This window comes from Antechinus flavipes, chromosome 4 (genome assembly GCF_016432865.1).
Source record: "Antechinus flavipes isolate AdamAnt ecotype Samford, QLD, Australia chromosome 4, AdamAnt_v2, whole genome shotgun sequence".
Taxonomy (NCBI): Eukaryota; Metazoa; Chordata; class Mammalia; order Dasyuromorphia; family Dasyuridae; genus Antechinus; species Antechinus flavipes.
Window position 1 is genome coordinate 9980270 of NC_067401.1, and position 560000 is coordinate 10540269.

Consider the following 560000-nt stretch of genomic DNA (forward strand, 5'->3'; position numbering starts at 1 on the left):
CCCCCTCCCCCCTTTGCCCCTCCTCTTCACCCTGGGGAAAGGAAGGGGAAGCCCCTCCCCCAGCCCAGATGGCAGGGGGAGGAGGAGGGTCCTGAGGGGCCTTGGGCTCTGGTTACTGGGGGAGGGAGGGGCTGGGACAGATGTGAGCCTCCTGCCCCCCCCCAGGGGCAGCCACCAATCAGAGAGGCCGCTGTGCCTTTGAATCTCCTCGGAGCGGCTGGCTCCCCTCTTTGTTCCCAGGTGTCTAAGCTGGGCCCGAGCCTGGCCTGCTCCTCCCCGCCCCCCGCCCGCCTGTCCTGCCGCCTCCAGCCGGAGTCAGGTTCCCTGGCTGGGAAGGGGTGCCCGGGATCCGGGCCCTGCCAGCCCGAGTCTTTGGCTGCCAGGAACCACCTGGGCTGCAGGGGGGGACGGCTGCGGGGAGAGCCCTTGGCTTCCCCAGTGCCAGGCCCTCCCCCTCTGCCAGAGAGCCCCCTGCGTCCCTGGCACCTGCGAGGTGCCCCGTGGGTGCCCATGGCTGCAGGGCCCGGGGCCCCTGCAGCAGAGAGAGGGGCCGGTTCCCGGGGGGACGCACCGGAGCCTCAGCCCAGGAAGCCCCCGCAGCCTGAGACTCAGCCCGAGGCCCCCTGCTCTCAGAGCAGAACCTGGGCCCAGTCTGGGAGCCAGAGCAGGAGCAGTGGGGCCGGGGGCCTTTTGGTACCTCTGGGGACTGGGGAGCCTCTTCTTCCTCACCTGAAAAATGAGGCGGCAGACCCCAATGGCTTCTGAGACCCCTCCCAGCTCTAGGATCCTCTGGTGTTTCTGGGACTCAGTTTCCCCATCTGTCCAGGGGCCTCTGAAGTCCACATACAGCAAGGCTGAGCAAAGGTTCCCCAGACTCTGCCCCAAGGCCTTTCCTTGGCCTTGTCTAGACCAATCGCCTCCTTCCATCCTGGGACAGCTCCCGGGAAGGGGAGTTTTTCTGGAAACCAGGTCAGCATTGGCTTCCCAACAGCCCTCTCCGGTCCCCCAGGAGAGCACTCGCTACCCTGGCTAAGCTCCCAGGTCCGCTGGCCCTGCTTGCTGGGATCTTTCTTCCCTCTTTCACCCCCAGTGACTCTGGGATGTCGGCCCCATTTCTGCTTGAGTGCTTTGGGTCCCCTGCAGCCGGGGCCTCCCTCGGGGGCCTCCCACGAATCCGCCCCCCATAACCGAGGCAAAAGCCACCAAAGCCAGTCTGAGGGGCCACGAGCAGGAGGCCCGGCCTCCATCCTGGCTCCGTCCCTTCCCCTGCCTGGACCTCAATTTCTTGGTCTTTAGGAAAAAAAAGTAGAGGGGGAGGAAAATTCCTGCCATCTCCGTTTGTTTGGGGAGGCCGGGGCCCCAGAGGGAACCGGGCCACACGGTAACACATTCAGGGGGAAGAAGGGGGTGGAAGAAAAGCTGGACACGACTGGCCGAGGCCTGAGGGAGACAGTAGACTGGAGCCCGGAGGGGTGGGGGGATGAGGGGGGTGGGACCACCTGCCCTTCACCCTCCTGGACCTGCAGGGCATGTGGGCTCCGGGACCTTCCCAAATCGCTGCCTCTGGGCCTTGGGAAGTGAGGGCACTGGACTAGGTCGGCTCTGAGAGCTCCCGACTCTTGAGGCCTGGAGTTTATGGGACAGCAGTGGGGGCAGAGGATGGTCCAGCTTCCGTCTAGAACAAAGAGTGTCTGTCCCAGCTGCTTCTGTCTCTGAGCCCACCAGACATTTCTCTCTCTTCCCTCACCCGCTGGGGGATCCACCCTCCTTTCCTCCAGTTGTTGCCTTAAGGCCACAGAAAGATGGGGTCTCTGAACTGCCTTTCTTCATCCTAGCGGGCCCTGAGTAAAAGTACCACGTACCTCGCCCTAGTTCCGGCTCCGGTTGGTGGCCCTGTCCCCGTACTTTGGCTGACGGAAGGGAGCAGGAGCTGATGGAATTCTGAGACCCCCCCCAAGCCTAGACAGCAAAGTGGGGAGATGAGCCGGTTATTGCGTTCCAAGAAAAAGGTGAGGAGGGAGCCTTGGGGAGGCCAGAAGGGGCATAAGAAGGCCCTGGATAGAGCTTGCCTTGGGATCAGAAAGAGCAGAGTTCAAGTCCTACACATCCTAGCTGAGTGACCCCATGCAAGGCAATCGAGGTCTTAGTGCCCCTTGGCCAGCCTCCAGGTGGCTGGTGGAGGGCTTTTCCTTACCTGGAGTTCCCTAGACCAGTGAAATCACAGCTCTGGTGCCCCCTCTATCCCTGGGGCACAGACCCACTGCCTTCCTGCTCCCAATCTCATCAGAGCCCAGAAGCCCACACCAAACCTCCCTTCCACAATGCCTTTGGCTCCTTCTCCAGGTTCGGAACAACCAGCAAGGCCAGTTTTTCCAGACACTGAGCCCACACCTTTATCTTTTTGCAATTTCTACCCACTGCTCCCACTTTCAGTTTGGGCCATTCTTCTGCTGCTGAATGTAAAGATGTAACATAGGATGTGTACAGTAGGTGCTTAATAAATGTCTATTGATTGGTTGATGTAAAGCAAGTGATTCGAAAGCCAAGGATGTCCCCAAGCTTCTGGGTGCCATCTTGCTTTCCCACTGTTTCCTTTGTTAGACTGTAAGCTTCCGGAGGACCAGGACTGTCTTTATTATTTAATTATTAATTAATTGTCATTCATTACAGTCCCAGCACTCAGCATAATTGTCCAATCATTCAGTCCTTTCTGACTCCTCGTGACCCTGTGGAACATACTGTCTGTAGATTTCTACTGGGGTCTTCTTGGTAAAGAAGCTGGAGTAGTTTGCCATCTCCTTCTCCAGTGGAGAGTAAGTGACTTGCCCACAGTCACACAGTGAGTATCTGAGGTGGGATTTGAACTCAGAACTCTGGACCAGCACTTTCTTCCCTGAGCCACTATCCACACCTAGTAGGCTGTTTGCTCTTTCTCCAGATGAGGAAAATGGAGCATTATTGAAGGGACTTGCCCGGGGTCACGAAGCTGGGTAATATCTGAGGCTGGATTTGAACTCTTGAAGTGAAGTCTTCATGATTCCCAGCCCACTGCTCTGTGGATGATTAACGTTTATGGGATCAGATAGGGTGTGCGCCTTTCCTTCTGAGAATAGGAGCAAAGGGAAATCCCAGGGGTCAAGAGGGCGAGGAAGCGGGGGCCCACAGTCCCTTCCTTTTCCACTGATTCGCTTTCTTGGGGTCTAAACTCGGGACTGGCTCAGCCATGGGCCGGGAGCAGGCGTCCACTCCCCTGGCTCTGGGCCTTCTCCAGGACTAAGCTGGGAAGGCAGAGACAGGTGTGAGCAGGTCTTGTTCCCATTCTAAAGGTTGGACAACATGCCAGTGCTCATGGGAGCTTCCCTGCCCCCATTTCCTCTCCCTGCTCAGAGTCTAATCCTTCCCTAAGGCACCACTCTATCGAGGAGAATTTCAGTTATCTGTATTTGGGTCTTCTCCCAGTAGTAAACAGTAAGCCCTGGGGGGAGGGGGGGGAGGTGAAGGGGCAGAAAGGCTTTCTTATCTAATCTCTCCCAGAGTTCAGCGGAGAGTTTTATGTCTAATCTGGTCCAGAGAATGTTTACTCAAATGTGCAAGTCAGATTTGGGGAGGACTCTGAATATCAATCTTAGCACCTGGTGGAATGGCTCAGTGAAGGAGCACTTATTAAGCTCCCACTGTATGCTTCCTCTCTCTCCCAGGGATTGTCCAAACAAATATGAAGCAGTTCCTACTTTCCGGAGACTGGTGGATAAAACCCTGGAGTTGGAGTGACAGGAAGTAAAGTTTGGTAAGGGCTGGAGGGGACCGAAATCCCAATATTGTGGTTTTTATTTGGTCCTAAAAGAATGAACATTTCATAAAACAAAGGACTTCCAAGTATTCCTGATGGAAAGACCAGAACTGAGGACACGTTGAAATACAAACATCGGAGTCAAAAGAAACATTTTTAAAATACTGAATATCAGAAGGGACTATTTAAGGATGAAGTCATAGGGAGCCCCTGGAGCCTATTGAGGAGGGGAGTGAAACTAACCCCCAGTTTAGTGACTTGCCCAAGATGTCATAGGTATTGAATGGCAGAAGCAAGGATTTTCCTTCAAATTCAATAGTATAAACCACCTCCGGAAAAGAATAATCAGACACGGGTTCTATTCCTGCCTCTGTCTCTTACTACCTGACTTTGGCAGTGTTTCTTCCACCTGCAGCAGGTGCTAAATCAAAGATTTCATTTATGACCCTCCCCTGGTCAGATGTTGTCTTTTCCTGTTGGAAGATAAACTCCTGAAAGTCAAGGTCTAGCTCACTTTTCATGTTTGTATCTTTGGTGCTTTTAGAATAGCCTCATGATACACTCATTTCTTCATTCATTCAGACACTTATACGATAGGCCGGGCACTGTGATGGGCCCCAGGAATCCAAAAACACAAATAAAAAACAGTCCCTGTTCTTAAAAAACTTGCATCCTTTCCAGGAGAGGATGGAGTAAATAAGGGGTGTAAATGTAAACGAAAGGTAATCTGAGGAGGAAGAGAGTCCTGACTCTGAGAATCAGAAAAGATTTCCTGGAAGATATGAAACCTGATCTGAGCCTTGAAGGAAGCTAAGGATTATGAGAAGGGCCGATGAAGAGGGAGGGCATCCCAGGCATGGCAGACCGCCTGTCTGAAGTCATCAGGGTGGCCGATGGAAAAGAAAGTTCAGAGAAAAGTAAATAGGTTGTTTTGCCTCAAAAGACTAGGAAATGATCTGGAAATGATTCTGGGAAAGTGGGCTCGAGCGGGATTATGGAGGTCAGGGTGAGGAGTGTACTTTATTCGAGTGGCAGTGGGAACCACGGAAGATTTCTGAGAGGAGTGGCGCATTTGGATCTGTGATTATTATGGCCGCTGAGTGGAGCGGGGTCACGAGAGAATGTATACAGAGAATCTAAATTCGAAGATTTCCAAGAGTACAGATCAGACTCTAAATGGGACTAAAGCAAGATGATTATAGGAGGGTTAGAAAGGAAGGGATGATTTTTCATGATCCAATTTGGAGTTTTCTTGACAAAGATATTAAAGCGGTTTTAATTTCCTTCTCCAGCCCATTTTCCAGGTGAGAAAAACTGAGGCAAACAGGGTTAAGTGATTTGTCTAGGGTGACACAACTAGTAAGTGTCAGGAAAATGAGTCTACTTCTCCAAGCCCTTTGAACCACTAGCTTCCCTAAATGGCCTTTTAAGGTATTTACAAATATCATACTCCAATAAATGTGCCTGAGATTAATTTAATTTTTTTCAGTAATATGTTTCACTGTCGACTAACATTAGACTTGTTATCAAATATAAAATTGCAAACACTTCTGTCTAGTGGAGTCTCTCCATCTCAAACTTGTGCAACTGATTTTTTTTGACCCTAAGTGATCAACTTTTACAAATTCAATCTGGTGAGTTCTAGGCCATCTTCCTAGCCTATGAGCATCTTTCTAGATCACACTGCTGCCGTCTAATACGTTAGTTCTCCCTCCCTTAGCTTCCCATTATTCACAAATTTGATCATCTCCAGTACTTCACCCAAGCCATTGAACAGATACAAGGACTGGGACAGTACCCCGACGACCCAGGAGCCTCTGGGCTGACAGTCATGCATGAATCGTCATTTCTTGGATCTAGTTATCCAACTAGTTATGAGTTCACCTAACTATGCTAGTACCCAGCTCCTATTTTCCTGTTTAATCCCAAGGATTTTTTTAAGGAGGTAAGGAAAGGAAGATCTGGATCTGTTGGGTCACTGTTGGAGGAGACTTCTGGTGATGAGCTTCCCTTCCCCAATGGAGTTCAGCAGCTCTCTTACAGCTTAGAATAGTCCTATAGAATTGCCTGGAGCGCTGATCCCATGGCCAGGAGGTATCTGGGCTGGGCTTGAACTCGGGTCGTCTTCTTGACTCGGAGGCCTTCCTCTTGCTTCCTGTTCACAACAATATAATGAACACTCTTGGCAAGTGTGCAAGGTTAAGGGGTCCCTTCTTGTTCTAGAATTAACGGTCTAGGGAGAAAGACAATGGGGCCCCTCCTCCACCATACTTGCACATCCAGGGACTTTTAAGGAAAAAAATGAGAACATGAGAACAAAAGAACATTCCCCTTCCCAGCCTTGGCCCAGTTTATTGAACGGCACAGAGATGGACGGAGAATGGTCTCTCACCCACGACCAAATCTTGTAATTCACCTTACTTGGAGGTAGAATAGACTTGTCCCATATAGCAAAAAAGCTGGTTTAGTGGAACCATAGACCCCATGAAAGGAGGGGACCTTCAATGCTAAACAGGAGAATACTTTTTTATTCTAAAGGCCGCAGGGAGCCGTTGAAGTTCCTTGAGCAGCAGAGGGACCATAATTGGATGTCTGCTTTAAGAGGATATGTAATCATTTTCCAAATCCGCAGTAAGAGAAACATGGGCTTTCTCTCCTGCTGGTGACTTCAATGGCTTTCTAGCTCCATTAGCTGCGATGGGATTGGCAGGAAAGCATTGGATTATATCTGGCAAATTTCACAGCCCTTTCTCTTTTGGAAAATTTGCTTTTATTTTGATGGCTCCCCCTTGTTGTGTCCCGTTCAGTTATAAAAACGTCCTGCTCCCTCACCAAGCCCTTGCCTCGGAACAAAGGTTTTTCTAAAAAGCGAGGAAGGCGCAATAGCGGAGCCCACACCAGCATCTGCAAATGCACGCCGTCTTCCACCCCCGTGGCCTCCCGCTGCTGCAGCCAAGGAAGGGAGCTGGGTTCCGGCCACCCTTCCCCCGGGCCTCTGGGATGCTGTTCTGGGCTGCCCCAGCTGGCTGGCTTGTCATTGTCTTAGCGAGGAGCTTTTCTAGGGATGCTACGAGACCACAAAGAGCATGTCTCAGAGTCTAAGGAACCAGGAAACCCAAAAGCCAGGGACAAAGTTGGGTGGGAGTGGGGGGGGTATAAGGAGCCTAGAGCGTATTCCTTGGGATAAAGAGAGGCCTGAGAGGGTTCACTAAGAACATCACTGATCCACAGGGAGGTGGGCTGGTCCAGGATTGCCTTGGCGGTTAGTCACTGAATACTAAAGGCTTGAAAAAGGTCCCCAGCCAACTGGGGAGGTGGTCTAGGACCCGAGGGCTGGCACTGGAGAGGACTCTGGGGGTCGTCCTGCCTGGCCCCATGGAGATTGAGAGGGTCCAGGCTGGACAGAACCTTAGGGGTCACCCTGGATGCCCACGGTCAAGGTGGGGGGGGCGGAGGAGCAGGGTCACGGGGCTCCCCATTTCCCATGAAGCCGTGCTGTGAGGAGGGAGAGCCAGGACTTCTCTGGGCCGGGAGGTTGGTTGCCGAGGGACTCCGAGCCTGAGCTCAGCTTTCAAGCCAAGCTCCTGCCAAAGGCTCTCAGGTTCCTGGAGAGAATCTGGGGCCCGAACCAGACACCGAAAGAAATCCCTGGTGCTTATCTCGGGCTTTCTGTATCAGCCCCGTGTGTCCTGGGGACAGGAGCAGGAGCACACACGCGGGTTTGTGTTTCTGGGGGAGGTTTTGGGGTGAAGGGAGAAGAGGCACCTTGTCCCGCCCTCCCCCTTCCTGGAGTGGGATGGAGACTGGGGCAGAGGGCCGGGAAAGACCACTCAGCCTCCTCCCCTCGGGGGAGTCTGGGGCCAGTCCAAGTCTGACCCACTTATTTTACAGATGGGGACACTGAGGCACAGGACTGGGGAGTGGCTTCCTGGGGTTGTTCGAGCCCAGGGCATTCAGCTGGCAATCCCTCCGTCTGAAATGGCCTCTGTGTGTGATACGTGAGTCACGGAGTGCAAAAATCTCAGGGCGAGGCTTCCTCTGCCTGCCCAAGCGCCCTGGGGAGCACAGTCTAGACTCGGCCCGGGACTGCCCCATCTCCACCTGGGGGCCCTTCGGGAAAGGCTGGGGGCCCATGGTTGGGATGGGGCTGTTTTCTCAAGGACGGCTCGCACTGGCCGGTCCCTCGGAAATTCTGGGCCGGGAGATGCCCCCTCCCAGATTCTCCTAATAAAACCGGGCTGCGGCCAGTTTCCCCTCAGAGACAAAGGCCTCGCTGAAGTGCTGGTCCGGCCGCCTGTCCCGGGCCCCGGCTGAAGGTTTTCCGTGAGCCTCCCTGGCCCTCGCTTCCTCCTCTGTTGGATGAAGAGCTTGGACCAGATGGCCCTGAGGCTCCTCCCAGCGCTTGACCTATGATGCTCTAACCCTGGGCATCGAGGACTGAGCCAGATGACCCCTGAGCCTGGGCCCGCCTTTTCCCTTTGAGCCTGGGCCCGCCATTTCCCTCCCTCCCTTGGTCTGTTCTAAGCCTCAAAAACCAGCCATTCACTCCCCGGCTCCAGAATTCCAGTGGGGACCCTCTTCCCCTTTTGAAAAGTGAGGGGGGATTGCCCGGGCCCGGCCCGGAGCGCTGCTCAGCCACAATGCCTTTAACGTGACGAATGGGGCATTTAGCCGCCCTTGTTCTTCTGCTCCGCGGATTTGCCCGTTCGGGCTGGACGCCGTGACCTTCTGTGAGGGCAGGGACGCCCCCCCCCCTCCCCCATCTGGGGTCCAGTCCCTGGGGTCCGTATTCCCTCCGTCCTTTTCGGTGGAAGAGATGGAGCTTAGCTGGAGGCAAGGGCACGTCCTTACGAGCGGCTGTCCAAACCAGGGGTGGGCCAATGGGACAGAGCCCTGGTGATTCTCAAAGAGGGGCTGAGGGTCCCGAGGGGGAGGGGAGAGGAAGCCCCAGAAGCTTGCGGGCTGCAGCCCTCTGCTCTCAGCCGGGGGGAGGGGGGGCGGCTGACCTGTGGGCAAGGGTCTGTTTTCACACTGCGCCGATCAAACCAGGGTGGGCTTTGGAAGAAGATGCCCAGGTGGGGGTGTGAGGAGACTGGGGAGGGGGCTCCAAAGGGCCCGCGCATTTAAGTGGGTCAAATGCACTCATTCAGAAAGGGAAGTGGCCCAGAGGATCTTTGAAGATCAGAGGCCCAAGGTGAGGTCCGAGAAGCCCCGCAGTGCCTGAGGTGGCAGCGCCCACCAGGCCGGACAGTGGCCTTTCCTCACGGCTGTGTGCTCCCCCAGCCCCCTCCCAGCGGCCGCCAGCCCGGACACGTCCCTCCCCGCCGGCGTGTCTGCTGGGACCCGGAGGCCGTGGCATGGGGGGCACTGCTGGAGGAGGGCCTCGGCCGCCCAGAGCCATCCAATGGCACGGGGGTTCCCCGGGTCGCTCCCAAGGCTCTCTGGGACTCTTCCTCCTGATAGAATCACAGCATCAGCCCCAGCCTTTCACAGTGGAGTAAACTGAGGCTCAGAGGGTGAGGGCTTTGCCCCCAGTTACCCAGTCAGTCCGTCATCCCCTTGAGAGCTTATTCCCAAGCCAGCAATCCCTCCCCTGGGCCACACTTCCCTCCTGGTCGGGTCGTTCCAACAAATCAGGGCTCAGTTAAAACAGGGTCTAGTGTGGGGGGCGGACAGGAAACCTGGATCCAAATCCAGCCTCAGACTCTAGCTGGGTGACCCTGGCCTGGTCACTTACCCCAGCCTGCCCATTTCCTTGTCTGCAAAATGAGCTGGAGAAGGCATGGCAAACCACTGCAGCCTTTCTTCTGAGAAAGGCCCCAAATGTGGACACGGCCGAAAAATGAACAAACTCGGTTTCCAATCGGGGTCCAGTGAGTGCAGAGCACGGTGGGAAAATCGCCTCTGGTGCTCTCGGTAGGGTACCCTGGGAGGCTGCCGAATGCCCCTGCCCAGCGTGGGCACCTTCTCCTCCCTTCCCCACCCTCAGCTTGCTTTCTTGAGCTGGCTCCCCCCTAAGAACAGAAGCTCCTGGAGGACCGTCTTTCATTTCGTGTGAAGCACCTCCAGTGCTTAGCACGGTGCCCGGTACTGGCATCAGGGCTTGGGGCCTCCCGGCCATGCCCCCCCGGCTGGTGCTTGAAGTAGCCCTGAGCTCTCTCCACGGCACCACCTCTGGCCCCCACTTCACCTCCTGCTTCCAATAACCTCTAATTTGGCCCTGGAGGACTGCCATCTCCTACTTCAACACATCTGCAACCTGGCAAGCAGCCGGCACTGGCATGGGCACTGGAGGTGGGCCCGGGGAGTTGGCACGTTGGGCAGGGTCCCAGGAGAGAAGTCAATCATCAAGATCCATCCCCCCTCATGGCCTAGTGAGAAACGAGGGAGCGTCCCATGAGACGTCTGCCCCAGCTGGTGTCCTGGGTCCTGGCTGGCAGGCCTCTGGCTCCTTGTTCTTGCTCTCACCACGTCGGCTCGGGTCTCCCACGGTCCAGCTGGGCTCGGCTCCTACACGAAGCCTTCCCAGAGCTCCCCGATTCCGGGGCCTTCTCCATCACCTTCCATCTTGTTTATATCTACTTTGACAGTTTAATATCTACTTTGCGACATAGTAAATAGAGGGAGGAAGACCTGGGGGCCCCGCTGCCTTAAACACTGACTAATTGTGCGATTCTGGGCAAATACTCCATTTCCTCACCTTTAAAATAAAGGCAATAATAGCATTTTCTAGAGGGCTGTTGTGGAAGGAATCAAAGGAGATTATATATACCTTCAATGCTGCATATTTTAAAGTGTATTATTTATTACAATTTATTATATATTTATTGTATTATTTATATATTATCATTAATATATTTTTAATTTATTACAATATATTATATATGTATGTGCTATATATTTATATTATAATTAATATATTATATTTTTATTAGTTATTATAATTTGTTATTATCTATTTTTATATATTATATATTATATATGTATATGCTATATATTTATATTATAATTAATATATTATATTTTTATTAGTTATTATAATTTGTTATTATCTATTTTTATATACCTCTGGGGGTCCAAGCGGTTTCTCCTGGGTAGACTAGAGCCCATCTCACTGAGGTCTTTGTGCACCCAGTGTAGTGGGCAATTAATGAGTGCTTGTGGGTGAATTGGCAGACTGATGACCACGCCAGAGGCTGAGCCTGGTACTGAGTGCCTGGGGTGAGGTCCCTGTGGGGACGTCTGGGGAGAAGCTTCATTTGCCCCAATGCCCTGGGAGGATGGCTGGCACCCTCCCACATTGTTGGCCAAAGTGGCACCCCCCTGTTGGCAGAGCTTGTGCTCTCTGGAAGGCCTCCCAGATTGAGGACCCTTTTGTTCAGCCCTGGCCAGAGAGCAGGCTATTCCTGGGTCTGCAGACCCCCACCCTCCACTAGGTGAAGTGGAGGGCAGGCGGTGACCACCCCAGCCTGAGATACAGGACGGGGCTGGTTTGGGTTTGGGGCCTTGACACCTCTCCGGAGGACTCTGTGAGGGAGTAGGGCCTGTTTGCACAAGCAAGGGCTTCACCTGCGACCTCCTCAGCAGCTTCCTTTGTGTCCCAACTCCTACGAGAAGCACTTCTGCTCTCTCCAACTCATCCTGCCTGGATTGCCTCCCCATTAGACCAGAAACTCCTTGGGGGTAGGGCTTCTGCCTTTCTTTGCATCCCCTGGCATACAGCAGGTGATTAATAAGTGCTAGCTGACTTATGACTCTACCAGAATCATAGAATCTGCGTTGGAAGGAGCCTTGGAGAATATTCAGCCCCAATTCCTCATTTTCACAGATGAGAACTGAGGCTGGCAGAGAGGAAATCCCTTGCCTAGAATCAAATAGCCCCGATTTGAACCCAGGTCTTGGGTAGCGGGATCACAAATTTAGAGATGGAGACGGGGGGAGGACATTTCAGATGCCATCTAATCCACCCCTTTCACGGCTGGGAAAGGGAGACTCGGGGTGAGGAAGGGGCTTGGGCAAAGTCACACAGAGAGTAGGAAGGCCAGGAACGGGGAAGGAATAAGCATTCGTAGAGGGCCTACTATGGGCCAAGCACTGGGCTAAGTGCTTTATTTTCTTTTTCTTTTTTTTTTCTTTAAATTTATTTTTATTTTAAAGACAAAATAAGAAAACAACAACAACCAAAAAAACAAAACAAAACAAAACAAAACATTGTCATGTGCACAGCAGAACATCAGAGAGGATTCAAAATAGAAAGCAATTCATTTCCATTGCAGGAAAGTCCATGTAATGAACAACATCCTCTGTGTTTAGAGCTTTTCTTTGCTTCTCTGCTGGGCACTTTTTGCTTTTTCCTCTTTCTCCCCTTCCCAAGAGTTAAGCAAATATATGTATATGTATGTGTGTGTGTATATAGATGTATATGCATAAGCACATATATGTAAGTATGTATATGTACATGTATGTACCATGCAATACATATATGTGTCCAGACACCCGTGATCACTCACATATATGTGTATATGAATAAATACATATATATTTGTACAAATATATGAACTAAGAGCTTTTAATAAGTATTATCTTGAGAGAACTCAGCTTCCTCCACCTCCTGGATCAGTCTAAAAGCATTTATTAAGCACCAATTATGAACCTGAGCACTGAGACTTCAAAGATAAAAATAATGTCACCCCCCTTTAAATAATTGATCTAGACTACAAGAAATTTCTATTCTATCTTGTACTTTTCTGCGTGTGCATTTATTAATGTACATAGGTATACACATAGATAAGCACATATACAGTCTATGTCCCATAAATACAAGGTCACTGGAGAGAGAGAAGGAGAGCAATCGGGAAAAGAAGGTGGATTCGGAGAAGCAGAGGGGAGATGGTGAGCATTTCAGGCAGAAGGCAAATGCATGGAGATGGAAAAGGCGATGTTCTGGGTGAGGAGCAGCAGGAAGGCCGGTTTGGCTGGACTTGGGTGCTCTTCCACGGGGCAGCCTTCCGGGTTCTTCGAGACAGCTTTTAAATTCTTCCTCCCCACAGTCTCTTCTTCAGGCCAAATTTCCCTGAATCTTTCCCCCTTCTTTCCTGCACCCAGGGAGCTATTTCTAGTGACATAATATTAAAAAAAGAGAAAGGGAGAATGTTGTTTCATCAAAACGACCGAACATACCAATCGAGTCTGAGGGCGGATATGATGTTCCATTCCCATAACCCCTCACCTCTGCAGAGAAAGGGGGGGGATTTCCCCCTCTCTTTTCTAGGAACCGGCACTATAGTGATGATTGTGTTAGGGATAATAAGAGAGAAAGGCAGGAAGGCACATGCCCTTGCTCTCCCTTAGCCCACACCCATAGGTCACACATGAAACCGGCGTGTCTGCATATATGCAACAACTAGGTCAGCCGGGACAAGCTCCCTTAGGGGTCTCCCCTTCCATGTAACAGTGCGTCCTTTTCACGAACCTACCGCTAGCCTGAGCCTCAATTTCCTCCCCTGTCAGATGGTGTGATGACACCTATCCTCGGTTACCTGTGTTAGATATTGGACAGATCAATTCACTTCCCCGATTCTTCCTGAAGTAGGGATAGAAGCCCTTGTGCTGGGAGAGGCTCTGGAGCCATTGACTCGTCCATGTGTTTTTACATGTATGTGCATGTCTATACACGTCTACACACACACATGTACACACAGACAGTCACACACAATTAAGCCAGAATCTCTCTGAGCCTCTGATTGGCTTCTGCAAAATGGAGATAATAATGCTCGTACTAACCGAGGAAGGCAAGCACGGGATTCCAAGGCCACAATGACTGTGAGTTCAAGTCTTCCTTTGGATACTTCTAGCCATGTGACTCTGAGCAAGTTTCCTGATCTCTTGCTTCCCCTCCCCCAAAGCTCCTAAGAAGATAAGTTACAGAATGGCAGGCCCGCAGCACTGGTGCAGGGACTTTCCATACCAGGAAGCCCCCTTCACTATCTCCCCCCAAACATACTACTCCCTACATCAGGAAGCTTGGGGGTGGGGTGGGGGGGTGTTTGAACAGCCCTCCAGAGCCATGATTCTCAGATTGCCCTCGGTCTCTACCAGGATAATTTACTCAGGGTAATTTACTGAAGCCACTCAATGAGCTCAGTAGTCTCAGATCTAGAGTGAGAGTGGGCAGGGACAAATAGGAAGAAGCAGGTTTTGTGTGTACGAGAACAAAACAAGATTGTACTGGAGTGGGAAGGTCTGGATTCAAATCCTGCTTCTCTCGCGGCCTTGCTGAGGATCCGGGCAAATCCCATTTCTTCTCTTCGTTTTGCTTTCCTCTCTTTGTTAAATGAAGGGAGCTGGGAAGCAGAGATCGGCCAAGCTCCCAACTCCAAGAATGGGGATCTGGGTTCAAATCCCATCTTGGCCATTTGCTCCCCCGTGACCCGGCTTCTCCTGGCATCCAGCTGTCCCAGTGGGGAGCTTCGGGGCCCTGGCAGATGGGCAGAGGGAAGTCTAGGGCCAAGGCGCCTTCCCAGGAACCAGTGTGCTTGGAATGTCACCTGGCCAGCCCTCTCGGAGCTAGGTCCCCAAGGTTAAGATGATCCAGCCCGGATAGGATCCTCCACGCTGGCCTTGGACCAAGGACTACCCGGCTCCCACAGGGCCGATCTGGGACCGAGGACTGCCCAGCCCTTCCCAGGGACCCCCAAGCTGAACCAAAGGCAGCCCAGCCCCCACAGGGCTGACCCCTGACCTAGGAACAGCTGTCAGAGGGGAAGGGCTTCCGGAGCGGCTCGTCCTCAGGTGGCCGGGCCACAGGGCTCGGGTTCTAGGCGGGGGCCAGCCTGGCACAGTCCTGCCTCTGCCACAGCCTCCTTATCTGAAAACGAGGGGGTTGGGGCTTGGAAGTGGGACCCACCTCGCGCTAGGTCCCCGTGCCCGGCCCTCCCACGCGAGCATTCTGACAGGCAGGGGGCTCACCCCCACGCCCGGCCGTGCCCCTCGCGGCCCGTGGGCCCATCCCCTCCGGACTGCGGCCAAATCACCCCGCCCACGTGACCTTGAACTTGGTCTCCCTGGGCCTCGGTTTCCCTCTTTGTAAAACGAGCCGGTCCCGATCTCTCCAATCCCAAAAGTGTTGGCTCGGCCCCGTCTGCCCTTTCCTCCGGGGGCTCCCCGGTCCTCCGCAGGCTCCTCGGTCCTCCGCAGGCTCCCCGGTCCTCCAGGGGCTCCCCAGTCCTCCGCAGGCTCCCGGGGAAGCGGGATCCTTCCACGATCCCCCGAGGCTTTCCCATAAAACAGCGCCCTCTGGAGGTCCGAGAGGAGAAGCCTGAGAGGAGAAGCCTGGGAAGCCCGGGGTCCCAGGTCCTGCTCTCGGGACCTGGGCGGCCTCCGCGCGGGAGGCGCTTTTCTGTGTCTGTTCCGGGGGCAAAACCGAAACGGGGCTGGCGCTGCGTTCTGGGGCCTTTCGGTTTCGGTTTTTGTTCCTCAAAAAGCTTCGGGTGCATGGGGGGTGCGCGCATTTACCCGCCCCTCCCCCCATCCCTGTGTGCCTGCTCCCGCCCCCGCTGTGCGCCTGCCTCTCTTTGCGAAGCGCACGCCCCTCCCCAGACCCTCCCCAGTTCTCAGCTCTGCCGGGGGGCAGAGGTCAGGTCCTGCTCCGGGACAGCTGCCTGGGCGGCCACGGAATTCTCTCCTTTTCCTTCTCCCTTCTATCTTCCCCCCCTTGCCTTCTTCAGCGCCGGCCTCCTCTTCCTCCTCCTCCTGGAGAGCTGGGGCGTGTAGTAGCCAGAATCCCAGATCTGGGTTCGAATCCGCCTTGAGACTCCCCAGCGGCGCGCCCGGGACGCCTCCGGGGCTCTCTGTGACCGCGTGCTCAGCCGAGAACCGGGACTGATCGCCCGGAGGAACATCGGGCTCCCAGAGCCCTCGGAAAGCTTCGGACAAGCCTTGAAGCTCGGTAGAAAATGAGCTGTTGAGGAGAATATAATCTGCTTCCGCGGACTGGCCGCGGCGGAGATTCCCATGTTTAACGCACATCGGACTGCTCGCCGGGGGGAGGGGGGGGAGGGAGGGGGGAGGGGGACCTCGAACGCAAGGCTATGCAAGGGTCAGTGGTGAGAAATTATCCGTCCACGTGTTTTTAAAATAAAAAGCTTTAAGAAATTAAAAAAAGAAAGGCGAGCTGTTACTGGTGGAAGCTCCTTGAGGGCAGGGACCATTAGAGCTCTGATCCCCGGCCCTCTGAGCAGTGCCCAGGACTTATCACACGTTTGTCGATTGGCTGATGGAGTCTCTTCTCTTTGTCCTCCCCCCAATATTCCTGCCCCTCCCCCACCTGGGGCAGCTGCCCCCCTCCCCTGGTACCTAGGGCCGGGGCAGTCTTGAGTCTGCCCACTCTCCTCAGGACTGTGGGCCGCCCCCCTGCTCTGCTCCAAGTGAATTAGCAGCCACCGCCAGGGGAATTGGGCTGCAAGGCCCAGCAGCCCTGAGCATCTGCCTGTGATTTATTTCACATGGCATCTCCGGGCCGAGAGCGGGGCTGGGATCCCAGCACCCACCGCCCCCTGGCTGGCTGGCGGGGGAGGCAGACAGACACAATCACGCGCCTATCGGCCTCCCTCTGTGCATCCATCCATCTCACCTTGCTGCAGTTATCTGTCCTGCCATCCCTCCGTCCATCCCTCCATCCATCCCTCCGACCGCCCATCTGTCTATCCATCAATCCGCCCGTCCCTCCCCGCCCATCAGCCATCTGCACTCCTCCATCTGTTTTCAGTCACTTCACTGGTTCTCCACTGTCTTTCTCTTTTTCCTGCCCTTCCTCCCTTCCCCGGCCCTCCCTCTGTCTTCCTCCTTCCTCCATCTCTCTTTGTGTCCCGTTTCCTCTCCGCCTCGGTCTTCGTCTGCTCTTGTCTTTGTTCCACTCAGAGAGCACAGTCACACCGCGGGGCTCACTACCGGACGGGCTCCAGCCACCTGGGCCCAGAGCCTGTGGGACCTGCGTGCCGGGTCTTAGTGGAGAGCGGTGGCCGGAACGTTCCCCTCGGGATTCTGGCCCTGCCCTGTTTCCCCCCTCAGGGCCTGAGTCTGATTTTCTGATCCAACATGAGGACCTGCAAGGGACCTCACAGTCCGTCCAATTTAACCCAAAGACAGGAAAACTGAGACCCAGAGAAATGCAGGGCCCAGGAGAGGCCCCTGGTTTTAACAACAAGGAAATTGAAGCCTCAGGAAGTTAGGAGAATAACCTTGCCCAGAGCCAGCTCCCCCCCCCCCCCCCCAGTAATCCCAGCAGCCCTTGTGTGCCTCTCTTCCTCCCCAGCCCTCATAAACACTCTTTGTGCATCTCTTCTGAGTTCTGTCCAACACCTTCTGCCCTGCAATTCCTTGCCTTGTGTCCTCTGACCATCCACAACTTCCCAGACCCAGCTCTGAGTCAGCCCCACCAGCTCCCTGCTCCTCCTCAGACGGCTGAGCCTTGGCGGGTCCCACTGTGGGACCTTCTCAGCTGGGCTCTCCCTCCTGCACGGCAAGCCTTGGAGTCTGCCCTGACCACAGCTCTGGGGCCTTCTCAGACCATCTCAAATGTTCTCCTCTTTCCTTAAGCCTTCAGCGGCCCCCCTTCTCCCTCCCCTTCTCAGCAAAGACCCCTGATACCTCACTGAGAACATCGGAGCCATCCAACTCTCACTTCTCCCTTTCCCACAATTTCGAAATCCGTCGTCATTGGTCCCCATTTCCTCCTCCTTTGCTTTCATCCTTTCTTCTTGCCAAAGGTGTTCCCTGTCCCCTTCCTTCCTGTGTCTATCCCGCTCCATCCATCCTCACACTCACCTTCACACCCTCCTCGTCTGCTTCCTTTGTGGGTACGGGCAAACCTGCCATCCGCCGTCCTTTAGCAAACCCAGAAAACCCGCCCTTGACCTTGCTGTCACCCGTCAGGGTTCATCTTATTATCTCCTTTCCCTTTCACTGACAAAACCCTAAAAAGGCTCCTCTACTCACTGCTCCAGAACCTCCCTCCCACTCACTGCTCCCAGAACCTCCCTCCCACACTCACTGCTCCCAGAACCTCCCTCCCACACTCACTGCTCCCAGAACCTCCTCCCACTCACTGCTCCCAGAACCTCCCTCCCACTCACTGCTCCCAGAACCTCCCTCCCACACTCACTGCTCCCAGAACCTCCTTCCCACTCACTGCTCAGCCCCCTCAATCTGACTCAGTCCCCCCTTGATTGGAAGAGCTCTGCCCAGGCCACGGAGGATGAATTCACCCTCCACCCACAAGTACGTTCTTGGTTCTCATCTTAGCCGTTCCTGGTCCCAGCCCCACTCCTGGCTCTCCTCCCATCCCTCTGATTGTTCCTCCTCAGTGTCCCTCAAGGCTCAATTCCTGGGCCCCCTTTTCTTCTCTCGCTGTGAGGTTATCCTGAATCCTAAATCCAGCTAACATCTCTCCTGAGCTCACTCATCGTCTAGTGGACGTCTCTACCTGCACGTAACTAGTCCAAAATGGACCCCATTGCTTCCCTCTCCTCCCCCACCTCTTTCCTGAACTTGCCTCTTCCTCTTTAGGCCATTGAGACCCTAGTCAGTGGGGTCCACGACTCTTCCCTGTTCCTCACCCATCTCTGAAGTCTCCAAGGCTCATCCTGCTCCCCAAATGTCTCCCATTTCTGCCTCCTTGTCTGTACTCACGTGAGTCCTCTCCTGGGCTGCTCTCGTGACCGCTTTCCTTGTTTCTGGTCTCCCCCTCTTCCATGCATTCTCCACATCGCTCTCCACATATTTCAGGCAGAAGTCGAATCCAGGTTTCTTATGACTGGAGGCTCCATTAAAACAAGTTGCTATTTCAATGTACCTGTTAGAGGACTTTATTTTAGAATTTTCACTCTTAAATACACAATTTTTACTCTATAAAGTATAATTCAGGGCCTGCTATTTGGTGCAGTGGATAGAGCACCAGCCCTGGAAGACCTGAGTTCAAATCTGGTCTCAGACACAACATGTCCTGGCTGTGTGACCCTGGGCAAGTCACTTAACCCCAATTGCCTCAGAAAGGAAAAACAAAACAAAAAAAGTAGAGTTCCCTATATGGAGTGGGTGTTTAACAAATGTTTGTGGAATGGATCGTTGATTTGTGTGTGTGTGTGTGTGTGTGTGTGTGTGTGTGTGTGTGTGTTATCAGCCCAGCCATTCCACTGGAATGAGGGAAATTCCAGGGAGCCAACTCCCTCTCGCAATGCAAATCAGCACTTGTGGATTTTGCAGGCTCCGAGAACCGCCTGGAGGTTCAGGTTCCAGAGGCAGAGTGACTTTTTGTGGAGAGCTGGGAAGGGACAGGGACAGGATTCCCACTCCAAGGCTGCTTCTCCCACCACCAGCCGAGCAAGCTTCCTCTCATTTATTTGGTTGCTGCTGACCTACAGACACAGCTTTGCCCAGGAGAATACAAGCTCCCTGAGGACTGGGAATTTTTTTTTGGCTCAGTAACCCCAGTATAGAAGGCTCAGCCAATAGAGTTAGAGCTCTAGGCCTGGAATCACGAAGATGCGAGTTCAAATTCAGCCTCAGACACTTACTAGCGAGTCACTTAATTTCTAGAGAAGGAAATGGCAAACCAGTCCAGTAACTTTGCCAAGAAAACCCCATGGATAGGATGCTCCATGAACTGAACTGCAACTGGGCGGCAACAAATCCCCGGAGTAGGACAGTGAGTGTTGTAGTGGACAGGCTACGTCCTTGTTGCCGACTCCGGCCTTGCCCCCGGAAATCCCCACGTGTACTCTGTGACCCTGGGCAGGCTCTTTAGGCTGCATTGATTGGGCGAGTTTCCCATCCCTGGAGTTTTGAACCCTAATAAAAGCAGAGCTACAGGTCCTATTCCTAGTGTTTGGCAGAGCAGCCGGCCCATAAGTGAATAGACTTTGATTGAACGGGCTCCGCTCACTCCTTGCCTACCCAGCCTGGCCGCAGAACTCCTGGGCAGGTGGCGATCTGTCCAGCGGGTCTGGCCCAGTGCCGTCGGCCTTTTCTAACCCTGGGGCAGCTCGGAACGGGGAGAGCCCCGGCCCCCGTGGAGCAATCCTGGGCAAGAGGGCCCAGCCTCCGGGGGACTGCTGCAGCTGATTACAAGGGCTGCTCAGAGGCCCTGCCTGCCAGCAGCTGTTCCCGGAGGACTCCCAGCTGCTGGGGGGAGGAGGGAGAAGCTGAAGTGCTTTGGGGAGGGGGGGGACGACCAGCATGTGATCCAATGACTGGAAGCTTTTATTAGCACTCTCCAGGCCTTCATTCATTTGCTGCCATGGAGACCAAGAGGCCACTCACTGGGTTAGGGTGGGAGGGGTCAGAGGACCTCAGGGGAGGATCTCAAAATCTGGAGAGACCCCAGACTAGCGAGTAACCTTCAACGTCTCTGCTCTCCAAGGCCGGGAAAGACATCATCTCACCGGCAGCAGACCCTCCAGTCTTGGACAGCCCTGGACATTTAGCCTAATTCTACCTCTCTGTTTTCTACCCATGATTCCTAGGGGTGCCCTTCAAGCAGAGCCAAGCCAAGCCATCCTCCCAGCCAGCCTTGCCAATGCTTGAAGATCCTTTCGGCTCCCCTACATCCTTCCTCGCCAGACCGACAATTCCGGCCTCTTTTAGCTTCAGATGTGGGATCTCCCGGGCCCTTATCCCGAGGCCCTTCCGGATTCCCAGCAGCACACTCCCCAATACCTACCAAGATTGTGACCCCCAGAGCTAAACACCTTCTTCAGTCAAGGAATGACTGACCGGGCAGGCCAGAAGACAGCCTCCCTGGTGTGGGATGCTAGGGTCACTAGGCTGGGGTGCCAAGGATGGCCTCAGCGGAACCTGCGGACCACTCAGAATCCCAGCTCGTTTTCACATGAACTTCACCATCTTGGCCCCGTGACATTGATTTGTTTAGGCCTGGGTAGAAGACTTTACATATAGCTTTTAATTCCCTCTCATTCTATTTAGGGGATCTTTCTAACTTGTGAAAAGCTTTGGGGGGCTTTGTCTATTGTCCACCGTCCTAGCAATCCCTCCTGGACTTTCTGAATCCCTCTTCCTGCCTCTAGTGAATATCTCCAAGATATCCTAGAGATATCTTATTTGAACATGGTCCATCTTATCTCCCTAATTAGGCTAGAAGCTCCTTGAGGGCAGGGACTTTGACTTTTCTTTATCTCTTCAGTATTTGGCAAATTGGAGGTGCTTAGTAGGAATGAATGGCTGATTGCTTTACAAGTCTTTGATAAAACTGTATCAACAACGGGAGAGACCCCCGAGTCTCTCCACTAGTGACCTCCCTACAAGACATTGACCCATTCAAGATCACTCTTTGGGTCACGTCATTTAATCAGTCCTGAATCCACCCAAATGTATGGTCATGTCAACATGCTGGGGCCTCTCTCTAGGGCCCCGAAGGATTCTAAATCTGTGACGTTATTTCTTATTTGCATAACTTTCTTTATACTTCTATTTATTTTATTTTGTGCATTAAAATCAGCCCCCAGACTACCAAAGGACTCCGGAGACCCAAAAGGTCGGGAACCTTTGCGCTAGATGCCTTGACATTGGATCCCAATGGAGACTCTAAGGTCTTCCTCATGCTCACTCCGTAACTGGTCCATGTTCTTCTCTGGTGATATCTTCTCTGGTCCCAGTCTTGATCCGTAAGATTCCGAAGCCTTTCCCATCCCCTACATATCCCTCCCTTGCCTTTTCTGGAAATCCCACGGAGTTTTCATTTCTAGGAGTTTGGAGATCCCATCATTCGCAGGCATATTGCATTGCTGGAAGAATATTGACGTTCAAAATATGGTCGGTGGTTCCGGGAGAAGCTTAGGGCCATCGAAAGCACTGAATAATTTCCCAGAGGCAATCCAGCCCAGTCTCCTCCTCCTGTTCAATTCTGGACCCAGCTCATCATTCATCAGAAATGTCTAAACAAGACCCGTGCGATAGCTGTATGCATTCCCACACAGTCTGATCAATAGGCATTTTTCATTCACTTGGTTTGCCTCTTGTGTGAATATTGTTATTTTTCAGTCGGCCCCATTTAGGATTTTCTTGGCCAAGACACTGGAGTAACTTGCCGTTTCCTTTTCCAGGTCATCAGATGAGGAAACCGAGACAAACAAGATGAATTGACCAGTCCAGGGTCCCACAGCTAGTATGTCTGAGGCTGGATTGGAACCCTTTGGTACAAGTCTTCCCGATTCCAAGCCCCAGTGCCCTATCCACCGGGCCATCTCTTTTGAGTAAATTCAGAGCTCGATTTGGGGATTGTGCAGTGTTTCAGGACTGGATACAATCGGCACATCATCCACAAATAGGAACTCTGGGAGGACCTTCCTCCTCGGTTGGACCCTCACTGAGCGTCCTCATGACGATGGCCCATGGCCCACACCTTTGGTGAGCATCTGTCTGCATTTTATGCCTCATTGAACTTTCATGTGAAAAAAATCATCAAAGTTATCCCTACGATTACATCTCTTTGCTCAGAGCAAGAGTATTTATGAAAGAGAAAGAGCAGGGCACACGTTAAAAGTCAAGGTACAGAAAGGGAAAGACCCAAACATCTTGGGTAACTCATCCAAGAGAGGATTCTGGGCCTGGTAGGAAATCATATGAAGAAATGTAAAGAGAAAGAACATTAAAGCCCTAAAGTACCAGAAGCGTGAGTTTTCTTAGGCATTTTATTTTTATTTATTATTAGACATTTGATTTGTATTTATTATTACCTCATTATCAATGTTCTCTAAGTCTGTGTCCTCTCTTCCCCTTGATTCTGTATATATTTCTAGGACAGTGTACCCAAGGTTTATGAGGAAGGGGATGTTTGATAGGTGCTGTTTTTACTACGCCATGTTCACAAACGCCCTTGCTTTGAGCTTTGTGTCTACTGGCTGACTATTAAAGAGAAGCTCTTCGGTAGGGGCTCACAACCTATAGTTTTAGGAAATGGGCTTCACAAAGTCCCTAGAACCATAAGTTTTGGTCACTTCCCTGGGAATCCAAATCACAGCCAAGCTGGGAGTGCTGACTTAGGAAAGTCGCTCCTGGAAGTGGGCCGCACTCATGCCGATTTCTTGTTGCTTCTATTTTGCTGGTACACTGAACACCATTTCTTTCACGGCACAAATTGCGCCGAAATCTGGTAGAGTTTAGAAATGATGGTATTTATCCGTGAATGTTTTGTAAATAAAAAGCTATAAAAAAAAAAAAAAAGAAAAGAAAAGAAAAAGAAATGATGGGAGCTTTGGGGCAGCTTCTTGTCGTCTCTCCCTATTGCCTAAGGAGGATGGAACTCCCAGTAGCCTGGCATTTGAGGCCCTTTACAGGCCGGTTTTGACTTCTAACCATCTCACAGCCTGTCCCTTCACAGATTCTGTGCCTTTCAAACTCAGTTACTCATTCTTCTCTCAACAGAGCCCATGTTTTCCCATTCTCATATCTAGGCCTAGGACGCCACCCTCACCCCTCTTTGTTTGGAATCCTATTCATCCTTAGGAGACAAGATAAAATGCTACCTCATCCGTGAAGACTTCCCTGATTTCACCCTCCCCATCCCCAAAGAACCAGGCTAGCACCCTTTTTTTTAAATTTGAAATATAAATTTCTTCAACATTATTTCTAGCTTGATTTTCTTTTTTATTAATATTATTATAGCTTTTTATTTACAAGTTATATGCAAGGATAATTTTACAGCATGGACAATTGCCAAATCTTTTGTTCCAATTTTCCCCTCCTTCCCCTCACCCTCTCCCTCAGATGGCAGACTGACCAATACATGTTAAATATGTTAAAGTATAAATTAAATATAAAATAAGTATACATGTCCAAACAGTTATTTTGAATCGGACTCTGAAATAGTATACAATTACAGGCTAGCACCCTTTCAAGGAGGTTTTCATTGCACCTTGCTGTGTGACCATGAGATAAGGCCTTGGCTTCTCTGAATCTCCATTTGCTCATCTATAAAATGGGAGAGTTGGATTATGTGACTGCGGGGCTCCCTGCCAACTCTCAATCTCTGATTCTATTCTCTCTCGCTCCTTCTGGAGGATTTCAGCTCATCCCTGTTGAAATCTCCTTGAATCTTGTTTCTGTCGTTGGTGTATCGGCCATTTCTCCCATTTCCTCTCATTCACAAATTTGAAAAGGCGTCTTCTTCTGAATTACTGGCAATGGGAAACATTGAGCAGGACGGGCCGGGAGATCCCAGGGATCTTCAGGGGCAGCTAGCCCAGCTCCCTCAGTCTATAGACGAGGAAAGAGAGACCGGGAGAGGCGACTCGGGGCCCACGTGAGTGGGCAGCACAACCAAGTCCTCTGGTAGCAAATCCAGAGCTCTTCATGTGTTTCCTAGGAAAATGGGGCCGTAAACTCTCCTTCAGGCACTGGACCGGTGGGAGGAAATGGAAACAATGAAAGGCAAGAGAAGGTTGTTTTTAAAAAAAGAAAAACTTCCATGACTGCGGACACAGGAAGCTTCTGTGACGAAGGGAGAGGCTGCCAACTCAGAGAATCCTAAAATGGGACCATGGGGCCCAGAGCCGGGTTTCCTTTCGAGCTTTGGAAGGGCACACGAAACTTGTTGCTGTTCAGTCATGTCTAATCCTCCAAAACCCATTTGGGGTTTTCTTAGCAGAAATGTTGGAGTGCTTTGCCATGACCTTCTCCAGCTCATTTTACAGAGGAGGAAACTGAGGCACACGGGGTTAAATGACTGGCTCAGAGTCACACAGCTAGTAAGTGTCTGAGGCAGGATTTGAACTCAGGAATTGTACCATCTACCTGCTCTTGGGCACAGAGAAAATGGGACCAAATTAACTAGTGGAAAGGATTTGGAGTTGGGGACCTGAATTCAAATCTAACCTCAGATGCTTACCAGCTCTATGACCTTAGGCAAGTCACTTAGTCTTGTTTGCCTCAGTTTCCTCAACTGTAAAACTAGCTGGGGAAGGACATGGCAAACCACTCTGGGAAGAAAACCCCAAATGGGGTCAGGAAGTCAGACAGGATGAAATAACTAAGTTCAAATCCTAGTGTTAGTGCTTGGGTGACCCCCACCCTCTGGGATTCAGTTTTCTCTCTTCAAATGAGGGAATTAAATCCAATGATCTCCAATGCTTCTATGGGAAGTCTCTTGGATTTCTTTCCTCCTTGTTCTCCCCCCCCCCCCATCCTCAATCAATTAGTAAGCACTTATTAGGCACCAAATACTGTGCTCATCCCCGGGGGTTTCACAACCCGCAATGAAGCCTGGCTTCAGGGAGCGTATGTTCTATCAGGGGAAATGGTGAGCGCCTAACAAGCAGCTAAAGCCGAGAGAGGAAACGACCCCAAGGGTGCTCTGGGATACGTGTGTCAGCTGCCGGCTATAACTGCAGTGGCTAAGCCAAGGGCAAGGATCCCAAATTTCCCTCAGGGCAAATGGCTCCGAGGCTGCCCGGCGGTGAGAGGAGGGCCGTGGGAGGCCCAAGCTGGGAGCTTGTCCGATTCTTTCCAATGAGGTGCAGACGGCTGTTGTTTCTACACTAGGAAGGTCTGCCAGTGCCCTCTGAAGTCGGCGCCCTGGGTGAAAGTCCCAGTGCCCTCTCCTGGTTACTCCTCTGGCTGCGGTTCTCAAACGAGGAGGCTCAGAGAGGCAGGACAAATTTTCCTCTCCCCCTCCCCCAGTCTGCTCATCCTTCGGGCTTCCCGATCTGCCAGGTCCCCGGTCCCGGGGCCGTCTCAGCGCTGGCCCGGCAAAGGCCAGGCAGAACCTGCCGCGGGTTCTCGCAGCCCACCCCAAGCTTCCTCTGTTTCCCCGGGCAGGACGTCGCCTGCCCGGCTTTTCAAGGTCTCAGTGTTCCAGGAAAAAACAAAAGACCTCCCCCGGAGGCCGAGCCAACTTTGTACCTCCTCTGGCCCGAAGCGAGGGCTGCAGGGGCTCACGAGGGAGAGGGCCGCCGCGTGAGGAATTCTGGGCCAGAGGAGGCCGCTCCAACCGCTGACGGCCGCTCGGCCTTAGCAGAGCCCCCGTTTGTCTCCGGGCCTCAGTTTCCCCCTTGGGCGAGAAACGTTCCCCGAGTCTTTTCTAGTTTGAAATCTAGGCGGCTCCGTTCCGCCTGAGCCTCGCTTTCCTCCTCCGAGAGGGGCTGGACCCGAGTCTCCCCAGAGCCCTTTTCAGCGACGGCCTGGGCCGGCCGGCACCGCAGAGCCCAAGGAAAGTCCTGGGGGGAGGGGGAGCCTTCAATGGCACCGAGGGGGGCGGGAGGCGGGAGGGCATTTCCATTTCAAAGGGCTCTCTTTGACTAACAAAGCAGAAGCTCCCTCCGCGGTCGCGGCCGGCGGGGTGGGGGAGAGCGCGCTGCCGCTTCTTCCTCTCCCTCAGCCGAGTTAGGGCCCCGGGGCTGGCCCTGCCCACTGGCCCGGCCGGTCTGAGGGGAGCGGGCCGCGCTCCAGGCCAGCGCTGGGTGGGGGTGGGCCTAATTACTCATAACTGGAGTGGCCTGATGGGGCTGGCGCCTGGGCAGCAGCGCGCGCGCGCGCACACACGCGCTCACGCACACAGGCGCGCGCGTACTCACACGCACACATACACACCTGGCAGCCAGGGCCGGCACACGCTCACAGCCATGACAACTGGAGCCCTCTATCCTCATGCTGGGAAATTGCACCAGGTCCCACACGCGCACAAGGCGCGCGGCCGCGCTCGCACACACGCGCACACACACACCTGGCAACCAGGGCTGGCACACGCTCATAGCCGTGACAACTGGAGCCCTCTGTCCTCATGCTGGGAAATTGCACCGAGTCTCACACACACACACACACACACACACACACACACCCATAAATGGCAAGGAAGGCACAGCCAAAGCCCAGAGCCGAGTCGGAGCCGGGCGGACAGAATGGGCGCCGGGGTCGGCTCACGCGCACACGGGCACGCACGCGGGCGCCCAGACCGGCGGCGAGCGGGGGCAGTAGCCCGGGGAAGGAAGCCGGGGGGGGGGGGAGCGCTGGGGGGCGCCGGAAGGACAGAAAGCCCCTCTGCGGGGAGAGGCCCGGCCTAGAGGCTGTCCCCGGTGCTGATCCCCAGGCCGGGCACGTCGGTGCCCCCAGCGAGGAGGGGTCGGGCCCCGCAGCCCCAGCCTCAGTTCCCGTGACCTGGCGGGCCTCCTTTCCCCCGCAGCAGACAGACGCTAATGCGCCCTCAGTCCCTCCTTCCTAGGCTGGGGGGGAGGGGGGAGGAGAGAGAACGAATCTAAAAGGCTGGGCGGACTTCCCACAGCTCCAGAGCTGCCTGGTTTTATTACGAAGGAGTAGGGGACCGCCAGCGGTTATTACAAAGGAGGAAACTGAGGCCCTGGGGAGGGCCAGTTTCCTTTCCAACTCGAGCCCGTTCCTCCGAACGGGCTTCCCGGGTCTCGAGCCGACAACTGGGCAGGAACAGGGCTCCCCGCCTGGCAGAGGCTCCTGGGTCAGGAGCCCAACCCCCTTGTTTTTACCTCGGGGTTAGTGGAGGAATAAGAGACGGAGAGGCCGGCTCTAACCCCCTCGGGGGCCAACTGCGGGGCCGAATTTGAACTCGGGTTCTCTCCGCTGACCCCACGGCGGCGCGATGCCGCCTCACTGCCCCGGAGCCTCTCCCAGCTTCGTTTAGCGCCGATAGATTAATTATGCTCCAGGCTTCGGTCTGGGAAGGAAGCCTCGGGCCTTCTGTGGACTGAATGGGCGCAGTTCGGACTCCGGGTCTCTTTTTCCTAAGGTAGATGTTGTGGGTAATAAAATCGATTCACTTAGTGAATCCGTAGCGTTTTCTTTGTTTTCTTTTAGCTATTTTATAATTACATTATTTATATAATTATATAGTTATTTTTTAAAATAGATTTTAATGATATACACACTTCTCATATATTTCCTCAGTCAAGGGATTCCAACCCAATTTAACAAGCACTTATTAAACACCTACTGTTTGCCTGGTATTATGCTAAGGGCTGGTGATAGAGAGGAAAAAAAAAGAAATGTTTCTGTCCTCGGGGAGTTTATGTTTTTTAGTGGGGGGAGGGGAAAGGAAGGGCAACAGGTGCACGTTTAAGTAAACACAGTCATTTCCGGAAGGGGGGGTGTGGGGCCCCTCCAGCAGGAGGAGATGGTCCTTGAGACCGAAGCTAGGAATTCTAAGAGGTGAGAGAGCGATCCAGACCGGTGGACAATGAAATAATTAAGCATTTATTAATCACCTACTGAGTGCCACACCCTGTGCTGGGCCCCGGGGATACAAAGAAATGGCTTTTATGGGGAACGGCTATCCACTAGTTTAACCGCAGGAGCCAGCCAGTGGAATAAGACCGGAGAGGCAGATGGGAGCCAGACCACTGGAAGGCATTGAATGCCAGGCCGAGGAGTGGGCATTTCAAAGAGGCATTGATTATTAAGTAGGGGACCTGTGGAGTTGGAAGCTGCTGCACCGCTGGGGGAAAGAGCCCCCAGTCTAGAATCAGGCAACATCGATTTAAAAATCGGTTTAAATCCTGCCTGCCATTCGCCCCTGTGTCACCTGGGACACATGGTATTCCCCTGCGGGGCCTGGCAGGGCCAAGTACTCACTGCCCAGAAATGTCTCTTGCAGCGTCAGAGCTCTGCCCTGAGGTCTGGGGAGGTGAGACAGCCAAAGAGGGGAGAGGCCGGATGGCTCAAGAGTTGGTGCCCTTAGCTCCCGGCCAGATTGCCTGCTGGGGGAGAACCTGCAGACACTGGCCAATCCAGGTGAGAGCCCCCTCCCCCAATCCAAAATCCCTCTAGTTACAACCCGAGATGGCCTTCCCCATTGCCAAACGGCTGGATTACTCCAGAAGGAAGAACCACCAATGCATGGTCTCTAACTTCTGCTCCTAATCCCGGGGAGTAGGATTTACTTCAGGGGTTCCAGCTCCATCTTTTGCACCATATTCCCAGAGTGCAATGCCTGGCAAACAGCAGGCGCTTAATAAGTACTTGTTGAAGTGGCCTGCCCTTGATTGTTCCATTCTACCATTGGCCCCCAGCTGATTGCTTCTAATTTTCAAATCCAGGCTCCCCAGACCCACTATTAAGCTGGGGAACAAGGGGACGGATTCTCGAGCTAGAGTGAGAAAGGATCTGCAGGACCCCTCCCCTAACTCTCATTATAGGGAGCAGGGAGAGGGCCGGGGAGATTCAGTGACTTGCCCAAGAGGGTCCCGAGACCAAGCGCTCTTTCCCCACTGCTGTTCAGGAGGGCGGTTCCTGGCACACGCACTCGAGGACTTCTCTCCCGGTGTGGGAGCAAAGAGCCGAGACTTCTGCCTGCCTTCCCCACGCGGGAGGGAGGCAGGATGGGGCCCCTGGCCCAGGAAGGAGCCACGGAGGGGATCCGGGGCCTGTCGTCACATCCAGAAGCAGAGGCTCCTGCAGTGTCCTTGCTGGCCTAAGGGGGGCCCATGTCGGAGCCAGGACTTGAGCCACTCCATTGTCCACTTGCCAGCTGGGGGATTTCAGCCCTTTCTGGACTTAGCTGGGGGTGGGGGTGGGGCAGGATTTCGGGATCTCAATGGGGAGGGACGGTCAGGGGAAGTCCCTCCCCCCAGATACTGAACACGGTGATCACAACTTCACTGGCTTTCCAAATGAGCCACCATCAGTTCTATGGCCTCATTCACTTCCTCCCTACCCAGACCAAACACCGGAGCCCGATCCCGGGTCCTCCCAACTCCAGTTGGAGCGGAAGCTTCTGGAGGGCAGGGACGACTCTGCTCTTGCACTGGGACCCCCAGATCCGGGCCTGCCCGACCCCAATTCATTGCTTAGTAAATGTCTGTGAACTGCTCAGCGAGGGACTTGTTTTTCAATTCAATCCAGTTTGAGGCAGAGGCAGGTGGTGCTGGGGAAGGATGGGCCTGGAGTCCCGGAGGCCTGTTCCCACTGGGGTAGTCTTGCTTTCCTCCCTTCCATGACCTCTGTGGTCTCTTCCAGCTTGAGTCTCTGCTCACATAAACTTTATTTTTTTATTATGGCTTTTTATTGACAGAACATATGCATGGGCAATTTTTCAACATTGACCCTCCATCACTTCTGTTCCAATTTCCCCCTCCTTCCCCCCCCCCCAAGGCAGGCAGTCCCATACATGTTAGACCACATGAGATTTAGCATGATGGAGAGGCGGGGAGGCCTGGGGTCAGATGACCTTGAACAGCTCCCAACTCCCAGTCTTCCCCTCCATGAAGGGAGTGGGGTTGGACCCGCCGGGCTTATTGCTCTAAATCTGTGATCTGAGATACCCGAGCTGCTGTTCTGGAGTTCTTGGAACCCTTTCGCGATGGCCCGGCTTCTAGTTCCCTCCCCGCATCCCAGGATTCCCTGCACATGTTCCCGCAGCCTGTTCACTCATTTCAGACTCCGTCCAGCAAAAGGAAGGTTCCCTCGGGTGAAAGGGTCCCTTGGGCTTTTTAACCAGGACCCGACATAAGCATCGGCTACACCGGCTTTGTGGGCGCTGGCCACCAAGGGACTTAGGGGGACTGCTTTCCCTCTCGGGGAAAAAGAGAAACGGACCTGGGTTCAAGTGCCAGCTGAGACACCTGGGGATCCCTGGGGGAGACCCGTTTTCTCCGCTGTAAAAGTTACCCTGCAAAGTCCCCACTTCTCAGGTTGTTGTAAAGAGCTGGCTCGGGCTATGGAAGCGCAGATGAGCCTTTTTTTTTTTTTTTTTTCCAGGAAAGCGTCTTTTCATACAAAAGAATCCCGGCAAGACAGAGGCGGCCATCAGAGAATGGGCCAGCCATGTAAGGGGCCTAGATTGGAACATAAGGAGCAGTCCTCTGCTGAGTTAGGGCCCCCCGGGCAGGAGAGGCTTTGCACCCGCAGTCTGGGAAAGGAGGACCAAAGGCGGGGAGCTAGTGGATCAGGGATCCACGCCAGGGGGCTGCGAGGGCCGCTGGTTCAACCACCCCCCTCGTCTTACAGAGGGGGAAACTGAGGCCCAGGGAGGCGGGCCACTGGTCCCACTACAAAGAATAAGGGGGCAGCAGAGGGGAGGTAAGGCCCGGCTCCCTTCCCACCCCGGTCTGATCTTCTCGAGATCTGCCTCCGAGCCTGTTCCAAGCTAACCTGCGAACCGGACCCAGGAGGGCTTGGGGGAGGGGCGGGGGTGTCCGAGGAGCGCCCAGGAAGATGCGGTGGTCTGACGGCTGGGCCGGGCGGAGCCCCGCTTCGGCCGAGCGTTGGGATTAGGAAAGGGGCGCCGGGTCTGGGGCCGGCGTCCGCCTCCCACCCCATCCTCTCCCAGCCGCATAAAGGGGGCCCCAGTGTTGGCCAACAAGCCGGGGGAGGGGGGAGGGGGGGGTCGGCGGCAGGCGGCAGAGGTCCCGGGCTGGCAGGAGCTCCACCTCCAGGCTCGGCTCCACCCTCCCCCCTCATTCAAGGACTGGAATAAAGGGAACGGGCAGCGGGAGGTGGCGCAGGAAAACAAAGCTTTCCGACTGGGGCCTCCTAATTACCCCGGGAGCGGGCGGCGGCGGCGCTGCAGTCCCAAACAGGGAGGGGGGGGCGCCGGCGTGAGGGCGTCCCATCCAGGGAGGGGGGGCCGCCGGCGTGAGGGCTGTCCCATATGGGGGGGCGCCGGCGTGAGGGCTGTCCCATATGGGGGGGCGCCGGCGTGAGGGCGTCCCATCCAGGGAGGGGGGCCGCCCGCGTGAGGGCTGTCCCATATGGGGGGGCGCCGGCGTGAGGGCGTCCCATCCAGGGAGGGGGGCCGGAGAGAATTCCTGCTTGCCCAAGGGTCTGAGGAAAAGCCTCTGCACACGGAGGGTCAGGTTTCTAGGGGTCCATTTTGGGGAGGAGTGTGACACATTCGTAGCGGGACCCCGAGGTCACAGAAACCAATCTTATTGAGCAAAGGACGAAACCGAACTTCTAGGGAAGGAGGTGATACGTCAGAAGCAGGTTTCGAATCCAGATCCTCGAACAACAGCGAGGGGGGTGGGGGGAGCAGGTCCCTGGCCCTTAAGCCTCTGTACGCCGCCCCAGTACGATGAATAGAACTCAGGGAGCGAGGGCGACCTGGCAAAGGGGAGGCGGGCGAGGGAGCACGGAAAGAGCCCCGGACTCAGCCACCCTTGTGCCCCTCCCCCCCTCCCGCTCTGTTTTCTGGAGCTGTATTCCCACCTCCTTCCCAACCTGACCCAGGGAAAATGGGGAGAAGATCGGAGCAGCCTTCGGGGGCTACTGTGGAAGGGGAGGGGGGAAAGGACAAAGAGAACCAGGGGGAGAAAGGGGAAAGAGACACAGAGGGGGAGAGAGGGAGAAAAGAGAGGCGGGAGAGCCAGAGAAACAGAGAGGCGGGAGAGAGTGAGAGGGAGGCAGAAAGAGACAAGAGAAAGAGAGAGGGGGAGGGAGGGGAGAAGGAAAGGGAAGAGAGGCGGGAAGAAAGAGAGGGAGGGAGGAAGAAAGAACCAGACGGAAGAGAAAGAGACAGAAGGGGAGAGAGGAGACAGGGAGAGGGTGGGGAGAACGGGAGAAAGAGAGGAGAGAAGAGGGAGGAAGAGACAGGCAGAAGGAAGGGGGAGGGAAAAAGTCACAGAAGGGAGAGAGGAGAGGAGAGTGGAGAGGAAGAAAAAAAGAAGGGGAAGGAGAGCGAGGGTGAAGAGAGAGAGAGAAAGGAAAAAGAGGAGAGGAGGAGGGAGGGAGGGAAAAAGAGAAAGAGACAGACCCAGAGAGAAAGGGAAGAGGGAGAGACAAAGAGACCCAGAGGAGAGACAGCCCTCCCCTTTTCGGCTCCCGCGGGTTGTTCTCCGCCCCTCCCCGCGCCGGTCTTCCGCGCCCCCCACCCTAATCTCATCTATTTCCCGCGCTTAGAGTCCCCCCACCCCACCCCCAACCTTGTTGCTGGGGAAAGAAGTCCGTGGCGGGGTTGCCTCCCGTGGGTGTGGAGCCCTGCCTCTTTCCTCTTTCCCCGCACCTGCCGAAAGAGGACTAACGGGTCTCGTGGGTGCCCGCGTGTGTGTGACAGGACCGAGGGGGTGCCCCGATTGATTGGGTGGGCTGGTCCTCGAGTGGGACCCCTTCCGTGGCTGCCGTGGGAGAGTTGCTATTTGGGTCTGTGCGCAGCTCCACACGTCCGGTGGGTCTGGACTGTGCCCGAGTGGCACACGCACTAGCAGCGTGTCTGTGCACCCGGGTACACTCGTGGGTGCTCGGATTAGGTGTGTGCACACCAGAGAGTAAACGCTCTAGCGTGGGCACCATCTTATCCCTGTGTGCGTGGGGAAGGAGGCGACTTCTCCTCTGGCTTCTGGGGCGGGGAGTTTTCCCTCAGTTTCCACCTTTCTCCCAAGATGTTTACCAGCGCGTTCCTGAGAGGGAAAGTCCCGTTCCCCAAGGGGCCTCAGCGGCCAATGTGCGTGCCCGGCCGGGCGTGGGCTGGGGCTTTGTGTTTGTACGTGGGGGGTAAGTGGGGGTTTGTACGTGTCGAGTGGGGGACGCCTTGGACTAGAATAGCCCCTCTCCTCCGTGTGCACGTGGCGTGGGAGGTGAGGCGAGTTAAAGTGAGGTTACAAGGTTCGAGCCCCAAATGAAATGTGCAGGAGATGACCGCTCCGTGGCCCCATCAGGGCCACTGGAATAATTACTAGTAATCACCCTCATTGCAACGGTCATTAGGGTTACTAGGAGAACACTGGGGGTGAAACACGCCACTCTCGCCATCACGGATCGTTCACTTTCGACCCCTTCCTCCGGCTAGCTCCAGTTTCCGAGTCTTCCTTATTACCAGTTCATGGCCCATGTCTGATGGACATCACAACTAGCCAATTCTAGGGCGCAAAGCGTCAACTCTGTGTTCGCCCGCCAACCTGAACCAATAGATACGGATATCGCAAAAGTCCCGCCTTCCGCGTCGGGCGCCCCCTTCTGGCCGCTTGGGCCGGACCGGCTCGATCGCCATCTTGGATGTGGCATGAATTCCTCTCTGTCTAAGCCTTTGGGAGACCTCGGGACTCCGCCCCGAACCCCGGCCATGGCCCCGATCCTGTCGAGCGGTCTAGGATCCGAGGCGTTCACCTGCTTGGCAAGATCTCGGTACCCCAGGTGGCCTGAGGTCGAAAAGCGCTCGATAACCCAGCTGCCGCCATATTGGGAGTGGCGTCTTCCCGGCTCTCTTCGGCGCCCCCACCACCACCCCCCCGCGTTCGTGGCCGTGGCCGTGACCGTGGGTGTGGGGTCTCTTTAATACAGTCCTCTCAAATTCTATTTCTACAGAGGGGGCTGCCCCTCAAATTCTCGCCCCTCCTACTCGAAGCGGACAAGGGCTTATGAAAATAGGACTAATTAATGTGATAATTACTCATTAGCAAGGAGGCAGCCCCGGAACCAACCTTGGTGGGAAGGGGGAATGGAGAATTAATAAGCCCACGGAGATTGATAGGGGCTCGAGCGTGGAGGGGGCACACGATGGATCCAGACGGGAGTGGGAGTGGGTAAAAGACTCGGGCAGACCCGTCAGCCCCGGTGGGCTCGGTTAGGTCCAGGGTGCTCCAGAGTTTGGGGGGAGGGGCGTGAGAGCCTCTGTTCTCTTGGGCACCCACCCATCGGTGGGATGCACTCAATCTCCTTTGGGGAGGAGTGGCGTGATTACCCCAGCAATTGTCAGCACGAGTGGGCATAAAATCTTAAGTGTGGGTGCTCTGGGACCTTCGTGGGGCCAGAGCTCGGGGAAGGGTCTGGGGGCGGCGCGTTGGAGTATGCCCCAGTGCCCTCTGATGGTGGATGCCCTGCCTCTGCGTGCACTCCTGAGCCTGTGCCCTATAGGACCCGAGGGGAGCTACTTCCCTCCCCCACTCTGTGCTTCAGTCCTCCCCACTCAAAGATGCTTTCTCTCCAAGCCAGCCTCCCTCTTTCTATTCCTCTTTCTTGCTTTTTTCCTCCCCTTTCCTGACTCTCCTCTCTCCTCCCGCTCCCCTCTCTCTTTTCTAATCCCGCTAACTTTCCCTTTTCCTTTCTCTCCCACTCTTTCCCTCCCTCTCTCCCTCCTCCCCTCGGTCCTCCCCCTTCTTGCTCTCTTCTTCCCTTCTCCCTCACTGCTCTCCTCTCCTCCTCTCCCTCCTCTCCTCCCCCTCCTACTCTCTCCTCTCTTCCCCCCTCCCAGCTCCATCCCTCCTCCCCTCCCTCCTCTCTCCTTTTTCCTCTCTCCTCCCTCCCTGCTGTCTCCCTCCTTTCCCTCTCTTTTCTTCCCCTCCCCCTTCCTTCTTTCTCCCTCTCCCCCTCTCCCTCCTCTCTTCCCTCTCTTCTCCCTCCCTTGCCCTATTTCCCTCTCCCTCCTCCCTCTCCTCCTCCTCCTCCTTTCCCGCCCCTCCTCCTCCTTCTTTCCCCCTCCCCCCTCCCCCCCAGAGGCAGGAGCAGTTTTACCGCGTTTTGCCTTTCAGGGGCAGCAGTTAGAGCAAAACAGAGGAGGCAGACACCGCGCATGCGTCCCCTTCCCACCCCCACCCCCCCGGCCCCCCTCCGGCGTAACTCGAATCTCGAATGACAGAGCTGGGAGCGGCTGCGCCCGCACTGGCCGAGGAGCGGTACTGCCGCTTTAAGCACGCTCGCCCATTGTTCGAGCCCGAGCCAATGGCGGAGCGCACGCTCCCCGGGATCGACCAATGGGGCCGGGGCAGAGGAGGCCTCGCCCCGCCCACTCCTCTATATTAAGGGCCTGGCGCCGCGTGAGTCCCCCACTGGCTGCTCTCAAAAGCCATCTTTGCATTGTTCTCGGGCCCCGCGCGCCGGGCATCTCTCCCGCTGCCGCCGCCACTGCCGTCCTCGCCTCATCCCGGCCCCGCTCCGGCTCCGCGCTCCGGCGGCGTGCTTGTGTGTGGGCTGCTTCTCGCGCGTGGGCTCCTCCGGCCCCCTGCGTCCCCGGCCCGCCCGGCCCCTCGAGCATCCTCGCGCCTCTGGCAGCTGCCCCCGCCCCGCCATGTCCGACACCGCCGTGGACACGAGCTCCGAGATCTCCACCAAGGTAAGCACTCCCGCGTGGGTCCGTGTGGATGCGCGGCCCTTTGTCTGGCCGAGCCATGCCCTGCCGGGCGGCGCGAGCGCCGGGTTCCGTGGGGAGCGTGTGCTCCGCCCCCGCGCGGCGCGCCCGGGGGGGAGAGGGCGGCCCACGGGGTTCGGTGAGATCCGCGGAGGGGGTGTCGGTGGCCCTGCCGGCCGAGCGACAGAGGGGACGCTGTCCCGCACTTCTCCTTTGTTCCGTGGGCGCCCACCCGGTGCGCGGGGGAGCGAAGGGAGGGGGCGTCGGAGTCCCCGGGGAAGGCTTGGGGGACAGCTGGGCCCCCGAGGGGCTGCCGGCCCTGGGGGGAGGGGCGGGGTGGGGCGGGGAGACCCACGCGGGCGAGAAAATGTAAGTGCGCGGGGCAACCTCCCGCGTCTGGGTGACGGGAGTATACAAAACTCCCGACGGCGCGGGGTACGGTCCCGGGTGGAGGTCCGGCCCACGCTTGCTGTCTCTCGCAGCGCCGGCGTCCACGCGCGGGTGGCCTTGGCCATCACCTTGACGTCTCCTTAGCCCGCGGCGCCCCCATTCTAGGGCACACTTCTCAGTCTGGAGATGCGCACCGGTCTTGGTTGTTGGTGGGCGCGCGGGGGTTTTGACCGGGCCCACGCGCGCCCCCCTGGCCCGAGACTGGGCGGGAGCCTGGACGGCTCCTCCCGCGGGAGGGGGTGGGCGGCTTTGTTTGCTTGAGAGCGCGACCAGCTGCCGGGGAGAGAGGGGGTACCTGGGACCGAGCTCGTGGTCGTGGGAGGGACCTTGGTGACATGCGATCCCCCGGGAGCCCGGCCCCGGTAGAGCGGGGCCGCGGTGTGGCGTGGGAGCGCCCAGTCTGGAGCGGGAGTGCCTAAGATTGATGACTCCTCACGGGGCGGGAAGAGGGCTGCCTTTGAGGGGGCCAGACGGGTTCCTGGGACTTGAAGGTGCTTCCCGAGGGGGTAGTTGATGACGTGGGCGACCTGAAAGGGCTTCCTGCATTTGGGGGTAGCGGGTGGGGGGCTCCCCAATTGTTGGTGAGTTGAGGGACCCCTGCTGAGGGGAAGGATGGTGGGGGGGGTCAGGTTGTGGTCCTGCGGCTTGCTCTCAGGCACTAGTCTGGCGCGAAACCCGCATCCCGGACTTGCGCCCGTGGGGATCCCTGACCTCCCACGAAGGGTTCCGGGAGTTCGGGGCCACGTGCTCCGCGCGGAGCGCCCGAGGCCCGCGCGCAAAAGCGGCCAGCCCGCCGGGCTGTGTGGAGCCGGCCGGGCCCCCGCGCGCTTGCGCAGCGGGGTTCCTCCCCGCCCCATCCTCCCTCGCGCCCCTCCCCCCACCTGAGAGGCTAGGGGGCGGGAGGGGGGCCTGCGCAGGAGGGAGCTGAGCGCGCCCCATGGTGGCGGAGCAGCAGATCGCAAGTCCTGGGAAGCTGTGTGTGGCTGCATCTGCTATTGTAGCCCGAGACCCCCTGGGGGCGCTCTGCAGGGGAAGGCGGCCCTGCGGAGCCCAGCCGGGGGGCGTCTGCCCTCAGGGGGCTTGCAGCCAGCCCGAGGGAACGTAGAGGGAAGGGTGGGAGGCCCAGGTGAGCCTCAGACCCTGGTGGAGAGCCGGAGCCCGGCGGGCATCATGGAAAGTTACCCGGGTCCCCTCCCCCCCACAGGCCTGCTAACTCACTTAGGAAAGGGAAAAACCCGGCTGGGGGGCGGGCCCTGGGAGGGGCGGGAGGGGCCGACTTCGGGGCGCGGGGCCTGGCGGGCGAGCTCCGGCTGGGGAGGCCGGAGCTGGGGAGCAGGAGCAGGTGCTCTGCCGGGGTGGGCGCGCACACCAGGTGGTCCCTGCAGTTCCCGACCTGCCCCGGGGCAGGGGGGGCCGGTGCGCTGGCTGCAGGGCTGCCCCCCCCACCCCCAGGCTGGCCCTGACGGCCTGTTTCTTTCCCTCCCAAGGACCTGAAAGAGAAGAAGGAAGTGGTGGAGGAGGCGGAGAACGGCCGAGATGCCCCCGCTAACGGGAACGCGGTGAGTGCCCCAGCCCCCGCGGGCGGGTGGGGGGCCGGCCCCTAGGGCGCTCGGGAGGGTTGCTCCAAAGTCTGTGCCCCCTTGTGGGGAGCCGGGGCAGCTGTGCTGAGGGTGCCTTCTTTCCCTCCAGAACGAGGAGAATGGAGAACAGGAGGCTGACAATGAAGTAGATGAAGAGGAAGAAGAGGGTGGAGAAGAAGAGGATGAGGAGGAGGAAGGAGATGGTGAGTGTGCTGGGGCAGGGGGAGCCCAGGGGTCTGAGTGACAGCACACAGCCTTCTGGATCTGGGGCAGCCGGACCGGGGACTCCCGCTTTGCGTCAGGGCTCTTTTGGGCCGGTGGGCTGTGGCCAATCCATCCTGTTCTCGGCCCCCAGATCCCGTAACTAGTCTCTTTCCTGGCTCAGAAATGACTTCACTAACCGGGTTGGGGAGGGGGCGGGGTCTGTGAGGTCCCTGTGGGTACGAGGACAAGCCCTTTGCTGTCTCCTCCAGGTGAGGAAGAAGATGGAGACGAGGATGATGAAGCTGACACAGCTACAGGCAAAAGGGCAGCTGAAGATGATGAGGTGAGCCGCGGGCCAGGGGGAGGGGGGCCGCACCCCAGGGCCGGTGGAGGGGCCCCGGGCTGACCCCCTGCTCTCCTTTTTGTTTGCCAGGAGGAGGACGTGGACACCAAGAAGCAGAAGACCGATGAGGATGACTAGATGGCAGAAACAAGAAAAAAGAAAAAAAAAAGGGAAAAAAATTTAAATTAAAAAAAAGAGAGAGAAAGAAAAGAAAAGGCCACCGTGACCTATTCACCCTCAACTTCCCGTCTCAGAATCTAAACGTGGTCACCTTCGAGTAGAGAGGCCCGGCCCACCGGGGCGCCAGCACCCACGCAGATGACACGCTCCTGACCGACCGCCACCAACCACCAATGAGAATTCCGACAGGGGAGGAAAAAACCAGACCAAAACTTCCAAGGCCCTGCTTTTTTTCTTAAAAGTACTTTAAAAAGGAAAATTTGTTTGTATTTTTATTTACATTTTATATTTTTGTACATATTGTTAGGGGGGTCAGCCATTTTTCCGTGATCTCGGACGACCAAACAGCCTTTGCCGTGTTCTCTGTCCTGCTTCTGACTTTACTTGTGGTGTGACCATGTTCCTTACGATCTCAAAGGAGAAAAAAAACCTTGTAAAAAAAGCAAAAACGACAACAAAAAATACAATCTTATTCCGAGCATTCCAATAACTTTTTTTTGTGTCTGTACTTAGCTGTACAATAAATAGTTGGTTTGTATGAGATGGTTAAAAGGCCAAAGATAAAAGGTATTTCTTTTTTTTTTCCTTTTTTTCTTTGTCTATGAAGTTGCGCTTTTGGGGTTTTATTTTTGTTTTGATTTTTTTGTTGTTTTTTTTCTTTTTTTGTTTAAGAAATTTTTTTTGGCCTGTTTGATGTATGTGTGAAACATGTTGTCCAACAATAAACCGGAATTTTATTTTGCTGAGTTGTTCTAACAAGTGTCTCTGTGCTGTTTTTGGTGTGCTCTGCTCTTGGGAAGGCTGGGGAGGGGAGGGGGCAGCCCCGGCACTCCATGCTCTAACCCCGCCCCCACCCTCCATATTCCTAAACCTAGGGCTGGGGAGGAGCTTGGGGTGGGGGAGGGCTCAGGGGTTCCCAAGTGCCTACAACTGCAGGGGGGGGTATGAAGCCATTCGCAGCCTGGGCTGGCTCACCAAGAAGCAGGATCTGCGATGAGGCGAAATGTCCCTCAGGCCCCCGGGGCCGATCTTGGGGTCCCAGGGCCGCCCTCCCTTCCCAGCTCTGCCCCTCACGAAGGCGGGGCCGCTGGCTTGGGGCCCTTGCGAGGACAAGGCCAGGCCCAGCTCCGAGGGCTGCCCTGCTCCTGGGGGGCCGCTTGGAGCAAATGGGAGCAAGGGAAGGCCTCAGCCCACCAGCATTTATTAAATGCCTACTGGATGCCAGGCCTTTGGAGGGTGGAGCAGGTTCTTGAGGGAAAACCGGCCAACTCCCTCCTGGAGGACGGAAGGCCGGGGCCCAGGTGCCTTTGGAAGAGTCCAGACTCCCTGGGTGGGGGTGGCCTTGGGCAAGGCCCGTTCACCCACATGGGGGGCTGGGCCGGCTCCCACCCCAAGGACTGGGAATGCTGAGCTCCCCCCAGGCCTCCCCGGGAATCCCCGATGAGGGAAGCGGGAGAAGGCAGAGGGGGCCCGGTGCCTCCCTGGCGTGGGCCAGACCCCGGGGCCGGCTCGGAGCCCTGTTCTTGGGGCTGGGCCCCGAGGTCGGCCCGGAAGCCTGGGGGGGGGCCCTGGGGGCTGCAGTTGTGGCTGCTCTGGTAACTGGGGGTCCCGACCCCGTCACCCCCAGCTTGTCAGGAAGACCCTCTGAGATCCAGCCTCGCCCGGACCAAGCTCCCAGAAATCCCTGCAATGAAGTCCGACCGATGCTTCCAAGCCCCTCGGCCCACCTCCGGCCCTCCCCCCCCCCCCCCCCGGGCCTCAGTTTCCTCCTCTGAATGGCCGAGGACTGGGGTCCTGAGGGACGCTGCAGGGGGGTAGGAGGGGCGTCTCACACCCCCAGCCCCACCCCGGGGGCCTTTCTGCAACGGGGGCGCAGGAGGAAGCGTTACCGACTGGAGCCGGGGCCTCTGGGGGGAAAGGCTTCCGGAGAGCGGTCGGCCGGTCAGCAGCTGAAGGCCCCCAAGGTCCCGGGCCTGGAGGCGGGACAAGAGCCCAGGACCCCCCAGCCTTCCCAGGAAGCTCTCTGCCATCGGGCTCGCCCCCAAACCCCTGGCCCCGAGGGGCTGCCAGAGGTCACCGGGAGGAGAAGGATGGGTCCCAGGCGGGCCTCTGACCACTCGGCCTCCTTCGGCCCAGGATGTGGCAGAGCCTGAGTGGGACCGGGGATTCGGGCCACAGGAGCCGCCTGTGGGGGCAGCCGCAGGTACCGGGAGGACTGCTGCGAGCTTCCCCCCCCCCCCGATGCTTTCTTTGGCTCTTCCCCACAGCAAGCCTGGGAGGCAGGGGCTCGTTTTACAGGTGGGGAAACTGAGGCAGAGGGGGTTTAAGTGACTTACCCCGGGGGGGCGCACGGGCAGCAAATATCTCAGGCAGGATCTGAAATCCCAGCTCCAAAGCCCGAGAACTGAGTCCCCCAGAGGCAGCTGGGATCCACGGGGCATACGTGGGCATGGGGGGCTGGGAAATCCCAGGGGGAGCCCCGAGGGTTCTGGGAGGAGGCCCCTGGAGGAAGTGAATCCCTGCTTCTGCCGCCACCTTTGTGCCACAGGCCAATCACGGCACCCTCAGGAGCCTCGGTTTCCCCAGCTGCAAAATGGGAACATTGACCCCTGTTCTGCCAGTCTCATTATTGTCAGGTTCCCCAGAAAGAACGGATGTGAGAGAGGAGGCAGGATGGGGAGGAGGACGGGGCAGCCCAACATGGCACAGAAGCAGCTGAGAGGCCCTCAGGCCGGGCCCTGCCCTGGGATACTGGGCAGAGAAGAGGAGCCTGGGGTCATGGAGTGGGGGCTGGATCTGGCTGCTCTCTCCAAGGGAGCCTCACAGGGCAGAACCCGGTGGGAGGAGGGACTAAGCCCTGCAGGGAGGCAGATGGAGAGTAGTGGGCCAGACCGCCTTGGGGGGGCCAGAGGAGGGGCTGCGTGACCCCCTGGGGGGTTCCAGGGTTTTTCGGTTATGGCTTGGACAGAGATCCCCTTTCTCATGCAAAGTCCCACAGTCCTGCCCAGCGCCTCATCTCTCTGCGCCTCAGTTTCCCCACTGGAGGTTGGAATCCGGTGTCTGTGAAACCGGAGAAGTGACAAAACGTCCCCTTGGACCCCGAGCTCCTCCTCACTCCAGCAGGGCCCCCTCTGGTGAGCCGTGGTCCCTCGCCGTGACTCAATCATTCCCACTCTCCAGGGCCGGGCGGGGTCACTCGGCATGACCCTTCGGCGGGAAGCGAGGGGGTCACGGCCCCATTTTCCGCATGGGTCAGACCCCCGAATGACGAGTCTCTCCTGCCTCAGGGCCTCTGTCCCCCCAGCCCGCAGAGTCCCGTGTCCGACCCCGAGGCTCTGGGTCTTTTCCAGGTATAATTCGCCCTCCCTTCCCTCATGGAATCTCAGTCAGGGACGTCAGCGTCCCCGTTGGGGCCCGTCCGGCCTTGGCCCCGCGACCTCTCTGGCCCTGTCCCGGGAGCCCGGGCCCTCCCGAAGCTGCTTGTGGTCCCAGGTCTGTCAGAGCCTCCGGGCCCGTCCCCAGACCCTCACCCTCCGAGTCACCTTTCGGAGGGTCCTCCCGCACTGGGCGCCCACGGGGGGCAGCTCCCGGGCCTGCACTGGCTTGGGGACCTCCTGGGGGGGGAGCCGTCTTGGGGCCACATCTTGGGGAGGGTCGGGGGCAATGAGAGGTTAAGGATTTGCTTGGGCTTCTCAAGCAGTCAAGGGAGAGACCCTCCCTCAGATCTCCATTTTCCAAACGGGGAAACTGAGTCCTGGAATCCATGAGCTCCAGATCTCCTCAGGCTGCCCCAGGCCCAGCCTGGAGGCACCAAGAGGCAGGGGGGGGCCCCGGCAGAGAGCGGGCGACTCGTTGGGAGACTGCCTCCCCCCATGCCCTGCTCCCCTCGGGGCCCGGTTTTCCAGGCTCCCCCAGCCCCGTTCTCAGTTCTCTCTCCCGGGTCTCAGCCGCCCCCCTCAGGCCCCGAGATGCGTTTTGCGCCGGTTCTTCTCTCAGGTTCTGGATCCATGTAACACGAGGGGGGGGCCCCTCGTGGCTGCGGCCAGAGCTGGGCTGCCCCTGCCTCCGAAGGGCTTTCAGTGCATTGGGGGAGGGGGAGGGGAGGAGAAAGCGGGACAATGTGCCGGTGCTGTTTAAGAAAGGAGAGAAGGGAGGAAAAGGCTTCACGGGGGGGGGGGGGGGGGGGGGGGAGGGGGGCCTGGGCCGCCTGAGGAGGGTCCTGAGAAGCGGACGTGAGGAAGGGCGAGTCCCAGGACGGCCTGTGCAAATGCCCGGAGGCGGGAGCTGAGCCGGGACCAGCACTGGCTCCCCCTGCTCCCGGCCGGAGGTCACCACTTGGAAGCTGATCTTGACCCCAGCGCCAGCGGCGGACATGTTGTCTTCCCCCCAAACCTGCCTCCTGCTCCGCTTCCCCGTCCCTGCCCCGGTCCTGCCCCCCCCCAGGAGCCTGCCCTCCCCTTCCCGTTTTCTGTGGTCCTCACCTTGAATGTGTTGCCCCAAATTGGGTGGGCTGGGAAGGGAAATGGGGAGAGGAAGGGGAGAGGGGTCGGAGGCCGGGGGCGGGGCCTTGCATCTGCGCCCCCACTCTGCCCTCTCTGGGGCCCCGGCTCGGGGACGGGGGTGGGACAGATGACCTCACGCCTCTGGGATCGGGCTCAGTTCTGACAGGGACCTGCTCTGGGTCCCTTTCTGATGTCCCTGATCCCCGCGGGCTGGGCCTGGGGCGGCCTGAGGAGAGCTGGAGTTCAAATGGGGCCTTAAAACCTTAGAGAAAGTGGGGGGGAGACGGGAACCTCAGAACTCAGCGGCCCGTGTCCCCGCTGGAGCCTCTCTGCTCTTCCCCCCAGCCTGAGCCCATGCCTCACAGGGGGGAGAAGCACGTTTCCCCACCGGCCTTTGCGGGGAGCGGTCTCCTAATTTCCCAGAGCTCAGGGTTGGCCCTTTACCGTCCGCTCACGAGCACCCTCCTAGTCCTTGGGCCCCCCCCAGGCCCGTTCCCTTGTGTCAGTGCAGAAGGGTCTCCCTCGGTTCCTTGCGCTGTGACACTTATGGCCGCCTTTTGCCCCACTCGGGGGCCCGTCCGGGCTCGTGGGAGTCTGTTCTAGGCGATGCTTATCCCCGGATCCTCTCAAGCAGGGCCGGCCGAAACCTCGGGCTCTGAGACGTCTCCTCGGCCGTGTCTCAGTCCGGGGGGGCCTTGGTGGCCTGGGCGATTTATTTCCTGCAAGTGAAACCATGGTTCTGAGAAGGTCCCGGGACCCCGGGAGTGGCCAAGAGAAGGGTCCGGGAAGCTCCACAGGGAAGAGCTCCCCCCCTCCCGAGATCCACCTGTTAACCTGAAGCTTCCCTCCCGTTACCTGCTCTCCCCCCTCTTGTTTCTTGACGTGCTTATGGAGACGTAGGCGTAGGTAACCTTAGAGAGTGGGGGCCGGGGGCCGGGAAGAGGGGGGGTGGGGGTGTTCTAGACGGAAGGATGGAAAGGTCAGGCCCCTTCTGGGAGGGGCAGAGTGGGGGGGCGGGGCCAGGGGGGGCAGCCACGGGAGGTCCTTGAATGCCAAACTCGGGGAACAACGCAGAGCCATTGCCTGTCAGGGGGCCCTGAACTGTTCCCGCTTTAGGGAGGTGCATCTGCAGGGGGGATGGGAGCCCGGAACTGCAATGGGAAGCCAGTTTGGAGAGGATGGTCATTAGGGAGCCTCCCGGGGGACGCTGGGGGTGATAGGAACAAAGCTGGACATTAGGGTCCTGATGGGGGGACCAAAGCCCTTGAGGCCGGGGGTGGGGGGGTGACGAAGGGGCTCCTGGGAACAAAGCACGGCTTCCCCCCCTCCATCGCCCGGGCGGCTCCTCTTGGCTTTTCCTGCCCCTCCCTTTGCTCCGGGTACCTGCCGGCGCCATGGGCTGAGCGGATGCTCTGCCATGTTCCTGGACGGCATCGAGGACCGGCCCGACCATCCCCAAGGGAGAGCCACGCGGATGCGGCAGAGCTCGGGGGCCGGGTCCGGCCGGAGAGAAAGACGTGCCCCCTGGGGGCTGGGCAGCGGCTCGGTGAGAGGGGGACTGGTCACCAGTCGCAGAGCCGGGGGAGGCTGGAGCCTTAGGGACCCCGGGCTCCCCCAAAGCCCCCCCTTTTTAAACGCTGATTGTCCCCGGGACGCGGTGGGCTGTCGGCCACTGACTCCCACGTCTCCAAACTGATGATCAACCAAAGGTGCGGGAGAGACTGGGGGATGAGCCCAGGAAATCACCGGGGAAGCTGGGAGGGATCCCGAGGAGCCTGAAGCCCCGCCCATCGCCATCATCCCTCTGGCTTAGGGGAGCACAGAAAAAGGGCCCCAGGGCCCTGCAGGCCGCCCAGCCCCTCATCCGTCAGAGGTAAACTGAGGCCGCAGGGGAGGGGGCCTCCGGCCGGTGCTCTGCAAACTTCAAGCACGAGAGGACTTTCCGTTACTCTTATTAACGTGACTGTTCAGAATGTTCCCGGAGCACTTTCAATCCAACCCACCGGACTTTTAGTAAGGCAGCTAATGGAGAATGGAGTATTGGGTTCAAATCCTACTCAGTCAGATAGTATCCAGAAGACCCTGGGCAAGTCACATAACGTCTCAACCTCAGTTTTCCCACCGGTGAAATGGGCGTAGGGAAAAGTGCCTACGTCCCGGGGCTATCGGGAGCCCAGCTTCGCAAGCCTTCAGACACTTTCTGACGCTCACTGTTGTTCCTGGGGAGCAGCGCTTCCTGGGGTACCGGGCACCCACAGACTCAGGGCCCCACGGCTCCTTCCTCCCTGCTCTCCCCACGGCGGCCCAGGCAGGTGGCAGGAGCTCTAGAACCCCCAGGTCTCTGGCCTCCGGTTCAGATCTAGAACTGCGGAATCTCAAACCCGGAGGGTTCTAGCAGGGTTCTAGCACAACCTGTGTCGGGCAGAAATTCCTGAGGGGTCGTACCTGCAGCGATGGGCGTCTCATCACCTGGAGGCAGAACATCCCATTTTTGGGACATTTCGAAGGGAGAGGCTTTCCCGACCTCCAGCCCCCTGCGGCCCCTCTGGGGTTCTGGCCCATCACTCCTGACCCCTGGGGCTAAGGGGGCCGGGGCTGGCTCCTGCTCCTAGGGAGCCCCTCTCAGGTTCTCACCCAGGCTTCTCCCCTCCAGCCGGGCCAGGAGCCCCGCGCCCAGGCTTCTGCTCTCCCCCGTGGCTCCTCCAGCCGGGTCTGCGGTCCCAGAGGCTCGGACCGCACCAAACCTGGGCAAGTCCTTAACCTTGGAGTGCCTCAGTTTCCTCAACTGTACAATGGGGACAATGCCACTTATTCCCTGGATTTCTGGGACCTCTCTAGGAGGATACAATGACATAATATTTGTAAAACACTCTTGGAAACTTAAAGTGCGACATAAACGCTAGTTATCGGAATAATCATTGTCACTAAAACGGCTCCATTGGAGGAATTACTGCCTAGTCACACCCTTTCTCATTGGCTAATGATTTGTTAATTGCAATTCAAACATAATCAATGTCACTGTACTTGGGCGGTTGATTTTTTGAACCCGAGGCTAGGACTTTACATTTGTTTCTGTGATTGGACCAAAACATCTGGAAGTGGAGGGGACTTAGGGGCGGGAAACTGAGGCCGGGAGCGGGCAGGCGCTCGCGGGTCTGACAGACAGTGGCCGAGCCAGCCCGGTGCCTCCCCTCCCCCCACGCCCCGTGCCGGGCTCTCCGGCCCCAGTCTCGTGTGCAAGATGGGGATGACGAAGTCCGTCCCAGAGCAAGGGGGATCTCGGGAGGCGGCCACAAAGCGCTCGGGGGCCTTAGGGCATCGTGTACATATCATGCCCTCATCCACGCCCGCCCGCCCCCAGCCCCCTCTTCTCTCTGAGCTCCCAGTGCCCTTCATCCATGCAAAGGCTACGGAGCCCACCCTGCGGCTCACCGGCGGTCCGGGGTCCTTGTGCCGAGGGGGAGGGGGAGAGGAGGGAGGGAGGGAGCAGCAGCTGAGGAGGGGGAGAAGGAGGGAGGGAGCAGCAGCTGAGGGGGAGGGGGAGAAGGAGGGAGGGAGCAGCAGCTGAGGGGGAGGGGGAGAAGGAGGGAGGGAGCAGCAGCTGAGGGGGAGGGGGAGAGAGGGAGGGAGCAGCAGCAGCTGAGGGGGAGGGGGAGAAGGAGGGAGGGAGCAGCAGCTGAGGGGGAGGGGGAGAGGAGGGAGGGAGCAGCAGCTGAGGGGGAGGGGGAGAGGGAGGGAGGAGGGAAGGAGGGAGCAGCAGCTGAGGGGGAGAGGAGGGAGGAGGGAGCAGCCTCCAAGAGGGATGGGGAGAGGGAGGGAGGGAGCAGCAGTTGAGGGGGAGGGGGAGAAGGAGGGAGGGAGCAGCAGCTGAGGGGGAGGGGGAGAAGGAGGGAGGGAGGAGCAGATGAGAGGGAGGGGGAGAAGGAGGGAGGGAGGAGCAGATGAGGGGGAGGGGGAGGAGGGAGGGAGCAGCAGCTGAAGGGGAGGGGGAGAAGGAGGGAGGGAGTAGCAGCTGAGGAGGAGGGGGAGAAGGAGGGAGGGAGCGGCAGCTGAGGGGGAGGGGGAGAAGGAGGGAGGGAGGGAGCAGCAGCTGAGGGGGAGGGGGAGAAGGAGGGAGGGAGGGAGCAGCAGCAGCTGAGGAGGAGGGGGAGAAGGAGGGAGGAGGGAAGGAGGGAGCAGCAGCTGAGGGGGAGGGGGAGAAGGAGGGAGGGAGCAGCCTCCAAGAGGGATGGGGAGAGGGAGGGAGGGAGTGGGGAGGGAGGGAGCAGCAGCAGCCACTCATCCCTCAGAGCCTATGGCCGAGTCTTTGGACGCCACAGGCGCGGGGGGAGATTTGTGAAGGAGGCTCGCCCTCTGGTGGCCGCCTGGGGACGTGCAGGGGACGGCTCCCCCTGACCTTTTTAGAGCCTTTTAAAAAAATTGAATTCAGACCCAGACACACAGAGAGCCCCCCTCCCCAAACACACACACTGTGCTTCAAGAGCTGGACCTCCCCCCCCCCCCCCCTCCTCCTGCCACTTCCCCGCAGAGGGGGAGGGGGGAATTTAGGAGCCTCTGGCAGGACGGACAGCGGCTGGGGGACTTGGGGAAGTTTGGCCCCAGAGAACAGGAACTGCAACGGCCCGAGGCCTCCAGAGGGTCAGTTTTCAGGTTGATTTTAGGGGAAAAACCCTAACAGTGAGAGCGGGTGAGGAGGAACTGATCTCCGAGCTTCCTTCTTCCCCTAAATCCTTGGTTCTCTGCTCTGAAAGGATAAATTGGCCTGGCCCTAAACCTCCTCCTCCCCTCTCCTCCCCCTTCCCCCTCCTTCCCTTCCTCCTCCTCTTTCTCCTCCTCCTTCTTCTCCCTCTCCTCCTCCTCTTCCTCTTTCTCCTCCTTCTCTTCTTTCTCCTCTTCCTCCTCCTCCTCCTCCTCCCCCTCCTCCTCCTTTTCCTCTTCCTCCTCCTTCTCCTCTTCCTCCTTTTCTTCCTCCTCCTCCTCCTCCTCCTCCTCAGTGAAAAGTCACTGGTGACTCACCTCCGGTCCCCCAGCCTCTCTGATGATCTGCGCAGCCGTAGCTGTCTCTGTGTGTCTCTGTCCCATTTTCCCACAGCCTTAATTAGGTATTTTGATGTCCAGAGCGAGGTGGATAAAACACATCCTCAAATCATCTCCAGGGGAGGGAGACCGACCCCCCCAAAGCAGGGAACAGTGGCCACTGATGGGGGAAGGGGCTGCCATCAGGGAGGAGCAGAGGAGGCCAGAGAGCTCATCGGGTGCCAATTTTTGCACCCCTAGTTTTCAACACCCTGGGACAGAGTCCCAGTCACCCCACCCTAGTTACAGCTCTGCAGCAGAGCCCAAGGGATGGGAGAGCCTGGGAGATGTTGGCCAAGTCTCGGCCTGTTTCTCTCTGTGGGATCCGGGGGCTGGGCTGGAGGCCTCCCTGCCCCGCTCTCTGTCCTCCGATTAGTCAGTTCCTTCTCCATTTGACCCAAAGGAAACCCCATGTTCTGCCTCCTCTGACTAGATGGAAGGGGCCCCCGGGCGTGATCACTTGGGGCACCTCTGTGACTTTGGGGGACCAGAGATACTCCGGGGAGAAGGCACCCGGATAGGCCTCAGAAACTGGCTACGGAGCAGTTAAAACTTTGACCTTTCAACCTTCACCCCCTCCAAGTAGTGACTATTAGGTAACCAGGGGCGGGCAGGTTAGTGGGTAGAGAGCTGGCGCGCCGGGAAGGCCCGCGTTCAGGGCCCTCCTTTCACACACGGTGTGACTCTGGGCAGATAATGAGCCCCGGCTTGCGTGGTCTCTGTAACCATCGGCCACCAGACACGTTTAGTTCTTAGCAAAGGTGTTTCCTGAGATGCAGCGTTAAGAACTATCCCCAGGGCAGCCAGAGAAAGCACCAGCCCTAAGTCAGGAGGACCTGAGTTCAAATCTAACCCTGGCTGTGGGACCCTGGACAAGTCACTTAACCCCAATTGTCTCAGCAAAAAAAAAAAGAACTACTCCCCCTGTAAACCTGGGGCAAGCCATCCCACAAGGGCGCGCAGCCTCCGGGGCGAGAGGGTTAGAGTTCAGGGCACAGTGATGGTGAGACATTTGTGGGACGGGTCCGCGGCCGTCTCCTCAGAACCCCTTCACCTTTTAGAGTCCTCCCGCAGCCCCCTCTGGGGGTGGCTCATTCCCTCGCCCCCTTCTGCAGCCCGTTAGCTTCAGTTCCTGAAGCTTTTTCTTGCTTTTCTCTGCATCTTCATCTCCCTGGTGACTGCAGTGGCTCCCACTGGCTCATCAGCGTCCTTCAAAGCTGTGATTGATGGGGGGGAGGGGGAGGAGCAGAAAGTGAAAGTGATTCCTTCCTTTCCAGCCGAGGGGTCTCTTCCAGGAGCACCCCCTCCCCCCTTGCAATCCATCCCGCTCTTGAGCTGCTGGCTGCCTGTCTCTGACTGGGGGAGGAGGAAAGAGAAATCCCTTCATCGCCCTCCCCGCCATTTTATGTTCGCCTCCCAAGCGCCCCGTGTAGCGGCCGGCGCACAGTAGGTGCTCGTTATATGTCAGATTCAGATCTGAAGCATCTGACTTAAGGACCCGATGGTGAAAAGCATGGATCCCAGCCTAGATCCTGCTTCTGACTAAGGGAAGGGCCGTGTGGAGGAGAACACGGGGAGGGAGGAGGAGCTACCCACTGGCTTTCGCTTTTTTCCTGGTTTTCCTTGCTCATTGGCTGTTAGACTGTTCTGGGTCGCTGTGGAAAGAGCTCTAAAGTTGGAGCCCAACGTTGTGGGCCTCCCTCCCGGCTCTGCCCCTTCCTCCTTATCTGACCTCGTTTACAGATGGAGGCTGGGGTCCTCAGCTTTTGTAGGCTCCGGCTTGCTTACCTAGAAACGGGGGCGGGGTTGGATGAGGTGAGTCTGGGGTTCTAGAATCTTGGTTCACCCAGGAACCCCCTAAAATTATTGCCCTGCCGCACAGCTCCAGTCACCCTGCCCTAATGACGCTCTGCCTCCAGAGCTGCCGTAAGGGGAGGACTTGGGCAAACCTCTGGTGCTTTATAAACGGGGGCTCTCAGCCCAGCTCCCTCGGGTCCAGGGGCAGCAGCAGGAGGTGGGGGTGGGGTGGGGTCCTGGGATCACCCCTCCTCCCCACCCCCCCTCCTTCCCTCTTCCTCTGCGGGTCTAGGCTGCTTATCAGCCCGGACAGACACCCGGCACTTCCTCGGGGCCATCTTGGGGGGCGATTTCATCTGTCTCCCTAATCTGGGTCTCTGATCGGGCTCCTCCAAGCGCCCCGGATTGCAGGGGGAGAAATGGGACCCTCGGAGGCGTTGCCAGCAGAGAAGGGGCTCGGAGGGACCCGGAGACCAGCCCGCTGAGAAAGTGGAGGCCCAAAGCGGAGGCTGAGGAAGTGGAGGCCCAAAGCGGAGGCTGAGAAAGCGGAGGCTCAAAGCGGAGGCTGAGGAAGCAGAGGCCAAAGCAGAGGCTGAGAAAGTGGAGGCCCAAAGCGGAGGCTGAGAAAGCGGAGGCCTAAAGTGGAGGCTGAGAAAGCGGAGGCCCAAAGCGGAGGCTGAGAAAGCGGAGGCTCAAAGCGGAGGCTGAGGAAGCAGAGGCCCAAAGCAGAGGCTGAGAAAGTGGAGGCCCAAAGCGGAGGCTGAGAAAGCGGAGGCCTAAAGTGGAGGCTGAGAAAGCGGAGGCCCAAAGCGGAGGCTGAGAAAGCGGAGGCCTAAAGTGGAGGCTGAGAAAGTGGAGGCCCAAAGCGGAGGCTGAGGAAGCGGAGGCCCAAAGCGGAGGCTGAGAAAGCGGAGGCCCAAAGCGGAGGCTGAGGGAGCGGAGGCCCAAAGCGGAGGCTGAGGAAGCGGAGGCCCAGGGAGGGGAGGCAGCGGGGAGCAGAGCCAGGACCTGAATCCAGACCCTCTGCTGCACAGCCAGTGCTCGTTTCCTCCTATTAACCTGCCCTCAGCCTGAATCCAACAATAAGCCAGGCCTGGTGTGCCAGGACCTCCTGGGCCAAGTCAGAAGAGTAGCTGGGGCAGAGATGGCAGCCCTCTCTGCCCCTCCCCCCGTGCCCCTGCCCCTCCCCCCTGTTTCTCTATCTTTCCTTCCTTCTCTTTGTCTCCATTGCTCTTTATTCCCTTAATTTAAAAAAAAACTCTGAACTTCAAGATCGAAAAAGGGAGCATTTGCTTAGTGTGTAAGAACACAAAAAGATCCTGAATCTCCATTCAATAATTCATTTTCCTTATGATTCATAATTATATTATTTAAAAATATGTGGGACCCATCGCCCCCGTTACTTTCGATGCCGTCGGGTGGGTCTGTGCTCCCTCCCAGCTCCCGGCCCTTCCCTTCGGGGTCATTTGTAGGGTCTATGCTGAGGCCAGCAGGGGGAGCCCCGGGTCAGCCTCCTGGAGGTGCGCCTGTCCCAAGGGCTGGCCGTCCCTCGCCGAGTTCATTGGTTGAATGAAAATGAATCAACCAGCATTTATTAGACGCCTGCTGTGGGCTCTTCCCACCGCCTAAGTCATTTAGCCTTACTCACCTGTAGGCCCTGAGCCTGGGGGTTCTGCTGCTTCACCGCTGGTTCCCTCTGCAGGCCCCGTCTGCCTGGGGGCCACTCCTTTAGCTCCAAGACCCTTCTCTCTGGGTGTAGCTTGGGCAAAGTACTGCTTCCCTTTGGACCTCAGTTTCCCCACCTGTAAAATGGGAGGATTGAACATGGTGGGTCCCTACCTGCTCCAGATCATCCTCACTGCCGCAGGGCAGGGAAGCCTGCTAACCAATCAGAGCAGGGGAACATCTCCGGGAGTAAAGGTCAGATGGAGGACTGAGGGCTTGGTCTGGAGGGAGCTGGGGAGGGGGCAGCAGAACCCTCCCCACCACACACAGACACTGCTTCTCTCTACTCTCTCTCTGTATTTCTGTCTCTGTTTTTCTCTGTGTCTGTCTTTCTGTCTCTGTTTTTCTCTGTCTGTCTGTCTTTCTTTGTCTCTCTCTATGTCTCTGTCTCTGTCTCTGTCTATCTGTTTTTCTGTCTCTCTTTATCTCTGTCTCTGTCTCTCCATCTCTCTGTTTTTCTGTCTCTCTCTCTTTATCTCTGTCTCTGTCTCTATCTCTGTCTCTTTTTCTGTCTCTCTTTGTCTGTCTCTGTCTCTATCTCTGTCTCTGTTTTTCTGTCTCTCTTTGTCTCTGTCTCTGTCTCTCCATCTCTCTGTTTTTCTGTCTGTCTCTCTTTATCTCTGTCTCTATCTCTGTCTCTCTGTTTTTCTCTGTCTCTGTCTCTATCTCTGTCTCTCTGTTTTTCTGTCTGTCTCTCTTTATCTCTGTCTCTGTCTCTATCTCTGTCTCTGTGTTTTTCTCTGTCTCTGTCTGTCTCTCTTTGTCTGTTTCTCCCCCCCCTTTTCTCTCCTTTCTCTCCTCTCTTTTCTTGGCTCCCCTGTTCCCCTCAGGATTGTGCTCGGCCTTTCAGTCCCTCCCCATGAGGAGCCTGAACATCTCCAGCTCAGAGGTTAGAGCTTAGCTGGGGCTCTCCAGGAGACTTTAGGCCCCAATCCACAGCTGGGAGAAAGCCTGGAGGAGCCGAATCCAAGTCCTCTCATTTTACGACTGAGGAAACTGAGGTCCTCGGTGTCCTGTCCAAGGCTCCCTCGGTGCCAACAGGTCGTCTGTTGGTGGGCGTCCCCTTTGCCCTTCCCGGAGGCCGGGGCTGTGGCCAGGTGGGCGCTGTCTCTCTCAGCTGACTCCGGTAGGTTCCACAATGGGGCGCTGCCCCCCCTACTGGGGAAAAGCCCCGGGCACTTCGCCCTGAACCTCTCCATCCCGCACCCCCAGGTCCCCGGGGCCGTAGAAGGAAGATGTTCATCAAATCTTGGGGGCGCAGAGCTGGGACGGCCCATGGCGGCTCAGGAGCTAACACGCTCTCCAAAGGTTGGAATACCCAGCGAACGTTAATAGTGCTAAGTATGACGTCCCACGTGAGCCCAGAGAGGCCCCGGACGGGCTCCGCTTATTGGACGCCGAGCCGTCTGATGAGAAACAGTAAAGAGAAGCATTGACAGAAGTTCTTCCTGAAGAATAAATCGGGTAAAAGGGGAATCCAAAGTTTTGGATTTGGAGAATAACAGTCACGAGAGCTGTTGGTCAGTCACTTGAGACTCCTTGTGGCCTCCGCCGGGAACGTCTTTCTTTCTTTCCTTTATCATTCTTTTTTTTTCTTTTTTATGAAAGTCTTATTTTTCAGGACACGTGCGTGGACAATTATTCAACCTTCGCCCTCGCAGAACCTCGAGATACTGTGACGAAGACGAGGCCCGGGAGGGGAGGATGATGGGTTTTGCTTGGGACAGGCGGAATTTGGGGTGGCTGCGGGATAGCCGGGGGACCCCGGGGCTCTGGCGCTGGCGAGTAGTGGAATAACCGGGGCTGGGCTCTCCGAGCCGGTCACTGTGATTGTAGAGCCGCGAGTGGGAGCTGATGAGATCCCAAAGGGAAAGCGTAGACAGAGAAAAGGAGCCGTGATCTCGGGGAGCCCGAGGTAAGGGATGGGAGATGGGGGGTGGTCCCGAGGAGGAGGATAATCAGCAGAGCGAAAAGGAGCCAAACTCAGGGATCGAGACGGGAAGTGGGCACCCAGCCAGGGTCGGGGAGGGGGCCCCAGGAGTCATCTGGTGGGAGCAGCCGGGCGGGCGCGGGCCAGCGGCGGGCCAAAGGGCCACCGGCTCTTGAGAAGGGAGGGGCCGCGAGCCGGGGTTCCCCGTGGGCAGCCCTCAGCCACAGGTCCCAGCATCCTCCAGCACAGCTTCTGGGTCTCCTCCCAAATCTCTTCCACCCGAGCTGCACCTCTCCCTCAGGGCAGACCTTCTTCTGGGCCTCTGGGCTACAGAACTTGAGGTTCACCGGCTTCCCTGAAAGACTAATCCCATCTGCTGCTGGCTACCCGCCCGACTGGAAGCTCCCTCGAAGGTTGGGTCCGTGAAATTGAGCTCAACTAATGGGGCTAATTTTCAATCGAGTGAGAGCTCTTGGAGAAGGTGTGTGGGCCTAGGCCTGGGCTCTGGGGATCCGCCTCTCGCTCCAACCCGGAGCTTGGTCAGGCCGGCCCGGAGAGAAAGCCAGATCTTAAGGGCAATGCGGGGCCCTCGCCCTGAACGGCCACTCGGGGGCACCTCGGGGCTCACGGCGCCCAGGCAGGGACCTTGTACAGCAGCCCCCACTGGGTGGGAGACCCCGGTGCCCCCAAGTGCTGAGAACGAGGTGAAACAGAGCCCGCTCCAACGGAGCAGGAATGAACGGAACCAGCTACGCCCAGTGAAAGAACTCTGGGAGATGAGTGTGAACCATTACGTAGAATTCCCGATCCCTCTATTTTGTCCGCCTGTGTTTTGGATTTCCTTCACACGCTAATTGTACATATTTCAAAGTCTAATTCTTTATTCAGCAAAATTTGGACGTGTCCACTTATTTTGTATTTAATTTATACTTTAACATATTTAACATGTATCGGTCAACCTGCCATCTCGGGGAGGGGGAGGGGGAGGGAGAGGGGGAGGGAAAGGAGGGGAACACAAACTCCAAACACAAACAATCAGGCAAAGCCGGGTCTGTCTCCTGCCCAGTCTGAGCCCTGAGCCTTGGTCAGGGGAGGATTCCCCTTGTGTCATCAAACCCTTGGAAATAGTGGCTTTTTGTGCGGACGTCCGTACAACTGGGCTATTGTAGAGATGGAGCTCTTGGTTCTGCTCCCCTGCCTCAGTCCATAGAGGTCTTCCTATATAACTCCATAGTGTTGTGGTTAGATCCTATTTAGGGACCAGAACTTTTTTGTTTGTTTGTTTTTTGCTGAGACAATTGAGGTTAAGTGACTTGCCCAGGGTCACACAGCTAGGGAGTGTTACCTGGCTGAGGTCAGATTTGAACTCGGGTCCTCCTGACTCCAGAGCTGCTGCTCTAGCCACTGCGCCCCCTAGCTGCCCCATAGCATAACTTGTTTTGCCATACTGTGTTCAGTGGGCATCTCCTGAATTTCTAGTTCTTTGTCACCATAAAAAGACCAGCAATAGATGTTTTTGGTAGATAAAATTGTGCACCTTACAATATTTTTGTGTATTTCCTGTTTCTTTTTAAAATTTCCCATTTCTTTGACCTCTCGGACTCACTAGCGGCATAATTTGGCGGAAAAGCATAATTTAGGATCTTTGGGATTATTTTAACATCCATTCCCGAACACTGGCGCTCTGGGGCACTTTTTCACCGGCTGGCGAAAGCTTTGAGTTCTTTCTCCAAAATCCGCCTTTCGGCTTCTATCCTTTGACCATTTAGCAGTCGGGGAAGGCTTCTTATTCTTCGGAGTGCCGGAACATCGGACGTCGAGGAAAATTTATTAAAGAAGAATCTTGGCGCAGGAGGTTCAGCCAGTCGGAGACTCCCGTGGTTGGGAGAACCCCCCGCCGGCAGGTCAGGCCAGAGCAGTCGGGTCCACGATCTGGGCTGCCGCGCCCACTTACTGAGCTGACCTCGCCTAGGAGGGGTTCTCGGCCACGCGGGACCCCGGGGTGCGTGACGAGGGAGGGGGCGCGGTGGGGAGAGCAGGAGGACCCAGGTTCAAATCTGGCCTCAGACACGGAACGCTTCCTGGCTGTGTGACCCTGGGCAGGTCACTTAACCCCAGTTGCCTCAGGAAAAAAAAGAGTCTGAAGGAATCATTTTAACATTGGTTCTCTACTCCTCTTCAGGAAGAGGGAGCCCTGAGCACGGGGGTGGGGGACGCTTTGTACGCGTTAGTTTGGCACGGCGCCCCCTTCAGCGACCAGACCGGACTGCTCCCTGCTGGGTTACAATCTCCCTGACCCGCCACCATATGCTTCTTCCTATGTATAAACACGTTCCCCTCCCTTGTCACGCACCCCGGGGTCCCACATGGCCGAGAACCCTCCTAGGCGAGGTCTGCTGTGTCATACCCAATCAGCTTAGTAAGTGGGCGCCGCTCCTGCCCCTTAGACCCAAGGATCATCCATCCCGAGCCCCTCCTCCCCTCGGCCACTTCCCCTGCTCTCGCCATCTCTGCCTGTGGGTCTGGTGCCCCGGCCTCCCCCCCTTCTCTGTCTCCCCAAACTCCATTAGGCCACCAAGGGACTTCCCTTCCTGCCGGTTTTGCCCAGCGAGCTTCCGTGGCTCCCGACGGCCCCAGGACCAAGCCTACAGGCCGGGCTGGCATTCAGGGCCCTCCTCCCCGCCCCCTCCTGCCTTTCCAGCCTTGGCCCTCACTGGGGCCCAAGTACTCCCGGGCCTCCCGGCTGTTCCTCAGACAAGTCCCTCCTCTCCCACCTCCGGCATTTTCTTTCTGGCTCTCCCCAAACTCTGCCCTCCCTTGCTCCAACCACTGACCTCCTGGGTCCCCCGAGTCTCGCTGAAATCCCACCTTCTAGAGGGAGCCTCCCTGCCAATTCTCTGCCACCCCCCCAGATGTCGGGACAGCCCTTCGCCCGCTGCCATCATACCCGGGCTCCGGGAGCGCTCAGCGGGCACCTGGCGCGCAGTAGGCCCAGATCGAGCCCGGCTCCCTCCGCCCCCTTCCCTGCAGCCTGAGCTTTCAGCGCTTTGGGGAAGTTCTCCCGCCTCTGGCTGGGGGGGGATAGACATTCCCTGTGCCCCTCACCCCTTGGGGGCCTCGGCTCTGGCTGCGCTTTCTGCCTGTGGCCCAAGGTGGGAGCCACTGAGCGCTTCCAGGGCCTGGGGGTCTCCCCTTTGAGGACGCACATGGTCCCGCTGTTCCCCTCCCCCAGTGCCGGGGAGGCCCTAAGGCTCCCATGGCTCAGGCAGACCGGGCTATCCCTCCTCCCTCTCCTGCTTCCCTCCTCCTCTCCAAAGGCTTCTCCGAAATCATCCTGGAAATGGGCTGGATTGGAAGTCCCATGTCCAGGGTTCGAATCCTCTGCGGGGTTTCAGGCCTGACTCTGAATAAGTGCTTTCTCCCTGGGGGGCCTCAGTTTCTACTTCTGTAAAATGGGGGGGTGCCCCAGAGGGCGGCGAGTCTCTGCCCGAGTCTGCCTCTCTGGGCCTGGGACGGCCCTGCTGCCCGAGAGGGCCCGGGCTTAGCCCCGGATGCTGGACGGGCTGAGGAGGCCCCTGGGCTCAGGAGTCAGGGCCATGGGTCAGCAGCAGTCGTCCTTGGCTCTCGTCCGCCACCGTGTGGCCATTCTCAGCACTACACGCCCGTGCCACAGGCTGGTCCCGCACTCCTGCAGCTCTGCCCCTTGCCTGCCATTCAGGGCTCTCCGCCCCTCCCCTCCAGCCTGCTCTCAGACCGCACCCCCCCCCGCCCCTCCCCACACACTTTCCTCCAGCCCATCCAGGCCCTCCCAGGCTGAGCTTTGCCTGCTCAGGTCCCAGCCAGGCTTGGAAGCCCCCCTCCAACACCTCCTCCTCCGGGAAGCCCCCCTGAGATCCCCAGAGTACGTAGAACTGAGAGAAATTTCCAGCCGCAGGGTCAGTCACACTGATTTTCTCCCAAGGAGTTTATCTCTGTGAAATGGACTAGATGGGCCCACAAGCACTTATTAAGCGCCTACTATGTACTGGCTGGTCCTGCTCCAGGGCACTCCAGGGCTCTCTGAGTCTCTGGCTTTGCAGTAGAGAAGGTATCCCCTCATCCCCTCCTCCCTTCCTCCCCTCCTCCCCTCATCCCCTCCTCTCCTCGTCCCTCTTCCTCTCCTCCCTCCTCCCCTCGTCCCCTCCTCAGTTTTCATGCTTCCTCGCCACTCTCCAATCCAAGATGGCTCCCTCTGCGGGATGCTGGGGGAGTGGGGGGGGCACAGTGCCCGGGCCGTGCTCACAGCCTCCAGGAACCCGAGTGTAGGCAGAGACCCGGCCGGCACTGAGCAGGGGAAGGGACGCCGACTCCGTCTGACAATCCGGGTTCAAATTCAGCTGTCTGGGACCTCGCTCCCCCTCTCCGGCCTCAGGTTCCTCAGCTGTAAGATGATGAGACGGTCTCAGTGGTCCCTCCGACCTCCAGGGTCGTGGTCCTCTTCCCCAAAGCCGTTCTCCTTTTCTGGCCTCGGTTTCCTCCTCTGTACAATGGGGGTTAGATCAGATGGCTCCTCGGGCTCCCAGCTGGCCCCTAGGACCCTCAGATTTCTCGCACTTTCTGGTTTCCGTAGCTCCCCATTTTCCAGAACGGAGCAGGAGTAACTAGCCAACATTTCATTCACGTGGGGCTTGGAGAGTTGTAACTGTTGGCGCCCTGCGGCCCCTTACCCTCCTCTGGGAGGCAGGTGCTATAAATGTCCCTGTTAAGAGTTCAAATGTTGGAGTTTGTTCTTCTCAGAGCACAGCCGGTTTAGAGGCTTGGAGCCCTTCGGATGTCTCCAAATCCAAAGGTTCTGTCCTTCAGCCTCTGCCTCTGCTTTCTTCTGCCTCCAACCAAGACAGAGATGGAAGGTCTCTCTTATCTCCTTCTGGGGAGCCCAGCCACCAACTTGACGCGGAGAGAGGGCTTCTGGTGTAGCTCCACTGAAGTCCGTCAAAAGTGTTCTCTGCACAAGAGTCGTTCCTTTCGAGTCCAGCGCGATCAGCCAGCCAAGAGGAAAAAGTGTATTCTGGAATGGCTGTCTCGCCTTATATGTGAACCTTCTGAGAGAATGGGATTATGGGTTTTCTCCCATAGTGCTCTCTGGCCCAAAGAGCTTTAAGGTGTGGACTCCCTTGAGTAAAGGTGGGAACACAAGCCTTGTCTTGATTAGTTCTACTTAGTACCTTGTTTCAGGTTCTGGCCAAAACAACTTCTTGTAAGATTAGATCAACTCTAATTACTTAGCAGTTAGTAAGGATTCCAACATGTCCCCATTTCACTGAAGAATAAACTGAGGTCAAGGCAACCCTTGCTGCTGAGGCAGCCTCCCTGACTGCAGGGCCAGGGCCCGGCAGGGGGCCCCCCTGCTTGTTCCCAGGACCGGCCTGGCACGGGCCCCTCGGTCCAGGGCTGTCCTCGCTAACTCTGTCTTTGATGAGCTGGACAAGCAGGAGTTGGGGACGGAGTCCCCGGGGGATGGGGGCAGCCTATCATGGGGGTGATGGACACCACTGACCCCCAGAGGATGGTCGCGTCCCGTCTCCCACTTCTCCAAGCAGGGACCTTTTCACCGAGCCCTGGAGGAAGGGGTCTGCTGTTCCACCGCCCCCAAGAGCCCGGGAAGCCCTGGTGGCCCCCCCAGATCCCCAGGAGCAGGTTTTTAGGGGAGCAGATGCCTTACCCGTGGCTGTGTGTCCACCTGCCCCCACGAGGGAACTGACCGTGGCGCCTGCAGAAGGTCCGGGCGGCAGGACCCTACCGGGGGTGTCGGGCACCCGGACCTGTCGCCAACCTGCTGCCTCGGGGCCCTCCCGCTCGCCGGGCCGGCTCCTTCCCCTGGGAGTTACCGCCGAAAGTGGGCCCAGGCCGGGACAAGAGCTGGGAGGTCAGGGCCGGGGCCGGGGAGGCTGCACGGGCTGTGGAGCGGGCGTCCCCCACGGCCCCTGGCACAGGAGAGCGCTCAGAACGTTCGTGAAATTGTCCTGACCTGTTAGAGCTGCCGGCAGGAACCCAGAACTGCCCGGAAGAAGGAAGGAAACGAGAATCTCATTTTATTTTAAGGTTTTTATTCTCAAAACAGACACACGCGTCATTTGTCAACACTGACTCTTGCACAGCTCGTGCTTCAGTTTCCCTTCCTTCTCCCCCTCCCCTAGATGGCAAGCCATCCAACATATGCTAAACATGACCAAATATATGTTAAATCCAATATGTGTGAACATGTTTATGCAGTTCTCTTGCTGCACGAGAGAAATCAGATCCAAAAGAGAAAAAATGAGAAAGAAAACAAAATGCAAACGAACAACAAAAAGAGTGAGAATGTTACATTGTGGTCTGCACTCAGTTCCCACAATCCTCTCTCTGGGGCAGACGCTTTCTCCATCGCAAGATCTTTGGAACTGGCCTGAATCGTCTCACTGTGGAAGAGCCGCATCCTCAGAACTGATCCTTATATAATCTTGTTGTTGCCGGGTACAAGGGTCTCCTGGTCCCGCTCACTTCCCTCAGCCCCAGTTCCTGTCGGTCTCTCCGGCCTTTTCTGAGATCCTCCTGCTGGTGGTTTCTTACCCAACAATAATATTCCATAACATCCATAGACCAGAACTTGTTCAGCCGTTCCCCAACTGAGGGGCCTCCTCTCAGGGAAACAAGAAATTTAAAAGCAACACACACACGCAAACACACGCACGCACACACGTGTGTAAGTATATGTATATTCACACACAGAGAGGTCTGTTTTTAAGCTCTTTAAATTCTGAGTTCCAAATTCTCCTCCCGCCCCCTTCCCCACCCACCCAGAAGCCGAGCAAAGTGCCATCAGTTACACGTAAAGTCTTGGGCAATCCGTTTCCGTATCGGGCGTCTTTCGACCAAAACGAAGGAGAACGGGAGGAATTACTTATTCTGCCTCTGAGGTCACGTGCTCTCTCTGGAGGAGGAGGTCGTTCTCCACTGGGAGGGGGCTAGATCCCCCATTGCCAGAGCCAAGTCTTTGCGGGGCGACCCTGACTCCCACACGCTGCGATCTCCCGCTTCTCCCTTCGCTTTGCTTCCGTTCGCAGAAGCTTTGCCGCGCTCTTGCGTCCGTCCCCCCATGACTTCTGATCGCACAATCCTTCCCCCACCATCTCGTACTGCGCTTTGTACAGCCGTCCCGGGGCACGGGCCTCCCCTCCATGTCCAGGCCTTTGCCGGCACAAGAAAAGGGCTTCAAACATCTTTGCACATACGGATTCTTTCCCTGTGATCCCTTTGGTACAGATCTATAGCGGTATTACGGGGTCAAAGGGCATACACAGTTGGATAGCCCCTGGGCACTGCCAGGGTGTTCTCCACCAGCGGTGCATTAGCGCCCCTGAGTTTCCCTCATCCGTTCCAGCATTTGTCACTTCTCATAAGGAGAGGTGGTCCTTGGAAACAAGCACTTATTGAGCCCCTACTGTGTGCTATTGCAATGATGCTTGATTTGGCCTCTGAGAACGTGCTTTCAAACTTCCTTCTCTCCCTTTTTCTCCCCGTGTGATTGTGGAGAAGCGACTTTAATTCTCTGGACTCCGGTGTAGTCATCCGGAAAAAGGGGGCTTCAGATGAGCTCGGCAGTCAGCCCCTTCCAGTCTGCGACCCACGTTCCCAAGAGTCCAGAGCTCCGTGCCTTCCTCACTGGGAGAAGGGCCCAGGCATCTGCTTTTCTCTAACTCCACAAGAGGGAACCCAAGACATGCCATTGCCTACTGAGCCATCCTTGTATGTGGGGCCCAGGAGACCAATCTGTCCTTTGGGTCGCAAACGGCCGAGAACCGTTGGGGAAGGGAACGTTGGCTACAGGGCGAGCTGGGACGTCACGGCCTTTGTTTCTGGAGCTAGAACGTGACTTCTGCCCCCAAAGCCCAGGCCCGGGGTGGTTAGGGGGCAAAAGAGCTGGGACGTACGAGAACACTGGTCCCTCCTCTCGGGGTCCTCCTCACTGAAGATGAGCTCGGAGAGAGGAAGGTCATTTCATGCAATGGCTCCTCATCTCTGGGGCCTTAGCTTTTAGTTCATTTCAGGGCCTCCGGATCCCCATTCATCCCTAAACAAGCACACATGCCCTTTGTAGGGTCACCTCTCTTACACGTGCGGCACCCTTCTTGGTTCCTCACCATTACCCCCGATCCCCCCCCCCCAGGTGGCCGGCAGCGTCCCCAGGGTCATGGCCCATTTTAGCCAGCACTCGAAGGGCTTCCCACCACAGAAAGGTGTAAACAAGTGAAAATGCTGCTTTCGGTTTTAATCACCTTCTTGTCTCATTACCTGTCTCTGGATGTGGGAACTGGCCTGGGGCGGAGTCGACCTATCAGGGGTTTTGTGACCAACTCCCTTCCCCTCACTAACCACCTGGTCCTCATCCCCCACATCTGTTCACTTCCTCTCCCTGCTGGACCATAGGGGGGAAGAACAATGTGAACAAAGCTAAGGATCATGGGGGATGACCCCAAAGGGGTGGAGGAGGGGCTTCCTTTCCTATGGAGAGGGATCCCCAAAGCTGAGCTTTAAAGGAGGCTTTAAGGAGCAGAAGGTGGGCCTGGAGATGGCAGGAAGGAGTCACGCGCAGGCCAGTGGGTAAGAGCCCGAGCTTTGCATTTTACAGATGAAGGAGAGACCCAGAGGGCGCCGGGGAGGGCAACCCAGGCCCAGGACCCAGAGAGCTCCAGGCAAGATGACTTGGGCCCAGGATCTCGCTCTTCTGGCTCCGGTCACTGTTCTTCCTGTCCTGGGGAGAGTGACAGAGAAGGTGGCGAGGCTTACCGGTTTTGGGAGCAGTGCTAACCCTAAATGTGCTTTCAGGTCCTTGGTGAAGGATCTCTAGGCCCCAGGGGAGGGGGTCCAGCTTCCCCACCATGCAGGGCTGGGTCTAAACAGTGCACGGGGTTTCCTCCCACCTCCCACAGTCAGATGCACTTTGCTGTTGGACTAGACCCGTAACTGAGTGAGGGGGACAGTGATGGGCCTGTGGCACCAGGAGGAGCCACTCGCCTCACACTTAATCACTCGCTGCCCTGATCCTTCTGTCCCTAGTCCCCTCTGTTCTCTCCCTGATCCCCTCGTTCTCTCCCTGATCCCCTAGTTCTCTCTCCAGTCCCCTCTGTTCTCTTCCCGGTCCCCTCTTCTGTCCCCGATCCCCTCCATTCTCTCCCCGATCCCCTCGTTCTCTCCCCGATCCCCTCTTCTGTCCCCGATCCCCTCGTTCTCTCCCCGATCCCCTCGTTCTCTCCCCGATCCCCTCTTCTGTCCCCGATCCCCTCGTTCTCTCCCCGATCCCCTCCGTTCTCTCCCCGATCCCCTCCGTTCTCTCCCCGATCCCCTCGTTCTCTCCCCGATCCCCTCTGTTCTCTCCCCGATCCCCTCCGTTCTCTCCCCGATCCCCTCGTTCTCTCCCCGATCCCCTCTGTTCTCTCCCCGATCCCCTCCATTCTGTCCCCGATCCCCTCGTTCTCTCCCCGATCCCCTCTTCTGTCCCCGATCCCCTCTTCTGTCCCCGATCCCCTCGTTCTCTCCCCGATCCCCTCTTCTGTCCCCGATCCCCTCCATTCTGTCCCCGATCCCCTCGTTCTCTCCCCGATCCCCTCTTCTGTCCCCGATCCCCTCGTTCTCTCCCCGATCCCCTCGTTCTCTCCCCGATCCCCTCCATTCTCTCCCCGATCCCCTCGTTCTCTCCCCGATCCCCTCTGTTCTTCCCCCAATCCCCTCCGTTCTCTCCCCGATCCCCTCGTTCTCTCCCCGATCCCCTCCTTCTCTCCCCGATCCCCTCCATTCTCTCCCCGATCCCCTCGTTCTCTCCCCGATCCCCTCTGTTCTTCCCCCAATCCCCTCCGTTCTCTCCCCGATCCCCTCCTTCTCTCCCCGATCCCCTCCATTCTCTCCCCGATCCCCTCGTTCTCTCCCCGATCCCCTCTGTTCTTCCCCCAATCCCCTCCGTTCTCTCCCCGATCCCCTCCTTCTCTCCCTATCCACAGCTTCCCGTATGATGCTCCTGGTCTCAAGCATCCCCCAGATGAATCCCATGGCGAGTACCCTCCCCCCACTGGCTCCTGCCCCAGAAATGGGGGTTCCCCTCAGGACTGTGAGCATCCAGGGGGGGCCAAATTTTAAAGCGCGAAGGGATGTTGGCTCATTTGTGCAGAGGCGACGAGCTGGGGGCTGCCAGGCCCGAGCACCGGTCCCGGAGTCGCCAGGACTCCTCTCCCCGAGTTCAGCTCTGGCCTCAGACGCTCCCCAGCTGGTGACCTCGTGTGCCTCAGTTTGCCTGTCTGTAAAACGAGCTGAAGAAGGGACCCTGCCGAGGAAGCCCCCGCGGGGGTCGGCCGCCACGAACGGCCACCCCACAAACGAAACCGCGCGGTTCTCCTGGCCGCCTCCTCCGTCCCTGGGCCCTAAATGCAGGCTCTGGACAAGCTGAAGAGCGGGAGACCTGATGGGGAGCAGCCGAGACCGCCCGGTGCAGGGACCACGTCCAGCCCGGGGAGGGCTTTGGTGGACCAGGGCTCAGTCTCTGAATGCGGAAAGGCTGCCGTGGGGAAGAAGGGGCTCCCTGTGACCTGCTGACCTCTCCGCCCTCAGTTTCCCTATCTGTAAAGTGCAGCCTGCGCCCATTCGTGACCTCTCCGGGTCTGGTCATTCGGCCCGTGCAGACTCACCCGGCTGGCTTGGTTTCCTGACTCCCTCTGACTTGGGCAGGTCCCCTCCCGCCCCCAACAGCCACCCGGCCCATGGCTTCCGGACCGAGTCCTGCGGCAGAGGGAGCCACTGCTCTGCTGGGCCCAGAGGCCCAACTCCTGGAAGAAAGTCAGGGAGACGCTGGGGCAGCAGCATTTTCCCCAGGAGCTGCTCCAGAAGCCGCCCGACAGCCCTGCCTGGCCACCAGAGGGTGTGCTGGGCATCTCACTGGCCCCTCACTCCTGGCCTGTCAGCAAGCCCACTAGCGGGGCGCCCAGGAGGGGGCAGCAGGCAGCCCGTCCGGGGTCCTGCCCAGGGATTCCACCTCAGGAGCCCATGTGACTTAGTCCTGACACTGAGGAGGCGCCAAGGGCCACAGGACCCTGAGTCCGCCTGCAGCTCCGGGTGGTCTCCCCAGCGGAACGGGGTCCCCGAGGGCAGGGCCAGCTTCTCCTAGACTCCGGGAGCTAAGCATGGCGCTGTGCATACACCAGGCGCTTACTCAATGCTTTATTCATTCCTAGAAATCGCGCCTGTGCTGGGGACCTTTTACCCAGACTCCATCTCTCCTACTGGTGTCCTGGGGTGTGTGTGTGTGTGTCTCCCCACTGCTGACCTGCCAGGCTCCCCCCAGGGCCGGGTTATTGGCCTCCTCAGCTGCGTCCCCCTCCCTCTCCCAACCCGGCTCCTGGGCTGACCGGATGTCCCACCCCTGTCATGGAGGCTCGGGCCAGACCTGGCCACAACATGCTTTGCTCGAGGTCCTGAGAAGGGCATCGTGGCCACCTGCAAGCTCCAGGACGACCCCGAGAAGGGCAAAGACGAGCCACAGCGGGGAAGCTCAGCAGGAGCTCGAGGCACAGCATGGGCGGCCTCCTGGGCCCGTCCTCCCCGGCCTTTGGGGCCACTTCTCCTTTCCTTCCACTTACTGGCCTCTTCCTCTTGAAGTCCCCGGAGGGAAAGGCCGAGGCTTCTCTTTTCTCCCAATGCTGGATTCCATTCATCTGGGAAGCAGAGCAGGGAGTCCCCTTGGGGAGAAGGTGGCACCCCACAAAGTCTAGAACTGACCTCATCATCTCCCCCAGCCCAGAGGAGCATCTCCTTCCTGCGAACTCTCTCAGGTAATGGTGCACTGCCATCCTGCTGCCGCTCAGCAGCTTTTTATCTGTTTTGTCTCTCCCCACTTTGTCTCTCTTGTCTGTCTCCTCCTTCCTGTCTCTCTCCTCCTTCCTCTAACCCTTTCCCTTTCTTTCTCTCTCTGCCTCTTGTCTGTCTCCCCCTTCCCTTTCTTTCTCTCTCTGCCTCTTGTCTGTCTCCCCCTTCCTCTCTGTCCCGTTTCTCTCCCGTTCTGTCCCCCTCTGTCAGTCCTTCTCTCACCTAGTCCCTGTTTGCAAGCTGACATTTGCATTATGGAATTGCGATGACAGAACCATTTTAGCCAGGATTTGGGGGCGGGCAAGTTCCATATTTGGCAGCCCTAAATCAGCCAGGCTTCTCAGGCCCCTGGTGTCTATTAAGGCCTGCTTTTTCCAGCCCCTGTCTCCAAGGAAGCCCCCCTTCCCATTCCCCAGGCTCCCCCCACATGACCACAAGGACTCGTCCCTGACTGGAAGACCTGTTTCTGGTCTCCATCTCTGAGCACGATTCTCGGTAATTTCACATAACTTCGTCCCTCTCCCTCCCCGTGCAACCTGGCGGCCTCCATGCTGGCTCTGTGGGCAGTGCCCTCACTAGCTTCCGGCAATCCCCCGTCCTTCTGGCGTCCCCGACTTGTTGTGGCCAGGGAGCCTCCACCGGAGGCAGGGAGTGCTGGCACATTTAGCCCTGGCCTCCCCAGAAAAAAGACACATGCTCGGGACACACTTTGAGGTTACGGCAGCGTTTTTGGCTTCCTTGGCTAAGTCCAGCCCAGCCAACTGGCGCCGGATCCTCGATGGCTGCTTGTGTCGCCGAGGAGCCGGCTCCAGCGCCCCCTTGAACGCAGTCTCCGCCATGCTCAGAGAGAGCCCTAAACCATCCCTTCTGTCCTTCACTTATGGACTCCCTTTCAGATTCTGAGGGGGCTCATCCAAAAATCTTCGCAGCCCCTCCTACGGCCCCGTCCTTGTTGCCTGCGGTTCTACCTAAGAGCAGCGCCTCGGCCTGGTCCCTCCCTCGTGGCCTCTGCTCCATCAGGCCCCCTCACTCCTTCCCCACCGTCCGGCCCTCCCCGCGTCCAGGTATCCTCCCTTCCTGGGCCTCCCTAGCTGCTGAATCCGCTCTCCCCCAGGCCCTCCCGCCCCCCCACCCCACCCCCGGCTGCCAGATGGGGAAAAGCAGAGAGGAAACACCGGCGTCTGAGGACTAGAGGAATGTTTTAATTCATAAGTTGGTTTTAATTACATTACGTAATAATATCACAGTCTATGTATTTTACAAGTGTATGAAGACATATGAAACCATGGAACTAAACGGAGGGCTGGAAAATGAGCTCTATCCCAAAGCAGGGGCCAAGATGGGGGTGGCGCCCGCGGGGCGGAGGGGAGTGGGAGGATGGCACTGACGAGGCGGCCCCGGTCAGGCTCTCCGCTCCCCTCCTCGTCCTGCTCTGGGGTGGGGGGCTTTGGGCTGGTCGGGGGAGGCTCATCGCAGGAGGGAGACCCCGCCTGGCGCCTCCACAGAGCCGGTCGCTCGGGGACTGCCAGGGGGAGTTAAAGATGGTGGGGCTGAAAAAGGGGCGGGGAGGAAAGTAAAACAGCTCCCTTCCCTCCCCCCACCCCAAAAAACCCAAACCCCAAACCCCAATCCTGGAAATACCGCCCCCCTCACACGTAGAAAAGTCTCACTCTGGATGTGCTGACGAGGAGGTCGTCATCAAAGAACTTGGTCTCTATGATCACATTCCCACTGTGAGAACAAGAGGGAGAGGAGAGAGTGGGAGTTAGGGGGCGGCCAGGCCGGGCCACGGGCGGACACGTTCCTCACCGGATGGGGGAGCCATGCTGGCCGCAGGCCGAAAAGCTGGCTGGCCAGAGGATGGTAACGTGTGCCTGTGGCTGCCCCCAGGCAGGGGCAGGAGGGGCTGCCCCCAGGCGCACACACACGTACACACATGGATCCACTCGGTCCTAAGTCTTTGCACCATTTTAAACTGTAATAGAGAGTGTGTGGGGGGGAGGGGGAGATGGATTTCTGGGCAGTATCAAGCTGTTCTACACCTTCATTATCCAGAGGAATAATGCCTGCTCCTGGGGTGTTGGTGAAATATTGGTGCAAACTGGGTCTTAAAGTACAATGGACTGGGAAGAATTTTAAAAACGATTTCCCAGACTCCTTAGGACCCAACAGGGAATTTGCCAAGGCTTATTCTTGGGGGATTATCTGACCTCCCCTATTGGCTCAGCTGGCTGAATGGCAGCCACTCTGACAGAGAAAGAAACCTTCCTCCGGGTCTTTGAACAACGGGCCGGCCGGCGCCGGTGACCATCCCCAGTATCAAGCCCAAGTCTGTAAACGCTGTAGAACTCAGCAAGGGCTTTGTGAGAATCTGCCACAGGCCCAGGTGGGGTGACTGAGGCTCAGAAAAATCCAAATTATGGTCAAGGAAGGAACACCGAGCTTTTGGCCACCTAAAAAGTAAGTCTGACGGTCCTCGGGCCTCGGCCGGTCTCTCACCCCGCGACCCAGGCTCCCCTTTCTGCCCACTCACGTTAAGACGTTTGCTGGCATCATCTGGGACTCTGGCGCTGCCTCTATCAAGGACTGCCAGGTGTTTGTGGAATTAGGAATCACGAAGCCGAATTCGAAGAACCACTCTGGAGGAGGAAGGAGAAGCCGGGGTGAGCAGTGGGCGGGGACGACCCCCCTCCCCGCCCCGGTTACAGACGCAGAGTGGGCGCTGCGAGGCTGACGGCCCCCAGCAGTGGGTAACGTCCCTGCTTCCTGTATTTTAGACCCGCTCAGAGAATACAGACGCTGCACCCTATTGAAAACGTCCTCTTCAATCATTAAGAATTAAATATTGCTTTGGTGACAAGTGCCAGGGAAAGATGAGCGGGCCCATGGTGTCGAGAGCCCTTTTTGCTTGATGGTCTCAAAGTTCTGGGTTTGTTCTGGCAATTTTCTTTTGGGAGGGAGGGAGGGAAGGAGGAGCGGACAGGACGTCCCGAGTACCCGATCCCATCACAAGGACTTTCATTAACCTTGGTGCGGCTCCCTCATTCTGTGTGCAGATTCTGCCACAAAGAGCCCCCCAGACCTTGTCTGACCAAAGCAGGCTCACAGCCCTGGGGCTGGAAGGGGCCCGAAGAGTTATTCAGGCCAAATCCCCCATTTTACATGAGAGAAAACTGACCCAGAAAGGAGAAGCGACTTTAACGTCAGAAGGGGCAGCTGAGGGTCGAGCTGGGGCTCCGGGGCCCCCCCCCACCGGCCCACCGCCCCCATAAACTGCTCCGGTTCCCGGGGCCCACCCTTTCCCCCACAAGCCAGCCAATGTGAAATACCTTCTAGGCACTGCCCCTTAAAATAAACTTTTTGTTCCAAGCGGAATTTTTCCATCTGCTCTGCTGAAGAAAAATTCAACTCCCGAGACACTGCCTTACACTTGAGGATTTTCTTGGGCACACGGGCTGAAACGAGAACATGAGAACGTGGTCCGAGTCACTCACGACAACATGGGGCATTAGCCCGGCCCCTCTGGCCCTATGGCTGGGCTCCTCTGTGCACAGCTGCCTGACTCCCCAACGAGGCATCGGGCTCCCGGCCCCGAGGCTTCCCGAAGCTGACCGTTCTGCACAGGACAGCGGCCCGGAGGCTGGGGCTTCACTCCACCAAGAGTCACTTGGGCTTCCAATATGCACCACAACCCCCACCTTCTTCTTGGGAGAAAAGCAAGGACCTTTGCAAAGGCAACTTCCAGAGGTTTGGTGCAGGAGCTGTTGCGCTGGCCTCTGGCTGAGGCTGTCGAGCCTTCCCGGGAGGGACGGGCCTGCTGAGGATCGCCCTCACACACACACATCCCTTACTCTCTCCCACCCTCCCTGTAGGACGTATGCTCCTGGAGGGCAGGGACTGTTTTTGCCTTCCTTTGCATTCCTGGACCTCAGTACAATTCCTGGCATACAGTAAGTACTTAATAAAGACCTGCTGACTGAACGTCAGATCCCTATGGAAGAGGCTGAAAACTCCTGGTCTCCAGACTTGGGTAAGTATTCGAACGCGTGGAATGTCACGGACAACCACGACAAGTGAAAGGGTTTTCCTGTGGGGGGTCGGTGGGATGGGAGGGGACGAGAGCAGAGGAAGAAGGAGAAAGGGCAGAGGGTGACCTTCAGAAGCAGCAGATCTAAACGGGGAGGTTTCTATGAGCCAACCCTACACCGACCAGAAGCTCGGATTCCCCCAATCTGGCCTTCCCCATCAGGCTTTGTTACACTGGGCCCAGACACAAGAGTTTGAAATTACCTTCATGCTCCACACCAGGGACAGACAGATCTTCTGTTCCCTGCCAAAGGATCTTCCCTGTCTCAGCATCCCGAAGGTTCATCCAATTTCTGATCGAAGAAGATTAAGGAAAAACAAAGCACTGATCTCCCGCCGGGCTTTTTGGGTCTGCGATTGCTGAGTTCATTACTGGCTACTTTTCCATTAGTTAATCAACCCGTTAGGGTCCCGTGATGGCAGATTCAATTGTGAAGGGAGTTCTAGAGAAAAAAAACTGAATGATATAGCAGAGACCTAGAGATGGATCTGACAGCCATGGAACGCAAGACTTCAGGAGATCCAGAGATGGCGGCCAACTCTGGAGCAACTAAACTCAGGAATAATGACAAAGTAAAATGATTAAATGAAAAATACAACAAGCAAAATGTACGCGAGAAGAAGTCAAATGTGGTCTATGTGGAGAGAGCCGGCCCGACTCAAGCCCCCCGGCTGGGACCTCACCCTCCCCATCCCTTTGGGCACTTTTGTAGAAGAGATCTCAGGCAGGAGGAGTTCTCTACACTGATCCCGTCACAGGTGTGCAAAGAAGGAGGGAAGTACATTCTCCTATCTCTTCTTCAGAAGCAAGTTCAGTCACTAAAATCACACATAAAGTCAATATATACCCGAGACTCCCCTTCCCAAGGCTTCTCCTTCTTCAGGCTCCTTCAAGTAATCTTTATCCACAATGACCTACAAGCCTTAGTGCAGTTACTCAGATCTGCCCTAAGACTTTTGGACAGGGTCCTTTACCCTCGCCCAGTTGTCCTCGGGCAGAAGGCCGCCATCCTGACAATGAAGCAGTCTCCCCCGCCCCTGTCAGAGAGGTGGTGGCCTTAGGACACAGCCAAAGGGAGAATCTGTTTTGATTCACCATGTATGTTTCCTACAGGGATTTTGTCTTTCTTTTCTTTTTCTCTAGTGGTGAGGGAGTTGAAAAAACATAAATTTTTGTTGATTGACAAACAATTTTTAAAATGTTGTCTATTTTTAAAGACGTCTGATCTTTTCTTAGGATTTTAAGGGTGAAAATGCTTGGGATTCACACTGCCAATGATGCCGGGGATAGACAATGTCGATGTTATCTAGGCTTCTTTTGGAGTTCTTCCTCTATCAAAAACAGGGCAGTCCACAAATTCTTGTCTTGCCTTAATGGCATTATTATCTCAAAAAAGATGGAGGAAGCAACAAGTGGAAGAACTGCAAAGCTGAACGAGGCTGCTGGGTAGAAAAAACGAGAATCTTAAGAAAAACTGATCGGTCACTCCCATTTTAAATGACAAAGAAGGAGAAAAAAATGAGCACAGTTACTAGAGATTTTTAAAAACAGTTCAGAAGAAAAACAAGTAGGATCCCAAGGCCTAAAATTCTGTAGGTTAAATCTGCCCAGTAGTAAAAGTTCTCCACAATGAAATCCTGAGATTTCATAAAGAAAATAAGTGAATGAAGAAACACAAAGAGAATTATCTGGAGAGAGATGTGGCTGTACAGGGAATTCAACCATTAACTTGGATGTAAGACAGACATGTCTAGTGGATGAAAGCAATGGTAGGAAAACCAAAGGAAGACTACAAAAGCCTGGCACAGTTCTGTAAGAATAGCATCAGGAAAATCTCAGGATGCTTGATGTTGACAAGGGATAGAAGGAGTATCAGCAAATCCAAAGGAAGACTTGACAAAGGCAAGAGTTATAGCTGTAAAAGAAAATCAACCCATCGATAAACATTTATTGAGTGCCTACTATGTGCCAGGCACTGTGAGGAATCTTTCCTAATTAGAACATTTTCATTCACTGTTCCTTATGGCTGATTAGTCATAGATCCACTTCATCTAAAAAGCTTCACATCTTTGCCTTCACTGTCTATATGAAATCTTTCTAAAGGGTTTAACACAGTGCCTGGCACATAGAAGGTGCTTAATAAATGCTTGTTCCCTTCTCCCCTTTCCTGAACCACCTAGCTGCTAATGTTTTGCCTCAAAAATTAAAACCAAGGCAAATTCCTTGATTTATTGTTTATTTATTCTGGCAGCGTCAATGCTGACCCATGCTAGCAAGTTATTAAACCCACAGAGCTTGAGGTCAGGGTGTAGAGAAGGTGCTGATCTACAACAGTGGCAGGAAGTCCTCCCTGAGAGCGCCCCGCACTCAGGAAATCACAGGTCACCCAACCAAAGCTCCCTATGTTTATTCTGTGTACATGTTGTAAACATGTATGTACACAGTGTCTTCCTGATGGAAAGTAAGCTCAAGGACAGGGGTTGCTACAATATATTCCTAGCGTCTAACTCCCAGCAACAAGTTCCTCTGAGCTAGCAAGACTGAATAGGAGGAGAATTTCTCTTTGTTTCTTCCATTTTTCTGGAGGGGAACACTGTCATCAAAGCAATTCAAGACAGTATTAGTTGTTCTGGTGTGGACAGAGACGAAAACAGCAGCAAATGCTGAGAAAATCGATCACAACTCAAGGCCAGCTGAGTCATGCTGTGATCTGTCCCAAGACTATTCTGGAAATCTATGGCGAACCCTTCAATGACAGCTCTTTCTGCCTCTGCTGATCTTCCCCACCCCTCATTCTTTAGAATGAGGTCTATCTTTCCAGAGTCACGGCTCACAGTCACTCCCCTACAACATCTCGACACCAGATAAAGTTACTGACCTGTATTTCAATCTCCAATTTGTCTTGCTTGCGCCTAATTGCCACATAAGCCCTGTAAATGCACATCTAAAGTCACAGGATTTCTTATCTCCTTTCTGCAAATTGCTAAGGGTCTATTTTTATTCTTCATTCTATACTTTATTTAGCATCTCAGTGGACAGACATGGCAATTTTCTCCCTTTTCTGCTTGAAGTCCTTTTCTTCTGGAATTGCAAAGCTCTAAGCACACATATCTGTCAAGTACTTCATTCCTGGCCAGGAGCCTGTCACTCCTACATTTTTTATGAAAGTTAAAAAATATCAAACTTATTTTCCACTACTATTTTCTTAACTAGCAGCCCTGGGGTCCCTAAGTCTGTTAAGTCTCTTTTTGATTCTTTCTCTCCTAGCTAAGCTTCACATGTCCCTTCAGGCAGTAACATCTACAAATGGATGGAAAACAACCAACCAGAGGCTTCTGATGTCAAGCTCAGAAGATACAAACAGAACTTGACTTTCCTTCTGGAATCCCCAATCACGACCGGACTCCTGGCTGCTTCCCTACGGCCCACAAAGATGCTCCAGTCTCCCTTCTCTTCCACCCCACCTCACCTGGATCCATCCAATCCTCCTCCCACAGTTCTACACCTGTCCCCTCTTTTGTGGCTAAGCCAAGGAAGGAAGGCCATCTACACGCTCCCTCCCACTCTATTTAACTACAGTCTGGCTTCTATTCTCGACATTTTGCTCTCTCTCAAGTTACCAGTGATCTCAACCAACAACTCACTGGACGGCCCCCATTTGGGTCTCATTCTCGGCTTGCTGAAGTGTTGGGCACTTTCAGTCGCCTTCATCTCCCCAGGCTTCCATGAGGCACCTTATTCTGGTTCTCCCACCTGTCTGGCCACTGTTCTGTCTCTCTGGATGATGTTCATTTGGATCACACCTGCTAACACTGGGATTTCCCAAGGCTCTTTCCCAGACACTCGGTTCTCCTTTCCACTACTTATTTCACTTAGTCATCTCAATGGTTCCCAGGAATAAATTCTTGGTTCTGCTTTGTGCAGCCCTAAGCTCTCTCCTGTCCTTTGTTCCTCTAACTGTTTTTCAGACATCTCAAAAAGGATGTGCTGTAGACATTATAGACTCTACATGTTCAAAACTGATCTCATTCATTATCCTTCTCCCCCAAACCTTGTGTTCTTCCTTGCTTCTTTATTACTGGGAAGATCCCATCATCTTCCCAGTGACCCAGGCTGGAAATCTGCATGTCACCCCCAATGCCAAGGGAATGAATCCACTCTCCAGCTCAAGATAGACTGGGGAAAGCTTCAAGAAAGGTCAGTCTCACTGGGGTGAAAATGGTGTTCGGCCCAGTTCAGACAGAATCTGGGAAAGTTGGGGTGAGGGTCTTAGTCACAGCCAATCTGCTGCCCGGGCTTGTTCTTTCTCCCTTTGTAACACCCCCTTAATCTGCCTCTCTCCTCTAGCCCTGAAACCAACTAGGTACAGGCCCTCCTCACCTAGTACCAGACACAAAAAAGCCTGCTGACCAGGGTCTCTCCTCATGTGGCTCTCTTCCTAAAGCTCTGGCCATCTTAACACTCCTAGTTCTTTGTTCACACTGTCCCACCTAGTCCCAAGGCTGTGGTCAGTCAAGAGTTAACAGTGGAGAGTCACTGGCAGTCAATACCAGGAGAGATAAGAAACAGAGATTTGAAGGACAAAGGAACAGTTAAGGCTGGAGAGTTAGAGCAAGAGGCCAGCATCCTGAAGGGTGACATGAAATCAAAGCCAGGAAATGTCACCGCAAAGTCAGAATGCCGCAGCAAACATGGGAAGTTCACTGAGCCAAGGCCAAGCTAAGACAGAAGACGCCGGCGAGGGGGAGCTGGGAGTCCTCAGAGGAACGGCCATTAAACTTAGTGCATGTCCGACTACTTTTCTAACAAAAGAGAAGCCTGCTGTAAAGCAAAACCAAACTAAAACCAGCCAGGTCAACAATGATTCATTAAAGAACCCTGTCTGGGTCTAACGTTTGGCTAAATTTACCTAACTGGTGTTAGAATTTAGCCTCCAGATCTTTGGCTTACCCACAAATAGGTATTATGGAGGACTTGACAAATGCCTTGCTAGGGAATTACTTTGAGCATTACAGCTGCTAGGGTTAGAAGGCATAACTGGGATTAACCTGGGATCACTTGATCTTAATGAACTGACGCTGCCATCCAGTGATTGTCGGTTCCATTTCTGAACGGTGCCCCACTTAAAAATCTGTTCTCAACTTTTTCTTGGTGTTAATATCAAACTTGTCAGTCTATCATCTTTAATTCAACAAACAGAATCCACTTTCTTCCCCCTTTTGGAGATCAGGCCATTTGCCCATATTATCTTGTGCATCACGGCTACTCTAGTACCTCTTCAGAGCTGACCAATACTGCTCGGCAAACCATTCTCAAGTTTTCATCATCTTGAACTAGAAATTCACCCTAGTGACTTGAACTCATTGAGAGCAGTGATTTTACCACAGAATCACTGAATTTTAGAGTTCAATGAGCCATCTAGTTTGGCTTACATCAGAAAGAAACTCCCATCGACACATCCTTCCCTCTCTGCTTGGAGACCTGGGAGAACCATTATAGCCACCCCATTTCATCTGGGGACAGCTGGAATTGTTTAAATGTTTTTCTTGACATCAAACCTAAATTCATTTCTCCCCAGTTTCTATCACTGTCCCTGGTTCTGAGAATAAAAGAGAATAAAAATGAATCTGACCTCGGTTTTCCACGACTGCCCTTCACATACCGATCCCTGAATCTTCACTTTGTTACATACGTTCACTTTTTTCAAACCAATCATCACGATATGACCTCCGAGATTTCCCACCATCCTGCTGACATTCTTCTGGATGCCCTCTAGCTTATCAATGACATTCTGAAGCTGGCACTCCAGAGGAAGTCTGACTAAGAGGGAGTACAGAGAGATTAGATCTCCTCATTCTTGGAACCTCTGCCACTCAAGGCAGCTCAAAGGCATTAGCCATATCATGGTGAGTCACCAGCTTTACAGATTACCAAGACCAACAGATTCTTTTCAAACGGCCTTCTATTTACGTCTCTTTCATCCCACATTTGTGTTAATTCTTGCAACTCAAGTTCAGATGTTAATTTCTGTTAAACTTCACTTATTAAATTCAGGTTGGTGCCCCAGCCTCCCAAGATTCCTTCTTTTTGGACCACATCTCTGCCAAGCAACATATGAACCATCACTCCCAGGTCTGTCAACTACAAATTCGGTAGACGTGCCAACTGTACCTTTATTCAAGCCATTGATAAAAATGTGAACTGGCAAGGGCAAGCAAAGATCCCTAAGGGATACCACTGGAGACGGTCCCAAACAATTAACTATCCTTTGACTTTAGCTGCTCAAACGGTTCCAAATGCATTTATTTGTATGGTTGTCCGCCATCCCTCTATCTCTTCCATGAGAATAGTATTAGATAATGGAAACATGCTTGCCACTCCCCTAATCTCTCCTATTTAAAAAGGGTCATGCTGCTCTTCAGGTAGGACCTGACTCTTTTAGCCAGGCATTGTGCCTTTCTTCAACAATCCATGCTAGGATTTTCCCAGGTACTGAAGTTCACTGGCCTAGAATTTGCAGATTCTGTTCTCTTCCCTGTACTGACATTCACACTTGCCCAGGCCCACAGTGCCTCTCCTGTGTCGCTTGGTTGCCAGTTCTGTTAATATCCAAGCACGAACTCACCTAGGCCAGGTGACCTGAATTCGTTAAAGGCAAATAGGTGCTCTCTCTCATCTCCTCACTTAGCTTGGGTATCAGTTCCCTGTTAGTCATTTTAATTCTGCCATTTCCAGTGCAAAGATCATTCTCCTTGGCAGTGAAGATAGAAACAAATAAGAATGAATTCCTTTGTTTTCTCTTTTTCCAGTTAACACTATCCTCCTCTCCTCAACATGGTATTTGTCTTTCCTTCTCTGATTCTCCTTCCTTCTCTTAGGAGAACTAAGAAGACCTCTGGGTGGGAGGCCTGCACCAGGCTCAGCTCCTTCAGAGGCTCAGCCACTGGGACGTTATGGTTACATGTTGTGCTCTGCTCAGGTATTCACCTTGTTACTTGTCCTTATTTCCATCTCCAGAACATTTCTTTAAAAAAAAATCTGAATGTGAATGAGCTCCTTATGCATCCTTATAGGTCTCTTCAGATACTTCACCCTTTTCTTCCTCCTGTTTCCCAAATCTTCATTTTTTTTTTGTCTTTTATGCATTTGTTTTTTTATAGTATTTGATTTTTGTAAATACTTGCAAAGATAGTTTTCAACATCCATTTTTTTGTAAAATTTTGAGTTCCGAAATGTTCTTCCTCTCTTCCCCTTTCCCCAAGACAGGAAGCAATCCAATATAGGTTAAATATGTGCAATTCTTCTAAACATATTTCCATATTGCTCATGCTGTACACACACACACACACACACACACACACACACACACACACACATCATATGAAAAGGAAAGTAACACAAGGAGGGAAAAACCCAAGTAAACAAATAACAATAAAAAAAAAGGTAAAAATAGTGTGCTTTGATCCACATTCAGTTCCCATAGTTCTCTCTCCAGATGTGGATAGCGCTTTCCATCTCAAGTCATTTGGAATTGCCTTGAATCACTTCATTGCTGAAAAGAGCCACCTCCATCACAGTTGATCATCACACAAATATTATTGCTATGTACTATTGGCTCTGCTCACTTCACTGAGTGTCAGTTCATATAAGACTTTCCAGGCCTCTCTGAAATCATCCTGCTGGTCATTTCTTACAGAACAATAATGTTCCATAACATCCATAGACCATCACTTATTCAGCCATTTTCCAACTGATGGGCACCTCTCCCTGACTCAATAAAGCCTATTCTTTGGTTGCTTCCTTCAAATTCAGGAGGCAGGGAGTGGTCAGTGAAACAAGACCCTTCCTCTCACCCCCCATGTCAGGAAATCAGAAGGCCAGAGCTCTTTGTGGTGGATCTAAAGCTCCCACGACATCATTACAACAACATGGAATAGACTTCAGAAGGCTAAAGATGTCGATTCAGACAAACAACCAAAGGGAAATGATAATAATGACAACTAACATTTACCTAGTGCTTACCAGGAGCCAGATGCAGGGCATAAAAATGATTACAGTGAAGGGTATAAAACAATCATGATGACTAGTCCTAGGAGAATGAAAAATACTGGATTAGGAATGATGCAAGGGAAAGGCAAGAATTTTCTCTGCCTGCTTCAATGACTTATTCTGTTTTTTTTCTTTCTAGTTCTACCACTGCAATTTCTGGTAAGAAAAAGAATCTGGTTTAAGATTTAAAAGGTCAAGTAACCTTCAATCCAGGAGGATTAGGTTGGAGAGGATGGGAGGGAGGGCCGGAAGACTATTTAGAAACACTACCTCCTTGGTCAGCAAAGTCTTATTGTAATTAAAAGCTTCCTTGTGTTTGAAAGCAGCTTGCCTCTCCTAAAGTTTCTTTTTCTACAGAAGGGGAGATTTTCCTAGGGAGTCGCTCATTTGGGATGCAGTAGCCACGAAGAACTACAAATTTCCATCATCAAAAATAATGTATTATTTAAAGTGATAGTAATAACAAATCAAAAGTGAAATTAATAGTTTATGCGCTGCAAGGAAAGAAACACTGGCAAGAACTAGCAAGAGATTTCAGATTAGAATCCATTGTACGAGCGGAAGGAGGTGATCAAATAGGGAAGCAGGAAATAAACTATATCAAGATAATCGGTGAGATGATGGTGACAAGCAGAAGGTAAGAAGTAGCACCAGCTCCTTGAAGGAAAAGACGTGAGAAAAAGCTTCTGGGAAAGCTCCTGCACCTTGAGGGATCCCCGGGCGTTACAAAGTGCCTGCTCTGAAGACCAGGAGTGCAAGCTACCAATGGGGCAGTTGAGGAGTAAGGTGGGCCCTCCATTGGAGAGAAAAAGGAAATGAAGACTCTATCATTCTGCAAATGTAAACAATCACCTGCCCACTCTATGCAATCACTAGGCCAAGGGGTAGGATACAAAGCCCTGAGCAGAAGGGCACCCTCCCTTAAGGACATCAACTCAAAAAACATCAGACAAGATGCACCCAGGGACCAGATACCGAATAAATACAAAGTCCTGGAGAAGGAGCAGGAAAAGCTTTCTATAGAAACAGGGCCTGGAGCTGAATGAGGAAGGAAACCAGTTTCTATGAGGCAAGTGAAAAGAAAATGCATTCCAGGCATGGGGATAACTAGTGCAAAGGCCTAGAGGTGGGAGGAGGAGCCCTGAACGTCATCTGCCCAACAGTAAGTGAGCCAGAGTGGCAACGTTACCAAAGCTGTGGACAAGAGTGGACTGGAAAGGCAACAAGGGGCCTGAGGGAAAAAAATTGCCAATGACAAACCGAGGGTTTCTATCTGATCCCAGAGCTCAGAGGGAGCCGATGAGACTCACTAAGGTGAGGGTGAGTGGGGGAGGAAAGACATCTTTTTTTTTTTTTTTAAATGAGGAAATTTTGCTCTTTGTGAGAAAAATAGAAAATTCTTCTAGGAAACAAAAAAAAAGTTCAACTCAGCTTCTTTTGAAGTTAAAAGGAGAACACAGAAATCATTATTTAAATACAAATAAATGAGTTCAGTAGTTCCCTGTGGATATCCACTCACAAATACATAAATAAGCACAATTCTGTAGACTAAAAAAACCATCTCACATATAGATTATTTTTTAGCTATAAGAGCTAATTTCCAAAATATAAATTCATTGAAAGACATTTTTATTTATGAGTATTGTTGACCTCATAGTAGCTTTTTTGTCATCCCTCCAAAATCAAGTCTAGGCTATGGCCTGATCACCCCAAATCTGGCTGCATGCAGGGTCTGTACTAACACTTACCCCTAAATTTAAATAATGAGGGGTTGAGCATATTCTCTGAACATCATTCACTTCTCTAGCTTCCAAGCCGCCCTCCCCCATTTTTTTTTTTTTTTGCATTGGTCACATCACATCTTACTGCTGATCCTTGGGCCATGAATCTCAGCCCAAAGCGAGACTCAAAGTAAAAGCTGAAATGAACAAATGGTCACCAGAGATTGTCTTACTTTTTCTTTACTATTTTTTAAATTCTCTCCATTCATCTTTGTTGAAAATCTCTTTGAAACACAAATTGTTAATAATCACTTGAACGAATGCTCATCATTAAAGTCAAGGGGATGCAAATGGATGATGGCATTTTCTGCAATAAAAGCTGTGCCGCTAATAAGAAACATCTGTTGATGGCATCTCCCAGGCAGAAATGCCAGTTAGCGATTCTTCCCACTCATTTCAGATACACTCTGTTGTCAAGGTATTTCCACCTCTGCAATTTCCCTCCCCTTTTATCCTCACGTTAGCTCCGGCCTTGGTTATGGACACAGCCTCCTAACTGGTCTGACTCCATTTTTGCCCTCTCTAATCCGTTCTTCACTCCACTGACAAAATAACAGAATTACTCATTTCACTCCTTCCCCTAAAAGCCTCTGATGCCCCTTTACTGCCTACTGAATAAAATGTGGGCTCCTTAGCCCGGCAATCTAGGTTTCCCATCATCTGTCTCCAAACTCCTTTTTTGGTTTTATTTCACATATTTCTGGATAAGAAGGGCAATAGCCCTCTGCACTCGGGCTCCTGAATCTTGTCCTGTTTTCTTTGGTAAACTTTTGGGCACAGGCCATTTCCAGCCTAGCCCTTCATTTCCACCCTATTTTTGTTCTTCTATCAAAGGCCGCCACCCCCACCCCCCTTCAATCAGATAAACTCCTCAGTCTCTCCAGTCACCTCTATCCACTCATTTTAATTTATAAGCTATTTGTGTTAGGTCTTCTCTCAATCTAGATAACTAATTCTTGCTCCTCGAGGACAAGGATTTTCCCCAGTCACAGGCACGGTGCACTGCGCGTAGCAGGTGCTTAGATAATATTTGCTAAGGCTGGAGGCTTAGTTCAAACATCATTCTCACTGGGAGGGAAGCCTCTTCCAAGCTCCCCCCCACTGCCAGTCCCCAGCGGTTGTTTGGTTGTGCGCTGTTTTGTACCGTTCCTTGCTACTTGCCTTTTTGCATGTGTTGTCTCACCACGTAAACAAAATCCTGCCCTTGAAAAGCTTGCCATGACACCGCGCACAGGGCAGATGCACAACTGACTAAATGATGCCTGACAATGGAGGGAAGAGCTGGCCAGGTCAGAGTTCCTCTCGCTCACTGCGCCCATCAGAGGCACTTGGGCATCAGCCCGATCGTTCCTAAAGCCAAATAATTCTTTTTGTGCATCAGGAGCACAGAAATCCTCTACCCAGCAGGGTCGTTAAACTTCGATTCTAAAGGGTGGGAAGACCCACATATTCTTTTGCAATTACATGGCTGCTATTGAAAGAGACTAAAAAAAACCAAAAATGGTAGAATCAAAGGTAAACATTGATGGGTTACTTCAAGGATCTCACGTTCCTTGATTCTCTCATCTTAAAAGTCCACATCCAATACAACCCTATTTTTGTAGCCCTCCTTCTCACTATCTCTCACCTCCACTGGGATAATTGCTTCCTAACCCATTCCCCTTTCCTTCAGTCTCTTCCCCTCTGCAATCCATTGTTTCTTGGCTCTATGGATGTATAGTCTGCTTATTGTGGGCACTTCTTCCAGCAGCACAGGCCACACAAAATTCTGTCGACGGTCTGGGAGGGTTGCTATGGCAGAAGAATTCATCACTGCAGCCAGCGCTGAATCTGCAAGGCTGGTCCCTGGACAAAAGGCGCACTGAGTTCATCACTGGGGCAGTTCAAAGCTTGGAAGAACACACCAGAGCTCGCGCTCCACAGGCCTACCTCTGACATTCACCCAGGCTTGCTTCCTTGCTAGAAGGGCTTTAGCAGAAGGTGAAGAATATTAAACATTTGCAAAATCTGAATAGTTAGAAGATTGCCTCAACTTCTGAATCTTCTCTAAGCTATTTATGCAGTAGAAGACTCCTCTTCCATTATTTAATGTCAAACTGATTTCCTTTTCCCTCATCCTAAAGTTGAAAATCTGATTTCCCCAACTTTTTACACCCTGTTTAATTCTCCATGGCAGTGCCAGCAATGAAACTCTTTCAGTCTGGCCTAGGGAATATCTCTGTCGCCTTGTCACCCAATGTCAAGTGACATGGCCTTCCAGTCTACATGTTTTCCTCTCCCACAGAAACAGAAACAGGACGACTAAAAGTTTTCTTTGAACTAAGTCTCTAGCATCCATTCACAATAGGAAACAGTCACCAAAAAGTCCCTGCTGAACTCTCAGGAACAGAAAATGTTCTATGACAAAGACAAGAATAAAACAGGAAGGAAGTCGCCCCTAGCTAGCGTACAATATGGTTTCTGAAACAGTTTCCTGTACTGCCAGGCTGGCTCGTGATGCTGGAGGTGATGTCAATAGATGTGCTGCAAGAAAACTGCCAAACGAGTGCTAATTACCTGGGGACAGGAAGAGAAGAGAGGGAGGGTCAGAGCAGCCCACTTTGGGGAGCCGAGAGCACAAGGGCCTGCTGCTTGAGGAAAGAGCCTCCGCTAAGGGCCTCCCCGTGCCCCAGCAGCCAAAGCCTATTCTACATGTGACAGCTCCGTGGGTGTGCAAAATGGGTTTCGGTTTCAATCTGCTCTCAAAAATCTCCAAATCCATTTTACTCCAGGGGAAGGTTATTCTAAACTTTTAGACCTCATGCTAAGCATTTGTGGGAACCACTGTCAATCTCCAAAAGCTCTGTAAAAGCAAAAGCACAAATTAGGACTGCAAAGAAGCAGTTTAAAACCATCAAATCCTTACTTTAAAGCATCAATCACCACACAAATATTACTTTTTTTGAATCCTCACAACTCTGGGGGAATCCCATTTTACAGTTGAAGGGACTGTACATTTTACAGTTGAGGCCTATTGAAGTGAAGGGACACAAAGCCGTTTGATGTGGCCATCTTGGTCTTCCTGATCTGAACCATCCCCCCCCCCCCCATACACACACACACACACACACACACATACTGGGCTGAGTAAATATGTTATTTAATGAACAACTGATTGCATTCACAAAATCCCAGAATTCCCAGCTTGGAAGGGACTTCAGGGACCCATCCATCTTTCAAAAAGAACAGCCCCTGTAGTTCTTGTTTAAACCTTCCTGGCAAAAATGACACGGTTTCCAGAAGGACCCTTGCTGTGTTCTGGGCCACCAGAGACCACAGTGGGGATTGAGCCCAGATTTCTGTCATTCAACAAAACAGAGAGAACATTTCCTGGGGCTTTCTCGGGACTCCAGGAGGAACACAGCTCTGGTCCCTAAGGCCCTTTGTGGCAGTACAGCAGGCTGTGGGGAAAAGGACATGAGCGTGGGAGGCCAGAGAGTTAGCCTGGTGTGAATCCTCAGTAAAATGACTGGGTTTTTCTGGGCTTCAGCTTCCTTCTCTGAGAAGGATGGGTATGATCTAGGTCTGGAGTTCTGGATCCCTTTGGCAAACCAGGGACTTCTCCTCAGAATATTATAAGATGAAATACACAGGATTATAGAGGAAACTAATTATATTTAACAACAGTTTTAAATTTTTTTTTAAAGTTCAACTTAAGAACCTCTGGACTCATCTTCTAAAATTCCACTCTATGAATAATCTGATTGAGTTACCAATGATGGACTGAATATAATGTGGCTACAACCCCCCCATCCCCCAATTCCCCAGTCTGGGAGCTTCAAGCTCTAGCTTCAGCTTTTTGTTCTTTGTCCCCTGACTCATACCCTAATTCCATTTATTTACTAAATCTTATGTCTAAATATCTTAATAAGCCCCCAGCTGAATTCAACATCCTTCCCCCCAACTCATCAGCACCATCTTCCGCACCTCAATCCCGACACATTCTAAGGCTCAAAAACCAGACATCATCTTCCCTTTTGGAGCACATGAAGAACTTAATCTTGAAGCTCTCAAGTGAGGAAGAGAGTCAAAGCCAAAGCTGGGACTCCCCACAAGTCACTTACCATGCCTCAAGCAGGCCCTGAGGCCTTCCAAGTCCCAGGCTTAGGGAATTCTCTAAAGCCAAAATCACAATTCTATATGTGAAAAGCATCTAGAGATACCCAAGCACAAAAGGAAACACTCTCCATGTTTAAGAGGTTTAAAGGGAGGAAATAGAATGTCTGCAGAAAAATAATTTAAAAACCCTTGACAGAGGCAGGGGACAGAAGGAGGAGGGCACCCAAAGTGAAGGAATTGAAGGGAAGAGACTGAGCTTAGGAAGGAACATGATCCCAGGCACAGGAGACAACCAGCTAAGGCATAGAGGGACAGAGGAGCTGTGAAGAACCTCACTGCCTCCGGGTTTCAGTTTGGCTGAAAGACTTTTGGTGCCCGGAAGTTTCTAATTCTAATTTAGCCTACAGACAACAGGAAGCCACTGAGAGCTGTGTTCTAGTATTGAGGTGCTGGTGCATATAGCTTGCTCGAAGGATCTTGGGAGCTCACGTGGGTCATCCAAGTTTCCATGTTCTGTTCGATTTCAGAAACGAGAACCATTGCTGTGGGTACATTTTATTTCTAATGTCTTAGCAAGGAGACATTTTATCCAGGAGGCTTTTAGACCCGGATGGAAAGGCTTCAGCTAGCTAAGTACAAACTTATATAGTCAAGATAAATGTAGCTTCAAAAGAGCCAATTTCAAAGGCCAGTGTTCAGAGGAAGGTCCCGCCAGCCTCAGGTCTCACTTCTTACTTATCCCAGAAGCTCTCTCCAGCCCAGAATTCACCAATTAAAAGGCGGGGGTCTCTCCCTCTGACTGGATGGTTCCTCCACATCCCTCCATTTAAGGAAGGTACCCAGTTTAGTCAGGTTTCAGCCTTCTCAAGCTGAGGCAAGGAAGCCCTGGGGCCCCATTTGGGTCTGGCTGGACCACAGTGCTGCTCAAGTCTCAGCCCTCCCACCTCCCTGGATAACAGCTTGCTCATCTTGAAAGGGAGGATCATAGCTTGGAGTTAGAAGGACCTCAGAAACCCTTGAGCATACCATGAGAAAACCAAGGACAAAATGAAACTTAAGTGACTTGCCTAAGATCACACAGATGGCAGGCTAGACCGCATAAAGCCCTCTGAGGAACCGTGTGACTCTGATTCGATGACCATCTTTTTCAGAACCCAATTCCCATCCTAGATAATGCTGCAGAATCTTCCTGATTTAAATTTCTTTTTCCACAGCACTCAGATTAGAAAAGCAAACTTGGAAAATCTGAAAACTGAATTTCTCTTGGAGACAGTAAGTATACCGTGGGACAGTAGCTTTGACTAAATAAAGGCAGTGAAACAAAGGAATGATATTAGGAAAATGAAGATTGGAGACTTTTCCAAGTGGAACAGAGAGGTATGGGTAGCAAAACAGCATTCATTTTTCAAATGGCAATATTATGGGAATTAATAAACCAGTTCATGGCTCTCCCTTTTAGATTATACGACGGGATTTAAGCCATTTAAACCTTAATGACTTCAGATAAGAGTTCTCTATTCTTTTATAACCTGAATGCATATTTGATAGTACTTTGCACATTTTTTTTAACTATCAAAAAGTTAGATCCAGGCTCTCCCAAGCTCTAAGAGTTAAAGGAAATAAACTCGCCAGGTCCAGCTCATTTTCATACTTCAAAACCAGATTTTCTTGGCAAAAATTCTATGTCCAGCCTGGCAGAATGTATGGCCTCATGATATGAGTTCTCTTGATGCCTTGTCTTTGTAAGAAGCTGTGGTTTAAAAAAGTATCTTCCTCTGGCTTGTGGAGTTCCTTAAGATTGGTCTTCAAATGACCGTTACCCCAATGGTCTCTGGGCCTATCCTCAAAAACCTTTCCATCCTGGTATAAAAACCTCCTGGATAAAATGTCTCCTTGCTATCACATTAGAAATAAAATGTCTGTTGTGATGGGTACAAATTAAGTTTTTCCAATTATTTTAAATGCGTCAGGGGAGTTGACTATTTCAAAATATCCTGCCAGTGATTTAAAAGAGAAAAATCCTCTTGTGATGGGGATCTTTATCCTCTGGTCTCCAGAACATGCAATGGTAGGCTAAGGTGTCTAGTGATGGGGGGATTATTAAGGGACTAAAAATTGCATGGCTATCTAATTAAAAGTGTCATAAACTTAGGATTTTTGTATGTTAGAATATTTTAAAATATAGACACATCCACACAAGCAGTTATTCAGGGGAGAGGGGAGTTTATTATGGGAAGTTCAATCTACGGAAGGGAAACTGGTGGTAACTTAACACTAGGAGTTTACACCCAACTCAGCAATCAGATTTCTGATATAGATCTCACCCAAGCTAAAATACGACTACTGTGACATTGCTGGAAGACCATAAAGAAGTGGCCTTGTTTGCCCTTCCTTTATTACATTCACAGAACTTTTTCCTGTCTTTCTGAAACCAAGTTAACCTAGAAACATTTTTAGGGCTACAAGTCACCTTGGGGATTCCCTAGTCCAGCTCCCTCATTGTAGAGAGGAACCGATTCCCAGAAACAGGAAAGGACTTCCCTAAAGTCAAAGGACTAGAACTCCCATCTCCTGACTCTTAGTGGCAACAGAAAGTGAGCTGGCCCTGGAGAGAGTCCTACAAGGCCCCTGCCACTTGGAGAATTGTAAGAACGCTGGATCAGGAGGCTCTTTCTGACTCCAGCTTCCTCTGGACTTCAGCTGTGTCATCTACAAAACTGAGCTGCAGAGGCAAGGGCCTAAGGAAGCTTAGTGCAAGTACTGTCTTTTCAAATTAAATTTCTTTTTTTTCCCCCTTTCAAATGGAGATTAACTTCCTCTCCCTCATATTTCTGCCCACTCCAATTGAAAAAGAAAGAAAAATAAAGTCCCTGGTACAAACTTATTTAGTCAAGACAAATGTAGCTTCAAAAGAGCCAATTTCAAAGGCCAGTGTTCAGAGAAAGGTCCCACCAGCCCCAAGCCCCACTTCTTACTTATCCCAGAGCTCCTTCCAGCCCAGAATTCACCAATTAAAAGGCTCTCCTCCAGCCTGGGGCCTCTCCCTCTGATTGGATGGTTCCTCCCCATCCTTCCATTTAAGGCAGGTACCCAGTTTAATCAAGTTTCAGTCTTCCCAAGCTGTACTCTGGTCCACCAAGCCCCCCAGAGGCTATTTATTTCTCTCTCTCCCCCACTCTTTCTAGCTTCCTTTTATATGTAGTAAGAATGAAGTTAAGTTCCTTGAAGGTTACTATTTTTCCGCCTAGCAATTAGCATAGATAGCTCAGTGGATAGAGCACTGAGCCTAGAGTTAGGAAGATCTGAATTCAAGTAATAAATGGTCGTTGCTGAAAACAAACTCCTAATTTTCTTTTACTTTTTAAAAAACATTTATATAACCAGGCTGTACTATGCATTTCATTGTTACCATCTCATTTAATCCTCACGATAACCCTAGAAGATAGCTACTATTATTATCCCCATTTTACAGAGGAGGAAAGGGAGGCAACTAGAGGCCATGTCCCAAAACAATCATGCTTCAGCCTTCACTCTGAGTCCTTCACCTTTCTATTAAGAGACAGGCAGCATGTTTTGTCATAAGTTCTTTGGATTTTTGCATCAATATTCATTAGGGAAACTGGTCTATACTTTTCTTTCTCTGTTTTGGCCCTTCCTGGCTTGTACCATATCTGTATCACAAAAGGAATTTGAATATTTTTAAAATGCTCTTTTTAACATGGCTTTCTACCAACTACTCCTGGAGCTTGGGTCGTTTTCTACAACACTATCCCTGATAAGCGATAATCTAACTTCACTCTTTGTTTCCTAAAAAGGCCAAAGAAGCGATCTCTGTAATGTGAGCATCCTCTCAGCTGACAGCTTTAAGAGCCGAAATATAGTCCAAGGAACCCATACAATGAGGCCCAAACTGACTCGCAATGCCCATAGTTTCCCAGTTCCCGTCAGCCCTGAACAACCAAAAGCACCACTAATTCCAGTTACACCCCAGGAAGCACTTGCTTCTGCAGAATTTCAGAAATGATTTTTGTCTGCTTGTTTTCAGCTGACAGAACTCACCGTTTCTGTCAGAAGCCACAAGGGAAAGCTCACAATTTACTTTTGGCTTCTTGTAACAACAGCAGAGGATGTGGATCTCCCCTGCACGTCTAACCTGATGCTTTGTCCCTCCCCTAGAAACGCAGGCCAAAAGCCAAGGCAAAGAGAAATCCATGAGACAGAACAAGAGATGCTGAGACCAACACGGCCTCTGGAATCTGCTCCGGGCCTTCTATCGTAGCCATTAGGGACAAGGAAGGAACGAGAAGAAAGCCAACGGAAGGTCCTGCTAGGACAGGCTGCAGGGAGCCCTCCTCTTGCTGGCAGCCAAAGCTCTCATTTCTTACCTGTCGGTGCACACTGTGAGCTGTTGATTCCCTTGCCACTTCACCTGAGCATCCGCTGAGCCACTACAGCAATCGTTGCAAGGCTGATCCCTCTGGGACACGAGATAATAAGCAGCAAACATCAGCTCAGATCTGCCTTGTCACAGTCTTCGACTCCAAGATGGAGAAGTGCTTTGTGGTCTCTGACAACCACCTCCTGCTGCCTCTAGCTGGATTACCTGTAAAACCTGCACCTTGGTTTTTGCCATGGCAAGATCACAATGAAACTCATAGCAACAGGCAGCAAGACGGTCCCTTCATTCCTATAGAGTGAAATAAATAAGGGGGGGGACAATAAAATTCAGCAAGAGACACAGAGCAGCGGCCAGAAAGGGGAGAGAACCAGGAGAGAAGGGTCATAAAAACCTAGATAGAGGTAATGATAACAGCCGCCAGCATTTCTACAGCACTTTCAGGTCTGCACAGTGCTTTCCATATGTTAACTCATCTGATCCTCAGAATAACCCTGTGACTATTATTATCCCAACTTTACAGACAAGGAAACTGAGGCAAACAGTGGTTGTATGACTTGCCGGGGTCACCTGGCTCAAAACTAAGGTAGGATCCAAACAGGTCTTCCTGACTTCAAGGGCCACAGTCTATGCCCTGGGCCACCCTGTATGCCAGTGTGGGTAAGGAGAACAGCACCAAAGCCTGGAAAGAAATCAGCAAGATTGAGGATTAAGGCTGACAGATTTGGTAGCTAAGAGGGCATGGGGAACTTTATAGCTGGATGATGGAGGCCCAAGTCAGACAGCACGGAGAGGGAGAGCAGGAGGGGGGCCCACAGTCTTGGTCCCCAGCAGCACAGCTAGTGGGGATGGGCATGAGAAGGGAGGGCTCTGGAGGAGAGCCCTCAGAGGCAGGGCCACAGGAAAGAAAGAATGACCAAGGATGAGTGGCAGAGGAAGGGAGATAGAAGTGGAAGAGGATCATTTCATTCAAAGTCTTCCAAACTCTTCTCTGCCTCATCTGCACTTCCTTACCTTGACCGTCCATTCCAGACAAATGTCTCCCCACCCTTGTCTTTTTCCCCATTTGAGCTTCCTCTTTCCTCCACTTCTGCAATGCCGGCCCATCCCTTCTCTTCAGCTTCCCCACTCCTTCCAAATCCCCTCCTTTGTAAAGCCTGCTCTAGGCCTCCCCCTCCCTCCATGATCCATTCCCCTTTTGATAACTGTCCCATTTACGGGTTTTATTATTGCATCTGTGATCACGTAGGACATTGTGACGATGCACTCTGCATTATCAGCTACCTTTGTGTGATTTAACTCGGCGCAGTCTAGTTCTTTGTCTCCAGCTTGAGTGACCCAGCCCTTCTTAAGACAGTGTAGATTTCTTTTTCTCCTGCTCCTTGGCAGAGAGATACCAAATAAAAGATGGCAGAATGAGTTTAGGAATTGACTTTGGATTCTGGAACAATTCTTATCGCTGCCTTTTAAAGCTGAGAAGCCCAAGTGAGGCAGCTCCAGCTTTTTCTCTTTCCCAGGAGCCCCCTCAGAAAGAGCTGAAGCGATGTCCCAGAACTAGCTGGAGCATCATTCTCCAAACAGCCTGCCTGCCCTTTCCCCAGTGACTCCTATTCCCTTTTGACATTCAAAAAGCAAGCCCGCAATAAACCTTACAGTCTCGTCAGAATTGGCTCAAAAAGGGAATAATAAACACACTCGTATAGAAATCTAAGTCACCATACAAGAAAGGAAGTAGAAAGGGAAGGAGATAAGAAAAGGAGGGAACGAAGAGCTGATAGAAAGGAAGACAGTTTAGGGGGGAGGGTAAGGCAGAAGCAAAAACACTTTTGAGAACAGATGGTAAAAGGAGAGAGTAAGATAAACAGGGGAGAAAAGGATGGAGGGGAAAACATAGTTGTTAATACTGAAATTATTTTAAAAAATTACTGTAACTCTTATAAAGACTTCGTTTCTTAAACACATAGAAAATGGAGTCAAATTTATTTAAATAAGAGCCATTTCTCAACTGATAAATGGTGAAAGAATATGAACATTCAGTTTTTAGGCACAGGAATCAAAGCTATCTATAGTCATTTAAAAATGCTCTAAATCATGAATGATGAAAGAAATACACATTAAAACAACTCCAAGCTACTACTACCTCACATCTGTCAGATTGGCTAATATGACAGAAAAGGAAAATCACAAATGTTGGAGGGGATGTGGAAAATTAAAACACTATACGTACTATTGGTGAAATTATACACTAATTCAACCATTCTGAGAGCAATTAGGAGCTATACCTCAAAGACTATAAAACCATGCATAATACCCTTTGACCAAGCAATACCATGACTGCGTCTGTATGCCAAAGAGATTAAAAAGAAAAAAAAATACTCGTGTACAAAAGTTTTTATAGCAGCTCTTTTAGTGGTGGCAAAGAAATGGAAAATAAGGGATGTCTATCAGTTGAAGAATGGCTGAACTAGTCGTTGTATATGATTGTGATGGAATCCTATTGTGCCTTAGGAAATGAGCAGAATGCTCCAACGTGCAAAGACTTACATGAACTGGTGCAAAGTGAAATGAGCAAAACCAAGAGAATATTGTATACAACAATAGCAATATTACATGTACAACACATATTTTATGTACATGTATGTACATGTCATATACAATTGTATGTACAATAACATAAATATTCTCAGAAATACGACAGTCCAAGGCAATTCTGAAAGGCTTATGATGAAAGGTGCTGCCCATCCCCAAAGAACTGGTAGAGTCTGAATGTAGATCAAAGAAATTTTCTTTATTTTTTTAAGTCTGTGTTTTCTTTCACAGAATGACTTACATGGAAATGTGTTTTGCATTAAACGCGTCAAATAGCTTGCCTTCTCAATGAAGGGGGAGGAGAAGGAAGGAGAGAATTTGGAACTCAAAATCTGAAAAAGAATGCTGAAATTGTTTCTACATGTATTTGGAAAAAAATAAAATATTAAATAAGAAAAAAAAGTCAAATTCTGTTAGAATTAGAAGGTTGTCCCCAGAATCAGAATTATAACTGATTGAGATCAAATGAGCATCAAAAACCAGAATCAAAACCAAGTTTTCATCATGGTATCCCTTCACTCACACAATGAATCATAAGTGACATGCTTTTGATACCAAGAATCAGGCGTCTTGGTATTGAGAGGCCAACTTTTCCCAAAGGAAACATTAAAAGCGTAAGCCTTGAGAGCCACAATGACGTACCCTAGAGAGCTCAGTGAAGTCAAACCTCACAACTGTGTATTTGTCAGTTGTTGTCAGTATTTTAAAAACCAAACAGAGATACAAATTCTTTTTAAAGGAAACTTTTGGAACAAAGTTTTATCAGCAGCTTTTCAAGACAGGTTAACCAACTGTTCATGTACAGAATTTTCAGTAGAAGTCTATAGGAACCCAAGGCACCCAGAGATCCAAACGATAGGGAAACGTTTTCCAAAGCAAAGCGGGTAACTTCAATTTGGCAATTTCCAAGAGATGTTTTTAAAAATTGTTTTTTATGTTCACATCATCATCAGACTAAGGTAAAAGTTTAAGGAAAACCATCAAGCAAAGTGTAGAATGAGAAGAAAGACCTTCTAATCATTAAATCCCCAAGTGGAACAGGCTGTCTTGGAAAGGAGTCTCCAGACACTGGAAGTGGTATCTAGAGGACAGATAATAAGCATGTGACACAATTATGACAGAAATGTATGCTTGAGATCCCAGGGATTGGGCTAAGTGAGATAATCACTGTAAAGTGCTTATCACCGGGCCTCACATGTTGAATAAATACTGTTCCTCTAAAGGACTTTTCTAGTCCCTCTGAATTTTACAATGCTGTGAATAATAATGATGTTCAAAATATGCCCACCTAATCCGGCAATCCGGCTCTTACTGAGGAACAACCTAGAAGCATCTCTGAGGAGTTTCCTCAGGCTACTACTTTAGGGTCAAAAAGAGCTAAGAAAGTCCCACCACTAATGGGAACATCTCTGCATGATTGGCTTCTGGAACCCTCCTAGGCCTTAATGCTGAGCCTCCTCCCTCACTTGCAGGCTTGTGTGTGAGTACTGAGATGTGAGGATCAGTTCAAAGCAACCGGACGGGAACTCGGAGGTCATGACTGACTGGCCAGTGTCCACGTTTTATAGACAATGGAAGTTCAGGCCTTCGGGCACCATCACACAGGTGCTAAGCTAGAATGTTTCATTAAGCCTTTTGATTTACAAACTATCATGGGATTTCATATTTTTAGCTGTAATTTAGTATTTACTGGACACAAAGTATATTTTAAACTGTTCCAAATCTAAGACTATGTATGTCTTTTTTTTTTTTTTTTTTTTTTTAAAGAAAATTTGCTTCAAACTAAAAAAAAAAAAAACATGATTGAAAGATATAATTTAATCCGGCTGAGGCTAAACCAAAAAGGGCAAAAACCACAGAATAATTTTGTGGTCTAATATTGGACATATTCCACTGCAGGCACAGTTTAACAAATGAACTCAAGGAAGGGGAAGAAGGCAAATCAGGCCAGGTAAATGAACATGAAGCTTCTGATCGGGCGTGCTGTTTCCAGCTCGCCCTCACCAAGGGCTCTCTCCTCTCCAGATGAGTTTGGAATCAGGATAGACAGAGACAACTCAAGAGAAAAGATACTTCTTAGTTTCAAATGGCAGCCCAGAGCAGTGCTTGAGGACTCATCAATGAACTCCCATGGCTCCCTCTTATCTCCCAGATCCAATTTAAAGCTGCGAGTTCCCTCCCTTTCCCATCTTCTTACATTTTATTCCTTTCCAGATCCTTGGCTGTTTGCTGTTCCTTAGACATGACACCGTGTCTCATGCCTCTTTCTGCCTCTCAGAGCGATGCTGGGGTCCCACCTCTTGGGCTTGGGGTGTATTAACTCTTTATCAGCTGAGCTGCTGACTGCCACAATTCTCCTTTGCCAATAATTCAGGGCTCAAACTCCACCTGTTCCATTCTTTCCTTCCTTGACTCAAGACATCCCATCTACATGGTCAGAAACAAACTCCTCCCCGTCATGTTTGCACAATTCTCCCACTTGTGCCCACGCCTCACAGAAGTGCAAGGAATGGGAGCTTCAGGGCACACGCCTCCAAAAACTAAACTGTTCTCAAAAAAAGTAAATCTGAGTTAAAAATCAATTTCTAGCTCTTAGAATTTGAAGCCAAAAAGAGATTTTTTGGGCCCCCTTGAAAAGCAGAAAGATGGACATAAAAGAGATCATGTAACAATGTCACACCACGTGTGGCTGTTCAAGAAATACTTTGTGGCTGAGTCGTTTCAGTTGTGTCCAACTCTTTATGAACACACAGAAAGTGGTGTCCGAGAGTGGATTTGAATTCAGGTCTTCTGACAGCAGGCTAGAGCTTTTCCACTGCACTATTACTGGTAACTGATGAGTGATGTTTTATAGGGGAGACGCCAAAACTTAACTCGTGTGTATTTTGGGACCCAGAGGGTTACTGGAGCAGTCAGGTAGGTGGCCGGCCTGCAGAGATGTAAGCGAGATGTCAGCCTCGTTAAAGCTCTCAATGTTACTGGCTTTCACTGCACATAGGTGCTCACTGATTTGCACGCTGGTAACTAAGGGCAATAAACACTCCTCATCAAGGGCAGAGCCCTAGAGGGCAGGGGCGTCAGACAGACAGACATGGCTCCCTGCCATATTGACTTGGAAAGCCGCGCTCTCTCGGCTGGATCGTATTTTTGTTTTGTTAAACATTGCCTAATATATTCTAATACCATTCAGAGTTTGATACCAGAGCTGACATCTCTGGGGTAGTGGAGACCCAGGAGTCAGAATGACCTGCTTCAGCCCCTCAACGCTGGGCTCTGTGACCCTGGACAAGCCACCTGTCTCCATTTCTCCAGATGTGAAATGAGATTGTTGGACTTGCTGATTTCCCCTTCCAATTCTAAATCTATGATCCCAGGATCCTATTCTGCGGCGATTACAGCGCCAAATGCTCTCAGAAAGTGGACAAGACAGGGCACCTGCCTTCACGGAGCATCTGGTGTAGAGGCAATGTCTGACATGGGCAGTAAAGTACTTTTCAGAGATGATCTCACTGGAGTGAGGTGTACGACTTGAGTGCACAAGGACCACAAACACCCCAGAGAGTGGGAGAACCAGGGAGGATGCTGGGAGGAGAAGCATTGGAGACGAGCTTCCCACCAAGCAAAAAGAAGACAGAAAGACTCTTAGGCCTACAATGCTGTGTAAGCAAAGCCGTGCAGACAAGGTGGCACAGAGTGTGCTCGGAAGGCAGCAAGCGGCCTAACCGGATCAAAGCAAAAATCACCATTAGACCATGGGGAGGACACTGATAATTAGATAAGGCTGGAAAAGTGGGACTGGGCAGCTCTGAGGAGGGCCCCCAATGGCAGGCAGTGAGAAGTCCCTGAAGATTTTGGCCCTTAGTCTGACAATGGGATGAGCGGTGGAATGGTGGAAAGAAATCAAAGACTGTCGAAGAGCCAATCATCGATTACCATTTTCCTCAATAGATACTGATGTCTGCCTTTTCTTGGAGTCTAGCTTTGAGAACAATTTAAGGAGCCTTTTTGTTTCAAACTTTCTTACACTGATTCAGGTAGGGTAAAAACTAGACTGAGCACAAATATGACCAATAAGCCTTTTGTCAAGTTGGTCCTTAAAAGATTCACTGAAAAATCCTTCAACTGCAGTTCTTCTGTTAAAAAATGACCACTTGGCAAGAGGCCTCTCTTCTCACTGGCCCGGTATTACAAGCAGACATTATTTTTGGGAACTTGTGGGATTATATGTACTTCTAGAGGCCGGAGGGAACAGGGAAAGGGGGGGGGCATGCAGTTGGCTTTCCTGCATCATATCAGATAGCAAAGAGGTACCATCACACGATTTTGAAATTTTCAGGACCCTATTTCTTTCTGGTTTGTCCAAACTTAACTCAAAACACCCAAGCCTGTAGGAAGAAACAAGGGAACCCAAAAGGAAGATATCAGCTCTCCTTAAAGTACAACCAACGGGAGATGGCGCAAATTAAGCCCACATCTGTAGCCACTCTAGGCATAAAGATTTGACAACAAGATTTAGAAATCTAGGCTCCTGCCTTAAGACACATGATGCCTTAAAGACACAATAGAAATGGGCTCTCAGAGAGATAAACCAAGTTCAATTTCAAAGATTCAAAAGGTTAAGAAAACACTACTGCTGAAGAGGTACAAAGGCCTCATGTGACCTCATCAAAGGTCTATAGAGAGCGTTCCCATGAACGATTTCTGTCTAATCATGGGTCACCAACTGCCAAACTGCCTAATACTATGCTTCTCATCCCTTAGAACAAGCTCCAAGACTTAAAAAAACGGAATAAATTCTTACGGATTTGGTCATCGTATGTATTTTATTTTGCATCACATTCAACTTAACTGGAAATGAAATCAAGACAAAAATCGCAAAGAGCATTGCGACTGAGCTACAAAACCACAGAATTCTGGCATTGATAGAGCTGTCAATGGGCATCTAATACAACCTGTTCTTGAAAAGAATCTCCTGCACCTGCTGTACCTGCTAAATGCTCCTCTGGTCTTTGCCCATGACCCCTGTAGCCTCTGGAAGAACCTTCTCTACTCTGGAGCTCTCCATGGGGAAGATCTTCCTGACATCCGCCTAACTTCAGTCACTCACAGTGCACCCAGCTGTCTGTGGGGCTCAATGGAACAAGGTCAGGTTCCTCTCTCTCCCTCGAGAGCTCTTCAGATATTTTGAGATAGCCGCCATGTTTTCACAGGGTCTGCACCTTTCCAGTTCTCACAGGACAGCCTGGTTGCTCTCCTCTAAGCAATGTTAGAAATTCATCGCAGCCTTTCTCCATTTGGGGAGCCCTGACTTGCTCGGAAGTCAGAACAAGGGAACAGAGTATTTCTTTCTTGTTTCTCTTCTTTGAGTAGGAGAGAAATCATGTTTTCACGAAAGATTTTTTTTTCATATAAATGATTTCATTTTAAACACTGATTTCTTAGGTAGGGGATGGACAGGCAGAGGATCACAGATGACCCCCAGAGACAAATACATGGTTCAGCATTTGCTTTCTGAGGTAAAATGGGGAAGACAGAAATGAGGAGAGACTGGTAAGTTTCCTTAGCCTTTTTCATTTCATTTAGGCCTTAGTCAAATAGAAAATGCTTTCTTCCAGTCTTGACTTAATATGGTTTCCGCCTCACACAGCCACCGTGTGAAACCACAGATTTTAATGCTGTGGTCAATGGAACACAGACTTACAGCTGAAAGATCTCAGAAGTTATCAGTGTGAGCCACTTCACAGAAGGCAAACTGAGACCCATTGAGGCAAACAGTTGGAGAAACAAAGGATGTTTTAAAGGGGTCCTCAAACTTTTTAAATAGGGGGCCAGTTCATTGTCCCTCAGACTGTTGGAGGGCTGGACTATAGTAAAAACAAAAACTTTGTTTTGTGGGCCTTTAAATAAAGAAACTTCATAGCCTTGGGTGAGGGGGATAAACATCCTCAGCTGCAGCATCTGGCCCGCGGGCATAGTTTCAGGACCCCTGGTTTAAACCAAGGTCTCTTGGCCCCAATCCAGCTACTTTCCCCAACTGTTTCCCCCAAGACTTATAGCAACTTGGGCTTTTTTTTTTTTTTTTTTACTCCAAATGTACAAGTTCACATTTATCCTCATTAAACTTTGTACTGTTAACTTGGATTTGTGACTTTAGCACTTAACACTTTGAATATACAAATGTCTTTTATATCTTCATTAAAGAACAGAGGCTTGTGGCCGGCCCCTAGCAACTGTACTCCAGGAATTAACACGTTGTACAAAGTTGTTCAAACACCTCTGCACCTGCCTAAAGGTGCCATCATTAGGCTTATTATTTCCCCATCTATTCCACAAAGACGCCAAGAAAGATTCTGTAAAATGGGTCACTGTCCAATGTGGGATCTGGACCATGTTACTTAGCTCTTTAGATTCCAGCTTCCTCATTTTTAAAATAAAAGGGTGGACTACTCCACTCTTAAACCGTGGTTTTCAACTCCGTATCTGACTGTGGAGACTGCAAAATTATAATTATAACTATCAATAGATGTTTGATTTACATAGCCATTTTATATACCTATATACCCAGGGTCACAATTTCTTGGGCAAAAAGGGGTCACAAGTAGAAAAAGTTTAAGAAGCCCTGGATTAGAAATTATAGCATTTAGTGACCATCTAACAGACCCACTCATTTACAGAGAAAGAAAAAAGGCACCCTGAGAGGTGGACTAACTTCCCCAAGTTTCCACAGCAATTTATGAGAAATGCTGGGCCTTCATCCTAATGTCCCATCTCCTTTCCCCATTCATTTCTCTGCCCACTCTGTCCCTAGAAATCAGCCCACAAGATGCTTGGGAGCCACAATGCAACTACAGAGCCAAAGTGGTTCCAATGAAGAGCTCCTTTTCATCCATTCCCCAGAAGGGCCCAGGAGGAAATCCCAGAGGAATCGGTCTCCCAGGCACCGCCTGTAGGAGTCAACAACAAGCAACATGTTGCTTCCCTTCAAGCTCAGGAAAAACAAAACCCTGAATTTGAACACTCCCGCATAAACCCTGGCTCTCCTCAGTGCTCAGAGAGCAAAGGCCTCTCTATCATTCTTTATGTTTATAAAATATTAACAAGTTTCCACAAAGATGTCGAGAAAAATGAGAAGGGAAAGGACTTCTGTTTCAAGGACTTCTTTTCTCTGAAAAACTAGATTTTGTATTAGAAAGACTTTTAGAGAAATTAATGGAAAAAATGTCTAAGGCAAATAAAGCATCTAACTCTACTGCTTCTTGACGTGCATTTCTCTGGACACTTCTAGTTTCTGATGTAAAAGCAGAGAGGGGAAGCTCTGGAAGGGCAGAGCCTGCCTTGGTTCCGCCTCAGGAGCCAGGGCACAGCTTTGACATGGGCTCAGCTCCTATGTTAAATATTCCCTATGGAGCAACTGCTTCAGAAGATGTAAGAGTTTCAGCTTACGATCCCAGAAGAACATCAAGTTGAAGACTTCAGAGACAAACAGAAAGAATATTACTAAGCAATTTCTGCTGCTTTGGGTTTTTCGGTTCAGAAATGAAGAAATCTGAATGACACTTTTTCATTAGACACTGATTGAGGGCCGGTGCAGGAGCTGTGTGCCAAGCAGTGTGAGGGTCTCTGCCATCAAGGGAGTGCAAATGGCCGGCAGTTTGATCTGGAGTCAAGAATATTTAGATGGAAATCACACCTTGACCAGCTGTGTGAACCAGTCAGGTTTCTTAACCTCGATTCCCTTATCTGTTATGTGAAAGATTCCTCCCATCTCTATGATCCTTCATGATGAAAAGGCATGGGGATGTGACATTAGAAAAAGCCTTTTAAATGTTAAGAGAGTAGAGTGAGGAGGGCTGGGAGGAGAGCAGACTTTAAATGCTTTTTAATTAAAAAAATAAATATCCAAGAGAGAAAAACAGGCCAGAAAGGAGTACGAGCAGGCCAGCTTTGAAAACTACAGGTTTAAGAACAATAAGCTCTGGTTGTTCGTAACTTTGTGAAAAATCATCCTTTTGTTGAACCCTGCCCACTTGCCGTTTGAGTTCAGAAAGAAAAATAAAATAAAAGCAGAATGAATAAATGCTTTGGGCCACCTTGCGCTGTTTGATGTTCAATTCAGGATTGCTGTCTGCCATTCGACCAGCACTTTCCTTCTGTAACAAGATGACAAAAATTCTGGAGCCATTTTTGATTCCTCCTAATTACTGCCTCCATAAATCCCTTCATTTTTTAAAAGTAAGTCAGAAAAAGATGACGTGTTTGGAAATATAGAAAAGTTACTTGATAGGAATTATATAACGGCCAAATCTAACGCCCTTGCCTCCATTTTCGGCCTTCTTGTCCTTCCCATGTAAGTATTTGGCCCTGCGGTTCACCCTCTCCCGCTGGGCTCTGTCTTCTTGCCTCTCCTCCAAATGGCTGCTTTTGTTCCAGTTTCCTTTGCTCCATCTTCCCCCATGGCATTAGCTGGAGACCCCCAAGGCCTGCCACCCCCTCTTTTCTTTTTCTCCTCCTTATTCCATTTGTGATCTCTCACTGTCTCCCACGGGTCAGAAGCATCACCTCCACACAGATGACTCTCAGATCTCTAGGCCCATGTCCCCAGCTGCTGACAGGATGTTCCAAGCTGGCTCTCCCACCAATCAACTCCCATGGCTCCCTATTATCTCCAGGATGTGATTTAATGCTATAACCACCTGACCCCTTCTTCCCTTCTTCACTCCCATACATGACTCAACCCTTCAGGACTGGCCTGTTTGCCGTTCCTCACCCATGACACCATGTTCCACACCTGGAGCATCCTCCCTCTGCCTCTCAGAGTCCCAGGTCTCCTCCAACAAGGGCTCAAAGCCCTTGCCCTTCCTCAGCTGCCTGATCCACCGTATCTTGCATATACTTGAAAACTTTCTTTATGTCCCCCAGCATTGAGTCCCTGATACCCGCTAACCATTTCAGAAAGATTGGTGACTGAAGACACTGCAAAACCAGAAAGTAACCAGCATGTGAGAAGCTGGAAACCCTTGTTCTTGACCTCAGCATCTCCTCAAACCTCACAATCTTGAAGAGGATAATAAACACAGAGCAGAGGAAACAGAGTCAGGAACTCTTCAGACAAAGGTCAGGGGTCACAAATCTCAAATTAGTCTTGACTCAGTCTTTTTTGTCCCTTTCTGCATTTTTCCCTCACCCCTCCGCCCCCCATCCCGGCTTCATTCCTTTTTAACCAGGCCAGAGGACGGAAGGCAGTGCCCTGCTTTGGTTTACCAAAAGGATGAGTTTCTTTTGTTCATGATTTTGTCTTCTCACAAACTGGCCCCAAACTAAAAGACGGGTTTGATGCAGTTTGGGAGTTTCTGGCTCCCACTGGAAAAACAATTAAAAACACTGAAACACTCTCAGTGAATTGTGAACCATCTGAATAAATGTTTAAATTTAGCAAACCAAATCCTCCATAAGGTCATGTTCCTGCACTAACCAAATGAGTTCATCCCTGCAGACGCAGTGCCTGGGTCCCAGATTTCTCACTTCCACTCCTGCTTTTCTTTCTCTTGGATTCAAACTTTAAAGAACATTTACCTCTCAAGTCTGTTAGTTTGCTGTTGCTAAAAGCCAGTGCCCTGCATGGCCTGGATGCTCTCTGGAGAACGCCACCAGCGTCATTTGAAAGCAGCCTTTGGAGAAGAAGCTTGTGGCCCCCAGCAGCATGGCGCCTCCCGGGAGGGCGGCTCCTCCCCAAGGCAAAGAGCAGAGGGAATACAGGGAGAGATGGGAAAGCCAAGCAAGGGAGGCCCTTTCTGCCAACATGCCCTTGGCATTCGGGCAAGAGAGGAAGAGACGGGCTGTGCGGTCACAGAAGGATCTAAACTCCAACTCCCATTAGTAATTTCCCCAATTCTTTAATGTCTTAATTATCTCAAAGGAGGGAAGGGCCCCCAGTGTGTGCTAGGAGAGGCTAGAGCCACAGAGTCTGAGGGTCCAAGGGCCAGCCCTGCCACTGCCGGCCTCAGGTCCCTCCTCTGTCAAATGGGGAGAGGGGATTAGGAGTCCCAGAAAAGGCAGAGCTGCTCGATCTTTAGTTTGCTTCAGTTCTCTTCTGGGGAAGACCCAACAAAAGTGGCTGCTGAAGTTTTGGGGTCTAAGATCAGCAGAGAAGTAAGAAAGCTCCTCAACTACCTGACCCCCTGGCCCTGGGCCCTCAAAATGGCCAACAGGGTTAGGAAGCATGTCAGGCTCATGGGGAAAGCAAGATGCAGCCCAGGAACAGGGCAGCTTTCCAACAAGGGAAGGGATGGGGCAGCTAGGGGGGCGCAGTGGATAGAGCACCAGCCCTGAAGTCAGGAGGACCCGAGTTCAAATCTGACCTCAGACACTTAACACTTCCAGGCTGTGTGACCCTGGGCAAGTCACTTAACCCCAATTGCCTCGGGGCAGGGGGAGGGAAGGGAGTGAAACTGGCTGAGAGCTTAACTGTGACTCCTAGAAAAGTTCTAGGTCACCAGAGGGACGGTTTATGACTATTTAGAAAAGGGAGCAGTGATCACAAAGAGCTGTTGGGGGGTGGCTGAGATGAACCTGCTTCCTCTCTGGCTGGCCAGCGGACTGAGAGACGCCGGGGACACCCTAGTCGTCACTCACTGAGACTTGAGAGCGGGACCTGACGGAGCCTCTCAGAAGGGGCTTGTAAGCTGAGCAGAGATGGGAGGTAGGAGGCACAACAGGACCAGGAAGGTCTGGGGGGGTCTGCTGGCCCCGGCGCCGGACTGACCTGAGAACTGAGCTCACTTTGGGCTGCTCTGTCTTTGAAAGGAGGGCGACTAGGTGGTGCTGCTGTACCCGGAGCCCCAGATCCAGCCTCAGACAATTACTAGCTAAGTCAGCCCTGCCTACCTCAGTTTCCTTGTCTGTAAAATGGGCTGGAGAAGGAAATGGCAAACCATTCCAGTATCTCTGCCAAGAAAATCCCAAACGGGGTCACAGTGTCAGATATGAGCTTACCAGCTACATGACTATGGTTAGTCTCAGTCTCAGTTTTTTAATCTATGAATTGGGAATAACCAGGCTCAGAGTGCTTGATGAATGCGCTTCCAGCTGCCGTGAGGATCTAGCATTGTGCCATACAGATGCCCGCCATTATAATAATGGCATTATTATAAAAGTGGCTGACGCATTAGAGCAGACGACTCCAAGGTCTCCCTTTTTGCTTTCTTTTCTATTCCTCCGTCCCAGGAGATCACTTCCATCTCACCGTGACCCACTTCCGTGACTGCCATTAAAAATACGTCTCTTTGTTCCTCTCTTCCACCTTTCCACCCATTTTCAAGGTCGCCTTTGACAAATGACTCCTTCAAGTTTCTCATCAAGGCTTGCTTCTTGGGAAAGTTTTTTCTGGATCGGCCTGAAGAGAGCTGAGGAGAGCACGGAGAATTTAATCACCTGGGCTTCCTTGAAGCACTGCCTGCAAGCATATTTTCAGACTCACAGAAGATGAAGGGAGCCTCGGAGGCCACCTAGGCCGAGCCTTCCCTGAAGCACAAAGCCCTTCTTCAACATTTCCAATAAACAGCTGTCTGGCCTTCAGAATTCCTAATTGTAGAGCCAGCCAATTCCACTGTAGCAGCTCCAGGGATTAAGAGTTGCTCCCTATGTTGTCCACGTAGCTGAGAGCACTTCTTATAACTTCTTGCCTTGATTAGGTCCGCTACAAATTTAAATGATCTAATTTCAACCCATCGTTATATGCCTGTGCCTTTTTTTCCCCCCTTTTTCTCACTTTCCTCTCACTTTCTATAGCAGTTACTAAAACCTTCCTTTCCGAAATCCTCTTTTAGCAGATCTCTTCTACATTACTGAGAAAATCAATCCCCTCCCTCTCTCCCTAAGCTTTCTCTCCTCCCTTATTCTGTGTTATTTGTTTGGTGAGGCAGTTGGGTTAAGTGGCTTGGCCAGGGTCACACAGCCAGTGCTTGTTAAGTGTCTGACCCATATTTAAATTCAAGTGCTCCTGACTCTGTCCACTGTACCATCCAGCTGCCCCCTCCTCCCTTTTTCTGGACCTCACAAGTCTGCCATCATTCCTCATCACCTCCCCAGCTCCAGTTTCTCAGGAAAGGATGACTCTTTTCCTTACCAAAGCCAACCTCTCTCATTGTGGCCTCAATCCCACTGCCCTTACCTTCTCTCTTTATTGCCTCCCTCAAATCCTCAACTTCTCCTTGGCCATGGGCTCCTTGGCCACAGCCTTTACACGTGCCCAGGTTTTCTCCCAACTTTAAAAAGCTCTCACTTGACCTCATCACCCCCTCAAATTATTAGTCACTACCACTTCTTCTTTTCGCAGCCAAATTCTTAGAAAAAGCCATCGACACCCAACCTCTCCACTCTCTCTCCTCCTACTCACATCTCACTCTCGGGTAATCTGCTTTCTGGCCCCTAAAACTGCTCTTCAAAGTTCCCAAAGAACAAAATGGTACAATTCAATCAAGTCAAGGATCTATCCAAACATCCAGTTCATTTTCTTTCCTTCGGGCCATCATTTCCACAAAGAGCTTGTTGGATCCAAAAGCTTTCGCTCGGCGCATCGGCTGTCCTCCCAGCTATGCCTCATGGGTACAATTTATCGGCATGCCGTTCATGTTTTAATCCAAGTCCCTGACAAAATCACCGAAGAGATTAGGGCCAAGGACAAAGCCCTATAGAATACCAGCAGAGTTGACACTAATACACTGATTAACATGCTTTGGGCACACTTGATCAGAGTTTCCAAATTTGCTTATTATCCATCCTATGACTCTCAGTGTCATCTATAAAGAAAGTCACCATACAGGTCTAGAGAAATGCCTTACCATAACCTAGACATCTTATGGCTCTGGCCTTTCCTGATGAGACCGTCAGCATATTATTCTAGTAACACTGATAACAGACATTTACATATAACACTGTTCTTTGCACGTATTATTTCACTCAAGTCTCCCAACAATGCTATGGTTTAAGTACTACAATTATGATCATTCTTCCCATTTTATGCATGCAAAAACATGAAATTAGGTTTGGATTTGAACCCTGGTCTTGATCGGAAGGTCAGCACTATTCACCACCCTTCTCTGCCTCCTTATTGAAGGACAAACTTAGGGACAAGAAGGATTCTCAAGTTTATATAGTGCTCAGCTCCACAAGGACAACAAGGCCCCAAGGACACAGACAGAGCTGTGTGGCCCAAGCAAGGATGCCATGTCTGTACTCTCTAACCCATTTAAATTCTGAAACCACCAAGTAAAAACAATTAAGGTTTTCAGAAACAAAGCAAGTTTTCCTGGACTCTTCGGTCAATGGTTTAAAACAGGGACACAGGAACAAAAGATGAACGGGCTGGAAATCGGGCCTTAGAGCGCAACCATTTTGCAGGCTTGAATGTGTTGCAGAACAAAAATGGCCTTTGTTTCCAGACTTCACTATTTTGAAAGAGATCCTTTCTAGAGGCCAGCCTAATTTATCTTTACTTTTCACTGCCTTCTGTGACACCGAGAAGAAAAGGACATTTAAATGATGCCATGGCACCATAATGTTGTCTCTAGCTCATGATCTACAGGGAAAGTTAGGTGGCCCAATGGCTGCAGAGCTAGACCTGTCTGGAGTCAGAAAACCCAAGTTCAAATCTCATCTCACTTAGCAAGTCAGAGGTAAAAAAACCCAAAACCAAAACCAAAACCTGTTCGCCTCAATTTCCTCAATTGTAAAGTGGGGATAATAATAGCCTCTCCCTCTACCCAGGTTGTTAGGAGGATTAAATGAGACACGCTTAGCACAGAGCCTAGCATACAGGAGGAGCCTGGGAGGGACGGCAGCTTGGTGATAATTCTCCGTCAAGGACTCTGATGTTTGACTAACACCGGCAGCAGCTCCCTCCAAAAACGGCAGCATCAGAGGATCCCCGGAAGGGCAGGCAGAAAGCGTTCCTCCCATCTCGTCAGATGCATTAACTCCAACCTCGTCTCCCACGGTCGGCGCTCGGCCGGACCTCCCTCTGCCATCTTATCCTGTTAACTGGGGACAGCTTGAGGAACTACAGATGGCCGGAGCTCTGGGAAACCAGAATTCAGTCCATGTGAAATTTAAGTCCTTATGACAAGTGAATGTAATCTGCTACAGATGCCCTCGCTAAACAGTACTTGGCCAGAGTAAAAATACCAGACTGGGAAAGAACACAATCAATGCTTGATCTAGCCTGGGAAAACAAGTTAAGGCAAATGATTCGTGAAACAGAAAAAGCTCCCTGTTTGAAACATGAGTAGCAATCTTCCCCTCACTGAGAAAACCAAACAGAAAGACATTCTTTATCTAATGGGTTTAATACTCCAGGGACACATTCAGTTGGGCATCAGGGGTCAGGGAGGAACGCTCTGGAATAGACACACCCAGTACGGAGCCCTCAGAAACTGCAGGGGGCTCGGCAATTTTATTTCCCCGGGAAAAGCCACTGGCCTATCCCAGGGGCCAGAACTAGAAGCTCCCCAGAGACCTGGCCACCGATTCCTTCAGATGAAGAAGCAAATCATTTAATTTGGTGGCATATGGAGGCTCCCTTGAGCCGTGTACACTATCCAGATTGAGAGATTTCTAAGGATTCATGATCTGAAAATTACCCGGTTTAAAAAAGAAACATTGAGTTGTGGAAGATGATGAATCTATAAAAAGTCTTCAATTAAGAAAAAAAATAAGCTGAAGACATTTCACTTTAAGGAGGTTCACAGGCTCTGAAATGTCAGTATCTCTGCGCCGCCCTCTCGGGCACAGCTCAGAGCTGTGGTTTGTTCTGGGGCACCTCAGCCTGGAAGTGTCTAAGGGAGCAAACAGCTTCACGAACCACTCCGGAACTTTAGAAAAACCCAGCACTTCCTAAGTGGAAACAGACCCGGCGCTTTCAAACAAGGTCAACAACAACATCTTACGTTGGCGAAGACTTTTTTTTTTTAACTAAAGAAGAAGCTGGCCTAGTGGGCAGGAAGTGAACCTTAAAACCAAGAACTGGGTTCAAGTGCTGGCTGGAGACCCCAGGGCCCTCTGGGAGGCAACCTCTGCAGAGGAAGTCCCCACCTACACTGCGAGGGAGGCCTGCTCACATCAAAGTCTCTCTTCCCCACTGAGGACTCCATTTAATCCTCACAAGGGCCTTCACCCCCATTTTAGTGGGCAGAAGACTGTGATCTCAGTCTCCTCGGGCTCTGCCTCCAATCACACGACAGCTTCTCTCTACCGAGAATCTCGCACCAAATCATCTTCCTAGCGCACAGACCTGGTTCCTTCCCTGTGCAAATCCTTCCATGGTCCCCTATTACTTAGAGGTGAGAAATTCCTCAAGCTGGTGCTGAAGACCCTCCCCCACCTGGCTCCCACCTCCCTTTCCAGTCTTATTTCACATCATCCCAACCCCCAACTCAACTTTCCCATTCAACTGAACTAGGAGGTACTTTTTTTGGTTTGTTTTGTTGAGGCAACTGGGGCCAAGTGACTTGGCCAGGGTCACACAGCTAGGCAGTGTTAAGTGTCTGATATCAGATTAGAACTCAGGTCTAGGAGGTACTCTTTGCCTGCCATCTCCTGCCCCCATGCATTCCTACAGGCCTATGTTCTCTGGAGGCAGCCAGGTGGTGCAGTGGATGGTGCTGAACCTGAAGGCAGGAATACAGTCCTAGCTGTGTGACCCTGCACATGTTCTTTAACCTCCTGGCCTCAGTTTCCCCTTTCTCTGCAGACCCTTCAGAGGATCCAGTAAGAGAACACGTAAAGTGCTTGGCAGACCTTAACTGCTGCACAAATGAGAGCCGCCTTCTCCCTCCCATCCGTCTGAAGCCTGCCCTCTCCAGCTCAGCTCGGGAGCCACATCCTACAGGAATCTCCCTGGGTCAAAGGCTCTCTGTGCACCTCAGGTGAGCCCCTCCTATTTCCCCGCACCACAAGCTAATCAAAAGCAAGGCGCTCTGCACAATCCTTGGGATCTGAAGGACAGACCGCTTCATCCACACTCTACCTGCCTCGACAAGACTCGGACAGAACCAAACCAGGCGTCTCCTAGTGCACCGCACTCTCCCCCAAGACTGTCTGCAGCCCAGCGGGTCACCGCCCACAGTCCCTGGAGGGGCCTCCCCATCCCACCCTTTGCCTGCCTTGCTCCAGGCCCAGAGGCCTCCTTTCCCTCTGGTCTGGTGCCTCCAAGGCCCAGCTGCCTTCTTTGCTGCCGACTCCCTGCGTCCCTTGAGTCACGAGTTCCTCTTCTTCAATCTCCCAAAGCCTCTCTCCCAGGCCCGGACTCCATCACTGCCTGGCCAGCCTCTCTGCAGGCCGCCTCCTCCCTATCCCTGCCCAGAGTCTGGCTCTAAGGGAGCCGTTGAAGTAAAGGACAAGGACGTTTCAGTCCCTTCTGTGTCGCCAGAACTCGTGTCCTTCTCCAGGCCTGGATGGGCTTCCCCCAGAGAAGTGGGGTCGTTACCTCGATGCTAGGGAGGCTTCCCCGACCCCAAAGGAAGGCTAGAACTAGGTTCTCCTGCAGCCAAGCTCTGGCTGGACTTCCTGTGCAGCCACTTCCAGGGAGAGGGGAAAGCTGCTGAAGCATGTGGGTGACCAGCCGCCCCCCTGACAGCACAGCTGGGTCTGACGGGCCGGCCTGGACTCCTCAAGCTCTAACCCTGGTCCTAGGCCTGCCATTGATTGCGACCACCAAATATGAACAGCATGAGTTCATCCCTCCAGCTGCAAGTGCTCCCTCCCCACTCTGACACTGTCCCTCTTTCTTTTCTGGGGCCATCACTCCCTTCCGTACTCTCCCATTCCCCTCAGCCCCTGAAAAGCCTAAGTTTGTTGAGGGCAGGAAGGTCACTGGAGCCCCAGGGCTTGGCCCCTTCCTCCCCCAACCAGCTCATGTTGTTTTTTCCCACCCTGTGATCTCTAGTGAACCACTGGTGACCAGGTACTTCCCTGCAGCTTAGCATCCCTGAAGACCTGAGGGACCAAAGCCCGGATATTTGAAGGGAGGGTCCTTGCCTCTGAGCCCAGCCCAGCCCACTAGGGCCCAGCACACCATGTGCATTTACAAATGTTGGCTGAATTTACTGCATCTGAACTGACTGAAGTGCACTGACTCTCTGGAGGCCAGAGTAGGAAGCCCACCACCAACCCGAGACCCTCTCTTTTTCCTGCCCCTCGGCCTCTGGAGCCAATCTAAGCTTCAGTCCATCTGCCCTTTAACCTCCATCACTTGACAATAACTTTCCAAGGACTCTGTGGGCCACAGTATCCTTGATGGCCCCTTCCTGGCTGCTCACTCCATCCCAGCAAGATAATATAGCTATTTTATTTACTCTCTATGCATTTCAAGGAAAGATTTCGGGCTTCTTCATCTCTTAAAGCAATGGCTTAGAAGCAAACCCAAACCTTTGGGTCCAGGTAATGTTCTCTGCTTTCATTATATTAAATTCTAGAATGCTCAAGCCTTAGGCCCTCTTGCTTTCTCACGAGATATAATCTTTCAATGTTCCCTTTCTCTAACCAAAGAAATCACACTCCATAAGAGGAATGCTCTCTGATTATTTCCTTTTAACTTAATTTCTAATGCCTGAATTCTATATTGGGTATTTTAGTCCTGTTTCCCACATGCTGCTTACACCGGGACTTCTAAACCAAAGGGAAGCAGGTAATCTCCTTATATCTCACATGTACATAAGGAAAGAGCAGGTAAGGACAGGTTTCCTTGACCATCTGGTTGGCAAAAACAACAGATCCTGAGCAGGAGAGATGTTGAAATAATTTTCTTCAATCCCTTTGCTATAGTCCTGAAATTACAGGCTTTTCCCACTTTTCTGCAACTGAATTAATCACTCAGAGATAGCTCCAGCAACATTCAAAGCCTTTTCCATAAGAGCAAAACAAAAGCAGCCCACACTGGGGGGAAAAACAGCATCAAAAATTACTCCAAGCTTTTTCTGAGCTTCAGATGGGATCTTAGGAAGAGGCATTTGACCCCATTTCCTAGAAGACTGGATATATGTATGTTTAAGGCAAAAATTAACCTCCAACCAAGGTCAATTCACCCTCTCAATCTTAAACTATATTTTCTTACTCATAAAGTAATTTTCACAGCTAGCAGACTGACCAAAATCACATGAAAATAAATGGAATCATGTTTTGGGAAAGGACCCAGCCCTCCTTGTTTTTCCCCTAAGGATGATGAACAATCCTACGACCAAGAGTACAGAATTTCATCCAGATGTACAGAATACTTATTTTCTCCTATAGGCACTGAAAGTTTCTGAGCAGGAGAAACAACACAGACCAAATTGGCAGTTGTATAAAGCAATGAGGGGGAAGACAAATAGAACTGGGGACCACTCATCCCTACAGACAACTCTTATAGGCTGCCAATGACTTTAGTTTTCAAATGTAATGTTACCATGTTTTACTATAAGTTTTTATTTCTTTGGTGAACCCCTTCCCAGTTACATTTCATCTGGGAGGCACTGAGAGTGGGGGTACAGACGCATCAGACTCAATACCTTTGCTATAGAGGATGAGAACCAAACTGGGAAGATGGAGAAGCTGTCTATAACCAAATTTTTCCCAACAGGAACAGTGGCAACACATCTGACCACGACTCCCAGGCCTTCCTTGGCTTGCTGTAGCCAGAAGATGTCCTACAGCGAAGATTCAAGGGTCCCTGATCAGGTACATGTAGACAAAGGAAGCTTAGCCCCCTACACGCCTCCTCTTCTGCACTTCACATGACCTCGAGGACAATGGGAAGGGTGGGAAGAGGTTGCAAACTTCCAGCAAAGGGGTTTTCAGACCACTCGGAAGACCTGACTCTACCACAACGTTCCCTGCCCTTCTGCCCTAACATCCTCTTCTGAATGAGGGATCCACTCAAGGAAGTTACCACCTCACCACTAGCCAGGCACCCAAAGCAGCAGCTCCCTTAGGGACCACGCAGAAAACCTGTCCCTGCCCCTCCTCATCTAACCTTGGGCCTCCTCATTACCTCATGGCTGGGGCAGAAACCCTTCAGAGGCTCTGACTCCTAAAAAAGTTTGAATATCACACTAGATAACACAATTTTAAGTATATCGAAGGGTCAATTCTCAAGTATCTGAGAAAAGAGGAGAATCCTAAAAAGTTTGGGGAGAAAATCACAAATCATATTACCCAAAAGAGATCAGACAGTTAATCAACATGAAGTATCCCCTATGCGTCAGACACTGTGCTACACACTGTGGAGACAAAAAGAGACATAAAATGGTCCCTACTCTCAAAAAGTTTACAATCTAACAGCAAACACACACACACACACACACACACACACACACACACACACACACACACACACACTCTCTCTCTCTCTCTCTCTCTCTCTCTCTCTATATATATATATATATACATATATAAGATTAGGAGATAATTTAAAAAGGGAAATACTGAAATTAAAGGGGGTTAAGAAAAAGAGGGAATCAAGAAAATATCAATAACTACAATAATTAAGCGGGGGTGAATTGTCTCTGAGAGTCAAGGAGGAGGAAGAGGACTGAGCAAAGACCCCCTGACCTGGCTCTGAAGAAAGCTGCCCCGTAGGATGAAGCGATGCTCGCATTTCCAGGCCCGGCCCGGGGGTGGCTGCCTGGAGGTTGTGCCTGACTCCGCTTACTTAGTGCAGGGAGGAATCTATGGAATATGCAAGTAATGTTTAAGAAACAATAAAGTATCTTTAAAAGACTTCCCTGGTAGTCTTTGTGAGAATATTTTTGACATTGTGGGATTGCTAGAAACCAAATTACGAGGGAGAGAGGGAAGAAGTCAAAGTGAGGAGGGCAGCAGTGAATGGGAGGAAAGAGCAGATACCTGAACATACAATGAAAAAGATGTCAGGAGCTAGAGAAACCCTCACAGAATTTTGTTAGAAAATCCAGTCTCGTCTCTTAGTGCCTCTCCTGAAAATCATTCATTTTATTTCTTCCTGAAAACCCTGAGGAAGAGTGCACAAGGCACTGGGCAGGGAGTAAGAAAGCCGAGTTCAATTCTAGACTCTTGACACTCACTAGCTGTATAACCTTGGGCGAGTCATTTAACTTGACTGATTTCGTTTTCTCAACTGTAAAATGGGGATCATAAGAGCACCAACCTCACAGAGTTGTGGACCTCTTATGAGATCTTAATTGCAAAGTGCTTAACTTGGCATTGTAAGCACTATTCTTATTTTTTTTCATTGAGGCTTTTCTTATGATAGAAATATATTTAAGAGGAAGTCACCAAGCATATTAATGTAGAAACTTTAGGTGTTCTGACACTGCGGAAGATAAAATGAGATAAGTAATGAACGAGATAGCTTCTTCATAAGAACCAGTAAAGTTCAGAAGTAAAAGCACACACTTCTCAAAGAAAGAAAGCAAAGGGGTAAATTGTCACTTTAGGGAGATTACATCAAATGAAGTTTATGAAAGATATAAAATTTAAAAGATTTTGCATAAACAAAACCAAGACAGCTACTATTAGGGGGGGAAAGTACGTCAATGGGCAAAAAAAAAAAAAAAAAAAAATCTTAATGGCAAATTTCTCTAAGGGCTTTTCTAAGATTTACTTTAAAGATGTGCTTTAAACGTCTAAGATTTAAAGCTATTCTCCAATTGACAAATACTCATAGGATCTAAATAGGTAGAATTAAGAGGAAGAAATCCAAGCTAGCTATAGACAAATGGGAAAAAAATGCACTAAATTACTAATAATTAGAGAGATGAATATTAGAACTCTCAGTTTCCACCAAACACTAATCAGATTGGTAAAGTTGGCCAAAGGAGGAAAAAAGGGAAAATGACAAATGCTGTAAACTGGTTCTGCTATTCTGGAAAGCAATTTGGAACTATGCCCCCAAAGCTAGTAAACTGCTACATATATCATCTGACCCAGCAATACTGTTAATAGATCTATATCCCTAAGAGATTAACGAAAGAAAAAAGAGACATGTACAAAACTATAGCAGTATATATATATATAGATAGATAGATATAGATATAGATATATACATATATCTATATCTATATATATTTTTTTATGTGTGTGTAGTGGGAACTGAGGAGATACCTCAGACAACTTCTACAATGACTTGAGGAATGGCTAAACTGATGGCAGTAAAAGAATGTAATGGAATCAGCTTGAAAAATGGTATTTAAAAGTGGATTGGACTGCCTGAGAAATTGTGAGGTCTTCCATGAGAGGCTGGATGACCACTTGTTAGGTAATTTAGGATGGGGATTTCTTTCATGTTTGGATTGCATTAAGCGACTGTTTCAGTCTCTATGACGTCTTAAATTCTAGGATTCTACTCCTGTGTAATGACTGTATCCTTCCAAAAAAAAGCTGAGGTTTCAATGTTTTGGGGTCCTTCCTGCAAATTTCTTAACAGGTGATTGACAGCAATGAAGCCCACAGGCTGGCCAATAATACCGTTCTCTCTCATTGAGTGGCCAACCCATCCCTTTTCCATTCTTTCATAAGCGCTTCTTCTCGTGCACTATTCTTCACTGGTAACATAGTACAACTGATGTCACACATGCCCTTCTCATGACACTCTACCTTAATTCTTGAGAAACTGCTATATGATTCATGATTGTCACACAGAATCACTGGAAAAATACTATTTAAAAGGATGGTCTTTTGTTTTAGAGACAACCTTGTGGTCAAGAAAAAATATCGCTGTTTCCAAAAGGAAAAAAAGAAAAGAAAACTGCTTTACAAATATTGTCTCATTTGATCCTCACAACAACCTTGGGAGGCAAATATTATTATCCTTATTGAAATAGCGTGAAATGATCAGAACCGAGAGGAATATGGATACAATAACAATATTATTTTATGAATGCTGATCAATGAAATGACCAACCAGGACTCCAGAGATCATCTGACAAAGGAGTACTAGACTAAGGGTACAGAGACACATTTTTTTAAGACAGGGTCAATAGGGAAATTTGTTTTGTCTGGTTATATATGTGCGTAACAGGGATTTTTTCTTACTTTCTCAATAGGGGTAAAGAGAAAGTGGGAGGTGGAAAAATTAGATTTTCACCTAGGGGAAAAATCAATTTATTTATAACCAGGAGACAAGAATTATGTGCAAAAATTAGTTTTCAGGATTATCACAATTCAAGTTTAGCTCATGCTTAAGAAGGGAGAAAAAGAAGGAAAGAGAAATTTAGCTCTATTTGTTTTTCAAAGTACCTATTTTAAAATATTATAAACTGGTGTGTTTTAAGTGTTATAAATTATCAAGGATCATAGGGATTACCAATGTGCACCACATCACAGAAGAAGTTAGATTTGGTTCATTCTAATTCAACAGTATTAATCATCATTTATTTTGTGATGCTATTTCTTTTTTCTCCCACAGTCATTAAATATTGTGTTTCCAGAGGTGGAGATTAGAATTTTGAAGAATCAAGAAAGCATTTCTTATGACAAATGGTTTTTAAAAAGCTAAGAACGGTAAGCTCAGAAAATGAGAAAAAAAAGTTTGGGGGCAGAGAAGGAAATAAAATAACTGTTCTCAAATAGTTGAAGAACTGTCACAGAGAAGAATTGACCAGAATGACACTGTGCACTTCCAGAGAACAAGACGAGAACTAATGGTTCAAGTTCAGAGGATCACATTTTTAATGCTATAAGGGCTCTCAGAGGCCACTGAGTCCAAGCCACTAGTTGGCTGGGAAGATGACACTCGACCTCAGACAGCAGACAGACTTTGTCCAGGGCCCCAGAACCAACAAGTGCCCAAGGAAGGATATGAACATAGGTGTTCCTCTCAACCCAAGTCCAGATCTAGATTTCAGCTGCAAGTAAGAGTTTCTCATGAGTAGAACAAGCTGAAAATGGAACGGGCAGCCTTAGAAAACAGGAATTTTCTTTCAGGGATGTTTGAATAGAGGCTAGATGCCAGAACATTTGTAAGGAAAGTCAGAAGGGATTCATGTTCCAGTAAAGTCGCTGCATGGCTTCTGAAAGTCCTTCCTCCTTCGGGATTCCTGTTTACAACTGGGGGACCTAGAATCAATCTGCTGTTGGGGTGCTAAGCTTGTCAGAAGGCTGGGAGTCAGGCCTACAGATGCAGAATCGAGCCCCATTTATTAATGTTAATTATGTAGTTGGGGGAAAAGATAAAACTTGGTTCTTGTCTTCATACATATATATGCAAATAGATGCAGAGCCACACATAGCCCCGTATAAAACTCGGAATGTGCTAAGAGCCATAATCTACAGGATTCAGAGAAGGAGGGAAGAATGGAATTCAGGAAGTCTTCATGGGCAAGGTACCATTTGGGCTGAACCCTAAAGAATGTCATCATTGTGAACAGAGGAGATGATGGGAAGGGCATTCCAGGAAATGGAATCAAAAGCAGGTAACAAGAGCAATCCAGAGTGAGGAACAAGGAAGGAGAAAAAGGGGACAGAGAAGACTAGAAAGCCAAGTTAAGATCAGTCTGTAAATAGTTTTGACTGTGACACGGAGTAGACCAAACTGTAATCAATTGGCAATGGGGAGCCATAGAGTGCTTTTAAGTGGGAGTGTGCTTAAGTACCAGAGCTATGTTTCAGAAGAACAGTGTCTGCAGGGCCTAAGAAATGGAGGAAGTTATCACCCACTCCAGGTAACTGGAGGTAACTGGGGCTTGGACAGAAATGGAATAGAAAGGAGAATATTAACGGCTCAGATGTATACGGCCTTAAAGGCTTATTGAACACTTGACATTCTCTCATTGGATCCTCCCATAAACTTGTGAAACAGGCTCTCTCATCACCACTACTGTGTAACAGACAAGGTTAAGTGACTTACCCAAGATGGCTTTTGAACGCCAGGCCCAACCCTCCAAGCTCCATGGAGGAGAAGGATCAGGAGAGACGGCAAGGTGAGAGCCCACAGGAGTTGGGAGTGACTGAGCAGAAAGAAGCTCGAGGAAGGGAGGAAGGCTCAGAAGTTTTAAGTCTGGGCAAAAGGGAACAAGACAAGGGGGAACAAGGGAACAAACACTGAGTTTTCAACCATTATTTGAATGAAAAGTGGAAATCCGCGGCTTGGCCATGCCAGATTTCCAGGGTGGGCTCAGGCAGCGGTGACTGCCATATCCTACTCTTTTTATGTCCTCCGGTCCTTCCTCCCCAGGGGCTGCGGTCCCTTCTCTGCCTCATCCCAGCTTCTCTATGCATGCTTGCCTAAGCCACATGCCCCCCCACCTCCTGATCTTGATGGAGCCAACATTACTTATTTAACCCAAGAAGCTTCACTTAACAGAATCCCTGCAATTTGGTTCTGGAAGCACCTGCAGATACCTGAGCATCCCCGAGTGAGGAGCTCTCTGGGGCTGAGCCTTTGCTCGGGGGCGCTCACAGCTCCCTTGGGGACCCTTCTCTTTCTAGGGTAGTAGAGAAAGTACTTTCTTTCACTACTCCTTACAAAGTATGTGCAATTATTTTTTGACAATCCAACTTAAACTCATGAAAACTTCTGTATTTCCCAAACTCCCTCTACACTTAAGTGGACAGACGCATTCCAAAACTAACTGGACTGAAGATATTTAAGGCTATACCTCAGGAAGGAACGGAAAATTTCTTTAAGTTATCCTTTTCTGGACATTCTGGAAAATCTAGACATTAACCTTAAAGGCATTTTTTTTTTTTTTAGTATTTTGAAAATATCATTAAACAATAAGCAATTTGGTGGCCCCGTAGACAAGAGTGCCAAGTCTGGCATCAGGAAGACTCATTTTTTTCCTGAATTCAAATCAGGCCTCCAACCTTCACTAGCTGTGTGACTTTGAGCAAGTCACTTTACCCCATTTACCTTCAATTTCCTCATTTATAAAACAAACTAGAGGAAGAAAAGGCAAACTACTCTAGTCAGTATCTTTGCCAAGAAAACCCCAAATGGGGTGACAAAGAATTGGACACAACTGACAACTGAACAACAACAAACTAAGCAACAAATTGAATGCCTACTTTAAAAAAAAAAAAAGGACATCTTAAGTGGAAGGTTATCTGGTCAAAGACACCATGCTCAGAAGATATAGCAAAATAATTAAATTTAAAATAATTATCTTATAATTTGATTAATTACTAAATTGCTTAATTTTTTATTAATCAAGCATCTATTCTATGCAGGATCCTATGGAGGAAAGGGTTTATTTTTTCAAATAGTTTATCATCTCCTGAGGAGAAGGTGCAACACATACAGGGTAAAGCAACTGTGAAATAAAGACATCATCATTTTAGGAGAGGACCAATTGGGAAAAATCCAAGAAGGGCCATGTGCAGGAAGTAGACCCTAATCTGGTCGTTTTTAAGTGGCACAGAGAGGGGGGCAAACCCTCCGGGCACCAGTGAGAGTCTTAATGGAAGCAGAAGATACAATGTCCTTACCAAGGAAGAAGAACAGCCTGACTGGAAGGAGAGAATGGGCAAAGAGTAATGAGAAGCAGGACCGTCAAGGTAGCTGGCCTTCATATTGGAGGATGCTTTAATACCAGGGAAGAAAGGATTTTTGAATTGTCCTAGAGGCAAGAGGGAATGAGGAGTAAAAGAATGACTTAGGTTAAGTCTATGGTTTCGGAATATCAAATTGTCAACTCTGTGGAGGATGAACTTTAGAGGGAACATTGTAAGCAAGACCACCAATCAGAAGGCCAATAGTACAGGTTAAAGGCGATAAGATTTAAGATGCAAGCTGCACACAGTAAAACTGATGGGATAGATGTTGTGAAAGTAGAATCTATACAACTTGACAACTAACTGGATACAGAGAGGGTAAGAAAGAACTCAGAATGACTGTCCTAAAATCCTTTGACCAGGACATCCTTGATAAGAATCCACTGATAAGAAGAAAATCCCCATATACACCAAAGTATTCATAGCCGCACTTTTTGTGACATTAAAGAATTGGAAATAAGGTACATTGACTGAGGAACAATTAAACAATTTGTGGTATGTGAATGTAAAGGAATAATCTTGTGGTGTAAGAAATGCAGAGAAGCATGGAAAGAGCTTGATGGAAGGATGATGGGAAGATTTATGAACTGATATATATACACACCAGACAGACACAAAATGAAAGTGAATGTATCAAATCAAATCAAGATCAAATATGACTTGAATAAAGAAATAGAAGAGGAAATTCCAAACCCATTTCTTTGTGGAGGTGGGAAGGCCGTAGGTGTTACACGTTATATATATTTTCTGACATTTAAAAAATATATTCATCAGTTATGTGGATTCCACACACCCCTCCCCTTTTGTCTGTTGAAAAAGACTATTTGGTATATGAGATGGCTTTCTGGAAAGCAAAAAGGGATAGTGGGGAAAACTTGGACAATTAAAAAAGCAAAAACAAAAGACATCAATAAACTTTTTTTTAAACGAATAACTACAAGACTAACTCTGAATGACTAGAAAGATATTGGTACCCGCTAAAACGTTAGGAAAGTTTGGAGGGAAACTGGGTTAAGAATTAGTTCCATTTTGAACATTCTAACACGCACTTGGTCATGCTGGGTTTAAATTCAACAGATTAGAACTAGATCTATAGATTAGAGAGTCCTCAGCAAAGAGATGATAATTGAACCCATGGGAGCTGATAAAATCACAAGGGGGAGAAAAGAAAAAAAGGACCCAGGTCAAAGCCCAGAGGGACTCACACAGAGAAGCGGGAGAAAGATGGAGATCTGGCAAAGAAAACTTCAGAAGGAAGAATAAAGGGGGTAGGAGGAGATCCATAGAGGACAGGCTCATGGAAGCCAAGTGTGTGGGAATCCTACATTACCACTGCTCAGAGCCTACAGGGCTGTCATAGCAGATCTCTAAGGAAAGGATACCAAGAGGGCCTGAGGCAGTTTTAACATCAGGTTAACCACACTGACATCTATTCAATCTTTACCTACGAGCAACGGGCCGGGTTTTCGGCCTCAGAGACCGGGCACGCAGAGCTACGAGGTGCGGCCCGCTGGTACCTGTTCCGGACCGGCCCCCTGTGGGTCAGGCTCAGCACGCCCCATACCACGGGCCTCTTGCCTAGAGGCGGCCACAGGTTCGGCCCCTCCCGGCCCCCGCCGCTGGGTCTTAGCTCCTTATTCTTCGCCTTCTCTGAGCAAAGCTGGCACAGAAGCTGCTCTGCTCACAACCACCTGTGACACCCTGGTTGCTGGCCGCAGTGACGGGCTCACCCCCAGCCAGGGCCAAGCTGGTGACGGGGGACCAGGCCCGTGACAGCCAGGAGACCGAGGCCGGGCCGCACCGTCCACCTCACGCTTCTGTCCCTTGGCAGGAAGGCCGTGGTTTTTGGACAATTCCGAGAAAAGCGGAGGCAGGAGCTGGTGAAGCCCCAGCTGGAAGCCTAGGGTGGGGTGGGGGAAGCAGCGCCCGTCTGTGGCCTACCCCACAAAGCCCGGGCACCCCCCCAGGGGAGAAAGGAGCTCTTAGATCCCATACCTAGGCAGGGGCAGCTGGCACCTGTGGAGAACTGCCGGGAGCCCAAGCCAGGGAGACCCAGACACAAGTGAGACGGAGAAGCTCCGTGTGGCGTCCCCCTCCCCCAGCACGGCCAGGCGGGGAGGGCGACACGAGCCCAGCCCAGCCCAAAGCGGGACAGTACCCAGCGCGGGTGCCCGGTACCACACGGGCCTTAGGAGCATTTAAAGGGAAATAAACTTGGGGGCTGAGGAGCCCGGGCTAGAGGGGGGCAGCGTGGCCGCCCAGCCCCCTCCATCTCTCTCTGGGGGAGGAGGCGGCAGGACTATCACTGAGGACAGTACTAGGGCACCCCCATACTATTCAGGGGGAGCTCGAAAGCCCCGCTTCGTCAGACTCAGACTACTTTGGGGGGCACCCGCTCGTGCCGCGGAAACCTCGGGGGGCAGTTTCCCACTCTCCCTCCCCCAACACCCCGGCTCTCTGGGGGAGCCCCCATTTTTTTGCCCAGTCTCCCAGCAGGGACAGCCCGGCGCGGCGAGGAGCCACAGCCCAGGTCCCGGTCCCCCAGCCCAGGGTTCCCCGGCCCCGACCCCCGCGGGCGGATACAGCTTGAAGCCCCTCAGGATCTCCCTGGCCCGCTCGTCCTCGGTGGACATGACGCGGCGCCGGCGGCTCCGGGCGGCGCTGCCCCGGAGCTAGTCACCTGCAGCGGGCAGCGCCGGAGGCGGCAGCGACGACGTTGGCGGAGGCGGCAGCGAGAGAGGAGCCGGAGCCGGGGCCGGGGCCAGGGCCGGGGCCGGGGCCGGGGCCGGAGCGGGATTCTCGGCTGAAGAGGCGGCAGCGACTGAGGCGGCAGCGGTCCCCGCCCCCCTCCCCCCTCCGGCCCGCCCTCCGCCCCTTTGACCAATGGGAAGACTCTATCCGGCTAGGGGCTGACCCCTCTTTGTAGATGGGCATCTTATCCTACCAATAGGAAAAGGAGCGGCTTTAGCGGGGGAAGGAGGAGCCATCCCTCCGGAGGAGCGTCTCTCGGTCGTCATCATCCCCCACCCGGCCTGAGATGGGAGCCTTTTTGGGTCAATCTTTCCCGCTCGCCTTGCGTGCGGGCTGCGGGTGAGGGCCAATAAGAGCAGTTTCTTCAGCAGGTAACCTCGAGGCTCGGCTCGAAGAATTGAGCGTGGAAACTACAAGTCCCAGTATGCCGTGCGCTTTGGAGTCCTCATAGTCCCCCTACCAAGAGGCCCGGGAACTACGAGTCCCATGATGTCCCGCTGACTTATCTCCCCAAGTTAGAACGCCGAGTGGGTGGACTCGCGTGGACTCATTCGTAAACATCCAACCGCGTGGGCCTCCCGGACTATCGAAAGCAGTCTCTGATCTCTCCTTTTTCCTGTCCCTTTCCCCATCCTATCTATCCCTCTGCTTCTCCCTCTCTAACCCTCTCTCTCCTCTTTCTTTCTTTCTCATTTTCTCTTCCTCTTCCATCTCCCTCCCCCCTTTTCTTTTTTTCTCATTCTCTCCCTCCTCCATTTCCTTTCCCCTCTTTTTCTCTCCCTTGCTTTTTCTCCCCTCTTTCTCTATTTCTCCATCTTCTTTCTCCCCCCTTTCTCTCTTTCTCATTATCTTATTTCTCTTTCTCTCCCTCCATCTCCTTTCCCCTCCCTTGCTTTCTCTCTCCTTCCCTTTTCTTTTTCTTCTCTTCCTCCAACTCCTTTCCTCTATCTTTCTCATCTCCCTCACTCTTTCTCTTCCCTTCCCTTGCACCTTTTCTCTCCATTTCCCCAGGCTTGGAATTTTGTAGTCCCTGCAAAATCAGCTGCATTAAGTTTTTTGAGATCCTCGGCCTCATCTATGACTTAGCTGCCTGTCAGATAGAACCCCCATACTCCTTATGACTATGAACTTCAATGGATATTTTCTTTCTGGGTTGTGTGTATCACGTGCAGAGGACCAGCTAGGGGAGTCCATGCCCTGCAGCCCTGTCTGGGGGACCTGGAAGCTGCCGGTGACCAGCAATGCTATTGGCTCTGGGCCCAAGGACCCGGATGTCCTCAGCGGGGAAGACAGAAGTTGAGGTTCTCTTCTTCCTCCTCCCCAAAGGTTCCTTCTTGGGGGTTTCCCTCATGAAGCTGCTGGAGGTTGAAGTCCACAATTCCCGACACAAGCCTCATACACAAAGAGCAAGTTCCTGAAACAGCCCCAGCCTTTTCACTTAGTTTGCCTGGAATGTTAGATCTCTGATTGGCTCAATCAGGGTAACTGCCTAGGCTGACCATCATACAGAAAAATGCACTTATTTAGTCAGTCTTAACTACCACTGTCCTGGTAGGGAAAATTTCTTAAGAAAATAAAGGTCATGAGATTATCTGAGAAAGCTTCACCAGGCAGAACCTTAAAGAATTGTCAGCTAGTCTACCCTGTGTGACCACCAGCAAACTCCTATGATTTATTCAGACTTTAGCTTCCTGGCTGTAAAACCAGGAGGTCGGTGCGTGCAATGTCACATCTCAGGATCTTCCGGCCCAATTCCTACGACCCTATGGAAATAAACTGATTGCCTGCAGTTGTCCAAAAGTGGAATGGGCTTTGAGCTGAGGGGATGAGCTCTTCCTCTCTGGAGGTGTTCGAGGGGAGGCTCATGAGTCTCTTTGGGGGCCATGCCAGGAGATATTGCAGAAAGGGTAGCGAGCTAGGGTCTGGACCCTGCTTAGTTAGTTTAGCAGGATTTGGGGACCCAGGTAGAAGAACTCCAGGAAGCAGAACCACACGTAAGTGGGCAGGGGAACTATGTATGGGGGGAGTCCATGTGCAGAGGGAAATCTGTAGGAGGGAAGCCCGTTGCAGAGAAGGAAAATCTGGGGAGGACCCACGTGCAGAGGAGGTAAATGTGTAAGGGGGGAGCCCATGGGCAGAGGAAGGAAATATGCAGTGTGGGGGGGGGGAATTACAGAGGGAAATCTGCAGGGGGGGAGCCCATATGCAGAGGAGGGAAATCTGCAGGGGGGGAGCCCATATGCAGAGGAGGGAAATCTGCAGGGGGGGGAAGCCCATGTGCAGAGGAGGGAAATCTGCAGGGGGGGGAGCCCATATGCAGAGGAGGGAAATCTGCAGGGGGGGGAAGCCCTTGTGCAGAGGAGGGAAATCTGCAGGGGGGGGAAAAGCCCATGTGCAGAGGAGGGAAATCTGCAGGGGGGGGAGGCCCTTGTGCAGAGGAGGGAAATCTGCAGGGGGGGGAGGCCCTTGTGCAGAGGAGGGAAATCTGCAGGGGGGGGAGGCCCTTGTGCAGAGGAGGGAAATCTGCAGGGGGGGAGGGAGCATATTTGCAAGGCATGGATACCTGCGTGCCAGGGAGTGGGGGTAGTTAGGGCACAGAAGATGAAAAGCACTAAGCAGCGTACATTCTCCATTCACAGCCCAGGGAAGGCTTTTGTCTGGCTTGGGGCGGGGCCACGCACGCGCAAAGCGAGAAGGCCTTTGCCGGCGGAGTCTGCGTACTGATGGCAGAATCCGAGGGAAACCCTCTTGGACCAAGCACGGAAGTCTGCGCGTGCGCCTGCGCGTGCGCAGCTGCTGGAACCCCATGTTGTTACCGGAACTCGTGAGCTCAGGTCTTGCGTTTCCGAGGGGACCTCGGAGAGAGCCGGCCCGGCGGAGGCAGATGAGTGGCGTACCTCTGAGCGATGATGGCCGCCTGACAACCCGCGGGGAGGCGCCGGGAGCGGACGCACGGAGCTGCGGCGGAGGAGACGGAGCCTTGGCTACGGAGGTAGGTGCGATGAGCCTGGGAGGCCCCGGGAGAGCTGGAGGACCCAGGGCTGGAGGGGGCGGTGGGGGCGCTCCCGGGAGGTTGGCCCGCCCCGCCCCCCCTGCCGACCCGCCCCTCCCCCGCCGACCCCCTGGGAAGTGAGGGGAGGAGGGCGAGCCTTGCCCCTGCCGAGGCCTCCCTCCCTCCTCCTTTCTCTCCCCTCCTTCTGTCCCCTCCTCTACACTTTCTCTCTCTCCCCCTCTTCCCACCCTTCTTCCCCATCCCTTACTCCGTCCCTTTCTCCCCTCCCTTTTTCTTGGTCCTCCTCTACTCTCCCCATCCCTTTTTTCCTCTCTCCTCCTCATTCTCTCCCTTCCCTTCTCTTCCCTCCCCTCTTCCTCTCACCTTCCCTTCTTTCTCTCCCTTCCCTTCCCTCCCCTTCCTCTCCCTCCTTTTCCTCCTCCCTTTTTCTCCCCTCCTTTTCCCTTTTCTCTTTCCCTCCCCTCTTCTTCTCTCTCCTCTTCTCTCCCCCTTTCTCCCTTCCCCCTCTCCCTTCCCCCTCTCCCCTCCCTCCTTTTCCCTCTTCACTCTCCTCCCCTTCTCTCCTCACTTTCTCCTCCCCCCTCCCCCTCTCCTTGTCCGTGTGCCCCATCCTCAGGACTCAGGCCCCCCCCACTCCTCTCCCGGGCCCACCTTCTGCGGACTCCCAGGGGCCCTCTCAGCGACATTGGTCCCCAGGGGCAGGGGCTGTCTGAGGGTCGCAGGAGCCCCTGCCTTGGCCCGGTCCCCGGGGGGCTCGGTGGGGGCCACGTTCGGCGCCCCCTGGCTGTGGGACTCTGCCCTGCCCATTGTAACCCCTGGGGAGGAGCGGGCCCGCCTGAAGTGCCCCGGCCACCCCCTGAGGTGCCAGCGCTCGCTCTCCTTCGGACAAGGCCCGAGCCCCGGCCTTTGGCCCAGGTCGGAGGGCCCAGATCGGAGGCCGCAGCAGCCCCTCCTCGTCTGGTTGTGATCCCCCCATTGGGAGTTCACTCCTCGTGACCGTTCCTGGTCCAGTTTGGCAGAAACAGCAGCTCCTCTTCCCCCAGAGGGGCTCGCGCTTCTCTGCGTCCTCGCCGTGGCCACGTGGCCGGGGATCCTGGGGGGGGCGCCCCAGGCCCCTCCCCCGCCGGCCGGGAGCGAGGGGCTTCCTGGGGATGAGTTTCCCTGCTCGGAGTGAAGGTGGCGCTTCCCTCGTAGGCCTGGCCTGTGACGGAGGGGGCCCCATTCCTGGTCTCGGCGGCGGCCGGGTCGGCGTAAGTGGGACCCGGAGGGGCCGGCAGGGACTGACCGCTCCGCTCCTCTGTGCCCCCAGATTTCCAGGCTGTAGAATGGCCGGCGAGCAGAAGCCCTCCTGCAACCTCCTGGAACAGTTTATTCTATTAGCCAAAGGCACCACTGGCTCCGCCCTCACGGCTCTCATAAGTCAGGTCCTGGAGGCCCCTGGAGTCTATGTGTTTGGAGAGTTGCTGGAGCTGTCCAACGTGCAGGAGGTGAGTGCGTCTGGCTGCGGCCCAGGCCCCCCCTCCCCCACGCAGCCCCCGGAGCCCAGAAGCAGCAGCACGGACCCGGGGGCCCATGGGTGGGGGGAGGGGCTGCCGGGTCCCAGGCTCCTGCTGTTCAGTATCGCTGCTGACCTTATGGGCGAAGGCCACCGGGGCTTCCAGGCACTCTGGGAGGTAGGACAAGGCCGGCACTCTGGGAGGTAGGACAAGGCCGGCACTCTGGGAGGTAGGACAAGGCCGGCACTCTGGGAGGTAGGACTAGGCCGGCACTCTGGGAGGTAGGACTAGGCCGGCACTCTGGGAGGTAGGACAAGGCCGGCACTCTGGGAGGTAGGACAAGGCCGGCACTCTGGGAGGTAGGACAAGGCCGGCACTCTGGGAGGTAGGACTAGGCCGGCACTCTGGGAGGTAGGACTAGGCCGGCACTCTGGGAGGTAGGACAAGGCCGGCACTCTGGGAGGTAGGACTAGGCTGGCACTCTGGGAGGTAGGACAAGGCTGGCACTCTGGGAGGTAGGACTAGGCTGGCACTCTGGGAGGTAGGACTAGGCTGGCACTCTGGGAGGTAGGACTAGGCTGGCACTCTGGGAGGTAGGACAAGGCTGGCACTCTGGGAGGTAGGACAAGGCTGGCACTCTGGGAGGTAGGACTAGGCCGGCACTCTGGGAGGTAGGACAAGGCCGGCACTCTGGGAGGTAGGACAAAGCTAGAAAAGCTCCCAGCAAAAACCGTTTTCAGTGGGGATGACGTCCCGTTGATTGGCTGTTGCAGACACAGACTGGGGGACGCTGGCCAGGAGCAGGGTGGGGGAAAGGACCCCCTGGAGGGGCCGGGTAAACCCCCACTGACTGCGCCAAGCGAGCGAAGGGACTGTGGAGGGAGCCCAAGCGGGGCGGGCCGGGCCGGAGGCCCCTCATTAACCCCAGAGCGGTTCGGGGAAGCCCTTGTCAGGGCCACACGTCTTAGTCATGGAAAAAATCTGTCATGGTTTGGTCAGAAAAACAACTGGCGGCAAAGTGAGCGAGGGGTGCGCGGTCCGCTGAAAGCTCCGGGCGGCCTCCGTGGCGCTGCCGGCTGATGTCATGGGGTTTTGGTCCCTCTGCAAAGTGGCTGAGGCTGAGGGGGCTCTGAAAGGGGGAGGCTGCCGTGCTCCCGGCCCAGCCCGCCCCGGCCCGGCCCCCCTGCTGCCCGTGCCTCCCGTGGGATGCATCCCCCCGCAGGAGGCTGACCTGTGGGGAAAGGAGGAGTGTTATGGAGGCGTGGGGAGCCCCCAGTCCGGTCCCTGCTCACCGCGCCGGGGGTCTGCCCCACAGTGCCCCCGCACCTGCAGTCCTGCTCAGGGCCTGGGGCTTGTCCCTACCCCCCCCCAGGTCTAACTGTGTCCGGGCCCACCAGGGGCTGTGATGTGAAAATTGTTTCCCATCCGCCGTCTCATTTAATCTTCCCGGCGCCCCTCCCCCCTCAGCAAGTGGTTGTGGCCAAGCCAGGACGTTGTCAGGGGTCTTCCTGCTCCCCCGGCTCTTCCCTTGGCTCCGGGTGCTTTCGGAGAGCTCACTGCCGGCGGTTTGGCCCCATGCAGGGGAGCGGCGGGCGCTGCGTCCCACCTGTGCGGGAGGGAGCAGGGACAGGCCCTTCCCTCTGGGGGATGCTCCGGCCCTCGGGGAGCAGCCTTAGGTTCCCGGGCCTCTGGCCCCCCGGCCTGCCAGCCAGGCCCCTCCCTCCCACCGGGCTTTTGTGTGGGACTCAGGGTTTCGGAAAGAAGAGGACAAAACGTAGGGTTTCCGTGGCAGCCCGAGAGTCTCAGGAGAGAGCTGGGGAAACCAAGGGCCCCCTGCTGGCCAGGGCACGATGTCGGGCAGCTGGGCCCCATCGCCAGTGGGGCGCCCTGGGGAGGAGCCGTCCTCGTGGCTGGGGGAGGGGACACCCGTCCCACACATCCCTCAGCCGGGAGCCTCCTTGGTCCTGGAGCTGGAGCCGCCCCCTCTGGGGGCAGGGAGGGACAGGCGGGGCCCAGGGCGCTGAAGCTTGGCTGCCGCAGAGCCCCAAGGGCAGGAGGTCCTGGGAGAGGGTCCCGAGCAGCCCCGCGAGCTGATGGCTTGGGGAAAGCTGGGCTTCCCTCCTGCGGGGAGCCTCGGGGCCGACGGCAGGGGCTTCCTCCCCACAAACTGCCCGCTGCAGTCGGAATCCCGCCGGCCGCGGCTTTGCTCTTCCACGCACTCTCTTCTTCCGCAGCTCGCAGAAGGTGCTAATGCTGCTTATTTTCAGCTGCTGAGCCTGTTTGCCTACGGAACGTACCCGGACTATCTAGGTGAGTCCCACAGAGCAGGCCCGGGGGGGCGGGGGTCCCAGACGGAGGGGGGGGGGGCTTCTCGGCCGCCCGCCCGCACCTGCCTCAGCTTCCCAAGAGGGGGATGGGCTGCTCTCCTTCCCTCTCCCAGAGACATGGTGAGTGTCCGTCACCAGGCATTTATGGGGCATCTGTTCTGTGGCTGGCCCCATGGGGGGCACCGGGGAGACCCGGAGGGAAGGTCGCGCTCAGAGGAGACCCCGTGTGCACAATGTGGTGTTCCTGAAACTCGGAGCGAGGGAAAATGGGGGCTCACGTGTTGTTTGTGGCACTGCTGACTGCAGAGCAGAGCCAGGGCCGCGGCGGTGCCCGAGAGGCCCAAGGTCAGGGGGTGGAGCCCTCCGTGAGCCCCGGAAACAGCCTGTGGCCAGGGAGGTCCAGCTGGCCTCTCCCCGTCACCGGCCGGGGCAGCCGAGGGGCCGAGGGCAGGAGAGTGGCCAGCGAGCGGTTGTTGCCCTTATTTGTGTTAGGGAGGGCTGCTTGTGTGCGACTGGGGGGGTGCGCAGGGTCAGTCTAGACATGTCCCTTTGTAGCGTGGGGAGCGCCCTTCGCCAGAGCAGGTCGGTGACTCGTCCATCACCGACTTCGGTCTGAGAGCTCGGCCGTGGGCACCAAGGGGCCCGTGACCCGCGGAGGGGCCTGCAGCCAGGGGGGTCAGCAGCGGGCCGTGAGCCGGGCCTTCCCGGCCCCGGCCCCAGTGTGGTACATCCTCTCGCTTCAAAAGTCTTAACTGTAGATCTTGTTTGGCTTCTTACTGGTTGGTTAGATTTGTGATTAACAGTGTTTTTAAGAAGAAATTAAACATAGCCAGAATGGATCCCTGCAGTGGTTGTGTGGAAAATGTGGTTGGGGGGCTGGGGGACCTGCCCCCCCAAAGGGTCGTCTCACATTTGTGCTTTCTCTTGGTTCGGGACTGGGGGGCCGAGCAGCCAACAAGGACAGCCTGCCGGAGCTCACCCCCGCCCAGAAGAACAAGCTGAAGCATCTGACCATCGTGAGCCTGGCGGCGAGGATGAAGGTACGGGCGGGCGCGCTCTCTGAGAAATGAAGGGCGCGGTCAGGGTCACCCGCGAGGCGCTCTGAGCTGGCTCACTGACGGCTGCAGCAGGGCAGCCCCTGGGCCCCTTCGGGCCAGACCCAGTGTTGAGGGGCGGGCTGCCTGTTGCAGTTGCTCTGCACATGGGTCCCTCCCTCCCTCCCTCCCTCCCTCCTGTTTCCTTTCCTTCCTCCCTCCCTCCCTCTCTTTTCCTTCCCTCCCTGCTTCCCTCCTTCCTTCCTTCATCCCTTTTCTCCCTCTCCTCCACCCCTCCCTTCTCTGCCTCCTGCTGGCAGAGTGACCTGTCCCAGCCTCTGGGCTCCCTGAGTAGCTGACTGTCAGCCTTTCCTCTCCTCTCCTGAGCTCTCAACAGAGCCTCCTGGCTATTTCAATGCCTCTACTGTCCCACCTGTCTCTGCCCCACCTGTCTCTGCCACACACCTGTGTCTGCCCCACCTCTCTCTGCCCTACCTGTCTCTGCTCCACACCTGTCTCTTCCCCATACCTGTGTCTCCGCCCCACCTGTCTCTGTCCTACCTGTCTCTGCCCCATACCTGTGTCTCTGCCCCACCTATCTCTGCCCCACACCTGTCTCTGCCCTACCTGTCTCTGCCCCACACCTGTGTCTCTGCCCTACCTGTCTCTGCCCCACACCTGTCTCTGCCCCACACCTGTGTCTCTGCCCTACCTGTCTCTGCCCCATACCTGTGTCTCTGTCCCATCTGTCTCTGCCACAAAACTGTGTCTCTGCCCCACCCCTGTCTCGTCCCTGTGCCGTTAGTCGTTTTTCAGTGGGCTCTGGCCCTTGGTGGCCCCATGTGGGGTTTTCGTGGCAGAGACGGTGGAGAGGTTTTTGCCGTGACCTCCAGCTCATTGTCCAGATGAGAAAACTGGGGCGAGCGGGGCGAGGCGGCCGCCCAAGGCCACGTGGCCGGGAAGCCCCTGCGGCTGACTCTCCGGCCCTGACCGGCGGCTTTGTTGGCAGTGTATCCCCTACTCGGTGCTGCTGAAGGACCTCGAGATGCGGAACCTTCGGGAGCTGGAAGATCTCATCATCGAGGCCGTCTACACGGACATCATCCAGGGCAAGCTGGACCAGCGCAACCAGCTTCTCGAGGTGGATTTCTGCATCGGCCGAGACATTCAGAAGAAGGACATCAACACCCTCGTCAAGACCTTGCAGGAGTGGTGAGGCGGGGGGGTGCCTGGGGCGGGCACGGACCTCCGGACGGTCGCAGCCGCTGACGGGGTTGGGGTCTCCCCACCTCGGCCCCCAGAACTCCGGCCTCTGGGGCTTTGGGGGCTCCTGGCCCGTCTGCTTTGGCCCTGGGCCTGAGTGCTGAGGAGCTCAGTGTGCTCCAGCCCAAGGCCCTTGACCTCTGGTGCCCCGGGATAGACAGCCGGGGTGGGCTGGGCCTGTGGTCCGCCTTGGACCTCTGCCTTGCTTTATGGCCCTGGAAAATGGTGGGGCTGGTTCTGGGGCCGCCGGGTGTGGGCCCAGGGACATTTCAGTGGGAAAATGGGGGTTTGATGGACCCTGGCTGGCCCTGGTTGACAAGCTTGAAACCGGGCTCTCCAGGGCAGGGGGACAAAGGCTCAGGTGTCTGGTTGCTGAGCCAGGACGCCCCCACATAGACCAGGCTGCCCGCCCTCAGGCACAGGGAGTGAGCTGCCCGCTCTTTTGGAGCCCACTTAAGTCTGAATTTGAGGGGGATCCAGCCGGCTCCGGCCGTATGAGAGAGAGATGGCGGCTGTAAGGAAACCTCTAAGTGACGTGTGGGTGCACACAGATGTACGGGGAGCTTTGGTTTCCCCGTGTGCGTCACATACATGGCCCCAGAGACCTATTTGAAGCGTCCACAGGTGTGATGGGCGGCTCAGCCATTAAAGCACATGCGTTTAATGCCGACAAGGTGCCGGCTCCCGCGGGGGTCGGGCCAGATTACTGCTCAGCAGGGCTGGGCAAGGGGAAAGTGGCCCAGGTTGCCATTGCCCAGAGGCCGGATCCCGCTCGGACTGGGAGGGGCCTCCACCGCTGCTTGGGGAGAGATGAAGGCATGGCGAGCCTCGGGGTGATGGGGAATTGTTCTTTGAGCCTGTTTTAAGCCTCTGACACTGAGATCATCCTCCAGAAAAGAGCCTTGGGGGGGCAGGATCCCCCCATGATTCTCCGGAGGGCTGCACTGCCATCTCCCCTCGGGCCTCCAGCTGACCGGACCGGCCGTTCCCTCTGCAGGTGCGATGGCTGTGAAGCCGTGCTTTTAGGCATCGAGCAGCAGGTGCTGAGAGCCAACCAGTATAAGGAGAACTTCAGCCGGACTCAGCAGCAGGTGGAGGCCGAGGTAGGCGGGCTGGGGCCGGGGGCCTCCGGGGAGGGGCTCTGCTTCTGGAGTCCGGTGAGAACCGGGCCCTGGGGGAGGGTCGGGGGGTGTCCCTGGAGGGCACAAGTCTCAGTGACAGCCCCTGCCAGACCCCAGTGAAGAAGCTCGTGCTGTTCTGTTCCCAAGAACGCAGAAATTCCGACTCATGTAAGGAAAAGACCCAAACAAGCAAGGGAAAAGGTCAGGGCGGGAGATGTGAGCCCCGCACGTGGTCTGACAGCAGCAGCCCTCACAGTGGGGGCCCCGGGGGCCAGCAGGCCTCGAGGTGGGTGTTAGCTCAAGGGCACCAGGGGGGCCAAGGCCTCTGACCTTGGGGTCCCATTCTGGAGAGCCAGACCTTTCGGGGTCCCCTTGTTGTAGAGGTGGGGACCACGGACTGTGGGTGCAAAGGCGAGGAGCTTCCTGCGGAGGGAGCCGCAGGGGGCCCAGATGTGCCCAGAGGAGTGACAGCCGTGCAGGAGCAGCTCCTGCCACGTGAAAAGCTCGAGCATCCTTGCGGCTTCCTGGTCTCGTTGACAGTTACTGTCATTTACTTTACACCTTTTTTTTAACCAGCTTTTGTGAAGATAAACTTTGTCCCCGCCCAAGTCTGTCACCAGGGCTGCGTGAGTCGCTTTGAGCCGCTTTAAACCGCCTAGGCTGGCGGTCCCAGCACGTGTTTCTGGGGAGTTGCCTGTTCTTTGGGGAGGGGGTAAATGACGGACTTTCCTCTTTCAGAGACCTTGGCCCTTGAGGACACCCCGCTTTGTGCCTGGGGCAGGGGGAGGGGGGGGGGGGTGGAAGGCGGCTCAGAAGCCCAAGGACCCGGCCCAGGGCGCTTGGGAAATCTCGGAGATTTTCCTGGTCCAGCTCCCCTGCCCAGCCCCGTACAGAGATACGGCAAACTAGGCAGGTTTGAGTCTTATTCCGTCCACTGGCTTTTGGCTCCCAGGACGATGCGAGGGAGGCCATTGCTCTGGCTGAGCCCATTTGCAGCTTGCGGGGAGCAGAAAGGGCCACCTGCTCCCTGGCCTCGGGGCCCTAATGAGCAAGTATTTGGGGGGCTGTACCACAGTGCCCTGGCGGCGATTCGGGGGAGGAGCGACGTCCACAAGCACACAGTGTGTCTAGCAGAGTCGGCCGTCTGGAGCGGAGGGGCTTTAGCAGGGAAAGGAGAGGCAGAATTGGAAAGGTCTGTGGGGGTTGGATTCTGGGCCATCTCAAAGCTAAGCAGAGGTTCGGGGCTCTCCTCTGGGGCAGGTCCCTGGTCTCGGGACCTTCGGGTGCAGTGGGATGACCTGAGAGAAGTAGGGCTTTAGGAGAATAAAGAACTGAAGGGGGGTAGGGGCAGAACAGGATTTGAACCCATAGCCTCCCCCTCTCTCCTGTGCCTTCTGCCTTCCACATGGCAGCTCTTGAAACTTTCTGGACCCCCGCTCACATCTAGTCTCGCCAAGCCCCGGGCTGGCGGCCGGAGGGCCTGTGTGTGACCTTTGGAGAGGAGAGATCACTTCCGCTTTTTATCAGGAGAAAACCGGCCCGGACACGGGCTTCCCCAGCGGCAGCGACATTTCTCAGCCGTCCGGATCCGTTGGGCCGAGTCTGAGCATCAATGACTCCGCCGGTTCTTTCACAGTTGACCAGAATGCAGGTGGAGGCGGCACTGGGGCTTAATCCGGGGGTTCAGGTTCAGGTTCAGGTGGGCTGCTTGGGGCTGCCCACTGCCACAGGCTGAAGGAAGTGATGGGTCCGGGCCGAGCCCTGCCCCCCTGGGGCTCAGCTCTGGGGGCCCGTGTTGGGGATAGGGAAAGGCTGGAAACTGCCGTGGGATGTTGTGGGGGCAGCAGTCCCCCGGTCAGCAAAGGCAGGACCAGGAGGGGTAGAAGAAAGCTGCTGAGACGCAGAGTTGGGCGTGTGGAATAAGGCTCCGGGGCGCCCGTCCTGAGGCGTTGGGAGGCCTGCGGGGAATCTCCGTTCAGGGCCGGCTTGTCCTGGCTCGGGGCCTCTTCAGCTTCCCCACTCGCGATCCCTTTTGGCCTGATACGTGGGTGTGCAGGTCCGACGTTCACGATCATACGTCCCAGTTTTGTGACCCCCATATCGTTCCATGACCCCCTGTGGGGCACAGCCCACAGTTTAAGCAGCTTTGCGGTGAGTGAGCCGGAGTTGGACCCACTGACCTGCTGGGAGCCTTTGAACGGCCGAGTTGATCATCCGGGACCAAATGACAGAATCACGGAAGAATTTGCTTCTGGGTCAGAGCTAGTGGGGGGGGAGGCCCGTGTGGCTCCTCTGGATCAGGAGACCCACAATAAGAGGGATATGGCGACTGCTGGGGGACTGAAAGGGCTTTTGGTGAGATTCATGTCTGAGGTTTTCAGAAAGGGATCTCTGGGAGAGCGCCATGGCTCTGTCAGCCTGGCTGAGTCCTGGAGGGTAGAGACAGGGCGAGCATCCCAGGCAGGCCCCTGGCCGGAGGAAAGGGCGGCCCAACCAAAGGGCCTGCTCTCAGCTTTCCCCTAGGAGTCGGCTCTGGGAGTCCCGGGGCCCCTGTTCGGAGGAAGGCCCAGTGGGCTGCTGCCCATGCCAAGGAGGCAGCTCCAGTTAGCCAGCATTTGTCAGACTCCTGGACATCAGTATTGAGAACACACAGCCTAGGAGCTTCCTCCAGCTTGTCCACAGCTTGAGCGGCCGCTCAGCAGCTCGGAGGCAGCTGCCTCAGCCCAGGGCTAATGGAGGAAGGGAGCCGCCGTAATCGCCCGGGTGGCAGGAGCGATGCCCCTGGGGGTTGTCACGGGGCCGGGACTGCGCCCCTCAGATGCTCCTTGAGATGGTCTCCCGAGTGTTCACAGGCCCACACATGAGCCACCCTTGTCACCTGGGCCCCGGGCTTCCCCTTTCTTCCTGCCACCTTGTCAGCTAGGAAAGAGCTGGGCCCGTCTTTTGTTTCCTTGACTTGGTTCCCAGCATCTTCCAGGACTTGCCACCCAGGCAGGGCTCGGGATGGGAGGGGGTCTCTGGGTCTTAACAAGGCCAGACCCCCACAGAGCATGGTCGTCTCGTATCTCCCCCAGGTTACGAACATCAAGAAGACCCTCAAGGCGACCGCGTCCTCCTCAGCCCAAGAGATAGAGCAGCAGCTGGCAGAGCGGGAGTGCCCCCCGCATGCCGAGCAGCGGCAGCCCACCAAGAAGATGTCCAAAGTGAAAGGTCTGGTCTCCAGCCGCCACTAGGGCAGGCCGGGGCAGCCAGCGCTCACTGGACAGGAAGGGGGAGGAGCAGGGGCCACACTCCTCCTTTTTGTCTCAGTGGGTTCTGGAGCTGCCCACCAGGAGCCCAAGTCTCCCTCCTCTGACTCCCCTCTCCCACCTGGTACGGTTCTAGCTCACTCACTCTCACTTCCACTCGTCCCCCTGAGACTCGGGGGCTCCAGGATGCCATCGACTAGCATCAGACACTGCCCCGCTCCCCCACTCCTCCCACTCTCCACCCACAAAGGACTCTCCTGCCTCCTAGCCTGTATTCTTTTCTCTCCACTGCTGACATTCTGCCAGACTGGCGGTGGGTCAGAGGAAACTTTGGCCCCCATGCTCCTCCTCCCGAGACAAGGGTCCGCAGAAGGGGGCCCTTCCGGGGAGACCATCCGTCCCTCCTTCCCACAGACACGCGTCTCCACCCGGGACCTCTCCAGCCAGGCGTCAGCACACCGGGTCCTGCTGCCTCCTCCTGGCCAGCAGCCCTGATTCAGGCAGTGGGGGGATGTGCTCTGGGCTGTGTTTACCAAACCCACGGGTTTCTTGCCTCCTAAGCCTAGTTCATGTTCCTCTTCAGCTGGAAAGAACTGGCTGAGCTGCTGCCTGGGAAGGGCCCCGAGCCCCCAGAACGGTGCTGTGCATCTGCCCAGTGTGGTGCTGGTGGCAGAGGCTGCCTCAGGTGACATCCCACCCGCTGGCACCTGCCGCCGCCAACTCTCAGACCTCCTTTGGCTAGCGTAGGGCCGCTGCTGCCCGCTCCCCGGGCCAAGCTTCCGATTCCCAGGGACTCCGTCCTTGGGGGGAGCGGGGCTGGGGGCGTCCATCGGGAGCATCTGCTGCTGTGCCCCGGCCCTCCTGCTTCTCCCCACTCGGCAGTTGGCCCAGAGCCCTTTGGTGGCGGCGTTCTGGCAGGGAATGGACTTGACTAGCATTCTGAACTTGAACTGTTTCAGGTTGTATTTTAATTTTTTTTGTACAGGTTTTGACTCTGAAGACATTTCAACTTTTTTTTTCCTTTGTTGACATTTGTTACAAAGCAACAGCGGGTGATTCACACCTACTTGGAGGGTTTTGTTTTTTCAAAAGTGGGAGGTGGGGATTCTGGCCTGATGCTGAAACAACAGCTCAAATGGAGGAAAAAAAGCACACTTTAGAAAAAAAATAAAAATGCCAATTTAACGTACTCAAGCGTAGAGCAGGACTAGTTCCACTTCTGGCGCTTTGGGATGTGGGAGTCGCGGGGTTCGGCGTCCGCCATTGACAAGTGAGGGCCGTGGCCGGTTTGCACACTCATGTCTCAGTGAGAAAACGTGCTCCAGAATTACCGCGTCCAGCCAATGGTCTCCGTCCCACCAAACCCTCCCGGCCCTGAAAGCTCTTCTGCCATTCTAGAGCAGACTTTAGACCAGGTTCACAAACGTTCATATTCAGCGTTTTGCCTTTGTCCTGGCCTTTTCAAGTCAGGATGGGATCTCTGGCCTGTAGAAAGGCACATTCTGAATCTTGTGCGATAGGAGAAATTCGTGTCTGAACTTTCCAGTGAACTGAAGGCTGCTGCTTGGACTTACAGACTTGCTTGGGAATTAAGGGGTGATGACCTAGTCTCTCATGGTTCTGTTGCTCTTGTTCCCGGAGACGCAAATGAGTTCAGTGCCCCCCTCCCCAATAATGAATTCCTCTATTTCCTTCCTGAATTTCGTTCAGCTACCTTTTTGGTGACTCTAGAGCATGTGGCTGACAGGCTACATCTTCTTCCATAATTCTCCATAAATAATTTCATTAGGTTTTGGGACCAGAATATTAGTCTCAGAAGAGGAAAAGAGAGAAATTTGGGAGTCTTAGCACTTAAGGAACAGTAATGGTCAAAATTAGACATTTTGGTGACTTTGCTTATTAGGGTAGGAAGGCTGGCTCAGGGAATCCATTGATAGTACAAGTGGCTCTCCATGAAAGGCCTCGAGTCCGGTGCCACATGTGGATGTAGCTAGCACTGCAGAGTGTATAAACACTATAAATGTCTACTTTGTGATGGGTATGACTGTCTAATGAAACGCAAGTTGGACTAGATTGGAGCTGTCAAACAGCTTTGGAGACCATGAATTCAGGGGGCACAGAACCATTCCAAGTTCGTCACCCAGGCCCGTGATTGCCGAGCCCCAGAGATCTAAGTGAAGAGAAACATTGCAGTGACCAGGAAGATCAAAATCCAAGGAATTCTGATCAGAATCACGCAGAACTACTCGACAACATGAAAAGGAGGAAACCATTCAAATGGAATTTCTCCAAAAGTACAGGAACGGAGCTTGCACTCATCATATCCTGCAAAGTTGATTGTGATTCTATATTGGAGGCAGGAGGGAATGTTTTTTTTAACAGAATTGAGATCTTTCAAGCTTTATGATAAAATGAGAATTAGAAATACAGAAGAGTGGTCAAAGGGGAAGATAAATAAATTTAGGTTAACTCAAAGGCTTAGGTAGTTTTAGTACTGATAGGCACTTGTAGGACAAAATTTAGAACTTGTATTGTAAAAAGGACACTTAAGGCTTCCATCTTATTTAAAGATCAGAGAAGGAAAGCTCTGGGCCAGAATGTCTAAGAAATAATTTAGAGGAATAAATGAAAAGATGAACTTGGTTTTTCGAGGAATAAATGAAAAGATGAACTTGGTTTTTCTTATAACCAGGAGCCTCTGGGTGATGGGCAAGGGATGGAGAAATTTATGAATCTCATCCTTATGGATGGATTGGAAAATAGGATTATGGTGCTAGAAGCATAATAAAATAAGTAGAGAAAACAGTTGGGATAAAGAGGGCAGTTTTTAAACCAAAGGGTGATAGGGAGTCATGTCAAGCTAAACTAAAATTGGTAGCAAGTCAATTTTTTTTTTAAGTATAAGGAGACCTAGTAATTTATATCTGAGTTGGGAAGAGATTACCTTCTAAAAAATAAACATGTGATCTAAATATAAAAATGGGAAGAACCCAAGATTATATTGCTCACAGGGATCTGATGAAAATTCATAACCAGGTAGAAGAGGTTAAAAATTCTTTGGTTATATAAAACTATAAAGGTTTTGCACAAATTAATGCAGCTAGAATGGATTTCTGACAATCCAAAATTTATAAGGGATTGATTTTTTAAAAATAAATGAAGGCCATTCCACAAAATATGGCTGATCGAAGGATATAAACAATTTTAAAGTACAAACTAGCAGTATCCAAGTGATAAAAATCTTCAATTACTAATCAGAGAAATGTAAGAATATTACTGCTATGTGCCCAGCACTATTTGGGATTTTAGAAGATGAAGAGATTTATACTAAAGGAGGGACTGATATGTTGCTTTGCTACCAGTAGACCTGTGTGTTCATTCTAGAAAATAAATTGAAGTTATACCAAAAAAACTCCAAAGAACTAAATTGATTATACTCTGACCCAGAAATTGTACTACTGTTATCATATCCGGCAGAAAATGCTTGATGGCAAGAAAATCTCTTTTAATAAACCGGAAAGAGAATTATTTACCTAACAATATAGAATGGCTGAAGAGCTTGCAGCATATAGAGCTGTCATAAGAGATATGAAGACTTCTGAGAAGTCTCAAGCGATGCCTGGAGAAGGAAGCAAAGTCAAGGAGTGGCTGACTATACTGCGGTGTATAAATACAGTGGAATGCTCTTGTATAGTCAGAAATGAGGAATATGAGGAATTCCGGGAAACCTGAAGAGATTGACGTGAACTGATGCGTAACCAGTGGACCTCGTGAACAACGTGTGTATTTACTGCAGTTGATCAAAAGCATCAAAAGGTTAAAACTGATTAATAATAACTAGTCACGATCCTAGAGAATGGATAATGAAACCTACCACTCTTAGGAGGGAAATGGGGGCACAGAATAGCGCATTCAATCACAAATATGGTCGCTGCTGTTTTTTCTTAGGCTTTCCTTTGTTCGCTCTACATTCAGTGAGCATTTATTAAGTATTATTGTGTGCCAAGTGCTGTGGTAGTCACTGTGGGGCACAAAGATGGAGACAGAGCCTACATTCAGCGTGACATGTAAACAGATAAGGCAATATCAAAAAATGCTTTTTGGACATTATTAGAACAGGGAAATGAAACGCCAATGAGGAAACTATTGCTACCAGGGCCCGGGTACAGAAAACCTGCCCAGACTCACAGCGCCTGATGGGAACTTAGGTCCTGCTGACCAAGAAGTCGTTCTGTGGTACTGTGGATAAAGCCCTGGGCTTGGGTTCGGGAAGACCACGTTGATGAGGTCAAATGAATTCAGACACCAATAGCTGGGTGACCTGCGCATGTGACTTCTCCCTGGGTGCCTGTTTCCTCATCTGTCAAATGGCCAACCCACATGGGGTCCCGAGAGTCAGACCGAACCCCGAGGCCCAGAAGGTTCCATGATTACTCTATCAGGAGAACTGGCTAGTGGCAGACTGAGGGCAAGGGCCGAGACCCTGGCTGCCTCCCAATAACTGATGACTGTCTTAGGGTCCAAAGAGACCAGACTCTCCTGCAGAGGACTCAACAAGGGAAATACAAAGTTTTTCTGTCTGTCTGTCTGGGGCTGGAGTGGGGACAATGAAGATTTCCCCCGAGAATGGAGCTCCCAGAAGTGGAAGTGAGCAGGGAGTGCATTCCAGGGGTAAAGGGCGGCCCCACCCAAAGGCCCCCGGGCTCCAGGAGGTCGTGTCACCTTCGGGAGAGCTGGAAGCCCCTTTCGGATGCAGAGTTGGTGCCTGACCTTTTGTTTGCAGGTGATTGTGCTCAGTTCAGCCTCTGAAGCAGAGACAGCAAAGGGTCACTCAAAGCTGCTCTTGTGCGAAAACACAGACCCTCCCTCAGCCCACATGTCGTCCATATTGTGGAACCATTGGCTAGGGCAAATGGCACGTTGATAATGCAGGTGACACACAGAGGTCTACAGAGCCTCCTTGTATCTGAGAAACCTGGACAGTACCAGCGCCAGGCCAGGGAACAACCGCTTCCATTTGAATCTTAGGGAGATTCTGACGATCACTTGGCAGAAAAACAAGATACCAAACACTGAGGTCCCTTCTCCAACAGACCTGCCAAGCATTCCAACTCCTGCAGAGAACACAACTCTGGTGGGGGGGCCATGTCGTTCTAATGGCAAACCTATGCTTGCCCAAAAGACTATTTTTTGAGGAACTCACACAGGGCAAGAGCCAATAAGATGGCCAGAAAAAGTGATCCAGGGACACTCTCAAAGTCTCGTTTAAGCACATTGGAATTGATTGTATGACATGGGGGACACTGGCACAGGCTGCCCAGCATGGCGTGCCCTCCTCAGTGAAGAGGCTGGGCTCTGGGAGCAAAGCAGGATTGAATTAGTCCGGAAGAAATGGGCGATGGGCAAAGTTAGAGAAGCCCCCGAGTGCTCATGGGGACTATTTGTGTACGAGCCGTGGCAGAGCGTTCTGAGCTCGTGTTGTCCGATCTGCCGCAGTGGAACTCGATTCTAACATCATGATATCACTTTAGTCCTCTTTGAGAACGAAGGACATCAACTACTAGCAAACCACTGAGTTACTCTGTTAGTTGAGACTCCTGTCAGTTTTTTTTTTTTTTTTTCCCAGCTCAGGATAGCAATTCATCTACTCTCCTGAGCGCAGAAAGTTATAGTCCCTTCAAGGTATGTCTGCGGCATGTGGAGGAACACATTATATCCTTCATCTATTCAGTGGCTCCGCTGTCGTTACATGTTATTCCAGATATGGAGGTAAGTTATCTCCAAATAAGGAGAGAGAGAAAACCGGGGAACTAGATAAGAGAGATGGAGGGATGGAAGAAGGAAAGGAGGGAGGGATGAGAAACAGATAGCCAGACAAGACAGAGATGGAGAGAGAGAAGGAGGGAAGGAGGGAGAGATGAGAGAGAGAGAAACGTATCCAGACAAGAGACAAACAGGTAGTCAGACAAGGAAGGAGGGAAGGAGGGAAAGATGAGAAACAGATAGCCAGATAAGACAGAGAAGGAGAGAGAGAAGGAGGGAAGGAGGGAGAGATGAGAAACAGATAGCCAGACAAGACAGAGATGGAGAGAGAGAAGGAGGGAAGGAGGGAGAGATGAGAGAGAGAGAAACTTATCCAGACAAGGGAGAAACAGGTAGTCAGACAAGACAGAGATGGAGGGAAGGAAGGGAAGGAGGGAGAGATGAGAGAAACTTATCCAGACAAGAGAGATGGAGGGATGGAAGAAGGAACGGAGGGAGAGATGAGAAACAGCCAGATAAAAGATGGAGAGATGGAGGGAGAGATGAGAGAGAGAAGCATAGACACAGGTACACAGACTCCGAGACAGAGGTGCAGGGGCAGGCGCACGTGCTGCCTCCCAGAGTAACCTTACACACAAGCAGCTTCGTCCCCATTCGCTCACACGGTGACTGGGTGGCCTGGGAGGAGCAACAGCTATGGCCTGCTATTTGGTTTTGGGCCACCAGGTGGCGCTCAAAGCATGAACCACACCACTCAATCCCCTCCTCCCCCTTGGAAATTGCTCACCTTTGTAGCTCCAGGTTCAGAACAACTTTCTCCTTCTGCCCTTTAGAGGCGCATCGTTTTCCGAAGGCTTCCCCCTCAGGCACTGGGGTGTTTTTAAAAATAAAGCTGATCACGCTTGTGTGTCTCTCCCTGGTGGTTATGTCCCAGTAGAAGTCTGGTAAGCCCGTGACGGGCCCAAATTGCACCGTATTTGATGGGCCTTCAAATTAGCCCCGAAGAAATGGGCGATGGGCAGAGTTAGAGAAGCCCCCCAGTGCTCGTGGGGACTGTTTGTGGGCGAGCCGTGGCAGAGCGTCCTGATTACTGGTCTGAGCAGCCGCAGTAGGTCACGCTGCGACGCTAACATTGATGTCACTTTGGTTCCCTTCGAGAACGAAGGACAAGAACACGACGAGGAGGCCGCAGGGATCGCTCTGGCTCCCTTCTGTCCCTAACCCAGGCTTTCCAGTCTAGGGGCATTGCAAAGCTGCTGGATTTACCCGGAAAATGATGCCCTGGAGTCTAAGTCTCTGGGGAAGAGCCCGGCCTCCCCAAACGGGATCCGATGCCCCGACAAGTCAGGGAGAAGAGCTGCAGGAGAGTCGGTCCCGTCATGCCATTAGTGGCTTAGGGCTCACTTAGAGCGGGGCACGCCAGCACCATCATGGCATCTGCTCTGCCTTGTCTGGAACGAGGAAGAAGAAGGGGCTGGAGAGGGGTGGTCCACGTCCCAGCGGGAAGAGGAATAAAAGGGCCAGCAAGTCCACTCGCTCCTGTCTGACCTGGGCTTTCTGTTACTGCCACTGATGTCTGAGGGTATCAGAGAGAGGAAAGCGCTACTCCCAGTGTAAGGTTGGGAAGTCAGGCCCCAGAGTCACTTATCATTTCTTAAAACACTTGTGGCCACTGCTGGGTGTGGGGCTCTCTTCTTTTTTATAATATATGATCGTTTTCTCTGGGAGCGGGTTTCTTGGGGAGGTTTTCTGGAGGCAGCCTTAGTTTCGGTTCAAAGTAATAATCACCTCAAACGCAGCCAGGGATTAAAAAGTACAGTCTTGTATTGTCTCTTCCAAAATAGCCGGTTAGCTTTCTTAGAGGCCTCTCTCCCTCCTTGGTTCCAAGAGCTCCTGCAGCTTCTCTTTCAGCTCTTGCAGCTTCTGCCTCCAGCTCAGCTCCCACGCCTGGCTTCTCAATCTCCGACTGACACTCCCCTCTCAATCTTTTCAACTGACTCTCCTGCCTGAGCTCAGGGGTTTTTATGCTCTTTTAGAGGTGTCCACTCAAAGGTTGACTCCTCCTCTGAGAGTGGGATTATGGGAGGTGTGAATTTGGAGATCTCGTACTGAGCCCCGGAATCTCCCAAACGTGTGAACTCTCCAAGGTGTTAACTTAAGCACTGTTTCTATCAATTCCACTGAGTTATCACCTTGTTTCAGGTTCTGGCTCCTAACAGCTAGGGAGGGTCCGGATGAGCCAACATGCTCGTTGGGCAAGATGGCGGATGGGGAGTGGGTCTGGCCGCCACTTGTACGGTCCCTGCCATCTGATGGCGGACCCATGAGCATGAGGAATGGCACTCAGAATCCCGGCCCTTGCTCCCTCTGGGATCCGTGGCTTCTTTCACCAAAGCACTTTCAGGGAGGCGCTGACTCCAGGCATTTTGCCCTTGTCCTCTCTGGGATACTCATCCTCATCCCTCCCTTCTCCCCCAGCTTCCTTCACATCTTAGCTCAACTTCCTCAGGATCCCTGATAACCTGAGGGAATTTTTACCCTAAAATCCAGGGGGAGCCGTAAACTTGGAGGAGGAAAAACTGGAGTTTTATTTTCCTTAACCTGGAATTCAGCATTTCCTTCAATTATTTAAAGCAGGAGAAAGCGCCCACGGTGTCACGAGGGTCCCGGGGTTCTGGCTACCAAAAGACAAAGAGCTGCTAATGTAGACGGCCCCAGAGGCAGTGGGAGCCGGTGAGGAAGCAGGACTGCAGGGAGGGGAGCAGGGGTGGGAGGGCAGAGAGGGTCAGAGGAGGACGGGACAGGAGTGAGTCAGCAGAGCTGATTAGGCACTTCCTGAGACCCATGGTCAGCACTGAGCCCTGGGCCAGGGGAGGGGACTCAGTGAAGACAGATCTGTTCTGATAGGAACGCCATGATGGTGCAGTGCAATTGTGGCCAGCAGGTGGTGCCATAGAGCATAATGCATGGAGCAGAGACCTGGGATCCGGGAGGAGGGAAGAGCGAGGAGGGAACAGGGAGCAGGGAGGAGGGAGGAGAAAGCAGAGAGGAGGGGACTCAGTGAAAGTCCCCTCTGTGAAGGCCCTCTAGGGACACTGTGATGTTGGAGTGCACTTGTGGCCACCAGGTGGTGCCACGGAGCATAATGCATGGAACAGAGAGCTGGGAGCAGGGAGGAGGGAGCAGGGAGCAGGGAGGAGGGAGGAGGGAGCAGGGAGCAGAGGGGCTGGAGTCCAGGAAGACGGCTGAGATCTGACAGCAGACACTTAGCTGGGGGACGCTGGACAAGTTACTTAACCAGGTCTGCGTCAGTTTCCTCACCTGTAGAATGATCTGGAGAAGGAAATGTCCCACAGCGCCATCATCCCTGCCAAGAAAACTCCAAATGGGGTCACCAAGAGTGACTGAACGACTGACCCTCTGTCCCTCCATCTCTCTCTCCCCTCCCTCTCCCCATCTTTTTCTGTCTCTGTGTGTCTCCCTCCCTCCTTCCTCTCTCCATCTCCCCCTCTTTCTCTGTATTTGTCTCTGTCTCTCTATAGCTCTCAATCTGTGTCTCCTCTGTCATTGTCTCTGTCTCTGTGTCTCTGTCACTGTCTGTCTCTGTGTCTCTCTGTCACTGTCTCTGTCTCTCTCAGTCTCTGTTTCTCTCACTGTCTTTGTCTGTGTCTCTGTCACTGTCTCTGTGTCTCTCACTCTGTTCTGTCACTGTCTCTGTCTCTCTCACTGTCTCTGTCTCTGTGTCTCTCTGTCACTCTCTGTCTCTCTCACTGTCTCTGTCTCTGTGTCTCTCTCTCATTGTCTCTCTCTCTCTGTCACTGTCTCTGTGTCTCTCTGTCACGCTCTGTCTCTCTCACCGTCTCTGTCTCTGTGTCTCTCTCTCATTGTCTCTCTCTCTGTCACTGTCTCTGTGTCTCTCTGTCACTCTGTCTCTCTCAGTCTCTGTCTCTCTCACTGTCTTTGTCTTTGTGTCTCTCTGTCACTGTCTCTGTCTCTCTCACTGTCACTGTCTCTGTGTCTCTCTGTCACTCTCTGTCTCTCTCACTGTCTCTGTCTCTGTCTCTCTCTCATTGTCTCTCTCTCTCTGTCACTGTCTCTGTGTCTCTCTGTCACGCTCTGTCTCTCTCACCGTCTCTGTCTCTGTGTCTCTCTCTCATTGTCTCTCTCTCTGTCACTGTCTCTGTGTCTCTCTGTCACTCTGTCTCTCTCAGTCTCTGTCTCTCTCACTGTCTCTGTCTCTGTGTCTCTCTCTCATTGTCTCTCTCTCTCTGTCACTGTCTCTGTGTCTCTCTGTCACGCTCTGTCTCTCTCACCGTCTCTGTCTCTGTGTCTCTCTCTCATTGTCTCTCTCTCTGTCACTGTCTCTGTGTCTCTCTGTCACTCTCTGTCTCTCTCAGTCTCTGTCTCTCTCACTGTCACTGTCTCTGTGTCTCTCTGTCACTGTCTCTGTTCTGTCACCGTCTCTGTCTCTCTGTCTCTGTCTCTGTCACTGTCTCTGTGTCTCTCTGTCACTCTCTGTCTCTCTCACTGTCTCTGTCTCTGTGTCTCTCTCTCATTGTCTCTCTCTCTGTCACTGTCTCTGTGTCTCTCTGTCACTGTCTCTGTCTCTCTCACTGTCTCTGTCTCTGTCACCGTCTCTGTCTCTGTCACTGTCTCTGTGTCTCTGTCACTGTCTCTGTGTCTCTCTCTCACAAACACACACCTATCTGTGCACACGCCCATCTCTACCCACCTAATACCCAGTTGTTGCTACGATCTGTTCTCCCCGGACTCCACGACAGGGACGGGAGGAGAGGGGAGCCGAGGGAGGGGAAAGGGAAGGAGGGGGAGAGATGGGCGGTGGCTGCAGGGGTCCCGCTGACGTCCTGGGCGGGGACGCCCATTCCTTCTGCTGCTCCTTCCGGCCCTCGCCCCTTTCCCCTCTCCTTTTACTGACGCTCTTTTCTTCGGGAAGATTCCACTCTTGCTCCCTCTCCTCCCCTTCTCCCCTCCCCCCCTCCCCCAAAGCCCATGTTGGAAGCCGCAGTCCTGCCCAGAGAGCTCACGAGGCCTGGGCCTGCCCGCGGCCCCTTCCCAGGGATCACCTCTCCGGGGGGAAGCCCAGGGCACCCTCTGTGGGTCAGGACTGGGGCAGCGGCTGGGGGGGCTCTGCCGGCCTCCGGGGTCTCCCCGCGCAGCCCACAGAGCGGCTCCCCTAAAACGCCAGTCTGCTCACGTCACCCCCTCCTCAATAACTGCCCGTGGCTCCCTATGGCTTCCGAGGCCAGATACAGTGTTTTATCGGCACTTCAAGGCCTCCGCAGCCCAGACCCTCCCGCCTTTCCGAGCTCCCAGCCAGCCACGCACCCCTGGGCTCGGCCTTCTGGCTGCCCCAGGCCCGGAACGCCCCACTGCCTCCGCTCCAACTACTGAGCCCCCTCCTCCAGGAAGCCCTCCCGGACCCCTCTGCCCGGGAGTGCCTCTCTCTGGTCATTCTCTGCTACCGATCCCGTACAAGGCCCGCCCTGCGTGCTTGGCGGCTGCGTAAGCTCTCCAGGGTCACGCGGCCCTTTTGCCTCCTTGTGCGTCCCGCCTGCACGTAGTAGGCACTTAATAACTGATTGCCGGGCAGGGGGACAAACGCTAGCATCGCATAGTGTGGCCAGCTCCGCCCCGCCCCCGTCCCCGCCCCCTTCCCTCGCCCCGCCCCGCCCCGCCCCGCCCCCATTCCCACCTCCCCACCTCCCCCGCCCCGGGGCTTAGCAGCAGCCCCTCCCGCGGCCCGATGCGCAAAGACGCGCCGCCGGGGTCCCCTGTGCTGCACTTCTCACGGCCGGCAGAGGGCGGCAGAGCCCCACTCCTGGGCGCGCCGGCGGCGTCTCTGCACCGGCACCTTTAAGCCTAAGCCGCTGCTCTTACCCTGAAGGGCGTTTTGGTTTTTAAGTATTCTTTTAAAATACACAAAAGAAGTTCCTCTGCCTGATCACTGGGATCCTGGGCATTTTGTGCCTGAGAAATGCCGTTCGGAGCGGGGGCCACGGATTCCAGGGGCTCTAGGGCACCATCAAGGGTTCAAGGTCGTCCCGGAGGTCACCAAGGCCCCGCCTCTGCTCCAATCCCGCCCCCTCGGTTTACAGAAGAGGAAACTGAGGTCAGAGAAGACCAAGGCTCAGGGCACCCTTTAATTAACTATTATCGTTATCATTATGTGCTGAGGCAGTTGGGGTTAAGTGACTCGCCCGGGGTCCCACACCCAGGATGTATTTAGTGTCTGAGGCGGGATCTGAACTCAGGTCCTCCTGATTACAGCTGCTCCCTCCAGGAGTGTTTCAGAGGCAGTTTTGCATGCTCCGAGACTACAGACAAGCTCTGGGTTCAAATCCTGCCTTCGCCACAAACACTGTGGGACCCTGGGCAGTCCCTGTATGCGCAGTTTGACCGCCTTTTGGGCACAGATCCCCCCTCCTCCCTTCAGTGCTCCACCTACCTTTTTTTTTTGTTTTATTTTAGAGACAATAGGAAGCCACGGAGGCCTGTTCCACGTATTTGTGACCTAACCTGGGGACGTTTCTATAAACCCAGCTGATCCCCTGTAGTTTACTGCTGATTCCTTCCTTGCATTACGTGAATTTCTAGATGTGGGCATCGCTATTTTCCCTACTTTGTCGCTATATTCTGCAGCCTCAGGGTCATATCGATCCCTGCAACATTAACCAGAACCAAATTAAAATGTAATTGGGAAATAGTTTTAAATGATTTATTTTTGACAATAACTTTTTCAAATTTCAGTTTAAATTCTCTTCCTCTCTCCTGTCCCTTCTTCATTCATGGAGAAGGCAAGCAATGCATTAATGATAGATGAGAAAGCACAAAACAGATGTCCATATTAGCCATTCTCACCTCTGAAAAAACAAACAAACAAACAACAAAAAGAAAGTAAAAGCATCAACTTCAATCAAAAACAATCAACTCAGAATGGATGAGTTCTCTTTCTAAAAGTAAATAGTATTTTTCATCATGAGCCCTTTAGAATTGTCTTGGATCCCTGTCTTGCTGGGAGTAAGTAAATAATTCATACAAAGTTGCGGTTACTGTGTACAATGATCCCTGGTCCTATTTATTTTAGTTTGCATCCGTTCATGTAAGACTTCCCAGGTTTTTCTGAACCCATCTCCTTTGGTGTTTTTTATAGCATAATAGTATTTCAACACAGTCAAAGACCACATCTTGTTCACCATTCCCTAATTGATGGGCTTCCCCTCAATGTAAAAAAAAAAAAAAAAGTAACTGGGGATTTTAACAAAATAAAAATGAATAAAATAAAGCAGATAGTGTGAATTTCTAATATTCTAGGTCGATATGGGAGCTGTAGAAATCATTATGGATGGTTTCATGGACCCTATTTTTATCTGAATCTGAAACTACTAGAGTCTATAGGTTGGTGGACATGCAGAGGTGATTTTCCCTCACTCTTTCTTTTCATTTTAAAGCTCTTTTTGAAATTCGTTTTTCAAGCCGATACATTTTTGTTCGCTCTTATGAAGGGTACCATGGTCCAGAAATACAAACTTCTTAACAGGCTCCTTCTTCTTTTCTAGCCTCTCACTCCCCAAACCGGCTTTTCTCTTCCAACATTGCCTTGGATCAGCAACAAAGATGAAAACAGCACCTGTGTCCCTGAGGGTTTGATTTTCTCGTCCAAGCCATCTGCAGCCTCGGAGATGCTTTTTAGATTCTTATTGGTAGGATCAATGAATCATCAGAAGTGTCGTTAAGAGTCATCAAGTTTGACAGAGTTTAGGAGTTCTGTGATTACCTCCTGTCTCCAGGGAGACAGACACCTTCTCTATTGGGTCTATTGGGGCATTTTGAAGAGATAGAAGAGTTGGCCTTGGACAGGAGGACGCTCAACTCTTCCTGCAAAGCCAGAGGCAAGGGTGAGAGAGGTGTCCAAAAATTCCTCAAGGAGAGCTCTATCTCTAGAACTTGCTGTTTTTTTATTTGTTTGGTTTTTTTTTTTTTTTAGATCCCACTGGCTTCCTCTGACCTCTAGGAGCAAAACAGAGATCTTCTGTTGGTCTTGGCCCCAGCCTTATATTATTATCCGTTAAATGAGCCTTTGTACTGCTCCTCATGCACAACAGCCATTATACCCTTGGTAAATGCTACAATTTAAGGGATCGATTTATTATTTTGTTGATTTTTTTAGACAATGATGGGGACATATTAATAAGTGAGATTAAACAGAAAAGTGCATCTGTACATTTTTTTTCTTGGAGAGCCATTTGTTAAACATTGAACAGAACACTACTAATTGTTGCCATCATCATGCTCATCGTCCTCTTGGTTCCTCTTGTTTCCCTTTGCGTCATTTCATAGAAATCCTCTCATATTTCTCTGATTCCTCATCTCTGCCTTTTCTTACAAGTGCTGAACTGTTCCAGACCTGGAGAGAATCCAAATCCCTCTAGAAAAAATCATGAGAACTCCAGACTTCAAAGTGAACAAAGAACAGCCATTTTTAGGTCCCTTTTCCCAGGGAAGGTGCCCTTTCTTCCTGTGCTAGCATCTGAAAAGAAAATGCCCTCCTTTGCCTCTCCATGCTGGAAGTGACAGTGAGTTGTTTGAAGAGGGACTCCCTTGTAAAGGGGAAGGAGCTGCTGGGGAAACTCCACTCTTATGGCCTGACAGGGGTGAGCTGTTCTGACATGTCTCCCTCCAACAGGGCCTAAGTTCACCTTGCTAGCCAGCCCCGCCTGTTGCTTACATACCTTATGACTGCATTATCAAAGGACAAAACAAAACTTTGTGTGATGGCTTATGGAGAAGGTTGTGCCTGATGGATGAGGAATAGGAAAATATCCATCCATCCATCCGTCCATCCATCCGTCCATCCATCCATCTATCCGTCCGTCCGTCCATCCATCCATCCATCCGTCTGTCCATCCGTCCATCCATTTGTCCATCATAAATCCATTCATCTGTCTATCCTTCTGTCTGTCCATTCATCCATCCATCTGTCCGTCCGTCTGTCCATCCATCCATCTATCCGTCCATCCATCCGTCCATCTGTCCATTCATCAATGGACAAAGCTATCGTGTACAAGGCACTTGGTAAAACACTGAAGATATAATAGTAAAAATGAAAAACCTTCAGTTTCTAGGAAGCATCACATCTGACTGGAATGGATGGAGGATTTACAGGCTTCAAAGCATATAAAGGAGTTCATGGAACCCCTGAATCTTGGTTGGAAGAGATCTCAGAGGCTACTCTACACTTCCCGTGCCTTCCTGAAAGTCCCTCTGAAACATTCTCAACAAGTCAACTTCCAGCCTTTATCTCTGCAGCCTCATCCCTACTTTATTCCCCAGCCTCATCCCTCTCCCACCCCTCCTCCCACTCTCTCTTTTCCAGACTAAAAGCCCCAGCCCTTCCACCTCTACTCGTAGAAGTCTCCGGGCTTGTCACCATCAAGACAACTTTCTGGATGCGTTCTAGCTCAGCCACGTCCTGCCTACCACGTGGCCCCAAGAACCGAACATGTTATTTTGGCTGGTGACTCCCTCGTTCTGGACATATGCGATGAGAAGGAGAGACCCCCAGAGGTATTTCTGAACTGTCTCGAGGGTGAATTTGATGGGGATTATTGAGGAGGAAGAGGGAAAAGTCAAAGAAAGAACATGTGACCTTGAACGAATAGGGATGTCATGGACACTCTAATGAGTAAAGTCAGTAGGAAGGAGGAAGAGAGGAAGGGGCTAACTTGGGGGATGGTTTATAGACGTGGGTTGGAAGATCATCCACTTGATGGACTCATGGAACCTAGCCACCGCCCCTGTCGGATCAGGACACGATGTGGGCTCCGTGGCTGGGCATTCACCGCGACACTCGCTGCCCACCCTCACTCTCCCCCTCCCCGTTTCTTTTCTCATAGCTTCCTGTTCCTAGCCCTGTTTCTGGTACCAAAAAGTGAATGAGCGAGTGCACCCTTTCCAAATCCCCGGGATCAACCGTCTTTCCTTAACACACACAGACTGACTCATTTTTCCTATAGAGCTGTTGAGAATCCCTCCTCCCACTCCATACCTACTCCCGAACTCCCAAGCCAACCATACAAAGACTAGCTTCAACTCAATATAAGCAAACTCCTTCCATCACCACACCCAGCCCGTTTCCAGTTTTCAAAACAATCAACACCAGTCCTGAGGTTACTCCCTGCGCCCTTAATTAGACAAGGGGAGATCTGGCTGTGGGCACGAATAGCCTTAAAGATGCGGTTGTTTCCCCCTTCCCAGATGATCCAGGATATCCTGAACCCTAGCCGCCTGCCCATGAGGCAGATTACTTTCTCCCACACCTTTGTGTTCTCCTTCCCATCTAACGCTGGTATTGCCTGGACTTTGTTGAGAATGGGAGCCTCAGGAAGGTGGCTATGGTGTAGCCAGTACTCCTCCCCTTCAGAGCTACTTCCCAGGCTCGTTATCTAGAAGTATGAGTCAAACATGCTGTGTCAGCGGTATGGTTTCTCCCTAACCTCTCGGCCGCGTCCCTTCCTTTCTGGCCCCGGCATGTTGTTTCAGTCGCTGACCCCCAATCCAGGTCGTAGTTGGACAAACAATTTAATTAGATTAGATAAAAGCTTAGTAAATTTTCAGATCAATAGACACATTCGTCATAAACACTCCACACGGTTCCTTTTCAAATTTTCTAAGGGGAAAATCCCTTTCCACTTGGAGTCCATTTCATCCTTTCAACTGCATCATGGGAGTCTCGAAAACCCAACCCAGAAATTCAGTGCCATCTGGTGGATCTCCTCTCTTGACCTTTTAGATCTACTCGAGGCGGGATGGGGTGAAGATCAAAGTCATCCTAGCCATGCCGGATACCAGGCTGTAGGAAGGGCTTCTTCATAGTCTTATTGTCATTCTATACATTGTTGTCCAGGTTCTGCTCGCTTCAGTCAGAATCGGTTCAAACAAATCTTTCCAGGTTTTTCTGAATCTGTCTCTTATTTTTGTTGTTCAGTCAATTTTCAATCGTGTTCTATTCTTGATGACCTCATTTGGGTTTTCTTGGCAAAGACACTGGAGTGGTTTTCCATTGTCTTCTCCATTTCATTTTACAGATGAGGCAACTGAGGCAAAAAGGGTTAAGTCATTTACCTGGAGGACACAGCCAGAAAGTATCTGAAGCTGAATCTGAACTCAGGTCTTCCTGATTCTAGCTGGGAACTCTTTGCTCTTTGCCACCTCGCTGCCTTCTTTTCTCATAGTCCATTCCATGTGTATGCCTTATTTATTCTACAATTCCCCAACTGATGCTCTTCTTCATACTTTCCAGTTCTCTGTTAGAACAGTGACTCAAACGTATAGATCTATTTATATATGTATAAATGTTAATTTCTAACAAAAGTTATATCACATCCTATGTTACGTATTTCTATGCTAATTGTACTGTCATGTGTAATATGTATATTATATATTAATATCATAATTTTAAAAAATATATATTTACCCATGGGTCTTTTCTCTGTCTTTAATCTTTTCAGGGGTTCACGCCTAGCAGCGCTACAGCAGTTAATGACTTTGTGGCTCGAGTCCCCGGTTACTTTCTAGGACATTTGAATCAATTTGCTGCTCTACCACCAGGGCATTAAGTGTGACTGTTCTCCCACATCCTTTCCAACAGTTGCTATTTTCCATTTTGGGCAGCTTTGCCAAGCTGGCAGGTGTGAATTCCCTTCATTTGCATTCCTCTTTTTGTCAACGACTTGGAAGGTTTCTTCCTGCGCTTGCTGATGGTGATTCTCGAGAGGAAGACATCCCGTTCCAGGACCTCTGGTCAACCATTCTGCCCTGGGCTGCCCCGGCCTATGGACATCTTCATTTCAAGGACTTTGAAATGAGTTGGATGGTAAAGATACAAAAAAAAAAATAAGGAACATTTCCATAGTATCTGAGTTTGTGAAGCTCTCCCAAGAGCACTCATCAAATCTGTCCTTCTCTTCTGGTCCACCATGGGCCGACACCGTGAGCAGTCATACCCCCATTGTCAGTTTCTCACGTTTTGTTATTTGGGGAAACCGCCCCCTAGAGCATGGGCTGTGTTATCACATGTTTCTTAGCACCTTTTCCAAAATCACTCTTCTCTCAATCCTGGTGATGATGGAGGATGGATGGATGAGAGGAAGAGGGGCATTTATGGGCCCATTGAGGCGTAAGACAGAGAGCTGTCCCTGGTATCAGGCAGATCTGTCTGGGCTGCATTTCCTGGCCATTCAATTTCCCAGTGTCCCCACACAGCTCTAGCTTCCAGGGAAAATGATCAGCAGCTTCTTCCTGGGAAGATCATCTCTCTAAACTGATAAAAACCACAGGCCATTTTAGTCAAAACAAAACAAAAAATCCCCTTAGCGAGGCAGTCAGTCAACCAGCATTTATTAAGCACATACTGTGTGCCAGGCACTGTGATAAGGCCTGGAGATTCAGAGAAAGGCAGAAAACAGACCCAATAAAGCCCACGCAGGGTAATTTGGAGCTAAGAAACAGAGGGAAGACAGGAGCATTAAGGGGGATTAGGCAAAGCTTTTTGTGGAAGGTGGAAATTTAACAGACGTGGGGAAAGCCAGGGAAATCAGCTGGTGAGGAGGAGGAGGAGGAGGAGGAAGATTCCAGGAAGGGGAACATCCCGGGGAAGAAGCCTGGGGTTGCAGATGAAGCTGGCCCACGGGATTGGGACGGTGGAATAGTCTGTGTGAGGGTGTGGGGAGGGTTTGAAAAGCCAGCACACCGGAGCTTTGATCCTGGAGGCATCTGGGGTTTATGGAACAGAAAGGTGACATGGTCAAAGATGAGGCTCTCGGGGGCAGGACTGAAGGGATGCCCCCAAACAGCTTCCTTCGCATCCATCCGCAGTGGGGGGGGGCAGGGAGCAGCGGAACCCCAGGGGAGGAGGGCTGGGTTCCACACACTGTCCTTTCTTGGATGGAACCTCCTCGGAAACCCTCTCGCCTTGCCATCCCTTTGGCCATGGCTTGTGGTCTCCACAGGGCTGCCTGCGCCAAGGAAAGGAGCCTGTGGGCAGCAGGAAACATGCTGTGGTTTAGGGAGTGGGGAACCATGGCTGTTTTCCAGAGCTTTCCCCTCTGAAGTTCTTGTCCTCTGCTTTTGGAGAAACCGCTGCCCTGGGTCCCCGATGAGGGCTGTGTGCAGCTTCCTGAGTGCTCCTTTCCGGTCAGGCGGGTGGGAGAGGGGGGGATGGGAGTGGGCAAGGGGGTTGGGGCGCTCCTGCTGAGCCTCATCCACGTGGGAGCAGCTTCTTCCCTTCCCGACGTCCTTCTTAGGGTCTACGGGACCCCCGAGCTCTCATTCTGTTAGCTTTGGAAACCCCCAACAGGTTCTAGGGCCCCAGATCTTGCATATGGCCAGATTTGGGGGTTTAGGGAGCTCCGTGATCCTTCTTTCACCATCGCCAAGTCCAGTGGTTAGTGTAGTGCTTGGAACAAGCTTCCGTTCAAGTCCTGGCTCTGAACCCTGTGAGTTGTGTGACATTGGGCAAGTCACATTTCCTCTCAAGCCTCGGTTTTTTCATCTGCAGAATGGAAATAAGAACTCCTGCCCTACCTGCTTCACAAAATACTGTGAACCCCTAAGGCCCATAGAATGATTTATTATTAGAAATTCCCATTCTTTTTTCTATTTAAAAAATGATTTTAATGACCAGCTTTGTCCTAAAAGAAATGACCCGATGTCTCTCTCTTTCTCCCTTTATTGGAAAAGTAGGGGATGGGATCCTAGGAGCCAATCCTTGGGTCTGGGGTCATTGAGCCCAACGCCCTCTTTTTACAGATGAGGAAACTGAGGCCCCGTATGGGACATCGTATTTGACTAACACGTTGATTCTCTTTCCCTGGATTCTGTGTCTCTTTGCCCGCCTTGTCAGAAAGCAAGCTCCCCGAGAACATTCCCAGACTGCCGCTCTTTGTTTCTGAGCCCCCGGTGCTTAGCGACTGGGCGTAGTGGGGGGCTGCTGATTGACTGATCACGTGGACTGGCAGACTCGGGTAATGTGCCCATTAGTTTTGCTGGACTGATTTCTTTTCCTAAACTTTTTGTTTAGATGATGAGTGAGATGATTCACTGGGTAGGGCTGGAGGGACAAATGAAGAAGATCTCAAAACAAAAGGCTTCCACAGAAATACAGAACAAAACCAAACCCCCAGAGCTCTTCTCTGCTCTCAGCTTCTTCTCCCTCCTCCTTCCCCCCCACAGCAGAACAAACTCATACACTGCTCACCGCCCCCCATGCCTCCTTCTGCCCCAGGGGTCCAACCCCTGCCCTGAGAAACTGAGGCACAGAGTTTCCGGTCATCAGAACTCAGATGATTTCAGTGTGTTTAGTCTTTCACTCCTAACCTGGCTGAGCTTTGTAAAACTCCAGCAGGAGGAGAGTTGGGGCTCTGACCCCAGCTGCTTCCTCAGACATCCCCTCCGTGGAGAATTCAGAGGAAGAGAAGCCCCCTGTGCCCCTCCCCCACTCCCGCATCCAAGGGCTGGATGGGGTCACCCAGATGGGGACAGAGAGCTGGGCCCGGGCCCTTTTTGGAGAACGAGTCTTTGCCTTCTCAGGTTCGTTTCTGGGCAGAGGCGGAGGGGAGCTGTGCTCCTGAGCACAGAGCCCCCAATGACTACAGAATCAAAGACTTAGGGAGCAAGGGGCCTTCCGGAGCGCCTAGTCCCACTGGACAAACAGCCAGGGATTTGTTCAGGGTGTCGTAGCTATTAAATGTGTGAGGTTGGATCTGAACTCCTGACTCCAGACCTGCTGGCTCCACGGCTCTAGGCAAGCCTCTTCACCTCCCTGTGCCTCGGTTTCCCCATCTGTAAAATGTGGAGATTGGGACTCTAAGTTCAAAGGTCTCTTCCACCTCTAAATGTGTGATTCTCTGGTGATTTGAAGCATTTCCATTTTCTGATCCCCCCGCTCAAAAAAAAATCATTCTGTAGGGACTTTTTTGTGCTCTTATTATCTCTCCCCTCCTCCATTCAACATTCATCCATCATCTATTGAGAGCTAAGGCCTGAAGACACGTAGACAACATCCTTGCCCCCAAAGTTTATTTTCTAAAGAGGGTCTGGGCTGGTCTCTGGGCTAGAACACCCAGACGAGAAGTAGACTGAAAGGGCCAAGTTCTGGTGGGGTTACAAATCAGAGGGAGGATTGATGTTGATCCTGGAGGATGGGGCGGGGGGGTGGGGGGAATGCTGGAAAGTCCTGAATAGGGAGGGACACGATCAGATCTGGGCTTAGTCTAGAAGAATCCATTTGGCAGCTGAGTGGGGGCCCAGGGCTTGGGACACTGAACCAAGCAAGAAACCGAGGCAACAGCCTGGGCATGAGGGTGATGAGGGTCTGGTGGGGGGTGGGGCAACGTTAAATGCTTTTTCATCCATCCACCCATTCAAACGTGAGCTAAATCAACTTATCTAGCGCCGTCGGATCTACCAGAGAGGGGGATGGTTTTATCAATGGAAAGGTCTGCTTTCCTTGGCACTTTCTGCCTTGCCATGGATAGTTTCTGGACAGCAGGGTGTTCCACGGGAGCCACCTGACAGCGGCTGCTGGAGATCCGCCCCGGAAGGGATCTCCTCTGTGAGAGGAGGATACAAGGAGACTGAGAGGCCACTGCCGATCTCTGACCTCTCTCCAGAGAGGCCGTTGCCTTGTCTGACCTCTCTCCTCCTCCCTCTGCCTCCAATTTATCTCATTCCCAGTCCGCCACCCCTGTGTCGGCAAAGGCTGCCCCGCAGCTCCTGCCGATGCCGTGACCCACAGCTGGGGAGGCTCTGGGGGAACCGCAGGGCCCACCTCGCTGTTATATCCCCAGCGCTTTGCACATGGTTAGTACTTAACAAACCCTTCAGAGACATTTTATATCTCAGTCAGCACTTATTAGTCTTTTATGTGCCGGATACGGGGCAAGATGCCGAGGATCGAAAGACAGAGAAGAAATTCTTCCCGCAAAGAGAGAATTATGTACACAGCTGCCGTGCGTGTATATGCACACATATGTATTCTATAATCACGTATGCACATCTGTGTACATATGTAAACACATAGAACACACATGTTTATGTGGATACAAAATATAAACAGCCTAACTTCTTGATAGAAACTAGCTAAGGAGGAGTCAGAAAGGCACCTCCTGCAGCGGAATCACACGAGCCCAGCCCTGAAAGGATGGGAAGCGAGGAGGAAAGCCATCCCGGAGATGGAATCTCTCATATTGGGAACAATAAGGAGAATCGAAGAAGGGGGGAAGGTGAAACTAAGCCTGGGAACCGAGGCTGGAGACACATTGGGAAGGGTCTTTGACCAGAATTTGAATTTATTCTAGAGACGGTAGGGAGTCCTTGAAACATCTTGATGAGGGAAGTTACAGGATCAGACTGTGTCTATTGATTTGGCAGTTCCAGTGGATAAGCCTGGATTGGAAAGAGCGAAGGTTAGAGGCAGGGAGCCCGTGAAGAGGCTTCAGGACTGGGCTGGGGTGTGTGCGGGGGAGATCATGAGGCAGTGGAAATGATGTGAGTGGTGGGAAGGGGAGGAAGTTGAGACATGGTGGGGAGCTGGAGAGGGCAGACAACTAAGTGGCTTATAGGGTGTTAGAGAGAGGGAAGAATCAAGAAAGACCCTCAGGTTTCAAAGTAAAATGACCCAAAAGAAGGTGGGACCTTTAGTAGAAAAAAAGCAAAGTAGCAGAGGAGAAGGTTGGGGGACACAGAGCTTAGGGGGAAAGATAATGAGTTCTGTTTTGGACATTATGATTTTGAGATCATCCGGTTCAAGATGTCCACTGGCGATTGGTGACAGAAGAAAGACGAGGGGGGATTTTTTTTTGGGGGGGGGAATCCCATATACTGGGATTTATGAGGGCAAATAAGTGGAAAGGAAGAGGGCCCAGAGCTACCTCTCAGGAATACATGTGAGAGGATGCTAATGTGCTTTAGCTTGTATATAATGAAATAATGTTGGAACATTTTCCTTCCTGGTGCCAGAGAGAGCTGTGGCCGAGAGACCGAACTCCGGACAATGCTTCGGGACAGCTCGATTCTCTCCCAGACCTTCACTATGGAAGGCCGAGTCTATTCAGTATCTGCAGGCAAGTCTTAAGCCATAAACAGAGTTCCTCTGGGCCTCGCAAAGCATTTAAAATTTTTATATCTGACTTTCATTATCTATCATTAGGGGGAAGGAAAGTTGGAATCTGGGGAAACTGAGGTCAGCCCTTTGACATTCGGTTATCAGATATGATCTAGGTAACTCCAAGATTCTTTTGAGGAGAGACCCCATCCCAATGGGTCTTTTATTAACAACCAAGTCAGTTCCTCCTTCTGGGGAAAAATGAATGTATCCCAAAGGAACTACAGAAGCACCTTTTCGAAATAGCGAGAAAGTGGGAGTAAGTCGGATGATTGGGGACCAGAGAGGAGGGTGTGAATATACTGGAATACTATCACTCTCTGAGGAAGGACAAGTGCCAAGAATTCCGAGGGAAATGGGAAGATTTGTATGAACGGATGCAGAGGAAGAAAGTAGAACCAGGTAAACAACACACACACACACACACACACACACACACACGCGCGCATACACACGCACACCCAACTGCAATAATGGAAATGAAGCACCAAAAGGTGGCTGAGTCAGATAGAAAGTCCAGAGGAACTATTCTTTCTTCTCCTCTTTAGAGAAGATGGGGGAAGGGTGATCGGTTGGGATGGACAGGTGCAGAGCGTGACAAACGGGGACTATAGCGCAAATGCCATTGCCCCGTTGGCTGTTTTTCTTTTTCCCAGTGGAAGGTTCTATAGTGGGAAGAGGACAGAAAAGGATCATAAAAAAAGAGAGATAGACCAAGAAGGGAATATATTCATTCAATAAGCATTTATTAAGTTCTTATTATTAGCCAGGCATAGAATTAAGTGCAGAAAATACAAAAACAACAACCAAATAGTTCCTTCCCTCAAGGTAGGAACTTTCTACCTTTGAGGTGATCTAGTTCACCCTTCCCCCACTCCCATTTTACAGATGAGGAAAACTGAGGCCCACAGAGATTCAAGGACTTACTTAAGAATATGACAGAAGAGCCGGGATTTGAATGAGCTGGGGAGGTCACCAAATCCAGTCCTCTTTGTACCATACCATAGTCTAGCAGAAAATGATGGAGACATTAAAAAAATAAGGACATCCATAAAACTTAAAAAATCAAGAACCCGTGGACCGTTCTGCCCTTCCAAAAGAAACACAGAGGTTGAATAAATAAAGACAGCTGTCCAGATATTCACGGGATGCTTTTTACATTTTCCAACTATCGAGGACAAGTACATTACAATGATGGACTCCCTTCATTTAGTTACAGAAATAAATTTTTTTTATAAATATCTCTTTATAAACAATATAAATAGCTTTACAACATAAATACATTTATGCATGACATGAATTTACAAACAGCAAGGTTCGATATATTGCTGGCCTCGTCAGTCACGGAAAAACGATTTCTTGTCTTCGTGTCTCCATAAAGTGGGGGTCAGGGTAAGGGGGTGTTTCATGTATATAATATATATAATTTATAATATATAACTTTTATTTTTGATTTTGAGAAAGATAACAACAACCCATTGACAAGAAGAACATCCCTCCCCAAACAAGAATCAAACAGCTGGTGGTGTGTCCCCATCCCGGAAACAAAAGCCCAAAGGAACGGGAAAGCCACAGTCGTTGGAGATGATTCCAGATGTTTCGGGGCAGGATGCTTTCAGTGAGCTGTGGTCCTGGAACACACAGATTCAAATAATCGTCGATAGGTAATACATACAAAATATAGAAATAAAAATGCAAAACAAAATGTACATGCAAATTTATATATACATACAATAATTCATACAAAAAAAAAAGCCCTCAAGGAGCTTCCTTCCATAAGGAGAGATTGCATCTAAGAAAATAAGTGAATCCGATGGATTCTGAAAGTGATTCATAGTCGTTCCAAGAGGGAGAGAAAATCTAGGAAGAAGGGCAGCTTAGGGGACGATGGCCCGTAGAAAAGCACAGAGAAATATATTCAGAGCCTTCTCCTTACCCCCGCTGGGACCACCCTGACCACCTGGGGAGCCACAGACTTAGCGCCACAAGGGCTCCTTTCATCTGACAGACTGAAGAAATTGAGGCTTCCTAGAGTCACAATTCTGGAGCTGGAAGGGACCTCAGCGGGCATTTAGTTCCCCTTCTTCACTTTACAGAAAAGGAAATTGAGGTTAAGGGAATTGCCCCAAGCCACACAGTTTGTAAGCACCAGAGGCAGAATTCAAACCACATCCTTTGACCCTTTCTCTTTCTATGGCATCATTAGAGTTTACAAAACACTTTCTCACAATCTCCCAGGACAGAGGTACTATTAATCCCTTCTTCGCAGATGATTAAGCCAAGTCCTGGGGCCAAGGTCACTGAGGTCACACAGCTGGTGGGAAATCCTGAGCTCTGTCCAAGAGCCAGCGCTTTTCCCATGACGGAGACTGGATAACCTAGGATGCTTTTCATCCTTCCAGTCCCTGCTGGTGGAGGGCTCTGGGATTTCTGGACACACTGCTCTGAATCCTTGGATACACGGTAAAAAAAAAACCTTTGCTGAGTCTACACATCACTACAGTGGAGGGAGCAGGTATGGGCTCAATCCCTCCCCAAGTTGTGTGACTCTAGGTAAGTCATTTGACCTTTTTTTGGACATCAGTTTATTTATATGTAAAATGCAGGGGTTGAGCTAGAGGACCCATTTCCAGATGGCTGATCCCTTCCTCCTGGGAGCTGTAAAACAGGTAAGAGTTCCCCCTCTCCCTACCTGGGGGAAGTGTTTGGAGGGGCAGAACAGAGTATCCCTCCTGACTCTGGTGACCAGGCAAAGAGTCTGGGACTCACTGCCCCACGTGGAGAGTTCTTTCAACCAGGGCAGAGCCCAAGCCATCCGGGCTTCAGTCATTAGTCTGAGAACTGCCTGGGGGCTCAGAGAGCTAAATCCCTCACACAAGGTCACACAGCTAGGAATGGGCAGAGCTAACCCGGAACCCCGCCTTCCAGCCACACTGTCTTCCTGTTACTGCTGCACTTACCATAAAAACTGTTAAAAAAAAAAAAAGTTAGTTCGTTGAGTTCAAGGACTGTTTTGTCTTTAAAAAGGGATTTTTTCCCCTCAACGAAAACCTAAGCTTTCGAAGAGGGATAGGACCAAAGATCTAGAGTAGAAAGGGATCTTAGAGGCTCTCTAATCCAATCCCAGAAGAGGAAACCAAGGCTGGTAGAATTGAAGTGACTTGCCCAGCATCACACACTTGAGCAATGGGATTTGAACCCAGGTCTTAGGGTTCTGTTCTCAGTGTTCTCTCCCCCAGGGACCATTCAGCCTCACTCAGGATTATCACTCCAACATGGGCAGGCCATGTGATATGAGTGACAGGCCAAGAGTCGCATCGAGAGTCTTAACACACGGGAGGCAGAAGGAGCAACCCGGCTCACAGTCCCCTGGGCACTCTCAGACAGACAAGGCTCTTTCTTTGCAACAATGCTGCTTTCTTCCCATTTTGCAGATGGAGAAACTGAGGCTCAGAGAAATCAAAGAGCTGGGAATTTGTTCGCTGCATGAAGCCCCTGGCGCAAAGCGCTAAGTTTACTGCAACGATGGCCAGAGTCTGGCTGACCTAGATCTCTGTTCGCGCTGGGAGCCTCCTAAGCACCGAAGGAACACTTGGGAGAGTCAATGAGCCAAGAAAGAGATGGATGAGGGGGCTCAGCCATTAGCTAAGCTAGGCTATCTAGGCTAGAAAGCTCAGGCATCAGACCTTGGCTCCTGTGGCAAAGCTCTGAAGGGTGGAACAGGGGGGCTTTGGGCAGTCATTCAATGAGACTTCATGAAGCCCCTTTTCCATGTCAGGCAAATGTCAAGCGCTATTAGATACTATCCCCCTAAATCCCGGGGAGCCGCTTAGTCAGCTCCACGTCCTCGTTTGGGAAAGGAAGGGGGAACAGGGAATAAAGAGGGAAAGCGAGAGGGGTTCCCCTTCGTATCTGGGGAGCCCCTACCCAGATCCGGGGGGGGGGGAGTCTGCACGCTTTGGCTGCGTTGGAAAAAGGGAAGAATTCCAGGCCAAGTGGAAGGAATATCAGGGGTGGGGACGGAGAAGTAGAAAAGAAAAAAGGGGAGCTGTGGCACAGTGCCCGGAGAGCTAGCCTGGGAACCTGCCTGTGGCAACCCTGCCCGCGCCGGCCTGGCCAAGCCGGTCCCGCTGGGCACTCTGGGTAGCTGGGTCATGCTGGAAGCTGCCCAGGGACTGGAGCTGTGGCTCTGGGGCGGGGAGGGGGAGGTGTTTCTAGACTGAAGGGTTGGGGGGGCTCCAACAAATTAAGGAAGGAAGGAAGCACATTTCCTGGGGCAGCTCATCTGCTCTATCGGACCTTGCCTGGAGCTGGGCCGGGGAGAGCAGGGCGGCCGGCACTGCACACACAGAGGATGCGTTAGCATCAGGACCTAGGAGAGGGTCCGGCGGCCGAAAAGGAGGCTGGGGCTGGGTGGCTCCTCTCTAAGCTGCCATCCCAGCCCTGGGAGAAGACCTGAGCTGCTCTGGCTCACGGCTCCACACCCTTGGGCACAGGGGCTTCTGCTCAGGGCTCTCAGCAGGCTTCTGCTTTGCCTGCACAGACACAGGTTATTTAAATTGTGAATAGAAACATATATATATGTATATCTCCTCCCGACCCTTAGGTTATCCAGCTCCCTCTCCCACCAGGGAGAGCTGCCTTCTCTGCCCCAGCCAGGGAGAAGGCAGGGGCTGTATCTGCTGCCAGCAGAAGCCAGAGGGACTCCTTTTCCTTTCTGCCTCGGGATTGTGGGTCTGAAGCCGGGCCGGAGCTGGCTCCTCTGAGCCATGTGCTGGCTCTGCGCCAAAGCTGGCTCCGCGGGGCCCAGAGATCCCTCCCCTACAGCTAAGGGATTGTGGAATGGTGGGGAATCATAGGAATGGCGCACTGGGGCAGCTGGGCCTCCGGGACTGTTGGCCCCGCTTTACAGAAGAGGTGGCTAGCTCTAGGTGCTGGGAAAAGAGCAGCCTCTTTTTCCGCAGGGGGCGAACCCAAGGGGAAGGGATGGAATCTCTGAGTCAGGGTGGAATCTGGCTCTCCTGCTTATCAGCTGTGAGAACTTAGTCAAGTCTCTGCCTTTTAGCTGAGCTTCCTCCCTGGAAAATGAAGAAGCCGGACCAGGTGATCTCCCAGGTGGCTGCGAGTCTCTGTGCTCGCAGGGTGAGGCAATCTGCCTCTGGGGGACCTACCCTCTCTTCCTCAGTTTCCTTCTCTGTAGCATGAGGGGGCTGGAGTGGACAGACCCCCGGCTTCCTGCTGCGACAGTTCCTCCCGGCTCTAACTTACGACCCCATAACCGAGAGAGGAAGACTTCGGAGGGTCTGTGCTCCGGCTCTCTCACCCCGGCTCCTGCCCCTTGCTAGTCCCACCGAAAGGGCTCCGGATCAAAGGACCCTGGCTCTGCAGCTTACGTGCGTAGGATGAGGGCTACAAGGGGTCTAAGAAACTGTCTGAGACAGCGCCTGTTTTACAGATGGGGAAACTGAGGCTCGGGAAGGCAAGAATACCTGGAGCTGGGATTTGGACCTGGGTCTTCAGGTTCCAAAGTAGCCCCGTGTCTTTGACTTGCGTCTTTTAAACCCTGCTTCGCTCTCTGGCCTCAGTTTCGTGATCCATAAAATGGAAAGACTCGGGGATTTGTGTCTCCCGCAGGCACCTGCTCGGGGGAGGGGGAGGGGTCCGAGAGACTCACCGCCGCCAGGGGGCGCCGCCTCAGCATCCCAGGCCACTCATGGAGCCGATGCGGTCTAGCTTGAGGCCGAAGCAGCCCTTGGACCAGGCCTTCCTGGTGACGCCTCGGTACTTGCGCGCGTTCGGGTAGTCGTGCAGCAGACGCGCCCAGGCCGCCTTCGAGCGGGTTTCCACGCGCAAGTCGCGCAGCAGCCGCGCGTTGGCGCCCTTGGCGTTGGCCCCGCCGCCGCCCGCCGCCGCCTTGGCTCCCTTCTTGTCCCCGGCCGCTGCGCCCTGGGGCTCCGCCAGCTCCTCTGCGGGCGCCGGGCTCCGCTGGGGCTGTGGGAGGAGGAGGGAGGAGGGCACGCGGCTCGTGAGCGCCGGACCGGGAACCGCCTTGCCCCTTCTCCAAAGCGCCCCGGGAGTGCGCCCCTGTCCCGGCCGGCGCGGGGGTCCCGCCCCGACCTGCGCCCGCTCTCCCTCTCGGACAAGTACCGTCATTCACCTGCTTTACCATCCACCACCCCTGCCTCCTCTCCAAAGCGCCCCGGGAGTGCGCCCCTGGGACGGTCGGCTCGGGGCTGCCCCCGACCTGTGCCCTCTCTCCCTCTCGGGGAAGCGGCGTCGTTCACCTGCCGTACCAACCGCTGCCTCTGTCCCCTCTCCAAAGCGCCCCGGGAGTGCGCCCCTGGGACAGCCGGCTCGGGGCTCCGGCCCCGACCTGCGCCCTCTCTGCCTCTGCCTCTTCCCCTATCGGGGAAGCAGCGCCGTTCACCTGCTGTGCCCTTCTCCTCTCCAACAGACCCTCTGCTCTGGGACCTCTGGGCACCTCGGCTGCGCCTCCGGGACCCGGGCGCGTTCTAAGCTTGGCCGGGCTCCCGTCCCTACTCCTGCCACCTGGCACAAGGCGCAGGAGGGCTTCCTTCTTCTGCTTTCCAAGTCACCTCCCCTGGGTCCCGGGTATCCCGCGGGGCCGGCAGACTGTCTAGGTGCTCCCCGCGGCCCCGCGGGCCGGACAGATCCGCCCCCTCCCCACCGCGTCTCCCCGGGGAGGGCCGGGCACCCACCTTCTGCTGCGCCGGCTTGGCCTCGGAGCCGAGGGAGAGGAGCGTCAGCAGCAGCGTCCCGATCAGCAGTTGGGAGACGTGCATGGTGCTGGGAGATCCCGGGGCCCACGCAAGGGTACGGGGGTGCACGGGCTGCGCGGAGCGGGGGCGAGCCGGGCTCGGGGCGCTCGGGAGCGAGCGCAGCGCTGCTGAGCCGGGGAGCGGAGCCGAGCTGACCCGCGCTAGGCTGCGCCGCGGTGCAGTGCAGGCGGAGTGCCGCGGAGTGCGAAGCGGACAGGCGCTCGTTGGCGGCGGCTCAGCTGCGCTGGCTGGTAGCGCTCTGAAGCCGGCTTCTCCCCTCCGCGCCTTTATAAGCCCAGCGGCCCACTGATGTCATCCCCCCGCCCACCCGGCCCGGCGCTCCCGACCAATGACGAGCAGCAGCTGCGGTCCCCAGGGCCGGGGAGGGGGGCCCGGGAGGGAAGTTAGGGGGCGGGGGGCGGGGGGGATTCGGTGCTGCCGCCCCGGGCCCAACCCCCGCCCCATGGCCCCCAACCTTGGGCACCGGGCTGCCCGGGCCCCAGCGGGGCGCCTTCTGGGAGCTCTGGAGACTGCCCAGAGCCGGGGGCGGGGGGATTGGGGGGGGAGGTGACCCGTGTCGCACCTGTTTGGGCGCTCTCTAGAGTCCAGTTTGCACTTAGTGGGGCAGGGGAAGGGAGTCGGATGGAAGGAACGGGAGTGGGGGGATGGGAGGGGGCCGAAAGGCCGAAGCCCTTGCCTTACCCCCGATTTTCCCTGGAAGTCAGTTTCCCTGACACATGCACAAGTCTCCTGGAAAGGGGTGTGTGTGTGTGTGTGTGTGTGTGTCTGTGTGAGTGTGTGCTCGCGCGTGCCCGCGTGTGTGCAGGAACCTCAGTGGCCCGGGCTGGAGCTCGCACACCTCGGCCGTGACTCCCTTGGCTCTTTTCCGGGGAAGGGTCGCGGGTCCGGGGCCTCGGTGCTGCCCCGGCCTCGGCCCCCTGAAGGCCGGGAGGATGGGCGCTTTGGCCCCTCCGGAGTTGCCCACGCGGAGCGCGGGTGCTTGTGTGTACATGCGCGCGGGCGTGGGGCAGTCGGGGGGCTGTTCCGCGGTTCCGCTCCTCGGTCCTGGCCGAGGCCCTCTCCCATTCCGGCGGGGACCCCGCGCGCTCCCCGGACTCCCGCACCCCTCCTCCCCCTCCCAGCCTCATTCAGTAAGAGCCGGTCTTTGCGGCGCGCTCAGACTTCCCTTGAGCCCGACCGGAGGCGGGCGCTACAAGTGCCGTTTCCTCCACTTGACCGGCCTGTGGCTCGGGATGGGGTCGTCAGCCAGGCAGCCGGGCATGTGTCTGGGACCGTTGTGGACGCGGCCCTTAATGTCCCTGGGCCCCGACTGCTGAATGAAGGGAGTCCCCCCTCCCTGCGATGCCCTTGGGACTCTACCTCATCGAGGAAGGCCGGGGCCTGTCCTGTGCCTTCGGGGGCGGGAGTCGGAGGGGGCGCTTCCCGGAGCACCCCAAACCTTCTAGAAGCCGCTGGCCAGCCTCTTCTGGTTGGACTCGAGAAAAAGTCAAGTGCAGAGGGAGGGGACCACCGCTTAGCCGCCCCCCCCCCCCAGACTGGGTAGGAGGCTAAAGGATTTCAGACTATTGCAGGGTACTCCCCTTGGGGGCTGTGGGTCTTATTTCCTTGGTGGTCTGGAAGCCCCTTCAGGGGGTGGGGAAAGAGAGAACCCCCATCCTTTCTACTAGGGCTCTCCTCTGAAAATCTCAGATCATTTCAGGGTCAGCTCCGGAGAGCCAGGAGGCCTGTGGGGCTCATTTTAGAGGGAGGAGATCCTAGAAACCTCACAGGAACTGGGGGTATGAGATTGGGGTTAACTGAGAGGACTGGGGTGGGGGGAGCCTCTCGTACCTCTCCCCGCACCCTGGAGATGCTCAGCCTGGACCCAACTCCAGGCTCCAAGGCGAGGCAGGGGGATGTCCAGTCCCCTTTTCCCTGCCTGCAGCTGCTTTCCCGAGGCGCCCTCTCCCCCGCAGCTCGAGTGTTCGCTGGTTCACCTCTTTTTCTTTGGCTCCAGCCTCTCCCGGGACGGCAACTTCCCTTCCCTCCCGCTTTCTCCTTCCCTCTCCAAACTCTGAGAGCAAAGGGATTCAGGGGATCGGATGCTCGCCCAGACTCCTCTTGGAGCTGGAACAACTGGGGGGGGGGGCTCGCCTGGCTCAGGCTTTGTTCCCGGGGTATTTAGGACGCCAGGACCCTGGAGCTTGGAACCCCTGAGGAGGGGAGGGATGCCACACAGCCCTTCATTTTAAAAAGAAGGAAACTGAGGCCCAGGGAAGAGTAATCTGCCCAGAGCCACCCGGCTATGAAGTGTCTGAGGTGAGATTTGGAAGCTGGTTTCCCTGTCCAGTGCCCCAACCATTAAACCATATTGCTTTTTTTTTTTTTTTAATGGTCATTTGCATGGAAAAAAGCCTAAGACTACTTTGGATTTCTTTTTGCTTAGGTTCTGCAGAGAAACTGCTTCGTGGTTGGGGGGGCTCATGGGTAATCTGCGCCTCAGTATCCCCAATTGTATGAGGGAAAAGTCATGCTCTAGCCTTATCTCATAGAGTTGGTGAGAGGTCGAAATTAGAAATGTGTCTAAACTCTAGGGAAAAAGCTCCAGAATCAGCTATCCCAATATTAGGGATTAATGTATAGTCAGGAGCCTTTACTTATCCCTGCCCAGGGAAAGGATTTTTCCTTTTTTTCCATTGGAGAAAGGATCTCTGGCGTTAGAGCTGGAACCAAGCCCTAATTCCCATGAATCCTGCCCCTTATCTACCTTTATCCAGACCACGTTCAGTGTCTAGTTGCACCTCATGCCCTGATCCAGGGCTTCTCCTGAAAATGATAAAAAATAGACTTTGCTTCTGTCTCCATAGAAAAAGAGAAAAAAAGTCTCACCTCCCGTGTGAGCGCTTCGATTGACAATATATAGGATGGATTTTATGACCCCTCCCAAATCCAAACAGAAAAGACACCTGATCTCCCCAATAGCCCAGGCTTCTCTTTCCTTTCCAGCGAGTAAAAGCCCATTTATTGCTACGGGCCGAGCATCATGGTGGGCGCTGGGATACACGAGGAACCCGTGGCGGTCTCTGCTGTCGGGGAGCTCAGAACACACGGGAGGGCGCCGCTGCAGAACAGATGCAGAGGCCCTCGTGGTCCCTAGGGCGCAGCAGCAAGGCAGATGGGAATAGATCTTCCCGAGGGTCGTTCCCACAGATAAAAGCTCTGTTTCGGATTGGGAACCATTGGAGGGTGCCGAGGATTGGGGGGCAGGAACTTGGTTTTCTGGGACTTTGGCAGCCCCGGCTCCTGGAGATGGGCTGTGGGACAGGGGAGAAACTGCAGCACCTGCAGAAGCTGTAGCCGGGACCCATTTTCTCAAGGGTGGTTGGATGGCGGCTGGAGAAGAGGAGGTATGTTACCCCCAAGGTCCCGGGCTCCCTAATCTGAGCTATGGCTTCCCTTCGGGTGACCAGAGTCTGTATTTCTCTCTAGCTGTCTCAATGACAGCTCTCTCTTTATTTGCCAAAGATTTTCCTGAAATGCTGCACTGCTCAATAAACCTCACTGGCTCCCTATTACCTCTGTGGTCAAATGCAGACTCTTCTTTGTTCTAGATTTCTTGTTGTGCGTCCATTCCCCCATGGCACACACTCAGTGCTTCAGCCAAACTAAGCTCTCTGCCTCTCAGGTATCCCACTTAACTCTGCCTTTGGGAATCCCTCTTTCCTTCAGGGTCTATTTTGAGCCACCCTGTGCACCCTGATCCCCAACTTTGTGTTCCCATACATGCTTATAACCTACTCCTCCAACCTTCCCGCAGCAAAAGGTCAGGGACCGATTTGGGGGAGGCCCCTCAGCACCCGGACCTGTGCCATCAACCCGATTCAGTCTGTGGCGCGCTAAGGTCCCGTGTTCAGATTCTGGCTCTGCCAGCGGCCACTGGCTGCGTGTGATGGGGGCATGTCCAGCCCTCTGCTTTCTCCCTGGAAGCAATGACTCAGCTCCCACGAGGGTCGTGTTCTGTGCGACTGCTCTCCCGAAACTGTCACTCGAGCCCCCGCCGGTGGGTTTCCCTCCAGGAGTCAACCAGGTGAAAAAGTCGGCATTTCATGAAATGGCTCCGAAACCGAAGTAGAAAAGTGCCCCTCGGACCGGGGGGCGCTTCCGTAGAGTCAGTGGTAGGAGGGAAGAGGGGGTACATCAGTGGTGAGACTCGGTCACGAGATTACATATATTGCCAAGGCAATGTCACCTCCCGTGACATTGGTCCTTGGGGGGCCATGTCTCTGTGCTCAGGCTCGGCTGAAATCCCGGCCTGAGACGGCCGGGCCCGTGATCTCGGACCCTAATCTCGGCTTTGGGACCCGCGCCCAGGCCCCCTCCCCCTCCCCCTGGGCTTCTCGAGCAGGGTCAGCTCCTTCACCCTCATCATTTCTCTCTTAGTTTCCTAGTTTGTGAGCGGGAGGAGGGGGCCAAACTCATCCTGTTTGACAGTCGTCGGCCATTTCCTGAGTTCCTGGATCTACACTTGGAAGGGCCCCCAGAAGCCTCCTGCCCACTTTATATTTGAGGAAAACTGAGACCCAGAGAAATGAAATGACTTGTTTGTCCAAGGTCACCAAGAGGGAGGGAGGAAGGAAGGAAACAAGTATTGCTTTAAGGGCTACAATGTGTCTGGACCTTTGCAAGTTTATCTTATCTGATCCTCCTGGCAACCCTGGGAGTGAGGGGCTTTTTCTCCCCATTTTAGAGCTGAAGAAACTGAGGCAGAATGAATAACAGGACACACAGCTAGTAAGTGTCAGACAGGATTTGAATACACGTTTTACTGGTTCCGGGTCTGGGGCTCTTATCTGGGGAACCCTCAGGTTGCCTTTTAATCAGCTCCCATTTTCCGGCTCCCCCGCCCCGGAGGCAGCCCCTTCTCTGCTCCCCCTCCTTGCCTCCCTGACCTTTTCATGCACACGTGGGTCAGTGTTTGAGACCGCGGGCTGGAAATTCCGGGACCCCCTCCCCCAAGCCATGGCCTTGTGCCCGGATGAGACCAGGGGTTCTCTCGACCCCGGCCCGGGGCCTTTCGCTGCCCATCTTGGCCCGCCCCCAACTCCTTTATCCGGCACCGGCAAGATGATGTCGTCATTTATTCCTTTACTTTTTTTTTAATTTAAGGGCTAAAAAGGGGAAAGCGTCCTGGTTTGCAAGAGTCTTGCTCTCTCCCCAGGTACTCATCGTGCATTTATTTAGCACCTGCTGAGGCCTCTGCTAAGCGCCGCTGGGAACCACAGAGAGAACCCCGCCCTCTGGGGGGGAGGAACAGGTCCTGGGGAGGGCGGGGGAGCATGTGAGGACATCCAGAGGCCCCGGGTCGGGAGGAGCAGCCAGCTGTTTCAAACACTGAGGGACGAGGAGGACTCGGGCCAGAGAAGGGCCCGTTCCCGGGCGGATAAGGCAGGGGCTGGGCTCCGCTCTGGGGGTGCCTGCTGGCTCTGGGGAACACCCCCCCCCTCGGCCTTCCTGCAGCCCCAAAGCCTCTCCACCCTAAACCAGCCCCGGCGCTAGGAGGCCGTCCTGGAGGCCGGCCTCTCCCCCCCACCCCGGGGGCTCTCGGTCCTGCTCCCCTCTGATGGCCGCAGCGTCCTCGGGCGGGAGAGGCCCCCCAGCCCCCCCAGTGACCCGACGGGCGGCCGCCTTGCCTCTGGCCCCCGGGAGCCCTCCCGTACCAGCCTTCCAAATCAAAAGAGCAGATGTGATAGACAGCGGCTCAGGGAAGCACTGCCATGTTCCAGCGACCACATCCTCGCCAGCCAGCTGGCCCAGCGGGCTCCAGGAGCTCTGCCTGACTGGGAAACTACTTCACCGAGCTCTCGCGCTCCTTGGCTCTCCTCCGCTGGCTCTCCCTCCCTCCCTCCCTCCCTCTCTTTCCTTCTCCCTCCCCCTCTTTCCCTCTTCCTCTCCCTTCTCCTTCCCCTCTCTGTCTCTCCCTGTCCTTTCTCCTTTCCTTTCCTCCATCTCCTTCTCTCTCTCTTTCTCTCTCTCACATATTGTCTCAAGCACAATTTCCCTACCCCCCTTTCCTTCTCCCTCCCCCTCTTTCCTTTTTCTTCTCCCTCTCTCCCCTCCCTGTCTCTCCCTCTTCTTTCTCCTCTTCCTCCCTCTCTCTGTCTCCCTCTTACACACACACACACACACACTCTCTCTCTCTCTCTCTCTCTCTCTCTCTCTCTCTCTCTCTCTCTCTCTCTCTCTCTCTTCCCCACTTTTCTCCCTTCTCTTCTTCCTCTTCCTTCCTGTTTCTTTTCTCTCTCTCCATCTCTGTCTCAGCATCAGAGCATGACTTCCCTCCCCCTCCTGTCTGTAAAATGGGACCAGCATGAGATGATGGCTGTAAAGTGTGCTATAAACCACCGCTTCCGCATGGGGGAGGCCCTGGCGGCCGCCCGTCTTGTCCAGCCCGAGCAGAAGCCTCACCGTCCCATCCTGACACGCGGTCCTTGACCGGCCGTTGCATTCTGGGACAACGCTCCCTGGCAGGCAGAAATACAAAGCCCATCATAAAACTGTGCGTCCCCTTTGATCCAGCAGCGTCCGTGCCGGGCTTATTTCCCAAAGAGACTCCAAAAGGGGGGAAAGACCCACGTGTGCAGAAGTCTTCACGGCGGCCCTTTTTGTGTGGCGAGGACCTGGGAGCTGAGGGGCCGCCCGTCAGCTGGGAACGGCTGACTAAGTTCTGGGATGTGAAGGTTAGGGAATATTATGGTTCTGTAAGAAACGAGCAGCAGGAGGATCTCAGAGAGGCCGGAGGGACTGGCAGGAACCGATGCTGAGGGAAGTGAGCGGGACCCGGGGATCACTGTACACGGTAACAAGACTATACAATGACCGACTGAGAACTTGGTTCTTCTCAGCGTCCAGTGATCCCAGGCGGCCCCAACAGGCTTTGGACAGGAAACGCCACCTGCATCCAGAGGAAGAACCAAGGAGACTGAATATAAATCGAGGCCCGCTGTGCTCACTTCTTTTTTCTGTTTTGTTTTCTTTTCCTCTCCCGTGGTTTTCCCCTTGTTTTTCTCTCCCAACATGATTCATAAAGCGACATGTGCTAAAAAACAAAGAAAGTAGTTAAAAAAGCTCGAGGCTCATCTTCTGGGTGACCTTGGCCCGGTCGCCTGTCCTGGAGGACCCCACTCTCTGCACCAGGCGACCCCCAGCTTTCCAAGGGGATGGGAGCCCGACGTGGGAGGAAGGGGGAGAAGGGATCCCATGGAAAGAAGGAAGGGAGCCCCTGTGGGAGCGCTGGCCCCCCGGAGGACTGAGTCAGGGGGGGAGAAGTGAGGCCCGGGGGAGGGCCTCAGTCCTGAAGGGCAATGAAGGGAGTCCATCAACAAGCGTTTATTAAGCAGTGCTGGCGGGCAACCCTGAAGGTCAGCGTCTCTGGCGAACTTAGAGCCTGGGCCCTGGTGGGCTCTGAGTGCAAATCTTGCTGGGCACAGACGGACCCCCAGTCTCCCTTCTCCCCTTCTCCCCTGACCGTCCATCCATTGCCCATTCTTAGCAGGATTTTATTTCAGAAAGTATCAGCCCTCCAGCCTCATCAGGGCGACCGACCCCCCTCCCTCCCGCCTCCTGTTTTAGAGGCGCACTTGGACTTGGGGCTGGAAGGCCAGAACCTGGGGGGACAGCATGGGAGCCACAGGTCAGGGCCCCCACCCGCCCCTGCTGTGTGCCCGCCTTTAACCTCCCCACCAGGAGCTGGGGGGGTGGGATCCCCAAGACCTGAATGTGACTCCTGCCATCCTCACTGGCCACAGGGTCTGGGCAAGTCCCTAGAGACCCAGTCAGATACGGCCTTGAAGGACCCCCCCTGTGCCCAGGCACTGTGTGAGGTGCCCTCAGAGAGCTTCCAAGTGCGCTGAGTGGGTGCAGGGGGAGGGGGGCGGGAAACATGACTCCCTGCCAGACCTGGACTCTCAGGGGAGGAGCCCCGGAGGCTGAGGAGGCTGGGAAGGCTGGGGAGACTGGGGAGGCTGAGGAAGCTGGGGAGGCTGAGGAGGCTGGGGAGGCTGGGGAGGATGGAGATCACTAAAAAGGCTGGGGAGGCTGGGGAGGCTGGGGAGGCTGGGGAGGCTGAGCTGACCAAAGAGGCTGAGGAAGGCTGGGGAGGCTGGAGAGGCTGAGGAAGCTGGAGAGGCTGGGGAGGCTGAGGAAGCTGGGGAGGCGGGGGAGGCTGGGGAGGCTGAGGAAGCTGGGGAGGCTGAGGAAGCTGGGGAGGCTGACAAGGCTGGGGAGGCTGGGGAGACTGGGGAGGCTGAGGAAGCTGGGGAGGCTGGGGAGGCTGGGGAGACTGGGGAGGCTGAGGAAGCTGGGGAGGCTGGGGAGGCTGGGGAGACTGGGGAGGCTGAGGAAGCTGGAGAGGCTGGGGAGGCTGGAGATCACTAGAAAGGCTGGGGAGGCTGGGGAAGCTGAGGAAGCTGGGGAGGCTGGGGAGGCTGGGGAGACTGGGGAGGCTGAGGAAGCTGGAGAGGCTGGGGAGGCTGGAGATCACTAGAAAGGCTGGGGAGGCTGGGGAAGCTGAGGAAGCTGGGGAGGGCTGAGAAATGTCCTAATTATAGGTAGCGTTTACCCAGCAATTTAAGGTTTACACATATTAGCTCATTTGATCCTCCCCAAAGCTTGTGAAGTAGGCTCTATTACTTTTACCGGTGAGGAAACTGAGGCTGAGAGAGTTTAAGTCACCCTCAGGTGTTCGAGTCCAGATCTTTCTGCCTCTAAGACCAGCACACTATCCAACTGTGTCTCGTATACAACAAGAACTTAAAGGAAAGCTTCAATCATTAGAGTTGTCCAAAAGTCAGTCAAGTCAGTCTTGGGCACTGGTAGGTTTCCCATCATGGAATGACCTCCAGGGAGGCTCCATCGTAGCTCATAAGTCTAGGGTGAAGGGTGAAGGTCACTTAGGCCGCCCCTTCCTAAAGAGACAAGCATTTAGTAAGCGCTTACATGCCGGGAGCTTTCCAAATCAAAAAGAAAGCCAGGAGCTGCCCTCCACGAGCTTGCATTCTAATACGGTCCAGAAGAGGGAGCGGGGCTGGGAGGAGGGATGGGGCAAGGCCGGGAGGAGGGCTGGGAGGAGGGGTGGGGCAAGGCCGGGAGCGGGGCTGGGAGGAGGGATGGGGCAAGGCCGGGAGGAGGGCTGGGAGGAGGGATGGGGCAAGGCCGGGAGGAGGGCTGGGAGGAGGGATGGGGCAAGGCCGGGAGGAGGGCTGGGAGGAGCGAGCATCCAGGAGCAGGAAGTCCGAGGAGGCCCCAGGGATGAAGTGTCCTCTGGGGTGAGAAGACCCTGGGAATTCCTGGTTGGTGGAAAAGTAAAGAACGGAGCCCTGTTTTACAGATGACCGTGTGGCTGGGACGTGGCCGGGACGTGGCCGGGTCTCCCAGCAGCTACTCTGAGTCCCAAACTCTGTGTCACCCGTAGTCCTCGGTCCCAGGGGAGTGCGGGCGGCTCCTCCGGGCCAGCCTCCCATGCTAGGGCCTAGCCAATGCTCCCGGAGCTGGACGAACATTTGCTGGCTAAGGGCAGGGAGAGGCTCTCCCAGGGGCTCCAGGCCCCTCCCCGGAGGGGGCTCCTGCCCCTGTCCTGCCGTGCCCTCGGCCCCTGGGCTTGAACTCTCCTGCCTGGCTGGGCCCGGGCCAGCTTCAGCCTCTGCCCGGGGCTGGCTCAGCAGGTTGTTCAGGCCTCCCCGGCCGGCCCGCGGTGAGTCACGGCGATCAGCTGGGGGGCCGCTGCTGCCCTGGTGGACACCTGCTCCCGGAGCAGCTGCCTCCGACGGGTGCTGACGCCATGGCCGGGCTGGGAGGGGAGCGTGGAGCTGGAGCTTGGCAGGGGCAGTGGAAGCCCCTCTTCGCCTCGAGCCGCCAGCTAACGGCTCCCCCGCTCGCCCGCTGCTTGCCTTTGCCAGGGCGGGGCCCAGCTGTTTCCTCTCTCCTTCCCTGACTCTCCTACCCCTTCTCCTGTTCCCATCCTCCCTGACCAAAACAGCCCCGGGGCATCTGGGAAAAGTCCTGGGGTGTAAGTGCTTGGGAAAGCCCCAGATGGGGCCAGGCCTTTCCCATGGGGCAGGAGACCAGCAGGGCCTGCTGGGAGGGGAGGGGGGGCCCAGAATCGGCTCGGGGCCTCTCGACCGGCTCACCTGTTCCCCAGCGAGGGGCAACCTCCGCTTCTGGAGCCCGCCGGCCCGGCTCTCGGCCCCTCCTGCCCGCCAGGGCTTCTCCGCGGCCGGCCTCCTGACCCAGGCAGCCCAAACTGGAGGCCCGGGCGGGGCCGGGAGGGCCAGGGGGCCACTCGGAGCCTCAGAGCCTAACCGGGATTGATCCCAAGGGCTCCCATTTAGCAGGACCTCCAGGCCCGCCCAGGGCCCTGCATTCAATATTTCACTCAACCCACACCAGGCTCTCCGGTCCACGGAGGAAGAAGGGAGGCCCACGGAAGTTAGCCAGGCTGAGCCCCTGGATCTGGAACAAACTCGTCTGTCTCCGCCTGTCTCTGGGCTCCCCCAGAACACCCCATGGGCTCCCCCAGAGGGCCCCCTTCCCCCCCCATCAGCTCCCCCAGAACACCCCGTGGGCTCCCCGAACTCTGCCCGGGGGTTCTCTCTGAATATGCTCTTAACCCCGCTGGGAGAAGGTGAGCTTCTTGAGGGCAGGGATGGAACGCGCCCTGCATGTTAGGCCACTAGGAGGCGCCATGAGGCTGGGGACTGGGGGAGCCTGAAGAACCGAGTTCAAATCCTTGCCCGGCATCCCTCTCAGCCTCTATTTTCTCCTCCGTAAAATGGGGGTGACAGCAGCCCCTCATCCCAGGGATGGCCCGATGCCTTATCGCCGCTCACGTAGGATGGCTTGGGATGTGGCCCGAGGCTCTGGGGACAGGCCCTGCGGATGCTGGCCTGGGCAGGGCCGGGCCCCTGGTTCTCCTTGCAGGCAGGGACGCCAGCCTTTGCCAGGACCCTGGGGCTGCTGGGAAAACAGAACCGGGAGCTCCTCTGCAAGGGGCCTGGGAAGGAGCTGGTCTTGGGTCCCCCCCCCCTTCCTCCCCCAGGAGGCGGCAAAATCCCAGGCCACCGCCTCTGAGCTCAGCTTCCTGTGCCGGGCCGGGGCTCTGCGACCACTGCGGGGGCCAGAGGGATGGGGGTTTTCTTGAATTGGGGGGGGCCCGGGGCTTTCACATGAGGTCATGCGGATCCGTGGCTCCCTCCCCTCCCCCTCGGCCTCGGCCAGCTCCGGCTGGCTAACAGCTGTTCCCAGATGTGGCCTGGCAGCTCGGGCCCAGGGCTTGCTGCTGATTGGGCGGGATGGGCTCCGCGCCCACCCCCTCTGGCTTTCCCTCCCCCTCCTCCCTCCTTCTAGGATCATAGCCTGGAGGATCTGTGGTCTTGGTGACCCAGGCCAACGGCTCCATTTTACAGAGGAGGAAACTGAGGCTCAGAGAGGTTAACCACCTCTCCCAAAGTCACAAAGGCAGGGTTTGAACCTGGAAGCCGGGTTCTCACCATTGCCTCGCGCTGCCTCGCCCTACTTTTTCCACCAGTCACATGAACTGCGTTGATTCATCTTCTCCTGAGCCGTATTCCCAGGAGATCCAGAACCGGGCCCTCCTTCCTCTGGCTGGGGGCGGGGCCTTAGCGCCCACGTGGCCACGGCCGGGGCCATGTCTCTTGACCAGAGGTTGTAGCTGGGGCTGAGGAAGGAGAGGGAGTGCCAGCACTTATGAAGTACCTACTGTGTGCCAGGAACTGCAAAAGTAGAAATCTCCCCCCTTGGGGGCACTTCCACCCCCCACTTTTGCTGAACCAGACGCAAACTCTGTACCAGTTTTTCCAAGCGAGGCTTTAGTTTGCTACAACGGCCAGAGGGGCGGAAACACAAAGGGGAGACCGAGGGAGAGAGGACGAGGATTCAACGGCGGCTCCTTCCCTCGGTCTGAGGCCCCACCGGGCCCGAGGCCGCAGAAGGACAAGGGAAGCAGAAGTGGCCGAACGGGGCCAAGGAAGAATTCTCGTGGGAAGGGGCTGGCCCCAAACAAGGGGGTCATTCAGCCTCTGGGGTGAGAACCCGAGGGGGCCCGAGGGGAGTTAAGGGTCCTTGGACGGCCCAGAGAGCACAGCCAAAGGGCAGGGGGCAGAGACTCGAGGGACTCAGAGCAGCCAGTCCGGCTGCCATCAAGACCACTCCCCAAACGAATTTTGTGCTGTTGGCTTTGCTGCTCCGAGTCACCAGGGAGTCTTACAGCCGGGCTCCTGTCCACTCCTCCCTCACTCCTGGACTTGGGTGAGATGCGGTCTCCTGGTGGGGCCACTGGAGGGTCCGGCGGATGGAGCACTGGGCCCGGAGACAGGAAGATCCTGCTCCAGGATCCGGCCTCACACGCTTCCTAACTGGGGACTCTGGACAGGCCATTTTAGGTTCTGCTTGCCTCAGTTTTCTCATCTGCAAAACGGGCTGGAGAAGGAAACAGCAAAGGACTTTAGCATCTTTGCCAAGAAAATTCCAAATGGGCTCATGAAGGGTCAGACATCACTGAAAAAACCACTGAACATTCGTCTGGGGTTGGGAAAAGGGTTTGCCTCTACTGTTCTTAAACTCATTTGAATAAATGCCTTTGCCAAAGAACCGTTCTATCGGATTTGCAGGGACACTGGTGGGGGCTCATGGGGGCTCATGAACTGCTGTTCTAGAATACGTCTAGAATCATGGAAGCCCCGGGTGGCGGGAGGAGGCCCACAGACAGAATGACTAGCAGCCCCGCGAACGGAAGGGTTGGGACGGGCCACCTTTAGAAGGCAACACTGGAGCTGGGCTTGGAAGCAGGCGAGGGTGAACTCTCAAGCTGGGAGGGAGGACGGGCCGTTTTCCAGGGATGAGGGACACAGGAAGGGCGGCTCCGTCTGCTGGAACGGAGGTTTTGCTTTCCAGCCTTTTTGGGGTCTGGGTCTCGTCACCCCCACGGTGAATCCTAAAGCTTCAGGAAACACAGAGCCTGGCATCCCGTAGGTGCTTAATACATGCTGATTGATTGTTCCCGGTGCTGAGGTCCAAGGTCCCAGGAGCCCCAAACTGTAGGTTCTGGGCCAGAGGCGCCATTCGGAGCCTTACTTCGTGTGGCAGATCCTGGGGCAGGATTTCCTCCGGGAACCTTGGAATTTGCCTTGGGGGACCCTCGGCTCCCTGGGAGGGCCTGGGGCCAGTGAGACATTCAGTGCGGAGGCCGCCTGCCCTGTGCCTTTTCCTTTCCTCTCAGCCCCTTGGAGAGGGACCAGCACAGCTCGCATCCCTTCGGTCCAGGCTCACTCCGGAGGACGTCGGGCCCTCCTGGGAGGTCGCTGGCCCTGCTGGGGCGGCCCTTCGGCCTTCTTCCCCCTCTTCCTGAGGGTCTCCGTGGCGGCTCCTTCCGCACATCCCTAGGGATGGACACAAACGCCACCAAGGGCGGCCGCGCCGGGACGTTTTTGCCAAGTCCCAGGCTGAGGAAGCCCCTCGGGCCGAGAGCCTGGAGGGGCCCCCGCTCACTCACAGCCGAGGTAACTGAGGCAGGGGGACAGCGCGGCCTCCCACGTGGTCAGTGGGCAGGGGGAGCTTGGGGCGGCTCTGGGAAGGCCCGGAGCTCCGGCCACAAAGGCTTCTGGGAGGGGCGGCTTCCCGCTGTCCCGCCCCCTCGGCTTCGGAGGTCCTGGGGACTTGGGCCCTCGGGCGCCCTCCTCCGGAGCCACTCGGTGCCCCAGGACCTGCCACACGAGGCAAGGCCGCTCTGACCTTGGAGACCCCAAGAGGGCTGGGCCCGGCCCCTCCCTGGGCCTCCTGGGGCCCTCCAGCTCTCCTCGGGAGCCTGGGCGTGAGCCCCGGGGGGAGCCCCAGAAATGAGGATTTCCTGTGTGTCCCAAAGCCTCCTGCTTTTCTCAGGGGCCTTAAAACAGGCCTGGGCCAGCTCTGCAGGGGGCGTGGTGAGGCAGGGCAGGAATGGGGGAGGGGGAGTGCTGGGGCGCTTGTTCTCCCAGCGTGGCCCTCAGGGCTCCCCTGCAAGAGACAGAGTTTGGGTTTGGAGCCAGGAAGACCCGAGTTCAAGTGCTGCCTCACTCGGGCACAGCCCGTGGCTGGCCCCATCATTCCTCCTCTGTTAAATGGGCATAACCTGAGCCCCTCCTTGCCTGGGCCAGGCTTAAACGAGGGGTTGGTGGGCACCAATCACTATCATCCCCAGCCGGGGGGGAGGGGTGGGGGGGAGGGGATGGGAGGAGGGGCTGCAGGAAGAGGGGAGCACTGCAGGGAGGATTCCAGGAATGGGGGAGCCCTGTAGGGGGCACAACAAAGTGACAGCTCTGGTTTCCCTGGCCTTGTCCTTGACACTAATCAGACGCCTGCAGCTTGGGGAGCACCAACCAAGGGGTCCAAGCCCAAGGCAAGTTCAGAATCCGAGGATACCCCGGTGGCACTTGAGTGCATAGAACCGGGGCCTGGAGTCTAGGGACCTAAATTCAGATCCAACCGGTGTCCTCTCTTTGCCTTGGTTTCCCTAACTGTAAAATGGGAATCATCCTAGCGCATCACAGCCAGTATCCCTTCCCTTTCCTGCTCCCCAGGGCAGTGTCTGAGGGTCTCTATCCGGGCGGGGATGTAGTTAATTAAATACAATAGTTAATTAAAAACAATACGAATCTGTTTATTAAGCTCCTACTGCGTGCTGCTCTCGGAGTTTGCTGGCAAGTGGCCACACAATCCCTAGGCGCCCTTGGGTGGGCTGAGTACTGGATGGGCTCCGACGGAGCCTTACAAACTGCCGTCTTCCCCTCCCCCTCTCTCCTTGCACATCTGTAAAGTGGTTTTGCCCTCGGGAGGCGGCCAGTGTGGGAAAGGTCCCGGCCGGCTCGGAGCCTCAGTTTCCCCGCGCACGCTTCGCTCCAGCCCTCTTTTGGTCCTCGCCGGAGCCCGTAGTCGCTTGGCCTGCGACCCGGAAGTGGAATCTCCTTAGCAACCTGGAGCCGGAGCGGCGGCCGGAGCCGGGAGTAGTGGTGAGTGACCGTCGCCCGTCCCGGGAGCCCGGGTTCCGGAGGGAGGATGCTGGGGCTCCCGGGGTCGTCGGAGCCCCAGTCCCTCCGTGCTTCTCCGCCGGCCGCGCTCCGGGCCGCTGGGCCCCGCCCCCGCTGCCCCAGGCGCCTCGGCGCGCAGGGGGCGTCTCCCCTCACGTCCGGCGCCCCCGACCCCGTCGGCGAGGGGCGCGCGCCCTGCGTCCCGCTGCCCCGTGCTCTCGGGGAGGGCTCGCGGCCCCCAGCTATCCGCGCATGCGTCCGGTGGGGGTGGGGTGGGGAGGTGGGAAGAGGCGTCGCCGCGCCCTTCGCGCATGCGCGCCCTCGAGGCCTCCTGTGGTGGCGAGGAGCATGTGGTACCCTCATCGAAGTCTGGTATAAATCGGGAAACTGAGGCCTCGGGAGGTGAAGGTTTCTATTCCAAGTCAAGCAGCAGGGAGGGTTGCTCGGGTCTGGAGCAGAACCCGGAAGGAAGCTCCTCACAGACCCAGAGGTTGGAGAGCCTCGGGTGGGCTGAGAGTCTGGGCTCACGGCCCCGCACTGGACACGGAAGCAGGAGCGTCACGTGGCTGCCGCGTTGTTTCTGTGGTGGCCTCAGCTTCCCCCTCTGTAGGGCTGAACCAGACTATCCCAGAGGTCACGCCCCTCTCCAGGACTTTCCTCCTCCCTGACCCAAGTCCCAGTGGGAGCCCTGGAGACCCCTCTCACTCCCCTCCAGGTGGGGTGGAACCCTGGAAGACTAGACCTGGGGGGTCTCTGCTCTTCCCCCCGGGGCTGTCGCCTTCCCCTTGTCCAGGGTCTCTGGGCCACTTGGGAAGTGTTCCCTGGAAACCTGCCCCTCCCCCTCCCATCTGGGGATGCCCCTCCCCCTCTCCTGCGTGGGTTCGGGCCCTGGCCCTGGCTCCCCTTCTAGGCGGCGTCAGCCCCGGGGCTCCCTCCCTGGTTCCCGGCGGGGTCCCCCTCGGACAGTGGGGGCTGGGTGAGAGCAGGGGCCTTGCCCTCCCTCCTGGTCCCCAGCCCTGACGAGTGCTCGGCCCTCAGCCAGGCCCTGATAACCGCCCCTGGCTTCCCCGGGAAAGCTTCCCCACGGCCTCGAGGGGCCGTTTCTGCCTCCCGTGCAGCCAGGCGTCCCGCAGGTTGTCCGAGAGGCTTGCTTTGGGTCGCTTGGATTTTCGGGGGAAGATTGAGTCACCGCCGCGCCCCCCCCCCCCCCCCAAGTAATCTTGGCTCCCCGGAGCAGAGCGCACGTGCCCCGGGGGGAAGCCGGGCCTCGCGGCTCCAGCTCAGCCCCCTCCCCTTGCCGCGTCAGGCTGCGGTCTCTCTCGGTGAAGTGGGGAGTTAGGCCAGATTCACCCGGCGGGCGCCCCCGGCCCTTTGTGTTTTACTTGGAACGTTCTAAGACTTGCCGAGGGATCCGGCGCCCAGAAAGGGCCGAGAAGTCCCGTCCTCGGGGACCCGCGAAGGCGGTTCCGGCTGTGCCGGTTCTGGAACACGCGGGCCTGTCACCGATCCCTGTCCGCCCCGGGCTCTGGGGGACGACGCGGACATTCCCCTTTGCAGCCCTCATCGCTCCGGCCCAGGATGGGGGTGACCCCGTGGGTCAGCTGGTCCCCCACTGCCCCAGGGCCTTGGTGACCTGTGGGCGGGAGGGAGGGGGCTTCCCCTGCCAGGGAGGAGCCGGCTGCAAACCAACTGCGCACAGTAGGAGAAGTTGTTAAATTCAGGGGCAGCTGGACGGCCCCGTGGCCGGAGCAGCCGGAATCAGGAGGACCTGAGCTCAAATCCGGCCTCAGACACTTAGCACTTCCTGGCTGGGTGACCCTGGGCAAGTCATTTAACCCCAATCACCCCCCCCCCCCAAAAAAAAAAAACACACATTCAGAAGATGGTTTTATTTTTTCTGGCGTCTTTCCTGGTCTGTTTGTGCCGCTTGGGTCAGTTTTAGTGGTTTGGTAGTGAGTAATTCCGTAATAGAGGTCAGAGGGAGAAGGGCCTTGTTGGAAACGCGCTTCGCCTCTGCCCGGCCGTCCGGGGCCACAGTCCGAGGGATCCCTATCACCTGTGGCTTCTAGTCCTGGCAGCCCAGGGGCCCAGGCGTCCTGAGCCCCAGCCTGCCTCCAGCCGGGGACTCCAAGCCTGGAGGGGGCAGACGAAGCCCCTCGGGAGGGAGCCTTCTCCCTGGAAATCAGCTTCCCTCTTCAGGTCCTGGTCTGCGCCCTGGGGCCTGCCCAAGGGAAGCCATCTTGGAGCTGGCGACTCTGGGTTGCGTTTGTTGGCAGTTTGCAGCCCGGAGCCTGAGACCAGAGGGCTGGATTCCGGTCCTGACCCCCTCCTGAAGCAGTCCTGAGCTCAGGCTGGGGCCAGATGTCTCCCGAGGACAAAGCGGGCTCCCCCCAATCCAGTTCTCTTCCGAGAACGGGTGTTCCTGGACCCCAGAGGGCCGGGACAGGGAGAAGGTGTGAGGGGACTGCAACGGTGACCGGGGGCTCGGGGGGTGGGGGAGAAGCCGGGGAGCTTTGACAAAGGACGAGAAGCTGGGGGAGAACTGCGGGGAAGGGAGCGAGTGTGGGCGAGGCAGGGAGGGCAGCTGGGGAGAAATCTGTAGTGAATCCAGTCGGAACGTGCGGGGTTTTCTCCGGATTGGCTCAGTAGTGTGGGTGGGAGCGACCCAAGCAAGAGGGCAGGGAGCTAGGGGACGGTGTGGGCGAGGGGTGAAGGGGGCAACGGAGGAGAGTGGCTGGTGCTGGGAGACGGCCTGGGAAGGAACAGAGGAGGGGCTGAGGGCAGATCTGGGGGAGCCCGTTAGGGAGTGGAAGGTGACCCAGCTTTGTAGCAGATTGTGGCGGTGGGGAGGGGGCTACCCTAGCCAAGGAAGGTCTGCAGGAAGAGGTCACATGGCATAAGTGACCTTTGAGAGAGCAGATGAGTAAAGTGGTGGGGAGAGATTAGAGAGGGAGCCAGGGAGGGGGGAGAAGACCCCTAGAGAGGTGTCTGTGTCCGAGTGGGCCTGTGTGAATGCATGTGTCGGAATGGATGTGTGGGGGAGGCGGTCCGACAGGGAAGGTGAACCGAGACTCAATTTATAAAGGGTGAAATGGGTTCAGCCGGGTTTTGGGGTACTTGTTGGGAAAGAGCCCAATGGCAGTGGAAAGGGGACAGATACTGGTAACCACAGAGGGCATGGGGGTACAGACACACTCAGGGAAATGGGGAAGGCAGGAAGCTGGGGTGAGGGTGGGGCAGAGAGCCTGTCAATCAAGAGAGCGGGCAGCCCTGGCAGCGTGGCCCTGGCGCAGAGGGATGAGGGCTGGCCAGGACAGCAGGTGCCATCTTTGTAGGTTTTGGGGGGAGGGGACCAACCGACTCTTATTTGCGCCACTTTGGAGTTAGTCGTTAACATTTCCAAATCATGTCAAAGTTGTCAGTACGGTGTTAAAACGAGTTTGTCTCCATCATCTCACAGCTAAATCAGGCTTTTTGGGGGATGGCTGGAATTTGTCAGACGCTTACCTCTGTGTGCCTCAGTTTCCTCATCTGTAAAATGAGCTGGAGAAGGAAATGGTGATCACTCACTCAGTGTCTTTTCCAAGAAAATCCCAAATGGGGTCATGAGGAATTGGACCCAGCTACCGCTGCAGCTGCACGGGACCACGTGGCTATCTCCCAGCTCCCCAGGCCCCTCGTCCCATCTCGTCCAGTGTGCTCCCCCAGCCTGGCTCAGGGAAGGATGCGCCAAGAATGGCCAAGACCCTCCCCTTCGAACACAAGAAAGGTCCTGGTTTGCCCGGCATCCGCTGAGGAGACACTGTCCGAGTCTTGTGGCAGCTTCACCGTCATCAGCCAGCTCTTCCTCCTCTGACAACGTGGGGTCCCAGGTCTGGGTCCCCCTGACCACCCAGCCCCCACCAGGCTGTAGCCAGTGCCGGGAGTAAGACTGCAGAGGAACCCGGATGTGGCCATCACAGGGGCATAAGCACGACCATCTATTAATGACAAATCACAGCTCGGCCAGGCGGGCAGTCTGGGCAACCCCCCGGCTCTGCTGCCGAGGCTTCCTGGGTGACAGTGGGTGTGTGCAGGGGGGACCCTGTGGGGGGTGGACACAGGGGTTGAGGGAGGGGGCCTCCATGTTGGTCTTTGATGTCGCCATCTGTGAGGGTGATGATGGCAGGCAAAGATTATGAGTCAGCCGCTCAAGTCATAGAGAAGGGTGGGAGCGTGTCTGGGAGGTCTGGTGGGAACCTCACAGGTGGAGAAGTGGCTGACCCCCGTGATGGCCGAGTGAGGCCCTGCAGTGGCCGGGGGACCCAGAGTGGGCTTCCAGAAATGCGGAGGGAGCCTTGGGAGAAAGGCGGCCTCCATGAATAACATGTGAGGGGAGGAGAGGAGGCAGAAGCGGAACCTGCTCCCAGAGGAGCCTGCTGCAGAGGACGGTGGGGGAGCCTGGGGCTTGGCGGGCGGCTGCGGGGGAGAGGCCGGCCGAGTGGGAGGGAAGGCGGATCGGAGCCCGCCGGTGTCCAGAATGCTGCTGTGGACCAATAGGGAGAACTGCGGGAGCACAAGGAAGAACCTTCCCACAATTCTGATGACCCAGTGGAACAGGCTGGGGGGAGGGGGAGCGTTCCCAGCAGCTCCTGGCCAATCATCTGATGGGGATGGATGGTGTGTGGGCGGCCTTGAAGGTTGCCCTACAGAACTTGGAGTGTTCCAGGACCACGGGCGACCAGTAGCGTGTGTGTGTCCACCTGCATGTGTGAAAGCTGCTAGATGGGCGCCGTCGGTGTACAAAGAAAAGCTGGTTTAGGCCTGGAAAAGTTGTTTGAGTTATAGTAAAGACACATAGTATAGGTATAGTAAAGTATATATACAGTAAAGATCAATTCATTATTTTTTAGCACATGTTGCTTTATGAATCATGTTGGGAGAGAAAAATCAGAGCAGAAGGGGAAAACCATGGGAGAGGAAAAAAAACAGAAAAAAGTGAACTGAGCATGTGCCGGTTTATGTTCGGTGTCCTAGTTCTTTTCTGGAGACGGAGGACATTTTTTGTCCTGATTCCATTGGGATTGCTTTGGATCGCTGAACCATGAGAAGGACCAAGTGTAAAGTGTGATTTAAAAATGAATTTCATTCAGTGAATTACTCTGGAGACATCTCCGGCTCCCCACACTTCAGCTAGAACGCGGCCCTTCTCCAAAGGGATTTTTCCTCAGGACTCCGCCAGCCTTTGAGTCGCCCAGGTTTTCGTTCTTTGAGCCTTGTTCTCCCTTGATCCTCAGATCCAACAAGTGAGCGCTTCTCTTAATGACCTCCTTCCCGACCTGGACTGGTCCCGGCTCTCGCCAGCACTCTTGCAACAACTTCCGATCACACGGACGCTCTGCCTGCTTTGCTCCCATTTTGTGAAGCTGCCCAAATAATCTGAGCACGTGGGACTGCGGCGCTTCCTTCCTTGAGGTCTTCCTGAGGCTCCAGGACAAAACTGGGCATCCGAAGCGCCTCCCATGGGCTCCGGGCTCATCCTGGATCCTCCTTCACACGCCGTTTGAGTCGCACCCCCTGCCGGCGCTTCCCAGATTGAGGCTCCCACCTGGGTCGATACTTAGGCCTGGGGACGGCACGGGAGCTAAGAGATTCTGGACAGAGGGAAGAGCTCCCTTTTAGTGGCCGGAGCAAGAGGCCGCGCATGGCGCTGGACTCCCAGGGTTCCTTCTATTTGCCCTTCAGTTCCATCCAGTTCTCTGCCCCTGTTTGGGGTTTTCTTGGCAGAAATGGTGGAGGCCGTGGCCGTTTCTTTCCGCTCCTTTGACTGGGGGTGGGGTGGGGGTGGGGTGGAGAGCATGCACCCGGGGTGGAGGGCCTTGCCCGGGCTCTCATGGCCGGTAAGTGACTCCAAGGTGGGTGCTCTACCCATCGCTCCTCCCAGCTCTTCTTCCTCGTTCCCTTCCCCCACAAGCCATCCCTTGCAATAAAGAATGAAAAGAAAAGCAGCAGAACTCACCAGTGTGTCAGCCTGGTCTTACTCCAGGAGGCCCCCACCTCGCTTGCTCTCCTGCCCTCTCGTGTGCCAGGCTTGGCCAGCACTACTGGGGGCTTTGGTTTTGTGGTAACCATGGGCATTGTTGCATGAAGGCCCTGACTTGAGTTGTGGACACTTGTGGGCCAGTGTCTAGCAGTGGGAGCTCTGGGTCAGAGCTGGGGGAACCGTCTCCATTTTCAGGTGAGAGAACTTAGACTCATGGATGATGTGACTTGTCAGGCCCTGGGCCCGAGGCTCCAAGGCCTGCCTTCTCTTCATTAAACTCCCCTGACTCTTGATTAGGTTCCTGTTTAGGTTTTTCTGTTTGGAAGCATTTGTTTGAAGTTATTTCCTGTGGTCCTTGGAGACTGAATCCAGCTCCAGTGGTGCTTGTTAGGTGCTTCATATGGACAGATTATTATGCAGGGGAATGGTGGAAAGGCGCCGAGTTTGGGCCTGTCCTGTTTCCTGCCGTCTGACTCAGGCGGCCTTTTCTCTTGTGTGATCCACAAGGGTGTGAGGTCTTGGGAATTGAGTCGATATTAAAGAGGTGTTTTTGTGCTCTTTGTTCCACAAGGTTTTCTGTCTGCATCCATAAGTCCTTGTGTTAATTGCTTATCAGTCCAAATTTAGACTGGACTCCTGAAAGAAGAAGAAAAAATCTTGCTTGCATCCTTCATTTAAACATTTATTAAACACCTACTGTATGCAGGTTCCATACTAGTAGGCACTGAAGAAACTGAGGCTTGTGGAGGCATCCAGTCATTGATGATGAATGTTGGATAGCTCTAGAGCCCGGAGAGAGCTTTGGGGAACTCTTCTAGAGACCTCCTGGCTATTTGTGATTATTCTTCAGGCCCAGCCATTTAAAATTTCAAATCCATGTGAGTGTAATATCATCAAACCAGCCCGTCTCTCTCTCTTCTCCACAAGAAGGGAGCAAGCTATTTTAGCCAGTACTTTACTACAAGCTAGGGCACTTATGTCCGCAGTCTGTTTTACCTTTTGGTCTGGCGTGGCTCATTCACTAGAAAACTGCTGGCTTTTTGTGATTGTGATTTAGCTTTTACGTCGCTTAGGCTGTCCTCAGGTTTGGGCAGCCATCCCCCATAACTAAGAGTTTTTTTTAAAGGGAAAAAGAAGAGGAAAAAAAATATCTCTGACCCGGTGCTCCCTGATCAGACGTCGTGTCAGGTTCCACAGCTTCAGGTCCGCCTGGGCAGAGGAGCCCCGTTGGCAGCCAAGCCTGCGTCTGGGCGCTGGGATCCTACTGTCGGTTTGTGGATGGCCACCGGGCAAGCTCACGGCAGTCTCTCAATGGCTCCCAACTTGTTCCTCACCATGATTCATTTTGCTTCACGATTTCGTTCTTTAGAGTTTCTTGCCCTTTCTGGCCTGTGGAATTTTGTTCCCCGGGAGCTTTCCTATTAATGGCTGTAATCTGTTCTACAATTCAGAGGGTCTGTCTCCCCAGTTCCCAAGGTGTCTTTTCCCTTGGTCCGGCCTAGAGTTTCCTCTCTCGGAGCCTCCAACTTGGAAGGATGACATTGTCATTAAGGCAGGTCCTGAAGCGGTGACCGGCCCCGTGGGGGCCCCGGCTGCCCACTCCATCCCGCCTCTGCCTGCGGGGCAGGATCTCAGATTCTCTCCCCTCTTGTCACGTGGATGTGTGGAAGTATTCTCCTGTCACTGCTGGGGGTCAAAGACCTTCCTCAGTCCCCTCTCCCTCTGCAGCCTTGGGCTTCTCTTTGATGCCCCCTTTTCTCCAGGTTTTCCTCCTGCCTCTGGGGTGGCTCCCTCAGTTGGGTTTGTTGGGGCCTCCCACCCCAGGTGTCCCTCAGACTGGGCCCTCTTCCCTCAGCCCTTGCCCTCATTCTCCTCAGGGCCTGAGGATGCCCCTCTGCAGCACCAGTGCCACTGCCTGGCGCAGCCCCTGAATCATCGTGCCGGCTGCCTGCTCCAAGGCTCTTCCTATCCCAGGGCAGGCTTGTCCGGAAGCGTGGGTGACTCCTGTCACCCCCAGAGGCCTCCCACCATTCTCTGTTTGATGTTTAGGGCTCCCCCTTTGCTCCTTGGTAGGATCTCTGCTCCAGCTTCACCCGCCTCCTGGCTGTTCCACATACCCAGCTTCTCCGCTCGGGGTTCCAGGCCTGTTTCTGGCTGTCTCCCACCCCTGGAGTACTCCCCCTAAGTCCCCCCAAAGCCCCATCTGCTACAGGAAGTCTTCACAGTCCCACGTGGTTCTGGCTCTGTCCTGTGGAGAGCCTATTTGTGCACCTTTGCTTGTCTCCACTCTTCGACTGTGAGATCCTGGAGGATGGGACTGTCTTAGGACAGTGCCGTGTATATTGTGGGCGCTTAATAAATGTTGATTGTCAATTGGATAGCACAGAGTATGCTTCAGAGCACTCCATAGAGGAGGTTGCACAGTGGGGAGAGTGCTGATTTTGGAGTCAGGGAGGCCTCCTTTGCAGCCTCCCTGTGCCACGAGCTGCTTAGTGTCCTCCAACTTCTGCTCCCTGGTTCTACCATGAGGCGAGTGCTAGCACCCGCTTTCCAAGGTACTTAAGGATAAAATGGGATAATAGACCTGCAAATGTTTTCCAAACCTAGAAGAACCCTGTTAAACTGTTTTCCTCCAATGACGATATTACTTCTGTGTCAGTCAGTCCGTAAATAAACATTTATTAAGTATCTACTGTTTGCCAGGTTCTGTACTAAGCTTTGGGGGTACAAAAATAGGCAAAAGATGAAGTTCCTGCCCTTAAGGAGCTCACAGTTAAGTGAGGGAGACAAAGTAGAGATAAATAAAGGGGAAATAGGAGCTGTTTCACAGAGGGATGGCACTAGGAGGAAGCAGAATTGGGGAAGGCTTCCTGTGAAAGGAAGGGCGGCAGCTGAGGTTTGAAGGGAGCCAGAGGGGAAGATGAGGACAGAAGGTGGAAATGAGAGGGCCCGAGAGGGAAGGCCTTGTTTGTGGAGCAGCCAGGAGGTGGGTGGAAGAGTACTTTGGGGGGATGGGAGGAGCCAAAGAAGAAACCGAAGTGGAAAGGTAAGTGTTTGTGTGGGTTAGGTTATAAATGGCTTTATTATGTTTGACCCTGGAGGTGATAGGGAGCCACTGGAGTTTATGAGGGAGACGCCAAGCCTGGATCTGTGCTTAGGACAATGGCTCTGTGACAGAATGAAAGATGGATTGGAGTCGGGAGAGACTTGGGGCAAGACCCTCAGCCCGTGAGCTATTGTAATAATGCCGGGGTGAGGTGATGTGGGCTTGTCCTGGGGGCACAGTCCGGAGAGAGGCAGGTGCATGGGAAGGGCCTGACAACCGAGGGGAGGTGGGTAGGTCAGGGTGACTCCCAGGCTGTGAGGATCGGGGACCGAGAGGAATGGGAAGGTTGAGGGCAAATGAGATGTCGACTTAAAGGCAGTTGGAAATTGGAGGTAAGATCAGAGAAGGATGGGTAGATCTGAGAATCATCAGCATAGAGATGTCTGGTAATTAAATCCATGGGAGCTGATGAAGAAGGTCCGGGCCAGACCCCTGAGTGATACTCTTAGAGGGCAAGAACTTGATGAGGATCTAGCAAAGAAGACTGAAAATACTGGTTGGAGAAGTAGGACAAGAAGCAGGAGAGATGCCCCCAAACCTGGAGAGAGGCGAGGATCTCAGAGAGGGTAGGGAGAATGGGGGCTGAGAAAAGGCCCTTGGATTTGGCAATGAAGGGTCATGGGTTGCTTTGGAGAGGGATTGGGGTGAACAAGGGGGTCACTCTTCACCCAGATCTCCCCATTGCTTCCTTATTTTGGTTCTAGATTTCCTCGAATGAATACACTCATTTCATTTGGAGCTGTGATCTCCTGTCGATGTCAGCTAGTGCTGATTCAACTGAAGCAATCCTCCTTTTGCTGTATAGCCATTAATCGCCTTTTTTTTTGTGAACACAGAGGTCCAAAATCACAGAGGGGGAGGGTCTTTGGGGATCGTTTGACACGGCACCAGAGGAGCACATGGGCATTCGGTTTTGTTCTGCTCTTGACACACGAGTGACCCACCCTTCTTCATCTAACACTATCTTTCCTGCTACTTTGAATAATTTTTGGTTGGTAATATGCTGCGGCTTACTCCAGCTTACCACGTGTCTTTCCATTGCTTGGGTGACCTCTACCTCTCAATGCTTTAAAAAAAAACCGAGAAGTTTTCTTTATGTTTTAAAAAATATTTTGGATATCTTTAGTTTTCATATTGTTTCTCCCTCCCCATTTATTTATTTATAGTATGTGGTCCCTTTCCCTTGGCTCTCTTTTCTGGGGAGTTATAATTCGGAGACCCAAGTTGTAAGAAGCATGTGTGAGACAGCGCGTGCTGTGGTGTGTGTGTAGGCGCGCACCTCTCCACCAAGGGGTGGGCAGAGTCTTCGCTTGTCATACTTCTGGACTCCAAATTAGCCATTGCATCGAGTAGAGTTCCGAAGTCTTTCCAGGTTGATTTTTTTTTTTTTTTATATTCTTGTAGTCACTGTGTACATTGTGCTCTTGGTTCTTCTTATGTGACTGCTAATTTCTGCAGGTTTTCCCAAATTTTCTCTGTATTCTTCATGTTTTGTTTCTTATGTCGTAATATAGTTACATTGCTGTAGCACAGTTTCTTTAGCTATTTTCTGATTGATGAGTTTCCAATTTTTTTTTCAAGGCTCTGGCCCTATCCTTTTTATTTATTTTTTTAAAATAATTTTTTATTGACAGAATACCTGCCAGGGTAATTTTTTACAACATTATCCCTTGCACTCGCTTCTGTTCTGATTTTTCCCCTCCCTCCCTTCACTCCCTCCCCCAGATGGCAAACAGTCCTTTACATGTTGAATAGGTTACAGTATATCCTAGATACAATATATGTGTGCAGAACCGAACAGTTCTCTTGTTGCACAGGGAGAATTGGATTCAGAAGGTAGAAATAACCCAGGAAGAAAAACCAAAATGCAAATACTTCATATTCATTTCCCAGTGTTCTTTCTTTGGGTGTAGCTGCTTCTGTCTATCCTTGATCAATTGAAACTGAACTAGCTCTCTTTATCGAAGAGATCCACTTCCATCAGAATACATCCTCAAACAGTATCATTGTTGAGATATATAATGATCTCCTGGTTCTGCTCATTTCACTGAGCATCAGTTCATGTAAGTCTCACCAGTCTTCTCTGTATTCATCCCGCTGGTCATTCCTTACAGAACAATAATATTCCATAACATTCATATACCACAATTTACTCAACCATTCTCCAATTGATGGGCATCCATTCAGTTTCCGGTTTCTGGCCAGTATGAACAGGGCTGCCACAAAATTTTGGCACATACAGGTCCCTTTCCCTTTTTTAGTATCTCTTTGGGGAATAAGCCCAATAGAAACACTGCTGGATCAAAGGGTATGCACAGTTTTATAACTTTTTGAGCACAGTTCCAAATTGCTCTCCAGAATGGCTGGATGTGTTCACAATTCCACCAACAATGTATCAGTGTCCCTGTTTTCCCGCATCCCCTCCAACATTCCACATTATCTTTCCCTGTCACTCTAGCCAATCTGACAGGTGTGTAGTGGTATCTCAGAGTTGTCTTAATTTGCATTTCTCTGATTAATGATGATTTGGAGCATATTTTCATATGTCCATAAATAGTTTCAATTTCTTCATCTGAGAATTGTCTGTTCATATCCTTTGACCATTTATCCATTGGAGAATGGTTTGATTTCTTTTAAATTAGAGTCAATTCTCTATATATTTTGGAAATGAGGCCTTTATCAGAACCTTTGACTGTAAAAATGTTTTCCCAGTTTATTGCTTCCCTTCTAATCTTGTCTGCATTTGTTTTGTTTGTACAAAAACTTTTCAATTTGATATAATCAAAATTTTCTATTTTGTGGTCAGTAGTGATCTCTAGTTCTTCTTTGGTCATAAATTCCTCCCTCTTCTACAGGTCTGAGAGATAAACTATCCTATGCTCTTCCAATTTATTTATAATCTCATTCTTTATGCCTAGGTCATGAACCCATTTTGACCTTATCTTGGTGTACGGTGTTAAGTGTGGGTCAATGCCTAGTTTCTGCCATACTAATTTCCAATTTTCCCAGCAATTTTTGTCAAATAATGCATTCTTATCCCAAAAAGTGGGGTCTTTGGGTTTGTCAAACACTAGATTATTAAAGTTATTGGCTGTTTTGTCCTTTGAACCTAACCTATTCCATTGATCAACTAGTCCATTTCTTATCCAATACCAGATGGTTTTAGTAACTGCTACTTTATAATATAATTTTAGATCTGGTACAGCTAGGCCACCTTCATTTGATTTTTTTTTTTCATTAATTCCCTTGAAATTCTTGACCTTTTGTTTTTCCATATGAACTTTGTTGTTATTTTTTCTAGTTCATCAAAGTAGTTTTTTGGGAGTCTGATTGGTCAATTTTTTATCATATTTTATTAATTACATCCCCCCTCAATTTTTGACTCTTGGGAGTTTATTTTTAATAGTAGCATCTCTGGATAAAAGGGTATGTAGAATTTGGTGACTTTTCTAATACAGTGTTAAGTTGTTTTCCAGAATGGTTGAACTAGTTCATAGCTCCACCGACAGTGCACCCATGTGTCTGACTTACCGCAGCTCCTTTGTCATTGGTCATTTGATTTATCAGGGACAGTGGTGTGCTGTGCATCTCAGCCGGACGGTGTTACTAGATGAATCTTAGCTTTAAGGGGGAGAAACTTGTCATTAAAGGTACTGCCTCAGTTCCCTAAGCAGCCCGATTCTTCTCCTTTCGGTTTCGGTGCAGTTCACTGCTGGTTGGCACTGCCTGCCTAAGAGCGGTGACTTCCATCCCCTTGTACATCACATGAGAGCCATTCTTCATCCACTTGACTGTTCCAGTGTGAATGTTGGTGAATTGGAGAGTAAGTCTGCAACCTTGAGTACAATAGAGCTTCTTGAAGAGAGCTGGAAACTCCTGAAGGCAGCAGATAACATGAAATCCACTGGAATTTACTATGGGTTGAATTAAAAATACATTTGATTCTGTGGTGCATAGTTCTACTTAAATGAAGTTAGTTCTTTTTTTTCTTTTTTTTATTATAGTTTTTTATTTACAAGATATATTCATGGGTAATTTTTCAGCATTGACAATTGCAAAACCTTCTGTTCCAATTTTTCCCCTCCTTCTCTGCACCCCCTCCCCCAGATGGCAGGCTGACCCATACATGTTAAATATGTTAAAGTATATGTTAAATACAATCTATGTATACATATTTATACAGTTATCATGCTGCACAAGAAAAATCAGATTTAGAAAGAAGGTAAAAATAACCTGGGAAGAAAAACAAAAATGCAAACAAACGATAACAGAAAGATTGGAAATGCTATGTTGTGATCCACATTCATTTCCCAGCATTCTTTCTCTGGGTGTAGCTGGTTCTGTTCATTACCGATCAATTGGAACTGATTTGGATCCTCTCATTGTTGAAGAGAGCCACGGCCATCCGAATTGATCCTAAATGAAATTATTTCTTAAAAGATGGTAAAAAGTTTTAGCTTCTCTCCATCAAAGCTCTGGGGATCATGAGTGTTTGGCAGATCACTCATGGACAGTGAATTATTCCGTTTGATGTATGTATGCAGGGAGTTTTCCTGTTGAGTTTGGGATTCCTATCTCAGGAAGGTAGCAGCATCTCCATGGTTCCTATCAGGTTGAGAGCAGCCTCTGCCATTCTCAGTAGAAAGTCCCCAATCATGACTACTGTGTCTTTGATAGTCTCATGGCACGGCTCTGAATGTGTCCTTCCTCTGTTCCAGAACTTCCCATTGTTCCCTCTTGCCTCCAGGGTAAAATGTGGGCTCCCTAGGTTAGCCTTCCATGTCCTTCACGGTCCTTGGCCCCAGATTCCCTTTTCAGACTGAGTTTACTGGATTCCTCTTACCCCGCTCTAACCTCCATCCACATTGGGCCTCCTGATCAGTATTGATGCCATCCTTTCCATTTCTGCCTCTGTACCCGAGTACAGGCTGGCCTAAAGCCTTTAGCTTGGACTCCTAGTTCCTTTCAAGGGCTGTTTAAGTATTGACTCCTTTAAGAGTCCCTTCTTGATTCCCATCCTAGACTTCCCAAGTTCTCAAGAAATGATTGTATAAAATAGGTCCTGGTTGGAACCATTTCTGAAAATTTCTTTTCTCTTCTTCCTATGGGATATGAGCTGTTCCAGGACAGGGATTATCTCACATCTGTCTTTAAGGCAGACTTGAACCCAGTTTTTTACTCTGAGACTCAATGTTCTGTTATGCTGCCCCACTTCTACCGTACATCCAGCAGATAGTAAGTGCTTAATCAGTGCTTATTGATTGAATGGCTCATATCGCTTGGCCCATAGGATAAGCAGCTGCTTATCCCATGGAGAAGGAACAGTTCAGGATTCATCTTGGCCTTTTTTTCATTCTCCTTTCCATTCTTTCTACCTTCTCCCTTCCCTCTTCCTTCCCCCCAAAGGAATACTTCCTTCATTCTGCCAACCTGGTTAATGGTGAGGCAGTCTACAAGCCCTTTGACCTTCTCTTCTGAACAGACATCCAGCCTTTCTTTAGGACAGAAGTATGAATTTTGTAGTAGTTCTGGGAAAAGTTATCTCTGATCCTTCTTCTTGGACCTGAGCCCACTCTGGCTGGTGGCCCCCCAGATCTAGAGCGCCGTGGCAAGCACTTAGATGTGAAGAAGGAAGACAGTTGAGTTCATATTTTTGTGCCTGATAGTTTGTATTTGGCTACAAAGGGTTCGAACGTGTCAGACCCTGAAAAAGACAAAGTAGCTTTAAGGTTTGGGTCTTTTTCCTTCTTTTCAGCCAGTATGTGAACCATGGGCCGCAGTCCGTTTTTCCAATGACATGTGACCAGTCTGGTCCTATTGACCATGCTTTGGCCGCGTTCTACGTCAAAGATTAATCCAGGGGCACTCCTACGAGAAATCACGTGTTATATTGCTTATCGTTAATACTAGGCATTCAGAGCAGACTTTGACAGAAGTTTTGGAAAATCGCCCTTACTTTAAGACAGTATCGTATCTGTAGGAGTTTGGCTAGATTATCTGAGCCCTAAGAGCTATGATTCCAGTTCTGTTCTGATGTAGTATTCAATTCACTGTTCTTATGTGCTAAAAGTAATTTATTTTTTCTATTTGCCTCACTTTAAAGTTTGGCCATATTCATTGAAGTATGGATCACCTGGGATACGTCCGAAGCGGAATGAGAGCTAGCTCCAGCAAGCTTGCCGGCCCGCAGAAGAACGCCTACGCCCGGCTGGTCCAGCAGCACCGCAGTGGCCGGTTCCGCTCCTATCTAAATCACGTGGCTCAGAAGATGCAGCTGGAGGAGATGGGCTTGAGCGACACTGGGTCCGACGTAGACGTGTCTTTGAAAAAGGGGATGATGCGAGAGGCTGTCACGAGAAACGGGCTGAACGTGCCCGACCCTTCCCCAAATAAAGCCTCGCTCTCGGAAAACCCAGACCGTGTGGAAGCAGAGGAGGAGTCACTTCCGGGTGATGGTCCTGAAGCCTTCAGGAAAGGCCCCACTTGGACAGGTTCAGAGGCACGCCAATCGGGCCCAGGCGAGCTGGAGGAGGCCGGTGGTCCCCACCCTGCAGAGGGGAGCTCGGACGTGGAGAGTCTGGGCTGGGCTCTGAGCAGCTGTAGCTTAGCGCAGAGCCCGAGGCCGAGCCCTTCCGGCCAGAGAGCTGGAGCCTCTCATGAGAAGGATGTGCCCGAGACCGGACATCACCTCCAGGCCAGCCCCAGTGCTAGCCACGTGGAAAGGGCTTGGGAAGTCTCTGCAGCAGAGCAGCAGCCCCCCCTGGACTCCTCTTCCTTGAATTCTGAGAAAGCTGGGCTTCTTACTCCTGATCAGCTGCCAGGTGAGCTCTCGGTGGGGGGTTTGGTGATCAGCCTCGGTGCTGGGGCGCAGACATCCCAAGTGAGGGCGCTCTCCTTTGTACTAGGTAGAGTCTTAGACCCTGGGTATTTTTGCCCATGAAGCCCCGAGAAAATTACACGCTCTGCTGCTGGGGAGCAGGACCCAGGTGTCTTGGCAGGGTTCAGTCCTCGAGGGCCTATTTTGCTTAGGAAGGCTAATGAATTTGGAGTGGATGAGTTACCAGATCGGTAACCTCTATAATCAAAAAATTATTTCTTTTATTATCATTTGGGTCAATACAATGAAACCCAAGACTGTCATCCTCTTAGAAAGATGGGACTTCAGTTCTTGCTCCACTGAAATATCTGGGTGGGAAAAGTCAGTCCTCTAAAGTCAGGTGAGTACAAGGTGGCGTGGCTCTCATGGAAACTACATTTCTTTGGCTCTTAATTTTCTAAGAGCTTTGTTCTTTGTTTGGGGCATATGGAGAGGGAAGTGGGGAAAGAAGGGAAGCCTAAAATGCATTTCAACAAGGATTTTTCTTAAAACACATTCCCATGACTTTTCCACTCTAGAAACGCTAACATTATTTCAAGGTTGAAAGCCTTATCTGACTAGAAGAAAGTCGATCTGTCGTGTCGCATGCATTTATTAAACTTCAGTAAGGGGGGAAAAATTAATTAGCCCCTTTTGAATGATCAGGGCCGACACTGGTGGCAGGTTGGACAGCCTGGCATGCAACCTGCCTGCCGCTGCTCCGGTGACCTGGCCAGCAACTGCTTTTTCTCCATTTAAAATTCTCCACTTTGTGCAGCAGTTTAGCAACGAACGTGGTTAAGAAACAAACTAAGCAATGAAATTGGACATAAAACAGCAAATTCCAAAGCATTGATAGATAAAAAGAAAATATCATAATAAAAGAAAGAAAACTATTGGCAAATGAACATATTTTACAATTTGCAAACAGGTTTACATAGATTATTATTATTTTTTGGATCCTCATAACTATCCCATTTTTTTAGAAGAAGAAACAGACTCTCTGAGATTAACCACTGACTGAATTTCAGAGAAAAGGAGTCAGAAACAACACTGAGATTTTGAGTGTCTTAATACTGGGGGGGTTAAGGGTTGGTCAGAAAGCGTCAGAGTTCTTTCTGTCAAATAAGCTACGGGCTCTTGTGCACGCTCTGCTTCTGTCTCTCTTTGTCTCTGAATCTCTCTGCAGGTGGTTTAGCAAAATTAAATCTTAACTTGTTCTGTGCCCCTTCTGACCTCATCTTTGCCTTGGTCAGATTTTGTTGATGTTTTCATATTCCCGACAATAACCTGACATTTTCACTCTGATTCTGCTCGCCTTGTCTTCCTTGAAGTGAATCTGTAAGTACTAATTTGTATTCTCATTGGCGGTGTTGTGGGAGGCCTCAGTGCCCTTCACTTGGGGAGTTGTTGTAACTGGTGTTTCTGGCCGGCTGTGCCTCCTTCCTGGCCTCCAGCTGGGCCTCCTACTGCGCTTGCAGCCTCCAGGCTCTCCTTCTCTTTCTAATTTTCGGGTGGGGAGGCTCTGAGGAGGGGCAGGAATGGCTGCTTGGGATCCAGGACCCCGCTCTTTCGCATTCCACCCTTTTGTGGTCCTTTCTTCATTGGATCCAAGGGGTCTCTCAGGTCCCTTCCAGCTCTAAATTAGGATCCCATGATCCCACCAAATGTCAGGCCTGCAGCAAGGCCTGTCCATATCTCTCTCCTGCTGCTGACGACCCCGTGTTTTCTCCTGGGGGTCCGGGAGCGCTTTCAGCCCTTTGGGGATTGCCTTTGGGAGCTCTGGGCGGCCTGCCTGAGAAGTGCCTTGCCTGGCTTCTTGCCCGTCACTCTGCTCGTGTGCTGGATTCCGATCATGCTGCCATGCGGGCCGTCGCCAGTGGTTGGGCCTGCTAGCCTCTGGAGCTTAGACTTTCCGGAGGGGACCCACCCTCTCTCTCCTTTGACCCTGTTCCTCTTCCCTCAGGCTCTCCACACCTCTAAGAGGTCTCTCACTTCTTTCCTCTCACAGCCAGCAGTGCGGTCACTCCGCGCCTCCCACACCCTCTGCCCTCACCCATCCTTCCCATGGCTCACAGAGCTCCTAACCCCCCTCTCATCTGCCCATTTTTTCTGGGATCAGACAGAAACTCCTCTGGTAGGAGCTGGCAGCTGGACTTTCCTGCCTTTCCCGGCTTCTCTCCATCCTCTCCGTCCCATTGAGAGTCTCTACTCCGCTCCAGGGCCTGCACGTGTCTGCTCCCCAGGCCTGGGAAGCTCTTCTCTTTACCCACGCGACTCCGGGCATTCTTCTTCCGTAGGTCTGCTTTGGACCCACCTCTCATTAACGCAGGCCCAGGAAAGCCAGGGCTTTCCCATTTTGTCTTTGTTTCCCCAGGGCCTGGCGCGTAGTAGGTGCATGTTTGTGGATGATTGGGTGTCCTCTACAAATAGAGATACTGTCTCTCTTTACCAGTGTTTACACCCGCAGGTTTTTGTAGCTCTTCTTGCCATCGCTGCCGGTTCTGAAACAGTGTCTCATTGTCCCAGGGACGCTGGGGCTCGGCCTTCGGTGGAGTGCGGGGAGGGCTGGCTGATAACCCCAGGGAGGGTAGCACGTGGGGGGGAGGGGAATCAGAGCACCGACTTCCTACGTGAAGGACGGGGATCGCTTTGTCTGAGGCGTCGTGGGGAGCTGCCACTTCACTAGGGGTCAGCCAAAGCTAACAGGCCCAGGCCTCTCCTTGGAGGGGCAGAGCTGTGGGAAGTAAGGAAGGGCTGTGGTTTAGGAATATCGACAAACTCGGAGTATTCAGAGAGGAACCGGTGACTGGTCTTGCTTCTGTGTCATGTGAGGGTAGGTCAGAAGGAATGAGGGCTTGGGCCAGTGCTCTGAAGGGAGACTGTGGGCAAGAGCACAGGGGAGAGGGGCAAGGAAGCTGGAGGTTAGGCTCGAGGCCGGGAAGAACTTCCTCCCCAGTGCAGCAGGGCAGCAGTGGGATGGGCCGGCTCATTGCTTGGCTTCGAGCCAAGAAGCTTTTTGTGGGTGTCCTCATTTGGGGGGCTAAGGCTGCGGAGGTCTGTCCATCCCTGAATACTTCCACAGACTGATGTCTCACCTTCAGGCAGAGAATTTTTATTATGTCAAGAAAAAGTCCTTCTTTTGTTGTTGTTGTTTGGTGTGTGTGTGTGTGTGTGTGTGTGTGTGTCTGTGTGTGTCTGTGTGTCTGTGTGTCTGTGTGTCTGTGTATGAATGTGTGTCTGTGTGTGTGTGAATTTTAAAGGTCAAGAGGTGTTGTCTATCCGAGGCTGTTGTTTTATCTTTTCACACAATCACAACGCTGATTGAACCATTTCTTGCCCTGTTTTATGTGGCACAGTGAGCGAATGCTGGAGTTAGGTCTGCCTCAGTTCAGACTCTATTTGCTGCCTAAGTGACTGGGCCAAGCTCCTTACCATCTACGGTTTAGGTGCTGGTCACAGAATAGAAATGGGAGATGGTCTGCGGTGAGAATGGGACTTCCTTTCCTATTACTGTGGGTTCCTGAACTGATGGAATCACAGCTCTTTGATACTGTATGTTATTTCTCTAATTTTTAGATGGTATTTTATTCAATATTTTTATATAGATATTAATGATGTTAGTTTTTTCAGCTTTGTTTTCATATTATTTTCATATTTCATATTTGTTTTCATATTTGTTTTCAGTTAGTTTTTCATATTAATGATGTTAGTTTTTAATAGATTTAAGGATCAAAATCATAAAAAGAATTAGGTAGAATACTGATCATTTTCTATTTTTGAAAATAATCTAGGCTATATTTACTCTTTGAATATTTGAAATAATTCAGCTTTTAATCCCTCTGGTTCTGATAATTCTTATGTGATGGTCCGTCCATCAATGGCTTAACTGATTTCTTCTGAGTTTGACCTATTTTCTATTTTGTCATTGAACATATTTTGTGTTTTTGTAGATATTTATTAACTGCTTTTAGATAATCCGTTTTCTTGTTTAAATGTAATGTAAGATAAATCTGCTTTCTTAATTTCTTATGTTCATTATAATCTCTTTAATTTTAGTAATTTAGTTTTTTCTCTTTTAAAATAACTTATTTTTAATCATCTGCCTTCATAAAAATATTTTGCTTTATTTGTAAACATTTTGAAGTTTATGTTATTAATTTTGTTTTTATCTTAATTTAAGAATTTATCTTTACTTTAAAATATTTTTATGTGTTTATATATATATATAAATATATATTTTTGTATTTTGCTGTAACTAAATTGAATTTGTTTAATTCCTACTCCTGGCCAATCACTTTGCAAAGAGTTTCCAAATATTATCTCATTTGATCCTTATAATATCCTTTAGAGGAAGATGCTATTATTATTATCCCCATTTTACACATGAGGAAACAGGGGCAAATAAGAGTTTAAATGACTCTTCCAAGATCACACAACTAGTGTCTGAGGTCATATTTGAACTCCTCTCTTCCTTTTTCCAGATACGGCACTATCCACTGCCGTCCAACTGCCTCTTTACACATGTAGTGTTTGAAAAACTTTAACTTGATTTTCTAATTTTTTCTAATACACACTTAGTTCATCAAATTTCTTCATCCTCATTAATAAAGCTATTGAGGGCCCATGATTATTAGTTCTTGTGTACAACTTTAGCAACATTTCATAAATTGTGATTCACTGTGTTTATAGTGTTAACTTTGAGGTAATCTATCATTTTGCTATAACTTCTTAACACAGACATTGTGTTTTAATTTTCCTGGAGGTTGTCACCTTTTAAGTATCTTATTATATTTACTTTTAGTTTATTGGATTTTGCTTCATACATTTAGTATTTAAAATTTGTGCCTTTCCAAACTTATCACAGTCTTTTCTGTGATGTAGCACAAAATTGATTTTTGTGAGTTTTCCATGTGTATTTAAAAAAGCCCTCAAATATTTCCTGCTTTTTACATTAAGTTCTTTTTATAAGTCTCTTCAGTCATTTTTTTTTCAGCTGTTCAGCTATGTAATTTTTTTCATTCTGTCACCTGCAGGCTATTGGTCCCAATGAACTTGGGCTCCTATTTTTCTATTCATACTTTTTGGAGCTCATATTTCTACTGAGGATTTTCCTTGGGGACATGGAGGTGCCAGTCCCAAGCTAAGAAGTCATGAAACATAGACTTAATTTATAATATACAAAAAAGAATACAGAGAAAATTGTGCAGAAGTAAACTTTCCTCCCTGTAGAGGGACCTCTACAACCTTCTGGATTTATGGCACTGTTCTGGGCTCTGTCTCCTTGGATCAACCCCAGAACAGTGCCATAAGGGACAAATGTTGGGATTTTTGGGAGTCCAAGAGCTCCTTTCCTTGGAAAGCATTTTCTCTCTGCAGGAGCCTCTCTCGTTTCTCTAGGGTTCTGCTACATGTCCCACTGCCCTGCAGTGTCTGGGGCAACTTGCTTATTGATGCGCTAGCTCTGTTCCTTGTTACTTCTTGGCTCTTGCTTGTTCCAGAAGCCCCTCTGCTGGTATTAGGAGGCAGGGGACAAGCCACCCCCCTTTCATCTGCTGTTGTCCCTCGGCAGCCTTTGGCGTGTCTCTGGAGCTGCTGTGCTGAAGGGTTACATGGCCCATGATGCCTATGGTGGATCCTCGGGATCGAGGCCTGAGCGCCCTTCCCTGCTACTTGTCGAGACAACAACTCATGAGAAACGAGAAATGAAAATTTTTCTCTGTTGTTGCCATTGCTTTAATGGGGCAGTGCCACGTCTGAGGGTGAGAAGGGGAGGGGTTGTCTTTGTCAAAGGGAATGGGGGCCCTCTGTGGGAACACTGAGGGTCTGGGCCCAGGGCTTCTTTGGTTTGGTCAGGCTTTGGCCAGGGTTCAGCCTCTGTTCTTACCTTTTGTCCCATGATTAGTGAGGCTGCCCGGCATGAGTGCTGGACTGGGAGTCTGCAAACTTTCCTCTGACACCTGTTCTGTGGGTGAATCCCTCTGAGCTGCAGTTGTATTCTTTGTTTTTTTTTAAATAACTTTTTATTGACAGATGTATTCTTTGTAAAAAGGGGGTGGTATTGGGCCCCTGTATTGGTCATCTCATGGTGGGCTGAGGCAGCAGTGAAACAATATGCATAAAGAGAAGGATGATGTGCACACACGGAGGTACATGTAAGTTTTATATACATGTACATTATGTACATTTATAGCGTAGGTAACCTTTCTTATGTAAACTTAACTTGAAACATTATCTAGCATGCGTAATGTTATTCTGTAGTGGATAGAGAGTTGGTTTTAGGGTGAGGAAAACCTGGATTCTGGTTCTGCCCTTGTCAGATACTTGCTTTTTGTCCTGGCAAAATCACTTAACATTTCATTGCCACAGGAAGCTTTCTGAGACTTGAGAGCAGTTGCCCATCTATATTGGTTGGGGGACTTTTCTCACTGGGATCTCCCTATATTGATGAAATCACAAGTGTGGTTCAAAAATAAGTTTAGTTCATAAAACTTCAGTTGACATTTCTGCCACCTTGAAGTTTGACCCAGTTTCTTTGCTGATCTTACTTAGCATTTCTCATTTGCAATTGTACATTGCTAGAGAATGCCACTACAACTCCAGAGCTGTAGAACCATTATTTCACTCTTGTTTTAAATCCAGATACTTAAAAAAAATTAGATATGTTTTCCATATGCAACATAATTTGAGGTCTATAACCTTTTTTCTTTTTTTAGGAAAATTCAGTCCATTTATACATTATAATTGTTAAATCTGGCTTACCTTCTACAATCTTTTGTAGAATGTATACAATGAATATAAACATTGCATTTCACTATTTCTATTCTTTTAATTAAATTTAACCTGCAAGACACAGAACAGAATAATATCAAAATACTCTTAACACAAGATTGACAAAACAACTCTTTGCTTAGGCTGACTTCTCGCCTTTGCCTCTCCATCCTTTTCCTTACTTTTCTGTTTCCTTTCAGTTATACGTTTCACTCTCTTTTCATAGTATTTACTTTTTCCCTTTCCCCTTTCCTCTTTAAGTTTAAAGGCTTTATTTCATAATTAGCCCTATTAAGTATCATATTAGTGTTTGATTTTTTAAAAAATCATCTTCTTATAGAGATATTATTAAAAAAACTAATTAATTATGGTTGGAAAATATCTAGTTTAAAGACTTGTTTTCGTTAAGATGTTTGCCATTTTATTTCTCTCTCCCTTTCCTTCTCTCTCTTCCCTCCCTTTCTCTCTCCCTCTTCAAGTCTCTCTCTTTCTCTCTCTCTCTCTCTCCTCCCCCCTCTCTCTTTTCTTTCTTCATTAATTACTAAGTGCTTCCTGTTTTTTTGTTTGTTTTTTTACTTTTCTCCCAAACTTTATTTTAGATCTATTTTGAGTCCAGAGTTTTGAGCTCATTTATTTATTTGTTTATTTTTTAAAAAATAAATTCTTTAACATTTTCTTGGTTTTTAAAGATACTTATCCTTTGGTTTCAATTTTTTATTTGTGGTAAAACTGACTCTTGGATTGCGGCCTTATGTTTTTAATTTTTTTGTATGCCTTATTTTAACCTCTTTTGTTGTTTCTGGTTCTTGGATCTTATAGGATTCAAATAAATGTTTTTAGTGGGTTGAAAGAATGCAAAGATTTAGAGCTTTAAGGAACCTGAGAGGCCATTTAGGCCAGTTGCTTTATTTTACAGATGAAGAAACTAAGACCCAGAGGGTTTAACTTCCTTGCTCAGGGTCACGCAGGAAGCCCATGGAAGAACCAGGGCTCCTCTCAACCCAGTGTTTTTTGCCCTGACTACTAATCATGCCTTTTTTCCTCTTGGCAGTGTGAAGGACTTGTTCCACCATCTTTTCCCTGTTCAGTTTGATAGTGATGTGTCTTGAATTTTGACCTTCTCTTTTCTGTAGGTTTTGTAAAAAAATTTCCTGCCTGTGTTTCATTGGCGTAAGGAGATGCTAACGACTAAGTGTCCTGTGGGAAGAGGTCATGACTTCTGCACTGTTAGAGCCACTCGATTTTACTTGGGACTCTGAGCTGAAGTGAGTCCAGGGTCCCCCATCAGGGTATGAGGGGTCTCACTGGGGGCATGTCTGGGACCCCAGTCAGGCGTTTCTGACTCTGGGGGCAGCCTCTGTTCTCTTCTCAGCGCTTCTTCTTCAAATTCTTTTTCTTTGGAGCAGTGAGGGGTCTTGTTTTGGATGCTTCTGGAAGGTTTGCTCATATTTTTTCCTGTGATGCAGAAAGGACAGGTCTTTGAGGTTTTCTTTCTTTTCTTTTCTTTTCTTTTCTTTTTTTTTTTTTTTAAAGCTCCTGTAATCCTGAAGTTCCATCTTCTTGAGCCATCGCCCAAATCTCTCACTTCTGTCCATGCTGTTTCCTGGGCTTTTCAGCTGATTTGTCTTCTGTGCTGCTTGTTTTTGTATTACTGTGCCTCCTATTATGTTTTCCTTCAATGTATAAAGTCGTCTTCTTTAATCGCTTCTGCTAATATTTCCAGAATTTCTCTGCTTTCTTGGCATTATTATGGCTAGTCCCTCTCTTTCCCCTTATTAAAAACTGGAAGATAAAAAACCCAAACTCTTGTAAATAAGCTTAGTCAAGCAAAACAAATCCACACCCAGTGGTTATGATCAGGAAAGTGTGTCTTGCTTTTAAAAAAGTTTTGTTTTGATATCGTTTGTTTTTTCATCTTTTAGATTATCCTTATTTTCTCTCCTCTCCTGGAGAACCATCCGTAATGACAAAGATTTTTTTTTTTTAAAGAAAAAAGACAAAAGAGAAAAGTCGAGCGAAATCTGACCATGCATTGAAGAAGATCTGAAAGTGAGTGAATGCGTGAGGACATCGCTGTCATGTCTTTCAGGATTTCCTCAAGCTAGGGTGACGCATGGCCAGCTGATATGTGGATTGAGTGCCCTTGCCAGTGGCAGTCTGTCCAGGAAGGCTTAGCTGCTTTCCTAGTTTTTAGATGAAAAGAAATAGGGCTGCAAGTTTCAGTGTTTTGTTATCATGCCCCCAGGGAGTCTCCTCACACCCTGATGGGGAGCAGGGTCTCTCCTCTGGAGAGAGCACTGGGATAAGGTATGTCTTTTATCGAATGGTCCTAGTCCTTCCGAAGATTCATGTCACAGTTTGTTGGAGCCTTCTCCCGTAAGGACCGAGTCAGATGATGTTTGTAGGTAGCATAGCATCTGGCACGCTGGGGATGCCCAAGAAATGCTCGCTCTTTTTCTGACGCTGCTGCATTCTCTTCCTCGTCACCTGCTCATCCTCATTTCTGTGACTTTCTGTAGTCACTTACATCCCCTCCCCAAGATCTCCAGTGACCTCCTCTCAGTCTCCATGCCTCCGGCCTTTCTGCACCCTCTCTCCTGGCTATTGGCCGTTGGAAAGGAAGGAAGCCTGTTTAAAGAAGGCCCCAGGCCAGACTTGTCTGCTGAGGGGCTGTGGACCCTGAAAATTCACACCTTTTCATGAACTGGAACCCTTGTCACCCTTACTTGTTTTGAGGTGTTTCAGTGGTCTTGAATACCAACAGCTGGCACCAATTGGAATAGGAGAGAAGGGACATTATTTTCTCCTCTCTTAGTTAAATAAATGGAATGAATGATTAATAAAGAATTTATTAAATGCTTGATGAGTTGATAACCATGAGGATAGGTTCTTGCAAACAAATCTTTCTGCTCCTGCCAAGTTAGTCAGAAGTAAATAAGAATTTTGACACTCAAGTTTTTCCTGGGATCACTTTGGTTTAAATTTCCCTGGAATGAGATATCTTTTCCTTGCGGAATGTTAGAAGCTTCTGTTTTTCCTTTTTCCCATACCTCTGGTTTAGATGATTTAGAAGAGATTAAGAAAGATTTCTTGCTTTTAAAAGTTTCCCACAGAATTTAACAGGGTGTCAGATCTCCAGTGGAAGGATCCCCCTCCAGTGGTAGGGGCTGGGTGGCCCCTTAGGGTCCCAGGACCTCGTCATCCTGGATTGGTTCCTACAGAATTGTTGGTTTTGGTGCTAGAGTGACACTAAGGGAGCACATGAGGGAACCAGCAGCCGCCAGTAGATTTGGAAGTCACTTTGTTCAGCACCCATTTTGGAGACCTTGTTTTCTCTCATCTGTTGGGCATTGGAGGAACCTTTCTCCAACACTTTCTGTTTGAATTGCTGGAGCAATATGTCTTTATATTCATTTTGTCACGTGGTTACTGGACTGATAGAAAAAGGGAATGCTGTCCATGTAGCGCATTTGGATTACAGTGAGATACATATGTGGGGGAATGTGGGCAGGGTGATGGCTGGTGCTTTGGAACTGGGGGAATAATCAGGCCCAAAGCTTGCATTTGCTTTTTGAGTTTTCAGATATCATTGCTAATTTAATGGAGGTGATATCTTGTTTTGATTTATATTATTTGAATTATTACAGAATTTAAACAAAATTTCAAGAAGCTAATACTTTGTATTCTTTCAAAAACTGCTTTTAATGTGTTTTCCCTACTTAGCTAATGAAGAATGTCTTTTATGCTTATGAATTTCTATTAGTTCTTGGAGATTTGAGATGTCAGGTTTTGCCATAAGTATTTATGGTAAGAATTTTCCCAAAATGGTTTCTTTCCTTATTGTTCTGCCAGATGCCATACATTTGTTAGGGGCTTGCCATATGGCAGGCATTTGAGCAAAAACATAGTCCCTACCCTCAAGGGAACTATATTCTCGTGCGGTGGGTGCAGACAGCTAGGTACATACAGCGTGAATATGGAATAAATGGGAAATAATCTCGGGGGGAGAATGGTGGCCTTGGGAAAATGGGAGGAAGATCTTCTAGAGTAAGGTTTCCTATAGAAAATAATATTTGCAATGAGTCTTGAAGGAGGCCTGGAAAGCCAATTTGGGCGGGGGGAAGGAAAATTTCTGGAAAAGCATGGAGTTGGGACATGCGTCGTTGGCAAGGATGGTCTGTAAGTAAGGCACATATGTCTGATTTGTAAAGTATGCAAAGGGGAGTGAGCAGAGAGGAAGGGCTTGAAATATTTAATGGAGCATCTTGAATTTGATTCTAAAAGGTGACAGGAAGCCACTAGAATTTGTTTTGTTTGTGTGGGTCATGGGGTCAGAAAATTACTTTTCCTGCAGCAAAGTGGAGGATGGACTGGAGTGGGGGGAAATTTGTGGCTATCACAGTGGTTCAGGTGTGAGGTGATGGGACCTGTACCAGGGGCGTGGCTGTATGAATGCAGAGAAGGGCATGAACATGAGAGATATGGTGAAAATAGAAAAAGCAAGACTTGGCAACAGATTGGATAGATTGAAAGTGAATGAAGGTGAGAGAGGAATCAAGAATGGCACTGATATTGAGGGCTTGAGCAGCTGTGAGATGGGGGGAGCTTGTAGTAATAGGGGAGTCTGGAAGACAAGGTTTTTTTGGGAAAGATAATGAGCTTTGTTTTGGTCGTGTTGAGTTTGAGAGGCCTTAGGGATCAAAAGGTAGTTGGCAATGGGACCTCAGGATAAGGAATACTTTGCTTAGTGAGTGTGACCTGGATGAAGAACCAGAACAGGAGAAAGGAAAGTCAGTCAGGTAGGAGGAGGGCTAAGAGAAGTGTCCTAAAAGCAGAGAGAGAAGAGAGTGATCCATTAGGTCAAAGGCTAAGATGGGTCAAGGGCATCAAGATGGAAAAAAGGCCATTTGAATTCTTAATTAAAGGCTCATTGGTGACTTTTTTTTAAAAATAATTTTTTATTTTCAAAATATCTGCAAAGAGTTTTCAACATTCATCTTTGCAAAACCTTGTGTTCCAAATTTTCCTCTCTCCCTTTTCCCCACCCTCTCCCTTAGACAGCAAGCAATCCAATATAAGTTAGACATATGCAATTCTTGTAAATATAATTCCACAATTATTATGCTGCACAAGAAAAAGCAGACCAAAAGGCAAAAAATGAGAAAGAAAACAAAAAGCAAACAAACAACAAAAAAGGAGAAAATATTATGTTGTGATCCACATTCAGTCTCCATAGTTTTCTATGGGTGCAGATGGCTCTCTCCATCCCAAGTCTATTGGAATTAGCCTGAATCATCACCTCATTGTTGGAAAGAGTCATGTTCATCAGAATTGAACATTGTACAATCTTGCTGTTGCCGTGTACAATGTTGTCTTGATTCTGCGCATTTCACTTAGCATCAGTTCCTGTAAATCTCTCCAGACCTTTCTGAAATCATCTTGCTGATTATTTAATATAGAACAGTAATATTCTATAACTTTCATAGACTATACCTCATTCAGCTATTCCCCCACTGATAGGCATCCACTCAGTTTCCAGTTTCTGGCCACTACAAAGAGGGCTGCCTTTCCCTCCTTTAAGATCTCTTTGGGGTATAAGCCCAGTAGTAACACTGCTGGATCAATGGGAATGAACAGTTTGTGGCCCTTTGGGCATGGTTTCATTGGTGACTTGGAGAGAGCACTTTGAGTTAAATGACGAGCATGAAGTCAGATTGTAAAGGGTTTAAAAGAGACGGAGGTACCTGAAGGAATCTAGGTGGGCTTCTCATCCTGCTTAACTGGGGAAGGGGAAGAGACATGCTGGGTGAGGAGATGGGAATGTGTTTATAGGCAGCAAGGGAAGGAGCCTGCAAACGAGGAGAGATGGAAGATTAAGGAGAGTGGGGAGACCAGGAGAGCAATTTGCTGGAGAGGATGAGACTGGGATGGAGTCAAGTGTGCCATGTTGAGGGTTTGCTTCAGTGAGGAAAAGGACTTCCACCTCCTCATGGGAGACATTGGGGGGGGGGGTGGAGGGGGAAGGAAGAGGAGGAACTTGTAGGGGAAACACCCAAGTGATGTGAGGCAACCTAGAGGGAACCAGAGGGAGCTCTCAGGAATGGCTCTGCCTTGCTTTTTGTTGTGCTTTTCACTTTTAGATAATCAGAACCATCTGTTCTGTTTCTAGTACTTTGTTCTCTTCCTTAAATATACAAAACATTTTTCTGTTTCTCCTAACCACAATAAAGAAGTCATTCCATTTTCTTCTAATCTTTTTATTTTATTTTAGAAAATGTCTTGGATTATCTTTTTGGAATTTATTGTGGTATGTATGTGACTAGAATTTCAATCAAATCACTTTTTTGGGTCATAGTTATCTAATTCTGTTAGTAGTTTTTTAATTGAATAATAATTTCTTTCTTCCATGTTTGATGATCTTGGATTTAAACATTACTTCTTCTGTATTGCTTTGGTTCTAATTCTGGATTACCTTTTCTCCCGATTTCCTTTGTTTTGTCCTGTTCTATATATGTAAGACAGTTGCTAGTTTGAAGTATAATTTGAGATGTAGAAAGACTCCTTTTTAAAAATTTCTCATGAATATTTTTTATATTTTTGTCTGTTCCTTTATTAATTTTTTGTTAACACTGTCTTAGTTGACATTTTGATTGTTTTGGTATTAAATTTGTATTTGAATTTTGATTTTTCTCACCTTGTATGCTAAGTTTGCCACCTCTCTGTCAGGAGAGTAGGTAGTGTATCATATCATTGTTCCTTTAGAATGTTTGGTCATGGTATTGACCAGAGTAATTAAGTTTTTAAATAGTATTTGTCTTTACCATGTTGTTGTTATTATATTAGCGAGTCTCTTGTCTTGCTCACTTCCCTCTGCTTCAGTTCATACAAGCCTTCCCAGATTTCTCTGAAACTATCCCCTCATAATTTTCTGTAGCATAATGGTATTGTGTACATTCATATGTTATAATTTCAGCCATTTTCCAATTGATTAGCATCCTGTTAGTTTCCAGTGCTTTGCTACAACAAAAAGAACTATTATAAATGTTTTTGGTACATTTGTATTATTTTTCTTTCTTTGATCTCTTAAGGCAAAGACTGAGAGGTTGATATGTACAATGTTTAGTGACTTTTGGGGCATAGTTTCAATTTCAGAGTAGTTAGAAAACTAACAAGGCATTTCCCTCAGTTTTCCCTCAGTTCTTCCACCATTTGCTATTTTTCTTTATTGCTAATTTGATGAGCGTGAGGTAGTAGCTCAGAAGTACTTTTAACTTCAGACATCTCATTTCCTCTGACTGTGTTCATTTTGTACTTCTTTGACTTCCTTTCCAACTTTCTTTTGTTGTCTTCCCCCATTAGATCATAAGTTCCTTGAGGTCAGGGATTGTCTTCCTATCTGTATTTTAGTTTCACACACGTACCATATGTGTGTGTATATGTATATAATGTGTGTGTGTATGTACATGTGTGTGTACACACACATGCACTATTTGTGCTTTGGAACATAGTGGGCACCTGATAAATGCTTACTGGCTGTTGACTGTTTTTGTAAACAATTCATAGAACATAGAGAAGAGACTATTGGATTTCTGAATGTTTACTAGAATGGTATGAATTACAATATCTAATCTATGGAAGGGACCTCATCAGTCCAACCTAAAGGAGAATCCCTGCCCATAAATCTCTGGCATTGGGTGGTATTGAGTGAGAGGGAACTCTTGATTTATGAAGTAGCCTACTCTATTTTTTGGACACTACTGATCATAAGGGAGTTTTTCCTCACTTTGAGCTCATTTTTGGCTTTCTACAGTTGCCAGTTACTGATTCTTATTCTTCCCTCAGGCTGTGGAAAGCAGGTTTAACTTCTCCACATGATAGCACCTCATGTATTTGAAGAAAATGTTCGTGTCCCCCTTAAACCTTCTACAGGTAAAATATTCCCAGTGTCTTTGTTTGATCATTCCTTTTCTATTCCATCCATGGGGCCATCACAATCACCTTCCTGGACTCTGTTTTTATCAATATTATATTTTCAGCTCTGAATTATTTTTCTCCAATTCTTTCTTCTCTCTTCTACTAAGAAAGCATGAAAACAAAACCTGTTACAAATATATAATCAAGTAAGAATGTTAGGATATATGTTATTCAGTAAGGCTTTTTCTCTATTAAAAAATTGTATCATAATTGTTAAATTTGACTTAATCTTTGCTCTTCTTTATTGAGTTAAGAATTACAATTTCCTTCATTTCCTTTATTGTAATTCTTTCCAGACTCTAATGTTTAATCAACAAATACCACCAATCGTTTATTATTTTATACTATTGATGTCTCATTTGTGAAGAATTAGTTGCTAATAGATAATTTTTCTCTCTTTATTTGTGGCTGTTGTAAGATGATTACATGACTATCTTTTTGAACTTTAAAAGATTTAGTTTTGCTGGGGCCTGATGTTGTGATAATATCCACTATGTTTTCCTTTTTATGTGTGTATGTGTGTACCTATCAGGTTGTAATTCCCTTGGCATGTTGGTTTTTTAGAGAGAAAACTTGTGATATTGGTGTTGGATACTGTTCTTTGCGGTCACTTATTATTGGTCATCTAATTGTTGTAGTTTTGAAACTTGCCAAGTTTAGTTCTAGGAGATATGAATTAAGATTCATCTTAATGATGTCCCGTGAAGTCTGTCAATTCTAAATTCTGTTTATTATCTTCAGGATTTCTGAGAAATGTTTTTGTTTAGTCTCCTAAAAAATTATTTTCAATTTATTTTTCTTTTAAAGATATTGGGATGCCTGATAATTCTTAAATTTTATTTCCTTTATTTTATGAATATGCTACTTCTGTATCAATTTCTTTCATTTTTTTCCGGTTTAATAAAATGTTTTGGCTTTTTTCTTTCTGCCATTCTGACTGCAAGTAAAATAATTTTTAAAAAATCATCTCTTTATGATGAATAGGTATTGCATGAATTTTTAAACTGTTAATTTTCATCAGTAGCTTGCCCTGAATTTCTCAATTATGTCTTTATTGCATATGATATATTTGTTCCTCTAATTTTGATATTTATTATAATTTTATAAGTTTTTATTATTGTCTTTTCTTTATACCATTACAGATTTCCTCTTTAATACAGATATTAATTTCTTATGACAATAATACTTTTTAAAAAGATGAAATGAGAAAAAAATCAGCATAACTGCTCAATCCATTGAAAAACATCTGTAAATAGTATAATCTTTTTGTACCTTTTTGCCTCTTCAGGATGTTGGTAGTATCTTTTCATGTTTCTTCCATTTAGCCATCCTAGTTCTCCATAATTTTGCAATATTCTTTTTTTCTTTTTTTTTTTTGAGTGGGTCTTTTGGTTTACATTGTTCAGCCATTCCCCAAATGATGAGCATCCTTTTAATTTCCCATTCTTTGACACCACAAAAAGCAATGCTATAATTATTTTTATACATATGGATTCTAACTTTGATCACTTTGGCGATACACCTAGTAGTGACATGAGTGGTCAAAGAGTATGCAGTTTAATAGTTTTTTGGGCATCATTCCATGCTTTCTTTCTTCTAATTTTAACAACACTGATTTTATTTGTGCTAGAACGTTGAAATTTTATGTAATTAAAACTCTCTATTTTCTATTCTTTAGACTTCTTTGTTTGTTTGATCATGAACCCTTCTTCCTATCTAAAGGTCTGACAGGTAATTTATTTCATGCTTCGCTCACCTGTTTATATTTCTTTTGAAGTCTTAAGTTTTGTACACATTTGAAGCTTCTCTTGGAGTAATAGGTTGTGAGATGCTGGTTTTTATCTAATTTTTGCCAGACCTGCTTTCCATTTTTTCCAGCAGTTTTTATTAAATAGGTAGTTTTTCTATAATTCAAGTTTAACAATTGAGTTCCTCTGGCTCTGATTCTCCCTTGTCTAGTCTGTTCTATTGATCTATCCCTCTCTTTTTCAAGCAACACCAAATGGTTTTGGTGACTATTTTGGTGACTACTGCTTTTTATAAAATTTAAGGACTGGACGTGTTGCTCCCTCTTTTCATCATTTCTGTATCTTCTATTTTTCCAAAAGAATTTTGTCAAGGATTTGATTGAGTCTTGCCAGACATTCCCATGACAGTTTGAATGGCCTGGTGCACTTACTCCTGCCAGGCCCATTGGAGCGACCTCCTTGTTTCCCATCTTCCCGCTCTTCCCGCTTTTTTCTGTAGGAGTTGACCTTTGAGTACATGGCCGTCAGCTGGTGGGCTTAGAGGTAAGGAAGAAGCTGAGACGTGACACGAGCCCCTCCCCCTTTGGGAAGCTTGGACCCATCAGGCTGGTCTGGAGCTCAGTGGGGAAGTTGTTGGACACAACGGGCGCTGAAAGAAATTCCATTAAATCTTCTCTTCATCATTTAGCCTCAGCAAAGATTGTTTTTGACAATAGCATTAAAAGTATCAATGAACGGTGGCGTTATTGCCATTTAAAAATTCTACTGGCATGGCTCAGCAATGGTCTCTGACTATTCTTCCAACTATTCAAGTTCTTCATTTCTTTTAGTCTTTTATAGGAGTCTCCGTGTGTTTGAGTAGATTGCTCTCCAGATGTGTTATTTGCAATGACATTTTGCTTTCTAGTATTGCTTTTTTGATTTTGTTAATAACAATAGCTAATATTTATAGTGAGCATCTAGGTGGTACGGTGAACAGCAGCAGGTCTGGAGTGGTCAGAAAGAACTGAGTTCAAATCCAGCCTCAGATCTTACTAGCTATGTAGCCCTGGGCTGCTGTTTGCCTCAGTTTCCTCTTTTCCAAGTTTTGGAGGTTCACTTATTTGTTCCTTTTTCTTTCTTGCTTTTGTGTGGTTATTTAATTCTGCTCTCTTCCCTCTCGCTCTCCCCCCCTTCTCATTTGGATAGTAAAATTCCTATTTTCCCCCTTTCATTTAACCGATTTTATGCAGTTAAATAAAATTTCATTTTCTGAGCCTTTTTCTAGAAAGAATTTTTTCCCTCATTCTCTTTATTAGTTATTTTCCTCTTTAGTTTTTTGTAAATGTTTATTCTTTGATCCATGACCTTATACTTATTTATTATCTTTTAGTCCCTGTATTCATCAAGGCACTAAAACTTGGCAGGTGCCTATTTTGGGCTCTTTCTAAATGGTTTCTACATCATTATTTTACAGATCTTACTCCTTGTCCTTTCCCCTCCCCCCCTTTTTGTTGTATTTCAGCCTTAGAACAAGTGATAGAATTAAGGTTTTTTTTTTTCCCCCTAGAGATCCTTATGGTAATTTTATTCATTTTTTTTTTTCCTTACAGCTAGGTCCCAATTAATGTTTATAATGAAGCTTTGGAAATGGTAGCGTTATTTGAATTTCACTGCATTATTTCCACTGCTGAGGGACTGACTACTGTGTTTTATATAATTATAACTTTGAATCCATGTGGCCACTTCAGGAGATGTATTATTCACTCTACTGGAGGCCAAGCTCACTTTCCGACTCCTTCTCTTTTGAAGGTGATTTTCTCGGGCTCTTTTTCAAAGCTCTCTCTGTTCCATCTATTAGACAATGAAGAGTTCATCAGCCTCGGTCTCTGCCAGCCGTGACTTCTGCGGGGACAGAACTGACTCCAGCTGGAGGCTGGGCTCTTTCAGGCTTAGTGGGGTGCCATCCAGACTGCCCCCACATCCTCTCCCAGTTCTCACAGTCTCCTATTTCACTGGCTACGTTCTGTCGGGGTACAGAATGCTGATGGTGCTGCTCTCCTCGCCTGAGCAAAGCTTCTGTCATTTTTATTTCCATGGCACGGGGAGAAAGGGTTTATAGAATGGAGTTCTTTTGCCAGCCCTTAGGTTGGCTTATGCAGCCCTTCTGTTAGAATGTGGTGGCTGAAGGGGCACTGAGTGGGTTAGAAATTCTGTAGTTAATTCATTGTTGTTAGTCCACTGGAGTTTTTTTTGGCCTTGTTTGGGCTCTTGGTGGAGACAGCAATATCATGGATACAGCCGAAATGGCCTTATCTTTTTGGTATAATTGTTATTTTGGAGAGGCTGGAGAGATCATAAAGAATGAAACATGTCTAGTCCTCCAACTTGTAGGCCACGTGATGGGAAGTATTAATTATACATTTTTCTTTTATCTTAAACTTCTTCTATTGTATCTGATGCTGCCTTTGGTGGTGTTTTAGGGTATTTTTCTTCTGGCGTTTTTGTCACTGTTTCTTTTAAATTCATAATATTTTTTCATTGTGTTGGAGCTGTATTTGGCTCGTTCATTTTTGAGTGTTTTTAAACATTTTCTTTTGAGGATTCCTTGTAGTTTTGCTTCTTTTGGCATTTCTTTTGCTGTTTTTTGAGGGATTATTGAGGAGTCGGCTCCTCTGTAACCTTTCACTTTGCCATCTCCCTAGAACCTCTTCCAAGCAAAAATATGAAAGAAGATTGCATTTCAGTGGGATTCAGATTTTAGGGGAAAATTTAAAGAAATGTAAATACTGATGTATATTCAGGTACATTTTTCATTCATCTTCAAGTATGTTCAGTTAATGTTGGGCCTAATCTTGGCTCCATTCTCTTTCTGTTTTAATATTGTGCCTTTTGGAGAACCTATTGTACTGTCAACAAACTGCTGTTCATCCTCAGCCTGTTTCTCTTCTCTCTCTCTCCCCTTACACCAGCTGGAGCCTGGCTTCTCCTGCGGTAACGCCATAACCTTCTAAGTCTCTTTGCCTTTTCTCCTTTCAAGCCTCCTGACTCACAGAACCAGGAGCGTTCACACACTTCTTGCTTTCCACTGCCATTTCCAGACCCTCGCTGTGTCTGGTGGGAGACTTCCTCGCCTCTGAAGCTCAGCCCAGCCTTGCCTAATAAGACTGGGGGCTCGCCGGCTGTCTTCCTCTAGGACAGTGACCCTTGGTTCACAGGCATTCTCTTCTTCCTCTCTGTTAGACTTAGGGATGAGGGATGGGGACTGGGCAGCCATAGATGGCTGGGAGCAATCCCCAACAGGGTGAGATCACAGACCATAGTGAGCGTTTCACGGTAGCAGGCTGTGGTCTCGAGAATGAGGACCCCTGGGGGCCCCCGTATTTGTAGGCTCCCCTCAGTTAGGTTGGATGAGCTGATCGTTTAAGATGACATAATCCTTTCAGTGCCAGTAGATCAGAAGAATATATATTTTTATTAGTTCTAGACAGTTTAATACAACATGGATCTTCTACCAAACCCTGCACTTGTGAGGAGATGCTGCGATGGTGGCAGGGAAGGGCTCCTTCTGGAAGGCCCTCATGAAGCTAGCTTCGTTTTGGGTGTGGGCAGCCTTCATCCTGGGCACTCCCGGACTAGCTCCACTGAACCAGCTCATCGGGGTTTCTGGTCATGGCAGAGAGCTTTACCTCCTGAGACAGGAAGGGCTTGTAAAATGCAGTGGGTTTCCTCCTTCCTGCTTTTTCCTCCTTCCCGCTTATTCTCCTTTTTAAAAATTGAGTTTTTTTTTCCTTTTGGGGAAAGAATCCGGAGGAAGAGTTGTGCTTTTCTCTTTATTTCTGAGGATCGTTTCTCTGTGCTCCTTATTCCTAGATTTGGGCTTTCCCTGCTGTGTTTCTGAGACTTCCCACTGCCTCCCTTTGTGATGTGATTGGACTTTGTGTCATGTTTTGGCTCTTTCAGCTTTTTTCATTTCCTTGCCCATCTTGATTCTTTTACTGTTAATGAGCTGGCAAATCTGCATTTCCCCGAGGTGACACAAGCAACTTCTGAACTTGGGTTTCTTTCTCACCTCCTTTCACCCTCTGTCTCTCTGTCTGGGTCTCTGACTCACATTTCTGATGACTTTGCAGTCGCCCCCAGCTTTCCCTTTTCCCTTCCTTTTGTGTCCCTTTGCTGCTGCACAGAAAGCGTTTCTGTGGATCCTGCCATTGCAAAGGCCTTCACGCCCTTTACTCTCAGTTTCAGAAAATAGACTCTTGAATGGCATGAAAAGTGGAGCCTCCAGATTGTGGTGCTTCTGTCACGTAGCTCGTCTCCTCCTCGGCGTCTGTCCTCTGTTGTTCAGGCTCCGGTGGCACATTCATTTCTGGCCTCAGTTTTTCTCCTTTCCTGCATCAGGTTAGCTACATCCTTAATGATCGTCTCTTCGGGTTCTCACGGCACAGCCTTCTTTTTTCTAGGACATTCGGTTTTTCTCCTGTGACCTAAAACTTAAAAATTGTGAATCTGAGGAGACAGCTAGGGGGCACAATGGCTAGAGCCTCAGCCCTGAAGTCAGGAGGACCTGAGTTCAAATCTGCCCTCAGACACTTCACACTCCCTAGCTATGTGACCCTGGGTGAGTCACTTAATTCCAATTGCCTCTGCCCTCCCCCCCCCCAAAAAAAAATTATGAATCTGTGTATATGCCATAGTTGTACAGGGAGTGAAAACTGGTTGGCGTTTGGATGTGTCTCCTGGCAAGGAGCTGCCCTCCCCCCACCCCCCCAACCCCACCCTGCAGTTTTCAGGCTTGCAGAGATGGGCTTGGGCCGGGGGCCAGCAGGATGGCAGGGGAAAGTGGTGACGATGTGTCACAGCCAGCGGAAGGCCATGTTGGTTGCCTGATCCATGGAACGGGATTGCCCTGAATTTCAGGAGTTGTTCTGCTCTCCTGGCTGGTCTGAGCTGGGGGTACCCAGCAGAGATCTGTGGCAGTCTGTTGTTCCAGGCTGCGTTTGCTATGGTGAGCATCTTTCTTAAGGCTCACGGACAGATGAGTCCAGATTTAAGTCTGAGGGTGAGATGGGTCTGAGCCTTTTCCTGGGCCACGTGTTCCTTCTGTTCTGAGCCCCTAAAAGAGGAATCTGGGTGACTTACAATGTCTCAGGGGTTTTCATTCTTCTTCATTGTCCCATTTGAAGGCCCAGGGTGATGGCTAAAGCAGTCTTTGATCCATGAAACAGAGAGGGAAGAGTCAGACTTGAAAGAATCCCATAGCTGCTTAGAGGCGCCCCTGCCACCCCGAGCTGGGGACCCTCTGCCAGGCTGGTTCCTCCCCACTGATGGCCTTTTCTTGGGCTGCAGGGAGTCGGGCGCGCAAGGGCTCCGAGCTGAGTAGCGGCACTCCTTCCAGCCTGGGGAAGAGGAGGCCGCTGTTGGAGTTGGATGCCATGAGCCATTTGGACGGCAAGATTCACCCGAAGCATCTGGGAACTCCGAAAGGTAGGAAAGGCTGTCGAGGCTGGGGCTCTTCCCGAGGCCTGCTGGTCTGGGTGGGGGGAGAGCAACCACTGGGGCTGGGCTGGGGGCCTGCAGACAGCGCCTCTCCTGCTCCTCCGGGAGTGATAGCGTGTCTTCTCGTCATGGATACTTAGAACTCAGGGGTGTCACATGGGGAAGAGTCATTTTCCCTGAAAGGTCTCCAGTAATCTGGGCCTGTCACTTTTGGCTTTGTTCAGGCTCCTGCCCGTTATTTTTAACGTGGCTACTTAGCACACGAGTTTTTTACTCTCCATCTGAAGAAAACAAAATGAGGATGTCCAAGGTCCTAGGAACTGAGTTTGAGGAACAGAGGGACCTTGGACCGGCAAAGGAATCGAGCCCTGCCTTTTGTTCCTAGGTGCGTCCCATGCCGGTGGCTGCTCTGGAGGAACCGGGTCCTCGCCAGGTGACAAAAAGATGCCCGGCAAACACTCCCAAGGGAAGAAAAGGAACATATTTGAGGCCTACATGTCCAGGGAGAGCGTGTCGGCTGGCTTGAAGAGAGGGGCGCTCATTCAGGTATGTGGAGCACGACGTCAGGACGCGATGTGAACATAATAAATGTTTGTTGGTGAAACAATCCGAATGCTCTGTCGATGATGGCAGCTGTGGCCATTCGGAGGCTGGCAGGGAGCCGGCAGACACCCCGGCAGGGCCGAAGGACAGGCTTTTGGTGTGGGGGCTTGGTGGGCGCAGTGGCCGGCCCTTGCATGGATAGCCTAGAGAGGGACTCTGTGGCCCGTGGCGGGCGGGCACGGAGCTTGTCTGTTTAAAGCAGAGGCTCCCAGGCTGCATGGGACCCACATTCCCAAGGGCTCTAGAACCAGAGGAAAGAGTCATTGGGAAATATTTAACAAAAGACATGAATAAATGTGCAGTAGAACATAGATAATTTAAGTCAGTATGTGGGTGGCAGGGATCCTCAGTAATGATAATTTACTGGAGTCAGAGACCCCAGCCCAGTCCGGGTGTTTGTGTAGACTCACCCCAGAACCACTCCTGGAGACGCTGGTGGGTCTCAGCCCCTTTTCCCTCCCCCCCCCCGCCAGTAGCTCCTGGAGAGGCAGTGCAGGGCCTGGGTCACTGGCTCCATGGCATCCTTGATGAACTTCCCAGCTCCCTCCTGGGAGGAAGGAGCCCTGGCCGAGCCTCAGAAATGGGCTCTCGTTGTTGCCGCAAGATCTCGAGCGGGACCGGCCCCATTTTTGGCCTCCGCTCTCCTGCTTTAGCGAGGGGTGAGACTAAATGGCCACCAGTGCTAACTCTCTTCGGGTTGTCTCTCAGGCAGGTGCTCGATTGTGGCTGTGCCATTTTGGGAGCTTTGCAGAGAAAAGCTCTTCAAAAATGCCCCTGCTCGTAGCGAAATAATTCTGGGTAACTTGGGTAATTGGAATTTAGCTCATCACCAGCCTTTAGGCAGATGCCTGTTTCTGGGCAGGAATCCTTGGTAACAAAACATAGGGAAGACGGGAACTCAACAAATGTTTTTTGGGAGGGAACGTCCAGAAAGGCTCCAGATTATTTTGTAAAACATCATGGCTCATCAGCAGGGAACAACGGGGTTCTGTTGCCTAAGCTTGCCTGCCTCCTGCTGCTTTGGTGGGGGAAGAGGGGCTCACCTGAGAGAGGGCAGTCCCCCCCAGTTACTTGGTCTTCCTTTGGAGGGTCCAAAAGCCTCTTTCTCCTCTGAGGGCCTGATCTGGGTACTTAGCAGGTGCCTTCTAGCCCCCCTTCTCCTCACCTCTCCAGAATTATCCATGGGGGGTTGCCTGGGGCTGGTGGTCTTAATAATCTTATTTTTGGGTGGGAAAGGCGTTTCTTGGTAAGTGGAGTGAGGTGAGCTGAAGGCCAGTAGTGAATCTAGAGCTCTTCTAGATTCCTGCCAGGGCCTTGGCTTTCCCCAGTTCTGTTTTTTGTTTTTTGATAATAATAAGAGCTGATATTTCTACAGCGATGTAGAGTTTACAAAATGCTTTGTACACATTATCTCACTAGATACTTAGACTGCCCCATGAAGGTGAGTAATGACTATTATCTCCATTTTATAAACAAAGGAAGTAAAGCTCAGCTAGGGGGAGGGAATCGTCCAAGTCCTGCAAGGAGTAAGTATTGGAAAGGAGATGCAAGCCTTGGCTTCTCCTGGTGCCAGGGCTGGGCCCTACGGGGATCCTCTCTCAGCTGTGGTCCCTAAAGTGACAAGAAATTGTCATCCGAGGAAGAAATAAATAAAAACCTAAGAAAAATAGCTGAAAGATCGAATGTCCGGAGATGTTAGCGGGGGCTGGGGAGACAAGGGGAGCACCACCACAGAGTTGTCAGGCCCAGGAAACTGAGACCCCCTTCATTTGACTCAGCTCCGCTCAGTGTAGCGGGTCTCGTTCCCAAGGGCCTGTGAGTGGTTCCTGCTGGAGTGTGACATCATGAGACCTTCCAGCCAGCGCTTCGCTCCCTTAGCCACATGTGAGAACAGTTGTTCTTTGCAGATGGGGAAAGAGCTGCTTCCAGACATGAGATCACAGCGTGAAATGCACAACACTGTAAATAAGGTTGTCGTGGGCCGGGGGACAGAGCCCATCTGCTTCCTGAGGCAGGCTTGCTGGGTGGACTCTGGGCTCTCGAGGCAGGGGCAGGGGCGCTCTGGAAGAACCGGGCTGCAGTGCCGCTGGCCCTGCCCAGAGCGCTGGCTAACTTTCATGTTCAGATTTCAGCACCTCGTGACATCTTCCCCCCTTGCCCCGGGGACAGTGTTCTGCCTTCTCAGGGAGCTTGGGAGAACCTAGTTCATCTGGAGCACTCACCCCTTCTTTGCTTTACTCCATTGTCAAGCCTGAGGCCACATCTTCTCAGGGAACCCACTCTCAGCCTTAAGAATCTCTTCCCCCGGCAGCCTACGCGGTGATGGCGGCAGCGGCGGCGGCAGCGGTGGCGGGTGGGGGGCGTGGCGGGCGTGTGGCTCTGGGGCCCACCGAGTCCGTGACTAGCTGCACCTCTTAGGGGGAACCCACCATTCCCGGCTCCCGAGGGCCCCGACCCGGCCGCTGCTATGTTACAGGAAATCAGTGAGCACGGCTCGGAAGAGGAAGATGACAGTCTGTCTGCGATTACCTACGACTCAGACTTGGAGATGAAATCCCCAAAGAAAACTTTTCAGAAATGTCCACCGGGATCACCAAAGTCCCCCTGTTACACTAAGTCTAAACAGATCGCTTCTTGGAGGAGCGTGAAGGCAGCCGGGACAAAGCCTTTCAGTGGCAGGATGGCTTTAACCCCTCAGAAGCTAATGCTCAGACCTTCCAAACAAAGTCCTGGGGCCCCTGCTTATAAAGAGAAGGAAGCCATATATGATGAGATCAGTGAATTGAAGAAGTCATTACACTCTCAGAAAGGTGATGTGGATTTTATGAAAACAAAACTTCGGCAATTAGAAGAGAGCAACAAAAAGCACCAAAATATGGATCACCTCCTGGATCCTAATCAAGACTCTGATTCTGTCTGGAATGTGATTGACAAGAGCTCCGGTTCTGGCTGGATCATCCACGGACTGAAGCAGAGGATTATCAGGTTGGAACAGCAGTGCAAGGAAAAGGACAGTACTATCACGAAACTGCAGACAGATATGAAGATGACAAATCTGGAAGAAATGAGGATCGCCGTGGATACTTACTCTGAGGAGATCCACCGTCTCCAGGTTCTCGTGGCAGACACTGACGAGACAGAAAGGAAGTCCCCGACCGACAAGAAGTCAGCTCAGAGAAGGCAGAAGAAGCTCAGGGCTGCTGTCCTGTACTTGTCCAGAACTGTTCAAGAACTTCAGGAAGAGAACCGAAGCTTAAAGGAAGATCTGGACCGGGTGTTGAGCAACTCCCCTATTGTTAACAAAGCCAAAAGTTACAGTGAATGGAGCAAACAGAGGCTCATGAGACGTGTCTCAGAGCTAGAAAAGAGAGTGGGTGAGCTCGAGAACACCAGCTCTCCTCCAGAACGGACCATGTTGGCTCCCTCGATCCGGCTAATACCAAACACAGCACTGCAGGGTCTGCTGAGATCTGAGTACGCTGACGAGTGTGAGTGAGCGAGCTGGAGGGGAACCGGAGCACCCTGCAAGCTCAGCTGTCTGATAAGGACGACAGCTACCCTCCCTCCACCGGGTGAAAAAGTTCTTACTTCTTCATGTTAAACAGTTTTGCACCTGAAATCGATCTAGCTTGGTTTGGGGGGAAATCCATCTTTTTTTTGCTAGGCCCCAAACGGGCAGTGTTCAATAAAAAATTGTTTACTATGCTGAAATTTCTTAGACTTTGGCTTCAAATTCTGCTTTAGTGGTAATAAAACATTTGCCGAATTACCTCAATGCATACAAATTATAGTATATCAAAAATGGGTGAAATCATATATTAGAAAAATTACCGAAAAATGAAAGCCCAGGTCACATCCCACTGCAGTGACTTCCAAAGGAATTTCCAATTCTTTTCATGGTAAAATTTTATCAAATATTGCTTGAAATACACAGACCATTGATTAGGGGGAAAAAAAGAATCTCTTCCCCTTTAGAACATGACTAAATAAGCAGGAGAGGGCATCACAGTTTTGACAATATGCAGTGAATATGTTTTTGCAGTGAACAGGTGTCATATGGGCCATGAAAATGTTTTTGCAGTAAACAGTTATCCTACAGTTAAAATTTAAAAGGGAAACAGATTAACGAAGAAAAATGACTGACCCAAGTTTCTCAGCTGAAGATGTCCTATTCAAGAGATATATAATGAACTGATTTTAATTTGTCAGAGTAAGAGCCACTTCCCAATTGAGAAATGGTCAAAGGATATGAGTAGGTGGGTCTCAAGGGAAGAAATCCACTTTTCAATCCATTTATAAAAATGTCTCAGATCATTAATAGAGGAATGCAAATTAAAGCAATTCTCAGATTTCATTTCACAACTGACATAGTGATAAAGATGACCAGAGAGAAATGACGCACTCTGGAAGGGCGGTAGGCAAACAGGCACAGTTTGTACGCTGATGGCTGCTGTGACTTGGTCCAGCTGTTCTGGAAAGCCGTTTGGAATGGCATCCAGCAGGTTACTGAAGTGGGCAAAGTCTGTGACCCAGCAGCTCAGCCTACACTCAAACTAGATAAAAGAAAGAGGAAAAGGACCTGGATGTAATAAATTTAGAGTGGCTTTTTCTGTAGTGGCCCCACACTGGAAATAGGGGGATGGCCCTTCATTTGGAGGCTAGCTAAGCAGATTATGGCATATAAATGGACACAAATTTTATGCCGTAAGAAATAGCAAAATGGACATTTTAGAAGAAAGAGAGGAGACCTCTATGAGCTAGTGCAGAGGGAAAGTGGGTAAGGCTAGAACAATTTATACAATGATGACATTGTAGGAAAAAAAAATAGCTTTAATCAATGCATTGATAAATCGTGGGTCCAGAAGATTGAGGATGACTCTTCCTGTTCAAAAGTTGATGAGCTTAAACAGTAGAGGAAGACATATTTTTGCTTCTGGATGATCTCAGTCAGTAAACTTTTATCAAGTACTTACTTTGAACCAGGCACTATGGTAAGCATTAGAAGTACTTGTTTGTCCTCTATTCTCAAAGAGGATCATGGCATCAGGAAGGTGGATTTGAATGAGGGAGAGCTGGGCAAAGTCACCAGCTTCACTTTCCCTCTGGAACCCTCTGGGTCCAGTGACAGTGCACAGATCAGGTCCACGATGCAGTGGGAGATTTGGCTTTTTTAAGTGCAGGTCTTTCCCAGGTCTCTTTGACGGAGGCAACTGCCCATTCATGAGTCACACTAGGTAAGAAATGAGGCAAAAGAATGGCCTCTTTTACCTAGTCCAAAAAAAAAAAAAATCAACTTGGGGGAGAAGAACAACCTCAGGATTTCTGACCCAAACAGAAATAATTGTTATTAATATTCATTTGAGCCAATCAGGGCTTAAACAATGATCAAGTGAGGCTTGACCTGCAACTTATTATTGTCCACTCAATGAGAACCTGAGTAATTTGGTTTTAAGTTCTGGTCCTTATGAAAGAAATCTAGCCTGTAATCCCTAAGGTAGTTTAGGAAGTTTCAGTGATCAAAATTTACATTCCTTTGGATAGAGTAAGGTAAGAGTATACTGTAAAAAGGGAGGGGGGAGAGGGAATAAGCTGCATTGCCCACCTGGAACTGGCCATTTGCATCCCCAGTAAGGCAGCTCCCACTACCCCAGGCTGCTCTTTGTCCTTCGATCTTGAAGAGGACAATGACATCAGGAAAGTGATGTCTTGACCTGCAAGGGAATTGGTTTTAAAGTGAGGGAGGGCCTGGAAGTCCCTGGGGATGCAGAAGAGGTAACAGACAATCTCTGCCCTCAAGGAGCTTGCAATCTACGGGACCGTGAGTTGATTGATCTGTACAAACAAACTTTATACAGGATAAACGGGAAATGACTGAAAGAAGGCTCAAGAGCGGTTGGGGAGGGATTCCTGCAAACGGTGAGATTTTGCTTGGGGATCTCAGGAAGCCAGGCAAGCCAGACAGGAGTGAAGAGGGAGCGCGTTCCGGGTATGGGGTCACCTGGAGCGATGGCGGTTTCCTCACAAGGTAGGAGTTTTGCCAGACGGAGCATTTATTCTATGAGGGCTTCACTTTTTGTTTTTGGAAATTGTTTAGTTGTGGGGTGGACAGTGGGAGATCGATAATAGCAGGCTCGTAAAAATGAAAGCATTTAAATAGAATACATGGCTTTGGATCAGCAGAGAATAAGGGATTCTGTTAAGGCACAGATCGCATCTTAGGCAAGGCTGAAGTTAAAGACAAGCAAAGGGAAGAGCAGGTTTCTGAGGTTGTGTGTGTGTGTGTGTGTGTGTGTGTGTGTGTGTGTGTGTTTGTGGGAGTCATCTTTCATTAAAAAGTATTGTCAAACTTTCTTTGAAGGCCCCTGAGGGCAGAAATTTGTCGGGCAACATATTTTCCTTCTTATTTTCCTTCATGAAGGAAAACAAAAATCATCCCTGTGACCTTTGCATTACGTTGTTACTCAAGAATGGGTAAGCTTTGTAAGAGAATGTTCTTTTCCTCTTTTCATCATGCTTCCCTCTGACTATCATTAAAGAGCTCTACTGAATGAGTAAAATATGTAGTAAATTTATAAGCAGCAAAATATATAGTAGAACTCGAGTTAGGGCATTTAGGGGGTATAGTGGACAGAGCACCAGTCAGAAGCTTTGTCTCCCCGAGTTCAAATGTGGCCTCAGACTTTTTACTAGCTGTGTGATCTTGGGCACGTTACTTAAATCTGGTTGTCCCAGTTTCCTCATCTGTGAAATGAGCTGGAGAAGAAAATGGTAGACTATTCCAGTGTCTCTGCCAAGAAAACCCCAGATGGGGTCGTGGAGAGTTGGACATGACTGAAATGACTTAATAATGACAATAGGTTTACAAAAGACACTTCCCATTAGGTTAGGGACCACTTGCATGCGTGTGAGAAGGGGCAGGGGGACAGAGAGGGAGCAGTAAAGCCCCGGCATCAAAAGCTAAATAGAGCTGTTCCTCTGCTCGCAGGCAGACAGTAAGCTAGTATACACTGACCTCCTGCCTCCGGGTTTCTCAGGACGCTCTCTCCCGGCTGATCAAGGAAGGACAAGCCTTTCTCTTGGTCTAATAGTTATGCTAATACATCTTAATAAGAAGAGATGATGGGCAGAATGGAAGCCATTTCACATTATCAGTTTTTCTGCATTTCTGAGTGGTTGGAAAAAATGACTCTAAAAACCTTTAAAACTCTTCAGTTTTTGCCTCTGGGAGAAAAGCAAATGCCATCCTGTGTGTTTCCCCTAAGAAGTTTCTTCCATTGAACATATTTAAAGGATGGGATTTCAGATCTGCCAAATAAGAACTTGCTTTCCCAGGTAATGAAGACAATCCAAGCACTTTATTTGCTAGGAAAGCATCTTATTAGTCTACATGAGGGTACTTGCCCGAGCTGATCCTAGAAACGTGTTATTGGACATAGGTCATTTTCTAATAAAACCTGGTAGAGGCTTTTGTGCAGCAAGAACAAAAGCATTTTGTCTGGGCCTAAAGCATGCCTTCCTGTTACCTGTGTAGGATTGTGCTTCTGTTTCCATTCCTCCCGTCAGCTTCCTGGGACCTGAGGATTAGCCCAGAATGTTGGAATGTGGCTTTGGGCCAAGGGCAAGAATAGTTTTTTTTTTTTTTTTTTTTGCTTGGGATGTGGGCTAACAGATCAGGCTGGTTTGCCATCAGAAAGAGCAGTGCTTCTCATGGTTTACCATAGGCTTTGATGTCACTTTGATGTTATGAAGGGGCATCATGATTGTGGCCTTTGAATGCCCAGAATCACTGAACATCTGTGACTCAGTTTCCTTATCTGTAGGATAAAGATCGGATTAGATAACTTTTCCTTTCTAGCAGCTGGAAGCTGGAAGTCCTTTTAGGGATTGAACTGGTAGGATCTCTCCTAATTAGGTGTTCTAGTTAGCACAAACTGAGGAGACAAGGGTGTGTCCAAGATTTTACAAAGAAAATATTACTCTCACCCTCCTATTTCTGTGTAAGGTAAGAAGACTTTCATGCCCCTAGAGATATGGTTTTTATTCCCTCTTTAACCTAGTTCTGACGAAGGGAAAGTTCTAAGACTACCAGGCCTCCACTCCCTCCTGCTTTCCACTGTCACAGCCTTGTTTGTAGGCAGTAATTGCTCCTTAAGTTACAGATGTTTTCCCATTTTAAGAAGTCAACAGTCTGACCTTATTAAATCCCTTATAACTCGTCTTTCATGTTTACCTTTTCTTAATGTTTCTTCTGATTTTTGAAGGTCCAATTTTCTGTTCAGTTCTGATTTTTTTCCCTCAAGAATACTTGAAAGTTCTTTACTTTGTTAAGTATCTTTTTTTTTCTTTGCAGGATTACACAGAACTTTTGCTGGCAAGTTATTCTTGGCTGCAAATTTAATTCCTGTGCTATTAAGACATGCTCCATAACCTCCAGTTTTTCTTTTTTAATTTAGAAGTTGCTAAATTTTGTGTTATCTTGACTGTAGCTCTATCATATTTAAGTTGTTTCTTTCCAGTGGCTTGTACTATTTTCGTTTTGACCTTGGAACTTTGAAAGTTAGCTATAATGTTCCTGTGATTTTTTAATCACAGTGATTGGTGAGTGGTGAGTGGAGAGTGATTGGTAGATTTTTTTTTTTTTTTCATTTTTAATTTTACTCTCTAGTTCTAAAACTTCAGGGCATTTTCCTTAATAATTTCTTGAAGTATAGTGTCTAGATTCATTTTTTTTTTGACTTTAACTTTAAGGGAATCCAATAATTCTTATATTGTCTCTCCTCAATCTGTTTTCTAAATCATTTGTTTTTATAATAAATTATTTCATATTCTCTTCTATTTTTCTCATTCTTTTGATTTTGTTTTACTATTTCTTGGTGTCTTGTGAAGTATTTGGCTTCCCCTTGCTCAATTCTAATTTTTAAGGAGTCATAAGTTTTTGGACCTTTTTTCCTCATTGGTTGACTTTATTTTTATAATTTTCTTGATTTCTTGCTTTATTCTCCCTTCCCCCATTTTTCCTTCAGCCTCTCTTATTTGATGATTAAAGTCCTTTTTAAGTTCTTCTAGGAAGTCTTTTGGGGTTTGTGAACATTTTACATTTTTGGTTGATGCTTTAGAAGTAACTTTTTTGATTTCATTGTCACATTCTGTGCTTGAATCCAGATTTTCTCTATTACCATCATAGTTCTCTGTGGACAAGTTATTTCTCTTTTGCTTACTCATTTTTTAAAGTGACTTATTTCTTGGTTCTTGTCTTTATGGTAGAATTGGATTCTGATTTGGAGATATGGGGGATAGTGTCTCAGGCTTCAGGGTTTTTTTTGGTATTGTTTTCTGATCTATCCTATCAGGGGACCTGACCTCACTTACTCATGGCCCTGAACCATGACCAGGGTCCCCAGCAATATTGTCACTGCAAATGCTCTTATTCTTGGAATAAGACTGGAAGCTTCAGCTCACCTTTCTGTCCTATAACTGAAACCAAGCACTGTACTCCCTTGCGAGTGCCCATAGCCAGCAAGGGCCTCACTCACCCATGATTACACTTACCAGTGTGTATTTGCTTCTCCTTGCCCACAACTAGGGATTATGCCAACTTTGCTGGTGGGGAAGAAGTTCCAAAGTTAAGGCTGCCTTCAACACAAATGCTTCCAGAATAATATTATTGTTTATTGATTTAGGGTTATCTGCCTGAAGGTATCTACACTTCAATCAGCCCAGACTGCTACTCTGGGAGATCAGATATTTCTTAAAGTCCACCCAAGGTGTCTTAGGCTGGATAGTGGCTTTGCCCTGACTTTTTAATTATTTCTGCTGCTTTCACTTTGTTTTGAGTCATTATTTCAAATAATTTGTAGGAGAATTTGGGAAAGAAAGGCAATTCCTTGCTTTTTTTTTCTGCTATCTTCTCAGAATCCTCTGTAACTATGTATAATTTGTTGCAAAATTCCCTCCTTCCCCACTTTTTGTCTTTTGAGTTATGGGGGGCAGAGGTTTAATTGTAGGAAAAGTTAGCAGTAGTGATGTCCCCAAAAGTAATTTTCTAGCACCTTAAAAAATACAGAAAAGAACAAAAGTTCAGAAGGAAGCACAAAGAAGCTAGTTAGATTGGAAAGAAATATGTAGAATTGTTTGTTTAAAAAAAAAAACCCAAGAGTTAGTTTTCTATAGAAGTTTCTTTTTATGATTATTTTGTGGAAATGCTCTTTTTTGATATTTCACTTCAGAATAAAGAAAATTTTTAAAAATTGGAAAACTTCAAAAAAAAAAAAAAAAGAAAAGAAAAAAAGAGGAAAAAAATGGAAGATTTCCATGCTAAAACTGAAATGCAATCAAGAAAAATTTTCATAAAGAAGACATGGGAAATTATCTATGAAGAAATTGATGGGGATAGATGGAGAGTCTCAGAAAACCTCAGCTCTCAGAGATGTGTACTAGACCCTACCCTTTCCTTTTCTAAAATGGTGGGTATTGCAGCTCAATGAGGGGCTCCATTCTCAGCTGGTTCAGTGCGGAGCCCAGTTTTCACACAAACTCTGGCCATGGTGCTGATTATATCTCAGCATGTCACAAGCAACAAAGCCAAATTCTGAGATTAAATAGAATAAGCAATAAAGACCCAGTGATTCATGGGTACTGAGTTTATTCAGGAAATTTCAGTTAGCATTCAAGAGAAGCATGATGGAGAAGAAGTTAGTTGTGTTCTCACAAATCGGGTCTGCATGGAAACCTTGAAAGGGAGCGCTGCTCTATCTTAGAAGTGGTGCATCATCATATAAAGACCAGCCTATCATAGATAGCCCCATTTCAAGATTATGACATCCAAGCCAGACTCCTGTACCCTACCCACGACTGAAGGTGTTTGGGCCCAAACAATTGCTGCTGATTATTTTGGAGTTAACAGGGAGCTTCTCAATGTGGCTACTGAAAGACTAAAGATGGACAGAAGTTTGCCTGATATAAGGGGGAGAAAAAGGGAGTTCTGTAAGTCATATATTTGTAAGCTTCATATTTACCTTAAAGAAAATTCTAGAAAGAATTATTATTAGATATTTTGTGAGCATTTAAAAAGAAAAATTATAAGAACTAGAAACTATCAATGGTTTGCCAAGAATAAGTTGTTCCATACTAACCTCATAGAATTAGATTTCAGCCAGAATTTTGTCAATATTTTTCATGTTGTCTTATGGATAATAGTATTCTTAAATAGATTTGTAACTGATTTCTATGAATGTACATGAACTTGGAAGAAAAACACGTTTTAGCACTGTAATAGGGAAGCCCTTGTTAGCAGATGTGTGTGCCCTTGTGAATGGAGTTTTCTCTCCAGAATTTATTGGGATTGCCTTGAATCATTGAACCACTGAGAAAGAACCAAGTCTTTCCTAAGTGCTCATTGCACAGTCTTGTTATTATTGTGTACAATGTATCCCTGGTTCTCCTTTTTTTGCTAAGCATCAGTTCATGTAAACCTTTCCAGGTCTTTCTAAAACCAGTTTGTTCTTCATTTTTTATAGAGTAGTAATATTCTATTACCTTCATATACCACAACTTGTTCAGCCATTCCCCATGGATGGGCATTTACTTATTTTCCAATTCTTTGCCACCACAACAAGAGCTGCTACAAGCATTTTTGCACATGTGGGTCCCTTTCCCTCCTTTATGATCTCTTTGGGTTATAGGCCCAGCAGAGAAACTGCTGAATCAAAGGGTATGCTCAGTTTGATAGCCTATGGGGCATAGTTCCAGATTGCTCTCCAGAATGGTTGGATCAGTTCACAACTCCACCAGCTGTGCATTAATGACCCACTTTGCCCCCATCCCCTCCAGCATTTGTCATTATCTTTTCCTCATCTTGGCCAAGACCTTACTGTTCTTAGTTTCATGGCCAAACCCTGAGAAGAGTTGTCTTAGTCATTGTTTCCACTTCCTCACCTCCCACTGACTTCATGGCTTCCATTTCCACAAGAAACTGCTCTTTGTAAAATTTCTGGGGACCTCATCCCATTTTGGCTCTTCAACTTTTGAGAGTCAACCAGCTCAATAGAAGGCTTTTTCCTTGATTAGGGAGACCACTCTATCACAAGGGGGATCTCTTATTGAGTCATGTAATTCATTTGCCTCTAATTCTATTGCACATGAGCAATGGAAGGGGTCTTGCTGATATTTTTAATGGTGTTGGGAATATTACAGCGGCCCCCAGGTCATTGGGAATCACCGTGGAATCATAGCTTACCAGTTATACTCTGCTCTCCAGCATGTGATCAGCTGGCCTGAATATCTCTAAAAGGAAGAAGAGTCACTTCTGCAGCGAGACGTGCATAAAGTGAAGTCTGATTCTCTCTGGCAGATCTCTTGGACGGTGAGACGGAGCCACAGCTCACTTTGTCCCTGCCCCGCAGTGGTACCTGAACGATGGTATCATTATGGATGTTGGAGCCTGGATTCTCTTACCTGGAATCATTGTATGATGTATCAGAAGGGTTGAGACAGCTCCTTATCTTACCTGTTTGAATCCATCTGCTTAAGAATTAGAAGGAATCTGCTCTGTCTGGATCCTCAACAAGATCTGAAAGAATGGTTTGAGTCAAGAAGGAAGAGAAAGTCACAGAAGTATAAGGACCAGTCTTCATCCACATGAAGAGCTACTGAATGTGTGTTTTCCCCTAAGTCTTCTGTATGTTCCCACTTAACCAAAAAAGTACAGCTATTAGAGGGAGCCATGCAGGGGAGAAAGGAAGGAGGCCGGTGACAGTCCACACAGATGGGAGGAGTGTTTGGCAGGAAGAAGACAGGAGGAAGCCAGGGATGGAAGAAAAGTGTGGCACCTGAGGGACAGAGAATCAGTCTGGGGGCAGAAGCTTCCTCGAGAGGGTTAGAGTCGTTTGCATTAAAATGTAGTGGTGAAATCTAAGAATGGAAGAGCAGTCTATCGAGTGCAGCTCCATTCTGTGAATATCTGTGTGTATCTGCCATATGCCGGGCACTGCTGGGCACTTGGGGCACAGAAATGGGCACTGGGCTAGTTCTTTGGGAGGTGCTAGAGTCACTAACAACAGGTTCTTGGAAAAGTGGCTGTTCTGTGTAGTGTCCTGCTGCAGAAGGGCCAGGCGGGGCAGAGCTGGGCGCCATGAGTGGGGCCCTGGGAGGGAGGGGGGGTGGGCTGTGAGAAACAGCTGGACATGAGGGGAGAGGCGGGAGAATGCCAAATGCTGGACCGGTGAGGAGACTGGGCCACGCTGAGGCTGGAGCAGAAGGCTTTGTTCTGAGCTTGAAGGAGGGGAAGTATCCGCCCAGCACCGTTCGGGTGGCTGTTTCTGAGACCCCAGTGTTCAGCCTTGGGGTAAGGTCAGGCCATTGAAGTAACCTGAATGAGGGAGGCCGGCCCTCAAGTGTCAAGAGTCTGGGGTCTGTCCCAAATGCTCTCCTTTTATAATAATACAAACGCGTGAGGAGGTGGTCAGGCAAACCTGAGTTTGGGTTCCACCTCTCTCTCACTGGCTGTGAGATCCTGGATAAGACATTGAACCCTTTGGTATCCTTGGCAACGCTAAGACTGTTAGTCACAGAGAAGATGCTGATCTGCACTGGTAGAAAGTGTGTTCTCCTCTGAGTGCTCCCCCCACCCCAGGTGAAAAGGTTTTCTAACAAATGGGTGTGTGTGTGTGTGTGTGTGTGTGTGTGTGTGTGTGTGTTTGTGTGCTGGACTCCCACACTGATGGTGTGAGGAGAAGAAGCAGCTGTGGGAAAAGTCCACCATTCCCACACGGGAACACTCATGGGGGAGCAGTCACCCTCCTTTTCCATCATCAGAGATGGATAGCAGGGACAGGAGAGGAAGCATTTCTGCGGGGGGATCCAACGGAAGGCCCTAACTCCAAAGTGGACTCTTTGTGGCATCTCTTCCCAAATGACTTTTCTTTAAAGAAAAAAAAAAGAATAAAGCCCAAACCATGAGGAGTTTCTATTCATTTTCAGAATTATTCTTTGGATAAATGATGTTATCACCTGTGTCCACCCATAAGCTTTGAGTGTGCACAGATGGAATAAATTCCCACTAATTCACTGGAGCTCTTTCCAACCATGGACTTAATAAGGTTCTAACCCTTCAGAACATGAAGCATTTATTACAGCGACTGTTAGTCACTGTTTTAAGTTTGAATTTTATCAGTCTAAGATTCGTCAGTGTTTCAATGGCCCTTATTGGAAAGGAATCCTAAGGATATGTGGGTAATCAACACGTTGCGACTTTCTAGTTCACCCTGAAATCTGCCCAGAGGGGTGAAGTCTATGGCAAAGCTGCGCAGCCGCAGTCCAGAACGAAGCCTCAGAATCGTACCTCCAATGGAAAGTTGAGCGATCTGTCTTTGGTCAGCCAATGGCATTTCCATTTGTATCTGACACAGTACAGGGACATGCTGCTGGAGGTGTGAGTGATGTCACCCACCCTTGCAGGAAAGCTCATAATTCAAACTTGGCAGATCAATGAAGGAGAAAATGATTTTAACCCATATTTTATGTCTACACCTGTTTTGCTAATTACATTGTGTCTATCAACATTGTGGAAAACATTTGAAACACCCTCCCGAGGCACCTTTCGATTCTGGCTTGTTAGAAAGTAAACGACACCATCTGAAAATTCCAGGGGAGTGCCGTCTACACAGCTGGAGGCTGCGAAGGGTTATGGATTCCTGCTTGAGCCAGAACTCAACTGTCCTTACAGACCCTCCCCCCTCCCCCAGCCATCTCCGTTTGCACTCCCATATGTAAATAGAATCAGGGCCGGACATAGTGTTTGTATAGCATGAGGCTGGACGCAGCCTGGGTGGCCTGGGCCGTGGAGCCGGCGCTGCGATCTGTACTCAGGCTTGGTCGGAGCCTCTTGGAGGGGCCGAGGCTGTAAACTGGCTGGTCTTTGATGCGGCAGCTAGCTGGTACAGTGGATAGAGTCTGGGACGTGGAATCAGCAAGGCCCGAGTTCAGATTTGGACCTAGAGTCTTTCTAGTTGTATAACCTGAACAAGTCTCCCCCTGCTTTCCGTTTTTATTTCCTCATCTGTAAAATGGAATAAGAGCAGCACTTAACTTTCAGGGTATTTGTGAGGATAAGATGACATAACATGGCAGCGCTTTGCTGACGTCCAAGTACCATTTGCGTGTTAGCCACCATTGTCACTGCCATCATTACCCTGAAGGAGGACTCCCCTTTCCTATTTAATACGTCTTGCTTTAAGTCAAGATCTGGGAAGTAGAAAACTGTCAGAAATTTATGATTAGGGGCAGTTTCTTTGGAATTTTTTTGGGGGGAGTATAAAAACTTACCTTCATTTATCCACTAAGGATCTATCAGCCTTAGTTTGGGTGGAGTAGTTTGAAATGGGTAAATTGTGTCTAAAATCCAGATAACTGGAAATTTAAAGTATCATCCCCTTAAGTCGTTTCATCTTTGTGGACCCCTCATGCATTCTGTCTACAGTGAGGGCAGGGAACCTTTTTTCTGCCAAGGACCATTTTGTGGGCCATCCAAAATTATCAGCGTATAGAACTCCAAGAGGTGGGAGGTTGTTGCTTTCTTAGCTTTCAGCTCATCATTGCCTGTGGTTGCCTTAGCAAATGATTTTATGGGCCTTATATGGCCCGAGGGCCAGCCATTCCCCTGCCTACAGTATCAAGATGCCAGACCTAAAATTGGGTTTTAGGATAAAGATGTTAACATGATTCTAAAATTGAAAAATAATAAATCCTGGGTTTGACAACAAATTTCTGAGATATTACAGTTCTCATCCATTCAACCTGTTTCTCAGGCTAATGTGGTGTTATTATTATTTTTTTTTAAAGGGCGTGTTGAGGATAAATCCAAAGAAGTATCATGAGGCTTTCATTCCTTCTCCGGTAAGTTATTTAACTTACGCACCGTCATGCTTAAATTGTTAGATACACATTGATCTTGATTAAATTATATGTGATTCACAAAAAACAAATTATGTGTAAGAATTGAAAAAGAAACAAGCTAAGTAAAGTTGAGTACGGGGAGGGGCTTGGAAACTCTCTAACAGTTCTGTTAGCCAGGCAAAAGTGTTAGCTTTTGCCAGGCCATAAGGGCATTCTTGCCGTGGAAGTTGGGACACTTGCTTGCTGGACTGCAGAAAGCAGCTGAGCCCAGATGGAGGGCCCACCAGTTAGTGTAACTGGATTCCCTTGGTTTTCAGCTTAAGAGGATTTATGGTTTTTTCCAGTGGGTTAAGTTAATCTCTCCTAAACAAATAAGCTATCTACTTTCGTTTGACTCTATGATCTAATCTGTAAAGTTTGTCCAAAAATAACGTGTGGCACCTTAAAACAAAACAAAACAAAACAAAATTGGTCCAATTTCCCCATTTCTGCAGTTAAAAGAATTTGCCGGGTGTCTCTGCTTTGGATCATTGTGCCCCTTCCTTACGTCAGTGACTCACGAACAAGGAAGGGCCTTTGCCATTTCAGGGACTTGTGTTGGTCACGGTGAGCCGCATCTGGGAGAGCCAGCAATGTTGCTTTGGATATGACTTAATGGTATACATGGAAAAAGATGAGGGAGGCATATTCCCAAGCCCTTACTTCCTGGGACCTCAGCTTCTTCATCTCTGATTTGAGGGTCTCTGAAGGATTCTTCCACTAATTTTAAATGATAAAGATGATTTAAATGATCCAGTGATAAAAAATGCTGATTTTATTGATGTTTTATGTTTAATACCTTTATGTCTTTTCTCTTTACAATAAATAACAAAAGGTTATCACTTAGGAATATGATTTCTTAATTATGCTAAATTAATTTAAAACAGAATAAATCAACAAAGGGTTACCTTTAAATTCTGTGCTCCTTGCTTGTTGTTATTACTATTATTACTACTATTATTATTTTTTTTTAATTGTCATTTTGTTGACAATTTACTATTTAGCCTGTTGCCTTCTTTGCCTTCCAGAAGGTGGGACCTAGTAACTATGTCAGTCTAATGGCTATTTTAAGAGAAAGACACAGCTTTTAGGAATAAGGAGGTCTTGTTGTCTTCTGCCCTTATCACTGTACCGCACCTTGAACTGCTGGTTCCATTTTGTTTCAGTTCTGTTTAGGAAAGACATGGCCTGGACTTGGAGGGACACCGGTGGGAGCTGACAGCTCCTACTTTGTGTTTTGAAGGCTTTTGGGTGGCGGACATGTTAGATTTGTTCTTTGGGGCCACAGAGAGTAAAGTAAGGGACTGTGGGAGGAGTTTAGAGCGAGGCCCACAGAGACCAGGGGACTTCCTGACATTGAGAGTGCTCCTTGGGTGGGACATCTGCCTCTGGAGGTCAGAGTGGTCTTCAGGTAGAGCCTGGAAGATGAGCCAGTTGTCAAGGTTTTAGGGGATGTGAGGGTTCCTTTTCTGTATTGGTTTACTAGATGGTTCATGACTAGATGGCCCTTCTAACTCTAAAATTCTTTGATTCTGAAGGTAGTGGTTCAAGAATCAGAGAGTTTGGTAGCTTGTAGGATCTTAGCTAGCAGAAACCTTGGTAGCCCATGAATTTGTCTCTGTCCATGTCTGTGGTTTTACTGTTGTGGGATACTTCTGGTGTAGAAGCTTTTCCCCCCATTGTAGATTGGAAACTCGTCTTTAAGGGATGGTCTTAGAAGACTGTCTCAGAGCTGCTGAACATGGGGACTGGTTCATGCAGCCAGGCCCTGAATCCAAGTCTTGCAGATGCCATGGACATCTCTGCACCTGCATTAGCATGCTGCCTCTCTAATCCCGTAGCCTTCTCCAGGATTTGTGACAGAGGGCATTCTGACTTTCAGAGATGGAGGCTCCCCTGTCTCCACTTGGGAATGTCACTGAGGTTCAGAATTTTTTCTTTATATTTACCTGCAACCCGTCTCCGTACCTTGTGCTCACCGTTCTCAGCCATTCCCTGGGAAACCAAGCAGGACTTAGTGAGGACCTAGCTCAGGAGTTCTTTGCTTTCTTTTTTTTTTGTTTTTGGTCACAATCCTCTCTGGCATTGGTCTGGAGGAGCCTGGGAACCGTCCTCTCGGAACAATGTTTTTAGATGCATAAAGTTAAATGTGAAGAACTACCAAGGAAACCAAACCTTAGTGAAAATATGTCACTTGTTTCCCATCCAAGTTTACGAACTCCCTGAGATCTCTGTAGCGGCCCCTTATTCTAGGTAAAGACTGTGATCATCTTCTCTGCTAAACATCTGCTCTTCCAACAACATGTCCCCAGTCCATGTAACTGGTCCTGATCTGGCGGTTACCGTCTCTCATTTCTCTGAACATGTTCCAGCTCTTTTCCTCCCTTACGTGTGGTGTCCAGCTTCTTGTGATAGCAAGGCACTGGAAACAAGATTATTGGACAAGAGATTGCCTGCCTTGTTGTGGCATATGAAGGTAACAGAATATGGCTGTGTGGTAAGAAATGACTTAGGTGAACTATGGGGGATGTTTATCAACTGAAACACAGTGAAATGAATGAAACCAGCAGGACAGTGGACACAGGAAGTAAAAGGATGTAAAAGAAACTGTCAGGGACGGTCGTCATCCAGTCTCTACCTGAAGACACTGACTTCCAGAGGCAGCCAGCCGTCCCACCCAAGGATTACTCTCAATGTCTGTCAGGGTATGAAAGCATCTCAGGCTAGACCTCAGGCTGAACATAATTCAGTAAGAAGAAATGAAAAACAAGTAAAAACCTTACACTTGGGTTAAAAATGATCATCTTTATTAGCAGAAGATAGGAGACACATGGCTGGAGAGCCATTCATCTGAAAATGATCTGAGCGTCTTAATGGATTGTTAGCTCAGTATACATGATGATATGGTAGGCTAAAAAGTCAGTGTTCTACTTAACACAGCCTCCAGGAATAAGGAAGTGATTATCTTGCCTGTTTCCTGGCTGCTCTATGTGTGGGTGCCCCAAAGTGGGATGATTATTGATAAGCTAGAGAGGATCCAAGAGAAAAAGCACTTGGAAAAGTAAAGAGCCTTGAATTCATGTTTGGCGAGGCTCTGATGAAAGAAAAAAGAGAAGATTATTGTGAAGAAAAGGGAAACTTTGTAGAGTTCTTTGCTTTGTAAGAGTTTCTTTAGGTATTTATTCTTAAAGTACAATGGGCTGACTCGGGAGGAGGCTAGTTTTCCTTTCATTGCTTATTTTCTAACAAAGGCTGTGTGGGAGTAGATAGATAGCCACTGAGTTTCTATCTCTGAAATTCTAAAAATACTTCAATTAAGATTTATTGAATAAGTTTTTATGGCACATATGTTGGGTGCCTGACTGTTGAGTGCTATAGGACAAATGAGTCTGATGAAGTCCCTGCCTTGGTAGTTCTTGTACTTTTCTGTTGGGTGGGATGGCCAGTTATTCAGGGAAACCTTTGGCTTGAGAACAGTTTTCCACCTTTTGTGTTCAGTCACCCACCTCTCACATGTGGCTCCAAGAAGCTGTAGCATGCACAGTGGCCCCACCGTTTCCATAGATGGGCTGAACTAGGTGGAGGTTCATTGAGAGGCTACAAACCTGTCAGTAAGTTAGGAAATTGTGCATCCCAAACATGTGAAGGCTTCCTCTGGCAGAATGGGTGAATGAGAATGGCCGTGAAGGCAGCTGAAGCCGGTACTGTGGAGTGCTTAGACGTCAAAGACACCAAGGTTGTCCATTGTGCCTTGAGCCGTGGCCAATAGTCTTAACCTAGGACTTGCAGGACTGGATTCAGGTGCTTTAGGAGAGAGAGTGAAGCTGATGTTTCTAAATCCACTTTATGTGTGAGCCAGAAGACATCATCCATATCATTTTACCATTTTTAGCATCCTCAAAGTCTTGTGATGATGGGAAAGTGACTAAATAGCAGGAGTAGATACGCTGGGATTTGTAGTCACAACCTTGCACACAGCAGCCTTTTAAGGACCATTGCTCATATCTGGTGTGAGAAAGGGGCTAGAAAAGGTACCCCTAAAATTGCTCCACCCAACCCTGGCCTACTTATTGTGGGAGGTGGGGATCTTACTCTGTGATCAAAACACACAAAAAAGTGCAAAAATTTGCAAAGATGGTTCCACTCACTGCTGGTACATGGAATGTGCACATCCTTATGGACAATGTGAAGCCTCGTAGAGTCAAAGTTAGCAGCTCTCGTTTGGAGAGAACTCGGTAAATATTGCATCCAATAACAGCCTCTGAGTGGAAGAAGACCGACAAATGAAGGCCAGCTTACTGAAGTTTGAGCCGGATCCACATTTTCCTGGAGTGGTCACAGTGAGAGGAGGAGCACTGGGAAGGTCTTGCAGTCAGACTAAACTCATCTAGTTGACGAGCTTGGATGCCTCCCAACAGGAGTGAACAGCAGACTCATGGCCATGTGATTGCCACCTGCAACCTGCAGGAAAGTAAGTACCCACCACCATCATCAGTGCCTGTGTTCCTACCCCTGAGGGGTCAAAGAAAAATTTTGTGAAGACCTGAAGACTCTCACTGTTCCTTTTTCTTGAAGAAGATGCTGTGACATGCAGGCCAATTGGATTGAAACATGGAAGGGCTGGGCAAAGGCACCAGTCAGAGCCATCAAGTCCTCGGGCCAGATCTAGATGGGGATGACTGGAGATGGCCCTGGTGCAGTGGGAGACCTTGTCCTTTTTAAGCTTTTTAAGATCTTTATCATCAGTGTGCCAAAAGAAGACGATCTTGTAGTTCTGGTGACTTTAATGCTAGAATAGGCACAGACTGTCAGTTGTGGCAGGGAGTGTAATGGAGTAATGAAGTCAGAAACAGCATTGGCAAGTCACTGCTGAAGACTTGTGTGTCTCATGACCTTCTGATCACCAACATTATCTTCTATTTACTTGAACTCAATAAGACTTACTGAATTCACTCTGGCAGCAAATGTTAACATTTAATAGGCTGTGTCATTGTAAGGAGAAAAGACAGGATCGAGAGTGACAAAGGCAATGCGTGGTGCAGAGTGCTGCACTGATCAGAGACTTATCTATCCAAGCTAAATATTCTTATTCAACGGCCCCAAAGTAAGATGACTACTAGAAGACTTTATGTCAACAGATGAGAGCGCTTCTTCATGTATGAAGTTTGATATGAACTTGGAAGGAAAGCTGGGTCAATACACGCTTGGCAACAGTGGAACAGAAAAGGACAGCTTTTAGAGATTTGATGCCCAGCACCACCTTCACTCATATCGGCCAGAACACTCACAAACATCAATTTGTGATTTGATTAAAACAGTGGGGAAATTAAGAAGCTGCTAAATGAAAAACCAGAACTCCACAGGGTTTATCAGTAGCATTCATCATTCATGTCTTAGAAGGTAGCATTTAACTCCATCCAAAATTAAATGCAAGCAAAGTTTAAGAGATTCATTCAGGATTCTTAGTGTGGTAAGAAGGCATGAAATTCAGTTTTAGGCTGATAGGAATAATCCAAAGCACTTTTTTGGTACCCTAAAGGCTATTTATGGACCAAAGACCTGTGGTACAGCTCAACTGCTCAGTGTTGATGGAGCCACATCGATTAGTGATCAAGACATGATTCTGGACAAATGGACTGAATACTTTCATAGCTTTCTCAATACATAGTTATCAACCAATGCTGAAGCCATCGACCAGATACTTCAGGTTGAAGTCAGTCTCTCTCTAGCTGAACTTCTAGCTGAAGAGGAGGTTTTGAATGACATTTGATTATTCTCTTGTGGCAAAATGCCTGGTGCTCATTCTATTCCAGGTGTGATTTACAAGACAGGGGGTCTGCTGCTTATACAAAAACTGACTAAAATCTTCTGGGTTATATAGTAAATAGATCCCCAGGAGTACAAGGATGTCTCCATTGTCTGTATATTTTAAGAAAAAGGAAACAGGTTGTTCTGTGACAGTCACGGTGTGTGTGGCGGGACAGGATGTTTTGCTGGCAAGATTCTGGAGTCCTCTGTAATAAACTGCTCTTTCACCTGGAAGATGGTCATCTATCTAAGAGCCATTGTGGCTTCAGAAAGGCCAAAGAACAGTCGATGTGATGTTTGCTGCCCGTCAACTCTGGGAGAAATGCCAGGGTCAGAACAGAAGTCTGTGTACAGCATTCATTGATCTGACTAAGGTCTTTAATACTATCAGTTTCTGTGAAGGCTCGTGGAAGATCGTGGCAAAATGTGGCTGTGCGCAGAAGTTCATCAGTGCCGTGTGCCAGTTCCACAACAGTGTTCTCGCATGGGATCGGGATAATGGGATGATGCTCTTGCTTTAATCACCGGTGGAGTGTGCTTGCTCCCATGCTCTTTAGCATGATGCTTTCAGTGCTGTTGTCAGACACTTTCCACAAGGATGAAAATGAGATCAATAGTGAATCATTTAACTTGGAAAGGCCACAAACTGAGACTAAAGAAGAGTTATCCTTAAAAGATAGTGCACTCAGTGCAGCCTTGAGACTGAGATGGGACCGGTTTCTGCTGTTTGTGCTAATTTTTGCCTCACAGTTAGCACTAAGAACAGTGTGCTCACATGAAAGAAGCTTCTGTGCTCTATGAGCAAAGCAGGATTGTCCCGATTTAGAGACATCTCTGCCCCAGTGTTCACCTGCATGATCTATGCCTGACTTGTGGTAGCTCGTGTTGGTCTGATCGGCCACAGTCAGACACACTATACCTTGACTCCAATGCAGTGATGACGTTTTGGTGATCTCTGAGTACAAAGCCATTTTTCTGAGGTCTTTGATGGGGAATCCCCTTTCCTGCAAGTATAGTCTTAGACTGCTCTGGCTTGTGGCTCATAATGAAGCAGCAGTGAAAGCCCTAGGAACCTTGAAGCCTTGTTGAGACCTTTCTGCCTTTAGCCTCCTCCCTAGCTGTCCCTGGACGCAGTGACACTGCTGTCCATGTGGACATGCTGATGAGCTGGAGCTTGGCTGCAAAGGAATAAAGGAGGGAAGTGCTCCATCATAGGATACACGTAAAAGTCAAGTAGCCCATATCTGGGGCGACAGAAGGATGCTGGAGGAAAGATATTGGCTGAGTCATTTGGCAGCTTATTGGACTGGAGGAGTGGACCTTTGTTCGCTTGTTTTTGCTGCTTTTTCCTTTCTTATCATTTCCTAAATAGTACATAAAGATCTAGAGGAAGGAGATGCAAGAGGCTGATGAGTAGCAGTTAGTCCAGCAGCCAGTAGATGCCAGGTAGCTCCCATGTGTATGGGCTTTAGAAAGCCTCCACCTCTACCTCATTATTGTCAATCATTTTTATACAAGGCATTTTATATGATCATAAGCATTTTGAGAGGACGTAAGAATGACATCAGGCTTTTTGCAAAGCTCCCTTCTGAGGAAACCGGTAGCATTTCAGCTACGATTGAGTCACCCTTCTGGAAGCGGGACATAGCTTCCAGAATTGGGCTGACATGGTTGGTGGTCTTGGGCTCCGTGTCTCCTTTCCCATCTTGATCACGCCATCATCGGGTCCCAAAGATGAGATAAAGGTAAAACTAAAACAAGCCCTCTCGGTCCAGAAAGAGGCTGTGGAGATCAGGGTCAGAATTCAAATCTCTGGCCCAACTAAGGGCAAAGATTGGATGGACCTTGAGGACTTAAAAGAGGCCAGTATTCTCATTTGTCCAAGACTGGGTCGTGTCCTTGATGACACGAAAATGTTATGATTTTCTTGCTGTTATCTTACTTCAGAACCTCCCAATTCAGAAGGAAAGGCAAAATGAAGCCTTGACTTTTCAGGGCTCTAGAAGCAGTTGCGTGAGCCAACACTGCCTTAGCTGTTGGATTAAAGTGTCCACACAAGCTGAGCACTGTGAATGAATTATCAGGTATAAAAGAGACATTTCTCTTTGTTTCAAACTTGGCAGGCCACCTTGACTTAGCTAATGTGCGTCACTCCAGCTTTTTGCTGGCATTAGAAGATTTGAGTTTTCTACTGCAAAAATCCAAAATACATTGGATAGATCAGATGAATGGATGTGCCAGCTTCCATCTGGCTCCCAAGAAGGACAGCCCTAGAGAAAAGTAGAGAAATAGAATAAAATAAAGGGACTTTCAAATGCATCAGGATAAAGTCTTATTACTGAGATAATCTGGGTTTTTTGGTTGTTTTTTTTTTTTTTTTTAACATGTGGTTGATTTTATTTTGAGGATGAAAAGAGAAAGGGAAAATAGGACCATCTGTAAGAATCTGGCCTTCTATTCTGAATTACATTTGTCCAAGAGGATTTGCAATTTTTCTGCATCTTGTCATGGGAGGCAACCTTGGTGCAGCTGTTGAGTTTGTTGCTGGTCTAGAGGGAGCCATTTTCTTGATTGACGATGTTCTGACTTTCATGGCATGACTGGGTTGAGCCTTCGTTTTCCCAGGTATCAGGCAGACTGCCAGTGCTCCCTGTTTACTGGGCCCCTCCCCCCAAGGGCTGGTTAGGCAATGTCATCCCCAGTTCTAGCACATCGGAGAGCCGGCCTTCGGGGCTTCCAGCATGTCAGCACTTTAGAGGCTCGGGTCTTTCAGGATGATGGCCTTCTTCTCTCACTGGGTGAGAATCAGGCCAGCGGGGAGAGCAGTCCTCCGGATCCCACACAAGGCTTTCCTCCTTGAGTTGGAATGGAGTCCTGCAGCTTCACCTTTCGCACAGGGGTCCAATAGCTGCCCAGTTTGGTACCTTTTAACCAGGTGGCCCTCTCCAGGTGAGAGCCGAGCGGCAGCCCTCGCCTGTCGGAGGATGGAATCACAGATCCCGGCCGCTTTTCCTCCTCCTCTCACCTGGATGAGCTGCTCTGGAGAAAGGCCGATGGTGGCAGCTTAGCACGACCTCCCCGACACCTTGCAGAGGGAATCCTTGTTACAGGAGGGCCCTGCGTCCCACTTCAGTTCCTTGCACCTTCCTGCTTCCAGTTTCTCGGAGCCTCTCTCTGAGGTCATCCCGGAGTACTTTGGGGTTTCCGTAGCTAGCATGGCAGCCACTCGGCACTGGCCGGGCGGGGTTGGGGTTTGGCTGAGGTGGAGGCAGCAGCTGCCAGTCTCTCTCTAGCCAGGCTGCAAGGAGAAGGCTCGGGCTGCTGTCAGAGGCCTCTGGGGAGGCCTTGCCCACCGCTCCTCTTCCTCCAGGCTGGTGGCTCAGAGAAGCCTTGCTAGCTCGGTGCTGTGGGGGTGTTATCGCTCCAGACCTAGCACTTGTCTCTTCTTCCAGAGGCTGTCCCCTTTCTCAGAGCCTTTCCTTAACAGAGGAAAGTCGTTAAGGCACATGGGGACAGGGGTCACCGCATAAAGCGTCAGGGCCTCTGATCTGCTGGCTGACCTGGAAAACCATGTATGAACATCATCTCTGTCCTTGTGCATTTTTATTTGTTAAATTTGTTTCCCAACCAATCTTTAATCTGTTTCTGAGGCCACGGGGGAGCGGGGTCACCAGGGCCCTTGGACCTGCTTCTGGTGCCTCTGTGTTCCAGACTTTAAAAGCAGCAGCTGTTCACCTTTGCTTCCAGCCGCACGGCCCCGGATGTAAGGGCGAGTGCTGCTGCAGCCTGGGATCACTGCAGGAGAAGCGGGGGGTTGGCTCCCGAGTAGGGAGGCTCTTTCCCGGCTCTGGCCGATTGACATCTTTGACCTTGGGAAGGTGACCTTCAGCTGTGATTATGTTTCCCTTCACAGGATGGGACCAGAGACATCTTCATCGATGGAGTTGTTGCCCGGAACAGAGCTTTGAATGGTGATTTGGTGGTTGTGGAACTGCTGCCCAAGGATCGGTGGAAGGTCAGTTTGGTCCCCTGTTTCCTTTCCAGACTTCTGAGCCTCCTGGGCTGGAGAGTGGGGGCACTTCAGGGGCCTGAGCCCTGGTGAAGGCAGGGACTTGGCCTCCTGCTGGAGCTTCCCTAGCCATTCGGGCACAGGGATTCTTCCGGTTTTCTTGCTGCTTTTGTTTCTTCCCTCCCTGCCTATTTGTAAGGGAGAAGAGGAGCTTTTGGAGAGCAGACCTCACTTTGGGTGGCTGGAACTCACAGCAGGGAGTCCCGATGGAAGCCGTGGTGGGGAACAGGCTTACATGGCCATGCCCCCAGCCTGCTGTGGACCCTGCATCTTTGGAGGGCGAGGGTGATGATTGCCGTGATCAGAGTCCCAAGAGGATGTTGCGGCTCTCTGCGCCTCTCAGGTGCATTGTGGGGGGTCATCTGTATTAGGGGAGAAGACTTTAAGGTTTGCAACGTGATTTTCCCACAACCAGCTTGTGAACTAGGGAGTATGAGAATTGTGGTTCCTATTTAACATGGAAAACAGGCAGATTAGGTAAAGGATCTGTCCAGCTTGCAGCTCTGATCGACTTCAGGGACTTTTCATGAGTTGGACAAGTCCCTCAGCTTCTCTTGGTCTCCTCTTCTAAAGGTCAGTCCTTTATGTTTGGGGATAGAGAGTCTGCTTTCCCAGAGTTAGCCCTTGTACAGTGTGAGGTGTCCCTTACACTTCACCTTCTTGCCACCTCTGCCCTTCTTGGGTCCTCTCCCCTTCTCAAGGTGCCCAGAACCGAGCCCAGTGCTTTGGGAGAGCCTGTGGAGAGCAGGTCTGTTCCTCACAGACCTAGGCAGTCAAGTCTTGGCTCTGACAAATAGTTTTCTTACTTTCTATGGAAAAGGTTATTTTTAAAAATAATTTTGAACTTAATGCCAAAAAAAAGCATTTTCTAAGAACTGTGAATCTTCGTTTCTTGTTATTTTCAGAACTGTCCTGCTTGTCTGTGCTTCCTTCTTAACTTCCTTTAGATCTCTTCTGTGCATGTAACATTTTTTCCCAATAGCCCTCTTCCCCGCCACTCCCTTTGGATTGTTAAATTTTCCTTCCCTTTATCCTAATTAAAAAACTGAAAGGAAGAGAGGGGAAAAAAAACAGGTTTGTAACAAATAAACATGGTCAAGCAAAATGAATCCACATGTGGTCATGTTCAGAAACATCTGTCTGCTGCATCTTGAGATCGTGGTTTCTGTCAGGAGACGGGTGACAAGCTTTATCACTATCTGCCTTCTGGAGACATGGTGGGTGACTAGGCTTTCACGACTGTTTGTCTTCAGGATTATACTCAGCTTTTCAGAGTAGATTTTTCTTGTTTTTAAGCCTATTTCTTTAGAACTCTTTGGAATATTTTATTTCAAGATCTCCTCTCATTTTGAGTGTAGATAGCAGATCTTATATAATCCTGTCCACCATTCCTTGATATGTGAGCTGCTCTTTCTGGATACTAGCAGTATTTTTCCCTTGATGATGAAAAAGTCTTTGTCCCATAGGAACCTGTATTTATTTATTATATACTTGTTCTGCATTTGTTGTTGTAATAATGTGATCTCTCTATATAGCTATATATCACATTATTTTCCTGATACTGAACTATTATCCCCCCCAACACATACACAATTTGATAATGATAGATAATAATAATTATTTTTTCTTTTTTTCTCCTTTATTAAAGCTTTTTATTTTTCAAAACATATGCGTGGATAATTCTTCAATATTAGCCCGTGCAAAACCTTGTGTACCAGTTTCTCCCCTCTTTTCCCCATGCCCTCCCTTAGATGGCAGGTAGTCCGATACATATTAAACCTGGTAGAAATATATGTTAAATGCAATATATGCATACATAAATCCAATATATGCATGCATACAAAATAATATACAATTATCTTGCTGCATAAGAAAAATCAAGTTAAACCGAAAAAAAAGAGAAGCAAAATAAAATGCAAGCAAACAACAACAAAAAGAGTGACAATGCTATGTTTATGAACCACACTCAGTTCCCATGGTCCTCTCTCTGGGTGAAAATAGCTCTCTTCATCACAAGACAATTGGAACTGGCCTGAATCATCTCTTTGTTGAAGAGAGCCACGTCCATCAGAATTGATCATTGTATAATCTTGTGGTTGCCATAGAATGTTCTCCTGATTCGACTTATTTCAGTTAGCATCAGTTCATGTAAGTCTCTCCAGGCCTCTCGGAAATAATGATAGATAATTTTAAAAACTTTTTTTAATTAAAAATTTTATTTTTAAAAGAGTGCTCTTTTCTCCTGCCTGTAGTTATTCTCATGTGTGTGTGTGTGTGTGTGTGTGTGTGTGTGTGTTATTATTGACCTTAATTTTTTTCGCTTTTAACTTTTCCAGACTTTGTCAAAGCATTTTGTAAAATACCACTTTTCTCTATATTTAAAAACAGTCCATCTTAATGGTTCCCAACATTTTGTGTATGAGGATTCCATTTTAATGTTAAAAAAAGCTTTACATAAGCCTATATTATAATAGTGGTGACTGAGAAAATGCATAATGAAGAGAAGCCTAAATTTGTGGGCCCTGTGCAATAGCACAGCTCACAATTTGAATCCATGTAAGATAGAACCACTTATTCTTTGAAGGTAAAGATGTATATCAGCTAGCTCACTGGCTTGCTTATTTAATCCTTGTCATAATCCGGACAGTATATTTTTCCTCCGTTTGTTTGGCCCATGTGGGTGACCAAACTAGTATATTTCTCCTTTTTTTTTGATGAAGCTTTGTAGTATTCTGAGATTATATGAAGTGAGTAGAGTATCATTTGTGATGACATGTTATTATTTCTCTATGCTTGCATCAGATAACAATACGTTGATGTTGTTATGCAAAATAATGCATCACCTGTCTTATTTTATAGACTTAAAGTAGTTAAACCTTTTATCCTTCTGTATTTACCCAGGATTATCTGCATTATCATAAGTATTTGTTCATTGGTCAGATTTCTGCTGTCTCTCCTCCTGGACTTTTATTTGCCTTATTGCAGCCTGTGAGCATTATTCTTGCGGCTCTGCAATATTTCACATGATTCCTTCCTTGTTTCTATAAACTCTTTTAAAGTCATCATTGCTTATAGTGCCGCGGAGCACAGTTCTGTCTGTAGGCTATCATTTATTCAACTGTTCTCCAGTTGTTGGGTACAGGTATGGTTAGAGCCAAAGTACAAGACACATTTCGGCCTTCTCCCCCGTGGTCGCCTTGTTGGCATTCAGTGCCAGCAGTGGGACCTTCAGGCACAAGAGTAGAAGCAGTTTGGCAGCTTTGTTTCTGCATATTTCCAGGCTGTTGTTCGTCACAGTCGGGCAGATTCACAGATAACACTGGCAGTAAATCACCACCATCTTCTTGAAGCCTCCTCTTTCCCTCATCTTTTCTAGAATCTTGGTTAGATTTATGCATATGAGGGGATTCCATGGGGTTATTTTAATTTACGTTTGTCTCAGTAGAGATTTTTGAATATTTTGCAGGTAGTTGTCAATAGTCTGGGTCTCTTGAAAACAATTCATGTTGGACCCTTACTTGTTTTTGTGTCAATTTCCTAAAGATGTTAGATGTTGGACTTGTACTAGAATTATTTAATGGGAGGATTTCCCTTGAATCTGGGGGTTTTCCTCTGAATCTAAGTGTATTAATTTAGTTTGTACAAAGGCTTTTTAATTCTGAATTAATCCATTATCATTTATTATCTTGTTCTTCTGTTCTGAGGGGATGTATAACTGTCTCTTAGGGTGTTGCCAGTGAGATCAGAGCTGGCTCTGAGTGGGAAGTCATCAGTACCTGACTGTTGAAAGCATCAACTCTCTGTGAGACTGAAAAGGGACTTGGATGGAGGCTGGTGGTACAGAGAAGCAGGAGCCCTTGGATGGAGGCTGGGGGTGCGAGGAGGCAGGGGCCCTTGGATGGAGACTGATGGTATAGAGAGGCAGGAGCCCTTGAGTAGAGGCTGAGGGTGTGGAGAAGAGGGGGCTCTTGGATGCAGATTGGTGGTGTGGAGGTTAGTGGTGTGAGGAGGCATGGGGGAGCCTTGGATGGAGGTTGGGGGTGGTACAGAGAAATGGGACCCCTGGTGTGCCCGAGGTGCTTCGAGCCTAATATGGCAGCTGCCCAGACTATGTGCTATGTGCTAGTGCCATATCATCGGTGGCAGGGATGGGTGGTCCTTCTGTAGGGCTTGTGCCTTATGCACATCACTCATTGGCTCCCCATAACAGTGCTCAGCTGGAGGTGCTGCTGTCTTTCCCACTTTATAGCTGAGAATACTGAGGCAGACTGAGTCTGGTAAATGTCTGTGGTAGGATTCCTGATCTGGACCAGGTGTTCCAGTCCCTGGGCCTCCTGGTTGTCAATTCTAGCAAAGTTGGTTCTAAGATGAATTTGTGTAAAGCGACTCTTAGTTTCCCATTTCAAATTGAATTTCCATCTATTCAAAACTCTCTTATACAAATACTGAGTTTATTGGCTACCTCTCGGCTTTGCCACGTGGTGGTACTTGTGTCGCCTGGTGATGCTTTTAGGCCGGGGGGGCCTGCAGAGGTTGCCGCTCTCGCTGGGCGTCCCTCGGGAGACTCTTGCCGAAGAGCCCACCTCTGTGGGGATGCGGATGCTCGCTCTGGATGTTTAAGGGTGCGGTCTTTTTTCAGGGTCCAAAATATTCACGATGAGCTTTGGCTTCCCTTTCCTTTGAGAAGGTCCAAGGAAGGCAGGGGCAGCCTATGGCAGGACAGTGATGCTGGCCCTGTGGAGAGGGTGGCAGGAACCAGGAGCCAGGCTGCGGGTCGCCACCTCCCATTTTTGTCCCTGTCTCTTTGGGCTTCAGACTTAGTAGCAGCCAGGCTGCTCCCCTATTTCTGTCCTGTCTTGTTCGCCTTGCCTGCTGGCTTTAGCTGTATAAAAACCATGATCTGGTCAGCATTGTGACTCCAAGGACATTTAGAGCCAACTCTAATATGAAAAGGACTCTAGGGACTCCAGTGGATTATAGAGAGTATGAGCTCTAGTAATCTCTAGGAAACCAGGACTTCTTTTCCTGCTGATAGACTTTGCATTGTGGCTCTAGGCAGAGGAGGAAAGAGTCACTTGAGATTCCTGGTTGGTACGCATTCTGTGGGAAGGAAAGAAATAAATATGATTTGTGGACTTCATTCAAAAATAGGAATTTGAAGGGGTTTAAAAGTACATTTCTTATCTTCCTGTACTACAGGAAAGACAGGTATGGTAGGAAAAGACTAGGTATGGTGAACTAGGAACATATTTTAAGAGCACTTTATCTCTGGAGAACTTTGCTCCCTCAGTAACTTCTCTTTGGAGTTTATAGAACTCAAGGCTATTGAATTGCATTGTTTCCGGAGTTACCCTGGAGTTTCTGGAATTGGTTCCATTGATTTACTTTTTTCTTTTTTAACCCGTACCAAATTCTTTTTAAGACAGTGTAAAGTCTGGAAATTCTTCTTTCCCTTTATTCCTCTTTCCCTCCCATTTTTTTCCTTGATAGTCTAGATAGGGGTTCATGAACTTGTCTTAAAAATATTTCTATTATTGTATTCCGGTAGATTTGGTTCCTTTTATAATCCTACATATTTAATTTTATTCATTTAAAAATTTTTTTTTTCAGAAAAAAGAGCCACAGGTTTCACCAGAATCCCAAGCAAAAAAAATTAAGTATCTCATTATGCATCAGTTGTTCTTCCAGATGAATTTTGTTATTATTTTTTTCAGGTCCTTTAAAACATCCTTTTAAGAATTTGATTGATATAGAATTTAAACTGTTTGTATATTAACTTTGGTAGTATTGTAATTTTTATTGTCAAGATTCAATCAGGAGAATTGAATGTTTTTCCAACTGTTTTTTGATAATTATTTAAGGAATATTTTGTAATTGAATCTATATAATTATTGGATGTGACTCGGTAGATTGATACACAAATATTTTATATATTTTGTGTAGATTTTTTATGAAACTTCCCTTTCTTTTATTGCTTATTGGATTTTATTGCCATTATTTGGATAGGCTATTTATTGATTTTTTGGGGTTTATTTTGTAGTCTGAGACTTTGCTAAAGTTTTTGTCTGATTAAGTTTCTTTGGGTTCCTTAGCATTTTCTAAGTAAACTATATGCCATCAGTAGAGAGGGGTAATTTTGTCTTTTTACTCTTCTCCCTTCACTCTTTTGCAGAAGTGGACTGTGTATGGTGTGAAATATTGCATATAATAGCAACTTTTTTTGGATATATTGATCATTTTTGCTGATTACTTTCTCTTTTTCTTTAAAAACATTCTTTGTTATGAAGCAAAGCCCTTTGGATGCAGGGAGTGGAAGAGATACAAGGGAAAATTAGGGGGTGTAAAAACAAAAGATATCAATAAAAATTTATTTTAAAGCACTTAGTTTCCCTCCGTTGTCTGAGTGTTTACAATGTTTAAGTGACATATGTGACCATCTTCATGAGTCAGGATTCAGGGCAGTTTCAAGGAAAAACTATCAGATAATTAGAATTATATAAAAAAAGTACGTGCTACCTCATGAGATAGTTCTCCATCAGTGGTACTGTTCAGGTGTCTGGATGGACATGTGTTACGATGTTAGAAAAGGGAATTGAAACATCTGGGAGGAAGTTGGATTAGATCACCTTTAGGGGCCCTTTTCAACTCCAAGAATCCATGATTGATTGATAAAACTTACTGGAAAATTGGAATACTTGGCAGAATATAGATTTCTGTCTAAAACCAAGATCCCATTGTTTTTTCTCACTACTCCCATCCCCCATATATAGACTGGTAAAACATGCTGGAGGACTGAATCATATTATGATCATTTCTTAAGAAGCTGGTGACTCACTTAACCAGAGAACATTCAGATTTCATGACGTCTTTGTTGGAAGGGAACCTGGGAAGCCATTTGGTCTAACCTGGACTCCTTGACCAGAAATCTCTTCATTGAAATTCCTGGCCTTGGTTCAAAGGCTTCCGTGAGGGAGATCCCATCCTCTGGGATAGCCCATTACACTTTCAGACAGCTTCAATTATTAGGAAGTTTTCCCTTCCTTTAATGGAAATTCTGCTGTCAATTTTCAGTTGTGTCTGACTTCTTTGTGACTCCGTTTGAGGTCTTCTTGACAGAGATACTAGAATGGTTGGCCATTTTTATCTCCAGCTCATCTTATAGATGGGGAAGCTGAGGGAAACAGAGAAAAGTGACCTGTCCAGGATCCCACAGCTTGTAAATGCTTGGGTTCAAAATTGAACTGGGAAGATGAGTCTCTCTGACTCCAGGCCCTGCTCTATCCACTGCAGCGCCACCCAGCTGCCAGTACTGAAATGCACGCTGAAACCTTCTTTGTGTTAAACAACTCGTTCATGAAAAGGTTTCTAACAACATTAATTGTACCTCTGAAAAATCTGTTTACTCAGCATTTAAAAGCAACAGAGGATTTACTTTACTTTTTTCCTGAAAGCACCCTGAGGTTGGCTTTTCTTGCTCTCCGAGGGAAATTTTTTTCTACAGATGTCAAAGCATGTGACGAAGTCAAAGTGACTTCGAAAAAGAATCTGAGAATTGAATGGGACCTTGGAGGTCAGCTAAGTAAACCTCCTTACTTGTACTTTCTTTACTCAGGAGAAAGCTGAGGCTCAGAAAAGTGGAGGACTTGCTCATGGATGCACAAATAGTGAGGTACAGGCAGGGCTACAGTTATTCCGTTTAGTCTCATTTAAAACTCACTTGTTCCTAGATTTGGCTGAATTTTTGTAAAAACAAAAAAACCTCACAAACTCATTTCTATACTAAGGTGTTAGTTAATTCTAGGAAGTAGTTTTAAAGGGGGGGCTGGGTTTTTGAAATATGTTGGCAAAGAAAAAAGGGTTTAGTTTTGAAGAAATAAAGGCAGAGCAGATAGAAACAATTGTTCTTGTACTAAATTAAACAAAAAAAAAATCAAAGTGAGCATTTATTTAATCCTTAATTTTTAGCGGCTGTTCCCAAACCTTCCTTTTGGTCACGTGAAATCAATCTAGTATAGTAAATTGTTTCTTTTAACAGCTAACTTTTCCTTCAAGTGATTGTTTTAAAGTCTCGTCTTCCAAATTCTTCTCTAAATATACACTCATCATGCTAGATTATACTTAATCCAATCTCTTATATAACCACTATCATTTTGGATTGTTCTCATTTCTCGGTTCCTGTGGAATTAGTCTTTCTTAGAACTGTTTGGTTTCTTGGCCCGCACGGCGGCCCCAAAAAAGACTTGGAAGGTCATTAATGGTGTCACCCAAGGACTTGGGGCTGCCACCCCGGGCAGCGCGGGCAGGGAGAAGAGCTCTTGTCACAGCAGAATCTTGTTGGCTCGCTTAACACCGCGACGTGCTGCTAATGGTCGTCGTTTTGTTCGTCCTTGTGCCAGCTCCAGGATCAAACGCTTTCCTCTAGAGTTTGCCCGCTTCTAAATTCGCCGTTAGATCTGGGTAATTCAAACAGAAATGTCTGAAATAAGGAATGCACTCTTCAGGGGCGGAAGAGGCAGCTTGTATTTGTACTGGGAAACTCCCAATTAACATTTCAGAATGATTTCGTGGAAGATGAAGGCTTCGCTCTTTCAAGTCCCTTGTGATTAGTGGTGGAGGGGGTTTGAAAGCCATGCTCACAAGAGGCAAGCAATTGAGAGGTCACGGTCTGGCCTTGCTCGCCCACTGACCACAGGTTGGGTCAATTGTCTGGCCAGATCTTTGCGTGTGAAGTAGCTGGGAGGGCTCCTCAGCGACTCCTTGCAGTGGGCCGAGCGAGCATTCTCCGTGTCTGTGGGGAGCTGTGTTGCTTAGTTGGTTAGGACACTGTGTGAATGTGGATTTAATCCCCATCTACCTCGTAGCACGATACGTGTGACTGTCATAATGCAGTAATGCTTCACTACTTCAGGGACCTCTGCTCTCATCCCGGGGAAGGCCCCGTTGGATGTAGGTTGCAGTTCCTCCACGTGGTGGTTAGTCTAGTGAGGGGCCGGGCCCAAAAACATTCGTGGCTTGGTGGCCAGCCCATCTGGTGGGGAATTTAGCTAGCGAGACAGGTTCTTAGTCTGTCACCAGGCCTTTCCAATTAGGTTTTACCTCTGTGAGCGTGTGGACTCCCGCTTTATGACTTGAGAGTAATAGTCCCTATGTTTTGTCTACAAGACAATCCACCCCTTGTAGTGCTCACCTAGAAAATTGTTTCAGAACCTTTTGGGAGAGTTGTCTGTTAGTGCCTGACTTTGTCTTCAAGCATCAGCTGTGCAATTGCTAAGGCACCTGAGATGGAATAGAGCCCGCACTGGCCTGTGAGTCCAGAGACTGTGGGTTCTGGAACTGTGTGTATAATGCGGGGCAACTCTCTCCTCTCTGGATTCCTATTGCATCATCTGTACAATGGCCTCAGATCAGATGTTTTCTCGGGTCCTTCCAGTCTTTACATTCTGCAGTTTGATGAGAACTCAGGATTACTTGCATTCCTCAGGGAGGTCTATGTGATGGACTTTCCTGGAAGCATTCCTTTGTTTACCAGTTGGATCCTTCGCACACTTCTTTCTTCTCCACAGACTTGATGTGTAAATAGTTGCAAATGTTCCTATTCTTATGTCACAGATAAGCCACACATTTCTTCCATGAAATCTTTTGCACAATTTCTCCTCTGTAATTCCTTGTTTGTCATGTACCACGGCCTATTTCATGTTAACTTACATCACTTCATTGCCCTCTAGGTGATCCTCAGACCTGAGGGACCGAAGCATTATGGGATAATATCATTATTTTTGTTATATTGGCATTTAAAAGGTAGGTCTTTGTTTCAGGAAGAAGCTTGGGTTAGCAGCTCTTTTTGTGGTGACAAAGAATTGGAAAATGAATGGATGCCCGTCACTCGGGGAACGGCAGAATAAGTTGTGGTATAGGAAAGTAATGGAATATTATTATTCTCTAAAAAATGATGAACAAGCTGATTTTAGAAATGTCTGTGAAGATTTATACAAACTGATGCTGAGCAAAACAAGTAGAGCATGAGTCATAAAGAAATGTGTATTTAAAAAGTTAATATACATATATTACCAGAAAAAAATAAATACTCATTCATGAGGAATCTACTGAATCTCTCTTTTAGAGAGATAGAGGAATGGTGTAGAGAATAATAATGGGAATCCCACATTTACACTGCATAAAGTTTGCTTCATTAATAATCTGCATTTTAGTCTATCATGATGAATGAAATTATTGGTAGTAGTATAGATTAAATTTATAGCATATTTAAGTTCTTTGAAGTTTTAATGAGAAAAACAAATAAATCAATCTATAACCAGGAAAAAAAAAGGAAGAATCTTGGGCTTTTTTTTTTTTTTTTTTTGCCTTAAAAAAAATGTCCCTGCTTACATGTAAAACAAAAATTTTTTGGGCGGGTTATATATGTATATTCATTTTTTATGTATTTCTACAATGAATCATGAGAGAGAAAAAAAAATGAAAAAAAAACAAACTAGGTAACATACTATGTATTAGCCTACATTCAATCTCTATAGTTCTCTCTCTGAATGTGAACGACACTTTTCATCCCAAGTCTACTGGAATGGCCTTGGTTCTTTGAACCACTGAGAAGAATCAAGTCTTTCATAGTTGATCATCCCATAATTCTGCTGTTGCTGTAACAATGATCTCCTGGTTCTGCTCATTTCCCTCATCATCAGTTCCTATAAGTCTCTCCAGGCCTCTCTGAAATCCTCCTCCTGGTCATTTCTTATAGAATAATAATATTCCATAACATTCACATACCACAATTTATTCAGCCCGTTCCCAACTGATGGGCATCCACTTAGTTTCCAGTTTCTTGCTGCTACAAAAAGGGCCGCCACGAACATTTGTGCACATGTAGGAACCTTCCCTTCTTTATGATCTCTTTGGGATATGGACCCGCTAGAATCTGCTGGATCAGAGGGAATGCACAGTTTTACCTTTAGGCATTGTTTCAAATTGTGCTCCAGAATGATGGGATCACTTCACAACTGTAACAACAATGAAGCTTGGGGAAAAAAACTTTGCAGTTTTCCAAAAGACAAATTAGCTTTTCTCCTGTTCAGTTCTGGGATCAAGTTCCTGTCCATTTGTAGCCAAGATGTACATAATTCCAAATAATTACAAATCTAGCCAAGATTTATTTAAATTGATGGACAAGCTGATAGTGTTTGGTTAGCAGGAAGTCTTCCATCTACTTTTTTCCTGTCTAACTAGCTAGACAAACTTTAGTCTCTAGAGGTCCCATAATGTTCTTGTCTTGATGCAGGTAGTACAGTGTAGTCCACAACCAGTAGCATCTGGGGGACCTATCGGTGGGGAACCCCACATTCTCTTGGGTTTTTTGGATTCATGCCAATGGTGAATAACTTTGGGGAGCGTGTCTCTCTTTTATGCCTTACATGATGTTGATTATCAGATGGTTGTTGAAAAAGTCTATCTCAATTGTGGAAATATGTATAGAAGAATTGCTTCTCTAAGTTAAACATGTTTAACTTATTGGATTACTTGCTATCTAGGAGAGGGGCTTGAGGGGAAGGGAAAGAAAAATAAAATTTGGAATACAAGGTTTTGCAAAGGTGAATGTTGAAAATTATGCATATGTTTTGAAAATAAAAAGCTTTAATAAAAAATAAAAATGTAAAAAATGAAAAATGGTATCTCTGTTATCACTTAAAAAAATTAAAATAAAAAAATCAAGTATTTGTTTTCTCTTCCTTTCAATTCCTCCACCTTAGTGGGGGAAAAGAAAAAATACATTTGTTAACAAATGTGCCTAGTCAAGAAAAACAAAATGCTTATGTTAATCATGTCCAAAATTGTGTCTTACTCTGTATATTTAGTCCATCACTTTTCTGTCAGGTGATGGGCACCATGTTTTGTCATCAGTCCTTTGGAATCATGGTTGATCAACCTGAATTGGAGCTCTTAAATCTTTCGAAGTTGTTTGTCTTAAAAATGTTTTATGGTTCTTCTGGTTCTGCTCACTTCCTGTTGCATCAGTTTATATAATCTTTCCCAGATTCTTCAAAACTGTCAAAACCTCTTTCAAGAAATCGTATATATTTTTGGTATTTGTATGAGAGCTTCTTTGTTGGAGGGGAAAGTCTCTTAGGTCATATTTTGTTCTACTGAAATGAATTCTTTTTAATATTTTATTAACAATAAATCCACTGGCATCTTGTGATCACTTTGGGTCTTTCAGTCACAGATGTGTGATGGGAAAGGTGGAGCATGCTGAGGAATATCACTAGAGAAGTCCGGTCTGAACCCTTCTAATAGTTTCATCAAAATTCTTCTCACAGAAGTTTTGTACAGAGGGAAAATAGGCATATGGGTTAGAAATTATTAATGTTTGATTTTAAAATAATAATTAGGTCCAGGTTTCCATGCCTTTGGTATCCCTCCCTCCTTGAGATACCTCGAGGCTTCCAGTGCCTCCAACATTGTTTCACGTCCAGCCAGGATCCTTCTGTACTCCGCTCCAGCTGCTTTTTCTTCTTCCTTCAGAGCCATTTCCACTTAAGAAGGGCACCCGGGATTGGGGCATTCAGTGTCCACACGTGGTGGCCCCACTGTCCTGGGTAGTAAAAAGAGTTTATTACTAAAATCTGCACATATCTTTTCCATCTTTCATTTGTTTGTTGTCCTCCTTCCAGTTTCATCCTTAAATGCCCTCAGGATGACTTTGCTTAGTCGGCTCTCTTGCCAGGCTTTCTTTAAACTGGTTTTTCCTTTCACTGCTTCTCCCTGTTTTATGAGGGGATACTGCTCATAATCTTCCATCATGCTTCTTTGTAAGATTTTACAAATGAGTTTATAGTCTAAACTGTTGTTGTCCTTGGCTGTCACCTCTCTCCTCTTGGCAAGGAGATCAAGTGTTTGCTGACTAAGGTGGTTTTTAGGGTTCTTGGGTCTCCTTATTATGGCAACTGATTTACATGGGTTAAACTGTAGGAAATCAGTATAATTGGGGGTGAAGCCCTTTCTTCCATGTATTTTCCATTTTTTTGGCTTCAGTAATTAGTTTAAATAGGTTAGGCTGGAGTTGTTTTAATTGCAGACTCTATCTTTTTCTCATTTGATTCTCCTAGTTTTGTACTAATTTTGATCTTTGCTCTAAAGTTGGTGGTCTGACTATACATAGAAGCTGATCCAAGAATTACTCCCACATCAGTAAGAAGTTGTTTCCTGTCTGTTAAAATATAATCAGTTTCATTTTTTTGTGATGTTATTTGGTGCTTGCCTCTCTAGTGGTTTCCAAATTTTATTTTCAAAGAAAGTATTCGTGATGTTACAGGCAGGAGGCTTCTGTCTGGCCTACAAGCCTTTGACTTCTTGCATTTTTAACTCCTGAATTTTCATTCTTTGGCTGTGCTCCCTCTTTCCTTGGAGTCATCAGGCATCAAAGCATATGTTGCTTTCTTTTGGAGGATCTTAAGTCCTTCTTTGGGTTTCCATGTATCTTCAATTTCTGCAACATGTTGGTGTTTCTGCTGATGTTATTTTCGTGGAGATCCTTTGTATTAGCAAAAAAACAAATAAATCTGAACCTCCTAAAACAAAAAACTTATGATGAATATCATAATGGGAAGTGACGTGCCTCATGAAATGACATTTCCTATTGTCTGTGGCAATCAAGCATTTATTAGCCACCTACTGTGTTTTGAATACTGTAATAAGCAGTAGGGATGAATGCTCGTTCTTTCCATCCTATTAGAGGTTTTAATATTTGTCTTTGACCACCCTCCTGGATTCCAAATGGGACATCCTAGAGACCCCTTGAATTCAACATGTGCAGAATGGAGCTTGTTATTTTCCTCCTCTTCCTCCCTAGGACTGGCTGTACATTCGCTCATGTCCTTGAGCTCTTTGTCCCGGGAAGGGACGTCACAGCGCTCCTTGCTTTCTGGCACCACCTGCAGGCTCATCTTCTGTTGTCCTTCAGCCTTTCTGACTTTGTTCCGGTTTTCCCCTGTCCCGACCGGGAGGGATGCTGCACACCAGCCTGTGGGTCATTGCCCTTGTTTTCTCAGGGAGTTCGGAGCTTCTCAGGGAGTCCCTCCACCCCAGTTCAGTCCTCATACAAAAGGACCTTGGTGTCCAAATTGTTGCTCCCTCCAACTCTGGGCCCTTCAAGTGCTCAGTCTCCTTAAATCTTCCTCCTTGTGCTCCTAGCCCCCCACTAGGATGGCCGCACCCTGGGTCTCAGCCCCTTCCCTTCCCTTAACACTAAACCTGTCGCTTGTCTCCTTGCCCCTGCTAAATGGAGTCTCGGCGTTCATTGTGGCTTCCAGATGTGCTGCCCCTCCTCCCTCCTCCGCTCTGACTCCCCTTTCCTCCCTCCTCAGCCCTGACATTACGGCCCTCTCATCGAGGGTTTCCCTGAGGGTTTGCCGAGGCTGTCTTCTGGGCCGGTGCCCACGCTGTGCCTGCTGGAGGCGTTGCCCATGCAGGTGCGCCAACTCCAACTAGCTCTCTTCTTCAGCAAGGCAGACTCTTTGTTCCTCCCCAGAGCCTGAACCAGAAGCCCTTGTGAAGGTTCTCTTCCCTCCCTAACTCCCCCTTCATCACCTCGGTATCATCTCCCTTGGAGCCCCCCAGAATGCATCCAGTTAGGGTCCATCTCTTTCTGTTTTTACGTCTACATCTCTTGCATCTGACCCTTCTCCCCATTCACAGAGCTGCCATCTTACTTCATTCAGGTCTCCTTCAAGCAGGCTCCCTGCTGCGAGTCTCTCCTCCCTCCAGTCCATCTTACACACTGCTGCCAAAATAAATTTTCTTCAAAACAGATCTGATCATGGGACTCTCCTATATAACTCAAGTGGTCCCCTGTGCCCTTCGGATAGACATACATTTCTCCATTTAGCTTTTAAAGCCCTTCATAATCTGACCCCCAACCTCTCCAGGCATATTTGACGTTGCCCTAGATGCTGCTCTCTGTTTCAGCCAGTTTGATTTTCTCTCTGTTCTTCACATAGGACACTCTGTCCCCCATCTCTCTGCATCTGTACCCTTTGCTGTACTGACTTGAAATGGATTTTCTCATATTCTCTCCCTTTCCTTAAGATTTAGTTCAGGTGCCATCTTTTATGGGAAACGTTTAGTGCCTTCCTCTAAAACTACTTTTGTTATATATTTGTATAAATTCCCCTTATATTTATACTTATATGTATAGATGTAATTCTTGTCTCCCTCATTAGACTGTAAATTACTTGGAATAGGTGTTATTTTATTTTTAAATAAAGCCCCAGCTCTTAAAGTAGTACTTGTCAGGTAAGTGTTTATTAGATGCTTGTTAATTGACTGGATTGATTAGCAATGGTACCCTTATATTTGAAGAATCAGTGGTTCATTATATTTTAGGTGCACTTCGGGGGCCCGCGATATGAAGGTGTCCTTGAACAATGGCCTAAGTAACTTTGTTCAGTGACCCTCTGATTGTTCATCGCAAGTATGGCATAAAATAGGGGGTGTTTCCTCACTACAAGGCCTGTCCCTGTCATGGAGGAGGATGTCCAAAGGAAGGAGGAATCCTCCTCTGTCCCTGGTTGGGACTCGGAGGTGCTCTGGTTTGCGGGCGCCATTGAAGTGCTCGTATGGAACTCACGACAGAGTTTTCCAAATGAGATTCCTTCACTCAGGCTGGTCCTTGGAAGGCAGGCTCACTGCACCACCCCGGGCCCATACTGGAAGCCTTTCCTGCTTGATACAGTCTGCCAGAATTTATATACTCCCATGGCAGATTTTTTTTCAGAACCTAGGGGCACACCCATGCTATGATAAGGCCTTGAAGGAACAATTTAGTACATGCCTAAAACAATGTCTTGCTAATGAATTAACCAGTGATTAAATCTGGGGGGCAATAATGCAAATGGACACATCCCATTGGCTTTTTTGGCCAGAGTCAATGTGATAATGTTTAGCCATATCTATAAATGAGGACAAAATTATATAAATATCGGTATCTGGTAACATTTTATTATTATAATTCATTTGGGAAAAGAATTTCTTTGCAGAAAATTATGGCATATGACCATGAAATATTTGGACGGTTCTTTTAAATAGAAGATTGGCAAATGTTTTATAGCTCGTTTTATTTTACATAACTGAATTTTGCATTTAAAGTCTAATCAATTTTAATTTTTTACAGATAAATTTTCTTAAACAAGACATTGATTGAATTTAAAAATTTGAAAGGTCAAATATAAATTGGACTGCATTAGTTCTAATTGGAAATATTCCATTTGGGGAAATTCATTTATTTGGGAATGTTGATGGGGAAAAGTTAAAGGAATTGGTAAATCTGGTCATTAGATAATAGAGACAGACTTGAACAAATAACACTACTCTCTTATATGTTTTTTGGTGCAGACACAAAGGGATGTCAAATAAGGGTGAAACGCCTAGAGGTTTACCTCATGTGAATGATCTGGATGCTTCCATGATTCCCTCTTATTCTTTAGCTTCTGGCCCAAAGGGCCTCCTCTCTCTTTCTTCCCTATTCAGGAAATCCCATCTCCAATCTCTATGCCTTTGCTCAGGCTGGCTGCCATGCCTGAAATGTTCCTTGGATATTCTCACAGTTCACCTCAAGTCCTCCCTGCTGAATAAGGCCTTTCTGGCTTTCCTCCATTGCTAATTCTTCTCTACCATAAAGATCACTTGTTATATTTCACTGAGAATGATATTTGTCCCAATAGAATCTAAGTTCTTTTTTTTTTTTTTTTTACTTAATAGTATTTTATTTTCCAATTACAAGTAGATAGTTTTCAACATTAATTTTTGTAAGATTTTGAATTCCAATTTTTTTTCTCCCTTTCTCCTTACCTCCTTCCTCTTCAAAACAACAAGCAATCTGATTTAGGTTATACATGTACAATTATTTTAAACATTTTCATATTAATCATAGTGTGAAAATAAAATCAGAATAAAAGGAAAAAACTATGGGAAAGAAAAAACAAACAAACAGAAAGGTGAAAACAGTATGCTTCGATTTGCATTCAGTTGCCATAGTAATTTCTCTGGATGCAAATGGCATTTTCCATTCTAAGTCTATTGGAATTGTCTTGGATTACTGTACTGTTGAGAAGAGCTGAGTGTTTTAGTTGATCATCACACAGTGTTGCTGTTGTCTGTGTACAGTATACTTCTGGTTTTGCTCACTTCCCTCAACATCAATTCCTGAAAGTCTCTCCAGGCTTTTTTGAAATCCTGCTGGTCATTTCTTACAGAACAGTAATATTCCCTAACATTCACATACCATAACTTACTTAGCCATTCCCCAGCTGATGAGCATCCAGTTTCTTGACACTACAAAAAGGGCTGCCATAAACATTTTTTGCACATGGGTCCTTTTCCCTCCTTTATGATTTCCTTGGGATACAGGCCCAGTAATAACATTTTTGGGTCAAAGGATATGCACACAGTTTTATAGTCTTTGGCCATAGTTCCAAATTACTCTCCAGAATAGTTTGATCATTTCACAGTTCTACCAACAATGCATTAGTGTCCCAGTTTTCCCACATCCCTGCCAACATTTATCATTATCCTTTCTTATCATCTTTGTCAATCTGAGAGGTGTGAAGTGGTAGGAAATGCACAGTTTTAAAGCCTTTTGAGCATAATTCCATGTTGTTCTCCAGAATGGTTGGATCAGTTTACAAATCCATCAACAGTTGTTTCCCAGTTTCCCCAGTCTCTTTCAACATTCATCGTTAGCTTTTCCTGTCATTTTAGCCACTCTGAGAGGTGTGTAGTGGTTCCTTAGAGTTATCTTAATTTGCATTTCTCTAATCAGTAGTGATTTAGAGCTTTTTCCCATATGATTAGGAATGGTTTTAATTTTTTTCTGATCCCTTTTTTTAATTAAAGATTTTAATTTTCAAAACATAGGCACGCATAATTTTTCGACATTGACCCTGACAAAACCTTGTTCCAGTGTTTTAATTTCTTTGTCTGAAAATTGTCTGTTCATATACTTGGACTATTTGGGGAATGGTTTGTATAGAATCTAAGTTCTCAGGAGCACCAGCTGTTTCCTTTTTTTGTCTCAGTACTCTCCTAGTCCTTAGCACAGTGACTGGCCCATGGTAGGTACTTATAGGTACGCACTGGATGGAGCACAGGGCCTGCAGTCAGGAAGGTTCCTCTCTCTAAATTCAAATGTGGCCTCAGACACTTTATCCTGTCGGCCTCAGGCTTCTCATCTGTGAAATGAACTGAAGAAGAAAATGGCCAATTCCTCCAATATCCAAGAAAACCCAGATGGGATCAAGAAGGATCAGACCCAACTGAACAGATGCTTTTGAGATGCAGTGACATCATGTGCCAAGGGGCTTGGCCGTCCAGGAGCCATCTTGGGGCAGCCTTGCTACTGGCTGAGGCTCTGAGACATCCTCCCAGGAGGACGGACACTCGGGTCTGTACAGGAGCCGGCGGCTTCTTTGGATCAGGGCCCGCGTTTTGGCCAGCGAAAGGAGAGTCAGCAGCTGCCCATTTGTCTGTGCGCTTTCTCACACCTGGTATTCCTCCACGATAAGTGTCTGTGGTCCCAGGAGCTGTGGAGGAACAGCGGCTCACGCTGACGCAGGACCTGTAGGGGTCACATGTGCCCTGCCTCTGGGTCACCCACAAAGAATCACCAAGGGCCAAGAATGCTGTGAGTGATGAAGAGGGGGGATGAGACGGGAGGAATCCTCGTGAGGGAGAATGTGGAAAGAGCTGAGCAGATTTTGGGTCAAGTGGTGCACAGAGTGATTGATGGATGGACGACCAGTCCTGTGGGCGCGAGGCCTGTAAGGGAGGGCAGAGAAGTGGCTCCCAGAATGGCCATGGCCACCAGTGCCTTCCTCATTGAGAAAACACCTGGAAACCCAGATCCTTAACTTGGGAGACAAGTCAGTCACATTTAATCAATACTTGTGGATTGATTGATTAACTAAAGTGAGTCCATTTTGGCCTGATTTCTATAACAACTTTCTTCTTCCATACAAACCATGTAACCGAAAAATTGGATTTAGAAATGGAAAAATCTGACTACTGATTTGAGCTCAGTAAGTGCTTGGGCCAGTCTCAAGCTGTTCCCTTCCCCTCTTCATTCTTCTTCCCTCCACTCCCTCCACTCCTCTTAGCTTTCCTCCTGTCTCTCTTCTTTTCCTTCCCCTCCATTTCCCATGAATGACACAGTTTCTTCAGCTGTATGAGCCAAAGTGAACCCTTCTTTGTGCAGTTATCCTTGGGGCATTAGGGAAGGCCATGTGGTTAAAACTCCATAGATCTGAGGCCTAACAGATTGGATTAATAGGAAAGACAGCAAACTCCTCCCACTTCCACTCTCCAGCTCCTCCAGACACATCTAGAGAACACAGACGATCAAATCTTAATTGAGAAAATCCAAGAAAAATCACAGTGAATTGATTTCTGGTCCAGATCAGCACAGGAGACCAAAGGAGAGGTCTGCAGACACTGGGGTATGGGTCTGGCCAAGAGTACGCCAGGCAGAGCCTTCCAGCTCAGGGAGACATCCCAGATCCACCCTGGTGGGGCTGATGCTGGTGTAGGATGTGGGAACCAGTCCTGGGTCTCAGATCCATAGATGACCAAAGAGGGGCCCTGATTCTAAGGGTGATGTTCCAGGCTGACAAGTCAACCTAGGACCTGGGCTGTGTCCCAGAAGCCAGCAGCAGCCTTGGGCTCAGACCCCAGGAAAAGAATGGGGTCTCAGTTCCAGCTTCTAGCCCTGTCTGAAACCCGCAAGGCGGGAATTCTAGACCAAAGAGAAGCCTATAGTTCTGACCCTCTTAACCAGCAGTGCTTTCCAGCTTGCTGGTGATGGCTGAATCCAGCCTCAGGCTACTAAAACTCCAGATGGACTGGCCCCAAAGCCTGTTGTTCAGAACCAAGCCCAAGTCAGAACTTGCGGAGCTCACCCCTTGGGAGAGTGATCAGACTGCTTTGGATGAGACCACTTTGGGAGTTCTGAAAGCCCAAAGGTCTCCCAGCCTGAACCGTTCCTGAGGGGTTGGAATAGGGCTGCGTTTAGTGTTCAAGAAAATAACAGCAAGAACTATTTAGATGTGACTTCCCAAAGTGTGCAGAGCCTGGCTCTAACCTCAAGACCAAGGTCAGGAAGGAGGCTGGAGGAAGGGCCAAATGAGAAAAGAATCCAATCCCCAAATCCTGATGGTGAGAGGGCTGCTCGAAGCACAAACTCAGAAGAGAGGGTTAGGCAGTGGTTGGTGCTCTTGGGCACCCGCAGCTTCAAAGGCAGGAGAGAAATTCCTTCTCCTTTCTCCTTTGGGCCGAGCGGGGTCAGTGTAGTTTCAGGTTCCCCTTGGTCACTGTGTAAGATGTTTTCCTGGTCCTGCTTGTTTCCATTCCCCTTCCCAAGGTTTTCTGTGTCCTTCCTTGACTCATTCTTCCATCTTCATTTAGCCATCCCTGGTTTGGCTTCCATGCATTTATTCCTACAAAAAGCACGAACGTGACTGTTTCTATTGATCCTTTCCCCCCATGACTTCCTGAGGTTTGTGGGTAGGTGGGAGGTCGGGCTGTTCCCTCTCTTAGATCCCAATGTTTGTCTTTCCCTACTTCTTCCTGCTCTTTTGGTTCCAACTGGCCACCCATCAGTCCCAAACCAAGCTCCAGGCCTGACAGATAGTCAGAGGATATCCTGTCTGTGTTGTGGATCACTCCACCTAAATTAGAAGGTATCAATCTCAGAGGTAGATATTCTAATTCTAATCCTAAAGCCTGAGCTTTGGCAAATGGATATTACACATATATTAGAATTTGGAAAATGCAAATATGTGCACATGCAGACAGGATTCACTTATGCTTCTGCTCTGGGAAGGGAAACCACGAAGTATGAAATAGGCCATTTATTATCTTGCTTTGCCCTTTTAGGAACCCCTTAACAGGCCAGAAACCCGACAATGGATCTACTCATGTTTCTTTGTAGTGGAAGAAATTCTGTGCTTCTTGGGGTATTTTACATTACTGGAGTCCCTTATAATCCCACAGGACAGACTATAGTAGAGCCTAAGAATAGAACTTTGAAAGTCATTCTTGATAAACAAAAAGGGGGAGAGAAGTCCCCCCAAAACAGCCTTGCTAAAACACTGTATACCACTAATTATCTCACATCGAATAACCCCAGCTGACTTATTTTTTTCTTCACTATATCATTTTTCCTCAAATAAAAAGAAACAGAAAAGGTTAAGGGGCCAGCTCTGCTGCCCGGCCCTTCCAACACAATGTGTGATGTGGAAGGATGTCAATGGGACGTGAAAGGGCCCTGCTAAGGTCATAATTCGGGGCCGAGGTTTTCTTTATATTTCCACAGATGAAGGAGACACATGGATCCTGGAAAGATGTAGTCTCCCTGTCCAAATTGATCCAGAGCACGAAAATAAAAGAAAAGAATACTCACAGAGGCCACCGCCGCAAGGGAAATCAAGCGGCATGGCTCCTGCCACTGGCCCTAGTGCTGGCACAACTTAAATTGGGAGAAGGAGAACCCAAAACCTTCTGGGGCATTACACAAAGCCCAGCTTGGGTGACAGTAGTTGGATGGGGAGAATATGAAATTCTATTGTATGGTAATGAATCTCAATATTTAGTTAAGGAATTTGGTATTAATGAGCCTAGAGGGAAGGAACATAGTTCAATAATTAAGTTTAATTTTACCGGACAAGGAAGATGTTCTCCTATGTGTTACTACAAATGCTAGCTTTGACAGCTATAGCCTGCTACAACCAATTCATTTTCATTTAAAATATGACCCTTTTCACAGGCTTTTGGCTAATAGGAATGTTGCAACCCTCCAATTGCATAAAAAAGGCTTTAAGTCTGTAGTGCCTCGAAGCATACAACATTTCCTCAGTCTAACAACCATTGTTATGTGTATATTGGGACAGAACTGTGAAACAACTACTCCCAGTTGGGGAATTCATATATCATCACCCTGTCCTGATTGGGACTTAGGGAAATCTGAAGAAGCTGGTCCCCCTTTTCTGGACTGCAGAACACAGTGGAGACTTTGTCATACAATTTGGAATCAGACTTATGTATCCTGCTGTAATGACTCTTGTAATCGCCATATGCATAGGGGATACCCCAAACCGAATTGGTGGGGGAATAATAAAAAGGAAAATGAGCAGGTTTGGAAACTCACATTACCGTTCACCCCTATAGAAGGATTTCTATCATCATCATCCTCTGTCATCAGAATAGAAATAAAAATGTATCACATAAGGGCAGCTGGGTAATGCAGTGGATGGAGCACCAGCCCTGAATTCAGGAGGACTTGGGTTCAAATCTGATCTCAGGTACTTCCTAGCTGTGTGACCCGGGCAAGTCACTTAACCCTAATTGCTTCAGCCAAAAAAAAAAAAAAAAGAATGTATCATATAATGTTACAGTACAGGCACATTTGGAGAATGATTATGCTTTCATGTGGGGGAAAATTGGCCGGGTGACAATAGCAAAGCTAGAAGGAGTTTGTAATGTTACTTGCAGGGGATGCAAAATTTCTGAATGCATTGGCAGTAAGGTTAATACCAATCTTGTGTGTGGTATTATTAAAGCCTTCGTTTAATATGTTAGCGATACAGAGTGACAATTGATATCATACTCGAGCAGACCATTCCTTGGAGAACATTGAACATTTGCTCAGCAAAAGTAGAAAGAAAAGATGTATTTCATGGATTGGTTTTGGTATAATTGCATTAATTTCTATTTTAGCTTCCAGTGCCTTGCTTGCTCTGTCTGTAACCACTGTTCAAAATCAAGGAGTTCAAGCTAGCTGTTTGCATGAACTTAACTCTGACCGTCTCTAAAGGGTTCACTGTACAGAATAAAATAAGGAGTTTTATGAAGCTATAAAATTAAGGGATGATGTCCTTGAAATAGAACAAGAAGTAGAAATAGTGAGGATTAGACAAATGTTGGTATGTGATTACAGGTTCACTAGTTTTTGTATGAATAACAAGGAATATAATGAGTCACAGTGGGAAGGGGATAAAATTAGAAATCACCTTAATGCATTATGGGGAAATTCAAATATTACATTGAATATTGAAGAGCTTCAAAAGATTGCTGATATGTTAGATAAAGAATCACATGGAAATGTAGAACTTGACCAGGCTAACCAAACAATTGCAGATTGGATTAAGAGATCACAAGGAACATTCAGTGCTGTTGGGCGTGAAATTATACTTATAGCATATGTGGTAATTTTACTTATTTGTATCTAGATCTGTGTATCTATATCTACTCTGGTAAGCTGTTTTGTGACCATTGTTAGAGAGAGTTGAAGAGAATGTCCACAGGTAGGATCTCAGACTTCAAGACTTGAGAGCGCCTCAATAAACAAAAAAGGGGGAGATGTAGAGAACTCCCAGGAAACTAGGGACTTTGGTCACTGGGATGTTCCCCTCCCCTTAAGATAAATCAAGATGCATTTAAGCTTGAAATCATGAGAAAACATAAGATAATTACATAAGCACAATTACTGGGGCATTGTGAACTTTACACAAGATTGAGTCTCCAGAAAATAACAAATTAGAAAACAGGAACTGGGATTGGTCACAGAACATTGCTTTTCAGGATAACCTGTGGTTTTAAGGTAGCAGACAGTATCATTTCTCTCAATAAATGGCTCTGTTGAATTATCAGCAACCCCATCTCCTCCTATTCAACTGCCACTAGCTCGTTTGTGTTGTGCTGCTCAAACAGTGGTCCTGCTTGCTTCCATGGGCATGCGTTCGCATTCCTCTTCCCAACTCTTTTGTGTCCTCCCTAGAATCATTCTTCCATCTTCCTTTAGTTGTCCCTGGAGAGGAAGCCGGCGTGGCTTCCACACTTATTCGCCTACAAAAAACACAAGCATGACTTTGTTTTTGTGGGTCCTTTCCCCCATGGCTTCCTGAGGTTTGTGTGTAGATGGGAGGGCTGACTGTTCCCTTTCTTAGAATCTTAGATCCCATGTCTGTCTTTCCTTGCTTCCTCCTGTCCTGACTCTGGTCCTCTTCTGGTTCTAACTGGCCACCCATCGGTCCTAGGCCAAGTCCCCTTTGATCTTTATTGGGGTTTGACTCAGTTTGAAGGTCAATAGTGGTCATTTCTGCTTTGGCCAGAAACCCTGAGGGTCTTCCCCCTCCCAGATTCATTCATTCATTTATTTAGATTTTTTTGGACTACATGAAAGGGGAAATTTTTAGCCTCCATTACTACCTGGCCTTAATCACTGAAGAGGTGCGGCTTTGGTCAAACTGAGACCTGTTGGAGACCTTAGAGGTCACGGTCTCCCTATCCTGGGCCATCTCCTGGCGTCCTGGACCCCGGTGACCTGGCCCAGCCCTCCAAAATCCCATTTACTTGCAGGCCATGGCTTCACCTCCCTGGTATCATGGCCCTCTTGGAGAATGGGCGGTCTTCACAACATCCTCTCAGTGCTGTCCCTGGGCGTGAGTGAAAAGCTCCGGGTGGTTCTGCTTTATGTTTCTCTTAGTGGATTTACAGCTGTTGTTCACAGGCTTGTGAAAAGTCTAGGATTCTTTTGGCAATTGTCTCCATGTCATTTAATGTGTAAATTTACACTTCGGAGCAGCTCATGACCCTTCTGAATGTCTCTTGTTTTCTCCCCTGATTTCCCTGGAATGAATTTGACTTTAGGACCAAGTGTCCTGAGAGACTTCAGCGATGAGACCATAACCAAGGGAAGTTGGTTGTTGAGCGTGTCATCTGAGTCTGGCTTTCTCTGAGCCCGTTTGTGGCTCTCTTGGCAAAGATGCTGAAGTGGCTCTGTTTGGCAGAGGAGGAAACCGAGGCACTTAAGTGACTTGCTCTGGGTCACAAAACTAGTAAGTGTCTGAGGCCAGATTTGAACTCAGGTCCTTCTGACTCCAGGCCTGGTGCTCTATCCACTGCACCAGCCAGCTTCCCCATGGCACACAGTAGGTGCTATATAAATGCTAACATCATTGTTAACATCATTGTTGTTATTCTTTGGGACAACTAGGCAGAAGCGACAGCATGATTTGCATCTTTCTGACTCTGTGTTAGAGGAAGAAATGCAGTATTTTTTGTTTTCAGAGCAACATTTTGCCTTTAGAGGGAAGCTTTACTGCAGGATACTCTTACAAAGCTGGGAGTTGGAGCCTTGGTGTCCTGGCCGGGTTCCATTTGGGCTATCTGCCTATCTGTAACATTAGGTTTTGGTTGGATGTAGCATTCTTCCGTGGGTATGCTGTTGCTGGCCAGCTGTTAGCCAGCTGTTGCTCTGTTGGAGGTGGATGCATTGCAATTTCAGGGTAAGACAAATTGTGTTTCAAATGTGGTGTGTATATTTGTTTTTTTGGATTTGGTGGATAAAGGAGATACCACAGGTAATATTAGCCTGTCCTTGCATGGTACAAGAGAAGATGGGCTTGGAACAGTGTAGCATGTTGCTGGTCCTTCCCAAAATATCAAACGGTGTTAGATCAAACCTCGGGATCATCTTTTATCTTTGTACCCAGAGGCAGACACTTCACACCTGTTTTCTCATTGGCTACTTGGAACAAATGCAGGGCCTGTTCTTCCTAGGCTCACTATATAGCCTGTCTTAGAATTAACCCAGTGCTGAAATCCTCGTTAGAGCATTCTACAAATGGGCATCCATCCAGTTTTCTTTTGGACAGTTGCAATAATGGGGTACTTACTACCTAATAAAGGAGTTTATCCTTTCTTTGAACTTTTCTTACTCTTAGAGTCTTCCTAATAGCATATATAAATTTACCTTCCTTCCCCCTTCTAGCTGCTTTCATTAGCTTCGTTCTGACATTTTGTTCCTGGTCCTCTTCTCCCAACCTTAGCCATCTTATTCACTTCTCTTGGTTCGCCTCTCAGTGCTACACAAAGTCCTTACAGATTCATACTATGATCCTGGCTTCTTTCTTGACTTCCAGATTTGCTTCTCCAACTACCTCCAAGATCACTTTGAAAGTTGTTTGAAAGATGAACTTGAAAGGGAAAAGAGACTTAAGGCAGCAAAACCAGTTAGGACACTATTATGGTAGTGCGGAGGAGAGCCGTCGAGAGGAACTGATCCATGGTGTTGGTCGTGCGAGTGGTGGGAAGAGATGCTGCCAAGGTAGAGTCAACAAGACTTGGCAATGGATTGGAGTTGGGCCCAGGTCGTTTGGTATATCCATGGCTGAAGCAGGTAATGGCAAAGACCTAAATCAAAATAGACCTTACCTATTCTCCACAGGCTAATTTTCTGCTGGGTGGAGTAATTACAGATGTTCTTCCTATTAGTCATAAGAAGTCACATTTAGTGCTCTCCCTTTATAAATAAACCTTACCATTATCTTGTCTCTTTTTCTTGATTATCCTGTAAAGTTGGTAATGCTGATCTTGTTACCATATTGTTATAAAGGAGGACTTTTGAGTGCCACTGAGCTAAGGCGGTTTGACAATCTGATGCCATTCTGAACACCGAGCACACTCTTCTGCAGATGCTTACCCACAATCCCCCTCATCACAGCTGTTGTTCTGTTTCTCAATTTTAAAAGTTCTCTCGCTGGAAGGGCCATTCCTCATCAGTACTACATGGGGAAAGACCTAGCATTCTTATCAGAAGAGGGACATTATGAGAAGTTGCATAAGAGTAGACTTTTTTTTTAGAGATGTGGAAATGCTGTACTGGAGCTTGGGTGGAAAATCCAACCTGGACTTGCTGATTGAAACTGGGAAGGGACGAGCCACTCACTCCTGACTCCTTGTCCTCCTTTGGGATTTCAGAAATGCCCATGTGCCTTTCTAGCAGATTGAAATACCACCGGGTCTCGAGGGCTCAGTCTTGGGGACCGGACTTGACATTTTAATAGCTCGTTTCTTATAGACCGCTAGCATTTCTACAAGGATGTGCACTGCTGTGTTGGACTTCTGAAAAGCCTGGATCCTGTGGGATTCAGAGGGTCTTGAAACAAAATCTATTTTATTGACTTAGGACAGATACGTTTTATTCTCCCTTGTCTTAGGGAGGCTGAGTGTGTCTGGGTCACCAAAAGGAAGACAGGAAGCGGGAAGCTGGTCTTGGCAGCCACATGGGACACCCTTGTCCTTGGTTTCCTTCCAGCTGGATGAGTGCTTGCATGGCCCAGACATAATATTCTAGACTTACGAGTTGGGATTTGTGCCTTCAGCCTCCATTTCTTTCCCCCTCCTCTCACCTTTTTCTAATGTTGTTGGAGAGATAGAGCGAATAATAAGTGCAACATGGAAATGAGACATAACAGCACACATGCCTCTTAAAGAGATCCTCTGGTTCACCAGGCTTTCTAAATCATGGAAACTTTTTCGTTGTATTTTGACTTGGATCTGGTCAGGTGATTGATTCATTGCCCAACCCAAAATGCTAAAAAAATTCTATTGGCATTTTAATTTCCTTATCCTCTTAAGCACTGATGTGTGAGCCATGTTGGCTGTATGGATGTGTGAGCTGTGTTGGCTTACATATAACCTGAGACCACGAGAGAGGGAACTTAGGCAACCTGAAAGAGCCCGACCAGTGCCGTGTTTGTCCAAGAGCGCTAATTGGTGTTCCTCCCTGTCGAAAACCCGAGTCATCGGCACTAGTCCAGGCTCAGCAGTGTGGGCTGGGATGTGACTTCATAGCCTCGGGTCTCTCCATTGCTTCTCTGCTTCGTGTTTGTAAGTGAAATTTGCCTTGGTAACAACCATTGCACCAAGAATGACTTAATGCTATGGACCATCTCCCCTTACCTAAGGAATTTAATTTCCTAGTGTCGACAGAGCCCGAATGCTGGGGAAGACTTGGGTTCCCTGGCAGGAAGCCCTTCCAGTGCGTCAGGAGCAATTGCTCCTTTTCATGTGCATCATTGAAAATTGAGGCTGGGTGCGTTCAGATTCAGGGATGATTTGCTTCAACACCTTAAGCTCTTTGTCACCTGGTTTTGACCTGGCAACATGCCCCAGTACTCTGTGGCTGGTTATAGGTGCAGGTCTTGGTTCCCTTTCTAGGAAACTGCAGCCCATTGGTGTAGACCTTGATGCGCATTTTTTCCCTAAGGATATTTTCCGAATGAATAGGACTGGACAACATTTAGGGGAGCTCTTTCTCAGTGCCCTGGTTTCCTAGGCTCTCTTTTGGTGGGACTGGATCCTGCTGCTTTACTCCTCTGGCTGCAGAGGTGATCCCCAGGTACTGACTTTGGATGGGAGCCCTCGAGGCCACTTCTTTACTCTCTTGTCAGTGCCACGTAGCTTCTTGCCGAAATTGGTCCAGGCACTTCTTTTTTATTTATAAATTTCCCTTGAGAATTGGCAGCTCACAGTGATTTGTTTTCCTTATTGGCAGTAAAAAACATAACATCTGAAGAGCTGTCATAGAGTTGTTTTTTAACAGAGCTTCTTGACTGCTTAGGAACCAGGAGTTAACTTTCCTATCAATTCAAAGGCTAATTATGGGAGTTTTGCCCTGTCACCAGAGGAGTCCCCGTGCCCACCTCCAGCATCCCTCAGCTTTTCCTTGGGCTGAGTCCGGTTCTCCTGCTGATGGGTTTCAGCCCTTCCTGTTTGCCCCTCGGCTTGGCAGACCATCACCCTTCCTCCCATTCTTCTTCCTCAAGCTCATCTCCTCTAGCAGGGGGTCTCACAAGAGTCTTTGAGCTTTTCACAAGCACTCTCCACTTGGTTCCATATTTGGAGATAGAATACTAAAACTCAGTCAGTGATGAAACACCCTAAGTATTAAGGGCAATCATGTCATAAAAACCAGTGGCTAATGAGAATTCTTTGCTGATCTAAAAGAAGAGTGTTAGAGGGTGGAAAGATGCCCAAAGCTGGTAAAGGTTCCCCATTATTGACAGAGGAACACAGTGTGGGAAGGCAGCCAGGCTAGACTTGCTGGAGAGCTGCAGAAATGACCCTTTTGGATCCTTATTTCTGTGGGCAGTTAGGTGGTTACACAGTGAAAGGACTTCGGCCACAGAAGGGGAGCTGGAAGGGAGCCTTTGAGAAGGGAGAAAGGAAACCAGCATTTATTAAATATCTACTTTCTGCCAGCCTTGTGCTCTTCAGTTCATAAATTACCTCATTGGATTCTCACCACACCTTGGGAGGCGGGTGCTCTGCTTATCCCAGTTTTACAGCTGAGGAAACCGAGGCAGAGGGAAATGCCCAGGGACGCCTCTAGGAAGCATCTGTGGTCAGATCAGTTCTTCCCTCCAGGCCTAGCTCTTTATCCACGGCAGCAGCACTTCTGACAGAGGGAAAAGGCAGGCTAACAAGTACATCCAAGATAGGTTTGTAATTGGGTCTGTGGCTGGGAAGGGGGGAAGAATGAGCCAAGGATGCCAGATTTTCAGGGGGTCTCCTGCTCTTCAGAAACAGCTGCTTCCCACTCAGGACTTAGGCAGACCATCATCTTTTGTTACCTGGTCATCCCTTGTTACCACATCTAGTTCCACCTTTTTTGTCCCGACCTCCCAAGACTCCTCTGCATCCTTAGACCTCTTTTTCCACCCTTGGGGGCTCTGTCATGCTGCTGCCTCGGTGCCCTGCTGGGCCGTGCCAGGGGACAGGGGCCATTGTGCGGAGAGAATGTGGGGGGAGCCCCGGTGTCTTGGGCTCTGCACTTAGAAGGAATTTTACTGTTGATCCAGACATCTGAGGCACATGCCTTTTCAGGACAAGCTCATTATAAAGATTGTTGCCAGGGGACGGGTCCATGCGGTGCCATTACGTGGGACTCTGTAGTTCTCATTTGTGCTGGTTCTGCCTCTCTGCTCTGACTGGGAGAGCTCCACGGAGGCCCAGATTGCTTTGTCTTTATTGCAGATCCTTAACTCCCGGGACTGTTTGGCTCCATAATTGGTCCTGAGCAAATGATACTAATGGAAAAAAACTGTTCCTTCCTGAAGGGCATCGTGGGCTAGGGAGAGGAGGCGTGGACGTGACATTTGGAGATGCTGGGATTTCAAACCTGCCTCTTATCGGTACGGTTGTGTGATCTCGGCCAAGCCTGTTCAGCTTCCTCATCTCAAAAATGGAGCTACTATTTGTTCTGACCTCCTTGAAAGGTTTCTGGGAAGATCAGTTGAGACAATATGGGTGAAACAGCTTTGTAAACCTCATAATGCTACAATTCTTGTGTCAAATGTCTTTCGTTTGTTTCTGAACAAGTCAAAAGGAGAATTTTATATAGTGTTGTTACTTTTACAGGAGAGATAAGGACTGTGACTCTTTCCCCTTCTAATATATCTAATATATATAAGAGAGACTAATATATCATCATATAAGAGAGACAAACATGAATGGAATTGCTCTCCTTTGTCTTCTGTCTCCGGGGAGTCTGATGTCCCAGTCCTTGGAAAGGTGGAGAACAGCCCAGGAGACCTTAGACATCACTCCTCCCCTTCCTCCTTTCTCTACCTGACACATGGTCATTTAATTTGTACTTGGACTTTTTTCTCGGTTGGGGAATTTGCTAGTGTGAGGTACTACGTTAGAGTAAAGCATCAGGAAGAGTGTCAGGGGAATGTGTCCTAAAAACAAAGACGATCCTAATTCTGTGTGGAGTCTCAATTAGGAACCTGGAGAGAACCATAAAATCAGTATGTCTCCTATGTCCAGTAAGATTGGGTCTGACATATTGGTTGCATTTCTTAATGGGAAATAATAAAACACTAAGTTTGTATAATCTTATTATAGAATATCTAGAGGACTGGGATTGGATATGAGATCACAATTGAGTCCCTGATTTATTTGTAATAGAGTCTCTGTCTTCCCAAACAACCAGGGAAAAGCAGACCTGATCTAGTTTTCTTTGATGTAAAATTTTGTGTCTGAGGAGAACTTAAAACCCAAACCAAAAAACCCTAAAATACTCAAGGTACAATTTTGTAGCTTGTAACAAAAAAGCTTCTTTCTTTATTTAGAAGTCATTTTCAATTAGAAGAAAGAGCAGAACAGAACAGCAAACCTCAGGAACCAGTTATTTGAACTGTCTGTGATATAGCTTCAACTGAATGTCTTGTAGTTACATCATCTTTAACATATTCAAACGTGAGCTCATCATCCATTCCTTTCCCTTAATTTCCCTGTTTCTTCTGTTGCATCACTATTTTCCTAGTTACTCAGGCTGATTTGAAGAGAGATTAAAAAAAAATCTGGAAGAGCTGCTGTGGGTAGTGAGAGAGTTGATAAGGGTAGTCGGCAGTGAGTGCCTGTTTGAGGTTGTGTGACATCCATTGGTAGTGGACCTTTTCAGAACACTTCATTCAGCAGCACAGCTATAGCTATGAAGGCACCAGATGGGGGTGAGGTATGACTGGGCACAGTCCAGATGGGATAAAAGACCAGGGATCCCAGGGAGAGGGACAGTGTCGAGAGGAGTCAGATGGGGGAGAGAATCTCATGTGGGGGAGAGAATGGAGAGGTCAGGGTGAGGAGGAAGAGCAGGGCTACCGAAGGCAAAATAGAAGGAGAAAACAGAATAGATTATGATTGGATAAAGGGGTTTCAGAATTCTTGAACATGGAGAGGGTACGTGTGTGGGGCTGGCAAGATCAAGGATGGGACCTTGGCTGAGGTGGTTGGAGGAGTAGCTCATAGGAGGTAAAATGGACAAGGAGCTGAGTGGGTTAGAGCATTTGAGGAGGAGTCATTATTTTGAAGTTGCCTAGTATGAGAGCAGGAGTTGAGGAGGGGAGAAAAAATATAAACCAGCTATTCAGCTCTGAGAAAGGACGGGGAGTGAGTCAGGTGGTCTGTCCACAATAGCTCCCCGGACTCTGGGTGGTAGATGGGAACAGAGTGAACCTTAAAGGAGGGAAGGTTACTGAGTGACAGAGGAGGTCTCTGCAGTGGCAGTGGGGAGCCAGGTGTATTCCATCTCTCCCACCTAGACCTGCGAACCAGAGAGAACGAGTAGTGGAAAGGGTGTCCAGGGAGGCTGTGTCATCAGGGAGAGCCAAGTTCCAGTAACAGAGGAAAAGATTTAGGGTCAAGGGAAGTATGGCACAGGCCTTCCAAAGGGCACGGTGGATGGGGGTGTGTGTGAAATTGGATGAAACTGTGGGGTAGGAGGGTTGAGGGAAATGGGAATGAGGAATCAGGTTTTGGAATAGGGTTTGGAAGATAGTCTGCAGCAGTGCAGTCTCTGGGATGTGAAGTGTGACCAGGGATGAGAACTGTGAGCCATTTTTATACTTAGCCAAAATAGATTTGTGTTTTCTGATTTTATTTACAGTGAGAATGTCAAATTGAATAATTGAATAATTCCTAAGTCTTTTAAAATTGTCTGTCTTCAGAAAATTGTTGTCCTCATGTGTTATAAATTGTTCTCCGTTTCTGCTTGCTTCACTCTAGTTCTGGACGTCTTCTGAGGCTTTTTTCTGAAACCATCCCCTTCATTTCTTGCACCAGAATAGTACTCCATATTTCAATTGTTCCTCACGTGATGGGTACCCCTCAACGTTCAATTCTTGGCCACTGAAAAAAGACCTCTTTTTATGCATCCTTATAATTTGTTTTGTTTAGAATGGATCCCTCTCTAAATCTTCCTCTTTCCCCCCTTCTTCTGTCTTTATTTTCCCTGCTCTTTTCTTTATTTAATGAAGTATATCCAGCTCTGTCCCTCCTTTGACCACTTCAGCTGCTGCCTCCCCTCCTTCCTCCTTATTTGTGCTTCCTGCTTAGATATTTTCTCCAAATTTCCTTTCCCTTTTTTTGGTCTAATATATTCTTCCCTTTCCTGTTCATTCTTCCTTTAAGATCCTTTAAGAATAAGGACATAACAGAACCAGAAGTTGCTAGGGGGTGTAGTGGATAGAGCACTGGTCCTAAAGTCAAGAGGAACTGAGTTCAAATTTGACCACAGATACTTACCAACTGTGTGATGCTGGGCAAGTCACTTAATCCCATTTATCTCAGTTTCCTCATTTTTCAAATGAGCTGAAGAAGAAAATGGCAGACTATTCCAGTCTTTGCCAAAAAACTGTATGGAGTCACAGATTCAGATGGATCGAAACCAACCGAACAGTAATTTTTTCTTGTTATAGCTGTTTGTTCCTATTTGCATTTTTATATTTCTCTTGATTCTTGTGTTTCAGTTTCTTTGCAACTCTGTCCTTTCATCAGACATTTCTGTAAGTCTTCTTTCATTTAGGATCTATTTTCCTCCCATAGGTTTATACTCATTTTTGTTGAGTAAATTATTCTTAGTTATAATCCTATATTCTTTGCCAGCTGAAATTATTCTAAACTCTCTAGTTCTTAATCTTGGGTGAGCCCATCCGTTACTCCTTGATTTACCTGGATTCCTTTTTTTCTAGTTACTTTCAGTATTTTTTCTTTTGGAAGCTCTAGATATTGACTATGATATTCCTGGGAGTTTTCATTTTGAAATCTTCTTTCAGGAGTGACTAGTTAATTCTTTCTAGTAATATTTTGCTCTTTTAGGAAACCTGGATGGCTTTCTTTTCATATTTCTTCACATATGATGGATTGGCTTTTTTTCTGGTCATATCTTTCAGGTAGTCCAATAAGTTTTAATTTTTTTCTCCTCTGTTTTCAAGGTCAAACAAGGTCACTTGTTTTTTGCTGTAAGGTTATTTACATTTCTTTTTTCCTTTCTCTTTAGTCTTTTGACTTTGTTTTATTATTTTCTTTTGTCTTGTGGAGTCATTAGCTTCTGTTTCATCCGATCTAATTTATAAGGATTTTGTTGCTGGATGAATGTTTTATGTCTCTTGGGCCAGCCTTTTGATTCTCTTTGCTAGTCTTTCTTCCATAGCTTTCACTTCTTCTCCAACTTTTTTCTCTAGGACTCTCATTTTATTAAAAAAAAGACTTAAAAAACCCTCTTTCTTTATGGACTCATTTAGAAATTATTGTTGAATTTGTGCCTAAGTTGTGTTTTTATTTGAGTCTTTGTAGGTGTTTCAAGTCATGTTCTCTTGTGTTTATACCTCGAATATCCCTCTCACCATCATGGTTTTTGGGGTCAGATTCTTTTCTCATTCCTCAGCAGACTTCAGGCAGGGCTAAAAGCTGGAACCGAAAGTCCCTTTTTCTCCTGGGGTCTGAGTCCAAGGCTTCTGTGGCTTCTGACCTTGCTCTTTGCTTGGGACACAGCCAAGCTGTGAGCCCGGAACATCACCCTCAGAAACAGGTCCTCTCTTTGGTCCTCTCTGGATCAGTGACCCAGGACCGAGAATTGTGATTTACTGACCACGTGGGTACAGGCCACCTTGCCTTAGCCGTGGGGCCCAAGTCTCGGTCAGGATTTCTTGAAGGATTCCAACTGGCTTCTCACCCATTCACTTAGACAACTGAGAACCTGGCCATTGACAGTGCGGAGTGCTGGAACGAACCACCTTTGCCCAGTTCTCGTTCCGCAAGTCCAGTCCTTGGGTTAAATAAACTCTTGGTCTGGGTTTTCCAGTTCTATGTTCTGCTGCTGGCACCGAGACAGGCCCAGTGTAGGGATCAGAGCGGTGCTGGGTTCGAGACTTTGGAAGGAACGGTTGAAATAAGGCGAAGGGGGTGGGAGTGGACGACCCTCCGACATGAAGACGGCGCATCATCTGGCACAAGTGAAGTTGGTGAAGGCAGACTGGGCCAGAGGTAAAACTACAGACTGGCACCAAAGGCCAGGGAATGAGTGCCAAGGTGGTGCTTTCCATCACCCTCTTCCCTAGCAGCAAAAACACCGTTTTATCTCACCCCCAGTGTGGAAGGGCTCTGGCAGGGAAAGGATAAAGTCACCTGGTTTCACATTTTAGTGCCCTCATCCTAAAGATCCCCCCGGCTTGGGCTTTGTCGGTGAACACCTGTCCTGAGGTTAGGGCCGGGCAGTGGGCCGGGCTGGGAGCACCCCAGCAGCAGCTCTTTTTCATGGGCTCTATTCATGTTTCCACGAAACTGCAGCTGCCGGTGCCAGCAACAGAACCTAGAACTGGCACCGTCTTCCTTGTATTAGTGGCTTTCTTTGTTTTTGTGGGTGCTTAATAGCCCTGCGGGTGTACAAGTCCTGTCAACTTGTACACTGCTATCTGTGTGTGATGAGATGTGGGCTTGCTCCACGTGTACGGGCTCAAACAGGCCTCAGTCCCACCATCTGAGCACAAACAACACTTTTTTTGCAGACTAACAATCTGAGGTAGCCACTTTGCACAAAGTTCATGAAAATCTTCCAAAAAATTGGATCCGATGACTTTTTCAAGTGCACTCTGGTAAGCATATTTGGTCAGCAAAACACATTTTTGTTTGTACCATCTTGTAAAATCTCAGCCCACCTGATTACATAACTTGCGATGGTTACAAAAACACTGATCTTGAGTTCATAATATTCTCTGAATTTCGGAGAAAGGAGAAAATACAGTCTTTCTTGGTCAAAGAGTCTGTCAGTGTTTCCATGCAGTTTTTAAGGGGTTTAGCATTTATTTAACTGTAAAACTTTGTTCTTGGCTAATACTTTGTACACAAAGATCTCTGCCCAAAGACAATTTTAAAAAATAAATTTTGAGGAGGACTGAAAATCGGTAGCTGTGTGAGTTAGGAGGTTTGGCGATAACCCCCACTTTTTTTTAATCTAATGCAGCACCAAAGCTGTCATTTTGGACAGTAGGCTCTTAGCAAAGATGTGATATGGACTATGGTGACAAAGAGGGTGATGACAGTAGCGCTTTACCCTAAGAGGAGGCTTCTTTGTTGTTTTAAGAAAATATTAAAAACTTGCAAGGGCTCACATGGCTTCAGAGCAGCCATTTATGAAGGCACCTTTCATTTTTGGGTGAAAAGGTTTAGAGTTAGAAAGGACCTTTGCTGTAACTCCATGTCATAGGTTGGAATATAATCCAGGGACTTGCCCAGGGTCACATTAGTATAAATGTCAGAATTGAGATTCAGTCCTAGTTGGTTTGGGCTCTTCCCTTTCCTCTGGCCTACTTTCCCTACTTTCCCTGGTCATTTTACTCAAAGGACCATGGAGGTCATCTGAGTGATGCTCTGGGGCTCTTGAAGTTTTTTTTTGTTCCTCCCTTCCTCCCTCCCTCCTTTTCTTCCTTCCTTCCTTTCTTCCTTCCTTCCTGTCTTTTCCTTCCTGTCTTTTCCTTCCTTCCTTCCTTCCTTCCTGTCTTTTCCTTCCTTCCTTCCTTCCTTCCTTCCTTCCTTCCTTCCTTCCTTCCTTCCTTCCTTCCTTCCTTCCTTCCTTCCTTTTTTCCTTCCTTAAATATAAGAACCTGCAGCACACCCATTTAACCTGTTTGTTTATTCATCCATTGGCACTTGATTTATTTAATATTTTTACCCAGTTACATTTAAAACAATTTTTTTACATTTGCTTTTAAAATTTTTGAGTTCTAGGTTCTCTCCCTTATCCTCTCCCCCAATTAAGAAACCATATGTGAAGTTATATAAAATTTCCATAAAAGTCATGTTGTAAAAGATAACATGGCTCTTCCACCCTAATGAACAAAAAAACCCTCCAGAAAAATAGAAAGAGAGAGAGAGAGAGAGAGAGAGAGAGAGAGGAGAGAGAGAGAGAGAGAGAGAGAGAGAATGAGAATATATATTTGGATAGGATTTTCCATTTTGAGTCCTTCAGAATGATTGTGGATCATTGTGCTGCTGAGAATAGCAAAATCATTTCCAGCCGGTCACTTTGTATGTAGTACATTTCACTTTGCTTGAGTTCATGGAGGACTTTTCCAGATTTTTTTCTGAGAGCATCCTGCTCTTCATTTCCCAAAGAACAATAATATTCCATCACAAACACATACTGCACTATATTGGGCCATTCCCCAGTTGATGGGCATGCCCTCAATTTTCAGTTTTTTGCCCTGAGAAGAGAGCTGCTAGAAATATATTTTTTGGTACATGTAGATCATTTTTAAAAAAAAAATTTTTGGAAGCTTTTTTGGTGTTCATGCCTAGTAGTTGTTAGGTTAGAGGATATACAGCCTTTGGGCACAGATCGTATCTTTTGATTCTTTATCAATTGGGGCATGGCTCTTATTTTTTATAAATTTGACTCAGTTCCCTCTGTTTGAGAAATGAGGCCTTATTTGGGAGAGGGATGGAGGGGAGGAGGAGAAAATCTGAAACACAAAGCTATGCAAGGGTCAGTGTTATCAAATTATCCATGTGTATGTTTTGAAAATAAAAAGCTTAAAAAAAAAAAAAAGAAGAGAAATGAGGCCTTATCAGAGAAGTTTGCTTCAAAATTCTTTTTACAATTGTTGTTGCTGATTCTATTTCCCCCCATTTATCCTCACTCTCCTTTCATCCTGACCCTCCCCAAAAGTGTTTGGCTACTGACCATTTCCCCCCCAATGTGCCCTCTACTTAATTCTCCTCCCCGCTGCCCGTGTTCCACCCCCTGTGCTCCTCTGGGGTTGGATGGATTTCTGTGCCCACGCTGAGTGTGAGTGTTGTTCGGGGGTCGTCTTTCTTACATCTGTCTGGGGCTTGTGTGTGGCCTTCTAAAGGGGTCAGTGAGTGCTGAGCAAGCTGCAGATGCACCGGTATTGGGAGGTGGGATCATTTCCAGACACGCTGAGCAGAGCCTTTGCATTCCCTTTTCTGACTGGAGAAATCTTCTCAAACCCCAGGCACACGAATGCAAAATGGGTAAGCGCTTTGCTTTTTACAGGAGCACCTTTATTTCCCCAGGTAGGTTTGGTCGTTTGTTCCTCCTTGTCGTGGCCCAGAGTTCATCAGGAGATTCCCTCCAGAGCTAATTGCATGTGTGGTGCCCAGATTGGTCTGAGAGACCACAGCGGCTTCCTCTGCTTCATCGGCTTACGCCGCGGTCATAGCCCAGAGGAAACCCTGGAGGTCTTGTGGCTTAGAAATGAAATGTGGCTTCTTGTGTATTTGGAAAGGAGGCTGTCGAACGCCAAGGTCAGAAGGGAGCCTCGGGGCCTCGGGGAGAAGAGCAAAGACCGAGGCTTTCCTGTGTCCACACTCAGGAAGGGAGCGGGATGCCACGAAGGAAAAAGCCACCGTGGCCTCCCAAAGCCAGTGCTATTCCAGGGCTTGCGTTCTTCCCAGGAACGGAGAGGGCTAGAGCTTAGAGGGACTTGGAAGTCATCTGGTCCAGAGCCTTTCCAGCAAGTGGCTTTCCAGGGTCTGCTCTGGTGCTTCCAGCTTCGAGCCAGCTTGCCTAGCCTATTTCTGGACAGCTCTCACGACGGATTTCTTGCTTATTTTGTCTCAATATCTGCCTCCTTGTAGCTTCCATCTGTTGGAAGCTTCTGCCCTCAAGAACCAAGCAGAATGTCTGATTCCTTTCTATAAGATAAACGTTCCAGTATTTAAAAACAACTCATTTTTCTTCTTCAAAATAAATGTCTTCAGTTCATCCAACCAGTCCTCCTAAGTCCCTTTGCCCTCCTGTTCCCCCTCCTCTGGCTACGATGTCTCTCAGCACAGGCCTTTCCTTCAGGATAGACAAGGAAACCTTTGGAAACGCTCTTGAGAATTGCAAATGTTAAAGCTGAGAGGAACTATCAAGCCTTTTGCTTCTCCCCCTTGTCCTTTCTTCCATTACTGGTTTTGTTTTTTTGCAGTGCCAAGTGTGGGCTTTAAGGGTCAGGCCCCCTTTTCTTAACCTAGCTCACTTCTTTTAAGCAGGCATTCTAGTTTCATTCCTCATTGAACAGCTCTCAGCAAATACCAAGATAAATTCCAAATGGATGCATAACTTACACATAGAAGGTTACATCATAAGCAAATTAATGGAGCAAGGAAGAAATTGCCTTTCAAAGCCCTGAATGGGAAAAGAGTTCATTATGTTTTGATTACATAAAATTGAAAAGCTTTTGCAAAAATAATTCTAACATGCACTAAAATTTGAAGAGAATCAGGTAACTAGGGAAAACATCTGTGGCAGTTTCTCTGATAGAGGCCTCATATTCATGGTATAGAAAGAATTTATTCAAATTTATCTTCCCCAGTAGATAAATGGGCAGAGGATATGAACAATTTTCAAAGCAAGAAATTCTTAGTTATCAATAATCATAAGAAAAAATGCTCCTAATCACTAATAATTGGAGAAATGCAAATGAAAGCAACTCTAGGGTTCTACCTCACACTATCAGATAGCAAAGATAACAGAAAAATGATAAACTGATTATGAGAAAGAAGTACATTAAGGGTACTGTTTCTGTGGCTGTGAATGCAGGTAGTTGTTTCTGGAAAAGGAGGGCTCCCTATGTTTTCCAAATTTTGCATACTCCATACCAACTGTACTCCTGAAGGAATCAGTTACCTATGCACAGTTACTCACATTTTAGCCCCTTTTGTGGTGGCCCCAATGGGATTTCCACCTGTTGGTAAAAAAAAGGATGGGCTCCCGTTTTAATGAACTATTACTGGGCCACAAAGAATGATAAAATGAGCAGTTTCACAAGAAACTGAGATGTTTCTGAAGAAATAGAAATTGAAGGGAGCAGAAGTAGAGAATACTCTTCCTTTTCCATTTTTCAGCTTCCTTTTTTGTTTTGTCTTCTCCTGTTAGATTATAAGCTCTTTGAAGGTACAGCCAGTCTCTTTTGACATCTGTATTCTCAGAATTTAGCTCAGTGCCCAGTATTTGGTAAATGTTTAATAAATATTTGTTGACTGACTGAATTCAGACATCCCAGATAACGAGATTATAGAGAACTGCTCCTTTGAAAGACTATGGAATTCTTTTTCAAATCCAGAGGACTGAAGACAGTCCCATCACCCACCAGAATGAGCAACACGTTCTTGGACGGGCCCAGTGTGGAATTTGTTTTGTTGGGCTACAGTTGTTTGTTGTTTTTTTCTTCTTAAAAACATTGGGCTCATCAGAGATCTCACGAGGCACACGCTCAAACTGTAGAATTCCACTGGACAGATGTCATCTTTTCCTCACTAACGGCGGCGGTAGCCTGCCATGACTTTGAATGGGTGGAAGCAGGCTGACTTATTCTTCATCTTCTTAAAATGGGGGGAATGGGGCATATATTCTCATGTTATTCCTCTCCAAGGAAATCAGATGAGACACAACAGAGCTCTTTTCTTCCTCCTCCCCAGCATGCTCCAGGTAGGGCTCTATGTTCACATGGCAGAGACCACTTAGCAGGGCTTTGCGGATAGGAGGTTCCCTCTGTTCCTCTCCCTATTCTTGTTTCTTTTTGAACCACAGCTTCTTTTTCCCTCTGGAAGGAACCAGTCTGCACGGTGGTCTGACCAGTGTTAGCCTTGTCTTAGGGCTCATTCGGGGAATCTTCCGGAGCCTTTACGGGCTGGGCTGGTCCAGGGTACTTATAGTTGCCTTGGAATATTTGCATTCTGTAAAAGCTCCACACTCTGCTGGGTTCCTTCTGATTAGCTGGGTTCCTTCAGCACAGCTGGCTGCAGGTGTGCTGGTGCCAGAATCTGGGGTACAGGCAGTTCCCTGATCCCTTGAGTCAGCCTAATTGGGTCCAGGTGCTCCGGACACCTTGGGATTCCTGGCTGGTATCTCCTTGCACACACTGAGCACTGTGACCTTGAAGCCTGCAACGTCGGACTTTGTGGTTCTTTTCCTTCCCATCTGTGACAAATCCTTTGCGATGATCATCAGTCATTCTCCTCCTCCCACTCCCTGAGAATATTCTGAGTTATCTGGAGATGGGGCGGGGCTGACTGATGGCTCTGAGGGAGCCAGATGGATCAGTGCCCTCAAAAGGACAGTGTTCGCACTGGGTTCCAGGGTGGGGGATGACTTCTGGGGAGAAGGTCTCTCTGGGCACTTAGTAGGTTTTTACATGGTCTTTAGTTCATACTGCTCCAGTTCACCCACTTTGGTTGGAGTGTGGAGAGGCAGCGTTCAAAACAAAAGGTTTTATTCAGTTAAAAGAATTTATTAGGTGCCTCTGTGCAGAACACTGTGTTAATCTCTCGTACTACAGAGACAGAACCGGAACAGGCCCTGACATTCTGTCAGTGGGAGAGGGGCTGTTCCTATTTCTCAATAACTTTTTGGTTTGATATCAGCATTGATGACTGTTAGACATAAGATCACCAGTGTCACTCACAGCTGTGGAAAACTGTTTCAATTAAAATCAATTGCAGCAAGGTCAGTGGATTATTTCTAGCTTTGTCTCTTGGCACTTATATCTTTTGGACCTTTAGAATGACCTATAGTTCTTACATGTTTATATAATATTTTCTATTTTCCAAAGAGTACATCACAGTCAAAAATCCCTTCATTATCATTATTATTGTTGGGGTACCCCCATATCTGTAGTTTTTTGCTGAAGATTCTTCTACTGAGGATGCTCCCTTTCCCAATGCCCCAGCAACCATGGGTATCTCTTCTCCCCTCAGCAAATAAGTCTGCCCTGTATAATCTGCAGTTCCACAGTGTCACTCAAAAAATTATACAAAGACACTTAAAGAGAATATATTGTGCATTTAAAATAATTCTAGAGTAATTCTTATGTCAGGGAGGTTGGGTTTGTAACAGAGCTCAGGCTGGAAACTAGACAATGCTAACCAGTTACACTTCCTGTAGACTTTGAGAAAGAAAAAAAGTTGCCTCCATGGGCCCTGTAATATTTCTCTAAAGAACCTTGGCAAATCTTACCAATCAAAATACCAAACATTATTTTAAAAAGCTGGAAAGAATAAAAACAATTCATCTGGAAGAGCAATAGGTCAAGACTATCAAGAGAATTAATGGGGGAAAAAAAACTGTGAAGGAAAATAGACCAACTCTACTAGATCTCAAACTATATTATAAAGTGGTAATCATGAAAACTATCTGTTACTGTCTAAGAAATAGAGGTGGATCAGTGGAATAGATTAGCTACACAAGGCAATGGTAAATGATCATCATAATGATTTGATAAATCCAGAGACCCAAGGTCTAGAACAAAAGTTTTCACTGTTTGACAAAAACTTCTGGGAAAACTAGAAAACAGTATGGCAGAAACTAGATATAGACCAACCTCTTTTTTAAAAATAGTATTTTATTTTTTCAAATACATGCAAAGATAGTTTTCAACATTCACTTTTGTAGAACCTTGCGTTCCAAATTTTACTTCCTCTCCCTCTCCAAGACAGCAAACAATCCGATAGATTAAACATGTACAATGTATAATTCTTCTAAACATATTTCCATATTTGTCATGCTGTGCAAGAAAAATCAAAACAAAAGTAAAAAAAAAAAAAGAGCAAGAAAAAACCGAGCCAACAAACAACAACAGCAACAACAAAAAGTGAAGATACTCTGCTTGGGTCCCCGTTGTCTCCATAGTTCTCTCTCTGCATGTGGATGGCACTTTCTATCACAAGTCTATTGGAATTGCTTTGAATCACTTCAGTATAAATCAATCTCTTTCACTTTATCTGCAGATAAGGTCAAAATGAGCATGTGGGTTAGACATAAAGGCTTATACCGTAAGTAGATTAGGAGAGCAAGTTTACCTCATATCTATGGAAAAGTGAAGCCATAAATAGCATTCTAAATTATAAAATTGATGCTTTTGATTATATCAAATTGAAAGTTTTTTTTTTAACATAAACAAAACCAATCCAACCAAAAATAGAAGTAAAGCAGAAATCTGGGAAAGCAGCAAATGTCTCTGATAAAGATCTCATTCCTCAAATAGATATAGAATCGTGTCAAGTTAATAACAAGTCATTTTCCAGTTGATAAATAGTCAAAGGATATGGACAGGCAGTTTTCAGATGAAGAAATCAAAGCCTGTCTATGAAAAAATGCTCTAAATTACTACTGATTAGAGAAATGCAAATTAAAACAACTGTGAGGTACCAATTTACATCTACAAAATTGACATAATAATATGACAGAAAAGGATGTTGGGAGGGGTATGGGAAGTTGGGAATAATACACTGTTGGTGGAACTGTAAACCAATCCAAACGTTCAGGAGAACAATTTGCAACTATGCTCAAAGATCAAACTGTGTATACCCTCTAGTGGATTAATTACCTCTACTAAGTCTGCATCCCAAAGAGATTTTTTTTTTTTAAGGAAAAGGCTCTACATGTACAAAAACATTTATGGCAGCTCTTTTTATGGCCACAAAGTATTAGAAATTGAGAGGATGCTCATCAATTGGGGAACAGCTGAACAAATTGTGCTACATGATAATGGAATACTATTGTGTTATAAGAAATGTTGAACAAGCAGATTTCAGAAAAACCTGGAAAGACTTATATGAATTGATGCAAAGTGAAACGAGCAGAATCAGGACAACATTGTACACAGTAACAGCAACACTGTATGGTGATCCATTATGAATAACTTGGCTATTTCTAGCAATTCAGTGATCTAAGACAATTTCAAAGACTTATCCAGAGAAAGACCTGATGGAATCTGAGGGCAGATCAAAGCAAACTCTTTTTACTTTATTTTTTTCTTTTCCAACATGACTGATATGGAAATATGTTTTCCATCATTGCACATGTATAGCTTATATCAAATTGCTTACTGTCTTAGAGAAGGGGAAGGAGAAGAAAGGAGGAAAAAATTTTGGAATTCAAAAATTTTAAATGAATGTTTAAATTTGTCTTTGCATCTATTTAGAAAAAATACTATAAAAATAAATACTTTTTTTTTTTTTAAGAGTCTTAGTGTGACTCTACAGCCTCTGGGATGACACTGTGAGTCTGAAGGAGGATGGGCATTCTGGGTTAGTCAAGTGAGCTAACCTGCCTTCAAGTCTTTCCTCTGACTGGTGGGAGCTGGGTCGCTCTCTCCATTCAGTTCACCCTTCAGGGCTCCCAGGAATGACCTCGAATTCGCTGACACTCTCAAGTTGCAGAGACTACTTGCAGTGACTGAGGAGTTTCACTCACCTTAGATTTCTCTGTACTAGGAAATCACAATTTCAGTCCCTTTCTCCAGTTCTTACATCTGCTTCTCTGTGTCCATGCTATATTCCTTTGAAAAATGTTTGCTCTTTGAAGGAGAGGACCACGTGGTTTCTTATTGCTGAGCCCAGGGCTTGGTCCATAGAAGGCACTTAGTATGATGCAGAGTGGAGTGATGGGCAGGTGTCCTGGGGCTGGGGAGTGCCCCTGGACATATGTGTCAAGGAGTGGTCCAGCTTTGTAGTGTGGGAGCCGCCTGTTGGCCCTTCTCTCTCCCACATCCAGTCAGGGACTAAATCTGAGCAATCCTTCCCCACAGCATTTCCCACATCTGTCTGCCTTGTCCTCTTCCCACGTCAGAAAGGGGCAGGGTGGGTGTCTCTGGGAATGGTACGTAAGAAGAGCCCGACTCTCCGCTTGGACCACAGGACTTCCCGCCTTACTGGCGGTGGAAACCTCCTCTACGTGCTGGGTCTCCTTTGAGTGAGAGCTCCTGGGAAGCCTCCTCGGGGCTCAGCCGAGGGACATCCACATGTGTGTTCCTTATGCGGGTGCAGACAGACATTAAGGGTTCACTCACTCGCTCACTCACTCATTGGTTGGTTGAAATCCTTTGTTCTCGAAGAGGACCGAAATGACATCACTGTTGTCGAATTACAGCAGGTCCGACTGTGGCTGATCGGACCAGCACGAGCTCGGAATGCTCTGCCGCAGCTCGGACACAGACGTCCCTAGGAACGTGAGGGGCTTCTCTGACTTTGTGCATCTCGCGTTTCCTCCGAGTTGCCTTGTCCACAGAGCCCAGCGCCTTTTCTAATGAGGGCCTGCATGCTGGTGGTCCTGTGCCAGGGTCTCCCATGTCATGTTCCAAAGCTCTTCAGGGAGACCCGGAGAGGGTTCTTGTAGTACTTTTTGTGGCTGTGTTCAGGGGAGACTAGGATCTCTGGGTGAGGGTTGGTTTCACATCAATGCTGGCTATTACTATTAGCTACTATTAAAGGTGAGGTTTCCTTTCCTGAGTGAAGAATTGGGGAATTCAAAGATCCTGTGATGGAGAGAGCGTCTGTACCCAGAGAGAGGATCGTGGGAACTGAGTGTGGACCACGACATACCATTTTCACTTCTTTGTTGCTGTTTGCTCTCATTTTGTTTTCTTTCTCATTTTTTTCCTTTTTGATCTGATTTTTCTTGTGCAGCAAGAGAATTGTATAAATGTGTGTACACACACACACACACACACACACACACACACACACACACACATTGGATTTAATGTATATTTTAATGTTTAACATGTATTGGATTACTTGCCATCTAGGGAGGATTGGGGGGAAAGAGGGGAAAATTTTTTTTTCAGAAGGTTTTGCAAGGGTCAGTGTTGACCTGCATATGTTTTGAAAATAAAAAACTTTAAGAAAAAAAGAATTGGGGAATTGTTGAGAGGAGAAGATTGTTTCTCTGTGCTTCCTTTGTGTTAAGAACCATCAGAAGGAAGTTCTATCTTGTCCAGATGGCTGCAGTCTCTCAAATACCTCTTCAGAATGTTTTAGAATCCCCTAAGAATCCTTCCAATTCCTGTCCCCTTTTGAAATAAATGACTAGATGAATGGGGAAAAAACGCCTACTATGTGCTTGGCACTATACTCTATTCTGGGGATAGAAACACAAAAGAGAGACTTCTTGTTACCCTCCAGGAACTGATAGTCCAACAGAGGGAAACTCCCCATTTCTCTAAATGGAGGCTAGAGAAGGGGGTTGGGGCGAGATGTGTCCAGGATGATCAGTGGAACAAAGAGCCTATTGACAAGAACATGCCATAGGCAATCACCCACTTTGTGCCGATTCGATTATAGTCCTTGGAACAAGAGATGGTTAAAGTGGGGAAGGTGGGAGGGATTATGGGGTAGCAAGGGAAGCGTAAGGCGCAGCGAGGATGCCTGGGCCCGGTGAGCTCAGAGCAGAGAAATGAGCTCCCTGGGCCATAGGCTCTGGCAACACTGGGGAGAGTGTGTCCCGGTGACCCTGGGGGGAGTGCGTCCTGCTCCTTCGGACCCACGAGGACTCTAGACTCATCCGGAGGCTAACACCTCCTTCCACTGATTTTCCAAGGTATTATGGAAACCATTTATTGAGAGAATTCATGCTGCTCATCTACCTTATCATGAAAAGCAATGTTCTGTGACCAGCCCGGGTCCCTGATTCCTGTGATCTGATTCTCTGAAGCATGCTGGCATTTTCTGGAGACTCAATCTTGTGTAAAGTTCACAGTGCCCCAGGAAATGTGCCAGGACCTTATGTTTTCTCATGATCTCAAGTTTAGATGCCCCCTTGATTTATCTTAGGAGGAGGGGATCGTCCCAGTCACCGAAGTCTCCTGCTTCTTAAGAGTTCTCTAGAGGCCCCTGGAAAATAGCCATTCATGGTTGTGCTTCATAAAAAATAGCTCACCGTTACACGTGATATGGGAGTGATTTACCCATTTCATGGATGAATTGATATTTTTTCTTGTGAGATAGTTTTTTCTAGGTTTGAAAGAAATATATTTTGCATTTATAATCTCGGTTTGAAAGAGATATATTTTGCATTTATAATCTCCATTTTGGAGTTTCATGATTGAAACCAGTATCAATCAAACCTAAAGGGAATTTTGAGGCTGCGTAAGAAAACTCTTGAAAGTTGTGAGCTTATTTATTCCCCCTTCTTGCTTGTTTTTCCCAGTATTCAAGAAGGTTCCTTCCAGTGCTGCCCATAGGCTCTGAGAACTTGAGAAATTCATTAATATGGCAGTTTCCAATGATGAACTGTTAGAACAAAGGCGATATTTTGGCAGCTGACTATGAGAAGGAAGTATGGAAATCCCTCTTGTTCTCATTGGCCCTCCCAGTGGGTTTCCTGAATGGGCGTGCTTTGTCCTAGACTGTGTCCTTGTGGTTTTGTGAAAGTGTCCCCAAATGTGAATGGTGGGAAAACATTGGAGAAAGCTCGCTGAAGTGCAGGTGAGAGACTTGCCAGGGACGCCTTTGAGAGCTAGCGTTCTTTCAGAAGTCAGAGGCCCGGGACAATAGCACGGAGCGGGCCGGGCATGTCCCCCTTCGGGGCCGAGGCGCTGGCCAGACACCGCTCAGGGGTCAGCCAGAGGGCCTGGGATTTGTCACTGTGACGGTGGGGAGGTAGGAGGAGGGAGGGGGTAAAGGTGGACAAGCTCCCCTCTAACTCATCGATAAGATCAGTTTGGGGAATGTAAGGAAATTTATTGGCCGGAAAAAAAGTTTTGTCCTGCTGGTGCAGACTTGCTGTTTGTCATCTTAAAACTTTATCTGTCGTCTTCTAGCACGGCCTTTGGTTCAGGAAGGGCTTTTCTCACAGCCGTGGAATAGCGACACTAGCATTTCATACCTGGATTTGGGCAAGGCAGCGAGATGGGATTTGATGGAGTTTTCATTTTGGCTCCAGAAATCTCCCAGAATCCCTTCAAAAAACCCAGTCCCTCAGAGTTCAGATCATGAGCCCTTCCTCTAAGCTTATATAATTTAAAAGTATTATGATTGCTTTGATTTGGGGGCTCAGGGAGGATCCTCTCAGGGAAGGTCAGCCAGATCTGCCTTGGAGACAGAAAACTTGGGGGGCGGGGCTCAAGGCTTGGATCTCCTGCTAATTCTTGTGGGACCCTGGGCTAGCCATTGCACCATTGTGAGACTCAGTTCACTCCTCTCTAAAATGAGGCTCCTGCCATGTTCTCTTCTTCTTCCCAGGCTCTCTGGGCAGAGGGAAATGACCTGGAATGCTTCTCTGTGCTGTCCGGCCAGAGCCTCGACACGCTGGGTCACAGACCCGGCTCGGCTCTGGGTGTGCTTTCCTTCCCCATGTGTCGAGGCCCTATGGGGGCGGGCCAGCTGGAAGGCAATGAGAGCCCCTGAAATTTATAGCGAAAATCACCTTAAGACTATGTGATTAATATGGAGTAAGACCTTTGCTAGTTTGCATTTAGTGTATGTGTGAGTGTGTGTGTTTGTGTGTGTGTGTGTGTGTGTGTGTGTGTGTGTGTGTGAGTGTGTATGTGTGTGAGTGTGAGTGTGTGTGAGAGAATGTATGTGTGTGGGTGTGTGTGTGTGTGTGTGTGTGTGTGTGTGTGTGTGTGTGTGTGTGACTTTACTGACACTTCATGCCATGGGCTTGCTGGATGGCAGCATTCAGAGATGTGATGTATGTGGATGGGCAGACTCAGAAAACATTATAAAGCACCTTCTGAGTCCTGGGTGCTTTGCCAAGGACCGAGGGTACAAAGAAAGCAAAAGCTGGCCCCTGCCCTCAAACTGCTCCCAGTCTAAGGGGGGAAGCATACATCAGAAGCTGCTGTGCTGAGGGAGCAGGGTCCTCAGCTTGGGCGGGGGGAGCTGGGGAGGGAAAGGATCTCAGGGGTAATTCTGTCCCAGAGAGTTGAGTTTCTGGAGATCACGGAGTCCAGTGGAACAGCCTGCTGGCGGATGATGCACTGAAGGCCCTGGGCCTCCACCTCAGAGGGGGGATGTGGAAGCGGGTTCCAGATGTCTATCCCAGCTGTCTTCGGCCAGTGGGGGGAGGTCCGGGCCCCTCTGGAGGGAGGGGGTGAGATGGGTGGTGGGTTCAGAGTTGGTTTGGACTTCCACGAGTACTTACTTGGGAGCTCAGGGGAAAGTGTGACTGGATTGGGTTGTCCAGGAGACCTGAGAGTCATAGAGCTTAGAACAGTTTATTGGTAGTAACTGTTACCTAAAGCAGAGGAATGGGATTGAAGGTGGAAAATGTTACCCTGGCCCAGATCTCTGGGTCCAAGTGCCCGAGACCTCTGCGTGCTGGGACAAGCCTGAATTAGGGGAGGCCCTGGACAAGGCTCACGGGGCGGGAGGAGGCGGTGCCGTCTTGAGGGAGGCAGAGACCGTCCACACGGAAGGTGAGTTTGGAGGAGAGAGAAGCCGGCCCTCTTAGGGGAGATGGGGCCCAGGCTTGGGGGAAAGAGGGAGACTCTGTCCTCGGGCAGCCTGGACAAGCTGGGCGGAGGTGACAGACACGGTTTCAGGAAATCATCAGGATATAAAACACGGATATCACAATTTGCTCATGTAAACAGAGACCCTGCCGAATGTTAGAACATCCCTGGCAGTTTCCCGCTGTTGCTTAATCCGTTTGCCTTTTCGATTTCCAAAAACGTGAAGCGGTTGGGGTTCGGAGCAGCCTGACTCTTTATCCTTGTCTAAACAAGTTAAAATGTTTGGCTCTTGTGACTTGTCCTCGGGCTGAGGTTTGCTCTTCGGGAGGAACTGCAAAGGCTTGGAGACTGGAGGGCACATGGGAGACTCTGTGGTTGGCCAAAGTGGCTGCACCCCCCACCATGTGAGATGGGGAATGGAAGGGGAGGTGGGTCGGACTGGGAGGGGCTCTAAATTCCAAACAGGGAATCTGTCCCCATCGGTCGGACACAGACTGAGACGTCGCCCCGGCCTCTTGACTTTGGGTGTTGTGGTTAGTGCTACGTTGTTGTATGTCTGTGAGACCTGGGCAGTCCGCCAGTGCTGTGCCAGGAAACTGAGTCGCATCCAGTTATCTTAGGGAGATTCTGAAGATCCCCTGATGGGATAAGACACCAGACCCCGAGGTCCTCTCTCGAACTAAACTGCCGAGCGTTCAAACTCTACTGCAGAGAGCACGACTCCGTCGGGCCAAATGTATGCTTGCCAAAAAGACTGTTTTATGGAGAACTCACACAGGGCGAGCGCTCACCAGGTGGTCAGCAAAAGTGATACAAGGATACAAGATCTCTCTTTAATATATATATGTATGTATATATAATAGCTTTTTATTTTCAAAACACCTGCAAAGATATTTTCAACATTCACCTTTGCAAAACATTGTGTGTCAAATTTTTCTCCCTTTCCCTCTTCCCCCTCCCCTAAAACAGCAAGTAATCCAATGTATGTTAAGCATGTGCAGTTCTTCTATACTTATCTCCAAATTATCATGCTGTACAAGAAAAATCAGGTCAAAAAATGAGAAAGAAAAACAAAAAGCAGGCAAACAACAACAAAAAAGGTAAACATGCTATGTTGGGATTCACTTTCAGTCCCCATGCTCTTCTCTCTGGGGGCAGAAGGCTCTCTCCATCCCAAGTCTATTAGACTTGGCCTGAATCACCTCATTGTTGAAAAGAGCCACGTCCGGCTGAATTGATCATCGCATTACTTTGCTGCCTTGTACGTGTTCTTTTGGTTCTACTCACTTCACTTAGAGTCGGTTCTTATAAGTCTCTCCAGATTCAAGGTCACTTTTAAGAACTTTGGAATTGATTGTATGGCATGGGAGCCACTAGCACAGGCTGCCCGGCATGGCGTGCCCTCCTCAGAGAAGGGGCTGTGCTCAAGGAGCAAAGCAGGATTGAATTAGTCCAGAAGAAACATGAGATGCACAAAGTTAGAGAAGCCCCCTCCCCACCCCCACCCCCCAATGTTCACGGGGACCATTTGTGTCCGAGCTGTGGCAGAGCATTCTGAGCAGCCGCAGTCAGACCCGCTGATAACTCAACCCTTACCTAGTGATGTCATTTGGGTCCTCTTCAGGAACACTTTCAGAGTGGCACGTGGGCAGCTGAGCTAATCTCCTACCTTTGTTGGAAGCCCCGTCATTCTCCTCGACATCCAGACTCCCGACTTCTCTGTTACCTTCAGCTCTCTGTTTTTCCTTCCCCCCCACCCTTTTAACTAATTCATTAGCTCTCAGTGCCATTTCTTCTCCATTCTCTCCTTGCTGCTCGCACAAGTTCTTTCCCTCATTCTTTGTTGTCCAGTCTAATATACTCGACTCCAAACAGATCCTTCCTCCTCCCACCTCTGCCTTCTCCCATCCACCCTTGCACACTACAGAACCAACCGCAGTTCTAACCACATGGCTTCCCAGCTCTAGAAGTTCCAGTGGCTCCCCATTGTCTCTAGAATAAATGGCAGACTCTTCTTTCCGCATTCAGAGCACTTATTTATCTATTTTGACATTTCCCCTTGAAGATTATCTACCACCCATTTTATGTATCTTGTCTGTACCCAGCCCTCTTAGAATCCATGCTTTTTGAAGGCATAGACTCTTTTGGCTTCTTCTATATCCCAGTAATTACCACAGTGTCTGGAATTAAATGTATCAATTTAATTGATAAATTAAAAGCCCTCTCCAACCTGGATTTAGTCTTTTCTTTCTGCACCAATTTCCATTACTCTCCCACGTGCACCTTTGGTTCTAGCCCCACTGTTCTACTTGCTGTCCATAGCCCTTGACGATTTATTTTCTGTCCCTGTGCCTGGAACTTTCAAGGCTTGGCTGTCATGACCACTTGGATAGCTGTTGCTGTTAGGGTGTTCCCGACCCTTATTCCCTGAAAGGATTTTTACTTTGTATGTGTTTTCTTCATGGTTAGCTGTGTTTGTGCCGTCCTTGGTCCCCTCCCCCCCTTAGAGTTTATGCTCCTCAAGGGCAGGGGATGTATGGATTTTGGTCCTTGTTTTCTCAGCTCTGTGCTTGACAGTAGCAGCAACTTAAGCTGTACTTACTGAATTGGGTTGGGATTTTTTTATGAGCAGAAATCATTCTTGATTTTTTGAAAATAAAACAATGGAGTTGGTAAAACGAGATGGGCACGTTGCTCATGATTCTGTAGGTATCCACGTCTCTCTTTGCTGCTTAGCTCTCGCAGCTCAAGCTCCTGGCTTCCCTCATCTTCTCCTTTTCCCAGCCCCCCACCCTCTTTCCACTGTGCACGCCTTTAAACTCGCTCTTTCTTGGGCCGTGCAGGGTTCGGATCTGGCCTGGAGACCCCCTCTACCTGCTCTCCAAAGGTTTTTAGGCGTTGGAGAGGATTGTAAGCACTGGAAGGAGGTCACTCGGTGATTCGACTTTTTGGCCGTGACAGCTTAAGGATCTATTTAGGAAAACACCTCAGTGCAGAGGAATCATAACCATCACTGGTGGAGGGTATGCTCCCCCCTCTTAAAGCCGAGACCCCACGAGTCCCGCTTGGGAGGCCATGTCTCCTGGCTAGTGCGGCTGGAATGAGGCTTCTGGTGGCTCTGGGCATAGCAGGGGCACTTGTCGTTGGCTTGGTGTTCATGATCCTGTATCGTTCTGCCCCTGCCTCCCTTTCCCTTTGCCCAGCTCTGTCATGTTTCCCTCCTCTGCTTGATCCGTCCATGTCAGGTGTGAGATCAGCAGCCACATGAGGCCCTTCTGATGGAAGAAGGACCATGTGGAATTCAGAGGTGTTATTTCAGTGTCACAAAATGTGGCTCCGTGACTGGTCAGGAACACGCCCGGGTTGTGTTGCTGGAGCTCTGGGAGCTTTCATAATCTGTGGCGTTGGTAGTCATTCAGCCGGGACTCTTCAGTTCTCCCATTTTGCCACGTGATGTTTGCTGTGAAACTCGCTCCGGAAACGAATGAGACTCATCCATACACATATTTTTAAAAAAATAAACTGAAAATAAAGACGACATGTTTGAGTCATAAAACGTAGCAAGAGTTCAAAGACAAATGAAAAGGCCAGAGATTGGAACACAGGCCATTTCAAAAAAAAAAAAAAAAAAAACAACTCTCATTGGTACAGAAGACTGTGTTCATTGCCCCTAACTTGTTGAGAACCTCGGTGGGGCTCCTCGGGTTCTTGATACAGTGGGCTTGGAACTGTCTCTTTTTCCATTGTTGCTTTTCTGGGTCTATAGGGTGGTTTTCACCAATAACATTGATTCCTGCTATTAGAAGGGACGGCCTTCAGTCTTTATGATAGGGGCAACTCTTCCTGGCCTGTTGAGGCTATAAAAGTCTTGTATTATGGGACCTTTGTGTGATCTAAAGGGAACATCAATCTTTTGTGGCCGTGACTAGGAATTTATCACCGCTCGGCTCTTTGTGATCTCCTGCACACTTATCCTTCACTGAGTAGGGGCTGTCACTCACTGCTGCTTTGGGCACAAGAACCCGGGGTGCATGTCTTGAGCATTCAGTCAGAGAGACAAGGAGGTGAAGCTGCTGGTTAGAAAGGTCCCCTGTCACCTAGGCCTTTATGCTGCCCATTTCCTGGAGACTCTCACGCCCTTGTCCAAGCTGCGTCGCCCTGCCCAGCTGGCTTGCCCTTCTCATGTCTGCCTCCTGGACCCCTTGCTCTCCCACAGGCTGAGGGGAAGTGCCTCCTCCTTTAAGAGTCACTGATTCTTTCAGCGGATCGTAGAAATCTCTTCCCCTACTTCTTCATAGGATTTTCCCAAAGCTAAACTATTGTGGCCCTTGGCTTCCAGCTTGTTTCGCTTTGGCATTATTGGGGATTTTAATTATACAATGAAGCTTGGTCTCATTAATTTAATATTAATTTTGATCATTTTTTTCAAAGAAGTTGATGATTTGATTATACATAAGCAGCTGATTTGAAGATGACTCCCATGTTGGTTGCCAGTCATTTCCTTTCTGCTAAGATAGAACCCATTTCATTTAGGGGGTGATGCTATCCAATGCTCGACATGTCAAGAAGTTTCAGGTTCCCCCGAAGAAAGGTGTTCAGGTGATAGAGAAGCTGGAGGCCCTTGCACAGGTGTTGCCTCTGATTTCTTAGCAATAAGCCGTACTGTCTGATTTTGTCGCCATCTTCTCCGTTGTCCATCTTGGTTTAAAAGTCAGAGTATTCATGCTTGTGTTGCTTTGATTTGTAAGGTCTTCCTGATTTCTTTGTAGAAATCGTCTTCATCTTCCTCCTGCTTTTGTTGGCACATCAGTAGCCATGTTTGAAGCAGCCTTTTGGCAGATGCTGTTCTTGAGCTTGTTATGATATTAGATGAGCAGACGTCCCATGAAAAGATGCTTCCTGTTGACACATTTCTTTATCTTTTCAAGGAGGTTCTCCCTCTGTCCTGTCTTTCCAATGAGCTGTAGCTTCCTTTTACCTTCTCGTTTCATTATAACATGAATGTTGGTATTGCTGTCATTTATTTCCTCCATTTAAGTATGTTTACTCATTGGACAAAGATAACACATCTAGAAGTTAATGTGAATAGATTCTCTGTCCCCAGGGTCTCCCTCAAAGTCTCTCTACCATCATTGAGCTTTGCTGGCCGGGCCCCAGGGTCGCCTTTGGTTTGTGAGGGGGCCTTGGAATAGGACTCTGTGGTGAATTAGGACGTCCCGGGTAGTCTTCCATTCGGGCCCTGGGGATCAGCACCTCACATCTGTCAGGGAGACAGCAGACACTTAATAAATGCCTCTTGGATTGGATTGGATTGTACTGAATCTTGTTGAATGGATCAACAGGGTTGGGTAATTGGGTCATAGACTAAAGTGGAGAAAAACTCCATCAGTCTTGGGCATGTGGATCTCCCGGAGCTGAGCAGGGCCCCTCCTGCCATCCCCAGAGGTGCTCTCTGTGTTAGTAAAACGGTGCATCTGCCTCTGAATGGTTTTTATCTTGTCCATATGTGAAATGAGATACTTCCTTTGCATATGGATTTCTTTGCTGGAAATCTCTAATATTCCCCAAAGAACAGATTGCTGTAAGAAAATTATTTTCATCTGAAAAAGTGTGGACTGTTTAAGGAGTGCTGAAGGATGAAACAGATCTCTGTTCGTGGGGCTTTTCAGTGTCCAAGGCCCGGCAGTGGCCGCTCTCTGCTTTCACATTGAGGGACTAACGACTGGCGCGGGTGAGATCCATTCGACCACATTTGGATCTCTCCGTTGCACTTGATTGTTGGTCAGGTCATCAGCGGCTTCAGGCTCTGCCCCCACCTGCTTTCTCATGCCCTGGAGCACGCCAGGGGTCAGGCTTTCATCTGTGCCCCATTTTAGGTGGGACGTTGCCCCCCGGAGCTCTTCCAGAGGGGACCGAGGGGAACACTTATGGGCTCCCCGCACGAAGAGGGTTTAAAAGGCGTGGGAACTTTGAGAATGGAGCCTGTGGCTTGTCTTCTATGTGGCTTTTTGAGCACGACGCAGGAGACCGGGAGGTCGGGCATGCTCTGTGTGGGAGTGAGCTTCCTGATGTTGGCACTTGTGCCCGTCCTCTGGCACAGGAGCCACCAGTTATTGTGTTTGAGACAAAACCAGCACAGGAGGGGGGGTGAGGGAACGCTCTGTGGGGCGGGGCCTGGGGTGGGGGGCTCTCTGAGTGAGATTGCTCAGGCCGCCTCCAGCCACGGCCTGTCTGTCTCTCCCTTCCCGAGGACCCGTGAAGCAGAAATGGCCACGGCCTTCCTCGCTCCGTGCTGAGATTGAGCGGGCCCCTTTCTCTTTGACTTCTCCAGGTAATTAAGACAGACGACAGCGACAAGGGAGCCGATGCCGTGACCGAGTCGGAGGCTGCCGAGGAGCTGCTGGAGACTCCCCCTCAGCAGCTTGGGAAAAGGGATGCCCCCGACGTCGTTTTAGAAGCCCAGCTTAATGACAGCGAAGCTGAAGATGGGCAAGAGCGTGGGCCAGGCATGCTGCTGGATGGGGCCCAGGACAAGGGTGAGTATCCGTTGCTGTCACACTGGTAAGCCTTCCACACCCGGGGCCCGTTTTTCCCTCTGTGCTACAGCTCAGGCTAGGAGAGCCGAGTGGGATCGTCCTTACTTCCAAGGCCCACTGATGTTTGAGCAGTGGACAGACATCTTGGGAATAGCTGGCCTGGAAGTGCTGCACTGAGTCAGAACATTGGAGATGGAAGGACCCTTGGAGGTCGTATAACCCATTCCTGATAGAAACATAAATCTTCATTACATCCGTGACTCCTTGTTGTCCCACCTGTGTTTGAAGGCTTTTGTGATGGGGAGCTCAGCTCCTGAAGAAGGAGGGTCATTTGGGGGATACCGGAGCCTACAGGGTTGTGATTGTTCTTTTGTTTTTTCAATTTGACATTTTCTATAAGAATTGCAGTCTTGCTCTATGGTGCATGTAAAGCAGCAACAAACGAGTTTTGAAAATTGTTAAGGAAACCGTAGGACGAGCCATTTTCTTTTAAAAATGGAAAATTCTCCACTAGTTGTTTCACTAAAATATTCCTCCTTGTGTGTGGATGTGGATGTGCGTGCCCACTCAGGGCTCTTACCCTGAAAGTGTTTAGTGGATGAGGAACTGACTTGGGCAGGTTTGGGTTCGTTTGTCTCAGACCCTCATTAAACCTTTGGAAGAGCATTCCGTCACGCCGGCCAGCTGGCTGAGGGTTTTCTGGAAGAACAGGATAATACGTGGGACCACTGGACAGAGCTAAGGGAACAGGTGAGCCAGGGAGCTGGGAGTGAAGCTAGAATACAGGAACCCTTCCAGGTAGATGCTCAAGACCTTTCGGTGAAAGGAGCTCGCCTTCCAGCCCGATACGTGTCAAGCATGTCTGAGGGTGGGAAAGGACCGGGCAGTCTTGACCTTTAAAAGCTGGGTCGGACAATGGACTTTGGTCAGAAAGCAAGTCTGGTTCTGATTCCAGTTCAGGGGTAGAAGAACACCCACCTGTTGGAGAGGACAGAGGGTCACCAGCTCTCTGGGGCACAACAACTGAGGGGAGAAACTTCATTGATATCTTAGGGGGAACTGGATGCGATGTGCCAGTTCTGGAAATGTCTGAAGAGCAATTGCACTGTGGATCCCTTTTGGGAAGAGAAATTGAACCTGAACTATTGAACTGGGTCAAAATTATTATCCAACTGTATAGGTCTTTGGGCATAATTCCAAGTTGCTCTCCAGGATGATTGGAGCAGTTCACAACTTTATCAACAATGCATAAGTGTCTCACATCTTCTCCAATATTTGTCATGGTAGTCAATCTGAAAGGTGAGGACAGAGTTTTTCTAATTTGCATTTCTCTAATCCATAGTAATTTGGAGCATTTTTTGCATGTGTCTCTTGATACCTTTGATTTCTTCTTCTAAAAATTGTCTGTTCAAATCCTTTGGCCATTTATTAATTGGTAAATGGCTGTTATTTTTATAAATTTGATTTAATTCTCTATATGTTTGAGTAATAAGACCTTTATTTTTTTTTAAATTTTTAAATAATTTTTTATTGATAGAACGCATGCCAGGGTAATTTTTTACAGCATTATCCCTTGCATTCACTTCTGTTCCGATTTTTCCCCTCCGTCCCTCCACTCCTTCCCCCAGATGGCAAGAGTCCTTTACATGTTGAATGGGTTGCAGTATATCCTAGATACAATCTATGTGTGCAGAACCAAACAGTTTTCTTGTTGCACAGGGAGAATTGAATTCAGAAGGTAGAAATAACCCGGGAAGAAAAACATAAATGCAAGCAGTTTATATTCATTTCCAGTGTTCTTTCTCTGGGTGTAGCTGCTTCTGTCCATCTTTGATCAATTAAGGCTCTCTTTATCGAAGAGGTCCACTTCCATCAGAATACATCCTCAAACAGTATCGTTGTTGAGGTATATAATGATCTCCTGGTCCTGCTCATTTCACTCAGCATCAGTTCATGTAAGTCTCACCAGTCCTCTCTGTATTGAGTAATAAGACCTTTATTAGAGAAACTTTATCTTTGAACTTACTCTGAGCTGAGACTTATGATGTCTTTCAATGCCTCTATCCAATTATAGTATTTCTCTAAAGACAATAGCAGGCTTTAGCCACTTTAATTTGAATGTTGGGCCTTATAGTTGAAATAGCCGATGCTTTATTCCTTTCAGACCACTTTTGAAACTTTGGAAAGTATTTTTTTTGTGTTTTGTGATTCTAATTTTTTAAAAAAAATAAGTCTTATCTGAACATGTATGTAGATTTCTGCTCCTTTCTGTCTCCTTTGGTGAAGAGAAGGGGGAGGATATTTTCTGGTACCCAGATTGGTCAGGGCTTCCTGTTCTCCAGAGCTCACTTCCTTTTAGTTGCTTCTTTTTTCATTTACCATAGTGAAGCCATTGTGTATCATGTTCTCTCTGTCCTAGTTACTTCAGGCTGCATCCCCTTTGAGAGTACTTTGCCTTTCTGACTACATAGAAACATTTAATAACCATCCTGTACCACAGCTTGTTCATTTTCTAGTCCCTGGAGGGTTACTGCTGTTGTCCTCTTCCTCCTCCTCTTCCTCCTCCTCTTCCTCTTCCTCCTCCTTCTCTTTCCCCTCCTCCTCCCCCTCCCCCCCTCTTTTTTCCTAGAATTTCCTTCCAATTCCTAGAATTGGAAAATGAGTAGATATCCATCAACTGGGGAATGGCTGAATAAGTTACTTTATATAAAAGTAATGGAATATCATTATTCTATAAAAAATAATGAACAAACTGATTATAGAAAGGCCTGGAAGGATTTGCATGAACTGATGCTGAGTGAAACAAGCAGAAACAAGAAAACATTGTACACAGTAACAGCAAAATTGTGCAGTGATTAACTATGACAGACTTGGATCTTCTCAGCAGTTCAGAGATCCAAGGCAATCCCAGTAAACTTTGGATAGAAAACACCATCTGCATCTGGAAAGAGAACTATAGAGATTGAATGTAAATTAACACATGCTATATTTTTTTTTCTGTTTTTTCTCTCTCATGTTTTTCCCTTTAGTTCTGATTTTTCTCTGCCATCATGATTCATAAAAAAGTTAATATACATGTATAACTAGAAAAATAAAACAATTAATAAAAAAAATCTACCAAAAAAAAAGTTATTTGCTCTGTTTTAGATAGTGATGGTATGAGTCGCTGCTAGGTGACTACTGGGAGAACCACCTCCATTCTGTTTGTTAGATAACCATGCTTATTTTAAGAGGAAGTTCAGCTGTTCTCTTTTATTCTGCTGCCATTGACCGTCTTCTCCTCCATTGGCTTCTGAAACTCACAGGCTCTCCTGCTTCTCTTTCCCTGGCTTCTCCTTCCTCACTGTGGATGTTATCTCTCTCTCTCTCTCTCTCTCTCTCTCTCTCTCTCTCGTATTTTATTTATTTTTTTTAAATAACTTTATTGACAGGGGTAATTTTTTACAGCATTATCCCTTGCACTCACTTCTGTTCCAATTTTTCCCCTCCCTCCCCTCCCCCCCCAGATGGCAAGCTGTCCTTTACATGTTGAATAGGTTACATTATATCCTAGATACAATATATGCGTGCAGAACTGAACAGTTTTCTTGTTGCACAGGGAGAATTGGGTTCAGAAGGTAGAAATAACCCGGGAAGAAAAACCAAAATGCAAGCAGTTTATATTCATTTCCCAGTGTTCTTTCTTTGGGTGTAGCTGCTTCTGTCCATCCTTGATCAATTGAAACTGAATTAGCTCTCTTTATCGAAGAGATCCACTTCCATTGTGGATGTTATCTCAAGGCTCTGTTATTGGGGTCCTTTCTTATTCCTCTCTCTCTCTTCACTCTTATTCAGCTTCAGCTGGACAGCTCCCAAATCTCCCCGTTTGCTCTTCCAAACTCTAACCATACCTCTGCCCGGAAGTCCTACAGGGGCCTCACATTCAACATATTCAAAAGGAAGTTCATTACCACCATCACCCCCCCCCCCCATCCTCCTCTTCCTCCTCTTCACTTATCCTGTCTCCGACATTGCTATTCACTGTGTCTCTCATATTTCATGTCAGGCTTATCTTTGATTCTTTCTCCTCAGATCCTTGGTCGGAGCCTCCCCTGGCCTCTGTTCCGAAGCGATCTTTCTTTCTCCAAGAGTCTTAGTTCATTTGTCTTGTCCTGGCTGCCCTGGGACTCCTGGTGCCGAACTAGGATTCTCCTGTTACCTGCTTAAGGGCAGGGCCCACGTCCTAAACAAAACCTCTTGTTGGCTTTCCTGGGCTGCTTAGGACAGTGGCTGCTACCATCTCTTGGATATAGTATTTGTTGTTGAATCTTTTCCCTTGTCTGACTCTTCCCGACCTCACTTGGAGTTTTCTCGGCAAGGATCCTGCAGGGATTTGCCATTTCTTTCTCCAAATCATTTTGTGGATGAAGAAACTAAGGCAACCAGAGTGACATGACATGCCCAGGGTCTCATGGCTAGTGTCTGAGGCCAGATTAGAATTCAGGGACGGGCCTTCCTGACTGCAGGCCCAGCGTCTGCACACAGGAGCTCACTGTGCCATTTAGCTGCCCCTGAATGTCTAAGTGCTCAATATATACGTGCTCCTCTGTCCTCTTCCAGCCCCTCCAAAATTCTGGTTGTCACACAAAGGCTGTTTGGTGTTTGGGGGCATGGGTGTATGTATGTGTACATACATATACAAGTGAGAATTCTAAATGAATAATTTATCAGTTTAGCGTGGTAAAGGGAGAGAGATTGCTCATGTGTATTTTCAGCAAACACTATTAAGGAAAGGTTTCAACTCTTATGAAATGCCTTGATTTGTCTCCCTTGGCAGTTCCCTGCTTTGTGAAATCACTGAAGCACTTCAGCATGTTGCCTGTATAAATTATCGTTCTGTTATCGTGACCCCTTAGGATACCAGGCAGGCGAGCAGTGGTTGTCCTGTGATGGAACCAAGCTATTTTACGACTTCCCAGCCTCAGGGAGATGAAGAAAAATAAAGCTCCCAGGATGAATAGGGATGTGCAGATTTTTTGTGTTTCTTCACTGAGTTTTGTCCTCTGGATAGTTGGCTTTAGGATAGTATTTCATCTTTTTTTTTTTTTTTTTTTTTTTTTGAGGTCGTTTGCTTGCTTGAGATCATTTTGAGGCAGTCTTATTGTTTCTGAGAAAGGCTAAAGTTAATGTCCTTCTTAATCCCTAGACGGGGAAGGAAAGACAACATTGGGAGCCTGTTTCCTTATTTGTAAAATGAGGGAGTAGATGATCCCCGAGTTTCCGTCTTACTTTATGTTCTATGACCTAGACCTTAAACAGATTACTTTGGGCTCCAGTCTTATGAGTAGCTATCCTTCTGTTCCCTGAGTCTTCGGTCACAAAGCTATGCACTGTGATTAGAATTTCTCTGGCATCCTTGTGCCCTTAGAAATTCACCGATGATACCTTTCTTCCCTTGGACAAATTATTGAGGTTCTGACCCCTAAAAGGAGAATAATATATACATAGATAGAAAGCACTTCTTAAGTGCTTCTTGTGTGTCAGGCACTGTGCTAAGGGCTGGGGACTGAAAGAAAGGCAAAAGGGATAGGAGTTCCTTGGGATACCCAGTCATAGGATCCCAGATTCTGGGGAAGGTACCTCAAGAGGAAAATGAACCATTTCTCACCTGACTTTAGGAAACTCATCATTGGAAAAAATGATTCTGTGTGGCCCACTCAGCTTGGTCATTCCTCCCTCATCAGCACCCTCTGCCCTGCCAGGGGGAGGGTGGAGCCGGTGGCTCAGACCCTCCTGATAGGAGGGGGTCCAGCACAGCCATCTCCTCATTTCATACTCCTTATTTCTTACCCACTACCAAATTATTTAGACAATTACAACTTTTCTATCATAGTTGGACATCTGATATTATGAGTTCCCCTTCCTTCCCATTTAAAAAATGGATTCCCTTGATATTCTTGACATTTTATTCCCACAGATACATTTTAAAATCATTTTTTAAAATTCTATCAAATAATATTTTGATGGTTTGATTGGTTCAGCATTGAATTAATATATTAACTTAGATAGCATTGTCATTTTTATTATTTTGGCTTGACCTACCAATGAGCAACTAATATTTCTCCATTTAGATTTACCTTTATTTTTGGAAATAGTGTTTTGTAATTGTGTTCATGTAGTTCCTGGGTGCGTCTGTAATAGGTAGACTTTTGAGCATTATACTGTCTGTGAGTATTTTTAATTGTTATTTTAATGCAATTTATTTCTCTATCTTTTCTTCATTTTATTAGTAATATATAGAAATGCTGATGATTTGCACGAATTTATTTTATGTTCTACAACTTTGTAAAAATTGTTTATTATTTGAATTAGTATTGTAGTTGATTCTCTAGGGTTTTCTAACCCTATTATTTTCTAACCATCCTGTCTAATAAAAAAAGTGGTAATTTTGTTTTTTCTTTGCCTGTACTTATTCTTTCAGTTTCTTTTTCTTGTCTTATTGCTATAGCTATCATTTCTGGAATGGCATTGAATAATAATGTTGATAATGAACACTCTTGCTTTACCCCTGACCTCAGTGGTATGTTGTCCTGTTGTTATCATTATCTTTAATGAAAATGTTGATTGTTTCTCCTGGAGAAGGCATCATCCTCCCACTTCCTCAGGCTCCCAATCTGTGAGCCATCCTGGACTCCTCACTCTCTCACCCCTTCTTTCCGCCCCAAGCTGTTTCTGAGGCCTGTCATGTTCCCTTGGGCAAGGTTTCTTGTGCTTTCATCTCTGCAGCATCTCAGAGACTCCCTCTACTCTCCTCAGATGCTGTGCCTGCTCTAGTGTATCCTTCATCACCTTACCACTTGATCATTGCCCTGTCTTGCCTCCAGTCTCTCCCTCTCCACCCCGTCTTCCATTCAGCCGGCAAAGTGCCTTTCCCAAGCCACAGGTCAGCAACTCCAGTGACTCTGTCACCTTAAGGATCAATACAAAATCCTCCATTTGGCATTCAAAACCAGCCTCCTCCTCCCTTTCCATCCTTCTTATTCCCTGACCTTGGCCTTCTTCCTCGAGACAGATTATTCAGCTCAGTGACAGCACCTCGGGCTGTTTCACAAACAGGATCCTCCATCTCTTTTCCTGGGCATTCTCTCTGGCTGATCTCCCCAGGTGTAGAATGTTTTCTCGCCTCCACTTAGGCTACTGATATTCATGACACTAAATCCTTAACAAAATCCCATTTTCTACTGGAAACCTAATACTTTCTCTCTTTTAATTAACCTGTGTTTAGCTTACTTTGTAGAGACTGTTTTTTCCCCTCTTAGATTGTCAGTTTTCAATTAATTTTTAATCTTTGCTTCAAACATCCTTATTAGATATAACTTACATTGTACATGGTTAGTAAAAGATACCTTATATTTCTACTTTCTGTATTTGTGCAGTTTTAATGTTCAAATTTGTGTGTGTGTGTGTGTGTTTTGTGAAGGTGCTATGCACATAGTATACTTCCCCCTCCATTCCCATTCAGTATTTTCTTTTTCTTTCTTTCTTTCTTTCTTTCTTTCTTTCTTTCTTTCTTTCTTTTTCTTTCTTTCTTTTTCTTTCTTTCTTTCTTTCTTTTTCTTTCTTTCTTTCTTTCTTCCTTCCTTCCTTCCTTCCTTCCTTCCTTTCTTTCTTTCTTTCTTCCTTCCTTCCTTCCTTCCTTCCTTTCTTTCTTTCTTTCTTCCTTCCTTCCTTCCTTCCTTCCTTCCTTCCTTCCTTCCTTCCTTTCTTTCATCTTTTTTTTTTTTTTTTTTTTTTTTGCTGAGGCACTTGGGATTAAGTGACTTGCCCAGGGTCACAGAGAAGTGTCTGAGATCAGATTTGAACTCACGTCCTCCTGACTTCAGGGCTGATGCCTATTCAGTATTTTCTAAAGGTTCATCATATACAAATTTCCTAATTAAAAAAAAAATTATTCAGGTCCTTAGCTTCTTTTGGACGTTAGATTTATCTAAATTTGAGAGGAATAGATTATGTTTATTCTTGTATTTTAGCTTTAAAGATTATAGTTCATGCATATTTAGTATTGATATTAATTCATTGTATTATTCTTTGGCAAAATATTGTGTCTCCATCTCTTTTAATTAGATTTGTTGTTGTTTTTGCTTTACCTAAAATCATCAGTCTTGAAGATGCTGAATCACAAAAATAGCTGCCCCTGTTTTAAGATGTGAAGAATTCTTTACAGATGTGATTTCATGTGAACCTTAAAGCCTTGTGAGATGGGCACTTTCTGCCAGCATTACAGTTTTATTTTACACAGGAGTAAACTAAGGCTTTAAGCATGTTGAAGGTGCATATTATTCAGTAGTTTTGGGTCCAGTACCATAAGCTGCTTTCAAAGGTTGCTGCTCATTTTTCTTAATGAATGAGAAAACAGTCTATCTGGAGTCCAAGTGTCAGTACTTCCCCCGACAGAACTCAGTCCCATCATCCTCCTCTTCACTGTACCAGTTCCCAAGTCTGCCGGCCATCAGCGTCTGTAGAGAGAATTAGAGGGTGATTAAGGCTGCAGGTTGGATTCCTGCTGCTGAGCTGGGAGAAGGAGAGGGATCGTTACATGTGAGCCATGACACGGACCTGCTGTGGGTGGAGGGCCCATGGCCCGTGCTGGCCACCTGGCCTGGAAGTGCTTCTGGGAAGCGCTCGGGTGACCGAGGAGAAGAGTGGAGTAAAATCGCTTCCCTGTCTCTCCGGAGAGGTGGAGGCTCCTCTTGGGTCATCTCATACCTGGTCTCAGGCCTAATGGACGGGCTGATGAACTTCTGCTGATGACTTTTCCCCATCATAAAAATCATAAACTGGGGTTTGTGAGTAGGGGGGACAGGTCTGGGTCCGCCCTTTAGAAAATTCCTTTAGGGGGATGGCTTGGAATGGGATTAGTGGGGGTTAGCCTTGGTAAGGCTGTTTCTTTATCTGAGATGAGGTGAAGGAAGGAAGGCGTATGGGTATATTCAGTGAGAAAGAGGAGAAGAGGGAGCTCGGAGCAAAGGACTTCTGTTGACTGTGCAGAATATCAGGCAAGATGCTCAGCTGGGAGGGAGCCATGGGGGTTCGAGGGGGGATGAAGAGGCTCGGGAGAGCCGGAGCAGGAGCTGATGAGGGATGTGGGAGTAGGAGGGGCTGGGGCCGCAGCTTTGTCGTGGACCCCGTCGGACGCTCACGCGATTCTCCCACCCTCGTTCGGCAGCCTTGATGTAGGGAGAGGACCAGGAAGGGTAGGATTCCAGGCTGAAGCTTGGCTGGGCCCGTCATAGGTGAGAGGAGGAGGGGACGCTGTGGAATCGAGCACGTGGCCAGTGCGGGGAGGGGCCGGAAGCCAGTAAATTGTGTCTCATACCTGGAAGGGAGGTCTTTGTGAGGGAGGGGGCGTCGGAGTTGGGTTATTGAGGTAGCCAGCTGGTGTGCGGTGGATGTTCTGGGCCCCTTCCTTCTGCCTTTGGCCTCCATGGGGTAGATGCTTCCTAGGGGGCTTTCTGCCTCCCAGGTTCCCTTCCTATGCTTGGGAGCCACTGGGCTGCTAGCTCTGGAATAGAATGCTGCCCACGCTGTGGAGGCTCCAGGGAGAAGGTGCCGAGGACTCCTTGTGGAGGGGGAGCACCCATCTCTGACACCCCGGGGCCAGGAGAAGCCCCTAACGCTTAGTAGCCAAGGGACTGGTGAGGGCACCACATTTTCCCCTTTTGTGAGCCTTAGTTTCCCCAGCTGTAAAATGAAAATAACAGTTCTTGGTCTCCTAGAAATTCTAAGGAAAATGCTTTTAGCATTTTAAGCGCCCTGGAAACGTGCTCTCTCCAGAACGACTTCACTGAGGCTGCAACACTTGGTGGGTCAGGTTGAAGCATTTATTAAGCACCCATGATGTATAAGGCATTGAGCTGAGTCCTAGGGAGGCAGAGCAAAGGGAAAACACAATCCCTGCCTGCAGGAGCTCACCACCCAATGGGAGAGATGTTACACAACCAGCCCCATGCAGAGAAGGGAGATGCTGAAGGCAGACGTCAGCTGAGGGAAAGCACGGGCCTCAAGCACCATCGGGAAAGGCCTTTTGCAGTTGTTGGGAGTTTGGCTTGGGTTTGTGAAGGAAGCCAGAAAGTGGGGACGGGAAAGGAAGACATTCTGGGCCTGGGGGCCAGCCAGGGGAAGTGCAGTGAGAGAGACACACACAGAGACTGTGTATGAGTGAGTGTGTGTGTGAGAGAGTGTGAGAGTGAGTGTGTGTATGTGTGTGAAAGAGTGTGTGAGTGAGTGTATGTGAGAGAGTGAGTGTGTGTGAGAGAGTATGTGTGAGAGTGAGTATGTGTGTGCTTGTATGTGTGAGAGTGAGCGTGTGTGAGCGTGTGTATGTGTGTGAGTGTGTGTGTGAGAGTGAGTATGTGTGCGTGTGTGAGTGTGTGTGAGAGTGTGTGTGTGTGTGTGTGTGTGAGAGTGAGTGTGTGCTGGGGGAGTCACACCTGGAAAGCTAGGAGGGGGCCAGGTTGGGAAGGACTGGAAGAGCTCAGCATCAGGTTTTCTCTTTGGTCAGGAGGCATTTCAGTGCCTCTAGAGCTGGTGGAACAGTGAGATACAGGGTCAGACTCGCCCTTTAGGAGGATGAATCTGAGAGAATGGATGGAGTGGGGAGAGCCGCGTGGCCGGCAGATCAAGCAGTAGTCCGGGGCAGCCCTCCTCATGCGGCCTGATGAGGGCCTGTGGCAGGGGATAAACGAGATCCGCAGGACTCAGAAGCTGCTTTGGACTGGAACGGGACTTGGGGCTGCCCACTGGGCCGGGAGCTTGAGGGACTGCAAGGCTGGCCGGGCCCTCGGCAGTCGTAGGAAGGTTTGGGACTTTCTGGATCCTGCTGGTGAGATGTCCAGGGGAGCTGGGCTAAGTGGGTTTGAGAGTCATGGGCATGGAGAGAAAGACTTGATTCTGTGGCAGCTGACACGATTACCAGGTGAAGTCAGAGAGGGAAGTGAAGGGGCTCCAGCCTTGGGAGACTCTTGTGATCAGGGTGTATGACCTGGGACTAAGGAGGACCCATCAGCCAGCTAGGAGGAGAAGCTGGAGAGAATGGCATGAGGAAACGTGCCCCTGCATGGCCCAGACTCTGTGCCCCTAAGATAGATCTCCCTGCAGACCTCCCCCTTCCTCTGCCCCCCCCCCCCGCCTCCAGTCACTTCAGACTTGCCCATTGCCAGGTCCTTTTGGTTTTACTTTTATGGCATCTCTTGGAGGCACTCCTTGTCCTCCTCTGACATCGTCCTGGCGCAGGCCCGAATCCCTTCCCACCTGGACTATTGCGACGGACTGCTGATCGGTCTCCTCACTCGAGTCTGCCTGTTCCATAGGACAGGTCTCACTCTGCGGCCTTCCTGTCCATTCAGTTGCAGGGGCTCTGTCACCTCTGAGATTGAACATCCGTTCCTCTGGCATTCACAGCCTTTCGTGACCTGCCCACTTCATCCTCCTAAACCTTTCTTCCTCCATCTTCCTCCCCCAGCTTCAGTGACCCTGGCTGCTTCGCCCGACTCCAGCCATGTTGCCTGGCTGGCCCCCGTGCCTGGAATATCTTCCCTCTTCACTGCTCCCTCTTGAGCTTCCTGGCTTCCTTCAACTCCCAGCTCCTACTTTGGTAAACCTTCCCCAGTGACTTTTCATTCTTCTTCCTTCTTTCTGCTGATCATTCCTGATTCATCCCGTCTGTGTCTCGTTCGTTCGTAGCTGCCGCATGTTTCTTCCCCCATTGGACTGGGAGCTCCTTGAGGACACGACTGGCTTTTATTATTCTTTGTGTCCCTGGGGTTAGGAAAGGGCCTGGCGTGGCCTGTAAGCACTTACTAAAGGCTCCCTGAGTCACGCAGAGAAATCAGATGGAGGTGGAGCGACGGTCTTTAGATTTTGGCAGCTAATAAATCGTTGGTAGCCTTCGAGTAAACACTTTCAGCTAAATGGGAAGCTCAGAAGCCGGACTAGAAGGAAAGTAAGCGTCAGCTGTAAAAGGAACAAAAGGGAGGAAAGGTGGAGGACCCCAGCCCCCAGTGGAGGGCAGATCAGGTGAGGGCTCATTGAGGACAGAGACATGGGGGGGGTGTAGGCAGTAGGGAAGCAGCCAGAAGGAAGGGAGGGAAGGAAGACAAATGAGAGGGTCAACGGGCATCCTGTCGGAGATGGAGAGGAGGACGCTCATCTGGGCACGGAGAGGGGCTTGCTTTGGCGAGGAGGAGGGCCACCCCTACATGTGACAAGAGGGGTGATGGAGGAGACAGTGGCCGAGAGCCTCTGACTGAAGGATTGTCACAGCTGAGAAGGTGGAGGAGGAGGGGGCACAAGAAGTTGGGGGGAGGAGCCCCTAGAAGAGTGAGACAATGATGTGAGGGAGGAGCAAAAGGCTTGATTGCCTTCATGCAGCGAGGGCCCAGCTGGGATGATGTCACCTAACTTTGTCCTGGCTCCAGACGACAGGACTTTTGGTTTTTCCAGCTTTATTCTCCTCATGGAAGTTCATGCTTTTTCTCGGACTTGGTTCTGGTCTTGGAGGCTTATTTCCACTGCCTTTTATAGGTATAGGGAGACCCCACCTGTTCGACCACTTGAGGCTGTCTCACCACTAAGGCCTCGTGGGACGGACTAATCCCAAGCCCCCTCGGGCCCTGCTTGGGCATAAGAAGCCGTGATTCATCTCCGTTACACAACCTGGCTGCAGAGATCCAGCAGTTGCTCGATTTGCATTGAGAGCTCATTTCCTTATTAATGAGAAGCCATTTCCCATCCAGGCTCCTTTGGAAAGGGGGCAGCATTTGGCTTCCTGGGGGATCCATTGGGTCCCTGAAGAGATACAATCTGTAAACATCAGTTTCTTCCTCCTATTGTGCTGTTTTTCATGTCTCCTACTTCTTGTAATTATCACTTTTCTGTCCGGTTCATTTCAAATCACAGCGATAGAAATGAAAAATGAGTCGGCTGGGAGGAGGCTGCATCCCCCCCGTTCTTCCTTTTGTGTTCAAGCAGCAGGTGACTTCTCCGCCGCACACTGGCTGCTTTCATGCGCTTTTGGAGGGGATGGCCACCCGGGCGACACGACCCTCGCCTTCCTTCTCCGGGCGGTGGGAACGAGCGTAGAGACCGCGGGGATCGCTGAGAAGGTCACGGTGTTGAAACTGCAGGAATCGCCGCTGGGCAGCCGGGCGTCCAGCCGGAGTTTGTTTTGTTCACTCCTGGCAGACGAGGCGCGGCCTTACCTTGTGTTACGGAGCACTTTCAGGCTCACAGGGGCCATCCTCTCGGTCACTCTGAGAGTAAATAACCACATGACTTTTAAGTGAGAGAATTGGGGCGTGAATGCGGCTTTTCTGAGTCAAAATCCAGAGCTCTTTCTACTCGGATATAACTTGTGGCCCACTGTGGTCTCCAGCACCCCCCGATACTTATACTAATGACAGTCTACCTCCATCCTGGGAAGGAGTCAGAACTCCAAACTGGGCCTTCGGACTGAGGGCATCTCCCCACGCTTCCTCCTGCAAATTTGGGCGGGGCCCTTTGGGAGCCAGGAGGGCCTTCCGGTGAGCTCCTCCTGGTCTCCTTCCCACCCTTCACCTCCTGGAAGGCAATCCTGCTTTTCGTTGGTCAGTTTAACGTCCCCTTTGGGTCGCCAGGTCGGCCCTGCCGGTGGTTTGTTACTCATTTCTCTACATCCTTAAAGGATTGTCCTCGGAGACTCCGAGCTTGTGCCGACGGGCCTAACAGCAGGACGCGGCCTGCTCCGTCAGCCTGCCATCGCCTCCTGCAGTCTCAGCATCTCATCCTCTGATCCCCGTGGCCTTCGTCAGTTATTCTCACTTCCTCCAGGGTTTAAGCTATTGGAGACTTTCCCCCCAACAACCAGCTGTCCCAACGCTTGACTTGCTCTTTTGAAATTCATCCTATTGCCTTTTCTTTGAAAATAAACCAAACCAAAGCAGTCCCTGCATTCAGAACCTAGCGTACGGTGTAAGGAAAACAAGTGACAAGCCCTTATCCCCCAGTCCTGACGTGCATGTATTTAGGGTCTAGAGCTCAGAAATGAACATGGTGCTTTTGATGGCTGGTCGGCCCGCCGGCGAGGATGAGAGCTGCTGATGTGCTCTCCGAGCCCAGGGTTTCTCCTTGAGGTTCTCTGGGGCTGGAGTTTTTGTACTTTTTCCACTTTTGGCCCCTTTTTGGCCCCGTTTTTTACATGAGCCCGGGTACGTGGGCAGATAAAATAGGTATACAAGTCAAACATTTACTGATAATAAATCATAATTTTGCAACCCCCACAAGACCTTCCATGGGGTCGTGAGCCACACTTTAAGGAGTTGGGCTCTAAGAGACACCTTCCAGTGGCAGGCCTGACATGGGCAGAGCAGCTGCTGCTCACCACAAATCAGTATTCACTCTTTTCTTTCGTTGTTTGTTTTTTAATATCAAACTTAACAAATGTCAAATAAGTCAAGTATTTCCTAGATTGGAGGAAGAGCCAGAGCAGAGAAGGTATGGAGTGGAAATGAGAGGGATGCTAAGGAAGGATCTGATCATGGGCAATTGTTGATCAAACTATTTTGTACTGATCCACAGAAGCAGCTGGAACTCCAAGGCAGGGGCCTCCCTCTCAGGCTCCGTGAAGGAGCGGCGTGAGCCCCGAGGAGCAAGCTTGGGCTCTTTCCCAGCCTTGGGGTGACCATGGCTTCTTCCTGACAACCCACTGACCTGCAGGGAAAACAGTGTTAAAATTGCAGATAATTACTTTTCTTTTAACTCTGTGTGGGTCATATGGCTTTAAATAGCATTTTAATTTAACCAAAAATGATGCTTTTCGTGAAGTACCTAAGGGAGCAGTCACAGCCTTGTATCTGAATGCAGGAGTGGAGAGAAAGGCCATGTCTGGGAAGACGGGACACCTGGCCAGGGAGCAGGGAGTGAGGGTCCTAGGCCGTCATCTGACAGAGAAGGGCCTCTGAGCTCCCCTTCCCTCCGACCAGAGGATTCTCCTTTCTGTTGCTCTCACTCTGGGATGGCCAGGGTCAGTACCAGACCCACATGGGCCTTGGTGGGTTGAAGCATCAGACGTGGACACGATCAGACCAGTCCTTGGAGCTCACAGAACTGTGTCCTTGTCAGTGGTATTCACAGCCTCGAAGCTGGAGCACATCGTGGACCTGGAGACAGGAAGACCTGACTTTGAGTCCAGCTCCAGACCCTTCTCTGGCCGTGAGAGCCTGGACAAGGTACTTGACTTCAGCTCCTTCAGTTTCCTAGGGCTGTTTTTGAGGATCCAGTGGGATCATGATAGGAAAAGCCTTCCCAGGCTTCAAGTGCCATGGAAATAACAGCCATTGTCATCCTCTTGCTTCTCATGATCAGATGGTTCCAAATGTTCATTCTTTCCTTTTTCTGCATCCCATGACATGAACCTACAGCCTGTTGCCACTGGCCAGACTCCTCTGCACATCTGCAGAACCCTTTTCTACTTTGTTTGCTCTTTGGAGGATTTCTTCCATGTTTATTTGCTTCCTTTCTCCTCCTGTGAAGACTCCATTCTCCCTTCCCTGACCTTTTCCTTTGCTTTTCGGAAGGCCGGCTTGCAGCTGGTGCTCACTTAGCTGTTCTTGTCACTGACAAAAAAAGGCCCCGAGTCCTCACGCTTCAGATTACTACTATATTCTCCTGGACCTTCAGACCTTTGGGAAGCGAGATGCTCCCGCACTCTCATTCTGGCTAATTCTCAGAGGAAAAAAATGAACAAGCTACAAATTAACTCTGAAAAAAACAACTGCAGGAGCAGATGGATTCACAAGTGAATTCTATCAGACATCCAAAGAACAATTAGCTGCAACATTACATAAATTGTTTACAACAATACCAAAAGATCCTATCCATTCCTTCTTATGCAACAGAGATCTTGATACGGAATCAGGAAGTATCAAAACAAAAAAAGAAAACTATATTTCATTGTCCCTAATGAACATAGATAGAATTTATTAAGTAACATGTTAACAAAAGACTAAAGTAGCATAAAGTATAGTCGCCGACTAGATTGGATTGTGGTAGGTGCTGAGTAGGTTTAATATTGGGAAAACAATAAGGTTAATTGACCATATTAAAAAACAAAAGCAGTAGAAATGATTTGATTTCATCAATAGATGCAGAAAAATGCTTTTGACAAAATACAATACTCATTTCTATCAAAACACCCAGAAAACATACAGGAATAACCGAAGCTTTCCATAAAATGATAAATGGAATGTATCTAAAATCAAGAGCTACTCTTGTGACAGAGATAGATTGTTTCCAGGAAATCAGGTTGTCACCACTTCTGTTTGACACAGAATTAGAAAGTCTGGCTGTAGCATTGGGATAAGAAAAGGAAATGACCGTAGGTCAGAATGATCCCCTTTTACATGATAGGAAGGTAGCCTTAAAGAACCCCAAAGAACCAACCAGAAATTAATTGAAACTAATTTCAGCAAACTTGCAGGATGCAAAAGCCACATAAATCATTTCCAGTTCTGTTAATTCTCACTCAGCAGGAAGAGATAGAAAGAGAAATTTCTTTTAAAATGATTACAAAATGTATAAAATATGCAGGAGTCTTCCTTCTAAGATACAAACATGAATGTATACATTACACACACACACACACACACACACACACACCACACTTATAGAAATTTTGTGGTTCAGGTGTTTTGGGTCGTGTCTAACTCCGTGATCTCATTTAGGGTTTTCTTGACAAAGATACTGGAGTGGTTTACCGTTTCCTTCTCTAGCTCATTTGACAGATGAGAAAACTGAGGCAAACAGAACTAAATGACTTGCCCAGGGTCATACAGCCAGTAAGTGTCTGAGAACCCCAGAAGATGAATCTTCCTGACTCCTGGCAGTCTTTCTGCTCTACCACCTAGAAGCACCTTAGTTGAAATTAAGGAAAGACTTTTTCATAATTGGGGTTATCCACAAGTGTAATGGGCTGGCTTAGAAGGGAGTCTCTTTCTCCTCTCTGGAGACTTGCAAGCACATCCTTCCAGTATATGTCTACTTGTTAGGAATGGCATAATGAGGGTCTGCTTTGGGGTGGTTTGCAGGGGAAATTACAGAGGTAGAAAGAACGGTAAAAAAGGGAAGTAATTATCCAGAGCAGATGGTCTTTGTTCTGGAAAATCACCAGGAATACTGTTCAACTTTCTCTGTGATAATGATGCTGCTAGCTAGCCTGTCTGTCCTGTCTCCTCTGTGCCAGGCAGTGTGCAAAGCCCTTTACAAATATTCTCTCATTCAATCCTTCCAGTGACCCTAGAAGGTAGATGCTTTTATAGCCCTGGTGAGAGGCAGGATGATATAGGAGAAAGAGTAATAATAACAGTAACCCTAGCCAACATTTATATGGCACTTCCTTAATTTCTCCTCCCACTTGCGATGTTCCGAGGGCACCGTTCGGAGGGGGAGTCTTGGAGAAGAGACAGGCATCTTGTGTGGGCCGTTATCTCGGACCCCAGAAAATCCTCTTCCTTGATTCTTTCTGGGAAACAAAGGACTTGGAAATTTAGGCCGTGGTCTCAAATGAAAAGTGAACTCTGCGGGACGGTTTTGCTTTGTAACTTATGGCCGGGGTGACAGAGACTTCGGAAAACTTGAATTCTGCAGAACAATGAGAACTCTGCTTTAAGTGGACACGCTGGTAGGTAGATGATTTCAACATAGATGGAAAAACAAACAGTTGATCATTCTTCAGTCCCATTCAGTTCAGACCATGTCAGTGTTTCCAGAGTACGCCCAGAATGGTAAAAGTTGGCTTCCAACTGAGCCTTCACTAAGAAGGGGCCAGTCCCAAAAAGGATTTATTTATTTATTTTGGCCCATGCCATTTAAAAATGATAATGAGTACAAGTCAACCCCCCACTTCCCCCCAGTTGTCTGGTTTGGGGGCTTAGCCCATATGTATTTGCTTTTGCACCTGGAAACTCCAGTTTGTTTGGTTAAGGCTGGGGTTTGGAGGTTGGGGGCTGGGGGAGCCAGAATAACAAACAAAAATATAAAATATTGAATGTTGAAAAATGTTTAGCTTGCTACTTTTTCATGAGGATTTTTAATACTCCTGGTACAGCGCCTACATGTGTCTTTACTGGAGAGATGTGGTTTCAGTTTCTTGGGTGAATGTGCATTTTATAAGTGTTTTTTTTTTAAAGGAAATTAAACATTAAAGGAATTTAAGTACTTTACTCTTTATATAATATAACTAAGAAAAGCCAGGAACTTCAGGGTTGGTTTTTTAAAATTTAATAAATAGAATCCATTTTCCACCATTTTGTTTATTATGGCTGGGCCTTTTAAAAGTTAGAGTTTATTTTGATTTTGTTGTATTTCAGCAGATGTGCACAATAAATTAACCTATCTCTTTTCTCCACTGGGGCCTGAAGCAGTATTAAATAACATCCAGTTTCTAGGGCATTTTGACACACGAGTGATCTAGCTTAATTCGGCTTCTGTTGTCCTGCGAGATGCTGTATGACACTTAGCACACGAGTCACGCGACAGAGGCCAGGCCGTTGGGCTGGAGGCCCGATGTCAGAGGGAGTGGTCAGGCCAGAGGGAGCCTCGGCTTATGGAGCGGCTTCTTCCGGGCCTCAGTGTCCCCGTCTGTGAGGTGAAGAGATGAGTCTGGGTGGGACGGCCAAGGGGCCGCCCCACTCTAAAACCCTCTCGTTTCCTCCATTCTCCCTCCGTTGGTTCCATGTCGGGACCATGAGGGCCCCGGCCCTCACTTGGCTGAGTCATTGTTTCCTGAGGTCAAAGGGGAATTATGAATTTTGAATCCCTCGTTGCCCTAGGATGTTGTGAAGAAAGTATTTCATGACTGACGGATAGACACGGTATTTATTTGGCTCTGAGTCTATCAAACATTGTCCTGAGTGCTTGGGGATATGACTGCAGAAGGGAAACCCGTCCCTGCCCTCAGGAAGCTTATGTTCCAGCAGGGAGAGACATCACACGTATAAAGTTCAGCTGCTCGTGGACAGAAGGGACAGAGAATCTAAGGGCTCCGAGGGGAGGAATAGGTGGCAAGGCCCTGGGAGCCTGAGGTGGCACTCGTGGGACTAGAGTGCTCAGGGGGGCATCGAGGTGGCCCTGAAGGAGTCGAGTTGCCGAGTCTCATCTCATCCACTTGGGACCAGCCATCGGGAATCTTGGCGAGGCTCGGGGATGAAGGGAGCTGAACTTTCTCTCTTCCCCCCTTTCCTTCTGGGGCAGCCCAGAGCGGACACTGTCTACCTGAACAGTGCTTCACAGTATTATAGCCAGGTCTGGGTGAGAGCCCGGAGGCTGCAGACACGACAGCGACCCACTCCCCGGGACAGAGGCATTAGCAGGCTTGTGGGAGGCTGTGGGTCTCTTTCTGCATGCCGGGGGGGGGCGGAACTCTATTTTTATTATGAGTGGGAAATATTCCTAATAAATGAAGAGCTAGACTCGTTATTTGGAAGACCTGGAATCAAATCCTGCTCTTAGCCTTTCCCGCCTCTGTAACTATGGGAAACCTTAAGGATTATATCCTGGGCTGTAGCTTGAGTGGATGCTGGAAACCCCTGACTCACTGATGTGTTCTGGTCATCTAGGAAATGAGAATGCTGATGCACAGAGTGCAAGCCAGGGAAACCCCCCCAAGGCCCAGGACCCAGACAACTCGCTGCAACGCTCTGCCAAGGTAACCAGCCGTTCGGCTCCCATGGGCCCTGCTGCTCTGTCCTGCCGCTGCCCAATGGGGGCTGGCGTGCAGGGTGCCCGCCCCAGGGACCGGCAGGCTCGTGGTCCCGGAGCCCCCTTCTCGGGGTCAGCCAGGCAGATGGCCGTGGCTGCCCATTGTCTACCAGGGATCCTCAAACTTTTTAAATGGGGGGCCAGTTCACTGTCCCTCAGACTGTTGGAGGGCCGGACTATAGTAAAAACAAAAACTTTGTCTTGTGGACCTTTAAATAAAGAAACTTCATAGCCCTGGGTGAGGGGGATAAACGTCCTCAGCTGCCACATCTGGCCCACTGGCATAGTTTGAGGACCCCTGGTCTGTACCATTCCCTGTGATGTCAGTGAAGGAGAAGATGGTTTTCGAGGGAGCGCTTTGTCCTTTCAGGATGATTGTCTTGATGTGCTCCCCATGCTGTGCTCATCAGCCAGCTCCCATCTGAGTGTGGGCTCCTTGAGAGCAGCGCCTGCTTCTGCCCGTGGGTCTCCCCAGTACCTCGATCAGTGCTTGTTGACCCATTGCTTTCTGCCCGGCTGCCTCCAGGCCTCGGGGAATTTGTTTTTTTCCTCTATCTAATACAATAGGAAACATGCTGTGGTTTAAAAAAAAAAAAAAGATGCCCTTATTAAGGAAAACAAGTCAAAATGGTGAAGACGTCCCTGCTGGCAGTGACTGAGAAGCTGGAAATCGGAGGGGAGGGCGTTGATGGGGACTGTAACTGGGCTCTCCCGTCGGAATGTGTTGGGCTCCTGCTTCACAAAGCTTAGGAAACACTTCCATGGGATGTGGATTTTGTGGGCGTGCTTAAAGGGGGATTCTCTGGCACGTAGCGTTAGTGAATACCAGTCCGTGGGATCATTAGCTCTCTTTGGATAAGAGAACTAGCTTGACTCAGAGACTGGTCCTAGAAACTCCCTTCTGCCTCCCCCGAGTGCTCCTGGTACAAATCTGACCCCAGCCTTTTCTCATTTCAGGTGGTTTATATCTTGGAGAAGAAGCATTCCCGGGCAGCCACTGGGTTCATCAAGCTCCTGGCCGACAAGAACAGTGAGCTGTTCAGGAAATGTGCCTTGTTTTCACCTTCTGACCACCGAGTCCCGAGGGTGTATGTGCCCCTCGCCGATTGCCCCGTGGACTTTGTGACGCGGTCTAACGACTATGCTCGAACCCTCTTTGTCTGCAGGATCGTGGCCTGGGAGGAGCACAGCCACTTTGCAGTGGGGTAGGTGGTCGTGGGTGGGCAGCGAAGCCCCCGGGGCCCCTCACTTGGGGAGGGGGGCTTTATTTATGCATCGGACAGCTAGAGGATCAGTCCGAGCCCTCGTCTACGAGGGCAGGTGGGGAGGCTCTTGTTCCTGTTAGTTCCCTGAATGTGCCTGTCGGGGTGTTTCCTCTGGCCCTCAAGGATACAGATGATTTTCCTTTGCAGAGAAGGGGAACTCATTTTGGCCTTGACAGTCAGTCAGCTCGTGCGTCCCATTTCCAGACGTGTATTAAAAATGAGCTGCTTTGCCATGCACTCAGACCAAGTCCCCGGTGGTACTGAGGGGTTCGAGACACGGTGAAAGTCGGGGGCATTCTCGGGGGATGTTACTTTGCCTGGAATTAAAGCCTGTAGATACTGGGAGTATCTTGGGGCTTCTTGTTCTTGATTTAAAATGAATCTTCAAAGTTTGGGCCGATTTAATGATTTAGGAACAAAGTCCATCATGGATAGGAAGGGGACATTCTTTTCCACAGATTCATACAATGTTAGAATGGATGGGGGCCTCCAAAATTCCGAAAACTCCGATATAAGATAATCTCAACTCAGTGTCCCTGCCCCGCCTGGGTGGCTGTATGGAACTAGAGCCCTACTTGAACCCGTGTCAGCTAACCGCACGACAGGTTGGCCCCGGGATTGCAGGAGAATGGCGTCCGCATGGGCAAAACGTTGGCTTTCTGGCCTGGGCTGCCTCCATGAGCTTCGGCTGAGCTCTGCCAGGCCGGCTGTGGGCACCATTGGGGCATCCCCAGAGCTGAGCAAGATGGCGAGGCAGCCTTGTGCCCTCTCGCCTTTGTAGGGTTCTGGACCCCGGGGCCAGCCCCTCCCTCTGTGCCTTGCTTCTGCAGGTCCTGTGGTGCTGGTCCCCCTCCCCTCTGGAGGGCTGCCTCAGGGCCGTCTCTTTCTCTCCCACAGAGCTGGAGCTGACCAGCTCCTGAGGTGTCTCCTGAGGTCCCTGGAGCCGTGGGCTTGGCAGAGAGAAAGGAAGCGTGTTGGGCCGGGCAGGGGGCGGCTCGGGAGTGGGGAGGTGCAGCTTCTCCGTTATCTGCCCTTTTGACAGCTCCCATTGTGCATCCCAAGGAGCGCTTTCAGAAGGGTCGCTGGGCTAGGGTGTGGTCAGGAAGCTTTCCCAGGGTGCCTTGATGGGAAAGCTTGAAAGGCTTCCAGGTTATTTCCACCCCAAGTTCTTGGGTGGGAGTTTGCTCTAGATAATGGGTGGAGGAGGATGATGGAAAAAGGATGTCTGCTATGCTTTTTGTCTTCCTTATCTCCTGAGAAGGGAAAATTGAAAGTGAATGATTAGGGAAGTTTGCTTTTTCTTAATGACTTTCTCTTTCTCTGGGTGAGGAAGTTTAAACCGCTCTCTGGAGAAGGAAACGACCTTTATTCATTCACCAAACATTCATGAAGATCATACTACAGGAGCTCAGTTATGAGAGTTCATTGATATAAATGATGGATTTCCCGTGGCTTTTTTCTTTCAAAATCCCCCCAGTTAGGGGGATTCCCAGAGCCTTTTCGGTTGGAGTGTCCTGGTTCCCGCCAGAGCTTTGGGAATCTGTGCGACATCGTGGGAGTGTTCTTAGGGGACCTGATAGCCGGGCCTTCCTCATTTTGCCTTCCTAGTTTTTGATAGTGGTGATGATGGCTCTCTGCTCTGTCTTCCTAGTCCTTCCTTAATGTCCTGGCTCCTGAAATATCATACTGCGACTTGTCCTTTATGTTACTCTCTGGTTGGCCCATGTGTCCACATATAGGAAGAGCCAGACTAATTGTGTACCCTTGTCTGCAGCCGTGTGTGTGTGTGTGTGTGTGTGTGTGTGTGAGAGAGAGAGAGAGAGACAGAGACAGAGAGAAACAGAGAGAGACAGAAACAAACAGAGAGTCAGAGAGAGAGCTGGAGAGTGGAACAAACTTGCCATAAATGCACAGTTTTAACTTTTAATTTTTCTAATGAGTGAAAATCTAGCTTTCTCTTCTATTCCCTCTTTCCCATCCACACTGAAATCTAACCCTTTTTCCTTGTAAAAAAAAAAAAAAAGAAAGAAAACAAAATTGTAACAAGCCTGTCTCATATTCAAAAAGCATGTCTGCCTCTGCACTCTGAGTCTAGTGTCTAGTCAAGAAATGGTGAGTGTGTTTGACAGTGAGTACTGTGGAATTGTGGGTAGACATTGCTATGATCAACGTTCTGAAGTATTTCGAAGTTGTGTGTATTTACAATTTTGTTGTTCTCGTATAAATTGTTCTCCTGGTTCTGTTCCTTCCCTTCAATGAAGTCTTCCCAGGTTTTTCTGAAAAAACCTTCATCTTTTCTGTTTTAAAAAATAGCATTTTAGGGGGCAGCTAAGTGGCACATTGGAAAAAGCACCAGCCCTGAAGTCAGGAGGACCTAAGTTCAAATCTGCCCTCAGACACTTAACACTTCTAGCTGTGTGACCCCAGGCAAGTCACTTAACCCCAAATGCCTCAGCAAAAAAAAGAAAAGAAAAGAGCATTCTATTTTTCCAATTACATGTAAAGATAATTTTCAATGTTCATTTTTGTAAGATTTTGATTTCCAAAATTTTTTTCTCCCTCCTTACTTAACCTTCCCCCTTTCCAAGATAGCAAGCCGTCTAATATAGGTTAAACATATACAATCTTTTTTTTTTAAAAACATATTTCCCTATTAGTCAGATTGGAAAAGAAAAATCAGAACAAAAGGGAAAAATGACAATAAAAAAAAACCAACAACAAAAAAAATGAAAATAGTATATCTACATTCAGTCTCCATAGTTCTTTCTTCGGATGTGGATGGCATTTTCTACCCCAAGTCTAATGGAATTGTCTTGAATTACTGTATTATTGTGAAAAACTAAGTCTGTCATAGTTGATTATTATAGAGTGTTCTGTTACTGTGTACTATGTTTTCCTGATTCTCCTCACTTCACTGAGGGTCAGTTCATATAAGTCTTCCCAGGCTTTTCTGAACTCAGCCTGCTGATCGTTTCTTATAGAACAAGAGTATTCCATTACATTTATCTACCATCACTTGTTCGGCCATTCCCCAACCAATGGGCATCCACTCAGTTTCCAGTTCCTTGCTAACACAAAAAAAGCCGCTACTTTTTCAAGCCCTACTGGATCAAGGGATCAAAAACCTAGTGTTCCCACATTCCCTCCAACATTTATCATCATCTGTTCCTGTCATCTTAGCCTATCTGAGAGGCAAGAGGCAGAACTTCAGAGTAGTTTTAATTTGCATTCCTCTAATCAGTTGTGATTTAGAATATTTTTTTCATATGACTATAGATGACTTTAATTTCTTCATCTGAAAATGGTCTGTTCACATCCTTTGACTGTTTATCAATTGGGAAATGACTTGTATTCTTATAAATTTGACTCTGTTCTCTATATATTTTAGAAATGAGGCCTTTATCAGAAACACTCACTATAAAAATTGTTTCCCAGTTTTCTGCTTTCCTTCTAATCTTGGCTACATTAGTATTTGTGCGTAAACTTTAAAATTTAATGTAATCGAATTATTATCCATTTCCTAATGTTCTCTGACTCTTGTTTGGTCATAAATTTTCTCTCTTCTCCAAAAGTGCTAACAGTAAACCATTTTCTGCTCTCCTAAATTGTTTATAGGATCACCCTTGGTGTCTATATCAAGAACCCATTTTGACCTTATCTTGAAAAAGAGTGTGAGATGATGGTCTTTGCCTAGTTTCTGCCACATGATTTTCCAGTTTTCCCACAATTTTTGTCAAATTCTGGATTCTTCTCCCAGAAGTGGGGGGTCTTCGGGTTGATCACTAGATTATTACAGTCATTGACTATTGTGTCTTTTGTACCTAATCTGCTCTACTCATCCGCTGTTGTGTTTCTTAGTCAGTCCCAAATGGTCTTCATGGCCGCTGTTTGATAATAGAATTTTCAGTCTGTGCGGCTCCCTCTCCTCTTACATCCCAAGAGTACACCATCAGGCTCAGCTACCCTCTCTTGTTCAGCCATTCCCCAGTCGGGGCAGTTAGTTTCCAGTTCTTTGCTCCCACAAAAAGAGCTCCTGCCAATATTTTTACACCTGTTTTGTCCTCTTTTATCTTTCTTTGGTGGATTTTACTTTTTTTTGGTACTTCTTTGTAGCACTCGGGTGTATGTCTTGTGTTTGGCCATGTTTCATGGTCCACCATGAGATGCACATAGTTCTAATGCTTTCTTCTGGTGTTATGCATAAAATGATGGCACAAAAGTGTCATTGGACTGGCCCAGCAGAAGAGAGAAGGAGGAACAGACCTCCCAGTGACGTTTGTCCCCAGACAGGCAATTTCCCAGTTTCTCTGCTCTGGGTCAGCATATGGTCCGAACCAGGGAGGATTACAAGGTGAAGGCAGCTTTTGTGCCCTGCCGGGATGTCCTCCTGCTTTCCTGCCGTGTGTGGATCTCATCTGCAGGCAGAGAAGGCCTGCTGTCCTCCTCTTGGTGGCCATGGCCATGCTCGGAGTCACTTTTGGGGGTATCCCAGGTGGAGCTGGTCTGCACGAGTGGGTGCAGGGTCCTCATGGCTCACGCCAGGCGCTCCAGCAGATCTTGCCTTCGTATCTCTTCCCGCCAAGCAGGCTCTTTGTCTCGAAGATCAGCTGTAATGGAAACTTTGGGGAGAAGTGGGACTTGTGGGAGGAGGGGGTCTCTGAGGGAAGGCCGCTTTTCTCTGAGACCACTCCTTCACCCCAGGTTTCCTCAGTTTGTTCTTTGTTCTTTGGATGCTCTCCATCGGCAGGCCTAGTGGGATGACAGCCTAAGTGATGGGTCGGGAATTCAAGGGTTTAGAAGCTATTTCTGGTAAAACTGAAAAAGGCTTGAGACTGGGGAGGGGGCTCCTGCCGAACAGCTTTGCAGCACCCCCTGGTGGCTAAGAAGAACTAGAACCTGCCTGAGAAAAAGCTGCTTCTTTCCTGTAGCTGTCCTGGAGCAAAGCAGCCCGAGCTGAAGGGATCAAGGGGTGCCAGACACTGTTCCTTTTGCCCTGGACTTTCATCTCGAACTCTGTTGGTAGTCATCGTTTCCATGGCCTGCTTCGGACATGTCATGGTAAGAACCACAGTGGAGACACTCTCCTTTATAATAGTAGATCCCCTTTAATTAACACCGAGCTCTCCGCCCTCAAACTTAGTCTTCAGCCTAGATAATTGACTCTCTTATTCTCCCTATTCTGTCTCCTGGGAATTGTCTTGCCTTCCTTTTCCTAATTTTCTCTTTGATACATTCTCTGTTGTGATGCCTTAATTTGAAACATCAGTTTTATTTCTTGTCTTTTTGCATCTTCCTCTCCTTTAAGTGCCTCAAAAGTTTGCCTCTTACTTAAAGCTAGCGACAACAAAAATGAGAATGCTGGGGGTATTCCAGCCATTATGGAAAGCAGTATGTATGCAGTATGACCAAACAGTATTCAATAAAGCTTTTATCAAGTGCCTATTGTATACTGTAGGCATTATGATAAATACAGGGGGATACAAAAAAGGGCAAAAGACAGTCCCTGCCCTGGAAGAGCTCTCGTAGTCCAGTGTAGAGGATGTGTGGCGATACTGCACCAAAAATATCTCCAACCCTACATATACTTACACACGTTAAATTAAAGATAATCAGTAGAGTGAAGAACATTAAGGACCATTAGGAAAGACTTTCTGTAGTAGTAGGATTTAAGCTGGCCTTGAGGGAAGCTAAGAAGAGAGGCTGAGATGGGTGAGGAAGAGTGAGACATGGCAAATCTGGGACCTGAGGGCCAGACAGGGAATATGTCAGGGGTGGGAAGCAAGCGGGAAACCAGGGTCACTGTACCAGAGAGAATATGGGGGAGGGAGGTGACTGAAGAAAGGGTTTTTTTTTTTTTTTAAGGGGGGAAGAGGATCAGGGAAGTGGTGGATTAGAAAGGGCTCTCAGTGTTCATGGAGGACTTGGATTTTGATCCTAGAGCTGATGTGGAGCCTTATGGGGAGACTTAAACTTCTGCAGGATCATTTGGAAGGTAGAATGAAGGATGCCTTGATGTGGAGAGAAGCCTGAGGCTCGAGGAGACTGTCTCTGGGAGCCATCCTTGCTAGTTTGGTGCTAACACAGTGCCGCGTGCTTTGACAGTAATGCTTAATTATGTCATGTTTCATCTGGCATCTCTGGAGTTGTTTTTTAAAATTATTCTGGTCACTGTTTGTAATAAAAACCTTTTAAGAAGAGATCCACAGGCTAAAAAAGGCTAAGAAACCTTCATGTGGACTATTTTTGCTTGAAAAGACCATGTACAACTATTTCATGTAGTCTGATGTCTATTCTATTTGTCATGAAGACGAGGATACCACTTTTCTTTTCTTTTCTTTTTAAATAATAGCTTTTAGTTTCCCAAATACAAAGTTAGTTTTCAACATTCACTGTAAAATCTTGGATTCCAAGTTTTTCTCCCTCCCTTCTCTCCACCCTCTCCCCTAGATAGCAAGTAATCCAATACAGATTAAACACGTGCAGTTTTATACTTATTTCCACATTTATCATGCTACACAAGAAAGATCAGATCAGAAAGGAAAAAAATTTTAAAAAGAAAAAACCAAGCAAAAAATAAAAAAGGTGAAAAAACTATGTTGTGATCCACATTCAGTCTCCTTAGTGCTCTCTCTGGATGCAGATGGCTCTCTCTGTGAAGACCAAGTTAGCACCCTGGACACCTTAAAATCAGCCAAAGTCAGGATAAGCAAGCAAAAGTCCTTGGTCTTTATTCTTGGTCTTTAGAGTAGAAGTGAACAGGATGGACACAGGACTTTCCTTCTACTACCAAAGTGACTCTGGCTTATCTTACTCCACCCCCTAATCCTTCCCACAATTCTCTGTATATACCAAAAGACTGAACCAGCACAGAATAGTGGGAAGGACCATTTTCCAAGCATATGCTAATAGAGTATTGTCTATTTGGTAGTTAGCCTTAAGTACTCGGTTGTCCGTCCTTAATGCATCAACTCAGAGTTTCAGCCCTCTACATCTCCTGCTTTCTTTTGTTTTAGAACACAAGTGGTCACGCCATCCCTGACTTCTCAGGGAGGTGAGAATCCCCAAAAGGAGGTGATCACACCCTCCCTGTCTTCTCAGGAAAGGAGGCGAAAACACCAAAAAGGAGGTGATCACGCCCTCTCCCCTTTCCCTCCCCCTCCCCCCCTGCCCCCGTCATCTCAGGAAGAGAGGTGAAAAGCCCAAAGGAAAATGGAGATTGCTAGTGGGTTTCTGGGCTGAAGGGTCTTATTAGAAACAGATATGCACAAACCCATCAGCATGGGAGGTATTACACAAGCATATAGCAATAACGTACAGGCTATTAGTGATGACTCTCCCTACGGCCAGTGCAGGCTCAATGTGGTGTAACAAACATGAGTTGTACATGCAAGTAGTGTTATAACAAACAATATGAATCATTTCCAGAAGTCCTAGAAGGAGGGTATGTAAACAACAGTCACATATATGCCTTCTTCAGCAGCCAAGAGATAGTCTAAAACCAATCTATTGTCCATTGTTTCACGTGTCAGGGAATCCCATGATCCCTGCAAGTTTTTGAAGTCCTGCAACAGTCTTTTTATGTGTTAGGGAATCCGATGATTCCTGCAGATTTTGAAGTCCTGCAATAGTCTTATCATTTTTCAGAAAATCTAATGATTCCTGAGGGTTTTCAAGTCTTACAACAGTCTTATCATGTGTCAGAGAATCCAGTGATTCCTGAGGGTTTTCATATTCTACAACAATCTTTTCATGTCTCAGAGATTCCAATAATTCCTGAGAGTTTTGAAGTCCAACAATTTTTGATGTCCATGAATCAAATGCCATAACTGCCATGCTCTTTCAGTGGTGGGCACAGTCAGCGACAGAAACACCCGGTATTTCTTGGGTCTTCTCCTTTGTTTCAAGGGTCTTCTCCGTCTCTCTCCGATGGACAAGACGAATACGGCTCATTGGCACCCATCTGATTTCTTCTGTATGTGTAGAGATACAAGCAAACTCTCTCCCCCAAGCAGTTAACCTATCTGGTCCCTTCCATTCACCACTCTCTGGGTCTCTCCACATCACCTGGCGATTATCTAAAGATAGTGAAGCTGCTCACACTGGACACTGCCCTTCCAGTGGGGTTATAAAACCTGTCTGCTGGAGCCAGTGCATCTTTGTCAAAAATCAAGAAATTAATAGTATAAAGGGCTAGATTTAGAAGTTCTCTAGGGTTACCTGTGGCTCCTCCTTTCTTTTGTTTTTGGAGGGGCTTCAATGTCTCTGTTTCTCCTCTCTACTATTGCCTGTCCTTGAGGATTAAAGGGTATACCAGTGGTGTGTAAAATCTTATACTGTGCACAAAAGTGTGCAAAATGTTTAGAAGTATATGCAGGTTCATTATCTGTTTTTATTGCTTGTGGCACAGCCATAATGGCAAATGCTTGGATAAGGAATTCAGTGACCACTCGGGCTGTCTGTTTTGCTGCTGGTATGCAAAAGTGAACCCTAAAAAGGTATTTACCACACCATGGATAAAAGACAGACAACCAAAAGATTTATAATGGGTCACATCCATTTGACAAATTTCATTGGGTCTCAAACCACGAGGGTTCTTCCCTGGAGGCAGTATAGGAGTGTGGAAAGGAAGACAAGCTGTACAGGCTTTTACTAATCTCCTAGCTTCCTCTCTTGTTATTCCAAATTGTAAACGTAAAGTTCTAGCAGCCTGATGATATTTAGAATGGGATTCCTGGGCTTCTTGAAACAAAGGAGTACTGGCTAACATAGTTAAAAGTCTATCTGCCTTTGAATTATCATCGAAAATAGGACCTGGAAGTCCACTATGAGAATGGACATGCAAAATATAAATCTTACCTAGATACTTTCTCACTTGCTCTTGAAGTTCCTTAAAGAGCTGATATATATTAGAGGCTACAAATTTTATTTGGGCTGTGGCAGTTCTTTGTACCACACTTACTGAATAGTAAGTCTGAATAGACCAAATCAGATATTATATTTATATTTCCTGGATAATAAGTAAGAACTGGAATGATCACATACAATTCATTCTGCTGAGTGGACTGAAAAGAAGTTCTGACTACTCTCTTTATAGTTAAGTCATGAGAGTATACAGATAAATATTATGTTTGGATGCATCTGTAAAGATAGTTGGTCCTTTAAGAGGAACTTTAGAAACTTTTTCTTCAAGAATCCATCGCCAATTATGTAATAGTCTGGTTATCTTTATTGGAGACCTGTGTGTAAAATTTGGAGCTGTGGCCAATAAAATATGTGACTCTGGGATGGTTTCAAAGCATACATTAATTTGTGCATTAGTATAAAAGGTGTATATCTTGTCAGGTCTTATCCCAGATAATTGTACTGCTAGCTTAATGGCTTTAATAAAATTCTACCCACAAGCACTGGGTAAGGAGTAAGGCTTTGTTCTGATTGTGCCAAGAGGTTCACCCACTCTATCACACTGTCTCCTTGATAAAGGACTGCTGTGGATGCCTCTTGTGTAGCAAAAACTGAAATTTCCAAGGGTTTTTGAGTGACTCTTTCAACCACATTGGATAAAGCCAGTTCAACTTCTCTCAGAGTTTCTTGAGCTTCTTTTGTAAGCTGACATGGTGAGTTTAAAGCAGTGTCTCCCCTTAAAATGTCATATAATGGTTGTAATTGATAGGTAATCAAGCCTAACATTGGATGCATCCATTGGATATCTCCTATCAATTTCTGAAAGTCATTTAGTGTGTTTAGCTTCTCTGTTCTTAAGGACAGTTTTTGTACTGTAAGAACCTTAGAGTATACTTCATATGCTAAATGTTGAAAAGGAGCATGTCTTTGAATTTTTTCTGGAGCTATGTGCAATTTGTAGTTCCTCAGTGTTTCCATGGTCTTTTGTAGACATGCTTCTAACATTTGTTCCTCAGGTGCACATCCCAATGTATCATCCATGTAATGTAATAACGTAACTTTGGGGAATGCTTTTCTTACTAGAGTAAGAGCAGCAGCGACATACATTTGACACATAGTAGGGCTATTTTTCATTCCCTGTGGCAAAACTGTCCATTCATATCTTTTATAAGGCTCAGCTAAGTTAATGCTGGGCACTGAAAAAGCAAATCTTTTCATATCCTCCTTATCCAAAGAGATAGAATAGAAACAATCCTTAATGTCTATAACCCAAAGAGGCCATTCTCTAGGCAACTGAATAGGAGATGGAAGTCCAGGCTGAAGAGTTCCCATGGTTTCCATCTGTTCATTTACCTTTCTTAAATCAGTCAACATCCTCCATTTTCCAGATTTCTTTCTTACAACAAATACTGGGGAATTCTGAGGACTTAGAGAAGGTTGTAAGTGTCCTTGGTCAACTTGCTTCTGTACTATATCTAATAAGGCCTGAATTTTATTGCTGCCTAAGGGCCACTGTTTTATCCACACTGGTGTATCAGTTTTCCATTGCATAGGAACAGGTGAAAGTGTTGGCAGGCCTTCAGCAGCAGTCCTGCCTAAAAAACCAAAGTACTCATTTTTAACCCTAATTGCTGTAAAAAATTCTGTTTCTCCTTCAAAAGTTCATCTTAAAGGGGTAGCACTAACTTCAGCTGCTATTGATCCTCCTACACCAGACATGTAGGTGTCTGCCTTAAATTTTGGCCAGTGACTAGGCCAGTTGGCACCTCTAATGACTGTATGATTTGCCCCAGTGTCCACCAATCCTTCCAATTTATATAGATCGTGAGCGTAGGTTGGACAGCTGTTACAGCTGCTGTCTAGTATATTCCTGGATTTTGTTGCTTGGAACCGAATATGGGTGACTATCACCAAATTGCTTATTAGGAGTCTGTATCAGTAAACCTGTTGCTACTACTTCTTCTGGTTGTCACACATTGTCTACCTGTATTAGTGACTGGGATGTTATCTACACGTTCCCCAATTTCCCACATCAGTGTATAGAGGGACACTGTTTTGTACATACTCTCAGGAGGTGGAATGGTCAAACTTACTGTGCCTAGAGGCAAGGCATCCATAGGTGGAAAGGAACAGATTTCACCTCTCCAGGGGGTATCTCAGTTGTCCCAGCTGCATACAACTCTATTCTCACCAAGTGTAATCCCTTTCTCCCATCAGGTTGCTTACTGGCTGATTGATTGTGTAATCCCTTTCTTCCATCAGATGGCTTCCTGGCTGATTGGTCATGTCTGGGTACTGGATTTCTAGGCACTCTCTGGGTGCACCATTGACTACCATCATGCCCCAAGTGTTTTTTGCCTGGGGCCCTGGGGTTGGGCCCCTCATCCCGTTTCCTTGAATCAGTCTACATTCTGAGGCCCAATGGAAGCCTCTGTTGTATTTTGAACATGGGATATTGGGTCTTGTTCTCCCATCCTGTTTTCTCACTCTGTCTCTGTGCCAACATTGAGCTTTCAGATGTCCTACTTTACCACACTGAAAGCATTGATGAGTCTCTCTAGAAGTCCCTTGTCAAAAGGGACCCTGTCTTCCCATATTGGGATCTTGGGAAGTGTGCATCATAGCCTGGCTGTAAAAGGCATTTTTGCCCACTGTGGCACAGCATCTTATGCGCTTCTCTAAAGGAGGATCCTTGCGCAGTCCTAGTATAATTCTTCTGCAGACCTCATTAGCATTTTCTTTAGCAAGTTGCCTTATCAAAATGTCTGTTAACTGCATTTTCACCATTAGTTCTTGTGATAGCTGTCTGCAAACGTCCCACAAAGTCAGCAAAGGGTTCATTTGGCCCTTGTGCTATTTTTGTGTAGGCCTCACCCTTGTCGTTTTTATTGGGAAGAAAAGTCCATGCTTTGATAGCAGCGGTAGCAATTTGCTCTTATGCTGCTAAGGGGTAATTAATCTGTACTGAAATGTTTGCATAAGAACCTACCCCTGTTAGTTGGTCACAGGCAACTGGAGGATTAACTTCACTTTGACTATTTTGTCAATAAGTACAGTAAGTACAGAGCTTACTATATTCCGAAAGCCACAAGTTTTGTCCAGGTTCTAAGCGTGTCCTTGCTATAGATTTCCAGTCCCTAGGGGTTAAGACTTCGTAAGACAATTTCTGTAATAACATCTTAACATAAGCTAATGTAGCTCCATAAAGAGTGCAGGTCTTTTTCAGGTCTTTGAGGGTTTCTATATCAAAAGGAGCAAATCTTCTACTTTCTTGACTTGAAGAGTTAAACTGTTGAATCACAGGATACATTCCTATTTTCAAATCAGCTATATCCTGCCCTTCTTCTGTAGCTTTAAGCAGTGTCTTTTGCCATCTAGTCATAGGAGAGGGTGATTGCTGGGGGGAAGGTGCTGGTGGTGTCACTGCCCCTCCCATTCCTCCTCCCTCGCTCCCTCCAGGAAGGTGGAGTTGATGGGGGCGTGTCAATGACCTGTTCTGTAGGCGTAGTTGAAGCTGTCTTGTGAGAGGGAGAATCACCACACCCTTCAACTTCACTTAACTCCTCATGCCCTCTAGTAATATGGTCATTAATCCGTTCTTTGTCTTCCTCATTTTCCTCACACTTCCTCATCTGGCTGTTCCTAGAACTTTTCTTTTTTCTGTAACTTGCAGGATTCTTTAAGGCCAATTATATTATTTGTATGTATAGAATGTTTCCTTGGAAATTGAATGAGGATCTTTATCATTGTAGTATTTACAAAGATGTTGTCCTACCAGCTTCCAATTATCTGGCCCTATTTCTTCTTCCTCTAAGAACCAAGGGGACATGCGTTCTAGTGTACCCAAGAGTCTAACAATCTGCAACCAAGTTACAATTAAGCCTTGTTCCTTGATTAACTTAAGTATGCTTTCTATAGTGCCCTCTCGGGGCAAGGGTGGAGGTGGGGGAGAATCTTTTTCTAATATCTGTCCCATTTCAGCTAGAAAAGGTTACTAGTTTAGCCCTTAACAAAGTAAGTTCCCTATTTGTCTATTAAAATACTCACCCTATTATTTTTACTTTCTGAATCCAATTCTTCCAGTGCAACAAGAGAACTGTTCGGTTCTACACACATATATTGTATCTAGGAAATACTGTTTACATATTTAACATGTATAGGACTGCTTGCCATCTGGGGAAGGGATGGAGGGAGGTAGGGGAAAAGTCAGAACAGAAGTGAATGCAAGATAATGTTGTAAAAAATTACCCAGGCATGGGCTCTGTCAATAAGTTATAATTATTAAAAAATAAATAAAAAATAAAATACTCACCTTATTTCCTGGTCACTGGAGACTTCTTCAGTGAAATTAGGATCCTTGGTCCACATGTTGGGCACCAAATATGATGACCGAGTTAGCCCCCTGGATACTTTAGAATCAGCCAGAATCAGGATACGCAAAAATCCTCGGTCTTTATTCTTGGTCTTTAGGGGGAGAAGTGAAGGGAATGGACACAGGATCTCCACGACCTCCCTTCTCCTCATCTATCACCAAAGTGACTCTGGCTTGTCTCACTCCACCCCCTAATCCCTCCCACAGTTCTCTGTATACACCAAAAGATTCAGCCAGCACAGAATAGTGGGAAGGGCCATTTTCCAAGCATATACTAATAGAGTATTGCCCCATCAGTAATTAGCCTTAGGTGCTCGGTTGTCTAACCTCAGTGCATCAGCTCAGAGTTTTAGCCCTTTACATCTCTCCATCACAGTCTATTGGAATTGTCTTGAATCGTCTTGTTATTGAGTCATGTCCATGAGAATTGATGATCACATATCTTATTGTGAATAGTTCTTTTGGTTCTGCTCACTTCTCTCAACATCAGTTCATGTCAGTCTCTTCAGGCCTCTCTGAAATCCTCCTGCTGATCTTTCTTACAGAACAATAATATTCCATAACATTCATATCCCATCACTTATTCGGCCATTCTCTAACTGACGGGCATCCACTCAGTTTCCCGTTCCTTGCCACCACAAAAAGGGCCGCCACAAACATTTTTGCACATGAGGGTCCTTTCCCCTCTTGGGTTACAGAGAGGATATACCTCTTTTCAATAGTTTGAACTCCACAAACATTAATTAAAAGGTGCATCTCTGCATACAAAGGGACACGAAGAGACTGGACAAGAAGCCACGTCCGGCCTGCTTCTCCCTCTAACATGCACCAAACTTGGCACCCATTTTTAAAAGTGCCCTTACTTTGGCTGTGTTCCCCAAGCATGTGTCTCCTTACTCCCTAAGCGTGTTTGGATCCAGACAGATCCACCTGGAGATGCTTCTGCTGAGCAGTGACTCCACTAATCTTGCAACAAGTATCTTTTCTAGGGGAAACAATCCTTTCAAGGAGAGTCTGAGGAAGAAGGAAGGAAGATCAGTTCCTTTGCTTCCCCCCCAAAACCCCAACAAACAAAAACTGCCAATCTGAACACCATTCCTCTGGCTTTTCTCAGGATCCTGTCCTGGTGACTTTGCTCTCTGGGGTGGGTTAAGGCAGAAGGTGGCTCTAGGATTTCCCTTCCCTGGGCATTTCCTCTTCATTTTTCACTGGGCTGTCACCTCCGCAGTGCCCCCAGCATCTGTAGCCCATGGAACAGGCCTGAGAAATGAGCGGCTTATCCCTTCCCAGACTGAAGGAGTGGACTGGGAAGGGTTTTTCTGAGGGAGATCAATAGCTCTTTCCTTGGTCAGGTGACAAATTGGGGAGACAATTGTAGAGTATTAATATTTGTAGAAACATTAAACTAGCTGATACTGTTATGAGGAGGAAAACTTTTCTTTGTCATAAGCTGGTTGATTCTATTTTATCCAGTCAGATACAACTGGGGATGCGCCTGCTCGCCGAGGGTAATTACCTCATCTTGGCGTAACTTTCCCGGGCTGGCTCTGGAAGGAGCTGTGTGCCCCGTTCCCCCGTCTTGAGTTCCTTGGAGACATGCCTGGAGGAAGCGCATTGCAGGCAAAGGCCCATTAAGTCAGCTCAGTCTGCGGCCCTCTCGGTGCCGAACGTCAGCAGATCTTCAGGGATGGGCAGTTGCGGCTCAGTGCTCCCCCCTTCCTCCTCCCTAGCACCAGGGGGACTGTGCTCAGCAGACATCCCCAGAGGACAAAGCCTGGAACTCTGGGCCCTTGTGGCGATGAAGCGAGCGCTGTGATCCAGATGGGAGATTTCCATCTGTTTCATGAGGGCTCAGCTCTTAGTCTGCAAGTTCCTTTGGCTGAGCAGCGCAGAGCAGCCACGGGAAGCGTTGAGGAGTTCTGAAAGATGCTTCTCTTCTTCTCTGACCCGGGGCCCGTTTCTAACTTTGCATCCCTAACCTTCTGGCCTCTTCTCTGCCCCGAAGCTGGTGTGGAAGCGGGTGGTCTTTGGCCCATGCGGAAGAAAATGGAGCCCACGTGGGCTGTCAGGTAGCCGTCCATGGGCGAGCTCGATGGTGGCCGTGGCGCTGTTCCCGTGGCTTGTGCCGAGAGCAGTCTGTGAAGGTGCAGTGTGGGGGCCAAGCCTCGGGGCTGGAGTCTGGGTCTGCTCCATGCTGCCTCAGGGGGGCTTCAAATAGAAAGTGTTCTCTGAACCTTTGAAAAATAAATGTGAATTACTGTCTATCAGAGCTTCAACTTGTGGCTCCAAGCTGGAAACTGTCACCAGAGTAGCCTTCTGCCCTGAACCACTTGCCAGACTCCTTTGACTCACAACTGAATCCGAGAAAAAAGCTCGCCAGAGCACGAATTACCAGAAGGCCCAGGCAGCCCCAAGCCGGCCTTCCCCTCTCTCTGCCTCGAAGGCCCAGGCCGCCCCTTGCGCTGTCGCTGGCGCCGGTGGCAGCAAAGTCATTGTGCGCCCCAGACCCCGGGGACCCCTGCCTCCCTCCCTCGGCATGCCCGTCGCCTCTTTGGACTTTTCTCTCCACCGTGTCTCCCGCCCTCCTCCTGGGAAACGTCCGTGCGTGTATATTGATGCCCACTCAGGTTCCTCGACTTCTGGGTTTTCAGGGACTCTGTTCTCACCCAGAAATGGTCACCTCATCCCTCTGCTGCCCAGACTTCTCTGCTCCCAGACTCTGACATGTCCTCATCAGACTAGCCTTTTACCATTCTGCCTGAGTGGAGCCCGTAGGGCCTGTCTTCCCTATTCCTCGTCTCCATTCTGACCTCCGTTCTTCCTCAGTCCTGTCCTACTCCATTACTTCTGGTCCGGCTTCTTTATCTTTACCTCTTGGTGAATCAGCTTCACCCCGCCCTCTCCTCTCCTCTCCCAGATTTCTTTCACCATCTCCCTCTTTTGCTCCCCTTCACTGCTGCTGAATGGGTCTGGTGGAAATGAAACCGGCTGATCTTAACGGATCTCAACTGGGAACTCGCTGCAGCAGCAAAGCAGGCCTTCTGTTCCTCCATAATGGAGCAGAAGGCTCTCGTTTTCTGCAACCACTGCAATTGTCTCCTCCTTTCCTGTCAGTTGGGAATCGTGGCTTATCCCTCGCTGAAAGAAATAAAGGCCATTTGCTTCCTGGATTCCATCCCTCGCTGACTGTTTATGAAATATTTTGTACTGGACGTGCCCCTAAGGCATAGCGAATGAGGTACGTCCAAGACAAAACTTCCCTCCCAACTCCACCAAACCCAGCCCTCTTTCAGACCTCCTGACCAGCTCCACCTGTGCAGTTACCAGCTCCACAGTCTAGCTTCCCCTCGTCTCTTCTCATCGCTCACTTTCCAAATGCTAGATTTGGTCATTTCTACTTCACGGTAACTTGTATACATCCCTTTCTTTCCATCTGTCCATTCATGAATCTGCTTCAGGGTCTCATCTTCCCTTGCCTCCTGAAATAGCTAACCAGCTTCCTTGTTTCTTCTCCCCTCATCCCAGAACATTTTGTGCTTAGCTGCCAGTGGGATTTTTTAAAAATATAGTTCTTCAGCCTTTTTTGGAGTGTCAAGAAATTGGAAGCTGTGTGGATGGCCATCAGGTGGGGAGTGGCTGAATAAGTATATGAATGTTAGGGAAGTTTATTGTTTTATAAGAAATGATGAGCAGGAGGATTTCGGAAAAACTTAGAAAGACTAACATGAATTGATGTTGAGTGAAGTGAGCAGAGCCAAGAGGACACTGTATACAGTAACAAGGTTATGTGATGATCGACTGTGATGGACCGGCTGTTTGCAATATAGATGTGATTTAAGGCAATTCCAATAGATCTGGGATGGAACGAACCAGCCACATCCAGAGAGAAGAAACTGTGGAGACTGAATGTGGATCAGTGGATAGTATTTTCACTTTTGTTGTTTGATTGTTGTTGTTTCTTTCTTTCTCATGCTTTCGCCCCCATTTTGATCTTTTTCTTGTGCAACATGACGAATATGGAAATATGTATAGAAGAATTGTACATGGTTAATTTATGTCAGCTTGCCTGCTGTCTAGGAGAGATGAGGGAAGGAGAGGAAGAAAAATTGGGACACAAGGTTGTGCGAAGGTGAATGTTGAAAGCTTTGCATGTATTTAGAAAAACTAAAATACTATTAAAAAATCAAAGTTTAGCTCTGACCATTATCAGACCCAATTCTCAGTGAGCTATACAGCAGCTTCCCATTTCCTCTTGAGTCAAATAAAATGTTTTCTTTTTGGCCTTTAAAAACCTTTACAACCTGGCTTCTTTCTGCCTTTCCAGGACTGTACCACTTGACTTCCCCACATACATTTGATAGTCCAGCTACACTGATTTATTAGCGTGTTCACTATATCTAAATTCTTAGCTCCCTCATCTTCACTTCCATTTCCCCTGATTTCCTTTAGGACTTCGCTCCAACTGCACTCTCTGCAGGATTTTTGTCCAACCGGCTGATCCTACCTTTCCCTTTCTAATTACTTTCTCTGTACTCTGTGTCTCATTTGTATGTAACTAGTTATTTATGTATTTTTTCCTCTGTTTATTTTCCTTTTCCTTTTTTCCTAATCATCTTTGGAAATAGACTAATGTTATTGTTGGGTCAAAGGATTGTTTAATAACTTTCTGGGCATAATTCCAGATTGTTCTCCAAAATAGTCAGATCATTTCACAATTCCATCCACAATGAATTAGTGTCACAATTTTTCCACATCCTTCTCAACATTTGTCATTTTTCCCTTCTATAATTTTAGTCAATCTGATAGATAGAAAATGATATTTCAAGACTATTTTAATCTGCATTTCTCTAATCGTTAATGATTTACAATATTTTTATATGATTATAAATTGTTCTGACTTCTTCATTGGAAAACTGCCTGTTCATACTTTTTTGACCATTTATCAATTGGGGAATGACTTGTATTCTTATATTTCTGACAAAGTTATTTATATGTTTTAGATATGAGATCTTTATCTGATAAACTATAACATCCCCCCCCCAATTTTCTGTTTTCCTTCTAGTCTTGACTATATTCATTTTGTTCATATAAAACTTTTTAATTTAATGTAATTGAAATTATCTATTTTACACCCAATTTTACTCTCTAACTCTTGTTTATTCATAAATTGTTCACCCATCTTAAGTTTGATAAGTAATATGTTCTGTGTTCTTCTAATTTTCTGGTAAAATCTCCCTTTGTATCTTGGTAAATGTGATGAGATATTCAATTTGTTGGGTACCTTTTTTTCTAATTTTCTCAACTTTTTTTTAACCAAATAACGAAATTTTATCCCCAAATATTAAGTCTTTACAATAGGTTATTATACTCATTTACTGCTGTAAATTATATATCTACTTTATCCTACTCATCAGTTTCTTAGCCAGTACCAGATAGTTTTATTTTTTACTGCCTTATATAATACTTTAAGATCTGGTACTGATAAATGTCCTTCCTTTACACCTTTTTTTCATTATTTCTTTTGATATGCTTAACTTTTTGTTTTTCCAAATTGATTTTGTTGTTTTTTTTCTAATCCAGTAAAATGTTGTTGATAATTTAATTTGGATGGCATTCAATATATAAATTAATTTAGGTAAAATATCTCTGTTATTAGTTTTCAATTTTATTTTAAAAAATTTTTTTATTTTTAATTTTTTTAAATTTTATTTTTAATTTAAATTTTAAATTAAATTTAAAATTCTGTTTTATTTTTAGTTTCAAAATCTCTCCCTCCAACTTGTTATAAATTATTGTCATAATTTATATTATAATAACAATATATTGTTATAAATAAATATATACATATGTGTGTGTATGTATGTGTATTGTATATATATATGTATATATGTATATATGTACATATATATATATACATACATATATATATACAACACACACACACACACACACACACACACACACACACACACAGTCAAATAAAACAAATTCTTGCATGAGTACTGCCCCTGCTCCAAAAAAAATCTTTAATCTCTATTCTGAGTTCAACAGTTCTCTTGTCTGGAGGTGGATAGTGTTTTTTCATGAGTTACTTCTTTTTAGAATTGTGATTGCTCTTTGTATTGATTAGAATTCCTAAGTATTTCCAGAGTTCTTTATAATATTGCTGTTATTTTATAAATTGTTTTCTTGTTTTTACTAGTTTCAATTTGCATACATTCATACAAGACTTCCCAGGTTTTTCTGAAACTATTCCCTTCATCATTTCATGATAGTCATGTGCCATAGCTTGTTCAGACATTTGTCAATTACTGGGCATCCCCTCAGTTTCCATTTCTTTTCCACTGCAAAAAAAGCCGCTATAAATATTTTTGCAAATATAGGTAGTCCTTCTCCTCTTTCTTTGATTTATTTGGAGTTTAGACTTAGTAGTTTTGCTAAGTCAAAGAGTATATATACTATTTAATAACTCTTGAGGCATTGTTTCAAATTGCTTTCCAGAATGGCTAGAGCAGTTTACCCCTCTCCCAATAGTACATTGATATGTTTGTTTTCCCATATCACATCTAGCATTTCATTTTCCTCTTTTTTTAATGGGATTTCAGAGTTATTTTAATGTGAATTTCTCTAATAGTTAGGGACTTAGAGCATTTTTTAAAACTATGGTTATTGGTTGACATCTTGGATTTCTTTCTCCAAAGACAGTCTATTTTAAAAAATCTCTTGTCTATTTATCAGAGGATTTTCTTTCTTTCTTTCTTTCTTTCTTTCTTTCTTTCTTTCTTTCTTTCTTTCTTTCTTTCTTTCTTTCTTTCTTCTTTTTTTTTTTTGTTTGTTTCTTTGTTTCTTTCTTCTTTTCTTTCTTCCTTCTTTTCTTTGTTTGTTTGTTTGTTTCTTTTTTTCTTTCTTTTGGCAGTTGGGGTTAAGTGACTTGCCCAGGGTCACACAGCTAGAACGTGTTAAGTGTCTGAAGCTGGATTTGAATTCAGGTCCTTCTGACTTCAGGGCTGGTACTCTATCTACTGTACCAACTAGTTGCCCCAGAACTTCTTATTCTTATAATTTTGACTTGGTTTCTTACATATCTTAGAAATAAGACCTCTATCAGATAAACTTGTTGCAAAGACTTCTCCCAATTTTCTATTTCTTTTCTAATTTTTAGCTCCATTGGTTTTGTTTGTGAAAAAACTTTTTAATTTTACATAATCAAAATTGTCCATTTTTCCTTCTGTGTAGCTTTCTATCTCTTGTTTGGTCATGAATCCTTCCTTGTTCATATACACATACAATTGGTTATTTCTTTTTTGCTTCTTTGATTTGTATATGATAGCAATCTTTATATCTAATTATTTAAGTTAATTTTTTTAATTGACTCTAGAGTTCTCTAAATAAACCATCATATTATTTGTAAAAAATAATAGCCTTGTTTTTTCTTTCCCTATTCATATTCTTTTATTTCCTTTTTCTTGTTCTCTTGCAATAAATAGCATTGCTAGTGTATTATTGAATAATAATGGAGATAATCGACATTTTTGTTTTATTCTTGAACTTATTGGAATTATCCCTGCTACAGAGGATTCTGACTTAGTTTTTGATAGATACACTTATTGTATTAAAAAACCCTTTATTTTTTCTTATGCTTTATCTTTTTTTTTTTTTTTTAGAAATAGGAATAATGGGTATTATGTCAAAAGCTTTTAACACATCTATTGAAATGCTTATAATTCTACTTTCTTATTAATGTGATCCGTCATGTTTATAGTTTTTCTAATATTTTACTACTCCTGCATTCCTGGTATGAATTCAGCCTGGTCATAATGTATAATTTTTTTTTTGATATGTTGTTGTAGGGTCCTTGACTATTATTTTATTTACAATTTTTTTTGTCTTGTTATTCACTAGGAAAATTGTTCTGTTTTGATTGTACTTGGTTTAGGTAACCGTATCATATTTGTGTCATAGAAAGACTTTGGCAGGACTTTTCCCATTTTTTGGAAATAGCTTATGTAATATTGGAATTAATTGTTCCTTAAATATTTGGTGGCAAATAATATGGACACAACTCACTTTACAGGTGAGGAAACTGAGGTACACAGCATGAGGTGACTTGCCCAGGATCACACATTAATAAGTATCCAAGGCTGGATTTGAACTTAAGAACATGAGTTCTGACTCCACGCCTAGTGTTTTGTCCACTGTGCCAACAGTAAGGGCTTAATTGTTGCTCATTGCCTGGCTGGTTTTTGGACCTAAATAAAGCTGGATTTAGCTGGTTGCCAGCTCTTTGTTTCTTTGTTTGCAGTATCTGTGGCGTGTGCATATGTCTCTCTCTCTGCTGGACTCATATCGCCGTCCCTGTCCTCACCTCCCTTCAATCCATTCCCATGGCCACCATTCCATCTCTCATCCCCTCTCGCGGACTGTCTGGTGCTTCTCATTGGACTCCCTTTCCTCAGTCCCCAAATCCTTCCTCCAAGGTTAAAAGAAACTCTTGTCATCTAACGAGGGAAATGACAGACAAACAAGTATCTACAAAGCAAGCGCCATACAGGCAAGTAGGAAATAAGGACTAGAAGCAATAGGAGGAGTTGGGAAAAGAGGATTTTAGTTGGGACTTCAGGAGGCCGGGGAGGTCAGTGATTGGAGGGGACGAGGGATGCAGGGGGAGAGATGCAGGGCTGGTGGGTGGGACAGCCAGGAGAGCACGACTCTGGATGGGAGGGTGTGTGTCGGGGAGTCGGGGCTAAGAAGGTGAAGAGGCGAGCTGAGCTGGGAAGGGCTTTGGGGGCAGGAGGGAGCTACTGATATTTAGGAAAATCAAGTCAGTGGCTGAGTGGAGGGGAGACGAGACTGGCAGACCCAGCCAAGGGGAGGAGGGGGCACCTGCCCCTCGATGGGGGCAGTGTCTGGGAGAGGTGGATGTGGGGATGGGAGGTGGAGGCCAGAATGACTCATGGGCAGTGAGGCTGAGGGACTGGGAGGCAGGGAGCCTCGGAGGCAGTGCAGAGGCAGGGTTAGGGAGGAAGATGAGGCCACGTGCATCAGTGTATTCTTCAGTCTGGCTTCTCTGGCCGGCTTCCTCCTTTGCTTTGCCTTTGCACTGGGGTCACCATGTCTGAGGCTCCCCTTCCTGCCACCCCAAGGCTCTGACTGGTGCTCGCATCTGTGTGGTTTCCTCGTCTGAATGTTGGCTCCTCGGGACAGGGGCCCTTGCCCTATTTTCTGTGTCCCCAGTACTCATTGCGGTACTTGGTGCACAGGAGGTGCCTGATAAAGGACTATTGGTTTGTTGGTTGGCTTAAGGAGCAGGTGGTATTTAGAGGGAACACCCGATAAGGAGTCAGGAGACCTAGGTTGGCTCCCAGCTCTGCCTCTGGTGGCCTGTGACCCTGGACAGGTTATGGTCCCAGGTCCCCATCTGGGAAGTGAACAGTAACAGAGAAGGCTCCGGGCCCGCCAGCCCCGAATCCCCGTCCTCTCAGGAAAGCCTCAGGGAGTCATTGCTCAAACTCCGGTCCCATATCCCAGAGACCAACTGAAAAACAACATGGCTGCTGGCAAAGAGCCAAGGGCAACCCCACAGCTTCTGGTGGGCTGAAACACGGACTCGGAAGGGAGTGTTTGACACATTTGTGTGATGAAAAAAGCCTCAGCGACCCAATGTTCCGGCGATGGGGCTTTCATCTTGGAAACTTTAACTTGTCTTTGTCAGCTTAGACCATGATTCCCTGGTTCCCATTAGAAGAGGAGAATGAAGTTCTTCCCTCGCTTAGATTTTGGCCTGGGCAGAATGAGCAAAAACGGGCCATCTTGGGCTGTTTTCAGGCGTCTCTTACTTTGCTAGATGATGTTTTTTATCTCCAGTGTATCCTGGAGTGTGTGACCTGCTGTCTTAGTGCATCGCTTGCTCACAGACCAGAGGCCTATGGCAGGGACTGAGCCAGCTCAGACGAGACAGCCCCTTCCTTGCCCATAGAGGTCGGCGACAGGGGGATGGGGACTGGCCGGGGACCAGCTGGCGCAGGAGCAGCGTGTTAGAAACAGCCAGGGGGACTCCTGGGGGTTACGATCAGGGCAGCCATGAGAAGAAGCCCTACTTAGCTGTAAAGGCCTCTAGGGAATATCGATGAGTTATCTGTATTGTTCATGCTCTGTGCTCTGAGTTCTGGTGGTTTTCTTTGACCCAGAAATAGTGATTTACGTAAATGTCTCACAATCAATTCTTTGGAACTAGAAATCGTTCTGCATGATTGGCATTTTCCCCATCACTTTAAAATCAAGTCAGTCAACAAATCAGCTCCCTTTGGATGGATAGTGTTGGTTGGTTTCTCAGGTGTGAATGTTCAGCCTGAAGATTTAACAACTTGATCGTACAGTCAGTCCCAGCTGGCTCCAGCACATCACCATCTATAAATAACCCAGCACTTTCCTGGCAAGTGAAGCCTGCAATAGAAAGGTTAAAATAATCACGTCCTTCCATTCTTTTATATTGGTAAATTATGAAAACCAAGTGCATGATCTTATTGTTCCCTTGTGCTGGTACTAACAGTTATATTCCCAAAAGAAACTTTTTTCCCTTGCAGAGAAGGAATCATGCATTTATTATGGCCTTAGTGCATGCTGGGGATGTCGGGGTGCTCAAGGATGACTAGTACCTCGGGGGTGAGCCCTTTTTGGGGCTGCTCATGCATCTTTTGTGCTTCCCTGGCACTCAGCTCTCAACAGTGGCTCCAAGAAGCTGCACGTGCCCTGTAGCCCCACTCTGGTAAAACCGTCTCGGCAGGTAGGCTAAGTCAGGTTGATAGAGCCGGCGTGCCACAGACAGGCCGTGAATTATGGGGGCGGCTGCCCCACGCACATGAAGATTTCCCCCAGGAGAATGGGTGGAGGAGAACCATTTTTCCTCGGGACTACAAAGGTCCTGAAGCAGGTGCTGGGGGTGGGGGGCTCAGAGCTTGACCAGACACAGAAGCTCAACCACGGCGCGCGAGGTCTGTCAGCCGTCATCCTGACTTTTGTCACTGGACTTCTGGGACTGAAAGAGACCCCGGGCTGCATCTTTGTGCCGCCTGCTTCACTTAAATCTGATCCGTGCGTGTGTGAAGCCATCACCCTGTGATAGCAGGTGTCCTCTTTGAAAGGGAAATTCTCCTGCAGTGGTCAGCTGGCACTGGGCACAGGATCCGGTGCTGTTTGACCGCTCCACTGCCCGTTACCTAGTTCTGGGACATGTGGGGGTAAGTACAAGAGTGTAGACCAGAGAGCAGTGACTACATCTCTCCCTTTGTCGTATCACACCTCGGAAGCACTGACAACTCAACAGAACGAGTTTTGAAGAAGCCGTGTAAAAATGCCTGAAGTTTGGGTCATTTCCTCCACGAGCAGAGCCCAACTCTAACATTAAGATCAGAGACAAAAAAGTGTTAAAAAAAAAATCACAGGTCCTTAAAAAAAATTATAATCCTAACTCATTTGCATTGTACTTTCAAATGGGCAAAATCCTATATAATATGATATTCTCAGCACAGGGTCGTATACTGCTGTAGAAAAAAAAATCAGTGTATGACCCAGGCCCTGACCAATCCCTTATCATGAAACAAGAAGAGAAGAAAGAAGACAGGACATTATGGAACAGCAAAAGGAAAAGCGTACACTTGCTACTTAATAATCATGATGTTTATGAACAGTAGGGTAGTATGGTACGAGTGTTTAAAAAGCCGGGTCTGTGTTAGGTGGAGTACTTGAAAAGGCCCCTTCACAAAGGATGGGATTTGAGTCTGCCTCAAGGAAGGCATGAGATTTGACCGGATGCCTTACTTACCTTTCTCCCCAGCTCCCCGTGATACTTCCCTTGTTTGCTCCCTTCTGTGGGATATTCTTCAAACTTCCCAAGTTTGAAAGGGGAAGAGGAATAAGCATTTATATACCAACTACTTTGTGTGCGACACTGTTTAAAATTAGTAAAGCAAAGTTCCATATAATGTATTTAATACTGGGCTAGGTACTGTTGAAAAAGAATCAGCATATAATGTAGAAATTGAAATTAATGAGGACTATCACTAAGCTGTGAGTACATGGCTAATTCAGTTTTTGTGGGAAATTAAGTCCACCGGAAATATCTACTCTTTCTTACTTCCATTAAAAATAAATTAATAAAAGAATGGCACATTAAAAAAAGAGCAAAAGCAAGAAATAGTCTGTAAAAATGAGCAAATAAGAAAAAAAAAGCCTGCCTACAAAAAGCTGCTGTGGTGACAGGGAAGCCCAAGACAGAAACAATATGGAAACACCTTTAAGCAAAGCCTCAGGGGGAAAAAAAATGTGGATTCTTAGAAGAGCTAAAAAAGGGATGAGGAAAGAAAAAATAATTTTAAAAATCAAATAAAGTGGTAGAAGAAAATGTGATAAAAGAAATGAGAATAATACAAGAAAATGATGGAAAGAGAATGAATAGCTTGGTAAAGGAGGCCTCCAAAATGCTGAAAAACTCTTTAAAAGACATGACCAATTTTGTGACATAAGAAAAGCTATTTTGGCAGCAACATAAAATATGGGAGAAAGTGGGGATGGGATGGAACTTAGAGGATTATTGCCATAGTCCATGAAACAAGGAAAGGAGGGTGTGTTTTAAAGTGGTGGCAGAAGAAACAGAGCCAGATTCAGATGGAGGTATTGTTGAGATTTGGTAGCCAAGTATGTATGAGAGGTGAAGTAAAAGAAAGTATCCAAGATCATTTCCATGAAAGAGACCTAAGGTACCAGAGTGAGGTTAGAAGGAAGAACAAATTTAAGAGGACAGATAACTGTCTGTTAGATACTCCAATTGAGCTTGAGTGCTCATGGAATAGATTGATCTGTGAAAGCAATTGAGGATCCTGAGTGGACCTTGTGTGTGTGAGAGAGAGAGAGACAGAGAGAGAGAGAGAGAGAGAGAGAGAGAGAGAGAGAGAGAGAGAGAGAGAGAGAGAAGAGAGAGAGAGAGAGAGAGAGAGAGAGATGGGAGAGAGGGAGAGAGGAGAGGAGAAGTAAAGAGAGGAGAGAGAGAAAGAAAGTTGTGGAGAGGAGAGGAGAAGAGAGAGAAATGGTTGAGCTTGCTAAAGGAGAGAGTGAAGAGAGAAAAAGAAGAATTAGGGAATACTCACATTCAAAATATCAGAAGAAGAAAAGCCAGTAAGGGAGAGAATGGGGGCTCACCAGAAAAGAGGATTCAGTTGGAGGGAGGAAAGATCTCTTCTGATCAGCAGCAACTTGTTTTCCTGCCACCTGCCTCTTCCTTCCCCTGCCTCACATCCTCAACAAAGATCAAATCCTGGAAGATTTTCTGCCTTTGCTTTCCATTCCCCTCCTGGGGTCACAGAGAATTGTAACTCATTAGTAGGCACATCTTTCTTGCCCCGTGACCAGAGGGAAGAGGATGCTAAGAAGTCCTGAAGAATGGAAAAAGGTGAATGATGATATCAGAGTAGGTGATACACGTCTTGTTGGAAGCTAAGTCATCTTGGTAGGAGAGAGGGAGGAGATGAGAGAAGAAAAGTCCCCTCTCTGCCTAGAGTACCCGATCAGGCTGGCCCAGATCTCCTGGTGTAATATTAGGGGATCAGAGATTTCACTGTCTTCTTGGGTCAGGTGAGAACACTCTTCTCAGATGGAGGGGGAATCACGACAGAGGTTAATCTACCCAAGGAAATGTTAACCTGCTATTTTGGGAAGTTTGTGAGCTAATAATGACAAATCATGTTCCCATAAAACAGGTTTACAAAGCGATTGCTCCCCGCATTCTTGTGAGATAGGGGGCATGAATGTTATGATCCCCATTTTATAGATGGAAAGGAAATTCCAGCTCCAAGCTCTCCTGGATCCCAAGTGTGCTCCTGCCACAGCGCCATACTGGGCAGGCTGCTGATACCCCTTCGGTTTCCTGACCTCTACGTTGGTTATTTAACTAGTCCTTTCTTGGGCCTGGGAAGAGACTTACTGCTCGCTGAGAGTGGAGGGGTCAGAGGTAGGCTGCCTGCCCCCTGAGGTGGCAGGGACTTTCTGGGACTTGTAATCACGGACGGGTAGAACATAGAATCGGACCCACCAGATCAGATATAGACATTTCTAAGTAGACTCAGCCAGAAGGAAGCCTTGAACCAAGGGCAGACTTTGCTAGCACAGCTCAGGGAAGGATGGGCTTCCTTCTGGAGTGATTTGTAACTGAGGACATAAATTCTCAAGGAAGCAGGTAGATGGAATTCTAGCTCTTCGAATGCCCTCTTGGTGCCTGGAGTTCTCTGTGCTTTGTCCTTTCCCTTGGCTTCCTAGATAGGGCTGGGGATGGACGGTCAGCTCTCCCAGCTGCTGCCACTGCCTGAAGCCTTGAACAACCTCAGCACCACAGAAGGAGGCTCGGAGCCAGGCTGGGATCTTCGTGTTCCTGCAGTGGGTTTAAGTGAGGACATTTATATGGTTTTCCTTGGTTTTTATGATTTTGGTTTAATATGTGAATACTGTTAGTTCAGAAAAAAGAACAGTGAAGAGGTTACCAGTGTCCGGCTTTTGCTCTGGGAGAGACAGTGATCAGGGTGTGGAGGCTGAGCAGATAGGCGCTCCTCCAGTCTGACCCTGCTCTTGTGCTCTCAGTAACCTACCGAGTCACGGAGAGGCAGCTGCTGAATCTTATTTAGCTCATGGACTTAAGAAAACTTCTGGAAACTTAGAAATTTCTATTTCAGATTTTCATACACATATCACCTTATGGTATCAGAATTCCTTTTCTTTATCAGAGATTTCAAGCCTCAATTTCCCTGCTGCCTTTAGAGAGAATTTGCAATAGTTTCATCCCCTTTTTAAATAGAAATTATATATATATATGTATATGGAGAAAGGATATATCTATATCTATGTGTATCTCATTTTTACTTAAATGAGAGGCAATTCCCAGAGAAGAAGAAAACCTGATATTTTTGTGCTTTTTAAAAAAAATTCTTTGTATATAGTTATCTTTGCACATGATGTTTCCCCTGCTAGAATGCGAGCTCCTTGAGGGGAGGCACTGCTTCACCTTTACTTGGCTTAGATTCTTTCTAGATAATTGGCTGATTGATTATTTGAGCCATTGAGCTATGGATAGAGAAACTAGAACATTTGATGCTGTCTTCAAGGCTTGGGATCTTTCTAGGGAATCAGTGCCAGGAACAAAACCTGGGACCCATGACACCATTGTCAAAGGTTTGACCATTTGGGAGAGGGATACCGTGAAGGACTCATGGAAATTTTGTGAGGACTGTGGTTAAGAAGGACATCTAAAGCCTTTCTTTTCCCAGCATGCTGCAGTGATGAATAAGCCACCCACTGTATTTGGAAATCCTTTAAGTGCTTTGCCCTAGTTCTAGGGAGAAATTCTACAGGAAAGTCTAGAAGCAATTCTTATCTGTCTTAGCAAAGACCCTCGATTCCAGGTCTGTTTCCCATTAATTGGCTTGGAAAGGAGTGATCAAAATGACGAGTATCAGAAATTGTCACTTATCCAAGAAGAATGTGAGGGACTCATGGTGACGAGCAGAATAGGAACTCTACTCCATTCGGGAGCTAGAAAGAAGGGCAGAGACTCCCAGCATGATTTAATGAAGATCAGGGTTAAAATGGCAGAGGTTCAGCAAGAGAAAGTGTGATTTTAGGAAAGGATAATGATAAATGTTAGAAGGGATGCAGGGAAAACTGGGAGTTGTAAACTGATCCAACCATTGTGGAGAGAAATTTGGAACTATGACCAAAGGGCTTTCAAACTGTGTGAACCCTTTAATCCAGCAGTGTTTCTATTGGGTCCGTATCCCAAAGAGATCATAAAAAAGGGAAAAGGATCCACGTGTGCAAAAATATTTGTAGCAGCCCTTTTTGTAATGTCAAGGAACTGGAAACTGAGTGGCTGAACAAGTTCTGGTATACGAATGCTATGGAATATTATTGTTCTATAAGAAATACTCAGCAGGCTGAGTTTTAGAAAAGCCTGGAAAGACTTATGTGAATTCATGCTTAGTGAAGTGCACAGAACCAAGAGAATGTCTGTCGTACACAGCAACAAGAAGATTATGTGATGATCATCTTGGCTCTTCTCAACAATGAGGTGATTTAAGGTAATTCCAATAGGCTTGGGATGGAAAATGCCATCCACATCCAGAGAAAGAACTATGGAGACTGAATATGGATCGAAGCAGAGAATTTTCATTTTTTGTTTGTTTGTTTTTCTCTCTCTTGTGGTTTTTTCCCTTTTGGTCTGCTTTTTCTTGCACAACATGACAAATATGGAAATTTGTTTAAAAGAATTGCACATATTTAACCTATTTCAAATTACTTGATGTCTTGTGGAGGGCAGAGGTACCAGAGAAAGAGGGAGAAGGAAGGGAGAAAAATTTGGAACACAAAGTCTTACAAAAACAATTATTGAAAACTATCTTTACATGTGTTTGGAAAAATAAAATACTGTTGAAATTAAAAAAAAAAAGAAAGTGTAAAGATTTGAGGTTATCTAATGGGGAACTGTATTTTTTTTTTTTTTTTTACAGTTACTCAATGTAAATTTGATGATTCAATGTGAATTCTAGGTAGATTAATAGAAATCTTGGGAGAAGTCTTTATCTTAAAGGTTCCAGTCCTTTGACAAAAGAGTATAAGGGTTGGATTGATATTCCTTTGTTTTCCCTGTGAAGGTTTCACTTCTCCAAGCTCCTTGGCTATCTCTCCCAATTTGCCGAAGGAAGCTGGATTCCTCTGGTTGGCAACCATGGTTGGGTTTTAATTTTGCCTGAGGGCAGAGGTGGGTGGTCTAGGGAAAGCAGCCTCCTCCAAGGAACCTGACTGGAAAAGAGGCTGAAACAATGAAAGAAAGAGGGAAAGTGATAATAAAGCATCTTTGAGCCCTATTTGGGGGTATTCTGGTTAAGTGTGGCCAAGATGCTGGAGAATAGAATTTGGTTTCCAAGCAGTCTTGATAGGTTACAGTAAGGGAATTTGATATGATTAAATTTAATAGAAAGAAACTTTTTAAAGCTTCTCACAGAGATGATAAGGGGGGAAGGTGAAGTGGGGTGTTTGGGGCTAGACATCAGCCTAGGCAAAAACAGCAATTTCTTCAGCACCTGTTATGAACAGAGCACTGTCGAAAAGCAAAGTCCATTGTAGCTCCTGGTCTGGTGAAATTTTATGGCTGGCCGGAGGGAGAACTTGGCACAGGTGGTGCCCACATTTACCATTCCAGATAAACAAAGTCAAGTTCTCTGGCTGTTTTGAGGAGACATGGGGGCATTCCGGTTGGGCTTTAAAGGATGGGAAGGTATTCCACCATGGAAGAGGAATCCCCAGAGCCCGAGCAATGGCAGGGTGCCTGGAGGATATGGGGCGTGGGACTGACAGCTCTCCAGCTTGGCTTGTGTATCAGGAAATGTGGGGCTGCATGGCCGCAGCCCTCAGAACCCATCTTGAACATTATCCTCATTAGCTCCCATCTAGAGGCCCTACTCATGGGTATGTTCGCCCTCAGGCTGACCAGTGATGAGATAAATTAGGGTATGGGTATGTTCGCCCTCCAAAGACATGGCCCTTTGCCATTTTTGCACAGAGCCTTTAGTGCGAGCTATTTTGAAATTTCCCTGAGAAACAGCTGTGGGCATCCCAAATGTAGCTTAAGGATCTCGGCCCATTTTTCAGGTTGAGAGATCTCAACCACTATAACTTAGTAACATTGTCTTGTTTGTTATGGACCCTTGGGCAATGGGGGGAAGTCCGTGGTTCTCTCCTCAAAAAAGTGATGTTGTTTTTTAATAGTAGTTTATTTTTCCAAATTCATACAAAGATAGTTTTCATCATTTTCTTCCTCTCTCCTGCCTCCCCCCTTCCCCAAACTGCAAGCAGTCCTATATATGTTAAACGTGCAGTTTTGCTCAACACATTTCCATGGTCATCGTGCTGTGTAAGAAAAATCAGACCAAAGGGGAAACACCACAAGAAAGAAAAAACACAAGCAAACAACTAACAACAAACAGCTGATCTCCACTCAGTCCCCACAGTCTCTCTCTTCGGCTCTCTCCATCCCAAGTCTAATGAAATGGCCCTGAACCACCGCGTTGCTGAGAAGAGCCGCCCCCATCCCATCGATCATCACGTAACCTTGTTGTTGCCGTGTACGGTGTTCTCTTGGTTCTGCTCATCCATGTCAAAAGAATATTTTAAAATATATAATAAAAAACCACTAGGATACAAAGGAGGCCAGATACATTAGAAAAGTGTCCTTTTAAACCAAAGTTCACGGACCCAGGTTGCTATCTCCGGCCCTCGAAGGGAGAAGAGGAAAGAGTCTTCTGTCGAGAGGCAGGTGGTGTGATTTCTGATTCTCCGCTCTGTGATTTCGCACCCTTCCCCTTCCTGGAGCTCAGGCTCCTCTGGGGAGGTGCTCCCTCTCTGGTCCCACTCAGCCCCGGAAACCCGCCTCTTAGAGTCGGGCTATGCACGGGCTCTGGGTCGTGTGGGTGAGGGCCAGACCTTTGGTGGCCTAGGCTCTGGGGAGAACGGCCAGACCTAGTCCACAGTGAGACGGGGAGGATGGAGGCTCTGTGGCTTACTGACCACTCGTGTTTCCCCTGTGTCCTGTCCATAGGCATCTGGCGAAGAGCCTGGGCCAGGCTGGCGAGATTGAACCCGAAACGGAGGGGATCCTGATGGAGTACGGGGTGGATTTCGCTGATTTTTCCCCAGAAGTTCTGGGATGTCTCCCGCAGTCCCTGCCTTGGGCCATCCCACCTGAAGAGCTCAGCAAGAGAAGAGATTTAAGGTAAGCTCTCAGGATTTTCCTTTTCTGTGTGATGATTGTTTCCTCTCTGCCCCCAGCCCCTTCTCTCTCCTCTCTCCCCAATCCCACCCTAATTCAGTTCAGTTCAGGGAGTATCTATTACAGATAGATGGACCTTGGGTTTCCTTTCCTCCCAATTAGGGGGATTGCTTTGCAGCGAGAGCTGCTGCATTCTGGGACCTAGAAGTCGGGCTCCAATGAGATCATAGTCCTCTGAGTTTCCTTTCATTTACCTATTAAAAAAACAAAAGAAATCCGGTTGGGTGGGAGGCAATCCTATCTGCCGGGCTTGGCTGCCAGGTTTCTTGGGCGGATCCACGGAGATAATGTCTGTGGCCTTGCTTTGAAACGGCTAGAGTAAGGAAGGGGTTATTACCCTGGGCTGGGGCTGGAAGCTCCCCTTTCGGGGGACCTCTCCGTGGCCGAGCCGGGATTCAAGGATTCATGCTTGGAGCCTCTTCTCCGAGCGTCACTGTGAGGTCTGGAATGGACGGGAAAATACTTCTGTGGTGTTTTTATAATGATGTCTTCTTTGAAGATGTTTCTTCATTGTGGGATGGAATTACTTTTTTGATATTTCTCCTCCTAATTTGGTTTCAGTGCTGGCACTCATTTTGGGCCCCATTTGGGGATGGTTAGAACCAAGAAACTTCTGAAACAGTCCAATGCCATTGTCAGCTTTTATCCTCAAGTCTTGATGTATGAGAGAGCTTCTGGACTCGCAGACTCCCTGTCTTACCTTAGGGAACACATTGTGCCGTGAACTCTCCGTGTCCATCATTGAATGGAGAAGGGAAAAACTCCTGTGCTCATTCCTGCTTCTCCTTCTTCCTCTGTCTCTTAGGAATCGTCCTGGTTTTTGGCCTGTGTGGATTTCTTTAGAGAAGAGAAATCCTTTAAAAGAGCGAGCGAGGTGGGCTCCTCCCAACAGAGACTGGCTTAAGGGGTGGATTCATGAATGGCCGAGCGCCACTCCACCAGAAGTCCTTCCCTGTGAGCCCCTAGTCTGGTCCTGGCTTCTCTAAGGGCAGGAAGCCTCCCCCACTTGGTAGAAGCTGCTTGTCCCCGCTGGGGCCTGGGCACGTCAGAGCTGTGGTAGTTCAGCGTGGAAAGGAGATGCTTCCTTATCTCTCGTCTAGAAAAGTAATCTTTATCACCATCGGATTATTTCACCTTTATAGTCACTCAGGGAGATGGGGCACAGCAGCATAATTACCTTAATTTGCATTATTTTAAATCCGTTTAAGAAATCAAGGCAGAAATTTTAGGTGAAGGAACTTGCCCAGAGTCACCCAGCTAGGAGGCGGTCAGGGCAGAATTGTGGCTTTGACCTTCTGGTCATCTCCTCCAGGCTTGTTCTCCCATGGCACCCTGCTCTGGCCTGAGAATTTGCACCTTTTCAGAGGGTGAAAATGAACGGCTCAAAATAGGGATCATCACTAGTTTCTACTGCTTTCTTTTTCCTTTTGTGATAAGTTGTATTGAGACTTTTTATTTTTATTTCAAAGCTATTTCTGGATATTATCTCATCTCCTCCCTCAGTCTGAATTCATCCTTTGTAACAAAGAAACACAACTAATTAAAAAAGAAAAGCCCATGATGCAATGCGGCTCCCTACCCTTGGCAGTCGTTTGCCTCTCTTTGTCGAGGGCTGGGTTTGATTGTTCTGTGGAACTGAGTTTGGTTGTTGCGGGTTGTCTGCAGCCACATTAGTGTAGTCGTTGTGTCTGTGAGTTCTCTTGGTCCTGCTCACTTCGCTGTGTGTCACCTCATGCAGATCTTCCATGGTTCTCAGACTTTCTTGTTCCAGGGACGTTCTCTTGCATTTTCCTTTGTCTCTCATTTGTCTCCTTTCGGTTCCACTTCTTTGCCCCCACAGAAGTGCTGCTGTGAACACTTTGGTCCATATTGGACCTGGCTGCCATTGCTCACCAAGATGGGCTGGTGAGGTCCCGTGGCCAAATGGCCCCCAATTCCCAGGACAGTCTCAGTGTCAAGAATCAGTCAGTCAGCAGGTGCTCCTTAAGTGTCTTTTCTGTATTAGGTGCTGTGCTAGGCTTTGGGGGCAGAGAGAGAGAGAGAGAGAGAGAGAGAGAGAGAGAGAGAGAGAGAGAGAGAGAGAGAGAGAGAGAGAGAGAGAGAAGAGAAGAGAAGAGAAGAGAAGAAGAGAAGAGAAGAGAAGAGAAGAGAAGAGAAGAGAAGAAGAGAAGAGAAGAGAAGAGAAGAGAAGAGAAGAGAGAGAGAGAGAGAGAGAGAGAGAGAGAGGGAGGGTGTCCCTGTTCCGCTTGGGGTAGGAGCTTCTCTTCCACTTGGGGAAAACAAGATGTAGATGAAGGAGTATTTAGAAAATATAGAGTCAGAGTGATTGTAGAAGGAGGACACTGGCAGCTGTGACTCTCAAGGAAGTTCACAAAGATTTCTGATGGAGCCGAGTTTTATTGGATAGAAGGGTTTCTAAGAGGCAGAGGTGAGGAAGGAAGGAATTCTGGGAAGAGAGTAAAGAGGAATTAGTCAGCTAGCACTTATTAAGCACTTACTGTGTCTCAGGCACTGTTAAGCCTGGAAAATGGAGTGTCATGTGTGAGAAACAGTAAGAGGACCCAGTTTATTCTGTAGTATGTAGAACAGAAATTAATTTTTTCCCTTTTTTATTAAAGCTTTTTATTTTCAAAAAATATACATGGATAATTTTTCACTATTGACCCTTGCATAGCCTTGTGTTTCAGATTTTCCCCTCCTTCCCCCCACCCTGTCTCCTAGATGATAAGTGATCCAATATATGTTAAACATGTTAAAATATGTTAAATCCAACATATGTCAACATATTTGTACAGTTCTCTTGCTGTGCAAGAAAAATCAGATCAGAAAGGAAAAAAAATCAGAAAAAAACAAAAAACAAGCAAACAACAGCAAGGAGAGGGAGAATGCTATGTTGTGACTCATGCTCAGTTCCCAGCTCTCTCTGGGTGCAGATGGCTCTCAGAGCATTTCCAAGCTGCCCAGCCTTTTAGTTCATTTGCCTTTCACTTCTTTTTTATTATTATTAAAGCTTTTTATTCAGAAATTAATTTATAATAGAGCTTTTTCAGCTTTATTTGGATCCTAGTTGTAAAGAGCTGGAAGGATCGGAGGAGTCTGTTGGATGCCAGAGGCAATAGTCCCCGGGGAATGATGGGGTCAGAGCTGCCTGTGTTGTCAGCTGTCCCGAGATGCACTGGGGAGGGAGCACGGGGAGGCTGGAGGCAGCCAGTGGTATCTGGGGGTGAGCAGGGCATGTGAGCAGAGACAGGGCATGGGGGCAAGGGATTTCCTGGGCCTACAAGTGGTAGGACGTGGGGGGGCACGAGTCTGGAAAATAAAACGGGGGGTTCCCTCCAGGAGAGGAGGGAGGTCTGGCAGAGGAGCTGGTGCTGGGAAAGATCCTCAGGCCCGGCGCAGAGGCGGCCGTGGGGGTCTGGTGGGGATGAGCCCTGGTGACGGTGGGGGCTGGAACTCTCGGGGAAGGAGCCGTAGAGACGATGGTTCGGCCCCTGTGAGAGGGTGAGGTTCCAAGAGAGGTGGAGGGGGGAGGCCCAGGGAGCCCTGAGAAAGGAGATGAGTGAGACTTCTCTCTCCACTTTCCCCGTTCCTGCCAGGGGCCTTGCCCTGCTCAGAGGGTCCCGGAGCCATTTTGACTTTGGCGCCGTGGAGGGCTCGGCCGGGCCCTGTGTCGGCGGGGGTCGACAGGTGGGATCCGTGGCCCGCGGAGTCAGGAAGGGCTGGGGGCCAGGCTGCCCTGACTGGTCCCGGCGCTGCTTCTGCCGCTGCTCGGTATTTCGCCCCTCCCCTAATGAGAACCTCTTTAAAAACCCGTTTCAGCTTCTGGTAAACTGAAATCTCATCAGCCCAGGAGTCTGCATCCAGGCGAGAGCAGCGCCATGTGTGCGGCCGGGGCCGGGGGTACAAACAGCACTCAGGAAAATAAAAAATGGGGGCCTATCCCAGGGCTCGTGGCGTCGGCGGGAACAGCGTGTCAGAGTGTCTGAGGAAGGCGGCCGTGTTTGGGGACACTGGGGACGGCTGTCATCTTTCGCATCATGGCGGGGAAAAGCTCGAGGAGCCCCTGGCACAGCCCTCTGCCCCCCCCGCCTGGCCTCTCCCTCTCCCCCCCCCCCCACGGGCTTCCCTCCCTCCCCGCCCCCATTGTTGCCTCAGATTGCCGGAGCCCGTGTGAATCCTGGCTCGTTGTCCGGTTACCTCCGACTGCTTGTGCTTATCCCGGCCTGGGAGTCATCTAGGGGAGAGAGAGGAGGGCTCCAAGCAGGAAGCCAGGGCGATGCTCTCGGGACTGTGGCCCAACGCCCCGAGCCGGGGAGGAGACACTGACCTTGCGCTCAGGTGCCCCCGTCTCAGGAGCTCTGAGGGCTGAGGGAGGAAACGAGCTCTCCCCCTCTCCTCCCGCCCCTCTGAGGTCACTCTTGGGGGGGAGAGGCGGGCTCCCTCGGGGGAGGGTCAGGGGTCGCGAGTTCACCCCCGAGCCCCGCGGTCCTGAGCCCGCCCTGGCTTCCAGGTGAGCTCCGCCGATCCCCTCGGCAGGTTAGACGGGAGATTCCAGCTGGGCTTCCAAGCACCGCTTATCACGCGTCTGAGAGAGGTTCCTGGGCCCCGGGCCTTCAGACACCCTGCTCGCCCCTCGGAGCACTGCGGGGACCCTGGCCCTCTGGTCCTCCTCCCAGTCTCCTTCCTAGTTTCTCTTCCCAAATAGGAAATGGGGGACCCTGCAGCCCCTGTTTGCTCTTTCCCTGTGTGCCCGGCATTTGGAGCCCTCCATCCCCTGGGCACTCTACCCCCCTTCCTCCTCTCCGCGCTCTCTTCTGGCGTTGGATGGACAAGGCCCTCGGTCTGGGTCTCCCTCCTGCCCTCTGACTGCTGACCTTCCTGGCCCCCTTGGGGTTGCAGCTAAAGCCCCCCCCCCTTAGCAGATGCCCCGTGACCCGGGCCTCCACCTGCCGATGGTTCCCGTTTGTCCCATGGGGAGCTGCCTGGAGCACCAGTGTTTGCCTGTCAGCTCCTAAAGGACAGGGAAGCTCTTTCGCCTCTTTTTGTATCCCCAGGCCTAAGCCCAGAGCCTGGAGCACAGGAGGTGCTTAATAAGTGCTTCTTGAATGATTTCTCCCCCACATAAAAGATAACAAACATTTAATTTTTGGCCGCTTTGTTTTTGTTTGCAAAGCCGCGCTTTCACACTGGGACAGGTTAAATCCAGGTAAGGGAAGTGACCCGCAGATGCAGGAGCTGCCGGTGGGAGTCCCAGAATCGCTCTCTCCCTACCCCATCCTGGGCTAATCGGCTGCCACAATTTTCCTTTGCAAGAACGAAGAAATTACACAATTATCTTGGAAACAAAGTCCTCCTGTGATTCATTGGAGGGATCGTTGCCGAGACTGCCAGCAGGAACAATCCTTGGACCGTTGACAGCCTGAAATGTTTCCGTGGGGCAGGTTAAGTTCCTTTAATAGCCTTGTCTCCCCCAAAAATGGCAAGGGGAAACCCCCCGAATACCGTTACTCTGCAGCTATCCTGAAAAGAAGCTCCAGAAACCCACCCCCAGTAAATAGTCTTATCAGAAGGCCCAGGAGGGGTCTGGGCGACCCGGAGGAAGGTGCCTCCTTCTGGGAGAGGGGGCGATGGCGCTGCCCCCCTTAGCCAGAAGACATTCGTTAGGCCCGGAAGCATTCGGGAAGAACACAGGCAAAGCTGCTGGAGGGGACAGGAGCCTGGGATTTCAAATCCTGGCCCTGCCTTTGGTGACTGGTGGGACCTCGGGCAGCAGCACCCCCCCCTCCCCGGCCTGTTTGCTCATCTTGAGGAGAAGCTTCCTCCAGCTTTCACCCCGGAGGCCCTAAATTTAGGCACAATGAAGCTAAAACCGAATAGGAAAAGGGCTTGGGAGAGGGAAACAGTCCCCAGCCTTTCAGTGTCGGTAATGGAGAGCAACCTTGTTGTGGTGCAGCGGTCCCCAAGTCCCCTCGTCAGGGAGGAAGACTGAGGCTGGCTGGGACAGTGGGCTGGATGGCGGTCACCGGCTTAGCTTGGGGCCTCTGCATCCGGGGCGGAGGCGGGCAGGGAAGGAAGGCCGGGAGGGACCAGAGACCAGCAGACACAGACCTGCTCTAAAGGCACCTTCAGTCTAATAAAAAAAGGGGTTCATCAGATGGAGCCAGCAAGTGGGGGAGCTACAGAGGGAAAGGTACCTGAGCAGGCGAAGCCTGAGGAATGGGCTGGACTGAAGTGCCCTTCAGCACTCAGGCACGGCGACTGCTGATGGCGCAGGGATGGGGTGTGCTGGTGGTTTGGGAGGCAAAGGGATAAGGCCAGGTTTGGGTCGAGAAATTGCAGACTGCCCTGGAAGTAGGAGGGGAGAAGACAGACCTGACATGGTGTCAGTTCTGGGCGTCCGGCCCAGCATGAAGGAAGGAGCCTCCGGCCTCCAGGCCCTCCCCGTCCGAGGGCACTTTGCCAGGCCTGCTCACGGAACCCCTCGGGTGTCTGCGCCTGGTGCCATCAGCCGGTCGGTTGGCAGGGACCGTCTGTGCCAGGCCCTGTGCAGACTCGTGCCTGCGCCGCTGGAGCCTATTCGGGGGCACGGCATGCGCCAACCGAGCCCCGTGGGGCACGGCCCTGACTGGACGAAGGCCAGGGTGCCTAGCAGCCGTTTCCAAAAGAAGGCAGCCTTGGGCAAAGGTCCAGGCTCTGTGACTTGGGGGATCGCCCCCAGATGCAGGGATGGCGGGGTTCCTGGGGTCAGGGCCTGGTCTCCTCGGGGGCTCTCCAGGGGTGCAGGGAGACTTTTGGTCACAGGGACCTCTTCCCTTTCCCCTGGTCCTCTCATTGCCCTTTGGAAACTAAGCCTTATGAGTGCTGAGTGACGGGGGAGCAGAGGCTGAGCAGCCACGGGAGCTCAGTTTCCTCATCTGCAAAGTGGGGAGAATGATACCCATGGCACCCCCTCCCGGGGGCCATGGGACAGGCACGATGTTAATTGTTCACGAGAGAGCCACCAGGCCTGAAAAGCAGCGGTTTTGGTCGTCAGCCACCAGTGAGGACATTGGGATCTTGATCTCTCGGTCCCTGGGGGAAGCTTCGAAGGAGGAGAACAAGGGCCTGGGCCCCCATTCAACTGGTGCCGGTCGCCCTCTGAGGACCAGGGAGAGGAATAGCGTTCACAGGGACAGGCCTCCGCCCTCCTGGAGCCTCACAGGCTTAAAGGTGAACCTGTGGAAGGAAGGAAGAAAGGAAGGAAAGAGGGCAGGAAGACTCGACGGGCGATCGGTCAGAGGAGGGGCCTGAGCTGGGCCTCTCAGTGCAATTCTCTTCCCAAAGATCCGAGGAGTCTCCAGTGGCCCTTTAGACTGGGGGACCCGAGCCTTGCCTCAGGCTGGGGCAGAGTCTGCCGGGGGGAATGGGGGTGCAGCTCTGGGTCTCTAGTTCCCAGGGTCTGCGGGGACCCCAGGGCCCCGAGTGCTGGAAGCCTGTCTGCATTTCTGTAGTCTCTTTAAGTTGTTAATTGTTTATTTGAAAGTGGATTTGGGCAGAACACGTAATTATCTAAAGACTGTCTAATTCTAGTCCTCCTAGAAGGGAAGATTACAAATATAGCCGCCAGTGGGATAAAGCAGATCCCGTTTTCTCTCCCTCCCCCATCTGCCTGATCCCTGCCCTGCTGCTCTGGGGAGGCGGGGGGTGGGGGGGTGAGGAGGGGGAAGAGGGGGTTGGTTGGTTTGCAGGTAAATATGGAAAACTTTCTCTTCATGTGACTCTCCTGAAGTTGGAAGGAAAGCTGGGTGGTTACCTTGGGGCAGATTAAAAGTGCGCTTTCTTGGCTGGCTCTGCTCATCTGCTCCCCCCGCTGCTTGTCCTTATGTCCTCGTGACCGTGCTGGTTGATGGGGGAGCAGCCCCTTTGCCCTCTTCTCCCTGGCTTTTGCTTGTGATGCAGGCCCCAGGCTCTGCCCCCGCTGGGTGTTTGTGGGATGGTGAGCGGCTTCCCCCTGGTGGAAGGGCCCACCTTGGGCCTGTGTTGTGGCTCTGCGTGGAAAGGGTGGCCCCAATCTCTCCCAAGGCTGATCGCCTATTTGCGGGTTGGGCCCGTTTACTGCCCTTCTCTTCACGCTCTCCCCCCAAAGCTCGGCATCTAAAGTCTCCGGGTGGGAAGAGAGCTCTGGTCCTTCTCCAGGCCAGCCTGGGTCCCACGCCCGGACATCCCTAACAAGGCGCAGGAACTGAATCTAAGGATCCTGGGCCCGCTTAAACGTGTGCTCCGTCTGCTGGCTGCCTCAGGGAAATGATTTCTGGATTTTCTTTGTATCTTGTGGCTTTTTTGCCTCCATCCCCTGCTCCGGAGAACTAATTACTGTTTATGTTATCGCAAGCTTTTGTGATTTTCTGACTCTCCATTAATTTATTTTCTTCCTAATAATAATATGTCTTCCTAAGCCCCAGCTTCAGTTCGTTGATCTGGAGGACATCAAGCTAGAGGTTCTTAGTTCTTAGTGGCGAAGGAAGAGAGAGCCTGGGAGGTGGGTTCTGTCAATCCGAAGGAGACAATGTCCTCTGGAACCATCGTACTAAGCTTCTTCCTTTGACAGACCCTGCCCGTGGTCCCCCCAGGGCGGACCTTGAGCTTCCCTAAGAGCTGGGATGGGAATCGAGGGTTCTTGACTTTCCCAGTAGCCTTCTGACTCTTTACCCTGGGTTACGTCCCCTGGAAGCCCTGGCCTATTACTCTGGCCCAGGTTAGGTAAGAGCAGCTCTTTATGCAGCTAGTTTGGGTTTGGTATTTGAACAATTATATTTGGAACAGAAAAGTTCCATCAATCTTTAAACCTCATAATCCAATTATGTCAGTAAAATTCCAGCTTTTTTGTCCAGTGGAATTGGGGCGATATTTTGCAAACTGAAGTTGAGAAGAAAAAAGGTGTTTATTTTGAAGAGAAAAGTGGTTGGTTAGCAATTTTTGAGCACTGAGCTTGGTGTGAAATCTCCGGGGCATTCTCTCGCGGCTCTGTGGCTCCTCGCGTGAGCACCGTTTTTCGGGCTCCCTCGGCTCCGCTCTTCCGTTGGCCTTCCCCGTTTGCAGGTCTGCAGCAGAGCACCGGAGGTAAAGAAAAGCTGCATCCATCCCGTGGCCCTGACTTCTGGGGGGCCGGAAAGGAGCCGTCACCAAGGAGACTATTTAGAGGGGTTTCACCGAGAACCAGAGAAACCCCAAAGTGATTTGTGAAACATGTTCCAAATGTTTCCAATTGTATTCATATCTTTCTGTTTCCTTTATGGCTAAATTGGGATGGGAAGTCAAAGCCAGGAAAACCAGATCACAGCGGACTAAGAAAGCCGAAATATTGGAGGTAGAAGAAAAGCCCCGGCCTCCTAAAGCAAGGCTGCTTTTTGCCTGTCTCCTATTGTTAGTATTACAGTGGAAAATTGGATCACGTCACTTTTCTGGAGAGCCATAAACCTTATTGTGGAGTGGAGATGGTTTCTATAGTCTGACCTGGAAAGACTGGTGGATATCTATTTCTTCACCATTTGCTTAATAAAAAAGGGAGCCCAGTGACCTCCCCTGGACCATTACACATGTGAAACTTGGCACTTAAAACTGCTGGCTCTAAATTTTCCAATTGCTTTCTCTTTTTTTCCATTTGGTGTGGACCTGCCAACTAGTGATTTTATTATTATAAACAGGACATTGTATTCACTTTTAAGAAGAAATATGAAGCTGGAGGTCAAATTACATACTGCAGTTTCTAAGCTGCCAAAATAGAAAACAATGAGCTAAAAATACTGATCACAGAAAGGTGCTGTGGAAAGAAAGATTGAAATATCTTCAGCATGGAACTAGTCTCCGAGGACAGAAATTTCCCCTCGCTCCAGGTAAAGCCAGCCTTGGACCAGCATTCAGTAGGAAAGATGGACAAGAGGAACCACTTTCGGGCCAATCTTTTGGTGGGAAAGTTTTCAAACGTAATTAGCATCCGATGACTAACAACCCTGCTATTTATCAGGAAACCCACTGTAATTCCACGCTCCATTTACAGAACGACACTCGGGTCAGGAGACCGGGTAGCGGCCAGTGGGATGGTCAGTGTACCCGGAGACCGAGGCCTAGGATTTCGTCTCAACGAGGCCATTGTCTAGCTACACGGTTCACAGGCTATTTGCAGGCCTTCCCCCATCAGGATTCATTTCCCCATCAATAAAATGGGAGATTGGAGCTGTAAAAAATATCTTGTGCTTCACCATCAGACTTGGATGCTGCGGAGGGGATGCTGTCCCAGTCAACTCGGGACTCTGGGAATCACTTTAGCTCTTTGATTTGACAGCCAGCCAGAGCCCCTCTGCTATTTACAATCTCCTTGAACTAATGGTTTGGGGGGAAAGTGCTTCTGTTTTATTTAGCCTTTGCATTTTATATAATGCACCCCAACTTATTATCTGACTTTAGTGCCTTGAAAGGATAGAAAAATTGACAGAAACTTTTTTCAGTTGACATTGAAAAATGACAGAGTAGAAAATTAGTCGGAAGGTAGTTGATTTGATTTTAATGGAGGAAAATCTCTTTAAAATACTTAAGGAGAGAAGATGTGATTGGTTGTGCATCTTTCATTATCTCCCCCACACATACACACCTTACACTCACATTTTAAATTCTGGTGACATGCTTAGTACACAAAAGTGAAGTGTTTCTTCCAAGAAATGGAATATGAAAATCTCAAATCTGCTTGGCGCTCCCTGCCGCATGAGTTGGGGAGCTGGCCGTGGCTCTCCTGGGATCTGTTCTGGTTCTAAGCCAGTGAGCTTGTCCCCGAGATAATGCTTGGCAGAGGAGGGAGGCGGTGATTTTGAGGTAACCTGGGGCGTTATCTCAAGGGGTGCAAGCAAGGACTTCCAGCTTTTGGTGGAAACGATTGGGAAAGAAAAGTGGCAAATTCTAAGAGGAAAAATTTCCTCTAATTTAGAACCGTAAGGATTGGATGTTGCTCGGCAGTTTAGCTCTGCACAGGGGCAGTAGCTAAAGATAGTCTAGTCTGATATCCTCATTTTTCCAGAGAGAAAGGAAGAGCATGGAGGTAGAGAGCAGCACAGGGGGAATCCAAGCCAGGATTTCGGATTCCCGGGTCACTGGGTTTCTCCCCTGCCCGCGGTTCGAGGAAGAGAACTTCCAAGACCAGAAAAAAGGAGAAGAAAGCGAATAGAAAGAATTGAGCCATAATGTTAGAAATATACTGAACACACAGAGATTTACCCAGGAGGAGGAGCCCTGAGAATGTGATGGAAGATGCATTTCAGGAGACATTTGGGAAATATCAAAGTGGAAAGAGAAATGAGTGTCCTGTTCGAATTAAAGCTGAATAACATTTGAGCTGGAGGCAAAATGAGTGGAGGAAAAGGTTGCATTTACGGTCTAATGGCTCTGGTCCAGAGCTGGCAACCATTGGGAGTACGTGGACCAGCCCTTTAGGCTTTGTTCAGGTGAATGAACAGATTAGCAGGTTTTTGTGGAGAGGAACAAAGATTTATACAGTCATCCAAGTAGATGAGGGCTGTTTCCTTAAAACCAGTCTGCGGTATAAGTTTTGAGTTCCTTCTGATGAGAAGTAGGAGGGACTTTACTCTGTTCACCATCACATTCTGAGTTTGGATCTCCTTCTGCTCTTATTCTTTCTGCCTTTAGCATAGTATCTGGCACATGGGAGGTACTTAATAAATGCTTGTTCCTTTCCTCCTCTTCTTCCTTCTCCTCCTTGACTTTCTGAGATTCTGGCAGCAGAGCAGACGCTCTGGTGCATCCCTTGGCCCACTTAGGGGGTAAACTGTGGCCCTCTCAATAGGACACCTGCTCGTTGAATTTGGCTTGGAGAGGGTCGGGGCCAGAATGTTGGTCTCCAGGTGAGCGGTTGTTTTAGAAGATTATCTAGTAATGTATGAAGGACTTGTGCTTCCGGGGCATTGTGAATACTATACATGCTGACCGGGGCATTGTGAATACTATACATGCTGAGAGCTGGGCTTCTCAGCATGTATAGTATTCACAATGCCCCGGAAGCACAAGTCCTTCATTGTGAATACTATACATGCTGAGAAGCCCAGCTCTCAGCTGGTCAGTTGGAGCTGCCCTGTCTTGTGCGTTGGCCAGTGACGCCAGACTCGCTGGGAGGTCCTTTGGGGATGTTTGTCCTACTGATAATAAAGCTTTATCTTTGGGGGTTAAGCTGGACTCTGGGAGGCAGCCGGGTGCTCGGAAGCGTGGCACCTGGTCAGGTGAGGCAGCGAACACCGCCGGGGAGAAGGGAACCCCTGCCGTCAGGGAGCTGGCATTCTTTCTTTTAAAGCTTTTTATTTCAAAGCACACACATAGATAGTTTTCAACATTCACCCTTGCAAAACCTTGTGCTCCAAATGTTTTTTTCTCCTTCCCTTCCTCCCCTCCAGATAGCAGGCAATCCATGTGCAATTCTTCTCTATGCATTTCCACAATTCTCTTGCTGCCCAAGAAAAATCAGATCAGAAAGGGGGGAAAAAGGAGAAAGAAAACAAAAGGCAAGCAAACAGTAACAAAAAAAGTGAAAATGCTGTGTTGTGATCTCCATTCAGTCCCCATAGTGCTCTCTGGGTACAGTTGGCCCTCTCCATCATCAGTCTGTTGGAACTGGTCTGAATCACCTTATTGTTGAAAAGAGCCAAGTCCTTCATGGTTGACTATCACATAATCTTCTTTTGCTGTGTATAATGTTCTCCTGGTCCTGCTCATTTCCCTCAGCATCAGTTCATGTAAATCTCTCCAGGCCTCCCTGAAATCCTCCTGCTGATCGTTTTTTACAGAACAATAATATTCCATAATATCCATATCCCATCACTTATTCAGCCAGTCTCCCACTGCTGGGCATCCACTCAGTTTCCGGTTTCTTGCCATTACACCAGGGGCTGCCACAAACATTTTTGCACACGTGGGTCCCTTTTCCTCCTTTAAGATCTCTTTGGGACACAGACCCAGTAGAGACACTGCTGGATCAGAGGCAAGGCACAGTTTGACAGCCCTTTGGGGATCGTTCCAAATTGCTCAAGGAGCTAATGTTCTTCTGGTAATGGGAGAGACAAATAGAAAATAGTCTGAGGAGAGAAAAGAGGACTAATGGCTAGGGGCGTCAGGAAGGCTCTCCATGGCAGGGGCCTTCAAACTGAGCCTTGAAGGAAGCAGGGAATCCAGGAGGCAGAGGTGCGGGGTGTATAGGAGGGCACACTGGGCACACAGAATAGACTGTGCCAGCTCACAATGGGAGGATGAACATCAAGGCCTGAAGGAAAGGGAGATGAATCCAGTTTGGAAGTCCAGCTGGAACTGGAGGGTTAAGAGTTTTCAGTGCTAAGCGAAAGAGTGAGAGCAATAGGGAGCCATTGATGATTCTTAAGCGATCTAGTTAGAACTGTGTTTTAGGAGAGAGGAAAGCATGGAGACTGCTGTAAGAATCAAGGGAAGAGGGGAAGTTGAGAGGGTCTGCTAAGAAACAAAAAAGGTTAAGTACAGGGATTCATTCTCTTGGGAATCATAAATTATCAGAAAAAAAAAAACCCACAAATATTTTCTATAAAGGCCAAGTCATTGGAATGATGTGTTTATAACCCAGCGACTTGATGAGGTGGAAAAACATTCTGTACTTGAAAGGTCAGCTTGGAGTGGGGAGAGAAATACTGATTTTCATTTCTGACGCTGCTGCTTGCCAGCCAGGACTTAGGCTTTGGGCCTCAGTTTACTCTTCTGTTCAGTTTTTCCCAGCTTGGAGGACTTGATATACCCATAGCAGATTGTAGCTGGGATAGCAGATAATGAATCTTGTACATTTTTTAAAAGGCCTAGAAAAAATATTTAAGTGTTCTGCAAAGATAGAATTTTGCATAAAGAATTCTTAGCAATCTGTAATTTTACACCAGAAAGCTATGTCAGCGTCTTCCATTTTTTCCACCATATTGGTCTCAGGCTTCATCCCCCTCCCCTTTTTAAAAAATAATTTTTAGCTTTAGCTTTCTCTTCTTTAGGCTTTTTAAAAAATGTTGTCAGTTCTTGTTTAATTTCTTTGAAAAATAAAGTAAGAAACCTGAACTTATCTCCTGCTCACTCCTTCGGCAATAGAAGAGTCTTTCTGTGTGTTGCCCGGAAGACCCCAGCCGTTGGCCAAGCTCCTGTTTAGAATGTCCTTAGGGGGTCCCAAGGTCATCGTGATCTAGCAGAAAAGCTCTGGATTGGGAGCTCAGCTCTGCTGGGTTGGAATCCCGGCCCGTCACTCATGACTTGTAGAGCCTCACTCTGGGTCTCCGTGCCTGCCACGCTCTCCCTCCCCCTCCCCACCTTCTGGACCCCACCCACAGGCCCCCTTCCCAAGGCCTTCCTGCTTTCATTATTAACCTGTCACAGGTGGCTTGTTGGCATGTTCTTTTCCCGTTAGATTGTGAGCTCTTGGAGAGCAGAGACCAATGATGCTTCTCTTTGCATTTTGGAGAGCAGAGATCAACGACGCCTCTCTTTGCATCTCAGCACTCCAGCGCTTCACAGAGGGTTAGTGATCGAAAGCGAGACCTTGGAATACATGGCCACTGAGATCTGGTCTAGCTCCAGGTCTTTGATAATTAATTATTGACTGAAAAAGAATACTTGGCTACCAGTAGCAGCAGCTTCAGAATTTAAGTCTTCTCGTAATCCCTGGTTTTTTTGGTAATAGCATTTTCCTACATTTTAGAGTCTGCACTGTTGTTGATACATCGAGTTAAAGCACACCATTTTCCTCATTTTTCTGGCCCATTTAGCGCTTGCTGTATTTCTTCTGCCTGACGGGGCTCCAGCCCTCTCGGAAGGTGTCCTTCTAAGTGACGCAGCTGCGCCATCTCTGCAGAGAGGAGTCCTTTTCTTTGTGGTTGCATCCTCTGTGAAGCTCGAGACTCTCTCCTGCTGGAGAAGTCAGGCCCTCGGGCCATAGGATGCAGCAGTCACTGGTTGTTCGCACCAGAGCGAGCGCATCTTGGCCTTAACTCTGCTTGTTGGTTGCAAGGGCCTTTGTCTTCCCCCGCTCCCCACCCCGTGTTCTAGACCCCCTTTTAGCAGGAAGGAGGTCGGAAGTAGCAGAGGCAGAAGAAAACGAAGCTCAGAGGCCTGGTGAGGCATTTTTTAAAATGCCAAGCAAAGAATGACCAGAAGGCCTGGCCAGGCAGGGTTGCCCGTGAGCAGGCTGGCATCGGAGGGACACATTTGATCTGAGACCGTGTGTAAGAACTCAGAGGAACCTGTGGGTCATAGAGATTCACAGTTGTATGAGCAAGTCCCATTTTTCTGTTTTTACTTTGTGTATGAAAATGTGCATTTTATTTTGTTTTAAATTCAGAATTTAAAAAAAAATCTGGAGGAGGATTCTGGGAAAGTGGCAGAGTAGGCAGTAAATGTCAAGCTCTTCAGACTGAGCTACAGGTGAAAGATCGAGAGGACTTGGGACAGAGCAGGGGTCCTCAGAAGATCAGAAGAAGGACTCCAGGCTGGGGAATAACCAGTGTCCAGAAAGAATTTATAGAAGAATTCAAGAAAGAATTGAAAAATCAGAGGAGAAACATTAAGGAAAAATTAAGAAAGAAAATAAAAACCATCCAAGAAAAACAATAAGATATGAAAAGAAAATTTAACCAATTAAAAAAAGAGCTACAGTGTCTCAAAGACAAAAATAACTCCTTGAAAACTAGAATTGGGTAAGGGGGGATGAGTGAAGCTATGAGAGACCAAGGAATAACAAAACAATGTAAAAAATGAAAAAATAAAATGGAATGTGAAACATAAGAAAAACAACAGATCTGGAGAATGGATCAAGAAGAAGAAAATAAAATAACTAGACTACCTGAAAACTGTAATAAAAAAAAGAACCTTGACACAATAATGCAAGGAATAAACCTAGAAATTTGTCCAGGAGGAATAGAATATGAGGGGAAAGTAGAAAGAAGAAACCCACCGATCACACCTCAAAGAGATCCTTTGTGGAAAACACATGAGAATATTATTGCCAAATTTTCAAAATCTCTGTAGAAAACAAGGAAAAAAAATTCAAATATGTTGGAGTTACAATTAGAATCGTACAGGACTTAGCAGCAGCCACAATGAACGACTGCAGATCCTGGAATCACATACACCGGTAATCCAAAGAACTAGGTCTACAGCCCAAAATATCATATCCAGCAGAATTATCCATAAAATCGAATGGAAAAAAATGGACATTCAGCAAACTTGCAGATTTTCAGGACTTTCAACCAAATCTGAACTCAATAGAAAATTTAACATATAAAAAGAGCACATATGCAAGATCAGTTTCAAGGAACTTAACATGGACAAATTGTTTGTGTTTTTTAATATGAAAATCTACCCATATGTTTAAGATTGACATCAACAATAGGGCAGCCCGAAAGAAAAATTGAGGCAGAGTTAAAAGTAATAATTATGTTATACAAATGTGGTGCAGAGGAAGGATAAACACAGTGGTATTAGAGGAAGAAGGAGGACTCTTTGTTCTGAAAACTTAACTCACATCGGAAATGGGTTTAATAGGCAATACTACATATATACCACGAAGAGTATACCACTCCCCCAAATCTATAAAGTAATAAGGGGGGAGGAATGGGTGGACAAGGAAACACAGGGTGGGGGAAGAAGACAAGAAAGGGATCCATGGATGGGAGGAGGCAAACTAAAGAGCAGAATTAAGGCAAAGAGTTAGCAGGGGTAGGAAACATGTGTGTGTGTGTGTGTGTGTGTGTGTGTGTGTGTGTGTGTGTGTGTGATAACACATATATCAGTTGCTTAACTGTAGCCTGCTTGGGGGTGTTGGGGGAAATGAAAGGGAAAAATCAAAGTAAAAAAAGTGCCCAACAGAGAATAAAAGAATAACCTACAAGGAAGCAAAGAAGAAATGGGACACTCATGAATGTCATTTCTTCTATTGTTATATATCCTTTCTTGAACTGGTAATTTATTGTTACATATTTTGAATCCTTCCTGATGTTCTCCTGGGCACTTGAGAATGTTTTGTTTTGTTTTCCTTTTTTCTATTCTGATAAGAATAATAAAAAAAGTCTTTCTTTGGGATTCATGCTAATTCCATAAGGACACGATTTGTGTTATGACTCTCAAATGAATTATACGGTGGGAATGTTCTTATTCTTCCTCTCTTATACTTAGTGGTCACAGCTGAAAAATGGGAAGGGGAAAAAAGGGGGAAGAGGAAGGAAGAGGTGATGATAGAAAGAGAGGGAAAGTAGGAATGAGGGGGAAGGAGGAGGGAGAGAAAGAGGTCCCTGCTCTCAAAATGCTGTACATCTAGGTATAGACCGTGGTTGGAAGGTCAACTCTAAGGGAAGGCTGAGCAGTGAGAGAGACCTCTTGCAGATGGCGGGATTTCAGCCGAAGCTTCAAGGACGCCAGAGAAGCCGGGAGGCTCAGGGGGGAGTTGAGCAGGGAAAGAGCACCCCTGGCCCACGCTGTAGTCAGTGAGGAGGTGGATGTCCTGGGCCAGGAGAAGCCGGGAGGCCGAAGAGGGAGGTAGGGGCTCTGAGCTCTGAGTCTTTGCTCTAAGACTGAGGAGGGATTCATTGAGCTAACTACCACCTGATTGATGATTGAATCAAAGGATGAGACATTCAGTTTTGGACGTGGCCATTGTGGGGATTTGTTTTGCTTAACTGTGCATGTATTTTTAAAATGGGGAAGTGATAATAGGTATAGAGTTGCCACACAAAATAAATAAAAATATTAATAAAGGTTCATTGGAACCTTTTTTAAAAATGCATGGACAGGTCAGAAAGCCAGAGGGAAACAGACAAAGCCGGAGAGCTTTGAAAGTTTTATATTCACAGTTAAAAGGAAAGGCAAACTATACATAATAGATATTTGCAGTTTCATGTATAAATCTCTTTTCCTGTTGAAAATGCTCCTTTTATTCTGTTTATGTTTAGAATTTTCTTTTAAAAAGGAACAGGTGCCCTTTCCTCTTCAGCCCCATTCTCTTTGTTGCTCCATCTTCACTTGAAGCTTCCCAGTGTTTGGGATTTTTTTAAGACTAAAATATGGAGCGGGGGAACGCTTCAAATGTATGAATCATTGGTAAAATTTCTTAGAAAGAAACTCAGATGTGCAAGTTACAGAATTTCCTTTAAGAAGGAACACTTCACCTTCCTACTTCATTCCTGTTTATTCATTCCTAGGACCTCGTATTTATTAGAAAGAAATCTGGATAATGTCAGACCCGTCTGGTTTAAGTAACCCTGCTTGGTTCAAGTGTGAGAATGGCCGATCCACTTGTTGCTATAACAATTATCTACTTGTGTAGGAAAAATGTGTATATTCTTTATAGAAATGCAGGATTTCCCATATCAGAGCAGCTGTTTTCAGATGTGGAGAATTGGAGCGGTGGCTCCCTTTTTGAGGAAGCTCAGTGGGGGTTCCTGGGAAGGCTCGGGAAATCCCGGGAGTGGAGACAGCCATTCACTGCCAGCATTTACATTCCAGCCTGATAAATGAATTGAGGGTTGGGAAGGAGGATGGGCTCATCCCAGCAGCAGATTGTGAGTTCCACAAGTGCCCGTCTGGGAGAAGGCGAGACGGAGAAATGATGTGCCCGAAGCCGGAGGCGCAAGGACCTGGGATGTCCAGACAGCATCATCTCCCCCACCTTCCCTCTTCTCGACTCTGCCTCCTGACGGGCGAGATTCTAGGGTTGGCTCGGGTCAGAAATAGGATGAAAATCGTCACTAGGTTACCTCCGTTTGTTCCACTCAAATCGGTCACTTCTGAAAAGTTCAGAGAGATGCCGGCGGTTATTTAGTGTGGGATACCCCGGCCTCAAGGAGCTCCCATTCCAAGGGGGCACATCTGGAGCTGGCGCTGGCCCTTTCGGCCCCTCTGGGAGTGCTGCAGGCCAGATGAGGACCCTCCAACAGGGGCGAGGGCACACTCTTGGGGGGATGGCCTGGGAGCAGGGCTGGGAGCAGGGCCGGGGCCTCCTCAGCCCAGAGAAAGCTTCCCGCTGTCCATCTCCAGCTTTCTGTAGGGAGTTGTGGTGAGCTGCCTCCTCCTCGAGGGCAGGGATCGTCATTTTTTTGTCTGTCTGTCCCCAGGCCTGCACACCTGTCACCTCCCCCACCTTGCTCCACCCCTTGCAAACACTTAAGTTCTTGCAGAAATATAGTAAGACAAAGCTGGTCCCCAAGTCCTGCTCCCCCTTTACACACACTCACACACTCACAAACACACACTCACAGAGACATTTACACACACAGAGACACACACACTCACAGAGACATTTACACACACACACACACACACACACACACGAGACATTTACACACACACAGACACACACACACACACACACACACACACACACACACATACATACACTCACACATAGACACCCCATCCCCTCTCTGTTCCCTGCTTGGGTCTGCAGGCTCACCAGCACAGCCCCGGTAATGGCCATTCCTGCCTTCTCCCCTGGGAGCATCCTGCCCTCGTGCCTCCCTAGGGCCTGAGGATCCTTTCACATGAGGGGCGTTCTCCCAGGGCCTCTCATGTGTTGAGGATGCTGGCAGTGGCTGAGCGGCTCTCTGGTGCCCACCCCAGGCTTCCCTCCCACAGGTGGCTTGGTCTTTTGGTCATTTAGTTTCATCTCTTCGTGAGCATCCGCCTGGAGGGGAGGATATCGGGCATCCCCCCGTGTTGTGTTACACCATGGGGCACGACCATAAAATTTAACGACTGCCCCAGCTTTGAGAGCTGCGGTACCCCAAGAACCTTGGCGGCCTTCCGCTCTGGGCCAGGTGGGCTCCTTCCCTCTCACTTCCCCTCCCCTGTTTTTCCCTCCCGGTTGCTCCCCCCCAGGTGCCGCCTTTGTGTCTCCAGGTGACCAGGGCTCAGAAGCTGGGGCCAGATGGGGCCGTTCGGTGCATTCCCTCTCGGGCTGGCCCATGGGACAGATTCAGAGCGCTGGGGCAGCCCCGCTCCGGGGCAGGTGGTGGACCGGTTCTTCTGGCCCAGGTTCTAGATAGAGTAGCTCCTTTCCCTCTCCCTTCCCTCCATGTTGCCCATCTCATGGGCTGCTGGTCCAGATCATTTTTACAGTAGGGACCGGTCGGTGTCCGAGGACTGCTTTCCCCCAGTTCCACTCCCATTCTCCTCCCTTATCTCAGGCCTCCGTGCCCGGCCTGTAGCTGACATTCCTCGGCTTCGTTTCTTCCCGATGGGGACTATCAGTAGGCTTTCCGTGCGCTAGGTCTAAGTGTGTAAGGAGATGCAGAGGAGTAGGGAGCTAATCCTGTGTATGGGAGTTAGACCTAAATGCAGATGCAGTGGGAAAGGGAAGCCAGTTGAACAATAGGATCCACTATGAGGGGGACGCGGAAATGGATTGTTGTGATATATTTTAACACGTATCTAGGGGAGAAGGTGGGGGGAAGAAGGGCAAAATCTGAAGCAAGGCTATGCAAGGGGCAAAATTGAAAAATTATCCATGCATATTTTTTTAAATTAAAACTTTTTATTTTTCACAACGTCCGCGTAGACAATTCTTCCACAAAGCCTGTGTTCCAATTTTCCCCCCTTTCCCTCACACTCTTCCCTAGATGGCAAGTAGTCCAATACATATTAAACATGGTGTTTTGAAATATTTTGAAAATAAAAAGCTTTTAAAAATTAGGTCTCTTTAAAGTCACTGTACTTGTTTGCAGTTACTTATGTGCCCGGGACACAGTAGGCGCTTACTAATGTGGGGGTGGATAAATCAGCCTCTATGTCCATAATCAATTACTTCTCTCTGTTAAAATAGAGTCATTTTTGGTGCTCAGTGGTGGTTCGATTCTTGGCCATCGGAATCAATGATGCTACAATCCAGGACAGAAGGTCGTTGTGTTCCCAGGATGGGCCTGGAAAAAGCTTCTATTTCCTCCAACCCAAATTCCCACCTGATGTAGGCGTTCCCTCTGGAGGTGGGGTGGGTCGTTCCTCCTCTCCTTTTCCTTTCTCAGGTCCTCATCTTGATCCTGGAAGGCAGACGTTCCGCGGGCTCTGGCCATAATACACTCGTCCCTTTAGATTCTTTCCCTACTCGCCCTTCCCCAGCTCTCCCCTACCATAGGATCATCCCCAGCCATATCTCCCCGCAGTTTCTACAATGCCATGAAGTGAAGCCCGTAGTTCCCACATCCTGGGGACTCTTCAGGCTGCCAGTGGCGACTTTCTGAAGTGTAGAATTCCGGCCTCTGGAGGCCCCGGCTCTGGTTTCAGGCCCTTTTTAGGCTTGTAGTCAGCCCAGCTGTGCCTCTGACTGTGCTGTTTTCGTGCAGCTGTGCACGTCGGGCTCCCGTCTCTTCGGGCCGAGCGTATTATTAAAAACGTCTCCCTGGTGCTCTAAACCATTATTTCCCCCCGACGTTCCCTGTAATTTTGTTTCTTTCTTTCCTTTATTCTTTCATTAAGCTTTGCAACCAGTCTGGGCCTTCCTGCAGCTCTCTCCTGTTTTCCTGGGCTTCCTTTTATTGTAGCCCTTCCCATCTGGGCATTTTTCTTATCCCACGGCGTTTATTCATAATGCCAGGAGCCTCATGGGTCTCCTTGTTCCTTCACCTTGACTTATTTCCTGCTCTGTTGTGGTGGACGAGGAAGGGGAGCTGGCGGCAGGCTCATCCCCTCGGCCATCTTGCCAGAAGGCTCAGGTCATTTCAAAATTTCCATTCTTAATTTTCCAGGCTCATGGTTGTTTTCTTTAACCTTTCTTCAAAAAGAGCCGTCCAGGGGCGGCCAGGTGGTGCAGTGGACAGAGCACCAGCCCTGGAGTCAGGAGGACCCGAGTTCAAATGTGACCTCAGACATTTAACACTTCTTAACTGTGGGACCTGGGCAAGTCACTTAACCCCAACTCCCTTAGCAAGTATACATATATACCTGAAGGCAGAGGAACTAGACCTATCCAGGACAATTGAATATAATCTTTAAGGGGGAAAATGGATATTTAAGAAATAAGGACTCTTTAAGCGTTCCTGATGAAAAGACTAGAGTTGAATAGAAAACTTGTTTTTTAAATATAAGACTCAAAAAAAGCATAAAAAAGTAAACAGAAAAGAAATCAGAAGGGATTCAATAAATGGTTGACATTTCTACATTGGAAGGTGATACTTTCTCATTGTTAAGACAGAAGGAGTATACATAGAGATCATGGATGTGAGTTGAATACGATGGGATGATGATTAAAAACAAAAATTGAGGGATGAAAAAGAGGGCTGGCCTGGGAGAAAAGGGAGAAGTTGAGGGATAAAGTATCTGGCATAAAAAAAGGTAGGAAAGAGCTTTTAAAGTGAAAGAGAAGATGGGAGAGGAGAAAGCACATGAACCTTCCTTCCTTTGGAGTTGGCTAAAAAGGGAGGAACAGGAACCCTTAGTTGGATATAGAAATCTATTTTACCCTAAAGGAAACTAGGAGAGGAAAGGAATTAGAGAAGGGGATGGGAAGAGGTAGCTGATAGAAAGGAGAAGCATATGGGGGGAAGTAGTGTCAGAAGCAAAACATTTTGAGGATGGAAAGGGTGCAAGGAGAAAGAGCGTAGGATAACCAGGAGTCATAATAGGATGGAGAAGAATTTAGTTAACCATAACTGTGAAGTTTTTTTACATCAAGTTTCTCTGATAAAGGTCTCATTTCTCAAATATATAGAGAACAGAGTCAAATTTGTAAAAATAAGAGCCATTCCCCAACTGATAAGATGGTCAAAGATTATGAACCGTTTTCAGGTAAAATAATCAAAATTATCTATACTCATATAGGAAAATATCTAAATCAATATTGATAGGAGAAATGCAAATTAAAACAACTCTGACACACTTATTGGATTAGCCGTGACAAAAGGAAAATGACACATTTTGAAGGGAAAATTGTGATACTGATGTACACCCAGGCCAAGAAGGGGCTGCGGGCTGAAGATCAGGGAGCCAACAACCCTAAAGGAACCAAGCCTCCTCACCAAGATTAAGAAGCCAGTCCCAACAAAAGTCCCCGGATTATACAAGGACACTGGCCAGACTGAGACCTTGTCCAAGTGAAGTCATCACAGAGAGAGACGTAGGCCTAGTAGGAGAGCTGAGCCCAAAGCTGACACAAAAGTTGTGAATCGCTTCAGCGATTCTGGAGAATCATTTGGAATTAATGCCCAAAGGGCTACAAAATTGAGAATATGCTTTGATCCAGACTACTCCTAGGTCTGTATCCCAGAGAGATTTTTTAAAAGCCGAGGTAGGAGGAAGGGAAGAAAAGGACATATTTGTGCAAAAATGATTAGAGCAGCTCTTTTTGTGATGGCCAAGATTTAGAAATTGAAGGAATGGCCATCAATTGGGGAGCGGGCAAACAAATTGTAGTATGTGATTGTGATGGAATAATGATGCTCTCAGAAAAACTTGGGGAGACTTACATAAACTGATGTAAAGTGAGAACCAGGAGAACATTGTATACAGTAATAAGAACATTGTACAGTGATTGACTATGAATGACTTAGCCATTTTCAGCAATAAAACAATCCAAGACATTCTGAAAACATACGATGAAACATGCTCTCCATCTCCAAAGAAAGAACCAATGGAGTCCGAATGCAGATTAAAGCATATATGTTTTTTAAACTTTCTTTATTTTTCTCGTTTTTTGTTGTTGTAGTTGTTGTCGGTCTGTGTTTTCTTTCCCAACATGACAGAAATGGAAACCTGTTTTGCATGATTGCACATGTAAAGAGGGGAGGAAGGGAGAGAATTTGGAACTCAAAATTTAAAAAAAAATGTTTAAAATTGTTTTTAATGGATTTGGGGGAAAATATATTAAAATCTGAAACTTAAAAGTTTTTTTTTTAATGTTAAAAATTGTTTTAAATGTTACTGGGGAAAATATAAAATAAATTTAATAAGAACAAAAGACTTTATGCTACAAAGAAAGTATATTTAAAAAGAAAATAACAACAAAAAAATATATAGCCTCTTAAGAGTTCTCTCTAAATCCATCAGTCCTGTAGTTCCTTGTCTTAGAACCAGCTCTCACCATAGTGTCTGGGGTAGACAAGGGGGGGGGGGCAGCTCTGTAAGTTACCACACACATGAAGGTCCCTGTGAAGGACTCCATGCTTCTTATTTAAGGGAATCAGGTTATTTATGTGGTCCTCTCCCCTGGGGTGCACATTCTTGGCAACCTCCCCAGACTCCTCCCCCTGTTTCTCATCTTCCACAGAAAATGTACCAGTTGCTCTGAGGGCTTCTCCCTCAGGTCTTTAATATTAATAATTAATAATAAGCAGCATGGATGTCTCTTCCTTCACTCTCGAGGAAGGACTGGCCAATCACATTTTGTTTTAATCCTAACGATGCCGTCATACGTCACTGAAGGCAGTGAGTCATGGGTATTCACACTTTCCCTATGCAATTTCCCAGTGATTCACACTCGTGGAAGCTAACTTTTATAAATGCCCGTTTGTAACACCAGAGATAAATTTTGGGGATGAATCGAGGCCCCCACCTTGGCAGAGGGATGGAGGCAGCTTGGCCTGGGGCTGGAAAGGCCTTGTCTGGACATCCCTCTGGAGGTGAGGGGCCGCGCCAGCCGGGGGATGGACAGATGAATGCTCGCCTTGACTGCTGCGAGATCAGGCTGTGACTGGCTCACATCTCTGTCGCTTTTGTCTGTGCTCTCTCCTAGGAAGGACTGCGTCTTCACCATCGACCCCTCCACGGCCCGCGATCTGGACGATGCGCTCTCCTGCAAGCCCCTCGCTGATGGTAGGACAAATCTTTCCTGACATTGTTCTCGCCAGCTTTCAGGGCTAAGCCGCGGGGCGCCGTCTCAGGCCTCATAGTCAGAGGCCCCTCACACACCTTTGGGCTCAGCTCTCCCGCCGGGCCTAGGGCTCTCTCTGTGATGACTTCACTCGGACAAGGTCTCGGTGTGACAAGGGTCCTTGATTTCTTCAGGGACTTTGGCTGGGACTGGCTTCTTAGTCTTGGTGAGGTTCAGGGGGCTTATTGGGTCCCTGCTCTTCAGCCCGCAGCCCCTTCTTGGCCAGTGTCACTGAATAGAAGAGTATGTGGTGGAGAGGAAGATGGAGGGAGGCTGGAAAGACAGTGGGTGGCTAGATTAGGAAGAGCTTCTTTGCCAAGAAAACCCCAAGTGGGCTCCCGGAGAGGCAACGGGGCAGCCACGGGCCCAGCAGTGCATGCCTGGGTGACGTGATGATCCCTAAGGGGACTCCGGGACCCCAGGGGGTGGGCTTGGGAATGGAGGGGACAGAAAAGGGGGAGCAGCTGCTCAGAGGGCGGCCAAGCTCCTCGAGGAGGGCGTGTCTTGCATGGGGATTTTTATTGGTGTTTTGGGGGGTTTGCCACCTTTTCTGAAGATATTCCTTCATTCTTCCCTCTCAGTCAGCTCTCCCTTGTAACCCAGAGTACAAGCGAGATAGGAAAAGCGTTGAGCACGATAGTCAGTGTGCCAGTAGGGCCGACAGACATGGTCCTTCCACTTGGCATTTGTGCTTTGCCCACTGAGGGCACCGGGCAAGGTGCGGACTATGTCATTGTCTTCTGTTGGAATCTTTACAAACTGCGCCACAGACATGGGGAAGATAGGGAGCCGGCCTGTGACTGACTCTCAAATGATTTTGCCTAAGGAGGCCTCATCCTCCTAATCTGTGACTCATCGGGAGTTTGCCATCCATTAAGACCACCAAACTCCCCCCTACTTTTTTAAACAAATTTGTCTCGCTGGGCCTGAAGGTTCATATTGGGTTTGTGAAATTTGTTTTTTAGCTCCTACATGTGGGTTTTTTGTGGCTGCCTATTAGATTTTTATTTTTTTAAGATTCTGCCCAGCGATTTCTCTAACAAAGAGACTTAACTGAGTTTCATTGGAGAAATGATGGACAGAAATAGCTACACCCAAAGAAGGAATACTGGGAAATGAATGTGAACTATTTGCATTTTTGATTTTCTTCCTGAGTTATTTTTACCTTCTGAATCTAATTCTCCCTGTGCAGCGGGAGAACTGTTCGGTTCTGCAAATATGTATTGTATCTAGGATATACTGCAACATATTTAACATATATAGGACTGCTTGCCATCTTGGGGGGGGGGAGGAGGGAGGGAGGGGAAAAAACGAAACATAAGTGATTGCAAGGGATAATGTCGTGTAAAAATTATCCTGGCATGGATTCTGTCAATACAAAGTTATTACTAAATAAAATAAAATTAAAAAAAAAAAAAAGAAAAAGAAAATATCAAGTACAGAGAAAGTACTGAGCTACATTTGTGAGATAAATGTCACTCTAATAATCTATTAAAGAAAAACCAGAATAGATTTAAAAAGTCTATTCCTCAGATTAAAAAAAAATATGGAGCTGGATGTCAACACTATTGAAATAGTATTGAAAATATCAATACATAAATCTAGGACATGTGCCATCGATAGTTAATGAGTTCAGTCCTGGATTGAATAAGAGAAAGAATGGAGTAGATTTATTTGGGGAAACTGTGTTATGTTTTTGGAGACTCTAAACTGTTTTCTGGTGTGTATTTATATACAGAATTTTTAAATATATATTATTTTGATTATGTCAAAAAAAAAAAAACAAAAAAACAAAAAAAGATTCTGCCCAGCATTTTCAGGGTCAAAATCTTTAAATCCTTATTCTCTCAGTCACTGTGTGAGCTTCTCCTGACTTTGGGCAAATTGGGTGGGCAAGTCCTAATAGTTATGTGTATACAGCAGTTACTAGGTGCCATACACTGTGCTAAGCCCTTTGTAATTAGTATCTTATTTGATCCATACTGCAACCCAGTGAGATGGGTGCTATTATTCCCATTTTATAGACGAGGAAACTGAAGCAGACAGAAGTTAGTGGATTTACTCCCCGTCACACGATTGTTAAGTGTCAGAAGTCAAGTTCGAACGCAGGGTGCCTGGTCCCAGACCTGGCGCTCTCTCCAGCCACCCCGCAGCCCCTCTTAGATCGGTCTGAGCCACAGATAAAAATGTTAAAAAGCCCGGGCCTCCGCAGGCCTTGCAGCCCTGCTAGCTTGGCCTGGGCCATTCAGTCGGGGTCCTGTCCGGTGCTTGTCTGAGCGGTAGCCCCAGCCTCGCCAAGCACTCCGCGAGAATGGAGATTGCACGTTGCCAGGGGCTCTGCTCAAGGTGGCTTAGCATCTTCCCGCAGTGCTCCTGCTTATCAGTGTGTTCCCCTCTCTGTAAAGGAAATGAGACGAGTCTGGCAGAGCCGCTCTTTGTTTGTTTGCCCCTTTGTTTCATTGATGCTTCATGTGGACGGCGCGGTCCTTTCCGGAGACTCAGACCCTCCTCCCTCTCCGCCTTGGGAACTGACTCCATTTTTTGTTTAAACAAAAGGCAGACAAATACAGGCTGCGGCGGCCGCCTCTCTGGGAGCAGAGCTTGTCACTGCTGGGCCAGGCTCCTTCACGCCGGCGTCGTCCTGGTGGGTTTCGCCACCGCCACCTCTGCCAACCGCTTCTTTGCGTCGTTCTGAAGGATCTTTCTCTCAATTCCTCACACTTGTTGTTTCTGATGCGGAGTCTGCGGGCAAAGATTGCTCCTCGTTACGCAGATTGTTGCCCGGACAATTTGTGCCCAGAACCCACAGACTGGATTGGATGAACCCCTAAGTCCTTTCTGACAATGGCGTGTCCTAATTATATTAGTCACTCCAGACTGATGTTGGATGTGATCCAAGGGTCAGTAGGACTATTTCAGAGGGGTTTTAAATGGAAACATGCTGTTGTTTCATCAACATTTGCTATGTTGAAAAAAGATGGTTTTTTTAAAGCCTATTTTTAAAAATAATAGCTTTTTATTTTCAAAATAGATGCAAAGATAGTTTTCAACATTCATTCTTGCAAATTTGGATTCATTGTCTTCAATTCTTTCCCTCCCATCCCCCCACTTCCTTCCTTAGCAAATAATCCAATATATGTTAAACGTGCAATTTTTCTATACATATTTCCACATTTATTGTGCTGCAAAGAAAATAAGATTAAAAAGTAGAAAAAATGAAATATAAAAAGTGCAAGAAAACAACAAAAAGGTGAAAATGCTTTGTCCCTCAGTTCCCACAATCCTCTCTCTGGGTGCAGATGGCTCTCTCTATCACAGTAACTGGCCTGAATCACTTCGCTCTTTTCAAGAGCCCCGTCCGTCAGAATTGATCATCATATAATCTTGTTGTTATGATGAGGTCTAGATTTAAATGAAATTAGGGTTTAATTGAGGTCTAGTGGCAGGTTTGGGGTCCAGGGAGTCAAACAGAGCTCCCCTGCAGTCCCCCTGAATTCAGCGCAAGGATATGGCGGTAAAAGAGTTCTAGTAGCAGCAAGTTCCCAATAAAGGCATTTATTGGCCCCAGAGCTAGATTGATAAAAGAGGTTTATTGTTGGGTTTGGAAGTAAGGAGATAGGGGAAGATAGAGATAAGGAGGGCCCTGGACAGAGGGTCCAGTGGACAGAGGGTCCTCACATGCCTAATATGTTTGGAATCTCTGCAAAGAGGGGGTCCCAGCATGTCCCTTTTATAATGGGAGATTTAGTTAGAGGGGCTTTTGGGTGTAGCCCCAAAGTTGGTTCAGATGCGGGTGGGGCTGGGACAGGTCCAGATCTTCTATTGGAATTCAAAGGGACCAGCATTTGTGAGTCAAAGGATAATTACATTAACTAGGAGGGGGTAGGAATCAAAGATAGGAATCTTTCCCACATCATTTCCTGTGTACAATGTTCTTTTGGTTCCTGTAAGTCTCTCCAGGCATTTCTGAAACCATCCTGCTCATCATTTCTTGTAAAACAATAATATTCCATAACATTCATGTACCGTAACTTACTCAGCCTTTCCCCAAGTGATGGGCATCTCAACTTCCAGTTTCTTGCCACTGCCAAAAGGGCTGCTACAAGCATGCTGTATAGGAGTCCTTTTCCTTTTTTATGATCTCTTTGGGATATGGGCCCAGGAGACACTGCTGGGTCAAAGGGTATGCACAGTTTTCCAGCCCTTTGGGCGTATTAGAATTGTTTTTTCCTATGCCAGTGTGACAAATAATGGCTTCGTTGTAATGAAGCTCTTTATTCCCCAGCCTAAGTTTTGAGGCACCTTAACTGGAATATGTTTGTGAAGAAGAAAAACAGGTTTTGGCCATTATCAGAATTACAGAATTAGCAGAGTTTAGAGGGGCCGTGCCAGAAAAGAATCTGCTTCGCCCCTTAGCCATGAGGGCACTCCCCAGGAAAGTGCATTCTCCCTGGAGATCACTCTGGTTATTAAGGGTTTTCCCGCCGTGAAGCTGAGAAGTTGCCTCTTTTGCCATTTTCTGCTCTCTCTTCCCAGTTCTGCCCTCTGCTCAGGAGGGCCTTTCATAAGACAACTTGCCAGGTTAGATACAGTACAGTAATGGCTACCTATTCTTGCTGGTTATTTCCTCCCATTATTCAGAAGGTCCCAGGCCAAGCCCCATTTGCTATCTTTTGGGCCCTGATTGACTCAGATTGAATGTCAATAGTGGTCACTTCTGTTTTGGTCAAAAACCCTGAGGAGCTTCCCCTCTCAGATTCATTCATTCTCCATTTATTTGTTTAGATTTTTTTTGGACTAGGTGAAAGGGGAGAGTCTCTACCTCCATTGCTCTTTAGCTGAATCACTGAATGGGTGTTGCCCCAGTCAGACTGAGACCCCTTGGAGGGCTGAGTTTAAAAGACCAGTGTGTGGCCACTGCATCCCGGGCCATTTCTGGTCATCCTGATCTCCATCTGGCCATGGGACCCAGAGGGCTCTGCAGAGGAAAGGGAGTCACCCAGGCGTGCACTGCTGGGTCCGTGGATGCCCCATCGCTTCTCTGGGAGCCCACTTGAGGTTTTCTTGGCAGAGAAGCTCTTCATAATCTAGCCACCCATTATCTTTCCAGCCTTCCTCCATCTTCCTCTCCACCATATACTCTTGACACTGGCCAAGAAGGGGCTGCAGGCTGAAGAGCCAACAAGCCTCCTGAACCTCACCAAGATTAAGAAGCCAGTCCCAGCCAAAACACTTTGTTTTAATCCTAATGATGCCCATTATACCATTCACTGAAGGTCACCATCATACCAGTCACTGAAGGTGGTAAATCATGGGTATTCACACTTTCCCTATGCAATCTCCCAGTAAGGGGCTCACTTGTGATTCACACTCATGGAAGGTAACTTTCATAAATGCCTGTTTGTAACACCAGAGATAAATTTTTGGGATAAATGGAGGCCTCCACCTTGGAGGAGGGGTGGAGGCAGCTTGGCCCGGGGGCTGTAAAGGCCTTGTCTGGACAACCCTCCTGGAGGTGAGGGAATGTAAGCAGAGGAAATAAGCAAAAATGTCTGGTAAAGCAGTTGTTCTGCTAAGACAACCTTGAAGACTCCAGGAAAGACCTGACAGTCCTGAGTGAAGTACAAGCAGGCCAATTGGCAGAATCAACAAAAGCAGCAAGCCTGGGGACAGCTGGGCTTGCGAGGAGGCCTCGGCCTCAGAAACTTTCAGTTCGTGGGCAGTACTGGGAGGTCTGATGATGGAGTGACAGAGAAAATTGAAGGGGTCTTCCACTGTGGAGAGATGCCAGAAACAGCTGTGCTGCCCCGAAGGGTCCAGAGTTCGGCCGCCACTGTGGGGAAGAAGCTAGCACACACCTGGTGAATGCAGCAGTTGAGGAACTGGGACCCTGCTGGCGGTGGGCTTCTTTAGGTGAGCAGAGCCCCTGGTTTTAATTCCAGAGAAGAGAGGCAAGAAAGCAACTTGAAACCAAAAACTTAAGGAAGAAAATAATTTCCTGAAAACTAGAATTGGGCAAAAGAAAAAGCTAATGATGTTTTAAGACACAAAGGAAATAATAAAACAAAACCAAAAAAATGGAGGAAAAAATAGAAGAGAGAACAGAATGTGAAACATCTCATCAGAGAAACTACTGATCTGGAGAGCAAAACAAGGAGAAATATTCTAAGAATAGTTGGATTGCTTGAAAATTGTGAATAAAAGGTAATCTTGATATATTATTATGAAAAAATAATCAAGGAAAATTGTCCTGAAGTTATAGAACAAGAAGGCAAAAAGAAATAAAGGGGGAGAAAATCCATTTTTCACCATCTGAAAGCGATCCCAGGAGGAAAACTTATAGGGATATCAAAGCTAAGTTTCAAAGCCCCCAAGTTAAGGAGAAATTATTTGAAACAAGAAAAATGCAATATAAATATCCTGGAGATAGAATAAGGATTACATGGCTACTATGTTGAAGGACCATAGTTCTTGAAGTACTGTATTTCATAGAGCAAAAGAACTGGGGTTATGACCAAGGGTAACTTACCAGCAAAATTAAGTATAATTGATATTTAATGAACAGAAAGACTTTCAGGTATTTGTGTCAAAAACAGCAGAACTTAAGGGAAAATTCAACATATAACATCCTGGAGAAATATAAAGTAAAGTTAGGGACCAATTATAAGGGACTCAAGGTCAAATAATTTACTTCTTATATATGAAAATATCTGTTCTTTTATTTGGGTAATTTGAAAGAAAGACTTGGGCTGAACTGAATATGATGGGAACATTCTAAAAACTACTGCGCAGGGAGAGATAAAAGGAGCAATTATCTCGTACGAATGAGGCAAAAAAGGGAAAATTGGTTTTGTAAAAAGAAGCTGGTGGAGGAAAAGGCAGGTGGTATTGAAACTTTCCTCTCATTGGGAATGGATTAAAGAGGCAACAACGTATACATATAGAAGGGCATAACCTTATAAGTTAAAAAAGAAATAAGAGGGCAAGGGGATAGGGCCGGGACGGGGCAGGGAGGATAAAGGAGGAATTCTTGGAGAGGTGGATAGATTAAAGAAGAGGAGGACAAGATAGTAGGTAGTAGGTAGAAGTAAAGCAGAGGAGTGAGACGAGAAAGAAATGGGGTGAGAAGAATAGAGAGAAAAATATACAAGTAATTATAGCTTAGAATATGAATGGGGGGAACTTATCCATATATAAACAAAAACATAAAACATTTTATGCAAATAAAGTTAGATCTAATAATTGAATATTAATTCATTGTTCATAGGTAGGTAAAGTCAAAATAATTTTTAAATGACAATTTTGCCTCACTAATCTGTCGATATACTATATATTAAATTATTAAAATCTTATTTTACTAAATAAGTTAGAAAAAATGGTAGCAAAGTACAATTAGAAGAACAAAAGATCAGGCTCAAAGAAACCAGGGGGAAAAATGTAAAGGAAGCAGATTGAGTAGTATCAGACCTTAAACCATATGATAAGATGAGAGCATCATTAAAAGTATAAGAAGAATAATTTTGATTACTTTAAATTAAAATTTGTATAAATAAAATGTATGTAGCCAAGAATAGAGAGAATACAGAAAGATGGGAATATGATTGGTTTCCAGTATTACTGGAGAATGACCTGGTTAATGGCAAGAATTGGACATATGAAAGAAGATGCTCCCCACCGCTGGAGAAATAGGTGACAAGTAGAAACAAGCCATAGTATGGTCTTGTGAATGAGTGTGTGTGTGTATAAATGAGTATGTATGTATATAAATATCATTGTATATGTAATACTTATGATATCCATGCATAATTTGAGGGAGGAGGAAAAAAAATACAGTAAAAAGTGCTCAGCAGAAAACAAGAGAGAACATATAAGGAGGCAAAGAAAAGTTGGGATAGTTGTAAAAACGATGAATCGTATTTATGATATAGATTTTCTTGAAACAAATTTATTGCTTTATAGCGAATCCTGTGCATGTGACAGTGTTTTATTTTCTTATTTTATATTTAAGTTTAAAATTTTATAATTAAAAAAAAATCTGCCTCTACCTCCCATCTTCCACTCCCAATTGGGAACAAAAGCAAAGAAAAACCTCTATTACACAATATATCATCAAACAAAGCGAATGTTTGGGATAACTCCTGATATTGAGCCTAAATTGGCTCCTCTGCCATTTAAATTTCTCCTGGATCTCTGGAGTTAAATGAAATTAAATCTACTTGCTGCTCCATGCGATGGTCCAGCTCATGCTTCAAGATTGCTCTCGGGTCACCTCTTATGGGAAGGAGCTCTAAATAAAAACATCCATGAAGAATATTTCCCCGCCAGCGTCAGCTGCATCGTCAGCGATGTGATGTTAAGCTCGGAATGTGGGTGAAATTTGCGCTGCTTCGTTTTCTGACTGCTCAAACATTTCCTAGAATAATTTTGATTCCTTCTGTAATTGGCTAAAGCAACAAAAAGGAAATTAGACCTTCCTGAGCTTTAGAAGACCGGGACGCGATGCTGGTTTAACCGTTACTATAAATGTGAGTTAGCATTGGGTTTTGAGTCAGAGGACCAGGGTTTGAGGTCTGGATGTTTAGTGCTCCTTGTCTGTTGGACCCATCCCTAAGGGCGTCATCTGTCCAAAGTGCCTGGTCCTTTTTGGCTGATGGGAGCCCCGTTCCCCTTTGCGCCTTCGGTTTCCTTTTCTGCAGCCTCAAGTCCTAGATCGTGTAAAGCCCTCACCCACTTTTCCTGCGTTTTTGCCTCCTACCCGTGTGCACCCTCCTCCTGCCAGCGACACTGGCCTCCTGGCTCCCGGCTCCCGACGTGTTCTCTGGCCATCCTTCATGTGCGGAAGGCCCTTTCTCCTCAACACGACCTCCCTGAGGTCCCAGAGAAAACCTCACTTTGCACAGGCCGCCCTCCCTGACTTTCTCCTCTGCTGATCATTTCCTGTTTCTCTTTTGTTCTCACATGTTTGCGTGTGGCATCTTCTCCCAGATGGCAAGCTTCTTGGGGGCAGTGACCCCTCCTGCCTTTTTCTCCAGGCGGTCTGCCTTTCTGACATCTCAGCCTGGCTGACCGGTAGACATCCTCGGCTCGAGATGCCCCAAACCCCCAGCCCCGCCACGTCTGTGGCAGAGGACGCCATCCCCCCGGGCTCCAGACTTTAGGAACCTTCCTGGACCCCTCACTGGCTCTCAGATTCTCCTGATCAGTCAGGCTAAGCCCCGTTGCGGCCCCTTGGCCACATCTCTCTAATATGTCTCTTCTCCCCTGCTTCCTAGTCCAGGTCCTTCCCTTGTACCTGGCCTGTGCCAGTGGCCTCTGGGGGGGGGGGGGTCTGTCTACCTCTCCCCTTGTTGGTTCATTCTCCATTTAGCTCTAGAGGGATAAGCCTGATCTTGTCTCTCTTTCTCTCCCTCCAGCCCTCATTCTCCCAAGAAACTCCAGTGGCTCCCATTGCTGTTTTGTACTCAAAGCCCTCCATAACTCATCCCCTTCCGTCTTTCCAGGCTTCTTACACTCACCTCCCCAAGTCTTTGATCTAGTGACACTGGACACCGGCTGTTCTACCAGCAGGACCCCCCATCTCATCATTCTCTCTGGCTGCCACCCGTGCCATCCTCGCCCTCCTGGCTTCCCTTAAGTTCCACCTAAACTCCATCTTCCACAGGAGCCCTTAGTTCTGGCGCCTTAATTCTCGCATCTTTTTTCCCTCCTTGTCTCCTTGTTAGATTGTAAGCTCCTTGAGGACAGGGAGTGACTTTTCTCTCTTTTTGTATTCTGAGTACCATGGTGGCAGATGGGAGGAGCTTCCTGAATGTTTATTGAGTGATTAGCTCTAAGAGTCCAGAAGGTGACCCCCTCCCCCAGTGAGGGAGCTTGAAAATCCAAGTTCTTACCCAAGTTGCTAGGTGGCAAGTGGAAGTCACTTTTTGTGGCTAGTAAGAGAAATAAGCTCTGTGTCCTTGCTAGCTTTGTGCCCATGCTAGCTCTGTGCCTGTTAGCTCTGTGCCCACTCTAGCTCTGTGACCAGCTCTATGCCCATGCTAGCTCTGTGCCCAGCTCTGTGCCTGTTAGCTCTGTGCCCACTCTAGCTCTGTGCCCAGCTCTGTGCCCATGTTAGCTCTGTGCCCAGCTCTGTGCCTGTTAGCTCTATGCCCATTCTAGCTCTGTGCCCAGCTCTGTGCTCTTGCTAGCTCTGTGTCCAGCTCTGTGCCTGTTAGCTCTGTGCCCAATTCTGTGCCTGTGTTAGCTCTGTGCCCATTATCTCTGTGCCCATGTTAACTCCCTGCCTGTGCTAACTCCTCAGTTTTGTGCCTGTGTTAGCTCTGTGCCCATGTTAGCTTTGTGCCTGTGCTAGCTCTGTGCCCAGCTCTGTGCCTGTGCTAGTTCTGTGCCTGTTAGCTCTGTGCCTGTTAGCTCTGTGCCCAGTTCTGTGCCCATGTTAGCTCTGTGCCCATGCTAACTCCGTGCCCACACTCGGTTCTTGAATGACTTGAAGTGCGTCCAACTTTCTGTTCCTGCTTGACCATTTTAAGTTTGTGAAATGGCCTCAAACCACCACCACGTCACTTGTAAGGGGAGCTCTGCCATCGCAGTGGGTCCACGATGGACTCCTGCATGCCATTACATAACCAGATACCGCACGGAGCTGGCCCGGCCTGGAGTTGGAGTTGTCCCTCTTACCTAGCAACCCCGTCCATGTTTCCATTCAAGTCGGAGAGAATCTGCTGACTCGAGCTAAAACTTGGAGTTTATTGTGTAGCCACAAGGTGATCCGAGCCCAATTGTTTTTCAGCTACAGATTGTGTCTCCAGAATTTCATGTGACCAATATCTGGTTCCAGTGCCGGCTTCCCAGGCTCCCTTCGCTGCCACAAATCAGCGCTCCCTCCGCTGGCGGAGCTCCGGGCTTCCAGCAGAGACATTCCCTCTCTCACCTGGGCCCGCGGACATCTCGAAGTTTCACTTTTGGACAGTTTCCCCCTTTCTGGCTCCGTGGGACTTCCTGGCTCCTGGAGCAGCATCCCTCAGGGCCCCGTGCCCCGGTCAGGGCGTGAGTGTGCATGGATCTGCCCTCATCTGAGCAAGCACCGGTGATTCCACCAGCATGGAGGGTTCTGGGGGATATCGGGGAGCTGGAAATGAAAGAACTGTTGGCTCTGCTCTCGGGGAGCCGACGTCAGTCTGGTGGAAGAGTTCTCCTCACTCAGCTTGGCTCGTGCACATGGGGCCGGCCTCCGAGGCTGGACGTCCCTGCGTTTGCTCCCTGCATCCCACGCTTCCTGCACACGGGGCCGGCCTCCGAGGCTGGACGTCCCTGCGTTTGCTCCCTGCGTCCCACGCTTCCTGCACACGGGGCCGGCCTCCGAGGCTGGATGTCCCTGCATTTGTTTTCTCCCTCCCACACTTTGCTATGGCCCTGAGCACTTCACCTCTCTCCTGAGCCTGCCTCAACTGATGCTTATGAGGGTCCAGTGAGAGTAGCAGTGGGTTCTGCTGCAAAGCTTTTTGTGCCGTTCATATTTCAGTTGTGACTGTAACGTCCCGGTCTGTGAAGGACTCTGCCTCTATGATCTGGTCCTCATGACAGCCCTGCAGGAGGCAGGTACTGGGGGGAAGTACCTGGAGTAGAAACTGAGGCTCAGAGAGGTCGTTTGTCCTGTGGCGTCACTTCTGGAAGTAGGAGCCGCCCAATCTGCTTGTGTCTCTCCCTCTTTTTTAATCATTTCAGAAAATTAGCCTGGACTGTCCATTTGTTATCCTTTACTCTCATGACCCCCTTCCCCCCTCCCCACCCTATTATACATTGTCCTGATTATGTCCTTTATCAAGAGCCCGCGTTTCGTTTTTGCTTTGTGTTCCGAGCATGATGCTTCCTTGAACACCACGGATGCTAGGAAATGCTCTTTCAATGGGATCAGCTTGGTAGGTCGCGTCTTACAAGCCATTGTGGGTGAGGTGCCAAAGAGCCTGCCGTCTCCGTCCTGGCCCTTGCAGTCACCCACGGCTCACGTCCCAAGACTCTGTGCTGGCTCCTTTTCTATTTTCAGAGATCTCCCTTTGCTCCCATGAGGGCAACTCCCAGGTCTGTGTATCTCGTGCTCATCTTTGCTTCCTGCAGGACTCTTCCACCTCAGCCTGTCAGAAAAGGAATTTTCTTTTCCTTCAGACTCCCCCCTCTGCCTATCATTTCATCAGAGGACGTGGAGTCACAGAGGGATGTCCTGCTCGGCGCAGCTCTCAGCCGTTGTCCAGACTGAGCCGGCTCCCTTCCCATTTCAGTACTCCACAAAGCTTCCAAACCGATACCACCAAAACAGAGAGCCGAGCAGTTCTTCTCATCCCTCCCCATCTCTAGAAGCTTCAAGACCTCCCAGGTGCTTCTAGGATAAGACACAAACTCACGGCGTTGAACCCCGTTCCTAGTCTCTCCAGCCAGCCCCACCACCTTGTTCACTCCTGCAGAGCACGTTCTGTCTGCTCCATCCCTTTGCTCGGCCGTGTGCCCTCAGCGTGAGATGTTTCTCCTTCTCTCCTCCTTCTGCCTTTCCTTCCCTTTAACTTCTCAGGCTATTAGTGCTCTGCTCCCCAGCATGCACGTGGGAAATTACCTTCACCTGGGCCTGTCCTGTGTCTTCCTTAGGGAAGATAAGCTCCTCCAGGGCAGGGATTGTTTCATTGCTGCCTTTGTATTTCCAAGGTCTGGCACAGGGCCGGCCCCTAAATTTGTGCTATAAATTGGCCTCCCAGGGAATACAGGGAGATTGTTTACAAGTTCCTGGCAGGGGCTCTGCTCCAGAACCTGAGGTGCCAAGCGGAGCTGCCACTGCATTCGGTTATACAGAGTTCCTCTTAGAGGAGGAGTTGGCGTTCTAAGCGGGCCACAGGAGAGCAGACAGGTCGCCCTGAGAGGGGGGCAGTTCATCCTGAGCAGAATGTCCCCAGGGCCTTTACGGTGTGTGCTTCTGGGCTCCTGTTGGGTTGGGAGTTCAGAGAAAACAGGTCAGCACAGGGTGGAGGAGCAGTCTGGCAAAGCTTCAATTCAGCCAGCTTTAAGTACCTACAACACGAAACAAGGCCCCAGGAATAAAATCGCCAGAAAGTACCCTCAGAGAGACTGCAGTCTGTGAAACTCGGGCTGAACTACAGAGGATGGAGTGAAGAGTTCGTAGAAAGCAGAGAAGGGCATCTCAGGTCTGGGCAATGCCATCACCCAGAGATGTGAACATGGGCGGGGGGAGAACAGGGGTTCAGTGCTGGGGAGCAGGAGGGGTTTGACTCTGGAGAACCTTGCAGCTCGGCAGGATGCGTAGGATTACTTGTTCTTCTGGTCTCATTCCCCTCCTAGATGCTAAGGTTTCTGGGAAAGGAAGGCCACAGTGCTTCCTCTGGGCCTTCCTCTACCCCAAGAAAGCGGTCCTTCATAAAAAGAATAATAAGGGAAAAGAAAAAGTTAAGTAAAACTAACCAACACACACAAAAAAGATGACCTTATCTGCAGTATTCCATACTCCTGCCAAGAAGGGAAGAAAGTGCTGCCTTTTATCTCTTTTTTTGGAGCCAAATTTGGTTCTTCCAGCTTCATAGTGTTCAGTTTTAGTTATTTTCAAGTCCCCTCAGTTTGTAGAAAATGAATTTTGCTGTACAGAAAGCAAGCTAATGCTGTCAAAGTGTGTTGAATGAATAACATAATGAATTTACTTTTGAAAAGTTGAAGCAGAAGAGTTTGGAATTGATTGAAAAGGTAATCTGGGGCTTCATTGTGGATTTTCTGAGCAGGGGAGTGGTCTGGCCGTGGTAAACAAAACAGATGAGAGGGATGGGAAGCGGATTTCAGGAAAGCAGCTCTGGCAGGCACGAGGCAGCAAGAGATGATGGGTAAAGACCAGGATTAAGGGGAGTGGAGGGGACTCTTTGAGACCTATGGGCATCCAGACTTTGTGGGAGTAAGAAAAGCCTTCACTTGTCAAGTGTAATTAAAGAAAAAATGATAAAAAAGGTTTATTTTTAATTTTTTTGACTTTCATGCATTTTTTAAAAAAAATTTTTCCCTCTTTTTTGTTCTAACTTTTTTTTAAAGCTTTTTTTCCCCCAACATTGATCCTTGCATAGCCTTGTGTTCCAAATCCCCCCCCCCTTTTCCCCACCCCTTCCCCTAGATGGCAATAAAATAGGTTTATTTTAAAATATATATACTTTTTCCCATGGAAAACAGGGAATTCTATTATTTTCTTAACATTTAAATTTACATTATAAAATCAAAATAGAAAAAAGTAATTCATCAGTACTATTTTGTGTTTACAATATAAAGACTTACAAAGTTAAGAACTAATTACAGAAAATATAAAATTATGGCTGTTGTAAATGGAAGAAAATCGGAGAAAAAGAGAATTTTAAAACCAGATATTTATATGAAACAACTATTTTTGAAGAACTGAGGGGCTTTCTTCTAAATCGCTGGAGGAGGATAGTCTCCTATGATTTAGGACCACACTGGTGCGTCCTGCCCTCTCAGTACTGGGTGAGTGGGTAGGGCAGAGCCTCCGCGACGTGTCAGCGAAAGGGGACGCAGCAGCTCCAAAAGCAGACGCCCTAGGCCGCGCCACGAACGCGTCATCCCGGGTTCCGACTGCGAGAAGCCGTTGTCCCCTTGTTGGGCGCCATGTGTGTGGCTTTGGCTGCTGAGACCCTCTAGGGGGAGCTGAGCGCGGGGGGAATGAGGGTTCCTAAGGGCCTGCCCCGTGAAGAAAAGGGACAGGGGAGAGCTGGGACCGTTGGAAGGAATCCCCCGACTGCTGGATCAAAGGAAGGCCGGTGTGGTGCAAGCTCAGCATCTGTCTCAGCCGAAGCTGCACAGGCTCCCTGGGCAGTGGCGGACCCGGGATGTCCACGATGAGGGGGAGGACGTGAAGAAGGCCTGCAATGCGTGCTGGAGGGGCCGGTCAGAGGGACCCCGGGTCAGAGAGGTCCTGAGGCGCCTGGGAAGCGTGTGGGTCCGAGGCATCCTCCCTGGCCGGGTGTCCCCCGTCCTGCTGGTTCGCAGCCACGGTGGGCGCTGTGCGAGGGCGCTGCCTGACGTAGCCCTGGCCCTGGCAATACTCAGCCCCCCTTGCCCCCGCCGCGACCAGGGGCCTCGTCCCTCACCCGCCGGCTGACCTTACAGATGTGAGGAAGTTTTCTGCTGTGGAAACACCAGAGAACTCTTGTTCTGACACTCGGCAGAGCCCCCCCCCCACGCTAACCCCTCGGCGTCACTACCACTGAGAGCTGCCAGTTCACATTATGTAAATATACGGAATAAAATATTGACTTAGGGCTTCCATAAAAGTGTGTGTGGGGGGGAGTGCTGACCACTGGGTAAGGGCCTCTCCTGGGAATCCTAAGTGAAATCTAAGGCTCTTCCCCGTGTTTTCCTTGGCCCTCTGCGTGTTTTCCCTCCTGTAATGAGATCTTTGTCAGTTTGTCAATTTTGACTAAGGACCGAAAGTTCATGTGCAGTCAGTGAAGTGCACGGTGACTCTTCGGCTGGGGGGATATGACGTAATGACCCCTTTCCTTTCCCTCAGTCAATATTGATCTCTTAGACCAATAAATTAAAAGAGCGACTTCAAAGGAAGCCGTCGTATTTTATCTTCTCAGGACTGGCTTTAGACACTTGGAATATCCAGTGGGAGCCGAGCTCCCCCCGACCGGCTCCTTTGGATGCTTTGTGGGCCCAGAGACACCACGAGCCCCCGGTGCCCGCCGAGCTCCAGGCCCGGGTGAACGGTGGCAGCCCCCCTCCCCCCCCAGGCAGAAATTCCCCAGGACAGAACGTCCGGGTCTCTGCGGAGCCTTTGTAGCCTCGGACTGGAGGGAAACGAAGGCCTCTGTAGGAGCGGGGCTTCGGGATAGAGGGGCAAAGTCCTCATGGGGACCCTGGGGCTTTGGAGCCACTTTCTTAGAAGCTGTTCCTCGTATTTACGAGTCGGTGTGAGCGTGGTGGGCAAAAGGGCCGGAGAGGAGGCGAGAGCCCCCAGCTCATCCTCAAGGGCATGGGGTGAGCCTGGATGGAGGCGGGAGAAGGGGCCCGGGCCCCTGCCTTGGGGGTCTCAGCTCTTGGGGAGGGGCTGTACTCTGCACAGGGGGTGCACAAGGGTTCCCCAGCCTCCCCCTTAGACTCCACGGAATCGCAGAGGAATGTGGTCAGTGCCAGTGGGCTGAGAGCCCGCCTGCGAAGCCGCTGACCAGAAACGTTGCCCTCTGGGGAAGGGGAAGGAGAGGGGCGACCTCTCCCCAACAGGAAGGAGTCCCCCCTAATAAGCCGCCCTTCTGAGGTTTGCAGCCCGTGTCTTGAGCGTCTCTCCCCGGGGGACAGGCTTCCGGCCAGACTCACTTAGGAGGTTCTGGGCTTGAGGTCGGTGAGAGTCCAGAGCTGTGGGAGTGGGCGTCGCTCAGCCCCCGGCCAGCCCTTGTTACGTCCCTGCTGAGGGCTGGGAACCCTGGATCCCATTCTGGAGAATAGCACTGAGAGGGAGCTTCAGGACAAGGGGGGAGCTCGAGAGAAGCCCCTAGAACCTGACGGGAGAGGAGCAGCCCTGAAAGGAAGGGAGCACTCCCCCCGGAAGAGGGAAGCTCCAGCCTCGACCGAGCCAGGATTTCTAGGCCGTGGCCACTTCCTGGGGTCTGAGAGTCTCAATCATTGGGGACTACTCGTGTGCTCTGGACTAAATGGGAGGAAAGCAAAGCACCCGAAGCCTTGGAAAAGACAAACAGCTGTCTTAGGAGTGGGCCGCTGGCCTCTGCTGGACCCCCCAGCCCTGGCCCTCGGGCCTTTTCCTGCCCAGAGATGACCTCGGGCAGGGACCCTCGGGCAGGACCTCTGGGGGCCCCCCAGTCCTGTCCCTTCCTGTCAGAGATGGCCTCGGGCAGGACCTCTGGGGGCCCCCCAGTCCTGTCCCTTCCTGTCAGAGATGGCCTAGTGCAGGGACCCCCGGGCAGAGTCTGTGGGGAGCTGCGGCCTTGCCCCCACCCTTCTAACAGTCTTGTCCCTTTGCAGGGAACTTTGAGGTGGGAGTTCACATCGCTGACGTCAGTTACTTTGTCCCAGAAGGATCGGCTCTGGACGCAGTGGCCGGCGAGAGAGCCACGAGTGTCTACCTGGTGCAGAAGGTAAGAGGCGGCCGTGGGGCGCTTTCTGGGGGGTTTCCTCCTTCTCTTCGCCCTCCCCTCGATGCCGCCCTGGGAGCGGCTGAGGTTTTAGTCCTGGCCGACTCTTCGGGGCCTCCTCCGGGGTTTCCTTGGCAGAGCCTCCAGGGCGGCCACTTCCTTCTCAGCTCGTTTTACAGGTGAGGAAACTGGGGTCAGCAGGATGAGTGCCCAGGGTCACCCAGGAGTCGCTGTCTGTGGCCACCCTTGACCTTGGTTTTCTCCTGGCTGGCTGGCTCTCCTCTGGCCCTTGTCCAAAAGGGAACCTCCCTGGGGCTGTCCAGGGAAAAGCGATGGGGTTTCCCAAGCGTTTGGGACCCCTGTGGCGGCTGCGGGGAGAGCCGCAGGGAGAACCAAAGTCCAGCTGGTCGTTTGGCCAGAGGAGAAACTGAGGCCTGGAGGTTGTGCCCGTCAGAGGGAGCCGAGCTGAGGGAGGTCCTCCGGCTGCCCGTGGCCTGGTCTCCGTGTTGCCGTGGCCTCCTGCAGCCGCCCCACGAAGGGCCCGCAGAGGCCGCTGCCTCCCCTGCTGCGTGTGGGCCGGCGACTGACACAGGTTGGAATCCTGGCCGCTTTCTTTTTCCTCTCTGTAAGATGGGGGGTGCCCGCGGACGTCCCTTCTGCTCTAACTTTCGGCGGCTCATTGTCCGTCTCTGTGCCCTGGCCCACTAGAACCAAGCGTCCGCCCAGCCCCGCGCAGAACTCTCAACTTCTGGGACTCCGGCCACAGTCGGAGAAACTTGGGGCCAGCCTCTGGCTCCCCTTTGTTCCCTTTGTGGTGCTGCGGGCGAGACGCCCTAACAGCTCCGGGGTCCCCAGGCCGGTGTTGCAGGCCCAGCCTCCAAGTGAGGTTTGGCAAAAGGGGCTGATTTACACCGAGCAGTTCTCAGTGGGCCCCGGTTAGGAAGTCGCGGTGAGTTGGGGTGCAGAGGTCAGTTTTCTTTAGCTTTCTGTGGCTGGGGGTAAGGAGCCGTCTCTGATGGACTGAGGGAGTAGTCTCCGGGTCAGTAATGGCTGGTGATTATTCCCAAGGATCTCCGGGGGGATTATTTTAGGAGGTTCCCAAGACCAGGCGAAGAGTGTTTGAGGGGAGGGAGTTTGTGAGCCAGAACCAGGAAATTGAGTTTTCTGACCCAGGCCCCCACAAAGATCAGGGATCAGAGTCCGAGTACTTCAGTAGTATGTGATTTCTCCTCCAGAAGTGGGGAGTGGGACCCCTGAAGCCCCTCCAGAAGCCCAGAGCTCCTCAGGCTGCACGTGGTGGGCCTGGCCTGGGGTCTGGAGCCCACTCTGGGCAGTGGGAACATGGGTGTTGGGGTCACTTTGCTCCATTGCTTTGACCTTTCTTCCTCCTGCTTCTCTTTCTTGGAGGACTGTGTCCAGGAGCTTTTCTGCTGGTTTTTGTGGGTTTTTTTAACTGGGCCCCAGCTTTAGGACGGGGCAGGCAGCTCCCCCCGTCAGGAAGAGCCCACCCGCTCTCCCCATGGGCTCTGCTCCTCAGCCAGAGCCTGGCGGGCCCGGGACCCGCTGATGGCTGCGAGCGGGTCTCCTGCTGCAGCCTCCCTGCCACGGCTTCTCCCTCGCCATCTGGGCCCCGATTCGGTCTCCCTCAGGCGCAGGAAGGAGCCGCTGACCTCCCGGGGACAGAGGCAATGGCGGCGACAATGTAAACTCCATGCCTCAGCACGGGGGAAATTACCGCAGCCATTAGGACATTTTTCCAGTGAATATGATCTTGGATCTGAAATCCTTCTTGCTGACATTTAAATGAAGTCCCTTTGTGAAGATTTTGCTCCTGGGGAGAAATGTGTATTCCTTCTGGTTAAAAGGATAGGCTGGGTGGGAGCAGAGGAGGGGAATTAAAACAAGATGGACGGGGAAGCTCCTCGAAAACTGGCTCCCTCGGGCGGGAGCGGGGGGGGGGTGGCTTGGAAAGCCAGGTGGGATGGCCGCCCCCCCTCCCCCCGAACTCTGCGACCTTCCGAGGAAGGCAATGGAACGTTGCTCTGGAATCGGAGGGAGGGACCCCGCGATCGCAGATGTTTTTCTAAGTCAGTTTTTAAAATGAGCGTATTCAGTTTAAAAAGCAAGAGCGAGCCGAAGCAGCCGAAACCTGACCATGGACTCTGTCTTTTGGCCGGGCCCCGCTGTTGTTTTAGGTGTGAAACAGCTCCAGGGAGAGGTCGCCCTAAATGGCCAGTGTTTCATTGGTCTTGCTTTATGATGGAGACCAAGGTCGGGACTGGAAGCTGGTCTGAAGGCGGGTCCAGGGCCCTGAGGTGGTCGCTGCTGTCGGCGGCCGGGCCGGGGCTGCTGGGGACCAGTCGCTCAGACTCTGAATCCAGGGAAGTGTTGCTATGAAAACGAAAACTCTTAGAACAGAATGGTTGGCTCGGAAGAGAATTGACCATTTCCTCTCAGTGTCATTCAATATGTGAGTGGTAACTACCTCATCCCAGCCTGTTGTTCCCCCCGGAGTCTCCACCCCTGGGAAAGCGGGAGCCCCCGGCCGGGTGAAAGCCTGCTCTCTGCTGGGTGAGCTCGGGGAAGGCCGGACCGGCCCGGTAGTAATGCAGTGGTGGAGGATCGTTCCAGAGTCTGGGGGCAGCCCCCGAGCACTCCGGCCCGATCCCCCCTTTCTTCCTGCACCTCCCACTGCCCCCCCTGGTCCCGGGGCCTCCCTGGTTGGCCACCCCGACCTTGTGACGGCCCAGGCCGGGGCCTCCCGGCTGCAGAGAAGGGCGAGGGCCAGAGCGGCTCCATCGGCCTGGCAGGGACGGGTGGGGGGCGAAGGCAAAAACAGCGCAGGGAGGCGCTCCCCGGTCCTGGGGCTCAGCCTTGGAGGTGCCCCTGCAGCAGGGGTCGGCTCTCCTCATTTGCACCCCCAGGCTTTGCCTCTCCAGGCTGCGTGGTCCCTCACATAGGAATGGAGGCGTGATTTATGGGGGCTGAGCCCTGGTCCGAGGGCGGCCCTTGTGCCGGGAAGTGGCTTATCTGGCCGCCGGCATCGTCCCCCGCTCCCTGCGCCCCCCGGGACGTCTGGGGCCATGTGAGCCCGCGGGGGGCGTCCCAGGGGCCCTCTGGGCTTGGAACCCCGCTCTGGCCGCAGGTTTATTCGTCCCTTTTGTGGCTTAGTCAGAGAGAGTCAAGGACAAGCAGAAGCCGTGACCGCATCGGGCTGTGAGTCCTCACTTAGCTGCACTGGGGTGGCCGTGGGACGTGGAGCCTCTTGGGCCCCGTTGTGGGCGGCGGGTGCCGGGGGACGCCCAGCTCCGGGCCGGGGGCTCTCGCCTCCTGGTGCCGGGCCTGGGCCCGCGAGGGGTGTTCGGTGACCAGCGGAGATTTGCACGGAGCTCTCGAGCCCTTGAGTGGGAGGCTCAGGTCCTTCTCCTGGGGAGCGCCTCCCCTTGGGCTGCACGTGAAGCCTGAGGCCTTGCTCCCCTCTTCAGTCCCCTCTGGAAAGTGACCCCGCCCCCGGGGCCTGCCGCGACCCCTGCTGGGCTCCGGGACCCTTGGGGCAGGTCCCTCCCATCCCCCCACTGCCTCTCCCTGGGGAGTGGGACCACCTTAAGGGCAGGGCCCCAGCGAAGGGTTTGCCCCTTCACATCTGGCACGCGGTCAGGCGTGGGACGTCCCCTTTTCTGCCCCCGACTTCTTCAGAAAGCGCATCCTGGGCCCGGGCTGGAGAGAGCCGACCCTGGGAGGCCGGAGCCTCGGGGCCACGTCCCGGTCCCCTCCCTCCGCCCCGGGACGTGCCCCCCCCTTCATGCCGAAGGTCGCCCTTCAGCCCTGGCTCTCCGCCCTCCCTCGGGCCGGACGTGACCCGTGTTCTTCTGTCTGCACAGGTCATCCCCATGCTCCCCAGGCTGCTCTGTGAGGAGCTGTGCAGCCTCAACCCCATGACGGACAAGCTCACCTTCTCGGTCATCTGGAGGCTGAGTCCTGAGGGCAAGGTAAGCCGTGGGGCCCGACCCCCCCCAGACACTTCCTATTTGTGACCTTTGAACTTTTGATGACATTCTGCAGAAAGCGCCTCCTGGGAGGAAGGGACCCCTCTGGGTCCCAGGGACAGCGCAGGGGGGGCTTTTGTTCCCGTTGGGGGGGGGGCAGGAACCAGCACAGACGTGGCAGCCGCGCAGACAGACCGCCCCCCGCTGCCCGGGGCCCACAGGCGGTCGTGTCAGGGGCCACTGGGCGCCAGGCAGGGCCTTAGCCAGCGGGGGCAGGGGTGGTCAGGGAGGTGTGGGGGGAAGTAACCGAGAGACGGGAGCTCACAGGGAGGGGGAGGGGGACGCGCCCGTGGGAATGCGATGTCCTGAGGCTGGTGCAGGGGATTGTGGGGAAGAAGGAGAGGAGCGCTCCCGGATGGACAGGCTGGGCGTGAGGGCCGAGGGCCAGGATGGCGGCTCTCATGGGCCAGCCGCCAAAGGCCGCATCAGCGGGCGGAGGAGGCGCGGCCCCCAACAACAGTCACGTCAGTGATCGTGGCACGTCCCAGGGGGAGGGGGACAGAGCCAGTGCTGGTGTGACTCGGTCAGACTTGCTGAGTGTCGTCTTGGGAAGTGGGTGCTAGTAACACACCCATTTTACAGATGAGGAAACAGAGGCAAACTGAAGCCAGGGCAGGTTTGGGGCTCAGCTGCTCCTGCCTGCAGGCCCAGCACTCTGCCCTGTGGCGCCCTCTAGTGGCCTGCACTGCAAAGCTTCCAGAGGGTGCCTGGAGCAGTAGGGAGGGCGGCACCGGCCGGAAACGCTCAGTGCAGGTTGAGAGGCTCACGCCGGGAATCAGGGAGCGGGCGCAGCAAGCTTGTGGGTCAGTGGCTCCGGCTGTTTGCCCCTTTGGGCCCCTTGAAGGTTTTCTTGGTAAAAATCCTGGAGGACTTGGCCCTTTCCTTCTGCAGCCCATTTTACAGATGAGGAAACTGAGGCAGACGGGGTGAAGGGACTTGTCCAAGATCCCATAGGTGGGAGGCGTCCAAGGCCAGATGTGAGCTCGGGGAGGTGAGCCTTCCGGGGTCCGGCCTGGTGCTCTGAGCGCGCTGCCAGCTGCCCCGGCCCTGGGGGTGGCGAGCACTGACAATGTCCCGGATGAAGTGATCACTGGGCGGGAGTCCTCCCCGCAGGCCTCTCTCCAACACAGCCACCGACCTGGGAGTGGCGAAGGCCGGAGCCCCGAGAGGCCGTGACCCGCGGCCCCTGCCTGCCTCTCCTTAAGCTGCTGCTGCCATTGGGAATCAAAGGGACTGGGAAGCTCTGTCCCGTTAGCCCCAAAAAGCTCCCCTGGCATAAATCAGTCCCGGGGCTGGGGAGCCCGGGGTGTCAGCCAGCAAGCACGCGGTCACCCCGCCAAGCAGCAGCCGGGGCAGCCAAGGGCAACAGCGGCTCGGGACACAGGCCTCGTGAGGTCTCAGGGAGCGGGCGCTGCTGCCTTAAGGAGCAGCGGAGGGAAAACAAGCTCAAAGGAGTCTTGGCAAGAGACCGGGAAGGAGGGTCATCGGGAGGCCGGTCGGGGAGGAGGCCGGAGGGAGAAGAGCACATGGGGAAAAAATGGAAAAGATCTGGGGTTTGGTGCTCAGCCGGTCCTCCCGACGGTTGGGTCTGCAGGCCAGACCCGGACGTGCGGCCGCAGGGGAAATCTGCTGACCCGCCTGAGCCGCGGGAGCTTTCCTGGGAAACTCTGCAGGGCTTGAGGGACCTCCAGCGTCTCCCCCCAACGGAGGTGCCTAAGATCGATATGGACTTGGGGGCGTCAGAGGGGCCTGGAGGGGCGGGCAGCGGGGCCACAGAAGGTCACGGTTGGGGAAGTAAAACAGAAAGGATGAAGGGCGTCATCCGAGAAATGTCGGCCCGAGAGAAGACGAAGTGTCCAGAGCCAAGGCCGAGCTACTTAAAAATGTCCGAGTAATTCAGAGGGAGGAACTTCCCTCCCCACTCCCCTATCCCCCCTCACCCCGACTACAAAGAATCTCCTTGAGCTTTTTCCCTCCACCGTTAGAACTAAGCAAGGGCACCTTCTTTTTGTTCCTTCGGTCCATGGCTCCTGAGCTCACTCATGAGCCTTTTGTGGCGCCATAACTGTTGTCATTAGGAATATTATCTGTGGCCACATTGTTCGGTCCCTCGGAGAGCTGTGATTTTGCCCCAGATCCCCATCCCTGGCCCAGACCATGTCTTCAGGAGACGCTCGGGCCGTCGTGGCCCTTCCACGTGGCCACGGGTCCTGGCTTCTGATCTGTCTCTGACCCTGCCGTGCAACTCCGGGCGTTCCTCATGCCCCGGGGCCTCCGCTTCCTTCTCTGTCTGTGAGAGCCTCCTGTCCGGGAGCCTTCCCAGCGTGGGAGGGAAACGGGGACGCCATGCTGCATGTGATGTTACCCCTTTGAAAAAGCGCTTTCAGAAGTAGTGAAAGAAAAGGAGTTTGGTTTTCTTAACTAAGTGTTAGGAGGGAGGGAGGCAGGGAACAGGTATTTATAGAGAACCTGCTGTGGGCCGGCCCTGGGCTGACGCTGACCTGATGCTGGCTCTTTTGGCCTTCACCCCGGCTTTCTGAGGAGCTGCCGCTCTTCTCCCCATTTTACAGAGGAGCAAACTTGAGGTAATAGATTCAGGGGCTTGCCCAGGGTCACCCGGCTCCTTGGAGCCCAAGAACAGCCTCGATCCTCCGGCCTTCCTGACTCCTCCAGGCTCCATGCTCCATCTGCTACACCTGCCTCCCGAGGGCGAAGGAAGCCCCAGATCCTAGAGGCTGTTAAAATACAAATTGGGTCACGCAGACATTTTATTTTGGTTGAGACAGATCTTATCATTTTAAAATAACTGTTAAAAAAATTTAATGATAGTTTGTTGAGTTGTTTCTCAGCCATGTCCAACTCTTGGGATTTTCTTGGCAAAGATCTTTAATGGCTTGCCTCTTATTTGACAGACAAGGAAACCGAGGCAGACAGGGTTACGTGACTTGCCCAAGGTCGTACTGCTGGGAAGGGTCTGAAGTCAGGTTTGGACTCAGGCCTCTGACCACCGTGCCGCCCCTGCCTATCGAGCACTTTGTGCAGTGATTTAACACATGCTCTCATTTGCTCCTCACAACTCTGGGACCTGGATCCTATTCTTAGAGATGGTTTTACAAATGAAGAGACTGAAGAGAAAGGAAGCAGGGGATCTTCTGCTGGAGGAGTTTGTCTGGGAATGTCCTGGTGATGCTGCCCGCATCTCTGTGCATGTCTCTGTTCCCTGGCCTTGGCAGCTCCGCTGCTCTGCGGTTCCGAGACTGTCAGGGCCTTCCGAGTGTCGCCACGGGAGCTGTCCTGAGTCAGTAGGAAGCTAGTGGCCATCCTCTAGAGACCTGTTTCATCTGCGGCCATTCATGAAGTAATTGGGGAAGTGAGAAGACGGGGACGTGATGTGGCCATCAAGGAGAACCATGGAATCAGCATTGCTTAAGTACTAGTGGGTATTGCCAAGAACTGTGCTGAAGCACTTTACGGTCACTATCTCCTTGGATCCTCGCGGCAGTCTGGAGGGCAGTGTTATTAAAACCCCATTTCACCGGTGAGGAAATGGAGACGGCAGGGCTCAGGGCTCGCCCAGGGTCACACGGCTAGTGCGCGTCTGCCGGAGGCGGCGTTGGAGAGGCCTCTGGGCACCCGGCGTCACCACCCGCGGAGTCACGCTGGGTCCTCAGTGCAGATGGGCCCGGCTTGGAGCTCCCGGTGCCTCAGTTTCCTTTTCGAAGCGCGAGGATCCAGTGCGGTGATCCTACTGAAGCCCTTAGCACAGAGCGGCCGGAGCCGGAGCTTCAGGAACGTCAGCTACTGAGATGTAGCTGTTGGAGATCTATGCTGACAAGTAACGCCATCAGCACATTTTCTTCCTATCATTGGGCCATCCCATGGAGCTTACATTCTGCTGGGCAGAAACGAGGAGGGGGCCGAGCCAATAGAAACGTGTAGACGCGGGAGGCAGCCGGGGCCTCTATGGGAGGAAGGGGGAGCCACACCACCAAATAGAGGTAGGAGTAGCCAGGAGAAGGGCCCTCCCCTGTCCTTCCCTCCTTGGGAGCTTCCACTGGGTCTTTGTTGAATGGAGCCATGATCTTTTTTTTTTTTTTTCATTAAGTTTATTTTTAATACACATTGCTTTATGAATCATGTTGGGAGAGAAAAATAAGAAGCAATAAGAGAGGTATGCTGTAGTACCCCAGAATTGTTTTAATTTGTATTTCTCTAATCAATAGTGATTTAGAGCATTTTTCATATACGTTGCTTTAATTTCATCATCTGAAAATTTTCTGTTCCTATTCTTTGACCATTTGTCAATTGGAATGACTTATTTTCTTATAAATTTGATGCAGTTCTTTATATATTTTAGAAATGAGACATTTATCAGAAATACTGACTGTAAAGATTTTTTTTCCCAATTTTGGGCTTCCCTTTTAATCTTTTTTCTGTTGGTTTTGTTTGTGCAAAAACTTTTTATAATGTAATCAAAGTTGTCCATTTTGCCTTTCATAATGTTCTCTCTAGTTTTTCTTCCCTTCTCCAAAGATCTGATGGTAAATTATCCCTTGTTATCCAGTTTGTTTATGGATCATCCTTTATGCCCAAATCATGTACCCATTTTGGCTTTATTTTGGTATGGAGTATGAGAAGTAGATCTGTGCTGAGTTTCTGACATATTATTTAACAGTTTTTCCAGCAATTTTTGTCAAATAGTGAGTTCTTCCTCCCAGAAGTTGTAATTTGGGGGTTATCAAATATTAGATTATTATAGGCCTTGATTATTGTGTCATGTGTCGATGTATTCCATTGATTTAAAACTCTTTCTTAGCCAGCACCAAATGGTTTTGAGGATTGCTGCTTTATAATATAGTTTTGGGTTTGGTATGCTAAGCCACCATCCTTTATATTTTTTTTTTTTTTGTTAATCCTCATGATATTCTTGACATTTTGTTATTATTTTTCTAGTTCTGTAATGTTTTGCTAGTTTGATTGGTGTGGCACTGAACAAGTGAACCAATTTAGGCAGATTGTCATTTTTATTATATTAGCTCTACCTAGCCATGGACAATTGATATTTTTCCAATTGTTAAATCTGACTCTGTGTGTGAGAAGTGTTTTGTAATCGTGTTCATACAGTTCGTGGGTTTGTCTTGGCAGGTAGACCCCCCAATATTTGATTTTGTCTACAGTGATTTTAAATGGAATTTCTTTCCCTCTCTTGCTGCTGAGCTTTGCCGGTAACATATAGAAATGCTGATGATTTGTGTGGCTTTGTTTTATATCCTACGCTTTGCTAAAGCTGTGAATTGTTTCCGGGTTTTTGGATGGTTTTCTGGGATTCTCAGTCTATCATCTGCAAAGAGTGATAGTTTTATTGCCTCGTTGCCTATTCTGATTCCTCTAATTTTCTTTTCTTATTGCTAAAGCCAACGTGTCTCGTGCGGTGTTGAATAACAGTGGTGATGATGGCCAGCCCTGTTTCCCCCGAGTACTTAGTTTTAAGTGGAAATCCCAGGGAGTTCTTAGTAAGCGCCATCCTCTGCCTTCTCCCTTTCTTTAAGATCCTCGACGAGTGGTTCGGCCGGACCATCATCTGCTCCTGCACAAAGCTGAGTTATGAGCACGCCCAGAGCATGATCGAGAACCCGGACCGGAAGTTCCGGGAGGACGAGCTGCCCCCCGTGTCTGCGGAGCACCCCATCGAGCGCATCCACCAGGCCATCCTGGATCTGCACGGCATCGCCAAGCAGCTGCGCCAGCAGCGCTTCGTGAACGGGGCCCTTCGGCTGGACCAGGTGGGGACCCTCTTCCCGGGCTGGGGGCTGGCGTGGGTGGGAGGGGGCGCCCCCCTCTTCAGAAGTGCTTCCCGAGGCCTGTGCAGTCGCCCCTTCCAGGGCCTTCTGTGGATCTAAGGCTGAGCTTTTAAAGAGCTTTTCCTGGGTTAGAAGGGCTCCCGCCCCCTACCTGCTTCCGAATACCTCACCTCTGGGCTGCTGGAGAAAGGGGAGGGGGAAGTGTCCCCAGGCCCAGAGAGTCACTTCCTAATAGCAGTTACACACGAGACTTGAGCTGGCGGACTCTCCTGGGGAGGCATTGCCTGGACCGGTTGGGGTAACATCCCCAGTCAGGGCGCCAGGTCATAGTTGGTCAGGCCGGACGCCTTCCGTCCTTCTCTCCCCACCGAAGTAAAGGCCCTTCCTCCCCTCCTTCCTTCCATCAAGACTATGGCAGTACCGGCCTCTTGGTTCTTTGGCCTTTACCGTGTCCTCCTCCCTTTGTTCCTGAGCTGTCCACGTGATTTTACCAGCTTAATTTCTAAAGCTCTTTCTGTGGGCCCCTCCCTGAGCAGGAACTCCACGGGCTACCGTTTGCTGTGGGATAGTCCTTGGCCAGATGCATAGAGCACTTGTCATGTCATGTCCCTGCCGCGGCCCCCCCCCTCCCCCGACAGGCTTGAGGCTGCTTGAGGGAGGGGCCATGCTGGACATCACGGTGGCCCAGGGTGGTACCAGAGGGCCCTCAGCAGGTGGGCGCACACCTGGGGTAGAGCCCCGACTTTGTCACTGGCCGGTCGTGTAATACTGGGCAGATGACTCTGAGCTTGAGGAACCTCATTTATAAGATAAGGATAATCCTTCTGCTCTGGCTGCCTTCTTTTTAAAAAAAAAATTGTTTTTGACATTGATTTTTTAAAATGTTGCGTTCCCACTTCTCTCTTTCCTTCCTGCCCATCCTCCACCTATGGATAATATCAGTTCTACAGGTGAAATCATATAAACAATATTTCCACATTAGCCACGTGAGGAAAAGAAAATTAAGTAAGCAGGCTTCAGTTTGCTCTCAGACGTCCTCAGTTCTCTCTGGAGGGGGAGAAACGCTCTTTGTCCCGAGTCTCCCTGGGTCTTTGTCTTGACCGGTGTCGCCGAGTCTTTCATAGCCGCTCATCCTTACATTATTATTACTGTGGACACAGTTCTCCTGGTTCTGCTCGGTTCGCTTTGCCTTGTTCACATGAATCTTGCCATGTCTTTCTGTGACTGGGATCATTTCTATACCGCCCCAGTTGTCCATCAGAAGCGCCCGCCCCAGCTTCCTTAGCCAGTCCCCACTTGCTGGGCGTCCTCTTGATTTCCAGTTCTTTACCACCACGGAAAGAGCCGCCCCACAGATTTTTGTGCCAATAGGTCATGGCCTTCTTTGGGATTTCTTTGGGATATGGACTTAGTATTATTGGTATTCCCGGGTCAGGGGGTAAATACAATTTAAAAGCCTTTGGGAATAGGCCCAGATTGTTTTCCAGAATGGTTGGATCGCTTCTAACCTCTTCGACAACATATCAGTGTCCCAGGTTTTCTGCATCCTCTCTTGCATTTATCATTTCCCATAGATTGGGGCTGGTCCCTTGGAGTTGTTTTAATTTGCATTTCTCTAGTCACTGGTGATTGATGATAGACAGCTTTGATGTTTATTTGAAAAGTGCCTTTCATGGCCTGTGACCATTTATCAGATGGGCAATGGCTCAGTGAGGCCCTTATGGAGGGCTCTCTCTCCCTCCCCTCTCCATCTCTCGCTCTGTCTCCATCTCTCTCTCTCTTTGTCTCTGTCTTTATCTCTCTGTCTCTCTGTCTCTCTCTCTCTGTCTCTCTGTCTCTCTCTCTGTCTCTCTGTCTCTCTCTCTCTTTGTCTCTCTCTCTGTCTCTCTGTCTGTCTCTCTGTCTCACTCTCTGTCTCTCTCTCTGTCTCTCTGTCTCTCTGTCTCTCTCTCTGTCTCTCTGTCTCTCTCTTTGTCTCTCTCTGTCTCTCTGTCTCTCTCTCTGTCTCTCTCTCTTTGTCTCTCTCTCTCTGTCTCTTTCTCTCTGTCTCTCTCTGTTTCTGTCTCTCTCTTTCTCTCTCTCTCTTTCCTCTCTGTCACACACACACACACACACACACACACACACACACACGCACTCTTAGAATGAGGGACAGCGTTCAGGGGTTGCCTGTTGGGCCACACACCGGTTTTCGTCCCCTTAGTCGTTCCCGTGCCGGACAGCAGGGCATTCTCGCGTTTCCTCCCTGGTTCCCATCCCCACTTAGCTCAGGGCCCCGCAGCCCCTCCGTGAGCCGCTCATCCGCTAGCGCCTTCCCCAAGAGCCCGAGGCCATCCCCTGTCTGACCTAGGACGCTCTTCCTCACATCCACGCTCTCTCTCGCCAAGGGGAGAAGGCTCAGGCTACATTTGCCTTTCTTTGCATCCAGGCAGTTGGGAGAAGCCATTCCTCCGGCTCTAGGAGAAGAGGGTCAGTGGACGGAAGGTGAATGAGTTTCTCAGACTCGCTAACTGTACTTGGGGCCGGCTCTCCCGGGGTCTCCCTTTGAGTGCCAGGCTTCCAGCTTTGTCCCCGCCTTCCCTCCCACGGGGCTGAGGGCTCTGCCTTACCTGCGGGGCCTCTGAGGCAGCGCCCGTCCCCCTCAGCAGCTCTGGGAGCCACTTGTCCTGTGACCTGTTTCTCCACATGAAATGGGGCTGTCCTAGCTCTGGGCCCTCCCTGCAAGGGCCCGGGGGGTCCGGGGGCCACGTCTGTGACGTTAGCGTCTGCCTGGGAAGGAGACAGCCTTGGGTGAAGGAGAGTCCCAGGAGACAACTTCCGCCGTTCCCTGAACCAAGGGAGGGCCGAGCCAGCCCAGCTCTCCCCGTACAGAGGCCTCTCTGGGACGGCCGTGTCTGTGCTCGTGTGAGCAGGCCCTGAGACCTCCCGGTCAGGCCGCGTGGCTGGGCCCTCTTCTCGTGTGGTTCTGGGGGGTGTCCGGTGGGAGGCGCGCCCTGAGGGCTCCTGCCCGGGCCCGGGGGCCTCCTTCGCCCAGGCTGCCTCGTGGGGCTAAATCATGGCCCTCACTGAGAAATGGAGGCAGGGACGGCTCCGCGATGGCTCCGGGCTTTCTCGTCTCTGGGACTGGGGAGAGCGGACTTTGAGACGAGGCCTTTGTGCTCCTCCGACTGCGGCAGCCAGGCGCTGGGTCCCTCTGTCGGGGGTTGGGAAGGGGCCTGCTGCTTGACTCTCCCTTCGCTGGGGGAACGTGGTGTCACCATAACTGAGGGCCCACATGAAAAATGAGGTTAGGCCCAAGAAACATGAAACAAAAAGGGCTGGGAAAGTCTCCCCATTGTCTCCCACTTCAATTTTCCACTCCACTGGCAAGGAAGTGATGGCTGAGACACAAGAGACGGAACAGCAGGTCTTGGCTTGATAACAGCTGTGGGCCCGTCCAGAATATGGCCCCGAACACGGCTCTCCGGGGTCGCCAGGGCTCCTGAGGCCTTGGAATTCCTGTGTGTGTGAAAGCTCTTTGTGGCAATTTCCTTGTTGCTTTTATTAATGAAGCTTTCACCGAGCCCCCTTGACTGGCTGCCATTAGCGCACCGTGGAGAGCTGAAAATGGAAAACTCCCAGTCTCTTGTGCAGCCGGAGTCGGGCGTTTGGGAAGGAGGAGGTAGAGGGGGAGGTAGGTCAGCAAAAAGTCAGGTACTGGGCCGCAGAGCACATTCCCAGCTGAAAAGCGCCTGGGGCCTCGTCTTCACGTTTTAGTTGCCAGGGGCGGGGAAGGCAGACTGGGAAAGCTCCCGGTGCCCCCGGTTCCCACTGTGGGAGGACCCGGAGCCAGAACCCAGCCACGACTCGTCACTAGCTATTGTTAACAGACTCTCACCAGGTCCGTGCTTTCAGGCCGAGGACAAGAGGGCTGGCGTGGCAGGTGGAGCTTGGGAGGGGACCCCGGGCCACTGAGAGGAGCCACCGTGACCCCGAGTTCTGCCTTTGCTAGGGATGGAGCTTGTTCCATTAACAGCTAAATTAGAGCCTAACTCACAGTCCCCATTTACGCTGGGCTCATGATGATGTAGGTAATGCTGTTGTATAGATAAGGAAACAGAGACCAGAGTTTGAATGACTTGCCTTATGTCGTTTGTGAAAAGATGGATTCGGAGCCCGGACGACAAGGGCCGGCAGAGCTGGCCCCAAACCCTGACAAACAAGCGTATGTTCTACCTTCTCTAGAGAGAGCCCCAAAGACTCGGGCGTGACCGAAAAAGAGAATACGGGGGGGCGGGGGGGCAGAGGCTTCCCTGTGGGCAGCGGCCCCCAGTGGTAGGAAGACATCATGAAGGACGTTCTTCTCCAGAGAAAGATGGGGTCGGGTCACATGGCAAAAAAAGGTGCCGAAATGTTGGGCTGATCGCTGGGAAATGTGAAAAGGCCATGAGGGGATGCGCTCCAGGGCCTTGGGGAGACAGTTGTGGGGCTCCTGCCCTTCTGACCTGGCCCTCCTGGGCGTAGCCCCTGGAGCCCTTCTAGAATCGCCCTTAAATGCAGAGACTCCCACAGGAATAACTGCGTGACTGCACTCCCTGCTGGGAGCAGCCCCCGAGATTCTGGTACACCAAGCGCCTGTAGAAGTCAGCCGCAAGTCAGACGGGAAAGCCCGGCCGCGTGAGGGCGCAGTGGCAGGGCAGGGCTCCAGTGGTGTTTCCACAGAGACGCAGGACCAGTGATTGGTGAGGAGAACTTTTCTGGGTCGTCACATGTACACGAGGATGTGCAGTCGGTGGCGCACGTTAAAAAATTGTTAGTGTTCATTTCTCAAAACTGTTTTAAGAGTCCCCGGACCCACGCCGAGAAGCCTGGCTTTGTGGCATTTTTATTGTGGATTCCTCTACTCAGGGGGCAGGAGCATCACAGGAAGAGGGCTCAGGATCAGAAATTATGGGCAGATTGTGATCTCTGTCAGTGAGAGAAGGCTGATAATGTATCTGGGGCCTGAGGTCTGGCCACACGAAACCCAGGCCGGAGCCTCTTGGGGACCATGTGCTTGTGTGAGAGGGAGCCAGGTCCCTGGCTCCTGGGCCTGTTTTATCATTCCCTCTAGGGAAATTTCCCTTGGGGAAAGTGGGCTGTGTCAATGGTGCCTTTGCTTAGAGGCCCATGAAAAATGCCTGTGCTGAAAGTCAGCTGTTCGAGAAGGGGTCTGGGGTCTGTAACACTGGCTCTCTGTGCCGCGGGGGGTGCAGCACCCCGAGGAGCTTGGGGCCAAAAACCATCTATAGCCAACATGGCTCAGCCAGCGAGATTGTGAGGACATTTGTAACAGAAGTTCCTTCCTCCCTCCCTCCCCCCTTCCTTCCTTCCTTCCTTCCTTCCTTCCTTCCTTCCTTCCTTCCTTCCTTCCTTCTTTCCTTCCTCCCTTCCTCCCTTCTTTCCTTCCTTCCTCCCTCCCACCTCCCCTCTTTTCTTCCTTCTTTCTTTTTTCTTCATCTCTTCCTTCTCTTTCTTCTGACTTCTAACTGAAATCCAAGTTCAGTTCTTTAGAGTACAGGCTCATTTGTAAAATATCATAGACATGAGAATAGAAGAATAGAAGGAGCATTGTCTTACAAAACTACACAAAAGCATGGTGAGTGACACTGAACACAGAAAGCTTAGTGTGATACCTAATAAGCCAGCTCCTTCCTGGAACACTTAGAAATGAAACTGGAAAGGGGGAAAAGGCCCCTGGGAGGAGCCTGGTCACCCTCCCCCTCCCCAGCCTTTCTCTTACTTAGCATCTCTTCTCCAAGCCCTAGTAGAGGCCTGACGTGCGCCTCTAAGTTCTCCACAAAGTTGCCGTGCAAATCTTCCTGCTTCCCCAACTGCGTATGGGCGTGTTGTAGCTATCCAACAATGACAGGCTCCTGGAAGGAGGGCCGTCTGGGCATCCTTGCACGTAGTAGACGCTTAATGTTTATTAGATGGAATTGATGGGGATCCAGATCTGGGCGGGCACGTGTCCCATCCACTCAGTCTGTCACAGTACAGCAAGTTGGCAGACCGGCGTCAGCAAGGCCTGAGTTCAAATGTTCCCTCAGATACTTATTAGTTGCGAATCATTAGGCAAATCACTGCTCGCCCCAAATTCTGCTTCAGTTTCCTCAATTATAAATAAGGGATAACAGCGGCCCTCATAAGACGTGGGTGCTATAGAACTGTTAACTCTTCATCATCATCATCATGATAACATGCATCCTGGGTAGGAAAGGTTTACAGATGAACAGTGAGCTAAGGTTAGGAATTAAGTGGGACGAGAAATTCAAACTAATTCACATTTAGAAAATTAAAGCAATTTCAGCAGTTTTACATTATTCCCTGCTATCAAAGCCCGTCTTTTTTTTTTAATGTTATTGGTAGAATTTCTTTTTATATTTCCTTCCTTTCCATACATATTCCTCCTCCTTCTACCCTGGGAGCCAGTCTGCAACAATGAATAAATAAAGAAATAAAAGTCAGCAGCACATCCATCTAGTTGAAAAGTGCAGACCGTGTATCATCCTTAGTCACCCATTTCTCCAAAGAAGAGGGGAAGGGTTCTTTTTCTCATTTTCTCCTATAAGACCAGGCTTAGTTGTTATAATTCCACAGTGGGCAGGGTCTTTTTGGGGGGCGGGGACAAGGTCTTTTGGGCGGGAGTTCTTTTTATTTCTACTGTTTCCTTAGCTCTGCTTACCACTGCTGTCAAGCCCTCCGTGCTTTATCATTTCTTCTGACATAAGAAGAAATTCTGTCATGCTCAAGTCCCACAGCCCCTCACTATTCCCAGGTGACGGGTCTTGACGCTGGTTTTGCTTCTTTGCTAATATTAAAAAGTGATGTAAATATTTTGCTACCTGCGAGCCTTTTATTCTTATCTTTGACTTCTTTGGGATTATAAGCTTGACTAGCACGTTTTCTGCCTCAAGGTGTGTGGACATTTTATTTACTCTCTCATCATCATCCCATATTTGGGATATGGGAACTCAGAGTAGTTCATCACAGTCATTCTCCCCGGAGTCCACCATCAGGCCTCTCTTTCCACAGCCCTTCCAGCGTGGAACATTGCCTTCTTTTGCCATCTTTGCAATTTGCTATATCTTGTCTGGAAGCTCAGAGTTATTCATATTTCTCTTACCAGTGCGAAACCCATCTTTTTTGGCATCCATATTCTCCTAGGATGCTGCAAGATTCTGACTCATGTCTCAGAATTATAGATGTCCCAAAGGGCCGTGGAAAGATGAGAAGATGAGAAGGCATGGAGTCTCTGCCCTGGAAGGGGGAATTGCCAAACCAGTCCAACCAGCGATCCCAGCAGTTCTCCACGGGATTCTGCTGTGTCTTGCTTTAACTTAATAGGATAGCTAGAAAGGGCCTACAGGAAGCCATTCTTCCCGTGGGAGCCTAATCATCCCTTTCTCCTTTTAACCAGTGCAAAGCAGTCACCACAACAAGGGGGCCAAAAGAGCACAGAAAAGAGCCTCTTTCCTGCTTATTGCCTCTTCTCCAAGCCTTCTCACAGGCCGAGCGCACCGGGAGGGCCCGCTGCAGCCAGTGGAGGTTGGGGTCTGTGTCTTCCCGAGGTTTTCTGCTCAGGCTAGGACGCAGTTGGTGTGGGAGTTCACCTCGGAGCTCAGAGCAACAAAACCTGATCAGCAGAGTGTCCGAGCCGCAGGAAACCCACGCCCTTTATTTTCCATGATTTTCCTTGGACAGATCTCCCCGCCAAAGGCTCTGGGGGATCTTATAATTCCTTCTCATGAAGGGGCCATGGACTCAAGTAAGCTCAGAGTTTTGTTCACTGACCACTGGCTGTTAGCGGAGGTCAGCCCCATTCTCAGCTCAGTTGTGAGCAGTTCAGGAAACTTCACTGGGAAAATGAACTGGATAATCGAGATCCCTGTGGATTCTCACTGAGTTTGGTTTTATTTTATTTTTAATCATTTGAGTGAATTATTCTTTTGATCAGACAGTTGTTTAACAGGCCTATTTGAAGTCTGGGATCTTCAGAAATGAGTCATTTTAGCATTGCTTTGCTGTTGGCTTTAGTAGGACAGCTCAGATCAGCCTGAAGCTGGTTTCCATTTCCTATTTATAGGGAACCTTGGAGTCTTTAGAGCTAGAAGGGCTTTTAGTGTCATGTAGGAGTGATGGGCTTGGAAACAGACCAGGATTCAGAGTCACTGGCTGAGGGACCTTTCTGGGCCTCTGTTTTTTCACGTGCGAGACAGGGACAAAAGTTGTATTTAATCCACTTAGAGTAAGCTACAAGTATGTGCCAGCCGCGGTGCCAGGGCTGAAGATGCGGAAAAACAAAACAAAAATCAATTCTCCTGCGGGGATACGACACATACGCACATAAATACAGAGTAACTTGGGGAAGGCCGGGACACTGCTTAAAGTCAGCACGGGATTCTTTGACTGCCGGGGCGCAGGGCCTGGTGGCTATCCTGTGGGGCTGGCGGCTGGCAGGTGAGTTTGAGGAGAAAGGAGGGGGTGTGAAAGTCAGGTATGGTAACGAAATGTGGAAAGGTCGGTGGGAGCCAGGCTATGACTGTGTGAAGGCAGAAGAGACTCCTGGGAGATTTTACTTAAGGCGGTGATAGGATCATCTCCATGATTTAGGAATATCGAGTACGTGAAGGTTGTATCGGGACAGGGAGAGTGAGGCTCTTGCAGCAGAGTCGGTGTGAGGTGGCGAGGGCCTGCCCAGGGGAGAGGGTGGGATGGATTTGGGAGTGGTTGTGGAAATGAAGGCGATGGATCAGAGTTGAGGAGGCGGGGAGGAGGAAAGAGGACGACTCGGAGCTTGTGAATCTGGAGGTCTCGGAGAACCTTGGTAACCCCCACAGAAAGAACGCTTTGGCGGAAGATGGAGTGAGTTCCTTTGGGGAGTAGCCAAATCCAGCAGGGAGTTGGGGGGGGTGGGAGTCGTGGCTCAGAAGACAGATTAGAGCTGAATATGTGGCTTTGGGGTCATTGGCACAGAGCTGGTAATCTAGTTCTAAGGAGAGTTAAAAGAAATGTACACTGTAATAATGGTGGGGATTTAGTCCAACTCCCTTTTTTTAAAATTAATTTTTAAAAAATGAACAGGCATTTATTTTCTTTTCCTCCTACTTCTTTACCACAAGCTGGGAAAAAAGAAAAAGAAAACTCTTGTGACCGATAGGCTCATTTAAGTTAAACAAATTCCCACATCAGCCGTGTCCAAAAATGTGTGTCTCCTCCTGCCCCTGAATCCATCCTGTCTGTCAGGAGGTGGGAGCTGCTTCCGTGCTGCTCCTCCCAGGGCTTGCCCGAGTCCCGTCCTCCCAGTTCCTCACCAGGAGCTCTTCCCCTTCCTGCCAGCAGATAGCCATCTGCTCAGGATCATCCCGTTTGAACTCAGCGCGCAGGACGGCACCTCCTGAACTCCAGGGGAGAATGATGCCCCGGGTCACCGGCTTGGGACTGGCAGGGCTCCTGACCGGCCAGCCCGGGCGTTTTCACTTAGAGAGCCGGAGCCATCCCCAGGGGCTTTTTCTTCTTTCTCATCCCCTCTTGTCCATAACTGCCTTTCCTCTCTCGCTGGTACCAGCCGTGCTGCTGTGATCTGGAGAATTTGCTCCAAAGTAGTTGATTTCATTCTAGGTAGTTCACTGTGAGAAATGGAGTCCTCCATTTGTGATATCTGCTGATAGTCTTCCTAAAAATCTCTGCGACCTTAATTATCCAAACCTCTCCTAACCCCCAAATTTAGAAACAGCTTAGTGGATGCTGCCGGGGCACAGGGAGACACTTGTTTCCCAGAAGTCTCTCACCAGCCCTTCCCCTCCACGTCTCTGCCACATGGGACTTTAGGAAGGCCCCTCTCCTCCCTCCTCTCTTCCTGAATCCGTCACCCCCTTGCCTCCGTTGGGCTGGGAGTTCTGTTTTTGCACGATTCATTGGGCCAGCCGGAGGTTTTCATCTGAGCAGTTAGGCAGCCCGACCTGAGCCCTCAAGGAACTGCTGAATTTGAATTGTGTCGGGAAGCCAGGGAAATGGCGCCCCTGCCAAAGGAGCATCTTCAGCGCCGCCGGACACGCGTTCACTCCCGTTATCTCCTGGGGGGGAGCGTTCCGGCCCCAGTCGGATTGGCCTGGGGTGGGTAATTGCTAGGAAATCCTGCTGAATATCCTAGAATCTGTCATCTGGATTCCTCCTCAGAAGATGGGCTCTATCTGCCCGGGAGAAATAGCAGAAGCATTACTGGAAACCTTCTATTAGTAGTTAAATGCTAGGGAAAGTATAAATTATTCCAGCCGTGCAGAGAGGGCCTAAGAAGACAGTCATCTCTCAGAAACATTTCTTATTTTGATAAGTTTTTCTCATTTCCCAATCACAGTGTTGATAATTCACATTATTCTAGCGCTTGAAGGTTTATAAAATAATTTGCTCACAACAACCTGTAGAGCAGATAATGCTGGTATTATTTTCTCCGTTTTACAGACGCCAGAATTATCGCTTAAAGCAATAATAGCTGACATTTCTATAGCTCTCCAAGGCTTACAAAGTGCTTCACAATATTCTTGTTTGATCTCCACGATAACCCATCAAGGCTGGGGCTGTCAGCCTCCCTGCGCTCTCGGGGAAGCTGTAGCTTGGAAAAGTTAAGTGATTTGTCCCAGATCACGCTGTCAGTGATTACAGGAAGAGAGACTTGAACGCAGGCCTGCCTGGCTCCTGACATCCTCTCCAGGCAATGCCTTTGTTCCCCAACCCTCTCTCCAGTCAGACCCAACACGGTCACCTCGGCCCAGGCCTCGGGGACTCACTCAGGGCGACGAGAGGCAGAAGTCCTGGAAATAGGGATTTGCAGCTTGTCCTGTCGGGGATCAGGGGGAAGCAGGTCAGATGGCAAGGACGAGAACAGGCTGGGTGGGAGAGCGGGGCCTTGGGTCTGGGCCTGACTCCGTAAAGTGGGCCACGAGCGTTGCTGCTGACTTCCTAATTAGGACAGCTTGCCCTGGGCCACAGTTCTAAAAATGAGTGGATTAAATCCCTTGGAGTGGAGTCTGGAATTAAATTCACTATCTGCCTGCTGAGCTCTCCTTGAATGAAAAAGCACATTAAGTGTGCAAAATGTGCCACGCACTGTGCATGAGAAATCAGGGAAAGAATATGGCGGGGGGCTTAATTCTCTTTCTTTGGGGGGAGCGAGGAGTGACAGACAGCTCAGCCCTCTCAGTAGGTGGAGAGTGGGGAAGGGACTTGCCCAGGTCACTCGGCTGATTAGCGGCCCGGCCGATGTGTGACTTGCTTCCCTCGGTGAGGCTATTGGGGGTGGGCAGACACTGTCCCTGGTCTCCAGGAGACTGGATTTACCTGGAGAGCAGTCTGTTCTAGTTGGGAAAAGTACCATTTTCACACTCATTTTCAAGTTTTCCTTTTCTTTTCATAGAAAGTATGTAGTCATGGAAAAATTTACCTGTTAAACACTTAAAGCTCTGTAGGCATCTCTGTGTATTTTTCCCTCCCTCCCTCTCTCCCTCTCTCCTTCCCTTTCTCCTGCCCTTTCTTCCTCCCTTCTTTCCTTCCTCCCTCCATCCCTTCCTTTCTTTCTTATTCTCTTCCTTCTTTCCTTCCTTCCTTCCTTTCTTCCTCCCTCCCTCCCTCCCTCCCTTCCTTCCTTTCTTTCTTATTTTCTTCCTTCTTTCCTTCCTTTCTTCCTTGTCTTTCCTCCCTCCCTCTCCCTCTTTCTCCTTCTTCTTCTCCTCCCCTTTCCCTCCTCTTTTTCTTTCTCTATCTATTCACTTATTTATTTGGAAGTGTAGTCTCTCCATCTCACCCTGGCTGAAAATGCAGGAGCTACTCAGAAGCCCGGACCCATTTTAAGTGGTACAGGAGCTTAAACTTTCTCTTTCCACTTTGGTCCAGTTGGCCCCTCCTTAGGCAGCCTGATGGTCCCGTACCATTGGGGGCTTGACATTTTGTCCAAAGACAGAACATTAAGGGCCAGAGCCGAGATTTGGAGCCCATCTTCCAGACTCCAAATTCAGCGCTCTATGCTTCTGTAACCACCTTTTTTTTTTTTTGAGAAGGGACACAGGGTGGGGGTTTCTTGCACTGCTGTTCTTTGGGGTCTGGTTTCTTCTTGGATCCATTCTCCTCTGAGTCAGGGGTCAAAGGGATGCCCAATAAGAGAAAGCCCTCAATGGGCTTTGGGCTGCCAACTTGAACGACCTCCTCTGGCCTAGAATTGCAGTGGTTTGCTTTGGTTTGATTTTGTGACGTTCCTTGCCCACAAGTTTGATGAGGTTATGAATATCATGTTTTTTAACTCGATAAAATAATATTTAGACACTTGAGAGAATGTCATAGAACTAAGGCCCAAATCACTGCTTCGAGGCGCACTGGATAGAGCACTCACTCCCCTAGAGCTGAGTTCAACCCCAGATGCTGACTAGTGATTTGACCTTGTTGCCCCTTCCCCCTTCCTCCCTCTTTCTCCCCCTCACCTGCCAAGGTTATAGAAATGTGGAGTGCTATATTTGGAGGGCCTGGCTTCAAGTCTGGTCCCTGTTCCTTAGCATTTGGGTCTTTGGCTATATCTGCTGCCTTCTCGGGTTTGCCTCAGGTTTGCACGAGACCCCCCCAGGGTCTCACTCCAGCTTTAAGTCTGCGAGCTTCCAAGGCCACAGCCTTCTGCGAGAGGACCCGTGGCAAATGCTGAGAGCAAGTGCAAGGCAAGCTCAGAACAAGTATGGCGTCCTCCCTTCGGAGCAGGTCAGGGCCACAGCCGCAACAGGAAAAAGCGTTTTCTTTAAAAACGGAAACTGGCACTTCACCCTGAGAACGTACGAAGAGACCTTGGCAGAGGTTCTCAACTGCTTCTCTTTCCACTGTGGAATGAATTCTGGCTGCCTGGGGGGAAAATTCTTCTGGGGGATTAATGGGGGACGGAGAGGAAGTTGAGGCTCCTGGGGAGGATCCTCCCCAGGTGGTCCCGGGTTCTGTTGGAGGAGCAGCAGGGATGGCAGAGCTGGTCGGCAGGACATCTTCCTGGGGTCCAGCAGAGACTAGATGTCTGGAAGTTCATCGAGCCCGGAGAGGTCTTGTGGGTGCTGTTGTCCCTCCTTTGGCTGTTCCTCCCTCAGCCCCAGTGCCGGGGCCTGCCCTCGGAGCCCGTCCTCCAGTGTACCCTTCCTCCTTGGACTGGCAGCTCCTCGTGGGCAGGCCCTGCTTTCCCCTTCTTTGGGTCCGCATTAGCACAGAGCATGCTGGCTTCAGAGACGCTTGGTGACTCCCCACCTTTCCACCCCTCCGGCCCTTCTGGGTGGTCCTCTCTGCCCCCGGCGTCCCCCAGAACACGAGGCTCAGTAAGTAGCCGGCCCTAGGCACTTTCTGAGCCCCAAAGATTCCCCTGCTGTGAGCCCGAAGCCGAGGCTCGGTGGAGCTGGGCCCCTGCCCGGCCTGCCCTCAAAGCCCCCTCAGCCGGACAGGAAGGCCCGCCCGGAGTAGCCGGGGCCTTCGTGGGCTTCTCTCACGGGGGTTTCATTGTAGCAGCGCTCGCCCCAAGACTCGGGGCTTTGTCATTGGCAGTGGGTTTTCATTTGATTCCCAAAATAAGCCTGGGAGGGAGGCAGGGCTGCTTTTGCTGTTTCCAATTTATAGACTGAGGGAGTTTACACCCAGGTTGAGGGATTTGCTCAAGGCCTTATGGGTAGCAAGTGAACTAAGAAGCGGAAGGGACCAGAGAGAGTATCTGAGCTGAAGCCTCTCGGGCAAGGACCGGCTCACGAGCATCACGAATGGCACATTGCACATAACGTCATTTTTTAGAATCTAGTTTGATTTTGCTGAATTTTTCTTTTCTTTAAGAAATAATGTGCTCCTGAGGAGGGACGCTCTGCGAAGGAGGGAGGGTGCTAGGAGGGAGAATCTAGGCAACATAAAAACCAAAGATAACAAGAAAAATCCATTTAAAAACCGGCCCCACCAACGTCAGCAAGTGTGTCTGATTTAGATAAGAAATCAAGACTGTCCCGGGGAGAGTTGACCCTTTCGAAAAATAGATTTCACATTTTAGGAATTTACTTATGGGAAACAGGATTTTAAATCAATCTATGACCTTTGACCTTCCCTTGGAAAGTAGCACAGGGGGAGGGGCCCAGATGACAAGAGGAAAACCTTAAGAAAAACCCTGATAAAACCTTCAGCTGTTGAACTAAGTATTGGGGGAAAATGGAACCTCGCACAGGATGTGAGTGACAAGCCAGTGACTCACCCAATCATGTTTTAATCTGATATTCAAAAACAATGGTTAGCGGGGCAGCTTCTGCTGGGAGCCGTCCCTCTAAGTGGGCCTGCTGGAAGCGGGTGGGATGAAAGGCCGGGGAGGGGACTGCCCCGGTGTAGCCGAGAGAGCGGATCCCAAGGGTCTCCGGGCCGGGCTGGAAGGGCGATCCGCACGGCGGCAGTGCGGCGCGGTGGTGAGCGCCCCGGGAGCCGCGCCAGCAGAACAAGGGCTTCCAGTCCTGGCGCAGTTGGGCTAACATTCGTCTTCTTCTCCCCCCTCCCCTCGGCCTTTGCAGCTTGTAAAGGAGAGACTTCGCTGCCAGCGCTTTTGAAAGCGTTCCTGTCAGTGATCGATGAGGCAGCTTTCTTTAACTTCAAAGGGAAAGAGCCCGGCAGGGGAATGCGGCCGGGGGAGGAGGAGCCCCGGCGGCGTGACCCCGCCGTCCTGGGAGGCACCCTGGAGACCACCCCTGCTGGCGGAGGCAAAGCCCTCCACAATGGCTCTCGCAGTAAATCATGCGGAAGCCTCGGGACACATTTGTGTCCGATTTTCAATGGGCCTCGATCATGTCGCTAACTATCTCGCCAGCCGTTTGCCCCGGTTCCCATTCCTTCAAAGGCTCAGAGTCCTGGCTGCTCCAGGCCACATAATGGAGCCTTTGCCCGTTGGGGCCGGAGCGCGATGGGCTTTTCCCATTTCCGTAGCGAATCCTGTGAAAGGTGACCTCTCAGCCAGAGCGGCCATTGTCGCTCCCTACTCTGTCCGGTGCCTGAGTGGTGGGGGGCCGCATTGTGAGCCGTCCGGGCGGCTTCTAATTCGGTCACCCCACTGACCCCGGCTGCTCCCGGGCTGCCTGGGGCTTCCCTCCTGGGCCTCCTTTCTGGCTGTGGGGATGCCGAGGCTCCCAGATAACCCACGAAGGTCAGCGGCCGTCGGTTTTCACAAACAGATGGACGCAGGAAGGCCGGATGGTTGAAGGCTCCTTCAGAGTCTTCCGAGGGTCATAGAGCACAGCCTTAGGAGGGAGAGAGGCCTCAGATCTCTGCGCCTGTAGAACAGCCTGACCTCTCTGGGGGCCCCCTCCTCCTCCTCTGGTGTCTCCCGGGTTTGGGGCTGAGAAAGCGCTTCCTCCCGTGAGGCTTCCCTGCAGGGTCCCCCAGGCCGGGGGCGGCCCACTCTGTGTCTGTGCTCGATCGTTAGCTAGGAAGAGGAGGGGGGAGCCGAGCCCCCAAACTGCCCCACACCCGGCTCCCCTGCCTGGCTCTCGGTCTCAGCCCTTCCTCCCGAGGCCACCGGGCCCTCTCCTTGCCACCAACTCAGTTCCGCTTTGCGTTTCTCTTTCATCCTTCCGTTCCCTAGGTTTCTGTCACTAGCGGCCAGTAAACCTGCTTCGTAAGGGGGCACCTGCAGGCCCGAGCCCGTGGTGGGTGCCCATCAGTACCTGCTCCAGAGAATCGGGGAGACTCGTGTGGGGAGAACCGCTTCTTTCTGCCATTTCTTTTGAGGGGAATAAATAGAGACCTTGGCGGGTCACCCAGAGAGGAGCCGGACAATGGCATTAAAGGCCAGGCCCCAGGCCCAGCCGAGAGCTCGCAGCGGCGCTGCCCGTGATCGATTGCCGAGTTAATGTCATGGACGGCCTGGAACCCTCTGAGCAGGGGGAGCCCAGAACGAGAGCCCGGCTGCCCTGCCTGGCTCTCGATCTCAGCCCTGCTTCCTCCTGCGAGGTGGTCCTTCGCCCCTAATTCAGAGAGGGCCAGCGGCCAGGGGCACAGCAAGGCTTGGGTTTTAAATAGTCAAAGAACAGATGTGCTCTCCGGAGCCAAAGGCCGGCTTGCAGGTGACATTTCTGTGAGCGTGAGCTCTGAGGTCCCGTGTGTGAGGGTCAGAAGCACAAACGGCTTTTCTATTCCCGGATGAATCTTTGTCCTGAGCATCACCTCTTCCTCACCCCCAACCCCAAACAACTGGTCAGGCCTCTGTCCACTGAGCCTGGAAGGAGCATTTCTGTCTGCCTTCAAGGTGCTCCAGTCTTTGCTAAATGATGATTTACCTAGGAAAAGAATTCAGCTTCTGGGAATAGAGCGTTCGCAGAGAAAACCAGCGGAAGTACGTGTCTGGTCGGCTAGATTACTTTTTAAAAGGCCAACTAGAGGGGGAAGTAGGAGGGAAAGTGGCATATTCCCATATACATCCCTCTCTCCCTTCCTTTCTCTCTCCCTTCCTTTCTCTCTCCCTTCCTTCTTTCCTTCCTCCCTTCCTCCCTCCCTTCCTCCCTCTCTCTTTTCCTCCCTCCCTCCCTCCTTCCTTCCTTCTTTTCCTTCTCTACACACTTGGCAGGAGCACCGGATAAAACATGCCCCTGTCCTCAAGGAACTTGCAGTCCAGCAGAAACCATTAGCCTGGCCAACTGCAGGCCAACATGCAAAGCAGTTTTCTTTTCTTTGTCAGAAGGCTGACTCATATCTAGTCTAGAACCCAGATTTCTATTCCCATAGAACCTCCTAAGACAAAAGATTCTTCTTTTAAGCCAAAGATTCTTATTCTGGGACTTACAAATTTCCATTTTGTTCCATATCTATTTCAGTGCAATTGACTTACTTTCTAATCCCATGTATCTTATTTTATGCATTTAAAACCGTGATTCTGAGGAATCCTTAGGTTCCAACTAGTCATAGGGGAATCTAGGCTGCAAAGGAGTAGCTCAGACTGGGCAGATTAGGGGCCTGTTGAGAGGCTTTCTGGGTTGGGAGTCTGAAAAACTTGCTTTCCCTTGGACCCTGAGCCATATCCAGGAGTCTAGCCCAGAGACTTCATCTTGACTCAATTCTACCTGGAATAGAATCAGTCAAATAGACTGAACAAAGGCTGGAGAAGCTGCTGCTTCTTCTGAGCCGCCAATTTCCCCTCCTGCTGCTTCACCGCCATGGCCATCAAGCTGGGAGACTTCCTCAGGCCGTCACCGGGGGGGAGTCAGGTCCAAATTGGGGGATTCTCCCGAGCTTTGAAAAATTAGCTGCTCATCAGCATTGGGCATCCCGAGCCCCGCCTCCTCCAACCCACCCGAGATGGTGGTTGGACGGGCCAAGCTGCTGCTGCAGGTCCCCAAGGCGTCTTACTGAAAAAGTGGAGATGCAGCAATATCTCTGTACAGGTGCCTGTGTCCGGGAAGGTCAGTTTTATAATGAAACTCCACAAGGTGTCTTGGGGCTCCGGAGCTAGGACCGTGCCTTACACCCAAATCCCTCTGCTCTCTGCTCAACAGGAGATCTCAGGCCTAGCCCCACATGGCCACTGTTTGGGCTCTGACTGAGTCAGTCTAAGTGTGAATAGCAATTGTTTCTGTTTCTATCAGAAACTCTGAGGGTCTTCCCCTCCCAGACTGATTTGTTTTTTCACTCTATAAAAGAGGCCATTCTCAGCCTCATTTGTGTTTGGCTTCAGTCAGTTTGAGAAAGAGAGAGAGAGAGAGAGAGAGACAGAGAGACAGAGAGAGACAGAGACAGAGACAGAGAGACAGACAGAGACAGAGAGAGACAGAAACAGAGACAGAGAGATAGAGACAGAGAGACAGACAGAGAGAGGCAGAGACAGAGAGACAGACAGAGACAGAGACAGAGAGATAGAGACAGAGAGACAGACAGAGACAGAGAGAGAGACAGAGAGATAGAAAGAGACAGAGAGAGAGAGAGACAGAGACAGAGAGATAGAGAGTGAGAGCTCACATACTTCAATGTGTATCAGACACAATTGTTCCTTCTCTGGGTACAGATAGGATTTTCATCATGAGTCCTTCAGAATAGATACAATAGAGCATTGTACTGCTGAGAATAGCAAAGTGACATTGGTCATCCCAGAGGATGTTACTTTGTATGTAATGCGTTTCCCTTTGCTTGAGTTCATGGAGGACTTTCCAAGAAACTTCCCCTTTTTTTTCTGAGAGCATCCTGCTTATCATTTCCCATAGAACAATAATATCCCATCACAAACACAGACCAGTTTATTGAGCCATTCCCTAATTGATGAGCATCCCTTCAATTTCCAAAATTTTTGTCCTGAGAAGAGAGCTGCTAAGTTCTTTTTTTAAAATGAGAAGTATTAATGTAAGCTGCTCTAATTGTGGGCTGGGGGGATGGTGCCTCTGGTTTCCCTTTAGATCATCCCTCTGACCTGGCACCCCAAATCAAGAGCTCCCCCTCCTGCAAATGCTCACAGCAGCGTCTCTGCTCCCCCGCTTCTGCACTCCCAGTGTGCCGGTTCCTTCTCCCTCACGTCCGTGCAGCACAATCCGGCCTGGCGTTCCTAATCAACCGAGGTTCCCTCAGTCTCCCGGACTCCGATCATGGGCTCTGCACACTGTCCAGGAAGCAAAAGTTCCGGTGGTTCCTGCCGAGGCTCCAGCCAAGTCCAGCTAACCGGGTCCCCACTGGTGTTTGTGAAGCCAGCTGGAAGTGTTCGGACTTCATGCTGGTTAATCCCCAAGCTGGGGGCTTTCTTCAGATCTTCTTGGCTATACCCTGTTTTGCCCCAAATCCTCTTGAAATTTCCCCAGTCTGCGTTTGCCCCGAGGTGCAAATTTGTTCTGTTTGGGGGAAATTTGGAAAACTTGAAATTTACTGACCTCCTCGGTCACCTTCCCAGAATCCTCCCCTAGAGCATTTTTTCATATGACTCTAGATGCCTTTGATTTCTTTTTCTGAAAACTTCCTCTTAAGTCACAGTTGGGGAATGGCTTATATTCTTGTACATTTGACTCAGTCCTGTACACGTGTGAGAAATGAGGCCTTTATCAGAAACACTTGCTACAAACATTGTCTTGCAGCTCTCTGCTTTCCTTCTCATCCTGGTTATATTGGGGTTTGTGCAAAAGCTTTATAATATGGTCAGAATTAACCGTTTGAGATCTTGTAGCTCATTTGGTCCTCAATTCTCCCCTTCTCCAGAGATCTGACTGGTAAGCTGTTCCTTGCTCTCCTAATTTCCCGTAGTCTTTCTTGAGAGCCCCTGGTCTGCTTGGACTTCTGCTTCTGACCCCTCGGTCCTTTCCCTGGGTACCGTACAAGAACACGCTCAGGTTTCTTCTCACCTCTCCCAAGGTTCCCACTGCTTATCTTCAGGATCCTGGGCAGAATTCACAAGAGAGGTTCTTTTCATTGTTATTATCCCAAAGACACGTCAGGATCGTGTCGGCTGCTCTGTTCTGGCCTTCGTTGGTACCCCGGAGCCCTCCCTCAATCTGCCGATCCCCGGGGACCCTCAGGGTCGTACCTCAGATACAATCAGTAGCATTACAGAGGAAACCAAAAGTTAGAACAAAGATGGCCACGGACAAGCCCAGGTTTAGAGCCCTTGTGCTAACCAAGGTGATCCTTCCTGGCCCAAAGTCCTTTGTGTCCCCCTTTGGACACATTCTACCTTGTCGCAGAGCCCTCAGAGCCCATATTCTACCTTGGATTCCCATCTGTCCCCTCTGCAGATGGAGAGGCTGAGGGCCACGGAGGTGAAGTGGCTGCTCGGTGATAAGGTATCGGAGGCAGGATTTGGCTCCAGGCCCCCCGCCTCCAAAGTCAGTGTTCTCGCCCCTGTACCAGGCTACCTCCTCTCCTTCTGGTTTGCTCTCGGGCCAGGCCCAACTAGGAGTGAGCTCTTAGCCTGAGTTTCCCAGAAGGCCTGTGAGGTCCCTTCGCGGCCCAGATCTGGGCTCCTGGAGTCCCCACGGAAGTGGGTGAGTGTTGCTCCCGAGCAGGCAAAGCTCTTCCTTGAGGAGCCTCTGCTCTGCTCTTCTCTCCCCTTGAGCCTTAGAATGTGGCTCCAGGGTCAAGAGCTGGCCCTGCGGGGAGCCCTCCTGGGGGGAGAAGCCTGCGCCCCTTCAGACTTTCCAGCGCCGAGGGCTGGGAGCTGCGCTCTGAGCAGGATTCCGCTGGAGGGGCCCGGTGCCGGCAGAGGGATGTGTTTTTCTTGAAAGCCAGAGGTGCCAGAAGTCTCGGCGATTACGTTACTGGAGCGAGCCTTGGTTTTGTGGTCTGCGGGGTGGAGCCTCGGGCTGCACTTTTATTTTTAATCCAGGTCAGAACCAGAGCTTGGGGTGGGGCAGAAGAGCCTGCTGAGTGAGCAAGTTCTTTCTCTCAGAGCTCCCCCCAGGGTCAGCAGCCCAGAGTTCGAGGGCCCCGGGGGAGAGGGATTCAGAGCAACGGCATAGATGGGTTGGGAAGCGAGTTCAGGTGCGAGCTGGGAGAGGGGAGAGGCTGCTGGGCAAAGCCCAGGGATCCTCAGGAGCTGCCTCGGAAGGGCTCTTCTCAGAGGCTTTGTCCTAAACCTCAGTTGTTCTATAAGTGGAGCAGCCGACACGTGGGCTTCAGGGAGGACTCGGGGGTCTGGGGGCCCAGCAGGAAGCCTCCTGGGGCTGACGGGTGAAGTGGGTCTCTTTGGGGGCCCCGGCCCTAGGAGCGGCTCATCAGTCCCAGGAAGAGCACTCCTCACGCTTACAACTTCAAGGGGACGCCTTCTTTGTCGTATCAGGTGCTCATCTGTGGCTGGGAGAGGCAGCTGAGGGCCAGCCGTCCAAGGCCGTCCTTGTCTCCTGTTGGGTGCCACCGGCAGGCCCGCAGGGGCAGGGTGGGGGGGAGGGAAGGAGGGGACCTTGTTTCTTAGGGCCCCGGCCGGGGGCCCAGGGACGAGGCAGATTGGTCTCCCTGGCTCCCAGCCTCTCCTTCTGTCCTTGGTCAGGGCTAGAAGGGTCAGTGCGGTGGCTTTCTGTGTACTGATAACTGCTTCCCAGTGGAGGACTCCTTCTGTGGGCCAGAGGATAAGGTCAAGGTCAAGTTCTGTTTGGAGCTAGACCTTCTAGGGGAGAGAGGGCTGAGAACCAGCTTGGCTGCCCCAGGGCCTCCTGTGGTAAGAGTCTGTGACCCACAGGGGTGGGGGTAGCGCTAGGGAGGGGCCGTGGAGGCTGCCCAGGGAGAATCCCTGCCTTGGGGAGCCAGAAGAGGAAGCAGTCGCTGCCTCCCTGTCCCCTTATCACTGGCCCTAAGGGCACGGGCCTCAGCCTTCCTTGGTGTCCTCCCTCAGACACAGCGGTCAGGGCTTCTCTGGTGTCCGGAGAGGGGCCCGTAGGAGCTGGGACAGCACTGGCCGGCCGATTCCCTCCTGGGCATTAGCCAACACACAGCCCCCAGCCCGCCAGCCCAGGTTTAGGTGGCGACCCTGGGGAAGGCCCCAGAGAAGGTCTGGGTGCAGGATAAAAGGGGGCTGGGAGCGGGACGGTCCGAAAGGCGGCCCCCGGGCAGAGCGCCTCGGGGAAGGGTGGCCCAGGGGGACTGAGCGGAGGCTCTCTCTCCTCCCTCCTGCTCAGGCCCTTTTAGGAAGGACGTGAGCATTCTGGAGCCAGCTCCTCCTGAGGAGAGTCCTGAGGAGGCTGGAGGGGCTCCGTGGAGGGGGCTGGAGGCCTTCGAGAACTGAGGGGCAGCTCATCATAAAAGAGAACCCAAAAGACGGGGCTGGCCGGGGCTGAGTCCGAGCGGACCCTCTCTGAGCCCAGGCTCTGTCCGTGACTGTCTCTTCGGTCCCGCTGGGCCCAACGGGGACGGTCTCGCAGCAGCCTCTCTGAGAGCCGGGTTTCCTCCTCGGAGCCCAGAGGAGCTGGGACTGGGCTGTCCTCACTTTGCACCGGCCCCACTCCATGGCCGAGGTGAGAGGGAGCAGCCTGTGCCAGCGGGTCCAGGAAGGCTGCCCAGGGGAGAAGCCGGGGGCAGACGGGGCAGGGACGAGAGCCAGGAATGCTGCAGCAGAGGGACGTTGGAGACCCCCCCCCCCGACAGCTGAGAAGGGGGGATGAGCAAAGACCAGCATGTGCTGGGGGGATGGTCGAGGCGAGGAGGGGGCAAGGGGGGCACTCGTCTACTCCCACCGAAGGAGAAAAAGGGCCGGATGTTTGAGGGATGTTTAGAGTAAAGGCTTGGCTGTGGCGAGGAGGTCTTGGCTCCTCAGCGGGGTGGAAGGACTTGTTTCTGCTGCTGTCTTTTCACTTGGGTCAGTAAGAGGACATCCATTACTAAATGTTCATTTCCCCCTAAGGAAGAGACAACTCATCCAGCTTCTAATGATACAGCACATTAGCTATGCTAACAACATCCTAGTTTTAAAAAAAGTTTTAATAAAGTAGTCTCCTAATAGGCAGTTAATTTTCGCTAATAATTCCCTGGTGATCCAGAATCCTGAAGAATTGGTAAACAAGTTATTGGCTCGGCGGGGGGCCTTGGTATTTTGTCGTTTGGGAAAGTCAGGGAGAGCATGACCAATTCCGTTCCGGCAGCCTTCGCCTGGCTCGCTGAATGGGCAGGACCCCCCCCCCCATTTCCCCTGACCCGCTCCCATCCTCCTTCACCCAACAGGAATCCTCGCCGAGCCAGAGGGCAGCCTTCATCTCAGGGCTGCTGACTCCAAAATGTTTCTCTCTTCTCCTGCCCAGACACCATGTGTAGTGGAGCCTGAGCATCTCTTTCCAAAGGAACTGAGTAACTCCTTGAAAATTGGGAACGGGTGAGACAGAGCCAGCGGGGGGTTAACTTTCATGGAGGAGGAGGGTCCCCACAGACTCGGAACCTTCCAAACTCCCGGAAAAAACACTCCAGAATCCCTGAGCATCGGACTCTTCCTCTTGGCTTCTAGACCAGTTTCTCGGTGCCGATCTGAGGTCCGCCCGTCCTCTATGACTTATCCACTTAACCAGGGACAGCATCAGCTCATAAGGTCTAGGACACAGGAGGAATCAGTGCATACGATTGGCCGGCTCCCACGGATGGCTGCCATTCTGTCTTGCTTCAACATTCAGGTGCCAAGGAAATGGGCCATCTTGGCCATTGCGGGTCCCAGCTAGACCCACCCACGTGTACCCTCTAGTAGGTACACTACTACCTACTCTGTGACCCACAGAGTCACAGAGGAAATGGGGAAGGAAGGGAGCCACAGCTGGTAGTGAACGTTCCCTGATCCCAGAATGCTGGAAAGAATCTCCAGGAGGAAGCCATCATTTTATATTTGAGGAAACACTGCCTTCTTCCTCTGAATCAAGCCATAAGAACTGCTGGGGTGGGGGGCAGGCTAGACCAGGGGCAGGCTAGACCAGGGTTTATATGTTTCCTTCTCTGGGTGGGACAGGTGACCCTGGTCAGCCTCGGCCCCTCTTGATGCCAGCTGAGCTGGTTCTTTTCATTTTAACCTAAGTTTATTTACTTTTAACATTCCTTTTATATTTTGAGTTCCACATTTTCTTCTTCTCTCTCACCCTTCCGCCATTTACTGAGAAGCAAGCAAAATTCTATCAGTTATACATGTGAAATCAGGCAAAACATATTACCGTTATTAGTCATGTCATCCCCCTCCCGCCAAAAAAGAAAAAAAGCAAGAAAAATAAAGAAAGCAAGAACATTTTACTCCCTTTTGCACTTAGAATCCATCATTTCTCTCTCTGGAGGCAGATGGCATTTTGCATCACAAGTCCTTTGAAATTGCCTTGGGTCATTGCTATTGACCAGAGGAGCCAAGTCTTTCACCATTGCTCCTTATGGACAACATTGGTACAATTGTGCACAATGATCTCCCGGTTCTTCTTGCTTCACTTAGCATCAGTTCAGATAGGTTTTGCTATATTTTTTTCTGAAACCACACTCCATGTCATTACTTTTAGCATCATCGTCCTCCATTACAGTCATCCCATCAGTTGATGGGCGTCCCCTCAATTTCTTCTTTCATTGATCTCTGGGATACAGACCTAGTTGATTGCTATTGTTGGGTCAACAGGTGTGCAAGTTTCATAGCCCTTTGGACATAGGTCCCAATTGTTCTCCAGAAGGGTTAGAGCAGTTCACAATTCCACCAATAGTTTAATATGGTATATCTAGTTTCCCTTGTCATTGTCTGATAGGGATGTGGTGATACCTCAGAGTTGTGGACTTTGCCTTTTTTTTCATGTGACTACATAGCTTTGATGTCTTCATATAAAAACTGCCTATGCATATCCTCCGACCATTTATGGATTGGGGAATGGTTCTTACTTATTTTACACTTGACTCGATTCCCTAAACATTTGAGAAATAAAACTTTTATAGGAAAATCTTCCATAAAATTTTTTGATACCGTTTCATTGTCTGTGGTACCTTTTAAACAAAATTTTATCATTTTTAATTTGATCAAATTTGATTTGATTTAGTTTTACTTTTGCTTTGAGAATTTTCTTCCCTCTTTGAACTAACTTGGATGAGAGTGTAGTCCAAGCATTGCCTTTTTCCCACCCACCCCCAATTTTCCTCTCTCCTATAAATACTATTCCCTATATACTTCTTTTATATTAGAAAATTCTATCTCTTCATCCTCTTCTTGGTGCATCTCTTAGAATGTCAACTCATTCTAACTATTCTATTAATAATAAAGTTCTTAGGATTTACACTTATCGTCTTCCCCATATAGAAATGTAAATAATCTAACCTTATCGAGTCTTTATGATTTCTCTTTCATGTTTACTTTTTTATACTTCTCTTGAGTCTTGTATCTGAATGTCAAATTTTCTCTCAACTCTCGTCTTTTCACCAAGAATTCTTGAAAGTCCTCTATTTCATTAAATGTCCATTTTTTTCTCCTGAAGGATTGTACTCAGTTTTCGGGAGTAGCTCATTCTTGGTTGCAATCCTAGCTCTTTTGCCTTCTAGACGATCAGATTTCAAGTTCTCCACTCCTTTAATGTGGAAGATGAAAAATCTTGTGTGATACTGACTGTAGCTCTCTGATACTTGGATGGTTTCTTTGTAGCTGCTTGCAATATTTTCCCCTTGACCTGGGAGTTGTAGAATTTGGCTATAAAACTGGTAGTTTTCATTTTGGAACCTCTTTTAGGAGGTGATCGATAGATTCTTTCAATTTTTTATTTAACCCTCTGGATCTAAGTTACTGCATCAAGTTTCCTTTATAATTTCTTAAAATGTGGTGTTCAAACTTTATTGGGGGGGAGGGGGGATCAAGGCTTTCAGGTAGTCCAATAATTTAAGTCCTCCTGACTCCAGGAATGATGCTCTATCTACTGCTCTATGTGGCTGTCCCAGGTAGTCCAGTAATTCTTAAATTATCTCTCCTGGATCAGTTTTCCAGATTTTCTTGATTTTCTAATGCAATTTCACATTTTCTTCTATTTTTTTTTCATTCTTTTGATTTTGTTTTATTGTTTCTTGATTGGTCATGGAAATAATTAGCTTCCATATACCCAATTCTAATTTTTTAATAAATTATTTTCTTTGATGAGCTTTTGTATCTTGGTCAGTTTTGCTTTTTAAGGAGTTCTATATTTCAGTGATTCTTTGTGCCTCTTTTACCCCTGGACTAATTCTTTTTTTAAGTTATTATTTTTTTTAGTATTTTTTGGTGCCTCATTTTACCAAGCTTTTAAATTATTTTTTTTGTTTTCTTTCATTAGTCTCATTTCTTTTTCTTTACCAGTCTTCTCTCTTTCTTTACCTTTTTTTCAGAAATTCTGGTTGGGCTTGGATCCAATTAGCATTTTTATTGGAGGTTCTTTGTATAACTATATTCACATAGCTGTCTTTATCTGAGTTTATGTCTTGATCTCTGCTGCCAACTTTTTATAATCAACCAAATTCTTTTTTTCTTTTTTCCTTTGTTTTTCTAGCCTATTTCTTGATTTTGAGCTTGATGTTAAAGTTGAGCTTGGGTGGGGGAGACATTTTCCTAAGCAAGCTTCAGGGTTTTTTGTGTGTGTCACTATTTTCAGAGCCAGTTCTGGAGGTGTGCAAATTGTTGTAGCTTCCCAGGTGGTGTGATCCCAGGAGAAGTGTGCTTGTTCTCTGTACTCTGACCTTCCCAGGAAGGAACTTGCTCCCCCTCAGCTGCTCGCTTTCCTCCTGGCCCTGGGATCCTGACCACGAGCTCTCCTTCAGCCACAAACACTCGCCCCCTTTCTGCCCCAGGACTGGATCCAGAATTGCTTGTGGGCAATAGTTGTAAGTCAGTGCCAGCGAGGCGTCCCCTGTAGTCTGACCAGGAGCGGGTCCGTGCACAGCTGTGCTCTCCTGCATTGTCCACCCAGGCCAGGGAGCGGTCCGCCGCAGTCGGGCTCGCGGCTGCCTTCGCTTCAGCTCTGGGGGTGGTTGGGAAGTGGCCCTAACGCTCCCCGTGTTTGCCTTCTTTCTCTCCTGCAGCTCAAGCTCGCTTTCACTCTGGACCAGGACACCGGGATGCCCCAAGGATGTCACATCTATGAGTACAAGGACAGCAACAAGTGAGTGCCATTCTTACCAGCTTGATGCCCCCTCCCTGCCACGGCACCCACGGCAGAGGCCACCCTGTCTTTAGACACGACTCAGGCAGATTTCTGAGAACCTTGTTGGCTTGGGAAATACAGACACTCTTTGCCAGTGTGGGCAGGGGCTCAGAAGTGGCCGGTCTAGCTGGTTTTGATAAGTTTCCTTCCCGGGATGTTTGTGTGGAGTTCTGACGCAGAATTATCCCATTTTTACAGGATGATTTCTCCCGTCCTCCTCCTCCTCCTCCCCTCGGCCTTTCCTGCCCCTCGGGCACACACATGCTGATTCACTTTGTGGCTTTTCCCTTTTTATGGTTTGTGTAATCGAGGACTGACCACATTTGCTATTTGTTGGGTTTGTTGTGATATTCTAGCTTGGGTTTATAGGAGCGGGGACGGTCAGGGCCGAGAAAAGAAGGAGCTCTTTGCATCCTGTCTCCTCGAAGGCTCGGAACTGTCGGCCTGTCAGGAAGCTGGCTTCCACCCTGGCCTTGAAACAGTCTGATCTTAAAATATCGATCCCTTCACTTGTACAAGCCCTAGGCCACTTGTGCTGAGCCCTGGTGCACCCCAAAAGGAAGCTCCCCTCCCCCACCTTTCTCTGTGCTGCTTTCTTCTTGTTCCGGGGAGAAGTAGGACAGGGATGGAGTGAGAAGCCATGTCAGGGGCTCCTCCTTAGACACTTGGGCAGTAACTTGGAACAAGTGAAGTCCTCACTCCAGCCTAGCGATGGGAGATCCAAGCCTTCTTGTTATTGAGGAGCCGGGGTGGCGCTGGGGGTGGGGCGCCGGACCCGGAGGCAGGAGGACCGCTCCTCTGATGGTCAGATGTCACCGTGGAGACTGACTAGCGAGTCACTTAACCCCGTTAGTCCCAGCTTCCTCCCAACGGATAAGGTCAGGGTAAAGCACTCCGGTGTCTTTGCCAAGAAGGCCCCAAATGGGCTCAGGGAGAGTTGGGCAGTGCCGCGGGAGCCAAGCGCAAGTGCCCTCTGGGGGGTAACCTCGGGCTGGAGCAGACTGGCTCTGCCCCTTGGTACACTTTGGAGCGGGGAGCCTGCGGTCACGAGGCTGTAGGTCCCTCACCTTGCCTCTGAATTAGTCCTGACGTGGGGGTTCATGGGCCCCAGCTGGCTTTCTTCCTTTTGTCTTTTGAAGATCGATATAAATTTGCCTTCTTTGTGGGCTCCTCTGCACGCCCAGTGGGCTGAGCTCCCCTCAGTGTTCATGCAAAGCCTGCCCTGCCTGTGGGGTCCAGACAAAATGAAAACGGCCTTCCCAGAAGGGGCAGGATTTCGGGGGGAGCAAATGAGGAGGGGGAGGAAGACTCTGAGGGACGGGGCCAGAGGCGACTCAGAACCTGCCACAGAGAGGAACAGTGCATTAATGTCCCAATGGGGAAAAATTGGGACTTGTCCTTCCAACACTTGTCATTTTCCTTTTCTGTCATATTAGAAATCTAATAGATATGAAGTGGTTCCTCAGAATTGTTTTCATTTGTATTTTTCCAATCAGTAATTTAGAGAATGTTTTTAAGTGACTAGAGATACCTTTAACTTCTTCTGAAAACTGCTTCTTCATATCCTTTGACCAATTATCAATTGGGGAATGTCTTGTATTATTACATATTTGTTCTCTGCATATTTGAGAAATGAGGCCTTTATCAGAAAAATTTGCTGTAAATCCACCCATTTCACCCCACCCCAGTTTCCTATTCTCCTTCTAACGGTGTTGCTTTTTTTTATGCAACACCTTTATAATTTCACGTAATTACAATTATCCACTTTACTTCTCATTATGCTCTCTATATCTCGTTTTCTCATAAATTCCTTGCTTATCACAAATATCTGACAATTCCATGCATCCCTAAATTGCTTATGGTAGCTATCATCCTTTATGTATAAGTCACATACCCATTTTGCCTTATCTTGGTATATCTTGTGAGATGTTAGTCTATACTTAGTTTTTGCCAAATTGCTTTTCAGTTTTCCCAGCAATTTTTATTAGAGAGTTTTTGTCCCCCAAACTGGGATCTTTCCATTTATCAAACAATTAATTACACTGGCCATTTACAACAGTGTATTATATACCTAATATATTCTACTTGTTTACCCTTCTGTTTTTTAGGCCGTACCAGTTTGCTTTGATGATTACAGTTTGTAATTGAGTTTGAGAAATGATGCAACTAAACTACCTTCCTTCACTTTTTTTACCCAGTGATTCTGTTTATATTCTTGACCTTTTATTTTTCCAGCTGAATTTTGCTACTATTTTTTCTAATTCTATAAAATAATTTTTAATAATTTAGTCACCGAATAAATTAATTATTTTAGGTAGAAATATTATTTTTTATTATATTGGCTTAGCTTACCTAGGCTTTTTTTCCAATTATTTAGGTCTGACTTTATTTGTGTGAAAATGTGATTTCATTTGTGTGTTTTGTAATTGTCTTTATGTAGCCCTTGACTTTGTCTTGATAGGGAGACTCCCAAGTATTTTATATCGTTTATGATTATTTTAAATGGAATTTCTCTTTTTATCTCTTGTAATATATAGAAATGCTGATGAATTATGTGGATTGGTTTTCTATCCTGTAAATTTTGCCAAAGTTATTAATTATTCCAACTAGGTTTTTAAAGATTTTTCTAAGATTCTTTAAATATGCCAGCATATCTTCTGCAAAGAGTGATGGTTTTATTTCTTGATTGCCTATTTGAATTCCTTTAATTCTTTTTCTTCTCTAGTTCTATAACTAATATTTCTAGTACAATATTGAATTATAGTGACAATAATAGGCATACTTCTATCATACCTGATCTTATCGGGAAGGTTTGTTCTAGCTTATCCTCATTATAGACAAGATTTGCTGATGGTTTTAGTTAAAACCCCTTACCACTTTAAAGAAAGCTCCATTTATTCCTGTGCATTTCAGAGTTTTTAATAGAAATGAGTATTGTATTTTGTCAAAAGCTTTTTCTGAGTCTACTGAGATAACCTTGTAATTTTTTTTGTTATTGATTATGGTCAGTTATTCTGATAGTTTTCCTGAGATTGAACCACCTGATCATAGTATATAATCTCCCTGCTAATATAGGTTAAAATTTTTGTATTGATATTAATGAAGGAAATTGGTCTGTAGTTTTATTTCTCTATTTTGGCTTTACCTGGTTTAGATATTGGCACAATATTTGGGTTGTGTAAGGAATTTGGATAGGATTCCTTTACTTTTTTTTCCAAATAGCTTATATATTAGAATTAATTGTTTTTTAAATATTTGATAGAATTTACTTGTGAATCCATCTGGTTCTGGGAATTTTTTCTTAGGGAGCTCTGCTGTGCTATTATTCCTCCTAAGACCCAGGACTGTGACCCAGATCTAAATATTGACAATGCAACAAAGTCCCGCGTCTGGTCCCAGCAAAGGGATGCCTGTAAATCTCCTTTTCATTCATTGTCTGATCCATTATTGTCTATGGGCAGAGAGGTCTGGAAACCACCACTGCTGCCACTGACTCAGTCACCCTGAGGTCCACTCACTCGCGCAGCCTGTGCCAGGTTCACCCTGGTGCAACAGATCTATTATACAACCTTCTAAGTTGTCTTGGGCTGAAAAATTGTTTCATTTCATCTTTTTTTGTGGGTTCTGCCACTAATCATTTTTTGTGTCATTTAAAGGTATTTAAAAGTAGTTGTTTTAATTTCTTCTTCATTGATGCTACATTTACCCTTTTCATTTTTTATACTGGTAATTTGATTTTCTTCTTTCTTTTTTTAAAATCAAATTAACCAGTGGTTTGTCCATTTCATGTTTTTTTTTTTTTTTCTGATAGTTAGCTCCTAGTTTTATTTTAATTCAATTGCTTTTTTTTTTTTTATGGTATTATTTTTTTTTATTTTTTTTTTAATTTTTTATTTAATAATTACATTATATTGACACTCGTTTCTGTTCCGATTTTTTCCCCCTCCCTCCCTCCACCCCCTCCCCTAGATGGCAAGCAGTCCTTTATATGTTGGATATGTTGCAGTATATCCTAGATACAATATATGTTTGCAGAACCGAACAGTTCTCTTGTTGCATAGGGAGAATTGGATTCAGAAGGTATAAATAATCCGGGAAGAAAAACAAAAATGCAGATAGTTTACATTCGTTTCCCAGTGTTCTTTCTTTGGGTGTAGCTGCTTTTGTCCGTCATTTATCATCAATTGCTTTTTTTAAAAAAGCTTTTGATTTTATTATTATCTCCTTTGGTATTCATGATTTCCAATTTGATTGGGGATTTTTAATTTGTTCTTTCTAAAGTTTTTTTTTTTTTAAGACGCATACCTAATTCATTGATTCTGATTCTTTTATTTTATTGATGTTAGCATCTATAGATCTAAAATTTCCCTTAAGTACTGCTTTGACTGCGTCCCATAAATTTTAGTCTGTTGTCTTGTTGTCTTGCTGCCTTTAATGAAATTTTTTATTGGGTCTGTGGTTTATTCTTTGACCCACTCATCTTTAGGATTAGATTATTTAGTTTCCAGTTAATTTTTAATCTATGTTTCCATGGCCCTTTATTAAATGTAATTTTTATTGCATTGTAATCTGAAGAAGATGCAGTTAGTATTTCTGCTTTTCTGATTTTGGTCGTGAGGTTTTTGTGTTTGGTTTGCTTAGGTTTTTTTTCTCGTCAAAAGGGGGAACCCTTTTGATCTAATTTTTCTTGCACAGCAGGACAAATATGGAAATATGTTTAGAAGAAATATACATGTTTAACCTATAATGGATTATTTGCTGTTTAGGGGAGGGGAAAGGGAAGGAAGGAGGGAGAAGAGGAAGAAAAATTTGGAACATAAGGTTTTGCAAAGGTGAATGTGCGTTATTCCCTTTTTGAGCCAATTCTAGTGAGAATAGGGTTTAAATGCTACCTGCCACCCCCACCATGTCCTTCATTGCAAAAGTTCTTTCTTATATGTTTTTTATGTGAGATAATTTATTCCATTCTACCTCTCCATTCACTGTTCTCTCAATGAATCCTTTCTCAGTCCCTTAATTTAAAAAAAAAAATCATCTCATCATAGTCAACTCACACTCATGTTTAACTGTCCTAATAATGGTAAAGTTCTAAGGAGTTAAAAGTATCCGCTTCCCATTTAGGAATGTGAATTCCTTGTAATTTATCTTTCTTGTTTACTTTTTTATGCATCTCTTGAATCTTGTATTTGAAAATTGGATTTTCTGTGCAGCTCTGGTCTTTTGCTTAAGAGACCACTATTTAATTGAATTACCCATTTTTCCTCCTGAAGGATTATGCTCAGTTTTGCTGGGCAGGTGATTCTTGGTGACTCCTTTGCTCTCTGGAATATCACATGTCAAGCCCTCTGATCCATTATTGCAAAAGCAGTTAAAGCTTGTGCTAATTTTTAGGCACCTTTTTCTTACCTTGAGCTAAAAATGGACCTCCTACTTTTCCTCTCCAAGTAGAATAAATTGAATCCCCTTTCCCAGTTCTTTCATCCAGTCCTCTTATGGTATGACTCCTTCTGCTAATACGGTTAGCTATCTACGAATGCCTCCGTAGGCATATTAAAATATGGTGTCTACAATGGAACCAGTGGTCCAGATGTAATCTAGTCAAGACCGATTGCTAAGGAAGACTGTTTTGCATAGAAGTAACTCAACTAGGTCTGTGCATGAGGAAGTTTCTTCTGGCAGCGGTGTGAAGGATGGAGCGAGCAAAGTAGAGACACACAGGTCTATAAGGAGATGGCATTGATCCTCCAAGTGGGTTGGAATAGGGTCCTGGCCCGGGACAGCAGCCGTAAGAATACTGAGACAGGCATGGATGTGGAACCTACAGGACTCAGTAACAGATTGGGCTGATAAGAAGAATATTGATCAGCTGGAGAGGTCTTGCAGAGGGCAGCAGGATGGGAAAGAGTCTTACGAGATGGTCCTGTGAAGACTGATTGAAGTAATCGTGGATGATTAGCCTGGAGGGTACTCGGGGAGGTCCATGAGAGCTGTGTTCGAGTATGTGAGGAGCTTTCGTGCGAAAGAAGGACTGGACATGTTCCACTTGGCCCCGAAGAGCAAAACCAGAAGCACCAGGGGACGTCTCAAAGAGGCAAATTCAGACTCAATTCCAAGAACAACTTCCTGATAATTGGAGCTGCCCAACAGTAAAAATGGATCGCCTCAGGAGTTAGTCACCAAGTATTTATAAAACCTCCCTGTGTGCTAAGTAATGAGGGATACGAAGGAAGGCAAAAGGGTTCCCACATGCAGAGAGCTCCTAGTCTAATGGGGAAGACAAACGAAAATAAGTGGGTATAAACAAGATATCTTCGAAGTAAGAAAAAGGTCTCTTAAGGAGAAAGGTAGTTGTGGCTGACGACATTCAAAAGCAAGGCTTCCATAGGCAGGATTTGAGCAGGGTCTTCAAGGAGGCCACACAAGCTAAAAGGCAAAAGGTTATGCAAAATGGGTTTTAGACAGCTCTGAAAGGTAAGGGGGAGCCACTGGAGCTGGTGGACTAGGAGGGTGACTTATCAGAACTATGCTTTAGAAAAATCACCTTGGAAATGGAGAGAAATGGAGGAAGGAAGGCCAGTTGGAAAGCCATTTCTTAAGTCTAGATTAATAGCAATGAAAGTCTGAGCCAGAGCTGTGGCTGCGGAAACAAATTAATACAGATGAGAGATTTTGTGAAGGTAGAAATAGCAAGATTGGACTAAAGAGTGGCCATGAGGGAGTGAGAAAGAGGCACGGGGAGTCAAGGGGGGTCCAAAACGGAGCTGGGGGATTGGAAGGGAACTTAGGGAGAAGCTTCGGAGAAAGAGAGACTGATGTTTTGTTGGGTTTGAGATACCTAAAAGGCAGTCGATAATGCAGCTTAGGAGACAGGTGGGGCTCCATTTAGAGACTGAAGAATCATTTGCCTGAGCAGGCTAATTAAATCTAGGAGAGCTGCTGAGCTCCCCAAGTTAAACAATAGGATAGAGAGTGAAGGGGGACTTGAGGGCCATCTGCAGTTAGTGGACATGATATGTAGGAAAAACCAGCCAAAGGCATGAAGGGGCAATTGCCCAGATTGGAGACAGCTGGGAGAGAATGATGTTCTGGAAATCTAGAGTGGACTCGAGGATGACCCGGCAGTGACCAGTGCTTCAGAGGTCTTGGAGGATGAGCATTGAGAAAGGCTATTCAACTTGGGAGCTCTGAAACCCAGGGTTTCTGCTGAATACTGAAGTTGGAAGCCATGTTGTGAAGGGAATGGAGTTCAGGGATAGGTCAGGAGAGCCAAGGGCCTAAGGCTTCCTCAAAGAGTTTAGCTGAGGAGAAGAGAGAGAGGAGGAGAGGATGCTGGTGGGACTGGGAGGATCGAGGTGAGGGGATTGTAAGGAGGAGGCGGGCCTTGGTGTGTTTGTAGCATCATAGAAAGAACCAAGAGAGAAACTGGAGGTTAGAGAGGGACAATGAGGGCAGTGGGCCGCAGTCTGCTGGAAAAGCTAGGGGAGGATGAGATGAGATGGGGAAGGAGTGGCCTTGGCGTCTACATCTTGGGCAAAAGATGGAAGGACGAGTTAGTTGAGGAAGATGGCTCTGGGAAAGGAGAGAGCGGAGGGGGAAAGGAACTTTCTGCATGACCTTCATGTGTTTGGTGAGAGGGCAGGAAGGTTTCCCTGAAGGTCGGGAGGCGGCAGCGCTGTGGAAGTGGCCCCGAGGACTGATGAGGGAGGAGGAGCCTGTTTGCCCTTCTCTGGGGGGCTTTAGATGGCATGGCTTTGTAGTTGACAATGAGCGCTTCGGACAGCCGTGCTGGGCCAGAGCCTTTCAGCCTCAGCTTCATTATTTGGGGGATGCGAGAAAAAGGGGGGAGAGACTGGATTTTCCAGAGCAAATTCCAGAGCTGCCCTCAGAAACCTTTCTATGAGCCCGAAATCAGCCCAGGGCCTAAAGGCTTCCTGCTCTGGGCCCCCTTCCTTTGCCTGAATTGGGGGGGGGGGGCCACAAAGGAAGTGATTTCCAGCTCTTCAGGAAAAATCCGCCTAGGATGACTTTGGCTATCATCGCCTGAGCAGTGGGTGAGGGAACTGCTCTTTGGGCCACAGAACAGTTTTCTGTTGCTCAGGGGGCAAAGGTGTGTGGGTCTCCTAGCCCTGGTGAGGAGGGACCAAGAGCGCTCTTCTTGTTCCCAGGCAGCGCTGGGGGCCGGGAGGAAATGCCCTTGTTGGCTTGCTCGTGCAGGAAGCCCGGGTGGTAGCCCAGGGTTATGGCCTGGGGCCGAAATGGCCTGTTTGGAACTTGTGCTGACTCTGTTGTTGCTGCTTTTCATATTTGGAGCTAATATGGTGAACTGGGTGAGAAGGAGGAGGCGACGATGCCGGGGAAGGCCGCCTGCTACGTTGCTGTCCTCGGCCCCGACCCCTTCCAGCTCTGCGGCGGCCGATGGAAGCGGCCATCAGAGAGGCTGCTTTCGGGGCACTGAGAGGGACTTCCCACCCCAAGGGCTGGGGAGGATTTTCACAGAAGGGAATTGGCCCAAGATAAAGGCAGTCAGCGTGGCCACAGTCCAGGATTGCTGCTGATTCTCCCCCGCTCAGCTCGGGGCCGACCCCCCCGGAATCTCCTAGACCTTCAGGCTTGGAGGTGTCCCTCCTGGTCATCTGGAGGCCGAGGCCCAGGGCAGCTAAGTGCATCACCCTGGATCACCCCGGGTCCCGCAGGGGAAGGGGGGAGCTGGAGCTGGGGAATCTCTTGAGCCCCAGCCAGTGCTTCCCCTGCCTCCGGGGTCAGCCAGGCGATGCACAGCTGGATGGAGCAAAAAGGGGCCGCCCAGCGGCCCTGCAGAGCTGGCGGGTCCCCCAGAACGAGCCTGACTGTCGAGCGCAGCCCTTCCTGGTTCTGCACACAGACCGACCACAGTCCGGGGAGACCGGCCGAGGGTTTTGCCAAGTGCGGAGCTCAAGTTTCCTTTGGTCTGCTGTGAATTGAACTCACCAGACACAATGCGTTTGTAGCATTGCAGGTTAAGTACTGCCAGGGCGGGGGAGGAAATGCCCCCAGGAGGGCCGTGACCCTCCCTCCTCCAGGGGGCCAGAAACCAGGGGGTTCCACCTCACCTCCTTCGGGCTTTCGAGGTCCTTTCCACTGGATGTTGCAGTGGATTGAGGGAGGCTGGCGCTGAGCCACAGAGGAAGAGGAGGTTCAGGCCCCTGGGCCAGTAAAGCGGGGAGGGGGCGCCAGCCTTGGTCCTCCGCATCCCAAACCATCCCCGTCAGACACGCTCTCCATCACTCCACGTGCGTCTCCTGGTTCTCCGCCTCCGTGGCGCTCACTGTCGCTCCCAGCACGGCCTCCTCCTTCCAGGCCAGTCGATGAAAATCGCGTTTCTAGCTTATATTTCTACAGCGATGCCATTTCTGAAAACCACAGCGATCACCTTGTGTCTGCGTGTAATCAGGTCCCCTCAAGAAACTGAGGCCCGGAGGAGCAAAGGAGGGCGCGGCGAAGGTCGGAGGGGAGACAGACCCCAGCCTCTGGGCCCGAAGCCTCCTGCTCCTCTGTGCTTTGATCCACGTCATTCTCCTGGCGCTGCCCTAGGTCTAGAGCGTGGCTGTGCTCCTGCCCCCCGAGCCAGAGCGGAGACGGGCCCCGGGCCTCTGGATGGGAGTCGGGATTCAGAAAGCCTTCCCACCCCACAGCGGCTGGGCCACGGCCAATAAGATGGAGGCCGGTAGGAATCAGTCTGACCCGCACTCACAAAGTCAGCGTCCCAGAGGCAGCAGCTAGTGAACGGCAGGGAGGGAAGCGGGCGGCAGGAGGAGTCCGGGGTGCGGGGGGGGCAAGGGGCAGTCAGTGAGGGGGCAAGAGATTCGAGGTCAGAGCCGAACTGAGGAGGTGGCAGGGGGAGAAAGAAGAATGTGGCCGGTGCAGTGGCTTGGCAGAGAACAGAGGAACAGGGAATGGAAGTTGTGAGGAGGACGCAGCAGGGGAAGAGGGAGAAGCGCAATCAGAAAAGTTGTGATTTGATTATGAGAAATGGCAGGTGAAGCACTTGTGGGTGATGGCAAGAGAATGAGGTGAGAGGGAGGAACTTGCGTTGGAGGGTTGGAGGGAGTGTCATTACGCACTTCAGCCTCAGCACTTGAACTTCAGCATATTTTTTAAAATAGCGAATGATTTGATCTCCTTGCCATCCAAGGGACCCTCCAAGTTTTACTCAAAGCACCACAATTCTGCCGTGCTCAGCTATCAAAGCCCCACGTTGCTACCGGAAAATCCATAGCTTTGACCCAACAGATCTTTGTCACAAGGTGGTTTTCTGCCTTTTGAAGCACGCTAACCAGAAAAGCCGTCGCTTTTCTCCCAAGAAACAAGCCGTCGCCATCTGCAGTGAGCTTCGAACCCAAGGGTCCAAAATCTGACATCGCTTCCATTTCTTCTCCTCTATTTGCCAGGAAGTGATGAGACCAGTTGCTAAGATCTTACGTTTTTCCCCCACGTTCAGTTGTAAGCCAGCTTTGGCGCTCTCTTCTTTCATCCTCACTCCATATTCTAAGGAACGTTATTTAGGTTATACCTATATAGTCTGACGGTTTTCCCTACTTTCTTCAATTTAAGTCTGAATTTTTCAATAAGAAGTTCCTGGTTTGAGCCATGGGCTGCACCAGGCCTTGTTTTAGCTGATTGTAGAGAGTTTTTTTACCTTTGTCCACAAAGTCTGTCATCATTGTGATTTCTGTACTGACCATCTGATGCTGTCCACATGTAGAGTCGCCTTCTGCGTTGTTGAAAAAGTATGGCCTCTGCCCCGCTTCCTTGTGGACTCCCAAGGCCAAACTTGTGTCTTACTGCAATTAGCGTTTCTTTCTTACCTTACCATCCCAATCCCTTATGATGATGATAATCTCTTTTTTTTGGGGGGGGGTTATTTCTAGAATATGTTTCTAGAACTGATCAGCTTTGGTCTCTTTAGCATCAGTGGTTGGAGCATAGACTTCTATCACTGCTTGAATAATTTGCCTTAGATTCGAACAGATATTTTTGGGGTCATTTTTGAGGTTATATCCTGGTTTTGCTTTTCTCACCTTTGCATTAGGACTTTGAGGGCAACTTTTAAGGGATTCTTGCCCATAATAGTATGTGTAATAATCCCCTGAACTTAATTCTCAGGGTATCTCTCTCCTATTCACATACAGGCTTCCTTAGGACAAGGGTTGTTTCACTTTGTATCTTTGTGTGTCTTTGTATCGCCTTTGTTTACATAGTGCTTTATAAGCATTGAATACTTGTTGATTGATCATTTGATGTTGGGTGTATAAAACTAGGTGCACACTGCAGACTAAGGGATTGGACTTAGTTCCCCTGAGTCAGGTGGAAACAACTCTTTCCCCTTTAAGAAGGTGTTGCCCTTCTCTGTTTCCCTTTGAACCATTTTGGTTTCTGGGTTAGAATCCTGAAGTGAGTCACAGGAGCTCACGGTGCTTTCCTCGACATACTCTGACTCGGTCTCGAAGATATAGCAGAACATCAAGAAAAAAGAGAAGCCAGCCCAGCTTTCATAGAAGATGTCGTCCTGCTACCAGTTTGTTCTTCTGGAGATGTCATCATACTTCCTTCCGAATTGGCTTGAATCATTGTATTGCTGAGTTATTCACCGTAGATCATGATAGAATATTGCTGTTACTGTGTATAATGTTTTCCTGGTTCTACTCATTTCACTTTGCATCGGTTCACGCAAATCTTCCTTATTTTTTCTGAAAGCATGCCATTCGTCGCTCAGTAGTTTTCTGTCAAATCACGTATAACTTGTTTGGCCGTTCCCCAATTGATGGACACCTCCTCAATTTCCAGTTCTTTGCCACCACTAAAAGAGCTGCAATCAATATTTTTGCACACATAGATCCTTTTCCTTTTTGCATAAAGTGGAATTTTAATAGGGATCAATGAATCAAGACTTTCACAAGCACAAAATGGCCTATTGAGATTCAATTTGAAAAAAAAAAATGCTTGAGAATTGAGTAGACTGCAAGCTCAGTCTGAGTCAGCAATGAGATATGGCAACCAGAGAAGCTAAAGGTGACCTTGGACTGTTGCCAGAGGAATAGGTGAGAGCCTTAGCCCAGAAGTGAGCTCGATCCCAGAGCCCATTTGAAGGATTCCAGTCCATTCTGGGGATCGTGTCTCAGGATGGAGACATGACAAGCTGGAAGATATCAAGAGAAGGGCAACAGATGGCAAAAGGCCTAAAGCCCATGATGCCATGTGGTGATTGCTTGGAAGAGTTTATCCTAGAGAAGGGAAGACTCGGGGATACATAATGGTCTTCAATGACTTAAAAAGCAGTAGTGAGGAGAGGAACCAGACTTCTGTTTGTTGTTATTGTTGTTTTGGTTTTTCTTGGTCTGGGAGCAGCTAACCACTGCTGTCCAGAAATAGAACAGGAAGCACTGAATTCCCCTTCTTTGGAAGTAAAACATTTAAAGCAAGTGGATAACCACTGTTTATGGTACTGGGAATTCTTTGGGGACGTGAGGTAGCCTACATGGCCACCTGAAGTTTTGTTGAGTCGATCAGGGCGGGGTTTGGTATTCAGTGTTTTCTTGGTTATATCCCAGAACCTGTCATTTTAAAACATTTTATTGTCTTCTCCCTTCTTAAGTTAGTATTAGCTCCATTATATGGGAAAGAAGGGATCAGGGAGGAGAGAAAGAGAGACTAAGAGAGACAGAAGGGTTAGGAAAGGGGGAAAAAGAGAAATGGAGAGATTAAGAGAGGAACAAGGGGTAAGGAAGGAGAAAGAGAGAGGAAAGAGAGGATAAAGGGAAGAAGGGAGGGAAGGGGAGAGAAAGAAAGAAGGAGGATAGTTAAGAGAAACAAAAAGTAGGGAAGGAGGAAGAGAGAGAGACACAGATAGTAAAGAGAAGAAGGAGAGTGAAGGGAGGGAGGAAAAGAGGAAAAGGTAGAGAGAAAAGAAAGATAATTGAGAGGGATAAAGAGTAGGGAAGGGAGAAGAGAGAAAGATTGAGAGGGACAAAGAGATAGGGAAAGGGGAAAAGGTGGGGAGAGACAAACAACCCACCTGAGAAAGAACCAAGAGAGAGCCGCAGGCCTGGATGAGAGTGTACTGGCCCCCTTTCCCTCTCTTCATCCCTCCAGCCCCCCAGATCGCCCCTAGACCCACCTTTGTTTTCCCTGCAGTTTGGAGGGCTCTGTTAGGGAGAGCCGAGAGGATCCCCACCTCACGTGCTGTTGGAAGGAATCAGCAGGAGACCCAGGCCTGGGAGGAGGAACAGCCTCGATGAGGCTCGAGGCCTGTTAGAAGCCCTAGAGACAAAGCAACTTCAGTTCCCTGAGAACAAATTCTGTAACCTTATAAAAGAGAATGAATACTTTCTTGGCCGATTTAACACTTGTTTACATTAAGCAAAGTGCTTTTTTCTTCCCTGGGCTTACGCTGACCTTGCCGCCTCTGCCATCCTTCCTGCACGAGGTTTTAATGGTGTGGTGGTCTGCGCGTCCTGATGGGCCCCCCGAGACGCCCGTGGCCACCGCGCTCGTGGGTAATGGCCCGCCGTCGCATTTGTCTAATGCTCTCAGCCTCCTTCTGTATCTCATTGGTGAGATGTTCTTGCTAATGAGGTGCGGTGGGTTGAATCAGTCCCATTACCCAAAGGCTTCTTTCTGCTTGGACCCAAACCTGGGCCCACAGCCCCTGGGGGACTTGGCAGCTTTTGTGGTTCGAGGCCGGCCGCTGCCTCCAGGCCCCCGGGCCTCCTTCTCTGACCTCCTGGGGATATGACCCCTCTCGGGGTATTCTGGAGGCAAACTTGCCCCAGACCGAGAGAGCAGCTCTCAGGAAGTCCCCAAGGGGAGGGGGAGGTCCCCCAGCAGCGCGCTCTGCCCCAGTGATGTGCCGCCAGCACCCCTCGCCCCGGAGCATTCTCGGGCCAGCATTTGTAGTTGTCTTTTTAATTCTCACTTGGGCCCCTTCCCCAAATCTCCCAGGTAAGGCACAAGATAGTTGAGGGGCTGTTTATAAGGGATGGGACAAGCAACTGGCTGCCAGTGAGGGATGGGACAAACACCGGCTGCCAGCGTGCCTCTGGGCAGAAGGGAGCCAGCTTCTAGACACCAAAGCTGGGGGCAGGGATGACGTTGCATTGGCCAACCTGGCCTGTGGAGGACTCCAAGCTAGAGGACTAGAAAATGGTTGGGGAGGGGGGTTAAAACGTCATGTGTGTGTTTATGTGTTTGGAGCGCATGTCTTAGACATAGCCGCCCCTTCCCAGCTGCTGCGTGAGCCGGGCACTGAAGCCCTGGGGGCTTGTTTCTCCATCGCTCTTTAGTCCTGTCCGGCTCCAGCTGGACACTTCTGGGCAGTGGCAGCCATTTCCTTCTCCAGCTTATTTTACAGATGAGGAGACTGAGGAGGTAGTGGACTGGCTCGGGCTCATCCAGCAAATAAGTATCCAAAGGGGCCCCCCAGCCTCGGTCTCTCCCAGCCGTAGGCTCAATGCCCTTATTCACCAGTCCTGGCAAAAGGGGCTCCTAACGGGTCCTGCTCTGGCCCTGACACCGGCCACTTCTGGGAGCTGATTCGGGGGCACCCAAAGGCAGCACCGCCCCCTACCCCACCCAGCCAGAGAATCACCACTCACAAGCCTGGGACTGGTCAGCACCCTCCCCCCTGCTCCCCGTATATGGAGGAGGAGGATGCCGCTTCTCTGCGGGCCTTTGGCCAATGAGTCCTGGATGGCAGAGCATGTTTCAGTGTTTGTCTTCTGTGTGTGTGAGTGTGAGTGCGTGTGTGTGAGAGTGTGTGTGTGTGCGTGTGTGAGTGTATGTGACTGTGTGATTGTGAGTGCGTGTGTGTGAGAGTGTATGTGTGTGAGTGTGCATGCGTGAGTGTGTCTGTGAGTGTAAGTGCATCTGTGTGAGTGTGCATATGTGTGTGTGAGTGAGAGTGTGTGTGTGACTATGTGTGACTGTGAGTGCATGTGTGTGAGTGTGTCTGTGTGTATGTGCATGTCTGTGAGTGTGCATGTGTGTGAGTGTGTAACTGTGTTTGTGTGTGAGTGTGTGTAAGTGTGCGAGTGTGTGTGACTGAGTGTGTGTGTCTGTGTGTATGTGCATGTGTGTGAGTCTGTGAGTGTGCATGTGTGTGAGAGTGTGCATGTGTGTGAGTGTGTAACTGTGTTTGTGTGTGAGTGTGTGTAAGTGTACGAGTGTGTGTGACTGAGTGTGTGTCTGTGTGTATGTGCATGTGTGTGAGTTTGTGTCTGTGTCTGTGAGTGTGCATGTGTGTGAGAGTGTGCATGTGTGTGAGTGTGTAACTGTGTGTGAGTGTGTAACTGTGTTTGTGTGTAAGTGTGTGAGTGTGCATGTGTGTGAGTGTGTAACTGTGTTTGTGTGTGAGTGTGTGTAAGTGCATGTGTGTGAGTGTGTATCTGTGTGTGAGAGTGTGCATGTGTGTGAGTGTGTAACTGTGTTTGTGTGTGAGTGTGTGTAAGTGTGTGAGTGTGTGTGACTGAGTGTGTGAGTGTGTGTGTGAGTGTGCATGTGTGTGAGTGTGTAACTGTGTTTGTGAGTGTGCATGTGTGTGAGAGTGTGCATGTGTGTGAGTGTGTAACTGTGTTTGTGTGTAAGTGTCTGAGTGTGTGTGTGAGTGTGTAACTGTTTGTGTGTGTGAGTGTGCATGTGTGTGAGTGTGTAACTGTGTTTGTGTGTGAGTGTGTGTAAGTGCATGTGTGTGAGTGTGTAACTGTGTGTGTGTGAGTGTGCATGTGAGTGTGTAACTGTGTTTGTGTGCGAGTGTGTGTAAGTGTGCGAGTGTGTGTGACTGTGTCTGTGTGTATGTGCATGTGTGTGAGTGTGTGTCTGTGTCTGTGAGTGTGCATGTGTGTGAGAGTGTGCATGTGTGTGAGTGTGTAACTGTGTTTGTGTGTGTGTGTAAGTGTGTGTCTGTGTCTGTGAGTGTGCATGTGTGTGAGTGTGTAACTGTGTGTGTGAGTGTGTGTGAGAGTGCGTACATGTGTGCAGCCCTCCCTAATTGCGGAAAGGAGATGAAGGCGGCCGGTGTGTGTGCAGGGAGCGGGGCTGAGATGCCGCCTGATGAATGGATTCCTTCCTTAGCCGGGAGACTAATCCCACAAACTTACTTATTGTATCAGTTCTAAATGATAATCATCTATAGCTGAGTAATTTAATTAGGGCAAATTAGGTCTGTTCCATTAAGTCAGCAGAGAGCTTCCGCCAGCTCAGTCTCCCGGGAGCGAGTGCTGCTTCACGCATCCTACACCAGGGAGGCCGGCCGGGCGGCCTGCAGACACGCCTGGGGCCTCCCTTGGGACCCGAGGGCCTCTGGAGGACCCGCAGTGGGGCAGGAGCCCCCCTGACTGTGCTGCTCATGCTCGTCCCCTTCACTTCTCAAACCTGCCCCCGGGCCCGGAGCCTGCCTCCTCCTGCCTCAGCTGCCTCCTCCCTTCCCTGGCTCCATTTTATGGGGCTCTCGAAGAAGGGAAAGTGGCCTTCGGCCCTCGGGAGAGCGTGGCTGAGTCCTGCCGCTCGCTCGCAGCCCTTGCCCAAAGGCCACCGGGAAGACGTCAGTGCGTGAGGGAGCAAAGGAAGTGCCTGCTCTAACCCGGGCTGCCTCTGTCCCTGCAGCGTCCCCTCTCCTTGGAGGCTCTGGACGGGCAGGGCAGCTGCAGGGAGCCTTCGTTACGGGCAACCCCGAGGTTCCCCTTTGCCGTTGGGGGGCAGGGATTGGGCCGGAGGGAGGAGCTCTGCGGCTGCCGACTCTCTGGGCTGCGCGCAGGGGCCTCCGTTTCCTGAGTTAGGGGTCTTTCAGTTTAGTGTTCACGGCCATGGAAATGGCCTCCTTTCCATTGATCAGTTCTCTTTAGACCATCAGAGCAAGACGGGACGCTAGAGCTCGAGAACTGTGGGAACACAGGGGGAAACAGGCCCCGTGTCTGCACAGGGCGACACAAACAGAATTTTAAACCAGGTACATGAGCCCGAAGGGCAGAATGCCGGACTCGGGAGAGCTGCCCTCGCTCTCACAGAGTGCTCGCTGTGCGTGGAGACAGGGATGGGCTCGCGCTGGCGACGTCCTGGGACCCTGAAACAAGGGAGGGGATCCCGGCCCTGGCTGCTCCCCAGGCGGGGAGAGTATAGCAATGGTAGCCCAAAGGCCGGAGCTGGCCCTTCCCCCCAGGCGCCGGGAGCCGCCTCTGGGGCAGGGCCACGGGGGCTCTGCGGGAGGGAGTGGGCTGCAGCACCGGGGGAGCATCATTGGATGGGCTGGAGGGTCCCCTCCAGGAGACACTGGAAGAAGAAGGAGCTGAGTTTAGGTTCCAAGGCCAGCCGAGGAGGAGCCGGGCTCACTTTCCCATCAAGCCTGGCGTGTGCGCGGGGCCGTCGGGAGGCTGGCAGCAGCTTGGTGCCCGACCCCTTGTGGTCTGCTCTTGGGGCCTGGAGGAGAAGGGTTTTCCCGAGACTTCTCTGGGTTATTATCTTAGAGAAAAACCTTTCTCTGCAGCGAGCATGGGCCCCCTCTGGGGGCTGTGTGCTGCTCCTCCGGCCAGAACCTTCTTCTTGATCCCTGAAACCCCAGGGAACGGGCTGACTCCCAGCCCCTGAGCACTGTGGGTGGACTGCCCACTCGCCCAGGCCCCTCTCACCTCAGATAACCACACGCTCCCCTGGCTCTGCCAGCAACAGCCCAGCGAGCTGGAACCGCCGCCAGCCTCTTCTCCCCTTCCCCCACCTTCTGTCCATCCCCAAGTGGCCATGGATTCTGCTTTTGATTCAGACCAAGAAAAACAGGCCAGGCCCCAACTCCCAGCTCTCCCCCCCCAGCCTCCCCAGGCGCAGCCGTGGGACTGGAAAAGTGGCGATGGAGGGAAAAGCAGCTGGTAGGGGAACTGTTGGTTCCCACTTGTGAGCCCGCAGGGACGGGGCTTTGGGAGGGCAGGGACGGGGGCTCGGGCTGCTGCACGGTCCCGCCACATCCACCTTTCTTCGTAGACTTGCAGATGCTCCGTCCCCGAGGGGCTGCAGCCCCCGGGCTGGGGACCCTTGCAGACAGAAGCTCAGGACGTGGGGGACGATGGTGTTTTGGGGAAGGGGCGGCCCAGGAGATCGCCGTCCTGAATCTGTCTGCGCGTCCGGTGCCTCGGCAGCGGCCGATATGCCCACCGCCTCCCCGCGTCCTCTCCCTGAGGGCCCCGGAGCACCTGCCCTCCCGCCCTTCGGGCCTCCCCCTCCCCATCCCCATGGGCTCAGTGCCAGTGTCAACATCCACTGAGGGGGGAACTGGGAGGGCTTGGGGGGCAGGAGCAGCTCCTTCCGGAAGGCCTGCTGAGGGCTGAGGGGGCTGAGGGGAGAGGCCTCCGGGCCCGGCTCCTCCTCTGACCTCGGCAGCTCTCTCCTGGTGTGTTTGCCTTCCCAACCACCCTTCTCCCTGGAGCCTCCCGTTGCCAGGAGCGAACTTTTGAAGTGGGAAGCCGATTTCCATGCGGTTTTGTCAGTGGCCCAGCTGAGGTCGGCTCGGAAGGTCCCATCCCTGACCGTGGTTCTCACCCTGACCCACCTCCTGCCACAGGGGCAGGCCACAGGAGGGGAGGGCCGGCCGGCGGCCCTCCAGGGAAGGGCTCCCACGCAGCCCGGGCCCCTCCGCGTCGGTCGGTGGTCCCTTCCAGTTGGCCGGGGGCCCGCGTCGGGGCTCGGAGGCTCGTCCCACCCTCTGCGGGCCGGCGGGCCTGCTCGCTCCCGGGCTCCTCGCTGCAGCACTGCCCGCCACCTGGTTCTGCTTAGCAGGAATTTTCTGACATCGGAAATAGGCGGGAGGAGCCAGGGCTGCTGCCCATGTGCTCCCCGTGAGCACAGCCCGGACCTCAGGAGGGGAACAGTAGCTCGGGGAGGTTTCCCGTCTAGATTTTCGCTGACGGAGGCGTTTCTGCCGTGTCAACTTAACCAGCCTCCTGCAGTGCGTTCCTGCCACAGCTCGCCCTGGCAGCGCCGCCGGGAGCCGCCTCTGGAGGGCTCCTCCTAGTGAGACAAATGAGATGGGGAGCAGACGTTAAAGGGCCCTCGCCCTCCCGCTCGTCCTGCAGAGGAGGAAGGCGGGCTCCTCCTGAACCCACATGCCGTTATGTCTGGCCCCGGGGCCTCGGCCCCTGGGATTTTCCATGCGTGTGGACGAGGCCCCGGCCACTCTTCTGCGGGTTTGTGGGAACAGAGTGTCCGCGGGTTGTGGGGGACCCGGCTCCGTCCGAGGCCTCTGCCAGGGCCTGACCTTTCCCAGGCGTCCTGCTTGGCCCTCCCTGGCCTCCCTGCGGAGGCCCCAAGCCCAGAGACAGCAGGCCGGGATGTCTGCTCTCAACACTCTGGGCTGGCAGCGTGGGCTTTGAGCCGCGGCCCAGCCGCAGCTCTGATTTACGGCTTCGAGGGTTTCCGAAGGGTGAGTGCATCGCCCTCGCTGAGTAAAGGTAGTGGTCAGCACGGGCCCGGCGGGGGTCGGAGGGGCCTCGCTGCGTCCCGGGCTCCGGCCCAGCGGCGTTTGTGAGCTTCGAGGCGGACGTGGCTCCTAAGGCCGGCAGAGCCGTTGCTGCCTTCCTTTGTGCGTGGGCCGATGCACGTGGAGCGCGTGAAGTCCTGGGTCCGGGGGAGGGGGGTCAAGGTAAAACGGGTTCGTGCTGGGGAGAAGAGGGGCTGGGTAACACCTACGGAAAAACCAGGGACTAGAAGAGAAAGAAACTTACTGTAATGGGAGAAGCTTGGAAAAAGCTTCCTGGAGTGAGCTGGGAAGGAGAAAGAGGGGGAGGGGGAGAGCAGGCGGGAGGGCGCCCCATGCTAGCTGGGAGTCTGGAAGAAGACAAGCAGGTGGCCCAGCTGGCTGGAGCAGAGAGTGCGGAGGGGAATCGGGGCAGATGAGACTGGGGACTTGGAGGGCAGGGAGGGCCTCGAGTGCTTGTCGGATCAGGAGTCTGGCTGGATTTTCTCCCGGAGGCCTGTGAGCCGGGCTTCCGAGGGGGACAGCCGTGACTTCGGAAGATGACTGGTGGCGTGAGGAGGATGGGGAGAGCACGGAAGGAGAGACGTGTGGTCGGCAGCTCACGGGCCCGAGCAAGCGGGAAAGAACCGCCGCAGAGGAAGTGTTTCTGCTAGTGGCTACATCCCATGAAAAGGGCCACACGGATGAATAGAGAAGAGCCTGAGAAGCAGGGGCGCCCTCCTGCCCCGGGAGTGCCGCAGACCCCACCCACAATTAGGGTTTTCAGTGCAAAAAATGAAATCCACTGAGTTAACAAAAGTAGTTATCCCGAAACATAGCTACCCAGAAACACTTATTTTCAGGTTCCTGGTACCCAGGCGAAGAGAGGGTGTGAATAGCATCTGGGGCTCCGCCAGTCAGTGAGGGCTGTCACAGAAGCAGCGCGGTCTCCGCGCTCCCAGAGCGTCCGTTCTAGCAGGCCGCGGCCCTGCGCCAGCCCAGGGGCTCAGCCTCGCCCACTCCCACGCCAGAATGTTTCCCTGAGGAGCCTCCCTGCCGGACTCGGTCTCCTGCCCTCCCGCCCCTTCCTCCATCAGGAGGCGGATCCTAAGACTGAAGCGGGGCAGAGCCGCACCACGTCAGCCCCTGCTCTCCTCCGGGTCACCGGACTCCAGGATCGGTGGAGACGGCCCCAGATGCGAGGGCATGAGCCGATCGGTAGGAAGGGAGCACAGGGAGAGGAGTGTCCCGAAAACCTGGTGGGTCAAGGAAGAGAAGGTTAATACAGGACATCGAGGAGGAGGAGGACGGAGGGCGGAGGACAGGCCGTGGATGTGGCGACTTTGGAGAGGGCAGAAGCCAGGCCGGGCAGGTTAAGGAGGAGAGAAGGGGGAGGGGCCTCCGCAGCTACCAAGGGCAGGGGAGAAACGGCGCCAGTGGCAGGATGAGGAATCAGGGGAGGGTATGTTCTGTGAGGATGGGGGGCGGGGCAGTCTTTGGGGGGAGCTGGGATGAATGGGGTCACCCGGACAGGGAGAGGGGCTGTCCTTGGTCAGGAGCGTGAGACGGGATGAAGGAGAAGTGGGGGCAGAAGTCCCCGGGCAAAAGGAGGCGAGGAAGAGGAAAGAAGGAGGTCGTGGCGAACGGGCCAACTTTTCTGTAAAACAGGAGAGCAGAGTCTCACCGGGGGAAGAGGGAGGGGAGCCAGAGGTCTGCAGGAGCTGCTGCGGGAGAGCCGGAGCACTGCCGGGCAGCGGTGAGGACCCAGGAGAGGCTCTAAGACAGACCCAGAAAGAACAGCTGGGGGGCTTTGTGCAGCAGCGTGTCGGGTGATGGGAGTGCTCCCAAGCTGAGCACTGGCTGAGCACAATCCAGAGGGGATAAAGGACCAGGGATCCCGGGGAGAAGGACAGCATAGAGGGGAGTCAGATGGGGGGCAGAGAATGGAGGGGTCAGGGTGAGGAGGAAGAGCAGGGCTACCGGAGGCTGAGGCCATGTTGGGACTCAGCTGAGAGCGTTCCACCCGCCGTGTCTCCGAGCTGCCCGGCAGGCACCCGGAGCAGGAGGAGAGCGGAGAGAACAGCGTCATGGAGGCAGAGGAAGTGTGAGTGGAGCATTGTGGGAGCAGGGGAACCTGCAGGGGCTCCAGGGCCGCCCGGCCTCCTCCCCTCCTCCCTGCGGCGCCATCGCCTGCTCCTCCATCAGGAAGGTTTCCCGGGGCCTCTTGGGCACCTTCTCACTCCGGACTCTGGAGTGTTCTGAGAGCCGCCGTGGTCTCTTGGTCCCGTCCCATGTCACCCAGGACCGAAGGCCCGAAGGTTTCCAGATGTTTCCTCCAGGAGATGCTCTAAACACTTCAGGAGCCAGACCTACCATGTGATGCTCTGAGTCCCCTCAGAAGCTGTGGGAGAGACGGAGCCGGAGCCAGATCAGGCTTGGAGGAGGTGACGCGGTGCCGGGGCTCTGGGGGCGGCAGGGCTGCCCAGGAGGACACGGTGCCTGGTGGGGCGGGGCAGGCAGAGGGGCCGTGGGCCCCGGAGAGTGGGGATGAATCCGTCTGTTTGGGGCCAAGCAAAAGCCACTTTCAGCGCCCCCTGCCCCTCTGCCTGCCCTTCCCCCCCAGGTACCAGGTACCAAGTCCTCCTGGGCATCCCTGCTTGCTGCAGACAGAGGGAAAAGCACGACCCCGGCACGTGCCCAATGGGGATGAGGAAGGCGTGATCCAAGGAGGAGCCCCCTGCAGTTAGGGCGGACCCGACCATCTGGAGGCAGGGAAGCCAGAGGGTCATTGTCGGGGCCAGAGCCGGCTGGGGCTCCTGCAGCCACATACAAGTGGTTCGTGCTCTCCTGGGGTCACGGGTCCTTTTTTGTGGTTCTTGCCACTGCTGCACGTAGCCCCTTTCCCTTCTCCTTTGAGTGTGTCGGCATCCACTGAGGGGGCATCTGGGAGGGCGAGATCTGGGAAAGCAGCCCTGCCTGGGGCTGGGGAGGACCAGTGGGGGTGGGGGGGGTTTGGGCTGCCTCGGGGCTCTGAAAGCAGACCAAGTAGTCGAGGCCGGCCGGCAGAGAGAGCTTCTTTGAGGCTTCTTGTCGGAGAGGGCTCCGATTTTGGAGGGGCCTGGATGGGGAGGCAGCCCAGGCCTGCCTTGGGGGCTGCCCATGCCCCGCTAGTCCAGGCCTCCCTCTGAACAGAATGGGAAACAGAGGACTGGAGGAGGGGATCTGCCCTCAGAGCTTGAGAGGGGCAGAGTTCAGGCCCCAGGGCTTTCTGGAGTTTCTATTACCCTGATGGCCCCATGCTTTGGGACCCTGGGCAGAACCTGGCACAGGGAGCTCCGCTGTCCTGGTGGTTCCTCTGACCTGGGGAGCTCCAGGTGCAGGGGAGGCAGGGCCAGGGCCCAGCTCTTTGGGACAGAGCCCTCCTGTCACTGGCCCCTTCAGCCCCTGGGTAGCCTCTGGCTGCTTGGACCAGCGCAGCCCCCTGTGATCTGCGTGTGAGCACGTGGATGCGTCTTCCCAAGAAGTGGCAGGTTTTTGAGGTAGGTTAGAAAAATGTTTCCTCCCGCAGTCCTCGGTACGTCTGGCACCAGTAACCAGTAGATTGGGACTGACCACTAAGTAATGCGTGACGGCCTTCCTCACAGTGGGGCCTGCACTTCTTGGGGACCCTCTCCCAGGATGCCTAGAAAATGCCCCGGCTACCAGCTCGCCATCTCTGCTCGTGCTCCCCGAGGAGCGGCACACGGGGAAGCCAGTGGGGACCGTCCAGGGCCCCTAGCACCCAGGGGCTGAGCCTGTAGGTTGCAGGCCGGCCCGGCTCCTTCCCAGATGAGCAGCTCCGGGCCTGAGCCCGGGTCCGTGGGGGAATGCAGCCTGCCTCCCAAGGACCCCTTTGCTTCTGCCATTCTACACGTCTCCTCAGGCGTGCAACACGCGTGATGTATGTGGGGCTGCCCCAGATGGGGGGGTGGGAGTCAGGGCCACCGGGAGGAGGGAAGAGGGGCTCTGGCCTGCAGCTTTCTGTGGGCACAGGGGCTTGTATGGGGACCAAGATTGCCATCTGGTGGCCAGGCTGGCGAAGCTCATGCACCTGGGCTGCCGAGCTCACCCAAGCTCATCTTGTTTTGTTTGAAAAAGTTTTTGAGTCATTTTTCCAATTCTTACGTTTTCCCACTTATCGGAGATTCCCTTCCCCCGCCTCAGAGAGACACTGCCTAAGACAAACAGAACCGAGAGAATGTCAGCACGACTGGTCCGTGCATCGAGAAAGACCCTTCTGGGTGCTCCCTGGCCCCCGTGTCACCGGAGTCCCCCCGGCCTCCGCCGACGTCCGGGGGCGTCCCTCGGCTGTGGTGCTCGTTGCGGGCGGGTTCTCCCAGGCTTGTCCACAGTCATCACACACACGGAGGTTCTTGGGGCCCAGCAGCGTTCCCTGGCGCTCCCCGGGGGATGGGCATCTGCTTTGTTTCCATGTCTTACTGAGCACAAAAGGTGCTGCTGTGACTATCTTGGAGTATTTGGAGACTTCCTTCTCATCGATGGCTTTCTTGGGATAGAAATCCAGGAAAGGAGCCTCTGGTTCAAAGGATGTAGACATAGTAACCATTTTATTTACTTTGCTTTCCAAATGGCCATCCCGTTTCACGACTCCATCGGCAATGTATGAGGTGCCTGTTCTTCCAGAATCCTTCCAACATTGACCATTTCCCTTTTTTGTCATCTTTGTCAATTTGCAGAGTTTCTGCTGAAACTTCAGAGTTGTTTTGATTTGCATTTTCTTATTGATGAATTGTATCGTTCTTCATGTCGTTGTGGATACTTTACAATTCTTTTGAGAACAGATTGTCCATATCCTTTGACCATTTCTCTGTTCGGGAGTGGCTGTTAGTCATATGTATGGACACATATGTCATATATATGTATTTTGTACACATTTTAATTCTTTATCTTAAATATCAAACCCTTACTAGAGAAATTTGATCAAAAAAAAAAAAAAGGATTTGTTCCTATTCAAAATCTTTTTAACCTACATGCGATAATGGTGTCTCTGGGCAGAAGCTTTTCAGTTTTAAGTTATCGGTTACCTTTTGTTATAGTCTCTATATCTTGTTTTCTTAAGATGATCTGTCCCATCTACAGCTGTTTTCTCTCAGCATATACAATGGGGATACACTAGAACCTTTTCCAATAAATATGGAAATGAAGGAACGATGCCCACTGTCCCTATTATTATTTGATATAGTTCTAGAAATGCTAGTAACAGCATTTACTACTTTTGTAGTAGTTTGTTTTATAATTTTAATTTTAATATTAAAGTTGCTCTTTAATACTAAAGTTCCATATCCATTGAGAATATATTGTGACTATAGTATGAGGTGTTGGTCTAAATCTAATTTCTGCCAAAATAGAAAGCAATCTAAAGATTGCTTTCCAGTTTTCCCAACAGTTTTTGTGGTTTTTTAATCAAATAAGGATTTTCCCCTCTAGGTAAAATTTATATTTTTCACTTTATCAGACACTAGGTTATTGAATTCTATTGTTTCTGATTCTGTTTGTCTAGTCTGTCTTACTGATCCATGTCTCTGTCTATCTCTCTGTCTTGGTCTGTGTCTGTGTCTGTCTCTGTCTCTGTCTCTGTGTGTCTCTGTCTCTGTCTCTTAATCAATACCAGATGGTTTTGCTGATTGCAGATTTATGATATAGTTTGAGGTCTGAAAATGCCATTCCCTCATTATCCTTATTTCTTTTCATTGTTTCCCATGATATTATTCTAAATCTTTTGTTTTTTTAAGTGGATTTTCTTCTTATTTTATCAAGTTCCAAAGTATCACCATGGTAATTTGTTTGGCATAGTATTAAAATTATAGATTAACTCTGGAAATAGCATTTTTAATATATGATCATGGCTTAGCCCTGAGTATTGACCATTCCTCCATTTAAGTTGTTTATTTCTTTAAAGAGTACTTCGTAATTGAATCTGTATGTCTTTTGTGTGCTTTCGCGGTAGATCCCCAGATAGTCTATGCATTTTGCAGTTATTTGGAATGGGATTCCCCTTTCTATTATCGCTTCTTATGTTATTATATAAAAATTCAGTTGATTTTTGAGGATTTATTTTTTGGCCTACAGTTTGCTGAAGCTAATAATTGTCTCAGTTAGTATCTTTATTGATTTCCTAAGATTTTCCAGCTTAATCATCATATCATCAGTAAATAGAAATTGTTTTATTTCCTCTTTACCCATCTTTATGCCTTTAATTTTTTTCTTGTCTTATTGCTGTTACTAGCATTTCTAGAACTATATCAAATAATAACAGGGACAGTGGGCATTGTTCCTTCATTTCCATATTTATTGGAAAAGGTTCTAGTGTATCCCCATTGTATATGCTGCTTACTTTTGATAGAGTTTTTTTTTTTTATGATATTAAAGAAAGTACCTCTGTGCTCATACTTGGCAGGATTTTTAGCATAAAATATTGTACTTTTTCCCCATAATATTTTTCATTTTGTTAACTATTTCTCTGTTACATGTTGAAAAATATTTAACAATTCATTTTAAAAAAAATTCATTTTTAAAAATTCTGAGTTCCCAATTCTCTCCTTCCTTTTCATTTCCTCCGTCTTCTTGAGAAAGCGAAGCAATTTGATAATAATTTTACCTGTGAAGTCATGCAGAACTTGTTTCTGTATTAGTCATGTCACAAAAGAAAACATACCCTCCCCTCTCCTCAAAAAAAAGAAAAAATTTTAAAGTATATTTCATTCTCCATTCAGAGTTCGTCAGTTCTTGCTTTGGAGGTGGATAGCATTTTTCATCATGGTTTCTTTGGAACTGTCTTGGATCATTGTATTACTGAGAATACTTTTATCACTTGTTAACTGGGGAATGGCTCTTTCTTTTACAAATTTGACTCCGTTCCTTATATATTTGAGAAATGAGAACTTCATTAGAGAAACTTGTAAATTTCCCCCCATTTTATTTTCCTTCTAATTTTGGCAACATTAGTTTTGTTTGTGCAAAATCTTTTTTATTGTCATATAATCAAAAATGTCCATTTTAAATTCCAATAATCCTTTCTGTCTCTTGTTTGGTCATAAACTCTTCTCTTAGCCATAGATCTGACAAATATGTGTTTCCATGCTCCCCCAATTTCTCTTAATGTTCAAATCATTTATCCGTTTTTGATCTCACATACAGTATGAGGTCTATGCCTGGTTTCTGCCAAACTGCATTCCCATTTTTCCAGCAATTTTTATCAAATGGTGATTATTTAAATTTTAAAAAATCTTGTATCTTTGGATTTATCAAACACCATGGTTATTTACTACTGTGTCTATTCCACTGATCCATCACTCCGTTTCTTAAACAGTATCAGATTATTTTGATTATTATCTCTTTGCTGTTTTATTTTGAAATCTGGTGTCCACTAATCTTCATTTTTTTCCCACTAATTTTCTTGGTATTGGCATTTTGTTATTATTTTTTCTAGGTCTATAAAATAATTCTTTGATTATTTGATTGGCATGGACCTGAATAAATAAATGAATTTAGATAAACTTGTCTTTATTATATTAGCTTGGCCTGCAATTAATATTTTTCTCATTGTTAAATCTAACTTTATCATGTGAAAAGTATTTTGTAATTGTGTTCATATAGTACTTGGAATTGTCTTGACAAGTAGACTCCCGGTTATTTTATATTGTCTGCCATTAGTTATGGAATTTCTTTCTGTTTCTTGCTTCTGAATTTTGTTGGTAGTATATAGAAATGCTGAAAATTTAAGTTGTTTTACTTTATATTCTACAATTTTACCAAAGTTGTTAATTGTTTCAACTAGGTTTTTAGTTAATTCTCTAGGATTTTCTAAATATGCCATCATATCTTCTGTAAACAGTGATAGTTTTGTTTCCTTACCTTTTCCCCATAGATCTAGCCTATCTAACTTTTAAAAATTCTATTCAACTCTTTAATTTCTTTTTTATTTATTTTACGGTAGATTTATCTAGTTCTGAGACGGGAAAGTTGAGGTTCCCCTCTAGCATGATTTTATTGTCTATTTCCTCCTGTAATTCATGTAATTTTTCTTTTAAGAATTTGGATGCAGTGAAGTACTGATCCTGGAGTCAGAAGGAACTGAGTTCAAATCTGCCCTCAGACACTTACTCATATACTTCCTAGCTGTGTGATCCTGGGCAAGTCACTTGACTTCAATTGCCTTCCCCTAGCCTTACCCCCCCCCAAAAAAAAAAAAAAAAAGAAAAAAGAAAGAAAGAAAGAAGGAACTATATTTAGAAGAATTGCATGTGCTTAACCTATACTACTTGCTGTCTAGAGAAGGAAGAAAAATTTGGAACACAAGGTTCCAACGCAAGGTTGAATATTAAAAACTATCTATGCCTGTATTTTGAAAATAAAAAGCTATTATTATTTAAAAATAAAGCAAAAAAATTTAAGAATTTGGATGCTAGGCCATTTGATGCATATGTGTTCAGTATTGATATTATATCATTATTTAAGGTACTTTTACTAATATGTAGTTTCCCTTTTTATCTTTCTTAATTAAGTTTATTTGTGCTTTTCCTTTGTCTGAATCATGGTTGCTATCCCTGCCTTTTTTTTTTTTTTACATCAGGTGAACTTAATAGATTTTGCTACAATCCCTTTGTGTCTCTTTGTGTTTCTTTGTTTCAAGTGTGTTTCTTCTGAAAAACAAAGTTGCCAAGTCATTTAACCTTTGTTTGCCTTAGTTTCCTCATCTATAAGATGACTTACCTCCCAGGATTGTGGTGAGGATCAAAAGAGACAGTGTTTCTATAATGCTTGACACAATGTCTGGCTCACAGGAAGTGTAATGTAATGTTAGCGGTTGTAAATACATAGCACACACAGTGTCTGGCACATAGTAAGTGCTATATAAATTAGCCGTTACCGTTACTGCTAGATAATATTTGTAAGCATGTAGAACAGTGTCTGGCACGTGGTGGGTACTTAATATATTCTTATTCTCTTTCCCTTTGTGCAAAATATTTTTCTTTGCATATTAATAATTTATTCTTGAAAGTTTCCCATCCCTCTTCCTTGACTTCCCATCCTAATAATTACACCTGTACCCTTAGATTACTATTGCCCTCCTTCCCAGACTACCTTGTATTTAACTGTTTTGTGTATATTTATATTTATTCATTCTGAATTTATGTTGTGCGTATGTATAATGTACTTCTCGTCTCCATTAGAGATGTTCAAGCAGGGATCATTTTACTCATCGTATACCCAGAGCTCAGAACAGAGCTCAGCACATAGTAGGCCTTTAATAAATAATTGGGAAGGATTGCTTGATTGATGTCTTCTCCATGTGCCATTCTTCCACCCAGCAACTTCTCATCAAAGCAAAGATTGCTCTTCAGCTTCTTTCCTTATTTTTCCTTATTTTCCTTATATATATATATATATATTATATATATATATATATATATATATATATATATATATATATACATATGCATTATCTCATTCGATTCTCACAACAACTGTGGTAGGTGTCATTATTGCTCTTATTTTCCAAACTGAACAAACAGATAATGGAGCCACAGCTGGTAAATGTCTCACCTAGGATTATAACTCAAGTGGCACTTCAAGAATATGCTCTACCTACCTTCTACACCAAGTTGCTTCATTTTGTTTGTTTTTTTTTTCTTGACCGCTTTTTTAAAAGTATAATGATGATGATTTAGTTTTCAATATTTATTTTTATCAGATTTTGATGTCCATTTTTTCTCTTCCTGCCTCCTTTCCTTGTAACCTCTCCCCCAATGGCAAACAATCTGATATCAGTTATACATGTTACAATCATATTAAATATATTTCCATATTTGTCATGCTGTGAAAAGTCAGAACAAAAGGGGAAAAAAAAACACGAGAAAGAAAAAAAAAAAGTGAAAACCGTCTGCTTCCATCTGCATTTAGACTCCATAGTTCTTTCGCTGGGATATAGAGAGCATTTTCCATCCTGAATCTTTTGGAATTGCCTTGGATCATTAAATTGCTGAGAAGAGCCAAGTCGATCATAGTTGATCATCATACAGTGCTGCTGTCACTGCGTACAATGTTCCCCGGTTCTGCTCTTTTCCTTCAGCATTAGCTCATGTAAGTTTTTCAAGGTTTTTCTGAAGTCCGCCTCGTCATTATTTCTTCCAACACCATTTCATTCATATACAACTTCTTCAGCCATTCCTCCCTTGATGGACGTTCCCTCAGTTTCTAGTTCTTTCCAATTCTTTATAGGCCTTTTTCTCTATTTTATAAAAGATCTCTTTGGGAAACAGACCTGGTAGTGGCAGTGCTGGATCAAAGGCTACGCACAGTTTGATTGCCCTGAGTTCAAATCTGTTGACTCTTTTCCCCCTACAATTCTTGTGTATAACTCTCCTTTCTTCTCCTTGTTTTTCTTCTACTGATTTAATTTTTAAAATCCTTTTTTAGCTCTTCCAAGGGAACTTTTGGGGCTTGAGACCAGTTCATAGTTTGTAGGCATTTTGACATTGTTGTCCTTTTTTGAATCTGTGTTTTTCTTCCCTATCACTGTAGCAGTTTTCTATGGTAAGGGCAACTTTTGGGGTTTTGCTTATTTTTCAAAGTTAAGCTGTGCTCCTGGGGCAGAGGAGGGGGCTGTCTTTTTGTTCTAAGGCTTCTGGGACTTGTAGCTTGTCACCTGTAATAAGAGGGCCTGGCCTGGTCACACCTGTTGTGCTCTGGGTGGTGACAGCAGGTGGGTTACCTTGAACCTGGAGGCCTCAAAGCCAGCCTGCGGTGCCAGAATCCCAGGGCCCTCGGCTGCTTACCTGTGCCGGGGCCCAGAATATCCCATCCCGCTGCTTTGCTCAGAGACTGCCTGCACTCAGCTCCACTCCTCTTTTCACTAAGACCTTTATCTTAAGATGGAAAATGATTTCACTCCATCTTTTTGTGGATTCTGTCATTCTAGAATTCTTTTATAGGCTTGATTTAATGTTGTTTCCAAGGGAAACTGGGAAGATCAGGCAATTTCCTGGTTTCTCTGCACTGTCTTCAATTCTGTTTTTTAAAATATTATTTTCTTTAAGGGTTTTTTGTGCCTTTTTCCAAAATTGTTAATCCTCTTTTCATATTTTTCCTCTTACTTCCATTTCTTTATCTAATGTTTATTCTACTACCCTTACATGATTCTGAGATCTTTTGAGATCATTTTTAAATCTTCCAGGAATTCTTCTTGGGACTTCAGGTTCTCCTTAAATTCTACAGTCTCTTTTGTCCCATCGGTTCTTGAATCAGTTTGAATCATGTTCTGCACTATTTATTCATAGGCACCTGCTCTTGCTTACTAGCTGTGAAAGTCCTATTTCCTTCTGTTTTTAATGTTTTTGCTGATTTGTCTGTTATGTCCAAAGTCTACGTTTTCTTCTTCCTGAGATTTTTGGTAGTTTCAGTCTTTTACTTTTATTTTTTCCCTAATTTTTCTTTCTTTTCATTTTTTTTTTTTTTTACTCTCCTCCGTCTAATAGTCATTTCCTTGGCGCCTGGATCTCAAAAGTGTCTCAGCCTCCTTCCACACTGGACAGTTCATGGTTCTCCAGCCTAGTCTCCGCTGACTCTGGAGTAGTCAGAACTGGCCCTAACAGAACGCTTTTCTCTTCCTCTCAGGCTTGGTAGAGTGTACCCAGTGCCCCACGCGGGCAAGGCCTTAGCCTTGCAACCTGCCCCGTTCCCTCTGTTCCTTGAGTCTCCGGTGCCGTCAGTTCAGCGCTTTGCCATCCGGGGCCTGTTTTCTGCTCCAGCGCTCAGAGTTCGAGCGTTTGCAGCGTTGATGCTACAGGGTTGTGCCCCCCGCCCCTGCGGCTGCCCTGGCTGCCTTTTCTGGCCTAGACCCACGCCCACAGTCCCGGCCCTGGAATGAAGGAAGAGGACCAAGCCTAGAGAATAGCAGGCCTTTAGGGCCCGTGAATGTCAGGGCGTGGGACTTGGGGGGGGGGGTTCTTTTTGACCTTCTGTTAAATTTCAGGGCTCCCAAAGCATGACATTGATTTCTCTTTGGAGCAAAGTTTCTGTTATGGCGAGGCTGGAGAGTCAAGGAGACCAGGTCCAGTCCTTCATCTTATTGCTCACGTGCCCTGAAACCCCCAGTTCTCATTTCCCAGGGGATGTGAAGGGCGAGTGGTTTGCGCCTCCCCAGGTCACCCAGGGAGGAAGGAGCGGACCTGGCCACCTCCCCCCGAGCCCGCCCTGCCGCCCCACGCACTGCGCCTCGTTATACGCTCACCGTATGCCTTGGAGCCAGATTAGGGATTTGGGGAAAGGAGAGCTCGAGTGCTGAGTGGGGGGGGAGGTGGCGGGTAAGACAAGGCCTCGTCACCCATTCAGGAGGTGTCTGGGGGCTCTGGAAGCAGAGACAGGGCCGAGAAGGTGAGCAGGAGATGGGGGCGTCCTGGAGCCCTGGGCTACGGTCCTCCTGGCTCAGCTCTGTAACCATCTGATGGCGAATGTGACTTCCTGCCTCCCCTTGGCCTCCTGAGCTCTGGCCCCAAGGACTTCCTGCGGACAGCTCCTGGGGAGCTTGGGGTGGGCCGGGCTCCTGGGGAGCACGGCTGCCATCCCTGGTGTGAGCTCCCCAGAAATGGGCGGCAGAACTCCTCAAACTCAGGACCAAACCCCAGATTAGCTGAATCCAACAAGCATTTATTGAGCACCTACTGAGTACTGGGGAGAGAGAGACAAAAACAAAGGCCTGCCCTCGAGGCACTGACCTGCTGCTGGGGAGAAGCTAGAGGTCACAAGGAAGGAAGTATGTGAGGGGGGGAGCAAGTGAGGAAGGAGGGGGGACACCCCACGTGCACGGAGGCACGACTAGGAATAGTGGGCCTCAGGGCCCCCCCAACCTCCAGCAGGCCCCTCCCACGGCTGCAGAGCACGGGAAGCCCAGTCATGGGTAATTCCAGAAGGGTCCGAGGGAACCCCCCACTCTGGGGCTGCCCAGGTCGTGCTTGTGGGCCCTCGGGAACATGAGGCCATGGGTGACCCCCTGAGGGCGCTGGGCCCCGCAAGGCGCCCTGCACCCAGGCTGCCCGCAGCCCCTCCCTCTCCGTGCCAGGAAAACCTTTGTCCCATTGACTCTTGCTGCTCCCGCAGGCTGGTGGAGGAATTCATGCTCTTGGCCAACATGGCCGTGGCCCATCAGATCTACCGCTCGTTCCCCGAGCGGGCCCTGCTGCGCCGCCACCCGCCGCCCCAGAGCAAGCTGCTGAGTGACCTCGAGGAGCTCTGCGACCAGCTGGGGCTGGCCATCGACTTCAGCTCGGCGGGAGCCCTGCACGTGAGTGCCCTGCCCGACCCTTCTGGTGCCCCTCCCTGCGCCCGGGCCCCTCTGGGGGCCTTTCCAGCTGTCCCGCCTCTCCGGGAGCGGCCGCAGGCCCCCAGATTCTGGGCCGAAGGTCCGGGCGGCGCCCTCTGCTAACGGGCTTCTCCGGGCTTAGCAGACCGGCCCTCAGGGGGCGCACAGAGAGGGTCCCCCGGCCACGTGAAAGTGTCCAAGCAAAATTACGCCCATTTTATCAAAGGGGACACTGAGGCTCAGACACTCGCCCCAGTCCCCCCCGGGACCTGTCTGAGCTGGGTTTCCGCCCTGACCCTTCCTGGCTCAGCCCTAGGGTTTCCCCACTCTCAGTTGGAGGCTCCCCACAAGGTGGCTCTGGAGTTCGGCAGGTTTTTATAGGGGGCCTGCTCTGCCCAGGCCTCGGGGAGTCCCCTTGGGCCCAGATGGCACCGTCTCCCCCCCTTCCCCCCCCCGGGCTCCGAGGTGCCCCTGCCCTGCCCCCCCTCCCCAGGGCGTGCGAGTTGTCTGGTAGGAGCCGGGCCTGGTTTTCCTTCCCAGAAAAGTCTGACGGAGATGTTCGGGGACGACTTGTATTCTTTGGCTTGGAAGGAAGTGCTCACCAACATGTGCTCCCGGCCTATGCAGGTAAGCAAGAGCAAAGCCCTCTGCCCCTTCGCTGCTGCTGGAGCAGCTCTGCCTCCTGCTGGCAGGGAGGTCTCAGCCCGGCATTAATGGTGGGCCCGGGTGCTGCTGCCGGAGCAGCTCTGCCTCCTGCTGGCAGGGAGGTCTCAGCCCGGCACTAATGGAGGGCCCGGGTGCTGCTGTCAGACAGCTCTGCCTCCTGCTGGCAGGGAGGTCTCAGCCCAGCACTAATGGAGGGCCCCGGTGCTGCTGCCGGAGCTGGCAAGCCCTGCCAGATGGAGCCTCCTGTCGGCCTCCCCTGCCCACACTGCCAGCAGCTTTTTCAGACTGAGCCGCCCCCCCCCCACCTCCCTCCCCCCGTCACATGCCTGCCCTCGGGTCTCCTCACAAGGGCCTGGGTCCCAAGTGACCTGAGAAGCTGGTGCTGGCCCGGAGTCGGCCTGGGGGGAGCCCCGGGGAGCGGGCGGGCGCGAGGCCGGCCCTGCTTGTGGTGCCCGTGGCTGCTGGGATGTACGGCCTCCTCTGAGACCCTGTTCCCTAGTGGGGGGCGGGGGGAGGGAAGAAGGCAGCGCCACGCAGCTGGGAAGCAGGGCTCACCCTCTGCCCTCGGGGTCGAAGCCCCCTCCCAGACTGAGGCTGCTTCAGAGAGCTCCAGGCCCGGGGCAGCTCGGGCCGACGGCCCCCACGGGCCAAGCTCCCTCCGAGGCACTGGGGGTCATATTCCCAAGGCCAGAGAATTCCGGAAGGATTTAGGGTCCAGAGCAGGGACATAAAAATACCTGCAAAGGACCCAAACAGGAAAAAGGTTGGCTGGGGGAGGAGAGAACCAGGAAGGCCTTCAAAGGACGCCTGGCCCTGAGAGGTGACGGGGAGGCGGGGGGTGTTCCCCAGGCAAAAGCTGGGAGGTGGGAGATGTGGCTGTGACAGGAGAAGCACAGCGGGAGGGGCAGCCTCCAAAGTCAGTCTGGGAAGGGCTTCCGGGGCCAGCCCGTGGGGCTTGTCCTTGTCCCTGGAAGGTCCGGGAAGCGAGGGGAGTTACGGAGCAGGGAACCATGGACTGGAGGGAGGAGGGGCACGAGCACAAACCTCATGGGACCTGATGAAAGGGACGTTGGTCTGGGCCCGTGAGGAAGGGGCAGCAGCGGGGCCCCAGCCCTGGCACTAGGTCCTCACGCCGCCCTCTGGCCTTTGTCTGCTTCCTGAGCCAAGGCCTCTGTCGGCCCCCCCCAAGGGCCCCCAGCCCCCCCCCCGGGACACCCCAGTTCTGGGTGTCTGTGAGCGCCCATGACTAGGACATGGTTCCGAACCACACCCTGGCCCACTATGGTTGGTGTCTTGTCCGACTGTGGCTCCAGGTCGGGTTTTCTCATTTGCCATTTCCTTCTCCAACTCCTTTTACAGATAGGGAAACTGAGGTGAAGGGACCGGCTTAGGGTCACACAACTAGGACGTGTCTGAGGCCAGATTTGCAGTTAGGAAGTGGAATCTTCCTGATTCCCGGCCTGGTGCCCCCTGCCCCCCCCCCTTTCCTCCAGCGCCTTTTTTCTTGTCCTGGGCATCTGGAGTAGCAGGAGTTCCCCGCCCTGGGAACAGCAAAGCCTTCTGGGAAAGCTCGCGGGCTCCAGCTGGGGGCGCCTCTGGGGGGCCTCGGTGTCCTCCTGGGCTTGAGCCACGGCCTGCGGACGTCCGGGGGGAGGGACCAGCTCCCTAAGGCCTCAGTAGCCTGCAGGTCAAGGTCAGCGGGTCCTGACCGGGGCAGTGTCCGGGCCAGGCCTGGGCCGGTGCTGGGAGGGCCGGAGCGGTGAAGGACCGGGGGGGGAGTCATGCCCGCAGCAGCAGCCCCGGCTGGGCAGTGCCCGAGGTGAGGGGGCGCCTGCCCCCGCGTGCTCCCCGCCCCTGAGACCGTCCTCTGCCCCCAGATGGCGCTGTATTTCTGCACGGGCGTGCTGAAGGACGAGACTCAGTTCCGACACTACGCCCTCAACGTGCCGCTGTACACCCACTTCACCTCGCCCATCCGCCGCTTCGCCGACGTCCTGGTGCACCGGCTCCTCGCCGCCTCCCTCGGTAAGTGGGGGAGAAAAGCCCGCGGCCCTGGCCCGGGTCCTCCCGGCCTGAGAGGCAGAGGGAGCGTCCGTCCGGTCTCTGGGCCGGGGCCTCCGGTGTGGCCCCCCCAGACACAGCGCCTGAAGGTGCCGCCGGCCAGGGCTTCTCTCCCGGGGAAGGGCCCGTGAAGGGCGAGAGAGCGGATGGGGGTCCCTCAGCCCCTGCAGCCTGCTCCGGGGGTGCCCACGGCACCAAGTGGGACCTCGCAGGCCAGGGCTTGGTGCTGCTCTGAGGGAGCTGAGGGCCCGCCCCACCAGGCTCCCTCTGCCAGGGCCCCCAACCCCCAAAGGGCCCCCAGCCCCTGAAAGGTCTCAGCTCCTAAATAACTCCCAGCTCCCAAAGGGCCCCAACCCCTATAGGGCCCCCTGAAGGCCCCCAGCTCTTTAAGGACCCCAGCCCCCGAAGACCCCCAACCCCCAAAGGCCCCCACCCCTGACAGGCCCCTGCCTTCTCGCCAGGTACCCGAGGGCCCCTGAGCCTGGACGCGGACGCCCTCCAGAAGCAGGCCGACCACTGCAATGACCGCCGGATGGCCTCCAAAAGGGTGCAGGAGCTCAGCACCAACCTGTTCTTTGCGGTCATGGTCAGGGTAAGGCGGTCCGGGGCTCCGGTCCTCCCCTCCTCCACCCCCATCCTCCCTCCTCATCCTCGCTCTTCCCCCTTCTGTGGCTCCGGCCGCCCTTGGACTTGCCTCTGAAGGGGGAGCCGCGGCTGGGGGTCAGGGCGCAGCTCCATCTCGGGACGCGCCCTGGGCCCGCGGTGACCTCGCGGCATCCTCCCCCCCGCAGGAGAGCGGCCCCTTGGAGTCAGAGGCCATGGTGATGGGGGTGCTGAACAAGGCCTTCGACGTGCTGGTGTTACGCTTTGGAGTGCAGAAGCGCATCTACTGTAATGTGAGTGGGGGGCTGCGGGCGGGGGGAGGGAGGGGCCGGGGCGCCGAGGAGCCATTCCGGAGACACAGGAGACCCTACAGGCTGCCTCCATGGCAGCCGGAGCCCCCGCCATCCCTCAGCCTCTGCTCCCTGCCGCCGTCCCCCGACCCTTCCCCTGCAGACAAATCTTCCCTGAGCTCTAGTTGAACATTCTCATGAAAGCTCAAAGCCGCCGAGGTCACGAACTGCATGAAACTGCGGCCGGAGACGCATCCTTCCGGGCCGGCGGCTCAGCTTAGGCTGGATCGGGGCGTGTGGGGCAGTGGAAGCCCCTGGGCCTGCCTTTGCTTCTGTGCCCTGTGGGGGCCGCACCCTCCCCGGGGGGCTCCGTGCCTCGGCCTGTCCTCCTGGGCCTGTGCTGGGGTCTTCCAGGACCTGGGGTTGCCTCGGAGCTAGGGCTGACAGAGGGAGGATGGGCCGGGCTCTTGCTGGGAGACGCAGGCTTGGGGGTCTGCACCCCGCCTCCGGGGCTTGGCGATTGCCCCCGCGCCGACCAGAGTCCTTAGCGCTCTTCCCGCGTGTCCGCAGGCGCTGCCGCTCCAGGACTACCACTTTAGGAAGGTGGGGAAGAAACCGGAGCTCACCCTCCTCTGGGAGCCCGAGAAGCCCCAGGAGAAGCCGGTGCAGCAGGTGAGGAGGCCGGGCGAGGTGGAGGGGGCACCGAGGGCGGGTGAGGCAGGCCCCTGAAGCTCTGCCCGGCGGGGGGCTCCCTTCCACGCCCACTGGCTGCGGGGCTCCGGGAGGGCTTTGCCGGGTGGGCCGGGCCCCTCCAGGGGCTAACCTTGGCTCTCTGTGGCCGCAGGTGATCGCCATCTTCAGCCTGGTGGAGGTGGTTCTGGAATCGGAGGACGACAGCCTCAAGTACAGCGCCGTCCTCAAGAGGCCGGAGGCGCAGCGAGCGCCGGGGGACGGGCCGGAGGATCGAGCCCGATGAGGGCCCGCACGGCGGCCCAGCCAACCTGGACACAAGGACCTCTCCGAGCCGAGGGGATTTTAAGTTTGTTTAAAGTTTAAGTTAAGTTGAACAATTTGGGAGTTTCGTTGGAGTTTAATTTTAACATGAACTGCAGGTGAAGAGGAGGGGGGACCGGCCTGGGGGATGGGGAGCGGGCCGGAGCGGAGGGCGCGGGTGCTGCCGTTTCTCGGGACGCCCCCTGCCCTCGCCTCGGCCCGGGAAGACCCTCCGGGCCGGGGGGCGCCAGAGCAGCCGGCCGGGCTTTCTTGGTAAATCCACATCATGGAATAAATTGGATGAGAAGGGCCGGTCGGGTGTGTGTGGCACTTGGAGGGTCTTGGCTGCTGTCAGGAGCGCCCCCATCCCCCTGTGGCGCCGGGCTCCGCCCACATCTCACCGCCCATGTGGCTTATCACCAGCCCTGGGGAACTTATGGCGAGTGGTCATTTCGACTCATTAAAAACATATAATTGGTACCAAGGATCCCATAAATCGGCAGAGCCCCCCCAGTGCCCCAGGGCCGCCACCAGCCATACGGACCGTCCCGCGACGTTCACACCAGCGGCCTCGTGGGGGGCTCCCGGGCCGGGGCCTTTCCTCCCTGGGCCCTTTCCCGGCCTTGCTGCCCCCCTCCTCCTCCTGAGCCAGCTCCTAGACGCAGAGGGACTAGGCAGCTGCTGCTTCGCCCTAAGAAGCAGCCCCAGGAACAGAAGGGGGGCTTTGCAAGAGAGACCCGGGGCCGGAGGAGGGTCCCCCGAGAATTGGCGTGGGGGAGACCTTAGGGTGGGGGGCGCTTCAAGCTAAGACTGGACCGGAGCCTTCACCGAGGACGTGGTAAGGGGGCTGCTCCCCAGGCTGACCCCCGGGCGCGGCTCTGAACTTCTGCGGCTCCGGGGCTGGAGCGGGCACCTTGTTTTAGAGGCAGAGAGCGGAGGGCTTGTGCGCTGTCGCCCGGTGGAGAGCGCGGGGTGAGGGGCAGCAGCAGGGAGGCTCGGCCGGCCGGGGACCCAGAGAGCGGCTGATCCCCCGTAGTTCGCCTTCAAAGGTGAAGGAAGCTCAGGGAGGAAGGGGGGGGGCTGCTTTTCTGGAGGTGACTCAGCTCGGGCCAGAGGCCTCCGAGGTCACAGGGTGCGCGTCCTTTGCCGTGATGTGCCCGAGCTCCGGGGGCTCCCGTTTGTGCCCATCCCCCCCGGCTTCCCCTGACTGGGACCGGGAAACAAGCTTAGTGGAATCCTCCGGTTGCCCAGTTAGGGATTTCCTCCCCTCGGCTTCCGGTCACCTCAGGGACTCTGGGAAACTCATCCCCGCCGCCTCGGTCCTTCGGGCCCATATTTCCCAGCCAAAGTCGTGGGGCGCCGGGACAGTTCCAGTGTCCCCCAGTCCCTGAGGCACCGCCCGGCTTCCCTAGTGATGTTCTGGAAGACTCTAGAGCAGCACCAGGAAAGCCAAAGGGTACTTGGGGATCCCCTCTGACAAAGACCGCGCTAGATCAGCCCCAGGGCCCGGGAGGAATAAGGAGGGGAGCGTTGGGGGTCTGCGGCTGGTTCTGCCGTCGCTCAGTTCGGGGGTTCTCGGGGTGACTCATAGAGGCCTCTGGAGCTCCCTGCCGAGCCCCCTGCCCTTGGGAGTACCCGGTGGCCATCTTTGCCCACACCCCTGAGCTCCCTTCTGTGCCCCTTGGAGTACTTGGAGCCAACGGACCGTCCCCGGGTCTTCTCCCGGCTCCGTCTCGGCTTTCTCATCTGGGGCGATTTCGGGGTTCTGCCCCCTCAGTTGCCTTTCTCTGGGAGCTCTCCAGCCAGACCTGCCCACGGTGCTCCCGGGGGGTCTGGCCAGAGCGGAATGGGGCGGGAGTCCTGAACTCTGGGCTCTCCCAGCGGCCACATCGGCCCCCTGACTCATCCCGGTCGGAAGCCCCCGGGGTCCGCAGGGAGTTTTCGGCCTGCTCTGCAGCCCGGCCCGGCCCACGGAAACCCAAACGCCGGCCACACGTCCTTACACTTGGCCCACTTCCGGTTCTTTTCAAGCCTTTTCTTGGACCCACACGATCCCCCTTTTCTGAGCCAGGCCGAACCCGGGGCCTGGGGCCCTTCCAGGGGATGCTGCCCTCCCCCGGGGCTGAATGCGCCCGGCTCTTCTCATCGAATCTGCGGCTCTTCACAAGGATTTGCCCAAGTTCTTTCCAAAACCCGGGGAGTGACCGACGCCTCCCTGTCTTTAAGCCCCTCTGCGGAGAGCGGGTGGGCTGGGTCAGGCAGCCACGTGCTGCCCAGGGCCCAGACCCTCTTTTCCCATCCCCGGGGCCTCTCCGGGGGCTCGCGATCACGTCGCCCTCCTGTCAGGACCCTCCGCAGCGGCCCCTCGTCCTGCCTCGCGCCTCCTCCCAGCTCTCTGAGGCAGGAAGCCCCGACCTTTGTTAAGCTCCCCCCGTGCCCCTGGCGGCCAAGCCCGGCGCTGTCCCTGCTCTTCCCGGCCGCCTTCGCTCCGGGACAGGCCTTGGTCTCGCCCACTGGGCGGCGGGCGGGGCCGTCCCCAGCTCTTGCCTTCTCCCCTCCTCCGGGGCTCCCTCCCAGGCAGCTCCCTCAGGGCTCGGCCCAGAGTGACGGGCGTCCCCCTGGAGCGGCGGCTTTGAGAGCTCCCTCCCAGAGGGCCCGTCCGGGGGCTTCCTCTCCTTCCGGCGCTCGGAGAGCCCCTTTCCCAGCTCTGCCCACGCCTCAGTCTCGGGGTGACCAGGATTCTCCGCTGCCCCGAAGGCCTGCGGGACCACGAGGCCCGGATTTGGGGGTGATGTCGTCAGTCTCGCTGCCAGAGCCCCCCGGCCCCTCCCCTACAAGTAAACCTCGTCTGCCCCGTGACCGATATTTGGGGAAGAGCGGGGGGGCTCTGCTCCTCAGCCTCCGGACTCCGGGACCGCCCGGCGTGCACGAGCACCTCGGAGCCGACGAGCCACAAGCGGCGCCTGCCCTGCCTTCGGAGGCCTTGTGCTGGGGGGAGTAACCTGCGTCTGCCTCCAGCGGCGGCACCCGGAGCCTCGGCCGCAGGGCAGCCCCCACCTGGGGCCGGGAGCGGAGGCCGGCGCGGAGCCGTCTCCTTTGACAGCCGGGGTCGGATCTCCCGGGAGCCCCCAGGCCAGCGAACGACAAGGCCGGGCCCTCTGCCCTCGTCCCCCTCCTGCCCACGTGTCTCCGAGGTTCCCCGCAGAGGCAGGAGATTGGGGCGGCCAAGAAGAGGAAGGGGAAGAAGGGATGCAGAAGCCGGGACCAGAGGGGGTCATGGCCGGTCTTCTCCAGAGACTCTGCTGGGCAGGACAAGCCCGGGGACGGCCGCTGTGGGAGACGTCCTTCCCGGAGGCAAGAGCCGCTCCTTTCGGGCCTCGTACCTGGGACCAGCGCCTGGGACCAGCCGTCAAGGGGGCAGAAGCCGCCAGGCCCTTGGGCCCAGGGAGACCTTCCGGCGCCCTTCTCCACGCCAAGTGTGCCCACATTGTCACAGCCAACAAGAAGCGCCCGAGCTGATCGGCCCAGGAGGGAGGGGGAGCGGCCAGCCGGGGGGCTCCCAGCGTGAAGGAAAAGGAGCTGCCCGAGCTCTGCCCGCCGGCCCACGCGTGGGCCCCGGCTCTGAGGCTGAGCGCACATGTCACGGGCAGCTCGGGCAGGCCCCATTGCCACCATCCTGAGTGGAACTGCCCTCTCTCGTGCCATGGCTTCCCTTATCCCGCTGCCGTCCCCCTGCCTCTGGGAAAGTCTGGGTCGTCTCCACCTCCTGCCTCTTCCGTCCTCCCACAGGGCAGCAGGCGGGCGGGAAGGAGCCGGGCCGTGGGTCACTCCCGGTCCACAGGGTGGGGCAAAAATGCCGTTCTTTTAACTGTCCCACGTCCCTTTTTACTCCTCAAGCCCCAGCCCCACCCCCTCCTCCACGACAAAAAAGAATCAGAAGCACATCTGGAAGTGGGGGAGATCTTTCAGAAACGAGAGCGAGCAGAGGCCACGGCCGTTAGTCCCCCGCCATCTTCCTCCTCCCCCTCCCTGCCCTCTCTCCTCCTTCACCCCGGGCTTTCCCCTTTGCCAGCCCCCCCCACGTGCCTCCCTCCATCTTCCTCTTTCCCTGTTTCCTCTCTGTCCGGCCGTCCGGGCTCCGTCGGCCTCCTTTAAGGGCCGGGCCGTCCCCGCTCCCAGGGGCGGCTCCCGCGCTGCTGATCTTGGTGGGGGGCGATGCTGAGGGGCTGCAGTTGCTCCGGGCCCGCGAGACACGGGGTGGCCTCGGCCGCGTCACCACCTGCCTCCGTTTCCTCATCTGCGGAGTGAAGGCCTCTGGTGTCCTTTACAGTGAACCTGTGGGCCCACAGCCAGAATTCAGGCTCTGAAGGGAGCTGCTCTTTGCGGTGCTTAGATGACAAAAGCCAAAAGAAAGTTCACAGATCCGTGGGAGCCGTGCTCCCTGATGGCGTCCCGCGCCCCCCGCGCCCAGGCAGGCCCTGAGGGTTCTTCACCTGGACCGAGGCTGAGCTCTGCCCGTCAGAGGCCGGCTGCTGCCCCCTGCCCAGCCCCGCCGGAGACCCCGGCCCCCCTCACCCCGAGGCTCCCGTCCTCCAGGAAAAGCTCTCCCAGGAGGGAACCAGCCAATTGGCATATGTTAAAATAGCGCACACACAAAAACTCTGAGCCACCCCCAGAGCCCATGTTGTGCGAGGCGCCTCACGCAGCATCCCCGCCCCGAGGAAGGGCATTGCCCCCCACCTGTACTCAAACTCCTGATCCCTGACCTGGTAGCATGGGGCCTCTCTCCTGGCCAGTGATTCCGCCCTTCACTGTGGCTCCCTGCCTGCCCGGTCTCCTGAGCCCCCACGATCTGATCTCCTTTTCGGCCTCGGAACCTGCTGACTCAGAGCGAGTTTTTGGGGACCCCTCGAATCTCCCAAGTTCCTAATTTCGGTGGAAAATGTTGCCGAGCTGCTGGGCTCCGGGGAGCCCCTCGGGTCCTCCAGGCCTTCCGTTCGTCTCATTGATCAGCTGTATCTGTGTAGCTGCTCCTTCCTTACCCTCTTGCTCAGCCGTGAAGGGCCAGGCTGTGTGAGCCCAGCTCCTCTGCCTACGACCCTCCCGAGCCCTTGACCTTTTGTGTCGTGGCCCCTTCGTCCTCCTGGTGAAGCGCATGGACCCTTCCTCGGTTTCATGTTTTTAAATGAATAAAATAGACGACATGGAATTATAAAGAAAAGAACAACCATACTGAAATAATGATTGAGTTACTTACTATCAAAATATTAACTCCCAGTCCCCGGCTCTGGAAGCCTCCGTGTAGTTTTGTGCCCAGAGACCTTTGGTGAGCCTCGATTTCTGCCTCTAAAGCTTGACTTCCCAGGGCTTCATTCAAAAAGCCCCAGTTCAAGGTCCCCGCCCCCAATGTGGCTTCAATCGACCGACCTTCCTAAACCTTGGTGAGCTTCCCTTTCCACTGTCTTGTTTCTTGAACCAGATGTTCCCTTTCTCACCTCCGTGAATTTGCAACAAGCTCTTCCTCCTAGACCTGGAATGCAAATCGTTTCCCCCAGAGTTTATTTTTAGACTCTACGTGGCTCAGCCACAGAATCCCCAACATGGTGACAATTCTTTGCTTGCACTTCGGGGAGAGGACGTTCACTTCCTCCTAAGGCAACCCGTTGGACGCCTCACAGCTCGTTCTCAGAAAGTTGTTCTTTACGTGGCACCCGGATGTTCCTAATTCTGCCCTTTGGGGCCTCAGCAGAGTCCCGCTTGGGTACCCCAATCCCAGAGACTGCCCGTCTCCGGGAAGCCAAAGTTGAGGCTGGCTTCCAGATGAGCTCCCCTCTGACCACTGCCTTGCCCACCTCAGACTTGGGAGCTCCGTGGTAAATACACACGTATTCCAATGACATTCTGTCTTCTTGTCCAGGTTTTGGAGTCATGTAGGAAAGCACTGACTTTCCCCTCACTTAAAAAAAAAAACTTTTAAAAAACCACCCTTAAAACTGAACAACTTAAAAAACTAAAACAACTTTTAAAAAGCTGTCCTTATTAGCCTTTTTCTGTCTAAGGCTTTTTGGAAACAAAGACAGGTGCAGAGTAAGAATCCCACCTCTCCGCCTTTTCTCCCTTGTCTCTCATTGCCTTTCTCTGCCTCAGTTTACCCCCTGCTCAGCGGTGTCTTTTAGAACCTTTCACTTCGATCAAGACTTAAGTCAGGCGCTACCGCGGACATGGAGCCTTTCTCGATCAACCCTCCCCATTTATTGATGCGGTCTTCCTGTTTCAGTTAGCTGGGATTTAATATTTTTTTTTACCTCTTATCTCCCAGAGTAGCCTAAGTTCTTGGTGAGCCAAGAGAATGGTCTCAGTTTTGGACTTGGTTTTTGTAACCTTCCGTGTGTGGGGGGAGGGGCAAAGGGGGGGGCGCGTCTTTCATGAGTCATGTTCAGTTTCATGGCTGAGGAAACTGGGGTCTGGAAATGTCCTGTAAAATCATTTGCAGGTAGCAAGTAACAGACCTGGGAGTCAACCCAAGTCCTCCTGACCCCAAATCTAGAGCTCTTAGAGCTCTAACCACTTCACCATCTCTATGTTGTCGAGTCAAGCCTAATGCTAGGGCTCCTTCGGGGGTTTTCTTGGCAGAGATGCCTGAATGGTTTCCTTCTCTGGCTCGTTTGACAGATAATGAAACTGAGGCAAACCAGAGTCATGCAGCTAGTAAGTGACTAAGGCCAGATTTGAACTCATGAAGATGAATCTTCCTGACTTTCTGTACCATGGTGCCACGCAGCTGCCCTACGCCATGTACTCAGGCCTAATTTCTTTCTCCATCTCTAATCCCAGACTTTCCCCCTGTACTCTGGATCCCAGTTTTTCCCTCTGTAAACTGAGGAAGGGGAGTGATCTCAGTGATCTCCCAGATCCTGTCCAGTTGCAACGCTTTTGTCCTTATGTGTCCCCCCCATCTCCTCCAACTCAACAGGCCACAACTTGGTTCATTATCTTCCCCTCACCCTCAGCTTCCTATTTCCGTTTAAGGCCCTGCCATCTTCTCAAGCTGGAAAGCTCAAGATTGTCTCTGACACTTGTCTCTCCCACAGCAGATCCATTGCCACATCCTACCCCCATCTCTTTCCCATCTTTCCCTTCTCCCCTACACAGCCACCATCTTGGTTAATGTTACTATAATAACTGCCTGGATGAGCTCCCTGCCTCCTGCCTCTCTCACTCAGAACGTCTTCAGCGGCTCCCTATTGCCTCAAGCATAGATCCGAACTCTTCAGTCTGGTTCCCATCTGAGCTTCCAGCTCGACTTCACATCCCCACCTCTCTCACGCTTGGCTTCCAACCAGCCTTGACTCCCAGCTGCTTTCCTGCCTGTGTCTCCTCATCTTTGCCCCTTGGAATCCTCCTCTCTCCTCAGGACCCGGCCCGGCTGTCACCTTCCCCGAGAAGCCATCCCTGAGTCCTCAGCTGAAAACCGCCTGGATCACCCCTTTCCCCGCTCCCCTACCCCACCCCCATCTTGTCTCCTACTTCTGTGTATGTCAGTCCCCCATTAGTCAAGTGAGATGATAAATACTCGTATGACCTACCCCGCAGGGTTGTTGTGGGGAAAGCGCTTTGTACACCGAGCACCACGGAAATGTAGGCTTGTCATTATTATCTAATTATCCCTGGATGTGCTCTGCTGCGTAAGCTCTTTGAGGACAGTAACTTGTCATCCTCCCTCTGTATCACCAGCACAGTGCCTTGCATACTGTGCCTGCTCACTAAATGCTTGCTCCATTTAATGGGAAAGAGCCATCTAGGTGGGGGCCGGGGTGGCCAGGCCCAGTCTCATCCTTCTTGTCGACTTCCCAGCATTTGGCAGCTCGCCTCCTGGGATCCTTCTTTTGGCTTCTCTTCTCCCTGCTCATGGCCTCCTGTGGCCTTTGGTTGGGGGGGGGGGGTTCGGATCATGCACTGACCTTCCAGGAGGAGAGGGAAAAGAGGTCTGAGCCAGTTCAGCCTTCAGTCCTTCCCCCCCTGCCTCTCTCAGCTGCCCTGGGTCTCCTTGTTCCCTGGAAAGAGCCTTTGGGGGAAAGTGAATGAGCCCAGGGAGCTTCCTTTTCCAGAAATGGGCCCTTTCAGCCTTTGTTCCCTAATTGAAAAGTGAAGGAACTTGGAGTACCAGCAAATAAGTGGGACATTTGGGGGGGGGTTATTTTCATTTTTTTGAGGAGGGAAACCTCTGTTTATCATGAAGTTCAAGTTTCCTGTACTTGTAAAAAAAACAACCTGATTTAATCCTTGAAGGGCAAAGGAGATTGGAGGTCTCTCTCCTCCAGCCCTGGGTTGGGGGGGGGGGGAGATTTGGAGCTAGGAGACAGAAAACCACTGGTAGTGCTTTGGGTTTCCTCTCCTAGACCCTGAGGGTCGTCACCTCCCTGTAGACATTTTATGTGGCCCAGCCGCCCTTGGCAGCAGCTGGTGAAGCCCGTGGGCTCCTGCCCAGAATCATGTTTTTAAATGCGCAAAATTAAACATGTGGGATTACCAAGGAAACCAATTATACTGAAAGAACCGCGATCAAAAGGGTTTTTTGGGAGGAGGGCGGGGGAAAGGAAGTTTGTCCTAGTTCGTGGTCCCCTTAAAATGTTAAAATGAACATGTTCTGACCCCTTTCCTGCCAGAGCACACAGACAAGCTTTTCCTGTTTCCCTAGTTCCTGATCCCTTCTTTGCTTTCTCTCCCCCCAAAGATCCCAGAACACATTAATCGTATCTACCCTTTTCCAGTCTGAGTGTGGGGGGATCAAAGCCTCTCCCTAGGTGAGCTTCAGGACCCTGAATTCCCACTGCTTACAGTCCTCAGGTAGCCAAAACACTTCAAGGTCAAAGGTCAAAGGTTGAATGGCCTGAGGAAATGGGGAAGTGGCTTAGAAAATGTCAGAACCGTTATTTGAACCCTAAGCCCAGACTCCCAATCTGTATTTCCCAGTTGCCTTCCTTTTTATCTGGGATATTACTACGGGATTCTTCCAGTTTAACTATTGAATTCAGCTCCTTTTATGGTGCAAAGGACCACGTAGGCATTAGGTTCTCACACAGAAGTAGCTGGGAGGTACAGATGGAGAGCCTTGGGTCCAGGTCTGGGGGAGGGAGCCGTAGTGATGGGCGGGCCCCCCGGAAGCCCGTGCCTGGTCTGACATTTGAAGTCTCCCGTTGACTTTCCTGGTCGCTGGCCGATGAGGGCTGTTCTCCACAAGCCACCCTCCCTGCCGTCTCACAAACGGCCCGCCGCACACAGACACCGGCTCCCAGCCGGAGCCTTTCCTGGTCCCTCCAATGATCAGCGCTCCCTCCCTCTTGAAATGACCTTGTATGAACATTATGTGTACTTGTGTATGTGTTGTGCCCCTCCCCTGCCCCAGAATGGAAGCTCCTTGAGGGCAGATACTTGCATCTCTTTGTCTTTGTATCTGAACACATCGTGTTCTAAGACAATTCCTGGTCCGTAGTTGGTGTTTAATAAATGTTGAATGGTAGGAGAAATTGTAGACATTATCACTGATCATGCCAAAGAACTAACAAAGGGAGAAGAAAAAAAGTTATAAAAAATTGGTTTCTTCTATGATCATAGGAACTGATTCCCATCTTACCCAGGAATCCTAGATCCAAGCCTGAAAGGAGCAGTGCAGAGCGTTGGGCCGCCCTCTTCAGTTTACATGCAAGAAAACCAAGTTTTAGAGAGGGGACGAGACTTGGCTAGGATCAAGTCGCTTAGAATGGCAGAGCCGGGTTAGAGAAGCTGCTGACTAAGTGCAATTCTTTCCTTCACCCATGCGTGACCCTGTCCTGTCTGCCCGTCTGTCCAGGTACATCAGGTGGTATAATGCACGTGCACACACGTACAAATAGATACATATATTTTGGAATTACATTAATGCACTTTATGTCAATGATTTGGAGGGAGGAAAGAACACTCCCTTCTCTCCAAAATGAATCTCTCGGTGACTGAGTGGGTATCACGGAAGTGAGAACACCTGACACGGTGACCCTATTCAACAGTCATGCCGTCCTGTCTTCTGTCAGCTCTTACAGGCTCGTTATTCTTACCTGTCCAGTATTATGTCACCCCCACAATGAACTAGCCGACGTTCAGGCCTCGAGACTAAGATTCTCCCTAAACTTGCCACAGGCTCCTGGCCAAGTGAAAGCTGAAGACTTCCATATTGTCTACCACACACTGATGGGAGGGGAGGGATGCTCCCATAGGGAAGGTGCTGCTGCTGGAGGGGAGGGGGTGCTGCCGCTGGAGGGGAAGGGGTGCTCCCGTAGGGAGGGTGCTGCCGCTGGAGGGGAGGGGGTGGTCCCGTAGGGAGGGTGCTCTCGCTGGAGGGAGGGGGTGCTCCTGTAGGGAGGGTGCTCTCGCTGGAGGGAGGGGGTGCTCCTGTAGGGAGAGTGCTGTCACTAGTGGGGAGGGGGTGCTCCCATAGGGAGGGTGCTGTCACTGGAGGGGAGGGGGTACCAGCAGGGGTGCTGCTACTGGAGGGAGGGGGTGCTCAAGTATTCTTAGGAGAGAGAAATTCTACTAGATCATGGGATGGAACTCTTGTGGTCTGAAATGAAGATTACGATCCCAGTAGCCCGGGGAAGATGCCCATGAACTGAGACAGAGGAAATAAAAATGCAGAAAAATAATATCCACAATGAGTCCCAATTTGGAGAGTCGGAGGCGCCCTGAGCAGCAGCTGCCTCGGTACCCCGCAGCCTCCCAGAAGAGCAACCTTCGAGCATCCTCTTGGAAAAGCCCAGTGGGAGGAGCCGGTGCCAGGAGGCCGCCCACTGCACTTCCGGACAGCTCCAAGTGAGGGAGAATTCGGCCTGACGAGGCCACATCCGCCTTTGGCCACTTACTCCTCCTGGTTCCGTGGTCTGGGGCCAGATGCAGCCCGTCCACTGGATAGTTCCTCAGGTTCTCGGAGAGCTCTTGTCCCTCCTGAGTCTTCCCTGCTTTCCCCATATCCAGTTCCTTCAACTCGTCCTTATCCAACAAGGTAAGCTGGTCACCTTTCTCCGAGCACTCCCCAGGCTCGCAGTGTCCTCCGTTAAACCGCAGGCTCAGAAGCAAACAAAACTCTGCAGAGGAGGGCCAGTGACGGCCCAGGGCTGTGGGGTGATGGGCTTCCTCTTCCTAGAAGCTGTGGCCTTTCTAATGCAGCTTGCTTAGGGTCCACTAAGACTGCCAGAGCTTCTGAACAATGGCTGCCTTCCCTGATTGTGTTTAGGAAGTAGATTTTTGGATCCCACAGGACTTTCTGTTTCTCCCTGTTGAATCATAAATAAACCACCAACCAAACCAAGAACTCCCAAATGAACATTGGATAATTATAACTTGCCCCCCAGAAGAAGAGAGAATGCAACTTTGTCCCTTCTTCGTAGGAGAAAGAATGGCTGTGGGAGCTCATGTGATCTGTCAGACTCAGCTGAGATACTGGTTAGTCATGCTAAAAGGTTTTGTTTATTATAAGAAATGGCTCTCTGGATAGGGGGAGGGGTGACAGAGACTTCAGGAACTGAAAGTTATGAAAAAGAAGATCAATTTTTAAAATTCTTTTTAAAATTTCACGGCTCTCTAAGGCACTATCACCTTTTCTAATTCTTTCCAAGAATCCATGTAAGTTCCCTACCAAATCTAAATGACACACAGTCTCCTCCCAGAAGTCTCTGAGAGCTTCAAATCAATTCCCATGTTTTTTGGGTTTAATCACCAGAAAATAGAGACCAAAGTCAAAACTGAAATCTCTCCTGTTTCCCTCCCTCCCTTCCTCTCTCCATCTCTCTCTCTCTCTCTCTCTCTCTCTCTCTCTCTCTCTCTCTCTCTCTCTCCTCTCTCTCTCTCTCTCTCTCTCCTTTCCTTTTTCCCACCTCCTATCACTTTCTCCATCTCTTCCCCTTCCTCTCCCATAGTCTTAATCCTCTCCAAACACAGACACCCCCTGTCCATATCCCAGCCCCTCCTCTTGAGGAGTGCTGAGTCCATCCTCTGTACTCCAGTTTGCCCATGACTAATGACCGTGCTGACCATGTGATCGCAGTGCTCAGTGACCTTGGACTGCTGGGGCTACAGACAATGTCCGAGCATGCTTGGGCCTCCCTACAAGCCCAGGGAACATTTCCTAGCCTCCCCTTCCCCAGGGTGCTTTGTGCCATCCCTCTGGAAGCCATTCCCTGAGGGAGGCCGTGTTTCAGGACTTGGGTGTGGACAGCTCCATCGATGCCCTCCTGTTGGGAGCCTGGACATCCTGAGTCTGAACTGTCAGCCAGAAACCGGTGCCATGAGGAGCAAATTAATTAAGTTAGGCCAGAATTTATCTCAGTTGCCAAGAGGATAGATTGCTTCAGGGCCTCCATTGGTTAACGTTTCAGGGCCCAGGGGGGAGATGGGTCTTTGGCTTGTATCAGCCCAGAGGAGTCTTGGTTCTTGAGCTGAAGCAGATGAACTTCGGGCTCTGATGCTTGATCCACCCGGCTGCCAAAGGGACGCGCCCAAAGCACTCGTCTCACCGGGCCCGGTGAACATTTCCCAAGCACCTACTATGTCCCAGGCACTGTCCCAGGCACTAGGGATGCTGAGTGTATGCACGTACATCTGTGCTAGTGCACGCCATCTGAAATTATTCAGTGTACATTTACTTTCCTATGTGCACACTTTCAAGGTTTGACTTTCAATGGATATTCTGCCCCCCCAACTCCCCTCCCACAATTGAATGTGAGTTTTTTGACGGCAGGGGCTATTTCATTCTTTGTCTTTGTTTTTTCCAGCATCAGACCAGTGGCTGGCGCATAGTAGGTATTGAACAAATACTGTCAAATCCAATTGGATTTTTCCATGGGAACTCTGTATTTTAAGTTTCGGTACCTTTTGGCCCCCAACCCAGTCATTATCACAAGCTGAAAATGATGATGGCTTGAAGTTTGCAAAAGGCTTTATAAGGTCAGCTCCTTGACCCACCCACCTGCTAAGTAGGTATATTTGTCCCTAATTTACAGAGGAAGAAACTGAGGCAGGCAGAGGTTGTGACTTGCTCAGGGCCATAGCATATAAGTGTCTCACTCAGAATTTGAACTCAGATCTAAATCCAACACATTCTACCCGATCTCCTAGTGGGCACATGTGAAAGCACTGCCTTGGGCTCTGTGCAGACTGGCATGTACTTGCACAACTGATGCTCCAACCGCCAGCTCCAACTGAGATCCAATACCGAATCCCCCCTAGACTAGGGGAGCTTCCAAGCCTTCTGCTCCAACCTCGCCCTGGACGGTGTTCCCCACTACAACGTCCCCAACGCTGACAGCCGGCCAGCCTCCGCTTGGATGGGGGCAGGCCCTCCCTCGCTCCTGCTTCTGGGGCTCAAGAGATAAAACTACCCCCCCCCCACAGCATGGCCCTTTAATTACTTAATGATGATTGTTGGTCCTTTCTGAGTCATCCCCAGATCCTTCTCCTACACACACACTCACACTCACACACACACACTCACACTCTCACACACACACACACATAGTCACACACACAATCACACTTCCACTTTCTCATAAGACCCAGGACTGGAGGACCTTCTCCCCACCCTACCCCCACCCTTTGTCATTCCAGAACTGGGATCACTGCCCAGCTAGGGGAGGGAGACGGGGGAGCAGGGTAGTCATGGCAACAGTGGGAGCTCTGGCATGAGCGCCAGTGCAGCTGGGGGCAGCTGTCATCCCGGCACTGCCATTATAACCGCCATCCCCACCCCCAGCCCCTTCCCATAGGTAGCCTGCTTAGCGATCCCTTGTGTTTTCTCCCTAGCTGTCAGCCACACCAAGCTTCCCCAGCCCTGCTGGCTTCCCCAGCCTCCTCCTCCCTCCTGAAACAGGGCAGTACCAAACAGCATCCAGAGGACGCTCACCTCTGGTGGCCCCAGAGGCAGTGTGGGATAGTGGGCAGAGCCCTGGAGTCAGGACGACCTGGCTTGGAACTCCCACCCGGATGCTTGCCGTGCTTCCCCGATCCTCATTTTCCTTCTCAGTAAAATGAGGGAGCTGGACCAGACAGCCCCAAATCCCTTCCAGCTCCAACATCCTGAGTTTGATTCTCTCATCTGATGACTTCAGGCAACACCTTCCGCTTCCCTTCAGATTAGAGGATTGGGCTCCATGGCCTGGGAGGTCCCTTCCAGCTCTAGCCCATTGCACAAAACCTAAAACATCCTATGGACTCCAAGCCCAGAATGCCCCAAGTGAGCTCACTTTGAACCTCCAAGCCGTCCATCTCAGTGCCTTCCTCTCACCCTTCTAAACCCTCAGCAGTGCGGCCCCCAGTCTCATCACTGAACTTTTCCCAGAGTCCTAACAAAGACAGAGTTAGGCTGTGGCTTGCTTTTAGTCCTCTCCCGCACACATGCATGGCAGCTATAGTTAGAACTGAGCTCAGGAGGGCTTAGGCAGCAGGGGTTATAAAGACAAAGACCACAAGTCACGGGGTGAGGGGTAGTCACATTGTGGCCTAATCAGCTTTGACCACTGGGCTGGGGATTCTCGGAGATTACAGTACACCTTCTGGGTCGGAATAAAGGTTCCCGGGGGCACCTTAGTTCCTTGGGGGTCAACATGAACCAATCTGAGTGGGTTCTGTGACTGCTGGCACAGCAAAGGAAGATCTGGATTCAGCAGGCGAATACCGCAAAAGATTTCTGACATGTAAGGGATACTCAAGTCTGCCTCCTGCTTGGCTGATTCGGATTCCCAGATCTCCCCTCTCCTGGATAGCAGGGAAGCTTGAGCAAATCAAGGTCATTAGTAAAGTCATTAATCATTCCTTTTTCACAGACTGAAATTGCCCTTTCTAAAGTTACTAATGACAGCTAATTGCAAAACCTAATCACCTTTTCCAATCTTTATTCTTCCTTAAAGCATTTGGTACCAACAATCACCTGCTTTTTCTGGTTCCTCTTCTTTCCTCGAGTTTTCATGACACGGATGGGAACTCAAGTCAGCCTACCCTCTCCCTAAGACCAAAATTCCTTAATCCTCCCTGAGGCCATTTCCCCCAATCTCCCCTGACTTTGTTTCTCTAGCTCTTCACTGATTTTGTTCTTCAAACATTCTTCCAGCTCTCTTCTGACTTTCCCCTGACTTTATCTATGAAACACTCTCCAACCCTTCCCTGATCTTATCCTTCAAAATATCTCAACTGTTCACGAATTCTTTCAAAACATCCCTTATCTCCCCAACTCTCTCCTCGTTTCTCCCCCTTCCTTCTGTCTATAAAAATCGCCCCTTCCCAAAGAATAGTACAAAATCTTATTTGGATTGTCTGAGACCTTATTAGTAAAAGTACCTTTTGGCAAAGAGAATGCCTCATGATTTTTTCACAATCTTTGCACCTCATCCGCTCTCCCGAACCTTGTCACGGGACCACATCAGCAAAGCCCTGATCTTGCTATGACTGCTCCTTCTGCTCCTTTCCTTGTGAGCTTCTCATTCTTTCCATGCCCACTAATTGAGGGTGCCCTCTAAAGCTCTGATCTTGGCCCTCTTCACCTTTCCTGCTTAGCAATGCCATCTTTTCCGCTTAGATATACAATGATCATCTCTATGCAGATGATTCCTGAGTCTATAGCCTCACTCCTGAGTGCCAGCCCCACATCACCAAGCTGCCTCATGGACATGTTCAAGTGGATGTTGCGTAGACATCAAAAGTTCATTTTCTTCAAAGCAAAACTCGCATTCCTCTCTTTCCACACTCTCCTCTTTCAAACTTTCCTCTTATTTGGTGAACAACAACAAAGTTTCTGTACGAAGCCTCTACATGGAGAGAAGGATTTCCAGAGCCAGTGACATGAATTAAACCTGTTCACATAGATTTCTTACAGATGTGCCTTCTTACCATTATGGTCAAAGTTTAAGCTTACCCTTCAGTGGGTGCCATTTGTACTTGTGGGAAGTTGTACTTGTGTGAACCAGGTTTTTAGGAGGATGTTTTATATTGACCATCTTTACCATGTTATTTGAGCAGATGCTTTTATTAAAAATGAACCGAGACTCTTGGATGACTAGTAATGGACGCCGTTGCATTCAGCACTCAGGCCTGCCTTAGGAGAGTTATCTCTAGAAGTCTGAGAATACTAGTATCTGCCAATTTGAACAGATGTTCTTTCTTTCCCTCGCCACGTGTGGCCCCTCTCCCCACTTGGGACACCATATTTCTTGTCCAGAAGTCTTGTGGGCTTCTCTTCCCAGACTGACACTTTTATGATGGTGAAACTGACCATCTTTTGCTTCAATTCTTCCTTGGCCTTATGTCATTAAATGGGCATGTCTCCAGACAGACAGACTAGGAAAAATCTAATTTGGAAGGGCCAAGGTCACCCACTCATAGCCAATCATCTTGCACTTTGATGACTTTGCAATTCACTTAAATCACAAGTCACGATGTCACCTTTGTGATATGATGGAAGTGCATCTTCTGTATGAGATGGGGCAGCAGATAGAATGAGGAGGATGGTAAACCATTCCTTGTCCTCCCATTGGGTCTCGATGTCTTCCACTAAGTCTCTGTTTTGAAAGCCTTTCATTTGATGTAATTTAAAGGTAGTCATCAGTATTCAAGATGAAGACATTTATCGAGTATCTTGTGCTCAATCTTTGTAAATCCAGTGACAGGTGTAATGGTGCTCCCATGGTGCCTCCTGTGGCAGTGAGGTGTGCTCCCCTGAGTTTGAATCCTGCCTTAGACATTGACCAGATCTCAGGCCTCCTTCTCCTTCCAGCCTTAACAGCCTTGTCTGTGAAATGGAATGAATAGTTTCATTTCTCTTCTAGATCAAATGAGGTAACATTCGCCAACCTCAAAATGCTGAATAGGCTGCTGGGAAGCCTTCTTTTTCTGATGGAGGGGGAGATGGAATGATCAGGAAAAGTGGGATCTGGGGAGGGAAGCGCTTGGAGCTACAGCCTACGGAACTGTGGGTAAAGGATGCTTCTATACCACATGAAATATAATCATGATGGAGGTCTCTCTCTGGCTCATTGGTCTGCTTCAGGAGTGATCTGCCGGGGTGAGAGCCGCTGTTTGCCTTTGTGACTGCCCTGCCCACCCTGCTGCTAACTGGTGGATGAACCTCCTCTCCTCCCTTCACTCCTCCGCTACCCCAAACTAGCACCATTCCCCCTTGGAGTCACCAGCTCCCTGCAAACCTTAGTGAGTGGCTGTCGTTATTCTGATAAGGGTTCTGTCTCTAAATAATGTGTCACCACATCCTGAGCTGGTGTTTGCTTTAGAGGAGCACGTATTTGCTCAGGAATTTAAAGAGAAAATTCATGAGCTTATTAAGCTCTCTGATAACTCAAGGCAGGTCTTCAAGTGGAAAATGCATCTGAGGAAAAAGAAACTTTCATCCTTTTTCCTCTTTACATCTCTTCTTTAATCTTGGCACTTGGATTTTCAAATTCTAGCCTTGTGTTAGCTGTCGCTCAATTGATTTGCTCAATGTCTTGTTGTTTATGAATATTAATGTTTATTAGTTAGTTTCTAAGTTCCTTGAAGACAGGGACTGCCTTTTGCCTTTTTTGTAGCCCCCGGTACTCAGCACAGTGCCTGGCACTTATTGGATGATTTTATTGAATACAGTTTTATTGAATGAAAGAATGAAGTGGTCAGGCCCACCAGTCCTGGAACACAGTGACACACATCCACCATCATCCAAAGAAGACTTTGGTGGGGGGAGGGCGGCTTGAGTCACTGCTGTAGAGATTATGGTTACACACACACTAAAGAGGATGTGGCTTTGTTATTGGAAAAACTGAGGGCTAATCTGCATCCAGAAAGAAGACTGAGTGGATCACAACATTAGTATTTTTACTCTTTTTGTTGTTTGTTTGCTTGCTTTTTGTTTTCTCATTTTTTTCTTTTCTGATCTGATTTTTCTCGTGCAGAATGGTAAGTGTGGAAATATGTATTGGATTACTTGCCATCTAGGAGAGGGGGATGGGGGAAGGGAAGGAAAATTTGGAACACAAGGTTTTGCAAGGGTAAATGTTGAAAACTATCTTTGCATGTATTCTGAAAATAAAAAGTTCTTATTAAAACTGAAAAAGAAGAAGGATTATTAGGGAGCAGGAAGACTGGGAAGATGTCTAAATTGTCTTTAGCCCCCGTTTGATTTCTTGATTCCAGGATTCTTAAGAATATTCTAGTTTACATGGTTTATTTAATAATATCTACTTGTGATCATATTAGATGTGACTAGAAGCAGTGAAATCAAATGCCTTAAAGTTTTTAGACCTAGGGAAAAAAAAGAAACTAAGGGCTAAGGGACTAAGCTGCATTAGGAAAAGTAGAAGGGTTCCTAAGCCCCACAAGCATTGTCAATGAGATCATCAGCAATTTTACTAGTAAATTATTAATAAAAGCCCTAATAATTTACTAATAAAAGCTCTCCTTTTTTATGATATGACCAAGATTTCTCCCTATTTTCCTTCCCTTTTCTCAGAGAATCACCCATTATAAGAAAGAATTTTTTTAAACAAAGGGAAAATAGAAAGAAATTCAATAAAACTAATGGACACATAGAAAAAAATCTGATGTCATAGAGAATGTTATGTATCCTGAGACTCATCTTCTGTAAAGGAACAAGGAGAGGGGCCTTCCCGAATTTCTTCCCCAAGGCTTTCTCACTTCACAGCTTTGAGATTTGATTGGTTTTGGTGGTGGTTATTTCTATTGTTTTAGTCATTGCATGAATCATTTTCCTGGCTCATCCTCAGGAGGCTGCGTCAGTATCCAAGAGGACATAGAAGGCAGTAGAGATGGGGATTCTGGAAAAGTTGGGAGGTCAAACAGGTAGAAGGAAAGGCAGGAGAGAGCGATGTTACAAAACCTAGAGAGAAGAGAATATCAAGAGGACCCTCAGTGCTCAAAGCTGCAGCGAGGTCAAGCAGGGAGAATTGCTGCCTTGGAAATCAGCTGTTCCTGAGAAATTCCTACTGTGTGTGTGGAGCCATATTCTAAGGACTTCCCGGCAAATGAGGCTCTGATCAGTGCCAAGGTGGAGGCTGTTTGCCAGAGGTAGGTGGCAGTATTGGCCAACTCAGTGTCCCCTTTACACCAAGATTCACGTGGATGCAGATGCCCTATGTGCTGGCGTGGGACATAGAAACCAGGGTTCTCCATAAAGAACTAGAGGATGAGATAGCAGAACGAGGACTGCTCACCAGACCACCCTGCAGGACCCAACGAGCCTGGCCTCCCTTGCTCAAGGATGACTAACCTAGAGCACAGGTGGCTGGTGGAATGCGTGGAGGGAGACCAGCCAAGGAGTAGAGTAGGGATGGCAGTAGCCTTTAGAAGGCATCTCACTCTTGAGGCCATGGCAGAAACTAGAATTACCAGTGGAGTTTTGACTCAACCCATGGCAGCAAAAAGTATTTAGTCAGTGCTAAATTTTATAACTTTCAGAGATGTGTTGGACTTATAAATCCAAAAGCCAAAAGGCAAATTCAGTTAGACCCCAGTGTGTGTGAAGAGGAACAAGCCCTAATGAGACTGGAAAGGCTGGTTGGGTCCAAAATGAGAACTGGACCTTAAAAGACTTTGTATTATAGCCTGAAGGCAGGAGGAAGTCACTATGGTTTGTTGAGAAGGGAAGGTGACACAGTTAGACCAGCACTTTTAAGAAAATTGCTTTGGTGGCTGGGTGGAAGATGGATAGGAGAGAAGAGTAACTTGAGGGAAGGTGGGAATAATTAAACTTCAGAAATAACTGATGATGGACAATTAGGAGAATCAATGGATAGAGTGCTGGGTATGGAGTTAGGAAAACCTGAGTTCAAATCCAGCCTCAGACATTTATTAGTTGTGTGACCCCAGGTAAGTCACTTAACCACTATCTGCCTCAATTACCCCAACTATAAAATGGAGATAATAACAGCACTTATCTTTTAGGGTTGTCATGAGAACCAAATGAGGTAATAAGATTTGTAAAGTTGCTTGTGCAGTGCCAGGCACATAGTAGGTACTATTCCCTCATGACCTCCCAATAGTCTAGATGAAAGGTCATGAGGGTCTGAATTAGACGGCAACTATGTGAGTAAAGGAAAAAGGCCGTGGAGTTAGGACCACAATAACTGGCAAAGTGTTGGGCGAGAGGGCTGGAGAGTGAGGAAGACAGGAGAGCTGAGAATGACACTGGGGTTGGGGACCAGAATGATTGAAGGATGCCAGCATCCTCGGTGGAGAGGAGCTCAGAACTGGGCTGGGTGTGAGGGGAAAACCAACTGATTCTGATTTAGATATGTTGAGTTTGAGATGCCAAGGAGACGTCCAATTGGAAATGCCCACTTGTCCGTTTATGATGCAGGACTGGAGCTTAGAAAGAGACTAGGATGTCTGCATCTGGGAATCATCTACACAGAGAGCCCCTGGGATCTGGTAAGATCATCAAGTGAGAGGCTGGAGAGAGACAAGAGAAGTCCTGATCCAGAATGCTGGGGACACACAGGGTCGATGGGCATGGAGACCTGGCAAAGGAAACTGAGTAGCGATCAGATGCATAGGAAGAGAACCAGGAGAAAACCATCCCAAGCCAAGAGCAGGAAGGTGTCCAAGATGGCGGCCAGCAGTGTTAAATGATTGAAAAGAGGCTGTTCAATTTGTCAGTCAGGTATTGATAACTTGGGAGAGAGCAAGGTCAAGGAAAGGACATGGTGTGAAACCAGATTGTAAAGGGTTTAGAAGAGAGTGATAGTTTGATCCCAAAGATAGTGGAGTCCAGGCCAAGATCCTATTGAACTCTTCCAATATTCCCCTCCAAACAATTTTAAAATAATACTTCATTTCAGCAGAGTCAACAAAAGGGCAGAGGGAGACGTTTTCCCACCTTATGAAATCGAGGATGTCCACAGGAACATGGCAGTCACATCGGCTTTGGGTCTCGGAGCCAACTGTGGCAATATTAGAAACTCTCAGCTCAGAGACAGAAAAGGGGGTCGCAAACTGATCAGAAAGAGATTACAGGGGACCTGGGGCAGACAAAAGATGAGATGACTGAGGAAAATAAAGGTTCAAGCTTCCATGCACTGAGATTTATTAAGCAATGTGTGCCAACTACCCAACAAATGGGAATCCCCGACTTAGACTTGGAGCCCAAATCTAGGGGGAGATAGACTTCTATACATTAAAAATGAATCAAATAAAACCAATTAATTAAATGAAGCAATACAATGTTAGGTAATCTGATTACCTAATGATAGTTTAGGGACTTTTCAAGTTGGAAGGAAAGAGTAAAAAGATGGAATTCCCTGAAGTCAGAAAAAGAGGCATCCCCCTCCTCAAAATGTCTAGACAGTCAAAGGAACAAGGCAACATTAACTGATCAATCAATATGGGGTCAGTTTTCAGATAAGACATATGTGTTTCTTGTGATATAAAATTGTGAGAAAACTCCCTATCTCAGCCTTTGGATCTCACTGTGTTTCTGGTCAACATAATCTAGGTTCTTGTTAAGGGTCCAGTTTCCCAACCACACACACTAGACTCAAACAATACAATCATTTTCTCCCAATTCCCACAATTAAATTTTTCTCACAGGAAAGAAATTGGACTAGACCCATAATTGAATAAAAAGGGAACTGAGTTACAAGATGGGATCGGTGTGGTTCACTCAGTGCCCACAATCAATTATTTTCCATCCTAATCCCCTCACTTCCCTCAGACCTTTTGCTGGCACTGGGTACAGTTGGTGCTGATTGACAATTCTATTGCCCATGAGCAGCTCTGGGCCACAATTCCAGGATGATGAGTCGTACTTGTGATTTGTCACAAGGGTCTGGTCACAATTCCAGGTCTAAGAGGAATATTACTACAGGGGCCCTTCCTAGGTGAAGACCAGAGTGCAAAGTAGGAGAGCAGTGACTATGCCTCTTCTAGGATCACACTATCTTGGAAGCACCAAAAACTTAGAGACCCGTAGAACTAGCTCAAAAAATAGTAGCACCAACAAACCCTAAAGCTTAGGACAGTGCCTTCCTACCCAAGATGAGAAGACTCCAATTTTAATATAAAGTACAAAGTGTAAAAAGTAGGCTGAGAAAATGAGTAAACAATTTTTTAAAAATGTGATCATAAAAGTTACAATGATGATAGGGAAGACCATGACATAAACTCAAAAGAAGACAACTGAAATGTGAAAAGAATTATGCAAAAAAGTCTCAAAGGAAAATGCCAATTGGAACCAAATCTGACAAGAATTCCTGAAAGACTTAAATAAGAGTAATAGAGAAAAAATTGAGGAAAGATATGAGAATAATGCAAGCAAATTATGAGTAAAGAATTAACAGCTTGGCAAAAGAGGCACACAAAAAATACTGGAGAAAATATCACCTTAAAAAAATCCAGAATTCAAGGCAGCTAGGTGGTGCAATGAGTAGAGAATCAGCTCTGAAATCAGGAAGACTTGAATTCAAATCTGTTCTCAGACACTTAACACTTCCTAGTTGTGTGATCCTGGGCAGGTCACTTACCCTCAATTGCCTCAGGAAAAACAAAAACAAAAAAACATAATTCCTCTAATGATAAAATAAGCACAAAAATTCACTGAAGAATTCTTTAAGAAGCAGTACTGACCAAATGGAAAAGGAGATAACAAAAATTCACTAAAGAAAATAATTCCTTAAAAATTAGAATTGAACAAGTAGAAGCTAATAACTTCATGAGACTTAAAAAATAATAAAGCCAAGTCCAAAAAAATGTTAAAACACCTCATTGGAAAACAACTAACCTAGGAAATAGACTGAAGAGAGATAATTTAGGAATTATTGAAATACCAGAAAACCATGATAATAAAAAAAAGCTTAAACATTATATATTAAAAAAAATTAAAAAAGAAAACTATGCTGATATCTTGGATCCTTATGGTTAATTAGAAATTGAAAGAATGTACTGATCATCTCCTGAGATTTCAAAATGAAAACTCCTACAAATACAATAACTGAGTTTCAGAGCTTCTAGATCAAGGAGATATATTGCAAGCAACCGAAAAAGAAACAGTTCACATATCATGGAGCCATAGTCAGGATCGCACAAGATTTAGCAACTTCTACATTGAAGGATCAGAGGTTTGGCATTAGGATTACAACCAAGAATAACCTATCCAGCAAAACTGAGTATAATCCTTCAAATGAAAATGAGTATTTAATGAAATAGAAGACTTTCAAGCATTACTGATGAAAAGACCAGAGCAGAATAGAAAATTTGACATTCAAATAGAAGACTCAAAAGAAGCATAAAAAGGGAAACATGAAAAGAATATAAGAGACTCAGGTTAATCTGTTTACTTTCCACATGTTATTCCTAAGACTTTATCATGAATAGGGAAGTTTGAAGGAATATGGGTAGAGTATAAGAGACTCAGATTAATCTGTTGACTTTCCACATGTTACTGCTAAGACTTTATCTTTAACAGGGAAGTTTGAAGAACTCTGGAAAGAATATAAGAGACCCGGGTTAATCTATTTCCCAGATGTTACTCCTGAGACCTTTATCATTAGTAGAGAAGTTTGAAGGAATCTGAATAGACACGAAGATATTCATGTGAGTCAATTATGTTGGGAGGATCTTCCAAAAAAGGGAGGGGAGAAAAGAAGAAAGGGAGTTATAGAATGGGGACAAATTTTCTCACATAAAGGAAGAATGCAAAGAAAAAAAATTATAGTGGAAGGGAAAATGAGGAGGCGAAAGGTAGCAGGGAATTCTTGGACTTCACTCTTTGGAAGAGAGGGAAACACACACACACACACACACACACACACACACACACACACACACACCATGATTCGGTGTAAAAATCTATTCTACCCAACAGCGAGATAGGAGAGAAAGGGATTAAGAGATATGAAGAGAAGGACAAGGAGGGAATGATAAAGGAGATCAATGGTAGGAAACAAGACAGACTTCTGAGAATAGACAGGAGAGAGAGAGAGAGAGAGAGAGAGAGAGAGAGAGAGAGAGAGAGAGAGAGAGAAAGGATAAACAGAAATGGGATGGAAATGTGATATGGCTAATATGGAAATATTTTGCATGATTTCATATGTATAATTAATATCATGTTGTTTGCCTTATCAGTGAATGGAGGAAGGATAGGAGGAAGGGAGAGAAATGGAACTCAAAATTTAAAAAGGAAAGAATGTTCAAAATAAATAATAAATCAAACAAACAAAAACTCCTTAGTCCCCTTCATCTCAAGGGACACCTATTGTAAGGACCCTTTTCCTGGTTCCCCTAGCATTTAGTTCTCTGTATCTTTTAAAATTCTAATGGATTATTTGCATTAAGATGAAGAAGAAGAAGAGAAGGAGGAGGAGGAGGAGAAGAGAAGAAGAAGAAAAGGAGGAGGAGGAGGATGACAGGAAGACTAGGCAACAAATGCAAATAACTTTCTCAAACTGGTTGGTTGGGAAAGAGAAGAGATAGAAGATGGGCAGAAGTGAAGGTTTGGATGAATGAAAGAGATCTGGGTGTCAGCATTCAAGGCTGCAGAAGAGTGAAGATGCCCTCACGCTTACTGGTTGTAACTATGCAGGTTACTTAATCTGCCTGAGTCTCAGTTTCCTCCTCTGGAAGATGATGACAATGCAACCTGCCAGGGTAGTTAGGGCCTCCACTGGGGGACTATCTGCTGAGCACAAGTGCTCTTTTTTTTTTTCCAGGGACCCAGGAACGATTCTGGCAGAGACTCCTGGTTTTATGGCTTCCTCCTGGTGCTGCTTCTCAACCAGTTAAGTCCTTATCAGATTTGAGCTACTGGAGAGGAAGAAGTTCACCAGAAAGAACACAAACCGCAAAGGCACAGAGCCAGCTGGTGTGCCTTCAGAGTGGGTGGGGCACAGCTCTGGCGCACAGCCGGCTGCTTTCACCGAACAAGGGTCTGTTGGTCACATTCTATTAATTGCCAGGCTGGTAACTCCTTGATTTCTTAGCTCAGCAAAGAGCGGGGGAGGGGGGAGATCTGGAAATCCCTCCTTGACCAGAATCTTGATGATGCAATAATAACTTAAGTAATCTTCCTCTTCCTTGGTCCTGAAGATCAGGAGACAAGCTAAGATAAGGATCTAGGAATCAACTGCATAGAAAGGATCATTGAACCATGAGAGATCATCAAGAGAAACAGTGAAGAAGAAGCCATGGGGACCCAGGACAGAACCCTGGAGGACACCAGAGTTAGCAGGTATAACCTAGATGAAGAGCCGGCTCATGGATGGAGAGATGCTGGTCATCCAGCTAAGAGGAGAGCCAAGGAGCAGAGACGTGACTACCCGGGAGAGTGATCAGCCCAAAATGTTGCAGAGGCCAAGGCTGGAGAGAGGCTTATTCAAGTGAGCATTTAAGAGGTCCTTGTGAACAGAGATGGGGTTGAATGATGAAGTCTGAAACCAGATTGGAAAGGGCTTGGAAGAGAGACAGAAACAGACAGAGACAAAGACACAGGTGGAGGAAGAGACAGAGACAGAGACAGAGAGAAAGACAGAGAGGGAGAAAGAGAAGAGCAGTGGAGGCAACATTTGTACACACCTTTATCAGGGAGTTTGCTGTTAAAGGGGTTCCTGTATTTAAGCCACAAAGAAGAGCAACCAGCATTTATTAAGTGCTTACTGTTTGCTGAGCACCGTGTTGGATACTGGGAATATAAAAAAAAAGCCCCTGTCCCCAAGTACCCCACTCTAATGAAGGAGACAACAGGCAAAACCTCTGGACAAAGTCATTAAATTGGAGCTAAGCTCAGATGGAAGGCACTGAGATGAGACAAGCCTGGAAAAGGCTTGTTCTAGAAGAAAGCCAGGGATCTGGGAGGCAGAGAGCACCCAGCATGGTTGGGGGAAGACCTACAAAGGACTACTTTTGGAATCAGAAGATGGAGTCATTTTAAGAAACAAGCAAGAGGCCAGGGTCTCTGGGACAAGGTGGAGGAAGACTGGATGGAGTGTTTTCAAGGTCACAGAGAGCTGGCCGTGATGTGTCTACCCCCTTCTCTGCTATTATTCACAGCTCTCAGCTCTTCTCAGTCTGAGCATCTGTGGAGCCAAGAGGCTGACTCACTTCTGGATCTTGGACTATCGCCTGCCACGGGCCTAATGAGGAGGAGGAGGAGGATAATATTACATTGATAACAAACCTAATAATAATTATTGCTCACATTTAGATTTGCAGAAGCCTTCTCTACAAAACATGTTCACCTTCACGACAACCTTGGGAAGCTGGTACAATTATTATTATTTTTATTATTCCCATTTTGGAGATGAAAGAACTGAGGTAGATAAGTTACTGACTTGCCCAGAATCCCACATCCTGACTTGCTGCCCCCACTTAGGTTTGAGGAGTGCTGGAAAAGTCATTGGGAAAGCTCTAGATTTGGAAACAGGAGACCCAAAATGGAGCCCAGCCTCTGCCACTAGTATGGGGTACATGGCACCATAGAAAGAGCCAGCGTTTGGGAATTCTGGAGGCCCTGGCTTGGACACTCAAGGCCTGGGCAAGGACTTTCCTTTGTAAAGTGGGGGCTGAGCAGGATGAATATAGAGAGGACTGGCGAGACTTACATGAATTGATGCTGAGGGAAATGAGCAGAACCAGGAGATCATTCTATACCTCAACAACGATACTGTTTGAGGATGTATTCTGATGGAAGTGGATCTCTTCGAGAAAGAGAGCTTTAATTGATCAAGGATGGACAGAAGCAGCTACACCCAAAGAAGGAATACTGGGAAATGAATATAAACCGCTTGCATTTTTGTTTTTCTTCCCGAGTTATTTCTACCTTCTGAATCCAATTCCCCCTGTGCAACAAGAGAACTGTTCGGTTCTGCACACATAGATTGTATCTAGGATATACTGTAACCTATTTAACATGTAAAGAACTGCTTGCCATCTGGAGGGAGGGAGGGAGGGGAAAAATCGGAACAGAAGTGAGTGCAAGGGATAATGTAAAAAATTACCCTGGCATGCGTTCTGTCAATAAAAAGTTAAAAAAAAAAAAAAGTGAGGGCTGGACTGCAAGGCTTTCAAGACACCTGCCAACTCTAGGGCCGGGATCCCATGACTCATCCACAGAGAAGGTTTTCCCCTCATTGTGCCATTTTGTGCTTTTGTGAATTAACTCCTGTCCCGGTAACTGGACCTGGAAGTGGGGACTGACCCCAGTCCCCTCCCACCACTATCTCGTCTCCACAAAGGACCGTCCAGGTCAGGAGGGCCCTCCTGGGGCAGGGGCGTGGCCAGGACCATCGAGGGGGTGGGGTATTCTCCGAGGAAGACTATCTTCCAGGAAGCCAAGAGATCATTTTTTGGGGCCAAAGTCCCCACGGGCCACTCTTAAGCAAGCGCGCGCCCCAGAGAGACACCATGCCTCTCCCGCTCTGCCTCAGGATGTGGGGAAGCTTTGCTTTGTTGCTGGTGGGGCTCTATTTCTGCACCGTGGATGGTGTCATCCCAGGTAAGCCCCTCCGAGGAGCTTCCCTGATAGAAAGGAACCAGGAGGAGGGTCCCATTCGATGACGCTGGTCCAGGAGGCGGGATTGAGCTAAATGTGGGAGCATTTACCAAAATGGGAGCCAAATATGGGAGCACCTTCCTCACGTCTACCAAAATGTGTGGTCAGAGGCCACTGAAACAAAGTGGGGATCGATGAGCCTCTGGGAACAGGGAAGCCCGAGGTGATGAGAGGATCCAGAGATGCCCCGGGTTATCTTTGGAATGGCAAAGGTGGCTTGGAAAGGCGTCATGAGAGGACAGTTTACTAACCAGATGAGCTTTACCAAGCCCCTCCCCTCTTCTGGGACTCAGTTTCCTCCTGTGAAAAATGGGCAGTGGGGGTGGAAAGTGCAAGACATTTAGTGTCCAAGAGATCTGCGACTCTGCGTCATCAGTAAAGCAGGAGGGCTACGCAGATGGTCTCCAGGGATGGCTCTAGTTTTAGCAGCTTGGCTCTCCAAGATTCCCCCCCTTGGTCTGGTCTTCAATGGTTTGGGACACCTGGACCCAGAGGCCTGGGGAGGGGAGGATGGGGAAGGAAGGATAGGGACATACCCTCCAGCCCGGGGTCCTGGTGTTGTGCCCACAGAAGAAGAACAAAACCCTGATTTCTGGAACCGTCAGGCGGCGACTGCTCTTAAGACAGCCCAGCAGCTCCAGCCCATCAACACGAAAGCCAAGAACCTCATCCTCTTCCTGGGGGATGGTGAGTGTGGGCTGGCCTAGATCTTGCCAGTCCCCAGACTTCCCTGGAATGCCCAGTTGACTGTCCCGAGGGTGAGGTCCCTTTCCACCCAAACACACTATCAGGTCCCATGGCCCCTCCTCAATCCCAAACAATTCCCCGCAGGGATGGGAGTGCCCACCATTACGGCCACCCGCATACTCAAAGGACAAAAGGCAGGTCATCTGGGACCCGAAACCCCCCTGGCTATGGACCGTTTCCCTTACGTGGCTCTATCCAAGGTACATGGAGGCGAGGGGCAGGGAAAACACAGGAGACTTTGGGGACCTGGGCCAGCTGCCTCAGGCTGTTTGCTGGGGACGGGGATGGAGTGTCCCTGGCGAATGTGGGGGAAAGAAGGGAGGAGGGCTTGGGGGGGAGGCCTTGAAAATGGGGGGCAGTGTGGCCAGGCTCCATCAAGGATGAGGGACCCAGCCGAGGGGGTCAGACCCTGCTCTGCCAGCGGCCCCCAAGCTGACCAGCGGCCATCTCCACAGACGTACAATGTAGACAGGCAGGTCCCGGACAGTGCGGGCACAGCCACCGCCTACCTCTGTGGCGTGAAGGGCAACTACAAAACCATCGGACTCAGTGCGGCTGCCCGCACGGACCAGTGCAACACCACCGCGGGCAACGAGGTCTACTCGGTGCTGCAGCGAGCCAAGAAAGCAGGTGAGCTGGGCTCGGGCTGGGGGTCGCTCGTCCCCTGCCTCTCCCAGGTCACTTCTCCAGTGTCCCCGCTTCCATCAAGGATGCCATCATCATCCCAGCCCCTCGGGCTCCCCACCTCCTCTCCTCTCTCTTCCTCCTTAACCCCCCTGAAGCCAAGCAATCACCAGCCTTGGGGCTTAGACCCCTCTCCTGCTCCGCCAGCACAGCCCTGCCCTAGTCTGGGCTCTTAGCACCCACTCTGGACTGGTGCAACAGCTCCCACTCATCTTCCGGCTTCCAGACTCTCTTCTCCCCCCCCCCCCCCCAGCTGTCGGAATAATGAGGATGAGGATAAATCGCTAGCACTGAGAGAGCCTTGAAGTTTGCAAAGCATTCTACAAAGAGCACCAACCCTGGGAGGGAGGTGCTATTACTGTCCCCATTTTATAGATAATCAAGTTGAGGCAGAGAGAACTTAAATGATTTAGCCAGTACCACACAGCTAGTAAACCTGGGAGACTGGATTCGAATTTGAATCTTCTTAATTCCACCTTCATCTCCCACCTCCATGTCTTTGGCTTTCACCCAGACCTAGCACGCTCCCTTCCAACTCTTGGAATCCCAAGCTCGGGTGACATTTATAGGGAGCCCCTCCCCGCTTCCTTGTCGTGTAGAGATGTCTCCGCTGTTACCCGCTTTCTTTTTAAGCTCCCCACCCCTCAATAAAATGTAGGTCCTGGAGGATGGGGACCGGCTTTTCCCTTCATCTGTGAGGGGAGATGGCCCTTGGGTCTGAGCCCGGGGTCTGCATTTCCTCAGGAAAGTCCGTGGGGGTGGTGACCACCACGCGGGTGCAGCACGCCTCGCCCTCGGGCACGTACGCCCACGTGGTGACCCGGGACTGGTACTCAGACGCCGACATGCCTCCCGAGGCCCTGCAGAGCGGCTGCAAGGACATTGCTTCCCAGCTGATCGCCAACGTGGACATTGATGTAAGGCCGCCAGCGCGTTAGTCTGGGCAGTTCCTCCGGGGCCACGGCCAAGGTTACTCAGGGCTGGAGAGAAGGGCTTGAAGTCGCAAGGATCTATAAGGAAAACCCACTGCCAGTGGGAGCTTTCCTAAAGCGGGATGGCCACAGAACATCCTCCGTGGCTACGCTTGTTGGGGGACTGACAGAGGGGGACACCAATTAGATTAGTTCCTCCGTGGGCCCTTCCGGCTCCGAGATGCTGAGCTTCTGGGAGGAGGTGAGGACTAGATGAGAATGACACTTTTTAAATCCATTACTAATAATTTTCCATTGATTTTTAAAATCTAGACAATCCACACACACACCAAAAAAAAAAAAAAGATGAAACAGGCTTTTATACTTTAAAAAGGAGAATGACACTTTTTGACCTGCCTCAGTTTCCCCTCAGTGATGAAAGGCAGCGATATTTAGTAAGGTTTTCTGGAAGGACCCAGGGAGAACAGGAAGCCCGGCTGAGAGGGGGGTCCGGACTCAGCGCTCACACCTCTTTCCTCCAGGTGATCCTGGGGGGCGGCCGAAGGTACATGTTCCCCGCAGGAACCCGTGATCCCGAGTACAACAGCACCGGAATCAGGAAGGACGGCCGGAACCTCGTAAAGGAATGGCAGGAGAACAGAAAGGTGAGGGACGGTCTGGGGCGGAGGAACTCGGAGAGAGGGAGGAGGCCCCACTGGCCAAGGAGGCTCCAGACCAAACTCACGGTGCTTGTGCTTCCCAGGGCGCCAGCTACGTGTGGAACCGCGAACAGCTGCTGAAAGCGGCCCAAAACACCTCCGTGACGCACATCATGGGTAAGAGCCGCCCCCCCCCCCCAGTGCCCCTGCAGGGAGACTCTCTGCTGCCCCCCCCCCCCAGTGCCCCTGCAGGGAGACTCTCTGCTGCCCCCCCGCGGCTGGAGGGGGCAGGAAGCCCTTGGGAGCCTCATTGCTCGGTGATGGGTCTGACCCGCGAGGCCGAGCTGAGAAAGCCCAGCGGCCTTTGCGGCCTGTGCCCGCCACTCTCCCTCGGTGACGCGGCCTCTGTTTCCCCAAGGTCTCTTTGAGCCCGGGGACACCAAGTACGAGGTGCACCGCAATGTTTCCGCGGACCCCTCCTTGGAGGAGATGACCGAGGTCGCCATCCAAGTGCTCAGCCGGAATCCCAAGGGCTACTACCTCTTCGTGGAAGGTGGGCGGGGCTCAGCAGGGCGGCGCCTCCGGGGCTGGCTCCGAGGGAAGGAGGGCGGGAAGCAGTCAGGGTCAGAGGCCGGAGAGGGTCCCCCTCCCCCCCTCGCTTTAAAGATGAGGAAACCCAAGAGCAGGAGCACGAGGCCGAGGTCACAGAAAGGACGCGAAATCGACAAGGGGGGAGATGGAAGGCGGCGGGCGGGGCCGGGGGCGGGGCCGGGGGCCGCTGCCCGGGCAGGAGCTGACCCTCTGGGGCTTTATTCAGGAGGCCGGATCGACCATGGCCACCACGACGGCTACGCGCACTTGGCCTTGACTGAGGCGGTCATGTTTGACTTAACCATCGAGAAGGCCACTGCGATGACCAGCGAAAAGGACACTCTGATTGTCGTCACTGCCGACCACTCGCACGTCTTCTCCTTCGGGGGCTACACCTACAGGGGCAGCTCCATCTTTGGTAGGAAGGGTGGCCAGATCCCCAGACTGCCCCAAATGCCCAGGAGGGGGAGCTCTCTGCAGCGGCCTCTGTCCTTGGTCCTGCTGCAGGGGGCACTCTCTGCGGGGGGCTCTGTCCTCGGTCCCGCTGCAGGGGGCGCCCTCCGCAGGGGCCTCTGTTCCGGGTCCCGCAGCAAGGGGCTCCCTCCGCAGAAGGCTCTGTCCTCAGTCCCGCTGCAGGGAGCACCCTCCGCAGGAGGTTCTGTCCTCGGTCCCACTGTAGGGGACACCCTCCGCAGGAGGCTCTGTCCTCGGTCCCGCTATAGGGGGCGCCCTCCTCAAGAGGCTCTGTCCTCGGTCCCGCTGTAGGGGGCGCCCTCCGCAGGAGGCTCCTTCCTCGGTCCCGCTATAGGGGGCATCCTGTGCGGGAGGCTCTGTCCTCAGTCCTGCTGCAGGGAGCTCCCTCTGCAGGAGGTTCTGTTCTCGGTCCCACTGCAGGGGGCGCCTTCTGCAGGAGGCTCTGTTCTTGGTCCCGCTGTAGGGGGCGCCCTCCTCAGGAGGTTCTGTTCTCGGTCCCGCTGCAGGGGGCGCCCTCCGCAGGAGGTTCTGTCCTCGGTCCCGCTGCAGGGGGCGCCCTCCGCAGGAGGCTCTGTCCCCGGTCCCGCTGCAGGGGGCGCCCTCCTCAGGAGGTTCTGTCCTCGGTCCTGCTGCAGGGGGCGCCCTCCTCAGGAGGTTCTGTTCTCGGTCCCGCTGTAGGGGGCGCCCTCCGCAGGAGGCTCTGGCCTCTGTCCCGCTATAGGGGGCATCCTCTGCGGGAGGCCCTGTCCTCAGTCCTGCTGCAGGGAGCTCCCTCTGCAGGAGGTTCTGTTCTCGGTCCCGCTGCAGGGGGCGCCCTCCGCAGGAGGTTCTGTCCTCGGTCCCGCTGTAGGGGGCACTCTCTGCGGGGGGGCTCTGTCCTCGGTCCTGCTGCAAGGGGCACCCTCCTCAGGAGGTTCTGTCCTCGGTCCTGCTGCAGGGGGCGCCCTCCGCAGCGGCTTCTGTCCCAGGTCCTGCTCGCTCATCTCACTTTGGGTCTTCCTCCAGGACTGGCTCCCAAAAAGGCCGAGGACGGGAAATCGTATACTTCCATCTTGTACGGCAACGGACCCGGCTACCAGATCAATGGGACTAGGCCGGACGTCAACGAGAGCATCAGCGGTGAGAGGGGGAGCTGCGCGCCGGGGAAGCTGGGAGCCCCTCCATTCTATTGCTCTCCACGCGGCTGGGGGCCAGGAACTGTGCTGGGGACAAAGACAAAAGTTCTGCTGGAAGGGGAGGGGTGGGGAGAGAGCTCAGAGCCAGCCCCACGCGCCCCATTCCACAATACATGGTGTCCACCAAAGACAAAAGAGCTTCCATCCTGATAAGGAGGAGGGCTCTGAGGGGAGATGGGGAAGAATCCGGCTCTGACTGAGGGCAGGGGAGCGTAGCACAGCGGCCAAGGCCCTGGGGCTCTGGGTCCTTCCTGCAGCCCTGCTGCTTGCTCCCTGTGGGAACTGGGGCCACTTACTCACTGCTGGGGCCTCGGTCTCCTCCTCTGCGGGATGGGTGTAGAGCAGATGATCTGGGCGGTTCTTTCCAGCCCTCGGGCTGTGCCCCCTGCGCTTGGTGGGGGGGGGGGGATGGTCCTGCTCACAGACTCAGGCTTGTTCTCCTCCCATTCCTCTCCCATGGCTCCTCAGAGCAAGTGTCCTACAAGCAGCAGGCGGCTGTGCCCCTGGACTCGGAGACTCATGGGGGGGAGGACGTGGCCATCTTCGCGAGAGGCCCCCAGGCCCACCTGTTCCACAGCGTGCAGGAGCAGACCTACGTGGCCCACGTGATGGCCTTCGCCGCCTGCCTGGAGCCCTACGAGAACTGTGAACTCCCCACCTACAATGGCGGCTGCCAAGCATCGAGGTCTCTCCCGCTGGTGATCCTGGCCTGGGCTTTCCTGCTTTTAGCGGGTCTGTGCTGATCAGCCACTTGTCGTCACCATTCCAGTGACTCCTCCGGGCTCCGGCTACTCCCACTGCGGGAGGGGCCCGGCCCTTCTGACAGTCCCCTGCAGGGGGCTTACAACTGCTGACAAATAAATTAGGGATCAAAGTCTCGAACCAAGACTGTTCTCACTGAGTCCCTCCCCTCGCGTTGCCCCCCAACATCGGGGAGCCTTTTCCTCCGCCTCTGCTCTTCACTGGCTGTGTGGGGGGAGCCCCCATGATCTTCTGCTACTCACGTGCTTCAAGGCCTTTCCCCACATGGTGAAAGCGAGGATGTCGGTCCCGCCGCCACTCCTGCTGCCACTCAACAGGGAGCCAGGTCGGTACACAGAAAGGATTCCGGATGTGGAGGGTCAATGTCCCACAGCTCTGGTCAGGATCTTCTGTGGGGGAGGGTGTGTTCACTGACATCATTTGTTTTTCCACCATCTACATTATCCAACGTAGCTCCTCCCCCTCCTAAAGCGCCATCATCCCAAGCAAAGAATAAAACAGAAAGGTAAGCGATACAACAAAAGTGTCTGACGTCACCTGTCTCGTTCCCATAGTCCTCTGCAAGAAAGAAAGGAGCTTTCCTGTAGCTCTTCTTTAAGGTCAAGCTTTGTCATCATAATTTTCCAGCATTCTCTTTCAACTGCTTTGGGGGGGTCATTATATTTAGTGTTGAAACCATTCCTATGCTGTTTTGATGGCTCTGCTCCCTTCACTTTGCAGCAAATCACACACATCTTCCCATGATTGCCTATATTCATTGGATTTCTCATTTCTTTCAGTTGCAGTAATGTTCCCTTTTATTCATCAGCACAATGTGTTTTTTGTTTTTGTTTTTGTCTTTTTTTGCTGAGGCAATTGGGGGTTTAGTGACTTGCCCTGGGTCACACAGCCAGGAAATGTTAAGTGTCTGAGATCAAATTTGAACTCAGGTCCTCCTGACTTCAGGGCTGGTGCTCTATCCACTGCGCCCCCTAGCGGCCCCGGCACAATGTGTTTTAACCATTTTCCAATAAGTGATCACAATACTAAGAAAAATTACTAGAAATATTTTGGTTTGAATGGCGTCTTTCTTTTTATCATTGCCCTCCTTGGGATAAATGCCTAGAAGGTTCACTGGGTCAAGTGCACACGTTAATCTCTTCACATAATTTCAAGTTGCTTTTCAGACTAGTTGGGCCAATTCTCAGGTTCACTAATGATGCGTCGGAGAGTCTATCTTTGGATTTGAAACCTTCTTTCAAACAGTTGTTAATAATTCCCGATTTCCCCCTTTTAGAACCGTTGTTCGGATTGGGGCCACTCTGAACCCACTGCCGGCTTGGGCGGCTGGCCATTCCCATCAGGCAGCCCCTCTCTGAGACCCAGGACCAGTTGTCAGCCAAATAATATTGGCTAGCATTGATGCAGTGCTTTCGAGTTTGAAAAAACTTACACGTATTATCCTACTTGATTCTCGCAACAACCAAGGAAGCAGCTTCTGCAAGGACTGTCTGTAGATTTTTCTTATCTACAAATCACCAACCCCGAGTGGAAACTGTCACCAGGTGTATCCAAGATCCCGTTAATGTCCTTGCCTGTGGTATTAGCACCACCTTGACTCACTGTCCCCTATTGCACTAAAATGCCAGGTTTCTTTGAGGCAAACTGCTCTCTGCCTGAGCCCTTTCCATCTTGTACCAGTAAAGCCCCAATAGCTCGTTGTATCCCGTTCTGCTGCCCTCCCTTCCCCACTCAAGATAAAGGGGTTAGAGTAGACAGGAATGCTTTTTTATTATTATAGCTTTTATTGACAAAACATATGCATGGGTAGTTTTTCAACACTGACCCTTGCAATCACTTTTGTTCCAACTTTTCCCCTCCTTCCCTTCACCCTCTCTCCTAAGTGGCAGGTCCCATACACGTTAAACATGTCAAAGTATATCTTAAATCCAATATATGTATACATATTTATTCAGTTATCTTGTTGCACAAGAAAAATCGAATTTAAAAAGAAGATAAAAATAATATGGGAAGAAAAACAAAAAGCAAGCAAACGATAACAGAAAGAGTGGAGACGCTGTGTTGTGTAGACCAGGAGTTCTTAACTCGTGGAGTCTTGTTAATTTTTTTATATTTATGTTTCAATGGAATTGATTCCCTTTGTGATCCCGCACAGTGTGATTCTGACACACGGATAAATGACAGCAAGAAGGAAGGGGACACGATGGCATGGATTTCAGAATGCCTGTCGATTGATTGGGAAGAGGAAAGATTATTGAGCAAAGGGAGAAAGGATTGGTCTGGAAAAGTGTAATGGAGCAATGATACAAAGAAGGATTCTTGACATTGAGTTCTTCCTACCAGGGGAAATCAAGGAACGTCTAAGGTCTTAGATGAGAGCAGTGAACAGCTCCTCGTGGCTCATAGATTTAGAATCCCATGGGGCTTGGAGGCCATCAGGCCCAACAGATGAGGAGACTGTGGTGGCTAAGTGTGGCTAAGTGACTTGCCTAGGGTCACACAACTAGTAAACGTTCAAGGGAAGAGTCACACTCAAGTCTTCCCAACTCAGAAGTCCAATGCTATACCCATTATGGCAGCTACCTCGAATTGTTTTGCTGTAGTCATGTCAAAGACCAGGATTTACACCATCTTTGAAGTTGATTCAAGCTCTTGAGATCTCATGAACATAAATACATGTAGTTCATATTTGTGCATTTTTATTTGATCATTTTATAGTTTTAGCTGTAAGGTAACAACTGGGACATAAAAATAATTCTCAGAAGGAATCCACTGGTGTAAAAATAATTCTCAGAAGGAATCCACTGGTGTAAAAATAATTCTCAGAAGGGATCCACTTGTGTCACCAACCTGTAAGAGTGCTCCTGTGTCAGGTGTTAAGAAGCTCTCAACTTGATAATCTTCCGGGTCCATTTCTGCTCATCAGCCTTTGTGCCTGATCAGATAAACTTATTTACTTCTCTCTGCAAACTTTGCCCCCTTCCCCTTTAAATCACCTGAATTTGCACATGACATTCTACCTAGACCTCTGTTCTTTATGGAAACCGCACCCTTATTATACTGCTTCCCAACTGATGCCTGAGCTCTTCCAGGAAACCTTCCTAGATCTGGGCCACATGTGATCGGTCAGTTGAGTGACCCTCTGCCCTGTCCCCCTTTCAGTTCCCACTTACGGATGTTCAGTTATCATTGCTTGTAGGAGCAGCTGTGGGGTATGATGGCTAAGTGGGATAGACTTGGAATCAGGAAGACCCGAGTTCCTCAGATACTTACCCCCTGGGTGACCCTGAAGCAAGTCCCACAATTCGGTTCTAACCTACTGAGGTTTGCTGCACATAACTCTCCCCAAACACTGAAGAACTAACTGGTGTTTCCCACATAAGGTGTTCCATTGTTTCGGGGTCCCATCTGTCCCATGCTGGCGATGAGCACCCTCTACACCTCCACCTTGAATCCTCCCTCAAGGCTCAGTTCCCATGTCACATCGCCAGATTTTCCCATTTTGTATCTTCCAGTGAAGGAAGGATTAGTCTTGTTCTGCTTGGCTTAACTAGGAGCGATGGAGGAGGAGGAGGAAGAGAAGCAGGAAAAGGAGGAGGAGGAAGAGGAGGAGGAGAAGAAGGAGGAGAAGGAGGAAAAGAGGGAAGAGGAGGAGGAAGAGGAGGAGAGGAGGAGGAAGAGGAAGAGGAGGAGGAGAGGAGCTCCAAAAGGGAATCTAGGCTTGATTAAAAAAAAAAAAAACAAAAAAAAAACCTTGTACATGACTGGAACTGTCCGACAGTGGAATGGACTGTCCAAGGAAATGGCAAATTCCCCCTCAATTCCAAGCAGGAGCTAAATGCCAAATTGTTGGGCAGGTTATGGTGAATGAGAGAGGGGAGGATTCTCCTTAATGGGTTGATCTAGGCAGGCTCTTGACTCATCTATGAGATTCTACGACAGTGATGGGCAGGGGTTAGTTAGAAACCTTAATGTCCCCGACCAAGATTTGCTGTTAAATACAAACAAATAAGCAAACAAACTTTACAGTACAGCTGAGAAAGTGTGATATGGAGTGGGACTGGTCTTCAGTATGCCCTGGAGACACGTAGTTTCTGTTGCTATATTTTAAGGAAAGGAAAGGTATAAGCATTTATATAGCGCCTACTACCTGTGCCGTGGTCTGTGCTATGTTGTTGAATCATTTCTTAGTTGGGTCCAATTCTTCATGACCACATTTGGGTTTTCTTGGCAAAGATGCTGTAATGGTTTGCTACAGATAAGGAAACTGAGGCAAACAGGATTAAATGACTTAGTCTCAAAACTAAGTAGGTATCTGAGGGTGAATTTGAACTCAGGTCCTCCTGACTCCAGTGCACCATCTAGCTGCCCTTTTATAATGATTACCTTATTTGGTCCTTACAATAACCCTGGGAGAGAGTGCTATTATGATCTCTATTTTATAACTGAGGAAACAGAGGTAACATGGCCTGTCCAGAGTCACACAACTAGAAACTGCTGGAGGCTGGATTTGAATTCAGGTCTTCGGACCCCAGACCCGGCACCGTCCCAGATTGACAAGGGATGAGAAAGTCTAGACTAGGACTTCAGCTGAAGGACGACATGGCCTCCCTCCGGGCAAGCACTGTTCTGTGTGTCTGAGTAGGGGAAAGGAAAGCTTCCCTCCCTCCCACCGGACGACTGCGTGTCTGTGAACACATGGCTCCTTTTGGGTCCAGTATCTGATCTTAGGTTGTTCAGAGATGAAAGGGGTTTTGTGCTTTTCATTTGAGCCTGCTTCACCCCAAGGACTTTGTGTGTGCAGGGGGAGGGTACGCTCCTGAGCTGGAGGGGGGGTGTATGTGGGAGGGGAGGTTTGTAACGTTTTTTTCCTTATTATACAGCCTTAGTTAATGTCCTTTGATTAAAACTAATGGAGCTCAGCTGATTCTAATTAACAATAGGGAACACCGGGGAGGGTTTGTGATCAATGCGATTAGAAATGTCAGTCCCTCAGCCTAGAACCCCAGTGGACAAATAATGAGTCCCATCTCTGTAGATCCAGCCTGCCCGTGTGAGTCCAGGTATGGAAGCGAGCCTAGAACGATCTCGTCTGTTTTCATATTTTGATATTTAATGTCTGTAATCATGCCGACTCCTTCCAACTGAATGAAAGCTCCCTGGGAGCAGGGCTTGTGATTTTTTTTTTCTCTTCGTATCACCAGTGTTTGCGTGTTCTATAAATGCTGGTAGAAAGTAAAGAAAACATTAGAGAGACTTAGAGGGACTAGAACACCATGAAGAGCGACTCTCAGACGAATCCCGGCGAGGGGAGAGCCGGGGGACGACTTCAGGCCTCCCTGGAAAAGCTTTTTCAGGAAAAAAAAGAAACTACTTGGAGGAAGGCGAATGAAAAAGAAGAGAGAACGATGGGAACTGAATCTACTCTCGCTTTGAGGAGGGGAGGACTGAGTCGTCACCACATGCACACTGGCTGCTGGTGCCAGGAAGGATTACAGAGAAAAATCACAGGAGGGGAGAATGAGGGGAGGAAGGGAAGGTGACTGACAGGATGCTGCAGGCCGCTATGGATAAAGGGAACCAGGACGAGTTCCGAGCGGCCTAAAGATTCTCCTCGGGAAGCCGGCACTCTGCAGGGCACCTCCACGCTAACTCACAGCTCCACAGCTTGCAAACCGCCTCGCAAGAACCATCCCATGAAGTAGACATGCCCATTTTACAGATGAGGGAATTGAGACCCAGAGAGATCAGACGACTTGCCCAAAGTCACAGTCTCAAGAAGTAGCACGAATAAGGCTCCGATCCCGGACTCCCAGACTTTCCCCTTCCCCACCAGCTCTGCCAAGGTACTTGTTGCTGAAGGAGTCGGAGGTGTCCTGGGATTTTGCCTAAGTAACTTCATGGGCCCACTGGGCAGGACCGGACCTGCCGGGGCAGCAGCAAGCGCTCTCTTTCTCTTCTTGGCTCTTTCTCTTTTAGAAGCCATCCCTCCCCCACCTCCTTCCCTCGGCCAGGGGAGCATAGACTTAAAGCCCCCAACCTAAGACCAGTTTAATTTCTTTTCTCATTTGCCCCAAATTCGGTTTCCGCAATCCCCTCTGGGCCCGAGCTCCCAGCCGCCAACCTTCTCTGGGCTGATGGCTTGGCTAATCAGTTTAGCAGGCTTCCCCTGTGTGCGGAGCCAGAGGAAGATGGGAAAGACTGGGCCCCCCTCGCGGCCCCTCCCCTCATCTCTTTTGCTGAGATAGCATTTGGAGAGTGACTAATTTCTAAAGTGTGAGAGCTGGAAGGAGCCTCACTCACCCCTCACCGAGCACAGGAAGGCGAGTTGTAGTGTCACGGTGGGCGACAGAGCTGGGATTCAACACCCCCCATGCGTACATGCACACAGACACGTGTGTAATGCACATTACATACAATACATGCATGTGCACACAGAGCACACACATGCAATGCACACAGACACATGCACAGTGTGCCTTGCGTGCAACACATACAGGAGCACACATGCGCTGCACACATGTACATGTGTACAATACACACGTTACATATACACACAGTGTACGTGCGTGCACAATGCACATAGTGCAATACACACTGAGACATATACATGCATACACACAATACATGTTCACAGAAATGTACTACATGCAATGCACTCAATATATACAGACATATGCGCATTTACACAATATACACATGCACACATTTACATACACATGTGCACACACATACACACATGTGCACACACACAGTGTGCCCACATGCCATCTCCATACCAGATGAACTCTTGCAGGCTTTCCCCAAGTTCCTGTCTCGGGATCGCTCCCTGCTCAGATTTTCTTAGAAAAGCCAGAAGTTGGCACATTGTGGGTCGAGCTCGTGTGGATGACAAGTAGTTCTCAGAACTAAACAAAGACCTCAGCATTACAGTACGGCCCGGGCCCACGCAGCTTTAAAGATTAGGACACTTAACAGACTTTACAGGTGAGAAAGCGGACTTGGTTGGGATAAGAGGGCACTGGCCCCGTGTGAGCCCTGGGCCAAGAAAGCCTCAAGCCAGAGCGCTCACTTAAAATCAGAGCCATCTCCAACCACCTCCTGAGGGCCTTCGCCTCGGACAACTGGCCCACATCTCACAGTGCCCGTGGGATCTGTTACCCCGCCCCAGCCTGCGCCCTGCCCGACTTCCTTCTACCAGGGGCACCGCCATTGTCTCAGGCCCAGGCCTCAGACTGAACACCGTTCTTCCCCACCTTTCTTCTGCAATGATGGCAATCAGTCACCGAGTCCCTTTGATTCTCTCTGGGGAGGACCACTTGCAGCTGTCTACTGCCCCCCTAACCTTCCGATACCACACTCTGCTTCAGACTTCACTCCCTTCCACTAAAGCCCGTGGCCTCCCTGCTGATCTCTTGGCCTCCAGTCTTGCCCTTCTCAGATCCGCCATTGCCGGGTGATTCTCCCAGTGCCCGATCCGCCCACATTCCTCACAGTTTGTGTAGCTCCTTAACTACACCTGCTATGGAGTCGAGGGGCGGGGGGGGGGGGGGAGAGAGACCCTGAAACTGTCCTCTCTGACTCTGGGGGGGGGAACCATGAGATGAACTCTGGAAAACTCTCCTCGGGGAGAGACCTGCCCCAGGGAACCAAGAGAAAGTAGCTTCCCTCTGGTATCTTGGTGGGACTCGCTGAAAATTAGTCCAGGACCGCTCCTAGTAGCTGGAACTGAAATGGTCTCATTCAACTGGAGATCTAGGCCTGGAGCCAGTGACAACATTGAGGGAATCTCATTCAATTGATCTCTTATAAAAAGGCCATTTTAAACTCACAACTTGCAGAAGTCCAGAGTAGGGCTTAGCTGCCTGCCGGAACTCCTGCCCGCTGGGAAGATATTCTCTTCTCAGTGATAACTCCTCTTTATTTCTCTGCCAGGACCTGAGGAAGTCTGTCTCCTAGCAAAGCTGGCTTCTGCAGTGCCAACAATAAAACTTCCTTTTTGCCATTAATATTCCGGGTTTGTGAATTCGTTCACGTTAACCTAACCCTACCAGAAGGGGATTCTCTCATCTCAACTCTCTGCACTGCCACTAACCACATCAGAGTCAAGCTTCTTAGCCTGACATTCAATGCCCTAATCAGTCAAGCTCAAACCTATTATCCCAATCTTGTCTCATATTATAATTGGGCTTTTTAGAGGGTTGGGTTTTTTTTTTTTGCATAAATAAATGTGGTACTTTGTCAAGTTGTCTGTTGCTGTAATCATGTGATTTGGGGTGTTTTGATTTTAGTATCATTAATGATGTTAATTGTTTTCCTAGCTTGAACGAATCCTTGTGCCTCTCTGGCATAAATCCAATTTAATAATTTTTTTTCCAAAAAAAAGTATTTCTGTAATTTTTTGCTAGGATTGATTTAAAATTTTTCCATTGAAATTCATTAGTGATATTGTTCTATGGGTCTCTTTTTTTCTCTTTATCCTTCCCTAGTTTAGACATTAGAACCACATTTGTCACAGAAAGGGAATTTGATACAGCGTTTTCTCTCCAAACGTTCAAGAACAATTTTTGTAGCATGATATTAGGTCATTTTAGAACATCTCACAGAATTTGGACCAGGTTTTTGCTCTTTTTTTTAATCCTCCCCTCCCCTGCTCCCTCCCCCTTTTTAACCTGCATTGCTATAGGCAATCCCCAGGGAGGAATATTTTCACTTAGGAGAACAGGGGCCACATCTTTAAGCACTGGAAGACTTTCAGAGTAGCTTGGGGCACTCGGTTGCCCAGGATCACTCTGCCAGTGAGAATCAGAGGCAAGTTAGGAGCCTCTTGGTGAATGGGAGAACAATTCTCCACCCTCTCTGCTCTTCTGCATCTTTTGTTGGGATCATATGGCCTGAGACATTCGTCATGCTGCTACCTCTGAAAGGTAGCTCTCCTACGGCTTGTTTAATTGCGTTCTCTGTTGGGTTGTTTATGACCTCTATTTCATGTTCTGCTCATTCGAGGATCTCATATTTTTGTGTGCTAGACTCGGAGTCGAGAAAAGCTTCATCTTAGCTCCCATACTAAATAGCTGTGTCACTTTGTACTTTGCCCAAGTCTTTGCTTTCTCCTGGGTAAAATACGTTAAATGCTCTGTAATCTTTAAAGCAGTATAGGAACAGGAGTTATTAGAATGATAATGTCTTTATTTAGCAATAATAACAACTAATCATCCATATGAACTCAACCCACAATGTGCTGACAAAGAAGTAAACAAATGTCTGGTCTAGTGGATTTGTTTACTCAAAGGGAGAGGTTTATGGGAGCAATTCACGATCCAGTCATCGCCTCGGAAAATTACCCTTAAGGAAGCGGGACTTAAGGATTGCCCCTTTGCCAGGATTTGTTGGTTAATGGAGATTATTCGGGGGAATGGTAGAAACCCCCCCCCATCTCTACAAATTGCTAAAATATAGGACTCCCCGAATGCCCAAGAAGACAATCCCGAATTATGAGCTCTCGGCCATAAGCAACCACATAACAAATCTCCCAACTACCCAAAAACAGACCCCAGAGCACCTTGGAAAATGTCACAGATAAATTGTAGTGGAACCAGAGCCTTCTCAAGGACACAAATGTTTTCTACAATTGGCCGGATGTAACACAGAGTCATAAAACTTCAAGAATACCGTATCCAAGAATAAGATGTCACCACTCCCAAAACTCAAAACTACACAAAGTCAACGTGTATTGACTAAGTGCTTACTATGCGCCAAGCAGTGTGTTAGATCACATCCCCTGGGACCTTTAAAGCACAAGACAAAAACTTCTAAGAAGTCAGCTGTGTTGAAATCACCTTGAGCTACAAGAGTTGAGCACTGGGGATGGGAAAGAGAGATGATTTCCCTCTCCTTCCTCCTCAGATTCTGGGACTTCAAATACAAGCAAGAAGAAAACCAGATATCAGCCCTCCCTTCCAAGAGTTTATATGCTAACAGATGACAGCTTATGAAAGGAAACTAAAAGGGAAGTAGGGGAAGGCACCCAAGGGTCATGGGAGAGAAAGTCTGGAGAGGAAGGTTTCCAGCCTGTTAAAGAATAAAGACATGACGGGCTTGGACAGTCTCCTTCAAGTAGTGGCTCTAGAAAGAACCAGACAGAGAGAGAAGTAGTCCTGGGGTGGAGGAGGCTTCCAGGTCAAGGTGGTAGAGAATGCCCACAGGAAGTCAGTGGGAGGAACTGCTCAGAGAAAGGAAGACATGGCCGGTGTGGACCTTCTCCTCGAGATGGAATGAAAAGCTTTCACAACATAATCCTGGAGAGGAAACGGGATGAAGTCTCATCATCCCTGTCATCCTGTCAGCTCCTGGAGTTGTTCCAGAGAGGCTTTCAATGAACCTACTGAGGATGAACTTACAACCCCATACTTTTATTCAATTACAAAAACCAGTCACTTTATCCTCCTGGGCAATAGTCAGCATGATAGCAATTTGTCGCAGGGCCATTTCTTACAATCTGACCGCTATCAAAAAATAGAAAAAGGAAGGGATGATAATAATAATTGCAGTTGTGTGTATGGGGGGGGGTTGGTGGTGAGGGGGGGACTGATCAAGGACCCTCTACTCAGCTGAGCTCAGCTCACTTGATGAAATTATGGGTTGTAAAGAACAGGTAACTGAGACGAGTGCCAAGGTCTCAAATGAAGTATAAGGGAGCCTTAATACTATGTTTCTCTTTCAGTAGGGATGAAGATGTTCTTCAATCAGCTTCCTAAGGGAATTACAGGGCATTTAGCCATTACCTGGCTAAAGGATCAGCCGCCTCTCCGGGAGCCCTTAAAAAGCAAGACTCTCTCTGAGGAGTCACTGGTGCTGGGAGACGGCTGTGAGCAACGTGGGTAATGTCAATCATGCTATCTTGTAGTCGAATGGCTTGGGCACTTATGTCGTGCCCAGCACAGAGCAGATGCAGAGAGTCTAGCTACAGTCAGGAGAATTAGCCCTGACTCTTGGGAGCTGAGGTACGGGAAGGGAATAAGCTACTAAATTGTGCCTACTATGTGCCAGACACTGTGCCAAGTGCTTCACAAATATCTCATCTGAGCCTCACAACAACCCTACCGGGTAGGTGCTGTTATTATCCCCATTTCATAGCTGAGGAAACTAACGCAGGCAGAGGTAGGTCAGGCAGTAAATATCTAAGGCTGGATTTGAACGCAGATCTTTTTGACCCCAGAGCCAGAACTCTATCCACTGTATCACTTAGCTAGTAAAGAGGAAGAGTCTCAGCCTAATTTAGTGACAATGCACTCGAAGAAGAGGCAGGAGTGTGAGCACAGTCTGGAAAGGGTAAGAGGCATCAGGATCCTGAAGCATGGTTTGTGAGGTATCTTGGCTGTGTATGTTCCCCAAATGGGCGACTCTTAACAGTTTTGTCTATTCTTCTTTTCGCTATTATTGTGTGCATTTGTGTGAGATTGTGCCACGGGTTTGTGTGAGTCATTTTTTCTTACTCCTGTCTAGTCCCTGCTATCTCATGTGGCTCTCCCCAAGAGCTGACTGCCTCAAGTTCAAAGTAGTCTATGGATCATCACTAAAATCACAGGTCATGAGCCCCCACCAGTAGATTTTTCTTTCAACAGCAAACCAGGTGACACTGTTAGCTCAAGAGTCAAAGGCAGTGTCCATATTCGAGCTTGGGGGTCGGGGAAGGGGATGAGTACATCTCGGGGAATATCACAAGTCTGGGTACTCTTTTTCTGTAGACCCCAAAAAGCATATTGAGTTAGACTTTTATTGACATGCCCCATTAAATATTTCTGGTCTAGGGATGTGATGTTTAGGGTTTCAGAAGGAAAGACGCTTTCCTGATCTCTGTAACTTAATCTGTACATTCTCCAGTTTAGCTCCTTCCCATCAAACGCCAATGACACAAAAGAATGTTATTTCTAGGAAATAGCTAGAAAACCCCTTTGTCCAAGCAAAACATCTAACAGAAGTTAGAGTAGTTCTTCAAATGAGAAGATACCAGAAAATTCGCAGAAATGAATGAGTTCTTCATTTCCGAGCAAAATAATATCTCCGTTTAAATCAATCAAGAAAAGACTCGATCTCACCAAGAGGGTCCATTCTAATGATCTCTTGCAAAGTAAACTGGAGGAGCTGGCTCCCCTACATATGAAGAGATGCTGGTAAATATTTAACAATCAGCTTTATGGGGTGGAGAGAGGAGTGTATATAGGTCCTTTTTTAAATTTAAACTTTCTTAAGTCCAAGCAATTAACAGAACAATAAATCAAGTCACAGAGGTTAGATGATCTGCAATATTAACAGTCAGTTCTCCCAAGCCAGTTCGAGCTGGCTCCAGCCCCCAGCCTCTCTCAAGCCTCCTGAACTCCCTACTAATAATCCTGGGACTAATGAAAAAACTCTAGGCGGGAAGGGGATCGCCCATCTTGACATGAGTTCGAAACAAGAGGAGTTAAGATGTGGGAGTTGCACAAATTTTGAGACACTAAATGTTGGGAGTTTGGAGATAAGATTGTCCTGCTTGTCGATGGGCACCAGAGGGCAGCACTTTGAACAAATCATGTGCCAGCGGTAATGGACTTTTCTTTCATTGTTCCTACTTGTTGCACTTGTATGAGGACTTCATTGGGCCTTGGACCTCGAAGGCATCTTCACCTCAATCCACTCCAGCCACTATAGTAGAACTACCTTGACTAACTAGCCGAGAAAACAGATGCAGAATAGATGCAAATGAATATATCTCCTCATGGCAGTGAGGTGGGGAGCTGCTGAGCAGAATATTGCATATATTATTCGATTCATCAGGTGTCTTTGCTTTACTATTTTTCTTTGTTACAAAGGGAGGATTCAGTTTGGAGGGAAACAGGATGAAAGGAGGGTAGCGCCCCTTCCCCCCAAATCAGTATGATGCAAAAACAAGGTATCAATAAGATTTAAAAATAAGGACGTTGGGGCAAACCCAGGTACTTTCATGGATCATAGATTTAGAGCCTGGAAGGATCTTAGAGGCCATTGAGTTCAATCAGTCATTTTACAGATGAGGAAACTGAGGCCCACAGAAGTTAGAGACCTGTCCCAGTAGAGGCTTTAAGTCCCCCGGTTCTGGGAGATGATGAAAACAGCTTCAAATTCTGGCACTGCCAAGTCCTGCAAAGGCTCCAGCTCTTCCAGAGGCTGCCCAAAGGCCTCAGAATCTCTCTGGAGTCAGAGACAGATACTGCACTATTCTGGGCAGGTGGAGCAGTGGGGCCACAGAGGCTCTCAGACCCACGTGATGCAGAAAAATCCATAAAATCTCAGACCTCTCATTGCAAAGATTCTGGGTGCCTAAGCTTGCAAGCAATGTCAGGAAAGACATTGGGACCCATGATACCTTCCAGTTGTGAAATATGTGCTTTCTTCCAGGTATCTTGGATGGGGTGAAAGTGGTTGCCATGGTGATAGAATGCTTTTTTTCCCCCCTTAGGAATGGAGGAGATGTTTCCAAGATTAATTGATTCTTCCTCTCTATTTCCTAGAATTCTCAATGTGACAACAGGGTCACAGTGGTATGAAAAGATGGAAACCAAAGGATAAGAGAAGGGAGACTAGATTATGGCTGTTTGCCAGGTATGTAGCTAACAAAACAATGACTCTAACAAAATGATGACAAAACTCTAACAAGACTTTAACAACAACAAAAAAGCTCTAACAAAAATGACCCAGTCGGAGGTGACATGGCCCCTGCCTCAAGGAGAGAAAAAGTTAAGGAAAATGTGTCTGCCTACTTGTTACACAGGAAACTCAACAATATATCAGGCTGAAAGACCGAAGGTTATCTGAGAGCCATACAACTTTTGTGTGGCTTCTCTGGCAAAGCAGCACCCTTCCCTTAATAAATTTGGAGTCACAAAAAAGTCCTCAAAGTCCCATGGCAACAGGCAAGTGATGAAGCAGCAAATGCGTATACACAGGAAGCTGTAGTCACATACAAGTGGCCCGAGGTAATAGGGTCATCTTCTCACTGGCCTGAAGCAGCAGTGGGATTTGGCAGCCCCCTGGGTAGCTGAGCAGCTTTTAAAACATCTTTTGGTATGAGAAAGAAGAGGTGCCCTAAAAATCGTCTCCTTCACCCAGTCCTGGTCTGCTTATCATGGCAAATGGGGATCCCATCCTTCAGTGTAAATGAAAAAAAGGTCAAAAATTTTTGCAAAGATGATTCTACTCACCATTGGTACATGAGACATGCACAAGCTCATGGACAACATGAGATCCAGTAAACATGAAAGATGAACAGCTCTTGTGAAAGAACTCAACAGGAACCATATCCGAATAGCAACTGTGAAATAAGTGAAATAATGCTGGCCAATGAAGGCCAGCTTACTGAAGTCAGTGTTGGATAGATGGTTTTTCTGGAGTGACCACAGTGAAGGGGAGCACCATGAAACTGGCATAGGTTTTGCAATCACAATAAATTAATCAACAAGCTTGCATTGCCTCCCAAAAGGAGTGGATGATAGGCTCATGACAATATGATTGATACTTGCAGGAAAATGCCATCTTCAGTATGTATCCTCCTACCATGATGAACCCTGATGAGGTCAAAGAAAGATTTTAGGAAGACCTTAAGACGCTCATCCTTAATGTGCCAAAAGAGGGCAAGCTTATGATTCTGGGTGACTTTAATGCCAGAGTAGGCTCAGACTATCAGACATGGCAGTGGTAGTCAGAAACAGTAGCAGTCACTTACTACTGAAGACTTGTGCGTCTCATATTCTTCTCATCACCAACACGGCCTTTAATTTACCTAGATGCTACAAAATGTCATGGATACACCCTGGCAGCAAACATTGTCATTTATTATTCTAAGTCATTGTAAGGAGAAGTGACAGGCAGGATATGAAAGTAAAGAAGTGTCACAGAATGCTGGACCAATCATAGACTTGTCCTCTCAAAGCTAAGCATTCTCATTCAATAAGGCGATGGCCCTAAGGCAAGACCACCACCAGAAAACTTAATGTCGACAGATTAGAGTGTTCTTCATAGCTGGAGAGAAAGTTGAGTCAGCTCATAGCAGCAGTGGAGCAGAAAAGGGCTGGGCAACTTTCGGAAATTTAGTGTATAGCTCCACATTTGGTCATTCGGAGAACACTTCAAAGATCAAGATCGATTTGACAGATATGATGGGAAAATTCAGAAACTATTAGATGAAAAATGAGAACTCCAGAGGGTTTATCAGTGTGACCGTTCATTTGTCTCTAAGAAGACTACATTTAACTATCAAAAATAAAGTGCATTAGAAGAACGGCACATTTTTAATCTATATTTCTGTCTAGGGTGCAGGGCAAGGGAGGAAGAAAAAATTGGAACACAAGGTTTTGCAAGGGTGAATATTGAAAATTATCTTTATATATATTTTGAAAATAAAAAGCTATTCACAAAATGAAAAAGTACAAATTAGCTTAGAGGATGCAGGATCCGAGGCTTAGTAAGAAGACAGATGAGATTCAGTTATTGTTGATAATAACAATCCAAAGTACTTCTACAATGCCCTGAAGACAATTTATGGACCAAAGACCTATGGTATCAACTGCTTTATGTTTACAGAACCACATTGATCATTGATAAGGACATGATCCTGAGGAGATAGATCGAATACTTCTACAATGTTCTCAACATACCCCCATCAACCAATGCTGAAGCCATTGACTGTATGCCTCAGGTTGAAATCAATCCCTCTTTAGACAAACTTCCAACTGAAATAGAGGTATTGAATACCTTTAAGTCCTCTCGTATAGCATGGCAAAGTGCTAATTTCATCCCGGCTGAGATCTACAAAGTAGCTATCTATTGCTCATACAGAAGCTGCCTGAAAGTTCAGAGAGTGCAACTCTGATGGGCTGGCCACCTTGTTCAAATACCAATTCTGTATTTTCCTAAAAGACTATTTTACAATGTAAATGCCATGCAGAGGTCAGAAGAAACTATAGAAAGATACTCTCAAGGTCTCTCTAAAGAACTTTGGTACCAACTATGGGACATGGGAAATGTTGACATAAAACTGTCCGGCATGGCATGCTTGCATCAAATTTCAGTGAAGCTGAATTGCAGAAAAAGATACATGAGATGCACAAATTTATTTTTATTTTTATTTTTAAAAAATTAAAAAATACATTTAAAAACATTTTTAAAGACATTCATTTTTTAAAAACATTTCCTTATGAATCATTCTAAGAGAAAGATAAGAACAAAAGGAAAAAAAAACATGAGGAAAAAACAAAAAAAGAAAAACAATGAACATACTATGTGTTGATTCACATTCAGCCTCCATCATTCTCTCTCTGGATGCAGATGGCATTTTTCACCCAAAGTTTATTGAGATCAATAAACCCTTAGATCTCAGGGATCTATTGCTTAGATCACCAAACCACTGAGAAGAACCAAGTAGTTTATGGTTGATCATCACACAATCTTGCTATTACTGTGTACACTATTTCTGGTTCTCTTTGTTTTGCTCAATATCAGTCTCTCTCCCAGCTTTCCTAAAATTGGCTTGTTCATCACTTTTTATAGAACAATATTCCTTTATTTCATACACTAACATATTAAGTCATCCCCCAATTGATGGGAGAGGCGCAAATTTAGAAAGCTCCACTCCAAATATTCTTGTGGATTATTTGTACCTAACCTGGTTAGAGCTTTCTGAGCTCATATTGATCTGGTCAGTTATATTTGGACACCCTGGACTTTGACCCTGACATAATGATGGTTTTAGTCTTCTCTTAGAACAAAGGAAAGACAACAACTCTCTGATCTAGTCAAGCTGCCCTTTTTGCTGCTCTCCTTTGTCCAGGAGAACATTGCTTCCTATCGCTGTCCCTTCTTTTAGTCCATTCCCCATACCTGAAATGCACCTCCTCCCTTCACCAACTTCTAGAACTCCCTGGTTTCCTTCAGATGCCTATCTGGCCCTGCTATTCCCTTACACAATTAATTCCCATGATTCCCCATTCCTTTTGGGATAAAATAGAACTTTTATTAAATATAAATAAAAACGTTTAAGTATTGCGTATGCTAACATGATATAGTTTAAATATGTGTATATATTATATATGAAGTATAGGGTTTTTAAAAATATAAAATAGAAATTTTTCTGTTTGACTTTTTAAGTCTTTTACACCCTAGATCCCATCTAACTTTCCGGCCTCCCCCTCTGTGATGTAGCCATATACTTATATGTATGTCTTCCATATACTTGCCACTTCATTTTCCATCTCGGTGTCTTCCCATTGGCTGTCCTCCATGCCTGCAATGCACTGACTCCTAACCACTACCTCAAACACCCCTCTCTCTGTGAACCTTTCCTGATCCCCTTCATGGGCTGCAGCCTTCTCTCCCTCTCCAACCATCTGGCATATTGCTACTTTGTATCTATTTGTATTTCTTCACTGGATGTCTCCCTACATCCTTGTTGTTTTCTCCATTTCCCAGTGAGTCAGAGATGGTTCATTGTATTCGAATTCCCAGCTCTTAGCACCTACAGGAACCAGCACAGAATGCTTGTGGGCTGAGTGATTGAAAATAGCAGAGCTGCCCCCTTCTACACCAGAGGGTCGAACACTCCCGTAAACCTGGACCAGATTCAAATGTCTTTAACCTCACAAATAAAAATACCAAAAAATCCTAAATCAACGTATACCCCAAGGCCCCACGGTTTAGTTGGCTCATTTTTATTTGAGGTGGATATCACCACTCTACGAAATTTAGAGGCTGAGACCTCTCACCATATTTATCTTGAGATTGTTCAATATTTATGTCATACATGGTTACATGTGTACCTGGTGGGCCACCCAAGTCATCTCTGCCTCTAGAACATAAGTTTCTTGGGGACAAGAACCATCTTCTTATGTATCCTTAGCACTTAACACAATGTTGACCACGTAGTAGGTGTTTAATAAATGTTGGTTGCCTGATTGATCTGCCCAAGATCCCATAGGTAGCAAGTATATTAAAGGGAATTTCAACCCAGATTTTCTTTATTCTAAGTCCCTCTCACAAGAGATGATAGAGTCTCTGCCCTCTGGGAAATTACAATCTAAAAGGTCTGGGCAAGGAGATGTTGGGGTTCCAAACCAAGTCCAGAAATAGGGCTGGAAGGAACCTTGGAAACTGACTAGTTCCACCTCCTCGTTTTATAGATAAAAAACCCCCAAAATCCTGCCTTGATCACTTCATGGCTGTAGACACAGGAAAAATAATTTAATCTCTCTGGGCCTCAGTTTTCCCATCTGTAAAATGAGAAATTTGGAGTGGCTGTCCTCTAAGGTCCTTTCTAGGGTAGCAAGCTGGTGCCATAGTTCAAAGTTCTGGACCTGGGGTTTGGGAGGTTGATCTTTTTAAATTCAAATACGGTCTCGGACCCTGGGCAAGTCACTTCACCCTGTTTGCCTCAGTTTCCTCATCTGTACAATGAACCAGAGAAGGAAATGACAAACCCCTCCAGTATCACTGCCATAGAAAATCCCAAATGGATTTCGGAGAGTTGGACATGATTGAAAAATTAATTTAAAATTTTCCTTCTAGATCTGAATCTATAATCATCTATAATCTTTTAGCAAAAGCCAAGATCACACGGTTAGTAATGTCAGAGGCAGCTGCGGAATTTGAACTCACTTCTTCCTGATTTCCATTCCAGTACTCTTCACTATTTATATGAATGTGTATGTACATGTATATATAGTATGTACATGCATCTATATTATGTATACATGTATGCATACAATATGTAAATACAGACGGATAAACACATATCATACACATACTTATACATGTATATATACATACACATACACATATCATACATATACATATGTATAGGTAGGTGTGTATATATACCTACATAATATCTGTCTCTGTCTCTCTGTGTGTCTCTGTCTCTCTATGTCTGTCTCTGTCTCTCTGTCTCTGTCTCTCTCTCTCTATATATATACACACGCATACATACACACACATATATGCTTCCCTTCTCATAGATGAAGAGAGTTAGGGGTTAAATCCCTTGTCTTCAGTGGGTCAGTGATGCTATTTCTCGTATAAATCTGAGAGCACTGAGGCTCAAAGAGGCGACGGTGGGCCCGATCTCGCGGTCTTCCTGTCTGTGAAGCCTCCCTGGCCAGCCACCCGCCTCTCGGAGCAGGACTCCAGCCTGCATCAGCCCAGGGAAGAAACAAGCCGCCTGCGCTTGAGTTATGGTCCCCACCAAGCCGTCCTGAGCCAGCCTTGGCCGGGCGCCAGCTGGATCCCAAGCTCCCATTACCTAGGGCTTGGCCGCCAGCCACCTTTGTCCAAAAGCTGTGCTAACAGGAAGAGGAGCCTTGGGAAATCCCCGAGCCCCATGCCTGGCCGTGTCTGGTAGAGAACATTGCCCGCGGATCCCACTCGTGATCGGAAGCACAAAGACTCCAGGAAAGCTGAGTGGGGGCCCCCTGCTAGGAAGATAGAGAACACTCAGCTACCAATGGCTTCCTAGAAACATCTGCCCTTTAAATGAAATCACCTACCACCCCCATTGTAAACTGTTAATTCCCAAGCCCATCGGTGAGGGTATGGGACATGGCCAAGGTCACACAGCTAGTAGGACTAGAAGCCGGCTCTTCGTTAGAATCCCGCCTCTGACAATTCCTAGTTGTGGATATGGAGAGAATCACTCATTCGGATTTTTTAAGCTAGTTTTTTTTTTTTTTTTTTACTTAATAATATTGTTTTCCAATTCTATGTAAAAATTCTGGGAGATTTTGAGTTCCAACTTTTTTCTCCCTTCTTCTCACCCTCAACAAGACGCGCACTCTAATACAGCCTAGCCATCTTCAGTCATTTTAAGACTATTTTCCATTCACTCTCTCCAGACCTCAGTTTACTTATCTGTAAAATGCAGCTCTTGAAACCGAGGTCCCTTCAGGCTCCAAATCAATGCTCCAACTTTTAAAAAAATCATCACGTTAGCTTGGGAGGGTCCGAGTTGGGATTTCCCAGTTGGGAACTCCCAGGTGAGGAAAGTCCCTCTACCCATGAAGATCAAAACCAGGGGAGAGTTGCTAGGGGATGCTGAGAAGTTCCAAGGTAAGCGTGGGTCAGGGAGAAGCGGAGGCCGGCTTCCAGCTACTGCTGCCTCACCGAATTACACAGCAAACATTCATAAAGCACATCAAGATCTGCCTCGTGCTCAACTTTGCCTCACTGCTTCACACTAGCCCAATGAGGCTACAGGTATTTTTATTATTATTATTATTATTATTATTATTTACCTGAGGCAATTGGGGTTAAGTGACTTGCTCAGGGTCACACAGCTAGGAAGTGTTAAGTGTCTGAGACCAGATTTGAACTCAGATCCCCCTGACTTCAGGGCTGGTGCTCTACCCACTGCACCACCTACCTGCCCCGAGACTACAGGTATTTTAATGCCCATTACCCAGAGGAGAAAACCGAGGGGAGTTGAGCGGCTGGGAACACCCAAATGGTGTGGAGGCAGGCCCCTTTCCTGATTAGCCACATTTAAATGAGACCCAGCAGATTATGGCTGGGAATAGGGGCAGGGAACTGCAACCATACAGAGTCAGAGATTTGGACCTGGAAGCGACCTTAGAAGGCGGCCCTGGGCCCTGGCCCTGCAGCCAGAGGGATGAATCTACCTCCAAGGCTAGCAGGGTGCCCTGGGCAGGTCGCTTAATTCCAGCTCACATTGCAGAGGAGGTCACAGATTCGGGATCTTGATTGTACGTTATTTGCCAGTTGTTTCCTCTGTTAGCCACTATCCGGCATATAGTAGGTGCTTAATAGATGCATGTAGTTGGTGCTCAATAGATGCTTGCTGATCAGTCTAGAGGCTAACTTGTTTGCCAAAGAACGTCCAGGGAGAATCTGGACAAGTACTTGGACTCCAATATCAAGTGCTCTGGCTCAGCGGCCGCCTGTCTCTCCCCGCCTCCCCTCCCCCCAGGTCTCACAACTTACAAGATCTGGTCCTGACCTTGGATGGGGGCTCATTAAGGCCTGTCATTGATTAGGGGGTGTTGCTGGAGGCCGCCCGGGAGAGGGACACTCCTGGAGGCTCCGGGGAAGCGAGAATGGGTGACCCAAGGAATCGGAAGAGGAAGCAAAGGGGAAAGAACAACCTCTGCGGTCCAGCCCGCGGCTGCGTCTTCTCCGGCTTAGAATGGAAGCCGCTTGAGGGCAGGGCCGGTCGTGTTCCCGCGCTTTGCCTCTGGCACCTCACTGCGAGAGAAGGGGGAGGCGGGAAAGAGGGAGGGAGGATCCAGAATGGGGGGGGGGGCGCGGAAAAGCGGGGAAACGCCGAGCAGGAAGTCCTTCCCCGCTTGTGGGCCTGTTTCCTTGTCTGGAAAGTGAGGCGGTTGAACTGGATGCGCTCTCTGGTCCCCTTCTAGCCCGGGCCCCGTGATCCAAGTGGTCTCACTCGAGGCTCCTCGGGAAGGGGCATCTGACTCCCAGGACCGTTGGCTCGGGGCCTTCAGGGGCCCCGGGAGGCTCGTTTAACAGATGAGGAAACGAGGCGCCGGCTGTGACGTAATTACCCGAAAGCCCACGGGGGACACGTGACATTTGAACCAGCTCCTCGGTCTCCCTTCACCGGAGCCTGGGCCTCTCTGGGTCATTTCCCTCGGGCCCCGAGCAGCCCCGAGGGGTCATGGCGGCAAGTTGGAGGCGCCGGCTCAGGGGCGGCCACCCGCGCTCCCGTGGGCAGGGGTCTCCCCAGCCCTCCCTCCCCGCCGTGCGCACACACAGACACTCCCACCCCCACCCCGCCCCCACCGCCCCCACATCCTGCCGGAGCAGAAGTGCCGAGTTAAGACGCTTGCTAGTCACGCAGCTTTATTGACCGGATTTAGCAGCAAGAACATGGCGACACCGACTTTATATGTACAAGCTCCGCCCTGCGGCGCCCCCAGCCCCTCCCCACCCTCTCTGCCCACCCCGCAGCCGGGCCCCGGGACCCCCCGCCGCGCTGAGCCCCGCCCCCTAGAAATGGCTTCTCCCTTTCTGTCTGGGGGGCAGGCAACGAGACCCCCCATCCCCCCTCCCCCTAGCCCCGTTTGGCCCTCTCCCGTCCAGCACGTGGACGCCCCCGCCCTGGGAGCTAATCCACCTGGAGGCCCCCAGCCCGACCACAGCCCGAGGCCCCGCGGAGCCCTTCCTCGCCCCGGGGAGAGGACGTCGCCCTCCGGAGCGGGTCGGGAGCTTGCTCGGGACGCGGGCGGCGGCGGGGCGGGGGCGGGCGCTCCAGCCTCACCACACGGAGCACTTATGAGCCGGGTTCATGGGCGAGTTCTTGGGGCAGTGGAAGGCCCGGCCAAACTCCTCGAACTGGGACACGCTGCCCAGCACCCTGCAGGGGGCACAGAGTCAGAATGCGGTCGGGAACTGGGTTCGAACCCTGCCCACCCGGCGGTGATCCGGCTGGACCCGTCCCAAGGCTGCTTTTTCCGGGCTTCCCTGCCCGGTTAGCCTCAGTTTTCCTGATCTGCAAAATGGGGTTGATAATAATCCCTACCTCAGAGGCATAAACTAATCAGCGTAAATCGCTTAGCAAACCTTTAAATGGTGCAGAAAGTTAGGGATTGTGGGACAGGGCCTGGAGGGCACTTTGCCCGGGGAGCTGCACTGCCTCCCCCCAGGCGGAGGGGCCTTCTCGGAAATGCAGGGAGAGCCCTCGGGATGCCGAGACCCTGCTCCCAGGATCCCGCAGCCCGGAGGTATCCGAGCCGGCTGGAACCCCAGGCAGGGCTGGCCGGCCCCTCCCCCCCCAGGCTCCTCAGGACTAGAACAGTAGCTCACAGATCAGAGGATGCTAAGGTTTCCTGCGGTCAAGGGGTCTCGTCGGGGTCCCCAGTGAGATCTGCCTCCAGATGGGCAGATCCCAAGCAGAGCGCTGGCTGTGGTCGTCCCCCCTCCCAGAATCCTCCCTGCCTCTGGGGGTGAGACCAGAAGGCGGCTGTACCTGTAGTGCTCCGGGGCGTGCTTGTCCGTCAGCACCTGAAGGTAGATGGACTGGGAGCGCCTCTTGATGCACCAGTTCTGGGCCAAAATGGAGGGGAAAGGACCCCAGAGACCATCAATGGTCCAACCCTCCCGTTTTATAGTCAAGTGACTTATCCAAGATCACACAGGGAAGTCTCCGAAACAAGACAGAAAGCCCTGAGTTCAAATCCTACCTCAGACATTTACTAACGGGATGACCTTAGACTGCCTCAGTTTTCTCATCTGTAAAAGGGGATGATAACCCTGACTCTCGGCTTGTGAGGATGAACTAAGTTGATATTTGTAAAGCGCTTAGCCCGGTGCCTGGCACACAGCAGGTGCTCTATAAATGCTTATCCCCCCTTTCCTACACAGAAGCCCCAGGTGGGGCAGCTCTGTGAGCGAGAGACGTGGGTAGGAGGGAGACCCAGGGGCCCCAGCTCGTACCTGGGCAAAGGCAATAAAGAAAAGCTGGTCGTGGGTGTACTTGAGGCGGTAGAGAGGATGCTCTGGGCCGTGCTCCCGCACCCACTTCTGATAAGCCTGGGAGGGACACGGAGTTCTCATTGAGCGGGGGACGCGGCCCCTTCCTCTCTCCCCAGGGACCGATCTGGTGGGGGAGGGGGTGACCCGAAGGCTCGGGAAGGACAAAGGTCGTGTTGGTTCCGGGACCCTCCTCCCCGTCGGGCCCCGTGAGAGAAGGCGGGGGAGGAGACGGGCGGCACTCACATAGTAGGCGAGCTTCAGGCCCCCCATGTCCGCGATGTTCTCCCCCAGCGTGTGCTTCCCGCTGACCTGTGGAGCAGTTGTTCTGATGAACGCTCCTCCCTTCCGCAGCCTCAGTGGGGCCGGGGCGAGCCCCTGAGCAATAGGTCCTGGGACCCTAACCCTGGGGCTGGAGGCTGGAGGGGTCTTACAGAGAGGAAGCTGAGGCTCCCAGAGAGGCATTTATAGGAAGGGATTTGAATCCGGGCCCTTGGGCTCCTTTCCCCCTCCCACGCTGCCCCCGAGTCCTGCTCTTCAGGGCCCTTGAAGGCCCGGGATTTTCTCGCACTGGGAGTTGGGGACGCTCCTCCTCGGAGCCGCTGCCCACGGGATGGAGCCCCAGCGAGCCCAGGGCCGGGCCGCAGTCAGGGGCGAGGGGGGGGCACCTACCCGCTGGTTGTAGACCGTGAAGTTGTCATAGAGGCTGACGATGCACTCGGCCTTGCGGAGGAACTGGCTGTAGGAGGCCTCGGTCCACCAGTGCATCAGGTTCCCCGAGCGGTCGTACTGTCCCCCTGCAGGCGACCCTGCCCTGAGCCCTGGGACCCGGCTCCCACCCTTGTCCCGCCCCGCCCTGAGCTTTCAGCCGGGAGATTGGGTCACGGGAGGGGCCTGGGGACGGGGTCCTCCCACACCCAACCCGGGCCAGCGGGAGCAGGGAGGAGAGTCCCAGCGCGGGAGGGGGATCAGAGAAAACGGGCATCCGAGGCAGCCAGAAGGAACCGTGGGAAGCCGGAGCGTCATTTACCCCAGTCATCGTAACCGTGGGTCAGCTCGTGCCCGATGATCGTGCCGATGCCCCCGTAGTTCAGAGACCTGCGGGCCCGGAGAGCGCCGGGTCAGGCCTCGGGGTGGCTCCCTGCCCGTCTCCCCCAAACCCACCCCAACAACCAGGTCCCAGTGCCTCGAGGCTCAAGTCTGCTTCTCCTTGGCTTGCTCCGGCTGACACTGTTTATCTTTGCCATCCACGACAGGTGTCGCCTCGGGGACACTGGGGGCGCGGTGGGTAGAGCCCCAGCCCTGAAGCCAGGGAGACCCGAGTTCAAATTCGACCTCAGACATTTAACTGTGATCCTGGGCAAGTCACTTAACCCCAACTGCCTCGGGGGGACAAGTGTCACCTCGAATAAATTTCAACCTGTCTGGGTCTCCCTCCCTCCAGGAGCCCCCGAGCTGCGGATCCCCCAGCGCCCGAGGCGGGCTGGAGCTGGGCCTGCCCATGCACAAGGCCCTGCGAGGAGGGCGGGTGAGGGGGACAGGCCCGAGTACTCACTGTGGGAAGTCGGGATCATAGAGCGTGGGCTGCAAGATGCCGGCTGGGAACACTGCGGAGAGAAGCCCCCGCTCAGGACGGCCCCAGCTGCCGCCTCCAGAGGGATCTCCCCGAACCCCAGGCGGGATTTAGTGAGCGAGCGGGACCTCCAGCTCCGCCCTCCCCCGGGCCCTGCTCCCGCTCGGGGCCCCCATCCTCGCCGTCTCCGGGCCGTGGCCGTCTCTGACCCGCAGAACTCCCCAGAGACCTGAGCCCTCACTCACCCATCTGGTTCTTGTTGGGCAGGTAGTAGGCATTCAGAGCCTGGGGGGGGAGCAGCCACCTGCAAGAAGAGGGGCCTTCCTAAGGTCGTTGAGCCGCAGCTGCCAGGCTGTGCCCTGCGTTCGAGACCTGCCCCGGCCCGCTCTGCTTCCCTCCCCACCCCCACACTCTGAGACTGCTTCAGACATGGAGGAGCCGTCCCCTGCAGCACCACGCGAGCCACGGCCTTCAGGACCGGGCAAATGGCATCCTGGGGCCTTAGCTGGGGGGAGGGGTCTCTAGGATTCCTTGTCCCAGAAGCCTCCTCCGGACACATCCCACTGATCTTCCTTGTGAATGCCCCTCCCCTCCCCCAGACGACCACCTGCATCTTCTGAAGCCCTCGTGCCCCCTGCCTCACTTTCCCTGGGTTTGCATCCATCTCGTTACTCTCATGAGCCCTTTGGTCCAAGTGCCCGGAGGATGCCCACATTTGCCTATAATCTGATGCAGTCAAAGTGAATTGATGTTCCCAAGAAAAGAGCTGAGGGCTTTAGTGGACCTTGAGCTAGAGATCAGCCAATGGCATTGCCACGGAGCTGGCAAAATGCACACGGGGGTGGGCTTAAGAGCAGCTTCGCTCCGGAGACAGAGGGACAATCGTCGGCTGCCTCCTGTCTTCGGACGACATCTCGAGGGTAACAATCAGTTCTGGACGGTTCAGGACAGTGGAGGCAAACAGGAGGAGGAGGGGTTCGAAAAGTCCCTCATATAAGGCAGGAACCGGGAGGGCGAACTTTGAGGGGAGAAGAGGCCACAGGGAACTGGCTGTTCTACCCTTGGAGGGCAGACCCGAGAGCGAAGCAGCAGAACCGGCTCGGCTCAGTCCCACAGGGCAGGACCAGGAACAGTGGGGGAGTTATGGAGACTGTGCGTCAGTGGAGACTCCCCTGATAAGAAGGTCTCAAGGGGTGGAGTCTCTAGGGACCCCCCCCACCGGAGGTCTCCCCGCAGAATGCGGACGGCCCAGCCCGCCACGCTCAGTGTTTCGGAGCAGAGACGGCTGCCGAGTTACGGCCCCTGCTCAGAGATGAGACCTCGCAGTCCCCAGCTCTGGCCTCGTCTGGTTTCCCAGAATCCCCAGCCTAAGTGCTACCTCTGGTTCCCAACCCGGCCGAGCCCAGCTCACTGCCGGGGGTACCCACGCGGACTTATCCACCTCCTGCCGGATCTTCTTGACAGATAACTGGATACTGAACCGGATGCTGTTCAAGATGTTCTTAAAGTAAGTCTTCTCGTGGACCTCAAACTGCAGAAGGAAGAGGGGAAGATTTAGAGGAAGAGGAGGAAAGAGAGCGGGGAAGAGAGAGAGAGGAGGGAGAAAAGCAGGAGGAAAGAAGAGGAGGAAGAAGAGCAGGGGAAGGAAAAGGAGGAAGAGCAGGGGAGAGGAGGAAGAGGAAGGACTTCCCTCTGGTCTCCCACCACCCAGGGAGCCAGAGGACAAGTGCAGCCGGCAGAGGGAGGGCAGAGGGGCTGTACCTCATACTCCTTGTCTATCGCTTCAGGCTTGAGCAGGAAGTCAGGGTAGCCGACCATCACCATCATGTACTGCAGCTGGGGACAAAAGGTTTCTGGAGGACACGAGCACGACGTGCCGAAAGGGCCAAGGGAGGCGGGGGACGAGGCCTGGAGCTCAGGGGGCGGTGGCTGCCGGGCCGCCCCAGCTGAGAAGCGTCATCCTCGCACCAGAAAGGCAGCGGGAGAAGGGAGGCATCCCGCTCCCTGTACGGAAAGGGGCTCCAGGCTGAGACGGTCGGGGACGGGGGCAGCAGCCTCGGCCTCCGGCCTCCTCCACAAACCCACCCCCTGGGGCGTGGTACCTTGGCTCTGGCAGCCGCCTTGGTTTCCTTGTCCATCCAGTCTAGCTCGTCCAGCCGTTGGCCCAGAATGTGTTTGATATCCTCCACCAGCTGCTGCACCTGGGAAGTTGGGGCGGTGGGCAGGAGTCAGCCCCGCACTGGCTCAGGGTCCGTGGGTTGGAGTCAGGGCAGATTTAGGAGGAGGGTCCCCATCCCTGGACCTCAACGCCCCAGACAGCGCCTTCTGTCTGTTCCAGCAGCGCCCCCCCAGTGAACCCTGTCATTGCCACCCCTAAGTGGCCCCTGCTCTTCCCCCAACATCCTTCCTCTAACCTTTGACCCTCAATGTCCACATCTATAAAACAGAAGTCAGATTTCAAGCTAGGAGGGGCTTTTGAGACCATCCAGGATCTTATAAATCAGGAGCCGGAAGGAACCCTGGAGGCCGTGTATCCCAATGATTCAGGGAGGTGACTGGGCCGGGGTCCCACAAACAGCCAGCCTCTGAGATTAGCCCTTGGACCTCTTGACTTGAACCCTTTGATTTCATCGCTTTTGAGGCTCCCGAAGGTCAGGGAGGTTCTGAATGTGGGGCAGAGCTCGCCATTTTAGTGTCATGTCCATTCAAGTAGAATTTATTAAGGGCACAAGGTGCTGAGAGTACAACGGAGGCCGCCCCCAAGGAGCTCACCATTTACTAACCAGATCTTCCCAAGGGTTTGTGGTAGAAGGGCAGAGCTGGCGCCGCCCTGTGGTGGCAGACTGGGCTCTGAGAGGCTGGCTGGTGTGTTCTAGAGGGTCATTATCATGCCTTGGACCCTAACCCCTGACAGCTGGCATCCCAGAGGGGGAGGGACCCTAGGAGGAGACTGGCAGAATTCGAACCCGGATCTCCAGAGACTCTCCTCCCCCCTCCCGCACTGGCTAACCTTGGCTTTGCTCGCGGCAGAGAAGTGCTCGTGTACGAAGAGGGCCCCCAGCGCCATGCCGAAGTGCCGGTTGGCCTGGCCCAGGCAGACCCTGGCCAGCTCCTGAGGCTTGTCACTGCCCTCCATCTCCCGGGACAGGTCGTGCAGGGCCGAGCGGAAGGGCTGGGACAGGTGCTCGCTCAGCACCACCACCACCCGCCACACCAGGTAGTTGTGGAGGATCCTGGGAGGGGAGAGGGGGCAGCTGAGGAAGCCGGGGGGCTCTGGGCTCAGCCCCAGGCGGCAGGACCTGGACAGGGCCCCGGCCTCCCTCAGCACAGCAGAGCAGAGGGGCAGGAGCCTCCCTGATTTGCAGCACTCCCAGCTTGTCAAAGGTCCTTCCACACAAGTCATTCCCTTTAACCTTCACATCCACAAAAAGACTTTGGGGGGATCTCCTCAGTTTTCATTGACTGGGGTAAATAAACCCTCCCCATGCATGCGGGAGCTTTCTAGAACTACAAGCACTGCTTTAGAGAGCGGGGGCCACTGGGAAGTGGAGACAGTTTCAGGGTCACACAGTCAGCCTAGGTCAGAGGCAAGGTCTGCTCTTCCTGATGTCAAAGGCAGCCCTTGATCACACACCAAAGCCTCTCACAAGTGGTGATAATGAGGAGGAGGAGGAGGAGGGGGAGGAGGAGGAGAACGAGAAGGAGGGGGAGGTGGAAGGGAAGGAGGAGGAGGAGGGAAGAAGAGGAGGAAGAGCAGCATCATTGAGATTTATAGAGCAGTTCAAGGTTTCCAGAGGGTTGCTTTGGCTCCTTTGGGCTCACAACAGCCCTTCAAAAGCAGCTAACACTCCTCTCTTTATACATATGAGGAAAAAAGCCACAGAGAGGGGAGGGATTTGCCCAGGGTCTCACAATTAGCGAGGCAAGGTTGGGGTCAGATGCACAGGGTGCTCTGGGTAGCCTGAAGCTATGGAGACTGGGATGAATCCCAGGTCAGCAGCCCATGAGGAAAACAAGGCATTTGTTCCAGTTGGAAATAAGGTCTCACGGTAACTGGCCACTTGTCCCCGGTTCCCCAGGTCACCCCATGCTCGTGCTGCCATCAAGGTGCTTCCTGGAGCGGGGACAGGGCGTCCCCAGGCACTTCCTCTGGGCAGAGCTGGCAGGTAGAAACCCCGTCCCTGCTGCAGGGAGCCCTGGCAGACGTTTCCGGCCCTGTGGGAAGTGTGCCCTGGGCAGGGAGAGTCAGCCTTGGTTCCCTGGGGTCACCGGGGGCCGTCGTGCGCCATGAGCTGCCGGGGCCGGCGGGGGGACAGGTACCTGCGGGGTGTGGAGCGGATGAGCTGGGACACTTGCTGCATGTACTCTGTGGCCAGAAGCACCACCTCTTCATCTTCCGAGAAGTTCTCCTGGAAGATCTGGTCCAGCAGCCACTTCCATCGGAGCTGCAGGGGGCGGCAAGGGCAGGAGGGAATAACCCAGGGGCAAAAGCTACAGGGCACTTCCTTCCCGGGAACCTAAAGAGCCAGAGCTGTGAGCGGTGGGGTCCCATTTCACAGCTGGGCCAAACCGTCCCTGGGTCACTGGGCGCTGAGTGTCTGTGTCGGCGCTGCTGTCCAGCCGGAGAAGTGCTGAATATGGAGCCCGTCCCCATGTCTCGCTATCCGAGCGACTCTGGGCTACTCGACTCACCCTCTGCACTTAAATTGTTTCCTCAACTATAAAGGGAGGGGGCTGCACCTGGCTGTGCTTGTGAGCTCTCATAGATCTAGACCTAGCTGTGTTTCAGTCGTCGTCATCATCATATTTACAGAGAGCCCAGATGTGCCGAGCACAGGGCTAAGCACTTTACAGATCTCTCATTGATCCCCACAACTACCCTGGGAGCTAGGAGCTAGCGTGATCCCCATTTTACAGAGGAGAAAGTTGAGGCAAATAGGGCTAAGTGACTTCCAGGATCGCCCAGGTGGGAAGTGAATGAGGCTAGATTTGAACTCAGCTCTTACTGACTCCAGACTCCCGGTAGCACACCTAGTTTCCTCATGTATAACATGAAGGACTTGCCAACCTCTTACATCTGTGATCTGATGAACCCAAGCCATTGGTCGGTAAAGATAAAGAATGCTTTATAGGAACTTTCCCAGGTCCCAGCTCCTCAACCATGTCACCCACCAAGTGTCTCTGTCCCTTTCTGTCTCTGTCTCTCTCTCTCTCTCTGTCTCTCTCTTTCTCTGTCTCTCTCTCTCTCTGTGTCTCTCTGTCACACACACACACACACACACACACACACACACACACACATTTACACTTTTCCCTTGTCCTCTGGGAAAGAGCAGACCCCCCGAGCTCTCCTCCAGCTCTCCTCAGGCTCCAACCTTTCCCATAGGGGGCCCTACTCACATGAGGGGTGATCTGTTGAAGCTGTCCCAGGGTCACCTTGTTGTACATGGAGCTGATATCCCGGCGCAGGTCATCATACTCAGACACAGTTATCTGATGGGGAAATCAGGGCCATCTTTGGATCTGCACCCATGACCCCCCCTCCTGTGGAGGACGCCTGATGTCCCACAACCCACTTTCATGGCCATATAACTTGCTTTATCACAGTGATCAAAGGAAAAGGGATGTTCTCCACCCTTCCCTTGCAGAGACGAGGCCTGTGCGTGAGAACCAGGCAGGATTATCCCCGCGGGTGATGTCAGTGACTTTCCTCTCCTCTTGAGAATTTTTTGAATAGGAATAACATACTGGGCCAGAGCGGGGGAGGGATATTCAGAGATTAAGGCCATGTCAGACAACAGATCAATATCTCCACGTGTATCTGTTGTCCCTCCCATCTGAAGGTGAGCTCCGAGAGCCGAGGGCTGCTTGATTTCGGTCCTTATGTTTCCACAATGGCCCCGAACATCTTGGGTCATTAATCAATGCTCCTCGACTGGACAAATAATGGGAAATTTGAAAAGCGACCCTACAATCCGGTCATTAGTCTACCGGGGATCTTCTGCCGGAACCTCTCCGGAAGGAGGTGGGGGCTTCGTGGCCCCAGGTTCGAGTCAGCTGTGAGAGCGATTGGCCAGTTCCATATCTTCCCACCCATTTGGGATTCCAAGGGACTCAAAGCTCCAGCCCCAAAGCACAAAGGCAAGGGGTAAGCATGAGGGAAGTGTCTGAAGCCCATGCTGGGAGTTCGGGGTGCAGCGCTGTGAGGAAGAAGGGGTGCTGGGGGACACTCACGTTGGCCAGCCTCTGCTCCAGCTGCAGAATCTCCAGGGCCTTCTGCTCCACTGCTTCGGCCCCTAGCAGGCTCAGCAGCCGCTCCATGAACACCCGGTAGGCAGCCAGGATCTGGGGGCCCCCCACATAGGCGGATCAGCTCAGCCTTTGTGGGAAATGACCGAGCTGCCAGCAAAGGCACCCCTACCCCCACGGTACTGTCCCTGGCCTAGGAGCCTGTTTCTGGGACTCATTCCCCTTCTGCCCTTTCTGTGCTGCAGTTGTCCTGCACCTCCCCCTTCCTCACCTTCTCACTCTCTTCATCCTGGGCCAAGTAGAGAGTTCTCTCAGGTAGCGTCAGCCCATCCTGGTCAATCTGGGAGAACCGAGAGGACAGGACACATCTCAGCAGGGCAGGGCCGAGAGGCCAGGATGTCAGTCTGGCCTCTGCCCTTACCCTTTCTCCTCCACCCCCCGGAGTGCTGGCTCTGCAGGCGGAGGCCCTGGCTTCACATCTGACACATAGGAGACCTTAAAGGTTATCTGGTCTCATCTCCTTCATCTTAAAGAGTCGTCACCTGGGGAGACGACAGGATTCACCCCAGATCTCATGGCTGCGAAGAGCGAGGACGTGAAGTCCTCCAACTCTAAGGCCCTTTGCTCCCCACTGGGTTTTTCATCTACAAAATGAAGAGTTTGAAGCCTCTGCCCTCTAAGGCTATTTCCAGCTTCAAACCCTGTCCCTTCTAGGCCTCACTTTCTAAATCTGTTAACCCCGGAGAGAAGGGTTTGTTTTTGTTTTTTGAAGGGGGATCTCAGATGTGGGGGAAAAGAACCGAAAAGATCGTCCCAATGATTCTGCTGCTAACACATGTGCCTAATGTGTGTCTGTAGTTGCTCCTTGCAGTAGGGGAACATTGGCTGGGGCCTCCCCGGCCAAACATCCCAGAATTCGTGGAGGAAGCCGGCCACCCTCTCTGGGCCTCAGTTTCCTCATCTGTAAAACGAGTGGCTCAGTAAGCCATCTCCCAAGTCCCTTGCGGCTGCCAGGCTGGGATTTCCGGGCTGCTCACTGCCGGAATGCAGGGGACACACCCGGCAGGGGGGCAGGAGGCCCACACTTAGAGCGCCTGCTGCTGGAGGCCAGTGCCCTCCCCCGCACCTCCCCCCCCCCTACACACAGCTGACGGCTCCGGAGCGGCCGCCCCCGCTCTGAATTCCCTCCCTCCCTGCAGCCCGCCCGCTTGTGGCCTGGGAAATTGCGGGCTCCCCGCTGCTCCGCTAAACACCGCAATTACTCCAGGGGAAATTACCTCCTCACCTCCCGCTTTCTTCCTTCCCCTCGCTCCCGTCCCCCGCTCCCCCCGTTCTCCGCTCACTCCCTCCTTCCCCTCTCCCTCCCCTCTCGTCTCGGCACTGAGGGCTATCACGAGGAACGGCCCACCGTGGTCCAGCTCGGGTCCCCTAAGCACACTGCCGGCTCCTCCCCGCCCCCACGCTCCCTGCTTGGCCCCTTGCTGTCTCCGGGGGCATCTGGACCCGAGCATCCACCCGGACGCTCCCTCTGGGTACGAATCCGCCTTTGACTCTGTGCTCTTGACTAAACCACTTATCATCTCTGAGCCTCAATTTCCCCAACTAGGAAAAGGGGATAAATCACGCTGGCCTGGACGCTTAGAAGGCAGTCAGCATGTAAGTAGGGGCGGGTGACCTTCAGTCTTCGTCTCATGGGCGCCCTCTTCTAAGAGGAGCCTAAATCTGGAATTGTAAGGCCCTTAAGGGTCCTGTAATCGAAGCCCCTCGCTCTGTAGAGGAGGAAGCGGAGGCTCCCGCGCGTGGGATGCCCAAGTGGCTGAGGGACGCGGACTCCGGAACCCGAGGCGGCCCCGCCGGACGTAAGCGGAGGGAACAGGGTGGGAGCGAGCTAGCGGCCAGCGTTTTACAGGCGGGGAAACCGAGAGCCAGGTGGCAGACGTGACCCATCCAGGGTGCCCCAGTGGCTTGGAGGGATTCCACTAGCGGCTAGGACGGGGGTCCTCAGCCCCTGCCCCTCGAAGCAAGCAGAAGGAAGCGGGCCGGCGGCGTGCGTGGGCGTGGGGGTGCGCGCGTGGGCGCGCGCGCGTGTTTGGAGCCCCAGCCCAGCCCGCGGCGCGGTGACCCGAGGGCCCCCGGCCCCCTCGCCTCGGCAGCCACGCCGCGCCCGCGGCCACTCACGCGGATGACGTAGCGCGAGGAGTTCTTGTCGTCCAGGCTGACGGTGAGCGAGAAGAGCGCGGCGGCGCTGTAGACGCCCTGCGCCTTGTACAGCAGCCGGTTGAGGTCCCAGCGCTGGGCCCCGGCGCCGCGCAGGTCCCAGCCCCCGCAGTCCTCGATCACCTCCAGCATGGGCCGGGGGCCCAGCCGCTCGATCTCGGCCATGTCGAGGCACGAGCGGAAGAAGGCGCGCACCTTGCGCTGGGCCGAGCCCCCGGGCCCGCCGCTGGGCCGGGCCAGCAGCCGCCGCAGGCGCTCTTCGTTCTGCTCGCCGATGGCGGCGATCGTGCCGTAGGTGAGCTTGTCCTCGGGGATGGCGTGGCGCCGCAGCCAGCCGCCGCACGCGAACGAGTAGAAGTCCTGGCAGGGGTCGATGCTGACGTCCAGGTTGGCGGCCAGGAAGCGCGCCGCGCGGGCAAAGGCCTTGCGCTCCGGGCAGCCCTCGGGGCACGCGGCGCCCGCGCCCCCGCCGCCGGGGCCGGGCCCCAGGTACTTGAGGACCAGCATGGCCCCGAGGATGGCGCAGAGGCCGGCGGCGAACACCAGCCCCGACAGCAGGCACACCTCGCGCCGGTTCCAGCGGCTCAAGCCGGCCCCGGAGGCGCCGCGGCCCGAGCCGGTGGTGGCCCGCGGCAAGGGGAAGCCGTGCGGCAGGGAGCTTCCCCCGGAGCTGCCGGGGCCGCACTTGCTCACGTATTTGACCTCCTGGAACTCGTCGTAGTGCGCGGTCAGCGAGTAAGTGGGCTCCATGGCGCCGGCCGCCCTCCCCGGGCCGCGCCTTCCCTGACCCCGGCGCCGGCTACACGAGATGCCGCGGCTCCGTCCCCGACGCCGCCGCCGCCGCCGCCGCCGGCTGCCTCCTCATGGTCCGGGCTGCAGCCTGCGGGAAGAAGGGAAGGGGAGAGGAGAGTCCGGGCTCGGGGGGCGATCCGCCTGCCGAGATGCCGGCGTGGCCTCCGCTCGGGGCTCAGCCGGGGGCTTCCCTCCCTGCCTCGGACGGAGCCCGAGGAACTTGGAGGCAGGGGCCAAGTGCGCCCCCGCTGCCCAGGATGAGGCCTCCGAACCGCTCCCCTCCCCCGGCTCCGTCCTTCCTTCGGGCTCCCCAGCCCCGGCTCCCCTCTCTCCCTCGGGAATAAAGGATGGCAAGTGAATGGCAGGGTTGGAAGCAGAAAGAGGAGGAGAGAGAAGGAGGGGGTCAAGGAAAAGCTGTAGAAGGAGATCCAAGAGGCCAGATGGAAGGGGAAGAACGGGGAGCCAGGCGCCCGGCTTTGCTCCCGCTCCCTAACGGAGGTGCTGCGCAGGCACTGGGCGGGCCCCGTGCCTCAGTGGTGGGATAATGTTTTTTTCCCAAACAGGTTGTACCGGGCAGCCCGCGGCCAGGGCCGGCCCGAGAGAGGAACGAGGGAAGGGAGCGGAGAGCCGGAGGAAGGAGGGACTCCGAAGCCAGCTCCTCTCCGACTGCCTCCCCACACTCAGCCCGGTCCCCCCGAAAGCGCGTCCAAAGCAAACTTTCTCCCCTGGAGCTCCAGGTCGGCCGGCTGCCCTGCCCCCACCTTCCTCCTCCCCCTCCTCCGCAGCGGGACTCGGCGCAGCCCCCGGGAGCTGTCCGAGGTTCTGGAGCTCCCGGTGCCTGGGCGTTGCTGTCGCCAGCTCGCCCCTTCCCGGGGACCTCGGCCAACCCTGCGAAGCCGGCCGAGGTTCCGGGATTCGGCTCCTGCCTCAGCCGGCCGAGGGAACAGCCCGAGGAATCGGGACCGGGGTGCCCAGCGGGCAGCGACCGGCTCCAACAGGTACTCCCCCGGCAGCCCGAACTTGAGGAAACTTTGCCTCTCCCCGGGCTCAGCCTCCCCCCACCCCCCCGACCTAACCCCCGGCCCCACCTGGCCAGCCGCGGACTGTCCCCTCCCGGCAGGCAGAGACCCGAATGGAGATGGCGCCAGAGACAGGAAGAGACGGGAGAGACAAAGAGACAGCGGAGAGAACGGTGCTCGGAGATGGGGGCAGGCACACACACGGGCAGACAGGGCGGACTTACCCGGGCCACGGAACCGCGGCTGAAGAGGGGCTGGGCACCGGGCCGGCCCGGGCTGGGACTGGCCCTGGCCCGGGAGCCGAGTCGGACTCGTTCTCCCAGACACAGCGTAGGACTCTGCCGAGCTGCCAGCCCCGGTAGAGGGGGCAGCGCTGGCGGCTCCACCCTCTTCCCTACCCAATCCTCCCCCCCTCGCCCCCTACCTGTCAGCTCGTGTGTGTGATCGGGGGAGCAGGGACCGCAGCGGTCTGGGAGGGGGGGCGGGAACAGCCAAGGCCGAGGGTGGGGGCCGCGGGAGCACTAAGCAGATTATTATGCAAATAGGCTAGGGCCACTAGGAAGTCTGACCTCATTGTCCGATTGGGGAAAGCTGGAAGCAAAAAGGGAGAAGGCAGAGAGAAAAGGAAGGGAGAGAGAGAGAGAGAGAGAGAGAGAGAGAGAGAGAGAGAGAGAGAGAGAGAGAGAGAGAGGAAGAGCAGTATAGACAGAAGTGAAAGGAGAGGGAGAAAGGAAGAGATGGAGGAAAGCATGGGCTGAAAAGGGGACAAACTCCTAACCCCACAAGGAGCAGGGAAATGAAGAAGGCTGAAATCTTCAAAGATTTTCTATTTTATTATTTTTTTATTAAGAATGATCATCATAAATTCCAGGCGATCCCTCGCCAACTCCAAGGTAGGACAGGGAAAACAGGGAGACTGCCTAAGGAACAGAGGAGCAGGCGGTTCAATAAAAGAGAGAAGGGATAAGGTGTTGAACTTTGACCTCCCCAAGGGATTGATGAAGCTTTCAATTCTTTCCAAAAAGGCCCCTCCCAGGCATTTCCGCCTAAGAAGCTCCGGGTCTTTCTTCTTTCTTGACCCCAGGGGATTGGAGGAAAGCCTGTGATAAGTCCAGCAGTCCAGCAGACTTGCCCTTCATGGACCTGCTTGTACCCAGGAATGAAATCCCCCTGCCCTCCATGGCGAGGGAAATTGGACTGTGTGTCTTGGGATTGTTGTGATCCATTATTATTATTTGAAACAGGGACTTTGGATTGGCCCATTCTCTTGAGGGTGGGGGGAGGTGAATACTGGAGTTAAAGGACAAAAGACTAGTGCATTTAGGAAGTTGGACGGAGTCCATAATCTGAGTTCTGGAAGGATGTGAGTATGCCCTTAAGTCTTTAAGTGTCTATCCATGATCTCATTTCCATGAATAAACCAGAGGGATTAGGAATAGTCAAAGGTCCAGCAATGAGCCAGTTTCGATGATGTTTTTGTTTCATAGATTTCTGGCTGGAAGGGACACTGGAGGCCTTGTAGTTTAGCCACCCATTTTACAGATGAGGAGACTGAGGCCCAGAAAAATTAAGGGACTTTTCGCAAGTCATATAGGTTATAATGGAAGAAGTAGAATTTGATCCTAGTTTGCAGGACCTTAGATTGGGTCAAAGCTTTATTCAGTCAGCCGATAAAAACTGGGCCAGAAACCAAACTAGGCAATGGGGATAAAGAAAGGGCAGCCTTTCCCTCCAGGAGCTTACAGTCTTATGGAAACAACAAAGAGCTGTGTGCAAGCGAGCCATATGCAGAGAAAAATTGGAAATAATTAAAAGGGGAATCAATAAAAAGGGGAATCCCTCCAATGAAGAGGGATAATAAAAGCCTTTGTGTAGAAAATGAGATTTTAGTTGGGACTTGGAGGAAGGCAGAGATGAGAAGAGAGAATATTCCAGGTGGGCAGAGACAGCCAGAGAATATGCCGAGTCCGGAGACGAAGGGTTTTGTTCAAGGAGCAGCATTTAGAGCCGGAAGGGACCTTCCTGGACGGCTGATCTGACCCTCACTTTACAGATGAGGAAACTGAGGCCCAAAGTAGTAGCCGAGATTCCAAGCCAGGAAGGCGGTGCTAAGTCTGGTGATCTTGTCCACTGCCATAAAGAATATTGGCTGCTTCAGGGAGAAGCAGAGAGCCACAGGGTTACGGGATCCTGACGATGATTCTCTAGTCGTCTGGCCTGGGGAAGCCGGCCATCTCACCTGGAATCAGTCATCTCATCTCCAGTATTCCTGACAGGAGCCCATGGAGCTTCTGCTTGAATACTTCCTATAATGGCTTTTCCATTACCTCCTGAAGCCACCTATTCCACTCCAGGACAGCACTAATTATGAAGTTATTTTTACATCATCTAAAACCGCTCGTCTCCAGCTCTCGCCATCGTTCCCAGATCTGCCCTCTGGGGCCAAGCAAAACCAGTCCGATGCTTCTCCCAGAAATAGCCCTCCCCCGTGGTGTAAATGGAGGCGCCTCAGACTCAAGAACAGCCAAACTCCCCCACCCCCTCGCCACGGCCTGTGTGGCTTAATCTCTCTATTGCCTCGTCGTTCAGATGGAGGACATTGAACTAGAGGGTTTCTCAGCTTCTCTCCAGTTCTAGATCTACGCTTCCTGGCTCCTGGGAATTTAATCGCCTTCCCCCCACACTCTGTCAGTGATTCTCATATCCTGCCCCAAGTCTCTGCTCTCCTCCAATCTTCAACTGCTTTCCAGACATCTAGAACTGGGAGTCCAGAAGACATCTTAGACTCAATGTGTCTAAACAGAACTCATTATGTTTCTCCCAGATCCTTCTCACTTCCTACCTTCCCTGTCATTGTCGATGGCAATACCGTCCTTCCCATCACCCAAACGCACAACCCAAGTGTGGTCCTCAATTCCTCTTTCTCTCACCCCCCATCACCTCAGCCCCGGAGTATTGTGAAAGCTTCTGGGGCCTTTCCCTGCCTAACTTTCACTCCGATTCATCCTCCATCCAGCCACTTGATTTTCCTCATGTCAAACTCTACCCCCTTCTCCATCCTCAACTCACACTCAATAAACGTCAGTTTATTATTATATTAATATTGTAATTAATATATTAATATTATAACATTATTAAACTTTCAGATACAGCCTCCAGGATCAAATACAAAATGCCCTATTTGTCATTCAAAGCCCTTCGGAACCTTCCCCTTCCTACTTTTCCAATCTTCTTACACTTCATCCCCTGACACATGGTTTTCCTCAATGATATTTTAATTTTCCAAATACATGTAAAGATAATTTTCAACATTCCTTCTAAGTTCCAAATGTTTTTCTTCCTCTCTCTCTTACCACTCCCTCCCCCAAACAGTAAACAATCCGATATAAGTTATATATGTATAATCTTTTGGGACATATTTCCAGATTTCGGACACAAACTTTTCAGTTCAGCGACAGGAGCCGCCCGGCCGTTCCACCATCTTTTATTCTCGAGCATTCTCTGTCTGGAATGCTCTCCTATTTCAACTTACTGACTTCCCTAGCTTCCCTTAGTCCCAGCAGAAATGCCATCTCTTCCAGGAAGCCCTCCTCAACTCTTCTTTCAACCTCCTTCTCTATCCTTATTTCATATATTTTTGTTTGTTGTCGTCTACCCCTCGAGGAGTGGAATTGTCTTTAGTTTCTTTTTGTCTCCCCAGCACTTAGCACAGAGCTTGGCATATAGCAGGTGCTTACTAAATGTTTCTTTTTTCATTTAGTTCTCTTTAGACTCTTAATTTCTCTGAATTTCCTTTTAATATTTTTAAGGAGTTTAACACTGGATGATTTTAAATTCTCTTCTAGATCTAAATCTTATGACCCTAAATGCTTGAAGAGTGCTATAATATAAAGGTAAGAAGCCTTCTGTATATAAACCAACTTGATCCTCGCAATAATAGGATTATTATTAACTCCATTGTCAAATAAGGAACCTGAGGCATAGATAACTTAAGTGACTTGCTCAGGGTCACACAACTAATGAATGTCAGAGATAGGATTTGAGCACATATTTTTGCCCAACTCCAGATTTAGACTCTTCCACTATATGACATTCATCTCTTATGTCCTCCTTAAATTTTTCTCCTTTATCTTAATAACACAGGTCACCAATTCTCTTGTCAAATTGGCCATGTTCCAACTAATCAATGTCCTTCCTAGAATATGGCCTCAGAAGGGGACTCACTTTCCCACATATAGTCTGAGCAGCTGCGGGTACAGCACGATCATTTCCCTTTGATTACTGCAGTCTATGATTTCATTCGTTTGTTGGCAACCACGATGCATTATTGGCTCATATTAACTTGAGATCCCGGTAAAGCCTCCACCCAGATACTTTTCAGAGGAACTACATATCTCCTCTCTTCTGTACCTATACAGATGATTGTTTGAACCGGTCTTAGTGTTTTGACATTTACATTTAGATTGAAATTGATCAGATGTGAACCATTGTTCTAGCCTTTGAGATCATCTAGGATCCCGATTCGAATCACTGGCGTGTGACCAGCTTGTTTTGCATCAAGTAAAAAAATTGACAAGAATCCTACTTTTTCTTAACTCAGATGAGTAAAGGGAAGAATGAACATAGGATGACTGAGGACAGAAACCCGCGGCACTCCACTTAAGACTTCCCTCCATGTTGACATCGAACCCTTAGTCACCATGGAATGGATCTGGTGGATCACTAAGCCCTGAATGCACTTTACTGGACCATGATCCAGGTCACACCTTCCCACATCCACCAGGAGATACTTGTTCTCACTCCAACAAAGAGGCTCTTTCTTTGCTGATGGAAATCAGATTCTGTTTTCATTGTCTTTAGCCAAGGAGGCTACATTTACAGCATTACCTTGACTACAGTACTATCCATCCGTCTGGTCACCTTGGGAAAGGGGAAATAAGGTGAGGGCAGAGTCCAAAGCTGGGGTGGGGGTGGGGGGCAGTTAAAACAATGAAAGACAAAAACCATGATCCAAAAGGATCATGACAGGTGAGCATTGAACCAAATCTGACAAGATGGAATTGGATAAAGCAAAGCCCTGCCCTTTGGTGCAAAAAATCAACTTCACAAATAAAAGCTGTTTTCTCCTCATAGCTGTCCCCTTTGTTATTGACTCTTTTGTCTGCTTTTTCTTGCCTATATTTCCTCATAAATCCCTCCTCCCCCCTTTTAGAGAGCCGTCCCTTGATAACAAAGAAGCAAAAGACTGAGTAAAATTAACCAATTCAAGGGAAACGCCTGACATCACACCCACCATGCATAGGACCTACAGCTATAGTCTACAAAAAATGGAGGGAGCTGCCTTCTCATATCTCCTCTTACATGATTTACTCTTGGAACCAGATCCTAGGGCCTCGAGGGGAGTGAATCCTTAAATTGTGAGCGTCTACATCTAGGAAATCGGCAAACACTGCAAATTATTGCTTTGTTGATTGTGTAGACTTAAGAAAAGGATGAAAAAATTTGAATAACGTAGATTAAAAGTGTTTCTTACATACTTTCCCCCTCCAGAGAGCCGGTCATTGAACATTCACCGTGACACCCCAGTTACTCTCGGTGATCCCAAGCTGCTTCGGTAGTAGCTGGTTTTCTTTCCAGGTGCTCACGAACCCCGCCTTTGATAATAGGTGCTTGAGTTTTGTCAGGGCTCCCCAAGCTGTGGGTGACAAAGGGCCGGTGCCGTCCTTCATGGTCCCGTGGGATGGGATGGGTTGACAGGCTGGCTCTAGATGACCCGGGCAGCCTCAGCTGCTACTAAGAATTCGGCCAAGGCTGCTGGCAAAAGGTCAGAGCAGGAATAGGAAAGGAGGGATAGGGTTAAACGGAAGGCTTTCCCCTCTGTCTTTGTGGCTTGACAGTTCTATGAGTCTGGGCTAATTATATTTTATTTTACCTTTCCCACTAATTCCTCGGTAAAGCTTTTTAATGCCTACTGCATCCTCCCTGAATTCAGAGAAGGGGGCTTTGCTTGGGGTCTGCCCGGAGATGGAGGGCACCTGGGGCCGAGAGAGGAGGAAGAAATCCTTTGGGGAGTGGGCTTACGGGCCCAGACTACAGACGCTCCCATGGGGGGGGTCATTTTATATGGCCTGCAGTGCTGAGAATCCAGTCTCCTTTGTACCCCAGCTGGAGGGCATTGTGCTAGCCGGGCTCTGCCAGAGACCCGGCACCCTGGATTCTGCGCCGCTGCCCTCCCTCACCCAGCTAAGAGCCCTCACTGGGCAGAGTGTAAGCTCCTCAAAGATGGCGGTTTTGTCTTGGGGTGGCCATCACCCAGCATGCTCCTAGTCACAGTAGGTGATTGATGAACGTTTGTACAGGACTTAGGTATTTGTTGAATGCTAACTCCCTGAGAGTAGAGTCGGCTTCAGTTTTTGCTTGGCACGTAAGCACCCAGCAAAGTGCGTGGCTAACAAAAGGCACTTAATAGTCACTTAATTCATGAATCCATGTATTAGACACCTACTGTTGGCCCCCTTGGGTCAGAGCGAGTGTTGCTGAAATGAAAATATGGATTCCTGAGGAGATGGGAGCATCGTGAGGGAGGAAAATCTCAGCTCACCCTGGCACTAAGGGCACATGCCGAGGGAGGAGACATCCAGGAGCCATAGCGTCTGGAGTCACAGAATCAGGTTTAAAACTAGAAGGGCTCCTTGGAGGCCATCTCTGCTTCTCCCGCACTTTACAGATAGGAAATAGAGGCCCAAAGTCACCCAGGGAGGAGATGGGACAACCAGGCTGGGAACCCAGGTCTCCTGCTATCAAATGCATCACTCTTCCCCCTATCGTGTGCCACTGATATTGAAAAGACCAAGAGACTGGAGAGGGATCGGTAGAGAGATCTCGTTGGCCTTCAGGCCGACATCTTGAGCAAGATGGAGTAGTGGAAATCATCCTGGACTTGGGTTGAAATCCACCAACACTTACTGGTAGTATCTAACCATCCCTTTCTGAACCTCAACATATTTATCTCTAAAATGGGGATATTGTGGGTTTTTGCTTTTTTTTGCTGAAGCAATTGGGATTAAGTGACTTGCCCAAGGTCACACGGCTACAAAGATCAAGACCTGATTTGAACTCAGGTCTCCCTGACTTCAGGGCTCGTGCTCTATCCACTGCGCCCCCAGCTGCCCCAAAATGGGGATACTGTAAGGAACAAACAAGATGGTGTTTTTTAAAGCTCTTTGCAAACACTTCATGTAAGTCAGTTCTTTTTCATTATTCCCTGGCCTCCTCTTGGCCTTTCAAGTACCTTCTAAAATTCATGCAGCTGTAAACATAAGGGATCATAGATTCATAGCTAGAGAGCGGGAAGAGAGCTCAGAGGACTGGATCATATTCCTCATTTTATTTTATTTTATTCAAATCAAGATTTTATGATGCTGTTGGCGGTGGCTACGTTCCAAAGGGGAGGTTAGTGATTACCAGTGTGAAAGATGGGGGCTACGGCCCCAGCAGAACTCACCTTTAACAAGAGGAAAGCAGAGTTCCTCGAGAACTTGCTGCCATAAGATAGGCCGTTCCTAATGGACCCGCTTGTGATGTTATAAGTGGCCGAAGTTCCTAAAATGAGCCCATGTTCCTTATTTTAAACATGGAAAGAGAGGAAAACTGAGGAACATGGAGCCACGGGGTCGTAGAATGTTAGAACTAACACTGACCTCCCCTATCTAATGCAATCTCATTTTAGAGTTAGGGAAACTGAGACCAGGGAGGTCATGGAATTATAGAATGAAATGCAAAGGACCCAAACCCCCTGCTTTATAGAAAAAAAATGGAGGCCCAGGAAGCTGAAATAATTTAAGGTCATGGACAGAACTGGAAGCGACTTATTTACAAATAAGTAAACTGAGGCCCAGATTGCTTAAGTGACGCAAAGATAAGTTACTGATGGATCTCTGTGGATGTGCTAGAAGTCTCCAGCAGTACCTGAGGGATCCGCATGTGGCTCTGGGCTGTTTAGTATTTTTTCCCAGTGGCTTGGAAAAGGCATAGATGCAGCTGCCAGAAAGCTGGAAGGGAGAGGTAGAGCAGGTCCCAAAAGATCTTGACTGGCTGGAAGTCTGGGACGACTCCAAAGAGAAGAAACCCAAGGAAGAAATGGGAAGTTTCGTCCTTGGATACAAAAAGTCAACTTCACCAGTCGAAGATGATGGAAGAGTGAATGGTCAGCAGGCATTTATTAAGTGCCTACTGTATTCAAGGCATTGTACAAGGGATACCAAAAAAAAAGATACTTCCTTTCCTTGGGATCTCACGGTCTAATGACAGAGACAATATACGAACAATCATGTACAACCAAGTCATAGACAACAACGTAAACTGGAAATGACCAGTGCAGGGAAGGCATTGAAATGAATGTGAATCTGGAAGGCTGGTTGGAGAAGGTGAGACTGAGACCTGAAGGAGGCCGGGAGTCGGGATTTGAGGGAGGGGGGAATTCCAGGCATGGGGGACGGCCAGAGAAAGTGCCCAGAGTGGAGAGTTGTGGGTGTTATTCAAAGAGTAGCAAGAAGTTTAAGGTTTCAGATTGCAAAGTACTTGAAGTCAGTAAAGAGTAAGGGGAGGGGTTCTGTAAAAGATCTTGGGGTTTTAGTGGACCCCAGGTTCAAAGTGAGTCAGTAGTATGAGTGTGCTGTGCTGTGGGATCCTGGGGAGCTCCTGGGATCTTTGGGTACACGAGGAGATGCTGAGCCCTGACAATGAGAGCCTCCCAACGGGGCTCTGGGCTGCCTTGGAAGGTGGAGGGCTGCTGGAGGTGCTCGAGCCAAGGCTGGGTGACCATCTGTCCGATGTCCGATAGGATTCCGTTCCAGGACGAGCGCTGAGGGCACGTCTCTGATTCTCAGTCCCACGATTCGGCGGCCATAAGGGCCCTTGGAAGCCACTGAGTTCAAGCCTCTCATCTTGCAGAAGGACCTGAGTGGCTGTTCTGAGAGAAGGTGCTTCTGTCTGTGGGCTCCCCTCGGACTCCTCCCCAAAGCACCAGGGAGTCAGCACTCGTCCACAGAGAACGTTGACCCTACACTTTGGGACTCCTCCCCCCAGACAGGGCCAACAGGGAGTCCTCCTTCAGCTAGTTCTGAGGGAGACCCCGCTCATGCTTGGTGGCTGTAAGGGAAGAGTAGAGATGCCGACCCGGGCCCCACCCTGGCGGAGACAGCTTGCTAGTATTCGGGGCTGGGACGTGAAAAGGTCTGGCCCCGATTCCTCCTCTACTCGGCTCCGCGGTCACATCCGCGATGGTTCGGGCCCTTCCCCGAGCAGTGTCGGTGTGCAGACCGGCCCGGAGGAAGGCCCCGGGTGGGACGTCACCCTCGCTGCGCAAAGGCTCCACCCGGCACTTCTCGGGTGACTCGCTGACTCCCACGATGGTCGGGAAGCTCAGGAGAGGATGTCAGAAAAGGGCTTTTTGCAGCCTTTAAAGCACCGCACGAGGGTCTGCGAGTCTTGTGATTATTGTAACTCTGCCCAGGAAGAAAGAGGGGGTTTTGTTCAAAGAAGGGCTTGGGAAGGATGGTCAGAACGACAGGCAAGCAGACAGACAGACTAGAAGAGAGACAAACAGGCAGAGACAGACAGACAAACCAGCGGGCAGACAGACAAACCAGCAGACAGACAGATAAATCATCAGACAGACAAGCAGATAGATAAACCAGCAAACAGGCAGACAGAAGAACCAGCAGACAAGTAGACAGACAGATGCAGGCAGACACAAAGCAGCAGACAAGCAGACAGATGCAGGCAGACAGAGACAGGCAGGCAGAGAGACGGACAAACTAGAAGGCAGACAAACAGATGCAGGCAGACAGACAGACACAAACAAACCAGCAGACAGACAGATAAATCATCAGACAGACAAACTAGCAAACAGGCAGATAGACAGACAAACAGACAGACAAACCAGCAGACAACAGACAAGCAGGCAGACAAAGAAATCAGCAGACAGACAGGCAGACACAAACAAGCCAGCAGACAGATAAATCATCAGACAAACTAGCAGGCAGGCAGACAGACAAGCAGACAACAGACAAGCAGGCAGACAGACAGACACATAAGCAGACAGGCAAACAAAGACAGACAGACAGACAGTCAGACAAACCAGCAGGCAGACAAAGAAACCAGCAGCCAGCCAGGCAGAGGCACAGACAGGCAGCAGGCGCTCAGCCTCCCAGGCCAGCAGAGACGTGACATTTTACAGATGAGGGAACTGAGGCCCAAGGAGGGGAAATGTCTCTATGGCAGATGAAACCTTTGAACCCAGGTGCCCTGGCCAGAGAGGCTTAACCGACATAATCTCCCAAAACTCTTCTTCTTCTGTGTATTTGGTCTCTCCAGATGGAAACACGTTATCCCCCCCTGGAGCGGAAGCCCCCGAGGGCAGGGTTTGGGGATGGCCGGGGGGAGTCAGGCCTATTGATTGATGATGATTTGAGTTTTCCCAGGTCCTCGGACCCCAGTTTTAGCCGGGGCTGGAGCGACCCCAAGGCCACAGATTTTTAACTGAAAGTCTTGGAATCCCCTCATTTGGCAAGGAGGGAACCGGGCCCGGAGGGAAAGGACTTGGCTGGAGGCACGCCCGCAATGCTCCATTTTTACGTTTTAACCAGAGGGATTCTGGGGGGAAGTGACTTTCCCACAGTCACACATCTGTGAGCCTCAGACCCCCGGGCTCTGACGCCCACCCCGTGTCCCCCCCAGCTCTGCCTTCTCCTGCCCGGGACCTGCCGCGTGGGATTGCCCCTGACCGAGACTCAGTTTCCTTCTCTGGGAGATGGGCCCCTCCGAGCCCCAGATCTCTGCTCCTCAGCTATCTTTTTATCTCCTTCTCCGCAGGCTCCGCTTCTGGCTCTGGTCTCTCCCTCTCTGTCCTTCCCTCCTCCTCTCGGGCGAAATTAATTCCAACTGGGAGCTGTGGAATTATGTAAAACGCGGTGATTCCGCAAAGGGGGTGGGGGTGGGCAGGGCGATGGCAAAGTGTCTCTTTGTGCTTTTAATCTGCATTTTTCCCCCCAATGTTCTGTCTCGGGGAGGATAATTTCCCAGCCTTTTCAGCCCCGATTGGTATCATTTCTCTGGCAATGACAGCTTTTATTTTCTCCGAAATGAATGCCGTGAAATTTCCAAGAAATATAAAAATGGATATTGTCTGGGGAGACAGCGCTCTCCTGGCAAAAAGGAGCCCAGACAAACATCTCCTCCCCCCTCCCGGCCCCCGGCCTCAGTTCCCCCTCATGCTCCTCCCTCGGCTGCCCATCGACCCATCGGGGCTCCTCGAGCTCCGAGCCCCTGCCCGCTCTCCTGGGGCCCCCCCTCTCCCCTCCCCCCATCCATCTCCCTATCTGCCATTGATCTATTAGCCGCCTCTCAATCCGGCAGCCACAGTCTCCCTGGCTGCCTCCTGCCTGTCCTTTATCTCCAGCCCCCCCCACCCCACGGATCTCTTTTTCTTCACCTTACACCTCCAGCCCCTGCCCCATGGGCCCCCCCCCAGGCGGGAAGGGGCTGGTCTGCCAGTGTGATGGTGGGGAAACTGAGGCTCTGGGCTCCTCGGGGGTCTCGGGCTGTCTCCCCATCCCCCACCCTAATACTTGTCTGAAGCTCATTCCTTTGTCTAGATGTGGAAACTGAGGCTCTGAGCTGCCACTCGGCTCTGGAACTTTCAATTCCTCCCCCTCTCCCCCCACTGCTGAGCTTATTGTGTGCAGACCTCACGCCTTTGTCCAGACTGAGACCTTGAGGCTCAGGCCCTGACACAGGGAAATGATTCCTGATCCTGGCCGGCTCCTGGTGCCCCCTTCTCTACCCCCCCAGAAGGATCGGCAAGGGGACCCCCAGAGGGACCCAGGGCTCCCAGACATCGGAAAGCTGAGGCAGAGCTGCGGGGGGTTGGGGGGAGGAGCCGAGGAGAGCAGCCCCCATCTCGTGGAGGGAAAGCTCACCTGGGAAATGGGGGGGGGAGAAGGGGGTGTGACCCTCCCTGCTTCCTGTGGGTGTGGAGAGGAGATGAAGGGAGGGGGGAGAGAGGAGGGACCTGAGGGGCCCCACCAAGAAGCAAGTCCCCTCAGCAGCCCATCCGAGCCTGGCTCTAACTCTCAAGCAAAAAGGGTCTGGAGACATGTGCTCTGGGCCAGGAGAGTGGAGGGGGGGAGGCTCTGACTGGCCAACCCCGAGTGGGTGAGGGCCCCTGGAAACTTCTCAGCCGCTCCCTCCACCCTGGGACACCCCGCTCCATCATAACTCAAGGGCCCGGCCGCCCGCCTCCCTCTGAGCACTTGTCCCATCTATTATTCACAACGGCAGAATGGATTTTTAATTTGAGAAATGAAATGACTCTCCCCAGTGGCTTGTGGGGAAGGGGGGGGGAGCTGGGGAGAGGCGGGGCAGAGCAGGAGGGTGTTTCAGGGAGCTGACTGGGTGCTGGGGGGAGGCAGGGCCGCTTCTGCTTAAAACCCGGGGGCCCCTCTTCCATTCGAAAAAGAAAGGGACCCCTCAAATGCCCCCCCGCCCCCTGGAAACAGGAGACAGCCAGGCAGGTGTGTGTGTGTGTTTGGAAGGGGAGGAGAATAACAGTTGGGCTCTGGGAGAGAAAAGTGATGGGAATGGGAACAGAAATGTCGCCATGGGAGGGACGAGGGCACGTGGACATTTCTGTCCCCATTCCTCCATTTCTACCCCAGCCCCAGCCCCTTCCTAGGAAAGGACTGTACCAACAGATTCAGCTGCCCTGGGGTTCAGGCTAGAGCCAGGGCTCATCTGCCTCTCTTCTCTTGCCTTTCATCTGCTGTCTACTGGGTATTCCTGGCAGTTGGGTCCACCTACCCCATGCTAGGCGTGACCTCAGACTTCCAAGACTCTCAAACAGCTCCCCTGCCCCTCCTCCCCTCACTCTCCTCCCCTCACCCTCCTCCCCTCACTCTCCCCCCCTCGCCCTCCTCCTCTCACCCTCTTCCCCTCCTTCCTTCCCTCATCCTCTTCCCCTCACCTTCCTCCCCTCACCCTCCTCCCCTCACCCTCCGTTTTTCCTGAGCTCTAAACCCAGGAAAGTAGTTCCTGCAGATCAAGGACAGGGAGGAGCAGCAGAGGCTTGGCAAACACTCTCATCTCTGTGCCTTCACCTCACTCCAGAATCGGCTCAGGTTAGGCTGACCCATCCACCCACCCAAGGAAAGCAGAAGAATGGAAGCTGCCCCTTTGCCCCTGTCCATGGTGCTGGTTCAATCAGGAGAGAGAAAGTGAAGGAAGGTGGGGGGAGAGAGGGGAGAGAGACAGACAGGCAGACAGAGAAGGAGGGAGGAAGGGGGAAAGAGAGAGAGGGAGGGAGAGACAGAGAGAGAGAAAGAGAGAGAGAAAGAGAGAGACAGAGAGAGACAGAGAGAGAAAGAGGGAGGAAGGGGGAAAGAGAGAGAGGGAGAGAGAGACAGAGAAAGAGAGAGAGAGAGAGAGAGAGAGAGCAGGGTAAGGACCTGACAGACACATAAGTAAGGGAGGAGAACAAGAGGCTGACAGCAGCCTCGGGAACAGCTGGGTCAGCATACCCTGTATGAGACGTGGGAGCATCTAACCCAATCACCAATCTTAGGGTAGCCAGAGAAAATTGAAAGGCAGGGGCCCATTTCATTGGCTCATGGAAAGGTTCTCCCTTTTTCCACAGGGGAAACATTGCATTTGAACAGTCTGGTTAGTTTGGGCCTGGGGCAAAAACATGACATTAAGTAAATCACTTGACTTCCCTGTGCCTCAGTTTCCTCACAGGAAGGTCCAGCTGACCTCTTGAGGTCCCTTCCGGTAGATCCATGATTCTAAGGTGGTTGCCCCTAGCAACATCTCTCCTTCAGCCACCCCTCAGCCGCCCCTGAGACCTGCCAGGTTGTTCCAGATCCCAGTGAGCATCTGCAGGATCCGAGGATTTAGGTCTGGGGGAGACCTTAGAAAATCGCTCAGACCCACCTTCCCCTCTCACGAGGAAGGAAACCAGTGCAGAGAGAAGGAAGGAAGCCATCCGAGCCCCCAGGCAGAGAGTTGCCTGCAGGGGCTCGTCCCCAAGTCCTTTGGTTGGGGGACAGACTGAGGCTGCCAAGGTAGGGAGGCTCAGCCCGGCAAGCTGCCTCCCTCCCCCAGACCCCGAGCGGGCCCTCAGCTCCCACTGCTGCAGGCCGGCTCTGGGATGGCTGGCGGGCCAGGCTCACCCCCCTCCCTCACGAGAGCCTCTCCCCAACCCCAAGCCAGGAGGAGCACAGAGGGCCCCCCAGCCCAGGCTCTCTGGGACCCAGAGAGTGGGGGAGGGCAGGAGGCCGGTCCCTAACTGGGGAGTCCCTGACGGTGAGACCCGCTCCCCTTCACAAAGTGCCTGAGACTAGGAGTCGGTGCGGGGTCTAGAGGAACGGGGGGACACCGACCGCAAGCTGTGAGCCGTGCCCTGTTCTGGGGGCCGGGGACACGAGTACAAACTCTGCCTTTTTCAGTGGCGCAGTCGGGGCACGGTGACCAGCCGAGCGTCAGGGAGCCAGTGCATGGCGCGAGCCGGAGGTCGGCTTTCCCGCGTCCCCTGGCTTCAGAGCCAGGGCTCTAGCCACTGGGCCACCCAGCCGCCCCGGAGCTTACGTTCTGGTAAGGGGAGACCTCATATACAATAAGGTGCTGCCCTGGGGCACAAGCCCCAAACCGACGCAGTCCCTGCCTTCCAGGAGCTCATCTTCTTTCTGGGGGGTCGTGCCAGGTGCCCAGGCAAATCTAACACAAGGTGGGAGCCACGGGCAGAGTGCTCAGAGATTCATCCACATGCCACAAGCATTTATTCAGCACCTACTGTGTGCAAGACACTGGGAATAAAAAAAAATGGGCCCGGGCTTTCCTTCATGGAACTTCATGGATAGAGCAACATCTGGAGTCAAAAAGACTCATCCTCCTGAGTTCAAATCCAGCCTCAGACATCCCCTGGCTGTGTGATCCTGGGCAAGCCCTATTTGCCTCAGTTTCCCCACATGTAAAATGTGTTGGAGAAGGAAATGGAAACCACTTCAGTTTCTCTGACGAGAAAATCCCAAATGGAGTTTCAGAGAGTAGGAAGTAACAGCACAATGAAAATAAAGTCTACAGACAAACAAAGGCAGCTGGGGGTCAGAAAAGCCTCGGATTGGGGCGGCTGAATGGAGTTTTGGGGGGCATGACGGACTCGGAAAGGGGTGATAAGGAGGAGGAGCACCAGCCCTGGGGAAGGAGCGGGGTGGATGTAGCATTGTATCTGAAGAACAGCAGCAGGCTCAGTTTGCCTGGACTGTGGCTCGTGGAGGGGAGCCCTAGGCTGGGCTCGGTGGAGAGGGGCTTTAAATACGGCAATAAAGAGCTCACAGTAGCTCCTAGAGTTAACACGGTGGGGGCTCCTGGGCTACATTAGGGAGGGGAGTGACAAGGTTAGATCTCCACCTCAGGAAAAATCCCCTGGGCAGCCGTCTGAAGGACATGGGAGAGACTTGAGGGGAGGCAGGAGAACAAGTAGGAGGCCGGTGTGATTGTCCAGGCAGGGGGTGAGTCCCTCCCCATAAGTAGAAGGGGATGAATTCGAAAGAGAAAAGAAAGAAAGTATGAAAAGAACCGCGTGTTTATTTTCTTATGAAAGCTCTTTATTTTCAGAGCATGTGCATGGATAATTCTTCAACATCAGCCCTTGCAAAACCCTGTGTTCCAATCCCCCCCACCCCCTCCCCTAGATGGCGAGTAATCCGATAGATGTTAAACATGGTAAAAATATATGTTAGAGCCAATATTTATACATATTTATACAGTTCTCTTGTGGTACAAGAAAAAACCAGATCAAAAAGAAAAGAAAATGAGTAAGAAAACAAAATGCAAACGAACAATAACAAGAGTGAGAATGCTCTGTTGTGATCCGCACTCAGTTCCCACAACCCTCCCTCTGAGTGCGGATGGCTCTCCCCATCACAAGGTCATCGGGACTGGCCTGAATCATCTCATTGTTAAAAAGAGCCGCATCCATCCGAATTGATCATCGTATAATCTTGTTGTTGCCGTGTACCATGATCTCCTGCATTTAGTAAGCACCTACTATATACTTGGCACTGTGCTAAACACTTTATAAATGTTATTTACAAATCATTATATTATTATATTTCATAGTTGAGGCAACTGAGGCAAACAGGGTTAAGTGGCTCGTCTCCGGTGACGCAGCCAGTGTGTGTCCAGGGTCAGATTTGGATTCCGGTCTCTGACTCTCCCTCGGGCTTTCTGCCCCCGAGTCGCCCAGCTGCCTTTAGAACCAATACAATGGGACATCGATTGGACTGGGGTTGGGGGAGTGGACGAGAGGAAGGAGCCGAAGATGACACAGAGGTTGCCCGCGTGAGTGACGGCAAACCCGGCGCTCTCCTTGACCGAAATGGCCTGGCTGAGGCTCTGTATGAGAAGGGCAAGTGGCCCCGTGTTCCAAGAAGCTGGGCAAGGGCGGCTCCCGGAGGCCTGGTTTCGTGAGCCCCAGGAGGAAGACAGCATGGCGGGGGCGCTGGACTTGGACACAGCCCCGGACTCGGAGCCCACCTCGTGGCCACCTCCCTCAGCCTCAGTGCCTTCTTCTGTGAAAAAGGGATGATGATAATGGCACTTCCCTCACGGGGTTTGGGAATCCCAGACAACACTTGGCGCGCTTTAAAGCAATAGAGGAACGGGAACTATTATTATCTTGAAGGCGCCGGGCCAGTGGACGGCTAGCTCCAGGAGGGAAGCTCCCAGCTGCTGGACAGCGCTTGAGTGAGACCATTCTCCTAGGGAGAAGCAGCATTACCTGCAGGCGCCGTTATCTGTGACCCAGAGCTTCTCAATTCACTGAATCTGACCCAGGGTCTTGTCTAGAACTCCCTGAATAAGAATCCGTCCTATGCCACTGGGTAGAGGGCACCCTTTTCTATACCACTGGGGTCAGGGGTAGCCCCTGCAGTGGAGCTCTGGGGAGCAGGAGCCCATCCCCCTGAGCCGGCCCAGGCTGGTCTAGGGCAGGTCGGAGGCCTCCGTCACCCGGATCTCGGCCCGTCTGGCCCTAAGTTGTGCCCACGGGGGAGCCTTTCCTGCTTCTGTCTGGTCAGTGTCTTCGTCGAGTGCTAAGGGCCGGCCTGTGGATCTCAGGGAGGACGTAAGCCCCTCAAGGGCAGGGACGGTTTTCTTTCTCCTCTGGTCCCAAGCACAGCAGCTGCCCACCGATGGCACTGGATGAATCCTTGTGGATCGGAGGGCTCCGTGGTGGGATCACAAACAAGCCGACCTAGCTAGAAGGGACCTTGGAGACCCTCTTGTCCAACTGGCTCACTTTGCAGAGGAGAAAAGTGAGGAGGGACCTGAGTCCCCCCGAGTCCCTGCTCGCCCAGGAGGTAAGGTTGGCGCTCATGTACCTTGTCCCCCGGGGCCGCCTCCTGCATCTGGGTCTGGCTCGGCCCTTCCCCCACCGAGGCCTCACCTCGGCAAGTCTCAGAGTGAGGGTCACAGCCGCTCTCCTGGCTTGTCCCATTGTGTGGTGCATCACATAAAAGCTTCCCCTGATGTCCCCCTGGTCGCGGAGGTGACCTTGGACACTGGCAGGCGACGCCAACAGAGGGCAAGCTCAGAGAAGTCCTGCCAAGCTGGACGGCTTTCAAGTCTGGCTTGGCAGCAGACAGTGTGTCTGTCCTCCCGGGGCGAGCCTGGCAAACCTCAGAGGCTCATCCCCAGACTCGGGCGGAGGCTACCAGGGATGAAGGGCGGGAACCGCGGCCCACCGAAGTGCCTCTGAGGGGGCTGCGATCTGCCCAGCAAAGGGAAGTGGGGAGAAGCACCAAAGGAACCAGGGACTCCGGAGGTCTGGGTTCAAATTCTGGTCCTTACCACCTGCATGACCTTGAGCAGGTCATTTGTCCTGTTTCCCCATAAAATGAGGCATTTGGCCCCGATGGTCTGTGAGGCTCCTTCCAGCTCGAACCCCCAGCTAAGGCTCCTCCTGCACCTTCTCCTTATTGCCTCCGTGAACCTCCAGATGTTAGAGAGAGTTGAGGAGACCTCGTGCTTCCGTGTTGGGCAAGGGAGGATTCGAGCTCTGCGAGCTGGGCCGTGGCCTTCTCTCTGGTCAGGGTGACCAATAAATCTGAGCTTTAATGAGTCGTGAAGTCTCTCAAGAAGCCTCTGTCCAACCTGGGTCCCTCTTCTGACAGAGCTCCCCCTTCCCTGCCCACCCCCATGACAATCCAATTTCTCTATTCTTTTCCCTGGTCCTACATCCCTTGGTGAGGGGGAGAGGCCTTTGCACCCACGGGGGAGGGACTGGACACCTCATTCACCAGGTCAGCCCCGAAGCCACGGTTGTTAGGAGGGGGCCACTGCTTCCCTGCCACACCCAGAATCCCCCCAGTTCTCCAGGCCCTCTGGGGCCTGTGGGAGCCACCGGATAAGAAAGGGAAAGAGCTGGAGGGAGCCTCCCCTTCCCCCACTGTCCCTGGCTGGCAGGAAGGATGATGGAGGGAGCCGGGAGCGGGAGTGAGGAGGAGGGAAGCTCTCATGGAAGGGCCGGGAAAAGCTGTGGTGACAGGGGCCTCGTAGTGGAGTGACAGAACAAAGGAGAGAGGTAAGGAAGAGGAAGAGAGGCAGCTGGAGGAGCCCCCGTGCAGCGGGAGGCAGGAGGGGATGGGAGCCGCAGCCCAGGGCAGCCTCGCACAGTGGCCGGCCTTCTGGCAGCAGGGAGTGTGGGGCCCTTGGTAACAGGAGCCTTGAACCCAGAGACTCCCAGGGGAGAGTGATGGGAGGAGGGAGAGGGGAGGAAGAGGCGGTCATCGTGGCGATGGATGGAGGGGGAGACGCTGCCCAAGCGGACGAGAGCTGGCCCCTGCCCACCGGCCTCCAGCGTCTCCCCCTTGCAGAGCTCCATCACCGATCTCTGCTCAGATTGGAGCCGAAGGAGATTGTTGGCTAATTAAGGCTGAGTCCACTAATTGTCCCTCCAGGAGGGAGAGACACTGCAGAGGAGAGGGGGCCAGGATCCGCTCGGACGTGAGGGGTCCCCCCCTTCATACCCGCCCCACCCCCTCCCAGGTTAGCCTTTCCCCGCAGTGGCCATGATGCAGAAAGAGCTCATCCCCAGTGTGTTCCCGGGTTCCTCAGCCCCACCAAACCAGCGAGCACTTAGCAAGCCCTACTACGCGCAGACACTGGACTAGGCACAGCAGCTCCTGAGATAATGGCCTCGGACTTAATGAAGGGATATTCAATAATGGGGAGGAGGGTGAGGAGGAGGCTTCCTGTGGGAGGCAGAGCTGCAGGTAAATGTGGAAGGAACCGGGGGGTTATCAGAGGTGAATGTGAGGGGGAGCGCACTTTAGGTATACAAAGGCACAGAGGTAGGAGCTGAAGGTCACGTACACTGAACGTCAAGCTTGGCTGAATCACGGCGTACGCAGGGGATCAGGGCGTGGGGCCAGCCTGGAAAGGCAGCTGGAGCCAGATTATGGCCCAAAGGGAGGAGGACTGAGCCCAGAGGCTGAGGGAGCCCTGGCCCCGGAGGGGGAAGGACGGTCCAACTTGTGCTCCCGGAAGATCTTCTTGGTGTCTGAGAGAATGAGCCGCAGAGGGGAGACCGGGGACACTGAACAAGAGGGGAGAGTCGGGGGCTTCAGGGAGGGAGGGAGACCAAGCTGGGGCCTGAGTGACGGACACAGCTCCGGGATCCGGGGTTTCGGCCCATTCCCAGCAGGCGGCAGCTGCCATGTCACCAGGTCTTCCAAACAGGCTGAGGAGAGCCAGACCTGTCCTTGACCGCGGAGAGCCCCTAGTCCAGCCCCTCCTTGTGGGGAGGAGGAAACTGATAGCGGAGGAGGAACCAGCTCACACCGCTGGGGAGTGGACCAGCAGGGGCTACAGCACCACGAGGGGGGCTGCACCGACCCTGACCCTCCAGCAGCCTCCGAGTCTGCTTCTGATCCTCAGGCTGATCCTCCTCCCCCCTCCCCCTGCGGGATGCCCCCAAAGCTCTAATAATAGCTGACATTTCTATAGTACTTAAAGGTTTGCTGGAGCACTTTACATACATTATCTCACGTGAGCCTCACAAAGCCCTGGGAAGCCTGTGCTACAGAGGAGGAAACTGAGGCCGGGGCCGCTGCTGGGGAGGCACGAAGACAGCCTCCCTCCGGGACCATGGCCAGCAACTCCTTCCGTGGCCCAGGCCCAGGATCCTCTTTATCACTTTAGAGCTTATTTTGTACAGTTGTTTGCATGTTCTCGCCCTTAGTTGTTTGTTCTTAAGGCCAGAGGCGGCGCCCCCAGACTTTTTGTACCCCCAGAGCTGAACACACGTCGGCCCTTAATAGATGTTAATTGATTGGCTCACGACTCTCTGTATCTTGGTTCATAGAGCGGCCATGTTCATCGACCAGAGATGTGGATCGAAGAAGGGTGTCGGGGGTCATTTGGTGCAATTCCCTCATCTTGCCCACGGGAAACAGACCCCCCAGCCGGGGGACCCGGCTGCGGAGCCCCTCCCGCTTTCACTGGGGAAGGATCCCATCCAGGAGCTGAGGCTCTCGGTGGTCAGGCTGTGCCTAGGCTGGAGTTGGGAAAATCTACGCCCTCAGTCTCTCCCAGAGGCGGGTGCCACAAGTACGATTTTCTCCATTTGATAGATGGGGAAACCGAGGCTTGGGGAAACGGATCCGCCTCCGGGGGGCCCATGAGGCAGGGGAGGTCCTGGGCCAAGGGAATCCTTTCCTGTAGAAATGCTCTGATCCCTCATCCCTCCCCTGGGAGCAGCTCTGTGGCAGGATGGAGTCCGGTGGTAGGAGGGGGAAGGTTTGGGGGGGCCCTGATCCCCGAGGGGGGGACGCTCGTGTGCTCCGGGAGAGTGGGGGAGGGCTACCTGGATAAAGCCCAGGGGGAGTGGCCAGTTCTGCTTCCCGGAGAAAGCTGTCAATCAGACCCTGGTGCCGGGTCCCCGCCCCCACCCCTCCGCCCACCAGCTCCTGCGCTCGCCTCTGTAATGGGGCTTAATCATAACATGCATTAGGCAGGCCCCACCGCCTGCAATTACCGCCTCAATCAGCCTCCCCCTCCCCCCGCGCTAATGCCAGCCGCGGGAGGGAGGACTCGGAGCCAGCCCCGCGCCCCCACCGGGCTCCCCGGCCCCGCGAGCGCTCCCCCTCCCCGGCCCCGGCCCCGCGAGAACCACAAGGTCTTATTAGGGAAGTGCTTGGAGAGGGCCTCGTGAGCCTGACAGCTGCCAACAGCTGGGGGAGGGGGGCGCGGCGGAGAGCCTCTGCGCAGGGTCACAGACAATTATTTTAAAAGCTGGTGGAGGAGAAATGGGCTCCTCTGCCGGAGATGCCCATTTATCACTGGGAGGGAGGCGGGCACCCCACCCGCGAACGCACGTGGAAGCCGGGCACATGGCTTCGCAGGTGGGGGCGGGCTTGGCGGCCCCCCCGAACGCCCACGGGTGCGGGTCTCTGCGGACACGCGGACGCCGCCCGCGAAAAGGCTTCTTCTCTGCCCTTCACGTCCTTGGGCTTCCAGTTTTGGCCAAAGGGGAGTCCCCCGCTTCTCCCCGGCCCCAGAACTCGGGCCCTTCCGCGGCAGACTCCCCTCCGCCCCGCCCCCCGGCCTGAATCCCCCCAAGGAGGGAGCCTGGAGCGTTCTGTCCTCCCAGCCCCCGCCGGTCCGCGACGGCCTTCCCCTTCCCCGGCCCCACGGGGCGCCAGCCATCGGGTCCCCCAAGGCTGGAGGGGCCAAGTCAAGGGACCGAGGAAATGGGCAGGGGCGCCAAGTCTGCAAGGTCAGGGCTCAGTGGGAGGCTGAAAACAGAGGCAGAGTTAGAGGCCTAAGTTTGGGGGAGCGCAGAGGCCTGCGGGCGGTGGGGGCGGAAGAGGGGAGGGCCACTGTGGTGTTGTGATTTTCCCTAATTGCTGTTTTGCAAAGAGGTAATTAAAATCCCTTTTTATTTCACACGTCAGAGCCCTCGCCAGCACTCAGAGTCGGCACAGGGGGAGGTGGGGTTGGGATGGAGGGGGCGGAGGAGTGAGCGGAGCCCCGGGCCCAGAGAAAATGATCCAGCTGGGCCGGCTGAGCCCCCATCCTCCCCGGAAGGGGTAATCTGCCTCCTGCTCGCCCAGAGCTTCCCAGCTGGGAGAGTGCTTTCCTGACAACAGCTTCCAAAGCTGGCGGTGCAGGTATTGTTCCCTCCCCGGCGCCGGGCGGGAGGGGCCTGGATTTCCAGCTGTAAAGGAGCCGGCCCCTGACCTCCATGCCCGCCCCTCTTAAGGAAACTGAGGCTCCTGGGCTTGTGACTGGTCCGCGCTTGATAAACGTCTGAGGGGATCCAGGCCCCGGTCTAAGGAAATGCTCCAGACAGGCGGGGGCGTTTGGTCTCTTAGGGACTGACAGGTCCCAGGATGAAAAGCCCCCTCCCTTGAGCCTGGCCATAGCCCTAGAAGGTCATGTTTCCAGAGGAGGAAACCGAGGCTCGGAGACCAGGTAGTCTGTGCCACCCGGGGGAGGCGCAGTGATCCCTGGGAAATCTGGTCACAGCCAAGACACAGATTCTGAGGGGGAGGGGGAGGGTGGAGAGGGGATGCTGAGAAGAAGAGCTGGGGGGCTCAGTAGCTCTTTTTTTCCTTCTGGGGAAGGGGGGGGCTTCTTTAAGGATCTAAAGCAGGAACCATCCAAACCTAGATGCCAGGAGAGGCGCTGCCCCCCCCCACTGCCCTCCCTTCTCCCTGAGGCCGGCCAGTCCTGCCAGGCAAACGGACAGTGAATCAAGAAAGAGCCCAGCTCTGCTCGCACTATCTGTACGACCTTTTTTTTTTTCCCATTGCACAGTACATACACTTTATTTTTAATACAAATTAAAGGCGTTTTATTTTTCCAACACCTGGAAAGGTCGTTTTTAATATTTTGTATTTTTGTAATATTTTGAGTTCCAGATTTTTTTCTCCCTTCTTTCCTTCCCTCCCTCCTCCCCCTCCAACCATCTAATACAGATTAGACATGTGATTTAAAACATATTTCCATATTAATCATGTTGGGAAAGAAATATCAGAACAAAAGGAAAGGCCACAAACAAAAAAAGCTGAAAATACTATGTTTCCATCCCCATTGGGCCTCCGGATTCTGTCTCCGGGTGCAGATGTTTCTTTCCATCCCAAGTCTGAAGCACCCCCTTGTTGAGAGGAGCCGAGTCCGTTGAACTTGACCGTCGCACAATCTCGCCGTTCCCGGTACCACGTTCTCCCGGTACCATGTTCTCCCGGTACCACGTTCTCCCGGTTCCGCTCGCTTCCCTCAGCATCGGTTCATGGGAGTCTCTCCAGGCTTTTCTGAAACCTGCTGCTGCCACTTCCCATGAGACAGAACTATCCCCGTACCATGACTTATTCAGCCATTCCCCACGGATGGGCGTCCACTCGGTTTCCAGTTCCTCACCGCCACAAAAGGAACTTCTGCAAACATTTCTGCAACGTGGCTCCTTTTCCCTCCTTTAAGATCTCTTTGGGAGGCAGACCCAGTGGTGACCCAGTTGGGTCAAAGGGATGGGACGGCCCTTTGGGTGTAGTGCCAAACTGTTCCCCAGAATGGCCGGATCCGCTCACAGCTCCACCAACAATGTATCAGCGTCCCGGCTTTCCCACCACATCTCTCCAGCATTTGAATCTTTGTGGGACTCATTTCTTCCCTCTTTAAAATGGAGGAGGTGGGCAAGAGGGCCTCAGCCTGCGATCCTCAGCCTTGAGTCATGTCCAGTGTTAGGCTATTATCTACCACCGATGCTGGGCCCATAAATGGTTGTCCGTGAGCCACAGACCAACAGTTTTCTCTCTGTCAAAAAATGCAGTGTGTGGATTCTCCCCGGGGTCCCTTAGGCCAACTGTGCCCCAGCAGAGTCCACCCCTGCCCCTGGTGGGCCTGGCTTTCTGCCCCCCAGACCCCAGACCTGGGGTCCCATTAATCCGGCGGTGCCCTTCGAGGCTGCATCCTGTCCTCCCCTCACTGCCTCAGGTGAAGCCCTCACCCTCCCTTGCCGTGGGCCCTGCTCATTGTCTCTTTCCTCTGCATCCCTTTCTCCGGGTCCTCTCTGGCTCCCTCAGGGGTTCCAGTGCCCCTTCCCTTGTCCTCTGCCAACCCAATTTTTGGTTCTTTGAAGGAAGTGACCGACACATGTTTACCTTGAAAAGATGGACATTTTGATGGAAACTTCGGGGTCCTAAAGAGACTTTGCAATTTCCCGAAGGCGATTCAGCCCACTCTCATCTTCCCTTTCCAGCTGATGTCCGGCTCGCCGCCCAGGGTCGCCGCCCAGGGTCCGCAGGCTGCCCATCTAGCCGCCTGTCGAAATCTCATCAGTGGGCATCCTTTATTCCCTTGGACTTCTTTCACTCCTTTGAATGACTACAGGCCTGTTGCTGGAGCCTCTGCAATGTCCTGGGGCTTGATGCAAAGAGCATCATGGGATCGATTCTCCAACAGGGACAAGCCAGGTCCCTCTGGGTCCCTCTGGGCCCCTCCTCCATCACAACGGCACCTTCCTGTTGGACACGTTACTTTCAGAGGGTCATTGAGGGAGGTTATTTCTGTTGTATTTCTCTTGGCTCTCTGCCCATCCTGCCTTTATTGGGCCGGGGAGGAAGACAAGGATGGGGGAGACGCAAAGAGAGGAGCAAGAGCAAGGGAAGGAGGAAGAGCAGGGACAGAGCGAAGAGGTGCCGAGGACACAAGGGCAGCCCTTGGCTCGGAGTCAGTCTGGCTGTGTGACCGCCGATGATCCCAAAGGCCTCTTCCAGCTCTGGATCCCCCCGGTTTATTCTAGGACCCCCTCAGGCTCGGGAGTAGTCTCCCATCTGCTGGGTCAGTTCTTGCCTAGAGATGCCAATTACTAGGAGAAGTTTCTGGCCTTCGGTGCCTCCTATTTCCAATTTTCCCACCAGACCCAGGCTTAATTCGCCTTCTGGAATCTCTGAACTTATAAAAGAACATGAGGAGGAATCACTTCCTGTGCACATGGAGCTGGAAGGAAGCTTGAATTTTGAAATTTGGTTCTAAAACTTCTGGGCTGTTAGACTTTAGGCAAGTCACCTCCCCCAGCCTCAATTTACCCATCTGTAATATGAGGAGGTGGGCTCTTCCCAGCGCTAAATCTGCGATCCCATGGTGTCACGTCCAGCCTCT

At 49.8% G+C, this 560000-nt stretch overlaps 9 protein-coding genes and 1 long non-coding RNA gene across 12 annotated transcripts; 6 read left to right on the forward strand and 4 right to left on the reverse strand.

Moving 5' to 3' along the window:
- Positions 1 to 12345: 12345 nt before the first annotated feature.
- LOC127563251 (uncharacterized) lies at positions 12346 to 15852 on the reverse strand. The gene is made up of 2 exons (XR_007953936.1): positions 13574 to 15852; positions 12346 to 13329 (listed from the first exon to the last, which is right to left on the reverse strand). It is a non-coding gene; the product is annotated as an uncharacterized LOC127563251 (long non-coding RNA).
- A 10810-nt stretch (positions 15853 to 26662) lies between these two features.
- Positions 26663 to 35428, forward strand: LOC127563255 (histone-lysine N-methyltransferase, H3 lysine-79 specific-like). Its single transcript, XM_051999592.1, has 2 exons — positions 26663 to 27554; positions 28419 to 35428. Exon 2 carries the CDS (start codon positions 31996 to 31998, stop codon positions 32959 to 32961), a length of 966 nt encoding a protein of 321 aa, XP_051855552.1. The 5' UTR covers positions 26663 to 27554; positions 28419 to 31995; the 3' UTR covers positions 32962 to 35428.
- A 78-nt stretch (positions 35429 to 35506) lies between these two features.
- Positions 35507 to 39335, forward strand: PTMA (prothymosin alpha). The gene is made up of 5 exons (XM_051999593.1): positions 35507 to 35804; positions 37757 to 37828; positions 37959 to 38052; positions 38323 to 38396; positions 38487 to 39335. Exons 1-5 carry the CDS (start codon positions 35760 to 35762, stop codon positions 38532 to 38534), a joined length of 333 nt encoding a protein of 110 aa, XP_051855553.1. The 5' UTR covers positions 35507 to 35759; the 3' UTR covers positions 38535 to 39335.
- Positions 39336 to 66654: 27319 nt separating this feature from the next.
- On the reverse strand, positions 66655 to 118821 carry PDE6D (phosphodiesterase 6D). The gene is made up of 5 exons (XM_051999599.1): positions 118558 to 118821; positions 69765 to 69853; positions 68804 to 68929; positions 68008 to 68113; positions 66655 to 67205 (listed from the first exon to the last, which is right to left on the reverse strand). Exons 1-5 carry the CDS (start codon positions 118605 to 118607, stop codon positions 67124 to 67126), a joined length of 453 nt encoding a protein of 150 aa, XP_051855559.1. The 5' UTR covers positions 118608 to 118821; the 3' UTR covers positions 66655 to 67123.
- A 2708-nt stretch (positions 118822 to 121529) lies between these two features.
- Positions 121530 to 133416, forward strand: COPS7B (COP9 signalosome subunit 7B). Of its 3 annotated transcripts, none has more exons than XM_051999601.1 (7): positions 121530 to 121717; positions 123048 to 123225; positions 125502 to 125544; positions 126513 to 126601; positions 127605 to 127807; positions 128856 to 128961; positions 132054 to 133416. In XM_051999601.1, exons 2-7 carry the CDS (start codon positions 123064 to 123066, stop codon positions 132210 to 132212), a joined length of 762 nt encoding a protein of 253 aa, XP_051855561.1. In that variant the 5' UTR covers positions 121530 to 121717; positions 123048 to 123063; the 3' UTR covers positions 132213 to 133416. The 3 variants fall into 3 exon arrangements, with proteins under 3 accessions (XP_051855561.1, XP_051855560.1, XP_051855562.1); XM_051999600.1 differs by having other exon boundaries at positions 121536 to 121717; positions 125469 to 125544; XM_051999602.1 differs by lacking the exons at positions 121530 to 121717; positions 125502 to 125544 and having other exon boundaries at positions 123136 to 123225.
- Positions 133417 to 155897: 22481 nt separating this feature from the next.
- On the reverse strand, positions 155898 to 162194 carry NPPC (natriuretic peptide C). The gene is made up of 3 exons (XM_051995216.1): positions 161892 to 162194; positions 160847 to 161163; positions 155898 to 156803 (listed from the first exon to the last, which is right to left on the reverse strand). The coding sequence occupies exons 1-2, from the start codon at positions 161973 to 161975 to the stop codon at positions 160867 to 160869; spliced, it is 381 nt and encodes a 126-aa protein (XP_051851176.1). The 5' UTR covers positions 161976 to 162194; the 3' UTR covers positions 155898 to 156803; positions 160847 to 160866.
- Positions 162195 to 176946: 14752 nt separating this feature from the next.
- Positions 176947 to 466342, forward strand: DIS3L2 (DIS3 like 3'-5' exoribonuclease 2). Its single transcript, XM_051999603.1, has 22 exons — positions 176947 to 177007; positions 192257 to 192974; positions 214831 to 214968; positions 215366 to 215526; positions 231421 to 231474; positions 241235 to 241336; positions 296582 to 296786; positions 316415 to 316503; positions 317514 to 317761; positions 349729 to 349902; positions 374702 to 374781; positions 391871 to 391983; positions 395862 to 395969; positions 401576 to 401809; positions 428300 to 428379; positions 461048 to 461231; positions 461790 to 461876; positions 463793 to 463940; positions 464438 to 464568; positions 464768 to 464872; positions 465440 to 465541; positions 465714 to 466342. The coding sequence occupies exons 2-22, from the start codon at positions 192278 to 192280 to the stop codon at positions 465843 to 465845; spliced, it is 3372 nt and encodes a 1123-aa protein (XP_051855563.1). The 5' UTR covers positions 176947 to 177007; positions 192257 to 192277; the 3' UTR covers positions 465846 to 466342.
- On the forward strand, positions 218051 to 219251 carry LOC127563267 (IQ domain-containing protein E-like). Its single transcript, XM_051999604.1, is given in 2 exon segments — positions 218051 to 219071; positions 219074 to 219251. Coding segments are annotated over 2 exon segments (1107 nt in total). The 3' UTR covers positions 219160 to 219251.
- Positions 466343 to 493221: 26879 nt separating the features above from the next.
- Positions 493222 to 499947, forward strand: ALPI (alkaline phosphatase, intestinal). The gene is made up of 11 exons (XM_051999622.1): positions 493222 to 493364; positions 493992 to 494108; positions 494253 to 494368; positions 494624 to 494798; positions 495597 to 495769; positions 496306 to 496428; positions 496527 to 496599; positions 496841 to 496975; positions 497240 to 497431; positions 498493 to 498606; positions 499131 to 499947. The coding sequence occupies exons 1-11, from the start codon at positions 493274 to 493276 to the stop codon at positions 499403 to 499405; spliced, it is 1584 nt and encodes a 527-aa protein (XP_051855582.1). The 5' UTR covers positions 493222 to 493273; the 3' UTR covers positions 499406 to 499947.
- Positions 499948 to 521522: 21575 nt separating this feature from the next.
- On the reverse strand, positions 521523 to 533783 carry ECEL1 (endothelin converting enzyme like 1). The gene is made up of 17 exons (XM_051995225.1): positions 532930 to 533783; positions 531023 to 531091; positions 530737 to 530847; positions 529903 to 529995; positions 528823 to 528947; positions 527513 to 527735; positions 526605 to 526703; positions 526264 to 526338; positions 525930 to 526033; positions 524748 to 524806; positions 524485 to 524536; positions 523960 to 524027; positions 523602 to 523726; positions 523176 to 523241; positions 522894 to 522989; positions 522427 to 522503; positions 521523 to 521814 (listed from the first exon to the last, which is right to left on the reverse strand). Exons 1-17 carry the CDS (start codon positions 533716 to 533718, stop codon positions 521715 to 521717), a joined length of 2331 nt encoding a protein of 776 aa, XP_051851185.1. The 5' UTR covers positions 533719 to 533783; the 3' UTR covers positions 521523 to 521714.
- Between the last annotated feature and the right edge of the window lie 26217 nt (positions 533784 to 560000).

Excerpts from the sequence above, each read along its gene's own strand:
- LOC127563255 (XM_051999592.1), top strand. The coding sequence starts at position 31,996 with ATGGGGAGAAGATCGGAGCAGCCTTCGGGGGCTACTGTGGAAGGGGAG.
- PTMA (XM_051999593.1), top strand. The coding sequence starts at position 35,760 with ATGTCCGACACCGCCGTGGACACGAGCTCCGAGATCTCCACCAAG. Across the intron at positions 37,829-37,958 it reads CCCCCGCTAACGGGAACGCG|AACGAGGAGAATGGAGAACA; the intron begins GTGAGTGCCCCA and ends CTTTCCCTCCAG. Across the intron at positions 38,053-38,322 it reads TGAGGAGGAGGAAGGAGATG|GTGAGGAAGAAGATGGAGAC; the intron begins GTGAGTGTGCTG and ends TGTCTCCTCCAG.
- PDE6D (XM_051999599.1), bottom strand. The coding sequence starts at position 118,607 with ATGTCCACCGAGGACGAGCGGGCCAGGGAGATCCTGAGGGGCTTCAAG. Across the intron at positions 69,854-118,557 it reads ATCCTGAGGGGCTTCAAGCT|AAATTGGATGAACCTTCGGG; the intron begins GTATCCGCCCGC and ends TTCTTCGATCAG. Across the intron at positions 68,114-68,803 it reads TAAGGGGCAGTGCCTAGAAG|AGTGGTTCTTCGAATTCGGC; the intron begins GTATTTCACATT and ends TTCCTCCTCCAG.
- COPS7B (XM_051999600.1), top strand. The coding sequence starts at position 123,064 with ATGGCCGGCGAGCAGAAGCCCTCCTGCAACCTCCTGGAACAGTTTATT. Across the intron at positions 125,545-126,512 it reads AACGTACCCGGACTATCTAG|CCAACAAGGACAGCCTGCCG; the intron begins GTGAGTCCCACA and ends GGGGCCGAGCAG. Across the intron at positions 126,602-127,604 it reads GCCTGGCGGCGAGGATGAAG|TGTATCCCCTACTCGGTGCT; the intron begins GTACGGGCGGGC and ends CTTTGTTGGCAG.
- NPPC (XM_051995216.1), bottom strand. The coding sequence starts at position 161,975 with ATGCACGTCTCCCAACTGCTGATCGGGACGCTGCTGCTGACGCTCCTC. Across the intron at positions 161,164-161,891 it reads CCAAGCCGGCGCAGCAGAAG|CCCCAGCGGAGCCCGGCGCC; the intron begins GTGGGTGCCCGG and ends CTCCTCCCACAG.
- DIS3L2 (XM_051999603.1), top strand. The coding sequence starts at position 192,278 with ATGGATCACCTGGGATACGTCCGAAGCGGAATGAGAGCTAGCTCCAGC. Across the intron at positions 428,380-461,047 it reads GAGTACAAGGACAGCAACAA|GCTGGTGGAGGAATTCATGC; the intron begins GTGAGTGCCATT and ends CTGCTCCCGCAG. Across the intron at positions 464,569-464,767 it reads TCTTTGCGGTCATGGTCAGG|GAGAGCGGCCCCTTGGAGTC; the intron begins GTAAGGCGGTCC and ends TCCCCCCCGCAG.
- ALPI (XM_051999622.1), top strand. The coding sequence starts at position 493,274 with ATGCCTCTCCCGCTCTGCCTCAGGATGTGGGGAAGCTTTGCTTTGTTG. Across the intron at positions 495,770-496,305 it reads TCGCCAACGTGGACATTGAT|GTGATCCTGGGGGGCGGCCG; the intron begins GTAAGGCCGCCA and ends TCTTTCCTCCAG. Across the intron at positions 496,429-496,526 it reads AATGGCAGGAGAACAGAAAG|GGCGCCAGCTACGTGTGGAA; the intron begins GTGAGGGACGGT and ends TGTGCTTCCCAG.
- ECEL1 (XM_051995225.1), bottom strand. The coding sequence starts at position 533,718 with ATGGAGCCCACTTACTCGCTGACCGCGCACTACGACGAGTTCCAGGAG. Across the intron at positions 530,848-531,022 it reads AGGATGAAGAGAGTGAGAAG|ATCCTGGCTGCCTACCGGGT; the intron begins GTGAGGAAGGGG and ends GGGGGCCCCCAG. Across the intron at positions 522,990-523,175 it reads GCCTGAAGCTCGCCTACTAT|GCTTATCAGAAGTGGGTGCG; the intron begins GTGAGTGCCGCC and ends TGTCCCTCCCAG.